A 576716-nucleotide genomic window follows, 5' to 3' on the forward strand; every position below is an offset into this window, starting at 1 on the left:
AGCAAACATTAACAGAAATGAAGAGAAATAAGCAGCAAAACAATAATAGTAGGATATGTTGACATTCTACTCTCAATATAGATCATCCAGACCGAAAATCAAAGGCAACAATGGGCTAGAATAATACTAGACTAAAAGGACCTAATAGACATACACACAATATTCCATCTAACAACAGCAGAATATATTTTATTCTCATGTGCATGTAGGCATGACAGATCATATATTATGTCATAAAACAAATCTTAACAAATAAATCAGTACATCTTAACAAATTTAAGAAGACTAAATATTGGATATCTTTTCTGACCACAATGATATGAAACTAGAAAGCAACCACATGAGGAAGATTCATAAATATATGGAAGTTAAAAAACACCTTTGAAACAAAAGAGTCAAAGAAATCAAAAGGAAGACTGAGAAATATCTTGAAACAAATTAAATGAAAACACAACATAGTAAAACTTTCAGGATGCAGCAAAAGCAATTCTTTTTTTAAAAATTTATATGACAGCGGAATACATTACAATTCTTATTACACACATAGAGCACCATTTTTCATATTTCTGGTTGCATATGAAATATATTCATACCAATTCATGTCTTCAAACACATACTTTGGATAATAATGACCATCATATTCCACCATCATTTCTAACCTCATGCCTGCTCCCTTCCCCTCCAACCCCTCTACCCTATCTAGAGTTTCTCTATTCCTCCCACAGCAAAAGCAATTCTAAGAGGAAAATTTATAGCAACAAATGCCTACATTAAGAAAAAAAAAAGTTCTCAAAAACTTACTGTATACCTCAGGGAACTAAAAAGGAAAGAACAAAATAAGCCTAAAGTTAGTAGATAAAAGGAAAAATGAGGAGTCTTGCAGAAATAAATGAAAAGAATATAAAAATAATAAAAAAAAAGAATCACCAAAACCGAGTTGTTTTTTTTTTTTTTTTAAAGATGAGCAAAATTGATACACCTTTAGCTAAACTAACCAGGAAAAAATAAGGGCCCAAATAAATGAAATTACAAATAAAAGATATTATAGCTGATATCACAGAAATACAAAGGCTCATAAAAGAATACTACAACTATATGTCAATAAACTGGCTAACCTATAAGAAATGAATAAATTTCTGATGTATACAATTCACCAAAATAGACTCAAGAAAAAAAAATTTAAACAGACCAATACCATGTCCCCTCCCTTCTAACCTTCAAGACTAAAGAAGTAATAAAAAATTTCACAACAAAAAAATCACAGATCAAAGGGTTTCACTGGCAAATCCTACCAAATGTTTAAAAGATAATTAATACCAGTTCTACTCAAACTCAGTCAAAAACCTGAAAAGAAGACACACTGTCAAACTTACTTTACAAGGCTAACATCAGCCGCACACTGAAGTTAGCTAAAGGACACTATGCTGCAAGAAAACAAAATTGAAGGCCATATCCCTGATCATTTATGCAAATATCCAAATGAAATACTAGTACACAGAATCCAACTGCACATTAAAAGGATCATCAATACTATGATCAAATGGGATTTATACCTGGGATGCTAGATGATGCAATACAACATGAATCAATAAATGTGATATACCACATTAATAAAGCACAAAATTCTATGATTATCCCAAAAGATGCAGAAAAAGCAATTTACAAAACTGAATATCAATGTATGATAAAAACTCAACAAATTAGGTTAGGAGAAATGTATTCCAACACAATAAAGGTTTTACATGACAGGTAACATCATTCTCAGTAGCCAAGAGCTGAAAATCTTTTTCTCTAAGATGAATAATGACAACATGGGTGCATTTTCTCACCACTTCTAATAAACAAAGTATACTTAGCTAGAGCAATTAGGCAAGAAAAAGAAATTAAATAAAAGTTATCTAAATCAGAAAGGAACAGGCAAAATACTGTTTGCAGATAACATGATCCTGTATATTGAAAATCAGAAAGTGCGAGACCCTGGGTTCAATTCCCAAAAGAGGTGGGGAAAAGTTGCATTTCTGTACACTAACAATGAACTACTGAAAAAATTAAAAATTCCATTTACATTAGCATCAAAAAACAATAAAATGCTTAAGAATAATTTTAACTAAAGAGGTGAAAGATCTACATACTCAAAATTTATAAAATACTGATAAAAAAATTGAAGGCATTATATCAAATGGAAAGACTTTATGGACTGCAATCATCAATACTGTCAAAATGCCCACACTATCCAAAGTAGTGTATTTAAATCCAATGCATAGGGCAGAGGGGTTGGAGGGGAAGGGAGGGGACATGGGGTTATTAATGATGGTGGAATGTGATGATCATTATTATCCAAAGTATTATTTTTCTTTTTTTTTTGCTCTTTGAACTTGGTTTGGGGTTTTATTTTATTATTTTTTAAATTTTTTTTATTGTTGGTTGTTCAAAACATTACATAGTTCTTGATATATCACATTTCACACTTTGATTCAAGTGGGTTAGGTTGCGTGTTCATATCACGTCGGGGTCAGTTGCTTTTCTCCCAAAGTATTATTTACGAAGACATGAATTGGTGTGAATATACTGTGTATACAACCAGAGATATGAAAAATTGTGCTCTTTATGTGTAGTAAGAATTGTAATGTGTTTCACTGTCATATATAAATAAAAGAAAAAACAATTGGAATGGGGCTGGGGTTGTGGCTCAGCAGTAGAGCACTCGCCTAGCATGTGCAGGGCCCTCAGTTCAATCCTCAGCACCACATAAAAAAAATATATATAAATATAAATAGATAAAATATAAATAGATAAAAATAAATCCAATACAATCCCTATCAAAATTCCAATGGAATTTTTCACAGAAAAAGGAAAAAGTCCTAAAGCTTATATGGAACTGAAAAAGACTCTAAGTAGCCAAGGCAATCCTAAGAAAAAAGAACAAAGCTGGCTATATCACACGTCTTGATTTCAAACTACATTACAAAATTACAGAACTATAAAAATTAAAATAGCATTGCATTACCATAAAAACACATATTAAATAATGACAGAGAACTCAGAAATAAACCCACAGACATACGGTAAACTATTTTTGACAAGACTACCAAGATGACATAATGGGGAAAGGATATAAAAGGTGTTGGGAAAATGGACCTTTATTTTTTTGGGGGGTGAAAAGAAAGAGTAAGTAAGGAAGCTGTAAAGTTAGGTTAGGCCCAAGTTATAGGGGGTACCAAAAGTCAGGCTAAGGATTGTGAGTACTTTATTCAACAAGAATATGAAACTGGAAAGTAGAGTTGTACAGTCACTTATCAAAGACTAAAGGATGCATTTGGTTCTAAGTTCAAAATAGGAGTCCCCCACACCCTAGAATGGAAAATGTTTACATTATGTTCATTAAAAAAACAAAACAAAACAAAAAACCATGCACATATACTTTATAGTTTTTAATTACCAAAGTTGAAAGAAAATACTTTGAAGTGATGTTCGGAACACCAAAAGTTTTTTTAAGGCTAATTTTTATTTACGTAGTCTTCAGTTTTGAAGAAAACTTCCTTTCTAATTTTTTTTTTTTTTTGGATCAGGAATTGAACCCAAGGATGCTTAACCACTGAGCCGAATCCCTGGCCCTTTTTATTTATTTATGTTTTAATTTTGAGATAAGGTCTCCGTAAGTTGCTTAGGGCCTTGAACTTGCTGAGGTTGGCTTTGAACTTGCAATCCTTCTGCCTCAGGCTTCCAAACTTCTGGGATAAAACATGTGTACCACCATCACCGCGTCTACCTACAATTCTAATTTCAAAACCAAGTTTCTCCAATATTTTTCTTTTTTTCTGGTACTGGGGATTGAACTAAGGGATGCTTAACCACTGAGCCATATTCCCAGCCCTTTTTTATTTTTATTTAGAGACAGGGTCTCACTGAATTGCTAAGTGCCTCACTAAGTTGCTGTGGCTGTTTTTGAACTCACAATCCTCCTGCCTCAGCCTCCAGAGCTGCTGGGATTACAGGTGTGTGCCAACACACCTAGCAAGTTTCTCCAATTTTGATGAAACTGGAAAAATTTTCCAAATTGGTGATGGAAATGGATTGGTGCTACATGCATCTAGTTAAACTAGCAGCAACATGTCAAACACAAATAGATAAGAAGAAAAAAAGCCCATAATGGTTAATTTTTTTTAAGAGAGAGAGAGAGAATAGTTTTTAATATTTATTTTTTAGTTTTCTGTGGATACAACATCTTTATTTTATTTTTATGTGGTGCTGAGGATTGAAACAAGCACTCTGCGCATGCCAGGCAAGCGTGCTACCTCTTGAGCCACATCCCCAGTCCACTGGTTAATTTTTAATTTTACTTCTTATAAAAAGTTTCTTGCTACTCACAATAGGGTATCATAAAGAACTATAAATTTTATTTTCAGTAACCATCTTTCTTTACCTGCTCCTTTTTTTCTAATATTTCCCTTTTTCTCTGGGGAAGTTTCCTCTCCTGATCAGCTCAGAATGTGATCCAATAGAGGCAAAATCAAAGTAGTTCTCCAAAATTTTATATAGCTTACTGTTATGACTTAGTTACTATCAAGAAGTAAATCTGAAACTGTCACTATCACCTTCACCACACTATCCCTTACTCCAAACAGAACATCCCCAATGAGAAAGTATTCATGGAAGAGAAAACCAATCTAGAGAAAAAAACCAAAACAACAACAAAACCAGAGTCCAGTGTGAAGGATAGTAAGATGTCTTCTTTTTTTTTTCTTAGTACCAAGGATTGAACCCAGGGGTGCTCTACCACTGAGCTACATCCTCAGCCCTTTTGATTTTTTAGTTTGAGACCGGATCTCGTTTTGCTAAGTTGTGTAGGGCCTCAATAAGTTGCTGAGGCTGGCTTTGAACCTGTGATCCTCCTGCCTCAGCTTCCTGGTTGCTGGGGATTAGAGGCATGTGCCACTGTGCCTCGCAAGTACAATGATTTCTTTGGGTGCCTGGATACAGTAATGCCTGTACTTCCCTAAAAATAAGCCAACAAGTTATTCTTTATGCTGATAATATTTTGAGTTTCTATAACTTAACATCTGAAGGAGGATTGGTTAATAATCAAAGATGCCTTAATGGGCTGCCAGTATAGCTCAGTGTTACCGTGCTTGCCTAGCATATGCAAGGCTCTTGTTTGACCCTCAGCATAACCCCCTACTTCCAAAGTGCATTAACATCTACATGAAAATAAACTTAACACAATGTAGTGCAGAAATGTACAATTAAATAAAAAAAATCTTTATGTAAAATTTAGGAATATTAAATCAGGTAAAACATGAGATAATTCAGTACAATATACCGTGTATTTCAACCTAATTAAACATAATATATAAAGGAAATTTCTGGTGCAACAGTTATATGCTTATCATTTTATCATATTTTTTAAAACATGGATCCCACTATTTGTATAGGGAAACAAATTAGCTCTATTGGCTCAATGATACTTTAGAATCTTAAATATCTATTATAGTAACTCTGTATTTATATTTATAATAGGAACAGATGGAAGATTTGTATAATTTATGGCTACTAATCCTATATGTAATAATTAATGATTATGGAGAGTCTATTTTCCCTTAGAAAATCATTGTTTAAAAATAAAGATGAGGTGAAGTTTTTCTCATCTTAAAATGTGATTAACAAATAAAATGCAGGCGATGAACTTAATGTGTGTCAAGGAGTTTGTTTACTCACTAGAATTTGTCAAGAATTCAAAAGGAGGGACTGGGATTGTGGCTTAGCAGTAGAGCGCTTGCCTAGCATGGGCAGGACCCGGGTTGGATCCTTAGCACCACATAAAAATAAAGGCACTGTGTTGTATCCATAAAAAAAAAAAAAAAAAAAAAAAGAATTCAAAAGGAGAAGGCCTCTTTAAAAAGACATTGAGTCTTAACACTACAAACTTGTAGGACTCTCAGTGAATTATTTAAATTCTACCCCCTCCAAACCTTTGACACCATCATTCACTAAAACCATGTTTATTATAAAACCTGCAGGAATAAATGTGTATATTAATCAGATGAGTTGAGAGTTATATTTAGGTGAACTCTGATAGCTAAATTCTTTCCTGAGAAATAGCCTATTTCTGGAAAGGTCTAATTCTAGAAAACCGAGATGGCAAAGATGGGAGCAGGGGGATTTTCTTTCTTTTTCTTCTTGGGCTAAAGGAAATTAGATGATAAATTCTTTGGGTTTTGTCTAGTTTTCAATTTAAAATCTAGCAGAGATAGAGCTCAACATTTTTCTTAGAAATGGGACTGTACCTTAATAGATTCACCGTCTGGAAATTCCTTTCCACCCCAATATTCGGATCACGTTTTTTTGGGGGTACTTTGTTCCACTTTTCCCAAAAACTGTATAACACATTTGATTCAATTCATCCTACCTCTTCCCTGCTTTAATAAGACATATTACACTTCTGGATAAAATTGAATCCCTTAAAATTCAATTTATCTGTCTATCTAGTAATATCATAAACAACACAATTCTATATAAATCTTTTATCACATCAGATTCCTGAAGTTGCTTTAGAATGTAAATATTTTTCTCAAAATGCATTTTTATGAAGCACATTTCCACTGGTACTTTTATACCAATGGTCTTTCTGGCACTATTGTTTTTGGATTTTCTTCTTTAATTTCTATCCCAGGTTATATGGACATTTGTGTTCTTCTAATTTTTCCTATACTCATTACCTTTTCATATTTCTAATCCTTCAAAGTCTCTTTAATGCCTCTGATTTCTTTCTGGTCTAAAACTTATTTCAACTGTAAAATAAAAATGAATTCCATTAATGTCCAATTTTATCATTGTTTTTTAACCACTAAATACACAGATGCAATACAGATGTAATAATCCTTTCCTCTTTTATAGCCACATTGCAATTTCATAACTATAAATTCCAACAAAATTAGAAAACCATAATTTCAATATGTGAACTGTCATAAGGTATAAATTAAGTCATGTATATATATAAATACACACATATATGTTTCAATAGCACATCAAAGAATTCCAAGTGATTCTCCCCTTCTTCATTGCTAGATGTAGCAAAACATAGCACAAATATGGGCATCATAACACCCACTTATGTAGTAATGAGAGTGGACCAGGACTGAGATGAGGCATGGAATTCATGAAACATAGCTCATTGAGTGAATAGGCGGCAAGTTCATTTGCACTGAGCACTGACTGTTCAAACAATGTGGAGATGCTGATTTTATGAACTGAATATAGGAAACAGTAGTTAACAGTACTTATTTAAGCCTTTCCATAAGACAACATATTGGGAGTTTCCCCAAGTATAAAAGTTGTCTTAAAGAGGTGAAAAATTGCATGTATACTCCAAAGACAAGAATGGCAACTGATAGAAGATCAGTTTTCCTTGACTAGATGGTATGTAGCACAACGGTTCTCTTTAGTGAGGTTCCACTACAGAGAATGCCAACTTTCAATGCACTTGATGACTCCGGTGATCTTAGGTGCGGTCATGCATCAAACTAACAAAAAGTTTCCAGGCTATAGGAGTAAACATATTAAAATTTGAAGCCTAATAAAGTCTATGTTGATCAGGCTCAACAGGGGTTCATACTATGAAAAAAAGGGCCCTCACATAAAGTCAACAAAAGGTTTAGATTGTGTACTTGTCAGACAAATCAAAAAATTTCAACTGCCCATTAATAATACCCCAATTATCCAAAAGCCCATCAATGCATAATTCTCTGCAACTGTTGGAATTTTCACCTTCTTCTTCCAGAAGAAGTGCTCAATTTTCACTGCCAAGGTTCTTGGTAGATTCATTTTTCACTGGAAAAAAAAAAAAAAAGTAAATAGTCAAATGTTTATACTGTTTCTGTTTAGCTTGTTCTGTTTTTCCCTCATCTCTCCTTCTTTCTGATGCATAGCAACAGCACTGCTCACAGGGATAGACAAACCACGTTATGTCCCAGGCAGCTGGGATATACAATTCTGGCTATAATAAACAGAGAAATGATGTCCGAAAGTAGCAATTATATATTGTGAGGTAACATCCTTCCTGACTCTGTGGAAGACTTGGGAATGGGTACTCACAGTGTGGTTATAGTCCCATAAGCACGCCACTGAATAGATCACTATTATCACACAGGCAGGCCACATGTGGTTAGAATAAAATTTTCCATGATTTTTTTTTAAACTTAAAATTAAGGGCCAGTATATGAAGAATGAATGTGGGCTTACAGAAAACTAGACAGCCAATTGACATATCCTTCCTTTTACAGGAAAATAAACTCAGAGTAGAAATAAAGCTCCTTTGAGGTTCTTGTCTTGCTTAAGGTAAGCAAGATGAAGCTCCATTATCTCATAATGGCTTCTTGAGAACAGAAACTGGACCTTTCCTCCCTGCATCTATCTCCAGAATTCAGAGCAAACATGCTCAATCAATACAAGCACACCATCTTTTACCTGTTGTTGCTGTTGTTTTTTAATCTAAAAAACGGGAACCAGAGTAACTGCTATATTTATTTCTTTGTATACAATACAAACAAAAGGAAATAATACATAAAAACCCTTTAAAATTTTTGTGCAAGTCAAATACACAATATTTTGCTCAAGGCTTATAGCAGTTTATCTCCACTGGGTAAATAAGAAAAATAAAGGTCAGAGAGGCATAGTAGATACTCAAGGGCCAACAACTTATAAAAACTGATTCTAGAACCACATATCTGGGGCTTTGCCTTATATTCCAACTGACAAACTCCTAGGGTTTGCTTAGATTTCAGATTGTATCAACAATAAAAATGGTATTTACTGAGTCCTTTCTATGAGTAAGGCAAAGAAATAAATTCTATCCAATTTTGTAAACTCCAGCAGTCTTTCAAGTGCCTCCATGACATTAAAAGTTAACTGGTTTCTCCTATGGATTCCCTGAATTTTACATAAACTGTTATAGTACTCACTGTACTATAAAGTTTACACCACATGTTTTCAAGTGCCTGAGATCCCATCTCTACCCATGCTGTATACACTAAAAGGGAAGAGAAGGATAAAGAGGAATGAGGGAAGGAGAGAGAAGGAGGAAAAAAGCAAAGTGAAGGATTTATTGGCCTAATCAAGGAAGCTGCTACACTAGGTATTTTCATTAATTCAAATGACCAATTTTGCCCCGTGGGGTGGCGCATGCCTGTAATCCCAGAAGCTTAGGAGACTGAGGCAGGAGGATTGTAAGTTCAAAGCCAGCCTCAGCAACAGAGAGGCACTCAGTGAGACTCTGTCTCTAAATAAAATGCAAAATGGGGCTGGGGATGTAGCTCAGTGGTCAAGTGCCTCTGAATTCAATCCCCAGTAGTCCTCCGGCCCTCCACACACAAAAAAAAAATCAGTTTTGGGTGGATTCCTTCTCTAAAAGTAGAGGCATTTTCTAAACTTGACTTATAAGAAGATCAGAAATACATTTTGCTGGGATTTTTAAATTAATGGAGCTTTGTAGTAGTATACAAAGCATTTTTCTCTTTCTTTGCCTACTAAAATTATCTAGTTTTCTTTCAACAGGGCTCCATTTTCTTTTTACTTAGGACTGAAATGCAGCACATTTTTATTAAGTCATTTATATTTGTTAGTCTAACTTTGGTAAACAAGAGCCTAAAAAGCCAGTTACACCATTTTGAGCAGTTCCCACTGGATTAATATAAGGGTTAATCAAAATTGTGTGTGTATCTCCAATCTAGAGAGCTACCTTACTTGCTTTACCTTTCACATTCCTTAAAAAGAACAACAAAAATCTCACCCATTGCTGATTAATGTAGGCAGACTTCTGAAAAAATAAATTATGGCAACCTACAATCACGTCAAACATAACAACCATAAAGTGTGGAACCTACTGAATCCCAGCCCAGAAACACATTTCCCCCCAAACTAGAAAAGAGACACCTTGTGCTATGAAATCAGGATCCAAATCCAATTTCTTCCCAGCTTCTGGAGAAAGAATTTCAAGGCTCTCCAAAGAAAATGCTGTGATCTTATATAATCTCCCTCCTCATCAAGTGACCACCCTACAGAATATCAAATGCTTTGAGAATGTGAAAAGAAACAGGCACCTTGAAGTGCTTATGAAAAGAAATGCATGTACAGGAAGACCTGGTATTATTGTTAAGGTGTGTGTACTTATGATGTGACAACTCTGGTATGATCTTTAAATTCTGTCAGATTGTCTTCAATTCTTTGCTACAGCAGTTCTAAATAATCCTTTGTACTGAAAACACTAGTCACCTGTATTCCTGTAAAAAAATCAAACATATACTAAGCAGAAAAATAAAGCAAATTTTATTTAAGGTTACAAGTACACTATCCAAGTATCTATTCTTGTTGCTTCATCAAAGGAAGACTTTCTTGAACGTGTATTCCTAAACAAGGTGAAAGAGGTGCCGTGTGTGCTGTGTTTATTTACAAAGACAGTGTTTGCCCTGGCTAATAACTCACATTACCAAACAATTTTCCTTGAAGCTATTTAAAGAGAGCATTATATGAATTATATTAAAGAAAAAGTTTTTAAAGTTTAAAAAAGTGAAACCAATCATTTAAAACTAAAATTTTTAATTTATTTAGAGAAAAAAATTGTACATTCTCAAATTAAAGAATGAACATAGTATTTAGAGGCCTATAATTTATTATTAAAAACTTCATGTTTGCTAAATTTAAATCTAGTTTCAAATTGTGGTGTGGACAAAATTTTGGTCACCTTAAAAAAATATTTCTTCTAATAACTTGTGCCAAGAAAGAAAAAAGCTCATACACATGTACAAAGTACACCTTACAACCTATTACAGCTGGTGCAACAATACAACCTGAACCATACATGTCAATTAATACTATTAAAACAAAACAAAAAACAGAGATCAACCCAAGGAAAGAATTCCATGCTCCTCTGTAGCTTTATTTATTTATTTATTTTTAAAATAATTAAACTTGGCCTATACCATTATTTTTTTTTAGATGAAAAGGTTACCTAATAGTTTTTAGTTATGGTGAATAATCTCCCTTACCTTTTAAAAAAAGTAATTACTGAATTTTACTTTTTCTCTAGAATCTTGTACTCTCAAAGATAATTTATTTACTTTAGTGCAAGAAGCCATCTGAGAAACACATGAGAATTGTCTCTCGGCATGGAAGCCAGGGAGAGATAGGCCTGGCACTGGGAACTTTCCTTGGCTCTACCTTGGCAATACAATGCCCAATGCATGTGACCTTTCCCTCTGCTCTTCTAGGAAGATTCCTCATAGTACTATGGAAATAGGCCATAGTAACCAGCTAGGGACTGTACAGCCCACCTTTAACCTTTTTTGGAGAAGAACATTCTATGGAAGTCCTTTGACATTTCCCGATATAAAGAAAGCAGTCGTGGGCTCCATTTTGTCTAGAAGCTTGATCAGTCTGATCAGCTTGCCTGTCCTGCCCCTGCTTTTGAAACTACTTACTGTGTTCTGTGGGTTTTTTTGCATTTTATTTCTCTTAGTTTTTATTTCTCAGCCAGCCCATTCCACCCAGGGGAACCCCATTTCCATGGTCCATGTGGGACATGGGTGGAACTTTAGTTAATAGTTAATAATTATGTATAAGTTATTTTATATACTCAAAGGTATACCTTTTCTAGGTATAATACTTTTCCATATGGCCAAATATTCTGTGCATAATTAAAAGAAAATAAAACCAGTGGGCTTAAAAAGAGAGATAAAGGGTCAAGACATGGTACCACCTTAGTCTAAATGCAGCCAAAATTTTAAACATGTTCCTTTCAACATTGCTCCTTGCTGTAAGGTAGGATACTAAAAATACCTTGTAATCCTTCATTTTAGGAGTCTTAAGAAAAAGTTTTAACTAGAGTTATTTTATTTCTTCATGTAAAACTCCAATAAACCAAAAAAAAAAAAAAAAAAAAAAAAAAAACCCTATTATAGCCAGATATTCAATTTGATTCATTCATTTAAAGTTGACATTATAAAACTGATATGCTTTCAAATACAACAGAAGCAGCAGTTGTTTGCCTGGTTCTTTATATTATTAATTGTAGCTACTGAAAAAATTCTTAAAAGTCTGTAAATATACTGGAAAAACAATATGTACAGAAATAAGAGCAGTCACATGATTTAGTACTTAGAGTCACAATAAGTACTAAGTATAAATTTACTTACCTTGGTGAAGAACTTTCATGTCATCACTAGATCCTTTCAACACAACATATAACGTTGGGTATTCAATGATCACTTTGTTCTTCAAATTGTCTAGGAGACTTTTATAAGGATCCAGTTCATAATATCTTAGTAATTAGAAGAGCAAAACATAAACAAATATATCCTTAGCATTCAAAATGACTAATAAGTAAAACAAATATCAGAGAATCTCTTACATTAAATATTTTAAAGGTGATGATATTAACTGAGTAGCCATTATTTATAAGTGTAATGCCTTCTAAGAAAACCAGATAAAAGAGCTATTATATGGAGGTTCCAAAACCAAATCAAAGGTGTATCAAATATTCTAACATTAGGAAATCTTTAGATTAAGTCATTAATTTTCATATCAAGCAGGAATAAAGATTCTACATGATATTTATGTTTAATGTATTATAATTTTATCTTGGATAAAAGAATGACCAGGTAAAAATTAAAATTCCACAATTATATTTATTTTGAGACTTAAAAGTAAAACAAACTAACTACCTTATGATAAATAATTTCTAATGTATGGTGGAAAATAATTGGCTACAAAATATTTCTATAAAAAATCAATTATAATTATAAATGGTTTCTAAAAATTTATATTGCCATAAAATTAAATTTGGTCTTCCTTTATTCTGAAAGAATAGGTTTAGGGCTGGGGCTGTAGCTCAGCAGTAAAGCACTTGCCTAGCATGCATGAGGCACTGGGTTCAATCTTCAGCACCACATAAAAATAAACAAATAAAATAAAGGCATTCTGTCCATCTACAACTATAAAAAAAATAAAAAACAGGTTTAGGTTGATAATTTCTTTTTTTTTTTTTTTTTTTTTGTACCAGGGAATGAACTCAGAGCCACTCAACCACTGAGCTACATCCTCAGCCCTATTTTTTATATTTTATTTACAGACAGGGTCTCACTGAGTTGCTCAGCACCTCACTTGTTGCTGAGGCTGGCTTTGAACTCGAGATCCTCCTGCCTCAGCTTCCCAAGCCACTGGGATTACAGGCATGCACCACTGTGCCTGGAAGGTTTAGGTTTCTGAATGAGGCAAAAGCATAAAATTTAAGCAATACTGAGAGTATCAGTCATGGTATTATGATATAACTGTTAAATGTGTAACAGGTAATTAGATACAAATATTCATTAAGGTATGAAATCCTCAAATTGTTACTTCATAAATTTAAGATGAATAAAGGTGCATCTCTTTTGCTATAAGTAAGCTTTTACTTGCATTTTGGGGTGGGAGAAAAATGCAAGCTAGCTCACCAGCAGTGGCATATACAAATATGTTTGCATGTGAGTATCATTTCAAGTCAAAGATGAAAAAGTTGAGAACATGTTCACCAGTACAGCGCAGAATTCTTCAGCTTTCTTCTCCATCTCTACCAATGACAGGTGATATTTATATGTGAAAAACTTATCCTGACAGTTGTAACTCCATCCTTTCCCCTCCCCCTCAAGAAAGCACACTGGGATACAAATGTTCAAGAGTGAGGCTTTCATCAGGATACACTTTGAATCTGCTGTAATTTTAAGAGTAAATTGTTCACGAATGTTGGTATTTCTTAATTAATAAATTGTTTATACCCTAACTCAAAGCTGAGTATGTAGCACATACAGTGATTTTTCTATGTTCCAACTTTGTTCTAGGCAATAGTTTTCAAATAGGGAGAAACACAAGGCTTAACACAATGTAAAAACCAAGCCTACTATAAAACCTGATGTCTTTTTAAGAAGTAGGTGACAAGTGAAAGAACAACTGTAAACCCAAACTTCATATGTTCTTTTCTGATCACTCTACCCCTTGAATTTAAATGTTAATTTTAGAATCACAGAATATTATATTGAGAAGAAACTTAAAATAGAAAATAACCTAAGTTTTCTACACCAGCCATCCTCGTGTCCGTAGACCATAGAATGCATACATCATTTTTTTCCCTGTGTAATGTAATACAGATGTGCTTAAAATACTTTAAAAGTGGTTCCAGCATTCCAGGATTAATTGCTTCACATCTTTTAAACATTATTTCTCTTTGAAATATGCATTTTTTAAAAGTTAGCAGTAATTACACAAAAAAGAAAAATGAATTATATTAGATACCTGAGGAAAAAATTAACTTATGAAGTAAAATATAAAATGAGAGAAAACAAGACTTGAATTCTTAAACAGGAACTTTTCAAGCAGCAACCTATAAACATGTGCAATAACTAATCTGCACATTTTAACTGAATCATGAGGCTTCTATTAAGAGACATTTTCAAATAAGGTAATGTTTTCTACTTATTTCAGGGTTTTTGTAAATAATTTTCAGCATATACTTAAATGCTTTAGGTGTGTTATTTTTTTTTGTAGTATTAAATCTGTATGGGTTTCTCTAGATCACCAAAGCTGAAACAATAAGAAACAACAAAAAGAGTTCTTTAAAAGCCACATGGGAATCAGAAACTACTATTATTGTTGATACAATATAAATTATGTTCCCAGCAGAGGAATGTTCAAATACATAAAAAAATTACAAGCATGTAGCAACTTACATGTGTTTTCAATCCTAAAAATTAATGATTATGCTTCCTTACTTTAAAAAAAATTGGGTCCCTATTTTATGTGCCAAGATTGTAAGCACATTAGGATACAAAAATTTTTAAAAGACTTGTCAACCCAAAGAATTGTTTTTAAAATAGTTTATTCAATTGCAATGAAAACCTGGTTATGTTGAGAAGTTTTGATTAGAATCACTGGATTTTAATTGGTGTTTATCCTAAAACGTTGCAAACTTCTAATCATAGCGATATTGCTATTGAGTTTATGTTAACTTCTAGTCCACAGCTTTCCGATCTGTTAACTGAAGAAGTTGGAGTTCATTAAAGAGTGTTTTAGTTGAAATTCTGAACTTCTTACATTTTTGTACTATTAGTGGTTACTCTTAATCTACAGTTATTACCTACCAGATATTTAAAAGTACATTATAATATTATGTTAAATAATGTAAGCCAATCCCCCAAAACCAAAGGCCAAATGTTTTCTCTGATAAGTGGATGCTGATACATAATGGGTTTAGGGCAAGGGAAGAATAGAGGAACTTTGGATTGAGCAGAGAAGAAGGGGGGTGGGGCATGGGGAAGGAGTTGGTAGAATGAGATGAACATTTTACCCCTATGGATGGGTATGATTGCACAAATGGTGTGGACTCTATGTCATGTACAACCAGAGAAATAAAAAGTTGTGCTCCATTTGTGTAAAAAAATGAAATTAATTAAATTCAATGACCAGCACTTAACCAAAATGGTGGTAGTGGGCACTGGGATTGTAGGTCAGAGTTAGAGTATTCACCTAGCATGTGTGAGGCACTGGGTTTGATCCTCAGCACCACATAAAAATATTGTGTCCACCTACAACTAAAAAATAAATATCTTTTAAAAAATGGTGGTGGTGGGGGGAGTTAACATTATTTATGTACTTGGAATTTAGTTAAATTAACCAGTACCTTTTAGTGGTTGCTTAGGTTTGGAGTCTAATAATGAGCTAATGTCCTGGCTCCAACATTCACTGGTCTGTTATTCTGAACCAGTTACTCCTCTAATTCCCAGTTTTCATACCTTTCATACCTGAAACTTCTAGCTCATTTAAGCCATAAACACATCAGTTTTTCACTTGTATTCACCTGAAATAATACATTCTTATAAATTTTCAGGACAAAGTTACTCGACTTTTTTTTTTAAAGTAACAAAGAATGGCACTTATTATGTAAGCACTGAAGCACACATCTGCCTTTATATGCATTTTACATTTTAAATGCAGACTTACAACTTTCAGTACAACCCTCAAACCATTATATTATTATTATGTTTATATCTAAGCCTCTAAAAGTATTTTGAATGTTTCAGTGTCCATCATCTTCAAGTAGGTTTTAAGAGTTCAGCTTTGTACTATTCAAAACAAAGCTTTAGCTTGTTTGCAAGATATTAAGTCACTGAATCCTAGGGGACAGCTTTATCTTTTCAAAATTTTTACCAATTCTGGTGTTTCCATTAGTAGAATGACTCTGCTACCACAAAACAAACTACTTAGGTTTGGAAGAATTAAGATACCAACATTTGTATTTTTTCTTACCCTCAGGGACCCCTCAGACATTTCCTCTTGTTATTTCACTTGCTCACCCACACAGGCCTCACTAGCTGACCCTGTTCCAGGCAGCCTCACAGGGGCATTATGAGGGCAGCATGGCTCCCAGGCTCAACAGGTGTTACAGTGACTGACATTATATAAATAAAATCCTGATACCCAAGGGTGTGCTTTTAATCTTGGCTCTCTCTTACTAACTTTCAAAGAAACGGGCTAAGTTCTTGAACTTCTTTCTTTGCATTTTATTAGCAAATGAGAGTACCTTTTCACAACTCAAAAAGACTGTGGAGCAGGATTCACAAACCACTTTATTTCCCATTTGATCAATGATGATCTTTGGATCACCACACCTTCTACTTCCTAAAAACTATTAAAACCAAGTTTGAATTTTTCCAGATTTAACAATCTAATAGCCTTGAGTCCATGGCATTTTCCCACCACAAAATAAAATCACTGGATGAGGTGATCTCCAAGATTTCTCGAACTCTAAAATTCACATTTTTTGATTCTTATCTACCAAAAGTAGCATTTAACCCATATTCTAGTATAGTTGTATTTATTCATCAATTTAGGTTTCTGGGTTAAAAGTATAACTACCTGATTCTCAAAGTACAAAGTTGAGACACAGGTTAAAAAAAATCTTAATAGACCATAAACCAGTTCATTGTTATCTGATGGCTAAATATTTTTTAAAGAATGGCTCATTCTGGTACAATGGAATTCACTATAAAGTTTCTGAATCAATTATAAATTAAATATTGGAGATTCACACTTAACCCATATTCTAGTACAAAAGTACTATACTTTAATTGAGTAGAAAGAGAATGAATTAAGTGAATAAACTGATTTTCAAAATCCAAATGAAAAGGAAAAAAAACTAGATTTGTTGATGAAGACTCAGACTAAAGAAAGAAAAACGGAAAAAATTAAATTAAAACATAAAACAAAACTAAGTACAGGAGGTCACCACATTTAAAATGTGACAATCTTTGCAAGTTGTAACAGCCAAGACACATTAGAAACAGCTCTCAACAAAGTTTTTTTTTTTTTTAATTTACTCAATCTATTAGTTTTCATATTTAAAAAACATAGTAAATGAATTAAATAAATATACCTGTGTACTTTGTTTTGGGATTTTTACGTACCCATGTCAGTAAGGATTATACACACTAAACAAGGAACATAAGTCATGAGTTGTGTAGTACAAACACATACCTCAATTTATAAAGCTCAATAGTTCAGATCTGCACTAGTAGATTATGAAAACTATGGATATGGTGTACTAATATTTAAAAACATGCTTTAATGAGAGGCTTCTAAGATTGATTTGTATAGATATTATTTCTTGGGAGTCTTTACTTAATGCCACTGGTAAGTTAAAGGGGATTTAACTTTTCTTCTTCAGTAGGAAAAATTTTTTTAGAAAGATTAAATATAAGTGAAACTGTTTCTAAAATGTAACTTTCTAAACTAGTACCAGTAATACGATTTTATACTCCAAAAGTAATTTAGCATCTCTAAGCAGGGAAATAACATACTTATCAGAAATTATGTTTATGATCTATGATGAGACTAGTAGAAGAGGCATGAACTTTGCAGACAAACAGACCTAAATTCGAATCCTGGCCTTGTAACTTGTTTTTTTTTTTGTGTGTGTGTGTGTAAGTCAATTTCTTGGAGCCTAAGATTCCTATCTTATAAAGACATACTATACACTTTATTCCAATCAATGCATATTAAAACAAACACACTGGCAGGCATTTATTCTTCAACTGATTCCTCAAATATTTATTAGTGTCTACCTTATATAGGTGTTCTGCTAGATAACAGTTCACAGAAATAAATCTCACAGTGATATGGGATACCAGAAAAACAAAGCAAATACTTCACTGGGATAAATGTCAGAATAGGAATCTAAAGCTAAATACTTATCCCCTCTTATTCTGTATCTACCTCCAAATGTTCTTTCAGGCGGTGGTGCTTTCTGTATGTAGGTACTGGATAACTCTAGCTTTCCCCTCCTCTCCTTAGTTGGTTCTTTTTCTTCTTTTATTCCTAGCTTTATTGAAGTATAACTGTCAAATAGGAATTGTAATTGAGACAAGAGTCTCACTAAGTTGTCTAGGTTGGCCTTGAACTTTCGGCCCTCCTGCCTCATCCTCCAGAGAAGTCAGGATTACTGGCATGTAGCACTACACCTGAAGCAATTTCTTTTTCTTGATGGTGAAAATACTTAAGATGTATCCTCTTCGCAAATTCCAAGTATACAGTACAGTATTATTAATTAGTTATTCAAATCCTTTCTTCTTTTTGCATTTTGTTCTTATTAATATAGGCTATTTTAAATAGTCTTACTCTTGTTAACAAAACAAATTCTCCCTGGGCTGAACTGAATGCAAGAGTTTTATCAGTACAGGCTCCTACATCTTTATTAGGATGTGTCACTTTGCAAAATCTGATAAGATGCCTAAGAGAAACTTTCACTTAAGGATTGGCTAAATAGTTCATGAGTTAACTACATCTTAAAATGATACTACCTTAGAGTTGGCAGGGACTTTATCCAATCTTTTTAAATCTTCATAGTTAATATACTGAGTTCCCAAGAAGTATCCAGCTCAGGGTAATGCAAGGAAATAGAGATTTGGGACTAGAAAGCAGATCTGTGAATTCCTACATTCAACTGTTTGCACGTTTCACATTTCAAATACATGTGTAACATGTATTTACTGAGTCTACCAAGTTCCAATACTGTTCTTAGCACTGGGAATACCGCAGTGAACTATATTATTTACTAGAGCTGAAAGGACAAAGGCTTTCCAGGAAGAAAGTATTTTTTAAGGTTGAGACAAGAATACCTTAGGTCTATAGTTACTAAGCAGAGAGTTAATATGGTTAATAAACATCAAATTGAGACAATTCTGATGCTTATAATAAGTTACAATGAATGAGAGGTTTAATTAGAGAGTAGATTGAAGCTGTTTGGCTAAAATGAAATATCTGAATCACCTAGAAATTTCAACTACTGTCACCATTTCCTCTAAGAAAATACAAAGTTGGCCATAAAATATTCTATAATTTAATTACAACAGATAAATTTAGTAGATGAGCACTGAGTTATTTTCCAAGTTAAAAAACTCTCATTTTTGTGCAATATTTTACAATTCTCTTAAAAATGATCAAAATAGTATATACTTAAAATAAGATCATTGATATGGAAATTGTAGACTTGTAATCTGCTGAGAATTTGATCACTAGGTTACTTTGGATCTACTCTGAAGTACACTCTTTGTCTCTTTCTTTCTCCCTTTCTTCCTTTGTCTTTTTTTTTTTTTTTTGGTGCTGGGGATTGAACCCAGGGCCTTGTGCTTGCGAGGCAAGCATTCTACCAACTAAGCTATATTCCCCAGCCCTGAAGTACAGTTTTTCAAACTAAAGCTTTCAAGTTCAAAGTCACTGAGATTTTAAAAGCTGTGTTTGAATCTGTTTTGTAAACACTCAACCAGCTGTGCCAGCTAGCTGTACTTCAGCTTCCTTAGAGATAATTTTACAGTTCTTCTCATAAAACCACTTTAAGAAGAATGCCACGTGTAAAGCCAATTCTATCCCTGGAAGCGTGTCATCTCTGACATGATAAAAATGTTTAGTATATCATTCTACATATTTCCTTTATGTGTGTGGATATACTTTAGGTTTATCCTAACATTTTTCAATCCTTAAATGATACCTTGTTTCCTTTGTTCTACAATCTAGATCCAAAATGTGGTCAAAGTTTAATACTATTCTAAGAATATACTCATCCCAACCATTACTAATTTGAAGTAATCACCAATCCCAAATTACGTAACAAAGAACTGTGCTTAGGTTTCATATAATCTAAGAACATGCTTCATGGCCATTTATAGCACCGAGAGGCATGTGCTATCTTGCAAAGAACATGCTATAAAGCTTTGCAGACAGGCAGGTAGGCCTAGATTTAGATCTATGTCCCACCATTCAATGGTTGTGTGGCAGTAGGCAGGGCTCTCCATGAAATTATATGTTTTAATGCATACATAAACACAACTACAATGTATATAAAAAGTACATAATAGCACCTCAATAAATAGTTAGGCACCCAATGTAGGGTTGCCATACTCCATATTCCATAAGGACATCAAAAAGCTTCTAGATTTAACCCAGATTTTAACTCATTCTCACAGCAATTTTTTTTTTTTTTTGTGTGTGTGTGTGTGTGGAAACTCTAGACAGAACAATTAGAAGAAAGAAATTAAAGGGATACAAATAGAAAAAGAAGAACTCAAAGTATCCCTATTAGCTGATGACATGATTCTATATTTGAAGAACCCAAAAACTCCACCAGAAAACTTGTAGAACTCATAAATGAATTCAGCAAAGTAGCAGGGTATAAAATTAACATTCATAAGTCTATTCCTATACATCAGTGATGAATCACCTGAAAGGGAAATTAGGAAAACTATCCCATTCACAATAGCCTCAAAGAAAAGAAAATATTTGGGAATCAACCTAACAAGAGGTAAAAGACCTCTGCAATATAAACTACAGAACACTAAAGAAGAAACTGAAGATGACCTTAGAAGATGGAAAGATTTCCCTTGTTCTTAGGCAGAATTAATATTGTCAAAGGGCTATACTGCCAAAAGCACTATACAGATTTAATGTAATTCCTACTAAAATCTCAATGACATTCTTAATAGAAATAGAAAAAGCAGCCATGAAATTCATTTGGAAAAATAAGAGACCCAGAATAGCCAAAGCAATCCTTAGCAAGAAAAGTGAAACGGGAAGCATCAGGATACCAGCCCTTAAATTATACTACAGAGCTATGGTAACAAATATGGTATGGTATTGGCACCAAAACAGATATGAAGACTAAGGTACAGATTAGAAGACACAGAGACAAACCCACACAAATACAGTTACTTTATACCAGACAAAGGCATCATAAACATACATTGGAGAAAAGTACTTATTCAACAAATGGTGCTGGGAAAATTGGTAATCCATATGTAATAAAATGAAATTAGAGCTCTATTTCTTACCCTGCTCAAAATTCAACTCAAAGTTGATCAAGGATCTAGGCATTAAACCAGTGACACTGCACCTGCTAGAAGAAAAAATAGGCCCAAATCTCCATCATGTTCAGCTTAGGAACGACTTCGTCAACAAAAGTCCTAAAGCATAAGAACTAAAATAAAGAATCAATAGATGGGATGGTATTGAACTAAAATGTGTCTTTACAGCAAAGGAAACAATCAAGAATGTGAAGAGAGCCTACAGAATGGGAGAAAATCTTTGCCACCTGCACTTCAGATTAGCATTAATCTCCAGGATATATAAATAACTCAAAAAACTTAACACACACACACACACACAAAAGAAACCCCCACAACCAAATAACATACTTAATGAACGGGCAAAGGAACTGAATAGACACTTCAGAAGAAGAAATACGAATGGTCAACAAATATATGAGAAAATGTTCAGCATCACTAGTAATTACAGAAATGCAAATCAAAACTATACTGAGATTTCATCTCAATCCAGTCAGAATGTCAATTATCTAGAATACAAGTAGGGCTAGGGTTGTGGCTCAGTGGTAGAGTACTCGCCTAGCATGTGCAAGGCCCTGGGTTCGATACTCAGCACCACATATAAAAAAAGATATTGCGTCCAACCACAACTACAAAAAAAAAAAAAGAATACAAGTAACAATAAATGTTGGTGAGGATGTGGGGAAAAAGGTACACTAATACATTGCTGGTGGGATTGCAAATTGGAGCAGCCACTCTGGAAGGCAGTATGGAGATTCCTCAGAAAACTTGGAATGGAACCACCATTTGACCTAGTTATCCCACTCCTTGGCATACACCCAAAGGACTTAAAATCAGTATATTATAGTGACGTGGCCTCATCAGTGATCATAGCAGTTCAATTCACAATAGCTAAGCCATGGAACCAATCTAGGTGCCCTTCAATAGATGAATGGATAAAGAAAATGTGGCACATATACACAAGGGAATATAAGCCATAAAGAAGAATAAAATGATGGTATTTGTTGGTAAATGGATGGAACTAGAGATTATCATACTAAGTGAAATGAGCCAATTTCCAAAAATCAAAGGCCGAATGTTCTCCCTGATATGTGGATACTGACTCATAATGCGGGGAGGGAGGAATGGAGGAAAATGGAACTGGGAAAGATAGTAGAATGAATCAGACATAACTTTCCTGTGTTCATATGTTCAATGTAACTCCACATCATGTACAATCACAAGAATGGGAAGTTATAGTTGTATGTATGATACATCAAAATAAATTCTAACTATTATGTATAACTAAAAAGAATAAATAAAAATATAAGAAAAAAAGAATAATTTATGATGTATTGTAAGTTTTGATGACATAAAAGGAAACTTAAACAATTTTTAAGTAAATTCATTAGAATCTAAAACTTTGCAAATTGATATCAATAAGATCCATTTTAAAATACTACAGACAAGCTCTCTTCTCTAACAGAAATCTTGATTAGTTTCTTTTTCCCTTGAACTCATATATCCACTCCAATTCTTCCACAGGATTCTATTCTAAATAATGTTTATGTTTGAAAGTCTTTACTGGTTACATAATTATATTTCTCTATAACAAAAATGTATATCTAAAATTTTAATTTTATTATTTATAACTCTAAGGCTTCAATGTTAAGATTTCTTCTGGACTGAATAATTTGAGGTTATTATCAGTATAAAATTGACCAAAACAACACAAACATTAAAAACATTTAAAGTAAAACTTTATGGGAAGTCATCTTTTTTCTTGGTACCACGGTTGAACCAAGGGCGCTCAACCACTAAACCATATCCCCTGCCCTTTTATTTTGAGTCAGGGTCTTGCTAAGTTGCTTAGGGCCTTGCTAAATTGCTGAGGCTGGCCTGGAACTTGAAATCCTCCTACTTCAGACTCTTGAGTTGTTGGAATTATAGGTGTGTACCACTATGCCCAGCAGGAAGTCTTAAGACAATGAACAGGTACTAATGATAGCATTTTCTACTAGTTTCTATTGATTTTTTAGATTAAGTATTTCCTCTCATTTATAAACCCATTAACAGAATCAAATTACAATAGGAAAACAAGAGAAAGCTGAATTCCATCTAGAAAGCAAGCCCTTGTTCTTTACTAACCCTTCCTTCACCGTAGTTATTTTTAAGAGACATACCTAAAAGACAGAAATGACTACATATGTATGAAAAGATATTTGAAAGTATTAATACTGCTCTCAGAAATTCTGGAATTTCTTCAGTATTCTCTAGTATATTTAATTTTGCCCCCTCACTATCAAAATAATTTTAACTTTAAAAATACTCTATCAATTTTCTAATGGCAGTTTTTTAAATCTTAACTTTTAACATACATATTATAAATTTTCCATTTAGAATATCTTCAACATACATTTTTCAATTATTCTCTATAAGCTGGGAGCAAGAGCATCTAATTTTCCATTCTAGTTCAATTAGAGAAAGGGTAGAGACTAATATCTTTAAAAAATATATTTTTTTCAATTTTACTTGTAAATGGATACAATACCTTTATTATTTATTTATTTATTTGTTTTTGTGGTGCTGAGGATCAAAACCAGTGCTTCACACATTTGAGGCAAGCGCTCTACCACTGAGTGACACCCCCAGCCCATGAGACTAATATCTTTAAGGATGTAAAAATGTGGTTGAAAAAATCCATTCTAATATTAAGTGACATATTTCTTTATATAACTTCAACAACTCAACTGAATAAACATCTATATACTTACATAGAAAACATTAAATATTCTATGGGATCCAAAAGCTTGAGAAGTTTACCACCTGGCCATTGTTTTTCAAAGTGTACTCCAAAGGATAACTTACTTGTGTCCCCACAGATGGTAAAAAAATGTAGGTTTTAGGGTTCTATAAAAGATTTATTAAACCAGAACCTCTGTGGATGGGCTGGAAGCATACTTTTTCAAGAAACATCCTAGATAATTATGATGGACAATGATATATGAGAAGAACTGTTGAGAGAAGAGAATATATGTTAGACCAGAGAAATGTCTATTGCACAGGAAAAAAACTGGCTGATAAGAGCATGGGTTAAGTGAAAACCAAGGAGGGATCTGGCAGGACTATGTGGTGAGGTAGGCAAGAAATCTGGCTCTTAAAATCAAATAGGGTTGAGAGCTGGTGTGCTAGCAGGCAGAATCCAGAATCCACTTTGATTCTGAGCAAGTAAGATGAGTTAAGAGCTTAGCTGCACCCTATGACAGTGAGTGGGTATTAGTGAAAGCCAAAGAGAATTCAGTTTGAGCCTCACCTGAGACTTTTAAGTAGGCCAAATCAATTTCTCTTTAAGGGAATAGGAAAAAGTATCTTAACTCTTAACTTCACAGAATATGATTTAAATCATATTAAAGACCCATAATGTTCCAAAGAAATTAAAGTAACCTAAGTTTTTTTTTATTTAAAAAACACCCTCTAAGCATGGAAATAAAATCATCCAAAAGAAACAGCTTGTACCTTTTCTGGTTGCTTTTCAAACAAAAAAATGTTCCAAAATTATTAACAAAACTAGCATAATAGGAAACAACTAATAAAATATGTACAACTACAACAGGGTAATAACCTTTTAAAAAGTGATGGTTTCTGTAATATTCATGAAATCAAAGCCTAGATAATTCTTTAACTGTGGCTGGGTTTTAAAGCATACACCCTTGACTTAGGGTGTAACTGGTTTGTGCTTCCATCAAAAAATAATTCTGGGTGTCCATTGCAGAGATACTCATAACCTCCACTGGGCACTGTGCTAGTCAGTTTTTCCTTACTGTGACCAAAAAATAACTGACACAAAACAGGAAAAGTTTATTTTGGCTCACGGTTTCAGAAGTTTAGGTCCATGGTCAGCTGGCTCTATTGCTCTGGGCCTGTGATGAGGCAAAACATCATGGGGGAAGGGCATGGAGGAGGAAAGCTGTCAGCTCGTGGCAATAGGAAAGCAGAGAGAGAGAGCATTAGAGGAAGGGGCCAGGGATAAGATATAGTCCCCAAAACATGGCCCCAGTGACCTTCTTCTTCCAACTATGCCCCATTAGCCTATAGTTTGAACTACCTTCCAGGAGTCCACTTAGCTATCAATGGATATCCACAGAAGAAGTCACAGCCCTCCAGATCCAATCATTTACCAAAAGCCCCACTTCTGGACATTGCTACATCAGGGACTAAGCTTTTAACACATGAGCTTCTTCTGGGGGACATTCCAGATCCAAACCGTAACAGGAAACGTTTATGTGTTATATTTTAAATACATATCTATTGCAAGCTTTACCACATACTCATTTCCCCTCCTAGACTGTGAGAGCTCCATGAAGGCTAGTCTTTTAGATATCTATTACCTCTAAACTTGGAATAGTGCTGGCACACAGAAGGGGCTCGATGAATATTAACTGAATAAATGAATAATACAGGTTTGGTTAATCTTGTTTTCTTTTTTCTTTTTTTGTACTAGGGATTGAACCCAATGATGCTTAACTATTGAGCCACATCCCTATCCTTTTTTATTTTTATTTTGGGACAGGGTCTTGCTCAACTACTGAGGCTGGCTTTGAACTTGCAATCCTCCTGCCTTAGCCTCCTGAGGCACTGTGATTACACGTGTGTGCCACTGTGCCCAGCGAAGAGTTGATTAACCTTAGTCCACTGATACTTTAGGTCAAGTTCATATATCAAAAAGCTTGCAAAAAAAAAAAAAAGCTTGCCCTTTGAGAAAGTATTATTTATTTTTTTTTCAAAGTTCAAAGTAACTTGTTAATTATACTGGGTCCTTGTTAAAATCTCTCTCTCATTTTGTGTTCTGAGAAATGAAGCCTTCAACTGGTTAAATGATTTAAAAAAACCACAAATGATCAATTATAAAATCCTTTAGAGGAAATATGGACACACTATGGTTAGCAGGTTAAACCCAGACCCACTGTTTTCATCTGTACTGTTTTACTGGAACAGTTATGCCCATTCATTTACATAATCCATAGTTGCTTATGCACTATGATGGCAGAGTTGACTGTGACCATATGGTCAACAAAGCCAAAAACATTCACTATGTGGCTATTTACATAAAGTTGTCTACATCTTGCTTTAGAATATTAAAATGGCATCAAAACCTAGTATACAGCATGGAATACACATTTAAATGAATTAGTATACTACTTATTAAAGAATTAAGATTTAAAGGTACTATGGGAAGGTCACTGACAGCAGAGTAGGAAACAAAGATGAAGGTGTCTAAGGCAGTCACTTGTCTTCAAAAGGGAGTTTACCATCACATGTGTTAAGTTTTATTATGGTAAATATGTGACAGGATTGTAGGAACCTATGGGAAGTATAAAACATCTTTTGAGGTGCAAAGCATAAGGAAATTATGTCCAGCTTGGAGGAAGGGAATGGGCTCATTGCAGATACTAGTAAACAACAGTCTACTAGAAACAATGAGGAGAGGACACATAAAAGACTAGTAGGGAGGTCAGTTAAGTATAGAATAGTAGTAGGAGAGAAGCCAAGAAGTCAAAGATGCTTCTGGCTTACTAGAAGAAAAATCATGACAATAATAAATACCATTATTTGTTGATTGTTTAGTAAATGCCAGGAACATAGTCAAACCATTTAATACAATATACATACTAGGCAGAAATAGTATGTTACAATGAGATATACTGAACTTAAGACTTAATGAAATATGTAAGTGAAGATAGCTGGATACCAGTATTTGGTACTTAGGGGAAAGGCTGAAAATACATCTATTTTGGAAGTCAATTGTTCAGTAATAACAGTTGATGACATCTTGAACTACTGAAATTTCATATTCTTGCAATATACAATCTATGCTAAAAAAAAAAAGGTACAACTTACATGACCAAGTACCTGCTCCCTTATGGTCAGTGGTGACTGGCCTGTTGGGAATATAGCTAATATTTAACTTAGAATGCATTCCAGAAGTATAAGAAATTTTTTGGTTGAAAGAAGTTGCTATTAAAAAATGATGCATGATGTATTTACCTGTCAGTCATGTGGAACTTTTTATTTTAAAAATATATATTTTTTTTCAATAAGTAATCTCCGGGATTTAAAAAACACATCAAAAACAACAACCTCTTGTATTCGTTGAGTCATTTCAATAAATGGTTCTCTAACTGCAACTCAAAATACTTTAATAATACATATTTACTTTGTTGTGTGTCAGGCACTATGCTAAGTAGCTGACTGTATAACTCAAGTTAATGTTCAAAACAATGCAGTATCATTCCCGTTTCAATCCCAATTTTCAGATGGGAAAATATAAGTTTAGTAACTTTCTAAGGTCTTTACCAAATTTAAAGCACTATCTTGACTTTATAGAAAAATCTTTGATGTAGGTTTCTGGATAAAAATAAAAAAGTTATTTTTGAATGTTTCATAAATTGGATTATGCTTAAGAAACAATGACTTAATAATTGCTTTTATTATTTACATTTATTATTTAATAAATTTAATATTTATAATGATGAGACTTTTGTTCTACAAAATCTAATATTGAATCTCTGAAAGTAAAAGAAGGTGGTTTACTTCTCCATAAATTATACACTCTGGAAGGATAATATATTATTTCTTGTTGGAACATAATTTTACTCTAAAGAGATCGTAATAAGGATTAGTAAGGAAGGTAATTTTGTTTTGGGAAATAACATTCCAGAAAATGCTTCTGCATGTACTTGAAATTCAACACATCTTAAGTCTCTGCTGGTGTTACTTTCATCTCATTGTAAACAGCATCCATGCCAGAAACTTTAGTCAGCTTTGCTTGTTATTCACTTCTTCCTACAGCAAATTGGTTACCAAGATCTAATCAATTTTTCTGCTTAACTTTTACAGTTGCCTACTACCAATGAAATAAGATCCAAATGTAGCATTTAGTGTTTGGTCCTGAACTAACTCATCATCCTAACTTAAAAAAAAAAAGTTTTAAGTTCCTGCTCTGCACACCTCTATAGACTCAGACCTCCTCAAATCACTTACTTGACTTTTTTTTTACAACATGCTGTTTCACAGCTTGGGGCCTTTTATACCCTCCTCTTGCCATGGACCATTTACCTTTAGTAAGGATCAAACAATATATCCACTATAATGCCTTCTCTGAAAATACAAGGATAGTTGCTATCCTCCCTTGTAAGCCTCTTAACACTTAACACAAGCCTATAATAGCATATGTATGTGTATCTGTTCTCCCTACTCAACAAAACTGTATCTTACTTATTCTTATGTAAACTTAAATTTTCATTTATATGACTTGAAGACTGAGTGTGCTTAATCAAAACCAGACTCAGGGGCTGGGGTTGTGACTCAGCATTAGAATGCTTGCCTAGCACGGATGAGGCCCTGGGTTTGATCCTCAGCACCACATAAAAATAAATAAATAAAATAAAGGTATTTAACCACTACAACTAAAAAATAAATATTAAAACAAAACAAAAACAAAACCAGACTCAGGTGTTATGTGAATGCACTTTCCTTTAATGATTTAACAATAATTATGTATGCAATCAGATTCTGAATGCTCATCTTAGCCTATCAATATATCATATTGAGAACACTGGTTTAAAATCTTTCTATTTTTAAAATACAGCAGGGCTCAGTGGCACATGCCTGTAATCCTAGTGACTCCGGAGGATGAAGCAGGAGGATCACAGTTTGAAGTCAGCTTCATGTGACTTAGTAAGATCCTGCTCTCAAACAAAAATTAAAAAGGGCTGTGTGTGTGTGTGGTTCAGTAGTAGAGCTCTCCTAGGTTCAATCATCAGTACTGCCAGGCGAAGTGGCGCACGCCTGTAATCCCAGTGGCATGGGAGACTGAGGCAAGAGGATGGCAAGTTCAAAGCCAATCTCAGCAACTTAGCAAAGCCCTAAGCAACTTAGTGAGGGCCTATCTCAAAAAAAAAGTAAAAAAGGGGCCGGGGGTGTGACTCAGTGGTTAAGTGTCCCTGAGTTCAATCCCCAATATCAAGGAAGGAAAAAAAAATTACCAGTACTAGAAAAAAATTATGATAAAAAAAATCTATGTCTAAATACATGTCTGCAATATCTAATTTTATTATTCATGATTAGCAAATACTCATAAAAATTGGGAGGTTCTTTAGAAATTAGGATAATTGTCTCTTGGAATGACTTAATAATCAGAAATATACAAATGTACCCCACCTTCAGGATAAAAGCAACTGCAACTAGAACTTTTCACTTTGTTGTTGTCTTCAAGCAATGCCATCACTACTCAAAGTTAAATAGCAGGGCAATTTAAAGTTTCAAAATTCCTGGGCCCAGGTCATAACTTTTTTTCCCTTCCTCTCCTCTGGTGGTATTTCCATATATCATTTAGTCCAAGTAAATATTCAAATGGGGAAATCTGGAGGACAAGCTTTCTACACAGGTAACACGAAGTTCTTCTCATGTTACTCAGGCTGGCTTAAGTTTAGTATCAAAATAGTCTATTTTAGGAATGCCTCATACTGAATACTGCCATCTTTTATTTTATTGATCTAGCATTCCCTCCCCTTTAGGGATTAAAAAGATATTTGAAGGTCCAATGTGATTCTCTTTTGGACCCTAAAGAAGGAAGGTTATAAAATTAGAGAGTAAAGAACCTTAAAGGAAAATAAAGCATAAAGAAACTGAATGCCCACAATGAAGTCATCTGGCTTTTATTTTGGTGAACTTCTTTGACATTTTTGGGGTTTAGAATTGCCCCATTTTGGCTCTTTGTTAAAATAAGTCTTATCAGTTTGACTGGTATCTTTCTGAGTTCTGGTTTCTAGGCAGCCTGATTTCAGAATTCCTATGTAATGCTGCACTTTTTATCATGTCATCTGATAGACATTTCTGCCACTCTTCTAGAAAACCTTGGTCTGCCAGGACAAGCTAAAATTTCCATCCTCTGTTGCTTCAGAGATGCATAGTACACATTTTTTTTTTTTTTTTTTGGTAGTGGAGATTGAACCCAAGGGTGCTTAATCACTGAGCCACATCCCCAGTCCTTTTTTATATTTTTTATTTAGAGACAAGAGTCTTGCTAAGTTGCTGAAACTGGCTTGAACTCATGATCCTTCAGCCTCAGTTTCCCAAGCCACTGGGTATAGTACACATTTTTAAACTAAAAATAAATACTCTCTGGACTCCAAGTAGTCGGTCCTGTACTCTAACCTAAGTATGCATACAAATTTTGATTTCCTTGAGTTTTGGAAGAAGAGTATAATCTACCAGGGTCAAGTCTGACTGGCTTTGTGAGCTGACATATTTCTTCATTAGCCACAGTTCAATCTGTCTTGACTGACATGGACATATAACAAACCTCCATTTTCAGTTAAAGGAAGAATTAAAATGAAAACAATCAGCAAAAGAAAATAACCAATTAACCAACCAGACCAACAAAACCAAAAGAAAAAAAACAAAATTTTTCTTCTTTGAAATTATATAAAAATAATATAAATTATTGCTTTCCTCAGCTTTGAGACAGAAGTTGAAATACCTAAGAGAACAGGTAAATATGGTGACTGTGGTCAAATGGGCACCCAAACTGACCAAAATAGATATTATTTGTTTCTTTAAGAGTAAGCTGGCTGGGGTTGTGACTTATTGATAGAGCGCTTGCCTAGCATGTGTGAGTGCACTCGCACTGGGTTCGATCCTCAGCATCACATAAAAATAAATGAAGGTTCATCAACAACTAAACCATAAATAAATAAATAAATAATTTTAAAAAGTGAGTAAGGTGTTTCAAATACATGTCTATTAATTAAAAAAAGAAACAATTATCCATATAGTCATTAAATTAATACCTGATGACTGCTATTTGCAATTATTTAAGAACAGATAAACACATTAAAAGGAAACAATGAGGCATTAGGTTTTATTCTCCTTACTGCTCTTATGAGTAAAAAGTTCCTTAAATTGTCCTATTTTCTTAAAACAAAACGGAGGAATATCTTTATAACGAAAATTACACGCATGAAACATAAAAGAATAAAATTTCATCATCCAATTTGGACAACATTTATACTGTCTTCCTTCTACATTCCTTCTGAGCCATTTATGTTATTCTTATAGACTTGCAGTCTATATGACAAGGAGTTGGCAAATGTTCAGAGTGGTATAGCAGTATTCAAAACGACTAGACAGAGACTGTCACCAGGTTGTCAGGAAAAGACTAGAAGAGTATATATTAGTTTTATAGCTTAGAGAAAATGAAACAACTAACTAAAAAGCTATTTTATTTTTTATAAAGACCATCAGAAATATTTTCTTAGTAGACTTATGAGACTGAAGCTGTACTATACTCATCAAACGCGCACCATGGTATAAAACACGAGTAACACTTAAATGAACTAAGTAGATAAAATATGTTCCATGTTAAGAAAGAAACTGAACTTGAAGAAGAAACACGGAAAATAAAACAAGAGAGAATAGAATTATTTAATGATTTACCAAAAGTCAATTTAAAGAGAAGCAGGCAAATCTTTCAATTTAAAAATGAATTATATGGAAATATCCCCAAAGCTCCTGGATAGGCAGAATTAATAATGTCAAAATGGCCATACTACCAAAAGCATTATACAGATTTAACGCACTTCCTATTGAAACCCCAATGACATTCTTCATAGAAATAGAAAAAGCAATAATGAAATTTATTTGGAAAAATAATAAGAGACCCAGAATAGCCCAAACAATCCTTAGCATGAAGATGAAGCAGGAGGCATCACAATCCCAAACCTAAAATATGCTACAAAGCTATAGTAGCAAAAACTGCATGATATTGGTACCAATATAGACATGTAGACCAATGGTACAGAATAGAAGACACAGAGACAAACCCATACAAATATAGTTATCTCGTACTAGACAAAGATGCCAAAAACATTCAATGGAGAAAAGATAGCCTATTCAACAAACGGTACTGGCAAAACTGGAAATCCATATGTAGCAAAATGAAATTAAACCTCTATCTCTCACCCTGCACAAAAATCAACTCAAAGTGGATCAAAGACTGAGGCACTAGAACAAAGACCCTGTGCCTAACAGAAGAAAAAATAGGCCCAAATCTTCACCATGTCGGCCTAGGATCTGACTTCCTTAACAAGAGCCCTAAAGCTTAAGAAGTAAAATCAAGACTCAATAAATGAACTGGGTTCAAATTTAAAAGCTTCTTCTCAGCAAAGGAAACAATCAATAATGTGAGGAGAGAGTCTACAGACTGGGAGAAAATCTTTACCACATGCACCTCCAATAAAGCATTAATCTCTAGAATATATAAAGAACTCAAAAAACTTAACACCCAATAAACAAATAACCCAATCAATAAACGGGCTAAGGAACTGAACAGATGCTTCGCAGAAGAAATACAATCAACCAATATATGAAAAAGTGTTCAACACCTCTAGCAATTAGAGAAATTCAAATCAAAACTAAGTCACTAAGATTTCATCTCATCCCAGTCAGAATGGCAATCATCAAGAATATAGGAAACGATAAATGTTGATGAGGATGTGGTGAAAAAGGCACACTCATACATTGCTGGAGGGATTGCAAATTGGTATAACAACTATGGAAAGCAGTATGGAAATTCCTCAGAAAACCTGAAATGGAAAGACCATATGACCCAGCTATCCTACTCCTTAATTTATACCCAAATGACTTAAAATCAGCATACTACAGTGATGCAGCCACATCAATGTTTACAGCAGCTCAATTCACAATAGTTAAAATATGGCACCAACCTAGGTATCCTTCAGTAGATGAATGTATGAAGAAAATGTGGTATATATATTCAATGGAATATTACTCAGCTTTAAAGAAGAATGAAATTATGGCATTTGCTGGTAAATGGACTGAGTTGGAGAATATCATTCTAAGCAAAATAAGCCAATCCCCAAACACCAAAAACCCAATGTTTTCTCTAATATGCAGATGCTAATTCACAATGTGGCGGGGAGGCACAAGAGAAGACTAGAGTTACCTTAGATTAGGTAGAGGGAAGGGAAGGGAAGGGAGGGGAGTGGAGGAGATAGGAAGGATGGTAGAAAGAGACAGACATTACTACTTTATGTATATAGATAACTGCATGACCAATGTGATTCTACAACATATATTCTCAGAAAAGTGAGAAATTATATCCCATCCATGTATGATATATCAGAGCGCATAAATGCATTCTACTGTCATGTATAACTAATTAAAACAATAAAAAATTAAAAATAAAAAATGAGTTATATGGAATTCCTTTTGTGATTTTACTAAAAACTGAAACAATGTTATCCTTTATACCAGTATTTATTGTTAATTACCTAAGTGCTTGAGTCCCAATTTAAGAACTACTGACTTTGGTTAACATGGACGTTTTAACTCTGGGTAACTATCTTTGCAGAAACTTATTTTCTCTTGTTTGGGATTCGGCATGAAGAAGGAAAGGACCACAAACTACATGTAAATATATTGAATTGAGAGGCATACAGAAAGAACCATATGATAGATAATTTGAATTTTTTATTAGAGAACCATGATGAATGATATAAAGTTGGAGGATCTGAGATACGTTGGTAAGAAAAGTGGTCAGATGTGGTTTTTAAGATCCTTTGTTAGCTATAAGTCTTTTTTAAAAAATATTTCATTTTATTAATGGTTAAAATTTTCTTAATAGAGCTTCCGTCCTTAAAACATACTTTCCTGAGTCCTTTTGTTATAATTTGAAGTATTTTATTATAATTTAGGACAATTGCTTTTTTTTTTTTTTTTTTGAGACAGGGTCTCACTAAGTTGCCCAAGCTGGCCTTAGCCTTATAGAATCTTCTAATCTTAACATGCAGATCTTTTATAAGAATACATCTATCAGTAACAACAGTAGAAATAACAGTATTGGTAATAACACTAGTAATAATAAAAACATGCATTTATCATGTGTTTCTTTCATGATAAACTTTGTTATTTCAATTTTAGAGAAAAGGAAACTAAGGCAAGTGTAATTAACTCAAGTTAACATAATTAGAAAAAGGTGAAGCTGGGATCCAAATCCAGTGATGCTTTCATAGCTTGAACTCTTCAACATCTAAACTAAACTAGCAAATCATATCATAGAAGAAACTGACCAGATCTATCAAATTAATCTAGTGCTTTTGTTAATTAAACAATGGGAAACACATGTCTGTAAAGATCAGTGTTCTGCAATTCAATATGCTGACATATAACTGGCATTTAGGTACACTTTGTGAAGAGTCTCAGTCTAATTTATCATCCCATTAATAATGAACAAAACCTGAAGGTATTATTAACTTTCTCAAGTCATAGTTTGCTGGAATGCTGCTTTCTTCACATTTCTGTGCAGTATTCTTCAAACTACAATATATTCAGTGGTTAGTCCAGCATGTTTTCTTATTTCTAAAGTCTTGAAAATTGGAACTCATCAAATGTCATATTATAGAACATTTCTTGAAGTAAGTTAAGATGAAATTTAGAAATCTTTTAGTTGTAACTAATATTTTGAAATATTCTAACTAGGTTTATTTTTCAATCAAATTTACAATTGTAAGTCTAATATTTAAGAATCTTAATTTGAAAGTTATTATTAGGTACTAGAAATTAAACCCAGAGCACTTTATCACTGAGCTACATTCCCAGTTCTATTTATTTATTTATTTAAAAATTTGAGATAGGGTCTCGATAAACTGCTGAAGCTGACTTCTAATTTACAATACTCTGGCCTCAGTCTATCCCAGTGGCTAGGATTACAGGTATGTGCACCAGGTCTACTTGAAAATTATTTTTATAAGTCTAGGTTGACAGGCAGATAATTTTACAACTAGCTATGTAAGGTAATCAAGGTAATTAATTATATCACAGAATTAAAAAATATTTAAAGAAATGGGGAGGGAGCAACTTTACCTTACTAGGTTTTGCTGCATATATTCAACCTTCATTAAAATTTGGACCTCAGTCTGAGAGTGAATGTAGGCTTTCAACCTGAAATAAAAACATCATATTGAAGAAAGCAAAATTAATTTTTAGTACTTTTCAAGACAGTTTTTATAAAGACTAAGCATTTATGAACAGCTAATAATACTTAAAAATTCATCAATCCAAGCACAGAAAAGAAGTAAAGATGTTTCTTAACCAAGGATCTGAAAAATAATTACTTTTCTTCTCTTTGTTCAATTAAACATCTTAAATTAAAAAATACCTGCTTCAACAAACATGTGTAAAAATAATAACAGCTATTTTACACATACTTTTGCTCAAATGTATCCAATTTAGTGACAGGTATTTTGACTTACTGCCAAGTGTATGACTAACGATGACAAGTAGATTATCAATTATAAAGAAAGAAACTCAACTATCAATACTGCTTGAAATGTTACTTGAGTCTGGATCAGTTTGAACAATATTTTTTATCAAAAGTTGAAATATGAGGCTTAAAGCAATCATGAAATTCATATGGAAAAATAAAAGACCCAGAATAGCAAAAGCAATTCTAAGCAGGAAGTGTGAATCTGGAGGTATAGCAATACCAGAATTCAAACTGTACTACAGAGCAATAGTAACAAAAACAGCATGGTACTGGTACCAAAACAGGCAGGTGGACCAATGGTACAGAATAGAGGACACAGAGATCAATCCACAAAATTACAACTTTCTTATATTTGATAAAGGGGCTAAAAGCATGCAATGGAGGAAGGATAGCATCTTCAACAAATGGTGCTGGGAAAACTGGAAATCCATATGCAACAAAATGAAACTCAATCCCTTTCTCTCACCATGCACAAAAGTTAACTCAAAATGGATCAAGGAGCTTGATATCAAATCAGAGACACGCCGTCTGATAGAAGAAAAAGTTGGCTACGATCTACATACTGTGGGGTCGGGCTCCAAATTCCTTAATAGGACGCCCATAGCCCAAGAGTTAATAACTAGAATCAACAAATGGGACTTACTCAAACTAAAAAGTTTTTTCTCAGCAAAAGAAACAATAAGAGAGGTAAATAGGGAGCCTACATCCTGGGAACAAATATTTACTCCTCACACTTCAGATAGAGCCCTAATATCCAGAATATACAAAGAACTCAAAAAATTAAAAAATAAGAAAACAAATAACCCAATCAACAAATGGGCCAAGGACCTGAACAGACACTTCTCAGAGGAGGACATACAATCAATCAACAAGTACATGAAAAAATGCTCACCATCTCTAGCAGTCAGAGAAATGCAAATCAAAACCACCCTAAGATACCATCTCACTCCAGTAAGATTGGCAGCCATTAGGAAGTCAAACAACAATAAGTGTTGGCGAGGATGTGGGGAAAAGGGTACACTTGTACATTGCTGGTGGGACTGCAAATTGGTGAGGCCAATTTGGAAAGCAGTATGGAGATTCCTGGGAAAGCTGGGAATGGATCCACCATTTGACCCAGCTATCGCCCTTCTCGGACTATTCCCTGAGGATCTTAAAAGAGCATACTATAGGGATACTGCCACATCAATGATCGTAGCGGCATTATTCACAATAGCTAGACTGTGGAACCAACCTAGAAGCCCTTCAATAGATGAATGGATAAAAAAATGTGGCATTTATACACAATGGAGTATTACGCAGCACTAAAAAATGACAAAATCATGGAATTTGCAGGGAAATGGATGGCATTAGAGCAGATTATGCTAAGCGAAGCTAGCCAATCCTTAAAAAACAAATGCCAAATGTCTTCTTTGATATAAAGAGAGCAACTAAGAACAGAACAGGGAGGAAGAGCATGAGGAAAAGATTAACATTAAACAGAGACGAGTGGGGGGAGAGAAAGGGAGAGAGAAGGGAAATCATATGGAAATGGTAGGAGACCCTCAATGTTACACAAAATTACATATAAGAGGTTTTGAGGGGAAATGGGGGGGGAAACAAGGGAGAGAACTGAACAACAGCAGATGAGGTAGAGAGGGAAGATGGGAGGGGAGGGGGGGGGAAGTAGGGGATAGGAAAGGTAGCAGAATACAACAGTCACTAATGTGCCATTATGTAAAAATGTTGAGTGTGTAACCGATGTGATTCTGCAATTTGTATTTGGGGTAAAAATGGGAGTTCATAACCCACTTGAGTCAAATGTATGAAAGATGATATATCATGAGCTTTGTAATGTTTTGAACAACCAATTAAAAAAAAAAAAGAAGAAAGTGGAAGCAGGAAGAGTAACTAAGAGAAAAACCTCAGAAATTTGGAAATGAGAGAGAGGTTTTGAGTCCATGAATATTCCAATGGAAATTAATGTTCTATTTTTTCTTTACAGTTCTTAAATCTAGGCTTTATGCAATATGCTTTGAAAGTATGATAATTATATTGATTTGTAGAATCACTGATTCCTTTTCTAACTCAATGGTATTTGTAAGGCACATTCTGGAAATTCATTAACTATATGTCTTGGTAAAGTTTGCAAAATATTTAAGCTCTTAAAATGGCCTTGGCAAATGTATATAATCTGTGAGTATACTGTGCTTGAAATTATTGTTCAAGTGGGTTTTCAGGAATTTTCATCTACATGCAACCAACTAAGAATCCTAAATGAAGTTATTCCTAGAAAAAAAAAAAGAAATATGAGGCTTAATTAGAAATGGACCAGATCAGACATTTTAGAATCTACAGTTCAAATTTTGAATACCAAATTACTCTGGCACAATCCAAGCATTCATATTCAAAGCAAGTACCATCTGGTGAAAATAAAGTCAACTGGGTTCCTGCCCAGGAGCACTAATAACTCATACACCAATAATAGTTTCCTTTCTTAAGCACTGCCTACTATATGCTAGGTCCTGTACTAGGAACTCTGAATGTGCTATTTTTTTAAGGTTCATAACAACCCTATCTAGTGTGTATTACCATTCTTATTTCATTGATGGAAAAATTAAAAGCATGGAAGTTAGGTAATTTAGTCTGATCACACAGTTAATAAGGGACAGAGCCAGCTATTTTAATTTGGATATCCATGACTGAATCTTTCCACTATGCTATGTTAACTACTTTTGTCCATACTGTATTTCTGGATAGGAGGCAGAGTGTACCTTACTAAGTTCTATGAAGACTTGGCTGAAGCAGGATTTCCTGTGTTTAATAGTTACTTGGAAAGTCTTAATTTTCAGAGTCTTTGGTTCAACTTGAAAGGCAGCTTAGTTTAAAGGTTAAGAGTACAGATTCAGAATCTGGACTGATGGTTTGAAATCCCCAGCTTTCATGCTTATTAGTTGTCCAAGTTTACTTAACCACTTTAAATTTGCTCAGTATGTTAAAAGGGGCATAATACCTCTAGTCTACCATACAAGGATATTGTGAGAATTCAATGAGTTAGCATGTTTATTATTATCTGCTTTGAAGAGTGTCCAGGACACAGTAAATAATGAGTGTTAGCTACTGATGTTACTTATATGGACTGAATCTCAGCAAACACCAAGGAAATAGTAAATTGCAAGGAAAAGTAAATTGCACCAACATATCATGCCCCGATATAGCCATAGCTTTCCATAATAAATATGCAACTAAAATATACTTCAACACTTTTAATTACTTCAAACAGTTAATAGGAGTTTTTAAACATACCTTTGACGAATAACAGGATCAGACTTTTCAGGATCAATGTAAGGTTTTAGAATTTCATTAATAGTTTTATCCTCTGGTACTCTTTTCAATAAAGAAAAGGAAAACAGCTAGATTATTATTTATAATTTGCTGTAAAAGGTGTTAACTTAGAATTACTAAATGTTGTGGGTATTTTGTTATTGTTTAAATAATTGAACAAAAACTTTTACTTTATTCTGGGCAAAATATAATATCCTGTCAAGCAAAAATTACATAGGAAAAAAGCTACAAAAGACTTCTTGGGTATATTTAACAAGGTCTTTAAAAAAACATTTTGAAAAGCTCCTTGTAAATTAATTATAAAAATATGAAGCCTCTTTTAACACACCTGTGCTCAAACAGGGGAAAAAAAAGAGAAGTCAATATGTAATATATTTGAAACTTTTAGAAATAAAAAATAAATTCAAGAATGGTTTCAGAATATGCTAATTTTAGTGCATGTTCAAGTTATCATTCTAAATCATAAGGCCAGGTTAAAAAGTTTATAATAATTTTTCTGGAATTAAAGTATTTTAAGTTTTCCAACTTTCCTATTGCACACTATTTTAAACTTACATGTAAAGCTTTATAAACAAAATTAAGATATTTTTGACACAATAACCCTTCCTCAACCACTTCCACATATCCATTTATACTACTGGCTACATATTCCTATCTATAAAATAAGTCCTTTCTCTTTGGCATGCAGCTTCAAATAGCAAAGTTCTTCACTAAAACCCAATTACAAAGAAAGGACATTGTGTATAATGTGGACATATGCTAAATATACTACTTAAACAGCAACTTTAAAACTCTCCTAAACCAAGGAATCGAATAGCACAATCATTAAAATTTTGAATAACAGTTTAAATACATTCCTAATCTGAAAAAGCAGGACAACAAACTTCATGCAAATTAATCCCAATTATGACTACAGACACATGTCTAAAATAATGTATTTTTTGAAGAATATACTATAATGTGAATAGTAATAAACTCTGCATACTACAATTTTGGGTCACTTTTCATTTCCTATACAACCACTTAGTCTAAGAAACAACATTTTCAGCCTTGCATTCTTCTGATTTTTATGTTAAATCATTTCTCTTAGAGTTCTTCCACCTATGTTGGTATTCCTGAAAAATACGCTATTCAGTTTGGGGGAGGTTTTTTGTTTTCTTCTCATAGTCTATGCATTCTTCCTGAACTTGACTTGCACTTCTCACTCAACATATTTTCTGAGATTCACTCATGTTGATGTGCACAGCCAGAGCTCATTTATTTGCAGTGCTGTTTAGTATTTCATTGTATGACATACCACAAGTTATTCATTCTGCCAGACATATGCTTAGTTAACAGTTTATTGTAATTACAGAGCCTTAAAATAAAAACAAATTGGTTCTTAATAGAAAGTGGTTATACTATACCGTTTTTCTATGTATTCAGCTTGACTTTGAGGAAACTGGAGCTTTACATGCCAACAAAACTTTTGTTTTCTAGGAGAGAAAATGACCATGTGAGGATCAAGGTAGATAATTAAAGTTTAAACACAAATGAAGAATTTTGAATACTGAGGCCAATTCTAAAGTTATTCTTAGAATTTAAACTCTCTTTCCTATTAGGAGATACTTGCACTTTTCTAGGATTTTAGAAGCTATGTATTTTAAAATAATATACTTGGAAGCATTATTAAGAGGAAAAAAAGTGAAGCATTTCTGAATTCCAAGGACTTCACATTCCTGAACTAGAAGGCCTTTCTCATATTCAGAGGCTTTTGAGATCCATGTGCTACTACTTGAAGTTTACAAATAAATTTCCTCATGACTAAATACAATGAGCTGATGTCTTTGCCTGACTAGTCTGGAAATTAGGTGAATGAAGTATTGTCCAGTTGAGTCCAGCTGGCTGCAGATATATTTCTCAGGCATGAGTACGTGCATTCAATAGCAAAACAGTAGACAACAAGCTGGTTGCTAAGCAAAATGCACTCAGAGCTAGAGTTTCTATGCTTTTAGGTGAAAACTTTAGTTTGATACAAGGTCAACAGTAAAAATACTTGATTTTAGAAAAATGACTATATGTCCTATTTAACAAATTTAAATTTAGTGATACTATACCAGTCCCTTTTAAAAGAAATCTAATGCTCAAACACTGAATCCACTATAGAAATTTATATCTTCATATAGTGTAACGATATCTTTTACACAGTGTTTTCCTGCCTTAGAAGAACAACTTATTGGCAAGTGAATAGCTGGCAACATCTCCTCCAAGCCACAATCAGTGACTTTTTGATATCTACCTCTTAGAAGCAAAGCCCCCAAACCTAAAATAATTTTCTTTTAATGCAAGCTAGGTGTCACCTTCCACCAAGTATCTGTATGACCTAATCAATTTTTGTCAGATAATAATACCATAAACCCAAGCAATATTCCCTCCATTACAGCAAGTTATCACAGATCTGAATATAGTTTTGTTTAATAATGAGTCTGTTTCTGGCATAAGTCAGAGAAAAATATCTTTGATTATATTTATACTAAAAGTGCACTTATACAAGAAACAATCATGTTACGGATTTTTTTTTTTTAATAGAACAATGTCAAAAACCACACTTTCACTACTCCAAAGGTCAGATGTCTAAAATCTCACAAGGAAAACAACTTAAAAAAAATTCTGAATGCAGAGGCAAAATTCTGAATGCAGACGCAACCATTACTAGATTGAAATAATTCTTCCAAAACAAAACACTTGACAATGTTCCGTATCTGTAAAACAGGCATACAGCCTAATATTAGTACTAAGAGGTATATGTAATATTATTTTCTTTCTTTATAAAAACATAAGCTGATTTTGTTACTCTTAATAAATAATATGGTTTCTTTCTAAATACACTTATTTTTCCATGTTAACTCATACGGGGGAAAAAAGGAGCACCGACTTGTCATCTTGTAGAATTGCAAATCATACTCTATCACCCCAATAATTGCTTGAATAACAGCAAGAACCATTCACCTTTCTGATACTTTCAGAAAGAGAAAAGACCTTTGGAAATAATTTTATTTGCTGTAGTTTACTAGTTGTGGTAATAATGAAGTCATTCACTGCTATTTTATTATATACATATTGTTAATTTATGACAACTACAAAAATCTTTATATATTGGCCTCAGTTCATAGATGTACAAAATTTCAAAAGAAAAGTACGTTTACATTTAAAATGTGATATTGTAATATTTCAAGAACAAAGAAAAACAGAATATAAAGAACACTCACCATACCCATTTTTTTTTCTCCAAAGACATAAAATGCATTTTTTTCTTCTAAGACTGCTATCTTTTTTTAGTATACCTCAATCCAAAGTGGGCAAAAGTAAGTTGAAGGGTGTTATATAAAGAATTGCCAAAATGGATAAGTTAATTTTCAATTCTTTAGTGTTCCTGAAATTCATTTAAGTCCTGACACAGTCAACCAAATCTCTTCCTAAGATTTAAAGAGTTAAGTTTGTTACCCATTTTTCATAATTATATATATGTCCCATTTAAAAAATACATATACCAAAATCCCAGTAATGTTACTTGGATTATTTTTTAAAGATGGCTCCCAGACATTGTAAACATCCTCATGGAATTAAAAACCACTGGGACAGAGGTTTAAAAACCACTGGGATAGAGGTTTGAACATTTATTATTACTTCTAATGCATTACTATTACTCCTAACAATACTGTTCCCTAAATTCAATAAAATGTCTCCAATCACAATAATTTCACTGTGCCCTCTGCATATTAATTTTCCTAAGAATGGAAATACTGTGTCTGAATATTCTAGAAAACTTAGGTAGTCCAAGGCATATGTTTAGAGTTTAACAACGGGCTGGTTAAAGTAACAGTGGCAATTATTAAACCTAATGTTCCCTTTGGACAACTGATAAGTTACAGAATACTGACATTTTCTTTGAGCCCCACGAAACCAAAGTAACTATTCATGCAGAGCAAAGCTTTTTCTGCTTTTCCCCCAAATATCAATACAAGTGCATACATATATGGCATGCTAATAAGAGCAGCATTACCCTATGGGGTAATATATTTATATGTTATCCAAATGTCACAGTGGGGACAGTTAGGGGGAAATATCTAAAAAGCCTCCTTAGAAAGCAATCATGCAGAAAAAATTGAGAAAGAGATGACAAGTATAATAAATGAAGAAAATAAATATTATTTTACACTTATTTTCAGTGAGTTATACAGGGTACCTATTTATATTAATTCTTACTTGTTAGAAACTGTTAAGGATGATTCTTTTGCTTATTAGAAACTCTTAAGGTTCATTCTTTCCCACAGGTTCAAGAAATCAGTATGTATATGAAAAGATATTTGTTGTGTAGGGGTTTTAGGCCCATATACTCAATTATCCTTCTGACTTCATGACTCAAAATTGTCATTCTGAATATCTGAAACACTATAGAATCCCACAGAACAAGATGCAAATCAAGTCATCAGATCCTTTTAAAGGTACTGCAATCATGTTTTAACTCATTAAAAGATATTATTATTTTACCTATCAGATTTGCACTAAGAAAGTGTAGCAAAATGAACACTTTCCATTGCTGAAAGAAGTATAAGCTAATACACACTTCTGGTAATTTGATTTCATAAAAGACAGAGGAAAATTCAGAAATTACAAAATATATATTTTTGCCTCAACAGTTTTTCTTTCCTCCAGAAATTTACTGCAAGGAAATTATTGGGCAAGTAATACGATATGTACAAAATGTACACTGTGCTACATTTTATAACAGGAAAAAATTAGAAACAACCTAAATGTACACCATCAGAAAGTTAGTTAAATAAATTCATCATGTAGGTCTACATAATGAATGTTAAGCAGCCATAAAAGTGGAAGAACTATATGCACTGACATTAAAATATGTGCATGTTTATTGACGATATTTATATTTAAAATACAGATTTATATATCATGGATTTAAAAAGTATGAAAGTATACCCCAAACTTTTAACTACACTAATTCTAGACATTATAAAAGGACTTAATTCAATTCTTCAAATGTGTGTATAAAAAACAATCTTTCACATGATTTGCTATTTTTTAATAATCAGCAAAGTCAAAGATGTTTTCATGAGAAAGTGTCAGATAATAGTGATAGAAAGAACAGGAATAATTTAAATCTTTTTCTCTAAACTTAAATATATTTCCTTATTAGAATTATTCATTTAAGATGTCTCCTTTTTAATCTTAGAAATTACTACCCAATAATAAGTGAGGTTTTAAATCTAATTATTTTAACAGCCTAAAAAACATATTTCTAGGAAACACGCCACAATTAAGAGTTACATATGGAAGCTAAATTTTAAGAACTAAGATTTCTAATACCAAGTTTAAAGAAGCTTGAATATTCCTGACACACACATATACATACATATATATAAATAAAAACACATCTAATTCCCATTGCACTCCACCAATCAACCAACATTTATTCAAAGAACATTTCTGAGCTCACCAGGGATCAAGAACACAGAGACAAAGAAGGGGACAGGTCCAAGGCAGACATTTTTTTAGGGCAACAAGTCAACCAACAATCTTGGGTACTGCATTTTCCCTTCCATTGCACAATTTATATGAAAGCATCCTGTTCTTTCTTGACACTGTACACTGCAAGAATGTTTACAATACTATAATGCCTGCAAGTAGCACAGAGGAGAGGTTAAGTGGACCTAGTGTTTGAATCCCATTCTAACAATTTATTACTTAATATGATCTTGAGCAAGAGACTTAATCTCTGACTCAGTCTTCTCACAACATGGGCAAAACAAGACTGTATCACAAGAATGAATAAGTAAATATGTCTAGAGTTTACAATACAGCACTCAAAATGTTGTTTTTATTATCATTGTAATTTTACATTCAATTCCATGTCCTGAATTATGAAGCTTAGAACAGAAATATTAGTTTCTGTAACTTATTTTGCCACGAGTCCATAAGCAAATTGTACTTACCATGAATTCCAGTTTAGTTGCTGGAGAAGAAACTAGACATGTGCATTAATTCCATATTATAAAGAGCTCTCAATGCTCTGTAAGTAATATGGATTTTATCTTATAGTTAATGCAACATAAAGGTTTTAAAGAAGAGTGAAATGAAGGATTTAGAGGGAAATCCATCATCCTATTACTTAATTCTAAGAAAAGTGTTTCGTGGTATATTTGGGACATCAACTTTTCAGTCCTTGTTTGTACTTATGACTTTTGAGAATCACATTGATATATCATGTCAGTTCAAATATGCCTGTTCAAGATTTTTACTTCTAATTTTTAAATACAAGTAACTCGTTGAAAATTTGGTCCCCAATGTAGCAGTGTTGATAAGTTGGTTGTTTGGGAGGGTAGTGAGTAGTAAGGGCTCTGCCCTCATGAATGCATTAACCCATGAATGGATTAATGGATTGTTGTGGAAGTGACTTTGTTGTAAAAGGGAGCTATCTCTTGACTAGCTTGCTTTGTGTCACCATGTGCTATCCTCCACTATGTTATATTGTAGCTGGGAGCTCTCACCAGATGCCAGCACAAGGCTCTTCCCAGCCTTCAGAATCATGAAAATGGACCTTTATTCTTTGTGAATTACATGTTCTCAGGTATTTTGTTACAGCAAGAAAATAGACTAAGACACTCCATGAGCTAAGCAAAAGCCAGACTTTCCACGTCTGATTTTCATAATACTATATCGCTAACTAAATTATAAAAACTACAGGTTATAAAAACTACCACACTAACAAGTAGTAATAGTAATAACAATAGTTTATTAAGTACCTTTTGTATGTCAGGCATGGTTCTAAATTTATATCTTTAATCCATTTAATCCTTGTAACACTAGAAGGTAAATGTTATTATTTCATTATATAAAAGAAAACACAAGATAGAAAGAGGACAGCCATTACTTTAAGATCATTATTCAGTTGGAAAGTGATGCAGTTGGTATTTGAACCCAGAGTATTGTAACTTTAGAGTACACTATTTTGAACTTTCTAGAAATGAAAACTCAATAATAAACCATGTATCTTCTGTACTACTCATTTAAATACATCATGATTATTTCCTATTTCAAATATTTGCCTCCATATTTTAAACTCATTTAGAAATAGATAGTGGACATTTTGTTTGCAATGCAACTATCCTTAACTCCACTATCATCCTTTCTAATCTATAACTATACTTTGAGGAATGGACCCATTTCTATCCTCTGTGTATTCCTATTGGCTTAACAACATCAGTATATTTTCCTGGGCACAATGGCTCAGGATTGGGCATGTGACCTACACAGTTTAATCGTGCTGAGTTTCTGGTTTCCTATATAATACTGCTTTGAGAAAAGCATTCATTATGGATATTTACTGTAAACCAAATTGTTACTAGTAGCACTCTACAGCCATGAGGATTAAGGAGACACCACAGAAGATTTAATGAAGAATCATAAATAAAATGGTCCATGATGATATCATCAAGTCATTGTATCTATTAACCCTAAAGTCTACCTTCCCTCTGGACATTCAGTTATAAGAACCAAACTGCCCTTTTTAAAAAATACGTAATCGCTCAAACCAGTCTGAACTGGGCATTCTATTTCATGCAGCATAAAGCATCTTAACTGATAGAAGGGACCCAAGTTTTCTTCTTTTTAGGTTTTGTTTTTCACTTACAATCAATAGCAAAAGAAGAAAAAAAAATTATCAACTATTACATTTGGAAGCAACAAAATAATACTTGATGGAATTTTTTTTAAAAAAACATTTTGTTCCAGTGTCAACTATAAAAATCTTATTTTAATTTAAAGCTTAGAGAAAATCTACCAAATTTGGGAGTATTCCAAGGAAAAACAATGTATGAAACATCTACATAATCCTTCACTTGTAGGCATTTAGCCTTTCAAAACATATTCTGAGATAAAGATTTGAAATCTCAAAAATAACTGCAACTATTCCTCATAAAATAATTTATGTTAATAGAATTAATACCATGATAAATGTTTTTGGATGAATACAAAGGATCTGTTTAGTTACTTAGTAATGGATTAAAATATCTAAAATTTGGGAGAATGAAAACCACAGTTTTATGTCTCACATCATTATGAAAATACTTTGAAAAGTTCCAGTAACATATTTTTGCCCTTTTAAAAATTAGTACCACTACTACATGATAAAAGGAAACAGGTTAACTAGGTGGTATTGGCTTTAGTAGACAGTACACTAAGAAAATGAATGTAGCAGGTGAAGACTGAAATGAAAAAGAATACTTCACACAATTGATGCGAACTTAAGCACTTAAAGTGGTTCTTTACTTGCAGTGGGTGAAGTAGGGACATTTGGAAATGGGGAGGCAGTTTTAAGTGTTCCAAGAGTGGGGAACACAGAATTTTACTGGGCAAGGGCCAGGAATGCTAGCTTTCCTGTAATGCATAAAAAAGCACAACAACGACAACAAAATGTCCACTTCAAAATGCCTATGGAATCCCTAAAAAAAAGTAAGAGCATGTAGGAGGCAGAGCAGATAAACGCATACCAAAAATAAATACCTGTCCTAAATACTGGCATGTGTTTCATATTAACTGTGAATAAAATAGGTACTATAGGAACTTAGGTAAAGGAAACATAATGGGGAAGACAAGCTATCAGGTGTACTTTCACAGATGTCTAGGATATGTGCAAGAGGAAAACATCCCAGGATTTACAAGAAGGAACAGTATGTGTACATTCAATTGACTATCTAGCGGAAATCAGGTAGGAACAGATTATAAAGATCCATACTTGGATATGGGTCACTGGCAGGAACAGGAAGATTTCTGCTCCAAGAAAGATACAAACTAACCTTCCTGGCATGGTTCAATGGGCTTTTCTCCAGCTTCATTCCCAATCACTCATCAATTCCCGCCCTATATTCTAGACACATCAAACTGCTTATGATTGTCCTAAATTCTTTGCTTTTGCATCTGATTTTATCACCACCAGATCACTTTCATCTCTGGATAAAAATCTAGACATAGAAACTGTTCCGTGTCCTTCCAAAATATGTTCAAGTCCTCTTTTCTGGGAAGTCTTTTTTGTCACCTGCTTGAAATGAATGATCTTCCTTTGTCAAGGATGGAGCAGACAGTCTTCTCTGTGCTACTATTGTATCATTAAATACACAACACTGTAAGAGTCTGACAACTTGTCTTTCCATTGACTGAACTGAATAAGGCCAGTAGTCAATGATTTTTCAGGTAAAGGTAAACAGCAAGATCATCTGGTGCTTTTTAAAACATACAATACCCTAAGGCCAATGAATTAGTAATTCTGTTGGTTTCTGCATTGTGAAACCGCATCACAATCAATTCTGATATGAACTCTAAATTGAAAACGACTGCACACACAAAACTAGCACTACAGTCTCTTCTTACAACTAAGGCAACAGACACAGAAAGGAAAATAACTTGCTGAGAAAATTCTAAAATTAAATTTTGTTATGCTTACCACAAAATAAACATTCTAGAAGTATGACCTATATTATAATTTCTCTTTTAACAAGCAAATACCCAAGAAAACTCACATTATTTTGCTTAATGAGAAATACTTGTAATGGATATTTCCAACTGCCTGAAAGGTAGCAATTTCAAATGTGGGGGGGATAAGAAGAGGGTATTCACTTCTGACCATGGAAGGGGTTCAGAGAGTTTCAGGGGCTGTAAAGGCAGGGATGAGATGACAAATTTGACCTACTGACACCTCTGCCTATGACCAATGGTAGTATCTATTAGCTAATGATTACTGTGGGCACAGAAGCACTAACATTCTATTCGGTGACCATTATAGCAAAAGCATGTTTTAGAAAGATGTATCTAAGAGCACTATATGACTGAAGTGAGGAAACATCAAAGGTAGGAAGAGCACTTAGAGGTCCTAATAGTCAAGACTGAGACCAAAGGGGCCTGCAAAGAAGAATGAAGCTGATATATGCTGTAGGTCAAGGAAACATAAAAACATAAAGGAACACATTCCAGAGGTATATAATGAAGGATCAGATTTGGTGACTGGGAAAAACACTTCTCTAATTCAATCAGTTTGGGGACTCCATGATAATCAAAGTGTTTGGTTTTCCATTTCCACAAATATTAGGTAACTGCTGCTGTGGGAAAGTACATGTTCTGTGACACTATGTCACGGGAACTTCCATACCACTGTTTGCATGACTGTAGTAAGTAAAGGCCTGACCTAATAACTTTAGGTTTCTATTCTTTCACACTGTTTTTCTAAGTCTCTTGTTTGTGCTTTGAAGTTCTTCCACCAAACTCTACCAAAGCTGCTACAGCAAAGAAACCACAGAGCTTAACATTTCAGGCAGTCAGTAAGTTTGTAATGAGCACCTATTGTATAATCCTCCAAATCTCAATGCAAGATACACTTGTCCCTCCATGATCACAACTGCTAACTCCTTCATTGTATTTTCCTTTGCTCTTTTCTAAAGTTGGTTTGCAGCAAGGTATAAACCTATACTACTTATATTTATAAAGATACCATGTGGGGAGAAAAAAAAAAAAATCCTGTGCTTTAAGAAGTACATCTCCACACAACTGATTAAAGAAAAAAGTGCTACTGATATTAATAACGGGATGAGTGAGTATATCTTTGCAATATAATTAGAATGCTATAATTTTATCCAAAGAATAAAAAGTAATTTTTTGAATTTATAAGAAGATTTTTTTATTTCTTTACAAGAGGGACACCTAGTGGCTAGCTTCTAAAACAGGACTGGAACTCTTAAATATTAATTCAGACTGTTGTTTAATAATGGGCATACCTCTACTAATTCTCTAAGTACAAGAGAGATGCACAGAGAGTGTGCTAAAGAATCCTGGGTCAAAAAAAGTTGAGAACTGAAGAGTTTTAAGCTAACAGAAGGACTAGGTTGCTTAGAACTAGGAGTTAAGATCACGTAGAGATAAACTGGGGGTAGGGGAAAAACAGGTCAAACGTTGGGGTCCTATTTGGGGAAGAGGTGGTTAGTATACACAAAAGAGTCCAAGTCTGAAGCTAAGCTGCAGATACAGGTTGGGCATTACTAATGTAAAATCTAAAATGCTCCTGAATAAATAAATAAATATATATATGTTTTTGGGGTATCAGAGATTGAACCGAGAGGCACTCAACCACTGGGCCACAACCCCAGCCCCCGCTTTTAATTTTAAGACAGGGTCTAGCTAAGTTGCTCAGGGCCTTGCTAAGTTGCTGAGACTGGTTTTGAACTTTGGATCCTCCTGCCTCAGCTTCCTGAGCCACTGGGATTACAGGAGTGTGCCACCATGCCCAGCCTCAAATTTTTGAGTGTCATTTTAGTGCATTTCAGATGTCAGATTTTGGAATTAGGGAAGCCATTATAGGAAAAGTCTACACAAACATGCCCAAATCCAAAAAACCCAAACCTGAAACATTTTGATTCTCAAGATTTTCAAGTAAGAATATTCAACCTGTACTAGTGGGGTGGGATCCCTCAGTCCAATTCATTCCTCCAATTGACAAGTTAAAGCCTATTCCCTCTGCACTTGATCTCTGACCAAAACAGGCAGGAAAATAAAATGAGGAACTTATACAAAAACATGCTACATGTTATCCATATACAATTACCATCCTGACCCCTTCACCCAATTTTTCTCATATGAATGTGTCCTCCAAAAGTTCATGTGTTGGTGTTTGGAGGTCAGGCCTTTGGAAAGTAATTAGGAATAGAGGAGGTCAGGAGGGTGGGGTTCCCCATAGTAATAGTGGCTTTATAAGAAGAGGAAAAGAGATCTGCTCTACCATGCTTCCTCTGTCTTTCCATGTCATGTCTTTTGCCATGTCATGGTTCTAAGGCCCTCAAGAGCAAATGAACAGATGCTGCTGCCATGATCTTGAACTTCCCAGTCCCCAGACCACCATAAGAAAAAAATAAACTTCATTCTTTTAAATAAAAGTACCCAATCTGTGGTATTTTGCTAAACCAACAAAAAATGGACTAAGACACCTTCCATAAAGGTGCCTTCTTCCTCCCTGTCCCCCGCTCCATTTTATTTTGACACAGGGTCTCACTAAATTTGCCAGGATGGTCTCCAATTTGTGATAGTCCTGCTTCAGACTTTCATGTAACTGGATTACAGATGTATGCCACAGCAACTATTAGAGACTAAAGAAACACTATGTGTACAACAGCGTTCTCAACAGTGGTTAAAAAGAAAAAAAAAGGGGAATGGAATAAATAAATGAACTTACTAATATAAGTGTCAAGATACTTTATGGACAGCTAAACTATCATTGAAAAGTAAGGCTGAACTACATAACTCCATACATATATATATATATATATAACTTTAAAACAAGCAAAACAAATCTTCAAGGCAGAAAATTAGAACAGGTTATCTCTAGAGAGAAGAAGAGTTAACCAGGAAAAACCTAAGGTGATGGCAGTGTTTTAAATATTCATAGAGACTGAGTTATAAAGGTGTATGTACTTGTCAAAACTCAGCAAATGTACAACTTAAGGTTTATGTCTTTCACTGTTTAAATTTTACTACATCAAACGGAAAGAAAATGTAAACAGATATTGAACTCTAGTTAATGATACTGAAATATCCAGGAACCAATGGAATGACATTTGCTTTTTACTTTGAAATGTACCCAAAAAAGATGGGTTAACAGATGGACAAGAATGTGATAAAGCAATTGTAGTACAATGCTAATGACAGAAACTAGGTGGTAAGCATATGGGTATTTACTACAAAATTTTTGTACTTTGCTTTATGTTTGAAACTTTTCACAATAAAATACTGGAAAAAAGTTAAAAAGACAAAACCAATCTATCAGGTTGGAAGTTAGGGAAATAGTTAGCTTTAGATGGAGGTATAGATTGCCATGACAGGCTGTAAAGACTTCTAAGGTGCTGGTAATGTTCTTTTTATTGACCATGGTACACTAATGTTTTGTGTACTTTGTGTATACTACATTTCCATTAAAAAAATAAAAAAGAATAAATAAAGGCATTTTCAGATAAAAATTGGATAACATATTCTTTATAAGACCTAAAAGAAATCTGAAAGGAGGGAAAAAATGACTCTGAAACTTTAAAAAAGTGAACAAAAAATATTGGTAATGTGGTTAGGTTAAAATTATGTCCATTTTAAAGTCAAGGAAAAGGAGGTACAGATAATGAAGAGTCAAGGTCAAAATCTAGTAAACAGCAGAACTGAGATCTGAAACTACAGTATTTTTTTTATTCCAAAGAAAAATAACAGCTGATCAGAAGAAACACACCAGAGACACTTCTCCCAGAGTTACATATGATTACATTTACTTAGCACACTGTGTGCAGAGTTAATATGTAATGCCCAAAGGATTCAAGGAGATATTTCTACATGGTCCTCAGTATAGGTAAACAGCTTTAATCCAAACTCCATTACTGTAGAGGACGAAGCAATGCACTAAGTGTATGCAGCTTTCCTTTCTTTCCTCCCTTCCTTCCCTCCATGGGATACTGAGAATGGAAACCAGGAATCCTCTAACACTGTTACATCTACAACTCTTTTTTATTTATTTATTTTTTAATTTTAAAGACAGAGTCGCACAAAATTGCCCAGGCTGGTCTTAAACTTGAGATCCTCCTTCCTCAGCTATTTACGTCACAGGGATTACACCATCTAGCCATAGCTTTTCTTACATGGGCTCACCTAAAATTATATAACAAATACTTTATGGACATCTTTCTGGTAACAGAACTCTTAAGTTTAAGCTGATTCTCAAAGAGGTTCAGGCTCAAAGAACTACTGATATAAAGGGAGCTTCATATCTTTCAAACAAGCTAGATAAACTCACACATTTTTTTTTCAATAAACATCATGATTATCATTTCTTGCAATACTGTTATACCTAATTCTGATTTTGTTTAATGTCTGCAAGGAATTCCACTGCATGAAGATATTATCACTTCTTTAACTCACCCCACACTGAAAGATACTTTAGATTATTGCCAGTTTTTACACTATTAAAAAAAATGCCTCAGTAGATACACATGTACATCTATTTCTGTGAAATTTTACTAATACTTTTGGAGGCTAAATTCTTTCAGTATTTATATTATTTTAAGACTTATAACATTTTGAGAAATATTACCAAACTTCTAAAATGACTGTACCAATTTATACCTTGAGAACAGTAGAAGAGGAAAAGGGTCTGGTTTACCCACATCTTCATTATAGTAGCTATCATAAACTTATCACTCACATACAGTCAGTTTTCCCTAAGAAATCCATATCTACAAGCTCAACCAGGCTCTGATTAAAAATATCCAACAACAAAACCCCCACCAAGAATCTATACTAATATGTACACATTTTGTTATTATTTAAATAAACAATACAATGTAACAACTATTTATGTAATATTTATATTCTATTAGGTATTATAAGTAATCTAAAGTAGATGGAAGAAGTTTATTTGCAAATACTATGCCATTTTATGTATGAGTCTTGAGTATCCACTGATTTGGGTCTTAAGGTCCTGGAACCAATATCTCATGTATATTAAGGGAAAATTGTATTGTATATTGTGTGTGTGTGTGTGAGAGAGAGAGAGAGAAAGAGAAAGAGAGAGAGAGAAAGAGAAAGAAAGAGAAAAGAGAGAAATGTGCATATAAATTCTTTCTGGGATTACTTATTCTTATCCTTTGTCTCTTTTTCTAATTAGCTGTAAGTCTTTCTTCTTATTAATGCATAAGTACTCTTTGTCATATATGTTAAGGATTTTTGGAGGGCCAAGTTTGTCTTTTAACTTTATTATGGCCTTTTTTGCCATTGAATTTTAAAACTATATAAACTTAGTTTTTTCTTCATCTTTTTTAACTCTTTATGGACTATAGGTGAGATGTTTTCTCTTTAAGATTATAAAAAAATTCTAGGATTTTTTATTTCACTTGAGTTCAAGATATTGATATGCCTGGAAGTTATCAAAAGATCCAGCTTTTCCTTGAAATGGCAAGCCACTGTCTCAACCTTATTTTCTGAATAAGTAATTATTATTGTTTTCTTTTTTCCTTTTTGTTTCATGGGCATTCCCAGCTAAGGGTCAGTAGATTTGAGTAAGCATGCTGCATGGAGAGTCTATATGTATTTCCAAATCATTAGTTTTCCCCTCCCCTATTGTTCTTGGCTAGGAGATCAAGCCTAGCACTTTATTTATTTAGTTAGTGGTGTAGGGATCAAACTCAGGGCTTCGCACATGCTAAGCAAATGTTCTACTTCTGAGCTACAGCTATAGCTAATTATTTGTATTAATCTGAAATGCTACCTTAATCATATACTACAGATTCCTATACTAACACTAAAAATGTTACTAGAACTTCATAAATTTTAATGAGTCCACCTCATTACTCTTCTTTCTTTATCTATTTTTTTCTGGCACCTCTCCCATGTCACTCTTCAAAACTGAACTTCATTTTGCCATGAAATCCTTCCTTCTCAATTCATCAATCAATTCAATAAAAAACCAAGGAATTATATCTCATGGATATTTTGATTAAAATCATGACTTAAAGATCATTTAAGAAGTAAATATTGAGTCTTCTAAGCACAAAGTACTTTTCCCCATTTATTCAATTTTTAACGTCATTCGGTAACGTTTACATAGATATTTTTCCAACAATTTGTTTTTTTGTTTTGTTTTTTTTTTTTTGGGGGGGGGGGCGGTATCAGGGATTGCACTCAGGGGCACCTAACCACTGAATCACATCCCAGACCTATTTTGTATTTTATTTAGAGACAGGGTCTCACTGAATTGCTTAGCACCTCACTTTTGCTGAGCTGTCTTTGAACTTGAGATCCCCCTGTCTCAGCCTCCTGAGCTGCTGGGATTATAGGCGTGCACCACCAAGGCTGGCTCAACAGTTCTCTCTCTCTCTCCTTTTTTTTTTTTTTTTTTTTGTGGTGCTTGGGGGCCTTGCGCATGTGAGGTAAATACTCTACTAACTGAGCTATATCCCAGCCCTCAACAGTTTTTGATTAACACTAAGTCAAAGCGTACATAAAGTTATAAGAGAAAGGATTTACTCTGAACAAAGTACTTTTCTAAAGTGGTAGTTTGAGATAAGCTCCAAAATTAAGTAGGGAAGCCTTCTATTGGATTCATTTTCTTATCAAACTCCTATATTTTTAACAGAATCCTGCTTTGGCTCAACTATTTTTTTTTCTTCAGTACTGGAGACTGAGCCCAGAGGCAATATAACACTTAGCTACATCTCCAGTCCTTTTTTTGGAGACAGGGTTTCACTAAGTTGCAGAGGCTGTCCTCAAACTTTTGATCCTCCTGCCTCAAGTCTCCCAAGTAGCTGGGATTACACGCATCTACCCCCATGTTTGGCTTCAACTTATTTTTCATCTTGACATGTCTTTGTTCATTAAAGGTATCTATTATAATGTCAACAATCCTCTAAAATTTATCTTTATTAAATATATATTTTTACGTCATGTCCTGACTTTTATATTCTACTCTGACTTTTCAAGGAAAGTTACAGTTCTTAGAAAAATTCATAGATGACATAATTTCCATTGATTTTTAGGAGACTCAGACTTATACTGGTCACAAACTACTACCATAAAGGATACCTGAGTTAGAATGAACCTATTTTCCTAAGGTTTCTATTTAGTCTGTTGTTACCTACAGTAACTTGCTGATAGTTCTACAGGCATAATATTAGGCACATTAATTACACTCATTTATGCAAACATTAAAAAAGTAGTTTTTAAAAACTACTCTTAAAAAATAATTTCAGGGGGCTTTGATTAGAGTTCAGTGGTAGAGTTTGGCAATAACAAGTGCAAAGACCAGAGTTTGATCTCCAGCACTGAAAATAGTTTTGCCATTTATAAAAAAGTTACAAAAACAGTTAAAAGAATTTTTCACTCAAATTCCTCAAAAGTTACCATTATTAGAACATTTGAATTTTTAAGCAACTTAGCTAAACATGATGGCACATGGGTGTAAAAAGTTTAGTATACAAAAGTTTGGTATACAATAGTTCTCAAAGAAATAACAAACTAAACATGTAATTCAAAATTTAAAAAAATAAGCTCATAAATCAAACTGAATTTGAGTTTCTAACTATATTGCAGCTCCAGCTGCCTATACATACAAAGGATCAATTATTACAGAATATAAATAATAATCTTAGTACAGCCTGAGTGATCCTTATCCAAACACTTGGAACAGTATTTCTGATTTTGATTTTTTGAGATTTTAGAGTACTGGCATATGCACAGTGAAATATCTTGGGAATGTAGCCCAAGTTTAAACACAAAATTCATTTATGTTTATACACAATCCAAAGGTAATGCTATACAATATTTTTAGTGTACCGTCATTTTGACTATGACTTGTCATATGAAGTCAAGTATTGAATTTTCCACTTCTGGCATCATGTCACTCTCAAAAAGTTTGAATTCTTAGATTAGGAATGATCAACATATTTCATATCAGCAATTCCAAATCTCCACAGCTACAAGATTTTTTTCTAGCTCTTTTGGCAGCAAAATCTGACTGAGTCAGTTTACAGACAATATGTTTTATAATGTGACCATTTGTAGGTTATTATCTGATGCTGTCCTAGACCTATGAGGGGTGAATGTAACAAAAGGATCAAGAACTTCAGATAGGAGAATGTAGATCTTTAACAGTCATTATATATTATTTACTATGTGTCAGGTACTACTTTAATCCTTCCAATAAGCAAGTAAATTAGATCTTACATAGGTCACCTAACATGTATCATATGGTAGAAGCAATATGAATCCCATCAAAGCCTTAACCATTTTTCAAAGTTGAAAAAAAGAATTAAAAACTACTGCTTAGAACAGAATACTGAGGGTATGGGAGCTGAAAAGAATTCTTTGAAAAGATTTAACATTCTGTTCTTCCTCCTTTCCAGCAAATATCACTGCAATCATTTAAAACTGTAGTCATTTTCAGATGAATAAATGATAGACACAGATATCCTAAACAAGGCCCTTCTCAATGTCTTTTTAAAATCTTCCCTAAAGGGGAAAAGTTACCTTATACATTTATTATACATTTCCTTTTAGCAATCAACATTTTCTGCAATCCTAATTCTGTCATACACTGATAGTATTAATTATCTAGCCCAAGAAAAGACTATCATTTCAATCAATAAGTCTTCTGTATTCACCTAAATCAGTGGTTTTCAAAGAGTGATTTTTGTTCCCTCCAGGGAACATGAGGCAATGTCTAGCAACATTCTGTTGTCGACAACAGAGGTGTGGGTGTGTTTGTGCTATCAACATCTAAGGAGTAGAGGTTAGAATACTGATAAATACCTTGAGTAACACAAAGCAATTTGTTTAAGTATGTTTATTACAGGATTATGTGTAATAGTCAGAAACTAGAAATCAGCTAAATGTTCGTGAATATGGGAATAATTAAATAAATTAGGATGATCATAGGTGGAATATAACTCTATAACACTGTTAAGTGGGAAAAAAACTAGCTACAGGAAAAAAGTGTATGCATTTATTCACAAAAAATTAATATTTAATCAGGGTAAAGTTATGTCATTCTTTAATACTTTTATTTATTTAAGTATTCTGCACTATATTTTACTTGATTAATTGAAGAAAGTAGAAAATATGATGAGAAGGAAATATCAGTGGTTATATCTGGAGAGTGTGATTATAGGTGCTATTTTTCCTTTAAATTATCTTATAATGCAGATGTATTATTTTTATAGTAGCTACTATATACTGATTCCTTCCTACATTCAAGTTACTCTCCAAATCCATTAATATACTAAAAGGCCACAACCACATAAGATTCCCTTTTCTAGATGGAAATAAGCTAAGAACCTGACCTTAAAGTATATTATGCATCAGATGCTAATGTCCTCACAGGAAAATACTGAAAATATATAACGGCAACCCCAAATCTTTGAAAATTTATGAGCAAACAGCTAATGCAAGAACAGTTTGGTTTATCATTTTAGAGACCTAGGGTGTTCCAAAATATAAATCTGGTTACTAAACTCAGGAAATATACTGACTGAGAGTAATATTCTTGAAAAAAACTTTTTACACACACTCACATGTATGTATAGACATGACAATGTTATACTTGGAGTCATATGCTTTTTAATACTGAGAACTAATCTTGGATGACAATCATTCTGAATTGTTTCCTTCATAAAACAGAACACATTTATATTTAGTTACCTAAATTTCCAACAGAATGTCAATTTCTAAATACATGTTTCAAAATGCACAAAAGAATCATCTCATACTTGATAAGTACAAAGAATTACTTTACTTTTGGAAAACAACCAGGTAAAAAGAAAATCACTCATGCAAATATTTATGTCTTGCAACATATACAATAAACAGATAACATCATCTTGTAATTATATATTATCTTTTGAAAAAAGTCTTACTAGAATAATAATTCTGATAGCCCTATTTTTTTTTTTTTCAATTTGTGGAATAGTTAACTGGAAAACAACCTTAGAGTTCAATTTCCTACATTGTAAAGATGAAGCTCAGAGGGTGCAGTGGCATACATCTACAGACCCAGCCATTGGAGAAGCTGAGATGGGAGGATCACTTGAGCCTAGGAGTTCTAGACCAGTATGGACAACAACATAGTGAGCCACTATCTCAAAACAAAACTTAAACACACACAAATAAAAATAAAAACGAGACTCAGAGAAAGAGATTTGCTCAAAACCCCACAATTACTATGAAGCTCAAAGTCAAAGGTTTTTTTTTTTTTTATTATATCCAGAATGTTGACTTCTGAAAGGTATTATCCAATAATTTAGTTGGCTAGTTACAGTTCAATCTTCTCTTGGTTTACACAAGGAACTGGTTCCAAGATTCCTCTCAGATACCAAAATCTGTGCATGCTTATACAAAACAGTGTAGTATTTCCATATAGCAAATGCTATGTGAGTAATTGTTATACTTACTGTTAGGGAATAATGATAAGGAAAAAAAAAAAAGTCTGTATATGTTCAGTGTAGATGCAGCCCCCGCTGCCAGCAGCCACCCCGCCACCTCAATATTTCCAATCTGCAGTAAGTTGCATCTGAAGACATGGAATATACTGACTCTACTTTAGAATCCTATTCTCTGTACTCTTGGGGCCTTTTTGACCCAACACTCAAAGAGCAGCAATCTAATCCTTGTGGTATTATCTGTACAGAAAGATTCACTGTTAAATGTTTCCAAAGTCTTCTTCCCCATAGCTGGCTTTTTTTTTGGTTCTGGAGATGGTAACCCAGGGATGCTAAACCCCTGAGCCACATCCCCAGCCCTTTCTCTTAATATTTTATTAGAGGTAGGGTCTCGCTGAGTTGTTAAGTGCTTCGCTAAGTTGCTGAGACTGGCTTTGAACTCAAGATCCTCCTGTCTCAGCTTCCTGAGATGCTGGAATTACAGGTGTGCGCCACTGTACCTGGCCCCATATCTGGCTTTTAAGTGAAATCTTACTTGGAATTCCAGTGTAGAAACAATGACAAAAGCTAGGTTGCTTTGATTAGAACAGTACAGCACTTTTGATGATTTACCACTTTGTACTTGAAGCCCCTGAAATACTCTGATGATACCTTAGGTCTTAAAGAACAGAGTTTATTTCTAATGTATGAGATGTTCGAGGGCACTGCTCAAATGATCAGGATCCCTGGTGAGATTGTTAGAAATACACAATATTGAAGTCCAAGTCAGGCCTACTAAAATTAAATTTTAAGCATATTTAACAAGATACTTGGTAGAAAACTTTTGTTAGACACATTAATATCTGAGAAACTTTTCAGAGGATAAAGAAAACATACATATCACATGCCCAAATTTTGTTAGTCACCTGACATGCAATGATCATCGTTATTTTGAAATCCAAAAACAGTTTACAGATCACACTCACGTAGCAAGGCTCAACAGCAAACCAAATCTTAAGAATGCTCCTGATGAAATCAAATACTGATATACTAAGAGTAAAAACTTACTTCTTATCAAAAATTGTTGAATTCTCTTTCCTCTTGGTGAATCCAGTGGGTAGAAGTTTTAAGTCAATACCTTGCTTTCGAGCACGATTTTTCAAAAAGCACATCTAACAATCAAAACCAAATAGATAAAATTAATTTTACAACGCTTTACATTTTATAAATAATATGTTCAATGGTTCAGTTTTACTGAATAATTATCATGTTTCATGGAAAGATGTTAAACTAAATCTCAACAACCACTATGAGTTGGGTACTATTATGACCCTCATTTTAGCAGTTAAAAATTAATGAGATTCCAACCTCATGCAACTATCTCAAAGTAGCAGAACCTGTTTTCAAACGTATATGTTCTATAAGCCAAAGGAAGAATTTCAGAGATTTTTATTGTTTTGCAGTGCTGGAGATTAAACCCAGGGTCTCATGTGTGCTAGGCAGGTGCTCTACCATTGAACTATATCCCCAGCCCTATAGCTTTTTCTTTTACCGATGGTTTTGCACCATAGTTAGTTGAATACACCTGATTTTGTTTACTAGACAGGTGGCCCACTCAAGGGAGAAATCAAGGCACTGCCTAGCATAGGCCTAGTTAAAGTAGCCACTGTTGTGGGCAGTACCAAATGGCAATATGAAAACATCTGGCTCTAACATGTGTTACTCCATGGATTACCTGGGTTGGTTAAGCAGAGCTAGGCAATTTTGGAGAGTTGCAAAAATAGTAATATTATCATGTCTCTATTAAGTCAAAAAAGACAAAAGATCATTCAAAAAAAAGACAAAATATAAATTTTTGGCTAAGTGAATGGGGATCTAGAATTTGCAATGTAAAGTTACATAATCAAGTCATAAGCCAAGGGAAACATGGAAAGGAACAATCAGCTATTACTGGCAAAGCAATAAAATGACTTAAGAAATTATGTGTAAGTTTATAACTTAGGCAACCATGGCTTTACTAATGTGGTATTATAAGGACAAACTTTCCCATTGAAAACATCTAAGAATACCAGATAATAAGAGAAATACATATATGTAAATAAGTATATTTAAAAAAATCACCTTAAAAGCATTTAAGAGCTAACAAAAACCAGGAAATAGACCAATATATAATGAAAAGTGAAAACTCAGTGAGTTAAGAAAAGCAATGAAGACATTTCAGTAAATCTGATATTGTTTCCTTCATTAATTCTAGCAAATATAGGTTTCTCTTTTCAATATCCTTCTCAGCAAGGTCGGAATTAAAAGCCAATCATCTACTAAGAATCTCTACTCAAATTAAGCAAAATGTCAAAATAATATAGATACAGGTGAACAGAAAACAAGTTTACCCCCAGACCATCCTAAGAGACTTGTATTATTTGACTGGAACAGGTCAAATAACAAAAGAGGTGAAAGATTTATATAATGAAAACTACAAAACCCTAAAAAGAGAAGTAGAAGAAGATCTTAGAAGATGGAAAAATATACCCTGTTCATGGATAGGCAGAACTAACATCATCAAAATGGCGATATTACCCAAAGTTCTCTATAGGTTTAATGCAATGCCAATCAAAATCCCAACGGCATTTCTTGTAGAAATGGATAAAGCAATCATGAAATTCATATGGAAAAATAAAAGACCCAGAATAGCAAAAGCAATTCTAAGCAGGAAGTGCGATTCAGGCGGTATAGCGATACCAGACTTAAAACTATATTACAGAGCAATAGTAACAAAAACAGCATGGTACTGGTACCAAAACAGGAGGGTGGACCAATGGTACAGAATAGAGGACACAGAGACTAATCCACAAAATTACAACTTTCTTATATTTGATAAAGGGGCTAAAAGCATGCAATGGAGGGAGGATAGCATCTTCAACAAATGGTGCTGGGAAAACTGGAAATCCATATGCAACAAAATGAAACTGAATCCCCTCCTCTCGCCATGCACAAAAGTTAACTCAAAGTGGATCAAGGAGCTAGATATCAAATCAGAGACTCTGCGTCTGATAGAAGAAAAAGTTGGCTCCGATCTACATATTGTGGGGTCGGGCTCCAAATTCCTTAATAGGACACCCATAGCACAAAAGTTGATAACAAAAATCAACAAATGGGACTTACTTAAACTGAAAAGTTTTCTCTCAGCAAGAGAAACAATAAAAGAGGTAAATAGGGAGCCTACATCATGGGAACAAATTTTTACTCCTCACACTTCAGATAGAGCCCTAATATCCAGAGTATACAAAGAACTCAAAAAATTAAACAATAAGAAAACAAATAACCCAATCAACAAATGGGCCAAAGACCTGAACAGACACTTCTCAGAAGAGGACATACAATCAATCAACAAGTACATGAAAAAATGCTCACCATCTCTAGCAGTCAGAGAAATGCAAATCAAAACTACCCTAAGATACCATCTCACTCCAGTAAGATTGGCAGCCATTATGAAGTCAAACAACAACAAGTGCTGGAGAGGATGTGGGGAAAAGGGTACACTTGTACATTGCTGGTGGGACTGCAAACTGGTGCGGCCAATCTGGAGAGCAGTATGGAGATTCCTGGGAAAGCTGGGAATGGAACCACCATTTGACCCAGCTATTGCCCTTCTTGGACTTTTCCCTGAAGACCTTAAAAGAGCGTACTACAGGGATACTGCTACATCGATGTTCATAGCAGCACAATTTACAATTGCTAGACTGTGGAACCAACCCAGATGCCCTTCAATAGATGAATGGATAAAAAAAATGTGGCATTTATGCACCATGGAGTATTACGCAGCACTAAAAAATGACAAAATCATAGAATTTGCAGGGAAATGGATGGCACTAGAGCAGATTATGTATAGTGAAGCTAGCCAATCCCTAAAAAACAAATACCAAATGTCTTCTTTGATATAATGAGAGCAACTAAGAACAGAGCAGGGAGGAAGAGCAGGAAGAAAAGATTAACATTAAACAGATACATGAGGTGGGATGGAAAGGGAGAGAAAAGGGAAATTGCATGGTAATGGAGGGAGACCCTCATTGTTATACAAAATTACATATAAGAGGTTGTGAGGGGAATGGGAAAATAAACAAGGAGAGATATGAATTACAGTGGATGGGGTAGAGAGAGAAGATGGGAGGGGAGGGAGGGGGGATGGTAGAGGATAGGAAAGGTAGCAGAATACAACAGTTACTAATAGGGCATTATGTAAAAATGTGGATGTGTAACCGATGTGATTCTGCAATCTGTATTTGGGGTAAAATTGGGAGTTCATAACCAACTTGAATCTAATGTATGAAATATGATATGTCAAGAGCTTTATAATTTTTTGAACAACCAATAAAAGAAAAAAAAAGAATAAAGACAAAAGAAAATGGAAAACATGAAGATAACACAAAATAAACACTGACTGATAAAATAGTAATTACTACATAGGGATTTTTTAAAAAAAGACAATTTAGATACCTGAAAACAATAAAACAAGCCAGTACAGGGCTAAATGGTGCCCTGACCCCAATCCAGCCTGCTGCCAATTTTCACATATAAAGTTTTATTGGAATATAGGCTGGCCCATTTGTTTATGCTGTGTATGCCCTCTATTTTGCTGCAGGAACAAGTGCTGCAGGACCAAAAGTGAAGTAGTTCTTTAGTCACTGGAATGGTAAGGGGAAGGGCTCTTTGCTAGTATCTCCATTTCTGTAAGAATCTATGGCTATAGATTATAAGCACAGATTTATGCATGCATTTTTGGTAAAGAACTTATGCTTATTGTGCACAAAGTTAATACTTTATTTCATAACATCTAAGTTTTCTAGATGTCCTGAGGTTGACAGAGTATTATTAAAAAGAAGAGCTAGTGAATTAGACAACTTGTAAATATCTTTTTGGCATAACTGATAGGATAGATGCATCTTAGATATGAAATTGTTTTAACTCTGGGCAGTGAGTATCAGAACTTGTTTATCAGGCTGGCAACAGAGGGGCAGAAGGAAGCACACAGGTAAAAATGGGAGCAAGTGTTCAAAGATTTACATTTTGATGTGAGCTACTACTGATGTGTGTGCATTTTCATACTGAATTGTAGAAATACTTTTAATTCACTTGGAAGATGATTTCTTGCTACTATTTTAGTAGTAGAAACCTGGTAATGAACTCTCTTAGAAACATTATATTTGGTATCTGTTGCTTTATGTCTCATTTTTAAATTTTAAGGGAATGCATTATTTTAGTTGTAACTCTGCCAATATGTCTATCTAGAAGCCTGTTTTCATTTCTGGCTTTAGTGAAATTTTTGTCCCCAGGAAAGACAAGATTAAATTTTTTCCTAACAGACTGAGTTGCTATAGTGTGCTCTAGGTTATCAAAAATACTCATGTAGCTTTGGAATTTGAATTGGTGAATATTCATGATGTGCAGGAAAGCACGAACACACTATGATCTCAATTACACAAAATGAAATGTTGCATATATGTGTGTGTGTGTGTATATATATATATACATATATATATATATATATATATATATATATATATATGCAGGTCCTAGAAGGACATGTCCAACTAAGCTGCTTGTGACTAGATGACTTTTTTCTTTGCTTGTGTTGTCTATTTCCTGTAATGCACACACTAACTTAAAAAAATCAACAACTATTTTTTAAAAAAGAATGAAGTAGTTTTGACAGAAATCATATGGCTTAAAAAGACAAAAAAAACAAAACAAAAAAACAAAATTCAATCTGTCCAAAGGCAATATGAAACAAATGGGACAAACAGCACAAATAAAGTGACAAATTAAGGCCTAATATGTAACTAATTTTATTAAAATGAACACAATGATTCAGTTAAATGTTACACATTGGCAGATCAGCTAAAAACTGGAACATGACTATGGTACGAACTTAACATAAGACCTATTCAAAACATAAAAGTAGAAAAAGGTAGAAAGTAATAGCAAGGAAGAAAACTCCACCATGCAAATACTGGCAAAGAACTAATAAAGTTTTATTAATATTGAACAAAGTAGACAAAAATCTACAAAGAAGGATAACTCAAAATTAACTACACCAAGAAATAATTCCTGATGCATTTAATATTTTAGTCTTAAAGTATAAGAGCAAAACTAACTGAACAACAAAGGGAAACTAGAAATTGATTGTTTGGCTTTACTTACTGGGACATGATAACATAACTCTCACAGAAATCAAATAGAAGCAGATAAAAAAAGAAAAAAAAAATCAAGGTTATAAGGAATCGGAACAACATACTTAACAAACTTGACCTAAAAAGGACATACACTTGTCCTTCAGTATCTGTGGAAAACTGGTTCTAGAACTCTTATGAACACCAAAATATGAGGATGCTTAAATCCCTTATATAAATGGCATAGTATCTGTTTATAACCTCTGCAATTCCGCCTAACCACTTAAAATCATTGCTAGGCTACTTATAATTACCTAATACAAAGCAAATATTTGTTAAGAGATAATGTTTAGGGAATAATGACAAGGAAAAAAAATCTCTACTTCTTCAGTACAGATGTAATTAAAAAGCAACAACAACAAACACAGAACCTGAACAGTCCCATAAAATAGGAAAGAATATATCTCATTGTCCAAACTCCATGTTGGTTGACTAATAATTTTTATCAAATTCCCAGGGAAGAAATAATTCCAATATCAGTCAGTGCATCTAAGAACAAAGTAAGAACAATCCAAGCTAACTTTCACCACAATACATTTTAGGTGGAAGTACAACTATATGTTGATTCCTATGAAACTTTCTCACAAATCATCAAACCTGAGGTGGTCTAAGAGGACTTTCAACATAGATATTTCCTATCATCACTAGTATTTAAGTTGAATTGGAATTCTTAGATATTCCAATAAGGCAAGAAAGACAGATTAGGAAAAAAAAAAAAAAAAAACTGTGATGAATTGTTTATAGAGAAAATTTCAAAGAATATGTAAATAATGTACTGAATTTTAATATGGTTGCTCACTATAAAATAAACAACAAAAAATCTCATTTCTATGTATTGGTCAAGAGAAAATAAAAAATTAAAAGTCCTGTTTAAAAGAGCACCAAAAGGGCTGAGGATGTAGCTCAATAGTAGAGTGCTTGCCTTGCAAGCAGTGGCCCTAGATTCAATCCCTAGCACTGCAAATAGATAAACAATAAAATAACCAGCAATAAATTTAACAAAAAATGTATTAGTTCTCTAGTGAGAAAATTATCTATACATAGGTATATTAAAGAAGACTCTATGCAGACACAGCAACAAAAGCAAAAGTTTAAGGATTCAATGTTGTGAAGAAGTTAAATCTCCCAAACTGATCTCTGAAATAAATACAACTCAAATCAAAATTCTCAAGAAGGAAAGTGGGGAGGCCTGTGGAATTAACAGGCTGATATTTAATATTGGTATAGAAATGTAATAATTAACAATAATTTATTTAGATTTCAAAATAACTAGAAGAAAAATTTCTAGTGGCCCCAACATAAAGGAATGATAAATGTTTGAGACAATAGGTACATTAATTACCTTACCCCATAAATATGAATAATAATTGCGTATCAATTTAAAAATTACTTTAATTGATTAAAAACCCACTGCGATAATTTGAGAGTTTATAATATTTGTGCAGGATAGACAAGCATCAACAGGATGGATAGTCAGACCAGAAAATGACCCTAGCAATATATGGATGCCTGATGTGACAAATGTGGTCCTGTAAAGCAGTACAGACAGGATGAACTTTCCAGTAAATGGTGCTAGGCAAACTGGATTACACATATATAAAAGCTAAATAGGACTTCACTTTACATGATGCTAAAAATCAATTCCAGGTAGTTTAAAGACAAAACTGTGAAATGCAATATGATAAAGCTTTCAGAAAATCATGTGATAATATCTTCATAACTGAAAGGTTTTCTTTCTAGAACATGTAAAACTACTAACTATAAAGGAAACATGGTAAATTTGACTACATTAAGACACTATAGTGGGGCATGGTGGCAAAAGCCTGTAATCCCAGCTACTTGGAAGGTTGAGGCAGGAAAGTCCCAAGTTCAAAGCTGGACTGGACAACTTGGCCAGATTCTGTCTCAAAATAAAAAATAAAACTGGGCACATTAGCACATGTCTGGAATTCCAGCTACTCAGGGGGCTGTGAAGAGAAGGAGATGTAGCTCAGTGGTAGAGCTCCCTGGGTTCAATGGCCACTATGGCACACACAAGGGACACTATCAAATGAAAAGATAAGCCATAAAATTCATGGTATTTATAACAATCAATTATTGATTAGCATCTAAGAAATACAAAGAATTCTTATAAACCAGTAAGAAAAAGAAAGTAAAACAATGAAAAAAATCAACAAGACTTGAACAGTCACTACACAAAAGAGGAAATCCACATGTCCAAAAAGGTGTCTACATCTCAACAGAAATCAGCGAATTACAAATGTAAAAACACAATAGAGATCATACATAGCCAACAGATTGACAAAAATTTTAAAAGTCTGACCAAAACAAGTAAGTATTAGAGACAACAGGTATATTTACAAATAACTGATGGGAATGAAAACTGGTATAACTACTTTAAAAAAAGTTCCAATCATATCTAGTTAAACTGAAGATATGAATTACAGCAAACCAATTCTACTCTCAAGTATAAACTCTACAAAAACATGTGCATACACAAAGCACATCAGAAGTGTGAAGAGTAGCACTGTTTCTACCATACCACAATACATAAACACAACACATAAAAATATTAAAAGTAGCTTTTTTTTTTTTTTGGTTATTACAGACTACCCAAAGTCAAGAACAAGAGAATGGATAAACTATGGTACTGTAACAAGACAGAAACTATGCAGAAAAGACAACAGATTAGGGTAAGGCATAAGAGGGTGGCAGAGAATTTCTGTGAAGCTGGTAATGTTCTAATTCTAGATCTGGGTAGTAATTATACAGGTATTCACGATATAATTAACCATTATATTATATTTCCATTTTATTAACATTTTTACATGCATGCTGTATTTTACAATAAAAAGTAATTTCTCTTTAAGTAGAATTTTAATTATGCTTAATTAAGCTTGAGGAAAAATGAGTTGATGCATGTTAATTTTATTTCTGACATGTGTAATGTATTATGTGTACCTATAATACCAATAAAGTAAGGTTTTTAACCCCAGCACCACATAAAAATAAAAACAAATAAAAGGGTATTTAAATTTTGCAACTTCAATAGTAAAATGGCCTCTAAAAACTGAACATAAATCTGTGTCTTAATCAAAATATCAAAAATTTCTGAGATACCAGTTGCAAAATATTTCAAATATGAAAGCCTTAGTTTTGTATCGTGCTTAAGGAATGAAAAAGGGATGCAAGCATGAAAATTAAGTGTGTTCGAAAAAACAAGGGGGAGAAATGAATTACAGTAGATGGGGTAGAGAGAGAAGATGGGAGGGGAGGGGAGGGGGAATAGTAGAGGATAGGAAAGGTAGCAGAATACAACAGACACTAATACGGCAATATGTAAAGACGTGGTTGTGTAACCGATGTGATTCTGCAATCTGTATACGGGGTAAAAATGGGAGTTCATAACCCACTTGAATCAAATGTATGAAATATGATATGTCAAGAACTATGTAATGTTTTGAACAACCAATAATAAAAATTAAAAACAACAAAAAAAAGAAAATTAAGTGTGTTTGAACAGCAAATCCTCTCAGCTCTTCAATCAAAACTAGAGTCTAATCACCTCCTAATTAATTCTAACATCATGACCCAAGCCACCATCATCTCTCATGTGGATACCACATAACTTTATAAATGGTCTCCCTGCTTCCATTCTCCCACTCTTAACCCTTAAGTGCACATAGCAGCACGAGCGATCTTTCAAAAAGTAAACGTGTTCAAAACCCTTCTATGGTTTCTATTTTTTATTTTGAATTCACTTGGGAACCTTTATCCCTTTCTCTAACCTCATGTTCAACATTCTCTTCCTCACTATGATTTAGTCACTCTGCCAATTCCCAAACACACCAACTTTGTTCCTGATGCAGGTCTTTATTGATTGGAAGGAATTGTTAAGTTAACTCCTATAAGGAGTTAGAAGAATACTTACGTGTTTATTGCTTATTGGTCTTTTCAAGAAAACATCTCTAGAAATATGGTCTGCTGTTCTTGCCACATCTTCTAAGAATCGGTAATCTAAAAATTTCAGGATAGAAAAATAAACAAGTGACATACACCAATATCCAGGAACATATAACAATATCCAGGAACTATGTATAAGATGGCTTACCACTTAGGAGATTCATTTCAGTAAACTGTTGTATTGAAACAAAAGCAGTTTTATTTCGAACTCCATTACAGGTCAGTTCTGCTTTGTGTTTCTTTACACAGGGCAAACTGAAGAAACAAAGAAACAAAAATTTATATTTTGGAGAAGGTAATAAGGTAAGAAGTTACATACATACACACATATACCTGCAGGAGTATCGCATACAACGTGGACATCTGTACTTTGCTTCTTCTGTACCACAAGTTTCACACCTACAAAAGCCCACACATAACATTATCAAAAATTAATTCTACTTATCTATTTATAAATTTTGCTGATTCAATGACTTGTCACAATTTAGGTAGGTAGTCACAGTGAATAAAGTATGTGCAAACAAGTTTGATAAAATATTTAACAGCTGTCAAATACTGAAATTTCTCTATGAAATCATCTCCAAATGACTACATTTACAATGTAGTAAATGTTATTGCTAAGAAAACATTAATTTTTTTAAATCAGACATTTTTTCTGTACTTTTATCAGGAAATGAGATCATTCACTGTTATTTGTGACTTGTATTCTGGGTAATCTGGTAAAAACTGTGTGACTGTATCTAGAAGTCTGAGCTATGCTCTCTGATATTTTAAAAGTATACACACCAGAAAAAAAAAATAGCATAAAAGCCAGCCATATTTAAAGAGAGTATTAGTAATTTCTTTTTCTCACAGCTCTACATCTAACTGAGAATGAGCATCAAAATTATCTAGAAATACTATTAACCATCATCTGTCCTCAACCCTCTTCTAGGATCTTGGAATACTGACAATCAAATTACTGCTACTTCTGTATGATTCACCCATGTTCTAGATAGTAATAGTCCCAAGAATCTGACCACAATTTGATTTTCTATGTTGTCACATGATCACACACTAAAAAGAAAAGCAATATTCAAAGTACCCATACACAAGTTTTACATTTGGCTTCAAGAGCATTTTTGTTAAATTTTAATTCAATCCACCTTGTCAATGTTGGTTTTATAAGACTTTCTCTCATCTATATCCTGTTTCAAAAGACTACTGGGTCTAAAGTATATAAAAGTTAGTCAGATACTGATCCCAAGGTGTCTTCTGGTTTCCAGAACTTTCGCTTCCTAACTTGACCAGTACTTCCTGATCATTACCACTTCACATATTTTCACTGAATTTGTTATCTCAAAATACCCTTCCCTTCTCTAACCCTTTCTGCACAACATCACTCTGAGTCAAGGGACTCAAATTTGTGTCTATTTTTCACATTTCATCTACTGTTAGTGTGGGTCCCATCACTAAACAGAGGACTCCACAGCTTTAATCACCCAGGGGAATTTCTCCCTGCCCTACCTTGACATGGCCAGTTTCCTCTTGCAGCCCAATGGGGGATTGATCTCAGGCTCTTCTTTCACTTTTGTGTCTTCCATCATTTCTTTCTTCATGAAATCCTTCTCTTCTTTTACACAGGCTCCATCCATCATCTCCTCCTCTTTTATATCCTGACCAACAAATATCTCCTGTTTTATCTCCAAGTAATCCTCCTTCTCTTCCTTCACTTCTGGCCAGTCCATTACTTCTTCCTTCACCTTCACCTTCTCTTCCTTTACCCCTAGTTCATCCACCTTCTCTTCTTTTACCACCAAACTACTATTATCCACTTCCTGCTTCACCTCTAATATGCCAGTTTTCTCATCCTTCACCTCAGGTCCATCCTCCACCTCCTGCTTTACCCACTGGCCATTCAACAAGCCGCCTTCTATATCCGACCAGTCCACGACTTCTTGCTTTACAATTGTTAAGTCCATTCGCATCTCCTCTGCTTTTTGCCCACTTCCTTCTTTTGCATTCTCTGTCTTCTTCCTTCCTGTAAATCCTTTCCCCTTCTCTCCACCACTGGCCTCCTCCATCCCTGCTAAGACCCTGACTCCCTCCCTACCGGACTCGGGACTCAGGCGCACCCCCTCAGCTACCCTCTGGAGAACTCCTCCCGAAGTCTCTTCAGCTTCAACGGCAAACTCCATCAGCTACGCTGCCACTCTGTTCTTCGACGTAGCTGCACCACGCTAACAGTAAGAATTACTGGGCAGAACTACGAAAGCACCACACATGTGGAGAAAAGAAGTCGGAAGCTGCGAGCGCAGCCTGGCTCGCTGGCCGGGACTGCCGTGAAGCAAAGCTTCCGCGCCACGACACTTCACGACCTGTTGAGTTCTTTACGGCCTAGCAGCGGTCCAGACCCATCCCTTAAGAAAATCTTGTAAAGCCACGCCCACTGTTAATCCCACTTCACCCTTGCCTGAGGAGGCTTCTTCTGGCGGTGCGGTGTTTACAAAGAAAGCTGAAACTCTTTAATCTTACAATGGGAAGACCCACCCTAATCTGTATGAACAGTTAAATCTAATCCTTATCTTTTTTTTTTTTTTTTTTTTTTTTTTTTTGGTACCAAGGATTGAACCCAGGGATACTTAACCACTGAGCCACATCCTAGCCCTTTTTATTATTATTATAATTTTTGAGGCAGGGACTTGCTAAATTGCTTAGGGCCTGGTTAAGTTTCTGAACTAGTCTGAACGTGCACTTCTCCTGCCTCAGCCTCCCAAGCTGCTGGGATGAGGCGTGTGCCCCCACACCGGGTTAAAACTAATCTTGTTTGAGAATGGAGGACGCACCTGATGTCATGTCTCTCCAAGCTTCAATGTTTTCACCTATACACTAGGGATGGTGGCATTACAGACCTCTTAATGTTATTGCAAAGATTACATGAAATCACGAAGCTCGGGGCGACTCACACAAAGTCAGTATCTAGTAGCTATTACTACCGGGAATCTGTTAGGTTTCAGGTAGGAAAGGGGTATTGACTTTTATTCTTTCAACTCAATCAACAATAGCCTGTATCAGCTTGTTCTCCATTCTTAGCATTCTACAAGACTCTCAGAATACATATTCTTAATATATATCTCTATTTAAAGACTGGGGCAAAAGTTCAATGCACAGGAATAGAACTACACATACATGCACTTTCAAAAACAAATACTACCCTTGCATCAGTTTCAAGAATTTTTAAAAATTATTACTATGCTTTGAGCATTAGGCACTAAATTAATCAGACATTAATTTTCACTTAATGTCTCTCAAAATACACACACACACACACACACACACAGAAGTTATAAATAGCAGAAAAATCAGTAGAAGGAGGAGAGTAGGGGAAAGTAGGGGTTGTTGAAGTGCTGGGGACAGAATTAGAGCAAATTATATGCCATGCTTTTGTGATATGTCAAAAATGTATCCTAATGTTTTACATAACTAAAAAGAATCAATAAAATATAAAAAAGATAAATATTTTTCCTCCCTGTGTGAGGAAATTTCAAAGAAATGGCTTCTTATCTGTAGAATGCTTTGTGCTAACCCTTCAGGTCTTGTTAATTTGCAGGCTATTCACACATAGGTTAGGGAATGGAATTTTTGAGTCAATGAGAAGAATGGGGAAGAGAAGTAATTGTTGCTGCAGTGTTGGGGAATCAAACTCAAGACCTCACACTTGTTAAGTGTACAGCTCTACCATCAAGCTACATCCCTAACCCTGAGGTAATTTTGGAATCTTAGTTGGGCCACTACTGATTGAATAGTGCTGAAAGAAACATTAAAATAAGTATAGCGAATTGAGTAAAATCCCCTTTTTAAGTTGTGAAGAGGAAGTTTCCAGAGAAATCATATCAGTTAGTCTCTTGCTGGGATACTTACAGGTGCCAGTTGCCCTTGGAGTCAAAGAAAATTTGACTGGATTTTTTTTTCCTTTTTGTACTGAGGACATTTTACCACCGAGCTATATCCCCAACCTTTGGATTTTTTTTTTTTTTTAATTTTCAGACAGGTTATCTCTAAGTTGTTGAGGCTGCCTTCAAACTTTCAATTCTCTTGGCTCAGACTTCCAGTTCTCTGGAATTACAGACCTGTGCCCATGTATAGGTCTTTAAGCTGGATTACTCTTAACATTAGGAAAAGAGTTTAAAATAGAGAAAGCATTCCTGGTGTAGCATGTATTAGTGGTTTGTTCCTTTTATATTGATGAATAATATTCCATTATAGGAATGTACCACATTGTTCATTCATGTACTAGTTGATGGGCATTTGGAGGTTTCCAGATATTATGAATAATTAATACTGTTTCCATATTAATATACAACTTTTTATCTGGATATTTTTATTTTCCTTGAAAAGATACGTGGCAGTTGGTCATATGATAAGTTTAGGTTTAATTTTTAAGAAATGGCCATATTGTTTTTTAAAGTGGCTATACCATTTTACATTTCCACTGGTTGAGAGTTCCAGTTTCTCTGTATCTTTGTCAACATTTGGCACTATTTTTTTTTTTATTATGGGTATGTAGTAGTATCTCATTGTTAATTCAATTTTCATTCCTTAAGTGTTGTTGACATCTTTTTATATGCTAACTGGCCATTTGTGTATTTCCTTTAGTGAAATGTTTATTGAAGCATTTTGCCCATTTTAATTCACTTGTCTCTTTATTATCAAATTATAGTAGTCTCCATGTATTATGTATACAGATTTGTGGTAGACAGATAACAAGATGTTCTCCAAGATTTCAAGAGGCTAGTCGTATCAATGTGTAGAATGTTACTACTTTATTCCAGAATTAGTCTGTTACTGATAACATAGAATAGAATATTATATTACTTGTGTGTGTTAGTCAGCCTTTGGTCACTGTGACCAAAATACCTGACAAAAACAACTTAAGAGAATAAAAGGCTTATGGTTTGGGCTCATGGTTTCAGTGGCCTCAGCACATGGTCAGCTGACTCCATTGCTCTGGGCCCAAAGTGAGGCAGAACCTCAAGGAGGAAAGGTATTATTATGTAGGAGTTCAGGGACACCAAGATGGTAGAGGTGGGGTACTAGAAAGAAGCCGCTAGAGGACAAGGAGGCGAGTTCTGTCCCTGTTTTAATCAATCTCATTACCACAACTCCACTGAGGACTTATCACATGACAACTCTCACCAGAGTTCAAATTTTAAAATGACCAATGGAAGTAAAGTGGGCAGTATTCTAAAAATGTTTTCTAAAGTAACCAATGTGGGGAAATTGGGATCATAAGATAACCAATGGGAGAAAATGGGGTAAGATCTTCAATCAGGTATGTATAGGGACAAGAATGCCCCACAGTTTAGAATACAAGACCTGAATTTGAAGACATTGGGTCCTTGAGCGCCTCTCTCAGCCCACTCTGTTCTACCTAGTGGAGTGTTATCTTCACCTTCAATAAATCTGTACTACATCCGTTACTTCTGTGTGTCTCATTCAATTCTTTGTTCAGGACACCAAGGACCTAAACTTCAACTGGATATCTCAAAGGTAACAGTATTTCAGAGAAAGCTGCTCAGCTCATGGCTTCTACAAAGGGGTGAGAGGGAGGTAAGGAGGGAATGGAAGGGAGGGGAGTAGAGAGGCAGAGACAAGATAGAGTTCAAAGGCACACCCCCATTGAACTATTGCCTTCAGCCATGCCCGCTTACCTACAGTTACCACTCAGTAGTCCATTCAAATTATTAATCCGTTAAATGGATTAATTCACTGATGAGGTCACATTTGTCACAATCTAAACATTTCTCTGAGCATTTCTGCATTGCCTACCACATGAACTTTTCAGGTGTCATTAAAGGTCTAAACCATAATTGTAAGCTCTCTGTTGATGTAACAAATGCCTACGATAATCAAGTTAAAAAGAGGAAAGGTTTATTTTGGCTCACTTAAAAATAGAAACGATTTATTTTAAAGATGTCAGCCCATGGGCAGTTGACCCATGGCTTTTGAGCCTTGATGAGGCAGCATATCATAGTGAGAGCACATGGCAGAGGAAGCTGCTCAGCTAATGGAGGCTGGGAAGTGAAAGAAAGAGAGAGGAAGGGTCCAGTGTCCCACAGTCCCCTTCAAGAACACATCTCTAATGACCTAAAGCTCCCAGTAAACCTCACCTCTTAAAGGTTTCCATAACTTTTAAGCACCAAGTTGAGGAAAAAGGGTTTCATTATATGGGCCTTTGGGGATAGTTCAGATCCAAACTATGGCATTCTGAAATTAGGTTTGAAAAAGGCTATGATTTATGTCTTTCACACTTGCTTATTTGTTCTGTCTCTTAGATCACTCACTCTGGGGGAACCAAGCTGCCATGTTGTGAGTAGCCCTTCAGAGAGATCCATGTGAAGCTGGAGACTCTGGCTCAGCTGAATCCCCTAAAATTTCATATGTTGAAGCCCTAACCCCCAGTATGTCAGAATTTGGAGATAAGGTATATAAAAGGGATGGTTAAGTTAAAATGAGGCACTTAGAGTGTACTTTTATCCAGTCTGACTGATGTTCTTAAAAGAAGAAGAAATTTGGACATGAACAAGAGACACCAGTAATGAATGCACATAGAAAAATAGAATGTGAAGACATGGTGAGAAGGCAGTCATTTACTCACCAGCAAGAAAGGCCTCAGGAAAAAACAAAAACTTGCTGGTACCTTGCTTTTGGACTTCTACCTTCTGGAAATGTGAGAAAATGTGTGTGTGTGTGTGTGTGTGTGTGTATATATATATATATATATATATATATATATATATATTTATTTATTTATTTATTTTTTTTTTATTTTTATTTTTTTTGCATTAAGCCATTCAATCTGTGCCACTTTGCTACAGCAGCTCCAGTAAATAGTACAACTAGCTAACAACTTGCAAGGAACTGAAGCCTGTGAGTGACCTTGGAAGATTCTGTAGTCCTAGTCCTGCTTTGACATGACAGCAGCTGTGGCTAACAGCTGCAACCAGATTTCAGCTTTAAACTGCTAAGGTTCTGGGTCATTGCTACACAGTAATAGATGATTAATGCCAAGTCATTGTGTGGTTTGTAAATATTTTCTCCAAGTCGGTGGCATGTTTTTCATTTTTTTGGTTGTGTCTTTTAAAGAGCAAAAGTGTTATATTTCAATCAAATATAACATTGATCTTTTTTGTGAATTGTACTTTTTGGTTAACATTAATAAATTTTTGCATAGCATGAGGTTCCAAAGATATTACCCTGTATTTCCTACAAGTTTTATCACTTTAGCTTGGTTCGTTTTAGCTTATTTAGATATAGGATTCATTTTGAGTTGATTTTTGGATAGAGTGAAAAGTAATGGCTTAAGTTCTTTTCTATGTATGGATGTCTTATTGTCTAAGCACCATTGTTGAAAGGATTATTTTTCCCCTTGAATTGCCTTGACATTTAAAAAATGTCAACAAATACAAGCTGACAACAAATACAAGGATTTCTGGACTTTATATCCAATTTAATTCATCTGTATGTATATCTTTATGCTTTAGACCAGTATACACTCCCTTGATTATTGTAACATTTTTCCTTTTTTTTTTCTTCTTTTATCTTTGCTATGCTGGGAATTGGTCCCAGGGCCTTGCAGATGCCAGGCGAGCAATCTATTACTGGGGTACACCTTTAGCCTCTACAGTAACTGGGTCATGTAAGTCCTTATTTGCTTTGTTTATTTTTGTTTTGTTTTTGGCAGAGAAGCAATGGTTGTATTCAAAGCATTAAGTGGACCACTGTTACATTTTCCCACTGCCAATTTCTACATTCCATTTGTATGGAAAAATGAACGATGACATCTCCAAGCTGCTTCTTTCTGAGAGAGGGCAAAGTTGAGGGAAGTAAACTGAAGTCCTCATTCTGTGACAGATGGGCATAAATAGTTAAGGGTATTCAGCATCAGGGCAGTTCAGAGAGCCATGGCTGCAGTTGGTGGGTAACTGGACAAGGCATATGTAAGGCAGGGATCTTGCTAAACCAACAATAAACAAAGCAGCAAGGCATTACGTTTTTGTAAACAATTAGCACAAAGGCAATTAGTATTTCAGCCAGTCTCTGAAAACAATGAAGATAGTAACTTATAATCATATCAGTGAAAAACAGATCAAATTTATCTATGTAGGAGGTTAGGAAGATTTGTAGGCCTATGAGATCAGACTCAAATTTACTTAGGAAAAACTTGTGACTATAGAGTTCTTTGTGGTGATTATTATTAGGCACTCCCACAGAAGAACCCTCTCAGTATAGCCTCCAGCTTTACTTACTTTGGTAGGGCTGACACAAGTGTATATCTTAAGTTACATTTAAAAAAAAAAAAAAACATTGTCTTTCCTTTTAAATGTCTTTGTATGACTTTAGTCATACTCTCCTGCCAGGTGTTTAAGACTAAGTTGGTCAAAATTGACTTCTTATCTTCTTTTAGGGTCAGCTGAAACTCTTCAGGGATCACTTTTGGTAACATGTAAGAAGCTTCTTGGTTCCTTTCGCCTTCCTTTACCAGTTGTATCACCTGCCAGGATTGGTCAGAGTTTTGCTGACCATACATGGCTTTTTTTGAAAGCTTCAGAAACATTTACCTTTCCAATGACCCTCCTGTTTGCAGAATGTACACTGGCTGGCTTCCTGTCCTTTCAATCCCCTAATCTGGAGGTTGAGTGATTTATTGGAGTTGCAGGGCCCATAAAAGGTTGTTGTCAGTTCCTGAGTTCTAGTTGACCTTGGAGGACTTCTTTGCTCTTCTTGAAAACTGTGTTGGCTATTTGAGGCCCTTTGCATACATCTATGAATGTTAAGGTCAGCTTGTCCATTTCTACAAAAGAGCTGGCTGGAATTTTGATTGGGGTTGTATGTACATCAATTTGGGGAGAAATGGCAGTTTAATACTGTGTCTTAGAATCAATAAAAACAGAATGTCAACTAGTTATTTATATTATCTTTAATTTCAGTTGATAATACTTTGCAGTGTTGGGGCACAATCGTAATTTCAGCAACTCAGGAGGATTGTAAGTTTGAGACTAGCTTGGGCAACTTAGTGAGGTCCTGTCTCAAAATAGAAAATAAGAAGCTCTGGGGATGTAGCTCAGGGGTAAAGTGCACTCGGGTTCAATCCCTAGTACTGGAGAATATGAGAGAATTTTGTAGTTTTCAGTGTATAAGCTTTTCCATGTCTTTTGCTTAAGTTCAATTTTTATTTTATTCATTCATTCATTCATTCATTCATTCATTCGTTTTGTGGAATAGGGGATTGAACCCCAGCCCCACACATACTAGGCAAGTCAAGTGCTCTACCACTGAGCTACATCCCTAACCCAAGTTTTTTCTTTTTGATGTGATTTTGAAAAGCTTATTTAATTTCATTTCGAATATTTCATTGCTTATATATATAAATACAATTGATTTTTGTATATTGATTTTATGTCCTACTACCTATGAAACTCACTTATTTTATTATATGTACATAATTAGATTCAATGAATAAAAATCTTTTTAGAAGTTTCATCTGTATCTATATATTTATTAGAAATATTTGTTGATACAGACTGTTTCTGACATATGATGGTTCAACTTGGGATTTTTCCACTTGACCATGATGCAAAAGTGGTACATATTCAGGGGAAATTGTGCCTCAAATTTTGAATTTTGATCTATTCCTAGGCTTGCAATATGTGACATAAAACTCTTGCCATGCTGGATAGTGGCAGCAAACTGCAGCTCCTAGTCAACTGTGTGATCACAAGGGAAAACAACCAGTATTCTACAAAGTGCTATGTTGCTAAGATACGATGCTCTGCAGGGCAGGTGTATTAAATGCATTTCTACTTACAATATTTTCAACTTATGATGGGTTTATCATGATTTAATCTCATCATAAATTGCAGAACATCTAATTTCTTTTTTTAAAATTTTTTTATTAGTTACACATGACAGTACAATGATCTTGACAATTCATACATTTGAATCAAATGAGGTATAATTTCTTATTTTTCTGATTGTACAGGTTGCAGAATCTAATTTCTCTTTTCTTGAAAGGTTTTATTATCAAACTTCTCTCCATATCTTTAAAAATTTGTGTTTCCCCCCTCTTTATTGATTCCAGATACTTTCTGGAAGAGTTCCCCAAGTAAGTTCCAACCTCACTATTTTGTATTTCATGGTATGCAATCTATAACCCAGTCACTAATTTCATTTCAATCACTACATTTTTTCATAACTAGTATTTCCAGCTTATTATTGCTACATATTTCTAATATATTTTCAATTAGACCATGAAACACAAGAATTTGTTATTGACACTCAAATTTCAGTTAAATGGGGTTAGCATAAAGTGAATTCCCAAGAATTAGCTAAAACCATTAGTTCAATCATTAATTTGTTAATCTAGTCAATAAATATTTGTCTTCTTAATCCATTCTCAAAGCGATGGGATTAGCATATCTATAGATCAAAATCTGATAATGTCAGTCACCTCCTTTAAAACCTTCAATGCTGCTGGATGCAAAAGGAGGATCACTTGTGTCTAGGAGTTCAAGATCAGTTTAGACAACATAGCAAGTCCCCAGTCTCAAAAACATAAAACACCCGATAACAAAACAAAAACAAAAACTCATCAATGGTTGATTGCTCTGAAGGATAAAGGACTAAGTTCTTGTGATAACCCTGAAAAGATCCCTCATATTCTGGCCTCTATCTTTCCTCCAGTGTCATCTTACCTTACTTTTCCTTCAGAGGCAGGTCAAGCACTACTCCTCTAGGGGAGCATTCCTTCACCACCTCTCTTCCCCTCTACTCAGCCTAGGTCAGTTTTTTTTTTCTTTTTTCTTTTTTGGTATGTGTGTGTGTAGTGTGTGTGTGTGTGTAAGTTGAGGTGGTTCAAAGCACTTATTTCAAGATATAACTACATATTCATTAAGATTATCACTTTATTAATTTCAGTTTCTCCCTCAGACAGTAAGCACAGGAACCCTACCTTTTTTGCTTGATTTGGATTGCCAACTCAGAGCACAGTGTCTTATACAGAACAGACAGTAAATTTTGAAAACATGAAAGACATGAAGTGCATCATGCACTGTACCGTGCTAAATACTTATAAATTTTAAAATCTACAGTTTGCCTTCAGAGAGGGCACTCAAAATTAAATGAGGGGAGACAAATGCATAAACTGCAAAAACACCAAAGCAAGTGTTAGAATGTAACCTAAGGTGGAAGTCTCATGTATTCCTTTGAGGGGAAAGCTGGGAAAGTTTTCCTAAAGAAGTAACTTGAAGAATGCAAATATGTTGGCCAGACGGACAAAGCAAGAGAGATTTCTAGAGAGAGGAATAAAACTACAGAGAATGATCAGGGAGTATCAGATAAGTATAGCTGGAGTATATTAACTATGATGAGAAAAGAGATAACACAGGTAATCAAAAGCCACGTCACCATGGCCATGTAGGCCTTTTAGTAGAGCTTGAACTTCTTTATACCATAGCTAATAAAGAGCCAAATTCATTTCTTGAGCTTGAGTTCTACAGAAGTGGAACAGAAGTGAGTGGTCAGGAAGAAACCACAGGTTAGTTCTGGGTGTGATTATTCTTTTTAAAAAAATTTTTTTTAGCTGTTGATGATGGACCTTTATTTTATTCATTTATTTATATGTGGTGTTGAGAATTGAACCCAGTGCCTCACACATGTGAGGCAAGCACTCTTATTCTTAAGTAAAGGATCTCGGTTTATACTGTGATTTGAATGGGCATAATTATTAGAACACAATAATGGTTTTCAAAGGATTGGCTGGATCTATTGCTGGCAAAGAATTACTTGGATCAAACAAATACATCATGATTTAGGTCAATCATAATTGATGAGCCTTTAGAAAGAGCCAACAATTGGGGTTATTACTATTAGAGGACTCCAGGACCTGATAAAGAAGGCACCATATTTTCTATAGAGAAATATGTTGTGTAATAGATTTTTAAAACATTTTAGAAAAAAACTTTTCTATAAACTTCTAAAGTATTTATTTATTTATTTATTTTTAAAACTAACCCTTAAAACAGCACATTTTATTAGCCAGAATATTTGGCTATGAAGCCAAGCTAAAAAAATTTCATTTTTTTGAATTTCTCACTTCCAACTATTAAACCAGAAGCTTGCTAGTATCTACTACTTACATTTGGTAGAAAGTTGTTTTGTTTTTCATTGTAGGAAGTTTTGAAATAAAGGTATATTGTATTATTCCATGGCATATGAAATTATATAGGAAATATTTGGGAGGAATTAAAATTATTTTGACTGTGAATGTCTTATGTAGTAGCTTGGCATTTGTATTAGTAGTTAAATGGCTTAACTTCTTTTATAAACTGAAAATATATTCCAGTGAAAAAAAACTTGAATGTAATATCAATAACATTCAAGTAAAGTTTTTATTTCCTAATAGCTGAGGGAGATCTTTATTACAGCATGAAGTATGTCCTTTTCATGAAACTGGGTTTCCAGTGTTTGCTTCAAGAAGTGAGAAGTTTTATTTCATTGGCACTGTAATTTTTTTCCTGAGCTTGATACTATTAAGTATTTTTTAATGCATGGTTTGATTAATTTTTGAACTTGTGTGTAGTCCTAAAATTCCACTGCTAGGTACAGCCAAGATGATATCTCAGATTCCCCTTTAGTTGTTCTCCTATATAGAGGTGCCATTTTTCTAACTTGGCTTTGCACTGCATCAGGACTGTGAATCCAAAACACACAGATTGCATAATTGTGTACCCAGGCTGAGGTGAAAACGACTTCATCATACTTACCATAGCCAATTACTATATAGGTCATGAGGAAAAAGTTACACTTTACAGGTGGAGCACTATACATTGAAGGCTTAGTTTGTACTTATTTTTGAAACTATAAAACTTCCAGTCTTGTGTGGGAGGGCCACAGTCATACACTTTGGTCAGAACATGAGGTCTGCCAAAATGCCTCTGGTAAACATCATGTTCCTACTGTTCAAGTCCTTTCTGTGCTTCTAGCAGTGGTTATTCTCTTTATTACAACGTTATCAAAAAGCAAAGCTATTTTTCTTCCCAAAGAAGGAACTACATTTATGTTTCATTAGAGGTAAAAAGCAGGGGCAGATCTAGGTTTTGTGAAGGCTGAAGCTCATACAATTCAGGGTCTTCTATATGAAAAAGACCTAAATATTATCATAATTTTGCAAAATTTACAAACATAGAAACCCATGTGAACATATTTTGAAGGCCAATTCAGGATGCCAAAGTTTACATTTATTAACTCTGCCTCTATAGACAGAATATTTAATAGGACTTTTAAAAATCAATTTTAAAAATTAACTTTCTATACTTTTAGGCTTTAATGTGCTTAAACTTTTTTGTCAATGAGGAAATATATTTATGGCATACTTTATGAATTTACAGATTTTACTTTTGACTGATAGTTACCTATCTATGTGTATAAATGTTTTGGTTTGTGTATTTGTGCTGTTACTGTTATATTCATAAAACTCAAGAAATTATAGGTGAAAAATGTTGTGCTATGATGATATCGACAGAGCCTTTAAACTTGGGCTCAACAAATCCCAAGTAGGATAAAATAAACATGTCATAGATAAATTGTTGAAAGCTACAGAAAGATAAAAAAAAGCTTAAAAGAAGTAAGAGAAAAATGATGTCTTTCAAATGTGGAACAACAATATGAACAATGGCTCACTTCTCTACACCAACATTGGGGGCCAGAAGATATCACACTGACATATTAAAACTGCAGGAAAAAAAAAGCAACCAAGAATCCTATGTCTAGAGAAAATAATTGTTTTAGTCAGAATCACTGTGACAAAAAGACCTGACAAGAATAACATAGAGGAAGAAAAGTTCATTTGGGGAGCAGGGTGACTACTTAATTCTTGGCCGGAGGTGAGATAGCATATCATGGTGGAAGGGTATGGAGGAGGAAAGCAGCTCAGGTCATAGCTGTGCTCACCAGGGATAAAAAATATAGACCCCAAAGGTATGCCCCTAGTGACCTACCTCTTCCAGCCATAGTTACCACCCAGTTAATCCATTCAAGTAGATAAATGCACTGATTAGGTTAAAACTCTTACAACTCAATCCTTTCTCTCTAAACTTCCTTGCATTGTCCCATATATGAGCTTTTGTGGACATGTTATGGTTAAAAAATAATAAAAATTAAAATGAAATAAAGACACATTCAGAATATTCATCACAAGCTGACCAATACCATAGAAAATGGTAAGGGACATTCTTCACACAAAGAGTAATGAGATTATGTGGTAACCTGGACCTATAGGAAAAAAATATTGTTTTTAATTTTTGTATTATTTAAAACACAGTGTTTAAAACAATCATAATCAGAGCACTCAATCAGTGTACTATATTGCCTATGCTTAGATTGGTTTTCCTCAAATTTAATATTTCAAGAACACATTTAAGGGTTCCAACATGGTGGAGCTGACAGTGGAGGGGTGTAAATATAACAGGGATTTCTACAAGGAATTTATCAAAGGTATTCATGAAGATTCCATCACAGTTGTTTTTGAAAATAATTGACAACCAGAATGCCATGTTTCATTTAACAAAATTAAGTTACCACCTGATATAGAAAAAGAAATTAGTAAAGGAGACGAAGTAGAGGTATATTCAAGAGCAAATGACCAAGAACCATGTAGATGGTGGTTGGTTAAAGTTCAGATGATGAAAGGAGAATTTTATGTCATTGAATATGCTGCTTGTGGTGCCACTTACAATGAAATCGTAACATTTGAATGACTTCAGCCTATCAGCATAAAACTGTCAAAAAAATTCTTCAAGTGCACAGTTGATGTTCTTGAGGATCTGAGAGAGGCTTTTTGCTAATGAAAATGCACATAAAGATTTTTAAAAAGCAGTAGGAGCATGCAGAATTTTTTACCCTCTAGAAACCATGCAGCTAACGATACTGTCTGCCAGTGAAGCAACTGTGAAGAGAGTAAATATTCTAAGTGACATGCATTTGTGAAGTATTCATACAAAGTTGATGCTAATGTCCAGTTATGAAGAGGCCAGTAAGCATTTAGAATGCACGGAACAACTTGCAGCAGCATTTCATGACAAATTTGTTGTGAGAGAAGATTTAATGGGACTGGCAATAGGAACACATGGTAGTAATATCCAGCAAGCTAGGAAGGTTTCTTAAGTTACCTTAAGTTGAACTAGGTGAAGATACTGGAATATTTAGAACCTATGGAGAAAGTGCTGATTCTGTAAAAAAGGTTAGAGGTTTCTTGGAATTTGTGGAGGATTTTATTCAGGTTCCTAGGAATCTTATTGGAAAAGTAGTTGGAAAAAATGGCAAAGTTATTAAAAAAATAGTGGACAAATATAGTGTGGTTTGAGTGAGAATTGAAGTAACAGTGACAGTGAAAATTAACTACCTAGAGACAATGAGATGGTTTCATTTGTATTTATTGGCACTAAATAAAAATCATGGGAAAATTTCAAGCTCTTTTAGAGTATTATATTGTTTATCTGAAGGAAGAGGAACAGCTAATCTGTAGGAACACCTACAGATTGATGAATAGCTTCTGACAGACTAGTTGTAGGTCTTATAATGGAAGAGGCAGATATTATAGGGGCCCTGATTACATCTCCAGTTATGGTTCAAATTCTGAGCTAACTCCTATGAAACAGAATCTGAATGTAAAGAGCTAAGCCATGGTCATTGGGAGGAGGAGATGATCAGGGAAGCAGACATCAGCGTGACAGCAGGAGATACCCAGGAGGAAGAGGCAGAAGTATTTCAGGGGGGTCGAGGTTGTGGTAGATCACTTGGTGGCAAATCCTCCCACAGTTCTGTGCTCAAAGATCGAGACAGCAATCCATACAGCTTACTTGATAATACAGAATCAGATCAGACTGCAGACACTGATGCCAGTGAATCTCATCATAGTACTAACCGTTTTAGGCGGTCTCCTAGACGAAGGACTAATGAAGATGCTGTTCTAATGGATGGAATGATTGTATCTGATATAGCTTCAGTTAATGAAAATGGGCTAGGCAAAATATGTGATTGAAGAGCATGGTCCTTCAGAAAAGGCAATAAATGGCCCAAAAAGTGCTTCTTGGCAATGAAATTATAAGCTACAGCTTACACCAGAAGAAGAAAAGATTAATATCTTAAAAAAAGAGAACACTCAAGAAGCAGCAGTCCTGAATGGTGTTTCATAAACTGAAGAAGTTTACAGTTATTTTACATTACATTTACAATAGTGCTTGTATAAGCTTGCCAAAAGATAGAATATGGATCCCCAGTCTTTACATTGCACTTTTAGTTCCTCCATTTGGAATTCAGAAAGGAGAGGGATCCTGAAGAAATCATGTTAAACATACTGTGACACCTACTGTATTGAGACTAGTATATGGAACATTAAAAAAACAAGTTGCTGGCTATAGGAAATGTTATTTTTTTTTCAAAATATGGCAGAGAGAAGGAGGTGGGTGGGTTCGGAGTCCTAAGGTAATATTCTTTATGAAAGCATTAGCTACTTTTCTTACATTTTCAATAATGTGCTACATTTCTTCACCCAAGGAAATCTAGAATGAAATGCAGTCTAAAATATTTTGCACTGAACTATAATTTCTTCTTTAGTTTAATCTGGAAACCAGTCTATTTTAATAAATGCTTTATGTACAGGAAAATCTGTTGACCAGTGGAAGACTTTTGTTGATGCTCATCTGCAGAGATATTGAATGATATTGGCAGTGACCTTCCTACATGGAGGCTTTGTTTGGTTTATTTAGTAAAGTGTGCAGTATTTAAAAATCAAACATAGCTTTAGTTAAAACACTAAACAGGATTAGTCATATCCATTCAGATGTAACCAGAACTACTGAAAGATAATTTCCAGAAGATTTCTTCTGTATAAACTACATGTTACTCTTCAGTAGAATATCTTCTCCCTTTTCCTTTTTCTCATTTAAATTTTTTTTTGATTTTGGTTTTTTGATGTACAATATGTTTTTGTATGCAGGTAGTAAATACATTTTGACTTTCAAAAAAAAATCACTTAATACCTATAGCAAGATAGCTGTTCTATGTTTCTTCAATGGCTTCTAGAGAGATCATTTATGCCTCTGAACTATGTGATTGTTGTTGATATCATTATTATTACTTTTGGAATAGAAAGTATAATACATAGACTGAAACTATCACCAGAGGAAGGTCCAAGGAGTTCCCTCAATTCAGGAAGCAGGTAGGGTTCTTAAGAAACACTGCAGAAAGAAATTTAGGGAGGGTCAGGTGAGATTTACTTAGGAAAGTAAAATCTACATACTAAAGGGAAAGAGACAGCATGGGCTTTCTTTAGTGAGAAGCTTCCTTTGGTATGGCGTTTTAATATTTATACAGGGACTACTAGAGGTGGAGTCAGGGTGGAGTTATGCAATTTCAAGTTCTCCTTGTGCTTGCACATTGCCCTCCATTCTGGCTCCTTTTTGACGGCAAGGACATGTGATGGCTGGATTGCTCATGAATTGTTTGCAATATTCCAATGATTCATTTCAACTGTTCATGGGCATTTTTTGAGGAACTTTTTGAGGAACTACCAACCTCTTTTCCACAGTGGCTGCATTCCCACCAGTTACATACAAATCTTTCAATTTCTCCACATCTTTGTGAACACTTATTATTTTCTATTTATTTAACAGTATTGGGGATTGAACCCAGGAATGATTTACTGCTGAGACACATCTTCAGCCCTTTTAATTTTTTATTTTGAGGCAGGGTCTTGCTATGATACTGTTCTCAAACTTGCAATCCTCCTGCCTTAGCAGGACTTAGGACTTATCCTAAGTCACTGTGATTACAGACATGTGCCATCATGTCTGGATTCTAGACCTTATTATTATTATTTTTTAGTTAGGGTCACATTAAGTTGCATAGGTTATTGCTAAATTGCTGAGGCTTTTGTGATCCTCCTGCTTCAACTTCCTGAGTTTCTGGGATTACAGGTATTGACATCCTGTTGAAAATCATTTGATCATTTTTGTCAGAGTTTATTTCTGTGCCATGGCCTCATATTGTAAAAGTAGGAAACAGGCCCAATATTCTTTTTTTAGGTATGTAATGGTTTTTCTAATAATGTAAATATATATGATATAGAATGGCTATGATAGAGGGGCTATCATTCATAATAAAATCATAAGGTAATATAAAAAGAAAAACAAATAACCAAAGATGATTTAAAGCACATTTTTTTTATTATAGATAAGTAAGTGTGGATTTGCTGTGGCTAAAGACATCTTTATAACAGATAAACAGATTTTCTATATAGCAAGAGGTATAATATTTTTCTTTTAATAAGAACCAATATCTCTCTGATAACAAGGAAAGACTGAACTGGCTGAACCTACTTTAAGTAGAAAAGACTTTTTTTTTCCTGGATGTTGTTTTCAAGATTGGTAAACTAAATTCTTTCAAGTCCTAACACATTATATTTAAAGAACAGTAAAAGAAAATTAATGAACACTACAAAAACATGTAATTTCTACAAAGCAGAAATATAATATTTATAATTTAAAACAGCAGCAATTTCAAAATATTTGCTGAATTAAAACTTTTCAAAATATATATACACTAAGTATCATTCCAGATGATCGTGGATTTTTAAAACACTATATCACAACTCCCAATCTCTAACCCAAATCTACTACTGGATGTAGATGGCCTAAAATATTTTTTACAACAATTTATAAAATAACACAAAAACAAAAGAGACCTCCCAATTCTCTTGTGTGTGAGCTCAGGTTATGATGTGTTGGCTTTAATTCCTTATGCACAAAGAGAATTTTAAAATAAAACAAGGACTTCACATAAATAATTGATTTACTTGTTATTAGGTATGTGACCAAACAACTTAAAATACTAATAATTGAAACGTATCTTGATGTAACCAGTACATACACTCTCAAAGACAAAGATGAAAAATGAAATAAAACAGTCTGCATGAAAGCCACAAGCACCATGTTTTAGAAAGAGCACCAAGCAACACAAAAAGGCAACACGTAAGAGGTAGTGTACCACTGGCTAAGATGTATATGTCCATTGGGACCTGAATACAGCTTAGTATTTGGAAAAATAAGACATATTAGACTGTGGCTTGCAATTTTTAGACAGAAGCATTACACATTTGGGAGCATTAGCCAGTATTGCTCCTCAGTGCTCTGCATCTCCAGCTGTCTAATGGGTACTTTGCTCTCAGTCAAAAAATATAGGATACCCTGAAGAATTCCATGCTTATAAATTTTCAGTTTTAGGGAATTCTATAAGAAAGCTCAGATCAATACAAATTTTAAAAGAATTAAATACTTTATCAATCATAGTCCTCTAAAAATGCCTTTTCTCCTTCTTAGGAGGAAGTCTTTTCTTCCTGAGATTCTTTAAGATTTAGCCAATGCCTTTATTCCATGCATTTCATAATGACAGTATATTTCTGTTTATATTTTCCCTTCTGCAGCAATTATGACCAACAGCATGAATTCTGCATTAATTCACTTTAGAGAAAGCACACAAAACTGCTTTCAATGTAATACTTCCTTTCAGTTTTGAGATGAGGAAGTTTTTGAACGTCAATCACTGGAAGTTGATTAGGATCCTGGGTGTGAAAAAGGAATTTTGCCTTATGCCAACTGCCATCTTGAATCTGTAAATAAAAACACAAGGCTTTCATGTGTAACTGTTTCATCAGCAGCCATTCTGAGCAGACAGTGCTCCATCAGACATTGAAGATTTGTTTTAAGGATTAGAGATAATGAATAGAAAATATTTAGAACAATGTTTAATATATAGTAACAATTACTATTAATAATTGGAAATCTAGGCTTACTTCTTTCTTTATAATGACATTGTGCTCTAATTTTTCATTTCCATAGGTTAATGCTAGGCTTCTGCTTCTGTTGTCTGAGGATCACTAGACCAGATATGAATTAAAAGGCTGCATAATTCTTATTTATTTATTAGTTCTAATCATTTATACATGACAATAGAAAGCTATTCAATTCATTATACACAAATGGAGCAGAAATTTTCACTTCTGTGGTTGTGTATGAAGAAGAGTCACACCATTCGTGCAATCATAATCGTACCTAGGGTAATGATGTCCACCTCATTCCACTGTCTTTCCTATCCCTTTGCCTCCGCTCCCTTGCCTTGCCTCATCCAAAGTTCTTCCACTTATTCCATGCCCCCCCCCGCCATGGATTAGCATCCACTTATCAGAAAAAACTTTTAGCCCCTGGTTTTTTGAGATTGGCTTATTTCACTTAGCATGATATTCTCTAACACCATCCATTTACCTGTACATGCCATGATTTTATTCTCTTTTAATGTTGAGTAATATTCTATTGTGTATCTGTACCACAGTTTCTTTATCCATTCATCTATTGAAGGGCATCTAGATTGCTTCCACAGTTTAGCAATTGTGAATTGTACTGCTACAAACATTGATGTGGCTACATTACTGTAGTATGCTGTTTTTAAGTCTTTATGGTATAGAAGGAGGAGTGGGATAGCTGGGTAAAAAGGTGGTTCCATTCTAAGTTTTCTATCTGCTTTCCAGATTGGTTGCACTGATTTTCAGTCCTACCAGCAATGTATGAATGGAAAGGCTGCACAATTCTTAATATGATTAATACTCATCTGTTCTGTGTTCCTGTAATTGTGACCAAGTCTTTAGGGTTAGCATTTTTCTTAGGTAAAAGAAAATGAGCTAGCTTAACTCCTGTACTTTTGGCTGGAAAAAACCAGGCTTGCCTAAGTCAGAAGTAGTTAAATTATAATTATGTTGAATCATCTTTTAGTTTTCTTTCTTTTTTTCTATTCTGTGGCTCTCCATTTATACAATTTCCATCTTTCCTTTTTCTTCCAGGCCTGTTTCTCTTATTACTGTATGCTCTTTTGTTTCTGATAAATTCTGTGGCATAAAATGTTCTATGATGGACAAGATTCAACAAAACAAAATAGAAAACACAATTGACTAGTTTTGTGGAGCTTTTTATTAAGAAGGTTATTCACTTACTCATCACAGTATTATCACGATATACATTTTCAAGTTTGAAGAAATTTTGGAGGTTATTTAAGTTATAAGTTTCATTGTAAAGCAAAGGTCATTGAAGCTCATTGAAGATAAGTTGCTTGTCTATGTCATAAGCGTGGTGTAATAACTAGACCTAGAATTCTTTGAGTAAGACACCATTGGATTCATTCATTAACTCTTTCAAGAAATATTTTTTGAACTCTTAAGTATATTTGGCACAGTTAAATAAGATGTAATCTTCAATTTTCCTATGGTACTTGAAAAAATAAAGATGAATAAATTAATTCTTTAAAAAATTTTTATTTTATTTTACTTTATTTCAGGCAATGGAAGGGTTACTTTATTTTAAGTTAAATTAAGACAAATAAATTAATTTTGGCTTCTGAATTCTACAAGATTCTATAAATCTACTTGAAGAGGGTCTCCTTCCATTTCCATGCATTTTCCCTTCTCTCTCCCTTTCCCTCCCACCTCTCATTCCTGTTTAATGTTAATCTTCTTCTCATGCTCTTCGACCCTACTCTGTTCTTAGTTACTCTCCTTATATCAAAGAAGACATTTGGCATTTGTTTTTTAGGGATTGGCTAGCTTCACTTAGCATAATCTGCTCTAATGCCATCCATTTCCCTGTAAATTCTATGATTTTGTCATTTTTTAATGCAGAGTAATACTCCATTGTGTATAAATGCCACATTTTTTTTATCCATTCATCCATTGAAGGGCATCTAGGTTGGTTCCACAGTCTAGCTATTGTGAATTGTGCTGCTATGAACATCGATGTAGCAGTGTCCCTGTAGCATGCTCTTTTTAGGTCTTTAGGGAATAGACTGAGAAGGGGAATAGCTGGGTCAAATGGTGGCTCCATTCCCAGCTTTCCAAGAAATCTCCATACTGCTTTCCAAATTGGCTGCACCAATTTGCAGTCCCACCAGCAATGTACAAGTGTACCCTTTTCCCCACATCCTCGCCAGCACTTGTTGTTGTTTGACTTCATAATGGCTGCCACTCTAACTGGAGTGAGATGGTATCTTAGGGTGGTTTTGATTTGCATTTCTCTGACTGCTAGAGATGGTGAGCATTTTTTCATGTACTTGTTGATTGATTGTATGTCCTCCTCTGAGAAGTGTCTGTTCAGGTCCTTGGCCCATTTGTTGATTGGGTTGTTTGTTCTCTTATTGTCTAATTTTTTGAGTTCTTTGTATACTCTGGATATTAGGGCTCTATCTGAAGTGTGAGGAGTAAAGATTTGTTCCCAGGATGTAGGCTCTCTATTTACCTCTCTTATTGTATCTTTTGCTGAGAAAAAACTTTTTAGTTTGAGTAAGTCCCATTTGTTGATTCTAGTTATTAACTTTTGTGCTATGGGTGTCCTATTGAGGAATTTGGAGCCCGACCCCACAGTATGTAGATCGTAGCCAACTTTTTCTTCTATCAGACGGCGTGTCTCTGATTTGATATCAAGCTCCTTGATCCATTTTGAATTCACTTTTGTGCATGGCGAGAGAAAGGGATTCAGTTTCATTTTGTTGCATATGGATTTCCAGTTTTCCCAGCACCATTTGTTGAAGATGCTATCCTTCCTCCATTGCATGCTTTTAGCCCCTTTATCAAATATAAGGTAGTTGTAGTTTTGTGGATTGGTTTCTGTGTCCTCTATTCTGTACCATTGGTCCACCCGCCTGTTTTGGTACCAGTACCATGCTGTTTTTGTTACTATTGCTCTGTAGTATAGTTTGAAGTCTGGTATCGCTATACCGCCTGATTCACACTTCCTGCTTAGCATTGTTTTTGCTATTCTGGGTCTTTTGTTTTTCCATATGAATTTCATGATTGCTTTCTCTATTTCTACAAGAAATGCCGTTGGGATTTTGATTGGCATTGCATTAAACCTATAGAGAACTTTTGGTAATATCGCCATTTTGATGATGTTAGTTCTGCCTATCCATGAACAGGGTAGATTTTTCCATCTTCTAAGATCTTCTTCTATTTCTCTCTTTAGGGTTCTGTAGTTTTCATTGTGTAAGTCTTTCACCTCTTTTGTTAGGTTGATTCCCAAGTATTTTATTTTTTTTTGAAGATATTGTGAATGGAGTGGTTGTCCTCATTTCCATTTCAGAGGATTTGTCGCTGATATACAGGAAGTGAGGGGAAGGGGAAAAATAATATAAGGGGGACAAACGAATGTCAGTAGAGGGAGCAGAGAGAGAAGAGGGGAGGGGAGGGGAGGGGGGATAGTAGAGGATAGGAAGGGCAGCAGAATACAACAGACACTAGTATGGCAATATGTAAATCAATGGATGTGTAACTGATGTGATTCTGCAATCTGTATATGGGGTAAAAATGGGAGCTCATAACCCACTTGAATCAAATTGTGAAATATGATATATCAAGAACTATGTAATGTTTTGAACAGCCAACAATAAAAAATTAAAATAAATAAATAAATAAATAAATAAAACCTTTCAGAATGGAGCAGAGTAAGGGAGACCTAACAAGGAAATGTAATAGATGAGTATGAATTAGATCCCGGTCCAAAGGATGTTTGTAGGGCCCTTGGTGAAATTCCAATTAGGTCTTTAGATTAGTTAATGATGTTGCAGATTATCTGAATTTTCTGTTTTTGCCCAATGCCCTGTTGACATTTGAAAGATGTTTAACATTTGAGGAAACCTGGGTAAAATTTATACTGGAAGGCTGCACAAATTTTCAGTATTTTATAAATCTGAGGCTATTGTAAAACTAAAAAGTTTAAACCTTTTTAAAATGTAAAGAATCTATCTTATCTTTTGATTGGTAGCCTTTTAAATTTCCAATATTGTTGTGAGTGGCTTTTCTCTTAATATCTTATTATAATTTTTAAAAATTTAAGTCCCTTCCCAATAGCTTCAGCTTTTATTTTTTCCATTGTTTCTGACTTTGTCTGATTATTCTCCTCTCATTAATTATAGTTCATGTTTATTAGTTATTAGGAACATTGTTATATGTTTTGTTGATTGTTGATTTTTTATTATTTCATCATTATTTTAATTTAATACTTCCTTTGGGTTTTGTAGTTACTTTTCCACTTCATTTAGTGAATTCATTACTGTGTCTTTTTCCTAAGGCTTCCATCACAAACTGGGTGGTTAACAAACCAAAAAAAAAAAAAAATAAAAGTATATCAATATTGGAAAAATAAAAAAAAAAAATAAATCTACTTGAAGAGAAGATATATAAACAATCTCAATAATGTGAACAATGAGTGACAAATTCCTCATTTCTAACTGGAATAGACAGGAAATGCTTCATGAACAATTTACAATTTATATTTGGATTGGTCTTAAAGTATTCCTAAAATTTTCACTTGATTAGAGATGTAGAGAAGGGCATTTCAGAGAAAAGGAAAGGCATGAGTTAAACAACAATAACCAAAACCCCCAAATAAAAAGAGATAGAAAGTACACAGTGGTTGTGAAAATCAGCCTAGCATGGAGGTTAAAAACACAGGCTTTGGCCTGGACAGATTTTAATACAAATTCAGGCACTATCATTTTCCTCACATATAGAACATCCATTACTTAATTTTAATAGGAAAAGTGAGCTACAATTTAAATACTGACTAGTAGAGCAGTCTACAAATATACTCATGTTTAATTGTATAGGGACTAGCAAAATGAAATAAAACTGATTTGCTTCTGTAACTTGTATTTCATGCAGTTTTAAGATACAGAATCCTAGTAGTAAAATCTCAGTGTAGTTTTTAATTTTCATTTCTCGAATTTCTAGAGATGTTGAACATTTTTTTTTGTGATGCAGCCACATCAATGTTTATAGCAGCACAATTCACAATAGCTAAGCTATGGAGCCAACCTAGGTGCCCTTCAACAGATGAATGGATAAATAAAATGTGGTATATATACACAACAGAGTATTACTCAGACATAAAGAAGAATGATTTTATGATATTTTCTGGTAAATGGATGGAGCTGGAGACTATTGTGCAAAGTGAAATAAGCTAAAACCAAAGGTTGAATGTTTTCTCTGATATGTGGAAGCTAATCCACAATAAGGGGTATGTATGTGTGTTGGGGGTAGAATAAAAATTCAGTGGAGTAGACAAGGCGAATGGAAGGAAGGGTGGGATGAGAAAAGGAAAGACAATGGAATGAATCTGACAAATTTCCTATGTACATATATGAATATACCACAGTGAATCTCACCATCGTGTACATCCACAAGAAACTAACAACAACAACAACAAAATAACTATGGGTAAATGGCAGAAAGATCAATAGAGGGAAGGGGGCAGGAGTTGGGGGTGGGGAGGAAAGGAGAAGAAGAGGTATAGGGGACTGAATTAGAACAAGATATATTACATGCTTTTATAATTATGTCAAAATGGATTTTACTGTCATATACAACTAAAAAGCGCCAATCGCAAATCATAACACTGAAAACACATGAAAGAAATCTGCTTATGTGCTCTATCTTTCTATCTATTATCTATCTGTATATTTATCCATCCTTCCAGATATATATATTTCCTATAGGGAATAAAACTTAAGTATTAATACCTGTTTTGCATGTAAAAACCCATGAATAACCAATTTTATATAACACAAGATATAAGCAAATGAATGAGTTTGAAAAATGTGGGGTTATAAGACAGGCACTTTACAAGTTACTAGCCTTCTGTATCTGCAGTTTGTAATTAAAGTCATCTTTGTTTTACCAATTTTTAGTCATATTGAACAATTTTAAAAGTGTCATTCTCTTACCTTGCAGTCATCTGAAAGCACTTTAGGTTCCAGTAAAGTGTTTTCTTCAAAAATCTGACCATTCCACCCCTTAAAACGAATAGGCAGTCCTGGGTCACTTGTTTGTGCACTTGTCCACGTGTTTAGACAGTGAATGGTGATGATATGGGTGGCTTCTGAGCTCAGTAAATGAAGGAAGTTCATCTGGACTTTCCCAACTCCAAACTCCAGCTAATACCATAAAAACAATATGTAGTTTATGAGATAAGGCAATTTAGAAACTTCTAGTTTGGGGAAACTTGAGGAAAGTCCTTGAAAGGCAGCCTGAAAAAACTTCTTTTCTTGGAATTTAAGTGCCAGTTGGTGGTATGCTGATAAATGTTTAACCCTAGGCTCTTAGGTAATGGGGTAGGGGGTTGACTTAAAGCATTTTCTGATTTCCTTGTTGAAAATACTTCCAGCATGGTTGATTTCAGACTACCAAGGTTGTGTCACTGAACGTGGAATTGGGATGAGATGTTAATAATAGGCTTTCTTGAGCCTATGTGAACTGGATCTAGAATACCACTGAACAACTACCTATAATATAAAAATGAAGATAATTTTTATAATATTACCTACAATGCAATATAATTCATTTTAGGTTAATGTTTTTCATAAGAATCTGAAATGCTTTTCTTTTGGTACTGGGGATTGAACCCACAGGTGCTTTATCACTGAGCCACATCTCCTGCCTTTTTGTTTTTATTATGAGACAGGGTTTCATTAAGTTGCTTAGAGCCTCACTAAGTTGCTGAGAATGTCCTTGAATTTGGGATTCTCCTGCTTCAGCCTTTGGAGTTGCTGAAATTACAGGCATGTGACATGGTGCCTAGCTAAGAATCTAAATTTCTGTTGAAGCCTTCATTTAAGATTTTTTTGTGCATTTCCAAAGATAAGTTATAAACTCTACAAACTTGGTTGAGTAATTTTAACTAAAAAAACTTTTAAGGACAAGCACAAAATTTATTCTTTTTGTTGTCAGCCCCCAAAGTAGTTCTAGTCACATGTTGTTATTAATAAATGTTTATTGAATGAATGAGTACACGAAGAAGTATTAACAAATCAAATTAACAACAAAGGGCAAAAGTGGCTGGGTGTTGGCACACACCTATAATCCTAGTGGCTTGGAAGGCTGAGGAAGGAGGATCCCAAGTTCAAAGTCAGCCTCAGCAACTTTTCTAAGACCTTAAGCAAGACCCTAAGCAACTTAGTAAGACTCCGTTTTAAAATTAAAAAAAAAAAAGGTTTTTGGATGTGGCTCAATGGTTAAGTACCCCTGGGTCCAAACTCTGGTAGCAAGAAAAAGAAAAAAAAAAAAAAAAAAAGACAAACTTGGAGCTTGGAAGTCTGATGGCACATTTTTTAGACTTCGACAGGCAAGCAAAATTTTCTGTAGCTCTAGACATTATTATTATTACTACTATTATTATTCTTTTAGCATCATTCAAGCAAAGGGATGGCCATAATATAAGTGAATAGAAATATCTTTCATGAGGAATTTGTATTAATTTTCAAACATAAAATATCAATTATGAGGTAATAGGAAAGAAAAAGCAGCAGCAACAACAACAAACCCCTGAAAAAGAGAAGAGAGGCAAAAGAAGTGCATAAGAATCAAAACATGGAAGGATGATCAAAAGGAACCTTAGGGTTTAAAAAGATAAATCCATTCATTTTACAGATCAGAATCAGAAATGTGTAAAATATTTAACCTGTCTGAGCCTTAGTTTCCTTGCTGGTAAAGTGGGATATTACACCAACCTGATAAGGGTTGTTATGAGGATTAGAAATGACAAATGCAATTTACCTAGCCTAGTGTTAGCTCACAGTATGCCCTCTGCTGGCTTGCAGTTTCATTCCTAAGTAGCACTAGGTCCTCAATTCCCAGACTTCTTGAGGTTGAGTTTATGGACAGAAAAAAATGGGAGAACTGATTCAGCCATCTGAAGAACTGGAATGTGGCCTACTCACTGCTGCTATCTCTTTTGCACAAATAAAATTCCTGAGCCAACTTCCAAGGGAGTGAGGATGATCATGTGGATATTTTGGAGGTAGCAATATCATGTTGTTCTTTATTAGAAGTATATGATTTCCTTAGGAATAGAAGAATCCTTCCCTCTATTTCAGGAAGAATCTAGTGCCTACCACAAGGAAACGCCCCACTTGTGAAGAGGGTAGTTCAACAATAAGCAGCTGGTGACTATACATTTTAGCAGCTGCCTTTTTACGATGGATGAAACACACAAGTAGGCACATTTGTCAGTTCTTTGCCAATAAGAAATAAATCTTCGTAATTTAACACACTGGTTTAATCAGAAAAAGAAAGAAGTGTAGTTTTGATTTCAACATGTAAATAAAACTAAGTTTTAGGTTTTATAGATAGTTGTTATAACATCTATTGTTATACCAAATTCATTTGCATTTATTCTAAATAGTTTATAGAATTATACTTGAAAGAAGTTTTAAATCATATTCAGTGGATGTTTAAAGTAGGATATTTTGTGTCCACACCAAAAAGAGCAAGCTGTTGTGCCAAATTCTTCTTTTATTGATGGAGATGATATAATTTCCAGCAGAACTTTAGGTAATAAATTACTGATCGCAAACCCTGCAGTTCTTTCTAATGTATGTCATGTATAAAAACAACATATGTTGCACAAGTTTTTAAGGAATAAAAAAAACATGATCAATAGAAAAGTCAAACTGAGCCAATCATGAAAACACATAATCAAAATGCCAAATGTCACTGATTCAATGTTTTTAAAAACAAACACCTGTTTCTCATACATGATAAAGAATGAAGAATACCTTGACTTCATGCTTAAAATTCATAATTATGTGAAATGACAAAATTTTAAAAAATAATTGTTTACAGATACTGTGAATATGTTCTAAAATTTAATACATACCTTTGTCACAGAAATAGGAGATAAACATGTCTGGCCACCAGCACTAAAATTACAGAAAACCTCAATAGCATCTGAAGGGCATCCAAGATTTGGATCAATCCAATATTTTCCTATTAATTCATAGTAAAATGCAAAGTTACTTAGGTGTCATGATATGTATAATAAATATAAACTATGATATGTATAATAATGTACTCTTTATATATTACCCCAGTCTTACATGTTAAAATACTTCAAAGATTATAAAAATTTATATTTAGTGAATGAATGAAAACTGCAAGAATTGTAAAAAACTGACACTGAAAACTGTATTTTTCAGACACCTATTTAAGGGCATTTCATGATTATAATCACAATGATAGAATAACTAAATTTATTGCTTCATACCACAAACAAAAGCTTAACTAAAAGTGAATTGTCTAAAGTTAATTGAGAAATTAAAGTTAATGAGGTATCTGTTCTGTATTATAGAGTTAAACATAAATATTTTTTGTGTATATATATGTGTATATATATAAACAACTTTAATTTCTCTAATGAAAGCATATCTTTATGAGTAATGCTAATAATTAAAAATAGAATAAAACAGTTATTTTTGGGGTTTCAGAAAGAAAAATGTTCAATTAAATGGCCATCATTTTCTGTGCTTTCTTGAGATTTGTAAGTGGAAAAAACAGAAGTGTCTGTAGTTAGGGTAAGCCTGCCAATCTTTGTATCCACTGAGTGCCCAGGAATAAATAAAGGCCTCAAGTCAGATTAGAGGAAATACTTAGACTGAAAAGCACTGTGTTAGCATCTTAATTCCAGAATAATAGACTCTGAATATTGAAATAGGATTATATTTCAAATATGAAGGATAAGAGTTTTTTAAAAAGGCAGTCCCAGTGTCTTTCATTCAAAAGGTAAAACAACTAGTTTTTGTCAAATGTCACTTTCTATAATAGGTAAGATGCTTTTCCATTTCATCTTTACCACATAGATTTCTCTAGTTCATCATGGGCTTCCTCTAACTTTGAAAAACATCCTTTAGTTATTTTCCTCGTTCTTACTCTACTAATCCTCCAAAATGCATACTTGCTGAATAGGTGGCATAAAGGGTAGGGACTGTCCTCTAATGTAGTGATTTTCAAATTTTAGAAAATTTTGAACCATATGACAAAACACATATGGCTGGGCCTTATCACCCAAGTGACCAATTTATTAAGTCTGGGGTAAGGCTTGAGAATCTGCATTTTGAAAAAAAATCTAATTCTGGTCCACAGAACACATCTGGAGAACCACTAAACTGTTGAAATATAGAAGAATGGGGTAAAGGACAGCCACCCTTCTTAGTCCCCTTTCCTCAGGATTCTGAATATTTTAAAGTTTGTAGAAATTATTGCTGGATTATTCACCAGAATCTAATGTAGCCTTCCAGTCTTATCTAAGGGAGTCAATATAGATCTTTACTCACCATCTTTTCTCTTCCTAGACATGCTTTACTCCTACTATGTGAGCTAATATCAATTTTATGAAAGGTTTTCTATCAAGAAAACTCTCATTGTTATATGAGGGGGAATACTTTGATTTTAGGCATTGTGTTGTACAATGACGAAGTGATGGGGATTCATAACTTCTTTTAAGATATGTGGAGTATAGATAACATTTTATATCATAATATATTTTTTGTGAGCCTAAATGTTCTAACTTAAAACTGGCTCTCCCTTGAGGACACTGCTTCCCTTGTAACCCTTTCAACTTCTGCAACAACCTCTATAACACTGTGCCTGGAGGTTGGAAGGTGTCCTTTTTGCTAACTGCAGACCATTCCCCCCCCCCCCCCCCCCCGCGCTTTCTCCCTAAACACTCATCATGTTATATCACCCACTGTCCCTTCCTGGTGAAATCAATGAATGTTTTTTTTTTTGAAGATTTTAGCTTCTGGCTTGTGATGGCTTTCAGAAAATCTATTTATGACCTAATTTTTGAATTCTTGGTAATTATAAATCCATGTGAATGATACTTCCAATAACCTGGCTTCTCAGTTCCTCGCAGTGTACCATTCCCCCTTAATTTACCACCAATAATCTACCCCATAACTTAAACTATTAACTCTAAAGCCATACCTTAGCCTTTGTTATTACCTGCAACTGTATCTCCTTCATAATTTTGCCTCCCTTCTCTTTTCAGCTTACTCCCTGTAATGTCTTGACTCTAGTAATTCTTTGATCTTATCATTGATACTATCACCTTTTCATGTCCCTCATGAGCATTTGTTTACTTCTTTTTTTACCCAGCTTAAAACCCATAGTTCTTTACTATAAATATTCAAAATATTGGCTTGAAAGTTCCTCACTATTTTGTTAGCTATTTTATGCTTTTAAATTTAAAAGAATTTTTGTTTTGTACAGGTAATTTGAATTACTTCATTTCTATCATTTTCTCTTAAAATCTGATGAGGTTTTAATCACTACCATTTTTCTAAATGGTTCTTAGTGAAGGTCATCAATGATCTCTGAAGTGCTAAATCCAATAGTTTTTCTTTTTTTAAGTCTTTACCTTGTTGACATTGATCCAGTTGATACCTTCCTCTAAACCTTTTCTTAGATTTCCAAGATACCACATTTGTCTGGTTTTCCTTCTATCTTAGTGATTGCTTCTTCTTAATTTTCTTTGCGAATTCTCTTTCACCTCCCTGATCTTTAAATATTAGATTGCTTTAGGACACAGTTTGTAGACCTCTTTTCTTTCTTTACCTATGATTTAGGTAATCTTAAGTAGTTAAGGTATAACATGAAATTTATATTATGAATGTCATTCATAATTTTTACTCCTGGCCTCTCTTGACCTCTTACTGGAATAGCCAATTACCCACTTGACAGTATTACTTGAAAATCTAATGTCAAACTAAATGTCTCAAACTAAATATATCTAAAATTGAACTATTATCTTCTGTCCACAGTTCCTTCTCTTGAAGTCTGATGTCTTCTCCATTTCTACTAACAACAACTCCACTCTTCTATATTCCAAAGCTTAGAGTCATTTTTTTACCATTCTATATCTCTCATAGCCCACACCTAATTTGTCAACAAAAACTGCTGGCTTTACCTTGAAAACAGAATCAAAATTCTGACCATTGCTGACTATAGAGTTGATTACATGGGATCAACTGATCCAGCTGATCATTATCTCTTCTGGGTTTGTTCATTTTTTTTTTCCCTTTCCTGGGTGATTTCAATAGCTCAGTGCTTCTACCCGTGTCCTCATTATATCAAGTAGAGCAATACTTTAAAAATCAAAGCATTATATCAAGTAGAGCAATACTTTAAAAATCAAAGTCAATTTATTTCATTTCTCTGTTAAAAAATTTCCAATGGTTTCTCAAAAGTTGGAGACTTTTGAGTAGTCTAGCAGGTCCTACACAATCTGGTTTCTTGATATCTTTCTGACTTAGTTTCTTATAAGTCTTTAGGTATACTCTTCCAGTCACACTGGCCTTCCTGCTAAACCTAGAACATGCCAACTATATTCCCTGGCTCAAGGCTTTTACATTTGTGCTTTAAGTCTGGAAAGCTCTTTCCTTAGATTCCTGGAGTTTCTCTCTTTTCTCCTTCTTACTGCTCTCAAATGTCACTTTCTCAGAGAGGCCATTTTATTTGAAACTACACTCTCCACTCCACTTTTTATCCTGTTCCTTTTCCTGTATAACTCTTGTCATCTCCAATGATGAAAGTATTTGGGGACCTAAAGACCTTTCTTTGTACACATTTCACATCACTTAGCTATTTCTCCTATAAGAAAAGACACAATTTAAATTTTGATTTGACACTGATTTTATTTAATTTATGCTCTCAAATATGGGAAGGAATCAAGCTTACAATCATTATGGGCGGTTATACTTATAAATATTATTTTAGTTTTTATATTGATATAGGGTAGAAAGTATCTATAAAAGTTAAATATTTTATTAATATAAATAGAGTGAACATTTCACTGCATTTCTAGAATTAAAGCATGTTTTTTGATATGAATATATAAATGAATGTGACATGTGTATTTGTATATAAAAATTAAAATTAAAATAAAGACTACTAACCTATGAAATAACATAATCTAGTTGTTTTTCAAATTATCATATAGTTAATGTATTATTGAGTAGAGTTTTTAGAAAAAATGAAATAATATTCATTATACAGTTGACTTCAGACCAAACAAAATAATAGCAGAGTTTCTCCAATGTAGGTGATGTCTGCTGTTCTTGGTTTAAAAATTTTCCTTGATGGTTTTACTCTAAATTTGTTTTTGCATTCCTTGTTAATGCACTTGAGATTATCCATATAAGGATGAAAAACTTCTAAGAATTACAAACCATTCCATCTTCATGGTCACTGATTCTAGGATGGGAATTTAAATTCTGTTTTGTACAAAAACTATACTGTTAGAAAGCACAGTGGAAGGGGCTTTATGATATCCTTCATGATACTGTCAACTTTGGTGGTCCTGTATTACCAAGTTCTACAGATGCTCCTGTTGGTCAACCCAAAGGCCAGCTTTATATATTTTAATTTTTAATATGAATGTGATACATTCCAAATACAAAATGTAAGCAAATGATATAGCTAGGAGTGGGGTGACATCAGAAATATTTCTTCCTCTGGGTATTTGTTTTTGTTTTTATGACATTAAAATGGCTTCTGCCAGTGTTTTATCAAAATAACTAAAGTTTGGAATGAATGTTTTGTAAATTTCAAATGCACTGAAATGATGGAATTAAGTTAGACATCAATCAGATTCTGAGGAAATTAAGAACTTACCATCTGATACTTTGTGTTCACAGTTTAGCAAATCTTTGCAGATTCGTGCTGGGTTATCTCTTGTGCCAAGGGGATTCTTGATGCTGTGTAGTAAATTGCTAAGGTAGTTCAAGGTTTTGAATATCTCTGCACTGTGGTCGATTAAAGTCACTTCAGTATTCTGGTAGCTCTGCCAAGTCATCATAAGAATCATATAAGCAGTAAAACCCTAATGACTATCATGGAAGAAAACTGTGTTCCTAGTTGTATATAGTGACTTGGGGGTAGGATGCAGAGAGTGGTTTATATTTAAGCATAACATATAGTATATGTTTTATTGACCTTGATCCTACAAAGAGATTAAATTTATACTTGAAAGTTTAGTTTTCAAGCTGATATAGACTTAAAAAGAGTTATTATGCCTACTGTATAATGCTTTTTAAGTTACACTTTGAATAAAACAAGTTTAAATAAAGGTGATGATAGGTTATCTCATTTTAAGAAATATAGTTAATTTCATTTAACTGTTTTCTTCAATGGCACCAAATTCCTTACATGTAAGTCCTTAACAACATAACATTTTTGTTTTAACTATTTTCCTTATAAAATATCCTATGCATATCATGTTTAATTATACTTTGTCCTTGAAAATGGGTTCATGTTTTCAATCTGTTTTAAATATAGTCTTTGAGATAATGCTACATTTTGGCCTCCAAAAATTCCTGTTTAATTTTTATATTGATATTGCCAATATAAATAAAGTCAGATATATTACCTCCATCTGTAGAGCAGTATTTGATTCAATCAAGGCTTGAATAGCAGCATTGATATCCATTTGTTTCTGTGTAAAACAAAACCATTTGAAATCAGCAATAAGATCAACACTGAATGTTCTCAAGTAAAGGCTGTAAATTCTGAAAGCACTGCTCTTAAAGTATACTAACTTATCTGAAAGGAATTTGTAACTCTATGGTTAGACAGATTTTGCAAATATTGCCTGGCTATCAAAAGGACAATATGCTTCCTTTATCCAGATCTCAAAGGTCTCCTAATTAAAATAGGACCAAAATCTAGAGCCCTAATATGAAAAACTATTTGTGCCTGCTTCAAAAAAACACACATACACTATTACTCAGCTGGAAGAAGAATGAAATATAATCCCCTCACTTAATAAATTGTAAAGTGAACAATAAATAACTGTAATAATTTTTAACAGTTACATTCTTGGAAGGGAAACAGAATAAAATACTACTGTCCTGAGGTAGTCACCACATTAGTTTAATCTGATACTTCTGTGGTCTTAAAAACAATTTCTGAAGTTGGAAAATGTACCATTAGTCCCAAAAGAAATAATAAAACATGAATCCAATCTACTCCTGTATTTAATAAAATATATTTTTAGAGAAAAATTCAGCATAACCATTAGTAAAAGTATTCCTGTAATTAAAAAAAGTAAGCTAGGAAGCTAAGAAACATGAGTTGGGAGAAGATTTTGGGAAATGACATCTGTGTAGGGGACTCCAGCAATCTAATTTCTTTCAGGATGACTGTACTGCTGAGATACCTTTTTTTAAAAAAAAAAAAAAACAACTAGGAAATCCATACAATAGAAACCGTTTTGAACAGTCGATAATCTGAAAGACTAGTTAAAATGATGTAACAATCAATAAAATGCACTCTTCCTTGCCTCAACATGTGGTTTTCATATTGGAAAATAATTGATTCATTCTGTATGTGTGTGTATATATAAATATATATATATATATTTATATATACACACACTACCAAACACTGTGATATTGATGGTAAAATGGTAAGCAAAAAAGAAATTTGTCCTGTGGTGCTTAAGTTTAGAGGGGAGACAGGCATTAATCAAACCATCTAAAGATATATCATTATATACCGTGATATACACTATAAAGAAAGGTGCATGAACCTACAAGAGAAATTGAGTTGATCAAATCTAGAGGATATAGAAGGTTAGGAGGCATAAGTCAGGGAAGGGTTTCCTAAGATAGTGATAGTTAAGTCAAAATTTCTGAACAACAAATAAGGATTGTTAGGGAAAGTGTAGGAGAGCTTTTCAAGCAAAAGAAACAACCATGCTCAAAGGCTGTGAGACATGACCTACTCAAGAAGCAGCAAAAAGTGTTACCCTAAAATGTTCTCTATGGATCAAGTAACTCTCACCATCTTGCTTATGGGAATGAGCAGCTTTTTTTATATGGGCCACACAAAAATATTGGCAATAAAATGAATAGAAAACTGAGTTGAGTGCTAAAAGGTAGCCACCTTTATATATCATTTGGTCTTCTCTTGGTGATTAAAAGATCATTCATTAGAACAACTAGCATAATGGTTCTCAAACTTTTCAGAACCAGAACCCTTTTGCACTTTTAAAATATTATTAAGCACCTCAAATAACTTTTGCTTATATGAGTTATAACTTGATATTTACCATAATTGAAACACAAATGTAAAATTTTAAATTATATACATGCTAATTGCTTAAAATAAGGCTATATATTTGTGGGGTATCAGAGACTGAACTCAGGGGCACTCAACCACTGAGCTACATCCCCAACCCTATTTTGTATTTTATTTGGAGACAGGGTCTTACTGAGTTGCTTACTGCCTCACTGTTGTTGAGGCTGGCTTTGAATTTGAGATCCTCCTGCCTCAGCCTCCTGAGCCACTGGGATTACAGGTATGTTCCACCATGCCCAGCCCATTATATATTAATATACATAAAATATTTTTATGAAAATAACTATTTTTCAAAACAAGAAAAATAGTGGAAAGGGTTTTGTTGTTTTATGCTTTTATATAGCTCTTGAATGCCTAGATCAGTAGATGACAGCTAAATTCTTATATTTTCTCCTGAACTAAATCAGTTGTGACATATTATTTATTTATTTATTTGCAGTGCTGGGGATTGAACACAGGGCCTTATGCATGCTAGGCAAGCACTCTAATATTTATTTTAGTTGAAATACATGAAGAAAGTTTGACCTCAGAAATATGTAGTTGAAAAAAGAAGAGTCTTGTAGTAGCTTTTCAGATAATTATCAGTATTCTTCTTTGCTACTATACCAAATCTCAACAAGTAGTATATGTTGTGTTCTTCTCCCATTCTACCAGTCTACCACTCTGACACTGAGCTACATCCCCAGCCTCCCATTTTTTTTTTGAGGTGCAAGCAGAGATTTATTTAGGAATGCAAGGAGATTTATTTTAAAAAGCAAACAATAGAACAGGATACACACACACAAAGGAAGAGGGAGTATGAATGCTTGAGTAAGATGCACTTTGGTGGTCCCTGGCTCTTTTTTTCCCTCTCCACATTGTCTTATGGGTGTATATTATGTTGTACATAATGATGGGATTTATTCATCCACACACAATATAACAATATAATTTGGTCAAAATCACTCCCCATCACTTCCCCCACTCCTCATCTCCCACTCCTTGGTCCCTTTCCTTTATTGATCTTTTGATTTTCAAGAGATTCACTTCACTTTTCTTTTCCTTTTTCCTCTCTACCTTCTGCACATGAAAGAGAACATACAACCCTTGACCTTATGAGTTTAGCTTATTTTACTTAACATAATGGTATTTATTTTATTTTATTTTTTTGAGAGAGAGAGAGAGAGAGAGAAAAGAGAGAGAGAATTTTTTAATATTTATTTTTTAGAGTTCGGTGGACACAACATCTTTATTTTATTTTTATGTGGTGCTGAGGATCGAACCCAGTGCCCTGCGCATGCCAGGCAAGCGTGTTACTGCTTGAGCCACATCCCTAGCCCACATAACGGTCTTTAGTTCCATCCATTTTCCTGCATATGACATAATCTCATTTTTCTTTACGTCCAGTCCTTTTTAAATTTTTTTTAAATTTATATATGACAGAAGAATGCTTTACAATTCTTATTACATATAGAGAGCACAATTTTTCATATCTCTGGTTGTATACATAGTATATTCACACCAATTCGTGTGTATGTCCAGTCCTTTTTATTTTTTATTTTGAGATAGGGTCTCACTAAGTTGCTGAAGCTAGCCTTGAACTTGCAATCTTTCTGCCTGAGCTTCCTCAGTGGCTGGGGATTACCATGCCCTGCAGGTGGTAGTTTCTTGAAGGTGCCAATCTGAAAACTGGAACCCTATCTGTGAACACCCTGAACCCTTTTATATTAAAATCCAATGGTCTATCTTGAACTTTGACAACAGTTTTTACCTATGCATGGTTTTGTTAACACTATAGACTGATCACTCAGAAAACCTTCATGGAATTACGCAGATCTTTCAAACATTAACACATTTCATAACATTTGTTAACATCATCACCAATCTCATCAGAAAAACATGCACTCCAAAGTTATCAAATTCTTCATAATAAATACAAGCTTCTCCCAATTTTCCCCCTTTGGCAGTACTAGGGATTAGATCCAGGGTGCTCTACCATTAAATTTTATCCCCAGCCCTTTTTATTTATTTATTTTATTTTGAAACAGGGTCTCTCTAAATTGCTGAAGCTGACCTCAAACTTGTGATCCTCCTGCTCTGGACTCCCAAATCACTGGGATTACAAGTGTGCATCACTATGCTCAGTTTTTAATTCCTACTTTTGCTTGAAAACTTTAAATTTATCACTGATATCAAATTCTTTGTGCTTTTTCTTGACATGACAGGCTCCTTTAATTCTTTGTCTTTCTCTCTCTCTCTCTCTTTTAGTGGAGGTACTAGAGATTTAACCCAGGCATGTTTTACCATTGAGCCATATCCCAAGTCCTTTTTAATTTTTGAGACAGGGTCTCACTAAGTTGCTGAGGCTGGCTTTCCTAGACCTTGTGATCCTCTTTCCTGTCTTAGCCTTCTGAGTTGCTGGGATTACAGGTGTGCACCAACTGTGCCTGGCTCTTGTTTCATTCTTTTTAAAGAAAATATCTGCCAAATATTCATGTCTTAATAAAACTGGTAGTGTGTTATGTAAAAATGATCTTTCATGATAAAAGTGGTTAGTTTAGTTTGCTCCTCTGACAGTTGCACATTGGTTTTTTTTAAGGCAACAACACAACCTCCAGTGTACTGTACAAGTACTTTATAACGCCTTCCATTTCATTATACACAATATTAAAAAGGCACATACTCATGTTTACATGTACATGTAAAAAGACATGATTAGAGACTCAGGAACAATCAGAAAAAATGGTAGAGTAATGACCTCTCAGATTCTCTCCTCTATAAAAGCAAAAAGGAAACTGGCAAAAATTGCCACCAAGTTTTTCAGAATTATGAACATTAACAGAATGCTTGAAACAATTTGAGGAGCATTTATTTAATAAAAAGTTGAATTTTGGTAAGAGTAGTAAAGTTTGTAGAGTTTTAACTTGTTGTATTCTCAACCCATCTTTTGAGCTTGGCAGTAGCCCTGAAAATTGTTAAAAGTTTATGGGAGGCCAGTGTTTTGGACTAGCCTTTTGGACTAAGCCCCAAAGGACTGGAACAAACCAGAATGGAATCTATGATAAGTGCCATGTATAATCAAATTAAATTTTGAAATGGGCCAGTTTTGCACAAAATAGGAGATTCCAGTCAACTTGAGTTAGTGTAGTAAGGAATTCCTCTATTAACCCTACAAAGAAAGTAACTTTAAAATGATGAATCCCTATTTTTTCTGTTTCTGCTTTTTTCAGCCCTTTCTGCCTGGTAAGCCAACCTCTTCTGCTTGGTTCATCAGAATAATCAATCTACTTTATAGAACAAGGTGTTGTGCAATTCTAGAATCACATATGAGACCCAGACCTTTAAACTAAATTTGTTGTAATTATGAATTTTGACAAAATTAAAAAGTGAAAACCAAACAGAGAATGGGACTGGAGTTTTTTTAAAGCTTCATTTCCAGCAAATTGTTATTATTTGAGTTTTCTGGTGGTTCCCTTGAAGACACTACTTGCAAGGCTGTCTTTATTTTACTTGACTTAGAAATCATACAATGCACAACTATTTCCCCAGGAGCATTTTTTCAACATTTAGACAATTGTCTAACTCTGTAGTTGTCTAAAGCTGTAGAAAACAGGTAGAACAAACAATAGGTTAACCAAAAGTTTACAAAGAAAAGCCGGGGAATGAAATATCCGCAGAGACTTTGGAAAGTTCTGACAAATGTCTGAGAATCTAAAAATTCATGTAAATGCAAAGGAAAGACCTAGGAAGGCCTTAAACTCTCTCTTCTGGCTGACACTGAGGCTCTATGACAGCAGGAAGTGAAAGTTAAGACATAATGGTCAGTTGGGCATGGTGACATACACCTGTAATCTAGCAGCTTGGGAGGCTGAGCTAGGAGGATAGTGAGTTCAAAGCCAGACTCAGCAAAAGCGAGATGCTAAGCAACTCAGTGAGATCCTGTCTCTAAATAAAATACAAAATAGGGCTGGGGATGTGACTTAGTGGTCACATCCCCCTGAGTTCAATCCCTGGCACCCCGTCCCAGACCCCCACAAAAGACCTTATGGTCATATTGCCTGGCTGAGTAAAAACTGGGAGACTTGTTAGTTCTGGTCTTTAAGAATCTCTAAAGGAAATTAGCTGACCATTAAGCTAACTAAGCAAAACTTCAATGTCTGCATATGCCAAAGTGTATGATTTTGTATAGTTCAGAAAAGTCACTAAATAGACAACAACAACAAATTCAGTTTTGGGGAAAGAGTTTGATTTCCAGAGATGCCACACTTCATTATTTAAAATGTCCAGTTTTCAACAAAAATACAATTGGTTCTCTATATCTGTGACTTCTGCATCCTCAGGTTTGAAAATATTGGAAAAACTTTTGTGTCTGAGCATGTACAGATTTTTTTCTTGTCATTATTCCCTAAATAAGGGAAAGGATTTATGATACTAAATTTGGCAATCATTTCTTGGAATGACAATAAAACCATAGTTAACAGGAGAAAAAAATAGATAAATTAGAAAAAATAGATAAATTTTTCTAAATAGATAAATTAGAAAAAAATAGATAAATTAAAAAATAGATATTTTTTTTCTAAATAGATAAATTAGAAAAAAATAGATAAATTAGACTACTCAAAATATTTTAGATAGCATTTTAGATAGCATTTATATTATGCTAAGTAATCCAGAGATAATTTAAAAGTATAAGGGAGAATGTGCTTAGGTTATCTACATCATTTTATAAAACGGACTTGGGCATCCATGGATTTTGGTATTGAGGGGAGGATCCTGGAACCAATTCCCTAAGGATACCAAAAGATGACTATATTATAAGACATACAAAGATACCTGAAAGTGTGGCCTATATAAAGGGGGGAATGTAAAGCAATCAATACAAACTATCCCTAAGGAAGCCCAGATTTTGAACTTAACAGAGAAAGACTTTAAGATTTTAAGACTTTTAAAAATATATTCAAAGAATTAAAAGAAACAATTTATACAGAAGTAAAGGAAAGTTTGATAAATATGTCTTACCAAATAGAGGATGCCAATATAGAGACAGAAATTATAGAAAAGAATAAAATAGAAACTGCAGTTAAAAAGTACAATAACTGAAACGAAAATTTAGTAGACAGGCTAAGCAGTAGACTTCAACAGGCAAAAGAAAGAATTCACAAACATAAAGGCAGGTTTATTTAAATTATCTAGTCTGAATAGAAAGAAAAAAGAACAAAGAAAAATGAACAGACTTGGAGACCTGTAGGACACTATCAAAGACACTGACATATGCATAATAGGAGTTTCAGAAGGGAAGGGAAGGGAAGGGAAGAGAAGGGGAGGGAGGAAAGGAGACAGGGAGGGAGGGAGAGAGGGAGAGGGAGAAGGAAAGGGAGAGGGAGAGAGAGGGAGGGAGAGAGGGAGAGGGAGGGAGAAAGAGAAAGAGAGGGAGAGAGAGAGAGAAAGAAAGAGAGAGAGAGAGAGAGAGAAAGAAAGAGAGAAAGAGAGAGAATATTGAAGAAACAAAGGTTGAAAACATCCCAAATTAATCTATAAGAACTTCCCCAGACATCACTAAGTGTTAAATGCTAAAGATAAAGATAAAAAATTTTAAAAGCAGAAAGAGAGGAGTCTCATCATATCCAAGAGACCCTCAGTCAGATTAATACCTAATTTCTCAGAAAACCACAGAGTGAGCAAGCAGTGGGGTACAATATCGAGTGCTGAAATAAAAGGATGCCAACAAGAATTCTATATCCAGTAAAACCATCCTTCCAAAGTAAAAAAAAAATTAAGACATTCTCAGAGAAATAAAAACAGAATTCATCCATAGCATACCTCCTCCAGAAAAATACTAAAGGGAGTTCTTTAGGCTGAAATTAAAGAACAGTAGGCATACACTTGAATTCACATGAAGAAATGAAGATCCCTGGTAAAAGTAACTATATAGGTAAATATAAAAGGTAGTATAGACTCCAAATAACCAATATACTCTTTTAAAAGAACAAAGTTGGAGGCATTATGCTTCCTGATTCCAAAACTTTCAACAAAGGGCCTGTAATAAAAAATTTTGAACTGGCATAAAGACAGACACATAAATCAAAGGAATAGAAGAGAGTCTGGAACTAAATCCTGACATATATGTTCAAATGATTTTCAACAAGGGTGACAATGAAGAAAGAACAATTTTTCCAACAAATAGTGATGTAAAAACTGGATATCCACATGCAAAAGAATGAAGTTGGATCTTCTATCAGATATAAAATTAACAAAAATTAACTCTAAATGCCAACTGAAGGCCTAAACATAAACTGTAAAACCCTTAGAAGAAAACAAGGGAAAGGATTTATGATACTGAATTTGGCAATCATTTCTTGGAATGACAACAAAACCATAGTTAACTGGAGAAAAAATAGATAAATTAGACTACTCAAAATATTTTAAGAAGCTTCTTTGTATCAAAGGACAATATCAAATGTGAAATAGGCAACCAGTGGAATGGGAGAAAATATCTGCAAATCATGTATCTGTTAAGAGATTAATATTTGGCGATATAGAGAATTCCTACAACTCAACAACAAAACACCAAGCACTTAATTAAAAAACAAAAACAAAAAACAAACAAACAAACAAAAACAGGCAGCCTGGTAATGTAGGTTAGTGGTAGAGCCCTTTCCTGGCATGCACAAGGCTCTGGTTTGAACTCTAGCACTACAAAAACTAAAAACCTGGATAAAGGACTTCAATTTGTAGATAGGCTTATTCAAACAGCTACCAGAGTTTTTGGGAATACAGAACAAGCAATGCCATTACTAAAACACCTGGCTTATGAGCAAGCGAATCGTTGGTGCAGAGATATCATTAGACCATGGAAACATGAAGATTTAAACACATATATTAAATTATGTAGAGACATTAATGAACAAGAGCAAGTCGTGGCAGCTGCAGTAAAACAGGCTTTAGATGCCAGAGACATTAATGAACAAGGGCAAATTGTGGCAGCTGCAGTAAAACAGGCTTTAGATGCCAGGCCAAGAACATGCTACAATTGTGAACAAACAGGACATTTTAAAAGGAATTGCCCCATTGGAGGAGGGTTTAACAAAACTAGGTATCAAAGGAGTAGATTACCAGGTATTTGCCCACGATGCCGTAGAGGGAGACATTGGGCTAATGAATGCCGTTCTCAAACCACCATAGAGGGTACTCCATTATCAAAAAACGAACAAGGACCAGGTGTTTATCCACGATATCGTGGAGAAAGGCATCGGGCTCCATTGCCAAAAAATGGACAGGGGGGCCCAATGCTCCGGGGCCCAAAACCACAAATATACGGAGCACTGGAGGAACCCAGCAACCCCATCAGGGTAGTGCCCAGGACACATTGTCCATCACATCCCTCATCAGACAAACCAGAGGGAGCGCAGGGTTGGACATCTGCGCCTCCGCCAGAGCAGTCCCACAGGGGTGAAAGGACCTCTTCCCAAAGGAACAGTAGGCTTATTATTGGGACGCAGCTCTTCTACTCTAAAAGGACTTATGATAAGTCCTGGGGTAATTGATCCCGATTATGAAGGTGAAATAAAAATTATAGCCAGTTCTCCAAAGGGTATATCAGTAATTTCACCAGGAGATAGAATAGCACAGTTACTAATAATACCCAGCCTACATGATAAATTTTCCAGTCGTACTGTAGAAAGAGGTTCCAAGGGATTAGGCTCCACAGGTGTAGATTGGGCTATGCTTTCTTTAAATTTAGATTCTCGCCCCATGCTAAAACTAAATATTCAAGGACATGAATTTAATGGGCTACTGGATACAGGTGCAGACCTTAGCATCATCTCTCGTCAAGAATGGCCAAAACATTGGCCATTACAACAAGCCACTCAAACGCTTCGAGGCCTAGGAGTGGCGACTAATCCCCATAGAAGTGCAATGGTATTAGATTGGAAGGATCCTGAAGGATGTGAAGGAACTATACAGCCATATGTATTGGATCATCTTCCCGTAAATTTATGGGGACGAGATGTCCTAGATCAATTAGGTTTGACATTAACAAATAACATCAACCAAAATGCACCCACTATTATGACTAGACAAGGTTTTAGGAAAGGAAAAAGATTAGAAAAACAAGAACAAGGTATAGCAGCACCAATACAAATAGATCAAGGAACAGAAAGACATGGGTTGGATTTTCAGAAAGGGCCACTGAGACAATAAAAATTACTTGGAAATCAGAAAGACCAGTATGGGTTCCTCAGTGGCCCCTGACTAAAGAAAAGATACAAGCAGCCCATGACCTGGTCAAACAACAATTAGCGGAAGGACATATACAACCTTCTGTATCTCCCCATAATACTCCCATTTTTGTCATCAAAAAGAAATCTGGTAAATGGAGATTATTGCAAGATTTAAGAGCCATTAATAATGAGATGGTTATTATGGGACCTGCTCAATCAGGGATTCCTCAGTTGTCTGCTTTGCCAAAAACCTGGTATGTTTTAGTTATAGATATTAAAGATTGTTTTTTTTCAATTCCAATCCATCCTGAGGATAGTCCACGTTTTGCATTTACTATCCCTGCACTGAATCATGAGGGTCCTGATCAGAGATATGAATGGAAAGTACTCCCTCAAGGGATGGCTAACAGCCCAACTATGTGTCAAATTTATGTTAACAAAGTAATCCAGCCACTTAGAAATCAAAATCCTGAACTACAAATATTTCACTATATGGATGATGTATTATTAGCACACAAAGATAAAAACACATTGCTAGAATGTTATGCCACACTTACAAACTTATTAAAAAATTATAATCTAGAGATAGCAATAGATAAAGTACAATTAAATTTTCCAATTAATTATTTAGGAGTTCTATTATCCTCAACCATGGTCCATCCACCAAAAATTCAAATACGAGTAGATCAACTCAAATCACTTAATGGCTTTCAAAAGTTATTAGGAGACATAAATTGGATAAGGCCTTATTTAGGTATACCAACAGGAGAGTTGGGACCTTTATTTGATATCCTAAAAGGTCCATCAGATCCAAATTCACCCCGAATGTTAACGCCTGAAGCAAGAAAGGCATTAAAAATCATTGAAACATATATGGAAAATATGCATTTGGATAGAATTGATATAAGTTTGCCTTTATTATTTATTGTACTACCAACAAAAAATATTCCTACAGGAGTATTTTGGCAAGAAGGTCCATTATTATGGATACATTTATCTTATTCTCCTAACACTATTCTTACTAGGTATCCTGAGGCTGTAGGACAATTAATACTCAAAGGAATAAAAGCAGCAAAGGGAGTGTTTGGAATTTCTCCCAATAAAATTATTACTCCATATACTATGAATCAAATTGATGAGTTAGCTAATGAGTTAAATACTTGGGCAATAATCATGTGCAAATCTAATGTTTCATTTGATAACCACTTACCATCTAATCCTTTATTGTCTTTTTGGTCATTGCATCCTGTAATTTTTCCAAAAATGACAAGAAAAACACCTATCACGAATGCTCCAAATATATTCACTGATGGGTCAAATAATGGTACAGCAGCAGTAGTTACCCCTGATCAAACTTTTACATTTTTAGTACCCAAACAATCAGCTCAAAAGGTAGAGCTTCATGCAGTTTTACAAGCTTTTGTGATGTTTAAAGATTCTGTATTTAATTTATTTTCTGATAGTCAGTATGTAGTTAATGCTATAGTATCTCTTGAAGATGCTGGTAGGATTTCCCCTTCTTCTACTGTTTTCTCTTTGCTTTCCACTATACAAAGTCTAATCTGGGACAGAAAAGATCCATTCTTTATAGGACATATCAGGGCACATACAGGATTGCCTGGAGCCCTTAGTTTGGGCAATGATTTAGCAGATAAAACTACACATGACATACATATTTTCTCTACACTAGAAGAAGCTATAAATTTTCATAAAAAGTTCCATGTCAATGCTAATACTTTACAAAAGCGCTTTAAAATAACTAAGGAACAAGCTAGACAAATAATAAAACAATGTCAAAATTGTGTGACCTTTTTACCACAAGTTAATCTTGGAGTCAATCCTAGAGGATTGATACCTAACCATATTTGGCAGATGGACGTCACACACTTGCCAGAATTTGGAAAATTAAAATATTTGCATGTTACAGTTGATACTTCTTCTGGATTTTTGATGGACTCCCTTCATGCCGGAGAAAAAACTAAAGATGTTATAGCTCATTGCTTACAAAATTTTGCCACTGTGGGTGTTCCAAAACAGTTAAAAACAGATAATGCCCCTGGTTATACTTCTACCTCTTTTAAACAATTTTGCTCAACATTTGGCATTACTCATATAACAGGAATCCCATACAATCCACAGGGACAAGGCATAGTTGAAAGAGCTCATCAAACTATTAAAATGTACTTATTAAAGCAAAAAGAAGGAATTGGGAAGGGGTATATATTCCCCAAAGATAAACTTAAAATAACCCTTTTTACTCTAAACTTTTTAAATTTGGATTCATCAGGACTTAGTGCTGCGGAAAGGCATATGTGTCCAAAAAATGTGCATAAGCCCAAGGTACTTTGGAAGGATATTCTAACAGGACAATGGAAAGGTCCTGACCCAGTAATTGTCTGGAGTCGGGGGTCTGTTTGTGTGTTTCCACAGGGAGAACAGCAGCCGATTTGGATTCCAGAGAGATTAACCAAGGTCCTGACCCAGTGATTGTCTGGAGTCGGGGGTCTGTTTATGTGTTTCCACAGGGAGAACAGCAGCCGATTTGGATTCCAGAAAGATTAACTAAAGCGATTTCTACAGACCAAAAAGAAGATGATTTGGCTCAAATCCATAACAACTGATATCCAAAACTCCAGTTTGGCTATTCTTACATCTGCAACAGAACCAGGATGCTTTTTTCAATATCTATTTTATTATTGCCCTTTGCCATATCATGAAGTTCTATTTTGTTTTTTGAGCTCATACAGACCTAGGTTAATGTTTTGCTGATCAGTTCTATTTTTTGACTATAGAGTTTTTAAACATTGCAATGGAGATTTCACCTGTAAAAAGTTATAAGGCCTTTACTATAATGTTATGTGTTGTATGTATTATATTATGTGTGCACACTTGTGTTTTGTGTTATATGTTTGAATGTACGTATGTCCATATATCATATATGATGAGCGCTCATGATAAAATGGATCCAAATATTTTTTTTCACGTGATTTATATGGTTTAATTTAAATTGGGTAAACAACTGTTGAGGATTGTTTTAATATGTAAACAAAAAAGAAGGTTAACAGATCTGTTTGTTTACTTTCACCTTTCCTTTTCATTATATTTAATAATTCTCTTAAAGATAATGTAAATTGTTAAGAAAATTGTTTTCTTTTAGTGCCTTCGGTAATGTTACATAATTTCTTCTTTAGCCATTATTGCCAGAATTCCTATCTTCATCCCAGTGCCAGTGAAGACAATGTAAATTGTTAAGAAAATTGTTTTCTTTTAGTGCCTTCTGTAATGTTACATAATTTTTTCTTTAGCCCTTATTGCCAGAATTCCTATCTTCATCCCAGTGCCAGTGAAGACAATGTAAATTGTTAAGAAAATTGTTTTCTTTTAGTGCCTTCTGTAATGTTACATAATTTTTTCTTTAGCCATTATTGCCAGAATTCCTATCTTCATCCCAGTGCTGGTGAAGTCAAAGATAAAACCAATCTACAGCTTCTACAATAGCCATCACTGAACTGCTTGCAGAACTTGCCTGGACACATTGTGAGCTCACCTGTATGCATTGTGAACTATCTGTTGGTGCAGCGACTTGTGGTAGTGTTGGGGTATTTTTGCTGATGATGTCATTGGTGGTACAATTTTTCCAAAAGGAGCCGTCAATTGGCTTGGTGTATCTTCCTCCCTTCTGCTTGTCATGATCGTCCAGCTAAAATTTGGGGGCCAACAGAGGTGAGGCAAAGAACCTCACCCCCCCGCTGGTACAAAGACCTCTCCACAGGTGTGGCTGTATACTGGACCGGTAGTCAGTGACGGGTAAGATCCAATTGCAATGGTACCAACCTAAGGACCATATGTACTATTGGACAACCTAAGGCAGGCACGGTCCCTAAGTCACATGCTTGTTGTTTAAACAGAGAGGGGGCGATGTTGAGAGCCACAGCCGAAGGGGCCCCAGCAAACTTCCAGCTGCCAGCAAACTTCCAGCTGCCGGCTGATGATTGGCTCACAGCGGCCCCAGCAACATCTAGCTGATTGGCTCCTCGGCCCCAGCAACATCTAGCTGATTGGCTCCTCTGCGGTGATGCTCATTGGGCTGTTTCCTTGCCCTTTCAGACCACGGAGCTGCTCATTGGGGGACTTTTTTGGCTCCGCCCACGTGACCCAGCCAATCGGCCTCAAGAGCAGGAGGATTGTGGGAGGTGGAGAGAAGCTTGTGTGGGAGAGAGAGGCTTGTGGAAAGCCGGTGGTGGCAGTTGAGGCTCTGAGGGTTTTTCCTGAGAGGCTGTTTTGTTTGGCGTGTGTGGTTCTAAAAATAAAGTTAGTTTCTTTTGACAAGTGGCTCCTGATTGTGCCCAGCCAGACTGCGGCAGGACTTCAATAGACATTTCTTCAAATAATATATATAAATGGCCAACAAACACATGAAAATAGGCTCAACATCACAAATTGTTAGGAATATGCAAATCAAAACCACAATGAGATACCACTTCACAACCACTATGATGATGGATGTCAAAAGAACAGAAAATAACAAACGTTGGTGATATGTGGAAATATCAGAACCCATGTGCACTGCTAGTGTGACTGCAAAGTAGTAAGGGGCTAAAGAACAAGTATGTCAGTTTTCAAATATTTAAACATAGAATTATTATATGATCCAACAATTTCACTTCGAGGTATACCCCCAAATGATATGAAAATGGGGACTCAGATATTTATATATTTATATTCATAGTATTAATAGTCACATTAGCCAAAAAGTGGAAGCAACATTAATTGTCCATCTGGATAAACAAAATATATAAATTCAATGGAATATTACTTAGCCTTAAAAAGAAGTGAAATTCTAACATGTGTAAAATATGGATGAATCACAAAGTCACTATTAAAAATGAAATAAGTCAGTCACAAAAGAATAAATATTGTATGACTTGACTTAAATGCAGTTACCTGGAGTAGTTAAGATCATAGAGACAGGAAGCAGAATGGTGGTTGCCAGGGGCTTAGGAAAGGGAGAGATTGGGAGTAATTCTTTAATGGATACAGAGTTTCAGTTTTGGAAGATGAAAAAAGTTATAGAGATGGATGGTGGTGATAGTTGCACAATGATGTAGTTAATGCCATTGAGTTACACTTACAAAAGGTTAAAAAGGTAAATTTTATGTTATGTATATTTTACTGTAATTAAAAATAATAAATAAATATGGTCCTTATCTCTTAGTGCCAACCATCTCACTTTTGGGAGATGGTGCTATAGATATTCTACATACAGAAAATTATATATACCTATGTAAAGTGATATGTATAACGACAGGGCATTTGTTATTTACAAAAGATTAGACACAATTTAAGTGCTTACCAACAGAAATGGATTGAACAGATTACAGGTATTCTTAAGTGACATGACTGACTTATTTTCTTTGAGTGTGTGGCAGTGAAGAATGGAATGACTATTACTAGATTAGTAGTGTATGGTTTGGTACTTAATTCATGCTAATGTAGCAGCAATTTTAACCACTATTAGTGCAAATTGAAACTTATTAAAAGTATTTTTTGGGGGTAGGCATTAGAAAGAAAAGGAATTTCACAGCACTAGGTCACTTGTGAATTTTCTCAGTGAATTTGTATTTCTGTAATTCCCACTCTATTCCCAAAGCCCAGTTTATGCTTAACATACAGCAGTAATTCTATGTGTTGAATTTATTAATTTTTTTCTCCAAGGATATCCTTTAGGGAGGGAAGGCCTGGACAGATTGTATTAAGAGGATTTGTCTAGGAAGTCATTCAGTACAGTGAAGGAGGGGGTCCATGAAAATTGCTTCCTCTATGTACTCTAGTTAAAGAGAACATATTACTACATGAAAGTTTCTCAATGTTTTAAAAACAAGCATGTAAAATGAAAAACACAAACGAAGAGTGACCAGATTGTTATAACTTAGTGAGTCACCTCACAGTCTGGAATAATGAGGAGAATTAGGGGGATCCATTATATTTTAGGGAATGTAATCTTCACAATTTTCTCCTAATTTATTTGAGTAGAACACAGATCTAGTCTTGGCACCTTAGTATTTTGAGTATTTTCAAACTTCTGAAATCTCAAGATGACTGGATGGTGAAATGAAAAACTGATTAATTAGGAATTAATTTCACCTTTTCCATGTGGAGGTGTTGTTGGCTCTAGGGAACTGTACCAGCAGCTGCCCCCTCTTAAGTCCCAATTGAAGTTCTATATTTGACTTTTAATTGGGATAAAGTTTAGAATTCCTTATCTCATTTACTAATTTTAAATGATTATTGTTTCCACCTCATACATCAAACCAAGACACACATACCCAACCTGTTTTTTCCTTTACCCTGCCAATCACTTTTGTTTAACTCTTAACATTCTAGAATAGATTTCTTTATTAGTTTCTAAGAACTTAACAACATACACTAAAGTCTGATTATTACCCTTTCTTACATTCAGAATCGCCATATGTTTCCTTTCCTGAAATAGGTTCTTTTAGGTCTTCTTTAGGAACCTGAGCAAGCTAATTTAGTTCCAGAAGGGGTTGGACTGGACTAGAGGTTTCCGAACTTATCTTGACACACATCTATTTTGTAAGAAACAGACTTTTATATTACAAGGTTCACACATATATTAAACTGAAACTTTTTTTATACAACATCCTTACTATTGAAGATAGACTGATTTTTTTTAATGTTTGCTTTCTTGAGGTAAAATTTACAACATAAAATTCACCACATAGACCATTTTTTTTATTGGTTGTTCAAAACATTACAAAGCTCATGACATATCATCTTCCATACATTTGATTCAAGTGGGTTATGAACTCCCATTTTTTACCCCAAATACAAGTTGCAGAATCACATCGGTTACACATCCACATTTTTACATAATACCATATTAATGACTGTTGTATTCTGCTACCTTTCCTATCCCCTACTATCCCCCCTCCCCTTCCCTCTCATCTTCCCTCTCTACCCCATCTGCTGTTGTTTAATTCTCTCCCTTGTTTTTTTTTCCCCTTTCCCCTCACAAAATCTTATATGTAATTTTGTGTAACAATGAGGGTCTCCTTCCATTTCCATAGTTTCCCTTCTCTCTCCCTTTCTCTCCCCCCACACGTCTCTGTTTAATGTTAATCTTTTCCTCATGCTCTTCTTCCCTGTTCTGATCTTAGTTGCTCTCTTTATATCAAAGAAGACATTTGGCATTTGTTTTTTAAGGATTGGCTAGCTTCACTTAGCATAATCTGCTCTAATGCCATCCATTTCCCTGCAAAATCCATGATTTTGTCATTTTTTAGTGCTGCGTAATACTCCATTGTGTATAAATGCCACAGTTTTTTAATCCATTCATCTATTGAAGGGCATCTAGGTTGATTCCAAAGTCTAGCTATTGTGAATTGTGCTGCCATGATCATTGATGTGGCAGTATCCCTATAGTATGCTCTTTTAAGGTCCTCAGGGAATAGACCGAGAAGGGCGATAGCTCGGTCAAATGGTGGTTCCATTCCCAGCTTTCCTAGGAATCTCCATACTGCTTTCCATATTGGCCGCACCAGTTTGCAGTTACACCAGCAATGTACAAATGTACCCTTTTCCCCACATCCTCGCCAGCACTTGTTGTTGCTTGACTTCATAATGGCTGCCAATCTTACTGGAGTGAGATGGTATCTTAGGGTGGTTTTGATTTGCATTTCTCTGACTGCTAGAGATGGTGAGCATTTTTTCATGTACTTATTGATATATTGTATGTCCTCCTCTGAGAAGTGTCTGTTCAGGTCCTTGGCCCATTTGTTGATAGGGTTGTTTGTTATCTTGTTGTTTAATTTTTTGAGTTCTTTGTATATTCTGGATATTAGGGCTCTATCTGAAGTGTGAGGAGTAAAAATTTGTTCCCAGGATGTAGGTTCCCTATTTACCTCTCTTATTGTTTCTCTTGCTGAGAAAAAACTTTTTAGTTTGAGTAAGTCCCATTTGTTGATTCTAGTTATTAACTTTTGTGCTATGGGCGTCCTATTAAGGAATTTGGAGCCCGACCCCACAATGTGTAGATCGTAGCCAACTTTTTCTTCTATTAGGTGCAGAGTCTCTGATTTGATATCTAGCTCCTTGATCCATTTTGAATTAACTTTTGTGCATGGTGAGAGAAAGGGGTTCAGCTTCATTTTGTTGCATATGGATTTCCAGTTTTCCCAGCACCATTTGTTGAAGATGCTATCCTTTCTCCATTGCATGCTTTTAGCGCCTTTATCAAATATAAGAAAGTTGTAATTTTGTGGATTGGTCTCTGTGTCCTCTATTCTGTACCATTGGTCCACCTGCCTGTTTTGGTACCAGTACCATGCTGTTTTTGTTACTATTGCTCTGTAGTACAGTTTGAAATCTGGTATCACTATACCTCCCGATTCACACTTCCTACCATTTAAAAAGTAGAATTCAATTGTTTTTTATATATTCTAATAATGTTGTGCAACCATTACCAATCTCTACTTTCAGAACATTTTGATAATCCCAAAAAGAAAACCCATACTCATTAAGCAGCTACTATCCATTTTTTTTCTATTCTGTTTCATTTCAAAAGAATGCCGAATGAGATTCACTAAGTTGTTCTCATAGCCTACTGACCAGTGAATCACAACTCACAGTCTGATATAATTGCCAAATAATTACTGAGAAGGCTTCTAGTTCTAATTACATGAACTCATTCCATTCTAGACACTGGTTATCTCTAAGCGAAACTTTTTCGTTTGGATGATTCACTCTGAAATTTCCAGGAGATGTGATGTGGTGTGGTGTGGTGTGGTGTGTGTGTGTGTGTGTGTGTGTGTGTGTGTGTGTGTTCTGAATGTATGCATTCATTCATTTTATAAACACTTATTAAGGCCTTGAATGGAAAAGAAAGTTAAAAAATAGTCTCTACCTCCAGAAAGCTCACAATCTAGTAGGGAGACTAACATGAAAATAAACATGTATGAATTAAAAAGTATCAGTTCTACCTTTCAGTGTGATGAGATGATGGAATTAAAAAGAGTTTCACAGAAGATATGATCACAAGCCATCTTTGGAAACAATATTTTTGGTGTCTTCACATTGTCATGTAGATTTCTGCTCTACAAGTTTTATCCTCAGCAGGGGTACACTGCTACTTTCTCACACTGGATTGTGCAAGTTCCAGAAAGATTATATATAGGAATTTGTTTAAATATTGGTCAAGAAAATGAGAGAAAGGAAGAAAAGAAGGAAACAAACTAACATTTATTGAGTACCTGTACTTTGTCAAGCATATGTATTTTCTAATTTAATTCTACTTGTAATTCCTCAAAGTTTATATTACTATTCATATTTCTCATATACCCTATTTCATTTTAGGAATATACACATTTTCCAAATAAGACAGGGATATGAGCCCAAGTTTTCAATAAACACCTCTAATTTGACAATTAAATATAATTCTTTAAAACTTGGACATGAAGAAGACTAAAATGAAAAAGAGTGGTTATCACATGAGGCAAGTTAATGCTGACTCTCTCCTGGATGGACTCCTGCGAGAGTGGATGAGTATCACATAGGTACCTGGATGTTAACACTACATTGCAGTACTACTCAGAGATTAAGCAGGCTTGACAGATGAAAAATATGACTTCCCACCTTGCTGCAGCATCATTCTCTGTAGTTCCTCCCTGAACCTGCTCAAGGCAGTTCTGCCAGGGCCAGCAGAATGAGCTCAACATACTAGCGTGGACAGCTTGGTCAGGTGTAGAGAATATTGACCTGGAAGTTCAAGCCCTAAGCCTTCTGAACCTTCTCAGCATTCAGTCACAGGAAGTCACTTACCTTCTTTGAATTCATTTTTCATCAGTATAGTGAGGAGAATTCCAGGATCTCCTTACTATAGGAGTTTTGATACTTCATATAAAAATACTGTATAAACTGGAAAAATCTAGATGCATGTTCATGAGGAAAGCTCTTGTAATAAATATCTAATTTAACCTAAAGAAAAAACTTGCCACTTCTTGGGAAGATAGCTATGATATATCAAAGTCATTATAAGATGAAAAGGTCACTGATGAGCACACTCATAACCCAAGGACAAGGGTAAGGAAAAAAAAGATAAATAAAGAGTGAATTGAAGATTTGAAGAAAGACATCCTATTAAGGTTCTAGCAGGGAATACCTATCAGTCAGATGGTCAGAAGAGCAAAGTGATTTCTAAAAATCATAGAGAAATAGGTCTTCTTTTTCCAAGTAGATAATCTTCCTCATGACTCCTTGCTTGAAAGTTTATTTCTTGTCCCAATGAAAAACTAAGGGAAATGAAGAGTTCCTGATGCAATGAGAGTGGACCACAGTGAACAACCATCTAAAACTATCAGAGATCTAAATGGCCCTACATATGAAATAATTATTGCTTGGAAGGCATAGGAATGACCATTGTTTGTGATAGTATAGTCAACAGTTGATATCTTTTGGACAATAAATGTGACCATGCACCAATGTATTTGACCAGCAGGCTAAGAAAATGGGATATGAATAAAGTTGGGGTTCAAGAGAGGCCTCTGGAAGGGAGCAGGACAAGAAAGAAATTGCTAACCATGAGAGTGGAGACAAAGCCTAAGAGAAACCAAACTTGGAACATCAGAGGCCAAGGGTATAAAGCCAAAGCAACAGAAGTGCTGCCTTAAAGACAAGGGCAGGTTAGGTAACAAGAAAATACATGAGAAGTCTGAGATTTTCTACATTCACCAGCAATCAAGAATTCATATAAAACCTAAGAAATGAGTAATTCTGGCTGGCAAGGTAAACAAACAGAACAAAACTGAAAAAAAAAAAAAAAACAACAACCAAATAACCCTTCCCAACAATAACAATAACAACAACAAATCTAAAAAGAAGAGCTATGTCCCAGAAGTAGGAAGAAATGGAAGGTGGTAGCATTTTTTTGAACACAATATTAATAAGTTTCATATACTGTGTTAAATGCTTTACTTCTTATTTAATATTCAAAAACCACCCCAAAAGTAGGAGATACTATTTTCATTTTATAGATAAGAAGTCTGAGGCTTGAATTTCAAGTTAGCATATAGGTGGGCTAGCTTTGTATCAGCTAAGCAAGAAGAACAGAGAGATTCAAGGACAGTTTTAATAGGGAACTAAGAGAAGGAGCTTAAAAAAGTATATGACATTCTAACAGAAAAAAAAAACTAAACCAAGAAAACTTACTTTTGGACCTGGTGCTCCAGGTGGCCCCTACAACATAACAAATTTTTAAAAATTATTTATTTAGTAGACATCCCAAATAAAGCAAGTTTATCTTCATCAATGGTTAATGGATATAAATGTAAATATACTCACTGGAGGCCCTGGTTGGCCTCTTGGGCCTTGGGGACCCTGAAAAAAAAAAGAAACAAAGCATGATATGTATAAGCATGGCTTTTGGTTTGGTGTAAGCAAGAGAACTAAGATTGAGCCTCTACCATTGCCTTTACTCATGAAGCAAGCCATATTATTCAAAATTGCTTTAGTATTTCAAAATTCTTGCACTTAACTATCATTCATATTCATGAATGATATGTTCCATATGTATGTTCCTGTTTTATTGATATTATTAGAAACTAAATTTACTCATTTTAATAAACTATTATAAATGTCAACATTTAAAAATGTTAATATTGTCTAAGCATGTTTCTCCTGTTATTTCTACCTATCACCCACTTAGTCATCAAAGGTAGAAACTTCAGTGTTCTTAGACATCTCCTTTTTCTTCATATACTATAAGATGGATACCATCATTCTTTTAAAATACTTCTCCATCTTCACAGCAACTGTATTGGTTCAGACTGTATACAGAATGTTTTTGTCCCCTTCAATTTAAAAGCTGAAGTCCTAAGCCCTGATGTGCTTGAGGTAATTAGGTCGTAAGGGTGCAGCTATCATACATGAAATTAGTAGCCACATAAAAAGAGATGTGAAGGAAGTGATCTGTCTCTTCTCTGTGAGGATACAAGAAGAAGGTGGCTTCTGCAAACTAGGAAAAAGGCCCTCACCAGGTATGGACTCGGCTGATACCTTGAGTTTAGACTTCTCAGCCTCAAGAACTGTGAGAAGTAAATGCTTGTTATTTAAGCCCCAGTTATGGTAATTTGGTATAACTTCTGAATTTACATAAACATAATATTTTGCCTGTACTTCTAATTAGACTTTTTGACTTTATTTTTCTGCTATGATAACTGCATTCTACTTCTAAAATGGAAATCTAATAATGCCATTATTTAGTTAAATCATTCAGTGGCTCAGGATTTTTTAGAGAATAAAGTATGATTTTTTTTTAATAGTTTGAATACCTACCACTTACTGAGATCTTACTATGTACCAAGTTATATTTCCATTTTACAAAAGAACATGGAATAGTTAAGTTACAAGCAAATAAGGAGAAGAGGTAGGATTAAAATCCAAGTTAATTAAATACAAAAGTATAGACCAGGTGCAGTGGTCCATGCCTGTAATCCCAGCTACTTGGGAGGCTGAGGAAGGTGGCAGGCCAGTCTGGGTAACTTAGATCCTGTCTCAAAATAAAAATAGGAGTTGGGGTATAATGCCGTGATAAAGCACCCCTGGGTTCAACCCTCAGTGCCAAAATGATAAACAAACAAACAAAAAACAAATAAATATTCTTGGTCACCATGCACTACTGCCTCTTTTTAAGGTTTGGTCCTTATTTTCATTTACCATCCCCCTATACAATATCCATAACCAAATCTTTCAAGTTATGTCATTCACTTTTATGGTATTTCCTTGACATGGAATACTCTCTATCTATCATCTTCATATGTTTAAGGCCCATTGTTCAATAGTACTTAAACATGCCATGTCCACTTTGCTTATTCACCATGCCACCTCCCTTGTTTTCATCTACTTTTGCATTGTATGGAACAGACATCCTGGAAAGTCCCTAAGAACACTTAAAATATCTTAGTTAACTTTTCATTTTCTAGAAAAAGAATAGTGCCTAATAGAAGGTATTTGATAACTGTTATCAAATAACTGAGGGAAATATTGATAAAATTAATTAGTATTGATTTAGAAATTAGAAAAGTTTAACTGTATATGGTAAAATGTCAAATGTTATGCTGACGTTTTTCAAAATGAAACAGCAACCATTGTTAAGGCCTTGTATGTTTGCTCAAAGTCAACTTGTTAATGCTAAATATTGAGACAAACTCAGATTATTAGTAATAAGATGCAAATAAAATTTAATCTCCACCTGAGTTTTATGTAATTTTGACATTATGGTTGACTTAGTATTTTATTGTCAGCGCTGTTGATTCTTAACACACTGTGACAGCTAGAACAAATAACCCATAGTACTTAAAAAGGGTAGAGTATTCCAACATGATTGCCTGCTGGACATTTCTTAGTTTGCATGGTTTGAGATTACAATCTTAAGCAGAGAATATATAAACTTATGCCTCACTACTGAAATGCTGTAATAGAGATAGTCTTTTAAATATAAAGAGGTTTAGAGTGAACTTTGCTGTGTAAGTTTCTCCATTTTGGATCAACATTGTAAAAATGATAAACAGCTATAATATTTTACTCCATGTAGGATGTTTCTGACATTCATAATATCTCACTGAGGTTTCAATACAAAAATATCCCATATTTGACTATGAAAGAGGAATTTATCACAGGAGAATGAAGAAAATATTTCTACTACTGATTTTATTCAGTTCATTTTGTACTGAATTCAGTTCATTTTAGTACTCAGAACAGGTCAGTATCAAACAAAATACTTCAAACCCAACAAGACAGGGCAGGGCAACCCCAATGTAAAACTGCACAAAATAGGACAAGTAGTAAAATGAAACAAAATATGATTCTAATAAGAAAGTTTTCATTAGTATTTTTCATTCCTCTAGTTAACAAACTACTGAGAAGTGATTCAATTTTATATGTACTATATAAAGAGTTTATAATAAAATTAAGATGATTTCCTAAAGGAGAATCAAATTAACACGAATGGTTATGTTGGTTTTATTTGGCTGTAATGAAAACACTGCCTTTGAATGACAATAGATTCTCTCTTTTTAATTCAAGAATTTATATAAGATTTTCAAGTGACAGTTTATCATCAGACTTTAAAAATACCAATAAATTTATGTTCTTAAACCTGAATAGATTAGTCTTTTCCTTTATGTAAACCCTTTATGTCATTTCATTATATAACTTCCTTTATGAAATGTCACCTTGATTTAACTTCATGATCTCTACTTTGCTAGGCTCAGTTGCAGAGTTTCACTTTTCTCATTTATAAATTGAGGAGCTTCCCTTGCAGGATAGTTAAGCATCCTCAGTCTCTTCTCTGCCTACTGCAAGTGACTAGCAACTCTTTTATTCCCAGTTGTAACAATCAAAAATGTTTAGAGACATTGTCAAATGTCTCTTGTGGATAGGAGGGGCAAATGGCTCCTTTGGTTTGGACTTGAGAGTTTAGTAATATTAAATAAGAGTCAGTAGGTAGTAATGTAACTAGGATAGAACCAGTGAGTTACAAAGCCTAGGACATGGCTAAATCAGGAATCTATTCTTCAAGCTGTCACATGAAGGGCTAGGCTACTCTTTTTTTTTTTTTTTCTTTGTACCAGGGATTAAACTCAGGGGCACTTGTTGGGAAAAGTATAAACGGCAGCCGCACCCCAGAGAAAAACCCCAACATGGCGCCTAAGGACCTCTTCTTCCTACCTTCCTCTTTTCTGTAGTGGCTCGAAAAGTTCCCGACCCTGTGAACTCTCCCACCGGCGCCAATTTCAAATCTCGCTGGCGGGGAACCTTAGCCCCAATAAGAACTAATTCCTGGGCTCCGGAGCTAATATCTGGAAGAATTTGCCAATAAATGGGTGGCCTGCCATTTATCTAAGCCCTACCATCTATATAAACACACAGCCTTTTGCAATAAAATTGGAATTCTCCCGGCGAAGTGTCTTTGCGTGGGGTATTCTTTCAGCACTGAACCACTGAATCACATCACCAGCCCTATTTTGTAAATTTAGAGACAGGGTCTCACTGAGTTGCTTAGCGCCTTGCTGTCGCTGAGGCTGGTTTTGAACTTGCAATTCTCCTGCCTCTGCTTCCCAAGCTGCTAGATTATAGGAGTGCACCACTATACCCAGCTGCTAGGCTACTCTTGATACAGATTTTTCACCTAAATTGTTCTTAATCATTATTTTTCTGAGAGGAACAATGATTTCTAGAGAAACAATTGTATGTGAACTGGGAGACTTGGACTCTAGTCACACCTTTATGGAGCTTACTCCCAGGGGTCTAAGCACAGAAACTAAAAATATTGTTTAATAAATAAGTTGTTTCAATTTTATCCTCAACAGTCACTCATTTTTTTTAAATCTATGCTCCCTTTCATAAAGCAACATTTTAAATATTTGAAGACAACCATTATGTTTCAATACTCTAAAACTTCTCTATTTACCAATAATTCATGAAATATTTATTGGATGCCAACTATTTTACAATGCTAGTAGGTGATGGATATACAGCATCAAACAAGTAACAACACTGAAAACATCTGTTGGAGACTACATTTTAGTTAGGGGAGACAATAAAAAATACATATGTAATATGCAAGGTAGCAAGGAAATGGGCTAAGGAAAGATAAGGAGTCTCAGGAAGATGGGAGCATTGTTATTAAACATAGGCTAGCTACAAAAGTCTCTCTGATAATAGGACTTTTAAGTAAAGAATTGAGGCACAGGTGCCACGCACTGCACTAGTTCCAGGGGTGAGAGTAGGGCAGGGAAAGATATCAGAAATTCCACCCTGAGTAATATAAATGATCTTTAAGTCAAAACTTCAAGGTCAGTAGAAATAAAGAATACAAAAAATATAGTAGAGAGGACACCTACTAGGTGCACAAGCCAGGAAGTGAGAGAGCAGAACAAAGAAGAAGAATATGATTAGGCTGCAGAGTCTGGAAGAGGCTAAATACCCCAGATATTTCAAATGGTCTTCCCAGATCCTTTGCCAATCTACGAGAGGTGTTCTCTGAAAGGGCATTAACTGTCTGTTTCTCTTTAAGGGGATGGCCTGACTGGTGCTATTACTTGCTTTATTCTGGACGCCATATTTCTTTTTTTTTTTTTTTTGGTACCAGGATTGAACTCAGGGGCACTTGACCACTGAGCACATCCCCAGTCCTATTTTGTATTTAATTTAGAGACAGGGTCTCACTGAGTTGCTAAGCACCTTGCTGTTGCTGAGGCTGGCTTTGAACTCATGATTCTCTTGCCTCAGCTTCCCTAGCCGCTGGGATTACAGGCATGTGCCACTGCGCCCAGTCTGGATGCCATATTTCTAAAAGGAAGATTGCAGTTACAATACATTGAGTTTGTAATCCATCATATCCACTCACTTTTTTTTTTCAAATGAAATACTACAAGTACTTGAGGTATACTAAACCTATGGAAGTTTATGTTCTAGCCACAGTACTTGGAGAGGGTAAGTCAGGAAGGCAAGCAGAGCCAGAGAGGTATAAAAACTAAGCTAATTTTAAAACTTCTGATTTTCTTTCTTAGTCCCACTGCTCCTGGGGATATAGCTTCTGTGTGTGTGTGTGTGTGTGTGTGTGTGTGTGTGTGTGTTCTTGCTTCCTGTTAATATTAAGTCTGCTGTGAAAATGTTGGGGCACATTTCTAGAAATTTAACACATCTACTTTAATGTTCCACTTGGAATTTTTAGGCTATCTAAAACTCATAATTTCCCTTTTCAACTAATTAACATAACTGTAACATACTTATTCTGAGTTCCAAGCATACTCTATGATGAGAAAGAAAAATCTCTGGAGTCATTATGTAACCTCATCAGCTTTTAATCATGGCTTTCCTGATATCTTAGTTTATTCTTATGGGCCTCAAGCACTCTGAATGTCCCTATAAGGTCAGCATGGATCCCAGGCCACAAGAATAGATTTTAGGTGCTCTACCACCAGCACACCAGGATGGCCTTAGGCCTGAGCCTAAGCAATTCTATTTAAAAAACCCCAGTTTAAAACCAGCAGTCTTACCAGACACGCCCTCAGGCACAAAAGAGTCACTTTTCCCCACCCTGATAAACTCAGAGTGAAGCCTCTGGCAGGCTGTCCTCTGGATAAGAGGGAAACATGAAAAGATCAGGGTGGGGACCACCAGACCAGATGTTTTAACCCCAGGGTAAATGATGTCACTGAGAAATCTGGTGGTAGCTGATAAGGATTGAAAGGGGGGTCAAAAGCCCCCAAATTTTGTATAAATAATAGAGCAAATGAACAGTCATTCAGCCAGCCGATACTGATGCCCTTACGATACTGATGCCCTTACGCTGAGACCTGATGAGGACCTGGACTGACATCCCAACACTTTTCATTGTTTGCTGATCCTCTGCATTTTCCTAACTGCTCTCAAACTCTACAGCCACATCTTGACCTTAGTGAGAGCTACAACTTCTCCCTATGACCCTCTCCTCAACCAGCTGTCAGTTCCACCCCAGGAGAAGCCTGCTTTGTTCTGAACCTGATCACAAGGGTCTGAGTGAAAGTGCATCTGATGGACTTAAAGCCTAAGGGTTGAGACTTTTGATCTGACACTTGAACTTAGCATGCAGAGGGAATGTCTGACTTTAGCCTGTCATGATTAAGTGTTTTTGCAGTGCTTAGAATTAATTAATCTAAAATGGTTTGCTGTGAATTAATTAGTCTAGAATTGTTTGCTGTGAATTGATTATGTCAATTCAGTGCTTAGCATTAAGGATTGTCGTTTTCTTGATTAAGAACCCATAGAGTGAAATTGTATTGAGTGATTTGAATGAATAAAGCATTAAAAAGGGCAGAAGTGCATGGATATTCTTTATTTCTCCCCCTCGACTGCATAAGTCATATCTTTTGCCCATTATGACATACCCCAATAACAACAACAAAGAACAATTATGTGAGATAATAGATACGTTAATTTGCTTCACTATGATAACCTTCAAACTATCTATATCTATTGCATGACATCAGGTTATACATTCTAAATATACACAATAAATTTTTTATTTAAAAAGCTTAACATGATCTTTTTGGGGAAGTGGTCCCTTTACAAAGTATCTTCTTAAATTGGAAAATAGGGATATAGTGCATTTCAGGACTATTTAGGTCCTGAAAGTACTTTTTTCCCAACCTCATACCATGGTTTCTAGTTGGCTGAAATATACAACTAATGATCTGCTTCTGCTATGCAGCCCTGGTCAGTGCTGTCTGGATATAGTGGGTATGTACTGAAAGCAACTTTGCAGCACTACTGTGCTAGCATGGCTAAGATCTGAAGATGACCTATCTCTTTTGATGCCTGACAAAGCAGATAATCACTGCATTTCACAAAATTAACCTGGGGAGAATGTAATTGACAGGTTCTTCAACATATTTAGAGTTTACCAGATTTCACTGCAATATCCACATAGGTTAATTCCACTTCTTGACAACTACAATTTTATTTTTATTCCACAACTATCAGAGATATAGTAATGAACAACCCTAATAAGGTCCTTGCTTTCATGGAACTGACAGCTTCATGACAAGGGATACTATAAATAATCACAAATTAAGTTAAACTTACAGTTTCACCTCTAAAGCCCTTTTCACCTCTGGGTCCCTAAGAGAAGAAAAAAAAGATACCAGTTCAGTGTTATTGATATTTAAATATTAAATATAGTTCAGGTTGTCCACAAAAACATTCTGTAAGCTTGTTTTGTTAGTTTGTATACATTCTAGTTTTCTTTATCTGAGTAAAGCAATGCAAAGCAAAACCAAACCAAAACAAACCAATATAAAACAAATAAACAAAAATCTTCCAAACCTATTGATTCATTATTCTATCTGTAAATTATCCCAATTAGTTCCACCTTAAAATGACATTGGAATAAAAAGATAGTCAATCACTCAAGTCAGGATAGTGGATATGACAACCATACAAAACAATTTAGAAGGCAGAAACTTTTTTTTTTTAAGGATAAAATTTCATTCTCAGTTCATTTAACCCTTTAGAGAAGTGCAATACTTTTCTAACTGCATTATCATTTATTTGCAAAGTCACATATTTTTATTAGGTATTAGTGATTTATATTTTTTTACTCTTAATATTTTCTTTTGTTAAATTTTAATTTGTTATTATGACAGCAAAATGCATTACAATTCATATTACACATATAGAGCACAATTTTTCACATCTCTGGTTATACACAAAGTAGAGTCACACCATTTTGTCTTCATACATGTACTTAGGATAATGAGGTCCATCTCATTTCACTGTCTTTCCTTCCCTCATGCCCCCTCCCTTCCCCTCCCTCCCTTTGCCCTCTCTAGAGTTCATCCTCTCCATTCCCCCTACCCACTAACCACATTATGAATCAGCATCCTTAAATCAGAGAAAATATTCGGCATTTGTTTTTTTGGGATTGGCTAACTTCACTTAGCATTATATTCTCCAACTCCATCCATTTACCTGCAAATGCCATGATTTTATTCCCTTTCAATGTTGAATAGTACTCCATTATGTATATATACCACATTTTCATTATTCTTTCATCAACTAAAGGGCATCTAGATTGGTTCCACAGTTTAGCTATTGTGAATTATGCTGCTATAAACATTGATGTGGCTGTGTCCCTGTAGTATGCTGTTTTTATGTCTTATAAGGGAGAATCTTTATAAGTTGAGGTTATATTCTGTTATTTGTTTCTCTCAGCCTTTGAAAACCCTCTAGAGTGAATTCCTTCTTCTCTTTCAGTTCCCTTTTTTGAATTCCATTCCATATATTTTGTTGTTGTATACATTTTCATTCAGTTCAAAATATTTTCTACCTTTGAGACTTCCTCTTTGATCCATGAATTATTCATAAATGTGTGGTTTAATTTTCAAGTGTTTAGAGCTTTTCTTATTATCTTTCTTTTTTTTGATTTTTACTTTAATTCCATTATGGCCAGAGAACTGTATGACAACTTGTATGACTCCAGTTCTTTTTAGTAAACTTGTTTTTATAACCTAAAAGAGCATATATTTTGATGAATGTTCAACATGCACTTTGAAACTAATGGGTAATCTGGTGATGTTGAGTAGACTTTCTGCTTTTTCTGTGTTCATTCATGTGGAATTACATATTTTATGGCAAAAAAATGAGATAAAACTATTTAATCTTTTCTGCAACCTGAATTTACACCTTCATAATATAATGTGGACACTTTTCCATGTCAGTCCACATTCTTCTAGATAATCATAATACGTAATATTTACCAATTACAGTATATTATTTAATTTTAATTTATGAGATTTTTCTAATTATTTTCATTATTAACAGCACTGGTATAAACATTTTTGTCCTCTGAAATTTTTGTTAAAATTCTCTTCCTGAAAGTCTGTGTGAAATTGCATGCGTACCTGCAAAACATGGGCCAGTGAATCATGTTTCTTCCCATTCATGCCATATACTTTGTTTGCAAGGTAAAAATACTTCTATTATTTATTGGCCATTTATATCACTTCTTTTGTGTTTCCTGACTTGTCCTAAATCTGTTTTAAACTAGAGTATTAACTTTTAAAATATCTCTATGGTATTTCCTCCTATCTTCTTCCTCTTTCAATCCAGTGTTAACAATATGGTACATATCTCTTTGTACTTTTTTCTATTAAAATATTGACAAATACATTCACATATGCATGGGAGATATTGGTCATATTTTATAACACTGGGGTAATATTATATACTTTTTGATACATCACGATTTTCCACTTAATACATCACACAATAACTGAAAATCAGCCAAAGTAGATGAAGCTAATTCTTTTTAATAATTCCGTAATATTCCATGAAATGACTAGATCACAATTTCCTCAACCATTCCTTAATAAATGATCATTCACATGATTTCTTTCTTTTTTTTTCTTTTGGTTAATACAGTGTTTTAAAAATAAAAAAATCCCACTGAATGTAAAGCATGCCTATAATCCTAGAGGCAAAGGAGGCTGAGGTAGGAGAAGTTCAAGGACAAACTCAACAATTTAGCAAGGCTAAACAACTTAGTGAGACTCTGTCTCAAAAAAAATCCCTCCCCTATCTCAAAAACAAACAACAACAACAACAACAAAAACCACCTCGGAATGTAGCTCAGTGGTTAAGCACCATGGTTTCAATCCCTGGTGCCAAGACAAAACAAAACAAACAAAAACTGTATAAAGATTCTTTAATGTATTAGGTGCGTCTGTAACTTTGGGTCAAATTCCTCAAAAGGAATTGCTTGATTAAAGGACAAATGTATCTATATTTGAACAAATACCTTTCCATAAAGCCTGTAATTCACTTTAAACCAGTGGAAAATTAGAGTACTGATCTCCCTATATCTTCTTTTGAGAGGCTAGATATAATTTGTGTTAGATGGAATTAATTTGCATTTCTAACTTAAAATTAGGTGGTTCTCTTTTAAAATAACTACTGACTTTTTTCTACTTATTTTTCATTTTTCTATTGAGTTTTTGAACTTTTTTATACCAAATTTAAAGAGCTCTTTGTGTAGTAAACTGTTTTATGTTGTATGCTTTACAAATATTTTCCCCCACTCTATATTAACTTTTGATTTTATTTGGGGAATATTTTCCCACACAAAATTCATGTAGATTTTTATTGACTATTTCAATATTCAAGTAGGTTTTCTGCTTTTTTATTTTAAAATTTTCCGATTTCTTATCTTATAAATAAGGTCTCCCCAACACTTAATCTGTACTTAAGTTTTCTACATAAATGTAATAAGATTTTTACTATTTAATTTTTTATATTAAAGTCTTTACAAGTTCATGAAGGATTAATTTTTTTGTTGCTGTTTTTTGGGGTTCTAATTTCTTACAGCAATAATGGTACTCAAAGTAATTCCATCTTCTCTCCTAATATAGGTGCAGGCATGCGGCTGAAGGCTGGTCAATTAGATATGAGAAATTTGCAATGTCTAAATATGATTTCTAAGAAATTGTAATTTTCTTGCTATAAGCTTACAAATGAAAGTAACATTCAGGTTAGGAGAGTAGAGATATGGAAAGGCAAAGGTCTTGGACAACATAATTGAGTCACAAACCAAATCTGAAGTCCTTCTTACCACTGGGCTTCCTATTATGTGACATAAATTTCTATTAAAGCCAGTTTGATTTAGGGTTCTTATTACTTCTAGCCAAACCATCCTAATGGATATACTATTTTTGTTACAATAAATTTATATATAGTCTTAGATCTAATTCCTATATTTTCTAGTCTGTTATACCGATCTGATTATTTATTTTATACTACCATATAATTTCATTTACAATGACAAGTCCCTTACCCACACCACTATTTTTTCCACAATGTTTTGCCATTCTCAAATACTTAGTTTTTCATAATAAACTTTTCTTTTTAGAAAGGAAAAAAATAGAAGATGGAAAAAATTTGATGTGCATGCTGGATTTTATAAGGGCTTTTAAGAACTGTTTATAAACAAAGCATAGTGAAATATTTTAATTAAGACATTTATTGATCACATTTTCCTTGACCAATTAATATATGACAGAAGAGAACAATCATTCCATAATCAAAACAGTATGTGCTCCTTAGCTAGCTAAAGAACCACGCACTGAAATATGAGAATTTTCCCACTTAAAATCTTATATGGCTCTGAGTGGCAAATATTGGAAGTGTAGAGAATGTTGAGTTACACATTTTCTTTCTTTTGATTAAAAATCCAATAACTTTGGTGGCAAGTTCTCCAAATTTATTAGAGAATAGTTGTACTTAATACGTGAAGCATTCTACCTTTATTTTTTCTATCTCTGTGTCTATATATAATAATTTTAAATGATTCAAAATACTGACTTCCCTAAGGGAATGAATCTTTCCTCCCTAAGTTTCAACCTGGCCCTTTCTGTACTCCTTCTCTTATTTGCACTGTTATGGTTATTGCAAAACTTTCCCATGACCATCTCCCCAGTCACTATCTTATTTCTTTGTTTTACTTTATAGCCATATTTCTGGAAGCCCTGCAATATATGATCTGTTTCCTCTTCAGATATAGCTTGAAAAGGGTAAAAAGCACTGGTTTTGAAGTAAGAAACATCAGATATGTAATTCAGTAGCTCTATTACTTTGAATAACTATATCTCTTAACTATTTCCTCATCTATTTAAGAGAAATAATAATATCTACTCCAAAGTTTGCTATGAGAATTTGAGAAAAGTTGTGTTTGTAGGGTGGAGTGGAAGACAAAACAAAACCAAAACACCCTATAGGAGTTAAAAATTTTTGAGAAATGTCATTAAATATTTTATCTATCCTTTCTTCACTGTAGTCTTCACTACATTGTCTACTGCAACTTGCTCCCTCAAAGATCACTGTTGAGGGGCTAGAATTGTGGCTCAGTAGTAGAGTGCTCGCCTAGCATGTGCGAGGCCCTGGGTTCGATCCTCAGTAACACATAAAAATAAATTAATGAAATAAAGTTATTGTGTCCAACTACAACTAAAAAATAAATATTAAAAAAAAGATCACTCTTGACTACTCCTTTCTCAAAACTTCCATTTACCTAAGCTGGGACTATCCTGATTTTCCTCCTGGTTCTACCATTCTCTTTTTCTTTCCTTTAAACTGGGTTCTTCCTGAGACTCAAATCTTGGTGGTCTGTACTTCTTTGCTATCTTTATTTTTTTTTTCAGAAAACAAACCCATTTTTATAGCCTCAGTGATCATTTCTATGCTTGTGACACTCCACTCCTAGACTCTGTTCTATTTTCTTTACTCAGCTCCAGTTTTAGGTGTCAGCTTCATTGCTCACCCTTTCTTCATTACATATAGGATCCCTAAGTTCTCAGTAATGACCTTCCAGAAAAATGTATATGTATTTTTGTCTTTTACTTCTCAAATATCCAGGATGTTACTCTGTGACTTATTCTAGAAATAGGAATAAATACCACCATCACCACCACCACCAACAACAACAACAAAAAAGAGTATAAAAAACAAAGAAAAGAATTGTATTGTGACAAACTTACAGTTCTACCAGTTGGGCCTATTATACCTTCTCTGCCAAGAGGGCCAGTATTTCCCTGTTGGGATTAAAGAAAAGCAGTCAGTCTCATTCTCAGTATAATTCAGAAAAATTTCAAAGAAATATTTTGTGCAATGGTAAAATAGCCATGTGTAAATAATTATGGTTTTATGATAAAATCTTGTAGTATTACTATAAATTGTAGTGATCTTGGTTAACAGTATGTGACACAATTGTACATACTATTATAGTTTCCTTTCTGGACAGCTGTATATGTATAATTTCCAACAATTACAAATTAGAATCAGAATGTTTATGTGGTGATAAGTCAAATGATACATACATATTATACATGTGTCATTACATAACAAATGAAACTATTTTAAAAAGAATAGAATGATGAACAAAATTTTGAACAAATTTTTGTACACACGCTGAAGGAACAAATGTTTGAGTAAACTGAGGTGTATAATAGACAATATAGGGAAGAATTGGGGGATATCATATATAACCAACCAAACTTTAGTTTCTTTATCCGTAAAATAGGGCCACTGTGAAATTAAATGTGAAAAGAGCCTTTTAAACTGTAAGATGATATTTGCTTATGAAGATAACCTTGAATGAGTTCAAGCCCCTGCAGATTCCTTCCATACTAGGTATGATGCCTATTGTTTCTCAATGAATACAAAATCCTTGATTTAGTGTTTCCCAACAATTTTCACTTCAATTTATACTGCCTGTAAAATTGTCTCTCTGGCTAACATTTAACCTAATACATAAATGTAGTTATCTAACAGGCTTTATCTTTTTCTGACTCTTACAAAGGTATAGAGAATAGAGTATTGTCATTTGAAATAATTATAACATCATGTGGCCTATTGGTCGATAGTTTTAATATTAATTGGCTTAAAGTGAAGTTATTTGTTGGTCTAAATCTAAGAGAAAACTTTGTAAATACAGAAATTGACTTCAAGTGATAATTTGTAAATATGGTAGTCAAAATTGAAAGCATTCCCTCTAAAAACTGGAACAAGACAGGGATGCCCTCTTTCACCATTTCTATTTAACAGTTCTTGAAACACTGGGCAGAGCAATTAGACAGACTAAAGAAATTAAAGGGAAGGTAAAGAAGAACTCAAATTAACACTATTTGCTGACAATATGATTCTATACTTAGAAGACCAAAAAAGTTCCACCAGAAAACTTCTAGTACTAGTAAATGAATTCAGCAAAGTAGCAGGACACAAGATCAACACCCATAAATCAAAGGCATTTCTGAGTACCAGTGACAAATCCTCTGAAAGGGAAATGAGGAAAACTACCCCATTTATAGTAGCATAAAAAAATATACTTGGGAATCAACTTAATGAAAGAGGTGAAAAACCTCTACAATGAAAACTACAGAATGCTAAAGAAATATTCTAAAAAAATTCTGAAAAAAATTTTTAAAATTTTGATTTATATTTTCTTTAGGACAGTGGTTTTCAGTTGTAAAGTTTTTCAGGACTCCTTTCTACTGCATCTGAGCTGTTTCCTGTCTTCCTCTCTGTTTTCTCCACATTTGCCTTGGCAGTTGTAGTTAGCCATACAGATGACATTAAAGTTTCAGTTCTATAAAATATCTCATCAATTAGCAAACTATGATTAATAAAAACAAAATAAAAGTAATAACCATTAACTGCTGATAGTTTATTTATATTCTCTAGAGTTTGAAACTACAGGCACTACAATGTTATCTGGAGTTCTTCAGACCCTGATTTTAAAACTCCTTAAGCTAAGTATGAACACCAGATTACATATAACTTACTAAATGCAAATAGATGAATACTACGAATAGTTCTATAGTCCGCCTAAGCCCTTAACTACCCCCAAGTACTCCTGTCTATTCTCTTGTTAATATCCGCCTGCATTTGAGCAAGCCCCCAAAGAAGCTAACATATACTAACCTCCATACCATCAAATCGCCCGACCTTAACATAAAATCCTAAGTCCAAACCTCAATTCTCTATATGCTATCAAAATCTGAAGGCCTTTAATGAAACTAATGAATTTATCTTAAATCACAATTAAATCCAACATCCCTAAACATTGTCTCCTAACACAAAGGAGAGATAGTGGAACTATAAAAACCAAAACAAATTTAAAGGAGAAAACAGAAACACAGCAGTCAAACAGAGTTGGAGAGTAACTTGAGCACCATGAAAAAACAAGGGAAAAAAGGATTACAAACAATGCAGGACAACTTAAATACACAGGAGAACCTAGAGGCATCAGAAAAATGAACAGAGAAAGAACTCAAGGCATACCTAACTCAGATGGAACAGAATCTTAGAGAAGACATTAGACAGCAAGTTCAAACAATGAAAGTATATTTTGAAAACGGATTAAATAAGCAAATTCAAATGGCAAAGAACGAGCTCTACCAGGAGATAGAGATTTTAAAAAAAACCAAACAGTAATCCTAGAAATGCAGGAAACCATAAACCAAATTAAAAACTCAAACGAGAATATTACAAATAGACTAGATCAAGTAGAAGCCAGAACATCAGATAATGAAGACAAAGTTTATCAACTTGAAAAGAATATAGTCAACACAGAAAGGATGCTTAAAATTCACGAGCAATCTATCCAAGAGACATGGGATGTCATAAAAAATCAAACTTGAGAGTCATTGGGATAGATGAAGGCATAGAGGTTCAAACCAAAGGAATGAACAATCTATTGAATGAAATAATCCTAGAAAACTTCCCAGATATGAAAGATGGAATGGATTGCCAAATCCTGGAAGCCTACAGGAGCCCAAACATTCAAAACCGTAATAGACCAACTCCAAGACACATAATTATGAAGATAGCCAACATACAGAACAAGGAGAGAATATTAAAAGCTACGAGAGAAAGGAGGCAGATTACATTCAGGGGTAAACCAATTAGGTTAACGGCTGATTTTTCATCACAGATGTTGAAAGTGAGAAGATCCTGGAACAACGTATTTCAAATGCTAAAAAATAATGGATTCCAACCAAGAATACTGTATCCAGCAAAATTAAGCTTCAGATTTGACAATGAAATTAAAATATTTCATGATAAACAAAAGTTAAAAGAATTCACAGCCAGAAAACCAGCACTGCAAGGCATCTTGAGCAAAACACTACAAGAAGAGGAATTAAAAAACAGCACCCAAAACTAACAGTGGGAGGTAACTCAGTAAAGGGAAGGAAAAAACAATAACCAAAAAGGAAAAACTAGCCATATTAAAATAAATAAATAAACAAGCATGACGGGAAGTACTAACCATATATCAATAGTAACCTTAAACGTTAATGGCTTAAATTCACCAATCAAGAGACATAGGCTAGTAACCTGGATTAAAAAAACAAATCCAACAATATGCTGCCTTCAGGAGACTCATATGATAGGAAAAGACATACACAGGCTGAAGGTGAAAGGATGGGAAAAATCATACCACACACATGGTCCTCAGAAGCAAGCAGGAGTGGCCATACTCACATAGAATAAAATCAACTTCAAACCTAAGTTAATCAAAAGGGATAAAGAAAGACACTATATACTGTTAAAAGGAACCATCCACCAACAAGACATAACAATTATCAATTTATATGCACCAAACAATGGTGCTGCAACGTTCATAAAACAAACTCTCCTCAAGTTCAAGAGTCAAATAGACCACAACACAATAATTATGGGTGACTTCAACACACCGCTCTCTCCATTGGACAGATCCTCCAGACAAAAGCTGAATAAAGAAACTATAGAACTCAATAACACAATCAATAACCTAGACTTAACCGACATATATAGAATATATCAATCATCATCAAGTGGATACACGTTCTTCTAAGCAGCACATGGATCCTTCTCAAAGATAGACCATATATTATGCCATAGGGCAACTCTTAGTTAATATAAAGGTGTGGAGATAATACCATGCATCTTATCTGATCATAATGGAATGAAACTGGAAATCAATGATAAAAGAAGGAAGGAAAAATCCTGCATCACCTGGAAAATGAACCATATATTACTGAATGATCAATGGGTTACAGAAGACATAAAGGAGGAAATCAAAAAATTCTTGGAGATAAATGAAAATATAGACACAACATATCGGAATCTATGGGACACAATGAAAGCAGTTTTAAGAGGGAAATTCATTTCCTGGTGTTCATTCCTCAAAAAAAGAAAAAACCAACAAATAAATGAACTCACACTTCATCTCAAAACCCTAGAAAAGGAAGAGAAAAACAACAGCAAATGTAGTAGAAGGCAAGACATAATTAAAATCAGAGCGGAAATCAACAAAATTGAAACAAAAAAAAACCATTTAAAAAATTGATAAAACTAAAAGTTGGTTCTTTGAAAAAATAAATAAGATCGAGAGACCCTTAGCCATGCTAACGAAGAGAAGAAGAGAGAGAGCTCAAATTACTAACGTACGGGATGAAAAAGGCAATATCACAACGGACACTACAGAAATACAGAAGATAATTAGAAATTATTTTGAAACCCTATATTCCAATAAAATAGAAGATAGCGAAGATATCGATAAATTTCTTAAGTCATATGATTTGCCGAGATTGAGTCAGGAAGATACACACAATTTAAACAGACCAATAACAAAGGAGGTAATAGAAGAAGCCATCAAAAGACTACCAACCAAGAAAAGCACTGGACTGGATGGATATACAGCAGAGTTTTACAAAACCTTCAAAGAAGAATTAATACCAATACTTTTCAAGTTATTTCAAGAAATAGAAAAAGAAGGAGCTCTTCCAAATTCATTCTATGAGGCCAACATCAACCTGATCCCGAAACCAGACAAAGACACTTCAAAGAAAGAAAACTACAGACCAATATCTCTAATGAACTTAGTTGCAAAAATCCTCAATAAAATCGTGGCGAATTGAATACAACAGCACATCAAAAAAATTGTGCACCATGATCAAGTAGGATTCATCCCCGGGAAGTAAGGCTGGTTCAATATACAGAAATTAAAAAATGTTATTCACCACATCAATAGACTTAACCATAAGAACCACATGATCATCTCGATAGAAGCAGAAAAAGCATTTGACAAAGTTCAGCATCCCTTTATGTTCAAAACACTAGAAAAACTAGGGATAACAGGAACTTTCCTCAACATTGTAAAAGCTATATATGCTAAGCCTCAGGCTAGCATCATTCTGAATGGAGAAAAACTGAAGGCATTCCCTCTAAAATCTGGAACATGACAGGGATGCCCTCTCTCACCACTTCTATTCAATTTAGTCCTCGAAATACTAGCCAGAGCAATTAGACAGACAAAAGAAATTAAAGGCATAAAAATAGGAAAAGAAGAACTTAAATTATCACTATATGCAGATGATATGATAAAATATATCTAACAGACCCAAAAGGGTCTACAAAGAAACTACTAGAGCTAATAAGTGAATTTAGCAAAGTGGCAGGATATAAAATCAACACGCATAAATCAAAGGCATTCCTGTATATCAGCGACAAATCCTCTGAAATGGAAATGAGGACAACCACCCCATTCACAATATCCTCAAAAAAAAAATACTTGGGAATCAACCTAACAAAAGAGGTGAAAGATTTATACAATGAAAACTACAGAACCCTAAAGAGAGAAATAGAAGAAGATCTTAGAAGATGGAAAAATATACCCTGTTCATGGATAGGAAGAACTAACATCATCAAAATGGCAATATTACCCAAAGTTCTCTATAGGTTTAATGCAATGCCAATCAAAATCCCAATGGCATTTCATGTAGAAATAGATAAAGCAATCATGAAATTCATATGGAAGAACAAAAGACCCAGAATAGCAAAAGCAATTCTAAGCAGGAAGTGTGAATCAGGAGGTATAGTGATACCAGATTTCAAACTGTACTACAGAGCAATAGTAACAAAAACAGCATGGTACTGGTACCAAAACAGGCGGGTGGACCAATGGTACAGAATAGAGGACACAGAGACCAATCCACAAAATTACAACTTTCTTATATTTGATAAAGGGGCTAAAAGCATGCAATGGAGGAAAGATAGCATCTTCAACAAATGGTGCTGGGAAAACTGGAAATCCATATGCAACAAAATGAAACTGAATCCCTTTCTCTCGCCATGCACAAAAGTTAACTCAAAATGGATCAAGGAGCTTCATATCAAATCAGAGACTCTGCGCCTGATAGAAGAAAAAGTTGGCTACGATCTACATATTGTGGGGTCGGGCTCCAAATTCCTTAATAGGACACCCATAGCACAAGAGTTAATAACTAGAATCAACAAATGGGACTTACTCAAACTAAAAAGTTTTTTCTCAGCAAAAGAAACAATAAGAGAGGTAAATAGGGAGCCTACATCCTGGGAACAAATTTTTACTCCTCACACTTCAGATAGAGCCCTAATATCCAGAGTATACAAAGAACTCAAAAAATTAAAAAATAAGAAAACAAATAACCCAATCAACAAATGGGCCAAAGACCTGAACAGACACTTCTCAGAGGAGGACATACAAGCAATCAACAAGTACATGAAAAAATGCTCACCATCTCTAGCAGTCAGAGAAATGCAAATCAAAACCACCCTAAGATACCATTTCATTCCAGTAAGATTAGCAGCCATTATGAAGTCAAACAACAAGTGCTGGCGAGGATGTGGGGAAAAGTGTACACTTGTACATTACTGGTGGGACTGCAAATTGGTGCAGCCAATTTGGAAAGCAGTATGGAGATTCCTGGGAATGCTGGGAATGGAACCACCATTTGACCCAGCTATTGCCCTTCTCGGACTATTCCCTGAAGACCTTAAAAGAGCGTACTACAGGGATAATGCCACATCGATGTTCATAGCAGCACTATTCACAATAGCTAGACTGTGGAACCAATCCAGATGCCCTTCAATAGATGAATGGATAAAAAAATGTGGCATTTATACACAATGGAGTATTATGCAGCACTAAAAAATGACAAAATCATGGAATTTGCAGGGAAATGGATTGCTTTAGAGCAGATTATGCTAAGTGAAGCTAGCCAATCCCTAAAAAACAAATGCCAAATGTCTTCTTTGATATAATGAGAGCAACTAAGAACAGAGCAGGGAGGAAGAGCAGGAGGAAAAGATCAACTTTAAACAGAGACATGAGGTGGAAGGGAAAGGGAGAGAAAAGGGAAATTGCATGGAACTGGAAGGAGACCCTCATTGTTATACAAAATTACATATAAGAGGTTGTGAGGGGAAAGGGAAAAAAAAACAAGGGAAAGAATTAAATTACAACAGATGGGGTAGAGCGAGAAGATGGGAGGGGAGGGGAGGGGGAATAGTAGGGGATAGGAAAGGTAACAGAATACAACAGTTACTAATATGGAATTATGTAAAAATGTGGATGTGTAATCGATGTGATTCTGCAATCTGTATTTGGGGTAAAAATGGGAGTTCATAACCCACTTGAATCGAATGTATGAAACATGATATGTCTAGAGTTTTGTAATGTTTTGAACAATCAATAAAAAAAAAAAAAAACTCCTTAAGCAACTCTTATCACTCTCTTGGGACACTTGCCCCTGAGTTGGGAAAACACAGTTATCGGGAACTATTTTTCACAGTGTGGTCTGAAGAGCTCTGGTCACAGGCAAGCCTCCACCAGGTGGTGCGTGGGGGTGGTCTCTGGCTTCTGGTTGCATTAGGCTTATGACATGAAACTACTTTTTGTTTTTGCTACCAGTGTGAGTTAATAAATACACTCTCCAGTCTTCACGGTAATTCTGATGATTCTTTTTTTAAAGTAAGAACTGGGAAATATGGGTGGTCTATGGAGGTATTTTGCTAAAGTTAATTTATGAACTGCAAAATGTTGAACTCCATAAGTACTTTTATGATTTTCTATCTGAAAAAATCATTTTACTAGGCTATTAATTCGGAGTATACTAATTTTTGAGTTCATAAGTACTACAACAAACAAAGAAGCACAATTTCTAGGTAGCCAATATGACTCTACACTTACTCTCTGCCCAATAGGACCTTTAGGACCTGATATTCCCACAATGCCAGCATCTCCCTCAGGACCCTAGACATATAATAAGAAGAAAAAGACAAAATTTTTAGCTCTATGTTATTATTTTACAAAGAAAATAATCTTATACCCATCTATCAAGAATTGCTTCTTCAAAAATACTCTTAAATATGTGAACAAAAGGAAATCGTACAATAAAATTTCTAGGAAAATATATAACTACACGTTTAACAATTAAAATGATCAAAATTTAAATATATGACTGTACCAATTGAAATTATGCAGGTTAAAAAGAAAAGCTCAAGTCAGAGACTAAATATTTCAATAACTCTTTTTCTAGATAGCTTGAAGATGAGCAGAAAATATATAAACATACTTTGGGGCCTGGGAATCCTTGGAAACCTGTCAAACCTTGATCACCATGTTCACCCTGAAATTGTATAGACATGATAATTATTACTGTGCACTGGTGGCTTAGTCTGTAGAATGGGTACTTGGTGAATTTCTGGATTGGCACATACAGGTTGCCCTTTCAGACCAGGCTCTCCATGTGGTCCTTGATCACCCTGTGTTCCTCTGTGACCTCTTTTACCTCGAACTCCAGGTTGACCAGGGAGCCCTTGTTCACCCTGTGGATAAAACAAAGAAAGGTGATCTTGACCTCAGAACTTATAAACATATTGACTTTTCAATGGAACTCAAAGACTTAAGCATAGTGAAAGCACCGGGAAATCAAATTCTAAATAATTGTTTCCACCAATATTTTTCAGCAAGTAATATTTGATTTTAATAAATAAGAGGTATAGCAGTAAGGAAATAAAATTTCAGAGATTGTGGTGGTAAGTGTGTAAAGAGGAGAGTAGGAGGTAATTATAAAACTAGAAGGGGATATGAGGGCTACAGAGGGGATGGGCGAAGGTGGAGTATGTGTGTGTGTGGGGGGTTACATGAGATGGAACTTGTATATTATTTGAATTGACATCATTTTGATGTATTTTTCCTAACCATACAGAGATGACTCAGCCATCTGATAGCAGAAACAGAGCAGTCTCCTAAGTACAGACCAGAACCCATGTTTTTTCCATAATTATCATCTCAGTTCCACCATTAAGAAATTTCCATTATCTGTTTTCTTAGGTCCCTTTATTCCCTAAAAGCCCACTTAATGATACACATAATTTCCATTATCATGTTTTTGAGTCAAGTTTTTTTCATTTATTTTGATTTTATTTTCTTTCTTTTTTTTTTTTGAAGTGAGAGTTGGAATACTTTTTATACCATTTCTAAAAGTAAACTTAGGAATCAGGTGAATTTTATAGATAGATAGGATAATAAAAAAATGATGCTTGGTAGACTTTTGCCAAAAATGCTGTAAAATTAACAAATATCTTTCACTTTATTGACACAAACCTGTAAGTTTGAGACTTGACAAGTGTAGGTCCTCTTTATGCAGACTCATACATGAGAGGTAGGAATCTTTCTTATTTCTTTCCCTAGTTTTATCATTTGTTTAGCTGCTTGGGTTTTAGTAGAAAGGGACAATTATGGTATAAACATTAACAGAAGGCTAAAACTATAAACAGTGAGCAACTGGATCATCAGTTTCAATTTACTTATATGGGTCAGAAATCTAAAATTTCTCTAGATGTAAACCAAAAATCGTAAACGAAAATCAAGTTAAGATGTAATAAAATTTTGGAAAAGATAGATAACGGAGAAGGAAGAAGAACCCAAATGAGTCCAAATTAACTTTTTTTTTTGGGTAGTGTTGGGATTGAACCCAGGGCCTGCTAGTCAAATACTCTCTTCCACTGAGCTACACTCAAAGCCAGCATTTCTTAAAGCTTAACTAGATCTGGGTAATGAGCTGTTTTGCTTAATCACATGCACTATGGCCATTACAGGAAATGGACACATACAGACCATTCATTTTCCTTTTTCCCTAATGTGTTTTTACTATTAACCAAATTTTATTAAAAGATATTAATCTTGCCATCTTGTGATCTAGCCAATGAACCCAGGACAAGTATAAGGATGGCCAATACTGCTTAACCATCAGAAAAAAACATTAACGTACCTTTGGGCCTGGAACTCCAGGGCTTCCTGGAAGGCCTGATGAGCCCTTTATTCCTCGAGGACCTGGAGACCCAGCGAGTCCTGTTCTTCCTGGACTGCCTTTGATGCCCTAGAAAGCATAGATAAGAAATGAAACTGTGAAGTTCCTATTAAATTGATGTAGAGACTCAATAAGTTTAGGAAGGGTTGTGCTCCAGAAGACCGCTGTTGATGTACTGCCTAGGTTCTGCAGATATCCAGGGATTCTTTCCCAAATAAGTGAAACAATTAAAGAATATTTTGGAAGCATCTAGCATATACCTGAAATCTCTAATAGTTAATATGATAATCTTGGGTTTTCTAAATGAAAACACCAAGGCAGTACAAAGTTTGCCAGTACCTTCTAAATTATGTAGCCTAAGTGTAAAGTATGTTATGTGACATTCTTTTTTGAAAAATTATACAACTCTAATAACTGATTAATGTTTCCTTATGAAAAATTTTCTCAACCACACATGATCTGAGAAAATTTACTAAAAATAGTTGGGAATAAAGCTAAGCAAGCCAATAGTATATCCTTAAAACCAAATCCTAATTAAGGTTTGCAAACTATGGTTTGCAAGCCAAACTCTGGTAATTCATCTGTTTTTGTATAGCTTATGACCTAAGAATAGTAGTTTTTACATTTTTAAATGATGGGAAAAATCAATAGAAGAATAATACTTAAAGATGTGAAAATGATATGAAATTAAAATTTAAATAACTGTGAATAAAGTTTTATTGGAACACAGCCATACTCATTCATTTATGTATTATCTGGCTGCTTTTATACTGCAATAGCAAAACTGAGTTGATACAGTGGAGAACTTCTCATGCATTTTCATTCCTATGCACTGCTGCTCGGTGCATAGGAATTGTAATGAGGTAGTTAAAACTTAGTATTTCAAGTGGAACATACATTGTCTTAGTGTGTCATTTTATCTTATTTGTTTTATTATCTGTAATACTAACAAGAAATTTGAGCATAGTAGCAGAGTGTTCTGTACAAAGTTCCAAACAATGTTTCACACAAGTAAAGAACAAATACTTCTTATGAATACACAGATGGATGATTAATTTTGCTTGCAAGAGAAACAGACACTAATCCCTAGACATTCTTTCCAGTGACTTATTTTGACTTGTTTAAAACTATTCAGCAAAAGGTAAAGTCATTCTGGGCAAATTTTAAAAAGTAAGTAAAGCCATAATAGTTATTACTTGTGGTTAGAGATGCTGCAATCAATGAATAGTTCATCTGAGTCCTATAAAATTTAATATAATGATTAAGAGTACATGATGTTTCACAGCTGAAGGGTTCTATTATTCTCAGACAGAAGCCATTCTTTTTTTAGAAATCAGTTTTGAATCCTTTAAGAAAGTGTTGTCAATTTTGATAGAAGTGAAACTGATGGCATAAGTTTTGACGTCCTAAGGAAACAAGAACTGTACTTGGATGAGTTAAAGGCAGCAAAAAAGATCAAACGCCAAGAGTTACTTTTAATTGAGTGCCTCCTATGTGTCAGAAACTGTAGCAGCATTATGGTTACAGTGTTGTATTTCATTTAATTTCAGTTAAGGAAAGAATATGGCATTGCCTTTCCATTTGATTTTCCTCTGGGGAACTGAATGGAAAGATCTGGGAAGGAAAATGGGGTTACCTATACACATTTAGAAGAAAGAGACAGACTCTGCAATGATGATGCTTGGTGTGTATATAATATTGAAACATCAAAGAGAATGTCTCTCAGTTATTCTCTTGGTTTAGCTGTTGTAGTCTTATTTAGATTGAAAGAAACATATTAAGAAATAAGTAATATATAAAATTTGTTAAATCTGGGCAACAATAGAAATCCACATTTTAAGGAGGATTAGCTGGGAAATCTATCTTTAAAATTATGCTGAGTAAAATTTTAAGTATTTATGATGTTAATTTCATTGATTTCTCAACACTAGAATGATAAAATTTAAAGTGACATCAAATTTCAAATTAGTTGAGGTTTTTCTTTAAAGAACTATCTTGAAAATTATTTTAGGAAAACATTTTTTTTTCTTCCTTTGCTTTACCAACCACCAGGCTCTTTCCACCTCTTTCCACATGGCATTATATTTATACAGTTATTAAATGTGTTAGGAAGGTAGTAATTTAAATTAATTTACTTTCTATGGTACCAAAAATAAGTATGCTGTCCTGAAATTTCTTTGCACTATTAGGCAATGGAAGTACTCTGGGTTTTTTTTTTTCTTTCTTCTTCTTCTTCTTCTTTTTTTTTTTTTTTGATTAAACCAGCAAACCCATGAGTTATAAAAGTTATACTTTGCTTCCTTTACTCTAGCAACTAAAAACACTTTTGTTTAAATAGAAATTTCTCATTTTATTTGGTTTACTAAATATATCCCTTCTAGGAAAGAATTGGCTGTTTAAAAATACGTGGGATAGTAATTATTAGGTGATTATATGTAAGACTACATTATACATAAATAATGTAGCATTCATAACATTTTCCTGCCGTGCCAGTCATAAGTAATGTAGCCAACTTCTAGAAAAAAAAGATTTATGAATGAGCTGTATGCTAAAGTTAGGAGGTAATTTTAGTTTTGAATCTCTAACTATATGAAACTTAGGGAAATGAGAGCACGATGGAGGCAAGTCTGAAGGTGGTAAAGATAGATTCGCTTGACTTACGTCCATTCCCAAGAGCAAAGAAAACTAAGTAACCACTTCTTCAAATGTAATAAAAACAGGCATTTTGATACTGCTTTACCTCACATATAATTAATTATTACTAATAATTACTAATTATTTTCATTATAACAATTGATGGCTTATCAATACTGAAAAATGGACAAGGCAAAAGCCTCTATAATACTAGACAAAAGAAGTGTATCCTATGAATCTCATTCATACAAGTGTCAACACACTGTCACAGGATTACCAGGGCATAAAAGGGGACTTTTCAGCTATACTGTGGCTCTTAGACATGTTTAGGCTCATGCTGCTATGAAGAAATAAATGTATATCCTTTTGTTTAAAAAATCACAGACTATACCCTTGCTACCTTATTTTATCCTCCAGTAATTCTGTGAACATGCAAAACTTTTTCCTGACTGTGTTTTCATTTTGGCTCCTTTCTCATAGAAGTTCTTATATCTAGTTTAGTCTTACCTTCAGTCCTCAGCTCAAGTACGACTTTCTCAGTGACTCCCTCGGCTATTCCATACAGAACCTGCTCCTCTCATTATCTCATAGCTCTATATTTTTCACAACACAACACCATTAACCAGTCATATTTATTAGTATGGAAAGATATTAACTCAATAAGTGCATGCAGTGTGTATCAAGCACTTTATATACAATATTTCATTTGATGCTTATAAAAGTAATATGAATTAGGTATTGTATTCATTTAATAGACTATACTTAAGATTTTAAGTAGCTAATACATCTAAACTGAGGTCTCTAAGGTTGTAGTTATTATGCAAAGAACATTTATGGCTCAACGGTTTATAAGAGCTTCTCTTATGAGCCTCACACTGTACAAGGTGTCAGGGACACAAAGATGAGTAAAACATAATTGTTCCACAAGAGTTTACAACTTCTTGGAAGAGAAAGACATGAAGACAAGTAATTAGCACCTATATTATTCATTCTCTGATAGAGGAAGTGCCTTGAGTATACAAAAGTTCAAAGCAGACATGCTTAATTCTGATATAGAAGAGAGCATAAAGGAAGTATTCTTTGAATTAAATACTGAAAGGTTAACAGATTATTCACCACAAATTTGAGGGAAAGATGGAAAAGTTTTCTAAACAGAGGGAATAAATTACATGTACGAAGACAAGCCAGTAAATACAAAGAATTTGGAGGAAATTTCTAAGTAACTAAGTATACTTAAAAGAGTATGTTAAGAACTGGAATGAAATCAGGTTGCCTGGTTTTAAATTCTTGCTCCATTATTCATTGTCTGTGTACCCTTGGGCAAGTTAGTCTCTCTGAGTCTCAGTTTCCTTTTCTGTAAACTGGAGAAAACAGCTATATCTACTTCATGGAGAGTCTGTGAAGGTAAATAATTTAATATATTTTCAGCACCTGGAATAGTGCTTGGCACACAGAAAGCATTTAATAATCGTTAGCTGTTATTATGACTGAAATGTACAACACATGTGAGGAACAAGGTAGCATGTGAGACTGAAAATGTAAACAGTGGCCAATCATGAAGGAACATCATTCCAAAAAGAGCATGAACTTTATCTAATTGGGAGCCACTGAAGATTGAACTAGGAAAGTTACATCCCCTCGCAAATCTTTCACTTTGTGAATAAGCAGTCAGAGTTTTGTCTATTCTGGAAGAGGTCCTAATGAGTGGAAAATGGGCCCAAACAAGCAACAAGGTTTGGAAAAAAGGGAGAAAGTAGTAATCAGGATGAACCATAACTAGATTAATCAATGTGTTAGTAATGAAGAGTCAACAGAATTGGCCAAATGGAGTGTAGTGTAACTACTTGTAGACCAGAGAACACAGAGAAAGCAGATGAGCAGCTGGGCTGATTGTGTTCCTGCTTCCATGGTGGTCCTGTTGCTCCATGCTTGGATTAGGAATGGGTTGATGAAGTGTGTTTTTCCTTCTTACACAGTACTGGAAACAATCCACAAATGGAAAACTCAAGGTTTTCAATGTTCTTTTAACACAAGAATCTCATTTTAGACAACATTTAAGCCTGGGTTCACCTGAAAAACTCTAAATTCAATATTGAAAGGCCTTGATTTGTCATAAGTTGTTAGTTTTGTTTCATTCTTTCCTTTCCAACAAACTTGCAGCAATAAAAAATAAATAAATAAAAAGACCAGTAAGCTTTGGTTTTGGTGACAAATGGATTTATGATTTTTGTAAGGAAAAGTTGTTTTCCTTTTTCCTAAATGATTGAGGTAGTGTGTTCATACAGAAGTTCAACTCAATGAAAGCAGCATGGTAGACTCATTTACTACAGATGTGCTAAGTCTACTTGGCTCAGAGCACTCATTTGTACAGAGGGAAATTCACAAAGGCAACTCAAACCTCCTCAGTACTGTCCTTCAGTTACAGTCACATGACCTTGAATAAACACTGAAACTGCAGAGTAAATGTGCCAGAAATTCTTTAATTTGTTGGCCACATTGAAAAAAGAAAAGAAAGAACATTGTTTAGGAAAATCAGGTAGTTGCATAATGCTAAAAATCCCCAAATCCCAGAATAAATATTTTTCTCAGTGGATAACCAGCAGTCTTTAAAGGTAAGCCAAGAAACACCATGGTGCAATGACAAAAAAAAAAAAAAAAAAAAAAAAAAGGAAAGATGTCCTTATTCTTGCTTGAAAATATTCCAGGAAACTTGCTAGTATTTAGAAATGATATTTTCTCTTGAGTATTTTTTTTCTTACCATAATAGTTTTTAGAAGTAATTCTATTAGAAATTACTTTTCCTAATGATTAGTTAGCCACTGACCAACATTTCATTTCATAAGACAAATTCTTTATAAATCATTATATCCTAATTTCATATTAAACATTTGACAGAACAAAGACATTTATAGAAAACATTTCCATATTCATAAAAACTAACAGCGTGTTCAATCCTTTGGGTTATAAAGGAGATTCCTCAAGGGAATGTTATTTTATTTTTTTAATATATATATATATATATTTTAATGTTTATTGTTGGTTGTTCAAAACATTACATAGTTCTTGATATATCATATTTCACACTTTGATTCAAGTGGGTTATGAACTCCCATTTTTACCCCGTATGCAGATTGCAGAATCACATCAGTTACACATCCATTGATTTACATATTGCCATACTAGTGTCTGTTGTATTCTGCTGCCTTTCCTATCCTCTACTATCCCCCCTCCCCTCTCCTCCCGTCCCCTCTTCTCTCTCTACCCCCTCTACTGTAATTCATTTCTCCCCCTTGTATTTTTTTCCCTTTCCCCTCACTTCCTCTTGTATGTAATTTTGTATAACCCTGAGGGTCTCCTTCCATTTCCATGCAATTTCCCTTCTCTCTCCCTTTCCCTCCCACCTCTCATCCCTGTTTAATGTTAATCTTCTTCTCATGCTCTTCGTCCCTACTCTGTTCTTAGTTACTCTCCTTATATCAAAGAAGACATTTGGCATTTGTTTTTTAGGGATTGGCTAGCTTCACTTAGCATAATCTGCTCTAATGCCATCCATTTCCCTGCAAATTCTATGATTTTGTCATTTTTTAATGTAGAGTAATACTCCATTGTGTATAAATGCCACATTTTTTTTATCCATTCATCTATTGAAGGGCATCTAGGTTGGTTCACAGTCTTGCTATTGTGAATTGTGCTGCTATGAACATCGATGTAGCAGTGTCCCTGTAGCATGCTCTTTTTAGGTCTTTAGGGAATAGACCGAGAAGGGGAATAGCTGGGTCAAATGGTGGCTCCATTCCCAGCTTTCCAAGAAATCTCCATACTGCTTTCCAAATTGGCTGCACCAATTTGCAGTCCCACCAGCAATGTACAAGTGTACCCTTTTCCCCACATCCTTGCCAGCACTTGTTGTTTGACTTCATAATGGCTGCCAATCTTACTGGAGTGAGATGGTATCTTAGGGTGGTTTTAATTTGCATTTCTCTGACTGCTAGAGATGGTGAGCATTTTTTCATGTACTTGTTGATTGATTGTATGTCCTTCTCTGAGAAGTGTCTGTTCAGGTCCTTGGCCCATTTGTTGATTGGGTTGTTTGTTATCTTATTGTCTAATTTTTTGAGTTCTTTGTATACTCTGGATATTAGGGCTCTATCTGAAGTGTGAGGAGTAAAGATTTGTTCCCAGGATGTAGGCACCCTATTTACCTCTCTTATTGTTTCTTTTGCTGAGAAAAAACTTTTTAGTTTGAGTAAGTCCCATTTGTTGATTCTAGTTATTAACTCTTGTGCTATGGGTGTCCTATTGAGGAATTTGGAGCCCGACCCCACAGTATGTAGATCGTAGCCAACTTTTTCTTCTATCAGGCGCAGAGTCTCTGATTTGATATCAAGCTCCTTGATCCATTTTGAGTTAACTTTTGTGCATGGCGAGAGAAAGGGATTCAGTTTCATTTTGTTGCATATGGATTTCCAGTTTTCCCAGCACCATTTGTTGAAGATGCTATCCTTCATCCATTGCATGCTTTTAGCCCCTTTATCAAATATAAGATAGTTGTAGTTTTGTGGATTGGTTTCTGTGTCCTCTATTCTGTACCACTGGTCCACCCGCCTGTTTTGGTACCAGTACCATGCTGTTTTTGTTACTATTGCTCTGTAGTATAGTTTGAAGTCTGGTATCGCTATACCGCCTGATTCACACTTCCTGCTTAGCATTGTTTTTGCTATTCTGGGTCTTTTATTTTTCCATATGAATTTCATGATTGCTTTCTCTATTTCTACAAGAAATGCCGTTGGGATTTTGATTGGCATTGCATTAAATCTATAGAGAACTTTTGGTAATATCACCATTTTGATGATGTTAGTTCTGCCTATCCATGAACAGGGTATATTTTTCCATCTTCTAAGATCTTCTTCTATTTCTCTCTTTAGGGTTCTGTAGTTTTCATTGTATAAGTCTTTCACCTCTTTTGTTAGGTTGATTCCCAAGTATTTTATTTTTTTTGAGGATATTGTGAATGGAGTGGTTGTCCTCATTTCCATTTCAGAGGATTTGTCGCTGATATACAAGAATGCCTTTGATTTATGCGTGTTGATTTTATATCCTGCCACTTTGCTGAATTCATTTATTAGCTCTAATAGTTTCTTTGTAGACCCTTTTAGGTCTGCTAGGTATAGAATCATGTCTCCTGAAAATAGTGATAATTTAAGTTCTTCTTTTCCTATTTTGATGCCTTTAATTTCTTTTGTCTGTCTAATTGCTCTGGCCAGTGTTTCGAGAACTATGTTGAACAGAAGTGGAGAGAGAGGGCATCCCTGTCTTGTTCCAGATTTTAGAGGGAATGCCTTCAATTTTTCTCCATTCAGAATGATGCTAGCCTGAGGCTTAGCATAGATTGCTTTTACAATATTGAGGTATGTTCCTGTTATCCCTAGTTTTTCTAGAGTTTTGAACATAAAGGGATGCTGTACTTTGTCGAATGCTTTTTCCGCATCTATCGAGATGATCATATGGTTCTTATTTTTAAGTCTATTGATGTGGTGAATAACATTTATTGATTTCCGTATATTGAATCAGCCTTGCATCCCAGGGATGAATCCTACTTCATCATGGTGCACAATTTTTTTGATATGTTTTTGTATCCGATTCGCCAAAATTTTATTGAGGATTTTTGCATCTAGTTTCATTAGAGATATTGGTCTGTAGTTTTCTTTCTTTGAAGTGTCTTTGTCTGGTTTAGGTATCAGGGTGATGTTGGCCTCGTAGAATGAATTTGGAAGTTCTCCCTCTTTTTCTATTTCCTGAAATAGCTTGAAAAGTATTAGTATTAGTTCCTCTTTAAAGGTTTTGTAAAACTCTGCTGTATACCCATCCGGTCCTGGGCTTTTCTTAGTTGGTAGTCTTTTGATGGTTTCTTCTATTTCCTCAATTGATATTGGTCTGTTTAGGTTGTCTATATCCTCCTGACTCAATCTGGGCAGATCATATGACTTAAGAAATTTATCGATGCCTTCACTATCTTCTATTTTATTGGAGTATAAGGATTAAAAATAATTTCTGATTATCTTCTGTATTTCTGAAGTGTCTGTTGTGATATTGCCTTTTTCATCCCGTACGCTAGTAATTTGAGTTCTCTCTCTTCTTCTCTTCGTTAGCATGGCTAAGGGTCTGTCGATTTTATTTATTTTTTCAAAGAACCAACTTTTAGTTTTGTCAATTTTTTCAATTGTTTCTTTTGTTTCGATTTCATTAATTTCAGCTCTGATTTTAATTATTTCTTGCCTTCTACTTCTTTTGTTGTTGTTTTGCTCTTCTTTTTCTAGGATTTTGAGATGAAGTATGAGATCATTTATTTGTTGGTTTTTTCTTTTTTTAAGGAATGAACTCCAAGCAATGAATTTTTCTCTTCAACTGCTTTCAATGTGTCCCATAGATTCCGATATGTTGTGTCTGTGTTTTCATTTATCTCTAAGAATTTTTTAATTTCCTCCTTGATGTCTTCTATAACCCATTGATCATTCAGTAACCTATTGTTCATTCTCCAAGTGATGCATGATTTTTCCTTCCTTCTTTTATCATTGATTTTCAGTTTCATTCCATTATGATCAGATAAGATGCATGGTATTATCTCTACTCCTTTATATTGTCTAAGAGTTGCCCTGTGACATAATATATGATCTATTTTTGAGAAGGATCCATGTGCTGCTGAGAAAAAAGTGTAACTGCTTGATGTTGGGTGGTATATTCTATATATGTCAATTAAGTCTAGGTTATTAATTGTGTTATTGAGTTCTATAGTTTCCTTATTCAACTTTTGTTTGGAAGATCTGTCCAGTGGTGAGAGAGGTGTGTTGAAGTCTCCCATGATTATTGTATGGTGGTCTATTAGACTCTTGAACTTGAGAAGAGTTTGTTTGATGAACATAGCTGCACCATTGTTTGCGGCATATATATTTATGATTGTTATGTCTTGTTGGTGTATGGTTCCCTTGAGCAGTATGTAGTGTCCCTCTTTATCCCTTTTGATTAACTTTGGCTTGAAATCTATTTTATTTGATATGAGTATGGACACTCCTGCTTGTTTCCGAAGTCCATATGAGTGATATGATTTTTCCCAACCTTTCACCTTCAGCCTATGTATGTCTTTTCCTATCAAATGCGTCTCCTGTAGGCAGCATATTGTTGGGTCTTGTTTTGTGATCCATTCTACTAGCCTGTGTCTCTTAATTGGTGAGTTTAAGCCATTAACATTTAGGGTTATTATTGAGATATGGGTTGTTCTTCCAGCCATATTTGTTTATTTCTGTTACTAAACATGGTTTGTTTTCCTCTTTGATTATTTTCCCCCCTTTACTGTCCTACCTCCCACTGTTGGTTTTCATTGTTATTTTCCATTTCCTCTTCCTGTAATGTTTTGCTGAGGATGTTTTGAAGAGATGGTTTTCTAGCTGCAAATTCTTTTAACTTTTGTTTATCGTGGAAGGTTTTAATTTCATCTTCCATCCTGAAGCTTAATTTCGCTGGATACACAATTCTTGGTTGGAACCCATTTTCTTTCATTGTTTGAAATGTGTTATTCCAGGATCTTCTAGCTTTCAGAGTCTGTGTTGAAAGATCAGCTGTTATCCTGATTGGTTTACTCCTAAATGTAATCTGCTTCCTTTCTCTTGTAGCTTTTAAAATTCTCTCCTTATTCTGTATGTTGGGCATCTTCATTATAATGTGTCTAGGTGTGGATCTCTCATGATTTTGCATATTCGGCGTCCTGTAGCTTCTAGGATTTGGGATTCTGTCTCATTCTTCAAGTCTGGGAAGTTTTCTCGTATTATTTCATTGAATAGATTGCTCATTCCTTTGTTTTGGACCTATATACCTTCCTGTATCCCAATGACTCTTAAGTTTGGTCTCTTTTTGTTATCCCATATTTCTTGGATGTTCTGCTCATGGTTTCTTAACAGTCTTGCTGAGCTGTTTATGTTCTTTTCAAGTTGAAATACTTTGTCTTCATTGTCTGATGTTCTATCTTCTAAGTGTTCTACTCTGCTGATAGTATTCTCAATTGAGTTTTTAAGTTGGTTTATTGCTTCCTGCATTTCTAGGATCTCTGTTTGTTTGTTTTTTATAACCTCTATCTCCCTGTATAGTTGATCTTTTGCTTCCTGGATTTATGTAATTCATTGTCGAAGTGATCTTTCATTGTCTGATTTTGCTGTACAATGTCTTCCTTGAGACTCCATATCATCTGAAGCATGTATATCCTGAATTCTTTATCTGATATTCCATCTGCTGCAGCTATTACCTCTTCTAAAGTTGAGTTGACCTGCATTGCTTGTGGTCCTTTCTTTCCTTGTCTTTTCATACTGCTCGCATTTCTTTCTGCTTGGTGAAACTGTTGTGTTATTGAAATTTTCCCCCTATATATTTATATTGCTCGTGTATAGTTGAAAAGTCTCCCTTGCAGGGGCGGGCGGCAGCTGTGCTCCTCCTCCAATTGGGGTGATCTGTCTATCACGCTGACGGGCCCTGGGCCTGTTCTGCCAGTCGGTCGCAGGTCTGCCTACCTTTCAGGCTCGGGTGGCGGCTCTGCTCTGCCCTTACTCCAATTGGGGTGACGTGTCTACCACGCCGGCGGGTCGCTGGGCCTGTTCCGGGCGTGGGAGGCGGTTCTGCTCTGCCCCTAGTCCAATTGGGGTGATGTGACTACCATGCTGGCAGGCCGCTGGGCCTGTTCCGCCGGTCGGTCGCAGGTCTGCCTACCTTGCGGGCACGGGCGGCGGCTCTGCTCTGCCCCTACTCTAATTGGGGTGAAGGTTTCTGCCACGTTGGCAGGCCGCTGGGCCTGTTCTGCCGGTTGGTCGCAGGTCTGCCTACCTTGCGGGCGCAGGCGGTGGCTCTCCTCTGCCCTTATTCCAATTGGGGTGACGAGACTACCACGCCGGCGGGCTGCTGGGCCTGTTCCAGGCGCGGGAGGCGGCTCTGCTCTGCCCCTACTCCAATTGGGGTGATGTGTCTATCATGCCGGCAGGCCGCTGGGCCTGTCCTGCCGGTCGGTCGCAGGTCTGCCTACCTTGCAGGCGCGTGCGGCGGCTCTGCTCTGCCCGTCCTTCAATTGGGGTGATGTGTCTACCACGCCGGCAGGCCGCTGGGCCTGTTCCGCCGGTCAGTCGCAGGTCTGCCTACCTTGCAGGCGCGGGCGGTGGCTCTGCTCTGCCCTTACTCCAATTGGGGTGACGTGTCTACCACGCCGGCGGGTCACTGGGCCTCTTCCGGGCGCGGGAGGCGGCTCTGCTCTGCCCCTACTCCAATTGGGGTGACATGACTACCATGGCGGCGGGCCGCTGGGCCTGTTCCGGGCACGGGTGGCGGCTCTGCTCTGCCCCTACTCCAATTGGGGTGACGTGACTACCACGCTGGCAGGCCGCTGGGCCTGTTCCTGTTATTTTATTTTGATGGATAAAAAAACACTGTAACACTTTCAACATCCTGATATATTAAGTATGCTTGTAAATTTTTTCTACTTATTCTATGAAAATATTAAAAAGTAGCAAATGATGACTTATGATCTGATAGGTAATTGCTTCCTGATGGCAATACCAGATGCCATTCAACTTCATAGCTGGGAGGTATACTGCAGCAATATTTATATTAATGTAAGTCATGTCAGGTTTTTTTTTTAAATCATGAGATTTCTGTAACTAGTTGTATATAAATGGATATGTGGCTGAGAATTTAAAAAAAGTAGTCCCCAATTAAGAGTAACTTAGCAAGTAGAGCTAAAATATGCTTCTTTTGTTGTTTAATTAATTCACACTTAGACTCTTCCTTCCCTTGAAGAGATGCCTTCAACCTCTCTATATTCAAGGTCCTTCTGATGAATATTTAAATATAGTCAGGTTTCTCTCATTTAAAAATAATTGCCCACCTTAAGTTTATTCTTTAATTATTGTCTATTTTCTTCTCCAGAACTAAACTTCTCTATTGAGTGGCATGAATAGCTTGATTTTTCTTATCATCCTTTCTCTCTTTAAGTGGTTCAATCCTATTAATGTCCTTCATTAATCAGATTTAGATGGCTCTTTTTTAAAGTCACTGGTGACCTACATGTACAAAAATACAGAAGTCATAACTTACTTTTTCTTTGTTTCAGTATTGGGGATTGAACCCAGGAGTATTCTACCACTGAGATACATTCCCAGCCCTTTTTATTTTGAGACAGTCTTGATGAATTGCAGAGGTTGGCCTTGAATTTGTAATTATCTTGCCTTAGCCTCCTGAGTAGCTGGAATTAGAGTTGTGTATCATTGTACCAACCCTTAACTTCATTTAATCAGATTTTTGTATTAGATTATTTACTTGCAAACACCAGAAATCAACCCTGGATAACTGAAGCAGAGAAGACATAGAAGATGGGTGCAGTGGCACGGGCCTGTAATCCCACCAACTTGGGAGGCTGAGGCAGGAGGATCACAAGTTCAAAGTCAGCCTCAGCAATTTAGTGAAGGCCTAAGCAACTTAGTGAGACCCTGTCTCAAATTAAAATAAAAAATAAAAATAAAAAGGGCTAGGAATGTAGCTCAGTAGTAAAGTGCCCCAGGTTTAATCCTCAGTACAAAACAACAGAAAGAAATGGAAAAGACAATTAAAATTCTTCTAATCACAAATCAGAGATAAACCTAGAGAACCAGGTTTGAAATGTGTAGCACTAAAGGAAAGTTAAGAAGTTAGAATTTTCAAACTGCAACATGTACTTACTGTTCTGTTGCTAGACACTGGACACTGTTACTATACCACTGTCATCCACAGAATTGTGCACTGATATTACTATCATTGCCATAAGAATGGAATCTCCAGTGTCCCTGTTTCTATGTATAACTAACTCCCATTTAAAGTTTTAACAAGTAAAAAATTTTAGAAAACTAAAAATTGTACAAGTGGAAAAAATTTATAGAATGAAAATATAAAGTAAAGAAAATATTTTTTGTGCATCTGTACAATGTGTTTTAAGCATTATCACAAAAGGGTTAAAACGTTAAAAAAATAAAGTTTGTTAAAAAAGTTATCCTAACCTAAGGTTAACTTATTGAGGAAAGAGTATTTTAAAAACATTTTTAGTTTCAAATAGACGACAATATAATAATACTGGGTAACTTTAATATACCTCTTTCACCACTTCATGTATCATCCAAACACAAATTAAGTAAAGATTTTACAGAACTAAAAAATCCAATTAATAAAATGGCCCCAGCAGATATCTATAACATTTCATCCATCAACAATTGAATTTACTTTCTTCTCAGTAGCACATGTAACATTTTCTAAAACAGACCATATTTTAAGCCACAAAGAAAATCTTAGAAAATAGAAAAAAATAGAGATAATACCTTGCATTCTACCAGATCATAATGGAATAAAATTAGAAATGATAAGATAAAAAGCAGAAACCAATCTAACACTTAGAGATTAAATAACACACTTTCAAAAGCTTAATGGATAGCAGAAGAAATCAGGGGAGAAATAAAAAAAATTCTTATAAGTAAATGAGAATAGTGATATGACAAAATCTCTGGGACAGTATGAAGGTAATTCTAAGAGGAAAGTTCATAGAATTGAGTTCATACATAAAAAGAATAGAAAGGCACCAAATATACAATCTAACATTACATCCTCAGGCCCTAGAAAAAGAAGAACAAACCAATACCAAAATCAGTAGAAGAGAAGAAATACCTAAAATCAGAGATGAAATCAACTAAATAAATAATAAAAAAATACAAAAAAATCAATGAGACAAAGAATTGATTTTTTGAAAGGATAAACAATGTTGAGAAACCCTTAGCCAAATGAACCAAAATAAAGAGGGAAAAAAATTAGCAATATTCAAGATGTAAAAGGAAATACTGCCACAGACACTACTGAAATCCAGAGGATCATCACAAATTATTTTGAAAATTTATACTCCAATAAGCTAAAAAGATATTGAAAAATTCCTAGAGACAAATTGAATCTAATTGAACCATGAGGATATAGAAAACTTGAACAGATCAATATCAAATAATGAAACTGAAGCAGCTATCAAAAAACTTCTAAAAAATAAAGGTCCAGGACCAGGTGGATTCTCAGCCAAGTTATACTAGAACTTTAAAGAAGAACTAATACTAATACTCCTCAAATTATTTCATGAAATAGAAAAGGAGGGAACCTGCCAAACTTATCCTATGAGGCCAGTATCACACTGATACCAAAACCAGACAAAGTACATCAACATAAGAAAACTTCACGCTAATATCCTTGATGAACACAGATGCAAAAATTCTTAATAAAATACTGGCAATCTGCATGCAAAAACACCCTAAAAAGACAGTGCACCATGATCAAGTTGTTTTAATCCCAGGAATGCAAGGTTGGTGTATCACATGGAAATCAATAAAGATTTAAGGACAAGAATCACATGATTATCTCAACAGATGCAGACAAAGCATTTGACAAAGTATAGCACCCATTCATATTTAAAACAATAGAAAAAATAGGGACAGACAGAAATCACCTCAATATTGTAAGGGCTATACATCACAAACCCAAAGCCTACATTATACTGAATGGAGAAAAACTGAAAGCATTTTCTTCAAAAACAGGAACAAGACAAAGATGCCCACTTTCCCACTCCTATTCAATATAGTCCTTGAACTCTAGACAGAGCAATCAGACAAGAGAAGGAAATTAAAGGATACAAATAGGAAAAGAAGAACTCAAATTCTTTGCTGACAACATGATCCTATACTAAGCAGATTAAAAAAATGACCAGAAGACTTCTATAGTTCATAAATGAATTCAGCAAAATGGCAGGATACATGATCGACACTCATAAATCAATTGCATTCCTACACCCCAGTGATGAATATACTGAAAAAGAAATGAGGAAAACTATCCCATTCACAATAGCCTCAAAAACAAACAAACAAACAAACAAAGCACTTGGGAATTAATCTAACAAAAGGGATGAAGGACCTCTACAATAAAAACTACAGAACACTAAAGAAAGAAGTCCTTATAAGATGGAAAGTACTCCCCTGTGATTGGATAGGCAGAATTAATTTTGTCAGATTGGTTATATTACCAAAAGTGCTATACAGATTCAGTGTAATTCCCATCAAAATTCCAATGATAATCTTCACAAAATTTGAAAAAGCAGTTATGAAATTTGTTTGGAAAAATAAGAGAGCCAAAACAGCCCAAACAATAAGTAAGAAAAGTGAAGCAGGAGGCATCACAATATTGGACCTCAAATTATACTACAGAGCTATAGTAACAAAAACAGAATTTTACTGGCACCAAAATAAGCATGAAGATCAATGGAATATAATAAAAGACACAGAGTCAAATCCACATGAATAGAGTTATCTGATACTATAAAAAGGTGCCAAAAATACATTGAAGAAAAGATAGCCTTTTTAAAATTTTTTTTAATTAGTTGCTCAAAACAAAATGGTGCTGGGAAAATTAGAAATCTATACGTAGTAGAATGAAATTTAACCCCTATAACTCATCCTCCACAAAATTCAAAATGGATCAAAGACCTAGGAATTAGACCAGAAACCCTGCAGCTGCTAGAAGAAAAAGTAGGCCCAAATTTTCATCATGTCGGCTTAGGAATCAAATTCCTCAACAAGACACCCAAAGCACAAGAAGTAAAATAAAAAATCAATAAGTGGGATGGCATCAAATTGAAGTTTTTTCATAGTAAAGGAAACTAATTAAGAGTAAGAATAGAGATTCTACTGCATGGGAAAAAATCTTTACTATCTGCTCCTCAGATAGGGTATTAATATCCAGAACATATAAAGAACTAAAAAAACTTCATATCAGAAAACTAAATAACCCAATTTGTAAATGGGAAAATAAACAGACACTTCTCAAGAAGAAATTGAAATGGTCAACAAATATATGAAAAAGTGTTCAATATCTCAAGCAATTAGGGAAATGCAAATTACAACCACATAGAAATTTCATCTCATTTTGGTAAGAATGGCAATTATTAAGAACACAAGTAACTGTAAATGTTGGTGCAGTTATGGGGAAAAAGGTATACTCATACATTGCTGTGAGACTGTAAATTAGTGCAACCACTCTGGAAAGCAGTATGGAGATTACTCAAAAAATTAGGAATGGAACCACCATGTGATCCAGCTATCTCACTCTTTGGTACATATCCAAAAGACTTAAAACATACTATGCCGCAGTCTGGCTGGGCACACAATCACGAGCCATCACACAGCTTGTAGATTCAAACAGCAACTCTTTATTCCCGAACTCACACCAGCTGTCTACAATCACGTTCTGGGGAAATCCACGTTCTCTGCCCAAATTCACATCCACTGGGCTTCTATCTCCCCAAAAATACTGTCTGAATCCTGTGAGAACTCAAGGGGAACTCAGGCAGCAGGATACGCCCTATTCCCAGCAGGAATAATCTTAAACCTTAAACCTGGAACCTAAACCGGGAACGCCCTAAACCTGATTATCCTAAACCGGGAACACCCTAAACCCGGATCCGCCCTGGTCCTTGAGCAAGATCACCTACATGCAATGTCACTGCAAAATGTCCTATTTCCACGAGTCCTTCCACTAAGCAACATGGGGTACGCTGGCAAGGAAATTGTCATACCTACTTGGCTAATGGCTATCAGCAATACTAGAGTGACACAGCCACATCAATGTTTATAGCAGTACAATTCACAATGACCAAGCTATAGAACAAACCTAAGTGATCTTCACCAGATTAATGGATAAAGAAAACTGCATACATAAACATAATGGAGTGTTACTCAGCATAAAGAAGAATAACATTATGGCATTTTCCAATAAGTGGATGGAACTGGAGACAATCATGCTAAGTGAAATAAACCATTCCTCAAAGTCAAAGGTCGAATATTTTCTTTGATATGAGGAAACTAATCTAAAATAAGGGGGATGTGATTAAAAAAGAAGAAATATCAATTAGTAGATAAAGGAGGATTGAAGGAAAATTAGAAGTGATGGGATAGGGAAAGCAGTGGAATAAATATGACATAACTTTCCTATGTGTATATATATATCATATATCACAGTAAATCCCATCATGTATATGCACAATACAGTCATTAAAAAAAACCTATAAGTTAAAAGCAGAAAAATCAGTGAGTGGAGGTAGGTGAGCAGGGGGAGAGAAGAAGGGAAGGAAAAGAGAAGTACTGGGGACTGAATTAGAGCAAATTGTATTCCATGCTTTTATAATTATGTCAAAATGAATCCTAATGTTATGCTAACTTAAAAGAATCAATAAAATGAAAAGTCAAAACAAAAAACCACATTATTAGTGTAGTCAAAGTATATAATACTTATAAACTCTAAAGTAGTATAAAATAGTGTTCTAGTTCTTCACATCCCCTCACTACTTACTCATTGACCCAGAGCAACTTGCAGTACTGTAAGCTCTGTTCATGATAAGTGCCCTATACTTGTGTACTTTTTTATGTTTTTTTAAAAAATTATTTTTTATTCTAATTTGTTATACATGACAGCAGAATGCACTTCAATTCATAGTACACATACAGAGCACAATTTTTCATTTTTCTGGTTGTACACTAAGTAGAGTTACACCATTTGTGTCTTCATACATGTATTTAGAGTAATGATGTCCATCTCATTCCACCATCTTTCTTACCCCCATGCTCCCTCCCTTCCCTTCCTTCTCCTTTGCCCTATCCAAAGTTCTTCCATTTCTCCTATGTTCCCCCCAACCCTCATTATGGATCAGCATCCACATGTCAGAGAAAACATTTTGCCTTTGTTTTTTGGGGATTGGTTTACTTCATTTAGCATGATATCCTCCAACTCCATCCATTTACCTGCAAATGCCATGGTTTTATTCTCTTTTTGTGCTGAGGAATATTCTATCATGTATGTGTATGTATGTGTATGTATATGTGTGTGTGTGTGTGTGTGTGTATGTATGTGTGTGTATGTATGTATATGTATATATGTGTATGTATGTATGTATGTGTGTGTGTGTATATATATATATATATATATATATATATATATAAAACAGTTTCTTTATTCATTCATCTATCAAAAGGCATCTATATTGGTTCCACAATTTAGCTATTGTGAATTGTGCTGCTATAAACATTGATGTGGCTGCGTCACCATAGTATGGTGTTTTTAAGTCCTTTGGGTATAAACCAAGGAGTGGGATAGCTGGGTCAAATGGGGTGGTTCCATTCCCAGTTTTCCAAGGAATCTCCATACTGCTTTCTATATTGGTTGCACCAATTTGCAGTCCCACCAGCAATGTATGAGTGTGTCTTTTCCCCCACGTCCTCACCAACACTTATTGTTGTTTGTATTCTTAATAGCCACCATTCTGACTGGAGTGACATGAAATCTTAGAGTAGTTTTGATTTGTATTTCTCTAATTACTAGAGATGTTGAACATTTTCTCATGTATTTGTTGATTGACTCTATATCATATTCTGAGAAGTGTCTGTTCAGTTCCTTAGTTCACTCATTGATAGGGTTATTTGTTTTTTTGGTGTTAAGTTTTTTGAGTTCTTTATATATCCTAGAGATTAGTGATATAACTGATTATGTGTGGCAAAAATTTTCTCTCTTTCTGTAGACTCTTTCTTCACCTCACTGATTGTTTCTTTTGTTGAGAAGAAGCTTTTCAGTTTGAACATAGTTCGTGAAACTCTAGCCAGAACAGTTAGACAAATGAAAGATACGGATAAGAAAAGAAGAACTCAAACTAACACTATTTGCCAATGACATGACTGTATACCTAGAGGATCCAAAAAATTCCACCAGAAAACTTCTAGAACTAATAAATAAATTCAGCAAAGTCACAGGATATAAAATCAACAATCATAAATCAAAGGCATTTCTGTACATCAGTGACAGATACTCTGAAAGAGTATTTACAATAGCCTCAAAAAATACTTAGGAATCAACCTAAAAAAAGAGGTAAAAGGCTTCCACAATGAAAACTACAGAATATTAAAGAAAGAAATTAAAGAAGACCTTAGAAGATGGAAAGATCTATTTTTGTTCTTGGATAGGCAGAATTAATAGTCAAAATGACCATACCACCAAAATCACTATACAGATTTAATGCAATCCCAATCAAAATCCCAATGACATTCCTCATAGAAAAGAACAAGCAGTTATGAAATTCATCTGGAAAAATAGGAGATCCAGAATAGCTAAAGCAATCCTTAGAAAGAAGAGTGAAGAAGGTGTCATCACTCTACCAGACCTTAAACTATACTACAGAGCAAAAGTAACAAAAACAGTATGGTATTGGCACCAAAATAGACTTGTAGCCCTATGGTACAGAACAGAGGTCACAGAGACAAACACACATAAATAGTTTTCTCATACTAGATAAAGGTGCTGAAAATATATAGTGGAGAAAAGATAGCCTCTTCAACAGATGGTGCTGGGAAAACTGGAAATTCATTTGCAGCAAATGAAACTAAGCCCCAATCTCTCACCATGCACAAAACTCAACTCAAAGTGGATCAAGGACCTGGGAATTAGACCAGAAACCCTGTGCCTAATAGAAGAAACAGTAGGCCTAAATCTTCATCATTTCAGATTAGGCCCCGAATTCCTGAATGAGACTCCTATAGCACAAGAAATAAAATCAAGAATCAATAAATGGGATGAATTCAAACTGAAAAGCTTCTGTACTTTTTTTAAAACAAAATCTTTTAAACTACAATTTACCATACATTTTCTACATTTAGATTTGTTTAGCTACATAGATATGCTTAGCTACCACTGTGTTACAACTGCCTACAGTACTCAGTACAATAACATGCTTAGAAGTAAGTTTTTAACCTAGAAGCAAAGGCTATACCATATAACCTAGAAATGTAGCAGGCTATACCATCTAGGTTTGTAATAAGTACTTTTTATGATGTTTGCATGATGATGAAACTGCCTAACAATGCTTTTCTCAGAATATATGCCTGACATTAAACAACATATGACTACATAATTCTTTTTTTTGTATATTGATCCTGCTTCTTGTAACCTTGTTAAAATTGCTATAGTACAAATGTAGTCATATATAAGTAATTGTGGCTGTGTTCCAATAAAATTAATAGACGGGTACTAAAATTCAAATTTCACACAGTTTTCATGTCACAAAACATTCTTCTTTTATTTTTTCTACCATTAAAATTGTAAAGATATTCTTAGTTCAAAGGACATAAAAATAGGCTGATTTTGTTTACCAATGTAGTTGCTAACCATGGAGTGGACTGCTGCTAAAGGCCCACGCATAAATGTGAGTGTATAAATTAGTTGGTTGACTGCTATAAGGTTGCTTTTTGAGATGCAATCTCCCCGGTTCTCTACCCTGCTGTATGGTCAAGCAGGTTCCCTTACTGTCTAGTTGCTGGTTGGTGGCTTACCACAGAGGTGTGATGGGAATGAATTTCTTATATTCACAAGGCAGATATAGATGAAGACCCAATACACTATAAGGTTTGTAGAGTTTGCATGTTAATGTATCTTTAACTAACTACATGTTTCATGCTAGATAGAAGACTGGTAGAAAAACAGTAGAACTCCAAGGCAAGGAATTGGGACATTTGAGCAGACATAGATAAAACTAAGAATGCTGAACCTTCAGTCTCCCTTAATCTTCCTTGCTTGTGAAGGCAGCCCTTATTGAAGCACCTGGGAGCACCATTAATAATCTGATTAACTGGAAGTTTGAAGCCTAGACTCAATTGTGGCCTATAGTCAATAAAACTGAAATGCTACATCTTTCCAAGTATAGTGTATGGAAAGGGATCCTAAGGCTCAGAAGAATAGAAATGTGGAAATGACTATATTATATGTAATCTGATCTCTCTATATTTAGTAGGAAACTTCTGGTTCTTATGGGTACAAATTTAACTTAAATTCCCATGCTGTCAACAGATTAATGCTGTCAATTCTCAGACTCATGCCTGTTCCTAGACCAAACTTCCTTGAGGGGAAGACAAGCTTTGAGAAAGAAACATGCAATATGATCAAAGGTATATAGTATGACTTCTTGTGCAAGCTTTCTTCATTCAGAGGACCTGTGTTCATTTACTAGGTCACTGAGAACTGGGGAAAGAGAAATTTCCAGCCTTTCTGGGGCTGTTAGATAGTAGTTATATGATCATCTCTGGTTATAGTGGAAGCTTATACTGTTTTCTTATTTTTGAATTAAAAAAAATGTGATAAAATACATATAAAAATTTATCATTTTAAGCATTTTTATATGCATAGTTCAGTGGCAAAATGTATATTCATATTCACATTGATGTACAATCATCACTACCATTCCATTTCTAGAATTACTTATTTTCCCAAACCAAAACTCTTTACCCTTTAAATAATAACCCTTTCTGAAAGCCCACAATCCTATTATGTGACTATAAATTTAATTTCTCTAGGTACCTCAAATGGAATCATACAATAAGCTAGACCTTTTGTGTCTAGCTTATTTCACTTTGCGTGGTGTCTTAAGGTTAATTCTTATGGTAGCATATGTTAAAAATACCCTTTTAGGGGTAGGGGTAGGAATGTAATTAAGTGGTAGAGTACTTGCCTGGCATGTGTGAGGCCCTGGGTTTGATCCCTATTACTTTAAAAAATTAAAATTAAACAAAACCCCCCAAAACAAAATTTCCTTTTTAAAGTTGAATAATATTCCATTGTATAACTTATTCATTCCACTGTTGATGAACTTCTAATTTTTTTAACATTTTGACTATTTGAATAATACTGCTAAAATATTGATATAAAATTATCTTTTTATGATAGATATGTTAATTTCCTTCACTATCATAATCTATTACTTATATGTATCACATGTCATCATTTGTATACTTTAAATATTCACAATCAAATTTATTTTAAAAAATATTTTAAGTCACTGATTTCAATTCTTTTAAATATATACCCAACAGTGGAATTGCTAGATAATATAGTAACTCTATGTTTAAGTTTTGAGAGATTGCCTTATTGTCTTTTACTGTGTTACACATTTTTACATTACCAGTAACAATGCTTTAGGGTTCAAATTTCTCCACATCCTCACCAACACTTGTTATTTTCTTTTCTTGGATCTTCAACTTGATTCTGTAAACAACCCGGTTTCCAGCCTATAATTTGTTGTCAACTTAAATTAGAGTCGATTTTTATTTGCAACCAAAGAGGCCTGGCTGATATCCAGAGTTGGAATTGTTGTTTTCTTTAAATATTTTTTTCAGTTGTCAATAGATCTTATTTTATTTATTTATATGTGGTGCTGAGAATCGAACCCAGTGACTCACAAGTGCCAGGCACGCCCACTGAGCAAACACCTCAGCCCAGGAATTGGGTTTTAAAATGAAAAAAAATCTCATATCTGACATTAAATTCCCTTATCCTTATCTGTTCTAGCTAGCCAGTATTTTTATTTTATACATGAGCCTTCACCCACACAAACAATAAAACTAGTGAGGGAAATTCAAGGAAAAAGGCAGAGAATAGCATTGAAGACAATCAGCATCTGATTTGCATTAATTTAGTATTTTCTATAATGATTTTCTCTTATCCACTAATTTACTATACTTTAAGTATTTCCCCACTATTGAAGAAGGATGTACAGTCCCATAGAAAATGTCTACTTTCTTGCTAGAAACTAACAGCAGATAATAGTTGCTACTCTGTATTTTTTTGTAAGAGAAAACGACTCATAATTTTACAATGCAAACTGATGTTTTTGTTCTAAAGAACTGCCCTTCCTTCAGGTACCACATAATGACAGAAACAAATTGTCACACACACACACACAAAAAAAAAAAAATACTATTAAATAATCTGACAAAAAAATAAATCATTACTTTGATGTGTCATTAGTGTTTTGACTAATATTTCATATAATGAATATATGAAATTCTGACTAAATATATGTATGTAAGATAATGATTTCTACTATCCACTTCTGGGGTGAATATCTGAATTAGTAATACTTTAGCTAGAGTATAAATTATTTCCTATTACTATTAACAAATAAGCTAACTGATGACCAACTTAATAAATTAACGAAGTAATTAAATAAATTTATTTGAATTTATCACTTATCTCTACGATTAAGCAAGAAACATGACATATTTTCAAATGTGGTTTTTCTTGTTTGGATTCTCAAAATCTTATTCAAAGCAATATGAAAAGATTCATAGTAAAATTTCCCAGGAAAATATAATCTAGTAAAAATATAAACTCTCAGACCAACCCAAAGGGTTTTGTTGTTGTATTTTTAAAATTATAATTTCATTGTAAGACTATCATAAGGTGAGCCTGAAGAGTGGCATGAAGACCAGGATCTCAAATGAAAGTCCTCTTTAACTAGATAGATGCTACTGGCAGAAGCTTATAGAATATCTAATTTAATTAACTTCATCCTGGTCACCAAAATTATCTAGGCTATAACCTGATGCTCTGACATATTTCCTCTAAGACAAACAGAACCGTGTTAAGATTTCTTTAAAATATTAGACTTTTCAGATAGAATCTGAGTAGACATTTATTGGTGAAATAACTAAATTGATTAGATCACAGTTTCATTGTTTTTTGTTCTTGTTTTTAAATAGGTGAGATAACCATACTAAAAGAAGAATATTACTTTGGCTTGAGTTTAGTACACCACCATGCAAGATTTGAATAAACTAGGATTTGTTGTTTAAGAACAGAAACCAATATATAACTATATCCAAACATTGGGAATGTAAAAGGATAAATTTTACTGAGTTCTTGAATGTATATAGTTAATTCTTCTAATGTTTCAAGTGAAAACAAAACCTGGGATAAAAAACAAAATCTGGGTGGGAGGGAATGGAAGGGAAAAGGGGAATTGCACGGAAGATGGAAGGAGACCCTCATTGTTATACAATCATATATGATGATGTGAGGGGGAAGAAAAAAAAAAGAGAAATGTGTCACAATAGATTGGGTCGAGAGAGGTGAGGGGAGGGGAGGGGAGGGAGTGAGGGATGGGAAGGGCAGCAGAATACAATAGACACTAGTATTGCTGTGTGTATATACGTGGCTGTATAACCAATGTGATCCTGCAATCTGTACATGTGGAAAAATGAGAATTCATACCCCATTTGAATCAAATGTATGATATGTCAAGATCATTGTATTGTCATAAGCAACTAATAAAAAATCTGGATTATGTTATCAATCGGGAAGAGGAAAAATGGCTAAGTGAAGACGGTTTTAAAATTTCTGATTCAAATAAATAAGGCAGAAATTTACATAAAACAAGTGTGAATCCATATAATTATTTCACCCCTAGATGAACACTGAGAAAATATTTGCAACAGTTCTTGAAAATATCAGGGCTGTAAAAGTAAAGGGAAAATGATTTTTGGCAGAACTCACCTGGAGTTAGTGCCAAGACGTAAATGTTCCAAAGGTGGCTTAGCGCATTTGATGAACTCAAAGCATAGCCACGTTGTGTAGCCCTAAAATTTATTTTCTTTATAGTTCTTTATAAAAGAAGTTTTATACACACAAAAATGTATAAATTATTATTATGAGTAATTAGATCTAAAATAACCAAGATAATATATCCATTGGCATTCCTGGGAATCATAAATATAATTCCAAAATAACTATTAAAGAAATGATTGGCTTAATCTGAGCCAATGCCAATGCCAAGAAAGGGCCCAAATATCTATGGTCTAGCAAGGAGACACTTATGCATAAACAGTCAAGAACAAAGAGATATTCACACTACTTACAGGAAGTCCTTGTTTTCCTGGTAGCCCAACTTTTCCAGGGTTTCCTGAAATGCCATCTGCTCCATGGTATCCTCGCATTCCTTTTGGCCCAGGAAGGCCTGGAAATCCCTTGATAATTAAAACATTACTTGTATTATAAAGAGATTCAGGACAGATGTTTCAATGACAAATACTTTTGTACTTATTAGGTTTGGGGTATAAGTTTACACTTGTATACCTTGTGCCAGAACAATTTTTTTTCTGTTTTCTGGATTTCTTAATGATTTACAATTTGGATTCAATAGATAGCTGTCTTTAAAAGTTCCCTAAACAAAACAAAACAAAACAAAAAAAACCCAAGGTAATCAGCAATTTTTGTATGACCTTCTGAGCCTTAGTGTAATTCTCTGATATTTCTCATCCTGCCAGTCCATGCTTTATCTAGCTGTCAAGAAAAGGTCAGCTATGTGTACTTGTCAGCTTAGGATGTAGGCTGTCAGTCACCATCTGCAAAACCTTCCACTGTTATTTTCTCAAGGAACAAATTATGGCTGTCTTTTTTGCTCTTTAAATCAGATAATTACATGACTGAAGAAAGGTCTGAACATTTTGTTTCTACTCTTGGACAACTGTGTTTTCTGTAGGCATCTCTAATTTGAATGTGTTTATAATTTATCCTCATCTTCTCTACTTTTTTTGAACCAAGTAGGTAACACAAAGCAGGCAGCTTGGAGACAACAGCAGGAGGTCTTTGCTAATAAACTAGTCATCTCACATTTGCCTGGCCAGAGGAGGAAACTGATGCTAAGGTTAAAATTGATTTTTGTTCTGTGATTAAAAAAAAATCAGAAAAAAAAATCCAAAGATTTTTTTTTTTGTTATATTTACCAGGAGAATGAGATGCCAACTTCTCCAGTTAAAACCTAGCTCAGATCTTTTTAATTATGCTTGAAGATCTTTGATCTTTGTTATAATTCATTTATTCATGATTTTAAGTTCCCTGTTTTTCTAGTAGTTCACCATGATGCAGGAGAAGGCTACATAACACAGGAAAAGAACATTCCTCATTTGCAGAGATTTATATTTAAACAGCAAGTATGGTTTTGAGTTAGTGGTCATATTTTGTTCCCTGTGTGTTCCAGCATGGGTTTAAATTTTTTTCCAAGACAATTTGATTTATCCAACATGACATAAATGGCCCCAAACTTTTCTGCTTGCTAAAGTTGTCAATTTTATTTTAAAAAACAGGAAAGATAAAAGAGGCCTGTTACTTACAGGAATGCCACGTTTCCCAGAAGGACCGGGAGCTCCTTTTCTCCCCTTAGGACCCTAAAAATGGGAAGCACAATTGTCAATTGATGGTAATAAACTTACTTAAAGTGAAGCCACAGAAAAGAACGCTGAGACCTGGATGCTACATCAAGTACTGCTACTAAATTGTACATTACTCAAATTTCTGCTTACCTTCCCTGGGAGCTAGTTTCTTCATCTGAAAATGAGTGAATTTGATCATACCACCTATGAATTTTCTTTTAGCCACAAATTCTATGAACTTAAAAACTAAAATCACAGTTAATAACGGAGGAACTTAAATCATAATTTTACAAGTAAAAGTCCCCACTTCCAGGCAGAGCCTTTATTCCCTTTTGAAAAAAGCTAAATTCAGTAATCATTTCTGAAGTATCATGTTTCATGGACTCTATTATGTGCTAGGCATGCAAAGGCAAACTTCCTGATAATAAGGCACTTATGCTGTAGTGAGGGGCATGAACCAATAGCCTAAAATGTACTTCTCTGGAAGCCCAAAGAACATACTTGCAAATCAAGGAACAGATATCTGTTTCCCATGGAACTGTTTGTTTTTCCATGTGTGAGCTGTTTTAAATCATAATTGATTCAGCAGTAACTGGTCTGCCAGGATAGTTAGGAACTTTGCCCTTGCAAATCATTCCATTGTTCTGATGATATCCCAGAATTATTTTAAGAAGAAAAATATGGAAAAGAGTGATCCAGTATACAAAAAGAAAAAGAATTATTGTCATTACTAGATACACTTCTCAGAAATCATCAAAAGTTCTCACAAACAGGATAATTCTATCTGGGATGTTAAGTTTATAAAAGTAAAAGAAAAATTGTGCCAAAGAGTCAGCTTAACAATTATAGGCACACATAAAGAAAACCAATTTAGATGTTATATTTTCTGAAAACGAGTTTAGACATTTTAGAAGAAACAGTATATATCATCACAAAGGAAAACAGCTTTTTCCATATGAAATTAAAAACCCAGCTTTTAAAAAATTTGATAATGAGGAGATATATCCATCAAGTATTCTACTTTCAGCCTTGAAAATTTTTATTTGCCTTAAAAATCAGTAATGCAATCTTTCTAAGGGTAGGGAAACCAGAAAATGGGTTACTGGTGACCTAGGTTTAGTTGAAGTATATAGGATTTCTGGAAAATATGGTACTTAGAGTTAAATATGTCTTTCAGAAAACAATAAAGAAATAAAATAAGCAAATACTTTTAAAATATTGAAAAAGTTCTTATTTCAGTCACATTTAATGGTACTAATGATGGTAATCTTTAAATATGTTAACCAGCGTGTTTTTCCTTCACAGCATTTCTCTTTATGCAAACAGATAAATATGTCCTAGACTTGATTTTCAAAATAGAATTGTGCTTGGATGATGAATTTTCAAAATGGTCCAGTGAAATCCACAGTTTGGGTAGTAGTTTGATAAAAATATAATTTCAGTTTCAAACTGAGCTTTTAAAATACAAAAGCCTAATTCTTAAATAGTAATAGTCTACCTTTTAGTGTCAAAAAAAGGGTTATAAAGAACTCAAGTCATAAAACTCATGCCATAAGTAATAGACTAAGAATAATTATAAAAATATAAGAATTTTTCCCTTGTAAGAGAATATAAAAATATTCAAATTTGAAAAAGGGAAAAAGAGAAACAGAAGAGAACTAAGACTGTTAGACACTGACAGGGACCCTGAGCAGAACCCTTTGTTCCATCTTGCCCTCAAGCCTTGGGGTAGATAGAGACAATAATACTTGTAGATTATTTTGGGGGTCTGGGCACAAAGATGATACCCAGGGCTACTAAAGTCCTTATTGAGAATTCCACATATAGTGCACTAATAGTGACACATACAGTGTCAGCAACACATTTCTTCATGAGATGAGTAAAACAGAGGAATATCTCTCTGAGATCCCCAAATACCTAACATTATGGAAGGAGCAACAGAATGTTATTTCCTTGTGGCCAAGAATAGAAGGGTGGCTCTGAGAGCCCTATCTGAGGAGGCCTTGCTTTATACTAAGATGAAAAATAGCTGTGCATGCAGACATGGGTCAGAGAACTTCTGCCAGGAGGGTCAGGGTAGCTGCCAACACAATGGGATAAGGGCAATTAGGGGTCAAAAGGGATGATGTACATTTCAGTGGATGCTACTGTGAATGGATGATAACAGAAGATTAAAGTTACCTCTCACACCTTTTCCCTACCATTTCAACTCTGAATGTTACTACAAACTTGAGAAGAAAGTAAATGGGGATATTCCAAATCAAATGCTACATATTTGAGTAGGTAGAGTTAATAGCAGTTGATTGATTTGATTTCTACTAGTCAGGTTTCTACTATCAGGTAGGAGGAACACTCAGAACAGATGTTAAGTTCCATTATAAAGAATACAAAGGAAATTATCCTTTTAGTATATCACAGATATATGCATCTTATTACAAACATTCAAATAATAAAATGAAGATAAAAAATTCACATATTATTACAAATCAATTACATTTTTGCAGGATCCTTATGTTGGAGATAATTTCAGAAGAGTTAAATATTGTGCTCTGAAATCTACATCTGTGGGCCAATCATCATTAAAAAAACAATGCTATTCAGACTTGGAGCAGCTTATAATAGAATAATGCTAAAGGAACACTGTAAATATGAGAAATATTTTAAAAGTGTATTTTGCTAATGATAGCAAGGCAATTATGGCAAAATCTATCCGTAAACACTAGGAGTATTTAACCCATAACAAGACCATGGTCTCAACTGTTACCATAACAAACAGAAAGTAGGATGGCAAGAAACACCAGTCTTACAATGGAGGGTTAAGTACATATAGATCAATAAAATATAAAACACTGTTACTGTGATGGGCTTAATGTCTGGTGCCCTGCAAATTCACGTGTTGAAATCCTAACCCTAATGGCACAGTCTAATGGTATTAGAATGTTAGACCTTTGGGAGGTGATGAGGTCTTGAGATTAGAACCCTAGTAAAAGGGATTTGCATCCTTATAAAAGGGACTTCAGAGAGCTCTTTAGACTTCTTTCTACCATGCAATGATATGATCAAGAGTTGGCCTCCCAACTATGAGGAATGCCATTGGGATTTTGATCGGAATTGCATTAAATCTGTATAGTGCTTTTGGTAGTATGGTAATTTTTACAATATTAATTCTGCCTATCCAAGAACAACATAGAACTTTCAATATTCTAAGGTTTTCTTTAATTTCTTTCTTTAGCATCCTGTAGTTTTAATTGTAGAGGTCTTTCACCTCTTCCATTAAGTTGATTCCTAGGTATTATTATTATTTTTTTAGGTATTGTAAATGGGGTAGTTTTCCTCATTTCCCTTTCAGAGTACTTGTCACTGATGTGTCATTGAAATGCCTTTGATTTATGGGTGTTGTTTTTATATCTTGCTACTTTGCTGAATTCATTTACTAGTTATTAAAATTTTCTGGTGGAATTTTTTGGGTCTTCTAGTTATAGAATCATATCATCTGTAAATAGTGCTAATTTGAGTTCTTCTTTTCCTGTCCATATCCCTTTAATTTCTTTCATCAGTCTAATTGCTCTGGCCAGTGTTTCAAGAACTATGTTATATAGAAGTGATGAAAGAAGGTATCCTGTCTTGTTTCAGTTTTTAGGAGAAATGCTTTCAATTTTTCTCCATTTAAAATGTATTGGCCTGGGGTCTAGCATAGATAGCTTTCACAGTGTTCAGGTATGTTCCTGTTATACCTAGTTTTTCTAGTGTTTTGAACATAAAGGGGTGCTGTATTTTGTCAAATGCTTTTTCTACATCTATTGAGGTGATCTTATGATTCTTATCTTTAAGTCTATTGATGTGATGAATTACATTTACTGATTTCCATATGTTGAACCAACCTTGCATCCCTGGGATGTACCCCAGTTGATCATGGTGAACTATCTTTCTGATATGTTTTTGTATTCAATTTTCCAGAATTTTATTGAGAGTTTTTGCATCTATGTTCATTAGAGATATTGGTCTAAAGTTTTCTTTCTTTGATGTGTCTTTGCCTGTTTTTGGAATCAGGGTGATACTGGCCTCATAGAATGGGTTTGGAAGTGCTCCCTCTTTTTCTATTTCACAAAATAATTTGAGAAGTATTGGTATTAGTTATTCGTTAAAGGTCTTGTAGAATTCAGCTGTGTATACATCCAGTCCTGGGCTTATCTTTATTGGTAGGCTTCTGATGGCATCTTCGATTTCATCTTTTTAAATTGATCTGTTTAAATTCTGTATATCATCCTGATTCAATTTAGGCAAATCATATGACTCTAGAAAATTTTTGATGCCTTCGATATTTTGTATTTTACTGGAGTACAAGTTTTCAAAATAATTTCTAATTAATCTTCTGTATTTCTGTAATCTGTTGTGATATTTCCTATTTTATCACATATGTGATTTGAGTTTTCTCTTTCTCTTCATTAGCATGGCTAAGAGTTTGTCAATTTTATTTATTTTTTCAAAGAACCAACATTTGGGGGGTAAATTTTTTCAATTGCTTTTTTTGTTTCAATTTGATTTCAGTTCTGATTTTAATTATTTCCTGTCTTCCACTAATTTTGGTGTTGGTTTATTCTTCTTTTTCTAGGGCTTTGAGATATAATGTTAGGTCGTTTATTTGTTGACTTTTTCTTCTTTTAAGGAATGAACTCCATATAATTAACTTTCCTCTTAGAACTACATGCATAGTGACCCAGAGATTTCGGTATGTTGCATCAGTGTTTTCATTTACTTCTAAAATTTTTTAAGTCTCCTCTTTCATGTTTTTTGCACTCCATTGTTCATTCAGTAGCATATTATTTAATCTCCAGGTGTTGAAGTAGCTTTTATTTTTATTTTATCATTGTTTTCTAGTTTCATTCCATTATGATTTGATAGAATGCAGAGTAATATCTCTACTTTTTGTATTTGCTAAGGGTTGCTTTGTGGCATAATGTATAGTCTATTTTAGAGAAGGATCCTTGTGCTGCTGAGAATGTGTATTTGCTCCTTGAAGGATGATATATTCTACATGTCAGTTAAGTCTAGGTTATTGATTGTATTATTGAGTTCTATATTTCCTTTGTTCAGTTTTGTTTAGAAGATCTATCAAGTGGTGAAAGAGGTATATTAAATCACCCAGAACTAATGTATTGTGGTCTACTTGACTCTTGAACTTGAGAAGAGTTTGTCTGATGAACACAGATGCTCCATAGTTTGGGGCATATATATTTATAATTGTTTTGTTTTGTTGATGTACGGTTCTTTTGAGTAGTATAAAATGTCCTTCTTTATCCTTTTTTTGATTAAGTTTAGCTTCAAACTAAACTTATTTGATATGAGGATGGAAACCTCTGCTTGCTTCTGCAGTCCATGTGAATGGTATGATTTTTCCCAACCTTTCACCCTCAGTCTGTGGATGACTTTTCCTATGAGATGAGTCTCTTGGAGGCAGCATATTGTTGAGTCTTCTTCTTCTTCTTCTTTTTTTTTTTAATCCAACCTGCTATATGTCTTTTGATTGGTGAGTTTAGGCCATTAACAGTCAGGGATATTATTGAGACGTGATTTGTATTCCTAGTCATTTTTGTTTATTTTTGGTATTTAACTTCACTTGGCTTCTTCTTTGATTGGTTTTCCCCTTAGTGTAAAACCTCTCTTTGCTGATTTTCATCAGTTTTTCATTTCCTCTTTGTGGAATATTTTACCAAAGATGTTCTGTAATGCAGGCTTTCTAGTTGTAAATTCTTTTAACTTTTGTTTATCATGGAAGGTATTTATTTCATCATCAAATATAAAGCTTACTTTTTCTGGATATAAGATTCTTGATTGGCATCCATTTTCTTTCAGAGCTTGTTGTTGTTGTTCCAGGATCTCATGGCTTTGACTGTCTGGGTTGAATAATCTGCTGAAATACAAATTGGTCTTTCCCTATATGTGATCTGATTTCTCTCTCTTGCAGCCTTTAAGATTCTATCCTTCTTCTTTATGTTTGGCATTTTCATTATAATGTACCTTGGTGTATATCTGTTGTAATTTTGTATATTTGGTGTCCTGTAAGCCTCTTGTATTTGATTTTCCAATTCATTCTTCATGCTTGGGAAATTTTCCTATATTATCTCATTGAAGAGATTGTGCATTCCTTTGTTTTGAAACATTGTGCCTTCCTCTACCCTAATTAACTCTTGATGCTATCCCATAATTCTTGGATGTTCTGTTCTTAGTTTCTTTCTATTTTCACTGTGTAGTCAACTTTATTTTCTAGATTGTATACTTTGTCTTCATTATCTGATATTCTTTCCTCCAAGTTATCTAGTCTGTTGGTGATGCTTTCTATTGAGTTTTTTATTTGGTTTATTGTTTCCTTCATTTCAAGGATTTCTGTCTTTTTTTTAGGAGTCTCTAACCTCTTTCTTGAAGTAATCTTTTGCTACCTGTATTTGCTCTCTTATCTCTTTGTTGAAGCGATCAATTTTTGCCTATATTTGTTCATTGAGGTCATTCTTTAATTCACAGATCTTTTCAATTATGAACATTCTGAACTCCTTCTCTGACATTTCATTAACTTTGCTGTTCATGGGTTCTGTTATTGTAGTATCCTAGTTTGTTTGGGGTACTTTCCTCCCTTGTTTTTGTCTAAGTGTCTTCCTCTCTTGCAGTGTGGATCTGAGACAGTATAGTTTCTACTCTATAATCCTGTAGTATCTGTGCAGATTATCTGTACCTCACCTTGATGTTGGGCTTCCAGACTCTGCAGGTATCCCTAGATATATGCTACTGCAACTAAAGGGTGACAGGAACAGTGGAGATATATTGAGATAGCATGGAGGTGTCTCAAGATGGATGCAACATCTTTCAGAGATGGGGCTGAAAGGGTGGACCTTACACTGTCTTTGGAATGCCTGCTTTGAGATGCAGTTGATTTTAGACCCTGTCTGTTGTTGAAAGATAGAGGCTACTGTGTGGGGAAGGCTATGGTGATGTCTGCAGTGTCCCAAGATGGAAGTGGGTTAGGCCTGGACTCCCAGATGTGTATGGGGGGGTGAACTCATGGCCCTGGGTCCTGTGCTGTGGCCTGAGGTCCAGTGGATGTCTGCCAGTGGCGGGATGAACTCAGGCCTACCTGGGCCTCGGTCCTATGCAGGTTGGTTTAAGAGCATTTTTAATGTGCCCTTGGGCTGTATGGCAGCATTGCCCAGCTCCAGCACCCAGGAAGAGTTGATCATGCAGACTAGAGAAGCAGTTGTTTAGGAAGAGAATTTGATTTTCATTGGCACAATTTTAAAAGATACTAATACGAATCAGAGAATTTCTTCTTTATAACATGTCAAAAAGGAAAAGGAAAACATTACATATATCAAAGTATTAATTATAAGTAGACATTTTAGGATCAAACTATAGAGAGTACCTGCATTCTTATGCACCTATTGCAAATATAAGGGAGTGACATAACAGAAGTAGCAGTGTTCTAGTTTTAGTTTTTTTCTATGACTTTTTCCATTTTGGAATTTTAAAACTCTAAATAAATATTGCCACAGTCTTCTTTTTCTGATTTTTTTCTTATTCAGGCTTGCCTTTAGTGGGATACTTTTATTAAATATTTATTAATTCTCACTTATTAAGGAGCTGGACAGGAAGTTACTGGTTAGATGCCAAGGCTATTCTGAAAGGTTTCTAGGTCTGTGAACACCTATTTAATATATCTGATTGAATCCCATTTTATTACTTTCTCCTATAAGTGGGAAACACAAGTCTAAGTGAAGACTGCTTAACAAATCCGAAGAAACATGATGAAGAAAATAAAGAAAATTTATTATTTTAAATTTATTCTCACCTAATTTATTATTAAATTAGAGTGCATTTTCTTAAGAATTTAATTTTAAAGCAATTGCATATGAAGTCAGAACGCCATGAAAATCAAGGAGCAATGAATTGATGGTGCCAATGAAAAAGCCAGTTGTTACAAAATGTTTAGGCAATGTCTGTGGGGCACAGGGAAAGGGAGGCTAAATTCAGTTTAAGTAATGGATTTTTAATTTGTTTTATTACAAATAAAATTGTCTTATGGGAAAAATCTTTTGAATCAATTTTGTATTTGTGTTATATAATCAAACTATTATTTAACTCTTACCTTTTGATAAAGATTGATTGGCCAGATTTTAGTCAGCCTCCTGAACCTTCTCCCAGGCCCCCCCTATTCACTTCCTTATAAAATTCTGTTTTCGCGGGGCTGGGGTTGTGGCTCAGTGGTAGAGCACATGCCTTGCATGTGTGAGGCACTGGGTTTGATCCTCAGCACCACATAAAAATAAATAAAGAAAATAAAGGTATTGTGTGCATCTACAAATATATATATATACACACATATACACACACACAAATACACACACATACATACATACACATACATACACACATATAAAATTCAATTTTTGCAAAGAAACCTGCTGGTTAATTTAGCAAGGTCCCCTTCCCACCCTCAATATCTGATCACCCTTGATACATAATCCGGTGTCATTTTCCACCGTCTTGCAGATGTTGTCTGATCATGCTAGTCTGTCTTCAGCAAGAATGCTATTAGGTTGGTTTAGCCAGAATCCCCCTTCTCATGATGTTTCCTCTTAGTAATTTTCCATTCACTGACCTCTCACCTTGTTGTTTGGCTATAAATTCCTACTTGTTAGTGGTGTATTCAGAATTGAGCCCAGCCTGTGTACCCCATTGCAAGATCCCATTACAGTGGCCCCAATACCAAAAGTGAAAGTTCTGAATAAAGTCTTCATTATAATGATTTCACAAGTATTACTGAATAATTTTTTTCTTTAAAATCTCTAAAACAACTAAATAGGTTTGACTGATATTTTTTCACTCTACAATGCAGGTATTTCTGTTTGAAACCTCCAAAAGACTATGAATTTGGGACAACTTTAGGCAATTTTCATAGAGCTAGAGTAGGTTGCTAGTAAAAATAAATTGAGTAACAGTCAAAACATATAAATCAATAATCATGTTTAGTACAATTATCAATACATACCCTATTAAAGGCATATAGTGATCCCAGATCAGGAGAGATGAATGATTATTTTAATTATAATTAATAGGAAATCCTTGTGCTCCTGCTTTCTAAAGCTAACAATAAATAATAAGTGTTGCAAACCATCTTAAGCAATTTCAACTTACTTCAGATCCTCTCTCTCCTTTTGGTCCTTGTTCACCTTGTTCACCTGGCTCACCCTTTAATGGGAACCAAAACAGAAATTATATATAAAGCAGAGGTAATAAGTTATTTTGATGTTAATTTTTTAAAATGTCAGAATTACAAAGAATGCCTTCAAAACATACTGGGGACCCTTGTTGTCCTGTGGCACCTCTTAGTCCTGGTAAACCCACATGACCCTGGGAATAGAGAAGAATATATTATCAGAGTAAATTGAGACATGTAACTTAGAGAAGAGGGTACTATTAATTTAAAATGGCAGTGAAATGTTGCAAACTCAATTAAATATCATAGAGATTATAATTCTTGAAAATGAGGTAGAACATAATAGGTGCTAGATATTATGATGAATATGATATATTATAATGAACAAGTATAGAGTTCTTTCTGTTTTTTTTTTTTTTTTTTTGAGTTAATGTTATCAGTTGAATGATGGCCTCCCCAAAAGATGCCTATGTCCCATATGTGGGATTATACATGTGGGCCTTACATCCACTAATGAGTAGGCTTGTAATAGATACAGAAGAAGGTAGATGACAAGGGAAAAGGCCTGGAGAAGACAAAGAAAGACATTGGAATGATGCAGCCATGGGAGTGCTGACAGCTACCCACAGCTACAATAGGCAGGGAGGATTCTCTCCTAGGTCCTCTAGAGGGAGTGTGCCCTACCCACTTCAATTTTGGATTCCTGCTCTCTAGAATTGAAAGAAAAGATTCTGCTGTTTGAAACCATCCATTTTGTGGTAATTTGTTACAGCAGCCCCAGGAAACTAATATGACCATTCCTGGATATCCTAGGGGGATTGGTTCCAGGATACAAAATCTGAGAATGCTCAAATTCCTGATGTAAGGTTTAGTTTTTGTATATAACTTGTGAACATCCTCCCACCTACTTTAAATCATATCTAGAGTATTTGTACCTTATAAGACAATGTAAATACCTCATAAATAGTTATCATACTGTATTTTTAAGGGAATAATCACAGGGAAAAAAGTCTGTATTTGTTCAGTACAGATGCAATTTTTTAAAAAATGATATTTTCAATCTGTGGTTGGTTGACATTGTAAAAGTAGAGGGCTAAATGTATAGACAATACCTATTCTCCCTGTGGAAGTTCATATTGGTCTCCATTTTTACATACTAGATTCATAGCCATTTGAACAGTAGAGTTAATGGGATGAAGACTGGAAGCAGATACTGCATGCAATAGAAATATCAAATGACTCTGAAATTCAGCAATCTGTCATCACTCTAGGTTTCCTAAGAAGAAATGCTGACCTACCACATTTCCCTTTATAAACTAGCAACAACCAAGGGACATGTCAAATTAAAGTTATGAATGAAGAATTTGCAGGAAATATCTTTTGTCCCCTTCTCTATTGTCTTCTTCACTAAGATTCCTTTCTTCCTATTTTCTGTATGTTACAGAAAGAGTGCCTTAGACAGTTATGAGTTTCATATTCTCTGGGCTACAAGAAAAGGTTGCATACACGGGATAACAATATTCTCACATAAAGGTCAATGCAAATTTTTTTGTTTGCATAAAGTAAGGCAATTAAATTTTAAATTTCAACTTCCTGATAAAGAAAATGAATCTTGTTTAAGAAAGTGAACAGTGGCAAGAGATAAATGCTAGTTTGGAAAGCTTTCTATATATTATATGGCCACACTAAAGAGAAACCATTACTGCACATGACTCTCAGCAGTAACACATGAGTAAAGTCAGTAACAGCATCAGGACAATCAAGAGGGCACATGATACAAGTGAATATGACTTCTTGTGGGTGACTTATCAAATAGGCATTGGGTGAGAAGTGGCATAAAACACTGTAGTTTCAACATGAAGTGAGAATGTGCACATGAGTAAGCCACAGAAATCCAAACTATCATAGCTAATTATGACTTTTCTACTATATTTGTCTGTAGTAGAAATGAGACCTTTTCAGAATAATCTCAGAATAGCCAGTTGGCTCTCTTGGCTTTGTGAAGTCTAAACAAATGTCACCAAAAACAATTTAACTATCTAAGAGCTTTGCTGTAACTATTCTCATCCATCCTAATAAAAATTGACAATAACCATTTTTATGTTATGGTCAAAATTAACTGTATAAAATCATGCAAAAGAGTTTATGGGAAATGGTGACTTTTGTCTAATCATGTTAGTGGTAGGATGAGTTATACTGTCAAGGGAAACTTAGAATTTTATAATGAAACTGATGATAAGTTCCATCTTGAAGGATGAGTGTTTTGGGCAGTGATGTGAGGACATTCTGAGAGAGAGCATGGAAAATAGATTCATGTTACAAAACAAATTAAGTAGAGAATGGATTTGAGAAGGCTAAGACTGGGGACAGAGAATATAGTAAGAAAGCTACTGAAATAATTCAGTCAAAAAATGAATTGAGAAAACGAGTTTAATAATGACAATTACAGTTTGTCAATTTAGTCTGGCTAATCTAATTTTGCATTTCAGAAATGACCACAGAAATTTTATCTTGAGAAAGGGATGTGATATATCAATTAACCTATCAATTTATTATTAAGACTATTATACACAGGGTTCAAAACTAGATGCTGTATAGGAAAGGCATCCTATCCAAACTAGGGAGCACATTAAAAAGCAATTAGCAACAATAACAACAAGAGCAACAGTCGATGGTAAAATATTTGTGTTGAATAACATATAAATAATATTACAGAACTATGCAAGAGTGCAAGATTATAGTTAGAGTGGGTCAGGGCAAAGGAGAGTGTCAGGGGAAAGGGGAGTTTAAGCTAAACTACAAAAGACAAATAAGATTTTTGGAAGTAAACATCCTCAATACCAATGTGATTCTAGAAAAAATTTCTACACACAGCTAATTTTAGTTCATGAAGTTGGTTTTACAAAATACTTCTAAGAAGTGAAAGAGGCTAAGAATTAATTTAAGTCTTGAGAGTACAAAGATATTTATCTACCCTTTTGACAACACTTAACTGAATTCCTAATATATGCCAGGAACTTTGTGTTCTAGAAATTGGGAGTATAATAATGAGAAAGAGAGACAAGATTCTTAGTATCCTAAATCTTATATTTTGGTGGATGAAAATAGATTAAACAGAGAAACAAATGTATAAAAAAGTGGTAAAATAACACTACTACATATCATGAAAGTTATCAGATAATATAATCAAAAGTGAGTTATAAATCTGTTTTAGGTAGGGCATACAAAATAATCATTATATATCTATTTAAAATAGGGCAAGTAATTAAGTCCTCTCAGGCAGGAACATTTCAGCTGATATCTAAATGATGAGAAAAAGCAGCAGTAGAGGGGTAGAGGGAGGGAAGGGGAGGGGAGGGGAGGGGGGATAGGAAGGGGATAGGAAGGGCAGCAGAATACAACAGACACTTGTTTGGCAGTGTGTATAAACGTGGCTGTATAATCAACGTGATTCTGCAATCTGTACACGGGGGAATAATAAGAATTCATACCCCATTTGAAACAAATGTATGATATATGATATGTCAAGATCAATGTAATGTTTTGAGCAACCAATAAATTTCTGATGCTTAAAAAAAAGAAAGAACTAGATGATTTTAAGAAAATGTAACAAAATAGAGCTAGACTTCTAAGATTACAAATTTAAGACATTACCAATCATCTCAATGGTGCTTATTTTTATGAAACTAAGTAAAACTACAGAGAAGCCTATTTAAATTTAGAAACACAGTGTATAACTGACAGTAATTACCTTATATCCCTCTGCTCCAGGCTCTCCTCTCTCTCCTTGTTCCCCCATTGGACCCTATAGTAACCCCACACAAAAATGATCAATTTCATAGCTGCATTCACAAATGCAGATAATACAAGCAGTGTTTTGACAAAAATATAAACTCCAATGTATAATAATTTGTTTTGTTTCACTAAATAATCAAAAGATTAAATTTCAATGATACCAACATTAAAATATGCTAAGTGCTGAGAGATAAAAAGAATCTCATAATGATTTTGTAAGAAAAAATACTGAAAACCCAATTACAATTAAAAATTTAAAAAGATCATTTAAAGATCATTTAAATATAATCTTAACAATTAATCCACTTTACTTTCTTCATTGGAAATTCCAGGGTTTATTCTTTAATCTGTGAAATTTTTAATTCTCAAGGCATCATTTAATTTAAGAAAAATTATACTCATAAACTTTAATCCTTGAGACAGAAGCTAATGTAATAAACTTGGACTCCATGACTTTTTTATTTTTAATGTGAAAATTTTATATAATAAACTGTCAAACTATGTACTCTAAAATGATTCAGAAACATTAGTTATCACATACTAGAAATTATCAGCTGAACAGAACTTTAAATTGAAATTAGTTAACAAAGCTACATAATTTATTATGGAACATTGTGAGCTTTTATTCCTATGTAGATAAAGTTGATAGGCACAATGTAAAGACAATACTGTCTAACTCTGCTTTAATTATTTAGTATATTCATAGTTTATGTCTGTTTCGTTTTTATTAGATAAAACCAGCATAGTTGTATTAGTCTTCTAATACATAAGTATTTATTATATGGAAGCTGACATTCTTTGATCCCGGCATACCTAAATCTGTGAAAAAGAAAGCACTATAATACTCCATTTGCCATTTTTTTTATTAGCTTTTAAATTTTTGCATTATTTATCTCTTAATGGTTTAGACAGATTAAAATATATTTGATAAAGAAAGTTACATATTTGTAGAGAGAAGTTCATCTCTAATGTAAGATGGCTTGATTTAATCAGAAAAATTCTAGAATATTTCCTTTTTCTAAAACAAAGTGCAACTTTCATGGTCAAAGAGCCAAACTGAAATGCCAGGAGTAACCACATATTCTGATCTTTTGCCTTTGGATTCTTTTATTTTCAGTGATACTATGTGGAAAATGGAAAATAAAACCAGTTATATTTACTTCAGGGTCCTAAGCATTATTGTACCCATTTCATTTTCATATGTCTACTACACATTGTTTTAATCAACATGAATACAGAGATAGTTATTCAGGTAATCAAAGCTACTAATAATAGCTACTTTTCAAAAACTGTGGTTACAGTTAGTCCTTACAATATAGACCCATGATCTTTAAAGATTATTGGTTCTAATAACCTGTTATAAGAGTTTGAAACTCACTTACCTATTATCAAAAGTATATAGGTTAGATTTTTTTAATACTTTAGAAATCAATATGAATTTGATAATTAGAGAAATATTTGCTATAAAAGTACAGAGTATATAAATTTTGGACAGTTTCTGCATAAAGTTACAATGTATTTAATGCTGAAAGTTAGATTTTGGAAGTTACTGTCTCAAATCTACATATTAGGAAAAGGTTCTTGATCTGCATCTTTTTGATATCTAAGACTTTCACATTATTTAGATTTCATGATGGCAAATACTGCTCTTCTATCTAACCTTGCATAGTTAGCAAAATAAAACTCTTTGAAAAGATAAGATTGGGCTGGGGATATAGCTCAGTTGGTACAGTGCTTGCCTTTGCATGCACAAGGCCCTGGGCTCAACCCAGCAACATACACACACAAAAAGATGAGATTGGTGTTGTGAATCTACTACTGTGTTTCATCTTGAGGTGTCAAGATATTTTAGAAAAAGACCTACTGGTTCACCTCGAGGCCCAGGTGGTCCTTGAACTTTGCTATCTTCTCCTGGGTAACCCTAAAATGAAAATAATGATTTATCAACCAAAACAAATTAATGAAATAACCTTTATAAATACATAGTCTAGTATTTTAATAAGTTAGAAAATATGCAATTTGATTTTATCTTTTTTAAGTGGAAAATGTGCCTAAAAAATGAAGCATATAATGTTTTATACACAGTTTTAACTTGTGCATGATTCTTGAAAGTATTCATTTGTTTTAATTATATAAAAAGCATGCTGGGAATTTTCTCAATATGTCAAGTTTTAATGATATCATAAATCAAAAGCACTGTTAGAATTATTCCTAACTCATTAAAATATTTTAATATAAATGTACTATAATAACTCATGTAATCTAGAGTCTCCTAATCTCTTTCAGTAAATAATTAATTTTATTTTTATAGGACTACAGCTCACAAAGCATTTCACATGTATTATTTCACCCTAATTTTGAAATAATACACAGAAGATATTTTAATAATTTATTTAACTTTTAGCTCCTTGATATTTATGTTTTGGAATTTGCAGAATTTCTAATTTGAAAAGTTGTTCTCTTATTCCTTGAAAATATTTCTATGCATTATTTCAGAAAATTTAATAAAGTCAACATCTTACTTAAGAGTTCAAATATCAAAATATCAGTATAGACACACACCTTTTCTCCTTTAGGGCCTGGGAGCCCAGAGAGTCCTGGTGGACCTTGCTGGCCCTATAAAAAGACAAGTAAGCAGATATTCTCTTTGTCATTTGTATATGCTCTATCTAATGCCATGAAGCCCATGCTGTTAGATATTGTGCTATTCTAAAAAGAAAAATAGGATTCACTCTATAGGAGGATTAGAACTAAATGTTAGAAAGTTTTATCAGGAAGATTTAATCTTACTTTCCATATTTGGAATGTCATCTTTAATATAAATGTATATGTGTGAATATTTTTAATGAGAAATGCTTACCCTATATCCTGGAATTCCTGATTCTCCATCAAGTCCCATCATCCCTAAAGGGCCCTAAAAATCAAAATAAATATTAGTAAGAGAGGAAACAGATGTTTGTTTAAATCATTTTTACCATTAGAATTTCATGGTCTGAAATTCTACTTTGTCTGAAATGGGAAAACACCCCCCACCCCCACACACAACTTTTGTCTTTTTTTGGTAGGGGGTACTGGAGGTTGAACTCAGGGGCAGTAGACCACTTAGCCACATCCCCATCCCTATTTCGTATTTTATTTAGACACAGAGTTGCTTAGTGCCTCGCTTTTTCTGAGGCTGACTTTAAACCCGCCATTCTCCTGCCTCAACTTTTGTCCTTTATTTTCATTTGAACCACAGAAGTTCTATAAAAAAATGTTTACTTCTGCTATGAATGTGCTTACTCATATTAAAAGAAATATTTCCAGTTGTCATAATACTGATGGTCCCCAGAAAATTCTTGGAAATGTTTGTATCTCTCCAAGTTTATGGTGATTGTGTATCACTAAATATTGGAAAATGAAGTCAGAGAGTTTTACATAATGTTTCTGTGAGGTGCAGGAGAACACTACATACTTGTAGATGTTTTCATATCCTTTGATGAATATGGTTTTAGTTTTGGTAAAAGTTGTTAAAGTAGAGATAGTGATGACACAGATGTGATAGTAATCTTATAATTACTTATTATCAATATCTTGCAGATGAGGAAACCATATAAATTAAAGACTAATCAGTAAATGCCCCTAATCTAGTGAAAAGATAGACAATTGTAAAAAGCAAAAGTAATGATTCTAAAAATGAGAGAGAGAGAGAGAGAGAGAGAAAGAGAAAGCGCGCTATTTTTTAAAAATTTATTTGTAATATACCAGAAGACTATTAACTAAACATCATCAGTAGACCAAAATTTTTGATTTGAGATATGAAAACAGGGCTGAAAATGTGCAAAGAAGAAAATTGTTGCATATGTGCAAATGGTCTCAAGGAAGGAAGTTTCCAACTCTGAAATCAAGAAATTAAAGGAGCAGGATAGGATCAGGTTTAATAATTGGGGAAAGAGTCAGAAGGTCTTCCTACTTCCTTGCCTGTACTAGGTATCAGACAGCCAAAATTTCCTAGAGATTAAATGAATAAGTGTGGGAAATGTAGCCAAAAAGGCTACAGCTAAAGGCTGTAAGTTTGGGTGGATAGGAGCCACTACAATGAAAAATAAAATATGTGACTCAATAAAAAAATATGAGCCATGAACCTTAGGGTATTTAAAAATACATCTTTAAAATATGCAACCCCTAAAAAACTAAGTGGGTAGGGAGACCTCAATAACCTCTTTCAGAGATCAAGGAATCAAATAGTGAGGAAAAAAAGTAAGAAAGCTATAAGGATTTGAGTGACACAGTTAACAAGCTTGATCTAATAGAAATACACAGAACTCTGTACTTACAGAAAAAAATTTTAGTATATAACAGTTATAGTTTATAACAGACCTCAAAGAAATTAAACAGACGAACTAAACTAATTCCACAAGATAGACAAAAGAACTATAAACTCAAAAAAAAAAAAGAGGAGAAAGAAAATAAAATCACAATAGCAAGACTGTGGAACCAACCTAGATGCCCTTCAATAGACGAATGGATAAAAACAATGTGGCATTTATACACAATGGAGTATTACTCTGCATTAAAAAATGACAAAATCATAGAATTTGCAGGGAAATGGATGGCATTAGAGCAGATTATGCTAAGTGAAGCTAGCCAATCCCTAAAAAACAAATGCCAAATGTCTTCTTTGATATAAGGAGAGTAACTAAAAACAGAGTATGGACGAAGAGCATGAGAAGAAGATTAACATTAAACAGGGATGAGAGGTGGGAGGGAAAGGGAGAGAGAAGGGAAATTGCATGGAAATGGAAGGAGACCCTCAGGGTTATACAAAATTACATACAAGAGGAAGTGAGGGGAAAGGGAAAAATAATACAAGGGGGAGAAATGAATGACAGTAGAGGGGGTAGAGAGAGAAGAGGGGAGGGGAGGGGAGGGGAGGGAGGGGAGGGGGATAGTAGAGGATAGGAAAGGCAGCAGAATACAACAGACAATAGTATGGCAATATGTAAATCAATGGATGTGTAACTGATGTGATTCTGCAATCTGTATATGGGGTAAAAATGGGAGTTCATAACCCACTTGAATCAAAGTGTGAAATATGATATATCAAGAACTATGTAATGTTTTGAACAACCAACAATAAAAATTAAAAAAAAGAAAGTAAAATTAAAGCACAAATTATTATTAAAATAGAAAGCGAAATCCTACAACTAGGGAGGCTGAGGCAGGAAGATCACAAGTTTAAGGCCAGGCTAAGCAACTTAGAAAGACCCTGTCTCAAGATAAAAATTTTAAAAAAGGCTGGGGAGAGAGCTTAGTGGTAGAGTGCCGCCCTGGTGTCAATTCCCAATATTGCAAAAAACAAAAACAGAAAAAGAGTGGAGTAAAAAAAGATAAAGTAGATTCTTTGAGCTGACTAATAAAATGGCTAAATTTTTGCAAGTATGATCAAGAAATAAGAGTAGACACAATAAAATAGCATCAGGAAAGAGAATTCGGAAATAACCTCAGGAATTTTTTTTTGTACTGTGATTTTTTGCAGTGTTGGGAATCAGTCCTAGGGCTCTGCACATGCCAGGTAAGAACTCTATCAATAAGCTATACCCCTAGCTCTAAAATTTTAGATAGAAGAAAATAGCAAATACAAGTTTGATCTAAATTTGAAAATCTAGATAGAATAGAAGATATTTTTAGAAAGAACCTAAAGAAATTTATTCAAGAAGAAAATTTGATAGGCAAAGACCTACTATTAATAAAATAATATACAGCCCAGATCTTTTTAAGTTGGAAGAACAGATGATGGGAAGATGGAAGATAATGGGAAGTTGGAAGAGCAGATGGTTCTAAACCATTACAGAACCATTAGAGAACACAGAAAAATGTAGAAAATCATTTTATAAGACATTAAATTTTTTCAAACCCAATTAAAGATACTATATATTAAAAAAACACCAAAGGCCTAAATTGTTTACAAATACAGATGCAAAATTTCTTTCTTTCTTTCTTTTTCTTTTTTTTAAAGACAGTGATTTGCTATGTTGTCTATGCTGGTCTGAAACTCCTGGGCTCAAGTGATCCTCCTACCTCTGAATCCCTATTAACTGGGACTGTAGGCACATGCCATTTTGCCTGGTTCCTACAAAATTCTTAAGACAACTAAATGCAATAAGTGAAACTAAAACTCTTAAATAAAATAGTAGCAAATTGAATCCAGTAATAGTAGAAGAATAATACAAACATACCTAAGTTAGATTTATCCTAGGAATTCATAGTTGATTCAACTTTTGGAAATCCATTAATGAATTTCCTTATATTAACAAGGGAAAGAAAGCCTGGGATTATCTAAACAAATGTTATAAAAGTATTTAAGAAAATTTAACATTTCCTTGTAGTTAAAACTCTGATTAAGAATAGAAATAAATTTCTTTAAAATAATAAAAGTATGTTCCAAAAAAAATTCAAAGAATACTTGAAAATGAGGCATTAGTCGTATTTTTACTAATAGGCACAGGACAAGGTTTTCCTTATGATGACTTTTATTCACTACTATTTCAGGAATTTTTTGCAATGTAATAAGTCAAAAAAATAAATAAAGGAAGGTGATATTATTATTTACCTAAAGATTCCATAAAAATTACCTAAATTCATTAAAGTGGGTATGAGATCAAAATATGAAAATAGTTTTTTTACCAATCCAATGACATAAAGGAAAAAGATTATATTAACAATGAGAACAAAATTTATTAAAAAGCCAAGAAAAAATCTAAAAGAGAGTTGTAAGAACAGAGTAAAGGAAATACAACTTTCTCAAAGTATGTATAAGAAGGTATGAGTAAATGGAAAGACATAGCTTCTTTACACAAAAATTCAATTTTGGAGGAAACTGATGCTGGTTTTAAAGTTCACATGAAAGAGGAACTCAGTTATGGAGTACTTGCTCTAACAGATCTCAAAAGATATTGTAACAATATAGTAAATAAAACAGTATAGTATAGACCCAGAAGCAGACTATCAGTTTGAGAGATGTAAACAAACCAGTGACTATTTGAGAATTTAGTTTATAGCAGTATTTCATAAAGGTGAGAAATAAGTCAACTTTTCAATAGATAAAATTGTGACAACTATGTATCAATTTGAAAAGAAGAAAATTCATCATCTACAACTCATACCAAAAATAAACTCCATGCCTCAAAGAGTTTAAAACGAAAAGCTATAAAAGCATTAGGATAAGAATATTTTTATATACTTTAGGTAGGAAAGGCATTTCTAATGAAGAAATAAAACCCCAAAACTGTAGAGAAAAAAATTAATAAATTTGACAATGTAAAAATTAAAGTGTTTTGTATGGCTAAAGATATCATAAGCAAAATTAAAAGATAAATGACAGAAGTGAAAACACTGTAATACATTTTGCAACATATTCAACAAAACTATATTAATATTTAAGATACATATCATATATAGAATCAAATCAGTAAGAAAAAGACAACCACGTAACAAAAAACATGTAGACATGTAGACAACTTTTGTAGGTAAAAAGTACAAGTTACTTAGTTGTAATCAGGGAAATGAAAATAGAAAGATGAGATAAAATTTTCTCATTTATCCGATTGGCAAACATCAAATGGACTAATGTGAAACATGGTTGGTGGGAATGAAAAATTTGGTAAAACCTCTTTGAAAGGAGTTTCAGAATAACGTGTTGAAATTGTAAAAGTGAATACTTTTACAGCCAAAAATCCAAAGTAGGTGCCTACTTTGAAGACATTATTCTTTGGATGTATCAGTTTTTATGTTTGTTAAAAATTAATCACATTATATAATGGTTTTAACATATAGGTCAAAGACAGAGAAATATTAATAAATGAAATAAAAGGGAGTAGGAAAGGCCTGGGGTAATAACATATTAGTAAGTAATGGAACACTTAAGATGAACTTGAGGCTTCCTCAACAACAAATGGATTACATAATAGTCTCTGAAAGGCCTGTTCAGTGTCTAGCATTGATTACATTTAAATGGAGACAAGGAAATACACCTGATTTTTTTTTAAGTTTATGAAACATTAGAAGACTGAAGTTGATAATTTAAAAAGATATTTTACATCTCTTTCATGCTGTGACTTTCTGAATAGATCCAAAATATATCAGCAATATAATTTTTATAATTTTGCTATTATAAGTACAGAAGTATTATGCTACATTTGTTCCCAACATCATGCAAAATTCATGCAAAAGATTAAGATAGAGATGTTATAAAGATTTATCACAGCTGGTTAGAAAAAAATGATCTCCAGATAAAGCATGAAGAATCCAAGCACAGAAAGAAAAACCCACTCATTTCAAGTAAACCTAATTTTCAAAGCAATTTGTCAACCATGACAGCATAATTTTATACAGATATTAAATCCTGATTTTAAGTGCTAGTCATATAAACTTTCCTACTTGGGTTAGGAATTACAATCTAATTTTTAAAAAACCTCATTTCTTATTTTATTTCCATTTTCAGTTTTTTCCCTTTTCCTTTCTCATGTCCAGAAACCACTAAGCCATTTAAGTACTGTGGAATGCTTACAATTCTCCACATCCCATGGAGATAGATTATTTTCAATGGAACTATTGCCTTCTCTGTAAAGTTAATCAAGGGATGAAGCTTTAAGAGCATGGATACATTTCTTTTCCACCCATAGTGACTCAGTTCTGGAAACAAATCAAATACTGACCACAGCACCTCTAGTTCCTCTGGCACCCTTGGGACCACTTTCCCCAATTTGTCCAGGAGCACCTCTGCTTCCAACTTCTCCTGTGGGTCCTATTTGTCCTTTATCACCCTGTGGATGACATTAGTATGAAAGAATGTAAAAAAAAGTTATACTTAGATTAATTAACTGTATCATATACTTGAGACTTCAGAAGACATTCAAAAAAATTCTGTAAATGGCAACTTTCTTTTAACTTAACAGTCTACAGACCACCACTAGAAATAACAACATACCATCACCATACAAGTTATTGAAAAATGTAAGTAAGTTTGGAAAAAGAAGTATTTTAAAAGGATTAAATTCAACCAACCAATCAGGTGAAATCTGGTGCTCATGTTGAATTCCAAACAACCAACTTTTTAATTTTAAATTTTGTCACATATATCTGTCCGCATGTATATATTATTATTATGAGGAAACACAGATGATGAGAAGTCTGTTTCCACAGAGAATTTCAGTATTTCAAAGGTCAGTTTCATGCAAAAAAAGGCTTCAGTGTGCAGTTCTACCCATGTAGGATCATTACTCACTAGGTTAACATATGCCTTCAAAATATCATTTTATATCCTTCTGAAAACTGGTTTCCTTCTGTTTCCAATTATACTGAGTGTCCCCCGCTTTAAGCACCAAAATACAACAGTTATTAAACAACACTAAGTGTATTTATTCATTTTCTGAACATGGGAATCAACCTTTCCTGTTATTGATATTCAAGAAGACACAAAAGAAAGGGTAAAGGTGTGTGTATGTGTATGTGTGTATGTGTGTGTGTGTGTGTGTGTGTGTGTGTGTGGTGTGCTGGGGCTCAAACTCAGGGCTTTGTGCATGCTAGGCAAATGCCCCACTACACTGCCAGCCTCAATGCTGATATGGATATAATATTATATCTAATGAGAGAGACTTCAATATTGGTATTATTTTCATGGGCACGAATGGCAACTAAAATTTACTTCATTCATTTGTTTATTTATTTCTTAATTATCCCTTCCACTGTTCCAAAATTTTGAGAATAATGGAGTAGGTGTACATCTGTAAAAAAGCAAGAGCTGGACTTTGGGAACTAGAATATGGTGTGATTTGGTTAATTATGAGAAATATATTCTGAATTGTCACAGTCCAATGTGAAAACTGTTGTCATACCTTATCAACATTTGAACAAATTATCGGTCCCATACAAAGATGAATTTTTCATTATAATGTATTAGAATTTTACAAATATGTAAACTGTTAAAAAGTAAAATATGAAGTAAGCAACTGAAAAATATTCTGAATTTGTGGTTCTTATTGGATGAGAAAGATAAAATCAATCATTAATTTTCTCAATTTAGAAAAACACATTAATAAAAATCCAGAAACAATTATAATCTTTTCCCTCTAATATTTTACTAAAGTTGTTATCAAATAGCACAAATGATAGAGTATTTTCATTTTATCTTTTTTATTTTTCACCTATGATCTATTAAAAGATTTTTTGGAAAACAAGAGACCAAGGAAAAAGAATTTTTTTTAAAAAACAAATTCCAAACTGGAAAATTGCTTTCAAATAAGAAAAGTGACATATACTTCTAAGTGGAATTAAATATTAATTTATACAAATGTGCCTTTAAACACCAAATTTATAAATTTCATATTTAGTGCAAATCAAAATACTATAGCATGCTATGGATTTCTGGGCCTCAAGAAGAAAAAAAATACTAAAAAATATTTAAACATTACCTTTTTTCCTGGACGACCTCTTTGTCCTGGAGTTCCTGTCATTCCTTCGGGTCCCTTAATATTCAATATAGAAAAATAAATAAATGGTTAAAGAAAAGAGTGGAATTTTGAATACTTACATCAGATAACCACTGAATTATACACTAAATAAAAACAAGGGCTACTTTTCACAGTGATTTAAAAGCACAACTGTGACCAACTATAAAGTTCACACACACAAACTTGCCAAGATAGGAAAAACTAAACTGTGCAGTAAAAAAATTACTTTATTTCAATACACTATTTTAATTAATGGGAAGAGAATTAAACACAAATGAATCCATATTAACACTTCTATGAGCTACTGTGAACTCAGAATCTTGAAAGAATAAGATTATAAAATATAATGCATGGTTAAGAAAAATCTCAAAATCTCACTGGAGTATGGATGTTTGAAGAAATATTCTTTGATCTGTAGGGGAAAAAAAGGAAGAGGAGAAAATACAGCGAGACTAGTGTTTAAATAATATTTTCATTTCAATTGGTACTTTGTCAAAAGTAGATGAAAAAATTTTAATATATACTTTTTTTTTAATTAAAAAAGTGTTATGCCACATGAATTTTCAGATCAACAATGGGTAGGCTTAAGTGTGATCCATATTGAGCCAGGTTGGATGTTCTAAAATGGCAAATAATTAATCACAACATTCCTTTCATTAGTTGGAAATGAGAATGGAAATTTCAAATTTGTGTCCCCAAAGCTTGGCAATCTGCAGAAATGATGTAGAAAGAAATAAATTGTGGTTTACCACTGTGCTATGTAGGCTCTTGATAAATATTTGTTGAACGAATAAACAGATACTTAAGGAAATGACTCATGCCCTGTGCTCCCAAGCAAATGCTCTTCTAGCCTCACTGAGTTTAGAGGCCAAAGCAGTTTTGTTCTATTGCTGTAGTTATAGCTGCATCCAGAGGTAGAAATGATAGTTGCACTATTCTGAGTTCTTTGTAGCTAATAAGGATTTTTAAAAAAGTTGATGAATCTTCTATAGAGAATTAAACCCAAATGAATACATTTTAACACTTCTATGAGCTACTGTGAACTCAGAACCTTGAAAAGAATAAGTGAACTTTTAAAAAGTCAGACTACACAAAGCAGCTTCATATTATGACTTGGGCACTAAATAGCTATAATAGCTATATGGACACTGGGCAAATTATTTAATTTTTAAAGGTCTCTGCTTCCTTCCCAGATAAAAGGGGAACAATAAAACCTCTTTGAAGAGTTACTAGGATTAAATCAGATAATGCATGTAAAATTTAGAAAGGATTAGACTTTTAATAAACAGCTCAATAAATATTAATTTTCACAAGTTTTTAAAGTAAATCATGCAATAGTATACTTAACTATTCTATATAACTATTCTATAAAGAAATAAGAAGATACAATGAAAATTCATGCACTTACCTCCCACTTTAATAAATAGGACCAATATATGTATACATAATTAAACCCCAATATATACATATACCTTTCCAAACACATCATCTTCCTCCCCACTCAGTACAATCATCATTCTGACTTTGTTTATTAATACTATGAATTTCTTAACTCCATTTATAGTATCCCCAAGCAATATGTCACTATTTTATACTTTTAAAATAAGCAGTATCATATTTTATGCATTATTCCAAAATTTTTTAATACAACATTTTGTTTTTTCAGTTTTTCAGGGTGTCTTTAACATACCTCTCATTTTTTTTACTGTTATAGGATTCTATATTATCAAATCATAATTCAACCACTTTTCTAATGGTTAACTTTTTGGTATATAGGTAATGTGTTATATATTATAAACACCCTGTGCATACCTCCCTGTATCTATGTTAAGAGTTTTTTTTAGGTTATAAACCCTAGAGTTGACTTTCTGGGTTGCAGAATATGTATATCTTCTATACAATACTACAATATACTATACTAGACATTGCCAAATCATTCTCCAAAGTAGTTTTGCCAATTTACATTCCATGGCAAATGGATAGGGGTTCCAGTTACTCTGTATCTTCTGTAATGTTTTGGTACTATTGAACTTAAAAATGTCTATCCCATGAGAACAAAATGATGTTATCTTTGATTATGTCAGTACTCCACAACTATACTGAATCCAAATACACATGTGTTAGCTGACATAAATAAATCCAACTGAATTTTGTCCTAAAGGAATAAAACAAGATAATTTCATTTTAATATGTTCTACTTTGGAGTTCCCAGCTCCACATGTGTTTGGATCTTAGGTACCACAGAAGTAGAATTTTTAGGAATGGATGACAGACTGTGAGTCCAGTAGGTATTTCTTTTCAGATGCTCTTTTATCATACAGAATTATGCATTTGGGAAACTGGACAGTTTAGCACAGAATTCAAGTATAAGATAAATAATTTTTTTCCTATTCAAAGAATTCTATAGTATGAATTTGGAATTTGCTAATGAACACTTCCTTATTTTTCAATCATTCTCAATCTTCTAGGAAGTAAAAAGAATGTAAGAAAGGTTCTCCTTCCTTGAAAAAAAATTTAAGAAGTTTTCTTTCTTTTTCTCACTCTCTTTTTTGTTGATTTTGTAAGAACCCGAGGTAGTATCTTTGTGACACTGCTTAAGGAAGAATTTTAAAAGTGAAAAATAAATCCAACATCAGGCTGTCTGATTAAGCAATAGTTCCTTGGATCAAAAAATTCTTCTGAAAAAATATGCCATGGTATTTTTATTGAGTTTATAAGCTGAAAGGCATTTAAAATTCCAAGGAGAACAACAAAAAGAATAAAAAAGAAACACACGTGTTGTTACTAAAAAAGGCACCAAAGATGTGTACTAGGCAGAATTGTTCCTGGGAAAAATTACGAAGCAGATGAAATCTGTGTTTATCATTTTTCCATGCCTTGTTTTGAGCCCCTTCATTTCTGGTCTTCCCATCATCAATTGTCATGCTGCATCATCCTGAGGGTCCCTGCTTTGTATGTCTTTCCTTTTTCCCAGTGTGTTTGCCTTGCTAGGAACTAAGTTAGTTGGCTTAAAAAACATCCATGCTAGAGTATGAATAATTATCAGCAGCTTTTAAAATATAAAAACATAAATGTAACAAGAATTATCAGGAAGATAATCACAATTTCTTGAACTTGTTACCTGGCTTCTCTGTGGGTCTAGCCTGATACTAATGGAAAAAAAATAAATTCTCTAAAAAAGATTTTACAAAATTACCAAGAACCCTAGGAAGGCAAAAGATAGGACCAAAACTGCTATTTAGGCAAGGCTCTCTCTTCTGTTTTCTCAAAACAGAAGTCAGAAAATAAAGAATTAGTGCCAGCTCAGCTATCTGCTGTATTTTCTTGTATGAACTACTAGACTGTGAGTCTGAGTTTTTTCCAGTTACAAAATGGGAAATAGTATCTATAGTTATTAGGATGGTATGAGAATATATAAATGAGTGTGTTTTGCTCAGTGTCTGGGGCAAAGATATTTAAGATAGTTTAGGGAGGATTCTCTGGGACTTTGTGTATGCTATGGTGGAATACTCATCACAGTTATTTAGGACTGAGTGAAAATATAGGCACTGCACCACTATGGTAAAAATGGAAGGAAAAATGACTCAATTTGCTAGTGCTCACAACCACTTCTGGTTTATCCTCGTTCTTCAAATGTCACTTTGAAATACACTGGTATGATTATCCATTATTTGGGGAAAGATGTGTTATAGCACCGTTTTAATTGCTACTAAAGGAATTATAGCCACGAGTAAATGTGAATGATGAGATGGCCAGTTTGTGCATCACTTATGGCGTTAGTTGAAGAGCTTTCTTCTTTGTTCTGCAAACTAATTGAGCTGAATGGGGCAGGGACTATCATATATAGGACACTAATGATCTGAAGGTTGGAAGCCAAAGGAAGAAAAGTAGAGGAAAAACACAAAAAGATAACCAACGTTATAAATCACTACTTTGTCTCCCACCCCATCTGCATGATCAGTTTCTCAATCTTTATCGAGCCCCCCATGTAGAAATACTGAGGTTTATGGGAAGAGTATTTGCTTCAGAATAGGTATGATCTCCCTGAAAAAGCAGACCAAATGCTTAAAAGTTAACTTTTAATCTTTCAAAGGCTGATGATGATTGTTGGAGTTCAGAGGAAAGAGAATTTTCTGGTAGGGTCATAAGGGATAACTTCCAAAAAAGAAGAGTATTCCCAAAGACAAGAAACAGGAAAGTAAAGTTATCAGTCAGCTGTATGGAAGAATATTACAAATCCTATAAGTTAAGTGTTGAAGCTAGACAGAAGCTGTTTGCATTATTTATTCACATCTTCCATTTGTCTCAAGGTGAGGGAATTGATTCCATGACATTTAGAATTTTTTTTTTTAATTTTTTATTGTTGGCTGTTCAAAACATTACATAGTTCTTGATATATCATATTTCACACTTTGATTCAAGTGGGTTATGAGCTCCCATTTTTACCCCATATACAGATTGCAGAATTACATCAGTTACACATCCATTGATTTACATAATGCCATACTAGGGTCTGTTGTGTTCTGCTGCCTTTCCTATCCTCTACTATCCCCCCTCCCCTCCCCTCCCCTCCCCTCTTCTCTCTCTGCCCCCTCTACTGACATTCATTTGTCTCCCTTGTATTATTTTTCCCTTTCCCCTCACTTCCTCTTGTATGTACTTTTGTATAACCCTGAGGGTCTCCTTCCATTTCCATGCAATTTCCCTTCTCTCTCCCTTTCCCTCCCACCTCTCATCCCTGTTTAATGTTAATCTTCTTAGAATTTTCTTTAAAGTAATACAATTCAGGATCAAACATTGATAGCTAATAGTGTGCTTATAAAGAGTTTCCATGCTGGATCTAAGCTATTAAATTTACAATAAGAATGTCTATTCTATGAATAAAGTTAAAAATATTCAATCAAACTAAGACAACAAAAAATATTCCCTTACAAATGGTTTACATAAGAAATTCCAGGCCTTTTTGTATCTGGAGGGTGGATAAATAGTCTCTACATTGCCCCTTTCTCAAGGCACAATTTAACACTTCAGTTACTAAAGTGTGTTTGTATGTGTTGGGGGGTGGGTATATGCATACATATAGGAACTGAGTTCACTGAGTATTTGAAAATGAACACAGCAGTACTCACCGGAAGGCCCATTCTACCTTGACTACCAAAGGGCCCAATAGTTCCTGGTAAGCCCATCTCTCCTTTTTCTCCATCTTCTCCAGGAAGTCCCCTTTCTCCTGGAGTCCCCTGGAAATCAATGAAAAAAATTTCAAAAGAAATGCAGTGAAATAATTATGCCACACAATATACTGGTTTGTATATGGCATACAAACCATACATCGTTTAATGTTTTATTAAAGATTTCACAAAACATCTATTTTATATGTAAGATTAAAAATACAGTTTACCTTCAATCCATCTTTTCCCTGGAGACCTTCTTCTCCAGGAGCCCCTGGTTCACCCTATTATGTAGCAGAAACAGTAAGATTAATTTTTTTACCATGATCATTTATCTTATTTATCTTTACTCTTTGTCCCAGCACGTATAGAAAGTAGTAAGTTTGTATTCAATTTATTTCTACTTCTACTTTATCTATAAAGAGGATATGACAGAATAAGAATGATTTAATTTGCCTTAAATAGCTTAGCAGAAAATTTAAATAGAGTGTTGTAAATTTAAATATAAGATGGTTCCAGAATATTAATAAATGTTAGGTAATTAACATATTCATGTGGTAGCTCTAAACGTGTGCTTTTGAGTTCAAGGAATGTAAATACTACATTTCATTAAATAGTATATTTTGCTATACTCAATTTACTTGACTATGATTATTCTACCAGATTTTTAGGGTTTCTCCTTGAAAGACAGCAGAGAGGTCATGATACCTTGAGAAGCTGCCCTCTACATAGGGAACTTAAAGAAATATTAGAGTCATAGTTTAAGAAGCTATTAGAGTAGCACTGGGTCTCTTGATACCTAAATTATTTTAAAATAAATTTATTCGTTTTTATTAATAGTTATTTATATCTCCCATCACTGATGTTTCCATCACCCTCACATCTGACTCACTCCACTACCCTAAAAAAGGGAAAGTGAAAAGAAACAAAGCAGATACAAAACTATATTTCCCCAGTTTGTCTTTTAATGAACAAATGCTTCTTAAAATTTTCTCGGATACTGTGTTCTTGGGGAAAATTCCTTACTACAGCTCAAAATAAAGCTATCCATCATAGTAAAACTTCTCTAAGATAATAAATTACAACTATTTATAATATTTCTTTGCATAGTATTAACTTTACATGATTCTAGGGTGATTTTTAAAATATAAATTAGATTTCAATCTTTCATCTACCTCTTTTAGGTCAGGAGATATCCTGAGAGTTGGTCACTGGTATTCATGAATTCCTTCCAAAGGCTACTATAAGTGACAATCACAGTGACGCCACATTTTTGGCAACTGATTTTGAGGAAATAGTATATGGGGTTAGGACTCGAAATGCCTCTAAGTGAGAATGTAAACAGGGTTTAGTTTCAGCTTTTGAGATTATGAAATAAAGACAAACATTTTCTAAAGGGATCAGAAAGGTTTATTATGCTGTATTTGAGATGTTTAAAATGGTAAGTTTTAATATTTTTTTTTTTTATTTGTTGATGGACCTCCATTTCATTTATTTGTATGTGGTGCTGAGAATCGAACTCAGTGCCTCACGCATGCTAGGCGAGCGCACTACCACTGAGCCACAACCCCAGCCCAAATGGTAAGTTTTAAGTCCCTGAAATTAATGGGTCAGTGCATTAAAAAGGTTTTGTGAAAGTACTTACTCGTAATCCTGGTTCCCCAGGTCCTCCAACACTGCCCACAGGTCCAACATCTCCCTGAATAAACAAAGGGAAAGACTAAACTCTTTTCACTAAAACTGCATATCTAGGGCAGGCATATCATAAAGGGTTAGGAATTCCAAAATACTTCACAGTTTTTATCTGTGGGCCTTCATCAAATTTCAAGATCTGTGTTTGCAACAATGGGGCAAATGCAAAGAATTCAATGGTGACAGTTTAGAGAACCTCTCTTTAACTGTTATAGGAAGTTTACCTTAGTACCCAGTTCGCCTTGTAGACCAGATTCTCCCTCAATGCCTGGAGGTCCCTAAAAGAGAATGATCTGACACATTATAAAGGCAGTAACACCTCATAAGAAAATAATAGTAATTTTTAGCTTAAGGGTAACCAATATCTAAGTTTAGGAGAGGGTTTTTTGTTGTCTTCCTATAAACCTCATGGGATTAGACCAGATACTTACTGGTACACTTTAACAGTACAAATGAAAAACAACTTTACCTGAAATCAGGACCAGTTTCTTACAACCTTTCTTCTCATCCTTTAAGCCTTAGTCAAAGAATGAAAAACAAAATACCTCCTTCTTCAAATTTTCTACTTTCAGGGACAAAAGTGTTTTCTGGTCTTTTTGCTTTTCTCATCCTTTTCTGTTGTGTCCTCTGGAACCAACTTCTTTAATAAAAATTCAATTTTGCTAAATGATTTTATAAAAATATCACACAAATAATAGATAAATTTATTCACTCTTACAGTTTGGATATGAGGTGTCCACCAAAAACTCATGTGTGAGACAATGTGAGAAGGTTCAGAAGAGAAATGATTGGGTTGTGAGAATCTTAACCCAGTCAGTAAATTAATCTCCTGATGGTGATTAACTGAGTGAAAACTGAGGCAGGTAGGGTGTGGCTGGAAACTGAGGTGGGTCATTGGAGGTGTGCCTTTGGGGTATATATTTTGTGTCTGGTGAGTGGAGTCTCTTCCTACTTCCTCATCATCATGTTTGCTGCTTCTCTCTGTCACATTCTTCTACCATGATGTTCTGCCTCACCTCGAGTCCCAAGGAATCAAGCCAACTATCTATGGACTGAGACCTCTGAAACTATGAGCCCTTAAATAACTTTCCTCCTCTAAAATTATTCTTGTTGGGTATTTTGGTCACAGCAGCAAAAAAGCTGACTAAAACATTCACATTATAAAAGAGACCTACTTCTCTCTTTCCCCTCCATCCCTCTCCTTCCTCTCTTTCTTATATTTTTCAGAGATTCTTCAATATTTTTGATCCATAGATGGAACTCTTCATTATAATTATTAGGGATTGAAATACCTTTTATATAATTTTGTAATAGCTTAGATGAAAGCAAGTTCAGTTTTTTATTTTGACTCAGCTGCAATCCAAATTCATTCTTTTCCCCAAAATAAAAGTTACACATGCACAATACAATAAGTGGGCTTGTAATGAAAAGCTTTTGTCCCATTCCTCATAGGTGATTACTTGCTGGGAGCCATCTATGAACTATGGCTAAACTGGGCTATGTTGGACCAATTAGGCAGAAAAGCCTAGTATCAGGAACTCCCAGTAAGAATCCACTGATTCAAGAATGCCTGATTTGTGTGGTGCCCTGCTCAGGTCATTACTCAAGTTCTATCTCTGCTCCTGAGATGGAAGTGACCCACTGGACCCAGATAATCTCTTGAAGATGTGTGTATCTCAAGATGGCTTGTCAAATGCCAATCAACCTGTGTACTGCAAGACCCCTGCCACAGCAGAAACAAGCACCAAAACAAGACTCCTCCCACTGAAACCTTACCTCTGCCTTTGAGGTACTTCCCCTTAAATAAAGAATCAGGGCCTTTTTTCAGTTGTTCAGTTCCAGCTCCTATCAGGACTGGAAGATCCATCAGATGCTCCACTTTAAATCTAATTTCTGAATATGTCTTTATTTTTTACTGATTATTTCAGACTTTTTATTTTCCAAGGCAGTTCATAGCTCCTTGGCAGGAACCTGCTCTGTCGTGGTACACGCCACCTCAATGATTACTTTTCAAAATAATTTTTATTTTTATTTTTTAGTAATTACTTCTATAAACTAATACTTCTCAATGGGTGACTCTTCTAAAAGTAAAGTTTCCTTATACTATATATCTTTTTGCCATCATTTCCCTAATTTTTAATAGTTTTTATTTTAATTCTTTGAGTTATTTTTGTAACTTATTCACTGTTATGAAAGGTAGTATAGTGCAGTACTTAGGAGAAAGGATCCTACAAAGCAAAATAGCCTGTGTTTCTGCTTTGTATCAGAAATTATAGAACTTGATTTATCTCTCTAAGGCTAAAACTCTGTCTTGAGAGAAAATGACAACTCTTTCTGGACTCCTTCCATGTCAAAACTACCATTAACCTGAAGACTAAAAAAATATACTTTTGAATAATGAATGAATAGTAGAAGGAATTGATACCAGGGGAGAAGTAAAAAATTGTTATAAAAATGAGAATAGTAATATAATATATCAAAGTCTCTGGGACAGTATGAAGGCAGTTCTAAGAGGAAAGTTCATAGAATTGAGTTCATACATTAAAAGAATAGAAGGGTACCAAATAAGTAATCCCAAATCCCTAGAAAAAGAAAACACACCAACACCCAAATTGGTAGAAGACAAGAAATACTTAAAAACAGAGCTGAAATCAAAGACATTGAGAATAAAAAAATACAAAAGATTAACAAAATGAAGAGTTGATTTGTTTTGAAAGAATAAACAAGATGGATAAATCTTTAGCCAAATGAACCTAAGAAAGAGGGACAAAACTCAAATTAACAAAATTCAAGATGAAAAAGGAAATATCATCAGACACTAATGAAATCCAGAAGATCATCAGAAACTATTTTGAAAATTTATATTCCAATTAGCTAAAAAGATTTTGAAGATACTGAAAAATTCCTAGAGAAATTTGACCTACCCAAATTGAACCATGGGAATATAGAAAACTAAGATCAATATCAAGTATCAATGAAATTGAAGCAACTATCAAAAGACTTCCAAAAAAATAAAAGTCCAGGACCAGGTGAATTCTCAGCCAAGTTTTACTGGAACTTTAAAGAAGAACTAATACCAATCCTCTTCAAATTATTCCAGGAAATACAAAAGGAGGGAACACTGTCAAACTCATTCTATGAGGCCAGTATCACTCTCATACCAAAACCAGACAAAGTACATCAACATAAGAAAACTTCACACCAATATTCTTGATGAACACAGATGCAAAAATTCTTAATAAAATACTGGCAATCTGCATGCAAAAACACATTAAAAAGACAGTGCATCATGATCAAGGGGTTTTATCCCAGGAATGCAAGGTTGGTGTATCACATGGAAATCAATAAATATAATTCACACATACACAGACTTAAGGACAAGAGTCACAGATTATCTCAACAGATGCAGACGAAGCATTTTACAAAGTACAGCACCCATTCATGTGTAAAACACTAGAAAAAAATAGGGATAGAAAGAACTTACCTTAACACTGTAAAGGCTATATATCACAAACCTAAGGCTAACATTATACTGAATGGAGGAAAAACAGAAAACATTTTCTCCAAAACAGAAATAAGACAAAGATGCCCACTTTCATCACTCCTATTCAATATAGTCTTTGAACTCTAGCCAGAGCAATCAGACAAGAGAAGGAAATTAAAGGATACAAGTAGGAAAATAAGAGATCAAATTATCTGTTTCTATCAACATGATTCTATATTCAGAAGACCCAAAAAAATCTACCAGAAGACTTTAAGAGTTCATAAATGAATTCAACAATGATGTAGGATACAAGATCAAAAGTCATAAATCATGTTTCTATTCTCTAATGATGACTCTGCTGAAAAAGAAATGAGGAAAACTATTACATTCACAATAGCTCCCCAAACAAAACAAAATAAAACAACAACAACAACAACAAAAAACAAACAACAACTTAGGAATCAATCTAACAAAAGAGGTGAAGGATCTCTACAATGAAAACTATAGAACAATAAAGAAAAAAGTTGAAGAAGACCTTATAAGATGGAAAGTTCTCCCCTGTTGTTGGATAGGCAGAATTAATATTGTCTGAATGGCTATATTACCAAAAATGCTGTACAGATTCAGTGCAATTCCCATCAAAATTCCAATGATGTTCTTCACAAAATTAGAAAAAGCAGTTATGAAATTTGTTTGGAAAAAATAAGAGACCCATAATAACCAAAACAATTCTCAGCAAGAAAAATGAAGCAGGAAGCATCATTAATACTGGACCTCAAATTATACTATAGAGGTGTAGTAACAAAAATAGAATGGTACTGGCACCAAAGCAGGCACAAAGACCAATGGAACAGAATAGAAAACACAGAGTCAATTCCACATGAATAGAGTTATCTGATACAATAAAAGGGTGCTGAAAAATACATTGGTGAAAAGATGACATTTTTAAACACATGAGCCTGGGAAAACTGGAAATCCATGTATAGTAGAATGAAATGTAATCCCCATCTCTTACACTGCACAGAACTCAACCAAAAGTGAATCAAGACCTAGAAATTATACCAGAAACTCTGCAGCTGCTAGAAGAAAATGAAGGCCCAACACTCCAACATTTAAGCACAGGAACTGACTTTCTTTTTTTATTGGTTGTTCAAAACATTACAATGCTCTTGACATATCATATTTCATACATTTGATTCAAGTGGGTTATTGAACTCTCATTTTTACCACGTCTACAGATTGCAGAATCACACTGGTTACACATCCACATTTATACATACTGCCATAGTAGTGTCTGTTGTATTTCGCTGCCTTTCCTATCCCCTTCCTATCCCCTCTCCCCTCCCCTCCCCTCCCATCTTCTCTCTCTACCCCATCTACTGTAATTCATTTCTCTATCTCTTTTTTCCCTTTTCCCTCACATCCTCTTATATGTAATTTTGTATAACAATGAGGGTCTACAGGAACTGACTTTCTTAACAAGAGTCTTAAAGTGCAAGAAATAAAATAAAAAATTGATAAATGAGATGGTATCAAATTGAAAAGATTTTTTTCATAGCAAAGCAAACAAGAGCACGAAGAGAGAGCCTACTTAATGGAAGAAAATCTTTGCCATCTGCTCTTCAGATAGGGCATTAATATCCAGAATATACAAATCCCCCCCCCAAAAAAAAAAAAAAACTTAACACCAAAAAACAAGATAACCCAATCAATAAAAGGGGAAAATAACTAAACAGACACTTCTCAAAAGAAGAAATAGAAAGGGTCAACAAATATTTGAAAAAATGTTTAACATTTCTAGTCATTAGGGAAATGCAAATCCAACTACATTGAGATTTCATCTCATGCCAGTCAGAATGACAACTATCAGGAATACAAGTAAGAAGGATTTTCAAGATGGCAGAATAGAAGTGGTTGCATTCTTGGATGCTCTGTGGTATGAAATCAAGAAAGCAGACAGATAGCTTCTCTGCAAGGTGGATGAACAAAAAAAGAAAAGGGTGGGGGAACTTTACTGGAATTTAAAACTGGATATTCAAAGCAGAATGGGGACACAGGAGATTAGATACAATAAAATAAGGGAAAAAATCCCCAGTGGCACAGGCCAGAACCATTAGCCAGAGCAGTCCCTCCATGAGTGTAGTAGAAGGATAAGGGAATTAAATGAAACTGCATTTTTGGTAGGCCCAAGGTGTATCTGGATATGGAGCATTTAGGGATCAAGGACTTTGCCATCAAACCTGAAAGACACGCTGCACCATACCTATGTGCTGGGAAAGAAGCCTCCATCTCTACCAGCAGTGTGTGGAGGACAAAGGAAGGAACCATTTTCAGGTGTGGTGTAAGATACTGACAGCTGAGGGAGCTGATTTCTGGCAAACCTGTGTTTGGCCTGAAATATAGGCCCAGGAAACACACTGCACAGCACAGAGTGTGCTTAAGGGATCTGGAGAAAATTAAATGTGGAGAGAGGTTTTCACAGGAGACAACTAACTGGTTGCAGAAACCCATTTGCTCTTCCCATCCTCCTCTAATCCAACTGCTTGCAGGACCTGCTGGGAGAGATGCATCTGGCCAGAAACTCAGAAGGACAGGGGTGGGTTCTGCACATGATGTATGGGACTAAGAACTGGCTCTCCCACCACACAAGTGGAACCCAGAGGAGATCCCTGGTGTACCGTCTCCCACTATGGATCAGCAAGTACTGGATGTTAAAGATGTGCTGATTTAAAATCTCCAGACAAAATGGCATTCAGGAAAGAGCCTGTGGTGGGAGGGAAAGGGAGAGAGAAGGGAAACTGTATGGAAATGGAAGGAGACCCTCATTGTTACACATAATTACATATAAGAGATGGTGAGGGGAAAGGGGAAAAAAAACAAGGGAGAGAATTGAACAACAGCTGATGGGGTAGAGAGGGAAGAGGGGATGGAAGGGGACGGGGGATAGTAGGGGATAGGAAAGGTAGCAGAATACAACAGTCACTAATATGGCATTATGGAAAAAATGTGGATGTGTAACCGATGTGATTCTGCAACTTGTATTTGGGGTAAAAATGGGAGTTCATAACCCACTTGAATCAAATGTATGAAAGATGATATGTCATGAGTTATGTAATGTTTTGAACAACCAATAAAAAAAAGAAAAAAAAAAGAAAGAAAGAGCCTGGAACCTGCCTAAGCCTCAACTGTGTCTCCAGGAATTATACCTATGGAATTACACCTCACTCCAGCAAGCACCAGATGCCCTCTCACAGCATCAAGCACCAGATGACCCCACCTAAAATTGCTGAGAAGCTGGGGATATTTTGGATCCAATGGAAAGAATTTTTTAATTTTTCACCAATATATTTTTTAAAAATTATTTTTCTCTGTTTAATTGTGACCTTGATGGCACATGGACACTTATACATTTTGATATTTGTTTTTTTCTCATTTCTAGCATTTTTGAAGCCAATTATTTTTCATGGATTAGTTTGTGTGTGTGTGTGTGTGTGTGTGTGTGTGTGTGTTAACTAGGATGTTTGATTAGTAAATTTTAGTTTTGTTTGTATTCTTTTATTTTTTTAAATTCTTTAAAATTTTTTACTTTATATATATATTTTTTCTCCTGTTTCCTTTGATTCTCTTTTCTTCTGCTAACAGCCAATTTCTATTGTTCTCACTTCACCTTCCTTTAAATTTTTACTTCTATCTTGTCTTCTTCTCCCTCATAATGATCACGTCCTGTCCTATATTACTTCTGTTCTCTCCCTGTCTACCATTTGAAATTCTAAACCTTTTTGCAAACTTGTTGTTTTTATTATAGGCAATAACTGATCATATAATTTGTTAATTGTGATAATTAATGTTGTAGATATCACAGTAGGAACTTTTTAATTTAATGTCGCATATTGTTTGCATTGGTTGATATTATTCGTTTCCTCCTAAACAGAGAGGTACTAGAAAACTTCAGGGACACTATAGTCCACTGGTAGAACCTCTATTGCCTCAGATCCATAGTGATAAATGGGTAGACACACAAACAATATGAAAGTGCAAAGGAATAAATCACCCCAAACAAACCAAGGTACTCCAATAACAGAATCCATCAACACCACAGTGGAAGAAATGTCAGAGAGGGAGTTTAGAATGTACAAAGTTAAACTGATCTGCAAAGTAAAGAACATTGTAAGGAATGACATCAGGGAGAAAATACAGAAAGTGAAAGATGACTTCAATAAAGAGGCAGAAATTCTGAAAACAAACCAACAAACAACAAGAACAAAAAACAAGCAGAAATCTCAAAAATGAAGCAAAAATAAACCAAATTAAAAGATCAATAGAACAATCACCAAAAGACTAGACCACTTGGAAGATAGAACCTCAGGCAATGAAGACAAACAATATAATCCTGAAAACAGAGTTGACCATGGAGAGAAGATGCTAAGAAACCATGAACAGACCTTCCAAGAATTATGGAACAACATGAAAAGACCAAATTTAGAATTTATCAGGATAGACGAAGGTGCAGAAATACAAACCAAAGGAATAAACAATCTTTTCAATGAAATAATGTCAGAAAATTTCCCAAATCTAAACAATAAAATGGAAAATAAGAGGCTTATAGGACCACAAATGTACAAAATTACAACAGACGCGCACACCTATGCACTTACATGGATCTTGTAAATAAGCAGGGGTTTCTATACTCACATCAGATAAAGTGGACTTCAAGCAAAAGTTAATCAGAAGGGACAAAGAACATATTGAATTATACATTAACAAGACATAACCAATGGAGCCTCCATGTACATCACATAAACACTTCTCAATTTCAAGAATCAAATAGACCACAAGACAATAATACTGAGTGACTTTAACATATCCCTCTCACTACTGGATATATCATCCAAACAAAAACTAAACAAATAAACTATAGAACTAAATAATACAATCAATAACTTATACCTAATAGGCATATATAGAATATTTCCTCAATCAATGAGCAAATACACTTTCTTCTCAGCATCACATGGATCATTTTCTGAAATAGATAATATGTTAGGACACAAAGGAACTCTTAACAAATACAAAAAAATAGAGATAATGCCTTGCATTCTATCAGATCATAATGGAATGAATTTAGAAATCAATGATAAAATAAAAAATAGAAGCTACTCTAACACCTGGAGACTAAATAATACACTATTTAATGACAAATGGATAACAGAAGAAATCAGGAAAGAAATAAAAAAAATTCTTAGAGGTAAATGAAAACAGTGGTATAATATATCAGAATCTCTGGGACACTATGAATGCAGTTATAAGAGGAAAGTTCATTGCATGGAGCTCATTCATTAAAAGAATAGAGAAAGTTACTGAATAAATGAGCTTATATTATATCTCAAAGGCCTAGAAAAAGAAGAACAAATGAACACCAATTGTAGTAGAAGACAGGAAATAATTGAAATCAATGAAATTGAAACAAAAGAAATAATTTAAAAAATTGACAAAATGAAAAGTCAGTTCTGTGAAAAAATAAATAAAATTGATAAACCCTTAGCCAGGCTAACAAAGAGAAAAAGAGAGAAAGCTCAAATTAATAAAATTCATGAGGAAAAAAGAAATATCTTGATAGACACTACTAAAGTACAGAAGATAATCAGAAACTATTTTGAAAATTTATACTTCAATAAAACAGAAAATCTTGAAGACATAAAGAAATTTCCTAGAAACATATGACTTACCCAAACTGAATCAGGAGGGCATGCACAATTTAAATGGATCAATTTCAAGCAATAAAATATAAGATGCCATAAAAACCCTACCAACCAAGAAAAGCCCAGGACAAGACGGATGCTCAGCTGAGTTCTGAAAGACCTTCAAAGAAGTGTCAACACCAATACTCTTCAAATTATTCCATGAAATAGAAAAGAAGGGAACCCTTCCAAACTCATTCTGTGAGGCTTAGTATCATTCTGATACCAAAACCAAACAAAGACACATCAAGGAAAGAAAACTTCAGACCAATATCCCTGATGAACACAGATGCAAAAATTCTCAATAAAATAAAATTCTGGCAAATTGCATACAAAAACATATTAAAAAGATAGTGCACCACAACCAAGTGGGGTTCATTCCAGGGATGCAAGGTTATTTCAACATGTGGAAATCAATAACTGTAATTCATCACATTGATATACTCAAAGACTTAAATCATATGATCATCTCAATAGATGCAGAAAAAGCATTTGACAAAATACAACATCCCTTCATGTTCAAAACACTAGTAAAAACTAGGGATAGTAGGAACATATTTCAACATTCTAAAAACATATATGCTAAACCCAAGGCCAACATCATTCTAAATAGAGAAAAATTGAAAGCATTGCCTCTAAAAACTGAAACAAGAGAAGGATGCACTCTTTCACCACTTTTATTCAACACTGTCCTTGAAACTCTAGCCAGAGCATTTAGGCAAAAGAGAAATTAAAGGAATATGAATGGGAAAAGAAGAACTCAAACTCTCACTATTTGCTGATGACATGATTCAATATTTAGAAGATCCAAAAAAATTCCACCAAAAAACTTGTAGAACTAAAGTGAATTCAGCAGAGTAGCAGGATATAACATTAACAACTATAAATCAAATGTGTTCCTATAAATCAGTGATGAATCCACTGAAACAGAAATTAGGAAAACTACCCCATTCACAATAGCCTCAAAAATATTTGGGAATCACTCTCAGAAAAGAGATGAAATACCTTTACAATAAAAACTACAGAACACTAAAAAAAGAAACTGAAGAATATTTTAGAAAATGGAAAGATCTCCGGTGCTCTTTCTCTAGGCAGAAATAACATTATCCAAACAGTCATACTACCAAAAGCGTTATACAGATTTAATATAATTCCTACTAGAATTCCAATGATGTTCTTCATAGAAATAGAAAAAGCAGTCATGAAATTCATTTGGAAAAATAAGAGACCCAGAATAGCCAAAGCAATCCTTAGAAAGAAAGTGAAGAAAGAGGCATTACGATACCAGATCTTACATTTCCTACAGAGCCATAGTAATAAAAACGGCATAATATTGGCACCAAGACAGACATGTAGACCAATGGTACAGAAGAGAAAACACAGACAACCCCATATATACAGTTATCTCATACAAGACAAAGGTGCCAAAAACATACATTGAAGAAAAGATAGCCTCTTCAACAAATGGTGCTGAAAAAACTGAAAATCCACATGTAGCAAAATGAAATTAAACCCCTATCTCTCACTCTGCACAAAACTTAACTGAAAGTGGATCAAGTATCTAGGCATTAGACCAGAGACTCTGTGCCTACTAGAAGAAAATGTAGGCCCAATATTCCATCTTGTCGGCTTAGGAACCAAAAACAAGATTTCTAAAGTACAAGAAGTAAAATCAAGAATCAATAAATGGGATAGTATCAAACTAAAAAGTGTCTTCACAGCAAAGGAAACAATCAAGAATGTAGAGAGCCTACATAATGGGAGAAAATCTTTACCACATGCACATTAATCTCCAGGATATATAAAGAACTCAAAAAACTCAACACGAAAAAAACATATAGCTCAATCAATAAATGGGCTAAGGGACTGAAAAGACACTTTACAAAAGAAAACAAATTCGATAAACAAATATATGAGAAAATGTTCAACAACTCTAGCAATTAGAGAAATGCAAATCAAGTTACACTGAGATTCTCAGTCAGAATGGCAATTATCAATAATACAAACAACAATAAATGTTGACAAGGCTATGGGGAAAATGGTACACTCATACACTGCTGGTGGACTACCAATTGGTGCAACCACTGTGGAAATCAGTATGGAGATTCCTTAGAAAACTTGGAATGGAACCACCATTTGACCCAGTTATTCCACTCCTTAGTTTATACCCAAAGGACTTAAAATCAGCATGTAACAGTGATGTAGCCACATCAATGTTTACAGCATCTCAATTCACAATTGCTAAATTATGCAATCCACCTAAGTGCCTTTAAACAGATGAATGGATAAAGAAACTGTGGCATATATACACAATGGAATATTACTTATCCTTAAAGAAGAATGAAATTATGGCATCTGCTGGTAAATGAATGGAGATGGAGAATATCATGCTAAGTGAAATAAACCAATCCCAAAGTATCAAAGGTTGAATGTTTTCTCTGATATGTGGATGTTAATTCACAATAAGCAGGAAGTAGGGAAGAACAGAGGTACTTTGGATTTGGCAGAAGGGAGGGAAAAGAGGAGAGGGGTTATGGGAGTGGCATGATAGTAGAATGAATCAGACATCATTACCCTATGTGTGTAAATGATTATACAACTTTTTTTTTGTAACTCTACATCATGTACAACCAGAAGAATGAGAAGTTATACTCCATTTATGTACGATGTGTCAAAATGCATTCTACTGTCACGTATAACTAATTAGAACAAATAAAAAATCAGTACATAAGTATTTTTAAAAGGAATACAAGTAACAGTAAATGTTGGTGAGGATGTGGGGAAAAAGGTACACTCATACTTGTTTGTGCAAGTGTAAATTAGTGCAACCACTCTGGAAAGCAGCATGGAGATTCTTCAAAAAACTAGGAATGGAAATATCATATGACGCAGCTATCTCACTCCTGGATATATATCCAAATGATTTAAGACATACTACAGTGACTTAGCCACACAAATGTTTATAGCAGCAGAATTTATAATAGCCAGATTACAGAACAAACCTAGGTACCATTCACCAGATAAATGGATAAAGTAAATGTAATGTGATATGATGTGATTTGTGTGTTTGTCTGTATATACTCCACACACACAATGGAGTACTCAGCCATTAAGAAGAATGACATAATGGCCTTTGCCAGTAAATGGATGGAACTGGAGACTATCTTGCTCGTCCCCAAAAGTCAAAGATCAATTTTTTCCTCTGATATGTGGAAATTAATTCAAAATAAGGAGACTAGGGGGAATAAAAAATAAAATAAAGAGCAGTGGAGTAGATGATATATACATATCCTTCTACAAATATGAAGGATGGAGGAGGATGGGATAAGGATGCTGTTAATTTCATAGACCTCTGTAGGCACTATCTTTTCCCCATCTTTCAGCCCTCTTGATTTCTTTTATTCCTTTCGTGGGCTAGATCAATATTTAATCTTCTGACCTCTGTGGTACCTCTTTTACTTTACCAATTCTGGATCAGGTTTTTAAAGCACATTTACCTTTCTTATTCCTAGATAAACATGGCTGGGGAAAATTATACTGTTACACAAAGTCTTATCATTCCATGTTGAGAGGTACAGGGGCAGGAACACAGATTGTGGAAGAAGATGGCCTAAATTTAATCTAACAACTATGTTACTTTAGTTATTACTCTTAGATAATTATTTAACCATTATATGCCTTAGTTTCTTCATCTATAAAATGGGGATAATAACTGTACCTATCTCATGGAATTGTTGTGAGAATCCAATTATACATTAAAGAGTATAAACATTGTTAAGACACAGAATTGCTCTGCAATTGTTAGGTATTATTATTATCATCATTAGTAAATATAATGCAAATCCACTATTTCTTACCTCATTTTGACAGTTAGGTATAGCTCATCTTTTATTTGTCTTTGAACATTTCCCTCTTCCATTATCTTTAACTACTATTCTAAACTACCATATTTTCATCAAGTCACCTGCTTAAACTCTAATCCTTATCACATCAGAATTGTCATCTTACTCTATTAATTTGAGCTGTCAGGTATGACTGCTCTCACCTTCTTCAGGCTCAGAGGATGGGAGCTAGTATAGGTAATAAGCAATAACTCTCACTCAGATCATCTGGCTCTCCTACTTGTGAGCCACTTACCTTGGGAAGATTCACAGATAGGGTCTTAACTAGTCTTGAGCAGGCTTCTTTTCTGAACTTGGGAAAAGGTATTGCTATCCATCCTGTCACATGATCTAGAAAATTTTTGACTTTTCTTTCTGCTTTATTTCACAAATTCTACAAATATGAATGTTCTGTCCATTTTATATAACAAATATTTCTATGCCTCCTGCTTTAGTTCATCCCTCCATCATTTTTGTGGCTTGGTCTAGTGCAACAGCCTTTTAATAGGTTATATTTCTTTAATCTTGTCTCCTCAAATATACTTTTAATCCAGATACTAGAATTATCTTCCTAAAATACAATTCTGATGTTGTTGCTGCCTTGTCTTTCTAATGACGTACCACAGCCTATAAAATAAAAAGTTCAAGATTCTTAACAGAGTACACAAGATTTTCATAATTTTCCTATTACTCTATTACTACTGTGCTTTGACTTTGAGTATCAAATAATCCATATTGCTTCATGTTTAAAAGTTCATGCTCATACTATCCTCATCTGGAATTCCCTTATCATTATTCCCTCTTTTCATACAGCCAACTCCTTCTCTTCCTTAAAACTCACATTGTTACCCACTGCCACAAACACATAGGTAAGTCTTATTTTTTTCCCTTCCCTAGATAGGGGGAAGGGCTCACTGCTGTGTTTCTTATGTTTTCCTGTCAATATCTACATTATTGGGCCTAACATTGCAGTATAATGATTGTTTATATAACTGTCCTCTGAAATAGATTATAAACTCCCAAAGGAATAAGCAACCTTATCATTCTTGTATCTCAAGCAGATACACAGTATAGAGTCAGAAGGCCCAGCATAATCATGGAATAAGAAATAGGTCAACAAACAAGGAGTCCATGGGAGAGAAGAAAAATTTTACCAGGAATGTGGTTGAACACATTTGCAGAAATTATACCATGCAGAACATCATTTATTGTGTTAAGAAATTGACATTTTATGATAAAAGTTATAAGAACTCTTAAAAATTTTCAAGAAGATAAATATTATAAGAGAGATAAACTGAATGAAGGAATGATGTAATTGGAGGAGACATGGCTTAAGAGTGGATGAGAATACTGCCAATAGAGACTAAAAGGAAAGACAGCCTTAAGAGACAATGGGGCGACGTGCTTACTCAAAAAAGAATAGTTGGCTAACTGAAGAGGACAGGTTAGGAGTGATCTAGGATGGGTCTCAATTTGAGATTATTGGGCACTGAGATGGAAGTAAAAAGAAAAGTAGGAAAGTGATGGATTTAAATATTTTAAATTGAAATGTTTGTTAGATATTCAGATGGATATTTAAGGATACAAAAGGAAATAAATAACTAGTGCTAAGGAGAGAGGTGTGAATTAGAGCTACCAAAATAATATTGGTAATTAAAGGCATTATGATAATATTATTGCTAAGCCAAGGAAATGGGAGGGCAACTTCCTGTCAAAACTGAGAAAAGCTAAAAGAGAAGGTAAAGGGGGAAACCCACACAGAGTGGCTTCATAGAAGCCAGGGAAGGAAGGAATGGAAATAGTTCAATTTATTCAGTACTAAAATTAGTAACAGAAATAAAGTAATTGGATTTTATAATTATAATAAATGTGGTTTTTTAAAAAATATACTAAATAGAGTCACCTCTAATTACTTGTTTCTGTAAAAGAGATAAAACACTTAGTTTGAAGGGCTACCAAGTCAATACTGAATCAGAAAAGGGAAAGTTTTATTTATTTTTGTTGTCATTTCAATGAGCTTTTTGTTAGAGGACAACTTTATATGTATGAAATTAGGTTTATATCATGATTTTAATGGGATTTTAGGTTTTATTTTCTGAATATTAAAGAAAATAGTAAAGAAGTATTTTTCATAATATATAGTGAATTTATTAACTTTACCTTAAAATCTTACAAAAAGTATTTGGTATAAATGAACTAGAAAGAACCACAAAAAATTACCTCAACACCCATTTCTCCAGGAGGTCCAGCATCACCTTGCAGTCCTCGAGGTCCCTATATTAAAACAAAATTTAAGATATTAAAATAAAAGTTCTCCCTTCAAAAATCAGATATGGAATTAATAACATATGATTGTATATAATTAAGTTATCAACAATTTGTTACCTTTCTTTATACACAAAATTATATCTTTAGTTGATGCATCTGTGTCATTTTTAGAATGATATTAAGCTATGCTTGGATTTAATAGAAAAAAAAGAAAGGAGTACCATTCATTCATGTAATCCTAATTCATTGATTCATTCAATAAACATTGATCAAGTACTCAGTATCAAAAAGTGTAAAAGGCTTTTATAAGTTAACTTACTTAAAGGATATCTACTTAATATTCCTGGAAAATATGTGACAAATAAAATGGCATTTTTAAAGAAACAAATATATGATCTTTTTTTTACAGTGTAGTTTTGCTTTTCCTAGAATGTCATAAAATTAGAATTAGATGATATGTAACCTTTCAGATTGTTTTGCTGACTAATATTCCATTTTATGGGTGTTTGTTATCCACCATTGCTTTTTTTTTTTTTTTTTGGTACTAGGGATTGAACCCAGGGGTGCTTAACTACTGAACCAAATCTCCAGACCCCTTTTTTAATCTTTTACTTTGAGACAGGTTCTTGCTAAGTTGCTGAGGGCCTTGCTCAGTTGCTATGGCTAGCTTTGAACTTATGATCCTTCTGCCTTAGCCTCCCATGTTGCTGGGATTAGAGGTGTGCACCACCATGCTTGGCTCCATTTGCTTTTTGAAGGATCTTGTCTTAGTTCTTTTGAGCTGCTATTACAAAGTACATAAACTGATAGCTTATAAATAATGGACATTTATTTCTCACAGTTCTGGAGGCTGGAAAGTCCATTATCAATGTACTAGCAGCAGATTCAGTGTCTGGTGAGATTCCACTTTTTGGTTCATAGATGCTACATTCTAGCTGTGTCTTCATGACACAGTTACAAATAGATTTTTATCTCTCTGAAGTCTCTATTTTTAAGAGCAGTATTCCTGGCCATGAAGGCCTTAATGCCCTCATCATCTAATCACCTCTAAAGGCCCTACTTCCTAATCCTATTGCCTTATGGTCCAGAAAATGGCAACTAATAACCAACAAGTCTATTGGTTGCTTCCACAAACTCCATGTGTGGGTGTTTGAGTGGACCACTCATTTGAGTAACAGCAAGGAGTATGATTACTGGATAATATGATAGGAGTATGTTTAGGTCTGCCAAACTGAAAAGAGGTGGCACCGTTTTATATTTCCAGCAGCAATTTATGAGATCCTGTTGCTGTACATCCCTGTCAGCATTTGGTATTGTCAGGGATTTGAATTTTAACCATTCTAACAGGTGTGCAGTGCTATGTAATTTTTTATTGCAATTTCCTATGAGAGATTATTTGAGCATGATTCATTTACTTCTATGCCACTTTTGTAAATTTTCAGGTGTAGTATATGTTCAAATCTTTTGTTTACTTTTTAATTTTTTAAAAAAATTTGACTTGAGATCTCTCTATATTTTGGATACAAGTCTTTTTATCAGATATGTGCTTTGCAAATATTTTCTCCTAGTCTATGACTTGTCTTTTCATTCTTTTAGCAATGTGTTTTTTGAGGAAAAGTTTTTAATGTTAACAAAGCCCAACTTATCCATTTTTTTCATGGATTAAAATTGTATCTAAAAACTTTTGGTATTGTATCTAAAAACTCATTGCCAAACCTAAGGTCACATAGATTTTCTCCTATGTTTATTTTCTAGAAGGAGTTTTAGAATTTTGCATTTCTCATTTAGATCTCTGATGCATTTTGAGATTTTCTCTGTGTGTGTGTGAGAGAGAGAGAGAGAGAGAGAGAGAGAGAGAGAGAGAGAGAACGAGTGCTATATAATCTATACCTACATTCTTTTTCCCCCTGGGCATATGGCCATACATTTTTTCCCTGCATCATTTGTTGGAAAGACTGTCCACTGAATTTCCTTTGCTCCTCTTTCAAAGACCATTTGTCAACTCCAGGCATTTACTGGAAAATGCCAGAATTTCATTTTTCTTTAAAGCTGAGTAATATTCCACTGAGTATATATACCACATTTTCTTTATTCATTCATCTATTGAGGGACACCTGGATTGATCCCATAGTTTAGCTATTGTGAATTGAGCTGCTATAAACATTGATGTGGCTGTGTCACTATAGTATGCTGATTTTAAATCCTTTGGGTATAAGCCAAGGAGTAGGATAGTATATAGTGGGATAATATATAGTATAGTGGGATAGTATTTGTATAATTTGTACTTTGATATGCTACAACCTTATTATAATCACCTATTAGTTCAAGGAAGGTTTGTTTTTAAAGTAAATCAATTCTTTAGGAATTTTTTAATATATAAAAGCATATTATTTTGAAAAAGTTTTATTTTCTCCTTTACAATATGTAATTTTAAAAATTTCCTTTTCTTATATTATTGCAGTAGCTAGAACTTCTAATATAATGTTGAGTAGTAGCTAAAAAAAAAGAGTCATCTTTTCCTCATTTCCTTGTTCTACGGGGGAAAACATCTAGCCTCTCACCATAGAGTATGATGTTGGATATAAGGCTATTTTTTCCTTTGAATATACGTTCTTCATAAAGCTGAGGAATTGTCCTTCCATTTTGTTTCCTGAGAGTTTTATTAGGACTGGATATTAAATTTTATTAAATGATTTTTTGGATCTTTTTATAACATCATTTTTTTCTTCTTTAGTCTGTTAAGTTAATTTCACTGATTTTCTTTGTATACCTGGAATAAATCCCACCCGGTCATAATGTATACTCACTCTATGATGTTGTATTTGATTTGCTAATATTTTGCTGAGGATTTTTACATCTATTTTAATGGGTGATATTGGTCTCTAGTTTTCTTTTCTTGTAATGTATTTGGATAGTTTTGGTATACAAGGGTAATTCTGTCCTCAGAATGAGTTAGGAAGTGTTCTGCTGTTTCTATTTCCTGGGAGAGATTCTAAAGAACTGGTATTATTTGTTCAATAAGTTTTTGGCAGAATTCACTAATAGTAGTTGACTTAAGAGTTTGTAATATGCAGCAGAATACAACAGACACTAGTATGGCAATATGTAAAAAAGTGGATATGTAACCCATGTGATTCTGCAATATGCATATGGGGTAAAAATGGGAGTTCATAGTCTGCTTGAATAAAATGTATGAAATATGATATGTCAAGAAAAAAATAAATAAATAAAAAATAATAAAGAAATAAATAAAAAAGAGTTTGTAATATGTATTTACAATTAATTTAAGTCAATTTGCAAGTAACACTATACCATTCCATGGACACTGCTAGTACCTTTTTTTGTGATATCTTTAAAATTCTGAGATGCTGATGTAGGGTCCTCTTTATCTTTTGTTTCCAAGACTGTTGCCATTTTGTATTTTCATAAGTAATTTAATGGGGGATTGAGTGAGGTTTTATCAGATATTTCCAGTTAACCTGAGAATCATATTAATTATCTTTTGAGGTAAGAAGAAGTGACTTATGGAACTTAATAAGAGAGTACCTAGGGAAAAACAATATATATATATGTGTGTATATATACATATATATATATATATATATATACATATATATATGTATATATTTAATTATAGGGGATGTTATAAAGCAAGGTTAGGAAGAAATAATTTTAAAAAGCATAGCATTCTACTTTTTCTTTTAAATACAATTTTCAGTGCTAAAGATATTAACAAAATTATTTAGGTCAGGAGATGCTTTTTCATTCGTTTTTCTGAGGAGACAGGAAAAGACAGAAAGAGAGAAAGAGGGAAAGAGAAAAGAAGGAAGAAAGAAACTCACCATTTTCCTCTTATAGAAGGCCACTGTGTATAGTTGTGCGGGTTATATATTGTACTATCGTAGGAACATTATTTATATCAAGTTTGCAATGATTGGGGCATTTCTTTTATATATGTATATATACATATAAATGTATATAATATTAAAATCTAGATCAGGGGTCAGCAAACTTTTCTTGAAGGGTTAGATGGTAAATATTATAGGCTTGTGGGTCATGTGGTCTCTGTCTGAACTACTTTAGTTTAGACACATGTAGTCATATATACATAAATGAATAGTAAGGCTGTATTTCAGTAAAATTTGGTTTACAAAAGCAGGCTGCAGGTTGTCCCTCTTTATGCCTACATACTTCTAAAGGAATCTGAGATTGTCAAGAAAATTTAAAGACTGGTTATGATTAGGGATGAAACTCCTAATTTATATATCTGATTTCCTTCTTATCTCTCAGTCTCTGCATTTCAACCTCTTCTATCATATTTTAAAAATGTCAAAATTCTTTAGATCTCAGCCTTACATCTATTAAATAAAAAGTATGAGGGGCCATTGTTTTGAATTAAGATCTTGTATAGGCCCCAAAAGACCAGACTAAAAATAAAAATGGAGTCACTCATACTAAAGGTCCACAACACAAAACCAAAACTAAGGTGGAATTTGACCTTCTGAGAAATCAAGAAAAGGAATATGAAAATGAAGTTTCTTCTGCTTCAGTTCTTTCAAAAAAGTAACCTGAAGTTAAGCAGTTATTTTTCTATTGCTCTGTCTCCCTAGCCCTACTTTATAAGGAAAGTAATTCTGAAGTGACCACTCTACTTTTTGTCCTTTGTTTGCCTTTTTCCAGACTTTTTCCATCTGTAAACCCCACCTCTTCTACAAAACTCATAGGAAGACTTACTCTATTTTATGGAATGAAGTGGTACTGCTTTTGCTAAAAGTATTGACTCTTCACTTGGGCCTGCAGCTGTACTGTCTTAACTTTGGGTCAGATTCCTGTTCAACTCTGCACATAGACTGTTAATCACTTAAGGAGTGTCTATCTAAAAATTGGTAATACAAGGTTGAATGGCCCTCTCTCATTCCCCCTTCCAGGCTTAAGTTATCACGAGTAACTAATATATTTTTAAGATTCCAGGAATAGCCAGTCTTACAGGTATATTATTCCATAAAAGGAATGGAGGTTGTTCCCCCAAGTGGGAGCCATCATCTCATGACAAGAACGGAATTGACCCTCAAACAGTAACTATTTTTCCTTCAGCCTGCAGAATTTTGTAGAACCTCACTTGGGGTAATGATCAACCAGATCACAGTTTGACCAAGACTGTTTGACTATGCATAGTTCTTGTCCCCTTTGTCCTTGTTCTATATAAATTCCAAGTTCTTATCTGAACCCCAAAGACAGGGCTTAGGACACTTGTCTCCTTGTTTCATTCAGTGTGGCCACATGAATAATAAATTCCTTTCTTGCCTTCCCACCACTTGTATCTGATTTGACTCTCAAGTGGCTGGTGACCAAATCTGGTCTGTTGGAATCCCTTAGTCAGGACTCAGGTCAAGGATTCCAGTAATAGATTTCTTTCTTTCAAAATTGTTTATCCATTCACTTCAAGTCAAATAAAAATGGTTGGTATATCTGAGGAATTATGGTCTTGAACTGGTGACAAGTGGCCCTGACAATGTCATCACAATGTCATGATGCTCACATATACTCTAGAGTTATTAATGTCAGGCTCTTGAATTCCACTGGATATAAGATTCTGGGGAAGTGATATTGCTATTGTCTGGATGATTATAAAAGTTTGTCTCTTTTTATCTTGTGATTTGAGTGATATGAGACAATAACCTGATCACTGCTCTATCTCTCCAGTGACATCCATAAGATAATAACACAAGTTCTCAGGAATAGGGGTCATAAAGCTGTGTGCATTTTGTCACCTGACTCCTTTCCATGCTCACCTTGTACTTATTTTCTACCTGACTCCATGCCACAGACAGACTGGCCATCTTTCAGTTCTTTGATAAGCATGCAGTGCTTCCTCCCAGCTCATGATTTCTCTCTGGAATAACCTTTCCTCATGTAACTACTATTCATCTTTCAGATGACATCTCAAATGTTTCTTCTTGTGGAACATTAGCTCTAGATCATGACAGTTTTTCTGTCATAGATCCCTTTAGATCTAAATTATTACATAATTTGTCCTTTGTGTCTTCTGCAACCATAGATTCAACCAGCTGCAGATAAAATAAAAAATAAATAAATAAAAACTAGGAATGAAAAGTCTGAACATGTACAGACTTTTTCCTCTTGATTTTATTCCCTAAACAATACAGTATAATAACTATCTGCATAGCATTTACATTGTATTAAGTATTGTAAGTAATCTAGAGAAGATATAAAGTATATAAGAGAAGGTGGGTAGGTTACATGAAAACACTATACCATTTTATATAAGGGTATTGAGTATTTACAGATTGGAGTATCTAAGGGAGGTTCTGGAACTAATCTTCTTTGGATATTGAGGGATAATTGTACTTTATGGTATTTATCTCAGTTTATAATTATCCATTTATGCCTATGTTTATTTATTTTGTATCACCAGACTGAAAATTACAAGCTTACCACTACATTATCAAATGTAGATTCTTAATAAATATTTGTATATTGAATGAATGAGTGAATGAATGGTCACCAATTCAAATAAAAAATACTTACAAAAATCAGTTTTGAATCTTGGCTCTAGAAAAACTATAGTTCTCTTTTTCAACATTTCTTTTGTGTTTATCAATTTTCATCTTTGTTATGACTAGACAAAGCAGTTCAAATATCTGACACAAAGCTCACTGTATTCATTATACACTGAATTTACCCATTTCTATTTCTCATTCCTGTGACCTGCATGTTAGTGTTTAGGTGCCATTAGGCATTTAGTTAACAAGTCTTTTCCTGTGCAAATCCTAAGATGTTGTCTCTCCTGTTGCCATAATTCTACTGACATACTTATTTCTACTTAAATGTCTTCTTTATTAAGACTCGTTAGTTTTCATTCCATTTTATCTCATCTATGTAATGTTATCTACTTATTGAATAATTACACCTCTGAGTACATGATCTTTTGTTAATTCAGTTTAACAAATGCACATTGAGCAGATTTAACATGCCAGATATTATACCAGAAAAGGAGATTGCAAAGGTAAAAGAAATGGTCTCTTAATTCAGGGAGCTTATGGACTTTTAGGGAAAACAGGTACTTAAGTACACCATGCTAAAGACAGTTGCATTATTTTAAGTAAAATAAATATTAGAATTGGGAAGGCAAGTTGAGACATAAAAAATAGGGAGAAAACCAAGAATGATTTAGTTGTATAAAATCAATGTCATATATTATTTTATTTGGAAATAATTATAGATATTATTAATTCATTTTTTGGAGTTCATATCATACATTAAACACATGAAAGAGGAAATGAACAGTTTGTTATGAATACTCTGTTAAAATTTTCTACTGCTTCTATCTAAAGGAATTATGCAATGACCATCTGTAAACCTTTGTGTCAACTGATGATAAAATCAACTCAGTGGTTTGAAAGGTTATATTGTTATTGTAAATCTCAGAAATATATTAGAGCATCTTACATCTGACATGATTAACCAGAAGAATGACTTCATTGGCAATAAAGAATAAATTCTGAGAAAGTAGGTTGTGACTAGTTCTTTCCTTTTCACAAATTCATTTTCCATGGAAACTCCATAACTGAATCATATTCATGAAATTGTGATGTAAGTTTTTGTACTGCTGATACAACAGCATTTCTGTCATCTTTCTACATTTTGGCCCATCAGATGTAGAGTTTGGCTTCTCTATGTGGTCTTCTATTATAGAGTTGGCTTCATAAATGTGTATGTGTGTGAGTGGGCAATGTAGTAATTGTAAGAACAGCAAGCCATTCAGAAGAATTTCTGAGATTCAATAAAACAGAGTTTTCTTTGTTAAAAATAAATATTCTCAGTTTTAACAGTTCCAGAGATACTGAAACAAATTAGAGTATATGAAACTTGAAAGGCATTAAAACTATATGAAAACATATTCATTCTACATAGTCTATGGTGTTTATACAGCAAAATATCCATTCTACATGACCAGTCTATAGTATCTATGATAAATGCTGCTTTCTAAATATAGCCACAACATAAAAGGGCAATAATGAAAGGATAAATTTGCATTTGGAGAAAAAACTATTAGAAAAGTATAAATATAGACTTACTGGTTCTCCTGCAAGTCCCCTGTCTCCTGTACTGCCAGAGGGTCCAGGTAAACCCTGGAAAATAAATGTAGAACTTGTAGAAAAAGTAGTGTTTGAAAATGTTTTAATTTTCTTATCTTAGCTTTCATTATGGATCCTTGTCTATGTCTTCCTTTATTCTTTTGTGGTAAAATATATACCATAAAATTTACCATTTTAACCATTTTTATGTATATGGTTTTATGGTATTTAAGTACATTCACCCTTATTAAGCAACCATCAACACTGTTCATCTGCAGAATTTTTCCATCTTGCCCAACTGAAACTGCTTATAAATAAAACACTAAATACCCCACAGCCATTTCCCCCAACTCCCTGGTAATCACCATTCTATTTTTTGAAGTAGAATGAATTTGATTACTCTAGGCATTTCATATAAATGAGACCATATGATATCTGTTTTTTTGTGTCTGGTTTGTTTCACTCATTATAATGTCTTCTAGGTTCATCCTTATAGCATGTGTCTAAATTTTCTTCCTTTTAAAGGCTGATCAGAATTTCACTGTATGTACACACCACACTGTGTTTATTCATTGGTCAGTGGGCACTTAGGTTGCTTCCACCATTTGGTTATTGTGTATAATACTGCTGTGAACATGTGTGCACAAGTATTTGGGTCTCTGTTTCAATTCTTTTAGGTATTACACTAAAAACGTAATTGATAAATCACATAGTAATTCTATGTTTAACTTCTCAAGTAAAACTGTTTTCTATAGCAGCCTCACCATCTTATATTCAAACCTTACTGAACTGCACAGGGTTCAAACTTCTCCATATCTTTGCCAACACATATTTTCTGAGTTTTTTTTTCCTTTTCATTCCCCTTTCCTTCCCTTCCTTTCCTTTCCAGCAAAAACAACCTTATGTGTGTGGAACAGTATCTCACTGTGGTTTTGATTTACGTTTACCTAATGACTAGTGGTGTTCAACCTCATTGCATGTGCTTAGTGGCCATTTGTATATCTTCTTTGGCAAAATGTTTACTCAAGTTATTTACTCATGTTTTCACTGGATTGGTGTTATGTGGTTCTGAAAGGGATATGGGGATCCGTGGCCTCTTCTTCCTTCTCTTTTGGCTTTCCTTTTTCATTTTAGTTTCTGGCCACCCTGAAATTAGCATTTTTCTCACCATGATATTCTGCCTTATCAGGGATCAAAAACAATGAAGCCAACTGACCATGGACTAAAAACCTCTGCAACCATGAGCCAAAATTAGTTTTTATTTCTTCTAAGTTGATTATCTATGGTATTTTATCACAGAGATGAAAAGATGACTAACAGGTTTGTTATTGTTTTGTATTCTTGGTTATTGAATTGTAGAAGCTTTTTTTTAACAGTGAAAAAATTTATTAATTCTTACATAATAGTATTTGAAAATTAATATGGGATTAAAAATAATATATTCTTTATTTTAGCTATTTCTGTGTACTTCTAGAAATGATTTTATTTTAAGATGCTATTTTTAGGTTACATTTTGAGCTCACAATATAGTCCTAGTGGGCAGAATTTTTCTAAACTCCCAGTGACTAATTAATACATCTTAAAGATTTCTCGTAAGACATTTTCACTCCAAGCCTATCTGAACTCTTCAACAAGCAATTGCTTATGTTATTGCCATGTCTTCTCTCCCCCTCAATCAATATTGCATTCTTAGGGGCACTCATATTTATTTCTTTCATTTGAAATATCCCTGTGGACAGGACAGCCCCCTCAACCATTTATTTTTTTATTGATTTAAAAAAATAAATGACAGTGGAATGCATTACAATTCTTATTACACATCTACAGCACAATTTTTCATATCTATGGTTGTATATAAAGTATTGACACCAATTCGTGTCTTCATATATGTACTTTGGATAATGATATCTATTATATTCCACCATCCTTACTAATACCCACCCTGCCCCCTCCCATTTCCTCCCACCCCTCTGCCCTTTTTTGATCTACTTCTAGTCTTATAATTAATTCTCATTCTATTATGACAAATTATTATCCAGAATTATTTTAAATTTGAATTTCCTTACACCTTTAATATTGATATAAAAAGTTTTTTCCAAATATAATATCTTTGTGATGTATTAATAGTTATGATTTGTGCCCTTAAAATATGGCAAGGCACAGTGATATCAGGATCTCCAGATGGCTATAAATAACAATACTGGACCTCTAAGTTCTTATTTAATTTCATTTTTACATCATACAATCTATAGTACCAGAAAGTGAGTCTCATTTTATAATGAAATATATTATAATGAAATACATTTATATATTAGGTATTAATGAAATACATTTATAATGAAATACATTATAAAATGGTAGATAGAACTCTAAGCCAAATTCTGTATGCTCCCTGTCCTTTCATTCAAAGATTTACTCAGTACATACTGAATGCCAGACATTGATAACTACTAACAATATATAAAACAATGCTTCAATTTGTAAGTTGCATCTTCTATACTGTTGACCTTAGAAATGTTAATAACTATACAGCAATTCATAGCTACCATTTTATCTTAAAAGCTAGAAGTTAAGAAAAATATGATACTAAACTGGAAGTAAGGATATTTATAACTGCAAATGCTGATGAGGATGTGAAGAAAGTTGAACTGTCATATACTGTTAGTGGGAATGTAAATTAATAGAGCCATTATGGAAAATAGTATGGAGGTTCCTCAAAAAACCAGAAACAGAACTACCATATGATCTAGCAATTCCATCAGTGAATATATATCCAAAGGAAAGAAAACCAGTATGTTGAAGAGATATGTACTCCCATATTTTTTACTGCACTACTCCTTAAAAGCCAAGATATGGGGTCAATCTAGTTGCCTGTCAACGGATGAATGAATAAAGAAAATGTGCTATAAATACCCAAGGGAATATTATTCAGTCATGAAAAGAATGAAATCCTGTCATTTGAAGCAAGATGGACAGAACTGGAGAACTACATGTTAAGTGAAATAAGTTAAGCACAGAAAACAAATACCACATGTGCTCACTTATATGTAGAAGCTAAAAAAGTTAAATCTCATGGAAGTGCAGAGGAGAATAGTAGTTAATAGAGACTGGGAAGGATACCAGGAAGTGAGGGGATGAAGAGAAGATGGTTAACAGATACAGGGATACAGTAGGATAGAAGGAATAACTTTTAATATTCTATAGTATAGTAGGGTAACTATGGCTGACAATATTTAATTATATATTTAAAAGTAATTGGTAGAGATGATTCTGAATCTTCCCAACAAAAAGAAATGATAATTGTTTGAGGTGATGGACACATGAATTACTCTTATCTGATTATTTCACATTGTACTGAAAAATTATACTGTACCCCCCAAATGTGTATAACTATATGTCAACTAAAAGTTTAAAAAATTCAAAGAGGTATTAAAAATTATTAGAATCACATAATCTTCTATGTTATAATCATTAATGTTCTGTTCAGTTTCTATGGGTAGTGATAGGGAAATATGTCAAATTATGGACTCTTAGCTGGTTAAAATCTGGTTTCAGTCATGAAAATCATACACTCTTCATTCATTTCAGATTCTTAAATTAAGAAACAGAATCAATATAAGGGATCCCTCTGTGCCCGATATACAAACTGAAACAGATAGTAAAAGTTCAGAACTTGAAATAATGACTGTCCCATTTTCCTTGGAAAATGTGTTTGGATATAATATCAAGCTTATTATATATCTTTAATGCTATTGATGATTCAAAAGGCTGTTTTACAGAGCTAAGAAGCAATTTAAATGTTCTCTATTTTTATTAGGGACAAATGGAAAAAGCATAGCTGGCAACAAATAAAAATTCTCTTTAAGAATTTTCATGCTAAGTGAAATAAGCCAATCCCACAAAACCAAAGGCTGAATGTTTTCTCGAATATGTGCATGCTAATTCACAATAAGGCGGGAGGCCCTAGGGAAGAATAGCATTAACTTAGATTAGGTAGAGGGAAGTGATGGGAGAGGAGGAGAAGAGATAGTAGAAATAAGAAATGGAAAGATAGTAGAATAAAACAGATATTATTACTGTATGTATATATGTGACTACATGACCAATATGATTCTGCAACATGTTCATTCAGAAAAATGAGAAATTATATCCCATCTATGTGTGATATATCAAAGTGCATAAATGTATTCTACTGTCATATACAAATAAAAAAATTAAAAAAATTTTCAGATGCTAATACTATATTATTCATAGTAGAGCTCCTTGTTCATGACTTTAACTCACTAACTATAAGATTGATGACCATAAATATAATACTGACAGCCTTTGCCAAGCACATTAGAATAAAAATCATTTTTTGGAAATAGGAAAGATATTCCATTTTTAAAGATGAGGAATTGGAGGCTCAAAGAGATTTAAAAATTTATAAAAAGAAAAATATCTAGTAAGAGGCAGAATCAGTATTTGACCTCCAACATATCTGACTCCAATACTACATAATGATATATAAACATGCAGGAGAATAATAATAAACATAAACATGGACATCTCATCTAAAATACTGGAGGCAAAAAGAAAGTGGCCTCTTTCTAGTGCTGAATAAAAACAAAACAAAAACAAAACCATACATCTCATATCCAGTGAAAATGTCCTTCAAGAACAAATGTGATATAAAGACATTTCATAAATAAAAACTAAGAAAATAAACCACTGGCATTCTTCACTAAAAGAAATCTAAAGGAAGTTCCATAGTCTACAGGAAAATGAAATGTTGATCTTCAGAAAGGAACAAAGAGTACCAGAGATGATAAATAGGTAGGTAAATATAAAATGCTATTTTCCTCCTAAATATTTCTACAGTGTATATTTCATTTATATTAGTGTAATGCAATGTGGGATTTATAATACATATAAATGTAAAACATAAAATAATTATAGTCTAAAAGATAGAAGGCTGGTAAATTAGCCTATATGACTACAAGTTTCTTACACTTATGTTAAATATGTAACGTAAAATGTTTATTTTGTTGGATAGAGTTGGAGAATATCATGCTAAGCGAAGTAAGCCAATCCTAAAAAAACCCAAAGGCCGAATATTCTCTCTGATAAGTGGATACTGATCCATAATGGGGGTGGATGGAAAAAATGGAGGAACTGTGATTGGCAAAGGGGAAAGAGGGGAGGAGGGGGCACAGGGGCAAGAAAGATAGTGGAATGAGATGGACATCATTATCCAAGTTACATGTATGACTGCACATATGGTGCTACATTGTGCAAAACCAGAGAAATGGAAAATTGTGCTGCAATTGTATACAATGAATCAAAATGCATTTTGTTGTCATATATATCTAATTAGAACAAATAAATAAATATAGAATGCTTTAAAATTTTTTTTGTGGCACTTTGCAGACAAATTCTGCTGACCTGATCTAGCTACTGAAAATAATGAGAAGTTTAGCTAAAAATTCAATAGGTAACGAAAAATAGGATTTTTAAAATTATCCAATGCCAAAAGAAGGCACTGAACAGCAACTAAGAGGGCACAAAGAAAAACAAAACTTAAAATGAAAAACCTGTATCAACCACATTAATAGTTACATTAAATGGAAATGAACCAAACACTATCATTAAAAGTCTGAGATTCCTAGGTTCAGTCCCCGGTGTGCCCCACCATCAACAAACACAGGGATTTTCAGAATAAAACATAGGATTCAACCGAAATACATTCAATTTGAATATCAAGGCACACATAATTTGAAAGTAAATTAATGGAAAAATAGCCATGTAAACAGCAACCATAAAAAAATTAGAGAGACGATATAGCTAATACTAAATAAAGTAGATGTCAAAACAACAGTATTCCCAGGAGGAAATAATATTACCAGAGAAAAATAGGATATCTTTAATGAAAAAAGGGTCAGTTGATCAGGAAAACACAATAGTTCTAAAGGTGAATGCACTTACAATAGAATTTCCAAATATATGAAGCAAAATCTGACAGAATTAAAGAAATAGAGAAATAAACAATTAAAAATTTTATACCCTTATCACATCAATTGATAGACTATTTAGATAACAAGTCAGTAGTGTTTCAACTCTTACAGTTTTTAAATGATTTGAAAAACCAAAATCAGTTGTTCATGCTTTATCACCCTAATTACACAATGGATTGTGAGTTTTCTTCCTGATTTCCCTTAGAGTCAGATCTATATGTAGATGGAAGGTAAGTATAGGAAATGGTGTTAGTCCACAGATAAATATATTTTTACAGGTTATCTACCAAGAGTAATGTATGTATTGTTGGTTTTCACTGGGTGTAACTCAGTGATACAGCATATGTCTAGCATGTACAAGGTCTTGGTTCAATACTCAGCATCAATCAAAAAAAGAATTATGACAATTTAGAGAAGAAAGAGGTTTTTAAAACTCCTATGTTTCTTTATTTTCCAGGTAAAGAAAATAGAATACAGAGAGCTAAACAATTTAAGCAAGGTTATGTAATTTTTAGGGGCACAAAGAACAAAGGTCAATCTGATCTTCAAAATATGCTCCTATTGTTGCTTGCTGCTGACAGTCCATGAAGGACTGAATACACTAAGATTACTCTGAAAGATAGAACAAATATTTTAGGTTTATCTGGCTTTTTTTTTTTTTCGATTGACTGTTCCTCACTTCTTCTAGATCTCAGTTCAGTCAAGGAGTGGGAGATGTACATACTGAATCCAGCAAACCTTAACAACTATACTAAACTCATGATTTAATGTCTAACCATGTTATTCATGGTTAAATTAAAAGGTATGTGTATTCTTCCAGTAGTCTGGGAGACTTTTTGCTGCAAGCTAAAATTACAAAATAATTCTAGTATCTTTTATTAGATTGAAAGTGTCAAACATCAAACATTGCATTTACTAAAGCTAAAAATGAAGGTTAAAGAGTAAGAAAGGTCAACAATGTACAAAATGAGTACGTAATTTTATATCTCTAGTTCTCATCTCTTTAAAATGAGAGGAATTAACATGAGCTCCAAATTCCTCCTCTAATTGCAATATGCAAGCCTTGTGTATAATATAGTAAAGTGGTCACAATCTACATGAACACGATTTACCCTGACTGAATAAAAAAACAGGTGGTGAGTATTAATAATCAAGGAATGTTCTTTGGAAATGAATTTAATTAATAGTACATTCCAAACACAAGCTCTTTTCTTAGAAAGTCATTTTCTTCTCTTTAGGTCTCTAATATTTTAGCTTTGACCAGTCAAATATAATGCTATTGTGGGAAACAACAGGCAGGGGGCAGCAGATTTCAAAAAGGAACAAGAAAATGTGACAATATAGCAGATAAAACATTTTTATCCTATCCTTTTATGACCTCTCAGCTGCAATCTATTTATGTTATTATCTAATTTCATACTGTTAAAGTATACATGTACATGTATATGACAAGTAAAATATCATTAAAAACTCATTCTGAGTGAAAGTAATTAAAAATACCTATACGTTTCAGTTCATATGGTCATATATATCTAATATCATCTGCGTATGTTTACGTATACACATGTGAATCTTTTTTAGATATTTAATCTTATCTAGGGATGTTCATAGAACTTGTTCCTTGGGAAAGCATATGTAATCTGGTAAGATGTCTGATGGTAGAAAATTATTGATATAATACATTAATTATTGAGTTTATAAATTATTAAAAACTTTTAGAACAGAGCCATGGGAAAGCATGATGACATACATAGCTCTTCACTCTGAAGGTCAAAAAGGCACTCAAGATGAGTTATAAGGAAACTAGGCAAGAGGCCTCAGAGAAGTTTCTTGTTTTAGCTTTATTATATTTCTCATATATATATATATATATATATATATATATATATATATATATTCTCACACCACTTTATTTTGATATGGCTTTTACAGAAAAACTAATTTACCATATCTATAGTAAAATCGAAATGTTATCACTACCAATTTAAAAATAGGTACAACCAATACCTAAAAGGGGTAAGCAACTTGCTCAAGTAAAATTATCTACGATGAAAAGGGAAGAAAAGAACTTGTGTTCTCTTAGTCTAAAAAACTGAATACTAATCAATAATTCTGTCAGATGATAAAGTAGATAATTTCATAATGTATTCATATATTAAGACATTACATTGTACACTATTAATAATTTTGTTCAAATCTCCCCAAACATTATTTCAACACAACCCCTAAAAGTGGATAAAAGTTGTTCATAGCTTATTTTTTATGACTTACTGGTTTCCCTTGAGCTCCTCTCTCTCCAGGGTTTCCAGTCTTACCCTGATCAAGGAAAAAAAAAAGCTTAGGTCAAGAAGGCAATTCCCAAAATAACGGGAAAGAACCAAGATAAATAGGGAAGGTTTAAAATGTTCATACTTAATATGAAATGTTTCATTACTTACAATAAGACCATGCGGCCCTCTTTTTCCTTGATTTCCTTTTTCACCCTAACAAAGTATGAATACCAGATAAATTAGTTAGAATTTGAATTATGGCCTTACACATACTAGCATACATTCACACAAAAAAAATAATAATACATTAAGTATGTGGTTCAATATTGAAAAGAAAACATTTGTGTGTGTATGTGTGTGTGTATGTGTGTATGTGTGTGTGTGTAGTAAAAATTATACATGTTTAATACTTAAACTAAGAAAATTTAGAACTATGCATTTGTAAGGAAACACATCATTTTATGGATAAGTAAGATATGGGGCTCAATAAAATTTATCTGCATATAAAATGAGGAAATAAATTATTACCTTGACACCTTGTATACCTTGTTCTCCTAGGAGACCATCTGGTCCTCTTGGTCCCTAGAGATGGGAAAAATTTGAAATGTTACTAATTTGAACTGTTCCTTTTTTTACTCCTATGTGTCCTGGAAGATAAAGACATAGTGCTTTTTAATTGATAAACTCCTGCTTATATTTATGCTCTGAGTACAGAAGAGAATACAGCTGGACATATGGCTGAACTTCTTTATACAAGTGAGTCAGCCCATGTTTTTAAGATTCTATGCCAAATAGAAAATTATATGACCACAAAAATAGCTGATACAGTTGTTGGGGGGCTGTAAGTTTGTTTTTAGGGCATTTTTTTCACTTTCTTGTTCACTCAGCAGTCAGAGTGAACAAGACTTATTCTTAAAAACCTTAACCTAAAAGTAGCTGTCTTGTTTGTGTAAACAATCTCTTTAAGTTTCATGTTTTTGCAATGGTGCTTTTCTCTTCAGCTTAGCAGATGAGTACTGATAGCATTGTATACACTCTGCACCTGCTGCACAATGATTACTAAAAGATGGCAGGGGCACAGAAAGAATACAGAAATGTTGTTGGAGATATTCCTGTAATTTTATAACTTCCTAATATTCATTCAATACATAGTTGCAAAGAAGCACTGATAGCAAAAGTCCCGTCCTGTTTAAGTTATAACTTTCCTTTGAAGATATTTGAGCCCTTTTTAAAAAGATATTTTTTAGTTGTCGATGGACCTTTATTTTATTTATTTGTATGTGGTGCTGAGAATCGAACCCAGTGCTTCACACATGCTAGGCAAGCGCATTACCACTGAGCCACAACCCCAGTCCCAAGATATTAGCGTCCCCGTTTTAAAGGTACTTAATTCAGTTCTATAAGCCTCTAACCCAAGATCTGCTGTAGAAAAGGAATTATATGAAGTGTTATGAAGATACATAATTGTGAGATTTCTTTATTTTGAAGAAATCTTTGTAACAAAATGAAGAAATCTCACAATTACATAGAATTTTAAAAGGTAAATTACACAAGTGATCATAATACAAGGAGATGCGCATGTCAGGAACCTAAAGGAGGATTCAGAGACAGAGAACATTGACATGTTGATTATGGGAATGTAGATATCCTCTGGCAGCTGGAAGTCAAGTTCTCATGGAATTACTTAAAACAGAAGGAATTCTAGTTAGAAGGACAGTATGAGAAAAGGGTGCAGAGGCATGAAAGAAGATATTCAAAGAATGAAAATGACTTTGTTTGGCCATGTTATAGATAACATGTAGAGAACTATTTAAAAAATAAATGTGGTAAGGAAGACAGATTTAAAAGGAAAAGGATTGGAGTTTATATTTAAATAACTTGGGAATCGGGAACCATATATTTGTATACAACAGTGATACAAATATCCCAGTACAACCTGCTCATCTGAAGTATCCTCCTAGGCTTCAGCACCTTCTCTTCTATTCCATCTGAGATAAGTCTTAGTTTAGCTTTTTATTTTTAAAAGCTGTTTACTATAATAGGACTCTTTTCCTCCCTACTATAAGGATACCTGCATTTCTTGATCTGCTTGGGCATGTTCATGGATTTGGAGAGAACATTATACTCCATGAGGATCTACAGCTCTGCTGGTCCTATTAAAGTGAAAGCCAAATCTCCAGTCCTAAAACTTCTCAGTCTGTATTTAAGGTGCTCCATAGTCTGTCCCCAACTTCCTTTTCCGCCTTATTTTCCAATAGGACTGGAAAACTAAATTACTGTCTTATTGTGTAAGACCTTGAAGGTCAAGTTGAGAAGTAAAGAGTCAATTAAATAGATCAATAATTTTCAAAATGAGTTTTAATTCAACTAACATTTGCTGAATGCCTACTACACACTGGGCATTGTTTTAGGCTCAGGGTACACAATAGAGAGAAAAGACAAATTCCTGAATTTATAAACAAGAAAATAAGCATTTAAAATTGAAGTATAAAATGAAAATAGGTAGTCAAGTATAATGAAGAAAATTAAAGGATATTACAGTACTAGAAAGTACCCAATGTGGGGAGTACCATTTTAGCTAGAGCATCTGAGAAGTCTCTATAGGAGATCAGACTTCAAGGCATTCAAGTAACTTGGGAAAGGTCACTGTGGCAAGAGAAACAGCAAGTGTGGAAGTGCTCAGGGGGGTGCACTTGGAATATTCAACAGTTAAGTAACTGAAAATTAGAAAACATTAATGATTAAAGAATGAAGTTTAAAGTGTGAAGGGCCCTCAAGATTTTGCTCTAATAATTCCCGTCATTTTAAAATTTCAGCAATCTACATTGATTTTTTTTCTCTGGTATTTTCAGTGCCTTGTTTTCTTTTTTCTGCCTGTAAGAAACACTGCTAAATTTTTTTTTGGAATAACAAAAGAAGACGGCTGAGAAATTTTGAAAAGGAATGATTGGTAAAATTCTAAAAACTGGTTTAGACAGAAAACAAAGTCTAAACCAAAAACGTGTCTACTGGTAAGCAAGCACTTAAAAATCCCTCTGCCACCCCAAATTTCTATGTGTTTCTTAGATATTTTCTTACTGATTAACTGCCAGCATTAATAAAAAAAAAAAGATAACCAGATTGATACTAAGTGAGTTGCCTGACTCTAAATGACCAAGGACTTTGAATAATTGTGCTTGAGAAAGTTTATATTTTTGCACGTGTTAAAAAGAAAAGGCTAAATTTTGTTAGTAAGTGAATTCAGGTTGGAATAGAGGACTTGAAACTTAGCAAAAGCTTATATAAAAATATGAAACATTCACAAGTAAAATGACTGTAATTGAAATGAACTGCCTCCAAAATTCACCACTCATTGTCACTGTTTTACATTAAAAATGCTTTTATTTTAAAAATATTCCCGCATTTATAATTTCATTTACTAACCCAGGATTACACAGGGAACAAAGAAAGAGAAATTTCTATGCCTACAGTGATAAAGATAACCAGATTGAATTAAAAAAAAAGACCTAAGTAATACAGTTACATTAATTAAAGGTCATAAGGCTAAAGTTGCTAGTTATGGGTTTAAATCTGGCAGAATTCATGGAAAAGCTGATATTCTCTATGCTTTAGGCAAGAGTGAACTAATTAACTAAAGGCTTAGCTTTATCAGCATTGTCAAGTTCCCTCTGGACTGGTTAGTGTATATGCTTACTCTGACTCTTAGGCAAAATAAGCTTTAGGACAAGCTCTAAGAAAATTAGGCAAATAGCATTACAACAGGTACCTAATTTGGCATGAAATAAAAAAAGTAACTGCATTAAAATATTTCCTGGATGCTCTCTTAGCTAGATAAAAAAATCTAGTCTTTTGTTTATTCTCTTGGGAAAGTCAAATTTGGCTACACTGAGCTATTAATGGGTTCTCAAAACAAGAGTAAATGTTTGATAGCTCAAGTATGTAAACAAAGCATGTTTTGTAAAGTAACAATTACTTGAAAGGTAGGCGATAAACCTAAAGTTATCCAAATAAGTGAATGAACAATTTAGTCCCAAACGCATTAGATGATAGGAGACAGGACCATTACATTGCTTAAATTAAAAGAAAAAAACATGATTAATTAAAACATTAACACATACTGCATACTCATTTAGGAAGACTTTTGTGAGAATTCCAAGCCCATTTCTATGACCCCTATAATAAATTATAATAGGCTAAGTATCTATGAATGAAGGAAACAGCCCTTACAGAAAATATGTCTTTGTAACTTGGACTCATATATTTATATTTCCTTTTAACCATATCTATCTTTGCATGATCTCACTATTAATTTTAAGTCACTCAACATGCCTCACTAATGAGCCAGCAGACTTTTCTGGCTCTTGATTTACACAGCTGGAACCAAATGTTCCATTTAGAAAAACTAACATTATCAGCAATATTGGGAGAAGAGATTCTTACCATAAACTTACTTCAGGAGAGGAAACCATAGAGGAAGTTTTATCTGTCACTTGGAGTGCTCCAGGTATAACCTAGCATTCAATCTAAATGTAAATACTAACTAAGTTTGCTTTATTCTACAAGGTATACATTTCCTCAAAGGGGCCAACATTCAGAATTTTTGTAGTCAGTCCATATTAGATGAAGATAGTTCAAAATGAAAACAGGGAAAAGCTGGCAATATCTAAGCATAAGTATCCAAGGTATGGAGCTATTTTTATTGAACACATCATTATGAGGTGATTTTTCTAAGGTTAGTGTACTTCTTTAACTGTATTACTTACTCTTTGGCCTTTAGGACCTTGACTCCCAGGTGGTCCTCTTGCTCCCACATGACCCTACATGTTATGAATTAAAAAATCAGTCATAGAATTCATAGGAATGCTATCAGAAAAGTAGTCATAATCTTTCTTATCACATAATATAATTCACCTTAGAAATTTTAAAAATAAAATTAATCGGTTTCCTTAAAATATGTATTAATTATAAAATACCACATTTTGTTGCACTAATATTTAGCTTTTGAAATAGTCTAGTATCTGGAGAAATGTCATTTTTAGATGTTTATACCCTAAACAAAGATGGAGGGCTTATTTAATATTGATTGACCAAAGAGTTTATAGCAGGAACACCCCTGGAGTGAAGGAAGGAGGAGATACTCAGCCTTCTAGACTAGTCTGATATGCATGGCCAACCAAGAAACAATGACTATTATAAATTATAACAATTATTTATTATTGTTCTATATATTTATGATAACTTCATTACATAAAAATAGATTTTTTTCTGAAGCTATGAAGAAGTTTATAAATGTTTTAAATTAGCATGTCAAAAGAAACAGCCTGTAATGGACATTAAGTTTACTAAGTCAATTTATTAAGTCAATTTTAATGAATTAGTTTTATACTTTATAGTCTTTAATAAAGACTTATTTGGAAAATAAAATTTACCAATAAACATTCAGTATGATAAAAATGGACTAAACTTTAGGATTTGATATCTATCTTTTATCTATCTATCTATCTATCTATCTGAATAAAGAGACTGATAACTGTGCCCCAGACAATTCTTCCTGATTTTTTTATACTTATTTTTTAGTTGTAGTTGGACATAATACCTTTACTTCACTTATTTATTTTTATGTGGTTCTGAGGATCAAATCTAGGGTCTCGCACGTGCGAGGCGAGCATTCTACCTATGAGTCACAGCCCCAGCCCCAGTCCCAAGTCTTCCTGATTTTAGAAGACAACAACATGTCTATCAATATACTAGAAAATTAGGACTATTTTTAAAACAGAAGCATCACAAAACAGTATACACCATTTGTGATAGAAAAAGTTCTGCCCAGGGGATTACAAGACTGATCTTTTTCTTGTTCATGTCCACAATAACTATCAATTTCTGATAAGCAAAGTTTCTCTCTTCAGGGGAAAGAATTTCATTATCTTTCTGTAAAGAACATATGGAATATTTTCAAACCTCAACTTTTGTTTAATAAAGGTATATTTATTAAATTTTAATAAAGGTATATATCCTCTTAATTTTAACTGGTTAAGAATATTTGCTACTTTCTAAGAAAAAATATGTTGAAATTTATGATTTTTTTTGTCCATTTGATCTTACTCTAGTCTTGATTAGTGACCTGTTTTCTTATATATGTAATTATTATAAAGAAAGTTTAGCTGTTTTTTACTTTAGGTTATAGAACTGAAGTTGGTTTACATGCCAAGTAGGGGAGAGGAAATTCAAGATGCTGTCCAGGCTGTTTTGTATAATTAGGGAGAGCAGCAGTCACCACTAGTTTATATGACTTTTTTACATGAATTTTACATGAAGTAAAAAAAAAAGCAGCATAACAAAAGTGATGGGTTTAAATTAAAGCAGACATTCTAGAAAGGATATATACATACAGTATATTCAGTACTTACAGGTAATCCCAAAGGACCCATGGATCCTGGAACCCCAGGAGGACCTGGATATCCCTATGATTTAAGTATAATATGAAAAACACAAAACATCTATTGCATTTAAGTGTTTTCACTGAGGATAAACCAGCAATTATAAATAGACCAAAAAAAGAGATAACTTGATAAGCTCTTCCTCTCCTATCCAAGATAAAAGAGGCCACAGGAAAGATTTCTACAGAAAGACCACAGAACTCAAAACATGTTTGTGTAGATATCTATTCATTTATTAGAGGGTCTTTGCCTGGAAAAGAAAATTGCTAAGTAGGTCACATATTACAGTCTACTGAAAGAGAAAAATCATTTTATCTTCTGTAGATTATAGTATCTTAAGTAGTATAGTATGCGTGGGTGTTTGTTATGTTATATACATTAAGAAATCATATTTTTTGAGAAAGGGCAGGGAATTCTATAATTAAGAAACATGATTGTGTATAAATATTTTTACCTTTTAAATTTTAGAAGAAACATACTTTGTTATTAACACTGATTCTGAGAATGGTTTCAAGAAGTAATGATTCCTGAAGTTTAGTCTTATGTTAAATTTTCTAGCTAAAAGCAAATGGAAGATAGCTAAAAAAAAATCTTACAGAGCTTTTCTTTTTTTTAACCATACGATTTATTTTTATTTTTTTTAGTCATACATGACAGCAGAATGTATTTTGACATATAATATATACATGGAATGTACATACATCAATCATATTGTCTATTCTATTCTGCTGCCCTTCCTATCCTCCCTACTCCTTCCCTCCTCTCCCATCCTTTCTCTCTATCCAATCTAATGTGACACACTTTTTTTTCTTTTTCTCATCAAAACATCATATATGTATTCTGTATAACAATGAGGTTCTCCTTCCATCTTGAGTGCAACTCCCCTTCTCCCTCTTTTCCCCTCCCACCTCTCTTCCCTATTTAGAGGTAGGCTTCTTCTCATGCTCTTCCTCCCTATCCCATTTTGAGTCACCCTCCTTATATCAGAGAAGACATTCGACATTTGTTTTTTAGGGACTGGCTAACTTCACTTAGCATAATATGCTCTAATGCCATCCATTTGCCTGCAAATGCCATGATATTGTTATTTTTTTAGTGCTTACAGAGCTTTTCTTAAAAAAAAAATAAAAAATGCAACACATGTAATTTTTTTCAGCTGTTACTATCTTAAAGAAACAAGAGAGTAAGATAAATTTGGATACTGAGCTTTCAGGTGCCAAAAAATGACCTCATGACCACAAACTCATGGAAAAGTGGCAGTGATTATATGTGCCACGTGAATTATAAACTGTAGGAGAATAAGTAGAATTCTAATTGAATTTTTCTTAATCCATTTTTGCCAATTTATGATGATATAATTCTTCTAAATTATGCATGCTTTTAGTGACTTCTTGCCACATGGCATTCTGTAAAATAAAACAGTTTAAAAGAAAATTCTAATAGAAATTTATTATAACTGTAGCATTTTTCACTTAATTTTCAATCAAGGGAATTCTACTTCTGAAATGTTTACCTTCATTATTTTCTTCAAAAACATTTTTAAAATCATTTATCTCTTACCATAACACCTTTTTCCCCCTGGGGACCTAGTGGGCCTGGACTTCCACGCTCTCCCTTTTAAAACAAGAAAGAAAAAACAATAACACTGAATCATGTTAATTAATCATAATTGAGCTAAGGCTAGAAAGTCATCAGAATCATACCTTAAAATGCACATCTCATCCTAATTTTAAGTAATTTTTAAATTCACAAATTTTTTATTTTTATTCTAAATTGCAAGACTTACAGTACAATAAAAACGATCTTAAGATATTTTTAAGGAAAAAATACTAAAAGTCTTATTAAAATGAAGAAAACAGAAATCATGGTTGAACAGAACTTAATATTAAGCATGTATATACTAAAGTTTTGTAAGTAGAAGTGCTTACAATTTTATGAGACAAAGTATGAGAATAGTGAAAGTATGAAAGCATACTGAAAAATTAATCTATATAACCATTGAACAAAATTTTATTTCTTGAGTCTGTCTACCATAATTAAGTGCCACAGAAGTAATTCTGGAAAATCATTACAATGAAATCTACTTTAACAGATTAAAAGGATAAAACTGATCCACAATAAAATTCTTAGAATTGTCAAAACCTTAATGTAGAAGATGTAACCCAACATAGAAGTAACTAAGTCAGAGTGAAAACATTATAAAATTATCTAATTATCTCACTTTTTGTTAACTAAAAAAATCAGTAAGTATTAAGCATTTTGTACTAAATGAGAGTTAGGAGAGATATTTAAATAAACATAAATTCCACAGAAGTGATGTTAACAAAGATGAAACAATTACAGGACAACTGAATTTCCTTTTTACAACTAAATTTTAAACAGTGTAGTACTTATTTTAACTTCAGGAAAGAAGAAAGAAAGGGAGTCTGGAGAGGCTTTGTAGAGAAGATGGCAGTTTAACTGAGTCCAACAGTTTGATTTTTAATAAACAGAGAGAAATCCATCAGTTTGGTTTTGAATAAATAAGAGAAGATAACACTAGACAAAGAAAACAGTAAGAATGGAATAGGAACAAGAATATATGAGACAGGGGAAAGAGAAAGGTAAATTGGTAACTGCTCTTTCAAAATTGCTTCCTATAGGGGGCTTGCAATCATAAAGTAGATTTAAAGAATATTTAACCATATATGAAGACTGTTTCATACTTCCTTCAGGACCATATATTTATAACTAAAAATATACTCTTTTAAAAATTAGAAGTAAATATGCTATTAGCTGTATTTTAATATATTTAAGAGTTTCAGTAGAGGTAATATGTTAAAGCTATGAGTGATTTCTAATTATTATAAAATAGCATATGAAAGTCTCCTTTAAATTTAGCTTAGAATTCTTACTATAAAAAACAAAAAAAAGGAAAGAAATTACCTTTTCACCAATGCTTCCAGTTATCCCAACTTCTCCAGGTAAGCCAACAGGTCCCTTTTAGGAGAAAAAATATAACATATTACATTCTGTTGTAGCATCCTTATCTTAAATCACCCATAATTAATGTTTCTTTCTAGTCATTGTGAATTTTATTTTGCAGTAAAATTCCTCCTCATATAGGTATGTAGCCTATGACTTCATATCAAAATTAATTTACTCCATCAAATGTGTGTGTGTGTGGGGGGGCATTGTTTGACAGGCACTATATTGGGAGGCATTGAGTTTCAAATTCAATTATAATATCTGCCCTTGTGAATTGATGATTCACTGAATGTTATAAAACTCCTGCAGTTTTTACATCTACTTGATGTGGACATATATTAGTTTAAGAAATAATTTCTATGACTTTTTTTTCAAAGCACCTCAATACATGACAGAACAGTATGTGCTCATTAATTCATTCATTTACTCAAGAAATGAGTAAATGCCTGTGCCAGGCACTGTGCTGGTTGCTGATATTTCATTAGTCACCAAGTCAGAACTTAATCCCTGCCCTCATGGGTCAAAAGTCTTGAAATACAGAGATGAAAGCAACTAAATTGAAACTGAATAATTATAAATTGTGATATAAGCTCATAGAGAAAACAATGAGGCTGATGGGGAGAATAAAAGAGAAGGCTATTTTAGCAAAGATGGTCAGAGAAGAACTTAAGCTGGGTATAATCCCAGTGATTTAGGAGGTTGAGGCAGGAGGATCACAGGTTCAAAGCCAGCCTCAGTGATTTAGCAAGGTCCTAAGCAATTTAGTGAGACCCTGTCTCAAAGAAACAAATAAAAAAAGGCCTGGGAGTATGGCTCAGGGGCTAAGTGACCCTGGTTTCAATTTCCAGTACCCCAAACAAACAAATATGAGGAAGAAAAAAAGGCCAGCCAGCCAAGCAAAGAAGGGAAGAAGAGTATATTAGGTAGTACAAATAGCTTAATGAATGAATTTGATGTGTCAGAAAAAGTGAAAGGAAGCAATCGGTAACACAATTTCAAAGTTTATCTATCTTTGTCTTTGTGTATGCTCTATTATTTCTCCTTTAAGCACCATAGGAAAAAAAAGGAATAACAGAAAAAACTTTAGAACATCTCTTTCTTGTCTAAAGTTATAAGAAAATTACTTTCTACTTTTATTTAAAGACATAGGAAACATTTTTTTCCATAGCAATCAAGTAAAGACTACTTAGATTTTCATATAATAATATTTATTTGTATATAAAAGCACAGAATCATAAAAATTAGCTTTCTGGGTAAATCTAACCAAAATTAATACATGGGGCATGATTTTATCTATACAGATTCATGTTCTAATCCATATCAATATCTAGCTAACTGGGTATCAATTGATGGCTATATAACATAAATTAAGCATTTTCTATATGTTTGATTCAATTCTCACAACCACTTATTTGTTAGAATTATCAGAGTATCCCCTTTGACAGATGAAGAAGATGAATTAAGCAGCTTGCTGAGGCAGAGGAGTTTAAATAGTATGGATGAGTTTAAGTCGCTATTGAGCACTTGAGTTGTGGCAAGCAAAATTGATATGTACTGTAAATGAGACCAGATTTTGAAGACTTATCCAGAAAAAATGTAAAATACCTAATTAATGATTCTTTACACTGATTTTACACACACACGCACACATTTAGTTGTAGTTGGACACAATACCTTTGTTTTATTTATTTATTTTTATATGGTGCTGAGGATTGAACCCAGCGCCTTGCACATGCTAGGTGAGTGCTTGACAGTTGAGCCACAACCCCAGCCCCTATACTGATTAAAGTAATGCTTTAGATGTATTACTTTAAATGAAATATTATTCAAATCAGTTTCACTTCTTCTTATATTTTTAAGTGGCCACTAGAAAACTTAGAATTATGTATATGGTTTTCATTTGGGACTTGCATTATATTTCTCTTGGACAGGGCTAATCTTTACTCTTTCACACTATGTTAATATTACTGTTTATATCCTATTGAGCTTGATCTCATAATTTACCTTTGTGGTTTTTAAATTTATGTGAGCAGATACTTTCATTCAGAGGCAATTATTGGTCCATGCCTGGGTGGTTTTAATAATAAACATCAGTTTTTACATTTCTGGAGGCCTAGAAATCTAAGATCAAGGCACTGGTAGATTCAGCATCTATTGAGTGTTTGTACAGTGGTTCATAGATTGTGGAGTCCTCATGACCTCATTACCTCCAAAAGGCCCTACCTCCTAAAATCAAAACAATGATGATTAGAATTTCAACATATGAATTTGGGGGGAGATAAAAACATTCAGTCCACAATAACTCACCAGGTAAAGAATTCAACCAGATGAGGTGCTCACTGAAGTGAAAGAAGGTAGCTTTAAATACCTATCACAATCATCTGACTGGTTTTAGAAATAGAGAATAATTGTTGTCAGAATTTCCTTCTTTTGTTATGAATATGTGTATGTACAGTAAATATGTTTTTTCCTCTCATTCCTTTATCACATTACACAGAATGTATTGACTTTATATCCTAGTATTTAGATATTGTTAATTTTACATCATAAAAATAAAAATCACTCAAGGACTTTACCTTCTCTTTTAGATAAGGGGTTAGTGAGCTCTTGATTGTAGGCAGCATAGTTGCATCAGGGTAGACAGAATTATAGCTTTGTTATTGCCTTTATTTGAAGATTACATATGGTTTAAGGAGATTAAAACATTAAGAAGATTAACTTTTTTTATTGTCTTTAAGATTAAGTATGGTGTTTGGGTGTCAAGTTGATAGGAGTAGACTTATGATGGTTAAAATTATGTGTCAAGGTAACTAGGCACAAGTGCTCAGCTATTTGGTTAAAAATTATTTCTAAGTGTAAGGTATTTCTGGATAAGATTAGGTTGACTGAATAAAGCAAATTACCTTTCCCAGTGTGATTGGGTTTCATCCAATCTTTTTGAGAGTCTGAATAGAACAAAATGTCAGAGGAAAGGAGAATTTGCTCCTTGCTTAAATACTTGAGCAGGAACATTAGTGTCCTACCATCAGACTAAGATTTATACCACTGGTTCTCCTGCTTCTCAGGTCTTTGAACTTGGAAAGGAACCATAGGCTCTCCAGGTTCTCAGCCTCTTGGACTTGGACTGGAATTACACCATTGGCTTTCCAAGGTCTCCAGCTTGCAAGTGGCCAATTGTGGGACTTCTGAGCCTCCATAATTATGCAAACCCATTCTTTGTAAGAAACCAATCTACCTATATCCATATCTTATTGGTTTTGTTTCTATAGATAACCTTGACTAATACAGTTAAACACATCTGAGCAAGAACAATGATATAGAGATATCTGTTGTGACATAGTAAACAAAATAATATAACCTGGATACAGTTTTGATCTAGGGGAAAAAATAACTTGCTAACTCATGATGTGACTGAACTGAGCAGAAAAATACTATGGTTTGGATGTGATCTAACCCCAAGGATTAATGTGTCAGAGCTTGGTCCCTAAGATGGCAATTTGGGGAGGCAAGTAAGAAACTTTAAGAATTAGGGCTGGGGCTGGGAATGTGGCTCAAGCAGTAACGTGCTTGCTGGCATGCGCGGGCACTGGGTTTGATCCTCAGCACCACATAAAATAAAAAATAAAGATGTTGTGTCCACTGAAAACTAAAAGAAAAAAAAAAGAATTAGGCCAATAATCTTTGGTTGTGGGGGTGGGGGGGTACTTCCCTTGGCAGGGATTAAGGGAGTTCTCATGGGGCCTTGAATTAGTTTTCATGAGACTGAATTGTTTAAAGTTCAAGTCAGACCCTTGAATTACTCTTTGGCTCCCTTTCATATGTATTCTTGCCACTGCAATACCATCTGCCACAAGGTCTTCACCAGACCTGGACTAATGCTGATATCATGTCTTTGAACCTCCATAACTAGAGCTAAGTAAAGTTAAAAAGTTACTTAGACTGAGGTTTTCTATATTTTCCTGATGATTTATATGGATTCTTATATATTTAAGGGTATAAACTCCTTGCTGATTTTAGATGTTCTAAATTCCTTCTTGTGATTGTTCATCTGTGAGATTATTTTTGACAACCTTCATTCGTAATTAGCAATCTTTAATTCTGAGGTCATCATATCCAACAGTTTGTGGACTTATTATCTGTATTTTCTGCATATTGTTTATGAAGGATTTCTCTATTTTTTTTTTGTCATTAAGTAATGGGCATTATTTTCTCCTGGTGTGAGCTTTTCTATTTATGTCTTTAATCTATCTGGAGTCCAATTTTCACATATTGTGAGATAGGGATCCAATTTTTTTCCATATAGTAATTCAATTTTTCAAATACTATATATTTCAGTTTTTTTAACTTTTAATTTCTTTTTTTAATTTGTTCTTTTTAGTTATATATGACAGTAGAATGTATTTTGACATATATACATACATGGAGTATAACTTCTCATTTTTGTGGTTGTACATGTGGAGTTACAATGGTCGTGTATTCATATGAACATAGAAAAGTGGTGTTCAGTTCATTCTACTGTATTTTCCATTGCCATTCCCCTCAATTCCCCCAATTTTGCCCTGTCCAATCCAGTGAACCTCTGCTCCTCCCTCTAGCCCTCCACTCCTACCTATTGGGAGTCAGCATCTGAGTATCAGAGAGAACATTTGGTCTTGGTTTTTTGGAATTAGCTCATTTCGCTTAGCATGAGAGTCTCCAGTTCCATCCATTCACCAGAAAATGTCATAATTTTATTCCTATTTATGGCCAAGTAATATTCTATTGTCTATATGAACCATATTTTCTTTATCCATCCATCTGTTGAAGAGCAACTAAGCTGGTTCCACAGTTTAGCAATTATAAATTGAGCTGTTATAAACATTGATGTGGCTGTGTTACTATAGTATGTTGATTTTAAGTCCTTTGGGAATATACGAGGAGTTGGGATAACTGGATCAAATGGTGGTTCCATTCCAAGTTTTCCAAGGAATCTCCATACTGGTTTCTATATTGGTTGCACCCATTTGCAGTCCCACCAGCAATGTTTGAGTGTACCTTTTTTTCCCACATCCTTGCAACATTTATTGTTACTTGTATTCTTGATAGTTGCCATTCTGACTGGAGTAAGATGAAATCTCAATGTAGTTTCAATTTGCATTTCTCTAGTTGCTAGAAATGTTGAACATTTTTCATATATTTGTTGACCTGATTATATTTCTTCTTCTGTAAAGTGTCTGTTCAGTTCCTTTTCCCATTTATTAATTGGGTTATTTATTTTTTTGGTATTAAATTTTTTGAGTTCTTTATATATCCTGGAAATTAATGCTCTGAGGTATAGGTGGCAAAGTTTGCTCCTATTCTGTAGACTCTCCCTTCACATTCTTGATTGTTTCCTTTGCTGTGAAGATACTTTTTAGTTTGATACCATCCCATTTATTGATTCTTGATTTTACTTTTTGTGCTTTAGGAGTTTAATTGAGGAATCCAGTTCGTAAGGCAACATAATGGATATTTGGGCTTACTTTTTCTTTTAGTAGGTGCAGGGTCTCTGGTCTAATGCCTAGGTCCTTGATTCACTTTGAGTTTTGTGCAGGGTGAGAGATAGGGGTTTAATTTCATTTTGTTACATACAGATTTCCAGGTTTGGTGCCTTTGTCTAGTATAACTATTCAAATACTATATATTTCTTCTCCCCATTGATTTATGGTGCCCTACTTATAGTGGCTTATTTCTCTATCATATTCCATTGATTATCTTTGAAAATTTCTGTTTTTTTTCTAATGTTTTTATAGTTCATTTTACTATAGACAAAAATAGTAAGTGGAAAGAAATATGGACTATACAGGCTTTAAATTTATTTACTTTTAAAATACATATTATTACTTAATTTGGACCTATCTGCACATTTGTAAATAATAGGTGAATTAGATGAATACATTAGAGATGAAGTATATAAACTTCATTACATTTAACATGTAATTAATTGTAAGATGTATTGATATTTTTTGTACCTCTAAAAGGAAAAAATCTGCCAAGTAATTATAATTCACCACTGATTGTAAGAAATATTCTAATTTAAAAAATGTTATTATGTCAAGAAAAATAAGTATGGTAGACGTGTTACTGTTCAAAACATTCACTGCTCCCTTCTGTAGAAGGATTACATATGCCTGTGCTATTGATATCAGACTAGGCCACGTAACTTGCAGGGCCTCTCACCATAGGAAAAATACAATCTTCTATCCTACTTACATCAGGTTTCTCTATATAACTTATTTTGACCAAACAGAAATGTGTAGGGAAATGACATATCTCCCTATTTTTAAAATATCCAGTTTGTTTTTTCCTTCTGCCATGAAACTAACCATGTACCAAACAACACTGCTCCTTAAGCCTATGAGAATACACATTACATGTAACAGAGCCACAGGTAACCCATAGTGGATGGAGTACAAGTAAGAAATAAACCTTTGTTATTGTAAGGCACTAATATTTTGAGGTTGTTTCATACTACAGCATAACTTAGTCTAGGATGACTGAAGCAATATTCATTTTAAGATTGATGAAATATGGCTTTTATTTACATGATAAACAGGTGCTTTTCTTCATTGCTTTTTACCCTATGTGCTAATGGCTCTAAGGATAGTGGAGCCACATGAAAAAGGAGCCTGATTTTCTTAATCATCTTGTAGGGGAAAGCTACCTAGGGACATTGACATTGGACTACTAACACGAACAAAAATAACTTTTTACTGTGTTAAGCCAACAAAAAAATCAAGTTTACTTGTTCCAACAGTCAATGTTATCCTAAAATACAGTGAATTAAAATGTGTGTTGAGAGATCCAACATGGCAGCGGGCGCGGAGAGATCAAGTCTCTGACCTCTTCAGCTGTGCGGGCATAGGGAGTTGTAAACCTTCTAAATGCTGTTTGCTCAGGATCACTAGGCAATGCTGAGCTGATGTGGATCTGGGGCGAACAGTCTGGGCCTCTCAGAACACACACGGAGCCCGGATCGGCTGAATTCAAGCTCCCATTTGCCTGCGTCTCGCAGACAAACCACTGTGACTCAGCACTAAAGGATCCCACTGAAACAACTGGTCGGCCCTTCTGAACCTGCGGAGGTTAATACCAATCGAGCCTTCATAGGCAGTGGCAACAGGATTGAGACGGGGCTTGGGAGAGCCAGTCAGGACCCACCCATTGCATTGGTCACCCAGCAAAGGGAACGAACTGTCGCCATTTGCATGGGATACCACCATGGCACAGAACTGACATCACCACAATGCGGCAGAGGAGATAACTTCATTGAAACCAGCGGCGGCAGGTGTGTAACCCCCTAGCCCTTCCTCTCCACACAGCGGGGAAACCTTAAGGGCCCCTCCCAGCTCTCCCGTAAGGGACCCTCCCAGCTCTCCCGTGAGCGCGATAGTCAGACCGAGGGAATCAGGAAGAAATGAAAAACAATAACCAAAACCAACAGTGGGAAGTGCCTCAGTAAAGACAGAGGGCGGGGGAAAAGCTAATCATGGAGAAACAAACTAAATTAAAAAAAAAAGATAAATAATCAAACATGGCTGGAAGTACAAATCATATATCAATAGTAACTCTAAACGTTAATGGCTTAAACTCTCCAGTAAAGCGACATAGGCTGGTAACATGGATTAAAAAAACAAATCCAACAATATGCTGCCTCCAGGAGACACATCTAATTGGAAAAGACATACACAGGCTGAAGGTGAAAGGTTGGAAAAAAATACACCATGCATACGGTCCTCGTAAGCAAGCAGGGGTGGCCATCCTCATATCAAATAAAATCGACTTCATGACTAAGTTAATCAAAAGGGATAAGGAAGGACATTATATACTGTTAAAAGGAACCATTCACCAACAAGACATAACAATTATCAATATTTATGTACCAAATAATGGTGCTGCGACGTTCATAAAACAAACTCTCCTCAAGTTCAAGAATCAAATAGATCACAATACAATAATTATGGGTGACTTCAACACATCTCTCTCACCATTGGACAGATCCTCCAAACAAAAGTTGAATAAAGTAACTATAGAACTCAATATCACAATCAATAACCTAGACTTAACTGACATATATAGAATATATAAACCATCATCAAGTGGATATACTTTTTTCTCAGCAGCACATGGATCCTTCTCAAAAATAGACCATATATTATGCCATAGGGCAACCCTCAGTAAATATAAAGGGGTGGAGATAATACCATGCATTTTATCTGATCATAATGGAATGAAACTGGAAAACAATGATAAAAGATGGAAGGAAAAATCTTACATCACATGGAAAATGAACAATATGTTACTTAATGATCAATGGGTTACAGAAGACATAAAGGAGGAAATCAAAAAATTCTTAGAGGTAAATGAAAATACAGACACACATATCGGAATCTATTGGACACAATGAAAGCAGCTTTAAGAGGGAAATTCATCGCCTGGAGGTCATTCCTCAAAAAAAGAAAAAACCAACAAATAAATGAGCTCACACTTCATCTCAAAGCCCTAGAAAAGGAAGAGCAAAACAACAGCAAATGTAGCAGAAGGCAAGAAATAATTAAAATCAGAGTGGAAATCAACGAAATTGAAACAAAAGAAACTATTGAAAAAATTGACAAAACTAAAAGTTGGTTCTTCGAAAAAATAAATAAGATCGACAAACCCTTAGCCATGCTAACGAAGAGAAGAAGAGAGAGAACTCAAATTACTAACATACGGGATGAAAAAGGCAACATCATAACAGATACTACAGAAATACAGAAGATAATTAGGAATTATTTTGAAAACCTATATTCCAATAAAATAGAAGATAGTGAAGACATCAATAAATTTCTTAAGTCATATGATTTTCCCAGACTGAGTCAGGAGGATACACACGATTTGAACAGACCAATATCAATGGATGAAATAGAAGAAGCAATCAAAAGACTACCAACCAAGAAAAGCCCACGACTGGATGGGTATACAGCAGAGTTTTACAAAACCTTTAAAGAAGAATTAATACCAATACTTTTCAAGTTATTTCAGGAAATAGAAAAAGAGGGAGCTCTTCCAAATTCATTCTATGAGGCCAACATCACCCTGATTCTGAAACCAGACAAAGACACCTCAAAGAAAGGAAACTACAGACTAATATCTCTAATGAACCTAGATGCAAAAATCCTCAATAAAATTCTGGCGAATCGGATACAAAAACACATCAAAAAAATTGTGCACCATGATCAAGTAGGATTCATCCCTGGGATGCAAGGATGGTTCAATATACGGAAATCAATAAATGTTATTCACCACATCAATAGACTCAAAGATAAGAACCATATGATCATCTCGATAGATGCAGAAAAAGCATTCAACAAAGTACAGCATCCCTTTATGTTCAAAACATTAGAAACACTAGGGATAACAGGAACTTACCTCAACATTGTAAAAGCTATCTATGCTAAGCCTCAGGCTAGCATCATTCTGAATGGAGAAAAATTGAAGGCATTCCCTCTAAAATCTGGAACAAGACAGGGATGCCCTCTATCAACACTTCTATCCAATATAGTTCTCAAAACACTGGCCAGAGCAATTAAACAGACGAAAGAAATTAAAGGCATAAAAATAGGACAAGAAGAACTTAAATTATCACTATATGCGGATGATATGATAAAATATATCTAACAGACCCAAAAGGGTCTACAAAAAAACTACTAGAACTAATAAATGAATTCAGCAAAGTGGCAGGATATAAAATCAACACGCATAAATCAAAGGCATTTCTGTATATCAGCGACAAAACGTCTGAAACGGAAATGAGGAAAAACACCCCATTCACAATATCCTCAAAAAAAATAAAATACTTGGGAATCAACCTAACAAAAGAGGTGAAAGGTATACAATGAAAACTACAGAACCCTAAAGAGAGAAATAGAAGAAGATCTTAGAAGATGGAAAAATATACCCTATTCATGGATAGGCAGAACTAACATCATCAAAATGGCGATATTACCAAAAGTTCTCTATAGGTTTAATGCAATGCCAATCAAAATCCCAATGGCATTTCTTGTAGAAATAGATAAAGCAATCATGAAATTCATATGGAAAAATAAAAGACCCAGAATAGCAAAAACAACTCTAAGCAGGAAGTGTGAATCAGGCAGTATAGCGATACCAGATTTCAAACTATACTACAGAGCAACAGTAACAAAAACAGCATGGTACTGGTACCAAAACAGGCGGGTGGACCAATGGTACAGAACAGAGGACACAGAGACTAATCCACAAAGTTACAACTATCTTATATTTGATAAAGGGGCTAAAAGCATGCAATGGAGGAAGGATAGCATCTTCAACAAATGGTGCTGGGAAAACTGGAAATCCATATGCAACAAAATGAAACTGAATCCCTTTCTCTCGCCATGCACAAAAGTTAACTCAAAATGGATCAAGGAGCTTGATATCAAATCAGAGACTCTGCGTCTGATAGAAGAAAAAGTTGGCTCCGATCTTCATATTGTGGGGTCGGGCTCCAAATAGGACACCCATAGCACACGAGTTAATAACAAGAATCAACAAATGGGACTTACTCAAACTAAAAAGTTTTTTCTCAGCAAGAGAAACAATAAGAGAGGTAAATAGGGAGCCTACATCCTGGGAACAATTTTTTACTCCTCAAACTTCAGATAGAGCCCTAATATCCAGAGTATACAAAGAACTCAAAAAATTAAACAATAAGATAACAAATAACCCAATCAACAAATGGGCCAAGGACCTGAACAGATACTTCTCAGAGGAGGACATACAAGCAATCAACAAGTACATGAAAAAATGCTCACCATCTCTAGCAGTCAGAGAAATGCAAATCAAAACCACCCTAAGATACCATCTCACTCCAGTAAGATTGGCAGCCATTATGAAATCAAACAACAACAAGTGCTGGCGAGGATGTGGGGAAAAGGGTACTCTTGTACATTGCTGGTGGGACTGCAAATTGGTGCAGCCAATTTGGAAAGCAGTATGGAGATTCCTGGGAAAGCTGGGAATGGAACCACCATTTGACCCAGCTATTGCCCTTCTCGGACTATTCCCTGAAGACCTTAAAAGAGCGTACTACAGGGATACTGCCACATCGATGTTCATAGCAGCACAATTCACAATAGCTAGACTGTGGAACCAACCCAGATGCCCTTCAATAGATGAATGGATAAAGAAATGTGGCATTTATACACAATGGAGTATTACGCAGCAACAAAAAATGACAAAATCATGGAATTTGCAGGGAAATGGATGGCATTAGAGCAGATTATGCTAAGTGTAGCTAGCCAATCCCTAAAAAACAAATGCCAAATGTCTTCTTTGATATAATGAGAGCAACTAAGACCAGAGCACGGAGGAAGAGCAGGAGGAAAAGATTAACATTAAACAGAGACATGAGGTGGGAGGGAAAGGGAGAGAGAAGGGAAATTGCATGGAAATGGAAGGAGACCCTCATTGTTATACAAAATTACATATAAGAGGTTGTGAAGGGAATGGGAAAAAAAAACAAGGAGAGAAATGAATTACAGTAGATGGGGTAGAGAGAGCAGATGGGAGGGGAGGGGGGATAGTAGAGGATAGGAAAGGTAGCAGAATACAACAGTTACTAATATGGCATTATGTAAAAATGTGGATGTGTAACCGATGTGATTCTGCAATCTGTATTTGGGGTAAAAATGGGAGTTCATAACCCACTTGAATCTAATGTATGAAATATGATATGTCAAGAGCTTTGTAATGTTTTGAACAACCAATAAAAAAAATAAAATGTGTGTTGACATAAAATTTAAAAACTTTGTAATCTACCTCAACTGGCATTCAAACTCTATTCTTAGTTTCACAGAAATCATGAAATAAATAAAAATGTCAGAAAGTAACTGCTCCAAATTCTGGTTTGGACTGAAAACCAACTTTTTCAATAAATGCAAAAACGATCCAAGGAAAACAAAATTAAACTTACTTATCTGTTCATACAATAGTCCTGTGCTATAAGGGTTATAGAGGATAAGTTGCAGATTGGAATGATTAAAGTAAACTATGAAGTTTGTAATTCAGTAAGTTGGAATAAGGCAAATGAATATTTTCTATAAGCTAAGAAAAAGTAGAACTTTCTATAATGCAAAAGCAGGACAGGTTGTATCTAGCAGATAGTATAAGGAAGGGCCTTACAGAGAAGGCAGAATGAGTTATAGCTAAATGTTGACAAACTGCAATGATGAAAAGTGTTTTCCAAGTAGAGAGAATGATTTGAGCAGAAGATGGAAAGTAACAAATGATAAAACATTTGGCAATGTAAAGTTAATCCAAACTATCTGTGATATAGTACTTATTGTAGGGAATAGATTCTGATAAATATCTTGGTTGTATACTATTAAGGGCTCTGAATGTGAGCAATTTGTGTTCATGGTGCTTGCAGAAGAATTTGTATTGACAGCAGAATCACTGATGGTTTTGAGTAAAGGAGAAATAAAATATCATTTATACTTAAATGATAATAATTTAACATCACTGTATTCAATGTATGCAAATGGGAAAAATAGAAAACGAGACAGAAGGTATTGTAATATTCTGGATAAAGTTAATGACTCTTATGAGGGCAATGATAACATCAAAAGGAACAGTAAGATCAGTAGAAAAAGTCAACATCTGAAGAAAGATGGATAGTTGTGGCTATTTGAGTAGAGTTTTTCCTAAAATATTAATGTATGAGTCTCCATGGAAAAGTCAATTGTTAAAATCCTAAGAATGATGTACTATACCCAGTTATAAAATACAAACAAGGAGAGAATCTTCATGAAGATTCTCTGAAGGCATGAGGTAGAAGAGAAAGCAAAAAGAAGAGTCAGGTAGAAGAATAACCAGGAATGTTCAAGGAAAGTTAAGGACAAAGGTTTCAAGGAGAGAGATATCACTGTTATGTGGTAAGGGCTAAGCGTAAGAACTGAGACAGTCAGAGGGTTTGACAATTAGAAGGTTGATGGTGACCTCTAAGAACAATTTCAGTACTTTTGTGTGTTTGGATATGTTTGCCAAAGGATTAAGAATGCATGGGCACAGAGAGAGTGGAAAAAACTTGTACAGACTATTTTCTTAAATAGTTTGGCAGCAAAAAGCAGACATGATAACTGAGAACATGGTTTGCAAAATTATAATATTTAGAACCTAATTTTTGATCTGTTAGCCAAATAAAAAGATTCATCTACAATAGAAAAGCACCCTTCTGAACAAAAGGGAATTACATTCAAAAACTTTTTTTTTTTTTGCTGTTTCATTGAACAAAAATTTTAACATATGGATATTGAGGTCTAATCCATCATGATTGGTTGAAAAACAATACATTTGTAATAGAAAATTCTGGGGGTTTAATCTCCCCCACCACCACTAAGGGCTATCTCCTAGTCAGCTTCTCATCTCTAGATAGTCTCCCTTCACTGGGAATGCTCTGTAAGTCATTGAACTCACAGCTGGGAAGTAAATCCTATAACCTCCTCTTCCTTTTGATTAGAAGCAGTCTTTAAAAGGAAAAAACATGTTGCCATGACTTGTTCTCATATTTTACCCATGAAACAGGTACCAGGTATGCAAGTGAGAACCAAGGACAAAATACAAGCCAAGAACAAAAATTATATTCTCAATTTTAAAGTGCTCAAAGGCTAATTATGTATATGTGGAAATGGTCATAATTTATTTACATTTATTACCTATGTACCCTTAGAAATGAAGTATAGATATCTTTTATTTTTGTTCCTATTCACTTTTCTTCATTTCAAAACAAATATTGAAATATTTTATATAATTATTTTAGTTTTCTATTGTTTCAAAACAAACTATCCCCACAAAGTTAGTGCTTTAAAATAATACACACTTATTATCTCACAGATTCTGTGGTTTCAGAAATTCAAGAGCTGGTGGTTCTGATTCAGGATCTTTAATGCAGTTGTAGTCAAGATTTGGCACTTTCTGCAGTGATCTGAAGCCTTGACTAAAGCTAGAGAATCTATTTCCAAAAAGGCTGTTGGCAGGAGGTCTACTTTCTCACCATGCAGGCTTCTCCATGGGGTCTGATGACAAGGCAGTTGGCGTCTCTCAGAGCCAGTGATTCAAGACAGAGTGTAAGCAGGAGAAGCTACAGTGACCTAAGTGAGAACCAAGAACAAAATGTGGCAACAGTGACCAGCCACACACTCCATTAATTAGAAATGAGTCCATCCCACACTCAAAAAGAGTGAAATTAGAATGCATTTTTCTGAGGGAGAATAGCAAAGAATTTGTAGATAGAGTCTAAAACAATCACAATAACTAAATTTTATTCTTGGCTGGATTTGAGATTTTTTTTTTTATCTTTGAGTCCTTCCAATATTTTTCTTTAGTTTCTTCTGTTTTTAAGTTACATACTTCTAAAGGAAGACTCTAAATTAATGTTAGAATAATATACATTTTTCTAAAGATGAAGTGCATAAAATTTCCTTTTTATTTATTAGTTATGTAGCATCTGTTATGTATAAGGCACAATTTAGAAATAGGTAACTAAAACTAAATTATCAAATAGATAGTTTGCCAGAAGATAAAGTGCCACAGGGTATTAGAAAAAGCAGGAGCCAGCAAACTTTGTCTCTGAATTCTGTTTGCCTGTTTTTGACATAGTTCATTGGAACACAGCCACACTTATTTGTTTATCTGCTGTTTATGCCTGCTTTTACATGATGCAGGTAAAATTTAGTAGTTTAGACAGAGACCATATAGCTTACAAAATTCAAATAATTTCTGTTGGATATTTAAAGAAAATACATATCAATTAATCAAAGCCAGAACTTTCACCTTTAAGAAATGCCAGCGCTATACACTTTTATGATCAAGAATTTTCATTAAAAATGTTTTAAAATACCAATTTCACATCTAACACACAATAAAGGTCATGACAAAGCTTTCAGCCAGAACATGTCATGTTTTAGAACTAGAAACTATATAATAATTGAAAACTTTCACTTTTTATAAAATAGGATATGTAATCATCTATTTAAAGATTTTATTAACTAAAGCCAAAATTCAGAAGGCCAAAAAGCCTGATGTAAAATAAATTACTTCTTAGAATTGAAATATTATCTTTTCCAAAAGTCAGTAAGATATTAAACTTCTATTTTTTAAAAAGTAACCACATTCTATTTAATCACTAAGGAGTGAAATAAAATTAGACTGTTTCCTATTAGAAAATAAAATATTTTAAAACATTTTCATATGAAGTTTTTGTCTTGAAAATTGTCTTTAAAAATGTGCCTTAACTGTTTGTCTAGAATGCCTCTTATATTGTTTTGAATCTTCTTATCGATGTGAAAATGATGGCATTTATAGGATAAAGAATCTTAGACATCAAAACTCTTCAGATTCATTTGAAAATGAAATATTAAAGGCCATTTCCCTAGAATTTAGTTCTGTTTTATCTTAGAAACATATTAACTTCAATACTTATATTAATATTTTCATTCATTCTCTTTTTAAAAATACACAAAAGAATTTTAGAATTATAATTACTACAGAAATGGTAATAATGGGGTCAATTATGAATTGCTGACATTTGACCATTTTTTTTACCTTAAAATGATAATTTTATATAGTTCAATTTAATACAAACTTGTGATGAGAGGGGAAATAAAAGATCAGCCAGACATAAGAAATGCCAATTTCAAGTACTAAACAGAACTGTGTGTTCCCATATTTAATATTTATTTCTCCACCTCAAGTTCTCATACTTTCACACTTTTGTCCAAGAAGATGATGGTATAAAGCCATGTTAGTCTAGACAAGGCAAAGAAGTAGAAAAATGAAAAATGATATGTAATCTGCCTGGATAAGAAAGAAGAATTCCTTTTCAGATACAATGATTATAAGATACCTATGGGACACTGTGGTAGAATATTCAGTATACAACCGAATATGTGGATATGTAGATCTAGAGATGAGACATCTGTGGATCATCAGCAAATAAATGGTAGTCACGATGTAGAGAGTAGAAAAGCCACCAAAAAAAAGTATGTAGACAGAAAAGGAATAGAATGAGAATAATAACATTTTAAGCATAGAGTTGGAATAAAAATTTAAGGAGTTGACTTTGTAGAAAGAAAGTGATCTATCAAAAGCAGGATACTGTTTATTTTTCTTTGTCCATAATGTTTCTTCAGAGTTTTTCATTTGTTGGTAATTTTAAGACTTGACAAGAATGTATGAAGCCTTTCTATTTGTAAATACATTACAGTTTTCAAATAGTTAACTTTTGGATCACTCCACTCCTATTTTCATATGAAATCTGTAAACTAAGAATTTATTTCTTTAACAGTGTAACTTGGGGCAAGCTACTTTAGCTCACCTTGCACCACCCTTCATTGTTTAGGAAGATCTAAGTGCGTTGGTCTGTATGAACTGTAAAGCAGAGATGAGACTTTATCCCTCATGCATAGAATACTGTTTAGAATAAGAAGAAAATAAGAAAATAAGTACAAGAGGAATGAATGGGTTAGCATATTAAATAGAGAAAAAGTGTTGGAAACAGAGATAAATTGTCCACATCTCCTTATAAAAAATATTTATTGCTCCCACAATCAGCTTCTTCAAGGTTTAGGTCTTAGAAAGAGACCCATATCCAAACATGATTCAGGCAGAGCCATAAAAGTCTGGCCATTTTGGCCCAGTGTATGACTACTCTGGTGGGTCATATGTATGCATAGTTCTCCCAAACAATCAGAGTGACTAAATCCCAGAGAAGGGAAAACTCCTAAGATAAGCCTGATATAGCCCAGTTAGGAAAAAAAAGGCATCTGATGTTTGTGAAGGGAACATCTATACAGAGGCTTCTAAAGATTCTGAATTGCTAGATCCTGAACTCTACACGTTTACAGAAGTAGCCTATCCTTCCTCAATATAAACTAGCTTCATTTTCTAGTATGCCCTCTCTCTTAAAAGAAAACATGTACTTCAGTTAGGATTTAATTTAATTCATTTTCATTAATTAGGGTTAAGTTGAAGCAGATGACATCTGGGAATTGGTATTCTCATTTTAAGTAGAAAAGACTATACTATAAAGGAATAAGAGATCTAGCTAGTATGCTGGTAGGAGTGAGGGGAGAACACATGGGACCTAATTCTATAGGTATCTGATCAAAGGAACAAAAATAAAAAATGACATAAAATTAGATATGAAGAGTTGGTTAATTGAGGAGCACTTACCCAAGATATAGGAATTAACATCCTGGGAAGCACCCCAGGAGATTGTACAAACTCCCTTAGAGGTTCCAAGCTATGAGGTGAGCAGTCCTATCACTTGGGCCAGAAGACTGGAAGACCCTATGGTATTAGAGACATCCATGGTAGAAAAGGAAGCTGTGTGGTATTTATGATAAGCCTCGATGAAAAGATCACAATGCAGGCTCCTAGGAATCTGGAAAAAGTCCATGCTATGTATAATAAGGAGTTAAATATGTTTTGAAAAGCAAATTCTGGTCTGTCACTAGGTTCTAGCAGAGAAGGAGCATCTCACCACAGGACACAAAACGACTGCACATGTGAATCTGTCCATGAAAAGCTGAGTTTTATCAGATTCATCAAGTCAAAAGGTCAAGTGGTTCCAGGCAGTTTGGGATGGAACAGGAACAGGACAGAGGCACAGTGTGCATGAACAAGTAGTGCAGATTCCCAGCCAGTATGTCCTCTTCAGCTGACATCTTTGCTATTTGAGTGTGTGCGTGGGGGGTCTTTTAGGATCAGCTGATGGAAAAGGAAAAAGTTTATACATAGTTTTTGAATGGCTAGATTTAGTGTGTAGGTGCAAACTGAAAATGGATGGAAACTACACTATAGCTTCACTCAGGGATGTCTTAAGAGGCAGTGGCAAGGGAACACCATCCTAAAGGGCAGAGTTTCAGGCAAAGTAGTAGAGTTTCAGGCAAGGTGGCAGATTATCTACTCCTTGAGAAAGACAGGGGTTTAGGATTAGACTACGTACAGAGTAATGGACATTTAAGAGTGAACTGGCTGGTTAGTTATATACCTGAAAGGAATAAAATTATAAGACTGGAGCTATAAAGATTTGAGAAAGAGCCATATGGGTGGGCATACCGGAGTGGACACAATGTGTAAAGAACTTTCTATCACATGTCAATGCCTACCAGGAAGTCATATATGGAAGGGTACCTAGAAACAGAATGAATCCAAAAGATAATATCAGCAAGCTTTGATCATTAGTCACTTCAGTGCTGAATAATGAACATATGAATGGAGTGGCATAATAGGAAAGATGGAAGATATGCACGACTTCCCATTTAGTGAGGCTAATTTAACTGCTGCTGCCACTGAATATCCAAACTTCCAACAACATAAGAAAACATTGAACTTGCAATAAGCTGCCATTCTTCAGGGAGCCCACCAGTCACTTCTAAGCAAATTCATTCTGAAAAACTCAAAGATTTAATCTTATAAAAAGGATGTACACCTTGAGAATCGGTTACATTCCTCCATTCAAGCTTATTAGAAGCAGTATCTGGCAGCAAAATACAACAGACACTAGTATGGCAGTATGTATAAACGTGGATGTACAACCGATGTGATTCTGCAATCTGTATACGTGGTAAAAATGGGAGTTCATAACCCACTTGAATCAAATGTATGAAATATGATATGTCAAGAGCTTTGTAATGTTTTGAACAACTAATAAAAAAAGCAGTATCTAAGAACTTATAAAATGCCCAATCTACTCTGTAGGATTCCTCAAACATTGTGTCAAAATACCAGATACATTTTGCAGCAATAAGGTACAGAAGTGGGCCTATGACTATGAGATCTAATTGTCATATCCTATCACATTAAGACACTTCCATATGGAGATTTATTGGAAAATTGAAAATGGAACCACCATTTGACCCCGCTATCCCTCTCCTCAGTCTATACACAAGTGACTTAAAAACAGCATACTACAGGTACCACATCAATGTTTATTTATAGCAGCACAATTCACAATAGCTGAACTGTGGAACCAACCTAGATGCCCTTCAGTATATGAATGAATTAAAAAAATGTGGCATATATACACAATGGAATATTACTCAGCAATAAAAGAGAATAATATCATGGCATTTGCAGGTAAATGGATGGAGTTAGAGAAGATAATACTAAGTGAAGTTAGCCAATCCCCAAAAACCAATTGTACTAGCAAGTGATAATTTATAGATGGGGCACTATCTATAGGATGAAGTATATATATTGATTCAGACTTTTATATCATACTGTACTGATGATTTTGGAATGTATGGGTAGAAGCAGAATTACTTCCACTTGCTAGCACTACCAATGTCACAGTGGAGGATTCTGAGCTTTCTATATGCACAGAAATGTGAGCTCTTCTGGTCTATAAAAGGTATACGCATGTTCTCACAGGCAACACAATAGAGTTCCATTGAAATGTAAGTTATGGCTGACTTTTGAGTGCTTCAAGTTCCCTGTTTCTAGGTAGCAGCAGGCAAGGAAAAGAGTCACCAATCTGGCACAGTTAATTTATCCTGGTCTTCAGAAAGAAGGAGAATACTGATACCATTTGCAATCCTAAAACCAGCTACAATGGTAGGCTCTGTAATTTGTATCACTTATTCCTCTTCTAAGTTTTCTGCAGGAAGAGAATTACTAGAATCCTTAAAAAGCATCTCCCTGAAATGATAAGAAGTGGTGTAGTCAAGCAGTACAAAGAGAAGACTGTGATGAACCAAGATGGGCTACCTAGAGCCTCCTGCGATAAAGAGTTTCCTTAGATTCTGATAGCCTTTTTGACCAATGGCATTCCCTTCCCAGGGCAGCCCCATATACAATGACTGCATGAAGAATAATATAAAAGTCCAGTGACTTAAGCCTGGGCTTACTCAGGTCATTAAGGAGTCATAGCTTCTTACAGGGCTATGAATTGAGACTTAATAGGATCTGTATCACAATTTGTCTTCTTACTCTATCCTTTCTTGCTTCTTTTTCTATAACTGTTGCTTCCTTATAAATATCTGGTAGCAAAATGCCATCTCAACCATTTCCTTCTGGAAAATCTAACAGGTTCTCACAAGTTTTCTCCTAACTATTGTACTCAATTTATAGAGGGCCATGGAATTACTGTAAAGTGTCAGTAATCCTATACATACATACATACTGAAAGTAGAGTAAATACATTAAAACACAACTACTACTTGTTCATCAATAAAAATGATCCTTGTTCTTGAAAAGATTAGAAAGCACTATGATAAGTATGATAAGATAAAATCAGAATGAGAAAAATCTACTGTTAATGAACAAAAGTAGATTATCTTTTACACAAACTTTGAGGTCCTTGAAAAACGAGAAATTCCTACCTTTATTCATTGTTCTTCTATGGTTGATGAACAAAACATCTGTCATATCTGGCAATGTGGCTCATAAGGTATGAAGTCTAAACCTAGTTTGAATACTTAGGTAAAGTCTATTACCATGCTTAGGAAAAATAGAATACCCTGTCTTTTTTAAAGAAAGGAAACTGTTCATTGCATACATATATGGCTTCTGGGGACTGGCTTTCAAGTCCAAATGTAAAAAACAAATAGCATTTGGCCTGTATCCCAAATCCAATTCAAGGGAGATTCTCTGAAATAGCATCTAGAATAAGATACTCATCCTTTCTTCTTTACTCTAAATGATAAATATTTTCCTGACTGGCTGGGAAAGATTTCTAGAACTCACCAAGGAAAGATTTCTAGACACTTTGGCAATACAAATTGTAGCTTATGATTTGCTTCCTGGACTATTTGGCTTGCTTTAAGTCTACATTCTTTTTCATTATGTAAAATGTGCTTATATTTACTTTTATTAAGCCAATATCTAGTGTCTAAAGAATTAAAAAAAAAAGCCATATGAGGACACCCTGGAGCACAGAAATTAGGTGAAAGCATATCTTTGTGATATAAAGCCTTCAATTTTTTTAGTTATGAAGTAATCATGTTAGTAAATAAAAATGACTACCCACTCACCTGTGCTATCAGTGAGTTAATATTTGAAATATTTTGTGTCTAATTTGTCAAACTAATTTAAGAATTCCCCAAATTTAATATCAACTACCTACAAGCACTGGGTAACAACTGAAGATAAAACAATTTTACAGTAATCCTGCATTCATTAACACTTTAAAAAGTGTTAATAAAACAAATTAATTCATTTATTTAGTCAACAGACACATTTGAGAGCACAATACACGTCTTGCTTAATAAATAACATGCTTTATATTGCCAGTTGAATTTAGAATACAGACAAGAACTTCATTATTTTAGAGGTTACAAATTTAACAGCAGTCTATCATGGGGTCATGGTTCTTCCACTCAAGCTCTTGACATTTAGATACATAAGATTTCCTCCAAGAAATAACTGAATGGTCTGCTTCGTAACCAAGTAGAAATTTCAACCTCTGACATTTCTCTAACAACTATTTGACTGAAATAAAAGTTCGGAATGAAGCTATGCCCTAGGAAGGTCTGGCAATGATCATGAGACTATGCCTGGAATGTGTACTTAACAGATGCTTTCACTCACATTTAAGTTATGGGAAACTCGAGAATGGAAAGTTAACTTCTGCTGCAATCCCTGCACTAAACTTGCCTGGCAGTCTTGCTTGCATATTCTGCCTTTTTGAATGTGCCTCTTCGCAATAAATCAAAGGTGATAATGTGAATATCAACATAGAGCTACCACCTATTTTGATTGAACTCAGGCTATTAAAAAATGTAAGCTGGATGAGAAATGAGATAAATTCTCCTGGAATGACACTTTTGTTGCAAACATTTGAATTGCAAGGTATTCATAAGCCTCTAATATTTTATATATGTTCTCATAAGCACAGCACATTTTTCACCTAAAAGGCATAAAGTTAGTTCTGTATTTCTTTAATGTTGACTCAGAGTAATTGTGCCTTTTTATATATATCATCTCAAGATAAAATCAGAATGAGAAAAATCTACTGTTAATACCCACTAAATCTCTCTACCTAATAATGAGGAAAATAATAGCATGACATTTTGGATTTCTAGTCCAAAGACTTATATTTCAACAGAGAACTTTAATTCTGAAAGACGTAATCAAACCAGTTTTGGTCTCATCTTCGTATTTCTAAAAATAAAGGATGAACTTGATCCCTTTTATTCCTTCCAGCTCTAAAATTCTATGATTTCAACCATAATAGAGAGGAAAAAAATCACTCTCAGCTGTTTAAAATATATTAAAAATATTTTCAACAGGTAAGAAAGAGACATGCAAAATTTTAAAATGGAATATTTTCATTTTATAGTGAGAAGGATATACCCAGCATTTTGGATATTCAGTATCACTATGAAACTGTTTAGTAACAATATCTACAGGAGGTAAACTTTGTGACATCTTTGAGTTTATTTATCATTTTCTTTAAACTCCAAAATTTATCTTCTAAATTTATGTAAGCTCTTAGAGAGTTGGGGTGGTATACTACCCATTTTGATACGCATCTCATTGCCTAGCACCACACTTAGCACATCACTGGTGCTCAGTAAATATCTGTAGAAGGAATGCATAGCTCAAATGGGTATTGATTTTTTAATGAAAATGCTGAAATTGTGGAAGTTCCCACAGTTTACTCATACACAGAAACTGTGTGACCTTTACTTTTGGCTTACATTTCAGAAAAATGAAGAAGGAAAAGTGGAAATTGTAAAGGGAGAAAAATGTCCTTAAGTGATTCATTTCTCTTTCTACAAAGACAAATCCTTCTAAAGTTCTCTACCAGCTGGTTATACTATGGTTCTTTACCATACCACTTGATTGACACATACGATATTTTTGGAGCTCATGTGTACAATAGCATCTCCAAGATATGCTGCAGAAAAACTTAGAAAGCTCCTCTGAAACGTGAAGACATCATTGACAGAATGAAATCATGCTGGGCCACATTCTTCATTCTTGTACTGTGATCTCTTTTTGTATCAGTGAGTCTTGCTGGTGTTGAGCATCCATCCAGTATAGTTTAGGATTAAGTGACAAGTTTTATTCTAGGCTTCAATCTATGCCTTCCAAATTGTGTATGATGTTATTCACTAATTTTCTAGGGTACTGGCTTTAAAGGTCTTGGATTTGGGTTTTGTTATACTGTAGAATGGCCTGAGTAAATAAATAATATCATTAGTACCTTAGATGTAGAAAACTTCTATGTAGAGGCTGGGTCCTTGAACATAATAATATATAGTAATAATACAGTGATAAATTATGAAACTTAATGATACCTTATTTAAGAAGTTAGAACAATGTCACAAAATCTATATATGTCATGCTGGTCATATCATCTACCCCACTAATTAGAGCATATAGAAATGTTTCAGACCTTTACAAATATGCATAAATACTTTTTATAGAGCAATAAGCTTTCATGCCAAAACTCCAAAAGGGCTTTGGAGTCCCTATCTATGTGAAAATTCCAATCAAGCTATATGCCAACATTGCCAGGGGTACTACTCAACTTTTAAATATTAAGGGCACTCACTACCAAATTTATAAATATATAAGTTTTCTTATTTCTCATCTAGGAACTGAACTGTGAAGAGGTAGTTCTTTCCAAGTATGCTGAACTCTAGAAGGCATTTATTTATGCAATGAGAGGCTAGGTCTGAAACACTCAGGTATTTGTGGTATCAAATGTAGCCAAATAGGTTAATTCCTTATTCAAGAGCAACTTGAATTCTCCTGAAAAAACCTGAGTGTGTATTTGTATGACCATTCTCCTGTAGGGTAGTCCTGCAATATATAAAGGGGAAAATGCAAGCAATGTTCTCATTCTTGAGCAGTAGGGCCTCAAGACTATCACCAACTGATTTGCTAACTGCTGTCACAGATGCCACACAGGTGCATTTAACTATGGAGCAAACAGATATATACTATGCTAGATCTTGGAGAGGTGCAGGGCAGAGGGCAATTCCAATTTTGGATAGTTCTAGATTTTAAGAATGAGATTAATGGATCCACTTTTATACATCTGATAGGATGAGTGACCTTTCAGTCTCTGAAATGTTCTCAAGAAAAATACTAATACAGTTCTTGATATCTTGTTTTGTATATCACTGGTTACCTATTATCTATCACTGGTTATACCAATCATATGTTTATCAAATATTATCTCTCACCAACATTTCATCTGCATGTTTGGGCAAAAACTAGTTTAAAAAGCAGCCCTGAGATTTCTATCTTTACAATGGCCTGCTTACAAAATTAGCTGTAGACTGGAATCTGGGAATTCTGATTTTGGGAATGTTTCACCATTTTCAGAACTGATAAGAGTAGCTAACTCTGCCTAAACTGTGTAAATAATACGGTTTATGGAAAACGTCTCCTTTCCTCTTGGGAGTCTGGAATTTCACTAAATGTTAGCAAGAGGGTGTCTATGTACCCAGCCCCCAATGAAAACTATGGATACTAAGTATTTGATGAGCCTTCTCAGTAAACAAAGTTTCTTTCACACATGGTGTTGGTGGGGTATTAAGTTCATTCTCCATGACTTCATTGGTAAAGGGCTCTGGTTTTCTGTGGACTTCGTGTGTTTTTTCATTGTGGCTGACTTTAACTCTGTATTCTTTCACTATAATAAATCTCAGTTATACTATACACTGAGTATTGTGAGTCCTGCTAGTGAATCATCAAGAAGACCTGAGTGGTCTTGGGGACTTTCTCATACATTGTCCTAGTTGATCTGTGTTAATACTATTTCCATGAGAAACTTGAAAGTACAAATATAACTGTGTTGCTATATTGTTTCAATCTTTTTCTTTGTGCTGCTGCCGCTGCAGCAGCAGCAGCAGCAGCAGCAGCAACCACCACCATCAATACAACTCTATCACTTATTAAGCAACCCTTATGTGTCAGCGTCATCCTTTGCAGTCATTATTTTCTACCCCTGATAACAAACAAACATGTAAAAGAACATTTTACCATCAGTTTTACAAATGAGAAAGAGGAAATTCAAGATAAGAATTCAAACCTCTCTGATCATATATAAAACTCATGCACTTTCTAAAATATCACATCCATTCCTCTCTTTCTAATATAACAATGACTTTACAAAAAAATCATCACATTTTTATATGGCAGTTTATTTACTTTCAATACTCAAAACAACAAAACTACCATTCTGTTGCAATTCATTTTCTGTTTAATGTATACAACTAGCCAATATGGTAAATTAGTGATGACATAAAGAAAGTTAGTATGTACTTCATCCTTTCCCCACATGACAAAAGGGACAGTCCTGGGTTCCAAAACATTAGAATTAAATATTACATGTAATATAATTTGCACGTGGCATCAACAGATTTCAATTAAGTATTAGTCACCATATATTTCTGGGTAAGAAATGATCTTGGCAGTTGGATCAATTCTTTAACATCCTTGTCCTCATTCCTCTAGGATACTGTTTTTGATTTGTCTAACAAAATTAGATGAGCACAATGTTTGTACAACTGAACTGGCTCTGGTTGCCACCAGATTAGCAGGTATTTCTACTAAACACTTATTTACTAAATTTCTGCCAGATGCCAGGCATGTGTTAGAAACTAGAAAACAAAGATGAAATCCTCAGTTGATAGTCTAGTGTCCTTGATACAATGGAAGAAATGTGGTTTAGTATAGGTGGCATGGAGAAGGAAATTCAAATCAACAAAATTGTGTTATTTGGAACATGTGTATTCTCTAAGTTTCATATGAGCTATTTTAACTAGAAATGTTGTGAAAATAAAATAAATGACTATTGGATAGATTTTCTATTCAGGGTATCTCCTTTTAGTATTTCTATTAAAACTAATGAGAAAAAAATAACAGATAGTTTTAACAATAAAGAATCTCTGATAATTCAACTATGGGGAATAAAATATTTGTCTTAGCTTGAACTTTTTTTAAACCAGCATATCCAATTATACTTTAATTGGCATGTATCAAGAAAACTATGTTATTTACATTTATGCATGTCAAAAATGAGCCTTACTATTATGTGTGATACAGTAATAATTAAAAAAAACTAAATGAAGAAATTAAATAAATAAAGACATTGAGTTGTATTATTTCCTAAAATACAAAGCTTGAATTCAGGCTAATTATTTGTGATTTTTTTTCATACTTTAAAAAAGAGAATAATTTTAAGAGAATTTCATTTCTATAGACTATATATGGAACCCTTGACTCCATGGACAGTTTAGTCTATCACAGAAGTTTTGTGAAACTTTGTAGGACATGCACATTCAAGTAATCTTAGAAGTATGCTATAGGGATTTATTCCATTATGCTCCCCCATGGCCGTAGTATTTCCTTGTAAATTGATATTTTAAAAATAGTTTATCCATTTTTAATTCCTGCCTCCCATCACTTTTTGTAGTGTTAGGATGTCAATTATTCCATATAGTCTCTTGATGAAAATAATCATTCCTTTCTTACTCTTTTAAGTGCTGAATCAAGCCTTAATGTGTTCAAGAATCCTTCTTGCCTATTTAGAGCCATCCTTAGCTCTTACTATCCAAATCTTTAGTAAATGTTATTTACCTAATTTTTTTGATAATTAATCTTAGTAATTTACTCTTATTCTTTCTTCTATTATGAATTTGTCATCTTTTGAGAATCTGTGATGCTTAAGTAAGGTAATACAAATGTGTCTTTCTGTATTCCAACACTATGCAGCAATACTGAGTCAAAAAAAAAAACCCCAAACAAACAAACAACTCTTTTTGAATGAGACATAGAGCATCAATTAAGAAATACAAAGATTTCCCATTATTTAATCATCATGAAGTTTTCTGAAACTTCTTTTTGATATTCTTTCCTGATGTACTTTTGACAATCTTTCATCTGTTCAGTATCTTCATTTACATTTGGATTACTATTAAATATTAGTATCTTCTACTACACTGAGAAATTGGTATGGTTCCAGATCTTTACTCTTACCTACCTACTTTGTTTTACCATTCTAGACTATTTTAATTCCAGAATCACAGTCAGATATTTTTCATTTAACAAATATTGACTGAATACTAGAAGTGTGACTGTTGTGCTAGACAGTAGGAGGGCTATAGATATGAACATAAAAATGGATTCTTCCCCAAGACATTTATAATCAAGTAAGAGAGATTAGGGATATATATTACTATCAAACACACAATGAAGAAATGGTAAATACTATAAAAGAATACATCTTATGAAATTTAACAGGAGATAGTTTATTTTCAGTTTAGAGATTTAGGGAAAATTTCCTACAGTTGGTTGTTTGAGTGAGGTCTTTCAGGTATATATAAAACTTGAATATTCAGAGATGGGAGGGCAGGACATTTCAAATGGGAACTAAGATAAAATCTATCTAAATCCTTAATCTTTGGATAAATTTATTCAATAAATATTATGTGCCTGGTACTATTATAAGATATAAGACTTGTCTTACAAGTCTTATGTAAATATTATTAATGTAAATCTTATTATAAGTATTATAATAATATTCTTATATAAATATTATTATATCTTATATAAATAAATATTATATGTCTGGCACTGTAGTGTTATATACAGTACCAGGCATATAATATTTATTGAATAAATTTATCCAAAGATTAATGATTCAGAAAGATTTTATTTCCTTTCCCATTTTATACAGGCATATAATAATATTTATTGTTTATGGAGTATATCTGAAAAATAATTGGTGACCAATATCTATGGAATATTGAGGGTCTCAAAAGTCAGTGGATTAAGGTTGTTAAGTATGGATATGAGGCAAAAGATATTCTCTGAAAGTCATTAATTCATTAAAAGTAAGTGCAAATGAAGAGAGTAATACAAAGAAAATACTGAGATTTCAACACTTGATAACTGGGGGGTATGGGCCAATTATAGAATATGCTGAGAAGAAGAGGTGGAATTTAAAGGAAACCTAAGGAATACAGATTGAATACCAGTGAATGTGAGGCATAATTTTTAACTTAATGGAAAACTGGAGATCAGACTGAAGAAGATTTTGGATTTATCTTCATCTGTTATTGGTTTTTTAAAATAGAAGTTGTGCTTCATCATCTAGTTTTTGCTTTACAAACCTTAGTCCTTTAAAAACTTCAAGTCTAGTAGAGGAAAGACATACATAAGTGAGAGCACTAAATAGAGATAGAAGCAGGTATAAGATATACAAGACACATGAACTATAGAATAGATACTTGAGAAAAACATGAATCTGTGATCCAGTAAAGATGATGATGACATAATAGGCAAGTAGCAGAGCCAGAAGAGCTGTGGCTCACTGTATCTACTCATCTCTCTCCAGCTGAACTGAATTGCATACAAAACATTCTACAAACAATCTAGATGTTTCATACTTTCATGCTTTGTTCTCATGCTGTTGTTTCCCATTGAAATGTCCTTCTAGATTTTGATTGTGTTACAAGAATCTCTCATATTTTCAGCTTTAACCTAAACATACTAAAATCCTTTAGGGTTATACCCAAAAGCAAATATATTACAAAAATCAACTTTCAGCTCTTAAATTTTCACAGGGACTTTAACACATACTTGTTGTCAATGTACAGCATATAAAGCATGTATATACTCATTGTCATGTGTGGGAGGCCAACCTTACACGTGACTGAGTTACACTGCCCGGCTGGGTGCTGAGGCTCTCAGTCGCAGAAATGTGGCACCCTTCTTGGGTGCGAGGGTCGGTGTCCCGTGCATGGGTGTGTCTTGCTACAGCCCCATGGGTGAAGCTACGCTCACCTGTTTCTTTGTAATATAACTCCTTGCCCTGTTTAGGATAGAATCTTCCATGGAAGTGCTTTTGTGTGTCCCCTTCTCTTACTGTGCCCTTGGGTGTGGCTTACCCAGGTGTCAGTCAACCTGCTGACAGTGGACAACAAGAAGATACTCAGCCCTCTGAAACCTGACTCCTTGCCTCATTTGAATAGCTTCCCTCAATAAAAGGGGTCAGTGCGTGCTCTTACTCTCTCTCTTTCTGCGGACCCTTAAGGTCAGAGGAGCCGTCACAGCGACCCCAAAGAAAAAGGTATTTCTGTCTCTTGTGTGGTTATTTCATGCAGCCCAGTTAGCCCAGTTTAACTGGAGTGACCCCTGAGCCTTTTAGTCGCGAGAACAGAAACCCGGCAGTCATGGACGACTTTTCTGTAGGGATAGTTCAAATAAAAAGTAACTGTGATATAAAGTAAAATATGCTAAGGACCACAAAACTGGTGTTAAAGCATCGAAGGGCCTCACAGAGAAAACCTGAATTAAATGGGGCAGGGAGATTGAAAAGACTTCATAGTTGAGCAGGTCAGTTGAGATAGGTCTCAAACGTTGATGCTTATCAGACAATGAGGTAGGAAAGTAAAGGTCTTTAGAGGTGACAGAAATGGCCTGAAACAAAAGCACAAATTAATAAGTGGGTTATGCTTAATAAGTACTGAGTGGCCTGGTTGGCAAGATCATAAGGGAGAAGCTGTGAGGTGTGGAAAGTAACAACTATAAAGATAAGTGAAGGATATACTGTAGGAGATCTTTGTCAGGGTAAAAAATTCTTACCATCTATATTTTTCAAGCTTCAAGGAATCATTTCCCTCCAGATAATCTACTGTGTTCCATTCCCCTTGCATTTCTGAAGGAGCCAATTATCTAGGTTTTTTTTCTGATTTTAATGGTGGCAAACGGATTTTTGTTTCTCATTATATTACTGAAACACCAGAGAAACAGATTTTTGTCACAGAGTTTTTCCAAATTTCATTATTCAGAAAAAAATCAAGCATATAAACTTTGTATGTTGGCTATTACTATCTTTAGATCCATCTATAATTGAAAATGAAAAGGCTATATATGTATAAAAAGTTTTCCATAAAACACAGAGTTGGCTGTATTTATGGTAAAAATAAAGTCCATATTTCACTTCATTATTTTTTAATAGTAAAAAAGTATTTTCTGAACAAAAATTCTATGGTACTCCCCATAAGACTGTTGAGTAAAGTAGATGAAAAATAATTGTTTAACAAGCAAAGGACAGAGTTCAAATGTAAAATGTCTCAACCCAGTAGGAAATAAAAGTCTAATACTATACTCCCTGAAAACTTTTCAAAATTAATGAAAGAAAAACTCAATAAAACTTAATATGTGGAAATGCTATGACTCTTAAAGTGAAACTTCAAAAATATGTGTAATGTTTAGAAAAAGTTTCAAATGAACACACACACATAAAGAACAGATTTCATTGTTTTTGACAATATTTCCTGATAAGGTTCTTAAAGTATTTTTTAGAGGAAAAAAATGATTCATTTTAATAGAGTACTTTGGATATACATGCGATCTACATATAAATGCAAATAAATTCATTATGTTCACAATCAGCACATAAAGCTAATGAGTGGTAATAACAGAATATGTCTGCTAATTTGAATCTGTTTCCTGATTTGAAAGTAAAATTTGAAGAAATCACATTTTTGTTTAGTGTTTTTGTTGTTGTTGTTGTTAATGATAAAATAATGAAACAATGCACATATGGCAGATTCAATAAACCTGGTGCATCACAAATAAAGGAAAAAACAGACTACAGCATGTAGGCCCAATTCTGCCAGACGTCTGTTTTTGTAAATAAAGTTTCCCTGGAAACTGAGCCAGGCTCATGCATTTATGTATTGTCTGTGGTAGCTTTCATACTACAGCAGCAGTTGAGTAGTTGTGACAAAGACCATATGTCTTGAAAGCCTATAATATATACTATCTGGTCCTTTAGAGAAAAGTTTGCCAACTCCTGTCACATTGTAATTCCTAAGTTTTAAAATTTAGTACATTCGTTTCATAGATCTTAGATCTCTTTTTAAAAAAATCAGAACCACAAAGATATTTTACTAGCCTTACTCTCAATTTGTAATTCAGCCACCACCTTCTATAAGAGTGGAATGTTAACAGGCAGTCCAAAGCAACACCATTACCCTGTCCTGTACCATTATTTCCATTAGTCTATGCCATTTTTGAAATAGGAAGAAGCAATGTATTCCCCATCTTATGTATCCTGAGCACAAAAAATGTTGTTAGAATTCTATCTTTGCCATTTTTATTGATATATGAATATATAAATAAAATAAGATAGTATACTAGCAATAAATGCAAAAGAGTAGTTTCTAAAGAATTCTTTTAGCACCCCCTTTTACTTGCAAAATGACAGCTCTAGACACCTTTTATATAAAAAATAGAGCTTCCATTTTCTCAAATGCTATGGTTAAATTTTATAATATCCCTACTTAACAGAATAGAAACATATTTTTAGCCAAAGAGAAAAGTTTCTCTATCAACACATATGTCCTTGTGATAGCCATCAAAACAATTTTAGTTATTTTCTTAAAGTATCCAAAACAGGATGAATGTTTTGGCAAAGCTATGTATATAATTATTTTCTACATCATAAACCAGTTAAGGATCAAATCTTACTTAACTGTTTATCTAGCATTCAGTAAGTGTTCATTAAGTATCTTTTGAATGACAGAATAAATGATAATATTCTTCTGAAACACAAAAATATAAGTACATGATGAAGAAAAGTATGAGAAACACATATTTATATACAATGAACCTATTTTAAATCATACAACAATGATCTTTAAACCTATTTGGATTCTAAACTTTAATGACCAAGACCCAAATACAGAATTATATCAAATGTAATTTAAAAATAACCTTTAGGAATAAACCCTTAAAAACCAGAAAAATTCTAAAATAGACAGAGTATTCAATATTATATTCTCTTAGAAGGTTAATAGGCAAATTGTTTCTAGATAGTAAGCACACTAAATGTTCACATCTAAAAAACACTGATGCTATTGGAAGGAAAAAGTTCTATTTTAATATTTCTTTTGATTCTTTTGAAAGGGTATCTTTTATTGATATTTCAATTTGTGCAATCTGAGACACTTACTATTTTTTAAATTAATAGATCAAATTATATTTATTTACTATATATAGCATGTTTAATTAACATATACATTACCTCACATAGCCATTGTTTTTTTGTGGTGAGAACACTTATCATCTACTCTTAATATTCTTCAAGAATATGTAGTACTTGTCTTTCTTAGATTATTTTCACTCAACTTAAAGTTCTATCCATATGATACAAATAACAGGGTATCCTCCCCCATTCTTTTTTAGGGTGGAATAGCGCATATATATATATATTTTTTTTCCTTAGTCCATTTATCCATTGATGAAATCTAGGTTAATTTTGTGTCTTGATTTTTGTGAAAGTGTTGCAAGAAACATGGGAGTGCTTTGACATACTGATTTTACTTTCTTTGGATATATAGCCAGTAGGGCACTGTTAGATGTGAGTTACATGTTGTGTGCTATCTGATACCAGGGCAGATGGCTAGGCTTGGCCTACAGGAACTAGCTGAGTCAGGGGCGACAGAGGTCTGCCCAATGCAGGGTTTTAGTGTGGTGGGTGTGGTGTTGGGATTCATCGAAATCTTATGCTTACTTCCCTCTTTTCCCTATGTGAATTGTATCTCTCTCCACATTGCCACTTGGAGTTCTGGGAGAGATGATGTGGGTAATGTAAAATTGTTCTTCCTACTGGTCTTTTCTCATTATGTTATAACCAGGTACTATGTTCTCTCACCTGGTTTCTTTAACTCTTGTGAAGTTATTTGCAAGTGTGGATAGTTTTTCAAATTGATGTTTCTGCATGAGAATTATTACAGAAAAATCACATTCCCCCATCTGGCCTCTCCTAAGAAAGTATTTGACTTTAATATGACATGATTACAAATACCTTGTTTTCTCTATCATTACAGAAATGATGCAGAATCTATATGATCACAGAATGATAGATCTTATTCCTTTTCTTGAAATATTTTATTTTAATAGTAACTAAGTATATATTTACCAAGGAGAAAATAAAACAGTATGCTGAATATAAAATGAGGCACACAGGTATTCATATATATTCAAGGTATGCTTGTTTTCTATAACTTTTGTTTCTAGTTATAGAAACAGAAATGAACAGCATCATTTATATCTTTCCTTTTCCTATGGATAGAAATTTTGCCTTTTTGTTTTTATATTATAATCATGTGAACTTTTTTCATTTTTATTACTTCCTGCTTAGTAACAACTTACATATGATTTAATATTGATTTATCTCTTACTACTAGTTTAAAAATGTTTCTTTTTGTGTGAAGAATTTTCTGTCCTCACTTATCCATGCCCTTTAGCTTTCACCTCTGTAGAAAAAGTACTGTAGGACTGTAGCTAATACAGTATTTATGATTTTTTCTAGTAATTTTCTTTGCTTTTACAAAGAGATGCCACAATTGTCAGTTCAACAAAATGGTATATTTGATAGTCCAAAAGACCCAGAAATCCTTACACAACTGTCAGTACCTCAAATGTACCTGGAAATTTGGTGACTTTCTTAGGTAAATCTCTTATCTAAGAAAACCACTGGCAACTCACTGTGAAATAGTAGTTCACCTTGGAGTTTCCTGTAACTAGTTTTCAGAGAATGGTGGGTTGGGTAAGATTGTCCTTTTAAAATTCATGTTCCTTCAGTGTACCTGAATTTGAATGTCATATATCTTCTCCATTCATACCCACTGATATGTCCACATACTTTCTGTATTTTCACTTTGGCTGCCACTCAGTCACAGTCCCTTCTAATTTTCTATGCCTTCACGGGCATGAAATTTCTAGAGAAAATAATTCATTATGGTTTCTTAATCAGATAAGTGATGCTATTCATACATTTTAAAGATGATAAATGTCAAATACATGATCCTAAGACCAAAATATTTTAACATGCTGTGATTTTTGAAGAATCGTTTTTCAAAAAATAATGTGGCACTTGTGGTCCCATGACTTCTAACTTCATGTAGTAATAATAAGACATCAGTGTGGGAAGCCACCTGTGAAGCTACTTGAGGGGGTCTTTACTCAGTACCAAGCCATGGGGAACATAGGTCATTCCTTGGGAACAATCCTGGCTTTCCCATGTATATCAGACTTCCCAAGACATGGGATCTTTGCCCCCACTCTACTAATGGTACAGCTCTTGTAGATACGGAGTTGGGAGTAATGCATGGGAACTGGAAAGCCCACCTCCTACCTTATTTGCCAAAGAACATTCCATGAAAAAACCTTTGATGTCCCTCCATATAAATAAAGCAAGTGTGGGCTCTCTTTCTTTCCAGTGTGGAAGCTCGATCCCTAAGATTGAAGAGCCATGCTGCCCTTGCTTTTCAAAATTACTTCTCATGTACTGTGGATTTTCACCATTTTCTTCTTTTAGCTTTTATTCTGCAGCCAGCCTACTCCATGAAGAGGATCCCCCAATTCTGCCGCCCACATGGGACATGGGTGGGATGTCAGGTATTGGTTTAAAATAAAATCAGAAATATTCAGCTAATTATTAAGATGAAGCAGGATGATGGCAAAGTTAGAGATATTTTCTTTGTAGTCCCATCTCAGGTACTTTACTACCTGGCTCTTCTCTGAAATATAAGTTCCATTTTTATAAAATAGAAATAATAATAATGATTTCCCAGAGCCTTTATTAAAGGATTAAATGATATAAATTATTCAAAACAGTTGGCATATAACAGGGTTTCAATAAATGGTAATTATTTTCACTGTATTTAGGTAAAGATCCTTCTGATTATGAAATGTGTCATGGATATACGTTTTATGCAGCATCCCATTCCTTGAGAAAAATTAATACTCTCAGCCATATAGAAGGAATGCAATAGGTTTGCAGTTGTGCTATAGATACGTGTAGCTTAAAGTTAGGAAAGAACAGATGATATTTTTTAAGAGAATGGCACTGACACTAGAGGTCCTACTTTAGGGCAACCGGTAGAGTTTTGGTTATTATTGTTTGGTTAAATGTTGCCACCATCTTCTGGGGCATTCATGACTTCTTATGATTTAAGTAGATCCCTTTAAAGCTGGAATTGTCCTCTTAAAGAATAAATGATACTCATAAAATAAAATAAACATGTATCAAACTAATCTCATGGCAGTTCTATCAGAGAGCAGCAAAACTATGACATTAAATGGTGTTTTATGCTGAGCACTTTTAAATTATTTTTTCATCTTCTTCACAATCTGTCCTGTTTCCATTATAAATACATTGTTTCCATACTCCTCAGAAACCAATAACATTTGAAAATATTTTAAAAACAAAATTGCTAGCTTGGCTTAGGGTAATCAAATTTTACTTGGTCTGTTTTCAAATCTTCCTAGTTATTAATTCAAATATTCCTACCCACTAATTCAAGGTTATATTTAAATATGTAGGTATTTAAAAACTTTAAGTATTTCAAGGTTATATTTAAAAACAGGACAAATTGATGATTACTTGATGCAGAGAATAGAGCCTTAAAACTATAGATAGAAATCTTGTATTTCAAATCCATATCTGTTTTTCACCAGCTATATAACTTCAATAAATTTCAGTTTCTGCATTTATAGAATGGCAATAAGAAGATTTATTTTACAAGGATCATACCAAGATAATGTGAGATAATACTAGGTCTTCAATAAGTAGATATCTTTCTTTTTATTTCCCTGCTGATTTCACCGCTTTTTGATTTTGAATGAACTCCAGTGTGGAATCAGGCAACAGAGGATCTATGATTCTTAAGGTTTTGTGTTGAAAAGTGGAGTGCCTGATTTTGAGGATAACTCATGGTCTTTCTTCCTCATTCTTCTTGTTCAACAGTCACTTACTGTGTTAACATGCCAGAGGGAAGGCAGGAAAAGAGAGGATACAGGAGATTGCTTATGAAATCTTGCTAAATTGATAAATTAAGGAATGAATAAGTTAAAATTAATCAAAACAGATGGGTTATGTTTTAAGAGATAAATCAATATGGCTAAATTAGAGACTAGTCATGAATCTCTTCAAGTGGGCAGAAATGTGGTAACTGAAAATTAATGAAATCAAGGACACTTTATGGAATAACATTCATATTTTATATTTAGATTAACAGACTATTATAAATTTCTAAGGGACACTGTTGATTATTTTCTAAATGCATCTCCAGTTTCCTGTTAGAGGAAAATGCCTGCATGGTTTTGAGTAGCCTCAACAATAGAGTAACATAATAGTAGTCATTGTTCTACTCATAGACAAAGTTGTGATTTCATTTTTCTCTAAAATACCTACTCTAGTTCTGTTTGCTCCAGCTTCAGAAAGACATAATGAAACTAGAAAAAGGCGAGAAAAAAGAAGTCAAATTGGCAGATGACAGGAAGACTAAAAGCAATAAAATTCTTATGAAAGAGTCATAGAATGTTAGAATTGGAATTATACTTAGACATTATATGAACCAAAATATTCCTGACAAATAATAAATAGTTTAGCTATCAAAAAATACTGTATGCTAAGGACTTTCTTGTATTTGAGATCCAGATCCATTTCTCACTAGCTATATAACTTCAATAAATTTCAGTTTCTGCATTTATAGAATGGCAATAAGAAGATTTATTTTACAAGGGTCATACCAAGATAATGAGAAATAATACTAGGTCTTCAATAAGCAGATTTCTTTTTTTTTTTTTAAATTTCCCTGCTGATTTCACCTCTTTTTGATTTTGAATGAACTCCAGTGTGGAATCAGGCAACACCACCCCCCTTTTTTGTAGCCTACATTTGTCTGATCTATAACCTCAAACAAGTGTATCTCAAATTCATCCACTTCTTTTTATAAACACTGCCATCATCCTGATTCAGACTACTGCAGCAGCATCCTAACTGGCTTGTTCCTTCCTACTTATCCTCTCAACCATGTTCTAACCTCCCAATAGAACCAGACTAATCCTAAGACCAAACTTAATCACAGTATTGGCTTACTTAGGATATTCGTTGATTCCTCATTGATTCTAGTATCAAGTAATAACAATTTCCTAAATGACTGGTTCTTGCCTCCTCGCTAGTAACATCTCAGATGGCTTTTCTCTTTGTTCACCAAAGTCTATCGAAACTAACTTTATTTCAGGTCCACAAATAGCTAACTGCTTTCCCCCCTAAAGCTGTCACATGTAACTGTAAACATTACCACAAGAACAGCAGATAATCTATCAAATTTTCCCGTGTGACTCCTACTGTGACTCCCACTGTGCCAAGCGCTTTATGCATGTTATGTTTAATAAGAAACCCTATGAGGTAGTTATTTTTACCCTTTTTATTCTGAGAAAGTAAATATTTAGAGATCTTAATTAATTTCCCTGAAGGGAGATAAGTGGCAAAAGTAGGAAATATGTTTTATTGTATATACAGTAATGTTCTTTAAAAAATTATTTATTTATTTTTGCATTATAATTCTTAATACACCATTATACCATAATTTATCAAATCTCTTATTATATATAAGGCATGTTGACACCAAATTCACATCTTCATACATGTATTTTGTATAATGATGAGGAAGCAATGTTCTTTCTCTTCTCCCCCCGCTAACTCCCACCATTTATACTATTCTTTATGGTTACAACTCAGTTGTTTTCTCAAAATGGCCTTCTCTCATCTTCTGATCTAAATTTGGCATCCTTGCCATAGTCCCCTTAAACTTCACCTTTATAGAATGTATCACAGTTTATAATTATGTATTTCTTTAGGTGATTATTTAATGTCTGTAAAATTTCCAATTAACTCTAAGTTTCACAAAGACAGAGATCACAGGTTCAAAATATGCCTAATTCAATTAGTAAATATTTGCTGAATTAATGATTGAGAAGAGTCATTAAACCTTTCAATAATGAATTTTTGAATCACTGTATGGAATAGCTTATTTGAGCCTTAGAATTTCTATTAAAATATTCTTATCTATATTAAACAAAAAACAGATCCCTTATACAGGCAATCTATTCATCCTAATTCTGATCTCTTGACCAATACTGAAAAAGTACATTCTTCCTTTTCCTTAAAGTTCTTCAAGTACTTTTATCCTAGACAACTTAGACAGAAAGAAGTGTTAGTGATGGTGAGAAAACTAGATTACTTGTAAAAAATGGGACGCTAGAATGAGGGCAATGGAAGGCGTTTTTTGAAATTACAGACATATTTAGGGGACATTACAATTCTTTACAGAAAATGACTGTGATATGCATACAGACATAAAATATAGATGACATTGCTGTGTTTGGAATGCTCTATCACAAGTTTGGTTCTAATTAGTGTATATCTAGAAAGAAACAAATAAAACTGGAGGGTGTCCAGTTAAGGCAATTTACATGACTGTAAAAAAAGATTTAAAAAAGTAAATATTAGTTTAAGTTGGGATATCCCAAAATTAAAAGACTGATGTCATGAAGTACAACTATCTTCTCATCTCTCTCAAGTATTCTTGGCAAAAAAAACTCTGGACTAGATGAAATGTGTTTATAAGATATGAAAATTAATAAGACTAAATAAAGCTTGGAATTACTGAGACCCAAATATTCTTCAGACATTATATATTTTTGAATTAACTCAATGTAGGCAGTAATTGAAAAAAATTATCTCACAATCCTGACGAGAAAGAATCTCAGAGCTGGGAATGTCCTTTGCTCAATAATTTTTGATATACTAGTTTGCATACATTTGCATACATGTAAAGTATATCTCCACATCTATGCCAAATTGTTGTCAACTAATATTAAAATATCACAGCATAATATAATGTGGAAATTTGGATTTTGAGTTTGGTTTAGTTTAAATCTCAGTTCATCAATATTTATTAGTTATGTAATTTTAAACTGGTTTCTCCCTGTGCTATAGTTTCCTCATTTTAAAAATTGGAATAACAAAATATATGTTTTAAAACTGAGAATTAAACAAAATACCTAACATGAAACATCACTTAGCATTAGCTGATGATTGACACATAGCAAATCATCAATAATGTTATTTGCCTTCCAGTGACAAAACCCTATTATCTGCCAAGACAGCCCACCTCCTCTTTGGACAGCATTGGCAATGATTTCCTATACTGTGTGGAACCAGTCCAGCAGGTAAAAGTAAATAATACTTAAAGATCTAATATATAAAATGCTATTTTAAGAAAAGATTCTCTTCATTAGAATTTTAAATTTGATACACTAGTTTGCATACATTTCCTTATCAATTTGGCACTCAGAAATGCCAGAATTTAAGTTCTTTGATTGACCTCAGAGAAATATAAGGTATAATCTTATTTGATGAGAAATTCTGAATAATATAACTGGTATGAACCCTCCACTGGAATGTCTTTGGTTTTTTTGGCAGTACTAGGGATTGAACCCAGAGCCTTTTACAGGCTAAGCAACACTCTACCACTGAGCCTTTAACATATCTTAGCAAAAAGAACAAAAAATTACCCTTCTAATCACTCAGGTAATAGAGTAGCAGTGATCTTCTAAGACAATGCTATGCTTATTTTCATTAATAATGGCTAGAAAATTTTGTTTTATACTATAAGACCAGAGTTTATGATTGTTTAATTACTTGAACTTACAAAACAATTTTACAGAACATTTTACTTCTGATATAAGTTGTAAGGTAAGCTGCAGGGAATTTGATTACTAAGTTATCAAATCATACCACTTTCTTTGTGACAATTAACTTAGTACACTGTAAATAAATTCACTTATGTTAATTTATCATTTAATATATATTATGTGGGTTCATATGTTAAGAAAATATTTTAGCTAGCTTACCTCATTATAGAAAAAAATTAGTTCTAACAAACCTGAATCAAATATAATTTGAAGGCTTATATTGCATAGCAATGGGAAGTTAATAATACAAACTATTTGAGAAAAGTAATTGTACTTTCCAGTTCACTGCCTCTTGGTTTACCCCACACATTCAAATTAAAAAAAAAATCTTCAAACTAATACTTATTATTTAATAAACATTTTAATAATAAAAAAGAACAAAGTAGTTGGGGCCTAATCCCACATGATGGAGATCAGGGCCTATTTTTTCTTCTATTAGACACAGGGTCTCTGGTTGTATTCCTAAGTCCCTGATCCATTTTGAATTTAGTTTTGTGAATGGTGAGAGATAGGGGTTTAATTTCATTTTGTTGCATATGGATTTCCAGTTTTCCCAGAACCATTTGTTGAAGAGGCTATCTTTTCTCTAATGCATGTTTTTGGCACCTTTGTCTAATATAAGATAATTGTAATTTTGTGAGTTAGTGTCTGTGTCCTGTATTCTGTATCCTGGTCTACCAGTCGGTTTTGGTGCCAATACCATGCTGTTTTTGTTATTATTGCTCTGTAGTATAGTTTAAGGTCTGGTATTGTGATGCCACCTGCTTCACTCTTCCTACTAAGGATTGCTTTAGCTATTCTGGGTCTCTTATTTTTCCTTAATAGGACTCCTATAGTGCAAGAATTAAAACCAAGAATCAATAAATGGCATGGACTCAAACTAAAAAGTTTCTTCTCAGCAAAAGAAATAATCTGTGAGGCAAATAGAGAGCCTACATCTTGGGAGCAAAGTTTTACCCCCCCTACATCAGATACAGCACTAATCTCTAGGGTATACAAAGAACTCAAAAAGCTAAACACCAAAAAAACTAATAACCGAATCAATAAATGGGCCAAGGCATGAACAGACACTTCTCAGAAGAGGATATTCAATCAATCAACAAATATATGAAAAAATGTTCATCACCTCTAGCAATTAGAGCAACGCAAATCAAAACTACTCGAAGATACCATCTCACCCCAGTCAGAATGGCAGCTATTATGAAGACAAACAAGTGTTGGTGAGGATGTGGGGGAAAAGGCACACTCATACATTGCTGGTGGGACTGCAAATTGGTGCACCCAATATGGAAAGCAGTATGGAGATTCCTTGGAAATCTGGGAATGGAATCACCATTTGACTCAGCTATCCCTCTCCTCAGACTATACCCAAAGGACTTAAAATCTGCATACTACAGCAACACAGCCACATCAATGTTTATATCAGCACAATTCACAATAGCTAAACTGTGGAGCCAACCTAGATGCCCTTCAGTGGATGAATGGATAAAAAAATGTAATGGAATTTTACTCAGCAATAAAAGAGAATAAAATCATAGCATTTAGCAGGTAAATGGATGGCGCTGGAGAAGATAATGCTAAGTGAAATTAGCCAATCTCAGAAAAACAAATACCAAATGTTTTTCTCTGATATAAGGAGGCTGACTCATAGTGGGGTAGGGAGGGAGAGCATGGGAGGAATAGATGAATTCTAGATAGGGAAGAGGGGTAGGAGGGTCAGGGAAGGGGCAGGGGATTAGTAAGGATGGTGGAATGTGATAGACATCATTATCCAAAGTACATGTATGAAGACATGAATTGATGTAAACACACTTTATATACAAATAGAGGTAAGAAAAATTGTTATGTGTAATAAGAATTGTGAAGCATTCCACTGTCATGTATTAAAAAATAAGTCCAATAAAAAATTTTTAAAGTAATAAAGGTAAAAAATGAAATCACTGCAAACAACAAAAAAAATAACAAAGTAAAATTTAGAATGAAGTTATCAGAACTAAAATTGAATATCAAATATAAGAAACAGAGTTAAGATCATAAACCTAATTTTAGATAAAAATATTGTTGTTTTAATTCATTTCTCTTTTGTATAATAGGCTTTATTTGTCAATAGAAACAGTAAAAATGAATTGAAAATTTTAGTAGATGTTACTCTGATTCTTGCTAACATAATTGTGGTTAACTGATTATGCTTAGCATGATTCCTAAAAATGATTACAAATGATAAAAATAATGAAAGTAAGCACATAAAACAGCTTACCATTTCACCAATTTTTCCAATATCTCCTTGATCTCCTGTTTCTCCCTGATAATAAGAATATAAATTTATAAAATGTATTATTTTTCAACAAAATTAGTCATGACTGCTCTTCTGTTTTCATTTTTATGTAATTATCAAAACATACCCTTAAAAAAGGCAAAGGAAATCTGAGTTATTCAAAACTCTGTTACAATATTTCCATGGAATGTAGCTTTACTTCCATTTCCAAACAGTAATAAACTATTAATAAATATTCATTCAAACAGTAATAAAATATTATCTTAAACTACTTTCTTCTATTCATTACTTTTATTCACTTTAAAAACACTTTACAAACAAAATTTTTTTAAGTAAAATATTTATTTTATTTGTACTCTGTCAAAGGTAGTATGGCAGGCACTGTGAACAATGATATAAGAATAAAATTAAATTCTTGCCCATAGGGTTGCTCTATTTGCTCAAGTAGAAGAGGAAAATTACCACAGATAATTATAGAAGGATTATGTAGAGGCAAGTATCCTGTGAGTTTAAGTTGCAAAAGCTGGCAGCACTGGACAAGTATTATATATTCCACAATTTTGCCATCTATAGATCTCTTAAAACCCAAAGTTTTCCAAAACTCATTTGGTGCCAATCTTGACCTATTTGGATAATCTCGAGATCATTTATAGTCTTGATTTATTCCAATGAATCTGAATTCCCTTACACTTCATTGCAGAAATATTAATCTGATTATGTTACAGTGTCTTACTGCTTGCAGGCAATGTTTGTTAAAACAATATGTGCACCATATTACTTTTCCAAAATCCAACAATTAGTGACTTCAAATAATGAATTATGATACTGTATCAGGGCCCTATCAAATAGGGAATACTTAAGTGCTGATAAGAAACGGTCATTTTTAGTGGTGAAAAATGGCATGAGCAAAGGTATAAGTAAATGAAAGGTAGAGGATTAAGTTTAGGGTACCACAAATAGTGAATCTGAAAGAAATGTAGTTTATCACAGAAATGGGATACTAAACATCAATTTCTGTCTAAAAATTATAAGTTATATTATAGTGTAGAGCGGTAAGATGCTAAGATACTGAACACTATAACCCCAGAAGATGTGTGGGTTGTGAATATTTATTTGAAATGGGTTGGTCTGATTGAAATGTATCATAAGTGTAAAATACACATTAGATTGTAAAACCTTTATACCAACAAAGAATACAAAATTATCTCATTGCTAATATTAACAGTGATTACATATTAAAAGGATAATATTTTGTATCTTGGGTTAAATAAAATATATTATTAAAATTAATTTCACCTGCTTGTTTTACTTGATAATGTGGGTCACATCTGTGGTTCACATAATATTTCTATTGAAGAATATTGATTTAATTGACTGAAATATTTATCATGAATAAATTACTTTGAGATAAACTTTCAAAGTCTATACAAACTTTCCCTCCAATTTTTGTGTGCAGTTAGGTAAATAGAAAAGAATGAAGCATTTGAGTAAGTTTGAGTAAGTTCTAGTATCTAGCGCTTGACAGAAAGATCATTAGACACCCTGTGTCTACTTTATGGCAGAATAACATATAGATTATTAATTTTTTTTAGTATTTTTTTCTTCCTCATCCAGAAGTTGCCCCCCTCAAAATGAACCCTTTGTGTTAGTGATTCTCAGAGGAGGTTTATGTTAATAGGCAGAAAGAAGTTATGTGCAGAACAGATAATGTTCATTATTGCTTTAGTTTTCAGAAAGTAAAGAGAGGGAGAGGGAGGGAGAAAAGGATGAGAGAGAAAGAGAGAGAGAGAGAGAGAGAGAGAGAGAGATGTTGATTGATTGATTGATTTGATTTCCCTAGGACCAGGAAGAAAACAGAGATCTTAGGTTTCTGTGAAAGTTGGTGACCCTTAAACAACTCTCAAGTGGTTCCTCAGGGAGTTCCCAGTAAATAGTTACATGATGCACTGAATCACAACTTCTAGTGACAGATGGGGAATAACAAACATTACAGATTTTTTTTCCCATTTCCTGCATAATACAAAAGTAGCCTAGATTCTGATGTCATTCTAGGGAGGAATGTGACATCATTAATGAATAAGATTCACTTTCTTGCCAGTTTGACTGATGGCAGCTCCCAGTTGGATTCCCTGTGAGCTGTCATTTAACCACAAATCTTATCCTAACATTCTTAATTAATTACATATCTATACAAATATGAATATAAATATATATATTCTCAATTGCCCTTTGAACTATTCTTAACATCTTACTGGTTCCCTGTAAGTTGACCTGTACTCATTTCATATTTGTATGAAAGTCAGACTTTTACCTTTTTGAAAATTTTAAAACTGATAATAAAATCAGATCCTTTACCTTTAAGCCTTCTGGTCCTGGTTCACCCACATATCCCTTTCGACCTGGTTTTCCCTATAAGAGAACCGAATGAAAGAAAAAAAAAAGAGCTATGTTTAGTTATTCTCATTTCTGAAAGTTTTCTAAGGGCTACAAAATATAAACTACTATAAAATGAAATACTTCAAAGCTTATATTTTAGTAAAGATGACATAATTTTTTAAAAAGTTAGTTTTTAAAAATTATGTCATATACACTTATAAAATTATATGTAATTTTAAATAACATAACAAATATATGCATATATATATCAAGTTAGGATGATAGGTGGTGGTAAATAAAATGAAGGACAATAAATCAAGCAAGGAAGGAAATATAGACTGTTGTGGGAGTTTTATTGAAATTTTTGATATTTCCAGGGAAGAACACTAATTTACAACACTAATTTTCAGTCTCACTGAAAATGTGGCACCTAAGTGAAGTCTTAAAGAAAGGGACAAGTTATGTGGATATCTGAAGGAAGAACACACAGGTAGAAAAAAAGCATATACAAAAGTATGTTGGCAGGAGCCGGGGTTGTGGCTCAGTGGTAGAGCACTTGCCAAGCATGCATGAGGCACTGGGTTAGATCCTGACACCACATTAAAAATAAACAAAATAAAGGTATTGTGTCCATATACAACCAAAAAAATATTTTTAAAAAAGTATGTTGGCAACAACAAGCATATCTAACTAAAATGTCCAAAATTCACCTCTTAATTTAACCCTCAAACCTATTCTTGCATGCCTTCCTCATTTTTTTGTTCAGTTATTCAGTACTAAATACAACACTAATTTACAGTATTGACTAGGTATGATTTTATTATTGCTGTTCATTAAAAAAAACCTCACATTTTTTTCCTTCTAAAATGAAGTTAAATGAAATAACCCTCTGGCTCTCATTCTGTTTTGACTACAAAATTTAGCAATTTAAAGTTACATTCAGAACTTCCAGGTAAGAAGTTGTTTTAATTTTTACTTTTGCTTTGCTTAAAATTACTAATGGTTTCCAATCAAGCACAAAGAACTGAAAATCATTTTATTATTGTTAAATGTCAATTTTTAATTAATTTGAAGATATACAGGATAAGAAATCTAATTGAGTCCAAATTATTAAATGTCTTCCATAATCTTTACAATAACATTTTAGTAATTCATTTGATTTACATTGGTTGGAAAGAATTTAAGTGAAAATATTCCTTTCACGTTTAATAATGTAATCTCACTCATCATGAAGCATATTAAGAAATAGTTATACAGTGAATCCACATTATTGAAAGAATCTCCTAGAATCTGATATCAGTGCATTTATAATCTCTTTGACATCAGCCATGCAGGGCATCTGTGATGGAATCGTAACTTCTGGTTCTATTTAAATTCTGTCACACTAAATTTATTTTGAGAGCGTTATACTTGAGTGTGCAACACTGAAACCTTATTTTCACATTTAAAAAAGAGATCCATATCTTGCAGAGTTGTTTCAAGATTAGGGTTGATTCATGTGACATACTTAGAGAAATAATGGTCCCCAAACAGACCTTCAACCAAGAGTAACAAGAATAATAAGTATTAAGACTAAGTAGACAAGAGATAAATATGGTTCTCTTGTTTTCTAGGGAAATAAATTTAAAATAAGATCACTTTTACTGGGCTCAAATAACAGTTTTTATGTTATTTTTCTTGCAAAAAATAAAAATAAGTCTTCTTTTCAACTGAATGGTAGTGATATATATTCTAGTAAGATAAGGGTACAAATAAAATGATTACTCTTTCCTCAAAGGTAAACATTCATAAAAACCCTAAAATTTATTATGTTTTCAAAAAAAGAGAATGCGATGTATTTCATGTGAATCTAATACCTCTTAAAATAAATACATTATCTTAACTACTTAATTTTAATGTAAAATTTGATCAGGCAGGCACTTCAAAAATGTTCAAATTCATCTTCAGAACTTGAAAACAATAGTTCATATAGCAAAATATGGTATTATCCAATGAAAAAGGAGTCAAGAGAGACTTATCATTTGCTTTATATAATTTTACTGATACACTTAGAAAACAGACACTTCCAGAATATTAATAAAATTGATGAAGTATTTTTCTTCCTATTATTTTTTGAGAAACTTGTAAATAATTTGCACAAGTTACTAAAACCACTGAAAAATCAAACAAATATGTAATTAGGCATAGTATAATTCCAAATACTCCTGGAGAATTTCAGTTACTGGTTTACTTTATGGAGGAGATTTTATGACTACAATTTGTTATAAATTTCTGTCCTTTGCTACTAATAAAAATGTTATGTTATTAAAAATATTTTCAAGCCAGGTATAGTGGCACACACCTGTAATCCCAGAGGCTTGGGAGGCTGAGGGAAGAGGACAGCAAGTTCAAAGCCAGCCTCAGCAATTTACAGATGCTCTGAGCAATTTAGAGAGACTCTGTCTCAAAACAAAATACGTAAAAAGGCTAGGAATATGGCTTAGTGGTTAAGCACTTCTGGGTTTAATCCTTAGTACTCCCACCCCCCCCCCAATTTACAGAAAGCTGTTTTCAAGAGAAGTACTTATAGATAATTATTTACATGATACCTACTCTAGGCCCCAATTCTCCAAAGGGTCCAACTGGTCCTTCTTCTCCCTTAAAAAAGATCAGAACATATCATGGCCTAAAATAAGCACTTAAAAATGTAATCACTTATTCTCCATATTTATTCTGGGATCTGAAGCTAATTCTGAGATATGATAAAAATAATGCTGTGATTTTCTTTTATCTTAGAATTATCCCATAACATTTGATTTTCTTCTGTAATAACATCTACTTTAAGAGGGACATGTGCTATTGGATTATTTTTAAGTTGATAGATGTGATAAGTCATACACGAAAAATTGGGAGTAGAGAAAAGTGAAAACGATTACAATATCACAAAACCAGCATTAGAAACACTGAGACCATTCATTAAGAATAATCTTTACTTTGCTGGGCGCAGAGAGGAACTCAACTAAATTCTTAACAGACAGAAATCAATACACATTGCTATATTTTAAAATTACTTATACAGAATAGTTTGCTTTAGGTACATTTTGATACTTAATCCACTCAACAAATATGCTTTTGAATCTTAAGGTATAGTGATTCACAGGCATATCAGACCTTACCCCAATGGGGCTTATTGTTTACAGAATTTATTCTTGACTAATTTGTGGTCCAATATTCTTAGGGTAAAATAATGTCATAAAATATAAAATCTGGTGCATTATTATAAGGATCAAAAATTATAGGTAGACACTAATGATGAACGTAAAAAATAAAGAAATTCTAGCTATTGTTTTCTAAAATAATAAAAGTTATGTATTCATACACCATTTACACACATATTTACTCAATATATTCATTTATTCACCTTTTAATAAATAGCTGGTGTTCATAGTTGATATTATATTTTAGCAACATATATAGACCTCCCTGGAATCATTAATCTTATTCATTTGATAAGCATTTCTTATTAATTCACAATTCAATTAAAATATAATTTAATAGGTTACAAATATAAAATAGTAACAAATAATATAAATTCTAATAAATATGAGTGAGATTCTGGGTTCAGATTCTTCAACATTCCACTATAGACCACTGACATGAATCACTTACAGAACACTGTAAAATGATTCCAAATTCCATTCCATAATTTCCAGTACAAAATGGTAACTTGACATCCTTCATGTCAAAAGTTGTCCACACTAAGACAATGATTTCTTTAAGCAAAAACCAAAGTTTCATGAAAAATAAAAAAGGAAAATGAGAACCTAAAAGCTGTTGACTGGATATTCATTCCTCCATACCTGAGTTCCTTTGAGACCAGGAGGCCCAGGAGGCCCTCTATTTCCAAGGAGTCCCTATCAAAGAATATAGCAATGTAAGCAAACAAAATAAACAATAAACCAATTAATATTTTGATCAATCAGCTCTAATCTGGAGATGGGTAGTATTTTTGGGTACCATTCATTTTTCATTAAGAAGTTATTAAAACAAAATTGGAGAGTAGATGAACAGAAAACTACAAGGCATTTGAAAATTGGGCAACACAGAATAAACTTATTTTTAAATAGTATGTTAAGGTCCAAACAATTTGTTGAGTATTTTATTTTAAAACTTCTGCCTTTTTAGACAGAGTTTTTCTAAATTTAAAATAATGAATCCAACTGTTAATCTGACATAATAGAGTATCTACCAAGTCTAAAAAATAGATGGAGAGGATATATATCTGTTAAGAGACCAGCAGGGTCTGGAACTCATTATTCATATTAAATGTTCTTCAACTAATTTCCCTTTGTTATACAACCTGGTAAAAGGAGAAAGGCAATTTGCAGAAGAAAGTTACTCTCTAAATTTTATTAGTAATTTTAAGGCTATGAAATTCTTTCATTAATGAATATACATTAAATTGCTCTCTGAATAAAACTTTGTTCAAAGTGACTATAAAAAAGAACTTCCCAATTTAGAAAACACATCTATTCAACATGGTAACATTTTTCTTATTTAGTTATACTCTCTTAACTATGTTTCCTTAAGGAAACACTTCTTTCCTCATGATTAGAAGAGTGTGACTACCCCCTTACTGAAAATACTGGATATGTGACAGGAATCTAAGTCAATCAGCATATTCTACACTCATAGAAACAGTAATTGGTTCCTGAGCAATCAAGTCACCCCCAAACCAGTCTAGTAAAAGCAAATTTCAAACTTTAGTGAAACTGTTGGGAAGACGGAATAGCATTAAGGATGAGGTAAGGGGGAACAATGGGAAAACCATCAAGAGGAGAGAGACTAAGGATGAAATAAATGAATTAAACAATGAAGAAAGGAGTGATTGGGCTCTCATGATATTGTTAGGGGTCTTAGGTACAGTGACTGAGTTCCTAAATTTTTCACACATTTATTAAGCCTGCTTGAGTTGCATTTCCATTAGTTACAATTGAAAGAATCCTTATTGGTATAAGGATTTCAAATTCTTCAATATACAAAATACTGTTTTTCTAGAATTCAAAGTGAAAGATTTAAAGATTGTCAAAGACTGATTGGAGGTACAGAATGTAAAGGCTTTTATACTTGAATCCTATCACACAATAGCTAACATTTAACCATTCAGTTCAGTTGTTTGTTCATTTTTTCCATCTGACATTTTATTAATTTTTACTATGCCTAAGACTTAATAAACTGAACATTAGGCCTTGAGTATAAATAAGACTCAGTCTCTGTTCTCTCTGTTCTTAATGAATTTAAAATTTACACAGAAGATGGTCCTTTAAAATAAAAGTTGTTAAACAGAAATTGTAATAGAAGCAGAGGAATATGCAAAGTATAGAGAATATAGAAGAAGCAGCAAGATCCTTTCTGGGAGGATCAAAAAATTTTTCATATGTGCAAACAATTTTGTATTGAGTTATGATATGTTAATAAAACCATATAAGTAAAAATAAGCATACACTAAAAACTTAGAAATATCATCTTGAGAAGCAAAAAACCCCAATGAATACAGGATTAGATTAGAGAATGTGTATAAGAAACTGGATCAGTTCCATATCCATGGTATAACCAGCTGAGTGGTTAAAGAGAAATCTGTCCCTTTGCTCTGTGAATATAGCTATTTACCCTGGGTGGCACCATTGTCCAAGAGCCCTAATCAAACCGTTAGGGAAGAAGGCAAACCTAGGCTGCTTGTCTGTCCTTTTCCAAAACCAAATAATCTTAAATGAATTTAAAAAACTGAATTAAGAAAAAGCATAGAGTTATATTCTATTTATAAGATACATACCTAAAATATAAAAATATAGGAAGATTGGAAGCTCACACACATATCCACAAAAGATATGCAAAGGATTTACTGACTCAAAATAGCTCATTATATTCATATTAGATCCAATAGATTTTAAGGTAAAACAGATTATTAAAGTTAAGTAAGTCATTAAAAATAATAAAAAGCTATATTCTTCACAAAAATAAACTCTCAATTATATTCATGTAATAACATAAAGTCTGAATATTAATAACAGATAAAGAAAATCTATTTTCGGGAAATTTTTAAAAAAATATGTACTGCTTTAGTTGTACACAATACTTTTATTTTATTTATTTATTTTCATGTGGTGCTGAGGATCGAACCCAGGGCCTCGCACATGCTAGGCAAGCACTGTACCACTGAGCCACAACTCCAGCCCCTCAGGAAAATTTTAACATACTTTTCTCAATAATTAATAGATTAAGCAGACAAAATCATAAGAATAAAGAATACTTAAATTAGAAAATACTTAAATTTGTTAAATTAGCAAATTTGATCTGGTAGCCAAGTATAGAGCACAGAAACTCTAAATGCAAGTTTGCACAGTCTTTTGACAAACAATCAACATTTGTGGAACTAACCAAAAAAAAAAAAAAAAAGGCCATAAAAGTCTATCAACAGTAGTGTCAATTAGATTGTAAATCTATGTAGTGAGTTTATCATGTTAAAAACCTGATTTTTCCAGGTGTGGGGGTGCATGCCTGTAATCTGAGCAGCTTGGGAGACTGAGGCAGGAGGATCACGAGTTCAAAGCCAGCCTCAGCAACTTATCGAGGTCCTAAGCAACTCAGCGAGACCCTGTCTCTAAATAAGATATAAAAAAGGGTTGGGGATGTGGCTCAGTGGTGAAGCATTCCTGGGTTCAATCCCTCATACCAAAACCAAAACTAAAACCAAACCAAACCAAACAAAACCTGATTTAAAAAAATATATAAAATGCCTACAACCATAAATTGAGTTTTACTAGGTATATAACTTTGGTTTTCTTTTCTATAGAATCATGTTACCACTAGCATAATAAAGTTTCTCTAGAAATAAATAAAACAATACATGGAATAAAACAAGGATTCAGTAAGTTTCCTTTCTACTTATACATCATACATTGATTAATGTTTACAACAGTTTCTGAACTGATAATTCACTTATCAGCACCACTCATTCATATTGATAATTTACCATTATTATTTTTCCTAAAACTTCTCCTTCATCATCTCACAGCTCTAAAAATCTTCTATGGAATAAAAGAGTAGAGTTTTTATATGAAATTAAAGTCAAATTACTATCAGTTTAAAATAGATTGCTATAACTGTATTTTATGTAAGTCTTATAGTAACTACAGAGAATATTCCTATAGAAGACTTGCAAAAGAAAATGAAAAAGGAATAAAAACCATGTGTGAAACAAAAAGACAGCAAAACGGATAAAACCCCCATAAATAGGAAAAAAACTAACAAAATGACAAAAGTAAATTCTTTCTATCACAATTATTTTAAATGTGAGTAAATTGAACTCTAATAAATTGACAGAGCAACTGAATAAATTAAAATGCAAGATCCAATTATATGCTGTCAAAAAAGACTTGCTTTAGATTGAGGATACACATAGTGTTCACAAAAGTGAGAGGAGATATAGTAACACAATAACAGTAGATTTCAATAATGAAAGAAATACCCAGACAGACCAGTAAGGAAATACACAGGAAACGAACTAGACTATAGGCAGCAGTTTCTGCATCTGAAGATTTAACCATAGATCACAAAATATTTCAAAAAAATTTAATGTGCACTGAACATGTTCAGACCTTTTCCCTGTTACTATTCCCTAAACAGTGTAGTATAACAACTATTTACATAACATTTACATTATGTTAGATATTACATGTAATATAGAGATTATATATATATATATATATATATATATATATATATATATATTTACATAGGTTATATACATCTTTTAAATAATATGTACATGTATATAATATATATATACACACATACATATTTTATATATATAATGTCATTTCATATGAAGGACTTGAGCACCACAGATTTGGGGATGCATAGGGGTTCTGGAACCTATTTCACACAGACAACAGGGGATGACTGTGTAGACCAAATGGACCTAACAGACATACATAGAACATCTGCATCTAAAAGCAGTAGAAAATTCATTATTTTACATAAGGAATATAAGTAACATTCTATAGTATAAATCATGTTAGATCAGAAAACTATTCTTAGCAAATTTAAGACAACTAAAATCATACCAATTATCTTTTTCCAACTACAATGGAATGAAACTCAAAATTAATAGCAGAAGGAAAACTAGCCTATTATCATCACTTCTATTCAACATAGTATTGAAAGTCCTAGATAGAGCAACTAGACAAGAAATAAAAGGCATGTGAATTAGAAAGGGTGAAGTAAAATTATCTCTAGTCATAGAAGACATGATCTTATATGTGGAAAACATCAACAATTCCACAACAAAACTGTTAGAAACAAATGAAATTACCAAAGTTGCCAAATACAAAATCAACATATTAACAACAAACAATTTGTAAAGGAAATCGAAAAACAATTCCATTTATAGTTGCTTCAAAAGTGATAAAAAAACATAGGAATAAATTTAACCAATGAAGTGAAAGACTTGTACACTGAAAGCTATAAAGCACTGCTGAATGACATTAAAGATTACACAAATAAAGGGAAAGACATGCTATTAATGGATTGTTAAAATGTCCACACTACTGAACTTGATCAATAGAGTCAGTGATATCACGATCAAACTCCAGGATTGTCTTTTGTAGAAGAAAAAGTAGTCCTAAAATTCACATAGCTCAGCTGGGCTCAGTGGTGCATGCCTGTAATCCCAGTGGCTTGGGAGGCTGAGGTAGGAGGATTGTGAGTTCAAAGCCAGCCTCAGCAAAAGCAAGGTGCTAAGCAACTCATTAAGATCCCCAGCTCTAAATAAAATACAAAATAGGACTGGGGATGTGGCTCAGTGGTTGAGTGTTCCTGAGTTCAATCCCTGGTATCCATTAAAAAAAAAAATCATATAGCTTTAGAACCATGAAGGACTTTTGTTATGGTTTGAATATGAGGTGTACCCCACCCACCCTGAAAATTCATGTTAGGCAATGCAAGAATGTTCAGAAGCAAAACGATTTGATTATGAGAACTGAAACATAACCAGTGGATTAATCCACTACTGTGTTGGGCGGTAACTATAGGAAGGTAGGATATGGCTACAGCATGTAGGTCACTGGGCATATGCTTTAGGGGGTTATGTTTTGTCTCTGTGAGTTTAATTTCTGTCTCTGCTTCCTGGCTGTCATGAGGTGAGAAGCTTTCCTCTCCCTCACCCTCCCACCATAATGCTCTGCCTCACTTTAGGCCCAGAGCAATGAAGTCAGCCAACCATGGACCAAACCTCTGAAACCAAGAGCCAAATTAAACTTTTCCTCCTCTAATTTATTCTTGTTAGGTATTTTGTTCATGCAATAAGGAGCTGACAAACACAGACCACCCCCCGCCCCCATTTCAAAAACAATCTTGTAAAAGAAGGAAAAAGCTGGTAGTTTCATGTTTACTGACTTCAAAACATATTACAAAGCTTCAAAATCAAAATAAAATGGTAATGGCATAAAAGTACACAGACATACAGGTCAATGAAACAGAACAGGGAAATCAAAAATAAATCCAAGAATAACACAAATGATCTTCCATAAGCGTGACAAGACTACACAAGGATAGTCTTTTCAACAGTGTTGAGAAAACTGTATATGCACATGGAAAAGAATAAAATTTGAATCCTTATTGTTACATCATACACAAAAATCAACTCAAAATGAATTAGACTTAAACGTGAGAATGAAAATTATAAAACAAAGAGGTAGGGGAAAATTTTCATAACATTGGTCTTAAAATGATTTATTGGATATGACACCAAAAGCACTAACAACAAAAGCAAAAATAGACAAATGAAACTACATCAAACTAAAAAGCTTCTACACAGAAAAGGAAATAAGCAACAAAATAAAAGCCAACATAAGAATGGGAGAAAAAATCTATAAGCCATATATCTGATATGGGGTTAAGATACAAAATATGGTTTTCTATAATTCAATAGTAAAGCCACAAACAACACAACTAAAAAATGAGCAAAGGACTTTGGGGTCTTTATTCATATTCAAAAGAATTGAAAACAAGGTCCCGAAGAGACTTGCACCTTGCACTCCTACATTCATGGAAGCTTTATCTATAATAGCTAAGAGGGTAAATCATCTAAATATCCATTTACAGATGAATGAAATAAAGTGTGATGCATACAAACAATGGAATATTATCCAGTCATAAAAAAGGAACTCCTATCATATGCTATAAGACACACAAGCCTTGAAGACATTATGTTAAGTGAAATAAGTCAGTCACAGAAAAACAAATACCACATGATTCTATTTCTAGGAAGTAACTGAAATAGTCCAAAATTATAGAAATAAGAAGTAGAATTGTGGTTGCCAGGGACTGGGGCAGGGGGCAATGAGAAGTTGTTCTTCAGAGAGTATAGAATCTCAGTCATGCAAGATGAAAAAAGAGATCTGCTGTACAATAATATATTTACATATGAAGTATTATCATATAATACTGCAATGTTGAAAAATGTAAGAACCTAAGTTACATGTTACAATTGTTTTTAAAACTACACACACAAAAACCTTCCATGGGCTTGTTAGTATTCAAGTTCCTCAAATTCATATTTAATGTCTGTCATAAACAGGCTTCTTTTAGTCAGACAGTTTTACTCCTGCCTTCTATGTTTGTGCTGATTTTATACCTGTTGTTTAGTATGTCTTACTTTTTGGCTCCACTTGGCCAAATTCAATTCCTCCAAATTAAATCTCAATTTCTTCATATTAAATAAATCTCAATTTCTCCAATTTTCTGAAATTGAAATCTCAATTTCAGAAAAATTGCTATAGAGACTACTCTCTTCTTTGAAGTCCTCACTACTCTCTTATCATGTTGCCTAGTTATTATACTTTTTAACTTTTCACATGTGGCAGACTTGTGTTTACAGATGACTATAAATCCCTAGTACAGAGAAGACCATGTCTTAATCTTGTTTTCAAGTCACTACTTAACACAGAACAAACAGTAACACAGTACAATGTTTGCCTGTTATACAAACTCAATAAATACTTCTCAGTTGAGTAAATGCTGCCTGGAGAATAAAATGGTTAATATAAGAAATCTGTGATTAAAATCTTGACTTAGGGGATGGAATGTAAATATCCAGGACTGAGTTGATGTGATCTTGTTATGCGTCTTTCTATTATCAAGTTAGCTTTCCTCCACACTGATAAACACATGGCATGCTGTAAGGATATAGTGTAAAAGCTATTTTCATATATTTTGCAAAATAAATAGTAAGCCTTCTTTGGAAATTACTTGGGGTTGTTATATGAGAGACAATAAGTCAGTTTTGACATGTCTAATACCATAACCAAAGTAAAAACACAAACCATCAAAGCAACAAATATATTATTCCTTTGTTGTCTAGACAGAGGATATTTATTAGGTCCTCTTATTTTCTGAAGTAAGCAGAAAAGGATGTGGCTTTGCTAATGCTTTGTGATTTCTGAAAGCAGACTACCAAACTGGGGGGCTCTCAAGAAGACTTAACAGAAGTACGTTTAGTATCTCTATACAAATATACATACACATACTACTCTACAGTCAGTAGAACCACATTTAACATAAGTTCCCAATGCTAGTTTGAATTTTTTAGTTAGCTGGCAGAAAAATTAAGAAAAAATAAAGGCTTCTTGAACTGTCAAATGGTTCTGGAAAGAATCCAATTTGCAAAGATGGTAATTTTGTTTTAATACAGAGCACATGATTTTCTTGATGTCAACATGGTATAGGCTCGACAGACCTTTAGTAATTTATATTATTCCCTTTCCAAATAAGACATATATATCAAAATAAAGGAAGTTTTGAGATGCGTATATGACATAGTATATGCAGCTAAAGAAACACATCATGTCAACAGGGTCAGTATGTTTGCCTCTATTTCCTGAAAAAAAAAATTCAAGGCAAATGGGAAGGACCAGGGAAATAGACCAAAATAGATTTTTCTCAACTTATAGAACACAAGATTATATTCTTCTTTCCTTAAAATTTTTGGTCTTTAGATAAAATCATACTTTCTAAAATATTGTTTTAAGATTCAGTGATGAGTATAAATTAATTTGTCTCACATTGTTGGTGCTATAAGTTCATGTCTGTTGAATAAATTAAGATAATGTAAGAGAAAATCAAAATCATCATGCACTGGAAATACAACTATTAGTGTTCAATATAACGTCTAGTTTTCAGATCATTTAACTCACTTTAAACATTTCACTTTTAAGAATAACAGAAGTAGTGAGAAGGAAGTTATAAAGATCACTATTGTAATCATATTAAATAAACAGTTCAGTTGGCTTTCTTTAGTTTACTGACATTTTTTTGGACAAAACTTCAAAACAAAATCTCTAAACTTTAAAGAATTTTGCAAGCTATCTGGTTTTTCAACTAGTATAATATGCATGCTTCGACATTAAGTTGAACAATTACTCCTCCTGAAGTATTTCCCAATTTCCTGAAACAAAAATCTGTTGCTCATATTGAGACTCTCACAGCATGTCATCAACTCTTTTTTATAGCACTTCTAACAAAATGAATTTTTTTGTCTCATCCAGGGACCAGTTTAGATAGAAATCTTTATAATCTCAAATTTAGTACTTGGCTTAACACACAGGAAAAACTAAATGCAGGTCAAATGAATTAATTATTGAACAAATGAATAAATAAATGGATTTATATATGTATTATGTATATATTATTATGTATTATGTATTATTTATATATGTATTATGTTTCAAGGTTCCAAGTTTGTTGATGTGAAGGGTTAAGGCAAACATGAAAAACCTCAACCCCACCATCTATATTATCTTCCTCAGCTTCTCTTTATGCTACTGTTTGCACTTTCATCTTGCTTTACTACTAGCTGTTAATTACTTCTGTGTAGATTTCATATAGATACCTCAGACTAAGACCCCCTAGAATAAAATTTCGTCTTCCTCATCCTCCAAACCAAAAAGTCCTTCTATAGTCCCTTTTTAGCTCCTTTTAAACTTGTTTGTTTTAGTTATACATGACAATAGAGTATAATCTGACATATTTATATAAATATGGAGTACATCTTATTCTAAATAGGATCCTAGTCTTGTGGTTGTACATGATGCTGAGATTCACTGTGGTGTATTCATATATGTGCATAGAAAAGTTATGTCAGAATCATTCTACTTCTTTCCTATTTTAGGTTCAATGACATCAGTAGCCTAAATCAGCCTCAGTTTTACATTTGACTACTTCTCTCACCTTCATTTAATAAGTTACTAAGCTGTCTTGTTTCTATTTCCAAAATAGCTTTTATCCACAGTCATTCAAGCAATCAACCTACAGTAATTGAGTTCCCATTCTGTGTTTTGCATATTTTTCTGGTTATTGTGATGTACATAAAATCCACTAGACTCTTCTTTAATATAGTATAATAGAGAGACAGTTAAGTATCACAACAGGTATAATATATGAAGATAAGTGCTTGATTTCTTTTTTCAGTAATACAAGGAAAGATCTTAATTAGATTTGGGAGGAACAAGGAAAGCTGTCTGTATAATATAGTATGTGATGTATAGATATTAGAAGAAGAAGGGCAAGGAAGGCAGAGAGGTATTCAGATGAAAAAAGCTGTGAGATTTAAACAAGTATGGCATGGTCTGGTCATCTAAATAGTTTGGCTGAAGTGATGCTTTTAAAGCACTGATGATAAATATGATTATGTGAATACAGAGTTACAGAGAAAAGGTTAGGTCATAAAGACCCTTGTATTAAAAGTAAAGAAATACAAGCCTTAACCTAGAAACTATAGAGATCACTGAAGGATTTAAGCACAAGAGCAATATAATCAGATCTATACAAAGATTATTCCATCAGTGCTTGGCCAAAGATTTAAAGAAATGCCAGTCTGCAGGAAAGGAGAATAACTGAGGTACGTTAATTCTGGGGGAAAAATAAAAAGGGCCTAAACTACAATATTGGTAGTGGGAATGGTTTTTCCAAGAGGGGAAATATTGAGTCAAAGGAGAATTTGGGATAGCAGTTTTAATTAATGGCATGAGGTTGTTCAGGAGTTGGGACAGAAGTTGATGCAAAACATGTTGAACATGAACAGGCAGAGGATACTTAAATGAAGACAGGAAGAAAAATTGTTGCCTATAGGGATAACCTTGTAAGTGGCACATAGTGTTTTCAGACAAAATACAAATGCCCAGTTAAATTTTAATTTCATATAAACAATGCATAACTTTTAGTTTAAATATTTTCCAAATATTATATCTTCATTGCTTCACTAGTTTCCTATTCCTGAATGCTATACATCTCATTTAGATGCTTTGGAAATTTTTAATTGTTCATCAATGTCAGCTCAAGTTATATCTTTTTCTCTCAAAGCATTATGTATTATATAGTATTCACTATTCATTTTTATATTATAAAGGCTTTTATGTGTATCTAGATTTCATTTCTTGAAAGTAGGGATGAAGATTTTTCATTTTGTAGCCTTAGGGTATAGCACAATTGCTCTCTTAAATATAAGAGATAGCAAATATTCAGCAAAATTTGCTGAATAGATAAATGAATGAATGTTGTTTCAGAGCTCTATCAGTTTTTGCCTAGCTTTTTACAGTTTATGTCCATGCCTTCAGTTTTTCCGATCTTTATTTATTTTTTTTTTGGACAGTTGGTTTTTTTTTTGTTGTTGTTGTTGGTTGTTCAAAACATTACATAGTTCTTGATATATCATATTTCACACTTTGATTCAAGTGGGTTATGAACTCCCATTTTTACCCCATATACAAATTGCAGAATCACATCAGTTACACATCCATTGATTTACATATTGCCATACTAGTGTCTGTTGTATTCTGCTGCCTTTCCTATCCTCTACTATCCCCCCTCCCCTCCCCTACCCCGATCTTTAAAACACTCTCCTTATTGACATATGAGGTATATTTTCAAAAAATAAACCATGTAGGATACTTTACTACTTAAATATATTTGATTACTTTGTGATGCCCATAGGATAAAGTAGAAACTATTCAACATGATAATGAATGTTCTCCACATTTTAATTCCCAAGCTAAGCTGTTTATAGCTTAGACTTGGCAATCAGATCCGTGTTAAAATTCTGGGTATGCCACTTGATATTTATTTAATTGTGAGTGAATAACTTATTAATTTGTAAATGGGGTAATATATAATAATGCTGCTATAAAAATTAAATGACTTCTATAAATTTACTGCTGTATGCATTATACAGTATAGTACAGTTACATTATCAAACACAGCTACTAATTTCTTTTCCAGTTTCTCCTATCCTTCCCCACTTCCCCTCAATTGACACCTTCCACTCCAACTATATTTCATAACTTGCCACTCTTCCAGGATTCATTTTTTCATATCTTTATTCACAATGTATATTTGCTTATAATGCCCAGATTTTATGGTAGCCTGTGTGCAAAGCTTAGTATTTAAATTTTCTATGGGTAATTCCTAGTATATGACACAATAACAGCAAAGGATATTATGGATTATTATGTTTCATTAGCTCTTTTGTGCTATGTAAAGGTTCCAGGATACCATAGGTTTTCTTTTATTTTAATCAGTTATATGTTATTGGCCCTAAAGACTTTTAATGATCAGAAAATTCTCATTCATTATTCATATGCTATGGCTTTTCAGAATTCTTATGTGCTTTTCCATATCTTCAACAAAATATTTTTTGAGTGAGTTATATGAGTCAAAACATTATCCTAATAATAAGTGATTCTATATCAAATCAGGAAAACCATTTTCAGTTACCTGAATCCTGACATCAAAAAGTGTCTTAAGTGTTCTGATATTCATAAGTTCCTTTTTCATTTTCCCATTCATTGAGAATTGAGATTAGATATCCATATCAGACTTTTTTTTTTTTACCTTTGGTCCTTCAGGGCCATTTTGTCCAGGAACCCCAATATCTCCTGGAAAACCCTAGAGGACATAAAAATAGAGTTTATTCCATATCAAATTACTTTAAATCTATTAAGAATATAAAACATCCTTTTCCTTTCATGCCCACTTAAAGCAACTTATACTCTTCAAAAGATCACTATTTTAAAGATCACATTAGATAGTTGTTTAACATTGGAATATAAAACAAAGTATACTAAAACAGAGCTTACTTTATCAATTAAACAAACAATCCTCAAACCTAAAGAAAATTCATTGATCCAATGTAAGAGAATGGAAATCTTACTAAAAAAATATTAACAACTTGAATGTGAGGCAAAAAAGGAATGTGTCATATCCTTTCAACACCCCATAGAAAACAGGGCCACTGAGGATTAGATGAATTTATTATGTTAGATTCACTGTATAATAACTATATGTGAACGTGTAGAGTTTTTGATAGTTTGGTTCGAAAAAACAACACTCAAAACAAACAATATGGCTTAATATACAGGGTATTAGTAAATTTTGTATCTAACTATCTTATTGTAACATCCCATATTTAATTGTCTATAAATACTCAGCTCCCAAAATGCAATTTGAACTCAGTGTCTTACTGGTTTCATCATCAATTGATAACAAAATCTTTGACTTATGCTCATATTGCACAAGAATAACATTTTTACTTTTTTGGAAATAATACTATCAATCTAAAATTATTTCCAGAAACAGAAGCGAATCATAATGCTAATAAAATCTAAGCAAAGTCCTAGGATGTTACTCTAAAATAGGTAGATTAAAATTCATACTGAAGTATTGAATCAAAATTTGATACACTATGATTAATTTCAATAATGATAAGCTAATAATTATGGTTTCATTTGTATTGATTTTATCACACAGTTGTTTCAGTGTTTCTCATTGACATGAACAAAAGGGGAAAAAGTAAGGAAAATGCAACAATCAAATACAACTCTTTTTTCTTTAGTTGTACATGGAGATACTATGTACTTTATTTATTTTTATGTGTTGCTGAGGATGGAATCCAGTGCCTCATGGATGCCAGCAACTTTAAAAGCAAAGAAGGCTGAAGATAAAATATTAATGTCAGCCAGAATAGGTAGCTTAGTTAAGGGATAAATGTGATGGGGGTAAAAACCCAACAAGTAAGATGGGACAGCAAAACTAGTTCAGGGGAGGGGAGGGAAGGGGGGATAGTAGAGGATAGGAAAGGCAGCAGAACACATCAGACACTAGTATGGCAATATGTAAAACAGTGGATGTGTAACCGATGTGATTCTGCAATCTGTATACGGGGTAAAAATGGGAGTTCATAACCCACTTGAATCAAATGTATGAAATATGATATGCCAAGAACTATGTAATGTTTTGAACAACCAATAATAAAATTTTTTTAAAAAAAGAAAAACAAATTTAAAAAGTGATGCTTATTCCTCAAGACTGGATTAAAACAGATATGCTTTGACAGATTAAAATCCTGATTTAAAACTTGGATTCTGTGGAGAAAAAGTAAAGTCAGGGATACTTTTGACAAAAGAAAAGGTAGTGGTACCTCAAATACTAAGCACCAGATTAGATTTCTAGAAATTTTGGAACAGTTATTATGGATATCCTTAATATAGACTTGTTGATTGCTTCACTAATCACTTTCTCTTGAACACACCCTTCGTTGCTTTATTTAAGGGGGAAAATCGCCATCAACTTGTATCAAGACACCTCTGCTCTAGTTTCTATTGTAAGTGAGTTGTCAAATTTGAACAGAGTATCTTCTCCAGTATGTTCCTCTCTCATTCTGCATTTCCTCTTTGCCCTTATCCACAAATTTCCAAGCCAAAAAGCTATACTTCATCTTTAAATACTTCTTTACTCCCTAAGAACTCACAAACAATTCTCAAGTCCAACATAAGCACTTAACCTGGGGTTTTGGCCTATTTTATTTTCCTTATCAGGTTGTAAACTGCTCGAGTACAATATACCATTCACAACTCTATTCCCACCAACTAGGACAAAATCTGGCAGAAATTTGCTGCTGTTGACTGACTGACCTCTTTGGAAATAGAAGACAACATGTCTGCTTGCCACTTTTGATCCCTGAGTACTAGTTTACAACCAGTTCAGACCCTGGTTCACAGCATCACCATGGAAAAATTCATAGCTTGTCCATTTTCCAGATGATCCTAGAACACCTTGTCACATCATAATACAAGGAAGTAAGGAAGCCTGTTGTCAAAATACAACAACAAAAACTTCCCGTGTATAAAGATGAAAGGGAGAAAACTCTATCTGGAAATGTAGTTTAAAAAAAGGTGAACCACCAAGCATTTATTTTTCCTTTCCTATATATACTTTACCTTTATTATCCAAATAATAGATAAAAATATATTTCAGCCAATAAATAAAAAATAATAGAGTTTTAAAAAACCATTCATTTTGCAATCCTGCAAATGATGTAATGGATTTGGCACTGAGTTTAAACTGTTACTAACATCACACACACAGAAAAGAGAGATACTAGACATTATGTGCTACTTGATGAAAGAACACACTATCACCCATTTTCTTGCCAAAACAAAGAAACAAACAAACATGAATATGGTCAGGACTCTGTAATATGACAACCAATTTTCAAGAAAAACACAGGACAAAGAATTATCAGAATTACACCATGAGTCCGTAACAAAATTAGACTAAGCAAAACTTTATAGGCCAAGTGATGGGGGAGCTTCAACAACTAAATTTTAAGGGGAAAATTTGGAATGGGGGAGAATTGGTAGATTGAAAGATGTGATGGTTTGGATGTGTGGTGTCCCCCAAAAACTCACATGTGAGACAACACAAGAAGATTCAGACAAGAAATGATTGGGTTACAAGAGCCTTAACCCAATTAATTAATTAATCACCTGATGGGATTAATTGAATGGTAACCGAAAGTAGGGTGTGGTTGTAGGAGGTGGAGCACTGGGGGTGTGACTTGGGGGTATATATTTGTATCTGGCAAGTGGAGTCTCTCTCTCAGCTTTCGGATCATCATGTGAGCCACTTCCCTCTGCCACACTCTTCTGCCATGATGTTCAGCCTCACCTTGGGGCCTGAGGAATGGAGCCTGCTGTCAATGGACTAAGACCTCTGAAGCTGTGAGCCCTCAAATAAACTTTTCCTCCTTTACAGTTGTTCTGGTTGTGTCTTTTAGTCATAGTTATGAAATAGCTGACTGAAACAAAACATTTAGAAAATAAAACACACATGCCTAAACAATTATTTTTAAGGATGCATACTTAAGTAATAGAATATGAAAGAAAAACAGTGAGGAACTGCTTAATTTGAGTAAGAGAGATGAACTTGTGGTTGGCTGGATTAACTGGCAGTTCTACCTTTGTGGTACTTACCAGGGTATTTGTCTTATAATTATATGCGATATACATGTTTCATAGAGTTCTCTGTGGGCTTTTAAAAATTTTATTTATATATTTTGGTACCAGGGATTGAATCCAGTGGTGCTTAACCACTGAGCAACATTCTCAGGCCTTTTTATTTTTATTTTAAGACAAGGTCTCACTAAGTTGCTTAGGGCCTCACTAAGTTGCTGAATCCTTTGAACTTGCCATCCTCTTGCCTCAGCTTTGCAATTTTCTGGGATTATAGGCATGTGTCACCACATCCAGCTCAATAAAACAGTAAGAAAAATTACTAAGGTGATTTAATAGATTTAATATATGTGTGAATCTTTCCTCCTTATTTTGATTTGCCACGTTGGAGATTGAACCAATGGCTTTGTGCACGATAGGCAAACACTTTACCACTGAGTCACATCCTTTAGTGAGTTAAAATATTAGTAAAGGAATATTAAAAACAAATAAAATTCCAAAGAAAAAAGAGAACAAGATAAAAGATGTCAATAAATCTGATCTCATATTACAGTCAAGTAAGTTAAATATTTTAAAATTAAAACTATATTGAAATGCTCAGAAACACATTACCTTTGTACACAGGATAGCTTAGAAACTTGGCCAAAGAACTTTTTCATTATTGTAAAAATTCATACCTGAGTTATTTCTGAGTAGAAAGCTTGACTTTAAGTAAGACATTTTAAAGTATAAAAACTAGAGTTAACTCGATCAACTTTAATGATAACATATCTACCAAGGAAACTTTTTTAATGCTTAAATCTAGTTCTCAAACTGTAAATCAAACTACAGGACATGGGCATCTTTGCAAAGCAACAAAATTTCAGAAAGTTTACAGATTAAAAAGTAGAAAATATAATATTAGAATCTACACTTTCTACTTTAAAAATTATGTTGGCATCAAATATATAAGAAAAATAAAAACAAAAATCAAAACAAAAATCTAATAAAGATGCTTTAATTCATTTTTTAAATTCAAAATAACATTGATGTTGACAAGTCAAAACATTTTCGCCCACACCATACTTCAGTATCTTAACTAAGTCATCATATCACAATTGAAAATATTATGGGTTAGTGAGAAAAAGGAAGAACAACCTGACTTCTGGTGTCTTTTTAGTAGAAATAGTGTGACCACCAATTTTTACCAAGAAGCAGAAAAATGAAGTAGCTTTAAAAATAATAAATACAAATGTGTCTTCTATTTTCAGGCCTTTCACATCTGTTTGTAGCACTAAGAGTGATTCAGCATTCTCTCCAGTAAAAACAAAAGTTTTTATTATTTTCTAATCACTAAAGGCTGGAGACTAATTCACATGCATTTTTTATAGCAAAACCTGGGAACCAAAGCACTAGCAAAGTTCATTAGTTTCCTAGGAAATCATAAAAGTAAAATATTGTCTTTCTTATTTGGAAGTAAATAAGAAAGCTCAAAAGTTAGCATCCTAACAGAATTAATATAAGACACTTTATTGCATACATTGAACACGTTAGTAGTTTTCCTATAGGAGCAATAAGGTTTCTGTTTTCTATTGAAATATATAGTCTTTGCAGTTAAAATAGTAAATGGATAAACAATCAACAAATAAGTAAATACAATGAGTAAACTAATGAAGGTATATGCATAAAATGAAACAACTTGCATGAATCTAAAAATGTTTATGTTAAGTGAAGAAGCCAGAAACCAACTGCCACCCCAAAAGTACATACTATATGAATACGTCTATATAAAGATTTCCTTAGAAAAGACAAATTAATCTATAGTGACATAAACATATCAGAGGTAGCCTGGAAAGGAAGGAGCAGGAGGCACAGAAGGAAGGGATTATAAAAGGTGAATAATGAAATTGTTGGGTTTGACAGAAAAGCTCATTATCTTGATTTGATAATGGTTCACAGGTTATACATATGTGAAAAATTATCCAATTATACAATTTAAATAGTGCAGGTGCAGCTTATTTTATGTTAATTATACCTACAAAAAAAAAACTGTAAAAAACACAAAAGCTAATTGATACTGGTGATCAAGATAACGACTTGCTTGTGGTAGGCAATAGTTTATAATAATATGAAGACTTTTAGAGAGAAAAAAGATTTTATTCATTGAATTAGCCCACAGATAAAATTAGTGAAGCTCAGATTTTGTATTGTTTTGGAGGAAACAGCATGTTAAATTACAATAACAGCTTAAAAATAAAGTACATATTTTGGATAATTCAAACTTTTCTGATATTTTGTAAGGTAGCTTTAAAATATTCTATTGTTATAGATAACCCTTAGGTCATTTAAAACTTATGGAAATTTCCAATTCTCATTGGCTTTTATGTCTTTTGTACTTGAAATACACAAAACACAGTATGATTTGGCTTAAACTTATTCCTTGAGTAGTTTGTAAGTCTGAACAAAGTAAAGATAAATATAGCTGTTGGAAAAAATAGCCATAGAAAGATAAAACCAATATGTAAATTATGAATTCCTAAAGGGAAAAGTAAAAAAAGCCTAGTCTGGTATTGAGTATATAGTAAATTAAATAAATATCCAATGACCTAAATTAATGGCCAAATTTATAAATGTATTCTATTTGAGTAATTATATTTTTACTTATGCATTTTCAAAAGTTATCCTTTGTCTGAAAAACCCACACAAAATTATTATAAGTTCTATAGAACTGAAATTTAACATACTCAAACAAGAAAGAATGTATCCAAAGAAAGAGAGGTTCTTTAAGGGGAGAATTTGGATTTGAGATAGGGATCCAGCATAGTCATAAGATTTTGGTCCCTAGCATTTGTGGAAATACACATCAAATCAGCAATATGGGAATTCCAAGCAGGAATGTAATTAAAAAAAAAGATTAAAATTAACTTTTCTATGTGAGAATAAGCCATCCAAAATGCTAACAAAAATACTTAAAAGGGCCAAAGTAATAAATTCACTTTCCAAGTTAACTATAGAAACTAAACTTTAGCATAGGAAGCATGCAAATGAAGGAGATGTTTTGTTTATTGGGAAAACCATAGGGAGAAAATATGAGCTTTTGGAAAAATGAATGCATTAAAAAAACAAAAGAATTCATCTAGGTATCTGGCTCTCTTTCATTCTCTTTTGCTGTTTCAGATCTAAAGAGTCATCAAAAACAGATTGTTTTTATTATGATAGTGTTGAAAAATTTTGCAGATATTCCTATTCATATATTTTCCCTTTAGTAATTCCATATACTTGAGCAGAAAATATAGCACAGCTGAATTCCATATGTGTAGCATCCTAAAAACTCATCAGAGAAAATCCTCAGAACAACAAAGGCACTAAAATTCCTATGATAACAACATATATTCTCTGTTCCAAATAAAGACTCTTAAATAGTTTTCACAGTATTTTTGAAATCATTCTTAAAGGAACCCACAAGTCAATTGGAAAGTCTACATTAATTCTTCTAAAAGCCACACAAAACTATAATAAGCATTTAATTTTAAAATTAATTTGTATGACAAAAAAAGCAGACCTCTCATGATAGCCTGAGGAGGAAGTGAGAAGAAAGGATAGAAATGAGGATTATAATGGTGAACAAGGAACTTTGGGGATTTGATGGATGCGTGAACTATCTTGATTCTGGTGATGGTTTCACAATTTATACATGTCAAAAATTATCAAATTATTATTAATTTGAATAATTTAAATATATGCAATTGTTAGATGTCAATTATAGTTCAATAAAATTTTTAGAAGAGGTAATTGGTATTTGGTATTTTAGACAATCATTCTCTTTTAGAGATAACAGTTTGTAATGATTTGAAGATCTTTAAGAGAAAACGTAGAATTTATTCATTGAACTTTTTTTTTTATTTAGAATTGTTTGGGAGGTAACAGGATGGTCATCATCTGATACATGTGTTTGGATCAATATAATTTTAGGTACTCAATATCTATCTATCCAACTTATTCAGAATTCTTCTGAATGTCTTAATTAAATAATATCCATCCAGGGAAGTGGCGCATGCCTGTAATCCCAGCAGCTCAGGAAGCTGAGGCAGGAAGATGGCGTTCAAAGCTCACTCAGTGTGACCCTGTCTCTAAATAAACTACAAAACAGGGGTGGGGATGTGGCCTCAGTGGTTGAATGTCCTTGAGTTCAATCCCCAGTACCAAAAATAAATAAATAAATAAAAAGAATATCCATCGGTTTACTCATTCAACAGAGTTATGTCAGGCACCATTCTTGGTACTGAATATACATTAGGTAACAACAGCAACAACAATAAAATTTCTAGCTTCATGGAATGTATATTCTGAAGACTCTTTATCTCAAAGATTTCATCATTTTCTGTGTATGTTTTTGGCATAGCGTGGGAAGTTAGTTGATTAATAAAGCAAAATTTTATTGCTATGAGGAGATGGTATGTAATCACTATCTACCTTTGAAAACAAATGTATAGGTTCTTCTTAGTTAATGACAGTGAATCCATCTTGATAAAATTATATAATCATGGGATATATCTTACTCAAATTAGGATCCCATTTTTGTGGGTTGGCACTATGGTGGGATTCACTTAGGTATTTTCATAGTGTACATAGGAAAATTAGGTTAGGTTTATTTTACTGTCTTTCCTATTCCTGTGCCCCCTCCCTTCCTTTCATTCCCCTTTTTCAAATCTACTGAACAACTTCTTACCCACCCACTGCCTTTATTATGGTTTAGCTTCCACATATCAGCAAAAATATTTGACCTTTGGCATTTGGGGTTCAGCTTATTTCACTTAGCGTGATATTTTCCAGATTCACTTATTTACTGGCAAAAGATATAAAGTCATTCTTCTTTATGGCTGAGTAATATTCCATTGTGTAAATATATCACAGTTTATTTATCCATTCATCTGTTAGAGGGCAACCATAGGTTGGTTCCATAGTTTGGCTATTGTGAATTGTGCTGCTATAAACATTGATGTGGCTATGTCAGTGTATTAGGCTGATCTTAAATCTGTTGAATATAGGCCGAGGAGTGGGATAACTGGGTCAGATGGTGGTTCCATTCCTAGTTTCTGGAAGGGTCTCAATACAGCTTTCCAGAGGGGTTGTACCAATTTGTAGTCCCACCAACAATGTATGAGTTCCTTTTTCCTAACATCCTTGCCAACATTTGTAATTACACACATTCTCAATAATTACCATTCTGACTGCAGTGAGATGGAATCTTAGTGTGGTTTTAATTTGCATTTCTCTAATTCCTAGAGATGTTGAACACTTTTTTGATATGTTGATTAATTGTATTTCTTCTTTTGAGAAGGGTCTGTTTGGTTCCTTTGCCCATTTATTGAGTTATTTGTTATTTGTTTTTGTTTTTTGGCATTAAGTTTTTTCTAAATATTTTTTATATATCCTAGAAATTAATGTCCTATCTGAGGTGCAGGTGCAAAGATTTTCTTCATTTATGTTGGTTCTCTTCATGATCTTGATTGTTTCTTTTGCTGTGAATAAGCTTTATAGATTAATGTCATCTTATTTATTGATTTTTTATTTTATTTCTGTGCTTTAGGAGTCTTGTTCAGGAAGTCAGTTCCTGTTGAAGTGTTGGGTTTATCTTTTCTTCTACTAGGGCTTCTGGTCTAATTCCTAGATCTTTGATCCAATTAAGAGTTGATTTTTGTGCACGATGAGAAACAGGGGTTTAATTCCATTTTGCTGTATGTGGATTTCCAGTTTCCCTAGCACCATTTGTTGAAGAGGCTACCTTTTCTCCAGTGTATTTCTGGTGTGTTTGTCTAGTACAAGGTAACTGTATTGTTGTAGATTTGTCTGTCTTTTATTCTGTTACACTGGTCTTCTTGCTTATTTTAGTGCCACTATCATACTATTTTTGTTACTATGCCTCTGTAGTATAATTTAAGGTCTGGTATTATGATGCTACCTGCTTTGCTTTTCTCAGTAAGGATTGCTTTAGATATTCTGGGCCACTTGTTTTACAGATAAATTTCATGACTGATTTTCCTATTTCTATGAAGAACATCATTGGGATTTTGATGGGAACTGCACTGAATCTGTGTAGCACTTTTGGTAATATGGCCATTTTGACAATATTAATTCTGCCTATCCAAGAACACGGGAGGTTTTTCCATCTTCTAAGGTCTTCTTCAATTTCTTTCTTTATTATTTTGTAGTTTTCATTGTAGAGATCCTGCACCTCTTATGTTAGACTGATCCCTAAGTATTTTTTTTTTTGAGGCTACTGTGAATGGGATGGTTTTCCTAATTTGTCCTTCAGCTGATTCATCATTGGAGTATAGGAATGCAATTGACTTAGTGGTATTCATTTTGCTTCCTACTCCTTTTTTAAAAATAATCTTTTAAAAAATTTTTATTTGATATATATGACAGCAGAATGCATTGTAATGCATATTACACATATAGAGCACAACTCTTCATATCTCTGGTTGTATACAAAGTAGAGTCACACCATTCATGTCTTCAAACATGTACTTAGGGAAATGATGTCCATCTCATTCCACCATCTTTCCTACCCCCATATCACCTCTCTTTCCCCTTCCGCCCCTTTGCCCTATCTAAAGTTCATATAATCCTCCCATACCCATCCTCCCAGTCCCATTATGATCAACCTCCTGAAATCAGAGAAAACATTTGGCATTTGGTTTTATGGGATTGGCTAACTTCACTTAGCATTATATTCTCCAACTCCTTCCATTTACCTGAAAATGCCATGATTTTATTCCCTTTTAATGCTGAATAATATTCCATTGTGTATATATACCACATTTTCTTCATCCGTTCATCTACTGAAGGGCATCTAGGTTGGTTCCACAGTTTAGCTATTGTGAATTGTGCTGCTATAAACATTGATGTGACTGTGTCCCCATAGTATGCTGTTTTTAAGTCCTTTGGGTATAGACCAAGGAGTGGGATAGCTGGGCCAACTGATGGTTCCATTCTCAGTTTTCCTAGGAATCTCCATACTGCCATATTGGCTGCACAAATTTGCAATCCCACCAGAAATGTATGAGTGTGCCTTTTCTCCCACATCCTTGCCAACACTTATTGTTGTTTGTGTTCTTAATAGCTGCCATTCTGACTGGAGTGAGATGAAATCTTAGCTTCTTGCTACTTTGCTGAATTCATTTATGAGTTCTAGAAATTTACTGGTGGAGTTTTTTTGGGGGGTCTTCTAAATATAGGATCATGTTATCAGCAAATAGAGATAGCCTGAGCTCTTCTTTTCCTATTCATAGCCCTTCAATTTCTTTCTTTTATCTAATTGCTCTGGCTAGGGTTTCAAGGACTATGTTGAACAGAAGTTGTCAAAGTGTGCATCCTTGATTTTTTTTCTTTTTTGAAAGTGAAAAGAACTGATTTATTTAATTTTTAAAAATTTAATTGATTTTATTTTTTAAATACATGATATTGGGATGCATTACAATTCTTATTACACATATACAGCACAACATTTCATATCTCTGTATATAAAGTATGTTCACACCAATTCATGTCTTCATACATGTACTTTGGATAATGATGTCTATCACATTCCACCATCATTGCTAACCCCCTGCCCCCTTCCTTTCCCTCTCACCCCTCTGCTCTATCTAGAGTTTGTCTATTCCTCCCATGCTGTCTCTCCCTACCCCATTATGAGTCAGCCTCCTTATATAAGAGAAATCACTCAGCATTTTGTTTTTTTGGGATTGGCTAACTTCACTTAGCATTATCTTTTCCAGTGCCATCCATTTACCTGCAAATGCCATGACTTTATTCTCTTTTATTGCTGAGTAATATTCCATTGTGTATATATGCCACATTTGAAAAATCCATTCATCCACTGAAGGGCACCTAGGTTGGTTCCACAGTTTAGCTACTGGGAATTGGGCTGCTATAAACATTGATGTGGCTGTGTCCCTGTAGTATTCTGTTTTTAAGCCCTTTGGGTATAGTCCGAGGAGAAGGATAGTTGGGTCAAATGGTGGTTCCATTCCCAATTTTCCAAGGAATCTCCATACTGCTTTCCATATTGGCTGCACCAATTTGCAGTCCCACCAGCAATGTTATGAGTTTTTCCCCACATCCTCACCAACACTTATTGTTGTTTGTCTTCATAATAGCTACCATTCTGACTGGAGTGAGATGATATCTTAGAGTAGTTTTGATTTGCATTTTTGAGGGAATGCTTTTATATTCTCTCCATTTAAAATGATGTTGGCCTTGGGTTTCTCGTATATAGCTTTTACAATGTTGAGGTATGTTCCTTGTTCCTTCTCTAATAGTTTTTCAGTGTCACAATCTGAATGGATGCTGTATTTTGTCAAATTCTTTCTCTGCATCTATTGAGATAATCATGTGATTCTTTAATGCTTTGCTCATGTGATTTACCCTGCTTGGAATTTCCTCTTCTTTACCATCCATTTCTTCACAAACAATATAACTCAAGGTCCATTTTTTCCCCTGGAAATTCTTTTTTAATCCTTTCATTTTACATTAATCTCTCTCCTATCACTGAACTATATAATAATTACTTACTTCTCACATGATATCTTCACATTCATATATGTATGCTGTTAGATATCTATTTTCTTTATACATATACTTTGTGTTTCCCAACTAGACTATTCATTTCCTTAAATTATGGATAATATTTTATTTTTAAATATATTCTACAATTTTACTGGGCACAGTTTGCACACAATAGGAACACAATAAATAATTTTTTACCAGTTGATTTAATCACACATACTTTTAGCACCATTTTTTGAGTGACAACTGAAAACACAAAATTACTCAATGAAATCCAACTCATATAAGATAACAAAGAAGTAATCTGCTTAGGTAAAAGGAATCCATTAACACTAAGTTCTAATAAGCTAACAGCTAGCCACAGGTTGGCATATTCCCATTAAGTCCTCTAAAGTGCTAACATGGACATTTAGAAGCATGCTTTTATTTGATATGAACCAACTCTCCAAACTAGCTTCAGTCTTTGTCTCTAATGAAGACCACCCTGATGGACAAAGAGGACCCATTGCTTGGCCACTTCTGGCATTTCTGTGATTAGTGCTGTTGAATCACTTTTTTGATAAACAATTGGCCTCGCTTACTAGGAACATCATCCAAAATTCAAATACTTGGCAATCTCAGTAGCCTAGGGGAGTTTACAGCTGAATCAACAAACACTCTAACTCTCTTGCTACCACATTAGAAGGCAGTCTGCTGCCAGAACTGGGAGTTCATATGGGATTTGTGCTTAAAACTGATAGTACTATGCTTAAAGAAATAGAAAAGATTCCTATTTAGTATTTTCCATATGCTTTTATTAAAAACAGAAAAACATAAGGAAAAACTAAACTTTATATTTAAAGCAAGTGATGTTTTTATATTTGGACACCTCTAATACTTAGAGTTCTATGAAGACCTAGATGCACAGATAGATTTACTTCATTATTTCAGTAACTTAATAATTTGTTTATAATAACTAAAACATTAAGAACAGGGAAAAAACCTTGAAGTGGGTTGAAGGAATATTTATTCAGATTATCTTTAATGATGAACAGTTCTCTTCAATGCCAATGGCAAATACTTCACATTTATGACAACACTTCAAAGTACTTTTCTTTAACCAAGTATTATAAATATCTGTGCTTCCTGACTAGAAGACACTAGCAGAAATGTTGGCTAGTCCTGTCCTGCCTTGTTGGTTGAGTAGATGACCATTAGGTATGGTATGATTAACTTGAAAAGCACTGAATATTCCACTCATCCACAAATTTCTCCCTGCTCAATAAATAGCACCACAAATAAGCACTACAGATATTTACTGTGGTAGTTTCAGGTTCCTTTTCAAGTGTTGAGGTATAAATGTCCTTGACAGAGAAATATGTTACAGTTAAATCTTAAGCATTTACTATTTAGAATGAAATATATTTTTAATGTCTTTCCCTAAAAAGTGATTTATATGGGAAGGGCAAATTATAGGAAGAAAAAGAGCACACTGGATATCTAAGATGGACAAGAACTCATGCCTAAGAGAAATAATATAGAAAGGAAAATCAGGAGCCTCAGGCAAGAAATTCTTTGACTATTTTACAATTTTTTTAAGGACTTGTATTGATTCCAAACTTCAAAGGAATGATTCAATTTTGACTTCTTATTTTATCACACCTAATCAAACCTGATGCCTGGGAAAAACACAGATAGAGATAGTGGAGCCTTTGATATAGTTTGATTGAATACTAATTGTATGACTATAAGCTCCTTGAAGACAGAATCAGATCTAATTCACTACAGTAATATTATTATTACTATTACTACTACTACTACTACTGCTACTACTACTACTAATAATAATAATTAGTGGTTGACATATAATAGGTGTACCTAAAAGATCTATTGAAAATAGTTAGTTATAATTGGTTTGTCTAAAGAGATGCCTACAAGACAGGGAGTTCTGATAATTAATTATTTCTTGCCTTCTACTGTTTTGCTGCTGATTTGTTCTTCTTTTTCTAGGGCTTTGAGATGTAGTGTGAGGTAAAGGCCGAATGTTTTCTCTGATATAAGGAGGCTGACTCATAGTGGTGTAGGGAGGGGGAGCATGGGAGGAATAGATGAATTACAGATAGGGAAGAGGGGTGGAAGGGGAAGGGATGAGGCAGGGAATTAGCAAGGATGGTGGAATGTAATGGACATCATTATCCAAAGTACATATATGAAGACACAAATTGGGTGTCAACCTACTTCACATGCAAACAGAGATATGAAAAATTGTGGTATATATGTGTAATAAGAATTGTAATGCCAAAAAACCCCCAAAACAAAGTACATGTATAAATACATGAATTGGTGTGAACACACTTTATATACAAAGATATGAAAAATTGTGCTCTATATATGTGTAATAAGAATTGTAATGCATTTTGCTGTCATGTATTTAAAAAAATAAAATCAATGATATAAAAAAGTTGAAAAGTAAAAAATAAGTTGTATGAATAAAAATAAAAGAATGAAAATATAAAATTAGATTAAAAACAAAGCAAGGATGTCTCTTTTCACTCTTCTTTTTCAACATCATATTGGAACTCCTAGCTACTGCAATGTGGCAAGAAAAAATATAAGGGTTAGAAGGAAAAACAAACCTTTTTGCTCAGAGATGACACAATTGGCTATGTAGGAAATCAAAAGAAAATGACAAAAATCCCCTGGAACTGATATATAATTATACCATGGTTGCAGAATACAAGATTAATTGCATTCCTATCTACCAGCCAAGAGCAAGAGGAATTTGAAATAAAAAGCACAATACCATTCACATTAGCACAAAAACAAAGTTTTACAAAAGTAAAAAAAGAAGGGGGGAAGTTAGAGTAGGTCTATGCCTAAGAAAATAAGCACAAGATCTATATGAAGAAAACTACAAAACTGCAATGATAGAAAACAAAGAAAAAATAGATATTCCACATTCATGAATGAGAAGACTTTACACTGTCAAGATGTTAGTTCTTCCCAATTTGACGAATAAATTCAATGCAATGCTAATCAAAAACACAGCAAATTATTTGTGGATACCAACACACTTATTCTAAACTTCATATAAAGAAAGACAAGATAAAAAATAGCTAACGCAATATTAAAGAATAAAGTTGGATGACTGACACTACCAGACTTCAAGAGTTACCATATAGGTACAATATTAAGACAATGTGGTATTGGCAAAAGAATAGACAAATAAATCAATGGAACAACAGAAAACACAGAGGTAAGTCCATATAAATACAGTCAATAGATCTTTGACAAAAGGAGCAAAGGCAATATAATGGAACAAAGGCAATCTTTTCAACAAATGGTACCTAAGGAAGGAAGGAAGGAAGGCAAAGATCTTATATCCTTCACAAAAATTAACTTAAAATGGATCATAGGTCTACATGTAAAGTCTGAAACTTTAAAATTCTTGGAAGATAACGGGAAAAAAACCTAGGTAATCCTGGGAATAGTAATGATTTTTAGATGCATTAAAGGCACAATCCATGTAAGAAATAATTGGTAAGCTGGTCTTTAAATCTTCTGCTCTGCAAAAGATAACATTAAGATTATGAGAAGGCAGTGAGTGAAAAATCCCTTCAATAAAGAGAGATTCTGAAAAGAAATCAAGAAGAAATCCTCAAAACAAAGGAATCAATAAACCAAACTAAAAATTCAATGGAAAGTATCGCCAAAAGACTAGACAACTTAGAAAACAAAGTTTCAGGCAATGAAAACAAAATATATAATATATAAATAAAGCTGACCAGGGAGAAAAGATGTTAAGACACCACTAACAGAATTGCTAAGAAATATGGGAAAACATTAGAAGATTAAATTTAAGATTTATCAGGATAGGTGAAGGCACAGAAACACCAACCAAAGGAATGAACAACCTTTCAATGTAATAATATCAGAAAAATTCCCAAACCTAAAGAATGAAATGGAAAATCAAATACAGGAGGCTTATAAGACCCCAAATTTATAAAGTTACAATAGACCCAAACAAGGTGCCTAACATACAGAACAATGATAGAATTTTAAAGGCTACCAGAGAAAAAGGTCAAATTATGTTTAGAGAGAAATGATATGGATCTCAGCTCAGATCTCAGCTGCTATCTCAACCCACATGCTCAAAGCTAGGAGGTCTTGAAATAATACATACCAAGCTCTGAAAGAAAATGGATACCTATCAAGAATACTATACCCAGAAAACTAAGCTTCAGATCTGATGATGAAATAAAAACTTTACATGATAAACAGAAGTTAAAAGAATTCACAACTAGCGATGAACATGGTGGCACACACATGTAATACCAATAGCTTGGGAGGCTAAGGCAGGAGGATCATGAGTTCAAAGCCAGTCTCAGCAATGGTGAGGCATTAAAGCAACTCAATAAGACTCTGTCTATAAATAAAATACAAAAAATAGGTCTGGGGATATAGATCAGTGGTTGAGTGCCTCTGAGTTCAATCCTTGGTACCCACCCTCCCCAAAAAAGAATTCACAACTAGAAAGCATGCACTACAGAACATTCTCAGCAAAGTATTTCATGAATAAGAAATGAAAAATAAAAATGAAAACCAGTAAAGGGAATAACTACACTAAAGGAATACTCAATCAAAGTATTCCTTTTAGTTTCCTTGAGAAACTAATTCAAATTAAAACCCAGTAATAGGGGCTGGGAATGTGGCTCAAGTGGTAGCGTGCTCACCTGGCATGCGCGGGGTGCTGGGTTCCATCCTCAGCACCACATAAAAAAATAAAATAAAAATGTTGTGTCCACCAAAAACTAAAGAGAAATAAATAAATATTTAAATTTTTTTTCTCTCTCTCTAAAAAAAACCCAGTAATAAACCAAAATGACTGGGAATACAAATCATATCTCCATAATAACTTTGAATGTAAAAGGCCTAAACTCATCAATCAAAAAACATAGACTAACAGATTGGATTAAAAAACAAGACCCAACAATATGCTGTCTCCAAAAGACTCACCTCATAAGCAAATTCATCCACACTGAAGGTGAAATGATGGGAAAAAACATATCACTCACATGGATCTTGTAAACAAGTAGAGGTTTCTATCTTCATGTCAAATAAAGTGGACTTCAAGCCAAAGTTTAATCAGAAGGGACAAAGAAGGATATTTCATACTACCTTAAAGGATTATATCGACAAGACGTAACAATCATAAATATTTATGCCTCAAACAACGGAGCATCTACATTCATCAAACAAACTCTTCTCAAGTTAGAAAGTCAAATAGACCACAACACAATAATACTGGGTGACTTTAACACACCCCTCTCACTACTGGATATATCCTCCAAACAAAAACTTAACAAAAAAACTTTAGGACTAAATAATACAATCAATAATTTAGACTTAATACACATATATAGAATATTTTCTCCATCAATGAGCAAATACACTTTTTTCTCAGCAGCACATAAATCCTTTTCTAAAATAGACCATAAGTTAGGCCACAAAGCAATCTTAGGAAGTATAAAAATAAATAGAGATACTACCCTGCATTCTATCAGATCATAATGGAATGAAATTAGAAATCAATGATAAAATAAAAACAGAAGCTACTCCAATACCTGGAAACTATATATTATGGAGTAAACAATGAAAATGAGATGAGTGAGAATAGCAACATAACATATCAAAATCTCTGAGACACTATGAAGGCAGGTCTAAGAGGAAAGTTCATAGCATTGAGCTCATTCATTAAAAGAATAGAAAATCACCAAGGCCCTAGAAAAAGAAGAACAAATCAACACCAAATACAGAAGACAAGAAATAATTAAATCAGAGCTGAAATCAATGAAATTGAAACAAAACAAATCATTCAAAAAATTGAAAAAACAAAAAATTATTTTTGAAAAAATAAACGAAATTGGTAAACCCTTAGCCATGCTAATGAAGAGAATGAGAAAACTCAAATTACTAAAATTCATGATGAAAAAGGAAATATGACAGACATTACTGAAATGCTAAAGATATTCAGAAAATATTTTGAAAATTTATTCTCTAATAAAATAGAAAATCTTGAAGACATTGACAAATTTCTAGAGATATATGACCTAGCTAAACTGAAAGAGGAAGACATAGACAATATAAACAGATCAATTTTAATCAATTAAATGGATATTTCCATCAAAAGCCTACCAACTAAGAAAAACCTAGGACCAGATAGATTTTCAGCCTCATTCTACCAGACCTTCAAAGAAGAATTAACACCAATACTTCTCAAATTATTCCATGAAACAGAAAAGGAGAGAATCCTTCTAAACTCATTCTATGAGGCTAGTATCACCCTGATACCAAAAACAAAGACACATCAAGGAGAGAAAACTTCAGACCAATATTGCTGATGAACATAGATGCAAAAATTCGTAATAAAATTCTGGCAAATCGCATAAAAACATATTTAAAAGATAGTGTACCAAGACCAAGTGGGATTCATCCTAGGAATGGAAGGTTGGTTCAACATAAGGAAATCAATAAACATAATTTATCATATCAATTGACTTAAAAGACAAGAATCACATGATCATCTTACTAGATGTAGAAAAATAACTTGATAAAATGCAGCACCCTACCCTTTCATGTTCAAAACACTAGAAAAACTAGGGATAGTAGGGACATACCTCAACATTGCAAAAGTTATATATGCTAAACTCAAGGCCAAGATCATTCTAAATTGAGAAAAATTGAAAGAATTCCCTCTAAAAATTGGAAAAGACAAGGGTGCCCTCTTTCACCACTTCTACTCAACATTGTCCTTGAAACCCTAGTCAGAGCAATTATACAGAAGAAAGAAATTAAAGGGATCCAAATTTTAAAGGGAAAAGAACTCAAATTGTCCCCATTTGCAGACGATATGATTCTATATCTAGAAGACCCAAAAAACTCCACCATGAAACTTCCAGAACTAACAAATGACTCAGCAAAATGTCAGGATATAAAATTGATACTCATAAATCAATTGTGTTCCTATACATCAGTGATAAAATCAAATGAAAGAGAAACTTGGGAAACTACCCCATTCACAATAGTCTCAAAAATATAAAATATTTGGGAGTCAATCTAACAAAATAGGTGAAAAACTTCTACAATGAAAAATACAGTACACTAAAGAAAGAAATTGAAGAAGACCTTAAAAAATAGAAGGCTCTCCCATGTTCTTGGATAGGCAGAATTAACATTGTCAAAACCACCATGCTTCCAAAAGTGTTATACACATTTAATGCAATTCCTATTAAAATACCAATGACATTCTTCATAGCACTAGAAAAAGCAATCATGCAATTCATTTGGAAAAATAAGAGGCCCAGAATAGCCAAAGCAACCATTAGCAAGAATATTGAAACAGATGGCACTACAATACCAGACCTTAAACTATATTACAGAGCAATAGTTACAAAAATGGCATGGTACTGGCACCAAAATAGACATGTAGACCTATGATACAGAATAGAAGACACAGAGACAAACTCATATAAATATAGTTATATCATACTACACAAAGGCAACAAAAACATACACTGGAGAAAAGATAGCCTGTTAAACAAATTGTACTTGGAATATTGAAAATCCATATGCAGCAAAATGAAATTAAACTTCTATCTCACCCTGTACAAAACTCAACTCAAAGTGGATCAAAGACTTAGGCACTAAAACAGAGACCCTGTGCCTAGTAGAAGAAAAAAGTAGGCTCAAGTCTTTATCATATCGGCTTAGAACCTGACTTCCTTAACAAGACTCCTAAAGTGCAAGAAGGCAAATTAAAAATCAATGAGTGGGATAGATTCAAAATAAAAGGCTTCTTCTCAGCAAAGAAAATAATCAATATGAAGAGAGAACCTACAGAATAGGTGAAAAATCTTTACCACATATACCTCTGAGCACTAATCTCCAGGATTCATAAAGAACTCAAAAAACTCAACACCAAAAAAGTAAATAAGCCAATCAATAAATGGGCCAAGGAACTGAACTGGCACTTCACAGAAGAAATAGGATAGGTCCACAAATATATGAAAAAAAATGTTCACCATCTCTAGCAGTTAGAGAAATGCAAATTAAAACTATACCTAGATTCCTTCTCACTCCAGTCAGAATGGCAATAATAAAGAATACAAATAACATTAGATTTGGAGAGGATATGAGGAAAAGGCACACTCATACATTGCTGATGGGACTACAAATTGGTGCAACCACTGTGGAAAGCAGTATGGGGATTTTTCAGAAACTTGGAATGGAACAACCATTTGATCCAGCTAAAATCGGCATATTATAGTGATGCAGCCACATCAATGGTTATAGCAGCTCAATTCACAATAGCTAAGCTATAGAATGAGCCTGGGTGCCCTTCAACAGACGAATGGATAAAGAAAGTGTGGAACATTTACACAATGGAATACTACTCAGTCATAAAGAGAAATGAAACTATGGCATTTGCTGGTAAGTGGACAGAATTAGAGACTCTCAAGCTAAATGAAATGAGCCGATCCCAAAGAACCAAAGGCTGAATGTTTCCTCTGATATGCGGATACTAAATCACAATAAGAAGGGTTAGGGAAAATCAGAAGTACTTTGGATTAGACAAGGGGAATGAAGGGAAAGTTGGGGTAATGGGAATAGGAAAGACAGTAAAATGAATTGGACTTTACTTTCCTATGTTCATATATGAATACACAACCAATGTAATTCTATATCATGTACAACCAGAAGAATGGGAAGTTGTACTTCTTATATGTACAATATTCAAAATACATTCTACTGTCATAGATAACAAACAAGAATGAATTAAAAAATAAATCTACACGAGGTAAAAAAGAGAATGAACCCTAATGTAATGTATGGACTTTGGGCTATTATAATTTATCAATATAGGTTTGTCAATGGTAAAAATGTGTCACTTTGGTAGGGGATGATGGAACCAAGGGTAAATGCAATTTATTCAATATTTTGAAGCTGGGTCAAAAGAAAACCTATTAATGTAACATGTCATATAAATAGATCTAAAAATAAAGAGAAACATAATTATAGATGTTGGAACTATATGATAGATCTAAAAAAAGAAATAATATATAATTATAGGTATTGGAACTACATAAGTATATGTGTTATTTTTTTAAAAAATAAGAATTGGTTGATATATTTTGTTAAATATTTATTTGTTAAAATTTATAAATATTTATTAATAGATGTTTATTTATTTAACAAAATGTATCAATCATTCCTGATTTCTAAAAAAATTAAGAAAATAGGAATTGATAGATTTATGTTTACCACGACAAAATATATGCATATTTTAATCTCAGTTCCAGCATTTACTTCACGAGGAATCTCTATATTTCCACTAAGATCAGGAGAAGGCTCAAAATGCTCACTACTTCCAACTCTCTTAACTCTCTACTAGAGAACAATGCAATTATTCAGGAGAATTAAGTTAGAAATATTAGAATTAGGAAAGAATATATAAAATTATCTCTATTTGAAAAATGATAGCAAGCCTAGGAAACTCTAAAAAATTAATAGTAAAATTAATTTAAAGGAAAAACACTAAGGTAGTAGTATGTAAAACTGGCATTGAGAAATCAACAGTATTCACACACATAAACAAAAACCTGTTGGAGAATTATAATGGCAGAGAAACTGTACTTAAAGTAGCCATGAAAAGATAAAAAAGGAACAAATTTAACAAGAAATATGCAAAACATCTATGAGGAAAAATTTTAAATATTCCTGAAAAACACAAATAACATTTGTTGTTCTTGGAGAGGATGACTCAGCATCATAAAAATATCAAATGTTTTCTTAGTTTATAAATATGAGTTTAAGTGAATGAAATAGTATTTACTAGTAGTATTTTATTTAATAATATTGAATAATATTTTAAATGAAGCTAAATAGATTGATGCCAAAATTTATATAGATATAAAGAGAACACAAGCATGGCTAGGAAAACACTGAAAAAGAAAACTAAGAGGATTTACAGGCTTTCTAGACATTAAACATACCATAAAGCTGTTAGTATTAAAACAATGTGGTACTTGTACATAAACAACCATGCATTCAAATGGAAGAAAAATATTCTAGGACTACAAATCTTATCAAAATATATAAATATTTCACTGGAGTAACTCAGATTAACTCCTTCCCCCTTCTGTTAGACTATTTTTCTTGGTTGTTTGCTCTTTTTACCTTCTTAACTCAGGCTTCTTCCTATGATATTGGTATTATAAGCCTGACATGAGGTCAAATTCACTCTGTACTCCAAGGGTTATGCAACTCTCTTTCTTCTATATTCCAGCTGCTGTTACAAATTAAATGTTAACTGTAAAAATTTCCTAACGAAGCTTATTAGTGATTTTCTTTTGTTATTTTATACTAAAAACATTTAGAGAATTCTATGTCTGTGCCATGCTGTACTTCTTTGGTAATATAATTTCCCAAGGTTACTAAGACACAAAATTAGAGAATTTTAGGCATAGTAGGAGAATGTTATGACTTCTTCTTCCAGACTTACAGTATGAGAGAATGTAAGAAGGTTCAGAGGAGAAATGATTGGTTTTTGAGAGCCTTAACCAGTCAGTGATTAATCACTTGATGGGATTAACTGAATGTTAACTGAAGGTAGATAGGCTGTGGTTGGAGGAGGTAGGTCACTGGGGCATGCCTTTGGGGTATAAATTTTGTGTCTGGTGAGTGAAGTCTTCCTCTGCTTCCTGATCATCATATGAGCTGCTTCCCTCTGTCACAGTATTCCACCATGATGTTTTGCCTGCCTCATCTCCAGCCCTAAGGAAAGGAGACTTCCCTCTATAGACTGAAACCTCTGAAACCCTGAGCCCCAAATAGAATTTTCCTCCTCTAAAATTGTTCTTGTCAGGTCTTTTAATCAGAGCAGCAAAAAAGCTACCTAAAACACATATTAATTGTTTGAAAACACTTTATATCTGTTGGAAAAGGTCCTTCTGCTACTAAGAATAGAAAGTTTGATTTCTTTCATTAGTGTCCTGTAGTTTTCATTGTATAGATCTTTCACCTCTTTCTTTAAGTTGATTCCTAACTATTTTTTTTGAGGCTATTGTAAATGGGGTAGTTTTCCTCATTTCATTCTCAGAGGATTTGTCAATGATATACAGAAATGCCTTTGATTTATGGGTGTTGATTTTACATCCTGCTACTTTGGTGAATTCATTTACTAGTTACACAGAGACTAACCCACATAACTACAGTTATCTTTTATTAGACAAAAATGCCAAAAACATGCATTGGAGAAAAGATAGCCTCTTTAACAAATGGTGCTGGGAAAACTGGAAATCCAGATGCAAAAAAAATGAAATTAAACCCCTATCTCTCATCATGCACAAAACTCAACTCAAAGTAGACCAGGGACCTAGGAATTAAACCAGAGACTCTGCATCCAATAGAAGAAAAAGTGGGCCCTAATCTTAATCATGTGGGATTAGGCCCCAACTTCCTTAATAACACTCTTATTGCACAAGAATTAAAACCAAGAATCAATAAATGGGATGGATTCAACTAAAAAGTTTCATTTCAGCAAAAGACACAATCTGTGAGGTAAATAGAGAGCCTACATGTTGGGAGCAAATTTTTACCCCTCACACATCAGATAGAACACTAATCTCTAAGGTATATAAAGAACTCAAAAAGCTAAGCACTAAAAAAAAGACAAAACAAACAAACAAACAAAAAAACAACCCAATCAATAAATGGGCCAACGACATGAACAGATATTCTCAGAAGAGGATATACAATCAATCAACAAATATATGAAAAAATGTTCATGATCTCTAGAAATTAGAGAAATGCAAATCAAAACTGCTCTAAGATATCATCTCACCCCAGTCAGAATGGTAGTTATTATGAAGACAAACAATAATAAGTGTTGGCTAGGATGTGGGGCCAAAGGTACACTCATACATTGCTGGTGGGACTGCAAATTGGTGCAGCCAATATGGAAAGCAGTATGGAGATTCTTTGGAAATATGGGAATGGAACCACCATTTGACCCAGCTATCCCTCTCCTCAGTCTATACCCAAAGGACTTAAAAAAACAGCATATTAAGGGATACAGCCACATCAATGTTTATACCAGCGCAATTCACAATAGCTAAACTGTGGAACCAACCTAGATGCTCTTTAATAGATGAATGAATTTTTAAAATGTGGCATATATACACAATGGAATATCACTCAGCAATAAAAGAGAATAAAGTCATGGCATTTGCAGGTAAATGGATGGCATTGGAGAAGATAATGCTAAGTGAAGTTAGCCAATCCCAAAAAAACAAATGCCGAATGTTTTCTCTGATATAAGGAGACTGATTCATAGTGGGTTAGGGAGGTGAAGCATGGGAGCAATAGATGAACTCTCGATAGGGCAGAGGGGTGGGCGGGAATGGGAGGGGGCAGGGGGTTAGCAAGGATAGTGGAATGTGATAGACATCATTATCCAAAGTACATGTATGAAGACATGAATTGCTGTCAACATACTTTATATACAACCAGAGGTATGAAAATTTGTGCTGTATATGTGTAATAAGAATTGAAATGCATTCTGCTGACATTTATTTTTTTAAAAATCAATAAAAAAGAATTCACTATATACTAATCACTCTTAAGCCCAATAAAAGAGTGCAAAAAAAGTAAAAAAAAGAATAGAAAGTTAAAATGTAGTTCTTTATTGTTACTGTTAACCACCATGGCGTACCTCCAAGTAATTCTGATTCAGCACTACTGGGATTGACTCTGGGCATCTGTATTTTTTTTTAAGTTCCTCAGGTAGGTGATAACAATGAATGGTAAAGATAGAAAAACATAATTCTAAAGCTACATAGCTTTATTGTCTAAAACTGAAATTACCATTTTTCTAAACAAGCTCATTCTCTATTTCTACAACATTATTGCAAGATATTATCATGTTGTACCCAGAAAACTAAAATAATATCCTTAAATCATCTATTTTCAAAGTGCTTTCAGCACTCTTTCTCCTCATTCTCTCATATCTACACAACAGTAAAAATAACCTTCTAAAAGTGAAATCAAGTAAGATCATACTACTGCATGTTAAAGTTTCAATGGTTTCCTACTGCACTTAAAACAAAATCCAGTTTCTCCTTATTTTCTGCAAAGTACTACATGATATACCCCATATACATTTCCAATTTCACTATACATAACTTTCGATTTCATTTACACCAGTTACTCTGGCATGATTTTCATCTTGAACCAACCAGGCTTTCTGAAACTTGTCATGGGTACAGACAGTTCCTTTGCCCTACATTGATGACAGTGATGGTGGTAGCTAATATTTATTAAGTGCTTCCTATTAACCAGATACTGAAGTGTTTTACATGTATTAATGTGTATAAAACATCAACTTTATGAGTTTGGTACTATTAATAGTTTCATTATAAAAAAGAAGAAAGGCATAGAGTTTATGACACTCAGGCTAATTCCTCAACTTACATTCAAAATATATTAAATCTAAAATACTGTATTATTTTTTAGATTTTAATTTAAACATTTTATTGCCAGCTAATTAACAAAAACTGTCATAGGAGTATATACCTAAACTTCATAATTTTGACTTCTAATAAAATTACTTTTATTGAATTATAGTTTGGTAGTATGATGTCAATCTATACTGACAAACGAAAATCACAGAGACTTAATGTCATGTATTGCTATCCTCCTTTTGAACAATGAACATGCTATTATCCAAGTGAGAGGAGAATCATATAGCTGATGTATTTCATTGCTATGGCCAGTAGGAATTTGGAGTTTAAATCAAAATCCATCTTTAATAAAATGTACAAGAATTTTTGGCCATATTTTGGAAAAAAGTCTCAACCTTAACACAATTCAGAAATATTTTATAAGCCCTCACTCATTCCTCTACTCAGTTTTCATGGAAGTCCTCAAGATTCTCCCTCCATCATATTATATTATATTCTGGGACTTAAGTGTCCTACTTGCAAAAACACAGAACCTATCCTATTTGTTGTCTTTCAACCTCATTCTCCCTTTGAAACAAATCCCCACACTTATGGTCAGTGTAACTCATTTTTGTTTTTAATCTTCCTTGCTTTTCATGAATTTGTCTATAAATTTCCCTCTAAGTGTTGATTTAGGTGCAACACTCAAATTTTTACAGTGATTTGTACTTATTCAGTTCTATGTGTTTTTAAATTTCCATTGTGATTTGGTTTTCCTCTCTCTCCAGTCCATGAATTACTTAGGAGTATGCTTTTCAGTTGCCAAAATTTATTTTATTGCCCTTTTATTACCAACTTAAAACTGAAGCCTTCTGGGTGTGAGTGTCCAGATATAGTATTTTCATACCTAGTATCAAGAACTTTCCTGAAACAATTTCATCTATTACAATTACTTCATGTAATCTCTATGTAGATGATTATCTAATATGTATCTCTAATCTACTCTAAGTTCTTAGAGTCAGGTCTTCGGTTTCTATATACTTTTTTTCCTGGTTTCCTGGTTTCTCCTCCCTCCTTTATTATCCTTCTGGCTATCATATATATGTCTCACGAAGCACAAGTCTCATACTTCTATTCACTTGCTTAGAAAACTTTGGTCAATGCCTACAAGATAAAATCTAAATTTAGCACAATACATAATTTACCTGAGAAAATTCATCCACTATTCAAGTAGAAACTTATAGCTTTGATTTTCTATTAAACATATTACATTAAATTTTTGCACCTGCAAATCTATTAAAAGCCTAAGGTTGAGAAAGTTGGGATAAATGTATTGCCTCATGTATGGTTGCCTGTGTTCTATTTTTATGAGCTAGAAGAAGTCATATTCCTTGGATTAGGTCTTGTTCCCCAAAAGAATCTTATACTAATTCATGAGAGAGAACAGATTATATCTTCAGGTCTATGAAAACACAGGTGAAGCTGAAGAATTGTATAGAGTATAGTCTGACACGGTGGGGCTCAAGATCTTTTATTAGTAGTGCAGAAACAAAATCATGGAGACAATGTTTTACATGTTGAGGGCAGATCCTAACATTTCAAAGGATACAGAGAAGAAAGAAACATGTTTGTAAGACCAAGCAGCAAGTGAAAACATAGTTCATACATCCTTAATCAAGCTTTATGTGAAAGAAGAAAATAGCCCAAAATCAAGAGAAAACCAGGAATTCACACAGTCCTTCCTAGGGCATATACCACTTGTAATTGTAGTTTAACTTAGCAATTCACAGTCATTATGATAACCTTTTAAAATAAAGTTAAATTAGATTCTGTATCTTTAATATGAGAAGACAGGCAAATGTTATTTATTTAAGAAGAGTTTTCATTAAAAGTGCTTAAAAATGAAAGAATGTAGGTTCTTGGAAAGAGATAAATTTTTATTATTCTGAAGACAATTTCCTCCATCTCAGAATGATGACATTAAAATGCTGCTGTGTTTTACTTCCTATTACCTTTTTATCAATAAAAGTAGGTATAATGTAGTTTTTTAGATTTTTGAACTATCATTATGGAAGGTGTTTTTAAATTAGAAATAAGGACATTAATTAGTTAAAGAAGTTAGTAAGTCTCCCCAAACAGCAATGGAATAAGTAGTGGATTTCATCTTTTACAAAGAGAGGGAGAAGGCATCAGTCTATAACTATCCTTGAAATTGCCTACTGTTTTGCCACTATTGGGACACTACTCTGATTTATTTATTCTGAAGCCAACTCATGTCCTCAGTTTTACTACTGCAACTAGTCTGAATTAGATGTGTATGTATGTGCATGCACGTGTGTATATTTTGGTATGTATACCCAAGACTAGGGTAAGGTTCAGAAGCTTTAACTCATGTAATAGATTTTAAAAAGTCCAAATGTTTTATCTCAGAAGCTCACGATCTATGCCGACTTACAGAAAGAAAGCTGTTCTATATCAAGCATAAAACCAAAGTCCAAATTTTAAAGAATATACAAGCAAATTTGATATATGTAGTGCAGACTTAATTATGTTTATTCTAAAATATGAGATACAAATGACATGCATATATAACAAGAATTAGAAGAATGCTGCACTAATATTTCAATTTATGTCCCAGAATTTGATTTCACGCTACAAGTATGTGTTATTAATAGATGGCTTTGTGGAACAAATACATCTGCTATGGAATGATCAGGATGAAAATGAGGCTAATATAGGTCAAACATTCCTAATATAAAAATCTAAAATATGAAATATTCCAAAATCTGAAACTTCTTGAGAGCCAACAATGGTACAACAATTGGAAAATTCATACCTGATCCCCTATCACAGTCAAAACACATGTGAACTAAAAGTATATAAAGTTATCTTTGGACTATGTGTATAAAGTATATAAGAAACAAAAACGAATTTTGTGTTCAGATTTGGTTTCTATTCCTAAGATATCTCATTATTAATATGTAAGTATTCCAAAATTTGAAAAAAAAAAGATGTAAAATACTTCTGATTCCACAAATTTAAGATAAGGGATAGTTAATAACTATTTTCTTAGGAGCACTCATCACTGTTGGGTATCTCCTGAATTAATAGAACACAATTTACTCTAGACTTTTTATAGAGTTAAACTTTAGAAAAAATTTTCTTCAGCTTACTATATAATATAGAACACATTCTATCAATTATTTAATTTCCACCATTATTGTTTCAATTTCATTATCTTTCCATCAATATTTTACCTCTGGTCCTGGGGGGCCAATTGGTCCTTTGGGTCCTGGGTCACCTGATTGACCCTAAAGAGGGAAGAGGAGAATCAAAATATATATGTTAGCTTAATAAATGGAACTAGAAGAGGAAACAAGTATATTACAAATAGCATTCAATATATTATGCCCAACAAAGTTTTAATGACTTTTCAGAGTCTTAATTTGTAACTATCATCACTGTGAAATTTATTTAAGTAAAATGTTTATGGATAATACATATTTACTCTTAACTGTTAGACATACAAATTTATGAGTTAAGTGCTCAAATCAAGAGAAAAAAAGTGTGTGTGTGTGTGTGTGTGTGTGTGTTGCCTAGAGCTAGAAAAATAAAGTTTGACTCAAAGAGGTAGGGAATTTTAGATGAAGAATTGCTTTTCTAAATAATCAAAGCCTTTAAACTGTTTCTGAAAATTCTTTTCTCCCATTTTAATGTCCTGATTTAATATTTAAGACTCACTGGGATTGAAATCCTTGTTGCTTAATCTCTCTAAACCTGTCTTCTCATCAGTAAAATAGGAATAACAACACTACTGACATTTTCATAGAGTCGTTTTGAGGATTAAATGAGACAATATATGTAAAGTGATAAGCACAGTACCTAGCACTTAGAAAGTATAAATATTCATTAAACGTTAACCAAGTTTAAAATCATTTATCTCTCTTTTCATATCCTTGCTCCTCTTCTGGCTGATATTTGAAACTCCGACATGGTTGTGATCCTCTAATTAAAGTTTGAAGATTTTGATTTCAGTATTTTAGAAGACATTCATATGTGAAATCAGGGATGGAAAGGAAAAAGAAGTGGTATAAAGCCTGAAACCAGAGAAGGCTGACAAAGCTCTCAAGAGATAAAGTTCAGAAAAGGGAAGGTCAGTAGTCTAAGGATACCCTTAGTTATGAAAGAAAAACTATTGAATTCATTATTTTTCTCATATTAAATTTGTATTTGAGCTTCAAATTTGATTTAAGTGGACTTCAGATCACATAAAACTACAAGTTGCAATATAAGATTACACATTTTTAAAGAACCAGAGCACAATTTCCTATATGTACTGATTCAATTCTCAGTGCTAAGGTACCTGGATGTAAAAGAGGACACGACTACTGCAATCACATCCAGAGTCTGGTAATGAAATATCATTCAAAGACCCATTTAAGTTCTCAGTTCCAAATAAACAAAAACTGTGATTCATCAGAATCGGTACATAGGGAGTCTTAAATTCTAAAAATGACAAGTATCCCTCTCAGAGATGGAGTTCTCACTGGGGACCTCTAGTGGCAAAATCCAGCCAGACCCTAACTTCACAAGCATTTAGGAAAATTGACTAGCCTAGCCATTGTTTTCAGAAAAGTTAAGTAACAACCAAATATTTAAAAACATAAATTGTGGAATAATTTTATTCATTATAATAATAATAATTTTATGTGGAATAATTTTATTCATTATAATAATAATAATTCTTTGTTTTATAAAACCTCAGTTGCAAGTTTATTGTAAATGTCACCTTTCCTTCACAAAAACTTGAGTTTTCAAGTAACTTAGAGATGGAATAACATTAGGTACATCTTTATAAATGACAAAGACTTCTTATTTAAAAATGGAAAATAAGTTATAATTGTCTTTTTTCTCTATCTCAGGGAAAGAGTATTTTCTAACACTTTCAGAGTGGTAGTTTTCTCTATTTTTTTTTTTTTTGAATACTTGAAGAACAAAAGCTTCCTTATTCCAGAATGTACAAACCTCCCAGATCAGGACATTCTTATATCTAGAAAATATTCTTTCATATTATAACTTAGATCCACTTGAAAATAATTCCAGTCACATCAAAATCTTTGATGAAAGAAAACCAAAAGCAGGACATATAAAATATGAAAGACATCATATAACTTTAGCATTTTTTCCATGATAGTTAGTAGGTACTAACTTGTATAATTTGGTATGGAAGTTTTTTCTTAATAACTGATTCTGTATAGGCAATACTTCATCAAGTAGGAGTCTCCTTCCTTAATGAGGGAAGGTATCTAGGTTAAACATCTTTTGTATTAATACAAAGGATACAGTGAGAGACCAAAGACAAGTTCATTTTACTAATATTAATCATGAGTCTCCACCCAATTTTGAGCTGAAAGTAAATATTTTTCAAAGGTTTGATAAAAGTAACAAAAATTGTCAATTATCTCCCTACCAAAGTAATCCTGGCTATTAATGTTTTTAGAATAGTACAGAAGGGTATAAAATGAGTATGAAGTCAGTAAAATCCTAATTATTACCATCTCTTGTTCTCTGCCCTAAAAGAACCTCATTAGCACTTACTGTGATTTCTTTTAGGAAAAAAATATTACGACAATGATGAAGGTTGTTATGGTTTGGATATGAGGTGTCCCCCAAAGCTCCTGTGTTATTGCAGGAATATTCAGAGGTGAGATAATTAGATAGTGAGACCTATAACCTAATCAGTCCATCCAGTTTGAATGCACTGACTGGGTGGTAACTGCAGGCACAAGGGGTATGGCTGGAGGAGGTGGGCCATGCCCTGGAAGGGTTCATCCAGGGACATGCCTTGGAAGGGTTCATCTTCCCTGTGGTCCTTTCCTTCTCCATTTCTATGCTTCCTGGTTACCATGAATGGAGTCATGCTCCTCCACCATGGCCTTCCAACATGATGTTCTGTCTCACCTTGAACCAAGAACAATGGACTTGGCCGACCAAATCTCTGGGACTTTAAGCCAAAATAAAATTTTCCTCCTCTAAGTTGTTATTTTGTATATTTTGGTCAAAGTGATGAAAAGCTGACCAACACAGAGGTAAAATAAGGTATTTTGACTTTTTCTTTAGATTATAGCAATAGTAGTAGGCACTATTACTAAGAGACAGAAATATCATAGAGTCACAGAGCTACAGGAATTCTGAAACATACATATTCTAACATGAGAAATCGGATCTATGGTAAATCAATGCCAAGATCATGGCAGGTCAAATGTCAGAGTTGAGAACTAGAAACCAAATCTCCATCTCTCATACATACTCTATTTTATATTCTATTATATTGTTTAGAATCATCCTTGAAAAACATAAGCTATTTGTTACTTAGCTTCATGACCGATTCTCATGCCCTATTTATACACTTTGAAATTACTAAGATTTGACTCTAGGGCACAATTCTGGGATACAAGATTAATTGGGTTGACTGCCATAAGCCCAGGATAAAAAAACCAGTAAAAGCAAAGGTTGCTGGGCTGGGGTTGTAGCTCAGTGGTGGAGCGCTTGACTCACACGTGTGACACCAGAGTCGATCCTCAGCACCACATAAAAATAAATAAACAAAATAAAGACATTTAAACAAAAAAAGCAAAGGTTGCCCACCAACATGCCATCAGAAAAAGAGATCCCAAAATTTGTTTTTGTATGGAAATACACACACACACACACACACACATTTACATATATATACACATACACACATGCTGTCACAATTAGATGTTACAAAGAAGGGAGTGCCTAAATTTCTAAATAGTGCTTCAGGAGATGAGAAATGAACAATCCTTAGATGACATTGTGGAGTTAGAGGCAACACAATAAATTGCTCAGGAAAGTGATATTTTTAAATGTATATTTTAATTCTAATTTTTCTAATTAATATAATCTACATCTTTATAGAGTTGTAATCAATATTAAAACAATCTTAAAATATTAAGCCCTAAAATAGTATGGTACAGTGGTTAAAGCATAGGCTGTAACATTCCTGATAACCTAGGTCTTCCCAGGTGGTCAGTGACTATCTATAAGACCCTGGGAAAGTTACTTAATGCCCTGTGTCTCAATATCTTTAATCTATAAAACAGGAGTAATAAGAGTACCAACTTCACAGGATTGTTGTATTAAATGAGATGTATAATTCTTAGAATACCACCTGAAACTTTATAAATAATAAATAATAAATATTAACTATAACAATTATCATTTTTAATATTGAGATATTTTTTGACTCATGCTTTAATTATTCTAGTTTAATTATTAAATAATTTTAGTTTTATAAATTTAACTATATGTTAAGTTTTATAAATATAACTATATGTTAACTGCAACATAAAGTGTCTTTTCCTTTCAACTAGTTAATGCATGAAGGTTAGAAAAACAACAGGGAATTAGAACACTTTACAACAATGTGACATGTTCTTTTTTTTTTTCCAGAAATATTCCCTTAATGATACTGATTCAGAAAACTTATTTAGAGTGCTTTAAAATTTCTGATTTAAAAGCCCATTGTTTTGTTAAGTAGTCTATAATAAATCATTGGAAGGAATAATTTAATCAAGATCTTTAGGGATCAAAGAAACTTGGCTTTGGCCTAGGGTAGGGAAGGTTGGAGCGTCTATGGAATATGAGATGAAAACCTGAGGAATTAGTTATGTTCTAAAACTGAACAAGGTTCAGTTTAGCTATGTTCTAAAACTGTTGAGCTATATCCTACTTCTTATATTCTACCAACATCAAAAGTATCAATTCTCATGCCATGACATGCACTCTGCTAATCAGAACAAAGGTGAAAGTTAAAACTTACTGAAGGTCCTGGCTTTCCTCTGATGCCTGGTGGTCCTGGCAGACCAATAGTACCCTAAAGAAAGAGAACAGTAGAGAGAAAAGAAAACTATTATATCACAAAACGCAAATATCTCTATTAGTAAACTACAAGAACATTCATGGGAGTATTTTAAGTAAAATTTAGAAAACCAATTCCAAACAAGGACTTAAAACCATACTAATACCATATCCTAACAAAATAGATAATTAAAATATCAAGTACTCCTTTATTTTGAATTTGTTTTTTTCACATTTATATAAAATTAATGGTTGAGACCAGAAACGTTGGTACACACCTATAATCCCAGTGAATTATGAGGCTGAGGCAGAAGGATGGCAAGTTTGAGGTCAGATTCAGCAACTTAATGATTCCGTGTCTCAAAATTAAAAATACAAAGGGCTAGCAATGGAGCTCAGTGATAAAGCACCTCTGAGTTCAGCACCTCTGAGTTCAACCCCTAGTACCAAAAAACAAAACAAATAAAAAAATTTAATGGTATATAAGTTACCTTGTCTCCAGGATATCCTGGTTCTCCTGGTTCCCCTGCAATGCCTTGTTCACCCTAGAGTACAATTCATACAAAATCATAAAAATTATAAATATGGCAATATTATAAAAAAGTACTAATTATAGAAGAATAATTTCTCTATTTTTCCTCCTTCTAAGAAAAATTAATATAATTGATAGTATAGATGCTATGGATAAAAATTTTGAGATATTTCATGAGGTGACATTCATCTTTCAATATTTCTCTAAATATGTAACCTCTTCTAGAAACATAAGTTCTGTTGATTTGGTAAAAAAGACATGTGTAGAAATATCACTATGGTAATGTGAATATTTAAATCACCTTATCACCTTTGATTCCAGGTAGCCCCTTATTTCCTGAAAGACCCTAAAAAAGAAAAAGAAAAAGGTGATATCTTTTAATATCATGGAGAGATTAAAGGGAAATATCCGTTATTCATAAAGAACCATACCATTGGGCCAGGAATTCCAGAAGGTCCAATCGGTCCCACAGGACCAACATTGCCCTGAAAAGCAGTTTAAAAAAAAGGAATCAGTAAGCATTCACTAGGATTAGAAAGAATATGGGAAAATTAATTAATAAACTAATGAACCCAGAGCAGTTCATCTCACTAAGCTCCCACAGTGTCCTGTTCTTCAACTATCTCTTAAACCCTGTACATTTTAAATATTACCAATCTTTTATACTTTCATGCAAACCATCCTATTTTTTTTAATTCTTCTCATACTTATCTGGCCTATAAGGATCTTTTTCTCCTTTGAACACCCACTTATTGTTCATGATGTTCATTTTGTAATATTTCTCCAAGTAGGAAACATCTAGGTAGAAATATTTTAGTGTCATGCTCCCAGGAAGTAGTCAATAAATACTTCACTTATTTATCTTAGAATTTTAATTTGCTCATTTCAGCAAATATTCACTGAGCTGTTACTATGTGCCAGGCATTACAATGATTTGATCTGTGATTTGAAAATTGCAGAATGAGAAAATTTATAATGCTTTTAAGGATAAATAAAGCAATGGACACAAAATTGTATTTTATGGACTTACAGCATTAATTCATCACTTAATACTTATTGATTATAATACATGCAAAACATTATAGTTTTAAAGAAACAATAAAAGGTAGAGTGTCTGTCATCAAGGTTCTCAACTTAATGTTTCAATTCCTTAAAAACAGAAGTACTACTATTGTCTCCGCAAGCTAAAAATATAGAACAACTCCCTCAACATATCCTCTTAGAAAACAAAGGACAAATAGCAACAAAGGAGTATCTGAAGGAAAAATTTGAAAAAAAAAATATGGGCAAAAAAATCCCTTGATGGTTTGGAGATCAGGTATAGTTTGTGTCACTGAGCCTCTTTTTCCCTCTTTCTCTCATCTGTCCTGGGTCCCATATCATTCTTTGCCCTGAAAGATAAAACAGTTATAAATCTTTCCTCTATGGTTTTCAAATGTTAAAAAAACTTTTGAAGTTTTATTTGTAGTCAGGCATGATGGTATGTGCCTGTAGTCTTAGCTACTCTGGAGGTTGAGACAAGAGGACTGCTTGTACCTGAGTTTAAGGCCCGCCTGGGAAACATACTGAATCCCTAACTTATAAAAAACAAAACATAACAAAACAAAACAAAAAACCAAATAGTTGTATTTGTGAAATGCTTATAGTGTTGCCCTTTTAGTTAGAATTCACGTTTCTCAGGCTAGCATCCCAAGGCCCTCTCTATCAGGCTTCTGCCAACTTTCTAGTCTCCCCACTTTGCATTTGTCCCTTTTCTCCCTGTACATCTCCCTCTCCCAGTTTCTACTTTCTTGCTATAATGGACTGTTTTCTATTCTTGGAACATGCTTCCCATATCATATGCATTGAGCCTTTGAAGATTTCAGAACTGGAAGGCCCTGGTGGCATCCTACTTAGAATACTGTACTGTATATTTCTCCCCCTTTCTCCCCTGAATTTGTGCATTCTGTGAGAAAGTTTCATCCATTTTTTTTTATTTCACAGACTCAACATAATAACTGGTACATAGGAGTTTTGAAAGAAAATGTAGAATGAATACTGAATAAGTTAGTTAATTTATAATTTCTAGAGTTCTATCTCCCGACATAACAGAACATTTATAATATTCTGCATTTATATAACACAAATTTCAGAATGGAAAACATGACATTTTTACTTTGGATGAGTCTTAAAGTCTGAGAAATGTAACTAAGACAAATTACTTCCAACATGTTTAAACCTGAAATGTATGGGACAGTTAGAGGCAAAGGATAATTCTTTCCAACTTAATAAATATGCAATATGAATATATCATTGCTTGTAATTCCAAATTCTTTAAATAGGAAACAGTTTTTCACAGTTCATAGTTTTAAAACTTATGATAGTTTCAAAACACCTAATAAATATCTCTGTTTAGCAATTATACAGAAATAATCCATGTAAGTTTGGAAAGCAATATCTTACAAAACAAGGAAAAAAGTCTTCACAGTGTATTATTGGATTTTAAAGACAATATAATATTTTAAATTTTATTTCAGTAAATATGTTACTGTGCTTAAGCTGGCATTTTCAAGTGAATGTACTTTGTACGTATAACATTCTATTTTACTTTTTAGTGACACTAAGAGAAAAATTATAAAATACTAAATAATGGGAGATATAAAAAATATGTCATAAAACATTAGTAAAATACAAAGTATATAAAAATTGAATGGTAAAGTTTAGAATTTCCAAGAAACACCAAGCATATTGTGGCATATTACAAGTTATGTGGAAAATACTTGTTCCAAAGATTTGTGGCCTTCAGATAGTAATCCATTAAAGCTGAAGAGAAGTTTTCAACTCATAAAGGTAACCCAAAGGTTCTTCAGCATTCCCTATCACACTCCTCTTCCATGGGAAGATGGAACAGATAGAAGAAATACTTTCAAGCATTGGAGCAGCCACTGGGCAATTAATAAAAGTTCATATGAGTGTACTGAGGAAAGAACTGGGAGTTCCACACTGGGCTTTTCAACTGTACCCACCATACGAACAGGCAATAATCATTGTTACTACTGTAAATTGATAAAGCAAATGACAGTAACTACCTAGTGCATGGAAAAAAATGTAGATAAAGTAGTAGCACCTATTAGGTCTGCTAAAAGGAATGCCTGAGAGGTAAGGTGGAGGCTGTTAACACTGGACAAATGTTCTATGCAATATAAAGGTTCTTCATAATTATTCCCAATTACTTTCAAAACCTCACCTTCCATTCTGCTCCTGACTACCCTGCTTTTCTAGGCTATAATCCCACTGCTCCTCTTTCCATTTCCCAAACATTCCTATTTCCCCCATCTTCTGTATGTTTGAACATAGCATTCTTCTGCCTAAAGAACACTTTTCCCTTTCCCATTTACTCACTTATACACAATATTTAAAATACAGTTAAAAAAGGCTTCTACAAAGACAAAATAGATTACTATCTTCTCAGTAGTTTTGCATTTAGTTAACTGTTGCAATAATCAGAATGTATGAAACTGATGGTTTTTCTTTCTGTGTTATTAGATTGTAATTTTGACCCCTTGCCAAAAAAAAAAAAAAAAAAAAAGTAAAGTAAAAAGAATCTTAACTTGTTCATACTTTCAGGCCTTGTTTAGAATTTGATAAATCAGCAGGTACTCATATAATTTTGATTTAAAAAAATTAATGAATATGAAATGAAAGTAATAGTATTTGCCTTATTTACATTAAAACTCTTTGAGGAGCAAATGACTATGTAAGTGAAATGACTTTGAAAAGTATAAAGTTCTGTCTTTACCAATGTAGATGAGATGAGAATTACAAATATGATTGCTAGTATCTTTGGCCATTCCATTTTCTGTAGAATCTCTTTCCATCTACTGAAGGGTGAGTAGAGAAGGAGAAAGGATAGAAAAGCCAGTTATTTTTTCTGGGCACATGTGCCAGGAACTGTACTACAACTTGGAGCTGAAAGATGAGTAAGAGTCTTTTTTTTTAAAAAAAGGAATTTATATGAGATGAATGGATATGTTAATCTGTTTCGCTAAGATTACTATTTTAGTCTATATATATAAAATGTTGTAAATCTCAAATATACACAATGAAATGTATTTTTATAAAACCAAATAAATAACAATAAGAAGGAGTTAAGCAGAAAACTAGAGGTACAATATTTCAAGTAGACATTCGATATGCAAAGGTTTTGTAATAGAGACACTACTGAAAAGTGAACAAACTTTTCTTGTGCACAAAGAATATGTCCTCAAGATGCAGATAAGAACCAACCAAAGCTAGGCCACATTAATTTTGGTCTTAACCCTAAGAGTAATTACAGAAGTTTTTAGCTAATCAACTTAATATTAATATATTAATTAAGAATTTTTAACTGCATATTTTAGTCTAACTCCTTTCACCTACCCATTGATAAGGTCTGACTGCTGCTTACAGGCTTTTTTCTATCCTGAGGACACAAACAAGCAAACTGATCCATTCCATCTTTACTTAGACTTTAAAAAATTTCATGAGTTAGACAATATACACTTTATGTCCTGACTAAGATCTTTAATCTAACAGATATAAATACATGAACACAATTGGAATGGAAAACAATTATTATTTTAGTATATCATAAAGGAAGAATAAATTTTAAGGAAGTGGTAAAGCACACAAAATTTTGGACTATGGACTTTGATTATCTGGCTTAAATCTGGGTTAAATACTTATAAACTAACTGGTCCTGGGTTGTTTGGAGAATTATATGACAACAATGTATGTGAGATGCTATTGCTAATTTTATAATTACTACTACTATTAATATTACTAACATGCAAGAGAAAGGTTAAGATGTCTTAGACTCACTTAGCCTTCTTGAGTCTAAATCCTATATGCATGTCATCCCAAGATGGCACATTAAAACTTGTTAGGCTGACTTTAATTTTACCCCAGTACCAATAACTGAAGTCTTGACTTATTTATTTGATCAAGCTGTTACCTTGTGCTTTGGGGCAATTCAAGGCTGGAGAAAAAATACTAAATAAGCCCAAAGACCTATGTCCAAATTTGGTCTAAAAATATTATGGGTGTAATTTATGGTATAAAATTCTGGAGATTTAATAACCTACTTCATAAGTTAAAGCAAGCTTTACATTTTTAAGGAAAATTTTACCTTTGCTACTGATCACATCCCAATTTTGTATAAATATACATACAGATATAGATAGTTTGCTTTAAGAAAATGTAGCATATATACATAATGAGTATTTCTCAGCCATAAAGAAGAATGATTTTTATGATATTTGCTAGTAAATGGATGTATCTGAAAGCTATCATGCTAAGTGAAATAAGCCAATCCCCCAAAGAACGCAAAGGTCAAATGTTTTTCTGATGTGTAGAAGCTAACTCACAATAATGGCAGGTGGCAATAGAAGTTCAGTGGATTAGACAAAGGGGAATGAAGGAAAGGGAGGAAGGATAGAAAAAGATAAGACAGTGGAATGAATCTGACATAACAATCCTATGTATATATATTAGTATACCACAGTGTATATCCACAAGAAATTAATTAAGAAAAAAAACATTGGGTAAATGGCAGACAGATCAGTAGAGGGAAGTGATCAGAGGGTTGGGGAAGGAAAGGGGAAGGAGAGGTACTGGGGACTGAATTAGAATAAGATATAGGCCATGCTTCTATAATTATATCAAAATGAATCCTACTGTCATATATAACTAAAAAGAACCAGTAAGATTTAGAAACACAAAACCCACTATTATGAATAATGTACTAATGAAAACTTTTTTTTTAAGCTTCTCTTCTCATTAGGCTACTTACATTTATTTTTTTATTTTTTTTTCCCAGCCTCTTTTTTATTTTTTTATTTAGAGACAGAGTCTCACTAAGTTGCTTAGCGCCTTGCTAAGTTGCTGAGGCTGGCTTTGCACTTGTGATTCTCCTGCCTCAGCCTCCCAAGTCACTGGGATTACAGGCTTGCGGCACCACACCCAGCTTTCTCAGATCCTTTCTGCAAAGGGTTTCTGAGCCCTAGTCCAGGAAATCACACCCACCATGAAAGGACAAGAATTGGCCCAGCACTGCAGATAATGACAAGTTATGCTCATCCCCCATCCACAAAAGAGAAAGTAAAGCAGCACTTGGGGCAGGTTTGACCCCTCACCTGATGATACCACCCTGTGTCCTTTTCTCCATTTCTAAAGGAAGCTTCACCGTCCAGCACAGGGTGTAGAAGCCAAGGAAAAGCAGGAAGTACAGCTGTGTGGAGGCATCGGCAGCATCACTGGGATAAGCCCGCCCTGCTCAGGTTTGGCTTTGGGGGAAGTTACAGTGACACATGTTCAACAGCAGTTGCTCTATGTCTCCGTCACAACTCGTGCGATTTCACTACGTGGTGCTGTGACGATGCTTATCCCAGAGAGAAAACATCCTCAGACTTCCTCGATAGAAGGTCTTCCCCTGGACATCAGGGACTTTGAGAATTTCTGCTCATTTCCTCAGTCAAGAAGAGGGTGGGAATGAAGGATCTTCCAAGGTCCCTTAAATGACAAGCTGCCTGTCACAATGGCAGAGCCAGACAGCTCCAGTCTCTGCCACCCACCAGTCAGTGCCCACCAGTAATCAGGGTAACTGATCCATTGCTCAAGGGTGGACATGCAGGCTGCACCCAGGAGCTGGTGGATGAAAGCCCAGCCCAGTGGTCCCTCTGAGCAGGCGCCATGATGACTTCTGCCCTTAAGAGGAGGGACCGGCAGGAGCCACTCTTCCCCCGCGGTGGGGAGTTTACCGGGCAAAGGAGCCAAAATGGCTCTTCCTTCAAAGGTCAGTGAGACACTGCCTAAGGAAACTGTGACTTCAGACCTAACCTCACTGGCTCCCTAAATGACTGCAGAGCACATGAGCTGAGAACTCTCCTTTTTTTTTTTTTTTATGAAAACTTCATTTTTACTCTTTTTTTTTTAAATTTTTTATTGTTGGCTGTTCAAAACATTACATAGTTCTTGATATATCATATTTCACAATTTGATTCAAGTGGGTTATGAGCTCCCATTTTTACCCCATATACAGATTGCAGAATCACATCAGTTACACATCCATTGATTTACATATTGCCATACTAGTGTCTGTTGTACTCTGCTGCCTTTCCCATCCTCTAATATCCCCCCTCCCCTCCCCTCCCCTCCCCTCCCCTGTTCTCTCTCTGCTCCCTCTACTGACATTCGTTTGTCCCCCTTATATTATTTTTCCCCTTCCCCTCACTTCCTCTTGTATGTACTTTTGTATAACTCTGAGGGTCTCCTTCCATTTCCATGCATTTTCCCTTCTCTCTCCCTTTCCCTCCCACCTCTCATCCCTGTTTAATGTTAATCTTCTTCTCATGCTCTTCGACCCTACTCTGTTCTTACTTACTCTCCTTATATCAAAGAAGACATTTGGCATTTGTTTTTTAGGGATTGGCTAGCTTCACTTAGCATAATCTGCTCTAATGCCATCCATTTCCCTGTAAATTCTATGATTTTGTCATTTTTTAATGCAGAGTAATACTCCATTGTGTATAAATGCCACATTTTTTTATCCATTCATCCACTGAAGGGCATCTAGGTTGGTTCCACAGTCTAGTTATTGTGAATTGTGCTGCTATGAACATCGATGTAGCAGTGTCCCTGTAGCATGCTCTTTTTAGGTCTTTAGGGAATAGACTGAGAAGGGGAATAGCTGGGTCAAATGGTGGCTCCATTCCCAGCTTTCCAAGAAATCTCCATACTGCTTTCCAAATTGGCTGCACCAATCTGCAGTCCCACCAGCAATGTACAAGTGTACCCTTTTCCCCACATCCTCGCCAGCACTTGTTGTTCTTTGACTTCATAATGGCTGCCAATCTTACTGGAGTGAGATGGTATCTTAGGGTGGTTTTGATTTGCATTTCTCTGACAGCTAGAGATGGTGAGCATTTTTTCATGTACTTGTTGATTGACTGTATGTCCTCCTCTGAGAAGTGTCTGTTCAGGTCCTTGGCCCATTTGTTGATTGGGTTGTTTGTTCTCTTATTGTCTAATTTTTTGAGTTCTTTGTATACTCTGGATATTAGGGCTCTATCTGAAGTGTGAGGAGTAAAGATTTGTTCCCAGGGTGTAGGCTCCCTATTTACCTCTCTTATTGTTTCTTTTGCTGAGAAAAAACTTTTTAGTTTGAGTAAGTCCCATTTGTTGATTCTAGTTATTAACTTTTGTGCTATGGGTGTCCTATTGAGGAATTTGGAGCCCGACCCCACAGTATGTAGATCGTAGCCAACTTTTTCTTCTATCAGACGGCGTGTCTCTGATTTGATATCAAGCTCCTTGATCCATTTTGAATTCACTTTTGTGCATGGCGAGAGAAAGGGATTCAGTTTCATTTTGTTGCATATGGATTTCCAGTTTTCCCAGCACCATTTGTTGAAGATGCTATCCTTCCTCCATTGCATGCTTTTAGCCCCTTTATCAAATATAAGGTAGTTGTAGTTTTGTGGATTGGTTTCTGTGTCCTCTATTCTGTACCATTGGTCCACCCGCCTGTTTTGGTACCAGTACCATGCTCTTTTTGTTACTATTGCTCTGTAGTATAGTTTGAAGTCTGGTATCGCTATACCGCCTGATTCACACTTCCTGCTTAGCATTGTTTTTGCTATTCTGGGTCTTTTGTTTTTCCATATGAATTTCATGATTGCTTTCTCTATTTCTACAAGAAATGCCGTTGGGATTTTGATTGGCATTGCATTAAACCTATAGAGAACTTTTGGTAATATCGCCATTTTGATGATGTTAGTTCTGCCTATCCATGAACAGGGTAGATTTTTCCATCTTCTAAGATCTTCTTCTATTTCTCTCTTTAGGGTTCTGTAGTTTTCATTGTATAAGTCTTTCACCTCTTTTGTTAGGTTGATTCCCAAGTATTTTATTTTTTTTGAAGATATTGTGAATGGAGTGGTTGTCCTCATTTCCATTTCAGAGGATTTGTCGCTGATATACAGGAATGCCTTTGATTTATGCATGTTGATTTTATATCCTGCCACTTTGCTGAATTCATTTATTAGCTCTAATAGTTTCTTTGTAGACCCTTTTGGGTCTGCTAGGTATAGAATCATGTCATCTGCAAATAGTGATAATTTAAGTTCTTCTTTTCCTATTTTGATGCCTTTAATTTCTTTCGTCTGTCTAATTGCTCTGGCCAGTGTTTCGAGAACTATGTTGAACAGAAGTGGTGAGAGAGGGTATCCCTGTCTTGTTCCAGATTTTAGAGGGAATGCCTTCAATTTTTCTCCATTCAGAATGATGCTAGCCTGAGGCTTAGCATAGATTGCTTTTACAATATTGAGGTATGTTCCTGTTATCCCTAGTTTTTCTAGAGTTTTGAACATAAAGGGATGCTGTACTTTGTCGAATGCTTTTTCCGCATCTATCGAGATGATCATATGATTCTTATTTTTAAGTCTATTGATGTGGTGAATAACATTTATTGATTTCCGTATATTGAACCAGCCTTGCATCCCAGGGATGAATCCTACTTGATCATGGTGCACAATTTTTTTGATAAGTTTTTGTATCCGAGTGGCCAGAATTTTATTGAGGATTTTTGCATCTAGGTTCATTAGAGATATTGGTCTGTAGTTTTCTTTCTTTGAAGTGTCTTTGTCTGGTTTAGGTATCAGGGTGATGTTGGCCTCGTAGAATGAATTTGGAAGTTCTCCCTCTTTTTCTATTTCCCGAAGTAGCTTGAAAAGTATTGGTATTAGTTCCTCTTTAAAGGTTTTGTAAAACTCTGCTGTATACCCATCCGGTCCTGGGCTTTTCTTAGTTGGTAGTCTTTTGATGGTTTCTTCTATTTCCTCAATTGATATTGGTCTGTTTAGGTTGTCTATATCCTCCTGACTCAATCTGGGCAGATCATATGACTTCAGAAATTTATCGATGCCTTCACTATCTTCTAATTTATTGGAGTATAAGGATTCAAAATAATTTTTGATTATCTTCTGTATTTCTGAAGTGTCTGTTGTGATATTGCCTCTTTCATCCCGTATGTTAGTAATTTGAGTTCTCTCTCTTCTTCTCTTCGCTAGCATGGCTAAGGGTCTGTCGATTTTGTTTAGTTTTTCAAAGAACCAACTTTTAATTTTGTCAATTTTTTCAATTGTTTCTTTTGTTTCGATTTCATTAATTTCAGCTCTGATTTTAATTATTTCTTGCCTTCTACTTCTTTTGCTGTTGTTTTGCTCTTCTTTTTCTAGGATTTTGAGATGAAGTATGAGATCATTTATTTGTTGGTTTTTTCTTTTTTTAAGGAATGAACTCCAAGCAATGAATTTTCCTCTTAGAACTGCTTTCAATGTGTCCCATAGATTCCGATATGTTGTGTCTGTGTTTTCATTAATCTCTAAGAATTTTTTAATTTCTTCCTTGATGTCTTCTATAACCCATTGATCATTCAGTAACCTATTGTTCATTCTCCAAGTGACGTATTCTTTTCCCTTCCTTCTTTTATCGTTGATTTTCAGTTCCATTCCATTATGATCAGATAGGATGCATGGTATTATCTCTACCCCTTTATATTGTCTAAGAGTTTCCCTGTGACATAATATATGATCTATTTTTGAGAAGGATCTATTAGACTATCAGACTAATGAAATACTTTATCTTCATTAGACTAATGAAATACTTTATCTTCTATTAGACTCTTGAACTTGAGAAGAGTTTGTTTGATGAACATAGCTGCACCATTGTTTGGGGCATATATATTTATGATTGTTATGTCTTGTTGGTGTATGGTTCCCTTGAGCAGTATGTAGTGTCCCTCTTTATCCCTTTTGATTAACTTTGGCTTGAAATCTATTTTATTTGATATGAGTATGGATACTCCTGCTTGTTTCCGAAGTCCATATGAGTGATATGATTTTTCCCAACCTTTCACCTTCAGCCTATGTATGTCTTTTCCTATCAAATGCGTCTCCTGTAGGCAGCATATTGTTGGGTCTTGTTTTGTGATCCATTCTACTAGCCTGTGTCTCTTGATTGGTGAGTTTAAGCCATTAACATTTAGGGTTATTATTGAGATATGGGTTGTTCTTCCAGCCATATTTGTTTATTTCTGTTACTAAACATGGTTTGTTTTCCTCTTTGATTATTTTTCCCCCCTTTACTGTCCTACCTCCCACTGTTGGTTTTCATTGTTATTTTCCATTTCCTCTTCCTGTAATGTTTTGCCAAGGATGTTTTGAAGAGATGGTTTTCTAGCTGCAAATTCTTTTAACTTTTGTTTATCGTGGAAGGTTTTAATTTCATCTTCCATCCTGAAGCTTAATTTCGCTGGAAACACAATTCTTGGTTGGAACCCATTTTCTTTCAGTGTTTGAAATATGTTATTCCAGGATCTTCTAGCTTTCAGAGTCTGTGTTGAAAGATCAGCTGTTATCCTGATTGGCTTACCCCTAAATGTGATCTGCTTCCTTTCTCTTGTAGCTTTTAAAATTCTCTCCTTATTCTGTATGTTGGGCATCTTCATTATAATGTGTCTAGGTGTGGGTCTCTTATGATTTTGCACATTCGGCGTCCTGTAGGCTTCTAGGATTTGGGGTTCTGTCTCATTCTTCAAGTCTGGGAAGTTTTCTCGTATTATTTCATTGAATAGATTGCTCATTCCTTTGGTTTGAAACTCTGTCCCTTCCTGTATCCCAATGACTCTTAAATTTGGTCTCTTGATGTTATCCCATATTTCTTGGATGTTCTGCTCATGGTTTCTTAACAGTCTTGCTGAGCTGTCTATGTTCTTTTCAAGTTGAAATACTTTATCTTCATTGTCTGATGTTCTGTCTTCTAAGTGTTCTACTCTGCTGGTAGTATTCTCAATTGAGTTTTTAAGTTGGCTTATTGCTTCCTGCATTTCTAGGATTTCTGTTTGTTTGTTTTTTATAACCTCTATTTCCCTGTATAGTTGATCTTTTGCTTCTTGGATTTGTTTATGTAATTCATTGTTGAAGTGATCTTTCATTGTCTGATTTTGCTGTCTGATGTCTTCCTTGAGACTCCAGATCATCTGAAGCATGTATATCCTGAATTCTTTATCTGACATTCCATCTGCTGCAGCTATTACCTCTTCTAACGTTGAGTTGACCTGCAATGCTTGTGGTCCTTTCTTTCCTTGTCTCTTCATACTGTTCGCGTTCCTTTCTACTTGGTGAAACTGTTGTGCTATTGAATTTTCCCCCTATATATTTATATTGGTCTTGTATAGTTGCAAAGTCTCGCTCGCAGGCGCGGGCGGCGGCTCTGTCCCTCTGCGGGCTGCTAGGCTTGTTCTGTCGGTGGTCACAGTTCTGTCTACTTTGCAGGCGCAGGCAGCGGCACTGCCCCTCTGCAGGCCTCTGGGGCTGTACTGCCAGTGGGTCGCAGGTCCGCCTACCTTGCAGGCGCGGGGGGGAGGCGGCTGTACCCTTCCTCAGGCCACTGGGCCTGTTCTGTCTCTCGGTTGCAGGTCTGGCCTGTTGTGATGGTGGTCACAGTTCTGTCTACCTTGCAGGCGCAGGGGGGAGGGGGCGGCTCTGCCTCTCAGCAGGCCGCTGCTCCTCTTCTGCTGGTGGGTCGCAGGCCCGCCTACCTTGCAGGAGTGATTGGAAGCTCTGCCACTCCGCGGGCCACTGGGCCTTTTCTGTCAGTGGTCATAGTTCCGCCTACCTGACAGGCGCGGGGGGTGGGGGGCGGCTCTGCCCCTCAGCAGGCCGCTGGGCCTGTTCTGTGCGTGGTCACAGTTCCCTCTACCTTGCCGGCGCAGGGGGAGGGGGAGGCTCTGCCTCTCAGCAGGCCGCTGCTCCTCTTCTGCCGGTGGGTCGCAGGCCCGCCTACCTTGCAGGAGTGATTGGAAGCTCTGTCCCGCCGCGGGCCACTGGGCCTTTTCTGTCGGTGGTCACAGTTCCACCTACCTGGCAGGCGCGGGGGGTGGGGGGCGGCTCTGGCCCCCAGCAGGCCGCTGGGCCTGCTCTGTGCGTAGTCACAGTTCCCTCTACCTTGCCGGTGCAGGGGGAGGGGGCGGCTCTGCCTCTCAGCAGGCCGCTGCTCCTCTTCTGCCGGTGGGTCGCAGGCCCGCCTACCTTGCAGGAGTGATTGGAAGCTCTGTCCCGCCGCGGGCCACTAGGCCTTTACTGTCGGTGGTCACAGTTCCCCTACCTGGCAGGCGCGGGGGGTGTGGGGCGGCTCTGCCCCTCAGCAGGCCGCTGGGCCTGCTCTGTGCGTGGTCACAGTTCCCTCTACTTTGCCGGCACAGGGGGAGGGGGCGGCTCAGCCTCTCAGCAGGCTGCTGCTCCTCTTCTGCCGGTGGGTCGCAGGCCCGCCTACCTTGCAGGAGTGATTGGAAGCTCTGTCCCGCCGCGGGCCACTGGGCCTTTTCTGTCGGTGGTCACAGTTCCACCTACCTGGCAGGCGCGGGGGGTGGGGGGCGGCTCTGGCCCCCAGCAGGCCGCTGGGCCTGCTCTGTGCGTAGTCACAGTTCCCTCTACCTTGCCGGTGCAGGGGGAGGGGGCGGCTCTGCCTCTCAGCAGGCCGCTGCTCCTCTTCTGCCGGTGGGTCGCAGGCCCGCCTACCTTGCAGGAGTGATTGGAAGCTCTGTCCCGCCGCGGGCCACTGGGCCTTTTCTGTCCGTGGTCACAGTTCCCCTACCTGGCAGGCGCGGGGGGTGTGGGGCGGCTCTGCCCCTCAGCAGGCCGCTGGGCCTGCTCTGTGCGTGGTCACAGTTCCCTCTACTTTGCCGGCACAGGGGGAGGGGGCGGCTCAGCCTCTCAGCAGGCTGCTGCTCCTCTTCTGCCGGTGGGTCGCAGGCCCGCCTACCTTGCAGGAGTGATTGGAAGCTCTGTCCCGCCGCGGGCCACTGGGCCTTTTCTGTCGGTGGTCACAGTTCCACCTACCTGGCAGGCGCGGGGGGTGGGGGGCGGCTCTGCCCCTCAGCAGGCCGCTGGGCCTGCTCTGTGCGTGGTCACAGTTCCCTCTACCTTGCCGGTGCAGGGGGAGGGGGCGGCTCTAGGCTACTTACATTTAATAAACACGTATCAATCCTGCCGTTACCTCAACTGAATGCTAAAACTTAGGCTATAAATTTATATAAAATATCTGAATTTTATACCCCTATCAGGAATAATAAGCTTGCTGAGAGAAATATATTTATTTATGAAGCTGTATTGTAAGTAGCAGTCTGCTCACTCCAATGAATAATCTAAAATTTATTTGAAAGCTACATATCTGGACTACATTGTTTTGGCCTCCACAGAATTATTCCTGCTAAACTGTGCCTTGAGAAAAACACTGTATAAAAACTGGCTAAGTGGACAAATAGTTTCTTGTATTTTTTAGCATATCAATTAGGTATTAAAATGTTTAATGGCATTGGTGAAGTCTAGCTTCTACCTTTGTTCAAGGTGACTTTCCTAACCATCTGTTCAATTTTATACCACAAAATAAAGTCTATAGTTATCATGTGTTTTTGTTCAAGTCAATCTCCAAATTGGATGGTGTGGAAGATTATCTCAAAGGAAAAAAGTGGCTATTGCATGTCTTATATTTTTTAAGAGACTGAGTCCTGACTAAGATCTTTAATCTAACAGGCATAAATACATGAACACAATTGGAATGGAAAAACAAGTATTATTTTAGCATATCATAAAATATGATGAATGTTTTCATTTATACTACTGCTATAATTTTCTTATCTGGTTGAAAAATACATTGAATAAGGCTGATATCAACAATGACAGTAAAACTTATTTTCCTACGTTTTTAAAACACATCTAATGAATATAAATTATTCAATAAAATGTTTCATGACAATGATAGTATTTAGTGATGATACTCACTCTAAGCCCAGGAAACCCAGGAGGACCGATCCCACCTACAAGCCCCTATTGTAAAAGAAATATATAAAATTAATTAAATTAGATTGGGTAGAGAGAAGTGATGGGAGGGGAGGGGAAGGGAAGGAGGGATAGAAAGGGCAGCAGAATAAAATAGACACTACTATTGTTGTATGTATATACGTGTCTGTATAACCAATGTGATTCTGCAACCTATACACTCAGAAAAATGAGAAATTATACCTCATTTGATTCAAATGTATGATATGTCAAGATCATTGTATTGTCATGTGCAACTAATAAAAAAATAAAATTAATTAAATATGATTACAAACAACTAAAGGTATTTTCTGATGATGAAGGGAACAATTTCTAAGAAAGAATATATAAAATTTATTTTCTACTATCATTAACTTCTGAAATTCCTTTATTCATGCTTCTTCCTGAGGAGTGCAAATTTGCGGAGCCAATTTATTGTTCTTCAGAAGTATCGTTGGCTGCATGATTTTGGATGCTAGCCCTACCACCAAGCATAGGATAGAGAATTATTATTCCTTTTATGTACTTAATAAAAGAAGTGAATGCTGCCAGCAAGCAGTACTATAGACATAACTAGCTTACATATTGTATGAGAAGGCATATGGTCAGCATACAAGATTACGAAGAGATGGTTTAAAACAGTCACCTCTTTTGAAAAATCTTTTTTTAACTTTCTAACTTCATTTTTATTATTTATAAAGCAGAAATGATATTTGTTTTCATTGTTTGAAAGAACACAATATGTCAGTGTCATATTATTTTTATGTGGCCCAAGGTATAAGAATAACCACACCCCTTGCATTTCAAATTATTTTGAAACAAAGACATAATACACAGAGAATTATGAAACAGTAAACTAAAAATATGCAATTTACTCTTACAAATAAAGATCCAAAAATGCTCCTCAAGAAGCATTATATGTTTAAAATAAAGAGCAGATATCAAAAAGAAAGTTTTAAATATTATGAATCCAGCCCTACTAGACTTAATGTATATATAGTTGACAAAAATTAAATAAGATTGTTTCATACTAGGTATGCAAACACACAAACGATATTTTTTAAAAACCTAAGTAATACTTACTTTATTATTCTTGAGATGGGAAGCTACCCAGAATCATGTGTTAAAAAAAAAAGATGGCAAATATTCCACTTAAAATATCATCCAAGTTTTTAACAACTTATTTGTAAATCAGTTCTATTCTTCTCTTATCTTTAATGATTTGTAACAAATGAAGCCTCATCTAAGTTCACTGAATTAGCTACATAGTTATAATTTGGAAAGAGATTTAAAAAGAAATTACTTTCAAACTGTTGATGAAAGCGTTTACTTATTTAACTCTAGGAACTATTCCTAATTCATGCTATCAGGATTTTGCAGGTGATTCTTTCAATCTAAAATCTCATGAAAAGAATTTGGCATAGATGGGAGAACAGCTATCAGATGCTCTTTGAAGGCAAAAAATGAAGCTATTTCACCCAGTGTAAAAAACAACAATCCATCATTATTCCTTAATACTATAATTAAACTAGTTTAGAATGGTAACTCTTTCCCAATCTGAGCATTGACATAAATTCTAAAGTAGATTTCTATAAAATACTAAGAAGTAAGGTGGATAAGTGGCAGGTCTGAGTGCACATGTTTTACATGACCTTGTTAGTACCTTCATATAAAAAAGTCAGTGTTGTGATCATATATTTTTAATATTTTACTTCAGCAGTGACACTCATCATGGATAAAATAATTAATTTTAATGACTGTCATAAAAAAGTGTATAAGAATATTTTTCATTTAATTCTCGTGTTGAAAACTCTCAATTTAGTGTATGCAGAGTGATATGAAAATTTATTGATACTGTTTATTCAGAAATATAATACTGAAGATGGCAAGTGCAGATGGAGTATAAATGATGTTGAAATGTAAGCCTGGACCATCACAATGTACTCACAGGACTGCCATCAAGACCAGCAGGGCCCCTGTCTCCAAAGTCACCTGGAAAACCCTGGCACAGGGGAAGAGAAAGAATGCTATTAAAGCCAAGAAATACAAACTCATTTTTACTGTGTTTTCTAAAAAGGCTTCAGTAATAGAGAGTATTTATTTCCTAATCACTACATTGTAATGCAACAGTCGTTGTTTGTTTTATTGATTTTTAATGCAATATGTCTGTATTTTATAAAAATTATTCTAAACAGCATTTGATATATACAGAAAGCTAAGTTGGAAAGATAGAGATTTGTTATCGTTATGTAAACAATCACTGAATGAGAGGGAAAATAACCAAAATTCATAGTTGGACAATTCATTAGTTACTTCTGCTATTTTACATTGTTTCTATACCTCTACCACAAGAGGATGAAAATAACTATTATGAAGCACTTGACCGTATGCTAAGAACTTTATATATAGTATTATATATACATATATCATTTCATCTTCCTGAAAGATCTCTTCAATGGGTGTTTATATCCTTACATTGCAGTTGAGAAAATTGAAGCACAAGAAGTTAAGTCACTTGCACAAGGTTAGACCACTAGAAATAGGTGGGTCTGAGAGCTGAATGGAAGTAGTCTGATTCCAGAGTCTATGCCCTATTATGTTTTAAAATATATTTTATTTTATCTTTTTAGTTGCCTATGTATCTTCATTTTATTTATTTTTTTACATGTGATGCTGAGAATTGAACCCAGTGCCTCACACATACTAGGCAAGTGCTCCGCCAATGAGCTACACCCCAGCCCATGTCTACTATGTTTACTGAATGCTTTCACTCATCATTCTGAGACACAATATGCAAAAATCTGAAGTTCTCTAAGTACAATTTTAATGGAAAAAGGCATAACACAGAGAAATACTGAAAACAAAATGTGTTGCATCTGAAAATTAAAGCTTCCCAAATGCCTACAGGAAATTCTACATTGTAAAACCATGAAGGATAGTAAAGTAACAAACTTTCTCATTATGAATTCTATTGCAAAATAACTCAGTACTTGGCTACTCTTACTTTAGATACTAGTGCTTTTTTCCCTAAAGATTTGCCATTGGATTTTTCAACTTTAAAGTTCACTTTTAGAACACTGCTTTATACAATAATTTTTAAGGCTTACTATGTAAGTATCTCAATAACATAAAAAATTCATAAGAATAACAAAAATTAACATACATCATTCAATTCTTATAATTTCTTTAGGCAAGCCAACATTAAATATTGTATTTTTAACCAATCACCCCATATCATTAGTTCCTTAATACAAACATGAATGGGTTAATTTGAAGATAGTGTAATAACAGAAACAAAATAGATGATGTTTCTAAATCACATATTAAAAGCGTAGTTTTCTTATTCTGTATTCTGAAGATAATGCAAAACCCATCTGTGTAATTAAACATATTGTAGTCATTCCCTTTTCAAAGTCAGCTGATGTTCAAGCAGGCATTTTGCTTTCATTGTCCTTTGAAGTCAAATTCTGTTGTCAGAAAGCTTACAAATCTGCAATACATCATTCTATACAGTATGAGCTAATATGGATATTTAAAAGTATTTATGATGTACAGGTAATGAAAAAGAAGAAGAAAATACTGTAATAAATTTGAAATATTAGAGGTGATTTTTAAAGATAGATCATAAATAGGTTTTCCAGAACCTTATTAAGAACAGGGTTATATCCCATCTATATATGATATAACAAAGTGTATAAATTCATTGTACTGTCATGTATAACTAATTAAAACAAATTTAAATTTTTTTTTAAAAATAATGAGGGATACATTACATGATTCCATTAATGTGAAACACCCAGAATACACAAATCAATAGTAATACTAAATAGATCAGTCAGTGGTTGCTTAGGGCTAGTGAAACAAGGGGCAAAATAGACAGTGACTGTTGACAAGTCTTAGGTTTCTTTTTATGGTGATGAAAATGTTCTAAAATTAGTGTGATGGCTACAAAATCCTTTGGATGTACTAAATACTATCAAATCATGTACTTTTAAAGGGTGCATTTTATAGTTTGTGAATTAAATCTCAATAAAGTTGTTCTTAAAAAAACAAAGAATCAGCCTAAAAAAAAGGTGCAGGATTACCAAAAACATTTTTGGAAACTCTCCTAAGATTGCCAACAAGATGTGATATTTGGGATGCCCTTCTCACCTCATCCACCTGGAGAAGTTGCTCTTTGGTTTAGCTTCCACAAAATTAGTGATTTCTCCCTACTTTAGAGAGAGAAGGAGGAGAAGTGTGCTCAGCTCTTCACATTTTTAATAAAACCTGTACTTGCTATAATCATCATGAAAACACTAAAACTTGTTAATTTCAACTTCCCCTTTTTCTTCTGTTATTTCAACAACATGTGTAATAAGTATTAGCCATTCATCTTGACTTTGTCATTGAAACAATTTAGCTGAACTGAATAAAATCTACTTTAAAGTTTTATGTATTATGTATCTTTTCAGTTTACTATACATTAAACATTTTGTTTCCTTCTTAATTCTCTAATCTAGATAGACATAATTTTATCATCTTTTAATTCTATTTACATGTTGATCATTATTTCAACTCAAAAATGATTTCTAATTCTAGATAATTTTTGATTTATTAAATGTTATACAGTTAATACCATAAAACACCATTACATTTGGCTATATATTAGAAAATTTTCTTTAAAAAACATCATTCCAATGTCTATAATGTTGAATATTTCATCGTTTGTTACATGTCTATTCAGTTGTTATTTCAATAGTAACTACACACACATTTTTCCAATGAGATGAAGTTCCATATTGTTTTAATCATAAATCTAAATGTTTGCAACCATATTTCTTCATTACCAAAAAAAAAATCTTTAGGATTTGTTGGAAATAGGAAATAGTAGTAACAAAATACTTTGCTTTTGATCTTGGTATATAAAAGATAGATTCTATATTTTCTCTACTTGAAAAAATTTGTAACAATGAAATATTATATTTTATGTCTTGTTCCCCTGTAGAATATCATAATCATTAATTTAAGTCAGAATTGTGCTTTCCTAGAAACATCTTAACATTGCCAAATGATATAATAGTCATTTTCTAGTATTAATATCAAATAGAGATAGGAAATCTCCAGAATTTTCACTTTTGCCCATTTGCCAGTTTCATCTTCCAATGGGCATGACAGAGTTGTATCATTGCTTCTGTGTTGTAATTAGTTCTCTTTTTTACATTTTGTTTTAATAAGTTATAAAGTTTTATGTTATAACGAACATGAAATTTCAGGAACTTCATCTGATCTCAACTTGTGAATAATTTTCTTCCTCATTTCCACTGATGAGTTTAGTACACAGAATTTAAAGTGATCTCTAATGACTTATCCTTTTGTCTGATATTCTCTCCCTTTGAGTATGGACAGCACCTATGACTTGTTTCATCTAACAAAAAGAATATAAGGTGACCAATGACTTGTTTCATCTAACAAAAAGAATATAAGGTGATAGGATGTCACTGCTGGGTTTATATTAAACTATATAACTATCTATCTTAGTTTCCTTGTCAAGCTTATGAAGTAAGCAGCTGTTTTGGGGAAGCCTGTTGGCAAGACCTCTAGGAACCAATAGTCTATGGCACCTAAGGATGGCCTATTAATCAAAAGGAAGAAAAAAGCCAAGGCTCCCAGTTCTCCAACCTCAAGGAAATATCTTCTTCCCATGGTGTGAATGTGCTTGGAAGTCACACCTTCAGATGATAATGCAGCTCAGATGAAACTTTGCTGTCTTATGATCTAGTACCTCAACTTGTAACCCATGAAAACTGTGAGCAGTTTTAAGCTGTTGAGTTTCTAGAATTTGTTAAATAGCATCAGAAATAGAAAACTGATAAAACTGTTAATTGTCTTCTTTAAGTAGAGAATTGTATAAAAGTCTTATTTGTAAATTTTATTGTAGGTAATGGTCAATATGTGTACTCACAGTTTCTAGCTTCCAAAAATTTTTTAAAAATATTTTTAATATTTATTTTTTAGTTGTAGTTGGACATAATACCTTTATTTTATTTATTTTTATGTGGTGCTGAGGATCAAACCCAGGGCCTCGCACGTGCTGAGCGGGGGCTCTACCACTGAGCCACAACCCCAGCCCAAGCTTCTAAAAATTTAATTAGGCTACCTCTTTGAAGATTTTCTACTCTATTTTCTATTGCAAGTCCTAATTAATGAATATCAAAATTAAATATATTTAAATGTTTATATTTACCTTTCACATTTTTTACTTATTAAATACTTACACTTTAAAACTATTATTCAAGCATTCTGTATCTATCTGGTTGCCAATGTAAAGAATTTTTATCATGTTTCATAAATTTTATGTTGATACTTATATAAATGCAAATTTTAAGAATATCAGTTGTTTAATGCAAAATATTTCTTAGTTCCCAAGTGTAACTAGTACAAATATCACATATTGCCTCTGGAATCAAATACAAATAAAGAGAGAAGCAGGAAAATAGAAACTTTGAATTACTAGGAAATAATAATTTATCATGCAAAATTCTCCTATATTCAAACTGAGAGAAACATTAGATAACTGCTTTATCTTTCCTTTCACCTGTTTATACTACCTGACCAAATCCTCATCACTATCTCAAGCATTTTTCTTTTCAGTGTCAGCAAAAGTTCCAACTACAAATCTTCATGGCATCCAGACTTGAAGATACAGGCAAGAGATATGCAAAATTTCTTTAATAAGCATTATTGAATTGTAGTAGCCAACCTCCACAACAAACCCTGGTGATCTCTGCTTCCTGGTTTTCATGCTTTTGGGTAGCCCCCTCCCATCGTGAATTATGGCTACCTAACAGTGTATGACTTCTGAGGCATAGCCATAAAAAACACTAGAGGTTCCACCTTGTGCTTACAAACCATCAACTCTCCATTAACTCTGGGGGAAGACAATGCCACATTTTGAGGATACTCAAGCAGTCTGTGGAATAAGTCAGGCCTTCCACCAATAACTAGCACCAAGTTTCCAGCCAGTAAGTAAAACACTTTAAAAGTAGATTTTCTATCCCCAATAAAGTCTTCAGATGACTGTAGCTTCAGCCAAAATTTTGACTGTAAAAATCAAAAGGTAGAGTCACCCAAATGATCTACTAATTCTTGGCTCACAGAATCTAAGAAATAACATGTATATTTATCGTTGTTTCGTATCACTGTACTTGGAGTAACTTGTCATATAGTAATAGATAATTAATACATAGTAACAAGAAAGATGTCTAGAGTTATACAGCATGCTATTCCAATGTGAAGTGCTAGATACTGTGTGATACTCAAGTGCTTTTTTATACATTTTATACAAATTTTATACATTTATTGCTTGCAATATGTGGAGCCCTCTGAAGTGCACAGCCCAGAGCAAGTTTTTCTCTTGCGTGGGATTAACTATGGTACTGTTATCAAACACTGAATCCAAGAGAAGTATATTCACCTGGTAAACCTGAATATATATGTGGTGTTAATATTTTAGGATATTCATAGATACTATATTTGGTAGAATATTTAAATATCTTTAAGCAAGAGAAAACTTCTTGTTCAGGGTTTGGAGAAAAAAAGTATTTTCTTAGCTCTGCTGCAAAGAAATTACAAAAAATAATTATAAAAATAATTATAAAAATGTGAGGAACAAACTTACCATCAAAAGGTTATAATGACTACATTTACAGAATTTTTAAAAATAAAAGCAGTGCAAATTCTTCTAGATAACATATTTTTTCTTTCTGAGGTAAGGTTTAAAAATAACAAATTTAATCTAACAGAGATAAAAGAAAAGCATCACTAAACAGTGATAATAAAAATATATTCAGAACAATATTTTATAAATAAAAATATACTAAACAGACATTACTAATATTAATAGAAACACATCTATTTCCAAGACTAAGCAATGAAAAGAGATCAGATAACTTGTCTACAGTTAGACATTATTTCTATACATTCTACACACAAACACATACTACCAAGAAATACTGGTATTTTGCCAAGACCGACAGTGGTGCTCACCTGTAATCTCATTGGCTAGGGAGGCTGAGGCATGAAGAGCACAAGTTTAAAGCCAGCCTCATAATTTAGCAAAACCCTGAGCAATATAGCGAGACTTTGTCTCAAAAAACAAAACAACAAAAAAACTGGTCTGGAGATGTGGCTTAGTAGTTAAGCACCTGTCGGTTCAATCTCTGGTACCAAAAAACAAAGAAAAAAAAAGCAACATTGGTATTTTAAAATCCTTCAAAAATGAGACAAGATCACTGCAGAAAAGGGTGGAATGTGAAAGGCTCTGTGATGATCCAAGTCTGCATTCTTTTCCATACAGCTTGGACAATTTGATCCACACTTCAAAAGTCAAGCCTGTCCTCATGGCTGAGACTAAAACTAAACATCAGTAGAAATTTGAGTGATTATAGCCCAGGTTCAGCTAATCTGAACTCCACTCTCAGACTGAAGTTCCTGGCCTATTCTTGAAGACAGTTCATCACCTGGTACTCAGATCTAAGAACTGGAATCTGCCTTTTTCTTTCTTTTTTTTTCCCCCTGTGATAGAATTTCCTTTTTAAAAATTTATATTTATTTATTTATTTATTTATATATGACAGTGGAATCCATTACAATGCTTATTACACATATAGAGCACAATTTTTCATATATCTGGTTGTATATAAAGTATATTCACTGGGCTGGGGATGTGGCTCAAGCGGTAGCGCGCTCGCTTGGCATGTGTGTGGCCCGGGTTCGATCCTCAGCACCACATACAAACAAAGATGTTGTGTCTGCCGAAAACTAAAAAATAAATATTAAAAAAAATTCTCTCTCTCTTTCTCTCTCTCTCTCTAAAAAAAAAGAAAAAGAAAAAAATATAAACATAAAAAGATATTGTGTCCACCTAAAACTAAAAATAAATATTTAAAAAAGAAAATAAAATAAAGTATATTCACACCAGTTCATGTCCTCATACATATACTTTAGATAATAATGATCATCACATTCCACCATCATTAGTAACTCCATGCCCCCTCCCTTCCCCTACAACCCCTCTGCTCTATCTAGAGTTCATCTATTCTTCCCATGCTCCCTCTCCCTATCCCACTATGAGTCAGCCTCCTTATATCAAAGGAAACATTTGGCATTTGGTTTTGGGGGACTGGCTAACTTCATTTAGCATTATCTTCTCTAAGTCCCTCCATTTACCTGCGAATGCCATGATTTTATTCTCTTTTATTGATGAGTAATATTCCATTGTGTATATATGCCACATCTCCAAAAATGAGATTGCCATTTTCCCTCAAAGAGAATACAGCCCTAAACCCAAGGTAGGCCTAAGTGCCATACTTCTGATTTTGATAATCTATCAGGTTCTCTGAGTTTTCTTATATGTTATGTATACTGAAAATAATTACCCGATTAAATTTCCAACTGATTGTGTCAACATTTCTATGGAATCAAGCTCTAATTGGACTTATTCCAAATTATCACCTATATAGTTCATGGGGTGTTCCACCTCTTAGTGTTTATCCTAACCTTGTAGAGGGTTACCTCAAGGTCCTGGATCTTCCATATATCTTGTCATACTACAGTTAGTCAGATATAGTTACTAGACTACTTCTAGTAATATAGAATCCAAAAAGTATAGTCTTACTGAAAGAGGCAGAATCACTTAAATATTAGTGACAATTTTCCATGATACTCTACTAGATAGTAGTACTCTCTTTATAATTTAATTAACTGCAAATTTTCCCTGAAACAAAGAAAGCACTGTCTCTAAATTCTCTATAAAATGTATGTATTTGAAACACTTCTGAGCAATAGGTATCTAAAATAGTCTGGGTCTAAGTATAGACACTAATAACAGATGTCAAACAGAAGGATCTTATATTCTGAAATTCTAACACTGGAGTAAGAAGCCAAAATACAGTTTACTTCAAATAGACTCTTCCAACAGAAAGATATATGAGAAAAGAGGAGAGGCTCCTTTCAATAGTTAGAAAAGTAGAAAGATATATGAGAAAAGAGGAGAGGCTCCTTTTTATAGTTAGAAAAGTAAACACTGCTGAAGTCTGGGTGCCTTAAGGGTATTATTTTGTCCACTATTCTAAGGCTGTGGTATTTTTGTCTTCATAGAAAGGAAACTCAGTATAGTTTTGCTCTCTGTCAAACTTAAAATGTAGTAAGATTTGATTACTTATAATTTATTCTGTTAGGTCTGAAAAATCTATATTTTTACAACAGTTTTCTAGGTGGTGTTGAGAGTAAATCCCATTTCCAATTTCATGTTTATCTTCAATCCTGTCAAACCAGTTTTGACATAAATTTTTCAGATCTTTGGAGACACAAAAATTTGCATGGCCAATGAAGTACAAGAAAGAGACTACTGATTAAATCAAGCAGAGTCCTGCAAATGATTTTTTAATGCAACTACAGAATTTCCTGTCTGTGGCACTACAGAATGAAGTTCAGAATCTTTGCACTAAAGAGGAAGCTACTTGCAACTAGAAAAAGAATATGAAATTTGAAGTTATCGAATACATGCAAATACTCTCTCCCAACTTCCACATTTTTCTTAAACACTATTCTTTTCTATTATGAATTAATGATAGCTTGATGCTTTTAAAGAAGCTGGATCATATCAGATATGTTCCAAGAAGTTTTTAAAATAATAACAGTAAAGATATAAAATAGAACAGTAGCATTATGACATTTAAAGAGCTGTGACCAGTAAAGATTGTTTGCTACCTCGTTTTATTCAAGATCTCTGGAGAATGAACTTTAGTTGAACTCAAATATCCAGATGGAAGAGGATGAGTTAATAGTAGCCTCTTGGGTTCTCCATTTTCAAAGGCTGGTTTATTGAAGGTCCCTATAGTCCTATAGTTGTCCTCTAATATTAATTTGTAATATGGGTTTTGATCCATATAAATGAGTGAAGAGGAGGGAAGTAAGAACTACACCACTTCAATATTCAAAAGCACGCATACACACATGAATGGTCTAAAATGTAACTGTGATCACAAGAGGTCTTCAAGAATAACTGTAGAGATTACTAAGTACATTAGTAAAGATCCTGAAATCAAGAATAAGGAAGAAAAAATATATTCCTCTATACAAGAAAGAAAAAAGAATCTCAGCCAATAACCTAAGGCCAAGGAAATAATTTCTTTAATATATATATTTTAACATGCTTTGATTCTAAAATATACCAAATTCCTAACAAAAAGTTATTTTAATCCAAACTAATGGTACTGGTTTAAAAAAAAAAAACACAAAGAAACGTGTTACAAATAGCAACTATATCTGTAAACAGTGAATAAATACAATACTTTATTTTGGGAAAAAAGAGTTTTCTTGGAAGTAAGATTTAAATAGAAATAAATTTTAAGACAAATGTTAAATTTGAAAAGCCAACATGATTCTAAATAATAAATAATTACCTCTTTTTCTAAAAAAATAATTATCTATTGAATGGCCAAAACAATATGTTATTTTGGAATGTGTCCATTTCAATATGTATTTATACTGTCTAGGAGAGGACACTTCTTATTTGTAAGAAAAAAATAGACATCACTAAGTTCACAGTGACTTAATTCCATGCTTAGTGTTTATTCAGGGAAGTAAGTGATCATTTGGCCAGAAGTGTAAGCGTGATTTACAGTAACATCTTCCCAAATCTAAGCTTAGAAATGTTCCTAAATCACTGGAAAATACTGGAAAGAATTTTACTTCTCTATGTTACTGGGCTATTTTCATATATGAGATGATGCTAATTAATATTTTTTATAAACTATTAATACCAAACATGGAACTTAGTACATAGTTGAAAACCGAATTCTGTAGTCCAAAGGACCTTGTCCTGATTAATATTTAGAAAGACCTGAACTCAGATTTTATAGTTCTCATTCCTATTACTGTCAGTATATTGACTGTAAAGAGTGCCATTATCATATTTAATACATAAAATGAATTATTTTTATCAATTCCTAGCCTTAGTTTCACTGACTTTAAAAATTTAACTGTAAAATTTTACATAAAGCTATGAGTCATTACTGTTTTTAAAATTTTATATTACAATAATTATTTACAACCAAATCATGTTCAACTCCATGTGCATAAGACTGAACACTACTACCATCTACCTAAAATATGAAGGAATAAGCTCTCTTTAAAATCTATAAATAAGTTCAGGGTATACCTTTAGGGGGACAGGACTTGACATGCAAGGACACGAGTTCAATATTTAACACCATAAAATAATAAGCGCAATAATAATAAAAGTTACAAACAAAAAACAATATGTTATTTTGGACTGGGAAATGTCCATCAATAGGTTTTAAGTTATAGTTAGAAGAAAGAGGATCTGGTGTGTTACTGTACAGTAATGCACAGGTGTCTGCCATCTTCATTATGGTGATTTTAGTTCCATTTCTATATTTAAATATCTACTTCACATATAACATCAAATAGCACATATAATTTAATTAATTACCAAGAGAAAATGCATATGCATATTTCACAAATCTAGTATTCTCCACTTCAAATATTATCAAATGATCTTTTCCTTTTATGCTTAAAATACTAGTGACTATGTTTCTCATGGTGTTTTGGAAATCTAAATTTAAATAGAACATATAATATTTAACTATCCAATGATAAATGGCTAATATGTTTGCCCTTAATGAAAAAATTGAAGACAATTTTGTTTATAATAAGAGAAAATTTAAGGGGGAGACAAGAGCAGTGGTGCATGCTCTTAATCCCTGCAACTTGAAATCCCAGCAACTGAGGCAGGCACTCTGCAAATTTGGGGCCAGCCTGGGCAAGTTATTGAAATCATGTCTCAAAAAATATAAAGGGAATTGTCCATGGAGAACTGAGGCAGGGCCCACATTGAGCTGAACACACTGCCACAGCTGGCAGATATAAGAACCGAGAACTTGATTTGGGGAAAACAGGGCTAGCTCAAATACACAGCACAAGCAGGCAGGCACCAGCCACGTGAAATAATTGGAGCCTAGCAAAATTTGAGGAAAATTAGGTATGAGAGTATTTTTCTCTGGGGAATACAAGTCAGGGAGGTTGGGTGTATCTGTGCTCAGAAGAGGCTGGAAAGGAGGCAGATTGAGAATACAAATGGACAGATGCATCCACGCTGGGAGAACCTGAGAGACAGGAAAGAACACAGAACCACCTGCAGTGAGCCGAAAAGCCAGGAACAGTGGTGCACACCTGTAATTCCTGTGACTTGGGAGGCTGAGGCAGGAGGATCATGAGTTCAAAGCCAGCCTCAGCAATTTAGCAAGGAACCACACAACTTAGTGAGATCCTTTCTTTAAATAAAATGGAAAAAAAAGGGCTGGGGATTTGCTCTAGGTTCAATCTTCAGTACCAAAAAAAAAAAAAAAAAAAAAAAAACCAAAACCTGAATTGGCGGGTTTGAGGTGTGATTGTACTTGGGAATGGACCCCAAGAGGCTGAGAAGATACCTGTGAGCAATGGAAGTGGCAAGCGGGAGGGAACTCACTTATCCTAGGAGTGGATTCTTGAGGAAGCTCCTGGGTTATGGTCTCCCAGCACAGTTTGGCATCTGATGGGCTTTAAGGGTGTGTTGATTTAAATTCTTCAGAGAATTAGCTTCTCAATAAAGCACTTGGGGCCTCAGTAGACCTAAGCTCCACCCTGAGAGTTCCTCCTACACTAACACTTCACAGAACCCAGCTGCAGCTTCACCCTGGAGAGGAGCTGAGAACATTTCCCATCTGAAACTTCATCTTACTACCCAGAAGGGAAGCAAAGGTTTTTGAAGTCCAACAGGCTTCTTGGTAAGCAACACAATAGAAAGAAAGGAGTTGACAATCCATGCTCCCTAATCTTGCACCAGTACATACCTCAAGAAGAAACAGAAATGGAAAGAAAACTAGTTGGGCAAAGACAGTGAACATATATTCTCATTGACTTTTGTGTTCACCACAACAAAAATGACTCCTTAGTTTTTCATCAAGATTCTTTTATTTTTCCTAGCATGCTGAATGAGTCATTGACATATATATATATATATATATATATATATATATATATATATATTTGTTTCTATTTTCTTATTTCTAGCATTTTCTGAAGGTAGTTATTTTTCTTTGCTCTGTCTGTTGAGAGTTAAAGTTTTTGATTATTTCAATTTTTTTTTGTATTGTCTTCTGTACTATTCTGTTCCCCTTGTTTCTCTTTATCCCTTTTATCTTGCTAAAAGACAAATTCTATTGTTCTTTCACTCTTATTTTAATTTTTTACTTCTATTTTTTCTCCTTGCTCCTCTATCACATCCTACTCACTTTTGCACCTCCCACATTCACCTATTGAAACTGTGAACCCTTTCCAGCTCTTTCTCTTCATCTTTCCTCTTAATTAACTCTACTCTTAAAATCTTTCAGCATTAATTGATTTATATAATGCCGGAGCACACCACTAATGCTATAATAATAATTAATACAGTGGAAATCAAATATAATTTAAATAAAATGTTTGATTTTATGCCAGACACAATACATGATCACTTACTGTTATCACTGACAGAAATTGCTGATTCCACCAATTCTATTTATTGTGTCAATTAACATTATATATGTCATAATAGGAATCAAGTACTTAGTTTATTGTTATATATTATTTACATAGGTCATCGCTATTATTTGGCTTCCTCTAATTTATGAGGTACTAGAGACCAACAGGTCACTACAGGTTTGTAGGGTAAAAGCTCTGCTCCTTCAGATCCATTCAGATATATGGGTAGACACACAAACAATATAGAAAAGCATCCCTAACCATCCCAGTATGCCTCAAGAACAGACTCCACTGACATCACAGTGAAGGAAATGTTAGAGAATGAGTTTAGAAAGTTCATAGGTAAGCCTATCCATGAGGTAAAATATGATGTAAGTATAAAATCAAAGATAAAATACAAGAAATGAAAGATTACTTCAATATAGAGACAGAGATCCTGAAGAGGAATCAATCAGAAATCCTCAAAATGAAGAAATCAATAATCCAAATTAAAAATTCAATAGAAAATATCACCAATAGACTATATTACTTGGAAGACAGAGTTTTTGGCATTGAAGACAAAGCATATAATCTTGAAAATAAAGTTGATCATGAAGAAAAGATGTAAAGAGACCATGAACAGAATTTTCAAGAAATATAGGATAACCTGAAAATGCCAAATTTAAGTTTCATAGGGATAGATGAAGGTTCTGAAGTAAAAACTAAAGGAATGTACAATCTTTTCAATGAAATAATACCAGAAAATTTCCCAAACCTTAAGAATGAAATTGAAAATCAAATACTGGAGGCATGCAGGGCTCCCATTATATAAAATTACAACAGACCCACAGCAACATATATTATTATGAAAATGCCTAATATAGAGAAGGAGGACAGAATTTTAAAAGCTCCTAGAGAAAAATGACAGGTCACATTCAGAGGTTAACCCCTGAATTTCAGCTGATTTCTCAAACCAGACCCTAAAAACTAAGAGGTCTTGGAATAATATAAACCAGCTCTGGAAAAAAATGGATGCCAAGCAAGAATGTTATATCCAAAAAAATTAAGCTTCAGAATTAAAGATAAAACAAAAATCTTCCATGATAATAAGAGTTAGAAGAATTCACAACTAAAAAGTTTGTACTACAAAATAAACTCAACTAGCTGCACAAAACTCAACTCAATGTGAATCAAAACTTAGGCCCAGAACAGAGATCCCTGTACCTAACAGAAGAAAAAGTAGGCTCAAATCTTTACCATGTCAACTTAGGAACTGAATTCCTTAACAAGACTCCTAAAGTGCAAGAAGTAAAATCAACAATCAATATATGGGATGGAGTCAAACTACAAAGCTTCCTCTCAGCAAAGGAAACAATCAAGAACATACAGAATGGGAGAAAATCTTTACCACATGCACCTCAAACACAGCACTAATCTCCAGGATATATAAAGGACTCAAAAACCTTAACATTGAAAAAACAAATAACCTAATCAATAAATGGGCCAAGGACCTGAACAGATTTCACATACAATCGATGAAAAAATATATAAAAAAAGTTCAACATCTCTAGCAATTAGAGAAACGCAAATCAAAACTACTCTAAGATTTCCTCTCACTCCAGTCAGAATGGCAATTATCAATACAAGTAAAATAAATGTTGGTGAGGATGTGGGAAAAAGGTCCACTCATACATTCCTGGTGGGACTGAAAATTGAGGCAACCACTATGGAAAGCAGTATAGAAATTCCTTAGAAAACTTGGAATAAAACCACCATTTGACCCAGCTATTCCATTCCTCAGTTTATACCTACAGGATGCTAATAATTGCATACTATAGTAACATGGCCACATGAATGTTTACAGCAGCTCAATTCATAATAACCAAACTATGGAACCAAACTAGATGCTATTCAATAGATGAATGAATGGATAAAGAAATTGTAGTATATATAAACAATGGAATATTACTCATCCTTAAAGAAGAATGAAATGATGGTATTTGCCAGCAAATAGTTGGAGATGGATAATATCTTTCTAGGCAAAATGAGCCAATCCCCAAAACCAAAGGCCTAATGTTTTCTCTGATATGCAGATGAAGAACAGAGGTACTTTGGATTAGGCAGAGGGGAGTGAAGGGAGGGGAGGGGGTATGTAGGTAGGAAGGATGGTAGAATTAATCAGACATTATTACCCTATGTACATACATGATTACATGATCAGTGTGATTCTACATCATGTACAACTAGAAGAATGAGAAGTTATTCTCCATTTATATATGATGTGTCAAAATTCATTCTACTGTCATGTATAACTAGTTAGAATTAAAAAATTAAAAAAAAATATTTCATGAAGAAATGGAAATTAAAAATGAAAATCACAAGAAGGAGAAAGTACACTGAAAAAAAATAGTCAACTAAAGGGAAATCTAATTAAACTTAAAAACAAGAAATAAATCAAAATGATAGGAAATAAATATCATCTTATAATAATAACAATGAATGTTAATGGACTCAATTCATCAATAAAAAAACAAAGGCTGGCAGACTGGATTAAAAAACAAGACCCAACCATACACTGTCTCCAGGTGACTTATCTCATAAGCAAAGAAATCCACAGACTGAAGGTGAAAGGATAGGAAAAAACATATCACTCATGGATCTTGTAACAAGCAGGAGTTTCTAATCTCATATCAGATAAAAGTTGACTTCAAGCGGAAATTAATCGGAAGAAACTTAGAAGACCACTTCATACTGCTTAAGGGAACCATACAACAACAGGAAATAATAATCCTGAATATTAATGAAGCATCCAAACAATAAAGCATCTACATACATCAAACAAATCTTTCTCAATATCAAGAATCAAACAGACCACAACACAATAATACTGAGTGACTTTATCACACCTCTCTCATCAATGGGCAGATCTTCCAAACAAAAACTTAATATGGAAGCTGCAGAACTAAAAAAAAATACAATTAATAATTTAGACTTAACAGACATATATAGAGTATTTCATCCATCAATGACTGAATACATTTTCTTCTCAGCAGCACATAGAATGTTTTCTAAAATAGACCAGATAGTAGGCCACAAGCAACTCTTAGCAAATACACACACACACACACACACACATACACACACACATATAATACCAAGCATTCTATCAGATCATAATGGAATGAAATTAGAAATCAATAATAAGATAAAAAATAGGTATTACACTAATACCTGGAGGCTAAATGATTCACTACAGAATGATGAATGGAGAGCAGAAGTTATCAGGAGTAAAATAAAAAAAAATATTTAGAAGCAAATGAGAAGAGATGTATACAAGATATCAAAATTTCTGGGACACTATGAAGGTGGTTCTAAGAGGAAAGTTAATAGCATTGAGCTCATTCATTAAAAGAATAGAAAGATACCAAATAAATAATCTAACATTACACTTCAAGGCCTAGAAAAAGAAGAACAACCAACATCCAATCAGTAGAAGACAGGAAATAATTAATATCAGAGCCAAAATCAATGAAATTGAAGTTGAAAAAAATTTTAAATCAACAAAACAAAAAGTTGGTTCTTTTAAAGAATTAACAAAATTGATAAACCCTTAGCCAAGCTAACTAAAATAAAGAAAGAAAAAACTCGAATTGTTAAAACCTGTGATGAAAAAAGAAATATCACCACAGAGACTACTGAAATACAGAGGATAATCAGAAACTGTTTTGAAAAATTATATTCCAATATGCTTGAAAGTACTACTAAATCCTAGAAAGTTACAACCCACCCAAATTGAAACAGAAGGGCATAGAAATTTTAAACAAGAATTTCACATAAGGAAAGTGAAGCAGCTATCAAAAACTTATCAACAAAGAAAAGCCCAGGACTAGAAGGATTCTCAGAATAATTCTATTAGACCTTTAAAGAACTAACACCAATCCTCCTCAAAGTATTCCATGAAATAAAAAGATGGGAACCCTTCCAAACATATTCTATGAAGCTTGTATCACCCTGACCAAAATCAGACAAAGACGCATCAAAGAAAGAAAAATTCAGATCAATATCCTTGATGAAGATGCAAAACGTCTTCATAAAATACTGGCAAATTGCATACAAAAACACGTTAAGAATAGTGCACCATGATCAACTGGGTTTCATCCTAGGAATGTGAAGTTGGTTCAATATAAGAAAACCAATAAACATAATTCATCACATAAACAGACAAGAATTGCATGATTATCTCAATAGATGCAGAAAAAGCATTTCACAAAATATAGCAACCATTCATGTTTTGAACACTAGAAAACACAGAGATTGAAGGAACATACCTCAACCTTGTAAAAAACTATATACAACAAACCCAAGGAAAACATCATTCTAAATGGAAAAAGACTGAAAGCGTTCCTTCTAAAAACAGAAACAAGATAGGGATGGCCTCTTTCACTGCTTCTATTCAATATTGTCTTTGAAATTCTAGTCAGAGTAATTAGGCAAAAGAATGAAATTAAAGGACTATGAATAGGAAAAGAAGAGTTCAAACTATTTCTGTTTGCTGAGAACAATGATTCTATATTTAGAAGATCGAAAAACTCCACTAGAAAATTTCTAGAACATGAAATGAATTCAGCAAAGTAGTAGGATACAAAATTAATACAAATAAATCAATTGTGCTCCTATACACCAATGAAGAATCAGCTGAAAGAGAAATTAGGAAAAACATCCCATTCACAAAAGCCTCAAAACAAAACAAACAAACAAAAACCTTGGGAATCAATTTAACAAAAGAGGTGAAGGACCTTACAATAAAAATTACAGAACACTAAATAAAGAAATTGAGGAAGACCTTAAAAGATAGAAAGACCCTTGCCCCATGTTCCTGGATAGGAAGAATTAATATTGTCAAAACGAAACAATTAAGAGCATGAAGAGACAGCCTACAGAATGGGAGAAAATCTTTGCCACCTGTACCTCAAATAAATACAGCATTAATCTCTAGGAGTTATAAAGAACTCAAACAACTTAATGCCAAAAACCACAAATAACTCAAGCAATAAACAGATAAAGGAACTGAACAGGCATTTCACAGAAGAAAGACAAATGATTAACAAGAAAATATATGAAAAAATGTTAAATGTCTCTAGCAATTAGATAAATTTGCAAACCAAAACTACAGTGAGATTTCATCTCACTCTGATAAGAATGGCAGTGATCAAGAATACAAGTAACAATAAATGTTGGCAAGGATGCAGGAAAAAGGTTCATTCACATATTTTGGGTAGGACTGGAAATTGGTGCAACTGCTATAGAAAACAGTATGGAGATTCCTCAAAAAATTGGAATAAAGCCACCTTTTGACCCAGCTATCCCACTCCTTAATATACATCCAAAGGAGTTAAAATCAGCATACTACAGTGACACAGCTATATTGATGTTTACAGCAGCACAATTCACAATAGCTAGCTATGGGATCAACCTAGATGCTCATCAACAGATGAATGGATAACAACAATGTTATATATATATATATATATATATATATATATATACACACACACACACACAATTGAGCATTATTCAGCCATAAAGAAGAATAACTTCATGACAGTTGCAAGTAAATGGATGGATCTGGAGATGACATACTAAGTGAAATAAGCCAGAGCCCAAAGCCAGATAGAATGTTTTTGCTGATATGTGGATGCTAACCTTATAATAAGCGGGGAGAAGGGAAGAATAAATATTGTGTAGACTAGACAAAGGGCAATGAAGAGAAGGGAGGAAAATAGGAAAAGGAAAGACAGTAGAATGAATTTGAAATGATTTTCCTACGTACTTTCATGAGTACACCATAGTGAATCCCACCATTGTGTACATCTATAAGAATGAAGACCTAATTAGAATAGAATATATTCCATACTTGTATAATTATATCAAAACGAATTCTACTGTTATGCATAACTAAAAAGAATCAATAAAATAAAATTAAAAGGTGTGGGAATGTAGCTCAGTGATAGAGCATCCCTGTATTCAATCTCAGTATCAAAAACATTTATAAGGGGGAATATTAATACATAGGATAGTATTCTGCAATAGTTTTTAAGATCATATTTGCCATAATTAACTTGTGGCTATGTGGCTGTAACTGTATCTTACTCTTAAGTTCTCAAAATTTCCTTATAAATATGGCCAAATCATTTGTGATAAAAATAAGATAAAAGTACATATAGCACACATGTACATGTACATATAGCATATAGTACCAGATTCTCTATATAAACATTAGTTAGGAAAAATGGGATACATGTGTTTTTCTATGAATCTTAATCAATTACAAATACATGTATCATAATTCAAAAAAAATTTTGCAAATTTTGCAACATAGGTTCTATTTTGCGGGTGTGATGCCAGGGATTGAACTCAGGGGCACTTGATCATTGAGCCACATCCCTAGCCCTATTTTGTATTTTCTTTAGAGACAGGGTCTCACTGAGCTGCTTAGTGCCTTGTTTTTGCTAAGGCTGGTTTTGAACTCACAATCCTCCTGTCTCAGCCTCCGGAGCTGCTGGTATTACAGGCATGTGCTATGGTGCCAGGTTACATAAGATACTATTGAAGAAAGAGACCAGCAATCATTTCATTCGCTATTTTCCCATCGATTTCTGGAGCTCTCTTTTTGAATTCAATAGAGCCCTACTGGATAATTTTATAATTCCCTATGAAGTAAGAAACCTGAAGTTATCTATACATTTTCTTGGAAGATTTTATAATTCATTATGTAATAGGAAACTAGAGTTGCCTATACATTGCTGATCAAGTTAATATATACATAAGACCAAGTCATTAGTAAATGAAATTGGTGACTACCTAAGTGATATATAACTGGGGCTTTGCAAAAATATTTGATTTACTCAAATGTCTACAATTCCCTATTGCAGATTGGTTCATCTTAAGATTGTATATACTTTAATTACAATAAGGAAGGTATGATTTAAGTACTAGAAGTAATTTAAAATTATTATAAATGATTTTCTTAGTTTTTTTTTTAAATTAATGGCATGATTTGATAGGAAGAGGATGGAAAAACTTAGAAGACATAGAATGGATAGAAAAAGAATAAAAAAGGTAAGATTGATCTAATGTCAATTTGAAAAGGCCCAGATCTTCTTATTTATATTAGGAATTTTATATGTAATATGAAGAGAGGTATTTCTGTCGAGGAAGATTTTATATGTAATATAAATTTATATATCATACATAGACTAAATTGTAAAGAACATACCAACATATTTGAGTGTAATTTTTAAAAGATAGCATATAAAATATTTAGAATAGTGCTTGTGAATAAAAACAGTGGTGATGATGCTAATGATGACAATACTTTCATAATTGTTACAAGACCAACTTTTAAGTTGATTGCATAAGCAGGAAAACAAAATGTTTGACTTGCTTTGTATTCTTGATAGTTTGGTTAAGTTTATCTCTAACATATTAAAATCCTCAAAGTGAAATTTTAAAATAGTTGTATCATATTTTGTCCAAATACCATAAAAAATAATTCATGACTCTTCTAAATAGTATGAGCAGAGGACAGAAAGCAAAAATATCTAAGCAGTTAGGGGAAGGATTCTGGATTAACATTCAGAGGAGCTATGCTCAATTCTTGATTGAACATTTTTAACTATGTGAATGTGAGAAAATCTTTTAATATCTCTGAACCTCATTTTCCCACATACTCTATCTTTAAGGAATATTACAAAGCTCCAAGGATAACATGTAAAATGATTTAAATATTATAGATTATTATAGATAGGTTATACATAGCTGCCATTTTTTATACCTGTTTCTTACTATGACAAAATACCTGAGAAAAACATCTAAGGGGAAGAAAGATTTTATTTTGGCTCATGGTTTCAATCATGATCATCTTTCTCCATTGCTATGGGCCTGTGGTGAGGAAGAGCATTCTGGTAGAGAGGATATGGTGAAGCTGCTCACATCATGGCAGCTAGAAAGTGGAAAGAGAATGACAGAGAGAAAGAAAGAGGTCAGAAATAAGATATACCCTTCAAGGGCATGCCCTGTAACCTACTTCCTCTAACTGAGCCCCACCTCCTACAATTTCCACTACCACCCAATAATCTATTTAATTATGAACCCACAAATGAATTAACCTATTGATGAGATCATAGCCATTATGATCCAATCATTTCCAAAAGCCCCACTTCTGAACATGGCTGCATTTGGGGGACCAAGTCATCAACATATGAAACTTTGGGAGACATTTCAAATCCAAATTATAACAAGGAATTATAAAATTATCTATTAGGATTCAAAAATAGAATCCAAGAAAACTGTGGAAAAATAGCAAATGAAATTATTACTAGGCCTTTTATTGGTACTTTTCTTTAAAGTTTTCAATGTGTCATTGCTTTAAAATATGCATTTGTAATAGATTTGGATCCTTAAAAGTTATATTTGAAAACACTTATATCCATTTTTATAACCATTAAAATTTTATTCAGGTGTATACCAAAGTTCTAAAAATATGGTTATAAAAACTTGATTTTTATCCTCATAAACTACAGAAAACAATGCAGCCTTTGACAGCTTACCCTAGAAAATGTATTCAAGTGGCAATAAAAACTGCACAGTGGAAAGCAGGTGGATAATTATCTATACTAACTTAGCCAGGACAACCTGAGCCAGGACAACTAACTTAGCTAGGACAACTTGTCTGGAACACTTTTCTCATCTTTTAAATAGCACAGTACTCAAGTATGTCAAAATTTTCTCCCATTTCTGAAAGTATTATATTACCTAGTAAATTCACTCTCCTTTAATTTTTTTTAATCTGGAAATATAAAAAGCTGTTGCAACCCGGTCTCTAAACTAACAGCTGAAACAGGCATTTTAGAAACCTCTAGAACATGAGGTTAAGTTTCTAAGACATCTCTTTGTGTAGGAATAGGTTGAATAGTGCTACCACTGGTGTTCCAAGCTGTTCACGCATTTTCTGTGACATTTTAGCTCCTTCAAAGGAGACAAAGGGGCTGGGTGCAATGGCACACACCTGTAATCCCCATGGCTTGGGAGGCTGAGGCAGGAGGATGGCAAATTCAAAGCCAGCCTCAGCAAAAGCCAGGTGCTAAGGAGCTCAGTGGGATCCTATCTCTAAATAAAATACAAAATGGGGCTAAGGATGTGGCTCAGTGGTCAAATGACCCTGAGTTCAATCCCTGGACACCCCCCATCACCGACAAAAAACAAAAAAAAAAGAGAGAGAGACAAGGGTTTCTCCACTGATATAGTAAATGGGTTTAGAAGTATTAAATTTAGAGTTATTTTTAAATCTAAATTTTCTTCTACATTCTTAAGTACCCCCATGATATACAAAGTAGCAAAAAAATTAAACTTTTTGAATGAGATGGATTATGCATGACAACAACAAAAGCAAAATGTATTCATATTTTAATGAGAACAAAAACACAAAATTAGATTATATTGCTCTATACTGAACTTCAAGAAAAAGGAATCAAGTTACCTGTCTTCCTTTAACACCCTTCTTTCCACGGATCCCAGGAATGCCCTATAATATAGAAAAGTCAAAATTTATATTTGCTGAATGAAATAAATACTACATATTTTTTGTCAAATATCAATTAATGAAGTATGCCAAAGATAGAAATAAATTGTCAAGTAAACTAGTGTGAAAAGCTTCAATATATTCATTTAACTGAAGCAGCCCCTTTCCTTCTTCAAAATAGAACTGATTGCATTTAGGAATTTACCCCATCCATACCTCCAAATGAGATCTTGACATACCCTGATGATAGTTATTTATTCAGAAGTAGGCACACTACCAATAATGGTACAACCAGACAAACAGGAAGATCTTATTTTCCTACCCAAAAAAGATGTACTCCTCTGTCTCCCTATTTTTATATGGATATAAACAAAGGTAAATTAACCCTTACACTGGCAATCTTGCAATTAAATGGGAAACTGGTCCTAGTGTAATGACAACAACAGGAAAGGCAAGGCAGAGAAGGCATCAATATGTTCGAGATCATCTTGCACCTATATCCCACTTAACCTATGGAATTCTTGTCATGTGAGAGGCAGTGGAGTATACTCCTTACGCAGTCAGGTTTTAGAGCCATAACATATAATACAAATCCTGGCTTTGCTCTTACTACCTTAAATATATTTTAAGACAATTTACTTTCTCTGTATGTCTCATTTTCTTCATCTATAATGAGAGTAATAACAATATTCATCTTAGGATTTGTGGGAATTAAAGGAATTACTTCATGTAAAGTATTTGCATTGTGTCTTATGTTATAGGCTGATCTGAAAATCAGCCCAGACTTACCCCATTTTGTTCAGATACCTCTGTATGAAGTTGGCCTCCTTTCCACATGAGCCCACTTGCACAGAAGCAAACACCTCCATCCCTACCTACTTACACCCTGACCACAATATCTTTGCTCTATGGGACTAATGCAAAATTGTTTTTCTGAGAATGTAATTTCTGAGAATATGACTCTATTTTTGTAATTTTCCATTTGTATGAAATGTACTTTGTGATTATGATTGCTTCTCCTGCCACCCTTTCTTTGTGATTTTAGGCCTTATAAGTATATTCCTACCTTCAGCTGGGGTTGAGGGTTGCAGAACTGCTTGGTTCTCTGCACTCTGAGCCCCAGTACGAAATAAAGCTTTTATCTTTACCTTCAAAGCTTTTATCTTTACCTGGAGAATTGTTTGCAAATTTGGGAATAGTGCCTTAACATTTACATCTACTGTTGTCACTTATTAGAATTTCCCTATTTTTAAGCCAGTTTTTGTTGGAGTTATCTATTACATGCTGTCTAAAGCATCCTACCTGATATAATCACTGAGTCATGTAGTCACCTATAAGCCTCATACTAAGAAATCTATTAAAGCCAGGCAACGCAGCACATGCCTATAGTTCCAGCTATTCCCAAGGCTGACACAAGAGGATTGCTCCAGCCTAGGAGTTCTAGACTACCTTGGGAAACAGAGCAAGACCCTTTCTCAAAGGAGAGGAAAGGATAAGAAAAGAAAATTTATACCATAACCATGTCCTTGGGTTTGATCGTACATACAGATATGTTGGAAGATATCATTGGCTTAAATAATTCATTCACTTTCAAGTCAAGTGTTTCCTGAATACTCATGTCTCATTGATTACCAAAAAAGAGTTTATAGGTGAACAAGAAGACTCATTTTGTTAGAACTTTATGTATCTTTACAAAACACATTGAGTTTTTTTTTTTTGAGGAAAAAAATGGATATTATCGTTTTCAAAGGTTGATTTTCCTAAATTATAGCAGGAAGGCTAACAACAATGCAGACAAAATCAAACAAGCATTTTCCACACATATGTTTATATGTATTTCACATACCATATGCATGGGGGTGTGCATGTGTGTGCACATGTGTGTTTATAATACCAATTTCCAAAAAGGGATATTTCTTTCTGTTTTCAGAGAAGACTATTTTTTTCTGCTTTTCCGTACTTAAGTGTTTTACTTAATAAAAACACCCAGTTTGCTCTATCATTTATGTCTTACTGAGTTCTGATGTAACCAAATAATATTAGGACATGGTATATGATAGACAGAATATGATGAAATGTCTTTATGTGTGTTGAGACATGTCTTCATACAAAACGAGGGAGTGTGATGACAGTATTGTGCCTGGTGATGGCCTGTGTCAACACTGGGCTTAAGATCCTTCAATACAAGATAACAACATTTTGCAAGAACATACAATTTTTGTTCATTAAATCATTTATTAGAAATACATTCTTGCAAAAAGATCAGAAAAGGACTATATCATAAGCAAAAGAATTATTAAAAATGTAAACTGAATATACTCCTTTGGGTGGAGAAGCAGTAGTTCAATTCTTTGCATAATGAACGGAAGATACCTTCTATTAGTGTGTCGTATCACATAAAGTTTAAGTGTCTTAGCTGCAATATTATGCTGAAGATATTTTTCGCCATTGAAAGAAATGACTTGTCATGTTCATCAAGGGAAAATTGTCATTTCATCTCACCAAAGACTGGACAAATTATCTTTACAGAATATTTAAACTCTTAAAATTATTATTTCTATGCAGGGCATGCACATGTAATTACCAGAAAATGTGAGGTAATTCACTCACTCAAAAACAATATATTTGAAAATATATTTAGCTAAGAATAACTTGTATTACTTTCAGTTGCAAAAAAAACTTTCTAGAAATAAAAATTCTGTTCTGAACTGCATTCTTACCATGATAGAGTTAAAAGCTAATTACTGAATATGATTCTGTAGTTTAAAATTTTGTAACAATATTCTAATATCATTTAATTTTATTTTTTCAATCCACAGAGTAAAAATGAAGGAATACAAATAATTGGACTGAATATAACCCTGAAAACTAGATATGAAGAAGTTTCAGTGTCAAAACTCACTATCTTGATTGGTTTTAGTATAACAGACCAGTTTACAAATATTCTATCTTTATTCATGAGCAACTCTAATTGCTCTTTCTTGGAGCAATCCTCCAATGATTAAATTAAACATAAATATGTCTCCTAAGACTTAATTCTTTACTACATATTATACTACAAAATATACTTGTTAACAACTTATATTCAAATTAAAGACTAACAAATTATAAAAATTTCATAATTAGATATTTTAATATGTATTTTTAAAAAATCATATTTAAAATATCTACATATGTTCATATAATGTTACTTCCTTATAAAAATCAATAAGGTTTAAGAAAATGTAATTATATTCTTGCAGGTGATGGTGGGTTTTCTTAAATCTGAATGCTCTCTCAGTAAGATTATCTTATATATATATATATAATCTGTTGTACACCATCATTACTAAATAGCATTAGAAATAAAATTTGAAAACTTACTCTTTCTCCTTCAGGTCCAATTTGTCCTGCTTCTCCAGGAGAGCCAATGAAACCCTTAAAAGATGAAAATAATATTTGTATTATTTCATCTCAATATTTACTCCATTAAGATTTCTAAACAGAAGTACTTTCAATTTTACTTATAGTAGTATAGAAGTATAAGATTTAAAGGTATTAAAGTATAAATAATTTTCTCTCAGTTGCTTTTCTTCCAAAAATTACAGGTCAATCTTTACATTAAAATAATGTAGAAAACTGAAGACACGGCAGTTAATAAAAATAAAAAGACCAAATTCTTTCCTCCACTGAATTTTATGGTGGGCAGGGAGAAAAAAAAAAATATATATATATATATATATACACACTAAAATGTAAAGTAGAAGGTAGGTATCAAAAGACTGTAAGAAGAGGCAGAAGAGATCCATTATAATATGAAAGGAGGTAAGGCAATCAAGGAAGGATTCAAAGGAGGCTGGCACTTGAGATTGGTCTACAATATAAGTAAAATCTTGATAAGTACAGGATGATGACAGCAGAAGATTGCTCCAAGAAAGAGCAATTAGAATAAGCAGAGACATATCAGAGGGTCTGTGTTAATGGTAATAAACACAGTGTTTATAAATGATAACTGATTGAATTTTTTGTGTGTAATGCTTCAAAAAAGACAAGGACCCATTCTGACCTCATGAAGTTTTTAATGTGGTTTGAGAAACAAAGGATACATATAAATAACAACACAAGATACTATGTTCTAACATACCTTAGTTATGCCTGTAGCAGATAGTCTATTTCACCAATTTTATAATGTATACTGTAGGTAGTTTGCAGCTAGATTAAAGAGTATTAAATGTCAAGATAAAAATTTATGACTTTATATTTTAGATAAATGGAAGCTAGGGACTTTGTGAGAGTTGTGCACTAATGTCAAAAAGTATTTCTAAAATATTAATCTGTTAATTAACACAGAATGTATCCAGAAAAATAAACACTTATTGTAGGAAAACCTGTTAGAATGCTCTTGCTCTCTCTATGGTCCATGTTTGAAGAATTAAGTGTTTAGATTACTGATTCAACTAGCATTATTTTAACATCTATTGTGTGCCAGGTGCTGGGATTTTAAATAAGAATGTGAGGCCTGGGGTTGTGGCTCAGTGGCAGAGTGCTTCCCTTGCACATGTGAGGTACTGGGTTCGATCCTCAGCACCACATAAAAATAAAAATTAAAAAATAAAGATATTTTTAAAAAGAATGTGAAAATCATTACCCTCAAAAAAGAGTATCATACAAATAAATAATTATAATATCATAATTGTGACATGATTATGTAACAGGTGATATGATAAATGCAAGACACAATGAAAACTATGGAAGCAGAATGGCCAGCTTTGCCTAAAGAGAAAATTAAGGTTGGTTTATTGAGGAGGCAACATTTGAGCTGAGTCTTGAAGAAATGGAAAGGTATGGCTAATATAATATGCTATCAGTCAATATACTGGAATGAAATGACACAGCATGTATAATGACTTGCAACTAGTTAGTTTATGTGGTTAGTGGACAAGAGGTTAGATTGGAAAAGGTAACAATTGTCCATCAGGAAAGGTCTTTTATACATGACAGAGAATTTGAAATTTATACTGTGAGTAATTAAAAAATAGATATGGTTTGTGTCTAAACAAAATGCAGTTTTTAAAACTCACTTGGATTTCAGTGGTCAACAGATCTTATCTCTTTTTAAGGACCAAGGCAAAGATGACTTTAAGGTTTATGGCTGGATTAATCCCCAAATGGTAAGCACTGAAGAAACACAAAAAGCAAACAAGGAAGGTGGTTTTGTAGAAAAGATGAGTTTTGTTAGTCACTTTGAGTTTGTGGTCATGCTGGAACATAAGTGTAATTATCTTAACAGAAAATTAGAGACATGGGACTCATAAAAAGAGTCCATAGAGATATAAAAGATTTGAAGGACAAATATGTCTGAAGCCTAGAAGGTAGATTAGAGCTCTGAGGAGAAAACAAAGAGAATAATCATCACTGACTTGAGAGAGGATGAAATGTAGATAGGAGAATAGTTTTAGGATACAGAGGAAAGACAAGTTACAAAAGAACTTGAAGCAGAAACAGGAGACCATTTTTCCTAGGTTATACATAAAGCCTACTTATTCTAAACTAGAGAATGGATGACTTTTCAGAGTAAATGTTCTGCAATGAGGATTAAATAAGTAAATGTCATTTGTACACTCATACATTATTCACAGCATTATTCACACAGTTAGCATTATTCACAATAGTCAAAAGGCAGAAGCTGCCCAAATGTTCATCAACAGATGAGCAGATAAACAAAATGTGATATATACATACAATGGAATAAATACTGTGTTTAAGCCTTAAAAAGGAAGCAATTCTGAGACATGCCATAACACAGATGAACCTTGATGACCATTATGCTAAGTGAAACAAGACAGTCAAAAGGACAGATATTATTTAGGCACCTGTTTCCATTAGGTATGTAAAGTAATAAAATGTTTAGGGAGAATAAGTAGAAGACCAGGGTTGGGGTTGAGGTGGGGGTAGTTATTAATGGGTTCAGAATTTCAATTTGGGAAGTATAACAGTTCTGAGATGGATAGCGGTGGTGGCTGCACAACAATGTGAATGAATTTTATGCCTTTGACTGTTCACTTAAAAATGGTTAAAATGGCAAATTTTATGTTGTGTTATTTTACCATAATTTTAAAAATTAAAACAGAAAATGTCTTAGGAATCATTTCTAAGTAGCTTGGAATAAAAATTTTACCACGGATTTAGTTCCTGAGGAACAGAACTAGCTGAGTGTTGTCAAAGGAGGAGGAATATTTTTTAAAAATAAGGCAAAAACACACATAAAATTATCTCATGTACTACAGATTGTATGAAGAAGCAAAAAATAAGAAAAAATTAGTTCTTTTCTATTTAACTTTAATAAAATAAAACATCTATAATTTGCTTACTTGACAGCCAAGCAGCTGGAGAATGGGAATGTTTCTTTTAAAATAAGAACACAAAAGCACTTGGTATTATCATGACAAAATCTGTAAGCTTTAATTATCAGTTACAGTTGACTGATTGTAAACAGATAAATTTTATTTTAATGTACTTTTGTTTTGGTTATAAATAAATTAAATAGACATCCTAATGGATGCATCTATCATAAACTTTTAAATAACTAACTGAGAACATAGATTTGAAAAGTCAGACTTCAGTTCAACATAGCCTATGCAGGCTATAAAAATGATATAAAAAACTGATATATAAAACTGATAATTAAATATTTTAAAGGGAATAATGCTATGAGTACCCGCCAAAGAAATCACACAAAGTTGTGGTAATTCTCAAAATACCACCACTAAACTAGAGGTGTGTAATGCAACAAATAATATCTATTTTAAAAACCTGGTATAGTTTTGATCTTAAATGTCCCTGAAAGTCCATGTGTTAAGGCTTGGTCCCTTGGGTGATATTATTAGGAGGTAGTGGAACTTTTCAGAGGTAGAGCCTAGTGAGAGGACCCCCAAGTCACTGAGGGCATGAGGATTGTTGGACCTTGGTCCCTTTCTCTCTATTTTGCTTCTTGGCTCATAATGTAGTTTTATTCCATTATATATTGCCATGATATATAGACTCACCATAGGCCCAAAGTGATGAGGCCAACTGATCATGGACTAAAATATCCACAAAATAAACTGTTTTCCTCTTCATATGTTGCTTATCTCAGGTATTTTATTATAATAACAGAAAGTTGACTAAAACAATAAGAATATGTATTTTTTGCTTTTAGATTAAAGGCAGTAGATTCAGAGAGTGAGAATTTTGTGTCACCAGCAGGACCAATAAGAGGGTCAGTTGAAGTCATACATACTTTTACTATTTGAGGCACTTTGCATATTATAACCCAAAAAAAATGCCAAAGGAGAGTTTAAAATTTTATGGTCTGTTTTAAATGTTTACATTTAATATAGTAATTCTCTTAAAAACAAAAATGCAGTCAAACAACTACCAGTAAAAAGATAGTATATTATGTGACTCACAAAAATGTTCATTCACAATGAATAACATGTAGTATTATTGTCCAGCAACAGGAAACAAATTAAAAGAAAAAAATATTATAATCCTATAAGTACATTACTGTGATTTTTGTCTTTTTAACCAGATTTGAAGTTTGTGTCAAAAGTCTACATTTGAGACCATTTGTAAATAAATGTGAAATGCCTTCCAGATTGCATCAGCATTCTCATAGAGCAAATTTTCAAGATAAAATAAAACATAAATTGTGGAAATGTCTTCATAATGTGTAAATTTCTATATAAATGATACTTGGTCATTATTTTATTACAATTTCCTAAAATGACTAATTACATACTTAAATCAATAATAAAAAAGAGTAGATATGACTTGAAAAATATTTCTATGAAGCTGATTGTCAAAACCTAAAAGTACAATTTAAAGTATTACAGCTTACACAAGAATTTTCAATACAAATGAGAAAAAAATCACTAAGAAAAAAATGTATAATGCAGTATAAAAAAGAATTTATAAAGTTATATGAATCACTAAAGCAAGATGAGAAAATGCAGTAACAATAAGCAGTACAGTATATACTCCAAATGTGTACAAGACACACATTAGCTCATGCACAAAAGAAACTCTCAAATTCAAATAATCAATATAGAGAAGAAGCTGAGTTTTGGAACATGGCAGTGGGCGTGGAGAGATCAAGTCTCTGACCTCTTCAGCTGCGCGGGCATAGGGAGTTGTAAACCATCTAAATGCTGTTTGCTCAGGATCATTAGGCAATGCTGAGCTGACGTGGATCTGGGGCGAACAGTCTGGAACTCTCAGAACACACACGGAGCCCGGATCAGCTGAATTCAAGCTCCCGTTTGCCTGTGTCCCGCAGACAAACCGCTGTGACTCAGCACTAAACGATCCCGCTGAAACAACTGGTCGGCCCTTCTGAACCTGCGGAGGTTAATACCAACCGAGTCTTCATAGGCAGTGGCCACAGGATTGAGACGGGGCTTGGGAGAGCCAGTCAGGACCCACCCGTTGCATTGGTCACCCGGTAAAGGGAACGAACTGTCGCCATTTGCATGGGATACCACCATGGCAGAGAACTGACGACATCAGAATGCAGCGGAGGAGATAACTTCATTGAAACCGGCGGCGACAGCATCAAATAAATTTATAGGAGTAAACAGTAACTCAGCAGTCAAACAGAACAAGAAGTAACATGAGCAGCATGAAAAAGCAAGGAAGAAAAGGAGTACAAACAATGCAGGACAGCCTAAATATTCAGGAGGACCTAGAGGCATCAGAAAAATGGCCAAATAAAGAACTCAAAGAATACCTTAGACAGATGGAATGGAATCTTAAAGAGGATATGAGACAGCAAATTCAAACAGTGAAAGAACACATTGAAAATGAATTACATAAACAGATAAAAGAAGCAAATAAGCATCTTTATCAGGAGACAGAGATTATAAAAAAAAATCAAACAATAATTCTAGAAATGCAGGAAACTATAAACCAAATTAAAAACTCAAATGAGAGTATCACTAACAGAGTGGAGCAAGTAGAAGCCAGAATGTCAGATAATGAAGACAAAATATATCATCTTGAAAAGAGTCTAGCCAACTCAGAAAGGCTGGTAAAAAATCACGAGTAAAACATCCAAGAGATATGGGATAACATAAAAAAACCAAACTTAAGAGTCATCGGGATAGAGGAAGGTATAGAGGTTCAAACCAAGGGAATGAGCAATCTGCTGAATAAAATAATTATAGAAAACTTTCCAGAACAAAAAAAGGATACGGATATACAAATTGTCAATGCATACAGGACACCGAGCATACAAAATCACAGTAGACCAACGCCAAGACACATTGTTATGAAGATATCCAATATACAGAACAAAGAGAAAATACTAAAAGCTACAAGAGAAAGTAGGCAGATTACATTCAGGGGTAAACCAATAAGGTTAACAACAGATTTTTCATCACAGACGCTGAAAGCGAGAAGATCCTGGAACAACGATTTTCAAACACTGAAGACAATGGATGCCAACCAAGAATTTTGTATCCAGCAAAATTAAGCTATAGGTACGACAACGAAATAAAAATCTTTCATGATAAACAAAAGTTAAAAGAATTTGCAGCCAGAAAACCAGCACTGCAAAGCATCTTGAGCAAAACACTACACGAGGAAGAAATGAAAAACAATAACCAAAACCAACGATGGGAAGTACCTCAGTAAAGACAGAGGGCGGGGGGAAAGCTAATCATGGAGAAACAAACTAAATTAAAAAAAAAAAAGATAAATAATCAAACATGGCTGGAAGTACAAACTATATATCAATAGTAACTCTAAATGTTAATGGCTTAAACTCTCCAATAAAGCAACATAGGCTGGTAACATGGATTAAAAAAACAAATCCAACAATATGCTGCCTCCAGGAGACACATCTGATTGGAAAAGACATACACAAGCTGAAGGTGAAAGGTTGGGAAAAAATATACCACGCACACAGTCCTCATAAGCAAGCAGGGGTGGCCATCCTCATATCAAATAAAATCGACTTCAAGACTAAGTTAATCAAAAGGGATAAGGAAGGACATTATATACTGTTAAAAGGAACCATTCACCAACAAGACATAACAATTATCAATATTTATGCACCAAATAAGGGTGCTGAGACGTTCATAAAACAAACTCTCCTAAAGTTCAAGAATCAAATAGACCACAACACAATAATTATGGGTGATTTCAACACACCTCTCTCACCATTGGACAGATCCTCCAAACAAAAGTTGAATAAAGAAACTATAGAACTCAATATCACAATCAATAACCTAGACTTAACTGACATATATAGTATATATCAACCATCATCAAGTGGATATACTTTTTTCTCAGTAGCACATGGATCCTTTTCAAAAATAGACCACATATTATGCCATAGGGCAACCCTCAGTAAATATAAAGGGGTAGAGATAATACCATGCATTTTATCTGATCATAATGGAATGAAACTGGCAATCAATGATAAAAGAAGGAAGGAAAAACCCTAAATCACATGGAAAATGAACAATATGTTACTGAATGATCAATGGGTTACAGAAGACATAAAGGAGGAAATCAAAAAATTCTTAGAGATAAATGAAAATACAGACACAACATATCGGAATCTATGGGACACAATGAAAACAGTTTTAAGAGGGAAATTCATCGCCTGGAGGTCATTCCTCAAAAAAAGAAAAAACCAACAAATAAATGAGCTCACACTTCATCTCAAAGCCCTAGAAAAGGAAGAGCAAAACAACAGCAAATGTAGCAGAAGGCAAGAAATAATTAAAATCAGAGCGGAAATCAACGAAATTGAAACAAAAGAAACTATAGAAAAAATTGACAAAACTAAAAGTTGGCTCTTCGAAAAAATAAATAAGATGAACAGACTCTTAGCCATGCTAATGAAGAGAAGAAGAGAGAGAACTCAAATTACTAACATACGGGATGAAAAAGGCAATACCACAACAGATGCTACAGAAATACAGAAGACAATTAGAAATTATTTTGAAAACCTATATTCCAATAAAATAGAAGATAGTGAAGACATCGATAAATTTCTTAAGTCATATGATTTGCCCAAACTGAGTCAGGAGGATACACACAATTTGAACAGACCTATATCAATGGATGAAATAGAAGAAGCAATCAAAGACTACCAACCAAGAAAAGCCCAGGACCGGATGGGTATACAGCGGAGTTTTACAAAACCTTTAAAGAAGAATTAATACCAATACTTTTCAAGTTATTTCAGGAAATAGAAAAAGAGGGAGCTCTTCCAAATTCATTCTATGAGGCCAACATCACCCTGATTCTGAAACCAGACAAAGACACCTCAAAGAAAGGAAACTACAGACTAATATCTCTAATGAACCTAGATGCAAAAATCCTCAATAAAATTTTGGTGAATCGGATACAAAAACACATCAAAAAAATTGTGCACCATGATCAAGTAGGATTCAACCCTGGGATGCAAGGATGGTTCAATATACAGAAATCAATAAATGTTATTCACCACATCAATAGACTCAAAGATAAGAACCATATGATCATCTCGATAGACGCAGAAAAAGCATTTGAAAAAGTACAGCATCCCTTTATGTTCAAAACATAAGAAAAACTAGGGATAACAGGAACTTACCTTAACATTGTAAAAGCTATCTATGCTAAGCCTCAGGCTAGCATCATTCTGAATGGAGAAAAATTGAAGGCATTCCCTCTAAAATCTGGAACAAGACAGGGATGCCCTCTATCAACACTTCTATTCAATATAGTTCTCGAAACACTGGCCAGAGCAATTAGACAGACAAAAGAAATTAAAGGCATAAAAATAGGAAAAGAAGAAATTAAATTATCACTATTTGCAAATCACATGATTCTATACCTAGAAGACCCAAAAGGGTCTACAAAGAAACTACTAGAACTAATAAATGAATTCAGCAAAGTGGCAGGATATAAAATCAACACACATAAATCAAAGGCATTCCTGTATATCAGCGGCAAATCCTCTGAAATGGAAATGAGGACAACCACTCCATTCACAATATCCTCAAAAAAAATAAAATATTTGGGAATCAACCTAACAAAAGAGGTGAAAGACTTATACAATGAAAACTACAGAACCCTAAAGAGAGAAATAGAAGAAGATCTTAGAAGATGGAAAAATATACCCTGTTCATGGATAGGCAGAACTAACATCATCAAAATGGCGATATTACCAAAAGTTCTCTATAGGTTTAATGCAATGCCAATCAAAATCCCAATGGCATTTCTTGTAGAAATAGATAAAGCAATCATGAAATTCATATGGCAAAATAAAAGACCCAGAATAGCAAAAGCAACTCTAAGCAGGAAGTGTGAATCAGGCAGTATAGCGATACCAGATTTCAAACTATACTACAGAGCAATAGTAACAAAAACAGCATGGTACTGGTACCAAAACAGGCGGGTGGACCAACGGTACAGAATAGAGGACACAGAGACTAATCCACAAAGTTACAACTATCTTATATTTGATAAAGGGGCTAAAAGCATGCAATGGAGGAAGGATAGCATCTTCAACAAATGGTGCTGGGAAAACTGGAAATCCATATGTAACAAAATGAAACTGAATCCTCTTCTCTCAACATGCACAAAAGTTAACTCAAAATGGATCAAGGAGCTTGATATCAAATCAGAGACTCTGCGCTTGATAGAAGAAAAAGTTGGCTCCAATCTACATATTGTGGGGTCGGGCTCCAAATTCCTTAATAGGACACCCATAGCACAAGAGTTAATAACAAGAATCAACAAATGGGACTTACTCAAACTAAAAAGTTTTTTCTCAGCAAGAGAAACAATAAGAGAGGTAAATAGGGAGCCTACATCATGGGAACAAATTTTTACTCCTCACACTTCAGATAGAGCCCTAATATCCAGAGTATACAAAGAACTCAAAAAATTAAACAATAAGATAACAAATAACCCAATCAACAAATGGGCCAAGGACCTGAACAGACACTTCTCAGAGGAGGACATACAATCAATCAACAAGTACATGAAAAAATGCTCACCATCTCTAGCAGTCAGAGAAATGCAAATCAAAACCACCCTAAGATACCATCTCACTCCAGTAAGATTGGCAGCCATTATGAAGTCAAACAACAACAAGTGCTGGTGAGGATGTGGGGAAAAGGGTACTCTTGTACATTGCTGGTGGGACTGCAAATTGGTGCGGCCAATTTGGAAAGCAGTATGGAGATTCCTGCGAAAGCTGGGAATGGATCCACCATTTGACCCAGCTATTCCACTTCTCGGACTATTCCCTGAGGACCTTAAAAGAGTGTACTACAGGGATACTGCCACATCGATGTTCATAGCAGCACAATTCACAATAGCTAGACTGTGGAACCAACCCAGATGCCCTTCAATAGATGAATGGATAAAAAAAATGTGGCAGTTATACACAATGGAGTATTACGCAGCACCAAAAAATGACAAACTCATGGAATTTGCAGGAAAATGGATGGCATTAGAGCAGATTATGCTAAATGAAGCTAGCCAATCCCTAAAAATCAAATGCCAAATGTCTTCTTTGATATAATGAGAGCAACTAAGAACAGAGCAGGGAGGAAGAGCAGGAGGAAAAGATTAACATTAAACAGAGACATGAGGTGGGAGGGAAAGGGAGAGAGAAGGGAAATTGCATGGAAATGGAAGGAGACCCTCATTGTTACACAAAATTACATATAAGAGGTTGTGAAGGGAATGGGAAAAAAACAAGGAGAGAAATGAATTACAGTAGATGGGGTAGAGAGAGAAGATGGGAGGGGAGGGGAGGGGGGATAGTAGAGGATAGGAAAGGTAGCAGAATACAACAGTTACTAATATGGCATTATGTAAAAATGTGGATGTGTAACCGATGTGATTCTGCAATCTGTATTTGGGGTAAAAATGGGAGTTCATAACCCACTTGAATCTAATGTATGAAATATGATATGTCAAGAGCTTTGTAATGTTTTGAACAACCAATAAAAAAAAATAAAAGAGGACCAAAAAAAACCAAAAAACAAATAATCAATATAGAATCTACATAGGAAGTGCATGCCCTGTGCTAGGCACTGGGCTTTATTTAAGAATGCTAATCTTATTTAATTCTTACAACTAAGTTTCATTATTATAAATTCCTAAGAAAAATGAAGCACAGAAGGGCTGAATGACATCTGAAAACACAAAGCTAGTAGAAAAAGGATTATCAAAAAAACACGTAGCCTAACTCTACAGCCCATGTTCTTAATCACAAATCCCCTCTTGCTTCCCAAATCCAACTAGCCATGTGATTTCAGTTCAATTTTTACTAAAAAATACATAAATTTCCCCATTATATTTTTATATATTGCAAGAATAAATAAATTGGTATAGTGGAAACAACAGAGATAAAGGTAGCTTGGCTCCAGGTCTAGTAAGCAATAACTGCCAAAGTTAAGCTCCTTAGCAAGCTATTTTTCCCTTGTAAAATATGGATGGTAGTTCTGTTCTCCTACTTTGCAGGGCTGATAGAAAAATAAAGATTAAAACACATATAAAAGTATTTGAAAAAGTTTAATATTTTTGTAGATGTAAAACATCATTATTTAAAGGCTTTATGCTTATTTCTAAAATGCAGTATTGATAATAAAAGAAAAATAAGTAGGCTTAGGAAAATACCTGGCTATTTAAAATAAAGAATTTTTAAAGACAAAAATTTAATTTATTTTTTAATTATCATAGAACCATCTTTGATTTTAAGTTGTAGCACCCAACATATATCATAATAACATGTACTCTCTTAATTATTAAAAGTGGCTAACATTTCATTTAATGGTTTGGAAGTAGATGGGATGTTCAAAATATAATAAGCTTATTTCCTTCTTTATAGATGTTTCCTTACCCCTTATAATTTTTACAAGGTAAACTTACTTTCACCTTGAACTACTAAGATTCTCTCCAACTTTTCAATTTTTTTCATGATGACTTTTAGTTTTGTGTATGTTCATGTATACACAATAGTACAAATGTTTATAAAGCACATTCTAACATGTCAGACATTAGGATAAGAACTGGAAATTAATAGAAAATAACACTGCAAAGCCTAGTACTATCAGACTCTTTTCTGTGGCATAAAATCGAAACAGTAAGCATATTCTTTTCAGACTAAGCTTGCATTAAATTCAGATCTCCTAAAATAAGGCAGAAAAATGGTAAATACTTGGTGTATTTCGTTCTACTTTTAGTTAAACACACTTAACAAAATGATGAAAATGCTTACTTACTCGTATACCTTTAGGACCTGGATTACCTTCTGGTCCAGCTAAACCCTAGTGTGAACAAAAGACATTGTCATCATACTATAATGCTTTTAAAAACTTATTAACAAAAAGATTAATAAAAATATAAACAGCTATCATTTAAATATTATCAAATTCAAACTTTCTATTTAGAAAACTCTAATGAAAATTACAAATGTGCAAGGAATGTCAGTACCAAAAGATTCTTTGAATATAATGTATACACAAATATATTTTAGTTATCTAAATATAATACATTAATATATATTATCAGATAAAAATTTTTTCACTGAAATATTTCTCATTTCTATATTGTTTTAAAACACTTCAAGTTAACTTACTCTAAAAGATATCCCCATACATTTTAAAAGATAAATACATTTTAAATTTTAAATCAATGTCCATATGCTGAAGTATTCATATTTTATATTTCTCAGACAACATATATCATCTCTTAATCATAGCAGTATAATGTATAATACCTCTACTTATTTTTGAAGGCATAACAATAGACTTTGTTAAAATAGATTGTTTTTTAGATTTATTATTCCCTTCATTCCTAAGAATACAAAAAAGATAACAAATGCAGACTTCAACATTTAATTAATTAATTTTAGAAATAATCAGTTCTTGAAAGCCTAGGAAGGAAAACTTGCTCTATTATTAGTCACATTAAGAAGTTAGGGAAAGTTATGAAATTAGAGGAAAATACATATGAAATGATTAAATAAATTTTCAAAGCAGTATAACAAAAGAACTGAATTCAATTTAGATAAAAGTATTTGATAGTGGCAACTATTTCCCAGGTTTTTGTAAGTGTGTTATTAAAAAATAATGCTTATAATGGACAGTCTTAAAACTAAAAACTCTTTCTTTTACTTCATTTTGGTCAATGGCATGAAGCTGTTTTAAGAACTTATTAGACTCTTGGGTATTTTAATTTTGAAGGTTCCACTGCATAATCACATTAAACATGTTTAAAAGCCCCACTCCCATTTCAAACAAAACTTTCAAAGTAAAATTTTTGAAAAAAATTTACAACTTTGATTTTTAAATTATTTCTCTTTCATTATTTAATAAAAGTAAACCTACTGTTATTTGAACATTAACTCTCAAAATCAGAACATACAATGTATTCACCAAGAGAAATATAAAAGGAGAAATGTAAATATAGTTACTGCACCTGCCTGCCAGGGTAACCAGGTGAACCAATATTACCAGTCCCTCCTGGAATTCCCTGAAATGAGAAATAAAATAAATAAAACAATATAACCAAGCCAATGGAGTCCAAAAGAAACAAATTTGGTGCATTTATAATTGCTAAGTATGGAAAGAACTTTTCCACATTAAATTATTGAATCTTGAATATTTCTTATCTGACTGAAATCAACTGTTTGAAAGAAAATGAACCAAAATTGCTAAATAAAAATAGGAGACAGTTTAGTTTAGGGTCCTGAATGAGATGCTGATAATTAATAATGATAAATTTGGAATGGAAAAATCTAGTGCTACATTTATTTGAGATAAGGAGCTGGTGTATTTTTAATAATCAGTATCATTTTGGATTAAATTCCTTCAGGTTTCCAACACACTGCAAGACTCCTTAACAGTCTGAACATGAGTCCCAGAAGACTAAGAGAGGCAGTGAACCTCAAAAACCAATCTCTTCTTTCCTAAGATAAAAATAATCTTACAGCATGTCTAAGTAAATAGGTGTTAAATAATAAACACCTTTATTATGATATAGGTCTACCTGAAATTCACAGAATGAACTTGAATGGTGCTATGGACTGAATGTTTGTGTGCCTCCAAATTTACATGTGAAAATCCTAATCCTAATGATCATGACTAATACATGTATACTAAGGATACACAGCATATTAAGAGGTGGGTCTTTGGGGTGGTAAGTAGGTCATGTGGGTAAAGCCCTCATTAAAAGTTTTAATGCCCTTATAAAAGACCAAATAATTATCCTTTCTACCTTGTAAGGATACAGAAAGTTAGTAATCTGTAACCTGGAAGAAAGCCCTCTCCTAAATCCGACCATGAAAGCATGCTGACCTCAGACATTCAGCCTCCAGAACTATATGGCATTCTATTTTAGCAGCCCAAACTTATTTAGATACAAAGCAAATTAATTTGGAATGTACAACATTGTATTCTTAATTTAAAACAAGATTTGCTCAAGGAAAGCTGATAGAGACTTCAAGGGATAAAAAAGGAAACCCGGTGTAGAACTAGGTAGAAAAAGTGAGACAAAGTTCCTCTTTTTTTTCCTTTGCATTTTCTTTTATTGATAGATCATTCATTCATTCATCAGCCTATTCAGAATTTAAGTCTATCAAATGATTCTTGAACTGAGGAAATGCTAGGAGAATGTATGTTGAGTTGCCTTTATGTTGAGTTGATGACAACAATGGTAAGTTTTCTATATTCCTTATTTATGATGTAAAATTCATTTATGAAAGAAGTGTTCTTCATACCAGCACTTTTACTAGCACTTTGTCCCCCTGTTCTTAGGTAGACAGAAGAGAGACCTTCAGTTTAAATACTGACACATTAAAACTTCTAAAAACTTAGAAAATCTAAAGAAAGAACAAACTAAGGAAAAGGCAATGGGAAATCATAATTTCAAGTATTATTTTTCTCAGAATACTTCTTTCAAATTTTTTTTCTCATTTTCTTCTTCATGTCCCCTTCCCTTCCCTTAACCAAACAATTACAATTTACTAATTCCTTTTTATTTGCCAAGCAACTTACACCTGCTTTACATCTATGAGATGAGATACTATTTTTCCCATTCCACATCTAATGAAACTGAGCACTTATGACAATGGCCAATTTCCTGGCCTATGAATAAACACTTTCTGGGGATTACAGAATAAAGTGATTTTTATTTTATAATGTTCAAAACTCTATAGGGTTGAAATTATAATTCCTACAATAAAGTAGAGAAAAAGTGAGACACAAAGTGTTAAAGTCACTAGTGGAAGGACACACAGCTAGTTAGTGGGAAATCAGAATCTAAATCAACAATTCTGATTCCAGAGACCACCATGCAAGGCTGCCTCCCTAGTTTGAGTGTGAAATGCAAATAATTTCTAATACTAGTCTAAAGAAAATCTTCTAATTATGAGAGATTTGTTCCACCATCTTTATAACTACCTTCCTTTATGCTCTATACAATTAGGAAATATACAGGCCTTTATCTAGACATTCACAAAACCTTATATTTGGGTACACCAATAGAAAAGAGTCAAACAAATTTAAAAGACTGCTTTTATTTTGTAGATCACTATTGATCCAGCTAAGGCCAATCATCAGCCCCCTTTCCCATTCCTTTCCTAGCCAAATTAGGTCAATTGACATTGATAAAAGGCTAATTGGTAATGGGACATAAATGAAATCTGATTTTGAATGAGTTTTCACATGTAAGCTCTAATACATTCCAGTCACATGGAGAAAAAATAAAAAAGAATTCTACATCATGTTTATATTCTCCTATGCTATAATAGCATTAAACAGAAAACAAGGAAATTTTCAGCAGTCTTTATAAGGTATAAACATATTCCAAGCTAATCACACCCTAAAATCACTGCAACAACCATAGAAACTCAAAAGATTACCATGACTCAGTTTACTCTGCACTCAAAAAGAGATTTTTTAAAAAGTTGCCTTACTCATATCTGTAGATTGGATGGAAGAACAGAAATACAGTAGTATTACTAGTCCCTTGAGAAATTAGGATTAGGAAATTAGGAAACCCACCCATTAATGCTAAGAGCCAAGTATATGATGCATGGCATTTTTGGTTGAAAGGTGATGTCAGCTAGCCATTGAGATGATATGATTATGTTAGTATTTGCATTCATATGGATATTGGACTCCTGCTGTTCACCTTGGCCTGCTACAGGACTCCTGGAGAGTTCCCATTGGTTGGGGAAGTACAGTAGGAGGGAGTTCCGGGGGAGGAACTTCCTCTGGCAGTACCGGGAGAACGCAGCCTGTGTGGATCCGCGATCTTCCCGGACCCGTACAGAACATTGGCGGCAGTTTCAAAAAATAAAGTTTGTTCCTGCTTGAGTGGCTCATGATTTTGTGCCCAGCCACACTGCGACATCACTCTAAGCATTAAAATACCTGTGTTGAGTTGGTCAGATTTCATTCAAAATTTCAGCACTGCTATGTCTATATCTCAATTTCCTCATTAATAAAATAGAATAACCAGAGAATACCACGGGAGCTCAGGCCTGGCCCAGATCTGCCCACACTGACCTGTGAGGGACCCAGGCTCACAGTAGTCACTGGTCCATCCTGCCATCAGAGACACCTGCCTGAGCTCCTCCGACACAGTACTACCTCTTCAGACCAGCAGACCACCGCAGGAGCTCAAGCCCAGCCTAGATCCACCCACACCAATATATGTGGGATCCAGGCCCAGGGTAGGTCTTAGTTCACCACAGCCTCCCTCACACACCTGGCAGCCCAAGCCTAACCCACTTCCATCTTGGGACACTGCAGGCATCACCATAGCTTTCCCCACGCAGTAGCCCCTATCTTTTTTAACAGTAGACAGGGACTATAGAGGCAGCTGCATCTTAGAGCAGGCATGCCAAAGACAGTGTAAAGCCCACCCTTTCAGCCCCATCTCTGTAAGACACTGCATCCTCCTTGGGGCACCTTCACTATTATATCAAGTTACCTCAGCTATCGCCACCACCACCTTTAGTTGCAGTAGCATATATTGAGGGGCACCAGCAGGATCTGGAAGCTCAACATCATGGTAAGGTACAGATAATCTGCAGGGAAACTACAAGAATGTAGGGTAGAAACTATAATATATCAGATCCACACTGCAAGAAAGGAAGACACAGAGACAACATAAAAAACAAGGGAGAAAAGTACCCCAAACAAACCAGGACACCACAATAACAGAACCCATGGATAGCAATGTTGATGAAATGTCAGAGAAGGACTTCAGAAGGTTCATAATTAAAATGATCTGTGAATTAAAGAATGACCTAAATGAGCAAATACAGGCAAAAATTGATCACTCCAACAAAGAGATAGGAGAGCATACATAGGTAGCAAAAGATCACTTCAAGAATGAGACAGAGACTCTGAAAAAAAAAACAGTCAGAAATCCTTGAAATTAAGAAAACAATAAACCAAATAAAAACTCAATAGAAAGCATAACCAACGGACTAAATCATTGGAAGAAAAAGTGTCAGATAATGAAGACAAAGTATACGGTCTGGAAAATAAAGTTGACCACACAGTGAAGATAGTAAGAAAGCATGAACAGAACATCCAAGAATTATGGGATAGCATCAAAAGACCAAATATAAGAGTTATTGGGATAGAGGGAGGCACAGTGTTTCAAGCCTAAGGAATGCATAATCTCTTCAATGAGATAATAAATTCCCAAGAATGAAGCATGAATTGGAAAACCGAATACAAGAGGCTTACAGGACACCAAATGTACAAAATTACAACAGATCTACATCAAGGCACATTATAATGAAAATGCCTAGCATACAGAATAAAGAAAGAATCTTAAAAGGTGCAAGAGAGAGGAATCACATATAGGGGGAGACCAATTTGTACCTCAGCAAATGTTTCAACCCAGACAGGAGAACATGGAACAACATATACCAAGCTCTGAAAGAAAATGGATGCCAACCAAGAATCTTATATCCAGCAAAATTAAGCTTTAGATTTGAGGATGAAATAAACCTTCCATGATAAACAAAAGTTAAAAGAATTTACAACTGGAAAGCCTGCACTACAGGACATCTTCGGTAAAATATTCCATGAATAGGAAATGAAAAACAATGATGAAAATCAGCAGAGGGAGGTATTACACTAAAGTAAAAACTAATCAGAGAAGATACAAAGTCAAGTTAAATACCAAAAATAAACAAAAATGACTAGGAATACAAATCATGTCTCAATAATAACCGTGAATGTTAGTGACTAAACTCAGCAATCAAAAGATATACACTAGCATATTGGATAAAAAAAAAAAAGACCCAACAGTATGCTGCCTCCAAGAGACTCATCTCATAGGAAAAGACAACTACTGACTGAAGGTGAAATGTTGGGTAAAATCATACCACTCACATGAACTGCGGAAGCAAGCAGGGGTTTCCATCCTCATATCAAATAAAATAGACTTCAACCTAAAGTTAATCAAAAGGGTTAAAGAAGGACACTACATACTACTCAAAAAAACCATATGCCAACAGACATGACAATTATAAATATATATGCCCCAAACTATGGAGCATCTACATTCATTAAACAAATTCTTCTCAAGTTCAAGAGTCAAATAGACCAAAATAAATAATTAATTTTGGGTGACTTTAACTAACCTCTTTCACCACTTGATAGATCGTTCAAATAACAGCTGAACAAAGAAAGAATATAACTCAATAATACAATAAATATCTTAAGACTTAACCGACACATATAGAATATTTCATTCTTCGACAAGCAAATACACTTTCTTCTCAGCAGGACATGGATCCTTCTCTAATATAGACCATATATTACATCACAAAGCAGCTCATAGCAAATATAAAAAAGTAGAGATACTACCATGTATTCTATCAGATCATAATGGAATGAAATTAGAAATCTATGATAAAATAAGAAATAAAAGCTACTCCAACACCTGGAGACTAAATAATATGCTACTGAATGAACAATAGGTTGCATACGACATCAAGGAGGAGATTAAAAAATTTTTAGAGGTGAATGAGAATACAGATAGAACATATCAAAAATCTCTGGGACTCTACGAAGGCAGTTCTAAGAGGAAAGTTCCTTGCATGGAGTTCATTCCTTAAAAGATGAAAAAGTCAACAAATAAATGACTTAACATTATATATAAAAGCCCTAGAAAAAGAAGAACAAATCAACACCAAAAGCAGTAGAAGACAGGAAATAATTAAAACGAGAGATGAAATTGAAACCAAGGAAATAATTGAAAAATTGACAAAACAAAAAGTTGGTTCTTTGAAAAAAGAAAAAATTGACTGATCCTTAGCCATGCTAATGAATAGGAAAAGAGAGAAAACTCGAATTACTAACATACATATTAAAAAAGGAAATATCACAATAGACACTACAGAAATACAGAAGATAATTAGAAATTATTTTGAATACATGTACTCCAATAAAATAGAAAATATCAAAGGCATCAGCAAATTTCTACAGTCATCTGATTTGCTCAATTGAATCATGATGATATACACAATTTAAACAGATCAATTTTAAGTTATGAAATAGAAGGCTCCATCAGAAGCTTACCAACCAAGAAAAGCCCAGGACTGGGTGGGTACACAGCCACGTTCTACAAGACCTTTAAAGAACGAATTCCAATCTCCAATTCACTTCACGAAATAGAAAAAGAGGGAGCACTTTCAAACTCATTGTATGAGGTCAATATCACCCTGATTCCAAAACCAGTCACAGACACATTACAAAAAGAAAACTTCAGACTGATATCTCTAATGAACATAGATGCAAAAATTCTCAATAAAATTCTGGCAAATGAAATATAAAAACATATCAAAAAGATCGTACACCACAATCAAGTGGGTTCATCCCAGGGATGCAAGGTTGGTTCAACATACGGGATCAATAAATATAATTCATCACATCAATAGACTTACAGATAAAAACCATATGATCATCTTTAATAGATGCAGAAAAAGCTTTTGACAAAATACAGCACCCCTTCATGTTCAAAACACTAAGAAAAACAACGGATAACAGAAACATATCTCAACATCATAAAAGCTATCTATGCTAAGCCCCCAAGGCAAACATCATACTATATGGAGAAAAACTGGAAGCATTCCCTCTAAAAACTGGTACAAGACAGAGATGCACTCCTTCACCACTTCTATTTAACATAGTTCTTGAAACAGTGGCCAGAGCAATTAGATGAAAGAAATTAAAGGGATATGGATAGGTAAAGAAGAATTCAAATTAGCACTATTTGCCAACAATATGATTCTCTAACTAGAAGGCCCAAAAAAAAATCCACCAGAAAACTTCTAGAACTAGCAAATGAATTCAGTAAAGTAGGATACAAAATCAACACCCATAAATCAAAGGTATTTCTGGACATCAGTGACAAATCCTCAGAAAGAAAAACTAGGAAAACCACCTATTTACAATAGAACAAAAAAAAGAAAGAAACTTGGGAATCAATGAAAGATGTGAAAGACCTCTACAGAATAAATAAAAACTACAAAATACTACAGAAAGAAATTAAATAAGATCTTAGAAGATGGAAAGATCTACCTTGTTCTTGGATAGGCAAAAATAGGCACAATTAATATTGTCAAAACGACCATACTACCAAAAAGCATTATACAGATTTAATGCAGTTCCAATTAAAATACCGACAACATTCCTCATAGAAATAGAAAAAGCAGTCATGAAATTCATCTGGAAAAATAAGAGACCCAGAATAGCTAAAGCAATCCTTAGCTAGAAGAGTAAAGCAGGTGTCATCACTATACCAGACCTTAAACTATACTATAGAGCAACAGTAAAAGAAACAGCATGGGACTGGCACCAAAATAGACTTGTAGACCAATGGTACAGAATAGAGGACACAGAGACTAACCCACATAACTACAGTTATATTAGACAAAGGCGCCAAAAACATACATTGGAAAAAAGATACCCTCTTCAACAAATGGTGCTGGGAAAATTAGAAATCCACGTGCAACAAAATGAAATTAAACCCCTATCTTTCACCATGCACAAAACTCAACTCAAAGTAGATCGAAGACCTAGGAATTAAACCAGAGATCTTGCACCTAATAGAAGAAAAAGTAGGCCCAAATCTCCATCATGTTGGATTAGTCCCCTACTTCCTTAATAAGACTCCTATAGCACAAGAATTAAAACCAAGAATCAATAAATGAGATGGATTCAAACTAAAAAGCTTCTTCTCAGCAAAAGAAACAATCAGTGACATGAGTAGAGAACCTACAGAATGGGAGCAAATCTTTATGACAAGCACATCCGTTAGGTACTAATCTCTAGAATATAAGCACTCAAAAGTCTTCAACACCAAAAATAATTTAAAAAAAATAATCCAGTCAATAAATGGGCAAGGACCTGAACAGACACTTCTCAGAAGAGGATATACAATCAATCAACAAATATATAAAAAAATGTTCAACATCTCTAGCAATTAGAGAAATGCAAATCCAAACTACTCTAAGATTTCATCTCACTACAGTCAGAATGGCAGCTATCAAGAATACAAACAACAATAAGTTTTGGCGAGGATTTCAGGAAAAAGGCACACTCATACATTGCTGGTGGGACTGCAAGTTGGTACAGTCAATCTGAAAAGTTAATATGTAGATTCCTTAGAAAACTTGGAATGGAACCACCATTTGACCCAACTATCCCACTCTTCAGTTTATACCCAAAGGACTTAAAAACAACATACCGCAGGGACACAGCCACATCAATATTTATAGCAGCACAATTCATAATAAAATAGCTAAACTGTGTAACCAACCCAGATGCCCTTCAGTAGATGAATGGATAAAGAAAATATGGTATATATACACAATGTAATATTATTCAGCATTAAAAGAGAATAAAATCATGGCATTTGCAGGTAAATGGATTCAGTTGGAGAATATAATGCTACATGAAATTAGACAATCCCAAAAAAGCAAATGCTGAATGATTTCTATGATTTAAGGATGCTGATACATAATATGCTGCAGGTGTGTGTGGTGGGGGGATTAAATGAACTCTAGATAGAGAAAAGGGGAAAAAGGGAGGGCGGGGAAGGGAGGGGACATAGGGGTAGGACAGACAGCGGAATGCGATGGTCATCATTACTCTAAGTATGTGTATGAAGATATGAAGGATGTGATTCTACTTTGTATACAACCACAGATATAAAAAATTGTGCTCTATATGCATAATATGAATTGTAATGCATCCTCTTGTCATATGTAACAAATTAAAATTAAAAATAAAAAAATGAAAAAATAGAATAATAACTAAGTCATGAAATTATTATATAGAAAAAAAATCGTATAGAAACATCTTTAAAAGTGGAAGTAACTGCAATAACAAGTGTTGTTGAGTATTAAATTAATTAATGTATGTAAAATATTTTTTGGTGGTACTGGGGATGTAAAATATTGAATAAATAATTATACTACTATAAGTTGTCATTGGTGGAAGTACCACCTGGCAAATAATAGGGGCTTAAAGAGCTCTTATTACTACAACTCATACAGATGATATAATTGCTTTACCAAATGTTTACTGACCAATTTATTTACAAATTTTTCAGAAATGAATGTCTTCTAGCAAATAAGTTATGCTTCTCTTATAGTCAATGATATGTTCACAGTTAAAAATGCAAAATCATTTCAGTTGTTCCTCAAAGTTAACTCAAATTTTGGCTCTTCTCTTTAGAAACAAATAGAAAAAAAAACTGATTCCAAAATATATTTTACAACATTTAAAACTGATTTCAGACTCTTCTAGAAAACATCTACCCTAAGAGTAATAACATGTACATGATAAGAACTAGGTATTAGAGCAATTGTGAGAGAACAGGTCGATACTGACACATGGCCAATTTTTCACTGACTTGTGAAATATCAGGTTTCCTTCATTGAAATCCATACTTTTCTGCCAAAACAGTATTCTAAGGATTTTCTTTTTTTCCCTAGGGACTAATTCCTACCAGTTCTCATATTTTTTTCCACATTAATGTTCAAATGCTTTTTGGCACTTGTTTGATCTTCAAGAAACTGAGATTGCACCTTTTACAGATACACATATTGGTTTGGTTGCCAAGTCTAGTAATTGCCATGTCTAGTAATCTTGTAAAATTGTGTTTCAAGGACTGGACCGTATACTGTCCCACTTAAATGAGTGAATGAAAAACTTGGCTTTGTTTTTTCATTTGGATCTTTTCCTCAGGGACCAATCATCACTTCTTCCTGGACTTCCCTTTAGGGCTTCCTGAAGCTCTTTGTTGAATCTTGATAATTCTATCCATTATCTTAATTAGCTTATAAACTCTATTTTTGTCCCCTTTTTATTCATATGGCTTAGTATATTCTATGTTGAAAATGAGAGATAGGACTCTGTTTTATTCTATGACATGGTGGTATATTATTTTCCTGTGATAGTGAGAAGCAAAAACATGATCAAAAACTAAACAGTTCCAAAATTATTTTGGCTTTTAAATAGGGTGCACGTATATTATGGACAATAATATAGGTACCATTCTAAACTGAATAATTATTAAAATTTACTTGATTCTCTTATGCAAGTGTCAGGGAATTAACAGTCATTAATTAGGTTTAGTGAACAGAAAAGCCCCTGAAAATGTATAAAAAATCAGGGATATGTGTATTTCCTGGAAAGGGTTTACAGCATTTATAAGGTTCTCAAAGGGGCCTGTGAATGACATAAGTTTAAGAACTAGTGTTCTGAAAAACACTCTCTCTCTCTCTCACTCACTCACACACACACACACACACACACACACATATATATATATATATATATATAGTAAAATTGAATAATAGTAAAATATTATGTTTTAAATGTTTTTGGAAAAAATCTACAACTAATCAATTAAAAGGATGTCTTGTATTAAATAGAGCCAAAATCACTGAGAATAAAAATGAAAAGGTAGAGAGAAATTATCTCTCAAAAGAGTACATTAAAATGTAACTTATACTGGAGAAGATATAAGTCTTATAAAGAAAATACTTACTTGTTCACCACGGTGCCCTGGGAGCCCTGGATATCCTTTAAGACCCTATAAGAAAAAAGATAAAAATATAATATGAAAAGTAAACTTATATAAGTCAAATGACTAAATGTAAGTTCTATGTTTCTCTTTACTGCAACTTTTCAATTCTCTTATCAATACAAATTTAATTCTTACTAATTTATTTCTTATTAAATTTAACTTTTTATTTAATAATAACTTATATTATTAAATAGTAAATTAATTCTTATTACAATTGTTGATTCATTTTGAGTGTTGTTTGAATGATTTTTTAATCAACTAAAATCGTAGCTTAATATTTAATACAAAATAAAACACAGTATCTTTTAGAAAACATTTATACCCAGCAATGAAATTGTTAAGTTTTCTGAGGTTTTTTGTTCAATAATGCTGAGACAAAATGCCCTAAGACATAATTTCTTATTATTGAAAAACTGGATCATATCCAGGCAGTTTCTCTAATCCATTAAATCAGTGTCATAACACTTTATCAATGAGCTAACTCAAATGAAAAAAGGCTGCTCAAAGGTTTATCAAAAACCTATACAGCCATCTAAAAAATTAGAAACAAAAAAGCAAAGTCAAATGGATAATATCTTTCTTCCTCCAGAAAGAGAAAGAAAAATGGAAAAGACAGGAAGAAGGAAATAAAAGATAACTTTAAAGCTTATCTATATGGTTTTAATCAATCATCAGAGAATTTCCATACTGTCTCCCAGATTTTGGCTCACATAAAAGAGAAAAAAAATTCTTTTCTTTTTTTAAAATTTTTTTAGTTGTATATGAACACAATACTTTAATTTATCTATCTATCTATCTATCTATCTATTTATTTATTTATTTTTGTGGTGCTAAGGCTTGAATCCAGTGCCTCACACATGCTGGACAAGCACTCTACCACCAAGCCACAACCCCAGGCCCAAGAAGTTCCTTTTCTTAAGCCCCTCATAGATGCACTGATGAAAAAAAAATTTTTTAAATACCATAGAATATTTAAAAGATGTAACTCAAAAGCCTGAAATAAATCATGGTTTACAAATGTCAAAAGTGTTCCATTAGCATGCAGCAGACAAGTTTTTAGAGTCACAGAATATATGGTTAAATGGAGTGAAAGAATTATTCAGGATTAATCAATGATATTTTTATTTATTTATTTATTTTAGTTGTAGATGTACACAATACCTTTATTTTATTTTAGTGGTACTGAGGATCGAACCCAGTGCCTTCTACATGTGAGGCAAGCTACAACCCCAGCCCTAATCAATGATGTTTTGTTAGAAAATATGAGCTTGAATTAATGGGTTAGAGAAGGAAAAGATGCTTTGATTAGACCATGGGTAAATGAGTAAATGAACTTATCTGAAAGTTAAGGGAATGATTTCAGAAGATTTGAGATGTTAAACTTCACACTACAGTAAAATATTTAAGTAGAGAAGTCTCTTGGGAACTGTTATGGTTTCAATGTGGTTTGTCCCTGTCAAAACTCATGCTGAAAATTGATTCCCACTGTAACAGTGCTGAGAGGTGACGGGGCCTTTAAGACATGATTAGATTCTTGAGAAGGATTAATGCCTTTCTCCCAGGAGTGATTTCTCCCCCTCAAGGGACTGCAAAAACATATTCTTTTCTAACAGTATGCTTTGCCTCTTTCGCCTGCCTTTTTGCATCTCTACTTTCTACCATGAGTTGAATCAGCATGTGGCAAGCAGACACTAGCATCATGTTCTTGAACTTTCCAGCCTCCAGAATCATGAGCCAAAATAAACCTCTCTTCCTTATAAATTACTCAGTCTCAGGCATTGTTATAGCAACAAAGTGGACTAAGACAGAAACCCAAGAAAAGTAAGAAAGAGTTTGAAGGGAAAAAAGCTTATTATCTATATAGTATGAAAGTAAAAAGGAAGTAAATGAAGGAAAAAATAGAGGGAATAGGAAAAAGTATGTTCTTTGGTAGTCAGTTCCTTTGTGATTAGGCTATTAGAAAGAGATCAACAAAGTAGTAGTCATGAGAAAGAACAGAAAAAAGGAAAGGAGCTAATGAATGAACTTCACTGAGCTACTATGTGCCAGGCATTGTGTCATTTCCAAACATCTCAGTTCATCATTACAGCAATACTATAAAATGAGTATTGTTCCCATTTTTACCGACAAGGAAACTGAGCTTGAAGAAATTAAATGAACTGAACAAACTCTGATAGAATAATAACATTTTTATATATTTATCAAGAATCAAGTAACCTACTTTTCGAGTTAGTTGCTTTATATGCTTCTAACAGTCTCATAATCAGATGGAACCTGTTCTTATTCTCATCAACAAGTTCAACCTCATCCACAAAAAGAAGTATACCCCATGAAATTGAAAGGAAAGGAACATTCCCCCAAAACATTCCATAAAGCCAGTATAAACCTGATGCCAAGACCAGACAAAGACTCATCTAGGAAAGAAAACTATAGATGAATATCACTGATGAACACAGATGCAAAAATTCCTAATAGAATGTTAGCAAACCACACTCAAAAACATATTAAGATAATACACTGTGATTAACTGGGCTTCATCTCAGGGATCCAAGGTTGGTTCAACATGGAAATCAATAAATGTAATTCACCAGTTCAATAGAATTAAGGACAAGAATCATATGATCAGCTGGGTGCAGTGGGGCATGCCTATAATCCCAGTGGCTTGGGAGGCTGAGGCAGGAGGATTCCAAGTTCAAAGCCAGCCTTAGCAAGAGCAAGGCACTAAGCAACTCAGTGAGACCCTGTTTCTAAATAAAATACAAAATAGGGCTGAAGATGTGGCTCAGTGGTTGAGTGCCCCTGAGTTCAATCACCAGTACCAAAAAAAAAAAAAAAAGGAATCATGATAATCTCAATAGATGCAGAAAAGGCCTTTGATAAAATATAATAACCACTGAGGCTATATACAGCAAACACATAACCAACATGATATTGAGTGAAGAAAAACTGAAGGATTTTCCTCTAAAATCAGGAATAAGATAAGAATGTACATTCTAATCACTTCTATTCAAAATTGTTTTCAAAACTCTAGCAAGAGCAGTCAAACAAAAAAGTAAATTAAAGTATAGAAATCAGAAAAGAAGTCAAACTATCACTGTTGATGACCTAATCCTACATCTAGAACACCCCAAAATTCTACCACAAGACTTCTAGAGCTGACAAATAATTTAGCAAAGTAGCAGAATACAATATCAATGCTTGCAAATCAATAGCTTTTGTATACTCCAAAATTGATACAGCTGAGAAAGAAATCAGAAAAAATAATCCCCTTCACTCTCAAAAAGAAAAAAACAATTGGGAATTAAAGCTAACCAAGGAGGTGAAAGATCTCTACTATGAAAACTATAGAACACTAAGGAAAGAAATTGAAGAGGGCCTCAGAAGGTGAAATGATCTCCTGTGTCCTTGAATAGGTAGAATTAATAAAGCCAAAATGGCCATAATACCAAAAGGACAAATACATTCAATACAATCCCCATCAAAATACCAATGCATTCTTCCCAAAACTAGAAAAAAACAAAACCAGTCCTAAAAATCATTTAGAGGAATATGAGACCCAGTACAGCAAAAGCAACTCTAAATAAGAAAAGTGATGCAGGAGGCAATTACAAAACAAAAACGAAGGATTTAGGGTTGTGGTAGAGTGCTTATCTAGCATGTGTGAGGCACTGGGTTCAATCCTCCACATTAAAAATCCACCACATTAAAAAAATAAATAAATGAAATAAAGGTATAACTAAAAATATTTTTTAAAAAACAGCATGGTATTGGCATCAAAATAGACATGAAGACCAATTGAATAGACTAGAAGACACAGAGACAATTCAAATTTTACAGCCTTCTCATATTAGACAAAGGTGTCAAAATATATATGTTGGAGAAAAGACAGCCTTTTTAATAAATATTGCAGGGAAAACTGCCTATCCATATGTAGAAGAATGAATTTAGATCCATATCTTTCACGCTTAACAATAGTCAAATCAAAACGAATTGAAATTGACAAAACTAAAAGTTGGTTCTTCGAAAAAATAAATAAGATCTACAGACTCTTAGCCATGCTAATGAAGAGAAGAAGAGAGAGAACTCAAATTACTAGCATACGGGATGAAAAAGGCAATATCAAAACAGACACTTCAGAAATACAGAAGATAATTAGAAATTATTTTGAATCCTTATACTCCAACAAAATAGAAGATAGTGAAGGCATCAATAAATTTCTTAAGTCATATGATCTGCCCAGATTGAGTCAGGAGGATAGACACAACCTAAACAGACCAATATCAATTGAGGAAATAGAAGAAGCCATCAAAAGACTACCAACTAAGAAAAGCCCAGGACCGGATGGGTATACAGCGGAGTTTTACAAAACCTTTAAAGAAGAACTAATACCAATAGTTTTCAAGCTATTTCAGGAAATAGAAAAAGAGGGAGAACTTCCAAACTCATTCTATGAGGCCAACATCACCCTGATTTCTAAACCAGACAAAGACACTTCAAAGAAAGAAAACTACAGACCAATATTTCTTATGAACATAGATACAAAAATCCTCAATAAAATTCTGGCAAATCGGATACAGAAACATATCAAAAAGATCATGCATCATGATCAAGTAGGATTCATCCCTGGGATGCAAGGATGGTTCAATATACAGAAATCAATAAATGTTATTCACCACATCAATAGACTTAAAGATAAGAACCACATGATCATCTCGATAGATGCAGAAAAAGCATTCGAGAAAATACAGCATTCCTTTATGTTCAAAACTCTAGAAAAACTAGGGATAACAGGAACATACCTCAATATTGTAAAAGCTATCTATGCTAAGCCTCAGGCTAGCATCATTCTGAATGGAGAAAAACTGAAGGCATTCCCTCTAAAATCCCCTCTAAAATCTGGAACAAGACAGGGATGCCCTCTATCACCACTTCTGTTCAACATAGTTCTTGAAACACTGGCCAGAGCAATTAGACAGACAAAAGAAATTAAAGGCATAAAAATAGGAAAAGAAGAACTTGAATTATCACTATTTGCAAAGACATGATTCTATACCTGGCAGACCCAAAAGGGTCTACAAAGAAACTACTAGAGCTAATAAATGAATTCAGCAAAGTGGCAGGATATAAAATCAACACACATAAATCAAAGGCATTCCTGTATATCAGCAAAAAATCTTCTGAAATGGAAATGAGGACAACCATTCCATTCACAATATCCTCAAAAAAAAAAATACTTGGGAATCAACCTAACAAAAGAGGTGAAAGACTTATACAATGAAAACTACAGAACCCTAAAGAGAGAAATGGAAGATGGAAAAATATACCCTGTTCATGGATAGGCAGAACTAACATCATCAAAATGGCGATATTACCAAAAATTCTCTATAGGTTTAATGCAATGCCAATCAAAATCCCAACGGCATTTCATGTAGAAATAGATAAAGCAATCATGAAATTCATATGGAAAAATAAAAGACCCAGAATAGCAAAAGCAACTCTAAGCAGGAAGTGTGAATCAGGCAGTATAGCGATACCAGACTTCAAACTATACTACAGAGCAATAGTAACAAAAACAGCATGGTACTGGTACCAAAACAGGCAGGTGGACCAAAGGTACAGAATAGAGGACACAGAGACCAATCCACAAAACTACAATTATCTTATATTTGATAAAGGGGCTAAAAGCATGCAATGGAGGAAGGATAGCATCTTCAACAAATGGTGCTGGGAAAACTGGAAATCCATATGCAACAAATGAAACTGAATCTCTTTCTCTCGCCATGCACAAAAGTTAACTCAAAATGGATCAAAGAGCTTGATATCAAATCAGAGACTGCGTCTGATAGAAGAAAAAGTTGGCTCCAATCTACATATTGTGGGGTCGGGCTCCAAATTCCTTAATAGGACACCCATAGCACAAGAGTTAATAACTAGAATCAACAAATGGGACTTACTCAAACTAAAAAGTTTTTTCTCAGCAAGAGAAACAATAAGAGAGGTAAATAGGGAGCCTACACCCTGGGAACAAATCTTTACTCCTCACACTTCAGATAGAGCCCTAATATCCAGAGTATACAAAGAACTCAAAAAATTAAACAATAAGAAAACAAATAACCCAATCAACAATTGGGCCAAGGACCTGAACAGACACTTCTCAGAGGAGGACATACAATCAATCAACAAGTACATGAAAAAATGCTCACCATCTCTAGCAGTCAGAGAAATGCAAATCAAAACCACCCTAAGATACCATCTCACTCCAGTAAGATTGGCAGCTATTATGAAATCAAACAACAACAAGTGCTGGCGAGGATGTGGGGAAAAGGGTACACTTGTACATTGCTGGTGGGACTGCAAATTGGTGCAGCCAATTTGGAAAGCAGTATGGAGATTTCTTGGAAAGCTGGGAATGGAGCCACCATTTGACCCAGCTATTCCCCTTCTCAGTCTATTCCCTAAAGACCTAAAAAGAGCATACTACAGGGATACTGCTACATCGATGTTCACAGCAGCACAATTCACAATAGCTAGACTGTGGAACCAACCCAGATGCCCTTCAATAGATGAATGGATTAAAAAATGTGGCATTTATACACAATGGAGTATTACTCTGCATTAAAAAATGACAAAATCATGGAATTGGATGGCATTAGAGCAGATTATGCTAAGTGAAGCAAGCCAATCCCTAAAAAACAAATGCCAAATGTCTTCTTTGATATAAGGAGAGCAACTAAGAACAGAGTAGGGTTGAAGAGCATGAGAAGAAGATTAACATTAAACAGGGACGAGAGGTGGGAGGGAAAGGGAGAGAGAAGGGAAACTGCATGGAAATGGAAGGAGACCCTCAGGGTTATACAAAATTACATACAAGAGGAAGTAAGGGGAAAGGGAAAAAAACAAGGGGGAGAAATGAATTACAGTAGATGGGGTAGACAGAGAAGATGGAAGGGGAGGGGGGATAGTAGAGGATAGGAAAGGCAGCATAATACAACAAACACTTGTATGACAATGTGTAAAACAGTGGATGTGTAACCGATGAGATTCTGCAATCTGTATACGGGGTAAAAATGGGAGTTCATAACCCACTTGAATCAAATGTGTGAAATATGATATGTCAAGAACTATCTAATGTTTTGAACAACCAATAACAAAAATTTTAAAAATAAATAAATAAATGATATTTATATCCTAAAAAAAATATGAATTGAAGATTAGACCAGAAACCTTGCAACTGCTAGAAGAAAACAAAGGGTGAACACTTTATCCTACAGGTAGAGGCACTGATTTCCTCAACAAGATCCCTAAATCTCAAGAAATAAATCTCAGATTCAATAAGGGAGTGTGCCATCAAATTTAAAAGCTCTGCACAGAAAAGGAAAGGAGAGTGGAGAGACATTCTACAGAGTGGGAGAAATTTTTGGCTAGCTACTACTCTGACAGGGGATTGATATCTAAAATATATTTAAAAACTCAATGCCAAAAAAGTAAATAGTACAACCAATAACTGGGAAAGAGAATAAACAAACTTCTTAAAAGAAAAAAACACAAATGACCAACAAATATATGAAAAAATGTTCAGGATCTCTAGCAATTAGGGAAATGGAAATGAAAGCTACACTAATTTTAAGTCACTCCAGTTAGAATGGCACTTATTAGAAACACAAGTAATAATAAATGCTGGTGAAGATATGGGAGAAAAGATATTCTCCTATATTGTTGGTGGGAATACAAATTAGTATAATAACTGTGGAAAGCAGTGTGGAGAGTCCTCAAAAAACTAGGAATGCAACTACCATATGACCCAGTTATTCTACTCCTTGGTATTAATTCAAAAGATCTTAAATCAGCATATTATAGCAATACAGCCACCTCAATGTTCATAGCAGCACAATTCACAATTGACAAATTATGGAATCAAAACAGATGCTTGTCAATAGATGAATGAATGAAGAAAAAAATGGTATATAAACAAAATGAAGTTTTACTTAGCCATAAATAAGAATAAAAAAATGGCATTTGCCAGTAAATGTGTGAAAATTGAGAAAATAATGCTAAGTGAAATAGGCCAAATTTAGAAATTCAAGGATCAATGTTTTCTCTCCTATGTGGAAGCAAGAGTAAAACAAAGGACAGTAGGCAGTTGGTATGGGAATCGGATAACATAAAGACACAGGAAAGATTAACGGAGTAGAAGGAGAATGAGACTGATGAAGGAAGGGAAAGGGGAAGATAAATGGATTGAATTTAACAAAATAATATTACATTTATATACAGAGGTACCAAAGGGAATTTAACCTTCATGTATATGTAGGAGAAAGGAAGAACAGTAGGGTAGAGGAGGAAGAATGGGGGATGGAGAAGGGGAAGAAAAGTGGAAGAAGTGGGGATTAAAATCAAATTCCTTGCATGTATGATTTTGTCTAAACAAACCTAATTACTATGTACAATTATGTTATATTAATAAAAATAAAAAGAATGAAGGGAAGATGGCAGAATAGAAGAGGTTGCTTTCTAAGCTGTTCTAAGGCAAGAGACCAAGAAAGCAGATAAATAGTTTCTCAGTTACATGGATAAAAGAGGGATTTTACTGGTTTTTAATACTGTACTCTTAGAATAGCTTGGGAACTGAGAAGGTTGGATACAATAAAATAAAAAAGAAAGACTATCACCAGTGTAGGCAGCTGCTGGAGCTGATCCACCATGGGCAAAGTGGGGAGAGGGACTTTGCATTTTTGGTGGCACCATGGCAATGTCTTGGTATGGAGACACCAGAGATAAAGGACATTGAAGGACTCATCCAAAGGGTGTGCTACATTATATCTTCATGCAGTAAAGTTTTCATGGAGAGCCCAGGCAGGAATGATCTTGCTGCCTGGGAATGGTGGCTGATAGCTGTGGGAGCATGTCTAGGAACCTACACATAGGAATCCAAGCTAGGTCCAAAAAATAGACATGGCAGATGCCTGCCACATGACCCAGAGTGTGCTTAGGAAACCAGAAGAAAATCATGCCAACAGTGTGTTACCTAAGGGACTATGGGTCATAAAGACCCAAGAGATCCTGGTTCTCTCCTCCACTTTGACTTTGGCAACTCATATGATCACCTGGGGCAAGCCAGAAATTTGATTGAGCTGGCAGGTGTGACTTTGTACTTGGGGACTGAGCTCAGGAAGACAGGAAGGGCAGGTTCTGTGGATGGTGTTGGTTCCTCTACTGCATGATTCACCCAGGGAAGAATCCTGGGGTGCAGTTTCCCAGTGTGGATGAGCAGCTGCCAAGCCCTGGAGGTTCACTGATTTAAAATCATCAGACCAATCACCATTCAATGAAGCACCTGGGGCCTACCTAAACCTAAATCCCACCTTCAGTGGAGAAGACAACACTCTTCAATCCACTCTACCTTATACTGCCAAGAAAGGAAGTCAAGAATTTTTTAACACCAACAGGTAACTTGACACAAAAATAAGAAGGATTTGATAGCCTGCTGTTACCACTCTTGGTTGCAGTACATACAAGAAGAAACACAAAAAAAGACAATTGAGAACAAACAGCAAACATATATTCTTATTGGCAATTTTTCAGCACAGCAATGGAAACATATCCTAAATTTTTATCAAGAAACTTTTTTTCTTTACCTTTTATTGTTTGCTTGTGTGCTGAATGGTTCACAGACAAGTATACATATACATATTTGTCTGTCTTTCTTATTTCTATCATTTTTGAAGGTAGTTATTTTTCCTTTCTCTGTGAAGGGTTAGTTTTTGATTAGTACATTTAGATTTTGTTTTTTGTATTATCTTCTTCTGTTCCCTTTGTTTCTATTTCTCCCTTTTCTCTTCCTAACAGCCAAATTGTATTGTAATTTCACTTGCTAATAGCACCAATTCTATTTACTGTGCCAATTACCATTGTAGATACCATATTAGGAACTAAGTATTTAGTTTAATGCTGTATATTGTTTGAATTGGTTGGAATTATCATTTCTATCCCTCCAAACTGTGATGTACTAGAAACCTTTAAGGACACTATTAGTTTATAGGTAAAAACTCTGCTAACTCAGATCCATTTGGAAAGACAGGTAGACACACAGCATGAAAAAGAAAGGGAAAAAACCATACCAAATAACCAAAATACCTCAATAAGAGAATCCACTGACACCATAATGGAGTAAATGTCAGAGAAGGAATTTATAAAGTTCATAGTTCAACTGATCCACAAGGTAAAAGATGATGTAAGGAGTAAAACCAGAGAAAAAAATAAAAGTGAATGATCATTTCAATGAGGAAATAGAAATTCTGAAAAAGAAGCAATCATAAATCCTCAAAATGAAGGAATCAATAATTCAAACTAAAAATTCAATGGAAAGAATCACCAAAAGACTAGACAACTCTAAAGATAGAGTTTAAGGCAATTAAGACAAAATATGTAATCTTGAATACAAAGTTGATCATGAAAAAAAGATGTTAACAGACCAAGAACAGAATTTTCAAGAAATATGAGAAAACATGAAAAGGCCAAATATAAGATTCATAGAGATAGGAAAAGGCTCTGAAATATAAAATAAAGGAATGCACAATTGTTCAGTGCAATATATCAGAAAATTTCTCAAGCTTTAAGAATGAAATGGAAAATCAAATCAAGAGACATACATGGCTCCAAACATAAAAATTTACAACAGACCTACAGCAACACATATTGGGACGAAAATGCCAAATACAGAGAATAAGGATAGAATTTTTAAAGCTGCAAAAGAAAAATGACAGGTCACATTTACAAGTACACCAATCTAGATTTCTGCCAATTTTTTAACCCACACCCTAACAGTTAGGTGGTCTTGGAAAAATACACAAAGCTCTGAAAGAAAATGGATGACAACCAAGTATATGCAGCAAAATTAGGCTTTAGAATTGAAGATAAAATAAAAATGTTCCACAATAAACAGCAGTTCATAGAATTCACAACTAGAAAGCCTACTCTAGAAAACATACTCAATAAAATATCTAATTAAGAAGATATAAAAATAAATATGAAAATGAGAAGAAATAGGAATTACACTACAATAATAGTCAAAGGAGAAATTAATACAAATTTAAAACTAGAAATAAATCAAAATGACAACAAATAAAAAAACTCTCAATAATAATATTGAATGCAAATGGTCTGAGCTCATTCATCAAAAGACAGATGAAAGAAATTAAAGGAATATGGATAGGAAAAGAAGAACTCAAATTAGCACTATTTGCCAATGATATGATTCTATAACTAGAAGACCCTAAAAGTTCTACCAGAAAACTTCTAGAACTAGCAAATGAATTCAGCAAAGTAGCAGGATACAAAATCAACACCCATAAATCAAAGGCATTTCTGGACATCAGTGACAAATCCTCAGAAAGAAAAACTAGGAAAACCACCCTATTTACAATAGCACAAAAAAAGAAAGAAAAGAAAAGAAAAGAAACTTGGGAATCAACGAAAGATGTAAAAAACCTCTACAGAATAAATAAAAACTACAAAATACTACAGAAAGAAATTAAATAAGATCTTAGAAGATGGAAAGATCTACCTTGTTCTTGGATAGGCAAAAATAGGCACAATTAATATTGTCAAAACGACCATACTACCAAAAAGCATTATACAGATTTAATGCAGTTCCAATTAAAATACCGACAACATTCCTCATAGAAATAGAAAAAGCAGTCATGAAATTCATCTGGAAAAATAAGAGACCCAGAATAGCTAAAGCAATCCTTAGCTAGAAGAGTAAAGCAGGTGTCATCACTATACCAGACCTTAAACTATACTATAGAGCAACAGTAAAAGAAACAGCATGGGACTGGCACCGAAATAGACTTGTAGACCAATGGTACAGAATAGAGGACACAGAGACTAACCCACATAACTACAGTTATATTAGACAAAGGCGCCAAAAACATACATTGGAAAAAAGATACCCTCTTCAACAAATGGTGCTGGGAAAATTAGAAATCCACGTGCAACAAAATGAAATTAAACCCCTATCTTTCATCATAAACAAAACTCAACTCAAAGTAGATCAAAGACCTAGGAATTAAACCAGAGACCTTGCACCTAATAGAAGAAAAAATAGTCCCAAATCTCCATCATGTTGGATTAGTCCCCTACTTCCTTAATAAGACTCCTATAGCACAAGAATTAAAACCAAGAATCAATAAATGAGATGGATTCAAACTAAAAAGCTTCTCAGCAAAAGAAACAATCAGTGACATGAGTAGAGAACCTACAGAATGGGAGCAAATCTTTATGACAAGCACATCAGATAGATCACTAATCTCTAGCACTCAAAAATCTTCAACACCAAAAATTTTTTTAAAAACAAACAAACAAATAACCCAGTTAATAAATGGGCAAGGACCTGAACAGACACTTCTCAGAAGAAGATATACAATCAATCAACAAATATATGAAAAAATGTTCAACATCTCTAGCAATTAGAGAAATGCAAATCCAAACTACTCTAAGATTTCATCTCACTACAGTCAAAATGGCAGCTATCAAGAATACAAACAACAATAAGTTTTGACGAGGATTTTGGGAAAAAGGCACACTCATACATTGCTGGTGGGACTGCAAGTTGGTACAGTCAATCTGAAAAGCAATATGTAGATTCCTTAGAAAACTTAGGATGGAACCACCATTTGACCCAGCTATCCCACTGTTCAGTTTATACCCAAAGGACTTAAAAACAGCATACTATAGGGACACAGTTACATCAATGTTTATAGCAGCACAATTATTCACAATAGCTAAATTATGGAACCAACCCAGATGCCCTTCAATATATGAATGAATAGGGAAATTTTGGTACACACACACACACACATACACACACTCACACACTCACACAATGGAATATTACTCAGCATTAAAAGAGAATAAAATCTTGGCATTTTTCAGGTAAATGGATGGAAATAAAGAATATAATGCTAAGTGAAGTAAGCCAATCCCAAAAAACAAAAGGCTGAGTGATTTCTTTCATATGAGGATGCTGACTCATAATGGTGATGGGGGATGGTGGGAGGAATGAAGGATAAATTGAAGGGAGGGAGAAGGAAGAGGCACCTGGGTAGGAAAGGCAGTGGAATGCAATGGTCATCATTACCCTAAGTACATGTATGAAGAAACAAAAAAAATTTGTGCTCTATATGTGTAATATGAAATGAATTACATTCTGCCATCATATATAACAAATTAGAACAAATAAATAATATAATTTAAAAAGACAGAGGGTGGAAGATTGGATTAGAAAACAAGACCCAACAATATGCTGTCCCAAAAAATTTTGCCTCATTAGAAAAGAAATACCTAGACTGAACATGGGAGCATGGAAAAAAAATCACTTATTTGGATCTAATAAAGAATATCCAAGGGGTGTCTATGACTTTCAGCCAAAATTAACCAGAAGAGACAAAGCAGGTCATTTCATACTGCTTAAGGAAATCACATTTCTAAAATAGACTATAGCTTAGGCCACAAGTAACTTCCGCAAATCACAAAAAGAAATGGAGATAATTCCTTACATCCTATCAGATCATAATAGAATGCAACTGGAAATCAATGATAAGATAAATAATAGAAGCTACTTTAACACTTAAAAACTAAATAATATGCTACTGAATGATGAATGGATAGCAGAAGAAATCAGGGGTGAAATAAAAAAAATGCTTAGAGGTAAATAAGAATAGTGACAGAACATATCAAAATCTCTGAAGCACTATGAATGCATTCCAAGAAAATAGTTCATTGCATTGACCTCATTCATTAAAAAAATAGAAAGACATCAAATAAATATTTTAACATTACATCTCAAGGCCCTAGAAAAAGAACAAATCAAAATAAAAATGAATAGAAAACGGACATAATTAAAATCAGAGCCAAAATCAATGAAATTATAATTTAATTTTTTTTTAAAAATCAACAAAACAGAAAGATGTTTACTTAAGAAAATTAACAAAACTGATAAAACCCTTAGCCAAGCTAACCAAAAAGAGGAGAAAAAACTGAAACTATTAAAATACAAGATGAAAAAGGAAATATCACCAGACACCACTATAAAGGTTAATCAGAAACTTTTGAAAATTTATATTCCAATAAGGTAGAAAATCCTGAAGACATTGACACATTTGTAGAGTCATATGACTTACCAAAGTTGAACCAGGAGGATACAGAAATTTTAAGGGGCCAATTTCAAGTAAGGAAATTGAAGATGCAAGTAAAAGCCAACAAACAAAGAATGCCCAGGACTGAATGGATTCTCAGTAGAGCTCTACCAGAAATTGAAAGAAGAGCTAGTGCCAATCCTCCTCAAATTATTCCATGATGCAGAAAATGGTGTTACCCTCCCAAATACAACCTATGAAGCTAGTATTACTCTGACATAAAAACGAAAACAAGACACATCAAGGAAAGAAAACTTCAGACCAATATCCTTGATGAACACTGATGTAATATTCTTAATATTGCAATACTGGAAAATTACATAGAAAAACACATTAAAAAGATAACACACCATGAGGGTGGGTTGCATCCCAGGGATGTAAGGTTGGATCAACATACGGAAATCAATAAATGTAATTCATTCCATAAACAGACTTAAAGGCAAGAATCACATGATTATCTCAATAGATACAGAAAAATCATTTCACAAAATACAGCAACAATTCATGTTTTTAATACTAGAAAAAATAGAGATTGAAGGAACATACTCAAAATTGTAAAAAGTTATATATATGACAAACCCAAGGGCAACATCATTCCAAATGGAGGAAAACTGAAAGCATTCCCTCTGACAACAGGAACAAGACAAGGATGCCATCTTTGACCACTTCTATTCAACATAGTCTTTGAAACTCTAGCCAGAGCAATTAGGCAAAAGAGATAAATTAAAGAAATACAAATGGAAACAGAAGAGCTGTACATCTGTTTGCTGATGACATGATCCTATATTTAAAAGACTCAGAAAATTTCTAGAACTCATAAATGAATTCACCAAGCAGTAGGTTACAAAATTAACCACGTAAATCAATTGCATTCCTATATACCAATGATGAATCAGCTGTAACAGAAATCAGGAAAACTATCCCATTCATCATAGCCCCCCTGCAAAATGAAATGCCTAGGAATCAATCTAACACAAGAGGTGAAAGATCTCTACAATTAAAACTATAAAACACTAAAGAAAGAACTTGAAGATGACCACAGAAAATGAAAAGATCTTCCATCTTCTTGTGTAGTCAAAATTAATATTGTCAAAATGGCTGTATTCCAAAAGCACTATGCAGATTTAATATCAATTTAATTCAATTTTGATGTCTCATCAAAATTCTAATGTTGTTATTCATGGAAATTAAAAAATCAGTCCTTATTTTCCTTTTAAAAAATAATAGGCCCAGAACAGCCAAAGTAATCCTCAGTGAGAAAAGTAGAAGGCATCACAATGCCAGACCTTAAATTATACTTCAGAGCAACAGTAATAAAAACAGCATGGTATTGGCACCAAAACAGGCAAGAAGACCAAAGGTAAAGAATAGAAGACACAGAGATTAATCCACACAAATACAATTATCTCATACTAGATAAAGGTACCAAAAACATAATTGGAAATAATATATCTTCAACAAATGGTACTGAGAAAACTGGAAGTCCATATGTAGTAAAATAAAATTTAGCCCCTTCTCTCACCCTGCACAAAAATAAAATCAAAGTGGATCAAAGTCCTAGAAATTAGATCAAAAACATTGGCCCAACACTCCAACATGTCAGCTTATGAACTGACTACCTTAATAAGACTCTCCAGTACAAGAAGTAAAATAAATAATCAATAAATAAGATGGCATCAAACTAAAAAGCTTTCTCACATCAAAGGAAACAATAAAAACAAAGTATGTGAAGTGAGAGCCTACAGAATGTAAGAAAAATCTTTGCCGCCTATACGTCAGATAAGACATTAATTTCAAGGATATACAAAGAACTCGAAAAACTTAACACTATTAATAACAATGATAATAACAATAATAATAATAATAACCCAATCAATAAATGGGCAAATGAAGTAAACAGATACTTCTCAGAAGATGAAATATGAATGGTTAACAAATATATGGAAAAATGTTCAACATCTCTAACAAATTAACACAGAAATCATCTCACTCCAGTCAGAATAGCAATTATGAAGAATACATATAACAAAAATACTGAAGAGGACGTTGTAGGTAAAAGAGCATGGTTGTACATTGATAGTGGGACTAAAAACAAGTGCATCCAACCTGGAAAGCAGTATGGAGTTTCCTCAAAAAACTAGAAATGGAATCACCATTTGACCCAATTACCCTACTCCTTCATACATATTTAAAGGATTTGAAATCAGCTTACTATAGTGATGCAGCCATATCAATGTTTATAGCAGTACAAGTCACAATAGCTAAGCTATGTAACCAATAGCTAAGCTATGTAACCTATCTAGAAGCCCATCAATAGATGAACGGATAAAGAAATTGTAGTATATATACACAATGGAATATACTGAGCCATAAAGAAAAATGACTTTATGACATTAACCACTAAGTGGATGGATCTGAAGACTATCATACTAAGTAAAATAAGCCAATCCCCCCCAAAAAACAAAAGTCAAATAAATAAATAAATATATAAATAAATGGAAGACCAGTAGAAAAGAGAAAGGTGTATAGGGGGAAGGAGAAGGGAAGGGAAACAGGAGGCACCAAGGACTGAAACGGAGCAAATTAAATTCCATGAATGTATTATTATGTCAAAATGAATTTTATTCAGACAAAAAGAACCCAATTATTATGTGTAACTATAATGAACTAACAAAAGCATAAAAATAAGAACTATAGTTGCAGTATTCCCTGGAGACAGCATATAATCATTAACCCGATTTAACTGGAAGTTCACATGGGTTAGAAGACATGATATAGGCATTGTATTCCATTGGTGGAAGCCTTATACCTGAAAACACTTATAATTCTTATATTATTTTTCTCCTCATAAAATGAAATTCCAAATATAAAACAATGAAAAGCAACATGTGAACAAATATTCGACACAATAAAATCAGTGAAGCTTTTATAGAAAAAAAATATAGTAGGTTCTCATTAACTAAGTGCAGGAACTATATGAATAAATGAATTGATGAAAAGACAGATGGAAAATTAATTGGGTGGAAACAGATTCTGATAGCAAATATTTAATAGGTATTTCAATTCTCTTAATGTTGAGATGAAAGATAAGAAAGAGAATAAAGACTTCCTTTTTTAAAAATGTGATATTCTTTTATCTGTAACATATGGAAATTATCACTACTATTTTATAAAGACCTTCATTTATTCCCTAAATTTTTGACTATACACCTACTTTATTTTCTATTTAAATATCAGTCCATGAAATTCTAAAGAGCATAAGTTCCTGGGAAAACTGCCTACATTCAAGCTTTGTCATTGTTCCAATCTAGGTAGATGGCATTTCATTTTCAAAAATTAGTTTGTATTATAATTTTTAAAAAATATTACTGAATCATTGTTTTCTATACCCACATAGCAAGAATACTAAAAATTTCATTAATAATATATAATTTTCTCTGAAGATTTTAATATACTTTAATTTTAATATTTTTGAACAAAAATTTGATCCCTAGCAAATACCATAAATAGGTGACCAAATGGGAGAGTATACACTACTGAATAAAAATCAGAATTATTAAGAGATAGAAAAGAAACAAATTTCCAATTTCCCCTAGTACCAAAGGTGTTTATCCATAAGGAAAACTGGACATTATTCATATACATGCCTTCCTTGCTTTACAGAATAGTATAAGATCATAAAACTGACTGTGCAAGCGGAAACCATACAAAGAAATCTTTTTTTAAAAGAGAGAGGAGAGAGAGAGAGAGAGAGAGAGAGAATTTTAATATTTATTTATTTTTTTCATTTTCGGTGGATACAACATCTTTGTTTGTATGTGGTGCTGAGGATGGAACCTGGGCCTCACGAATGCCAGGCGAGCGTGCTACTGCTTGAGCCACATCCCCAGCCCAAGAAATCTTTTTTTTTTGTAGCATACTTATTTTTTTATTATTATTGGTTGTTCAAAATATTACAAAGCTCTTGACATATCATATTTCATACATTTGATTCAAGTGGGTTATGAACTCCCATTTTTACCCCATAATAATCAATGGAAAGGGGTTAGGGTTGTGGCTCAGTGGTAGAGCACTTGCCTGGCATGTGTGAGGCACTAGGTTCTATCCTCAGCACCACATAAAAACAAATAAAGATATTGTGTCCATCTACAACTAAAACAAAAGAATTTTTTTAAAAAAGAATTAGTTGCTTAAAAAAATAATCAATGGAAAAAATAGAATTATCCATGATCTTTAAAAATTTTTGTAGGCCCAGCGGCCTGCTGGCATGGTAGACACATTGCCCCAATTGGAGGAGGTGCGGAGCAGAGCCGCCTCCCACGCCTGCAAGGTGGGACCTCCGAACGACCGGCGGAGCAGGCTCAGCGGCCCACACTTTGCCCCAATTGGAGGAGGGGCGAGGCAGAGCCGCCTCCCACACCTGCAAGGTGGGCAGACCTGTGACCGACCAGCGGAGCAGGCCCAGCGGCCTGCCAGCGTGGTAGACATATTTCCCCAATTGAAGGAAAGTCCCAGCTGCCACCCACAAGGTAGGCAGACTGCGCCTCCAGGAGAAGGAACCCGGCGGCATGCCGGCCTAGTTGAAAGATCACCCCAATTGGAGGAGGGGCACAGCCGCCGCCTGCACATGCAAGGTAGGCAGACCTGCAACCTGGAGAACAGGCCCAGCAGCCTGCCAGCGTCGTAGACAGATCATCCCTATGGGAGGAGGGGCCCAGCCATTGCCCACAAGGTAGGCAGACTGCGCGACCTGGAGAAGGGGCCCAGCGGCCCACCGGCGAGATAGACAGATCACCCCAATTGAAGGAGGAGAACAGCCACTGCCCGCCCCTGCAAGGGAGACTTTGCAACTATACAAGAGCAATATAAATATATAGGGGGAAAATTCAATAACACAACAGTTTCACCAAGCAGAAACAAACGCGAGCAGTATGAAAAGACAAGGAAAGAAAGGACCACAAGCAATGCAGGTCAACTCAACTTTAGAAGAGGTAATAGCTGCAGCAGATGGAATGTCAGATAAAGAATTCAGGATTTACATGCTTCAGATGATCTGGAGTCTCAAGGAAGACATTAGACAGCAAAATCAGACAATGAAAGATCACTTCGACAATGAGTTACATAAACAAATCCAAGAAGCAAAAGATCAACTATATAGGGAGATAGAGGTTATAAAAAACAAACAAACAGAAATCCTAGAAAAGCAGGAAGCAACAAACCAACTGAAAAACTCAAATGAGAATACTACAAGCAGAGTAGAACACGTAGAAGATAGAACATCAGACAATGAAGACAAAGTATTTCAACTTGAAAAGAACATAGACAGCTCAGCAAGACTGTTAAGAAACCATGAGCAGAACATCCAAGAAATTTGGGATAACATAAAGAGACCAAACTTAAGAGTCATTGGGATACAGGAAGGTATAGAGGTCCAAACCAAAGGAATGAGCAATCTGTTCAATGAAATAATACGAGAAAACTTCCCAGACTTGAAGAATGAGACAGAATCCCAAATCCTAGAAGCCTAAAGGACACCGAATGTGCAAAATCATAAGAGATCCACACCTAGACACATTATAATGAAGATGCCCAACATACAGAATAAGGAGAGAATTTTAAAAGCTACAAGAGAAAGGAAGCAGATTACATTTAGGGGTAAGCCAATCAGGATAACAGCTGATCTTTCAACACAGACTCTGAAAGCTAGAAGATCCTGGAATAACATATTTCAAACACTGAAAGAAAATGGGTTCCAACCAAGAATTGTGTATCCAGCGAAATTAAGCTTCAGGATGGAGGATGAAATTAAAACCTTCCACGATAAACAAAAGTTAAAAGAATTTGCAGCTAGAAAACCATCTCTCCAAAAAGTCCTCGGCAAAACATTACAGGAAGAGGAAATGGAAAATAACAATGAAAACCAACAGTGGGAGGTAGTACAGTAAAGGGGGGAAAATAATCAAAGAGGAAAACAAACCATGTTTGGTAACATAAATAAACAAATATGGCTAAAGAACAACCCATATCTCAATAATAACCCTAAATCTTAATGGCTTAAACTCACCAATTAAGAGACACAGGCTAGTAGAATGGATCACAAAACATGACCCAACAATATGCTGCCTACAGGAGACGCATTTGATAGGAAAAGACATACATAGGCTGAAGGTGAAAGGTTGGGAAAAATCATATCACTCATATGGACTTCGGAAACAAGCAGGCGTGTCCATACTCATATCAAATAAAATAGATTTCAAGCCAAAGTTAATCAAAAGAGATAAAGAGGGTCACTACATACTGCTTAAGGGAACCATACACCAACAAGACATAACAATCATAAATATATATGCCCCAAACAATGGTGCAGCTATGTTCATCAAACAAACTCTTCTCAAGTTCAAGAGTCTAATAGACCACCATACAATAATTATGGGAGAGTTTAACACACCTCTCTCACCACTGGACAGATCTTCCAAACAAAAGTTGAATAAAGAAACTATAGAACTGAATAATACAATTAATAACCTAGACTTAATTGACATATATAGAATATACCACCCAACATCAAGCAGTTACACTTTTTTCTCAGCAGCACATGGATCCTTCTCAAAAATAGATCATATATTATGTCACAGGGCAACTCTTAGACATTATAAATGAGTAGAGATAATACCATGCATCTTATCTGATCATAATGGAATGAAACTGGAAATCAATGATAAAAGAAGGAAGGAAAAATCATGCATCACTTGGAGAATGAACAATAGGTTACTGAATGGGTTATAGAAGACATCAAGGAGGAAATTTAAAAATTCTTAGAGATAAATGAAAACACAGACACAACATATCGGAATCTATGGGACACAATGAAAGCAGTTCTAAGAGGAAAATTCATTGCCTGGAGTTCATTCCTTAAAAAAAGAAAAAAACAACAAATAAATGTTCTCACACTTCATCTCAAAATCCTAGAAAAAGAAGAGGAAAACAACAGCAAAAGAAGTAGAAGGAAAGAAATAATTAAAATCAGGGGGAGAAATGAATTACAGTAGATGGGATAGAGAGAGAAGAGGGGAGGGGACGGGAGGGGAGGGGGGATAGTAGAGGATAGGAAAGGCAGCAGAATACAACAGACACTAGTATGGCAATATGTAAATCAGTGGATGTGTAACTGATGTGATTCTGCAATCTGTATACGGGGTAAAATGGGAGTTCATAACCCACTTGAATCAAAGTGTGAAATATGATATGTCAAGAACTATGTAATGTTTCGAACAACCAACAATAAAAATTTAAAAAAAATTTTTTTCAATAACTTTCTAACATTATATAGGGAAATGTAAACATATAAAACTAATATTTAGTATAGTATAAGTAAAAATATCAGAAACATTGAGAATTAGAACGTCATTTCTTTGAAAAGTTGTTTACTCACTGCTTCTCTTTTTGTTCTTGTCTAAATTATCATAGTGAGCAAGTAATTTTCTGTGCATTGGCAAATTGTCATACTCCTTTCTAATTCTGGATCATGTCCCACATTTTATCCTTTGTACTTTCAATGTCATAAATAACTCCAAGATTTTTTTTGCCAATGTCACATCCTTTGGAACATCTTTATCCTATTCATCAAGATTACTTTCCTCATTTATGTCAAAAAGTTCACCTTCACTAAGTTCTGGCTGCACATATTAGGTTTCTTGAATGTTAGCCATAGTCAGCTATTTCTTGTATAACTCCACTTGCATTTGATTTCTAATTTTAATTCCTGTAGTATAAATCTTCCTTTACTTTGCTATACTTTCACCTTTGTTAACTAACTGCTTCTTCTTATGATCCATTGGGTAAAATGTCACCTAGGTTTATCACGGAGAGAATAGGAAGCTGCACAACTGCATACTTTGCTTGTCTGTGCATGAATTGAACAACTGCTATCCAGTGAGCATTCACTAACATACTTGAACAAAATGATCTGACTTGTTACCGATCATTATGTACAACTATTACTTATGTAGTAATTTTTGTACTAAACAGCCAGTAGCAAAGTTTATACTTTATGTAATTAATCACATTTAAATATTATTGTTTATATGGGCTAAGGAACTGAATAGACACTTCACAGAAAAAGAAATACAATTGATCTACAAACATGAAAAAGTATTCATCACCTCTAGCAATTAGAGAAATGCAAATAGAAACTACTCTAAAATTTCATCTCACTCCAGTCAGAATGGCAATTACCAAGAATACAAGCAATAATAAGTGTTAGTGAGGATGTGGGGGAAATATGCACTCAAACATTTCTGGTGGGACTGTAAATTGGTTCCACTACTCTGGAAAGCAGTAATTCCTCAGAAAACTTGAAATGGAACCATCATTTGACCATTATGCCACTCCTTGATTTATTCCCAAAGGACTTAAAATCAGTATACTACAGTGACACAGCCACATCAATGTTTATAGCAGCTCAATTCACAATAACTAAACTATGGAACCAACTAGATGCCCTTCAACAGATGAATGGATAAAGAAAATGTGGAACATATACAAAATGGAATAGTACTCATCCTTAAAAAAAGAATGAAATTATGGAATTTGCTGGTAAAAGGATGGAGTTGGAAAATATCACGCTAAGTAAAATAAGCCAAAACCCCCCAAAACAAAGACCAAATATTTCCTCTGATAAGCAGATGTTGATCCATAATGGAGGGTTGATAGGGAAGAATTAAGAACTTTGGATTGTGCAGAGGAGAGTGAGGGTAGGCGTGGGAGTATAGGAATTGGAAGGACAGTGGAATGAGATGGACATTATTTATATATGTTTATATATATATATATAAAATAATCATGCTACTGGTGTGACTCTGCACCATGTACAGTTAGAAGAAGGAGAAGTTATGCTCCATTTGTGCACAATGTGTCAAAATGTATTCTACTGTCATGTATAACTAATTAGAACAAATTAAAAAGAGAGAGAGAAAGAAAAATAAAATATTATGGTAATGTTCTAGGGACCTGGTACTATTTAATTAAACTTTGGTAACTAAAATCTGAATATACTGAAATCATGCAAAGTGAGAATTATTTGTATATACAAATATATTGGGAATGTCCTTATCATATCCATGCTGTGAAATTTATACACTAATGGTTTACACTTTTTAACAATCTTATTTCTCCCCTACTAAATTGAAATTATTTATATTCATAAAGACATTTTCTACATATGTGAAAGCATTCTCAACAGCACAAGATAACCTCTGCGTTATCATCCTTCCTTTTTGTCATGGGCTTCCTTCTTCTAACTTTCAAGTTTCAAAGTTTTAGAAAGGTAAAAGCATCACAAAAGATGGGAGGAAAAACAGGAAGAGAAAGGTAATAGCATTCCTCCCTAGAATCCACAAAAATGTCCAAGAAATTCTGGGGAGTAAAGAATTTACCCCTAGCACTCCCTTCTTAAAACTCTTAGCATCTCTCAACTACATGATAAATGTTTTAATATAGCATACAAGTTCCTTTATAATTTGGTCCTTGAATATTCCTCAAGCCTTACCATGTGACCCTTTCTGCCTTACAATGTGTCATTTAGGAACAAGGAACTGCTTTTTGCCTCCAGCCCTTTACTTAGGAGCCATTTATGTGCAAATATCGTTATTATCTCCTACACAGAGTATCATCAGAATGACTTCCACACATCCTCAAGATTCATTTTAAATATCTCCTCCTTTCCAGCTCCCTCCACTTACCTACCCCCATCCCCAAGAAATTTCTATAACTCTCAGCTATATACTATAATATCCTTTTCATATCTTCATCATTGCATTTGCCATAGCATAATATACTTTTGTGATTTACTTTTGTATGTTTTATTTCTAAGACAGTAAGCTAATTAAAGGCAAGAAGTATGTCTTATTAATATAACACTGATTTACTATGTGAACTACAAGACAACAGGATACCATAAGACACCTGCAGCATTCTAGGGCTAGTGACAAAATTTAACAGAGGAAGACTGCTCTTTTTTTTTTTTAAGTAACTTCCCTGGAACTTTTGCTTCTGTCTATGAAGGGAAGGCAAAGGTAGGCTAATCATTATGCATAATCAGATGAAAGAGAATATCACTGAGAGATTAATAACAGGTTAATCAGTTATACTCAGCTGACTTGAAATAAAATCATGGGTGAGTGGAGTCAGAGGACTGTGGGAAAATGAAAGAGAGAGAGGAAATAATCCTTTGAGAAGCAGACTACAATGTGAAAATATGCAGTAGAACTGAGGGAAGGGGAACAGTCAAATCAAATTAAAGAACATCAAAGTCCATGCACTAATAATATGTTCTTGCCATGTACCAGACACTGGACTGAGATAGCACAGTGAATGCACTACAGTCCTTGAACTTAACAACTTAGAGTGTATCTCCTACATCAGATAGATTTCTCTTTAGCCACTGCTAATGCACTGTTGTCTGAAAGTCAACATTACAGGTTCTTTCTCTGTAATGGAATAACTTAGTTTACAGATTAGGTAATTACAAGTCTTTAGCAAAGTTTGTCAAATATTAGTGTACTCATGTCAGCAGGCCTCAAGGAATAAAACAAAGGTCTGTGAGTTTTGACCAAAATTATCAGACAAACCTAAAATTGAGAAATAGTAACAAGACAGGAAGATCACAGTTGATCAAAATATTCTTAAGCAAGAATCAGAATGAGATCAAAATCAATAACCATGAGAATGTAAGCATTTCTTGGGTTAAGTATATTTCCTAAAGTCCTAAGGATATGGATTTTAATTATTTTCAAAACATTAAATAAAAGAATGATCCTAGATAGGTGGAAAACCTGAAGAAACTTAAATTGCAGGATGAATACAAAACAAACATCTTTCTGCCAACATCTTTTTCTTAAAATATACTTCCTTCAAGCACACAACAGACTTTTTTCCAACCTTTGTCCCCAAATCCTAACAACATTGACCAATAACTTCTTTTAAGTGGTATTCAACTTTAACTAGCTATTGTATAGAAAAATAGTATGCTATTGGGCTGGGGCTTTAGCCCAGTGGTAAAGCACTTGCCTCGCATGTGTGAGGCACTGGGTTCAATCCTCAGCACCGCATAAAAAAAATAAAGATACTATGTGTTCATCTACAACTCAATAAATATTAAAAAAAAAAAGAAAAATAGTATGCTAGATAAATTCTCAAAATGATGCTCAATGACAGATCACAGTTTATTCTGGAGTTTTTAAAAGACTTCTGGAAACCAAAATACTTTCAGCCAAATGAATTTATTGCTAATGTTGGAATTTCAATCACATGAGCCAGACTGAGGGAAATATCTTTGGGCACAGGAACATTTTCAAAGTCCCACAAATACACCACTTTGGAAATCATTGGCTTGCCTGGTGGCGAAGTCAGTACTGTGTTGTCTTGTTCTCAGCTTCCCCTGCCATTAGTGGGAATGGCAGATTGCAGAGGAGATGGGAATAGTAGAAACAAAGCCCCTAAGCAGCTTTTGTATTACTCCTTCAGTACAACAGTTGGACTGGGAACCAAGCCAAAATAAAACATAGCTCTGCAGATTTTTACAAGAAAAATGGGCCAGTGAGACATGATCTATAGAGTTAGCAATGGAACAGCAAAAATTTCCATACTTTTCTCTTCATGCACTGATTTTATGCCAACTCTGATTTTTTTCTGTTATTGTTCTCATTGACATGCAGTATTGTTACAGCTTGTTAGTACTGCTCTTGCTTTAAATAATGTATAAAAAGCTGCATATTTTTTGCATAACTGATAAATCACAATGTATTCTACTTCATGCATTCAGGGGTTTTCTTTTCCAACTTTATACAGATATTTTCTGTGTACTTTCTATAATGGAAATACTTTTTAAAAAAATAACTGAATTCATTCTATCAAAATAAAATAAGAATTCACAATGATTTTTAATTATCATTAAATAATAGGGCTTTTGATATTCAGAAAAAAATTATACATTTATAGAAATCTGCTTTCATCATATTTCACAATTGCTCTGAGTTAGACCTTAATGCTAAGATGTGCTTAACTGCTTATACTTGGCTCATCTTCTTGAATATAAAAAACTGTTTCAGTTGATTACATCGCTAATGTTCTTAAAGTTTGAAATAGTAGGCTTCCAATTTTAGCAATTGATTGGATAAAAATGAATTTAAAAAATCATCTTGAATCCAAGTTCAAAATTATAATTCTTGTCTTCTATCCAACCCAGCATGTATTCTGGATCCAATTTGTCTGCCTTTTGGCAAAAACTTAAGACACTTAGTGGGAAGTGAAAATATACTTTAGTTCCTAGGAAAATAAGTGTTATATGAATATGGCTAATTTGAGGCAATGAAACCAGAGGCAAACATTTAGATTGTTAAAGATGTTAATACTGGTTTTAAAAAATGGGATTGGGAGGGTGGGTTAAAAGAAGGAAAAGAAAAAAGCAAGTCAAAAGAATCTACTGAAGAGTGAAGAAAATACTGCTGCTGAAACCTCAACAGTACTTGTATTTTTCAAAACTATTTTTACATTACAATCTGTTTATCTCAACATGTTTTATGACTTGTTGGTGTGATATACACAACATTCTTACATTTTAGCTTTAAAGATTACTTGAGTTTTGTCTATATTAGAAGAATTTTAATATTTCCAGTTATTTCCAGAGGGAAAAATAGTGAAGTCATAACTATCTATCATCCAAAACTATATTTATTCCCTTGGCTTTCGAGCAAAACAGTATTTTGCTTCCTCTTGCATATATGCTAGAAATAGAAATACTGAAAAACCAATATATAATAAAAATTGACTTTAATGAATTAATAGAAAACAATATTCAAAACTATTAAAAGCACAGTCATTATGAGTCTATCAGGCCTGGATTTGCATTCTAGAACTGCCAATGAATAGTTGTGTCGCCTTTTAACCCATGTACATGTCAAGTAACTGCTTTATGACATATTGAACACAGTATCTGTTTCAGTGGGTTGTTTTAAACATTAAAACAGTACTCAGCAAACCAGAACATCAGATATAATTTAAACAGCCACTTTTAGTATTAGTAGTAATACTTAACCATAATTCCATAAAATAATTTAACACATAAAAATATATAATTACCTCATATTTATCAAAACCCAAATACCTATTTATTTCTCATATTATACCCCAAATACATAGCTAAAAACACAGATCAGTATCAATGTTTTCTCTCATGATCCTGCTGTAAACTCTCTAAATGACCCTGAGCAATTCTCTTAACCTTTCTGGACTTATCTCAGTTTTTTAAATTACAAAATAAAGAACTTAAGTTCTTGATCTCAAGAACATCTAGCACTTTGGGGGAAGAACTGCAAGGATTAAGTAATAGGAGTATCTAGGGTAAAGGTAGAATGAGCCATTATTCTAGCATGGATCCCATTTACAGGAAATAACTCTACGTATAAATTAAGTGTTATAAAAATGCAACAAATTAGTTTACTAAATTTAAAAAAAGCTTATAACTTTCATAAACATTCTACCCAACAATGTCTTTCTCCTTTCACACAAACCACAAGAACAATATAAAAGATCCTTTTGAATGCATTTCTACTGTACACTCAAAGTAACATGTACAAGCCTGCTAGGTAAAGATGTAGTCTTTTCCTAGCAATATTTGTTTTCCAAAAAAAATTATGTAGGTATACTTTCCATTATCAGATGTAAAGAAGGAAAACATTCTCAGAAACATTATAAAATCATTTCAAATATTTCAATAGCACTCTGAACAACTTTTAAACCATAGTACACTATGGATATTTCATTTATCAATAAGTAATTTAGTTTATAATACTTTGTACAAAGCCTTCTCTAAAGAAAATTCTATAACAGATGCTAACTGATAATTTATCAAGATCTCTGGCTTCTACAGGGCCTTTTTCTATTTATTAACAACAAAAAAAGTCAGATTTGAAAGGTTTAAAAAGTAATAAAAGAGAAAAATAAATTTGTTAAATATATTAAATTCATGGCCTTTTGTTTAAAATAATGCTGTTAATTGACTTGAAACAGTACAAAATAATATATTCTTTTTTAACATTTTAAAACACCAATGGGTCATGTTAATATGCACATAGGTCTTCGAAAGGAAACCTTCAAATTCAAATTATGGTTAAGTATTACTACAGCTTTAAGTAAGTATATCATCAAAGTTAAAATGATTACCTTTTTTTTTCTTGTGCCTATCAATAATATTTCTTCCCAGAGGTAGCATGTTGTTTACTCCTCTACACTAAAACTGTTCAACATTTACTTAGTTTTTTTCCTTTCTGAATTGCTAATTTCATGAGCCACAGATATCATTAAATTGCAGAATTTAAAGATTAGTATATTCTTATATATAATATCACTATGCAGGATGCAATAACTATATATTTAATATTAAGTAAAACAATTGAGATCATTGTATATTACAAGATCTTTGTTTGATTCAATATGGCAGTACAGTTCCTAATAGATACATTAGTAGTCAGAGGTACACTGAGGAGCATTAAATGAACAGATTAATGATGAAATATTAAGACAAATTATGTTATAAATGATCACTCTGTAGTTTCATGTCTCCATGGGGGCAACTAACAACACTATCTGAAATGAAGACTATGATAAAGGCCATAAAAATAACAGTTCAGTCACTGAAGAGAAAATATTCCTGTGAGATCAAAACCTTTTCATCATTTTACAATTTAGTCCTTTCACAGATGTTATAAAGAAAAGCAAGAGGTCAAGATTCTTTACAAAACTAGATAAATTTACATTTACTAAGGACTGATTCTTTGACCCTTTGTCATCTAAGTTATTATCTCATTCCTTCTTCCCCAAAACTCACAATAAAGTGGGTAATATTACATCAACGTTTTACAGATGAGAAAAACAAGGTGTAGGGAGGATAAACAAACCTTCCCATGGCTAAGGGACCTCGAAAATGGCAGATGGGATTTGAATAGAGCAATCATAACCTGAATACTGCCTGCAATCTAAATCTCCCAAGTAGAAAATTTAATACATTAATATAACAACCCTACTATTATACTATTTAGATATCCACAGCAAGGCAAATACTGCTCTACAACATTTTGGGGCCCTTAATACCTTAGGAAGAAATTTTTGTCTTCTTCATTCCCTACTGAAAACTAATAATTCTGTCTCTGGGAAAATAATGCAGCACAGATGAAGGAAAATTTACACTTGTATTACTCCAGTAAACTCCATAACACCTTTGATAAAATAATTATAGCAGTTGTGTTAATATTCCTTTCTGTCTCAGAGAAAGCCAAGTCATATGCATATGACTACTCTTTTTTCCCTAGCTATTTCTAGTACTCACTTCCATTCTACCCTTCAAGCTTCACATTTGCATATATATCATGGCAAAGATTATTATTTCTCACTGAAATGAGAACTCTTAAACATCCATATGTAATACAGATAAGCAACTAAACCTCAACCACAGTTTGGTTATGTAAAAATTATAAGGTGACTTCAAAGTTTCAAAAGTAGTCATTGCCCTAATATACTGGGGGGGGGTTAATATTCTAATATTCAGAAATTTTTTACTTTCCCTTGCATGTGAAGTTTATATCCATAATTAGCTGAAGGGTCTTTTATAGCCTAAGATCTTGGTTTTTTGTTTTTTTTTTTGTGTGTGTGGGCATCATTTTCCTAAATAAGTACAGCAATTTTAAGGCATTTCCTTAAAACATCTGTAATCCCCACAGCTTGAGAGGCTGAGGCAGGAGGATTGTGAGTTCAAAGACAGCCTCACTAATTTAGCAAAGCATTAAGCAGCTTAGTGAAAACCTGTGTCTATAAAATACAGATAAGGGGTGGGAATGTGGCTCCATTGTTGAGTGCTTCTGAGTTCAATCCCCAGTACCAAGGGGAAAAAAAAAAGAGTTTGGGAGAAAGCAGAGATAAAAACATGGATAATCTTGAGCTAGTTTATTTAAGTAAATAAATTTTATAAATTTTTTTATACAATTTATAAAAACAAACAAACAAAAAAAACACCCACTTTCTCTTTCACACTGCTAACATTGGTTTTAAGCTTAACTTCAAAATAAGATTGTTGGGAGTTTCCCTGAGGATTCCTTGGGTTTTTCTAATAATGGGTCCATGAATGTAACATGGCAGCGGACAAATTGCCAATGGGCGGATAACAGGTTGCTTTAAAATTTTTTCAGTTGATTCACCCATCTGGGCTTGTGAACAGCTCGTGACCCCCGTGAATCCCATGCACCTCAGATGAGGACCTGACTGTTACTATGATTGGTCCCAGGGGGTTCCTGTTTTAGGATAACTGACTTTCATTTCCCTATATAAGCTGGCAGCAGCTTGCAATAAAGTGCTTCATCTTTGTCACTGCTATCTGTGTGTGTGCATTTTAATCTCTGACTACGAGCCTTGACTTTTCAAAGACAGTAGTAGTTGAAAAGCTCCAGGATCCATCTGACATCCAATTATGTCAAAGTAAAACTACCTCTTACCTTTTCACCTTGCAAACCAGGGGGTCCTATTAATCCAGAAAGGCCTTTATCACCCTATAAACAAAACATGGGGGTTTAATGACATGAAAGAAAACAGGAAATTAAAACTCTCTTTAATCTTGTACATCAAGGCCTTATGACATTCACTTCTGATCTTCACCATCATGCTCAAGTTTCACCTCATTTCTCAATCCTTTTCCGAGGTTCCCTTACCTCTTGAGCTCAGAACAACGGATTGTATTTTCCCACCTCTATGCCTTTGCTCCTTTTTCTCTGTTGTTCCTTTCTCTAGAAATGCCCTCACTCCTAAAATTTCCATCATTAAAAAAAAAAAAAAAAAAAAAAAAAATCTGTAGGCATTTCCTTAAAACTTCCAGGAGACTCTGTAAACCAATTTCTTTTTTTTTTTTAGATGAAGACCTCAGGCTTCGTCACCTCTCAAACACACCTAGAGGTGTGTGGAAAGCCGGCTGGGTTCACAGCAGGCACCTAAGAAGGCTTACTTCCGCTTCCGGGTCTACTGTAGTGTGGGCTCTTCAGATCTGCCCCTGGGAAATCACTACCGAGAATGTTTATTGGGAGGCCGCTCTGTTTGGCTGTGACAGACACAACTTGACCAGAATAAACTTCACCAATAAGACCCACCTTCCTAGCACTTGGAGAAGGACCTGCCAGCTTGTCTTGAGGGAGAAAGGAGACGAGAATGCTTGTGGTGAGGGTACTTACTGTCTTTCACAGGAAGCTGTGCGCCAAAAGAGTTTGGGAGAGGCCCAGGTGGTGGCCCACGTCTGTAATCTCAGCAGCTTGGGAGGCTGAGGCAGGAGGATGGCGAGTTCAAAGACAACCTCAGCAATTTATTGAAACACTAAGGAACTTAGTGAGGTTCTGTGTCTATAAAATACAGAAAAGGGCTGGGGATGTGGCTCGGTGGTTGAGGACTTCTGAGTCCAATCCCCGGTACCACCAAAAAAAAAAGAAAAAAAAAGTTTGGGATAATGCAGAGATAAAAAGCGTGGATAATCTTGAGCTAGTTTGTTTAAGGTACACTTTATAAAAACAAACAAACAAACAAAAACCCACCCACTTTCTCTTTTCACACTGCAACGGATTTATTGCGGGTAGAAAGAAAATGTATTTGAAGTGGGAAAAATAAGGCTGGGAGTGCTGAGGGTGAGCCCCAGGTGCTTAACATGTGTGAGGCCCTGAGTTCAAACCCAACCACCAAATAAATAAATGAGTATTTAGAGAATAATCTTAAGGAAACCCCAAAACAACTATATGTTCTGTTCAGTCTGTTTATTATGTCATAAAATTAAACAATCAAAAAAGAAAAGAATGTTTCTTATTAACAACAGGGTGCTTTCCCATTTTAATGCTGCTTCTCACTTGTCTTATGGAAAAGGAACAACCACACCACCTAAAAACTATATATACATGCCCTTGAGGTCTCAAAGAGCTTAAAAACTTGTGTATAATTTATTATAGATGTTACTTAGAGGAGTTAAACGGTAAAGGATGAGCCTGATCCTTACTTCTATTGTTCGATTGTTCACAATACCTTTATTGCAAAAATGGACAAATAATTAAAATATAATTATCCAATACCCCTTTATTTCCACCAATATAAGTTTGATTTTATTTATATTCAGGTTGATGGGTATTACTAATCTTTTTCCTCAATATATATGAACCCAATTTCATATAAATACAATTCCTAAGAGACTGCATTAAAATTTTACCATTTTAGTAATACATTTCTCAGTTATAAAGGTTGGATTTTACTTAGAGCTTAATGACAAACTGCTATTAAATTTTATATCTAATTACATTTATTTTATGTAGAATTAACTCCAACTTGTGTATAACTCAAAAGGTTAAAAAAATTCTCAATTTCCATACTGAACCACCTTATATTTTGTACAGAGAAACCACAAAGAAAGATAAAATCAAATATTTGATAGAAATGTTTACATTTAATCTGGAGGCTTTATTTAAAGCAGTCACCAAAATACAGTGGGCCTTTAATTTCTAAATTTTAAAAAAGAAAGTAAATGCACTATATTTAGATATTTTAAAAAGTAGACATTTATATTTCTTTCTCAGATTGCAAGATGTTTTTCCTTGTAGTAATGAAGAGATCAATGAAAATACCATTGCTAGTAATAAACTTTCAGTCCCTTTCTGTTACTTAGACTTAATAAACTCAGTTCCATCATAGTAATAAAATTCCTAAAATTTTAGATTTAAAAGTTTTTGAGGATTTACTTGTAGAGGATTAGATTATTTATCTTTAGAGTCCACTATTAAGATGTGATTTATTTTTAAAGTTGCCAACAGTTTCTGAAGGCCAATTGAAGATCAAATTTCAGCCCAGAATTACTTAGGGATTTTTAAAGTTTGTGAATATATGCCACATAAACAAAAACATCCTACAATTATATCACATGTACCAAGTACTAGTCTAAATAAAACTTCCCAAATGTTCTCCTAAAGACTCCACTTGTATTTACTCTAACTGCAAAACAGCATCCTTTTCCCAATAAAGACTGTGTTGCTGTTTACTTTAGAACATTACTGTTTGTATTTCATGAGTATTATGGTAATATGAAAAGCAGCCTGGATAAGAAATCAGAAAATTTGGACATATCATTAACTGTTGCTTGCTATCCATGTGATGAGCCACTTAAAATCTATTAATTCTGTTTTCTCAAATAGAAAATAAGATAATGATGACTGTTTATTACACAGGGAGTTACTGTGGTACTTACAGAATAAAGTATGTGAAAATATTCTTAAAAATATAAAATGACATTGGAATTATGTATCATCATGTTCATGTGTAATAATTGCAAAATCTTTTGAGGTTAAGACCACATCCTACTCTAATTCTTTTATCCCATGCACCCCTAATTGTTAGGTAGCACAATGGTAGCCCCAGAGGGCATTAAATAAAATTAATGGTAAGATTTAAATTGGTAAGTTAAACTGATGGGACATAATTTACTTAATTCTTCAAATATTTCTTCCTTCATTGAAATCCAATGGTTTTATGCTGTCTTCTCTGATACAATAAAATCTACATCTTAAGAAGATAAATATGATTTTTAAATAACCAAAACATTTTACTATGATTCTATTTCATGGACAAATAATTACCTTTTCTCCAGAAACAGCTTGACCTGGGGAAAATCCAGGATCTCCTTTGGGACCCTAGATAAAACAGTTACAAAACACTTGGAGAAATCTGAATAATATATAGTATAATACATATCTTCACTTACCTATCATCAGATTCTATATACATCATATGGTGTTAAATGAAATTATTTCAAATTGAGATAGTCACGGATTATTTACTTTTTTTTTGGCAGTACTAGGGGTTGGAACCCAGGATCTTGCACATCTAGGCAAGTGCTCTACCATTGAACTACACTACCAGTCCTTTTCTAAATTTGTTTTTATTTTGAGATAGGTTCTCACTAAGTTGAGGCTGGCCTCAAGCTTGAAATCCTCCTGCCTCAGCCTGTTGAGTAATGTGATTACAGGTGTATACTAATGTGTCTGGCTACCTTTTTAATGTATAGTTTTATTAATCTTATTTTTAAATGCTGAGAGCTGAGAAGATTGCTAAAAATCCTCTAGAGAGAGTTGATTTTAAAAATATAAAAAATATAAATTAATATTACTATTGAAACATTTTTATTCAGAAAAATCTAGGTAAAGGTTGTATTATCTCTTTCATTTTTGTGACCCATTGAGTTATCATTCCTATTTTAGCATTGGGAGACTGGTTACTTTAGAAAAGGAAAATTTCTTATAATAATCCTAAAATTTGTTTGAGTATTTGCCAAAATTTTGCAATGAAAATGCATCCATCACCTTCATAATAAAGAAAATATAAATGAGAAATTATTTCATTCTGTTCCAAAAAATAGATACTTTACATAGTCTGGAAATCTTAATCTTTTACATTTCAAAGAAACATGACATTAAGTTTCAGCCAAAGTCTTTTGACACAATATTAAAAACAATCTTTCTTATGATGCTGCCATGGTTTGAATATGGTTTGTCTCCACCAAAATTCATGGTGAGGCTTAATCATAAATGCAACAGATTTGGGAAGTGGGGCCTACTGGGAGGTATTTGGGGAATGGGGGTGAAGACCTCATGAATAGAACAGTGCCATCTCTCTGGAGTGAGCTCTCTTGCTCTCAGCATAACTATATTAATTATTATAATCAAGATGTTATAAAGTAGTTTTCCTTTGTCTCCTAATCCCTTTCACATGTACTTACCCTTCTGCCAAAATTCCCTCACCAGAAGTCAAGCAGATGCTAATGCTGAGAGCTTGGACTTCCCAGCCTCTAGAATCATTTACTATAATAAACTTGTTTTCTTCATAAATTATCCAGTCTAAGATATTCTGATATTGCAACCCAAAACAAAGACAGATGCATAGTAGCAAAGAAAGTTTAACTATTTATCACACCTCACAAAATAAAGGGATAGTAGAGATTCTTCACAATTCAAATTCTGATATCCTTATCAACTGAGAATAAATAATTCTACATTTCTAGATAGTTCTAAAAATTATTTACTTTAAAGGAAATAGAAAAGGTATCTTCTTTCACATATTCAAAGATGCTTTTAAATGTCATTTAAGCTGGTGAATGATAGAAGAAAGATCAAAAGAAAAGTTTTGAATATTTCACATTTTTTTCATTGTACAGATTATAAATTTATAAACAAAGCAGAAATTTGTCAAAGAGCCCTGTGTTATATAATCAAAGAAAAAATTTTAAAACAAAGGTTGTCTTTGAGGTTGATCTCTTTCCTTCCATAGCTATTACCACTTCTACCACTAAAGGCTACTATTTTAGATCATTGATTCCAAGATTATTGACCTCAGAAATTATTTTGGTTATATTTTAATGTTACAAATTCAATTCTTCATCAAAAATATTTTTTAAAAGGTAGTAACATAGGCATTGCAGTGAGAGCACCTGTAGTTCTAGCAGTCAGGAGGCTAAAGCAGAAGTTCAAGACCAGCCTAGGCAACATGATGAGAATCCATTTCAAAAAAAGTAGCAAGTTTAAAATTTATAAGATATCAGAACTTATTTAATAAATTCCCTTTTGCAGATAAAGAGAATGAAGTCTAAAAAGGTTAAATCTTGTTTATTGGTTGTAATATATTATAATCTTTATTACAGAATTAAGTGAGTTAATTTGAGGCAATAATTTCCAAATACTTTTTAAAGGATTTAAGAAATTATAGTCCTTGAGAAGTTTAACTATAATAAAATCCTTTGTGACCAAAGTTTTTACTTATAAATACCATGTTAATTTTTTTTATGATTGATTCTTTTTACATAGTTTTAATTTGCTGATTTATATCTGCTCACTCATTATGACCATCTTTTCCTTGAAAATATTTATAATAGTCAATACAAAATATTCAACTGCTAATTTTAACATTTGGGTTCTCTTGAGATATGTTTGTACTGGCCATTTTTTAAACCTCAAATCAGATTTCTCTTTTCTTTTTATGGCTAGAAATTTTTGATTGTATACTATGTATCAGATGTGATATGTTGAAGAAACTTTAGATTTTCTTATCTCCTTTGGATTTTTTCTGTTTTTTAGGCAGTTAAATCCTGAAATATCACCTTTGAAAAATAGGTTTTGTAATTTTTTTAGGAGGGGCTTCTTTCAGTTTTGCTCTTAGTGTGAGTCCATTAGTCCAAGGATAAGGAATTTAGATAACATGTGGCCCTTCCTGAATGTCAGTGAGAAGGTTTACCAAGGCATTTGTCATGTCTCTAAAATGTTTTCCTTGTTGTGATTAGTGGCTAAAGTTAGTTTAATTCTTTCAAACTTTCAATCACTTGTTGCTTTCTGTGAAGCTTCTTGGGGTATCCCTCATGCCGGTACATGTCAGATCATCCAAGAATTAAAGGGAGTCTAATCTAGGTTTTAGGGGAGCTCTTCTATTTTTCTCCTTAGATTTTATAATTTTATTCCTCAATTTACAATTATTCTGGCAGTCTGATTCTCTGACTTATCACACCATTTACCAAATGTGTGTGTGTATTTTCTGCCTGAAAAAATCATATGAACATCATTTATCATCATTAATAATCACTCACCTTTGGACCTGGTAATCCAGGTAACCCAGGATTTCCATGTGGTCCTGGCATGCCCTGCAAATGTGAAAAGGTCTGTTTATTCTTAGAAATAAATACAGATATAAATCTCAGTGCTTATTCAAATAAACATTAAATAATACAATCTAATCAAATTAATAATCTTTTTTTCAAAAATTTTTAACATTATATGAGTAAATTTTTAAAATATGTTTTATCTCCTTTATTTTCCACCCCTAAATCCAGCCACAGCATATTGCTTAGCACTTTTAAAGGCTATGGAAAGTAAGAAGTCTAACAAAGTGCAGTTGTTTAGTTACTCCTCTCAATATGTGCTATCCCTTTCTGAATTTGAGAAATTCAGAATTCGTACCCCAACCTAAATCATTCTTCATGTCTCAATTGATATCCTACCTCATTTAAAAATTCTAGCCACACTAGAATAAAATTATTTATCCTACTAACTTCTATAAAAATTATTGAATGTATAATTCATTTATCAATTAACTATATATTGCCCTGGTACGTCTCTTTTACTTCTCTAATCTGTTCTTTAAATATTTTATTGTATTTTGACTGTTTAATGACATGGTATTTAGTTATAGGATTATAAATATTTTAAAAAGAGACTCATTTTTATTACTAGTATATTGTTTATGTTAGGTACTAGATGAATATTTGTCAATTTGATTATACTTTAATGATAAAATATATGATCTGAACTTAAAAATTGATTTTATTTACTGAGTACCTATATGTGCCAGGAGCTATGTTCATGATTTATATTTCTCATTACTAATCCCTGTAACAATCCTGCAAGGTAGTCATTTTTATTCCCATTTACAAATGAGGACACTTACATAACCAATAAGTAGAGAAACTGAGAATTATCTCCTGAAAGCCTCCAAATCTCCAGGTTCCCATACTTACTTGGGTTTTGTACTTCACCTCTGTTCTCTTTAGCCAAACTTATAGTTAATAGTATGTTTAGTAGCCTCTTCAATTCTATATTAATAAAACTATTTCAGAAAGAGGTATCAGCAGTGTAAATATTGACAATATGTCTAACAAAATGAAAACTGAAGAAATAGATTTGATTTCATGATGTTTCATTGATAACCTTTGAAAATTAAATTTTAATGAAGTACATGGGGGAAAAGTATGGGGAGTAATGAATGAATTGTTGATGTAGAAGTACGTGTAACAGGTATAAACTATTATTTCACAAAGCTCAGTAATGCAACTGTTAGCAAGGCCAATATTTTAGGAAAAAATAATTTCAATGAAAGTTTAGGATTTTCAAAAGAGGGATAATGTATTAGTTATTGCCAAATAGGAAAAAACTTAGAGAAAAAAAAAGTGAAGTTTCAACCTTCAAGTTAGGTAATTGATTGAAGGGGATGAAATTAAGAACACAATTGAAATAACTAGGCTTTTGAAAAAGCATACATTTTTTTAAGTAAATGACTGGACAAAAGGGATAAAAAAGGAATTTGGGGAAGCAAAGTAGTGTATCGTTAAAATAGATGGAGATCCAGAACCTGAAGTTCATCCTCTTGGGAGCATAACAGTCTTAGTAGTGGAGAGGGAATAAAATTAGTACAAAGAAGGTCCCAAGTCCTCAGAAAAGTAAGATCCAAAGTCTCCTCACAGAGTGGTAGGACGGTGGGAATTGTTCCAGTGCTAAAGGAGAATACGTAAGGTTTAGAGGGACATTGGATGAATGTGATAGGTCATTAACTATGGAGAAATTGAGAAAATGCTGTACAGCAGCTAGAGTCCAGTGAGAATTTATCTTAGGCACAGAGTTTGGTATGAACATGCAAAACTTAAAGTAATATTTTAAGGTTATTTTTCTTTATAATTATTTATGTAATAAATAATCAGGATAAAAATGAAAGTAGATTATATAAAAGACATTTGCATTTGTCTTTACAACACAATTATTTTTCTAGATCATTGAAAAAATATTATTTAGTAAAAAATCCACATTTATTTTGTTAGCTTGAAGAAACTAATTCTAACATAGCAATAAATCTTTTGTTGAACCTGTGTAATGTGAGAAACTACTGCTGACCTGCAAGGCAGCTTTTTTACTGAAGGCGATTTTTTTTCTAGTCAATAGCCCCAGTATTTTCCACTGTGTAATCCAGGAATGCACTATTTTAAGGCAGCACAAATCTCTTCATTTGCTAAATGAACCTCATCTTAGACTACTGAGATCACTATATAACTAAGAATAAATGTTACAAATAGCAACAGAATGGTCACCAGTCTACAAATTTTAAGATCTTTCTTGGATATCTTCACAGAAAATTCTTTGCCTGGCTATTTACACTCAAATAAACAATGCTGCATGTGTTCTTAAACTTCTTTTGAATTGGCAAAGGTAGAGCTAAGTTGGAAAATCCAGGCGAGTTTCCAGAGCAAGTACATATTGTACAATACTAGAAAAAACATATGGGTAAATTACTAATCCTAACAGCAGTGGGAAATGAAGCTCATCTACTCACCCGTGGACCTCTCTTTCCTGAGGGACCTGGAATACCTGCTGGACCAGGTGGACCCTTGGAAAACAAATATCAAGGCATTAGACATAACTAGTAGACACATCTGTTTCCACTTCAGAATAACTCTTTTTTTTTTTCTCTGTCCCTAGTTCCCTGATTCTGATGATTTTAAAGTAACATTAATGCCCTTACCCAAATCAGCAGGGGTGAATTGAAATTCAAGTGTCCTCTTTAATCTGGCCAGAAATGACAGCAGGAAGTCCATGACTTCTGGTTATAGCCACTATATCTGGTTTTTACTGAGACCATAAGTAGTAGTTTTGTGGGTAATTTTTACCTAAATTTACTTTTATTATGGAAGGAGAAATTCAATTTAGTATTTGAAGACCAATAACTACAGGTTTTTTCAAGCACATTTCAAAAGAGGATTTGCATTGAAAAATGAAAGCACTGGCCATTTTATGTTCTTTTAAAAGAACTGCATTAAGGACCTATATAATGTGTTAACCTGTTATAATGAGATCCTTCCTGCATATGCAGTTATAAATCTGCCTTATACTAAATGTAGCACACCAAGGAGTCTCTAATAAAGTTAAATGACTTATAAAACAAAGCATGGAAGCAAAACCTGATAAGCTGTTAAAAGTGTTTTGAGTTCTTTAAATGTTACTTTTGAAATAAGAAATAAGAAATAGGAAACTATTCCTTAACTTTCTCAAATGGCACTCTGTGTTGTCTTTTATATTTAGCAATCAACTATAGAAGAATACATGATCATTTGTGATACAATTGAACATGAATTCATTTATCTATTCATTCATTTAATTGTTATCAAGCACTGGTTGATGTGACATTGTTTTTGGTGTTTTTAGAGCATACACATATTTCATTTATTGCAGTAAAAATAGTAAAGGTTTTAAATTAGATGCATCAAAGATGAAAAACTAACCTCATCACTAATAAGCAGTGTAACCTAATGCACCTCATTTCAAACATCTATGTTTCTATTCTAATTCTCATAAAATTAAGAGATGACTCCAGCTTAAGTCATATGTAATTGCCAACATATGACATTTTTAACCTATAAAATTTAATTTCATATAGTTTGTGTCTGTATCAAGGACAGGTACACTCAAGATTACATTGAGTTTGAAAAGAGAACAGAGAAGACAGATTGATGGGAGTCATTTTGACTAAAAAATCAAGGGAGGAATGAGTGAGTTATGCTGAAAAAAAATAGCTATATAGCATTTTTTTTCATTTCTTTTTCTTCTTGATATTAACTATTCCTCAAAACTTCATTTTGTCTTCTGATATTCATTATATATTTCAAATTGCCCATTTTTTCTTTTATTTTTTCTTCTCCTACCACCTAACAATAAAATGTTTCATGTATTTCCTGATATTGAGAGAGAAGTACTATTTCTATTCAAACCTAATCTGAGGGCATTCTTCCTGAGCTATTCAAATATTTTCATAGCCATTATTGTATCACTAGCTTCCATTAAAAAATGTTTTCATATACTATCAAGAAAAAAATTTTTTTTCAAATTAGTTCTGGTTTTGGTGTTATAATAAAAAATTAGCAGCTGTTGATCTGAATTTTAATTCTTTCCAAATATTTGACTAAGATGGAGATATTGGAACTAAAAATGAAGATAATATATTTTTAAAAATTTCTAGTTTGATTTAGCACCCTGTCATACTGCTTTGTGACAAAAGAAAATACTATTCCGTTCACGTTGAGAAGATAGTTAATATTACAATACACTATGACTTGAGTGTTTGGGTCTACTCAAAATTCATATATTGAAATCCTAACCAAAAACTTATGGTATCTGAAGGAGCTTAGGAAGATGACTAAGTAATATGGGTTGGGCCTTCATGAATGAACTAAATACTACATTTAGTGTAAGGCAGATTTATAACTGCATATACAGGAAGTATCTCATTATAAAGGCCCAGTGGGGTTCATTTGTTCCTTCCACCATTTGAGGACACAGTGAAAAGATGCTATCTGTGAACCAAAAAGCAGACCCTCACCAGATATCAAATCTGCCAACACCTGCATCTTGGACTTCATAGTCACTAGAACTATAAGGGATAAATTTTTGTTGTTTACAAGTCCCCAAGTTTATAGTATTTTGTTGCAGAGGCCAAATGAACTAAGATGTATTTAATTTAAGTACTGAGGGGAAAATAAGGTATATTTTATGTCATAATTAAAATATTTGAATTGTTTAATAAACACTAAATAAAAACCAATTTTCACAACTTTATAATTTTGTATTTACAAGTCTTTGATAATAGATTATTAATAGGCATTTGGTAGAAATTAACAATATAATTTTATAGATTTTTTAAAAATTTTTCTATAAAATCTTTCACAGTGTTTGTTAAGAGAAAGCTGTGACTGAAAAGGAAAAGGAATGGCTTTTCATCATCCAATCTAAATTTAAATCATGTTTCAAAAATTTACTAGCTGAATGACCTTGAATAGGTCAACTACCCTTTATAACCCTAAGTTTCTCATTTTTAACATATTGATTATAAAAATCTACTTTTTAGGATTATTGTGAGTTTTAAAGGTGTTGATTATAAAATAACTGTCACTGTGTCTGGGTATATAGGAGGTAACCAGTAAACTGTAATGCAGTTAACTTTTTTAAAGGTGGGCATGGAGCAAGCACTCAATAAATGTTACTTGTATATTAAAACATGTGGTAGGGTAAATGTAGTCAATAGAACAGCACTTTTAAGAGTGAGTAATCCCTGGTCAGGTAATTTTCAAAGTTCTGCATCTATTATTTCTTTTGAAATTCATTCTTTCATTCAGTAAATATTATAAAGGTCCAAGCCCTCCTGAAGTTACAGTCTAGATTAAAAGACACACATTATCAGATAAACATATTACTACAGATTTTACTCCATTATATGAAGGAAAAGAACAGGCAACCAAGATGGAGATGAACATAGTGGACCTAATTTATACTGTAATGTCAGAGAAGGCTTCTCTGAGGAAATGTTTAGATAAACCTAAAAGATGAATAGGAATTAGAAACAGGGAGAAAATAAAATTCCAGAAAATAAGAATAAATGAAAGAGAGCATAAATAAAATAAAAATATCATTCTTTTACTGAAGAACTAGAAGAAAACTAATAGGGAAAGGGGGAAAGTAGAACACAATGATGTTGCAGAGATAAGGAGGAACCATATCATATTTGCCTGTGTGGGTCAAGTACTGAGTTTTTAGTTCATTGTAAATACTTCAGTTCTCTGCATCTGAAAACTGAAGTAGATAAATTAGGTGATGTTAACTGTGTTTTTAAAAGATCACTAGAGAATTTGGGTAAATGATGGAAGAGTATGAACATTTTTCAAACTATACTCCTTTCCTCAAAATCAACTGAAAATAAAAAGCACCAAAGAAAGAAAACAGCATCTCAAATGAAACAGAAAGGACCACAACCATGATCCACAAAATACAAGGATTATTTGTCAAATACTAAGAAACTTTGTATTATGAACGACGTGGAAAGATTATTTAAAAAAAAAAAAAAACCCTCCTCAGACTCTATACCTTGTACAGACTACAGATAGTCCTAAAAGTTTATCAGAATTAAAAATCCATTGCAACAATCCTTTGATTATAATGATGACATTTAAGGGAATGGGCAAGCCATGGGAGAAATAATTCATTATCCAGTAAAGATTTAGTTCCAAAGAATCAAGACCAGGGAAGATATAACTGAAGAAGAAGAACCTATCAATTTTATGATCTACAACCAAATCCAACCTAAGGGATTTCTGGTCTTGAAAGGTGGTAAAAGACAAGAAAAGCATAAATCATAATATCTCTTCTCAGAGAGTCTGTGGTACATAGGGTACAAAACAAATGATACATGGAAAATGAGAAGATACTTGCCCTGAGAAGAAGACATAAAAAATACAGTACAGTGGTGTTTAAGGCAGTAAAATCTGTTTGATTCTGTGTATTATTCTACTTGCCTTGGTCTCTCTCTGTACTATTCTGAAACAACCCAGATTATAGTTACCTTTATTTGAAAAAATGTAATAACCATAAATTGATCACTGTGGGACATACACATAGATATTATGAGAAGGGGAGAAATAGAAGGATATGAACATAAATTTAAAATAGAAGAAAACTATTCACCAGCAGAGAAATTATTTCATGTAACAGAAAGAATTCAATCATATAGTTCATTATATTTTAAAAGAATTTCAATGTGATATTCCTCTACAAAAAGATAGTTCAAAGATGAGTTACAAAATATTTTAAAAGTTCACCTTCAAAAAAGGATAAAAAGAACAAATAATTATGAAAGTGAACCAGACATACTTAAGAAAGCTATGAAAGAGCAAAAGACAAACCATTGTAGATGAAAATTATATCAAAAACTGGTTAAATAAAATTGAAAATCAGTAAAGGAATATGGATATAGTCTAAATGAATTCACATAGAATGAAATGAAAAAGAGCAATAATGATGGTATGATTATACAGATGATAATAAATATAATCACAAATATGCAAATTGCATGACAAATATAGAAAAAGTGTTTGAGGATATAATATAAAAATAATTTTCAGATGAAAAAAGTCCAAGGAAAAAAATAGATACATAACTTAATAGGTTTAATCAACCTCAAAGATAATGAAACAATAGGAAAAATTATAACTGATGCCACAGAAATACAAAGGATTATTAGGGACTATTATGATAGTCCCACATAAACAAATTGGAAAACCTAGAAGGTATTGATGTATGTGTGGACACACATAATCTAACAAAATTGGACCACGAAGACAAAAAACAAACACCTCAATAATGAGTAACAAGATTTAATGTGTAATTTCAAGGGAAAAAAGAACTCTTCTAAACTGAGATCAGCATTATTCTAATATCAAAATGAAAGAACAAAAAGCAAAACCACAGACCAACATCCTGAAGAACATAAATGCAAAAATTGTCAACAAAGCACTAACAAAATGAATCCAATCACATATCAAAATACACCATGATTAATGAGACTTATCCCAAGGATACAAGGATGATTCAACATATAATGTAATATGTCACATCAACAGAATGAAGGATGAAAACCATACAGGCATCTCAAAAGATTCAGAAAAAGCTTGCAATAAAACGCAGCATCCCTTCATGATAAAAACTAATAACATATTAGGTACAGAAAGAACACACTTCCACATAATAAAGCCTATAAAAGGCAAACTGATGGCCAAAATTATATTGAATGAGATAAAGATGAAAGTATTTCTTCTAAGGTCAGTAAGAACAATTCATTTTCATCACTCTTATTCAACATAGTATGAATACATGGTGTGTAACCAGAGCAATTTGGCAAAAGAGAAAAATAAAAGGCATCCAAATAGGAGAGAAGGGAGCCAAACTGTCCATATTTTCATATGACATGATTCTTCAAAGAGAAAAACCTAAAGACTTTATCAAAAGGCTATTAGAATGAATTCAGTGAAGTTACAGTATACAAAATCAACATACAAAAATTAGGAGCATTTTTATAGCCCAGTAATGAACTTGCTGAAAATGAGAGAAAGCAGTCCCATTAGTAAAAGCTATAAAAATAGCTTGCAATAAATTTAACATGGAAAGCAAATTAACTCTATAATGAAAATACAAAAATATTGATGAAAGAAATTGAAGAAGACACTAAAAATTGGAAAGACCAAACAAGAAGAGCAATGATGGAGGTTTCACAATACATTATCTGAAATTATACTACAAAATTATAGTAAGAAAAATAACACGGTACTGGAAATCAAAATAAATATGAAGACCAATGGAACAGAATAGTAGACACAGAGACAACCGACATAGATATAGTCACTGATGCTTGACAAAGATGCTAAAAACATACACTGGAGAAAAGACAGTCTTTAAAAAAATGGTGCTGAACCTCAGAGCATTAATCTCCAAGATATATAAAGAACTCAAAAAACTTAACACCAAAAAATCACAAATAACCCAATCAATCAATGGGCAAAGGAACTGAATAGATGATTCTCAGAAGAAATACAATCAGTCAACAAATACATGAAAAAATGTTCAACATCTCTAGCAATCAGAGAAATGCAAATCAAAACTACACTGAGATTTCATCTCACTGCAGTCAGAATGGCAATTATCAAGAATACAAGCAACAATAAATGTTGGTGAGGATGTGGGGGAAAAGTATACTTATACATTGCTGGTAGGACTGCAAATTGATGCAACCACTATGGAAAGCAGTATGGAGATTCCTCAGAAAACTTGGAATGGAACCACCATTTATTTGACCCAGTTATTTTACTCTTGGTTGTATACCCAAAAGACTTAAAATCAGCACACTACAGTGAAAGAGCCACATCAATGTTTATAGCAGCTCGATTCACAAGAGCTAAACTATGGAACCGGCCTAGGTACCCTTCAACAGATGAATGGGGATAAAAAAAAATATGGTATATATACACAATGAATACTATTCAGCCATAAAGAAAAATGAACTTATGTAACTCCAGTATATAGATGGAACTGGAGACTATCAACATAAGTGAAATAAGCCAATCCCAAAAAACCAAGGCAAATATTCTCTCTGATATGTGGATGCATAAATTACAATAGTGGGGTGGGTAGGGAAGAACAGAAGTACTTTGGATTAGACAAAGGGGAATGAAAGGAAGGGAGGGGGAATGGGAATAGGAATGATAGTAGAATGAATTGGAAATTACTTTCCTATATGCATATATGAATACATGACCAATGTGTAATTCCACATCAGGTACAACTAGAGAATGGGAAGTTATACTCCATATATGTATAATATGTCAAAATGCATTCTATTATCATAGAATATCAATAACAAATTTTAAAATGGTTCTGGGAAAACTGAATATCCATATGTAGAAGAATGAAATTTGATCCCTTTTCTCACCCTGCACAAAAGTCAACTCTTAAGTGGACTAAAAACCTAGGAATTAAACTAGAAAGTTTGCAACTGATAGAAGAAAACATAGGCTCAACACCCCTAACATATTGGTGCAGGCACTTACTTCCTTAACAAAATTCTTAAAGTTCAAGAAATAAAACCAAGGTAAATAAGTGGGACAGCATCAAATTATAAAGTTTCTGCACAGCAAAGGTAACAAGAACATGAAGAGAAAGACTAAAGAATTGGAGAAAATCGTTGCCAGCTATTCTTCCTGCAGGGGATTAATCTAGAACATAAAAAGAACTAAAAAAAACTTAACGCTTAAAAAAAAAGACCCAATCAATAAATGGGCAAATTAACTAAAGAGATACTTCTCAAAAGAAGAAATACAGATGGCTAACAAATATATGGAAAAATGTTAAACACCCCTAGGTACAAATTTGATTTCATTTGAATGCAAATCAAAACTACACTGAGATTTCTGGTTAAAATGGCAAGCATCAAAAAATAGCTGGGCACAGTGGTTCATGCCTGTAATTCCAGTGACTCTTAGAAGGCTCACGCAGGAGAATAGCAAGTTCAAAGCCAGCTTCAGCAAATTAGCAAAGCCCTAAGCAATTTAGGGAGACCCTGTCTCAAAACAAAAATATAAAAAGGGCCAGGGATGTTGCTCAGGGGTTGAACACCCATGAGTTCAATTCCTGGTACCAAAACAAAATAATAAAAATAACAATAATAATTTCTTTAAAAAGGAGGAGGAGAAAATGCCATCAGGGAAATGGGGAAAAAGTACACTCAGACACTGTTGGTAGGACTGAACTTGTATAACTACCTTGGAAAACAGTATGAACACTCCTCAAAAGACTAGGAATGGAACCACCATATGACCCAGGTATCCCACTCCTTGATATTTATTCAAAAGAATTAAATTCAACATACTATAGTGATACAGACACATCAACATTAATAGCAACACAATTCAAAAAGCCAAGCTAGGGAACCAACTTAGGTGCCCTTCAACAGATTAATGGATAAAGAAAATACGATATATGTATGCACAGTGTAGTTTTACTCAACTGTAAAGGAGAATGAAATTCTGACATTTTTTGGTAAATTGATGGAACTGTAAAACATTATGCCAAGTGAAATAAACCAGACCCAAAAAATTAAAGATCAATTTTTCTCTCAGATATGGACACTAGAGTGAAATAAGGTAGGGGAAAGAATGGTGGTGTACCCCTGAAAACAGAAGAGAGATCAGTGGAGTAGAAGAAAGGGATTGAGGGAGAAAAAGGAAGGACAGGAAAAGGGAAGAATGGCAGAATGAAATTGACCAAATTATGCTATGTACATATAAGAATGTATCACAGTGAACTCTACCTAAAAAACATCAGTTTAAAAAACAATAAATAGAAGGCAGACAAGTAGAATAGAGGAAGTGGAACAGTGGGAGGGAGAAGAGGAAAGAAAGTGGAAATACTGGAGATTAAAATGGAGCAAATTATTTTCCATGCATGAATGCATATGTCAAAGTGACATAATGTAAAACTAAAATGTACTAATAAAAATTGTTTTATTTTAATGTGGAAAAACCTCCCACACTTAAGGATGGAAGAATTAATATTTCTATACTACCTAAAGCAAATTGCATATTTAATATAATCCCCATTGAAATACCAATGGTATTTTTCACATAAATAGAAAAAGAAACAATACCCCAATTCATATGAAACTATAGCTAAAGCAGTCTGGAGGAAAAAACAAAGCTAGAAGCATCATGATACCTCATCTCAATACATACTACAGGAATGCAATAACCAAGACAGCATGGTACTGATAGAAAAATCAATGCATATACCAATAGAACAGAATAGTGAATCCAGAAATAATCTTCAGTCAATGATTTTTTACAGAGGCACCACAAATATACATGGGAGAAAGAATAGCCTCTCCATTAAATGGCACTAGGAAAGGTGGATTTACACATGCAGAAGAACAAAATAACCCCCTACCTCTTACCATATACAAATATCAACTAAAAATGAATCAAACACCTAAATGTAGGACTGGAGCTGGGAAATTCCTAGAAAAAAAATATAGGAAAACACTTTAAGACATCAATATAGACAATGATTTTTTTAAAAAATAAGATCTCAAAAGCACAGGCAACAAAAGCAAAAATAGATAGATGGGATTATATTAAACTAAAACCCTTGTACATAACACAGCAAAGGAACCAATCAACAGAGTAAAGAGAGAATATATGGAAAGGCAGTAATATTTATATGCTATTCATCTGACAAAGGATTAATACTCAGAATATATAAAGGGCTCAAAAGTACAACATAAAAATATGTAATCTGACTTTAAGATGGGCAAATTATCTAAATACATATTTCTTTTTAAAAGATATCCACTGGGGCTCGGTGGTGCACACCTGAAATCCCAGCAGTTTGGGAGACTGAGACAGCAGAATCATAAGTTCAAGTCCAGCCTCAGCAAATTAGTGAGACCCTGTGTCAAAATAAAAAAGGTGTGGAGATGAAGCTCAGTGGTAGAGCACCTCTGGGTTAAATCCCCAGTAACAAACAAAAAAAGATATATAAACATCCAACAAGTATATAAAGAATGCTCAATCTCAGTAATCATCAGGGAAATGGGAATCATAACTACAATGAGATATAATCTCATCCTAGTTGTATCAAAAAAAGCAAAAAATTACAAATGCTGGTGAGGATGTAGAAAAAGGGAAACTCATAAACTCCTATTATAATGTAAATTACTACAGCAATTATGGAGAACAGTACGGAGAGTCTTCACAAAACTAAAAATAGATCTATAATATGATCCAGTTATCATGCTACTACATTTACAAAGGTAATGAAATCAGTACACCAAAAAGATGCCTGCACTCTCATGCTTGTTGTAGCACTATTCACATTAACCAAAATATGGAATCAACCAAGGTGTCCATTAGCAGATGAATGGATAAAGAATATATGGAAGATGTGTATCATGCAGCCATAAAAAGAATGAAATCCTGTCATTTGCAGTAACAAGGATGTAACTATAGGACATATGTTAAATGAAATAAGCCAGACACAGTAAAATACTATATATTCTTAATCATATACAGAAGTCAAAAACATTGGTCTCAAAGAAGAGAATAAAAGCTGGGTATAGTGGCTCATGCTTGTAATTCTAGCAACTTAAGAGGCTCCCAGACAGGAGGATTGTATGTGTGAGGCAATTCTCAGAAACTTAGTGACACTCTATCTCAAGTAATAAAAAAGACTAATGATATAGCTCAATGGTAAAGCAACCCTGGGTTCAGTCCCAAGTACCAAAACAAAACAAATCAAAGAAGAGAGTAGAACAATGATTACTAGATGCTGAGAGGGATGGTGGGGAGGGTAGATGAGGGAGAAGGATAATAAGTAACAAAATACACTTAAAAATAATAAGTTCTTGTGTTCTACAGTACACAGTAGGGTGACTAGTTTATAACAACCTATTAAATATTTTATGAAGAACTGGAAAAGAGGAGCTCGAAGTTTCTAAACACAAAGAAATGATAAGGGTATGTATATATGTGAAGTATCCCACTGTACCCCATAAATATATATAATCAGTATGTTTGAACTAAAAAGAAAGATTAAAATTATAAAGATATAATGAAAAAAACTGCATGGGAAAATGGGTAGAAAAAAATTGACACCTAGAGGTGAGAGAAATCAGCCTGGCCTCCAGCTTTTCAAGGTAAGATCCACTTCAAGAAATAGTAGGAAAACAAATTCATAATTTTATCACAATTCAATCTCTCATTAGTTCTTTAAAATTTATCTATTCCTTTACACTAGGCTGAAGCTGGATTCTCAAAGTTCAGCATGAGTCTTCCATCAGAAGAGCCAAGGGATTTCCTAATATTGTTTTTATTACAGAGAAGTCAATGTCCTGCCCTTTGACTTTTCTGTAGCTTTTGGCAACACTGATCAATTTCTTCTCAAAGCTCTTCTTTAGCTTCTGTGTTAAGTACACTACTCTTCTCTCCCATGTTTCTGACTATTCTATCAAATTTATGCTCTTTTCTTCTATAACCAAAAAGAAATCTTTCCCCATAATTTGGGTCTTGACTCTGTGTCAACCTCCTTTCTTTGAAAATATCCAACCTATAGTTTCAACTGTGATCTTATTGATGGGAAGACTCCCAAATTTATATTCCCAGCTTTGACCTCTCTTCACTTCAACTCTTTGAACTTTTCCAACTGATGGCACTAGTGAAGTTTCTTTTGTGTTTTCACTTATTCTGCCAAAATTGATTTTCTCTCTTAATTACTGTTTTTAGGAATGGCTTCATCATTCTCTCAATCGATAGCTTAAAATAAGATACTCATCTTTGATTCTTTTCATTTTTACTTGCTCCCTTGTGCCAAGTAATCTCCTAGTTCTACCAAATTACCCTTCAAAATATCTCTGGAATCCCACCTTTCCCTTGCATTTTCACTTCTGCCAATCTAAATAATGTCCTAGTCATATTACACTAAGTAATAAAAATATCTTGTCTGATCTGAGCACTGCTAACACACTGACTTAAAAGAGCAATACTCATGCTTACGAGCCTACAAAATGCCATACTGAGGATAAAACGTAGAACAATCAGTTTGACAAGATTCTCTTCAATCTGACACTACATTGCTTAGGTCTTTGTTTGTCTAGCATTATTCAACCTAAGATAAAAGAGTTTGGGTGATAGAGGTAGAAAATCTGGTTCAAATCCTACATCTATCATTTACCAACAGTGTTGTTGTGGGCAAGAAAATTAACTTCTCTGGACTTCACCTGATATAGGATAATAATAATAACCTTACAAAACTCTTGAAACAAGGTATATAAGTCGCATGGTAGAGCATTTTACACAAGAAAATCAACAAATGATAGCTACTATGCTGTTTTTCGCATGTAAAAAACATGCCTAGTCCTATCATCTGTCAAAATCTTATTTGTTCTTTGAGCCTAGGTCATAATTATCTTTGTACATAAGAACCTATCCTGAACAGCTTAGCTTTGAGTGATTATTCATAGAAAGCCCTTCAAAAAATATTATTTTTCTTACCTTTGAACATCTCTACCTCATACACTTAGTTTATATCTATCATTAACATTTATCGTACTTGAGGACACAAGACAGTTATAAATGCCCTTCCTTTATCCCCTTTATTGAAATATAATAGCTTCTAAGCAATGACTGTTTTATATACTCTTTGTGTTCCTGTCTTGCAAAGAGCAGAAAGTAAGTAAACATCTGCAGAATATATTATTGCTACCAAAGCTGAATGCCTATTACGGAATTTACATAAGAGATTAATATCCATTTCATCATACTGACTTTTCTCAGGAAAGTAAATGGCTTCTGTAACTGTTTAATATGTCCTGCCCAATGATTTGATTTTATTGTTAATATGTTGAAAATTAACTATAATAGTTGAAAGAGTTTATTATCATGTTTTATTTTAACCTCTAACCATTCACTCAGAGTTGCTCAATATCTATACAATTGCTTCAAGTAATAACCATAAAGGAAACACAAGCTAAAAAAGTGGTGTCTTGTTATCCCATTCTGTGGTTTCTGGAACTAAACTAATGACTCAATTCTATTTTTATTAAATAAAGAAATGCTTTAAGATATATTTTAGTATACTCACAATTTGAAGAAAAGTAATTTCTAAAGATTATAGGTAAATTACTTAAGGTATACTAATACAAAACACAACAATAGTTTGCAATATTGATTTTAAATTGTTTCAGATGACTCTAGACATTTTCAAATGTTGATCTCTAATTATACCTGCACAATAAAAGGAATTCCTAGCTGAAAATTCAGTCTATTATCTCAAGTATTGCATATAAATTATTATAAAAGCAGCTTATCTGAATTTTTTCTTCATTTAATAGGCTGATTCTTTTTCTCAAAAGTAGGCTGTCTTTGTGTGAGGTTGTTGAAAGTTTTTAATCCCTTACTGTATATTGACTGTATCATTAAAGACAATGAAATATGTTACTGTTCATGGAAATGAAAATATTTGATTTAGAATGATAATGTCAGAATTTGTTTTCCCAATGACTGACTATGAAATAATCTCTATCTAAAATAATTTTTTATTGGTGCATTATAATTATACATAATAGTGGGGTTCATTGTGTCATATTGGTAAACGTGCAACACATAATTTCATCAATCTTGTTCCCTAATACCTTCTCTTTCCCTTCATTCCTTGTTCCCACTGATCTGCTTATTCTACTTTACTGATCTTCCATCTATTATTATTTCAATTAGTGCTTCCTAATTATACATATGAACAGGATTCATGTGTTATGTTTGTTCATGGATGGGGAATGAAATGTACAAAATTAAAATAAATTTTATACTCTGTTAATCCATTTGATGATATTTTGCTTGAAAGAATATTTACTTTGTGCATTTAGTATATTTTTCTTTATCACAGCTTTTATATATATATCCCTCTTTTAACATGACACAGTGTGTTTAACCTATGCTTTTTATATACACACATATATATATAAAGAATGCCAGTCTATATTTAGCAGTTAAATTCCTGGTTGGATTTCAGCTGAACAAGAAAAACATAGGTTGCTCATCACTTTACCCAGAATGAGGTAACCTTTTCAATCTGCCAATTTTTTTAAAAAATGGTACAATATTTGAACCAGGGTTGTATTTCCATAAATGGTTATAACAACCATTATGCCAGGACACATTTCTGTGACAAATCTAATCTGTTCTGTATTGTACGGTCCAGAGAACTCTCTTGAAATGTATGATAAGTTAGTGCATTAAGACATATTAAAAAACAACAACTTACGGGAGGTCCAGTGTCCCCTTTTGGCCCTCTTAGATACTTCATTTCAAGCATTGTATTAAGATCCTCATAATAATAATAATCATAAAGCTCAGTTTCATAGCTATTTTCGATGGGATAAGTAGCATCAGGATAAAATTCACCTTCCTTCCTTAGATCAAGGTGATTATCCACAGATGGCTTTTCTGTCACTCTGTATAAAGTTGTGTTTAAAATCTGTTCCATTTCCATGAGTTCATTAGTGTGTAGATTTGCTGTGATCGCCTTCTTGAGATTAGCATTTATATCTTGTCTTTTATGTGGAAGAATAGATGACATCTTCTTAAACAGTGACATACCAGTTATGGTATCATCCTCATGTTGTGTTATATTTTCAGATACTTTTGGCAGATAACTAAATTTCTCCTTGGTATTCATTCTTGTCTCACTGAGGCCATGATGGGTCATTGACAGGCTTAAATTTGTTTGAATATGTTCCTCCGGGATGGTTTCTTTGGCTTGAATCCCATAGTTTGTGAGATCCATAGCAGAGACATTTGCTGAATGAAGAGAAGTTAACTGAGCTTTTGATACCTGGTGTTCTGGTCTTTTATGCACTGTTGCAGAATCATTATTTATGGCATTTGTAATGCTTCTGCCTTCATAAAATGTTTTCTCTAACAGCATTTTTTCATCAGATCCTTCGGGCAAGGGAGTGTGTTCCAGTCTCTTAGTAGGTGTGATAGTTGTATGAGGAAGGCTTGTTTTAGTTTGGTATTTGTCCACATGGCGACACTGCTGTTTCACATATCTACAGTAGTCTGCAGATACTTCTACAGAAGGAATAATATCCAACTGACATATTATTCCTTCAAAATGTACAGAGTTATTATTCATACTTCCTAAGGTAAACACACTATTAGAATCAAAAGTCTGAACTTCTGAAATAGTCTCTGTGCTAAAATATTTCTTTCCACATTCAACAAACATTGAGACAACTCGGTTTCTGATAGTAATGGCAAATGAGTGCCATAGCTCATCATGAACACTGTAGTTGAAAAATACAGACTGCTTTCCTCCAATATACACTATTAATTTTTTTGGTAGTAATTGTACTCCTAATTGCAGTCTATTTTTATTTCTAATGCTGAAGAGAAATGCATTATTCACTTTATGTGACTGTAACCCAATTAATATTGTAAATGGCTGTCCTAAGTTTTCTGGTAAAATTTTCATGAGAGGTGACTCAATATAAGCATCATTTTTAAAAATGACACCTGATTCTATTAAATGGACCCCCTGAGGTAATGGTGTAGATGATGATGGTACAGCAGTCATTGATGATGAGTGTCTTACATCTTTGCCTCCAAGGCCTAGTTGATGAAGAATATCTATGCCTGGAAATTAAAGAAAGAGAGAGAGAGAGAAAGAGAGAAAGAATCTTACTCTTATGCATTCATGTGTTCATATAAATATTTGAGTATAAGGAAATCTTCCTTGTATCAACAGTAATTTCTAAAATAAGCATGCTCTATCAATAACTAGTTTCTGGGTAATGAGACAGGGAGAGGGAGAATAAGGTGTTATATTTAATTATTTTGAATAAAGTTTGTGTGTATGCACACATACATCCACACATCAATATTTGTTTTTTCTTTTAGTTGTAGATGGACACAATATCTTTATTTTATTTATTTATTTTTATGTGGTACTGGGGATCAAACCCAGAGCCTCACAAGTGCTAAACAAACACTCTACTACTGAGCTACAACCCCATCCCCCACACATCAATATTTCTTAACCCCAAATTTAAAAATTAGGTTAGTCTCTCATTTTTTCCATTTGGCTAGAATTCTTATATATTACTCCAATGGATACCCATGTTCAAAGATTCCCAGATGTTATTCACTTCAGTTCATAGCTTAAAATTTAATGACATCTATATTAAGGAGAAACTGGGATCACACTTAAAAAAAATTTGTGATTTGGAAGATATTTTCTAAATTAAGTTCACATAATCCATTACACTCTATTTTCCCTACTAAACTTCTAGGAATTTACAAATCACATAGAAACTCTCTATGCTTAGGCTCTTAAGTGTGTACTGCATTTAAAGTACTTTGGTCATCACAATCCTTGGGTAATGCCTGTACAAGAAAATTTAAGTGTTTTTTATTGTTGGTAAACACCATACTTTTTCTGAAAAATTTAAATTTCTCTATTTCCCTTTTTTTGTCAATCCTTTTCTGCATTTTTATACAATTGATAGACTCCTTTTCAACATTTATTTTATAATATGCATTTATATAATATGTATCTGATATAATTATGATTATTTAAAATTTATTTTTCATTGTAGTATTACCAATAGTATACTACTTGTATCCCTTACTCATTATAAGATTCTGGAAGATGGGTTCTAATTGGTTCATTATTGCATCTCTATAGTACCTACCTTGAAAATAGTTTTAAAATTTCTGAATGAATGAGTTCGCCCCACCACAACTTGAACAGATTTCATATTCACCTTCAGAGTCACAAAATTAAATGCTATTCACAAAGGATGATGAATCCTCTCTTAAAAATACAGAATAGCTTAGTCAATTGTATGATATTTATTATTATTTGGGTTATAAGTCACCATCTGTATCTTTGTATGTGTGTATGTGTGTGTGTGTTCTCCAATGAACATATATGTGCATGTACATATATGTGTGTATATATGTATATGTATATATGTGTGTGTATATATACACATATAGTATATAGTACATATGTAATATGTATATAAAATCTCTAGCCAGAAATGTTAAACAAGTGTGCTTAGTGAAAAAAAGAAGTTTTTGAAGATTATCCAGGAATATCTGATATCACCTTAATTTTCCTTTTGCAGGAAATTAGCAGACATCTGACAATTTATGTTCATTTATGTTCATTACAAAGAACAAACATAATGGAGAATCTCAGTCTCAAGTCTGATAATTGTGTACAATAATTAAATAATTATTGGATATCATTTATGCACAATCTAGCAATACAATTAAAATTTCTCAGAGATATTCATAAAACTCAAATGTTCTGTTTTAGATTTAGAACAACCATCATTTTATTCATAAAATAGTTGTAATTTTACAACAATATTAAAGAATATTTGATCTAAAATATTGCATGATAATGTGTCTCAAACTTTTCATCAAAACATTCCCAATAGCAGTTTAGAACTATATGCACCTCCAGAGTTATGGTGGCATAAAGGGACTCCATTTAATCATGAAAATACCCCTTGATTTCTTGAATTATAAGAATTCACACAAAATTTTAATTGTTTTCCATTTTATGGTTACTTAATATAACATCTAAATTACTTACCAGCTAAATCAGTTAGCCTAAAGATTTGTTCTTTATCTTTGAAAACCAGTTATTTTATTAGAATATGGCATCTTATTGGTCATTCTGGATACCTGTTTCTAGGTGCATAAAAATCCTATTCATTGTATAGCTTCAAAACATTTTTTAACTTCAGCAAGTTTTTCATGAATTTGAAAATTTCATAGTCTTGGTTATCTTCTTCATAAATCCTATTATGAGTATGTTGAGTCATACTGTCTTCTATATGAATAATTTCTTTATAATTATTTTTAATATATTTTTATCTTCAGATCCATTTATTTTTCTTATTTCTATCTTTATTGCTTCTCCTGTAATATCTAATTTTACCTCAATATATAAGACTCTTTTCGTGTGACTTCTGAATTCTCTAAGTTCACAGTTTATATCTTTGCAAATGTCTTGTCATCTCTTACTTTTCCCTGAGTTCTCATGTTTCTGCTTTATCATCCTCTTTCATATAGGTGATCAGGAGTTTCTTTGTTTTAAAAGTATTTGTTCAGAATTTTTATCTAATAGCAATATATTTTGTGTATATTCTTGGTTTTGCTGCTTTTTCCTACATTTTTGCTTGTTATATCTTTCTATTTATGCTATGTCAGCTTCTTATTATTACCATTATTTCCGAGCCCAGCAATTTATAGAAGGATGCTGTGAGAAGTAGTCCAGGCCTTCCAAATCTCAAAACTGCTACACTATTATCAGAGTTTCCTTTTAAAATTAAAACGAAAGCCCCACTTTTTCTCTGAACTCTAGGCAGTTCAGGAGGACTTCAATAGCCAGTTCTGCCTACAACCTCTCATTCTCTTCCCTCTGTATCCAGTCCCCTTGGGTGCATGCTTCAGAACAAATCCTTTACCTCTGAGGTTTGTTCCCACTTAGCCACTTAATTGTTATCTGTGCTTTCTTGTACTTACTGTCCCTTGGGCAGCTTCTGTCCCCCTCAGATCCTATAGCACTTCTTGTTTTTAAGGATTAAACATTAATTATGTTAATCTTTGCTTCTCATCCTCAAGAAGTTTGATTTTTTTCCTATTGATTGTATGTGGCATCTGGTTTTCTTGGCATAGTTTTGGGAGTTTGCAGATTATATTAATACCACAGTTTTGCTCAATATAAAATTTTAAGTTTGTTTATTAGTTCATTTACCTTTGTTTCTATGTATAATATATGGGAAAGAAAGTGGGAAGACAAATTCTCATGGTTTATACTTAAATTCTATGCCTCTTTCATAGATGGAGAATCTGAATCACAGAAAATTTAAATAACTTGATCAACATCACACAGCTGATAAATTGTAGAGCTATATTTGTGCCCCATCATTCTTATTTCTAAGGTTGTACTCTGACTATTCTACCGCCTGACAATCATTGTATTTCCCCATACAATTCCACATCTCCTTTGGACAAACCTCACTAATTAATCATGGTAGTATTACATTGTCCCCACAGAAATATCACATTGGAGATTACTCTTTATGTACTAGAGTTTGAATGCAGCTAGAGTTTGTACTTGAGGTGAAAGTGAGTTGTCATAAGTATTTACACCTGGGTGTGAATACACTTAACAAATGTTTTGAACAGATGTTGAGAGAAAATAGAGAACTCTTAGAAGGTATATATGAGGAGGGTTGAGGAGAAAAGGAAGATGGAAGGAAAGAAGGAAGAAGAGGAAAGAAAAGGAAGGAGAAAAATAAAAGAAGGAAACATCTACCCAGAGGACAAACATTTTAACATTTAATTTAGTCCTGGCCTAAATTACAATTTGGAGTTAAATTTAGATATTGGGTATCAACATATACATTAGTAAATAAATAGTCTACAATAAATTATTTCTTTCATGTTGACCCTACCCAAAAATCAATCCAGTTCATGTCACTTAAGAAATCAGTAGCCATTTAAATATTAATTCGCAACCAGACGCTGTATTATGTGCTTTACATTTTTTAAAGAATAAGAATAATGGCAGTGTTTATTAGGTTCTTTCATGTACCAACAACTATTTTAAGAACTTTACTGTAGAAAATCACATAATTCTTACAACAACCCTATGAGGCAGATGCCATTGTCTGACTGTTATGAAAAGTCAGAAAACTAAATTATTTGCCCAAAGTCACCCAAATAGGAAGCACTGAGACAGAATTTGAATGCAGGTAGTCTCTAAGAGTGAATCTCAATCTGGTGACTTTTAGCAGTGCATGTGTCACCCAACAGCAGAACTGACTGTATCTCTTTTCTCTATTTGCTTCTTAAATGTAGAATAAGTTCTGGTGTCACCAAGACAACGCCTTGCTCTTTTTACTGTAAACACAAGACCTTATGACTTCATCCAAACCATAGCTTCAACAACCACATATGCTGACTCACAAACCTCTCTCCTGGAGTTGCATATCCAATTACCTATTGAATTTACCCATAGGGATCATATGTCTCCAAAGCACTTCTAACTCAATATATTTTCCCCAACCTCATTTTTCTTACTTCAGACTTCTGTCAGTGAAAAGCCTCACAACCACATAAGCATCCAGAATAATCTTTTTGTAATAAAAATTAGATATTGCCACTCCCTGATCAAAATCCTCCAGTGGCTTTACATGGTATATTAAACCTACATCATCTATCCCTTTCTTATCTCTCTGGTTTGATCTACTATCATTTCATCTCACCTTACTTTACTCCAAACTAGTCTTTTCTTATTCTTTTTAAAACCAGCTAAACTCATTTATAACTCATACTGTGTGCACTATGTTTGGGATCCTCTAAACACTGAAGTTCATTTCCTGGACAAATTTTAATCCATACCCTTTTGTTACAATAACCCATAACTGTGAATATAATGGATTTAAGTGAGTTTTCTGAGTCTTAATAAAGTTTTTGAAACTGAGGGTTTTCCTAGAAACCCCAGAATTTGAAGTTGGTGTCAGAACTAAGGGTGATTTTGGGAACTGCCTCTACCTTTACACTACCACTTACTTATTTTTCTCTTCAGAGATATGAATTCTGTTTGGTTTTTATTCTTCCTGGAATTTTTTGCCATATCAAAGTGAATCAAAATTTTTACCCCATTTCTTCAAGAGTCCTGCTAAAAGTATCCCTCCATGCAAAGCATTACTTACCCTACAATACTGACCAAGTACTGTTTCTTTTTTTTTTAATTTTTATTTATTTATTTATTTATTTATTTATTTATTTATTTATTTATTTATTTATTGTAGAGACAGGGTCTTGCTGTGTTGCTCATGCTGGCTTCTTAACTCCTAGGCTCCAGCAAACCTCTTGCCTCAGATTTCCAAGTTGCTGAGACCACAGGTGCATGCCACCACACCCTGCTAAGTGGTACTTTTTGAAGCCTTCAGTATAATTTTTGTTTGTTGTTGTTTTGTTATACACTAATGAGAAATGAATCCTTTCTTGGTATGCTAATAAAATCAGTCTTCTAAAGCTGACACATTTAGAAGAGTGACATAGACAACCAAACTTAGTTGTCTTTCATTCAAAACTTATATACTAAGCAGCACTGATATGCTTATCAAAAGTGAGAACCAAAGAAAAAGGAAGAAAGGGAAATGGGAGGGGGAGAGGATAAAGTGGAGGAAGGGAACAAAGGATGAAACCATGAGACAAAAATCAATCTTTTCTCCTTTAAATTGTTATTCTCAGGTATTTGTCACAGCAACAAAAAGCTAACACAATACTTAATTTCGGTGAATTCTTACTCTTTTAAATTTTCATGTCTTCATTAGTCAAGGTCCCAAAGTTATATTCTTTCTAGTTTGTAGGGAACAAAATCACCAAAGTGTATAAAAATAAATGTTAGATAGACCTCAACTTAGTTTCCTTTTCCCTGCTATTTTACCCAAACTGACCAGATTAACTAGATAATTTCCTCCTGTTCATTTTGTATAATCTCAGCCAAATGGTCTGTGTCAAAATCAAGACTCGAATGAAGGCTTTCTGGCTGCAGTTCACTGAGTTAAGGAACTAAAGGAAATTGTTGAAAATCAACTGTTTTGCTTTATTTTACTTTTGTCAACATTATGAGGATATGGAAAAAGAAAAGGCTCTGGAATATTCTCTTTTCTTTTACTAAAATGTATTATACTCTCTTTATGTAATAGGCACTGTGTTAAACACTTTACATGGTTATCTCATTTTGTCCACCCAACAGACATTTGTAGTAAGCATTGGTATTATCTTCACTTTCAAATTGTTGAAAGTGAGGCTCAGGGTATCTCAGGAATTTGCTAAAGGTCACATAGGTACTAAGTAGTGGAACCTGGACCTTAACCCAGGTTTCTGGCTCCTGAATACGCATGCTTAAGTGCAACTTGCACACTGGGTATGTTAAAAGTGACAATTGTTTCTTTAAAGTTTTCTTAATGTAAATAGCACATTTATTCTGTATAAAGAGATACATGCAAATTTATTTGTGAGAAATGAAGCTTTAAGCTATGTGTAAAATTTTTGGTTAAGTGCCCAGTAGAGATCTTTGGCAGAAAATACTTGGAGTTACTGCAGCTAGAATGAGCTGCTTCTCTGTTAACAGTAAACACATTTTGGATTAATTTGTATACGAAATTCTCTTCTTGGAGATAAGTATTCTACACATAGATCCCTACACATGTGGTTTTCACACTTTGGGATCATGAATCTGAGAATACTGTGAATGGTAAGAATTAGTCATGCATTTTGCATAGTGTCATTCATCATGGAGTGATGTTGCAGCTATGCCAATATCTCACTGGCAGCCAGCCCACCAATATAGTCAGAGTAATAATGAAGGTATGCTGTATCAGATGAGAAAAGGTATATGTATCTGTCAAATCCTCAGAAAACTCAGCCTTATATAATTATTTTTTTCTTGAAATATGAGCATTTATTCACTAGGCTATGCCTAAAACTTTGTTATATGACAAATATAAAATTTGTATCTATTAATAAGATACTTCTGAATTAAAATTTAAAGGAATAACTAAAATCATAGCAAATCACATAGCTGTTTGTTTCTTTTCAGTCAGAGAGAGACAAGGGATTTCATATTGGGGAGTAGGTGGAAGTAGGGGCTGAAGTTTGTATAAAAAACTTTGAGGGCTGGGGGTGTGGCTCAAGCGGTAGCGCTCTCGCCTGGCATGCGTGCATCCCGGGTTCGATCCTCAGCACCATATACCAACAAAGATGTTGTGTCCGCCGAAAATTAAACAATAAAAATAAATAAAAATTTAAAAAAAAAAAAAATCTTTGAGCCAGGTGGCGGGTGCATGCCTGTGATCCCAATGACTCCAGAGCTGAGTCAGGAAAATCTCAAGTTCAAAGATAGCCTTAGCAACTTACAAGTTAGTGAGACCCTAAGAAACTTAGAAAGATCCTGCCTCAAAATAAAAATGGGTTGGGGATGTAGCTCAGTGGTCAAGTGCCCCTGGGTTGGATCACTGGTACCAAAAAGAAAAAAAAAAGAAACTTTGAGACCATAATAGGAGGTTGAAAGTTGATTATGTAGAAACATTGAAATATTTAACCAATTATAGCAGAATTTGGAAGAGAAGTATCATAACGAGAATTAAGGATTCAGCTAAAATGTACATACTAAATTGAGAGACAGTCCCCCAAACAAGAACTTTTTTATATCACTCCAATAAAAGTGGCAATTAGGATTTTATTCTATAAGTAAGACATTGGAGGATCCTTCTCTAAAGCAATTCTATAGCCTCAGACATTTGTGGTTCAACTAGATGGTCAGCCAGGTTCCTACTCAGTCATCCTCTATATGAAATATCTCTGGTGACAAGTCTACCCATGCAAATAGTTTCCAAGCCTATTTTTAGTATCTTGCTTTTAAATGATATCAGAGGTACTTCAGACTTATAAAGAATTTCTGCAACATAAAAAAATCAAAACAAACAAAAAGTTTGGAAGGAACAGAGTTCAGGTAACAGAAGAAAAATTCAAAAGTATGATTCTTATCCTTAGAGAGGTAAGAATTGATATTGCATCAAAGAAACAAAAAGAGGATACAATTTTTAAAAAGAAGAAGAGGAGTAATCTAGCTATTAAAACATTTTAAATAGCAAAAATTAAAAAATGAAAATCATTAGAATAGTAAATCATAAAAATCTCATGTAAAATAGAACCATAAAGATGAGAAATGCGATTGTAAGGTGAAAAAAAATAAGGAGTTCGATTCCAAAATGCAAAATATAACAAATTATAGAAAGAAAAAATAAATATGTCAGAAAGAAAAAAAATAACAGAAAAATTCCCAGAAAATGAAGGCTAACTTTCCACATTAAAAAGGCTTATTGAGTACCAATACAATAAGTTGAAAGAAATTGTATGTAACAAAGCACATTATTGTGAAATTTCAAAACATCAGAGATAAATAGATGATCTTAAAGGACTTTTAAAAAGTCATGCACAAAGAATCAAGAATTAGCATAAGTTTTCTTAACAACAGATCTGCAAGCTAAAAGATGAAAGCCTTTCAAGTTCTGAGAATAAAGTATTTACAGCCTAAAATTTTGTATTCACCTTAACTACCCTTAAGTACAATGATGAAATAAACACATTCTCAGAAATGCATCATTGCAAATCTGAACCACCTAAATATATATTCACAGGCTACAACTAGAGGATATAATACAACCAAATAAGGAAATAGATTGTGAAAAAGGAAGATATGAGTTCCAAGAAAGTGGTTCTTACATGAGCAAGAAATATCAACTCTACAGAAAGTGTACAGAACTAATAGTCCACAGTAGAACAGGAGAATTTTAGCTCCAGAAGGAAAATCTCCAAGGAAAAATTCAAATTGTTGGAGTTGTACATTTTGGGGGGAAAATATTTTTCAAAGAATTTTTAGAAATTTTTTTGTAGAATCTGAGAAAATTATTAATAATAACAGAACACAATATGAGCAAAACAAGGAGCCATCTTGCAATACTGTACAGGAAAGAAAATACAAACATACAGGGCTCAGTGACAAAAAATATGTACATGGTCATAATAAGGTAAATTATAAATAGTAATTTAATCAAAAACATTAATAGAATTATATTGAGATGATAGGAGGAGAGGAAAAAGGAGCATAGGTTAGTATAAAAATGTCAAATGTTCATCATCAATAATAGGAATTCAATAAAAATGTAGATACTATTAAGAAGATTAAAACCAAAAGATTTTGGGCAGAGGGTCGCAGAAACAGTTAAAGGCAAGGGATTCTAGTTTTTGTTCATATGTTTTATTGTTTGATTTGAACTTTAAATTATATAATTGAATTACTTTGATACTTTTTAAGATTTGAAAAACCTTGTAACCACATAAATGTTTCTGAGAAGTCCAACTGAAAATAAGCACTAGCTAAAATACATATATAGCAATATTAAGGTCACAAATGATACTTGTTATCAGCATAAAAACACAATTTCTCTGATAATGTTTCTTCTCATATCCTGATTAGATGCTACACTGTATCATGCTAATTTAATAAAAAATATTTTAGGAAAAAAGTACTTCTAGGTTTCTGATAACATACTATTTCCATTTGTTTTTTGTACTCAAAAAGTATTCTATTTTCTACAGTCAAGAGTTTTTTTCAAAAAGATTTTCTTTTTGTTAAGAACTGGAAAAAAATTTGTCATTATAATAAGACTGAAAATTATTATGTCTCTCCTAAAATAAAAGAATACATTTTTATTATGTAAATAAAATATACTATTCAGAAACATTCCGTTTTCTTATGTCTTTCTTCATCTGAGTTTCTAATATTTTGATAAGGATACGTTTTGTAAATTATTAAACTCATAATGCCAGTGAGTGGGAATTTTGAAGCAAGGGATATTTAGGACAGGAGTTTTCTCCTGAGAGATGGTGAGACCTAGATTCAAGTCTACTATTTGAGCTGGGTAAGCCACTTTTTGGATCCTCAATTGTTCATCTATAATACCCACTTTGTAGGTTCATTATGAAGATAAGAATAATATATATAAAGTACTGGAAAAGGACATGACACAAAATGTATATAGAATTAGTAATGGCTATTCTCTTCTCTGTGGCTCCAAGGAATGTAGTATTAAAGAATTTAAGATTTTGTAGTCAAACTGCCTGAGTTCAAATCTTGGCTCTTCCATTTATGAAGTTATGACCCTTGCTGTAGTGACCTAAGTCTCCTTTATCTTGGTTTCAGCAATTCTATCATAGGCATAATTATTAAAATTCTGTGATAAAGCAAGTGGTGAAGAAAATGTATATTCTACTAGTAAAGTGGTACATAATAATAAATATTAATACTAATAATGATAATAAAGGATGTAGTTTTTTTTTCTTCATTTCCAAGTAAAGCAAAATAAGGTAACAGAAATACATTGGTCAAGAATGGCATTTCATGAGGTTACATATGACATGTGGCCTAATTTAACCATTTCCCCATAAAAGTGAATTAGAAAATGCTTTTCAAGAAATACTTTCATACATCTACATGATATTTGAGAGGATACAGTTGCTCCTCAGTATCTTTGGGGTTGATTTTCCAGACCCCTGTGGATACCAAAATCTGTAGGGATTTAAATTCCTATGTAGAATGTAGTATTTGTATGTAACTTATACACATCCTTCTGTCCATGATAAATAACCTCTAGATTACTTACAATTCATAATACAATACAATGTAAATGCTATGTAAGTAATTATACTATATCATTTAGGTAATAATATCAAAGAAAAATATCTGTACATGTTCAATACAGATGAAATTTTTTTCAGAATATTTTTAATCTTTAGTGGAATCTATAGTTATAGTGGGCTGACCATACTTTTCTTATCTGTCCACTTATCAATTGGGTAAATCAGGTAAAATTCCATTCTTCCCTTTGCACCCCTTTTTACTCTCTTCACATAGTTCATTTATAATTTAGCTTTTCAGGTTATTACTTGACCAAACTGACACATGGTTCATTGAATTATCATTGAATTCTCTCAGAATGAATAATTTGGCAGTCACATATAACCCTACTACATATAGGACAAACAAAAAAATTAGGACCACAATGATAATGTTTAAGTCCAGCATAGTTCAGGAATTTTTCTTTGACTTTGCTATTTTTTTAACCTTTACCAAAGCCACTTTTTTCACTTTGAGACTAGAGATGTTATTATATTTATATTTCAATCATTAGCAATTAAGTTTTTAATCAGAAAACAGATATTTCAAAAGTTGTTTAATAAGTGAATGAATTAGGACATACATAAATTCCTGAAACCCTGTCATCATTTTACCAGAGCAACAAGCTAGCAGGCAAAAACAAAACAAAACACAAAACTATTTTGTAAATCTCCATTTGAGTTAAATAAAACTCTAAGCCCACTAATATGTAAATTTCATTGTTTCTCAATGATGCTAATCTAGAGGGAACATTTATTATATGCTTGTGTTGTTTCAAGAAGTGCAAAGGTAATTCAGTCACAGTTTGCCACCCCCAAGAACTCCCACTTAAAATGAAGTCACAAGCAAAGCCTTTTTACTGTACAAAACTTCTCTTTTATGGAGTTTGCTTAAAAATGTAAGCAATTTCACAGATGGAAGGTCTGAGTAATTTCTTAAAGGTCATATTTCTCCCCAAAATTGATTTCTTCACCCTTACATTCTCATTATACTGGGCAAAGACATTTTTATTGTTTAATATTGACCTTAAGGTTATGATAACTTAAAAGTCATGTGCTTTTGCTGTCTGGAAGCAAAATTTTTGCAAACAAATAATTAATAGGGCAATTTTCTTACCTTGCTCGTGAGCATGAACAGTAATCCAAGCTACACATAGCCCAATAAAATGAAGAAGTAGTTTCCTATGAAAATGGAAAAAACAATTGTTGGACATCTACAACTTATAAACCATATAAAATCCAAAATGAACTCTAATGAAAGATTAATAATTAAACTTTATTTTAATTAGCATGGTTAAGAGTAAATTCTCTGAATTAAAATTGCAGTTTTACCATTTATTATGTAACTTGGGAAAATTTTTTTTATCATTCTATGCCTTAGATTTTTCATGTGTTAAACCTAATTCATGAGGTTTATTAAAAGAACTAGTTGAGGGCTGGGGCTTTAGCTCAGCGGCAGAGCGTTTGCCTAGCATTGCATGAGGCACTGGGTTCGATTCTCAGCATTACATAAAAATAAACAAATAAAATAAAGTCATTCTGTCCATCTACAAAAAAAATTAGGAAAAAAATGACTAATTGAAAAAGTTCATGTAAAGCACATAAAACAGTACCTGGCACCAGTACAAAGTACTGAATAAATGTGAATTAGTAAGGTGACATGATTGTTATTATTAACATGTCAAATTACTACACATGTAATTTCATACAAAGAAACAGAAATTTATACACTTAACCATCATGATTGTAAGTTGATGGAAAGAGCTATTTATCTGTATAAAAGATTGTTCAGATGTGAAAGCCATTTGGATATCATTTAATTCTTGGTTCTTTGGTTTTGAAAATAGCAATGGCCTATAGATGTCAATGTTGAGCATTTTGATGAGTAATCGTGAGTGGAATATCCACCAATTACTACAAATAAAAATGTTTATTCATACTGATTAGCTATTTAAGCAAAAAATGCTTTGTGATTTTTTAGTATAATAAAACTTTAGATAGATTTTGTTGAATATTCTTCACAACTTCCCAAATCTACCTCCCAAATAAAAACCACAGAGATAATTTTGGAAAATGATGATAAGCATGCTGAAGACAATACTTCATTAACTAAGTCTTGCTAATACGGACTTTGATTATTTCTTGTATTCTAATTCAATGACTCTTCAAATGACATTTGTGTAATGTTAGTCTTCAAGAATCAATTGCAGAGTCCCAGGGAAATTGTATGTCTTTTGTATTAAGGTCTGGGGTATTTTTCTGTTTATTGTCAATAAAGTTTTTTTTTTTTATCTTTGTCAATTAGTATAAGTGTATGCCTTTATCTTACTGTAGGAAAGATAATCTTTTTACAAAGTTTAGCTAACAATATAAAATTATATTCTTTATATTATAGAACCCAATTTCATTTGTATTAAAATGGTACTTTCCATTTTTGTATTTTAAAGTGAACATATAAGTCGAGATTTTGAAAGAGCATTCAACAGCTATCACTAACTCTATAAATTAATCAATTGAATCATTACAGAAATTTCAACTGATATGGGCAAATAGTTAGACTCTATATCTTAAAAAATCCCACATATGGTAGCATTCCATCTAAATCAATAGTTCCCAAATGTTAGTCCACCTGAGGTGCTTGGGAGAAATGCAGATTCTGCCCTGATGAAAATAGTTGACTCAAAAGTTGGGGGTGAGTCTTCAGGATGCATATATTCTAACTACATGATTCTACAGATTCTAACAATCTTTTGTTACAGATTATGTAACAAAAATTTAGAACATTAACTGTTTATTTTCCAATTAGTATACATTTAAATATACATTAGTTTGCTTAGATCACATATATCTGATTTTATGACATGACACAAATATTATTTGATCCTTTCAAATCCTTTTCTACTGTATTAGAATAGCAGTTTCATACTTGTACATCAGAATCACCTCAAGAACTTTCAAAAATTGCTGGACCTCGCCCCCAGAGTTTCTGGCTCAGTAGGTTTTGGTGAGGCTCAAGAGTCTGCATTTATAACAAGTTCCCAGGTGATGCTGCTGCTGCTGTTTGGAGAGCCACATTCTGAAGATGATAAATTTAAGAGATGATAAAAGGCTCCCCTGTTTTGGACCTTTTTTTGACATTGGCTGCACACTGGAATTCTGTAAAATTTTAAGAACTACTTATACTTGAGTCCTTCTCTCCCCTTCACAGAGATATTAGTTTTAATATGTCTATGGTACACTCATTTTAAATACCAGATGATTCCAATGTACAGACAAGGTTGAAGACCATTGCACAAAATTGAAATGACTTCTGTACATAACAGATATAAATATACTTGGACATTGAACAAGATGGGACAAGTCTAAAAGAAGTCAGCAACATGGTAATGAGTCTTTAAGTTTCAAAAAATATAAGCGATGATATGATGATATTGATATCTGAGGATACCTAACAAATATGAAACACTTTGCATCATCTGACTGCTAGCCACATTTTCAGTTTGATATCAGCCACTTTCCAAACATAACCAGAAAAATAATGGTGAAGGCCTAAAGGAGATCAGGCAGGGATATATATATATATATATATATATATATATATATATATATATATCCCTGCCTGATAAAATAGATAGATAGATAGATATCACACTTAAAACATTAAAGTGACAAAATATCATTCCCAAGCATCTTCCCTAGATGACTCTCAAAGAGCTATTCAATTTGCTTTTTATCCAAAGGGTCCCAGTTACTTTAGAGGAATGCCAAGCATCTTCTAGTTTAGGGTACCCATGAGATTCTTAAGAATTATGAGTAGAGTACAGATACTCGTTCCTATATAGATTCAATTTATAATAAGAAGAAAGACTTGTAAAATCTTGTGTATAGGGAACTTTTAAAGTATTTTTTAGTTGTCCTTGGACCTTTATTTTATTTATCTATTTATTTATTTATGTGCTGTGCTGAAAATCAAACCCAATGCCTCACACATGCTATGCAAGCACTCTACCACTGAGTCACAACCCCAGTCCTACAGAACTTTTTAAATGAATTGATGGTTTTAAATAAATTGAAAAGGGGGAACTAATCTGAGAAACATACATATGTGACATGCAATGATAATTTCAACAATTTCTATCACACTAGGTTTTACATGCCAAAAACTTTTCAAATCTGTGACAACTTTACAGACTCTGGTTTTTACTAACAACTAAGACCCAGGTCCCAATATAACCAGGAAGAAAGTTCTCATCATAGCAATAGGGATAAACTTGAATGATTCAGGATTTTAAGCATTGTCACTAACATCATACACAATGAATTTCTCAGACTATCAATTCAACTCAATAGGTAGTACTTACATAACTAATCCTGTGTGAAGCATAATAGAGCTTTTGGTTAAATTCCAAGTGTTTAAGCAATTCATGAAGTATAAAGAAGATAAATGATTAAGGACTTCAAGTAATCATAGAGCCTAGAGTCCACTCAATAGGAGGGAAGAAAAATACAACTAGTCTGTTGTAGTAACACCACAGAGATTATTAAACTGATCCTTGCCTATTCTAGCAAAGTTTCTGGCAGATGCTAGTGTTATATTAAAAAATTAATTAGATGAATGAGAGAAACAATCAACCTTCAGTCAATAAGACTATCAAGTGGTCTTGAGTCTTGACAAATATATAACTTCTCTAACATCTATATATTGATCCTAGGATCAAGAAAAGCCAGTTCTTCTACCATTTATTTGTTTAGCTAAGAAAGTTCATAATTTAAAGACCTTTTGCTCTCTGGTCTCTTTTTGTAGTCCAGGTCAAGCCACTTCTTCCTTAGATGTATGCTTTAAACAAGTTTATTTCTTTCAGGCCCTCAAGTGCACTGTCCTCTCACCAATGAGCCTTTTAATGTTCCAGAATCTGTTTGGAAAATTCCATGTCCTTTCTAATTAGGTTTCAGTCTAGACTTTGTTTCCTTTGGTTCACTTTTCTTCCATCATTATCCTTCTAGCCCTTCATACATGCCAGGACTGTTAGATAACAACCCAGTATATACCCTTATCTCATTTGTTATACTTGGTTGTTTCATTTACTATGACCTGTATTAGACTGGGCACATTGGAAGGACAGCAATTATGTCACTATCTTGCTCGATCATTATATCCCTGTTGCTTAGAATCATACTGGGAACATCATTGGAGCTCAGTAAACATTTGTTGAATGAATAAATGAGAATTATGTTAGGCTTTTAAAAGAATGAAAATGAAATGGTCCTTATTTCAGCTCTCAGAGTTACGATTTCTGAAATAAGTCATAGTTGCAAGCCATGCAAGGAAACTAGCACAGCTATTCTAATTCCTCTAATAAAATTTATTTTTCTCTTGCAACTTCACAGATTACCAAGCAGAATGTCTAAATAACACTCAAACTTACTTTCCATAAATTATATTTTCTCTCCTTGATATTGGCTACACACTGGAATCCTGTAAAATTTTAAGAACTACTTATACTTGAGTCCTTCTAAGCAACTTAAAAAAATAGAATTTAATGCCAAATTGCAAGACCTTTACAACCAAACATTTTTTGCTATTTTTGTTTTGTTTTGTTTTTTGTTTTCCTTTTTGGTTATAGAAACCCTTAATTACCCTAATAGTCTGCCTGGAAGATTTAATATGTTAAATCAGTATATCAAACACTTTGAGGTTTTAGCTTTCTTTTATTAATTCCACAAAGTCACATCTAAAAGCAGCCCTGTGAAAGAAAATGTCTGAAAGGATCCAGTTTTAAAACTATAAATGTTTTTGGGTGACTAATCAGAACTATGATTTAAAAAAGCTGCTCCTGCTTCTCCAAAATGTCACCACAAAAAGATGGTGGAAAATGAAAACCTCAGGGGTTTCATTAGGGACTCCAAGGTTTAATCCAGTGGCCTAACATTATCATCAGCTAATCAGCTGCTTCTACCAAGTCCCTCCTCCTTTCCCAAGGATTGGTGGCCTTTTTTCAAATTCAAGAACTCCAAATTCTGTATGAAAATGGGATTTTTTTTTCCTTTAGAAACAATTTCTTGGTGCAACCATTAACTACCCTCTCCATGCTTTGCATGTGTGTGGTTGCAGCTGTGAGGTTCTGCAATCTGATGTCGTTTTTGAATTGCCCTTAATTCTCTGCAGCCCATCCCCACTGGCTCCTATAATGGAACAAGTTGGATGTCAGCAGATATCCAAGAGTTGCAAGACCCTGGCCAGAAGATCTTCCAAGAAATCAGTGAAATCAGCACCTTTGCCCAGGAGCTGCTACCCATGCTGACACTACTCCACAAGTTCTTTTCCCATCCACGTGGTGTAATTTTTCCTCAGAGGCTCCTCCAGTATTATCCATTCTTTGGTTTCTCTACTTCCCGCTACCTCCCCCCCCCCCCAACCCACTCCTCAATCATCTGGACCCAATTTAAAACCCCAAACTGCCCAAGAATTTATGCAGGGCCTTTTCTGGGAGCGTCTGGAAGGGAAGTGTAAACCAGACAAGACAGAGGCCAGGAGCAGAAGATCTGCTGTAATCCATGAAGTCTGTCACAACTACCAAAGGGAGTTTTAGTCAGCAACGTGGGCCTGAAGCAGAGGAACTGGGAAAGCCCTCACCGCTGGAGAGGTCAGTGGGAGAAGCACGTGGAAGCTGCTGCTGGACAGGAGGTGAAGGGCCATACCAGCTTTTCCTGGTGGCTGAGCTTTCTAGCCTCTTTGTACCCGCTAGGGATCTGCGGAAAGATGTGCCCAGAATCTCAGGATGAGATGAGCATCCTTCTCATCCCTATTCCTGTCTCCCTCTCCCAGACTGTCCACACTGAGGTTTATCTAGAAAAGTAGTTCTTCTGCCTAGGAATTCCAAGCAGCCTGTGTGAGCCCCTCTGGAAAGAGGGCCCGCTGAGCTTCTGGCCCCCGGGTCTTCCAGGCCCCCAGCACCGCTCCGCACACCTAGTGTTTCAAAAGTTGCGAGCTTTCCTCTGTTTCCTCCAGATAGGGGTGCGCAGGAAGGTGCCTCTTAGTCAGCATCAGGGAAACTTCCAAGGATCTTAGCAGAAAAGCTCGCAAGCCCTAGCCATGCTGGGCTGCACGCGGCTGGGAAGCACATGTGCATACAAACACTGCCACAAGGCGGTCTTTCTCCACACCCCGCCTCCGCCTGCCCTCAGCTGACTCGGGCAGTTCTGCCCCCTGTTCTCCCACCTACTCTCCCGAGGGGCAATCTCTCCACAGAAAATCATCACAGCTGTGTTCGTGCCTTTTGCTTCTGGAGGCCAGAAGCAAATGTGTGTAACCCACTGCCCTCCAGGGAGCAGGGCAGTCAAAAGACCGAATAACCCCATCCTCCCTCTTTTCCCAGTGAGGGGGTGTGAACAGGTACTGCGCCCAAAGAGGACGTGGGTGTGGGTCAAGACCCGCCCAAACCCTCCGCGGTAAGATCAGCTCCTCCCCCGCGTCCTGCCCACCCCCCTGGTCCCAGTGGGGAGAAGCACTTCCCCACTGACAGGCCAATGATCAGGGCACAGCCTCAGCTCCAAATGGGCAGCACTTTTGTTGGCCTTCTAACAAGAGGCGATTGCCTTTGAACCCGTGGGAAGAACAGCGTCCGGATGCCCAAGGTTCTGCAGGCACACCCCCACACCTCCACCTGGTAACCCTACCACGCAACTGCAGGCGCTCGGCCCAGTGGTCCAGGCTGCGTGCATCGAGCTCAGGGGACTGCTGGTGTCCTAGCAATGCCATCCTGGACACCCTGAGAAGCACCGCGGACTTCAGCCTGGGCCCTGCAGGAGGGGAAGGGAAGGAGGGAGAGGGCGGTGGAAGCAAGAGCCCAGGCGGGCGTGGGAGCCCAGCTCTGAGCGGCGGGAGAAGCGGCTGAAGACATCGGGACGCGAGCCAGTTAGTTTTTCCTCCCGAGCCACAGGATAACTTTAAGCATAAACTGCCTGAGACCCGCTGGCACGAGGCTTCCTTTCAAACACGGTATTTTACAAATTGAGAAGACAAGGGGAGGATGCCACGGCTGCTCGCCCGCTCCCAGTGCCAGAAAGTGCCAAGGATTGGGGCCACAGATCTCCAGCCCTCGCGGTAGATCCAGGGGGGTGGAGTGAAGGGTTGGTCTAACCCCTACCCGGGCGGGTGGGCTACTTACGTTTTTGCGGTGGGGGAGACTTTTCCACGCCTTGTCCTGTGGGCTCCTAAATGCATTTGTATGCATTTGTCCGTGCAGCAAAATGCTAACGGAAAACAGAAGCCAACTCCGAACTGCTAAGGGTGCAGGTACTGTCCATGAAAAAGGGGGGGAAATCACGTGAAAACCATGCTCCTAACCCGCAACGAGGGGGTAAAAAGAAAGAGAGGAGATGAGGTGGTGTGGGGGTAGGAAATAGCACCCGAAGGGGGAGGACAGATAGGCTTCCTGCTGCCTAGCTCAGTGTGGGACGAGCCAGGGTTGTGTTCCCCTGGGAGGGCGGGCGAGGAGGGAGACTTCAACAGGGAGGCAGCGGGGCGCCGGCAGCAGCAGGAGTTCAGCTGCGAGTGCAGCCCTCGAGTTCACTTGCGGTTCAAAGGCGACTCTGTGACTCCAGTGGAGTCCTCTGCTTTGGGCCTGGGAGGAGAAAGAGGAGGGGGAGGAAAGGAGATGAGGGGTGGGGGTGGGGGGAAGTCCTTGGAAACAGCCCGCGCCCGAACATTTGTCAAACAAGCACACACACCCACTTCGGAAATCAAGTCGGTGCGAGAGGGCCGGTGGCAACTGCAGGCGCTCGGCGTTGACTGCCGCCGGCTGCTTCGCCTGGAAGAAGAGGAACCAGGCAAATCCGGCTGGTGTTAAATTTCACCGCTCTCTGACTTGCAATGACATCACCAAACACAGCGCACACCTCCCCCTCTGTCCCGCAACCTTCCCCCACCCAGCGCCGGGCTCCAGCGCCCCTGTCAGCCAGTCCTGCGGGGTCTGGCTGGGCCTGCCGCACCCTGGGCGCGCACGCCGCCCCCTGGGCACCGCCCGCACGTTCTCCCTTCCCACTTACAAGTGACTAGGATCCTTCCTTCCTTGCAGTATCCATGTACCATTCCCATTTACTGCAATCCCGATTTCATGTTTTGCTCTTGAACCTCTACCATCTCTAGTCTTCTTACTATCTTCACTCATCTTCTGAAATCCTTCTTAGTTGAGGGGAGTCCTCACTGACCTTGCTTTCTTTGCAGGCGTCTTTTTACCTAATTGTAATGGTTCTCATAGCTACCTTCCTTCCCCTTCACTCTTTCCTTTAAGTCTGTTCCACTACTTCTAATGACTTTTCTCTCTTGCAAGCCACCTTTCCGCCTTCTCCCTACCTTTTACAGGCTTCTGTAGGTGTAGCTTAAAGCTCCGCAGTTATGCAAGAGCATGCTAACACACAGTCTTACCCATTTGAATAACTTCTCCAATTTTTGTCACAATTTCTTTAACACAAGTCTCTATCATACTGGAAAGTTCACTTTCTTATTTTTCCAAAAACAAACAAACACAAAACCCTGAAAGTTCTAATTTTATCTTCCTTATGAACAAGACTGGAAACTGCAAGAAGTCTGGTATCTATTCCTATACTCTTTGTTATATTTTTAGCACGTAAAATATGATGTGGTGCCTCCGTTGAACGTGTGATTGCTGTATATTAGTATCGTTCCTCTGTTTTTCTTGTTATCCTGTGTATGTACACAATAGCCCTCCCATATACAAAAAGAGTTCCCAGATTACAAACATACTGTGAAAATAAGTGACCAAATTGATGAATGAAAATGATTGATGTGATTCTAAAGTTTGTTAATATTTTCACTCCAAAACTATAGAATTTATCTTCCCCTCCCTCAATTTTTCAACTTTTTGTCTTGAAGTAAGTTTACATTTAAAAAGTTGTAAAAATAGTATAGAGTTCCTGTATACCCTTTACCCAGCCTATGCTAATTAACATCCTATATAACCAAACAACCATGATCATATTCAAGGCAGTTCACACCAGTACAATACTAGTAACTATTTATAGATCTTATTCAAATGTTGTCAGTTTGTACAGGAATGTCCTTTGGCCCAGGATCCTACATTCTAGTTAATTAATTAGCACAATGATTAATTAAATTGTTATTTCTCCTCAGTCTCCTCCCAACTGGGATAGTCCTGTTTTCTTTTGTCTTTTCATGACTTTGACTTTTGAAGGGCACAAGACAGTTATTTTGTAGATGGTTCCTCAATTTGTATTTATATAACGTAATCGCGTGTTGCATTCAGTTTATGTATTTGGGGTATTCATATCACTGAAGTGATGTTGTACCCTTCTTAGGATATTATCTTGGGTGTATATGATGTTGATGTCTTGCTACTAGTGCTGTTAACTTGGATCACTTAATTACAGCAGTACCTCCTAGGTCTTGCCACTATAAAAATTTCTCCTCAATTTGTTTTTCTTCTTGTATACTAGTCCAACTAACTTAGCTGGATGGAAAGAACAACAGATGAGAATTTAGGAGATTTAAAGTAACTCATCCAAACTGTGTCTTCACCCCTTATCAGTTACTTAAGGTTCAAAAATATTTTTCTCTAATCACAGTATTGATTCTGAGAAATGGAATACTACATAAAAGAGGTGATTATTAAAATGTATCTCAGTTTCTTCAAGTATAAGAGAATGCCTGCTAGTTAGAGTTAATGAAACCCTTATGATACAGAGATGCCAAAGGGCACACATACCACCAGACAGAGGACATTTATTTGGGGAGAAGAGATATTTGCCCAGAAAAAGACAAGCAATGTAAGGAGCAGGTTGTATTCCATGCTTTTGTGATAATGTCAGGGTGTATCCTGGTGCTGTATATAACTAAAAAATAAATTTTAAAAATTATGTGCATGTATGAAGATAGCATAATTATCTTGCTACTATGTATAATTATAATGCACCCATAAAGTGCATTTAATAATAAAAGACATAGATGATAATGGCGATTAGCATAGATCAAATTGATCAAAACAGATGAACAAGAGACTTTAGAACTCAGTATGGTATGAAAAGTAAAGAGGATTTACAAAGTTGGGCATGAGAAAAAGAGCATCCTCAGAAAAACAGGAGATATGGTCCAAGAAGAAGACATGTGAGTTATATTTGAGGGCAAAAGAGCAGATTCATCGAGCTAGTTTAGAGGTTTGTGAACTGGAAGAGAGGTTGAGAGCAATCTGTGGAAGTCCATGAATGCCAAGATAAAGCTTCATTCATTCATCCAATAAATATTTATCTTGTTTCCTACTATGTGCCAAGAACTCTTTGGGGCACTGAGTTAAATCAGTAGACAAAATTCATTGAAAATTCTTCCTTCTGTATATATGCTGCTGTTTAAGATTTACTCCTATAGGCAATAGGAAATAAAGACTTTAAAACTGACAAATGATTATGTTCCAAAATTCCATTTTAAGAAGACTTATTAGTATCAAATACCAAGACTTACGTTTTTAAATATAAGTTAGGTGTATTTTGAGCTGTGGAAGAAACAGGTAAAAAGCAGAATAAGAGAGTTATTAAAATGAATCAAGAAAATTTGGTAACTAGTTAGATTGGAAAGGGAGGAAACAGATGAAATAGCAAGCTTGAATGACAGCAAAATTATGGCATTAGCCAATGTCCAAGGGAAAGACAACTAATTCATATTGAGACAAATTATGTTTGAGATCATGACAGAAAATTCTTTTGGAACTGTCCAAAGAGCTGTTGAAGTAGGAAGCTAGAGTTCAGGACAGAGGATAAAGCTAGCATTTTGTATTTCTTCATCATACTCAACTGGTAAAGCCTTGATAGTGGACAGTATTTTCAAGGAAGAAATTATCAAAACAGAAAATAGAGTCAGGACATAAATTTAAGCTACAGAAAGTGAGCAGAAACAGTGCTGAACTAAAGGGGATAAAACAAGAAACATGTAGTATTATTAAGTAATTATACAGCTACTCAAAATAATATAGGAAAAACTTCATAATGCTTTCTGTGCATCAGCATTTTTCTGCATAATAATTTTATCTCTTAATAAATCCTATGTGTAACCAATGTGATTCTGCAATCTGTACACGCGGTAAAAATGGGAGTTCATAACCTACTTGAATCAAATGTATGAAATATGATATGTCAAAGAGCATTGTAATGTTTTGAACAACCAATAAAAAAAGAATGTGTTATTTGTTATCTTCATTATACACAAAAGGAAATTAAGGCATAAAAAGTTAATTTCCCAAGATTACAAAAACTAGTAATTAAGATTTAAATCACTTCAGACTGGCTCTGGATGAAGTTTACATTCTCAATAATTAATTCCCTCCTTTCTTCCTTCCTTCCTTCCTTCCTGTTCCCACTCTTCTTCTCTGAAGAAAAAAGTTCCAACACAAAAGTTACTGAAATAGAATACAATAGTATGTTATAGAACATTATGAGGATGTCAAGTTTCAGTATCTAATAAAGGTAGCATTTCAAAATTCTGGAAAATAGAGACCTGCTTTAGAGATAGTGCTGAAACCATTTATCCTAAGGGGAAAATAAAGTAGTCATTAACGTCATTCTGAATGCTAAATCACCAGTACATTAATGAGCTAAAAAATATTAAATTCTCTGAAGGTTTAGAGATAGATAATGTAAAAATGTATCTTTAAAGAAGCCCCTTTTAAGAACCAAAACAAAGGGCTGGGGATGTGGCTCAAGCGGTAGCGCACTCGCCTGGCATGCATGTGGCCCGGGTTCGATCCTCAGCACCACATACAAGCAAAGATGTTGTGTCCGCCGAGAACTAAAAAATAAATATTAAAAAATTCTTTCTCTCTCTCTCTCTCTCTCTCTCTCTCTCTCTCTCTCTCTCTCTCTCTAAAAAAAAGAACCAAAACAAAGGACAAAAAAAAAGATTGTATTTACTAATTTATCAAGTTATTTATGGGATACTGTGCTAGGAACAAAAAAATAAAATAATTTAACTATGCCTGCTGTTGAGGACATTCATCTCTCAGAGAGATAAACTTTAAAGAAGTATGATTTAAATTTTTCAAGCAATAAAAGAAACAAACAAAAAATCTTACACAATATAAACAAATGAAGACACAAAGGATAAAACGGGAAATATTTGTAGTACATAACAATTAATATCCTTTAATAAAATATTTATATCGAGTGCTGATAGTGTTGCTCAATGCCAAAGGAACTTGGGGCCATGTATGAGGCCCAAGATTCAATCCCTACCATCAAACAAATACCACTCCTCAACAAACACACACACACACACACACCCCAAAAATGGTCTTAAATAATTTCAAACCTACAAAAAGTTGCAAAACATGGTAAAAATAATTTTTACCTGCCTTTTCTCCATATTTACCAAATCTTGACATTTTATCATGTTGACTTTATGGTATTTTCCCTCCCCCAATATTTGAGAGTAAATTGCAGATATTATGTCAATTTACCCCATTATTACACCCCTTCTCTTGTATATTCTAAAAACAAGATATTCTCTCACACAGCCACAGTTCAATTATTTTAAAAAAAATCACAAATTAATATTGGTATGATACTACATATTCTTTATAGAGCTATTCAAGTTTCACTAGTTATCTCTGTACATTATTGGAAACACCCTTTGTATCCTGCTTCATTTAAGATACAAACTGGAACCATTCCTCAGGGTAATGAACCTATCACTTGTTGCCTAACTTTCCTGTTTAGCATGAAAAATCTCATATCCAAGGAACTCTACTCAGTCCCAGGCAAACTGAGACAGTTGGTCACTTCATGACCCTGACTATTTTCAAAGAATTGAGGTCATTTTTTTAAATATATAGACTGTCATGATCTTTTATATGTGAAGATTTCTTATAAATCAATAAAAAATTGACGAATAGAAATGTAGAAAAATAGGCAAAAGGAAAATTCAACTTACATAGAAAGAAAAAAAAGATTGACCCCAAACATTAAAAATATTAAACTACTTCAATTCAGGAAATACAGATTAACAGAATAAAATACCACATTTTAAAAATAAGCAAATAACAACAGTTTTTTAAAATTTTAATACCCAGTGTTGGTGAGAGCAAAGCAGGTACTACTACTATAAAGCAGGTACTACTATAAATAGGTACAACTAGAAGGAAATTTGCCAATATGAATTGAGTCTTAAAAAAGTTTTACTTTTTGTTCAGTGAGTTTGGCTCTAGAAATATATCTTAAGGAAATAATCAGATTTTCACATGAAAACATATGTATAAGGATGATCATCACAGTATTATATTTCTAAGTAAACAAATTATAGTACATTTATATTATGCAACTATAAAAGACAATATTTTGAAGGATATTTTCTACTATGGGAAAATTCTTAAAATATTTTGAGTATAAAATATGACCTGAGAATTTATATACAATCATATATATATATATGTATGTATATATATACATATATATATACACACACACAACATATATACCTACATATTGCATATATATATATATATACATATATATACATACATATATGTATATTCTATACCCTATAATAAAGATTGAAGGAAAATATACCAAAATATTAACAACAGCATAGAAATAATTTCTGAGTAGTGAAATTAATGATGATAATTTAAATTTTATCCATTATCTTATTTTACTTTGCCATTAATTTTCCTCAATAAATAGGTATTATTTATATAAGTCTGAAAAGGAAATAATATGAGTTTCACAATTAAGAGATAAGTGTTGGATTGGGCTCCTCAAGAGTATATGGATTGTTTGGGATAACTAACATGGAGAATATTGCAGGAAAGAAGAAAAAATGTATTAATAAACTGATTAAAATGTGTCTGTATAGCTAAAGAAAGGCAGATCCATAAATAGATTGGGATTTAAGACAACCAAACAGGTAGATAGATACATACAGACTTGCATATCATGCCAAGGGAAAAACCTTTACATTTTACATATTATGTTGAAAATTGACCTTCAACAATCTTCCTTGATTTTTCCCTCCATATTGTGTTAAAGCAAGTTGGAGCCCTCTACTGGAATAGTCTTCTAAGAAGGGTAGAATTTATATTTTAAAATTATAAAATTACAGCATTACTTGCCTCCACTTAGAGATTGAGGTTTTTATACTCAGTGCTTCAAAGCCTGATGTGCTATATGAATTACTAATTTTCACAATGTTATATGATATAAAAGGAGAGAATCTTTTATTAACGAATTACCTGAATGAAAATGGAGTGCAGAGAACTCACCATAACACAAAATAGTTGCACAGCAGCTGGCAGATGTTTGCTTGCACATCTATGGAATCTTATTTAGAAGGTAAGAGGGTGATTAGGCTGAAGTAAGAATATAGAAGGGGAAAAATATCAAGATTTTGAATTTCAAATGTAAGATAGGACAAAATATAATCTTTTTCTTTAGAGAGCATTTTATTATGTATTGCCATTTGGAAAGAGCTAAAAAAATTATCTTGCTACTCTTCTGTTTACTTATAGCTTTAGTTCTTTCATAATAAGTTTATGCTTCCTATCTATGATTGGCTCTACAATTTTTCAACAGTTTATAGCAAGTATTTTAGTATATTTTATATGAATACTGATAGAATGCTACCAACTTTAATGCAGAACCTAATTTAAATTGGTGATATAATTATATCATCAAACATCAGATAAGAAATGATTGTGGACAATCTATCAACACCTTTAGTTAAAATTCCTCTCACCTTACTAAGTACATTAGAAAATTTCTATTTGATCTTTTCTAACAATTTTGAAGTGAACAACAAAGACATACTTCTTCAAAAAAAAAAGAAAACAGACTAATAGTGTTTTTTAAGGTGTAGAAGTAGAAGAAACTTCCCACATTTTGGAATAAGATTCTTGCAACAATAGTGGCAATATTATGAAAGATCATAAAAATATCTGGTTTTCTATGGAAGAAGAGAAAAAGTTAACTTGCACCAAGCCAGACTCTGAAATTAATAAGGAGGCAATAAATGCCCACAGATCTTGTTACATGATATCAAGTCTTGGTGTAAATGAGAAAGAGGATATCTATTTCTGCCAAAGTAAAATATCAATATAACATATATCAAAACCTGATTAGTCCCCATAAGGAGATTTTTTAAAATATGAGTATTTTAACATATGTAGATTTCAAATAACCATATGCAAAACTATTATTACTATGCCAAAATTGCTTGAATTCTGTACAAAAAGGTCAAAGGGACAAATGAGGTGCTTATTTTTTTGGGGGGGTGGCGTACTGGGGGTTGAACTAAGGGGAACTCAACCACTAAGCCACATTCCCAGCCCTATTTTGTAGTTTTATTTAGAGACAAGGTCTCGCTGAGTTGCTTAGCCCTTTGCTTTTGCTGAGGCTGGCTCTGAACTCAAGATCATCCTGCCTTAGCCTCTCCAGCTTCTGGGATTACAGGCATGCACCACTATGCCCAGTGAGGTGCTTGTTTTTGAAGATAATTTGAAGAACAAACTATAGCAAGAGTAGGAAAATAAAATAAGGAGAGATATTATCAAACATTTCTGTATAATAGGAACAGTTCTAGGTACTTTACCTCATTATATGGAAACTTCTCAAACATCCAGTGAAGAGAGATAATTTCATATATGTTACAGGACAACGGAGACTCTTAGAGATTAATCTACTACCAAAATTAATAAATGGTAGAGTTGGAACTCTCAGATCCATCCAATTCTGAAATCCATACTCTTTAGACTCCAAGGATTCTTAATTTCATGTGCATATAAGTCATAAGCTGCATTTTACAATTAAAGATTTCTGAGTCATATGCCTAGAAATTTTAATTGGGTATGTCTGAGGTGAGGCTCAGAAATCTGTATTTTAAACAAATACTAAAAGTATTTGTTGTGTTGCCAATAGACTAGTGATCATATATAAACATGTTAAGCCTTTTCTGACTTAGTTACCAACATAATACTTCTTGATTGCCTGTGAAATCTCTTAATGAATAAGTAATCTTGTTTATATATATCTGGGAAAAATAATTGTGGCTTAATTGAAATTTCATGCTGAAATATTTATAGAATAAGGGAATGAAAGAATAATTAGATAAAGTTACATGTCTACTATGCACCAAGCCAATGTTCAAAACCAGAGATTATGAAGAGATAGGTATACTTTTTACTCTTACTAAAGAGTAAACCTGTTAGGAACAAACTCTAAGAAGAAAGACCAACAAGAATGGATAATAGAAAAAAGAATAATACCTATCTGGGGTATAGGGTACTTGGAGCATAAAGGAACATACCCAATTCTATTGTGATTAAGTGGGAACATTTAAGCTCAGGGCTTTAAGACTGGGTCACATTTTCCAAGTAAAGAAGAATGATCAAAGGCTCAAAGCCAGCCTCGGCAACTTAACAAGGCCCTAAGCAACTTAACAAGACCTGTCTGAAAATAAGAAAATAAATTAGTAAAAAGGACTGGAGATGTGGCTCAGTAGTTGAGGGTCCCTCAGTTCAAACCCCAGTACCAAAACAAGACAAAACAAAACAAAAGAAAGAAAGAAGAGTGGTCAAGCTGGTCGGGCAGAGGTGGCAGTGTGGGCTATAGCATGGAGGTAAAATGGAGGTGTGAAATGCCCTAGTAGCACTATTGGAATGGCTAAAATAGAGAAGAGGCTGAAAAGATCAAAAGAGGGTCTTTTGGGAGTCTGGACTTACCCTAATTTTCCTTTCTATCAAACTAGAACAACTTGAAGGATTCTTTTATATTACTGTAAATGACCTTGATACCTCAGAAAGTGATGGAATATTTAAGAGAAGTATGCTTACTCAGTCTAAAATATAGGTTCTGGAAGTTAAGATTTCTTTCTGGTTTAGAACACGCACACCTTAGTTAGAGACACAGACTTTGTTGAAATAAAAGGGGATTCTTACTTTGACTGTAAAAGACTGGTGGGGACCTAGGCTAATGGCTGAAAGGATGCTTTAGCTGGGGACTTTGAGAAGATGATGAAAATATTCATAAAAAATGACTTGATATTCACTTTGAAAAGAGAACTATATATATTTTGTTATATAAAGAAACAATGCAACTATACACGTTTTGTTGCATACTAACCCACATTTATATACAGAATTTGCAAATGATTAATTCTCTCCTCACCAGGGAAACTGATGAAAACCCTTCGCTTGGGTGATGAGGAATTTTTCAGTTCTAATTCAGCCTAGATGTCCTGTCTTTTATAATTCAAATTGTGTAGATGTTCTTTGCTTCTACTGATATTTCTTCCTTTTATGGGCCTTTATTTCACTCTTCTATGAATGTACTTAAATGTGTATCTAAACCAGCTGGCAGAATGACCTTCCTTTCTTAGTTTGCCTGGTCAGGGACTTAGCAAGCTTCACATAATGTGTGTTTCTATTTTTCCCTTGTGTATGCCCAAGGTCTTGGTGGTGCTTTGGACCATGTGGTGCTGGAAGGGTGTTTGATTCTGAGTTTTGGTGGGAAGCAAAGTATATTGACTAGAACTAGACCTGAAAACTATTCCCTTTAGACAGAAACAGTCCTGACATGTTTTGCATAATACTAAGAATTTACCATATCAATCCCACCCAACCACATTCCCTTTGAGTAGAACCCCAAGTTATCCAGTTCAATCATTTCACACCTACGGGAGCCAAACTTGTCTGGTAAAATAAAAGATAAACTAAGCAGGATGAGATGAGCCCACAATCTATCAATGTCTCACCTCTTGCCTTCCCAGTTTCCTGATCCTCATTCTTTCTCTACAGTTCTAACCATCTAGCACAGATTTCATATAGTGCATTTGTGAAATGAACTAAATGGAGGCTACTAATCAGTTTGAAAGCAACTCATTCTTCTCTGAGAACCTTAATCAGTTTTAAAGTCAGATCCAAGACCTAGAATAATCTAAATACAAACTCCAAACAAGATAAAAGGGAAGCATGTGTAAAGTAGATTGTCCCACTAGCTACTCTGATATTTTGTTTTGGTCTGCCCTTCAAATAAGTGTGTGTGTGTGTGTGTGTGTGTGTGTGTGTGTGTAAGGTTTAAAAAAACATTAAAATATGGCCATGAGGATGTTTGTTACACTGGGCCTCATGCCTGTGTAGTGAAGTGTTACAGAGGCACCATTCATGCCATTGAAGTTCATAGTCTGTCAGCATTTCCATTTTAAACCCCTTCGGAATGAATCCCAAAAGCTACAGCACTACCAAGAGCCCATGAATTTTCGTGTGTGTGTGTCTGTGTGTGTGGTGTGAAATTAAAACTGGTACTTTGGAGTTTCCCTTTGAAATTTTGGGGATTTCTCCCTTGACTCCCTTTTTCCATTAAAAAACAACCACTACAATATGCTCCTGACAGCAGAGGTTATAGCCTGCCAGAAATAGGAGAGAGACTGAGTGGGTCGAACTCTCTAGAGAGATATATTTTTTAAGAAACCTTTTAGTGTATTTCCACACCAATTCCTTTATAGAATTATTATAAAGGACTACTATAAAGCCATTTTTATGTGAATAATAGATATTTCAGGAATGCAAAATTTACTTTTCTTCAGTCTCATTTGGAAATTTCCCTTATTTTTCATAGGACAAAGTTCTATTCCAAAAGTTTCTGAAAAAAAGTTTAATGTTACATCTTACAATTAGAGTGCAATCATGTTCTATACGAGCCTAAATCGAGTAATTTTTAAATAGTAGTTGGAAGGTATGCCAAAAGATAATTGAGGTATTCAGAATCACTGTAGTACACAAAATGTTATCTCCTAATGTTAAAATGTTTGCATTAATCTACAGGATATATAAAGAACTCAAAAAATTCAACACTCAAATAAATAACCCAATCAATAAATGGGCAAAGGAACTGAACAGACACTTCACAGAAAAAGAAATACAATCAATCAACAAATACATGAAAATATGTTCAACAACTCTAGCAATCAGAGAAATGCAAATCAAAACTACATTGAGATTTCATCTCACTCCAGTCAGAATGGCAATTTTCAAGAATACAAGCAACAATAAATGTTGGTGGATGTGGGGGAAAAGGTACACTTATACATTGCTGGTGGGACAGCAAATTGGTGCCACTATTATGAAAAGCAGTATGGAGATTCCTAGGAAAATTTGCAATGGAACCCACCATTTGACCCACCTATCCCATGCCTCAGTTTATACCTCCAGGACTTAAAATCATCACACTATAGTGGTACAGCCACATAAATGTTGATAGCAGCTCAATTCACAATAGCCAAACTATGGAACCAACCTAGGTGCCCTTCAACAGATGCATGGATAAAGAATATGTGGTATATATACACAATGGTATATTACTCAGCCTTAAAAAAGAATGAAATTATGGGATTTTCAAGTAAATGGATGGAGCTTGAGAATATCATGCTAAGCAAAATAAGCCAAATCCAATAAATCAAAGGCCAAATGTTTTCTCTGATATTCGGATGCTAATTCACAATAAGGGGAGGGGCCTTGGGAAGAATAGAGGTACTTTGGATTAGACAGAGGGGAGGGAAGGAGAGAGGAAGGGATATGGGGATAGAAAGGATAGTAGAATGAATTGGACATGACCAATGTGGGTCTACATCATGTACAACCAGAAGAATCAGAAATTATATTCCATTTATGTATGATATATAAAAATGCATTCTCCTCTCATGTATAGCTAATAGAACAAATTTAAAAATCTTAAGATAATTTTTCATCAAGAAATGTATCATTGAAAGAAGTATATAATGTGTGTATGTAAAATTTAAAGGATTTTTAAAGTATCATATAAGAAACCTGATATTATTAGTATCTTTGAAACTTCTGTGTGCCTCACTATCCCCCAATCCTCATGCTAAGTACAGCTTCCAACATCCAAAAAGAATGTTAAAACAAGGTTTAAAGGAAAATAAGTTTGCTTTTCAGTATATGAAGAATTTATATTTATCTTAAAGGTTCTTGTGAAAGAGTATAGTAAGGATTATAATGTTTCATTATTCACTAAAATAAATTATTTGGTTTTAGCTTCAAAGATTTTACATTTTTCTGGTCAAACTGTCCATGATTCCTTCTCTAAGACTCACCTAGGTCTTTGCTTGGGAGGAGCACTCCTATTTCTGATCTCTCTGTGCCAGCATGATCTGTCTGCCACAGTTGTTTCCTGGAAGACCTGAAAATAACAAGGGTGTGTAATTAATAGCAGAACTCAGCAAAATTGCTTGATTCCATTGGCTTTCATCCAATAAGGAAAAGGAATCCAAATGACTATATTTGACCCTGTTATGTTCTAAAATAAAATTTCCTATACAGTCAAAATTCTTATTCAAATATCTCAAAGGTTTCAGATTGGCAAAAATCCCATGACGAAGTTTTCTAAATTTGCTCTTTGAATTTCACCTTCTAAAATTATTTTTCCTGATATACAATTCTTAAGTCTTCAATATTTGCTATGAAATGATACACCTTCTTTTCTTTGTTCAAGCAAAATATGATGCTGTACTTACACATATAAGCTGATCACATTGAGGTATTTGCCTGCCTTTTGTTTTGTGTTCATACACAGCTTATTAAATCAAGATTCGTTCCCTGTGGCCCCTATGTGTATGTATGGGTGTGTGAAGAGAGAGACACATCATGTTCCAAAACCAATTTCTTTCTCTTTCCTTGCTGCTCTTTGTTTTTTCAATTCTATCTATTCAGCTCACGTTTCCATATTTTAATTTAGGAAGTAAATTGACTGATAAGCATTGGTTGGACAACATATTACTTCTCTCCTCAGAATATTTAGTCCTGTTTAAAGGCTCCATAGTACTTTCTTAAGTTAATGAAATTCAATTATCATATTAATGGAATAATTTGTGTCAATATTTACTAAAACTAAAAGAAATGAAAACATCTTGTTGTTTAAACTGACCCCAAATTAGGGACTTATGGTGGTTGGCTGCCCACAGTAATCATTGATCAGTTTCTTTTGAGGGTGTTTTGTTTTTTTTAAATTTTCCCATCCTTATAACCACAGAGTTTATGTTGTAGTCCTGTAGCCTAGGACTACAACAACATACTATGAAATACATATTCAAGGGGAAAGTATTTAGAATTTTATTAGTGCCAGCCCAGAAGTATGGAGCATTAGTTTGCTTAAAGAAACACTAAATGTGGATACAAAATATTTAGGAAATACAATAAATGGAAAGAATTACAGTGTTCTTTCAAGAATAACCAAATTAATTCTAGGAGAGATGGATGTTCTTCCTAAAAATCTTCGGTTTGAATGAAATGCAAGAGAAACATTGTTGGACAATAGCAGCTAAGATGAATTTTCCCCCAGTCAGCATTTTATAAAAGAAGGCATGTGGAAACAAGAATTTTTAAGCTCACAAACCATACTGAATAAAGAATTGTTTCCATTTTATGAAAGTTAGGTAGGACTTGAACATCATGAATAAATATCTGCTTTGTGGAATGCTTCTTCTAAATGCAATGTGATGTTAACACTTAATAATTCAATATTATGTAAAATCACCTTTGTTATGTGATACTACCGAAAAATTCTACTACCACCCCTCCCCTTAACTTCTGTGAAATCATGTAAGCTTTTTAGGAAATCCATAGAAATAAATAACACCCCTTGGCACACATTCTGGATGCTCTTTTCATGTACCTACATTTTTTTTGCTTCAATTTTTTTGTACTTTTATTGGTGTATAGTGAATTGAAATGCATTCTGCTGTCATGTATAACTAATTAGAACAAAATATAAAAATATAAATAAATGTACCTATAGCTATGGAAAAAGTCTATGCATATTTATATTCAATGTAGTCAAGTGGACTTAGCTCAACATGGAATCAAATCCTATCTCTGCCACTTAGAAGCCATGGGATCTCAGGCATATTAATTAATCTCTCAGCTTCAGTTTTCTTATTTGAGAAATAAAGATAATTCTACCATGTTCATAGGGTGCTGTGAAAATTAAATGAAATTCTCCATATAAGATGCCATACAGTCCTTAGCATATAGCACCTATTTAATAAATGTTACTGTCCCCAATCATCTTTTGTGGTCTTCAGTCTAGGTGATGAAATAGTAAAGACAAAATTATCATCACAAAGCTAATGAATACAGAGTCACATTAGGAATACAGGTCTTTCTGATGATAATGATAATATCAACGTTATAAGTACTTTTACTATTGTTAGGTACTGAATTTCATGCTGGTTGGTCATGATACTTTACTCTTTAATACTTAAACATCATACTTCAGGAATAATATCAAGATTAGGAAGATTGGATAATTTCATTGGGCCACAATAAAGAAATTGTTATAATATTTTGCATTAAATAATAAAATCCTTTTCTTCCTTCTCTTTTAAATTTACTTCTTATTTGCAATTCTTATGGAGCTTACATTGCAGTCCAGAGAACAAACTATACTCAGAAGGGGAAAAGGCACTCTTCGACCTAGCTGCATTGTCCAAACCTAGGACAACCAAAAAGAGTTCTGTTTTCATTTGGAAAAAATACAAAACAAGTGCTGCAATTACTTAAGCTATCAGTTTAAAACCAGATGCATCTGCCTCCAAACTCCTCCAAATGGTAACAATTATTGGTTTTAATGTTGTACATGTAAATGCCTTGCCACTAATCAAGACCTGTATTTATATCCTTATAAATGAATGTGTATTCACATAGCTAGTTTACATAAACATGTCCATGAATCCTAAAGTTTGTGTTTGCCTCAGGCTCAGCCATTTCACCAGGTATTGGCAAGGAGAGGCGTTGTATGATGGGAGAGACTATTTCAGTAACATTGATTGTACTAAATACTGGTGACTGAATCTAATATGGTCAGAAGAAGAAAATCCTTTATTCCCTTTATTGACTTCAATATTTTAGGAAACCTATGAAATTTCTGGTAGTGTCAGTATCGGGTAGAATATAATATATCTTTATGAATGAATCAATGTTTGTCCATTGTAAAGTTCTGGAGTGTTAATTAAATTGGTTGCTTACACATTCTCTCCCCCACCCCCAGCTCTGAAGCCAGTTATTTTTAAAAAATATTTTTATTTGTTTTAAAAAATATTTTATTAATTAGTTATACATGATAGTAGAATGTATTTATGCACTTTGATATGCCATACATAAATGGGGTATAATTTCTCATTTTTCTGATTGTACATATGTTTACAAAAGACAAGCTGTGAGAAAGTAACTTCCTTTTTGGACAGGTTGAAAAAACTGGTTAATCAAAGGACTGCATTTCAATACAGTGTATCTGGATTTCAGCAAGACATTTGACTAGCTTTTGCTATTATTGTTTTTGTTTTGTTTTGTGGTGTTGGGGATTGAACCCAGGGCCTTATGCATGTGAGGCAAGCACTCTACCAATTGAGCTATGTCCTCAGCCCCTGACTAGATTTTTATGATACTGTTATGGAGAAAAAAATGTTTTAAATGATAACACAAGTCAAAGAATATATAATTCCTCTAGGGATGTTAACAAATGAGTAGATATGAACCTGTGTGAATATCTTTCAGTATATCATAGAGCTCTGATGTTTGCTCTTTCCAAGAAGTTTTAAAATTCTTAGATGAGAACATTGAGGACTTCTGAGAATATTGATCAAATTTGGAAATGATATGTTAAGATTGGAGTGATTAACTTGTTCCAATTTGCCAGAGATACTCCCAGTTTGAACACTGAAAGTCCTGAGCTCTGGGAAAACCATCAGTTCCAGACAAATTAGGACAGAAGTCCCCACAGGTTTGAGCAGCAACGAAAAGAGTAAGAAATTACCAGGCAACACACAGGAAAGCACTGATTTATGAGAAAGCCTAGTATAGTTGAGGAGCCAATCAGTTTTGATGGGCCATATGTTAATAGGCAAAAGCATATGGTTAAGAATCAGATTCCATAGAATCTTTTAAAAAATTAGGATGAAATATTGACCAGTACATGTAAAATTCAGTGGCTTTAAGTATATTCGCATGTCACACAGTTGTCACCACCATCTAATCCAGAAGCTTTTTCATTTTCCCAAACTAAAACACTGTACTCATTAAACATCAGCTTCCCCCCAACTCGTTGCATCCACTATTTCACTTTCTCCCTATGAACTCCATGGATCTGCCTCCTGCAGGTAAGTCATATGAGTAGAATCATATAGTATTTGTTATTTTGAAACTAGATAATATCACTTAGTGCAACGTTTTCAAGGTTGATCCATGTTACAGCATATGTCAGATTTTCCTTCCTTTTTTAAGGCTGAATAATTTTATGTATGTACCACATTTTCTTTATCCATTCTTTCCATTCATCTCATTTTGTTGATTATAGACACTTGAGTCGCTTCTACTTTTTGGCAATTATAAATAATGCTGCTATCAACCTGGGTGTACAAATATGTTTGGGCCCCTTAGTTTCAATTCTTTGGGATGAGTACCCAAAAATGAAATTGCTGAATCATATGGTTATTCTACTTATAATTTTTTGAGAACTACCATATTACCATAGCAACTGTACCATTTTACACTTCTACCATCAGTGCACAATGGTTCCAATTTACCACATTCTCAATGATATTTATTTTCTTTTTTTTGGGGGGGATTTATTTATATATTTTTGGATAATATCCATCCTAATGGGTGTGAAGTGGTATCTTACTGTGGCTTGGTTTTGTTTTTCCTAATGATTGGTGATGTTGAACACCTTTTCAAGTGCTTAGTAGCCATTTGTATGTTTTCTTTGAGGAAATGTTTATTCAAGAACTTTGCCCATTTTTATATAGAGTTGCTTGGGGGGTTTTGTAGTTGATGTAACTCAACCACAGTTTTTAAATATACTATTGCCATTAGAATAAATGTGTCTCTAGACTCCTAAGTGCCATCAGATGCACTAATGTAATCCTTTTAAAAGATGAAACCATTTGAGAATTTTGAACATTGATGTTAAAGATTGTATCAAGAGATTTAAATTTTAGGTGATTTGTGGTAGAGAAGCTAAGGATAAAGATTAAAGGGCAATCAGGTCAAAAGCAAGCAGTACTGTCTGCCCTTCTTGACCTTTTATAATTGTTAGTCAAAAAACAATGAAGATCCAGGTGCGGTGGCACATGCCTATAATCCCAGTAATTTGGGAGGCTAAGGCAGGAGGATCTGAGTTCAAATCAAGCCTCAGCAACTTAGTGAGGTCCTGAGCAACTCAGCAAGACCCATCTCTAATAAACTATAAAAAAAAAAAGGGCTGGGGATGTGGCTCAGTGGTTAAGCCCCCTTGGTACAATCCCTGGTACCAAAAAAAAAAAAAAAAAAATGAAGACCCTTGATAGTGGAATTAGAAAGGAAGAGATATATGTGATTTTTTTTAAAAAGCTCAGTATAAAAAAGAAAAAAGGCAGGATGACTGATGGAAGAAATCCAAGATGATTTCCTGTTTTCTGATTTAAAAGACTGAGTGGATGTCACATCATTGACCAAATTCAGGAGTCTAAGAAAGGTAAAACCAGTTTCAGATAAGATGAATATGAAATGCCTTTGAGGCAACCAGGTGTCAAATATTGACCTGGAGCTCAGCATTATAGCCTGGACTTGAGATATACTTTTCAGTGTAGAAGGGAACCCTGAACCACAGGTTGTTCAGGAACAATGTGTGTAAGAAACACCTAAATCTTTGGACCTTGCAGAGGAAAAGGAATACACAAAGAAGAGTAAGAAGAAAATATGAACAGAGATCAAATTTGCAGTGATATAATTTCAGCTCACTATAAGAAGAACTTTATAAAAATTAGAGTTGTGCAAATGCAAGAGGGAAATTCTTTTCTTGAGCATCCCCCAGGCCCTGGAGCTAGTGTTGGAAATGGGATAATGAATGGTCTGGATGTCTCAGGAGGGGTACCAATCCCTGGTGAGGATTTGTTTTCCAGGCAGAGAGTACACTTTTTAATGACTATGAAAACTTACTGTCTCAACAGAAAACAAGGTGAATTCCCAAGACTCTGGGAGTTTTCACTTAATACTTGAGGTTTCCATGACTGATTGAATTCATTAAGGAGAAATATATGAGCCTTTTTTTTTTTAGTTTAGTTTTCCAAGTCAAGGGCCAGGCATATCTCACTGAGAAATTACTGCAAATATTTTGGAAATATAAACCAAAATAATAACTGTGATTCTCTTATAAATAATGTTTGCTGAAAGACTCAGACTTAATGACCAAAACACTTTGGTTCTAGTAAGATGAGTAAGAGAACCTGCCAGCACTTTGGAAAGCAACTCCCCCTGTGTCCAAGGAAGGCTCTGTGTGTGTTACAGTTTTATTTAGAATTAATAAATATGAATATGTGAACATAGTGAATAAAGGAAAGATGAGTAAGAACACAAACCAGAATTGTTCTTGTTCTCAGTCCCAAATCACAAGGTTTACAGAATTCCAGGGAAATGAAAAGCATCACAGTAAAATCTCTCCAAAGAGCCAGTTGATAAATATTCTGTTCTCTGGCTGGAAGGAGAGAGCAACCTTTGCCTTTGAGTGCTTTATTTGAATCTGTAACTTATAACAAAGCCACCTGCCTCAATATGCTGACTGACAGCACAGCTGCATTCCCTCAGACGAGGTCCGCTCCCGAGACCCACCAGACCTGGATGAAGTTCAGATCACCAGTTAACGTAATCTTATTGCTGGTCTCCAAGGAATGGTTACAGCCTTTCCAAACAAAAGTGAACGGTCTGGGAACCATCTCTACAGTCTACACATAGGCAAGTTGTTTGGGAATGAAGGCAGTAAGTCCTTGTTGTCTGAAAGTAGGAATTATTTGTTTTTATACTCCCACCAACCCCATGGGGAAGGAGAAAGTGAAGTTTGTGTAAAAACTGTACCATTCTAATATTCTTCTTTTGGTGAGACAATGAGGATTTGAATCCTACTTCTATCATTTATTAGCTGTATAAACCTGGATATCTTTGCTTCAGTTTTCAAAAAATATGTTCAATTGTTGTGAGGATTAAATGAATTTATAATTCAAAAAGAGCTTAGAACAGTATAGGTACATAGTGCTGGAAGGCATCAATCCAACTCTTGTTTGACACATGTATGAGGAATCTGAGACACAGAGAGGCTAAGTCATTTGTTCTATATTTCTGTACAGATTAATCATAGAGGACTAAAATTCCCTCTTGATCCAGTTCTCTTATCCATACTTTCATCCAACAAATATTTCTTAGACTCTTATGATGTGGAAGACATTGAAAGTTAAGTGGTGAATACAGTATAGTCTGATCTCTCAACAACCATACAGTCTAGAGGAGAATGCTACTGAAAAACTGATTTATCATACAGTGTGATAAATACTTAATATTACAAATTGGGTGGGAAAATGTGAGAGGGGTTTGGTGTATTATACTGATAAAGTGTTCTCATTGCTGAGGAAAACTTATTATATCTCAGCACTGCTCCACACTCTTAGAAATATGTATATGGAAAGGTTATTACCCATACCCTCCAAATGTTGTAAAACTCATCACAAATAAACTATCACATTCCTTGTTGTATGAGCGTAGCAGACTGTATTGTGTGGAGTTTAGAAAATAAAGTGTTCACCAAGAGATGGGACTATTGGAGGAGAGGAAAATAGCATTGGACTTTGAAGGAAACAATAATCAAAACAGGGCATTTTGTGCTTAGAATTTATGCCATGAAGGCAGAAATGTCATGACTCCTTAGGCCTTTTCTAAACACGATTTCTTCCTCCAGTGCAATGGCAGTTCATATTACAGTCTTTTTCAGAATTTATAAGGAAGAACTTTAGTGGAATAGACTTAGAACTACTATTTGTCTTCTTTTCACTATACTTCCTAGTTTATTCTTTCTCAAGGATTCTTTTTATATTTAAATGAATTTTCAAGATCATTCATCTATTTCATTCTCAGCCCTCATTCTAGTTGTCCCGTGACAAATTCTTTTCCTAACTCAGCCTTTTAAGAAATAGTTCAGAATAGGTCTTATTTTTCCTATTTAATTATTTTCCAAAATATCTCAATCTGTAGCTTTAAAGTAAAAAGATTTTCAAGCAACCAAATTGTCACAGTGTTATTTTAAAAATATTTCCCAGCATGTATGACTGTGTGTATGTGAATTTTAAAATAAGTCTACTTGAGTAAGTGAATAAGAAAACAGATTAATACTAGATGCCTAGACATTATTATCTAAACTTGGATGAATTTTTCCAAATTAAATATGCAATCATAGACACAAAATGATTAGGATAAAAATGATGTAATAAAATCAACTTTAAAATAGATATAGCATGTCAGATTTCCTAGAAGTCTTCAAATGCTTGTTTAAGAATGGCCAAAACAATTGAAATAAAAGATTAAAAAGTTCCCAAACAATTTTTTGAAATCATATTTCTAAATATTTATAAATTCCCCCATTCTTTACTTTAGGGAAAAAAATTATTTTCTCAGGAAGGAAACTTCACTATAACAAACCACTCGGTATTTCCCTTGCTAGGAAATAAGCCAGATGATTCCAACACAGAGAATTTTATTTGGTAAAAAATTCAGAAATATAGGAAAACTTTATTAACTCTTCTGGTACTATCTACTATTGTTAGTTCTCAGAAGTTTCTTTCTTGTTTAAAGAAGACAATAATCAATGTCTGTTGTACCTCAGATAGAGCATTAATCTCCAGGATATATAAAAAATTTTAAAAAATCAACACCAAAAAAATAAATAACCTAATCAATAAATAGGTAAGGAACTGAAAAGACACTTCACATAAGAAATACAATTGATCAACAAATATATGAAAAAAATGTTCAACAATTCTAGCAATCAGAGAAATGCAAATCAAAACTACATTGAGATTTCATCTCACTCCAGTCAGAATGGCAATTTTCAAGAATACAAGGCAACAATAAATGTTGGCAAGGATATGGGAGAAAAGGTACACTCATACATTGCTGGTAAGACCACAAATTTGTGCAACTATTCTGGAAAGCATTATGGAGATATCTCAGAAAACTTGGAATGGAACCACCATTTGACCCAGCTATCCCATGCCTCAGTTTATACCTCCAGGACTTAAAATCAGCATACTACAGTGACACAGCCACATCAATGTTAACAGCAGCTCAATTAATAATAGTCAAACTATGAAACCAATCTAGTTGCCCTTCAACAGATACATGGATAAAGAAAATGTGGTATATACACAATGGTATATTACTCAGCCTTAAAGAAGAGTGAAATTATGAAATTTTCCAGTAAATGGATGGAGCTGGAGACTATCATGCTAAGCAAAATAAGCCAAACCCAAAGAACCAAATGCCGAATCTATTCTCTGATATGTAAATGCTAATTCACAATCGTGGGGGCTAGGGAAGAATAGAGGTACTTTGGGTTATACAGAGGAGAGTGAATGGAGGGGGTATAGGGGTAAGAAGCTTAGTATAATGAATCAGACATTATTACCCTATGTCCATATATGATTACATGACCAGTATAACTCTATATCATGTAAACCATAAGAATAAATAGTTATTCTCCATTCATGTAGGATGTGTCAAAATGCATTCTACTGTCATGTAGAAATAATTAGAAATAATGAAAAAATAATCAATGTCTATTACAAAATAAAATAAACCAAAAAATCTAGTAACCAGCAGCAAGTAGTTGTGTGAGATCAGTATGACATTCTAGAGCCTGGACTGGGATCAAGAGGCATGGATTTACTCCTAATGAAGAAGAAGAGAATGAATTCCATAGATATGTTTTTTAAGTGTTTCACTTTTTAAAATATTTTCACTAAAAGTATAGCATTTGACAATTTTGACAAATGTATATACCATGAAATCATCACCAGAAACAAAACACTGGAACATTTCCATTCACCCCAGAAAATTTTCTCATGCCTATTTGCAGTCAATCCCCAGTGGCCTCACAAACCCATATCATTACTATTCCACAAGGCTATTGATTTTATTTCTTGTGCTAGAAGATTATCTTCTCTAGAACTTCATACAAATGGAACCATATATTAGGTACTCTCTTTTGTCTGGCTTCTTTTGGCTCAGCTGTTTTTGAGATTCATCTATGTTGTTGTGTGCATTGATGTTTTCTTTTGCTACAAAGATTATCCCATTGTTTAAATACAACACAATTCATTTCTTCATCCACTTGTTGGACATTTGGGTTGTTTCTGGTTTGAGACTGTTATAAATAGAGTTGCCGTGGATGATCTATCATCTTGTTCTTTGTTTTCCACCTGTTCCTTCTAATTATTTATGCTTCTTTTTCTCCTTCCCTGCTTTTATTTTGGGTTAGTAAACCATGCTTTCATGTTCTTTTTATTCCCTTTACTGATTTTCTTTGGTTTTGCAGTGGTAGGAATCAAACCCAGGGTGTGGAGCATGCTTGCCAAGTGCTAACCAGTGAGTTACACCTGACCCCAGTCTGGGTTCTTAACTACATTTCTTCATTATTATTTATAAGTGGTGGAGTTAGCTCTAACAATATGTATGTTTAATTTATCAAAGATTTTCTAGAATTCATTATTTTACCATCTCAGTTTATACCTGCCACTTCATATTTCCATTTGCCACTTTTAATGTGATGAATATAATAATCTTACAATAAGTGTTGGCAAGGATGTGGGCCTGCAAATTGGTGCAGCCAATATGGAAAGCAGTATGGAGATTCCTTGGAAAGCTAGGAATGGAACCACCATTTGACCCAGCTATCTCTCTCCTAGGCCTATACACAAAGGACTTAAAAACAGCATATTACAGGGACAGAGCCACATCAATGTTTACAGCAGCACAATTCACAATAGCTAAACTGTGGAGCTAACCTAGATGCCCTTCAGTAGATGAATGGATAAAAATGATGTGGCATATATACACGATTGAATTTTACTACATTAAAAGAGAATAAAATCATTTGCAGGTAAATGGATGGTGTTGGAGAAGAAAATGCTAAGTGAAATTAGCCAATCCCCCCAAACCAAATGCTGGATGCTTTCTCTGATATAAGAAGGCTGACTCATAGTGGGGTAGGGAGGGGGAGTATGGGAGGAATAGATGAATTCTAGATAGGGCAGAGGAGTGGGAGGGAAAGGGAGGAGGCTCTGGATTAGCAAGGATGGTGGAATGTGATGAATATCATTATCCAAAGTACATGTATGAAGACTCGAATTGGGTGTCAACATACTTTATATACAAACAGAGATATGAAAAATTGTGGTATATATGTGTAATAAGAATTGTAATGCAAAAAAACAACAAAGTACATGTATAAAGGCATGGATTGGAGTGAACATACTTATATACAAAGATATGAAAAATTGTGCTCTATATGTGTAATAAGAATTGTAATGTTGGGCTGGGAATGGGGCTCAAGCAGTAACGCGCTCACCTGGCATGTGTGGGGCGCTGGGTTTGATCTTCAGCACCAAATAAAAATAAAATAAAGATGTTGTGTCCACTGAAAACTAAAAAAATAAATAAATAAAAATTAAAAATTCTCTTTAAAAAAAAGAATTGTAATGCATTCCACTGTCGTATATTTAAAAAATTAAAATAAATAATCTTACAAAAGTATAACTCTACCTGCCTTACCTTTGTTATTATCCTACTTATTACTTATATACTTATATATCTCACTTTACAATGTTGTTATTTGCCGCAGTCCGGCGGGGTGACGAGGAACTTGCGTAGATTGATACAGCAGGAGTGGGAGCCGTTTATTGTAGGACAGGAGCGGTATTTATACATTCCACACAGCTTATCTTAATTAGCATAAACTAGATACATCAGTCAACCAATAAGAAATCTCCACACTTAATGGCTCACTGGCATTACTTCACAAACCACTCCCTCTGGCAAAATGCCAGGCGCCATCCTGACTTGTTTACAGACGCTAACAGTTATTTTTCTTTTAAATGGCGACTTTTATACTTACTCATTCATTACTATAGATTAAAATTCCTCATGGTATCCTTTCTCTTTAGTCTCAAGAATATCTTCAAGCATATCTTATCATGCAGGTCTTTACTTTAAACAATTTTAAAAGATCGTTCCCACAGCCTTAGAAAATTGGCTTGACAACTTTCTTTCAGCACTTTAAAAATTTCATTTGTCTCCTGGACTCCATTGATACTGATAAGTTCACCATTATTTGTATCATTGGTCTTCTGTATTTAACGTGTCTTTCTGCCTCTACTTTCTAAGTTTTCTTTTTGGCTTTCAATGTTTCATTATGATGTGCTTTTACTAGTTTTTCTCTTTATGTTAATTGTGCTTGAATCTTAGATATAAGTGGGTGTTTTTAATCCAATTTAGGATAATTTTAGCCATGATGTCTTCAAATACATGTGTTATATATATGTGTTTATATATATGTGTGTGCATATACACACAAACACATATGTCATATATATATTGAGTATATATAATTTTTTGCTCTGTTTACTTTTCAGTCCTCTGTTACATGTACATCAGACGGTTGATTTTGTCCCACAGGCACCCAGGCTCTGGTCATCTTCATTTTTTTTCTCTCTTCTTCAAATTGGAAAGTTTCTCTTCAATTCTTTACCTCTGTTCTTTAGATTGGAAGATGTCTTTCTTTGGGATCACTGATATTCTTCAAGATCACTGACTCTCCTTTGCCATCTAAAATTTGATGTTAATCCCATATAGTTAAATTTTTTAGTTTAATTTTAATTTTTCATTCTAGAATTTCCCTTTTTTGTTGTTTTTTAGTTCTCTGCAAAGATATCCTACCTGTTCCCTCTGTAAGATCTTATTCTCTGTCACTTATGTGAACACATATTCCTTTGATTCTTTCAGCTTATTGATAATGGTATTGCCAAGTCTTTATTTGCTAAAACTAATGTGGGTACTATTGGGGTTAATTCATATTAATTGCTTTTATTGAGTATGAAATTTCTTTGCAAGTCTAATTATTTTGTTTATATAGAAAACTTTGTTAACAATTCATTGTAGAGACACTAGATTCTATTTTCTTCTTTAGAAGATAGTTGATTTTTGTTCTAGAAGTAGTTCAGTTGCTGGACTATCATTGTATAACAATGATATAACAACTATCATTGTATAACTCTGAGCCATCACTTTTCCACTAGAATTTTCAATTTTACCAGTTGTAGAATTAAGGGCAATTGAGGATTAGATTGTAAAACTCTTTCAGCAGTAGTTTAGGAGTAGTCACTGGCAAATAAAAATAAGTCTATTTTTGCATAACTGCAGAGTAGTTTCTTGCTTGTACCCAGTACATGATTTCTTACAGGTAGCTGACAGCTCATGGGACTGCAACCTTAAGCCAACAGTACACAGTGATTTGCATCCTCTGTCTTCCTGGCTATAGGCTGTTAGAGTCTGTAAACAAGTCAGGATGGCGCCTGGCATTTTGCCAGAGAAATGTTGGAGTCTGTAAACAAGTCTGGATGGTGCCTGGCAAAATGCCAGAGGGAATGGTTTGTGAAGTAACACCAGCGAGCCATTAAGTGTGGAGATTCCTTATTGGTTGACTGATGTATCTAGTTTATGCTAATTAGATAAGCTGTGTGGAATGTATAAATACTGCTCCTGTCCTGCAATAAACGGCTCCTACTCCTGCAGTATCAACGTACAGAAGTCGTTCGTCACCCCCCCCCACCCCCCCCCCACCCCCGGTTATTTTGCTGCAGCTGGACTGCGGCAGATGGTGGCCCGTTACGGGAAGCCCCGGGGTAAGTGACGAAAAAAAAGCTGCCCATCCATAGATAGGACGGGAGCAAATCTGCTCGTCCCTAGGCAGATAGGGCAAGAGGAAAAATGACCATTTCGAGAAAATGGAAAAGATTGATACAGTATGTTTGTGTCTTGTTTTGTCTTGAAATGTTGTATTGTCTTTGTGACGAAAATATGGAAGGGGCGTTAAGTAAATTACTAAGGGAAGGAGGCACCCCAGTGGAACCAAGAGCAGTTAGGGCATGTGTTGATAGAAGCCCAGGAACTCTAGTCAGAAAGAAAAAGAAAGTTCAGAGGAGGAAGGATTATCAGGAAAAAAGTTGCAGCAAAAGGCTATTACTAAATATTTTTCGTTACTGGAGGGTACAGGAATTGGTGCTGCAGCTGCCATGTGCGCGAGCCGGTCATGGCTCAGCAAGGGCTTTCCAAGGGGCGGCAACCGGCTCTTCCCCGCAGCAGGACTGCGGCAATAGGCTACATAGATGAATATTAATTTGTACTAATCTTGGTTACATGAAGACAAACAGTGAAGTCCTATGCCTTGCTTTAAAGGTTAGAAAGGTGAAATAATTTATAATTTTTAATGCCTTTTAGTTAGCTTCAGAATGGTTATTAGATGACAGGATGCTCTAAATCCTATATTTTACTTATTTAGTTATTTCAATTCCTGGTGCTTAATTCAATGCCTGATCCATGAAAATTGAGTTTGAAAAGTCTTTGCTACTGAATGAACACCAGGAAAACCCACCTACTCTGGTTAATTTGGCACAGGGGACTCCAGGTAAAGGTAACATACTCTTATTCTAACACCTTGAGTTCAAACTGACCATAAAGTGGTTTCATACCTCAGTGGAATGAAATAGGCATTCTTTACCACAAAAATGGATATTGGTAAATGCTAAGAGCCAAGTATATGATGCATGACATTTTTGGTCGAAAGGTGACGCCAGCTAGCCATTGAGATGATATGATTATGTTAAGATTTGCATTCATATGGATATTGGACTCCTGCTGTTCACCTAGGCCGGCTACAGGACTCCTGGAGAGTTCCCATTGGTTGGGGAAGTACAGTAGGAGGGAGTTCTGGGGGAGGAGCTCTCTGCGGGTCTGGGAGGAGGCCGCGTGGGTGGAAAAAAATCTTCCCAGACGGTACCGGACATTGGCGGCAGTTTCAAAAAATAAACTTTGTTCCTGCTTGAGTGGCTCGTGATTTTGTGCCCAGCCAGACTGCGGCAGGTAAACCTTCAATCTAAACCTTGGCCTCATAATTTATTTCTTAGCTGTGTGATAAATAACCTATGAAATATCTCTCAATTTTCTCGTTTGTAAAATGGGGGTAATAACTATATTGACTTCATAGAATTATTTTAAGTATTAAAAGATAAACAGCATTAATACGTGCCGGACATAGTAAAATCTTATCATATAGTTATTTCTGCTCTATAGTTGATATTGAGTAATTTTAAGAGGATACACTAATATGAACAATACATATTTACAAATGCCAACCAGAAGTAAATAGACATACTTTGATTACTAACCAACAAAATGACTATACACCAGGTTGTTTTCCAAAACATAATAAATTAGTTCTTATATAAGCAAAGATTTTTAAATACTTTTGACCTATTCTCATGACTAAATAATATATAGATATATATTTATTTCATAACTATAAAACTATAGTTTCTTGAATGGTATCCCCCAAAGAGCTCTGTTGAAGTCCTAACACCCCAGTATCTGTGCATATGACCTTATTTGAAAACAGGGAGTTTGCAAATGTAATAAAATTAGGATGAAGTCAGATTAGATTTGGGTAGGCCCTAAATCCAGTGGTTTCTTTATGTAGGAATGGAGCGGGAGATTCAGAGGCACAAACACTCAGAGAAGCAATGTGTGCATTTGCAGCCAAGGAATGAATACTAAAAACCAGTAGAAGCTCAGCAGAGACAAGGAGGGATTCCTCTCTGGATGCTTCACACAGAGGATGGCCCTGCCAACACCATAGTCCGGAATCTAAGTTTCCAAAACTACGAAGGATAAAAATTCTGTTGTTTGAAGCCACAGTGCCTATAGTACTTTGTTATGGCATTCTGAGGAAACTAATACAATAACTTAAAAAGAAGTCGGCATTTTTCTCCATATTTCTAAGTTATTGTGAAACAAAGCTTTAAAAATATCTTTAGTTGGATTTGTTTAAAATTCATGGTTTGTAGGCAGGAACTTCACACTTCATTTTCCGTTTAAACTTTTTTGGAGGAGAATGATATTTATAAACTATGGAACGACAACTACAGGAAGAGGTGTTTTAAACATGGGGCTATGTTTAAGTAATGTTACTGATCTTGAAGGGGTGTGAGTTGCATTCTAGTACAGTGGAAGTTCTTTATAATGTTTTCCAGGAGGCTAAGTCTCTGAATTCTATGTGCAGGAAACCATTACATGGGGGAAAATATTGCTTTATGGGTTCTGGCTGGGACTTACAAGTGTCATGTATGAGAAAACATTGAAATTGGGGGAAGGGAGGAACATTATTAGAAAGCAATTATGCAATATGTTCCAAAATTACGAGAATGGTTAATTTGAATTTATTCTTATTCAATTGATTTTGTTCACATTTCTGAAGTTGATTTTACTCACATTAAAAATATATTTTTTCATTGGAAATAAAATCAAAATTTAAATAGAAAGTCTTTTAACCAAACACACACATTGCTTCTTGAAGTATTCTTCCTAGAAGACACAGGGCATAGGATCAGCCTTCTAAATCGTGGACACACACGAAGGGCATTAAGAGGTAAGGGGCATCTAGAATTTAGGCAGCAGGCAGTATGGGAAAGAAGAAAGAGCTTTGAATTTAGAGTTCAGGTAGTTTTAAGACACATAAAAATTCATTTACATGTATTTTACCATTTAGTGTTTTTTTCACCTATATAATAGGACAATACTTATCTCATAGGATCTTTTTAAATTTTATTTATTTTTTATTATTCACTTATTTTTTGAGACATGGTCTCCCTATGTTGCCCAGTCTGGTATTGAAATCACGGGGCTGTCTCAAAATCATAGGGCTCAAGTGGTTGTCTTGCCTCAGCTTCGGGAATGGCTGTGACTATGTGTGCTATCACACCCAGTTCCTCATTGGTTCTTGAAAGGATTGTTTGAGTTAACATACACAGAGTTGAGAAAATAATTTCTGGCATTAATAGATACTCACTAAATGTCTTTTCTTATTTTCTGTTGAATCTTTAACACACGTTTGTGATCACTTCTCTCCCTTTAGATCCTGGAACTGAGAGAAGACTGAATGAACTGCAAGCACTTGTGTTCATAGACCCAAGTTATGGTTCAATGGCTAGGATATTCCAGTATTGCCTGAGCAGTGTGAAAACTGTTTGGTTTCCCTTGGATGAGTAGAGGCTTCCCATCATGCCAGACAGTGCCTTGAATTGCCTGTTTAAGTATGACCACTTTTTCTCCCTGCATCAAGGGAGGTTTCTGTTCACTTTGCAATTCCAGTATGGTGTAAAGGAAAGATTATTGAACTGCAAGTAGTGAGAATTAGACTGAGGAAAATCTCTCTGGTCCCTAATTACTTTAACTGGGAAATCAGGAAAGGGAGAATATTGACCTCCAACATTATGTTTGAGCTAAGTTAGCTAACATAGTTTGGAATCAAGCAGCCTTTATTTAAATGTCAGCTCCACTGCTTAGAGTTATTCAATCTTTGATAAATCACTTAGTCTAAGTTTTAGCAACACTAGTTATAAAATAGGGAAAGTATCTAATTGAAAGAATTATAAAGATTCAATGAGAACAAATGCTGGAACCACATGATTCAAAGCAAATACTCCCATTCATTAGATCAGTGGTATTTTGGCATCAACCAGAATTACCCAGATGGCTTGCTAAAACTCAGAAGAGAGGTAAAGGGATCATAAGTTCTAACCTAGTCATGACAAAACCCCAAACCTTACATCTCTAACAAATGCTCTGGTGATGCTGTTGGGCCAAAGATCACTAATCTGAAAAACACTGCTTCGGACCAGGAGTTAGCAAAGTGCCACACTTAAGCCAGACTTGGCCCATTCCCTATTTTTGTAAAAAAAAAATAAATAAATAAAAAATTATTGGAACATAGCCATATCCATTGTCTACAGCTGGCAAGACTGAGTAGTTATGACAGAGACTCTATGGCTTTCACAGCCTAAAATATTGACTATTTTGTCCTTTACAGAAAAGTAAACAGTTCTGCTCTAGGCTCTCATCTTCCCAAGGAGTTTGGGGACTTGATCATTTATTTAAAATTTCTTTCCTGTCAAGAGACCTAGATATTTTCTCAAATATTAGAAACATGAACTTTTCTAAGCCTGAGGACAAACTGAATCTGGAGAGACCTAAAGGTACTCTCACAGACCATAGTTGTTAAGAGGTCTTTTGCATTTGAACCCCAGCTGTACCACTTACTTCCCTGTAGCCTTGAATGAATTATTTCCTGTACATGTTAAATTGGGATTAAAGGAGTTAATATATTTGAGACAGTTAAAAAGGTCCCCAGCACATAGGAAGTACTCAAAAAGTGTTGGTTGGCACCATTATTATTATTACTAGAAATAGGAATGTTAAGGGTACTCTGTTCTCAGAACCATATTTTCCCTTTCTGAGCTTTTCAAACTTTTTAATTAGTACATGACATTAAATGTATTCATTGTGTGTTTATGATAGCAATGCAGCCACTTATTCTAATTTAAAATATTTGATCACAAATCTGACTATCTCTAATGATCATCAAAAGCAAAGACAATTTCATTTTTATGGGGGTGATTCATTAGAATTAACAACAAAATTAATAAGACCTAACCCAAAGCCTTTCTTTTTCAGCAGTCCTCTGTGGAGCCATAAAGGCTTTTCAGAAGTGGGAAGGAGATCAAAGGTTCTTTAAATCAGAAAATCCAGCATATCATACTGAGGAATCTCTGTGGTCAAGCTTAAAAATTTCTACACTGAGTTGTTTGTTTGGAGTCTGAGGCTCTCCAGAAGAGTCTTGGCGAATGATAGGTTCTTTTTGGGTTCTGTCTTAGAGCTGTTTTGCTTGTAGAAATTTGTCTTCTAATAATATTTAAACTTGAGGCAACAAGTATGAAAGGGCTCCCTGGGTGACATTCAGCTTCATTCTTTCTCATCTTGTCCAGATTGCAATCATCTTGCGCGCGCGAGCGCTCGCTCTCTCTCTCTCTCTCTCTCTCTCTCTCTCTCTCTCTCTCAACATTCTGTCACTACTCTTTTCTTTCACTTCCTGGAAGCCTGATGATCATAGTATCGGGCAGATCTAGATTCAAGTCTTAGTTTTTCCCTCATAGAATGTCTGAGCCTGGACTTCCATTTCCTCTTTTCTGAAATGGGCTAATAGAACAACAGGTATACAGGTATGGTGAATGTTTTTTTTAATTGCTTTTATTTTTTGAATACATGAAAGCAGAATGCATCATAATTCTTATTACACATATAGAACACAATTTTTCCTCTCTCTGTATATGAAGTATGTTCATACCAATTCATATCTTCACACATGTACTTTGGATAATGATGTCCATCACATTCCATCCCTGCCCCCTGCCTTCCCCTCCCACCCCTCTGCCATCTCTAGAGTTAGTCTATTCCTCCCATGCTCCCTCTCCCTACCCCACTAGGAGTCAGCCACCATATATCAGAGAAAACATTCAACATTTGTGTTTTGGGGGGACTGGCTAATTTCACTTAGCATTATCTTTTCCAGCTGCATCAGTATACCTGCAACTTAGATGCCCTTCAACAGATGAATGGATTAAAAAAATGTGGCATTTATACACAATGGAGTATTACTCAGCACTAAAAAATGACAAAATCATGGAATTTGCAGGGAAATGGATGGCATTAGAGCAGATTATGCTAAGTGAAGCCAGCCAATCCCTAAAAAACAAATGCCAAATGTCTTCTTTGATATAAAGAACAGGGTATGGTGAATGTTTAACAAGTATTTAAGCATATGAAAAGTGTCTTGCAGAGTACCTTGTGCATGTAAAACTCCATAAAAGTTAGAGCTTTGTTTTCTAACCTGTTACACGCACCATTTTTGAATGTAATAAGACTTTATAATCTGTCTTTAGCCCTTTAAAAATGGATTTCTACATAATAAGAATCTGAGTTCTCTAAGTTGAATTGTAACCCTCACTCAGAGGGCTCCTTGAAAGTATTAAAAGCAGCTGGGGATAGTCACAGTCTTTCCTTTAAGAAGGCAGTTTGGCTAGCCAGAGGAATCACTTTGGTCAGGATAAAAGAATTGCCCTGGGAGAAGCCTTGTGGTGTTAATGAGGCAATTAACGCTTGGTTTAAAAATAGTAGCTAGATTCCAGTTGAAACAGATGGAGTTGGATGGCAATGGCCTGGAGTGGTTACAGGTGGAAACAAGGCAGGAAATAACAAGTATTTAAAGAAACTGAACTGCTAAATTAGTGCAGGTACATACAAGATTTGAAAAAAGAAATGTTCTCTAACTCTGGTATTGCATAGGTAAGTGAATATTATGTACAAGTATTATTAAAAAATTGGTTTCTATTTAAAAACAGGAGTGGATGGAGAGTTTATTTCTACACCTGTACAATTCCACTCTAGATGTAAGGCAAACTATCTTATCGATATTTTCCCAATTCTGTATTTTCCATCGACAGCCTCAAAATTGCTGATGAAACTTCCTTGGACTTATCCATTATCGCAATGGACACAAAGTTGCAGAATAAAACCATGATTTGCACCTTTCTCTGAATCAAAACCAAACCTTGAAACTTAAAAATTGAAGGTAAACTTCTACAATTCAACCTTCATGTCCCTCTTCCTCTCTACTCTCAATCATATAAAACTGTCTTCCCATCCCCAGTGGTAACTCTGTTTCTTGGTTCCTGATTACAGAAACTGGATTCATCACTGGGCATGATGACACATGTCTGTAATTTCAGTGACTCAGGAGGCTGAGGCAGGGGGATAGCAAGTTCCAGACCAGTCTCAGCAATTTAGAAAGGCCCTAAGCAACTTAGCAAAATCCTGTGTCAAAATAAAAAAAATAAAAGGGCTGGGATATGTCTTAGTGATAAAGCATCCTGGATTCAAAACCCAGTAACCCCTCCCAAAAGAAAAAAACTGGATTCATCTGTCCATCACAAACACTGTGCCCCATTCCAAGTACTCTTTTTGAGCAGCAGGGATAAACTTGCCTTTCAGCATTTCTATTCCTCATGGTAGATGATTGAGAGGTAACCTGCAGAAGACCTAGTACAAAGTTGTGTCATGTTCTGCATACCAATCTAGTCCCAATCACACCTCAATAATGCCTGCTAGAAACTTTATAAATACTTATTGATTTAAAAAATAACTAAATGATTAAGACCAGAAATAACTAACTTTTCTCCCAAAAACGATGTTTTAAAATCTGAAGGCAGGGATACTTGAATCCAATCCTAAATTTATAGCATATTTTTTTCATGTGCTTTTATAGACAATACCTTTCAAAGTATACAACCTTCAAGTACACAACCAGGACTTTTTAAAGGCACTAGAAAGCTGGATTAGGGATAAAGGTTTCAAATATGCTTTGTCTGCTAAATAATGTGGTATTTATACAAATTCTTCTGGTTTGGAGTTTAAATTTCCACCCTAGCTTTAATTAATCACGAATTTAAACTTCAGAGAGCAAGGAAAATTTGACTAGGTTGGTCTGACCAAGGTTGGTCTGACCAAGATTTTTTTTTAAACTCAATTATTCCTAATTTATTCCAGAATCTTTCTTCCTGAAAGAGCTGATGTTCAATTGGCCATGAACAATAATCAATGAAGTTCACTATAAGTAAGTTGAATAATTTCGTGTTTAGATAGTTGCAGAAACATTTTAGAAACATTTGTGGAGCCTCAACAATGACAATAACAAACAATTCCAAATATAACATTCTCAGGAATTGAGCTATGGTGTCAGGGTATAGCTGATATGATACAGGGATACCTCTGCTTGAAGGAAGAACTGGGGGGGAAAAGACACCACAGAGAAGGGGAAGTTATATATATCCAGGTAGAAATACTTGATGAACATAATAAACAAGTTTTTCAAAAAGAAAAAGAAATCACTGAGCAGGACTGATGGAGAAGTACTCCTTCCACCACCAGTGACTTGCATGGCCATTAATTTGTAATAGAGATTAATTCGTGTTTGTTTAATTTCTCAAAAGAACTGGCTCATTGGTGGAGAAGAATGTATCAAGAGAGTCAGACAATTACACAATGATCTCAGGACAATGTGTAGAAGGCATCCGGACGATTACAATGATGTCTTTGTTCTGTGCCAAAACATCTTAATTTTATTTGGCCTCCTTGATGCTGGCATTGAAAATCACAAACAGCTGTTTTACATCAATGCTAATTTGGTACATTTCACACAGTCCATCAGTTGTAAAGTGCCATCAATCAATTCTCCAATTTTTTTTAACAAGCATAAGGCCAGATAAGATAGGCTTTAAGACAAACCAGCTTCAACTCTGGAAAGCAGTATTTTAACTGGTCATGTACCTTCCTCTTCCCACTCGTATACATTTTTTTTCATAGTCCTTAGCACCCGTGACTAATAATACTATGTGCTTAATTTCATGCTGTGCCCTGTCCTCATCTCAACTTTATTAGTTCACCCAAATCCTGCTTCCTTGAGTGAACATCACAGATGGCATGTTTTATAATTAGCACGTTGGTCATACAGATTTAGTACTGTTTAGTGCATGGGAGGGCAAGCTCTTTTATAGTGTCTCAAATCTAATCCCTCCTCCCCCATCCTCTTTGGTACCTTCTCTTACCAAAACTTCGTGTTTCTATTGTTGAAGAAGCTGAAAAATATTTTCTGTCATCCGTAGGGGAAAACTGACTACATAAATCCATATCAATATTTTCACAGTGCATTATAGGTTAAAAAAACTGTAAGAGACTATCACTAACTTTTTAGAAAAAAAAACTATTATAGTTGATGTTAGGAAGTAAAATGTCTAAGATATATTTGTTATCAAATACTATTTAAGTTGCAGTGAATAAGATCTCCTTTAATGCAAACTAAGTTCAATGAAAAAATAAGAATTGTAAAATATTTTGGATGTTCTTCCAAATACTGGTTAAATTGACATGAAATAAGTAATTTATTCCTGTAATAGGAATTAATGGTATTCTAAATAAATTTATGATCTACGAGCTTGGCAATAGGGAGGGAACAAAGCTAAGATTGAGAAAAATAGCATAAATTAAGGCACATGGTGAGACGAAGGGATCTTCCAACATTGCAGAAATTATGTGCAAGCTTTATATCAAATAAATTAAGTGTGCCTCTTAGTGTCAGATTTGTAAGGCGGAGAATGCTGACTTTGCTACTGGAGAACTCCACAGCTCAGGACCTCTGTCTGATGGGAGTAAAAAACTATTTAGTATTAAGCTATTAATAGTGATATTGTAAACATGACATCTTTGTTCTATCACTTATTACCAGCAAAATGAGACTATTCTAAACCAGTTCTTCAATAATAATGTAGTGCCTGGTGTTTCCCTTAATCCAGTCACCACAAAATTGACTTTTACCCTGTGTTCTTGGAGCAATACTACCTCTTATCCGGGTGATTTTAGAAGTTTTCCTTTGATTGAAATCTCCCCTTCCCACTAATTGGGCTATAATCTGGGTCCTAAGACCCAAAGTTCTAGTCAAGTTTATAGCTGTCTGGTACCTTTTCCCCAGAGACCAGATTTCTGTCTTGATGCTGGTCATCTGCTCATGGGGCCTAAAAGAGTTCTATCCTCTTGCCTGCATGCCCATTCTTATAAGAAAGAGATTTCACTCATTTATTTTAGCTGTGGTCTATGTTGTTCAGGCTGGACTTAAACTTCTGAGTTCCAGTGATTATACCACCTCAGCCTCCCATTTTGCTGGTACTACAGGTGTGCATTACTGTGCCCAGAGCAAGAATTTATTATCTTAATTGCTAAATCTAAAGATGATTTTAATTGCTTCTCTGATTGCTAGTGAGTAAAGAAAAGATAATGAACTTAGTTATATAGTCTGAACTTCAGCCAATTCTGAGATAGATTTGTATAATCAAATCAACTGCTTTAATTTCAATGAATTAAATGCATGGAAAGAGAGATTAACATATAATGAAAGGAATAGAGGAGTTTAGAAGAGAAAAAGTACATTCCCCCAGCCTTTTCCCTAACATGTCTTTTTAAGGATATTTTTGAAGTTGGATTCAAGACTACTTCCCTGGTTTCAAAGACTATCATTGAGACAAAGAGCACAGTATTTCCCATTCTAAGAGATTATATTAGCAAATGCCAAGCTTTGATCTTGTGTATGCAGTGTATGTACTAAGCAGTTTGAAATTAGCTATGGATTCTCCAATGCTGTCAGTGACTAAACTTCTCTTCCCTGAACTCCAGCATCAACTTTTGAAAACTAATTTTTTTTTTCTGAAATCTTTGATTGATTCCTAGACTTTTCCACATGATTGTCCTACCTGTTTGGATGAAAAGTCTGATTTGGGCCTGTGTTGGGACCTTATCTTTTCCCACTTCAACCCATCAGCTGCCATCCTAACTCCTCAAACCACAAGAACCTACCTACTTCTTCCTGGAATGACTGACTGACCCTCCTCTGAACAAGTTGACTTTCTGTGTCTCCCAATCCAGATTCCCTCCTAGCTTTGGACTGCCCATCGCTGCCTGACCCATTACCACGAGTTATGAAAATATGCCAAGATCTGCAACAGCTTCACCTGTAAACAATCCTGCTTCAGGACCGAATGAGCCATGCTGATTATCTTACCAAGTGATAGATGTTTCCATGGCTTCTGTCTCTAAAGGAAAAACAAATACCACCTTCTTTTAGAACTAATAGCATCAGCGAAATGAAAAGGTTGGAACAGATAACTTCTAAATTATCTTTCCAATCTAATGCTGAGGCTCATATTTTTATAGACAAGAAAATTGAGACTAATTCTCCAACATAAAGAGAAAAGATGAAGTTGCTTATTGATAAATGTGTGCATACATGTTCATACCCACACAGGTTGTGCTAATAAATGTTTAACAACTAGATCTCTGGGGGAACAAGTCTCAATTTGCAGCATTTCTGTAGTGCTAATTCCTTTGGTATAAATACTCCCATGATAGCTAATTTCGAACTACAGGCCAGGGGCAAAATTCCTTAAAATTTAACAATCTCCTTTTTAAAGTTTAATTTCCAGCATATTCCCAACATAGTTCTGGTTTTATAGTGATAATGCCAGGATCACTTACTTAGTCCCACTGTCCAGAATTTCTCTAACTTTCACCATTTCAAATTTTGATACTAATCTTATCCCAAGATCTGGGAAACCTAAGGTCCCAATGCCAGTGATTTATTGAATCAGTTTTGAGTTCTTCAGGCTTCCACATACCCTTGTTCCCTGTCTTGTTTCTTAGTTCTCTGTAAGAATATCCAGTCTCCTTAGGGACTGGCTTACTGCCAAAGAACTCTATGTACCTTCAAAGGTAGGCTTTCTTTTTGGGGGGTGTGGGGAGGTACTGGGGATTGAACTCAGGGGCACTCAACCACTGAGTCACATCCCAAGCACTATTTTGTATTTTATGTAGAGACAGGGTCTCACAGAGTTGCCTAGTGCCTTGCCTTTGCTGAGGCTGGCTTTGAACTCACGATCCTCCTGCCTCAGCCTCCTAAGTTGCTGGGATTACAGGTGTGAGCCACCATGCCTGGCCAAATGTGGGCTTTCATAGATGGTAACTAAAATCTATCCCAAGACACATTTATGAGTTTTTTACTCTACTTTAAGGTTTTATCCAGATGCATAGGTGAGAAATGAAACACTGAGAGAGCAGCTGCAGCTGATTGGTAAAAGTTCTTTGTTCTGAACATTGAGATAGAACTCTCACTCAGTGGGACCCTGTTGCTCTCTTGCAAGCCTGTGGCAGACCTCATAATATCTGTGAGAAATGCCCATGATGAATAAGTCTTCTAGATCTGTAGCGACTGTGGAAATGTATTATTTCTAAAGACATTGAGCTTCTTTATCTTCTTTCACTTCTGACTTATAAAAGACCAAAAATGCATAAAAGCATTTTCTTTGATGCTGAGTCAAAGAAATTTCAGATAGAGTCGTGTGCCTCCCTCTTGAACAAAAGACATTCCACTATGAGGTCACCAATGATATATTGAATTCCAAATGTAGCCTAGGAAACTTTTCATGAACAGCCATGATTTTGATACTAGAGTTTAAAAAATACTGACTCTGGCACAAGTATGAATGAATAGTCACACATAGTCATAGCTACAAATCATAGTTCACTAAACAACTTTTTAACAATTGAGAAAATCAGCCCAACAATAGAGAAATAAATTATAATGCATCCAATAAATATACTATTATGCAAATTTTAAATTTATAGTTATGAAGACCATAAAGCCACATAAAGAATGTTTCTAATTTGTTAGGTGAAAGGATATAAAGTTGTATATCACTATGAGTAGAGAAGTATTTCAAATGTACATAGAAAAAAAAATGCCAAACCCTAACAGGAGAACCATCCAAATTGTCACATTAGAGTAGATAGAACTATTAATTTTTTTCCTCTTTTTTCATTTTCCAAAATTTTACCAACATGGTTACATTGTTTTTATGGTGAAATAATATCCCAGTTATAAACAAACAATAAAATAAAAATAATTGCAAGCATATGACCCTCTAGTCAGGCCCCTGACCACTATTCTGAATACTGAGAAAGCCTTTTCCTGAACAGAACCTTCATTGCCCTCTTGCAAGCCTATTGCAGATCTCATACCGTCTGTGAGGCCAGAAATACTAAATACCAAAGGGACTTGTGACAAAGTTAGAACATTTGAAGTGAGTGGCTGCCTTTTGTTATTTTTTTCTCAGCCTACTAACAAAAGGCCAGTTGCCCTCTTTCTATGTTCTCACTGCCCTGCAATGCCTCACTTCAGGTGCCATCTTTCCTGACTACTACTCCTTTTATTCTGGTCTCTAGATGCTTTATTCCATTGCTAACTAACTTCCTTACTAACTTCCTTACACCTCCAACATTTTCAAACCCTTGAGTTAAGAGAAGGCGTTAGGCTTCTGGCTTCCTTTGGTTGTTTCTAAATCACTGATCATCCCCACTCTAGTAAAAGCTTAAGTTATTCCACTGTTCCACTTCTAGCCCTTCTTGGTAATGTCATTTAGTGTCATCTGGAGACTTCCTCTTTTTCACTGAAGCTTTGGGCATACAACTATTTGCTCCAAAATAAGTAAAACCCAACTAGGGTTCAAATTAGTGGTCCAGGATGTTTAAAACTTTTGTATTTTATTATTTGTGTTTATTTATTTATTTGTTTTTAAAATACACAACAGTGGAATGCATTATAATCCTTATTAACATATAGAGCACAATTTTTCATATCTCTGTATATAAAGTATGTTCACGCCAATTTATGCCATTATACATGTACTATTTTTTTGCATTACAATTCTTAATACACATATATACCACAATTTTTCATATCTCTGTTTGTATATAAGTTATGTTGGCATCAAATTCAAATCTTCATACATGTATTTTGTATAATGATGACCATCACATTCCACCATCCTTGCTAATCCCCTTCCCCCTCCCTTTCCCTTCCACCCCTCTTCCCGATCTAGAATTAATCTAATCCTCCCATGCTCTCCCTCCTTACCCCACTGTGAGTCACTCCTTATATCAGAGAAGACATTCAGCATTTGTTTTTTTTGGGATTGGCTAACTTCACTTAGCATTATCTTCTCCAATGCCATCCATTTACCTGCAAATGCCAACTGGGATATTATTTTACTATAAGGACAATATAACCATGCTGTAAATATTTTTGAAAGTGAGAAAAGAGGGAAAACATAATACTTCTACATAGCATTAGGGTTAATACTATGTCTGCATTCTCCATTCTTATACTTAAGTGGATAAAAATTGCTGAAAAATGAAACCACTCTGCAAAGTGGAGCTTCTACATATTTATGAGCTCTCAACTCAATTGCTTTGTTAATCCTACCTCATTAATCTTCACCAGTGATGTAAAATCTCTAGTAAACAAAATAGTAAGTTGCATGGAATCTGTGCCTGTTTCAATTGATTGTCTCCCAGCTCCAAATTCACCTTTTAATATATGCTATGTGATGATGAATGGAATTCCTTTAAGCCTTTCTCTGTTAAAATGAACAGGATGCTATGCTTTCTCCGCAGTGAGCATAGGAAGGAAGTAAAAGAGCTCTCCTGAGGTTTCTGACTATAGCATGGTGTGTCAGCAGTGGGTGTGAGGACATCTGGTGGTGCTTGGCCTCAGCCATTCATCCAAATCAAACCCCTCAGGTGCTTTGAAGCCCCACATGCCTAGTGATCATCTTCCTGCTGCCTCTTCATACAGACATACAGTCTCCAGGTCCCTGCTGAGCACTTACTTCCTCATCAGGTGTGTCTCTGAGTCCCCCTGTTACTAAGGTCTTTTCCCATAGGACACTAGATCTCCTGGAATACTGGAATCCCACTCCTATTATACACCCATGCACTGGCCACCCACTATGACTTGCCAGCCCTGCCTGAACTCCAAAGTATTCTTTCCCACTGATCCTGTGACTGCAAACCAGCTCAGGCTAGCAAATCTGCAAACTTCTCTACTACTCATTGGCGTTCAGTTACACACTCTTCAGTGAGATTTTAATTGCAGCCTTGGAGAACAGTTGTCCTTCCTTCCAGGTTTACTCCTCTTCCTCTGCCCTAAGTACCACAAAGAGCTTAGTTATTCTACTATGATAGTTAAATAATTCTAATTATTTATATTAAACTTCCCAATTTAAATAACTGTGTGCTCTCAATCTCCATATTATATCCAGACTGACAGAGTCCAAGAACTAATCTGTTCATTTACACAGTGATGGATGAAAAATTTGTCTATAGTTGCTGCTTCTACTTCTTCATTCTACTGTATTCTAGCTTCCACCTGGACCATTTCACTGAAATATTCTCCCCAAAGTCACTGATAACCTGGTTGTCAACTCTAATGAACAACATTTTGGACTTCATCTTATTCGACTACTCCCTCTGATACTGTTTGCCTTCATTTTGTGATTGTATGTTCTTGATTTTACCTTTCACTTCTTGACAATTCTTTCTCAATCTCCTTCAAAGGTCTGAAAAACATCCGTCTTCAATGCGGATGTTTTTCCAGGATTTAGACCATGGACTCCTCACTTTGTATAATTTCCTGGGTATCTTCTTCTATTCCCATGGTTTCAATTCTGATTTACATGTGAACATGTCTCAGATCTGTAATGTTCAGAGGTCTATGGTTTGTTTTTTATCTTGAGACCCATCTTTTCTCTATACATCTTCACCTTGATGACTCCTAGGCTACTCAATGCATTCAAATGATATCCTTCTCTGCCAAAACCATTTTCTCTTCCTTTTCTGCATCACATATCACCTAATGCAAGGAAGAAATATAGGAATTAGCTCATCTTTTCTTCTCCTATTCCATTTGCTTTTTGTCATTGTGACAAATACTTAAGAAAAAACAACATAAGGAAAAAAGATGTATTTGGGCTCATCATTTCAGAGATTTAGTCCTCTGGGCCTGAGGTAAATTAGAGCATCATGGCAGAAGAAAGTTGTTTAGCTTATGATAGCTGAGAAGCAAAAAGAGAGCACAGAAAGGACCAGGACAAGAAATACCCTTTCAGGGCACACTCCCAGTGACCTACTGCCTCCAACTAGGCCCCACCCCCTAGAATTTCCACAATTTCCTCATAATGTCATCAAATTATTAATCCATTGGTGAATTAATCTACAGATGAGGTCAGAGCTCTCATGATCTACTGACTTCCTACAAGCCCCACCTCTGAACCCTGCTGCCTTAGGGACCAAGCCTTCAACACACGAACCTTTAAGGGACATTCCAGATCCAAATTATAACACCCATTTTCCAAATACATCGTCACCACATCCTATTGAGTCTTCTCCTGAATAGGTCTTGAATTTACCAATTTCTTTCTATCTCCAAAGTTCATACTATAGTAATGGGGTAAAACCTGAAAAAGTAGGAAACTTGTTCAGGGAATAAGGGACAACATAAAGGAGGGCATTGCATATGGTGATCACACCTTATACAAAGGCACAGAGGCATAAAACAATAACCTGCTATGATGGCTAATTTTATGTGTCAACTTGACTAGAATATCCAGTTTTTAATAAAACACTAATGGAAGTATTGCTAAGAACATATTTTATAGATATGGTTAATAACTATAATCAGTTGACTTGAAGTAAGAGTCTACCCTCAATAATGTGACCAATAATGTATCAAGACCACAAATATGAACTTCTGAGTTTCCAGTATGCTTTCAAATTTCCAGCTTTCCAGTCTTTCTGTCTTTGTCTCTCTGTCTCAGCATATGAACCTTTGTGTAGATGTGTGTGTATGTGAGAAAGAGAGAGAGAGTCAGCCCTTCATATTTATGAGTCAGCCTTTCATATTTATGGATTCCACATTCACAGACTCAACCATGATCAAAAATTATCGTTTTAAATCACATCTGTCCTGAGCATGTATAGAATTTTTCTTCTCATCATTTGCTAAACAATATAGTATAACTATTTACATGGCATTTATATTGTATTAAGTATTATAAATAATCTACATATGATTTAATGTATATAAGAATGTGCATAGGTTATATGCAAATGCCATGCCATTTTATGTAAGAGAACTGGATCTTGAGTTTTAGAATCTATAGGGCATAGTGGAATGAATTCTCTATGGATACCAAGGGATTACCCCTCCCACACACACACACACACACACACACATACACACACTTCCCTGAAGAACCCTGACTGATACACTTGCAAAATTTCTGCAGACTGATAGTGAATCCCATAAGTGGGTTTAACAGAATCCGATGTTACTCTGCACTTAAGTTTTTCTATAATACTCAGCCGATATGAAAAGAAAATATCCATTTTCATATTCCATGTGTAAAAAATCATGTTATTAGCAGTAAGAACCGTACTTCTTAACAGATGGTACTAGACTTTGTTGAAAGGTTTATAAGAGAAGAGAAAACAAAATATCAAGAGAAAATCAGTGTGGTTATCAGGTAATTGATTGACCTGAAAGTTTTACCAAACATTAGCAATTAATTACTCCCCTAAAAAGAGAAGAAATAATTAAATTAGTTCAGCACATGATGGGAAGAAATCAAGAACTTAATTCCATTGTTTGGTTGCTGTTTCAATACTTGTCTAAACAAAGAAAAGCTGTGAGATTGAGGAGACAGTGAGAAGCATAGCCTTTCTTATACATTTATTTCCCTTATTTTCTGCTGTTAAGAACTAGTAGAAAGAGGGCTGGGGACATACCTCAGTTGGTAGAGTGCTTGCCTCACATGCACAAGGCCCTGGGTTCAATCCCCAGCAACACACACACACACACACACACACACACACACACAAAAGAACTAGTAGAAAGAAAAAAAAATCTTGTCAAGTTAACATCTGTAATACTCAGGAGAACACATTTATACTGTCTGAATATCTAATGATTTGAAGGGCTTTAAACATTCTTGAATCAAATTTGCTTTGAGATCATCTTGATTAGTTCCTAAATATTCCCGAGACATCCTATCTATTAAGGGAGCACCACCAAGCATATGATTTTACTCAAGAAAAGCCCAACAGAACCAGTGGCCCAAGATATGGTGCTGTGACTCATGCTAACCCCACAGTTCCTGCATAAAATAAGAGGATTCATTCCTTTGTTCATTAGTCACACAAATATTTTAAAGACTTGGGGGTTTTTTTACCCCCTACTTTCAGGAAAGAAATGAGAGGGGAAAAGGCACAGGAATTCTTTTAAAAATTTTTAATTTTTAGTAGAGAGAAGCTAGTTTTGAAATAAATGACTAAAAACTTCAAGTTAAAAGTCTAATATCATATGGCAGATTTTTAGTTTATCAGTTCCTTGCACCTTAGAGAGTACATTTAAATAATTACAGAATGCATTGCCTGAAATGTAATCTGATTATCAATTCAATTGCATTGAGAAATTATCAAGTAAGCTCGAGAAAACCTTAATAATAGTATGATAATGGAAGAAGTGAAAATTGAGATGAGATTTAAAAGCATTAGTAACTGTGTCAAAAAGTATCTTCCAAATTTAGTTTTCTTGTCTGATGTTCTCAAGAAAAATCTGATTTGACCTTTTTCTTGAAGATCAAAATTTGCTAAGCAACCAAGTTTGTAGGTCCCCTGCCGGTCTTTATGACAAATTTTAGTGGTATATGATTATAAGAGTCAGAAACTAAACAAAAGCCAGGAATTTTTCTGGTTTCTATTGTGGAAAGTTCCATTTCTCAGTCTCATCTTAACCTTCTCAGCATCATACCACCATTTGAATGCTACAATCATTATGGAAGGCACAAAGAGTCAGCAAAACAAGGTGTCAAGCACTTTCATAGAATGCAAATGTTTTGTTAAGCTGAAAGAGTATCCCAAGAAATTTGGGTGATGAGAAAAATGCAAAACTTTTTTGTAAGAGCACTAGATCATTACCCTAACCCCAAATGCAGTTACCATGAAGGCTATCGTGCCACATAGAAATAACAGGCTGACCCCCAGGCTCCACTGACAGAATCTTACTCCACTCCAGACAAAGGCATGCGTGCTTTCTGCCTCAGTTTTGACCTTTGTGAAAATTCAGTAATACTGTGAGAAACAACAACAACAAAGCAATGACATAGACTTAGTTGCCGTGTAAATATCACAAATATTCTTACTTAATGGAATAAGACATATTAAGTCCCTAAAAATAGAATCTGGCACACAATAGACACTCGAATGTTTGCTAAAAAATATTAAACAAGTAAGTGATTGTTTTTATGTAATAGGGACACTTTCTGAGATTCTTTCATTATTTAGAAGCTGTTGGTCATATTAGGCAAAAAAAAAAAAAATTCTGCTATTTTAATTCAATTCCAATTGAAGTAACTATTTTGTATTGGAGGTAAAGCCATGCACTGGTTTTGCATTAGTTACACATTAATTGTTTGGCAATGGATGTCAATTCTGGAACCCAAAGGAATTCATACAGAATCACTCATCCACTGCTGAATTAAAAGTGTTATAGGTGGATTTGCAACAGACCTCTCACTTTGTTCTTAGGACTCCCTCACTTCCAGAAACTAGGGAAACTCAGGCACAAGATTTAATTCTTGGTAGCAGCTGAGACCTTGCCAAGAGTTGGTCTCAGGAGTGGCTGCTGTGAGGACTAGTCATCGCCACTATTTGGGAAGGGGAGGAGTGGTGGCTAAGCATCTCTCAGCTTGGCTTGTGTCCCAGGAGGAGGGAATATACTGGAAGTGCAAAGAAAAGATGGGTGAGAATGAGGCAGACTAGCAAGTAACTAACTGTGCCTGTCAGCTCCCAAAAGGTGGGGCTTAGCTCAAATGTCACCAAAGGAGAACCAAAGGCAAGGTCTGTGAACAACCACAGAGATAATGGGAGGCTGGGAAACAAGCTCAGCCAAAAGCTTTAAGGAACTGGAATTGATGCATTCTAAAGAAGGAAAGGCCTAACTACAGATATTAGGGGCTACTTACGAGTCAGTAGCAAGAGATAATTCTGCAGCCTTCTGGGTTCTCACACAACGAACCTGGCACTTTCACACACTTAGTCATCATTTTATCCTAATAGTAATCCTATGAAGGATCACTTCACAGATGAGGAAACTGAGGCTCTCAAAATTTAGCAACTTACTCAAATCACATGGGGAACAGAGATGGAGCAGGGATTCTCTTCCAGGTCAACAGTGGCTGGTCTTATTCTATTCAAATGGATTTGCTCACAATGCCACAGCTGGGGACCTAGAAGGGTGGGAGGATGGTATGTCTAAACATTTCAGGTCTCTAGTTGCCTCATATCTGCTAACAGAAACAAGAATTTCCATTTTCTTCATCTCCCTACCCAACAGAGGCCAAAGAAGGACTCTCAATGCAAATCTCTAAGTGACTCCAAGCATAAGGGCAATTTCTACACCCACTCCCTCAAAGCTTTTGGAATGAGCTCATATATTGTAATAAAACAGCCTACCTTTTAAAGTGTAGGAATCTGATTTGGTCAATGTTTTCTGGAGAGTCAGACAAGAATATAAAATAAAATAGTCACTACTATAAAGATGCTTCAAGCAGAGACAAATACTGGTAACTCAGTAATAATGCCCCTTATTCTGGGGCCATGGGTGATATATTTGCAGAATGATGGTAGCTTATTTCTGACATTTCTGAAACCAGAGAAAGGCAGAGATAGACCTGGGATCACCTAATCCAGTTTCTTCATCATTCCCGAAGAATCTGCCCCCAAATAATCTTGGTTTAGACAATATCTGAACTAGAATCTCTATTTCCCAATTATTCCAAGAGTCTTGCACATGGCTCTGATGCAATATAAGTGCATCCTAGGTCTCCCAAATGTTAAAACCCACTCCCATTTACTATTCAACTTCTTCAGGCCAAGTACACAGGTTCCACTTTTAATCACCCTCCCTTTCTACTTCATCTCCTAGTTCTGGTTCCATGTGTCCTGTGCTTCAACCCTGTCCTACTTTGTGCTGTTTCCTGAACACTCCATGCATTCTTGAACCTTTTGAATTTTTCTCATGCACTTCCCTGGGTATGGAATTTCTCTACTGCTTAAACTGGCAAACTCCTATTCATCCTTTGAAGCCCAACTTTAAGTAGTCCTACATGTGAAAACTTCCAAACTTTATGCTGAATGGAAATTAATGTGTTGCTATAATGTGGTGTTTTTCCTGATACACTACATTTTTCTACTTCCAAATATATATATATATATATATATATATATATATATATATATATATATTTCATACACTAACGCAAACATCTATGCCATTTTCTATCTTTTTGCTCCACTTCTTCCTCTGTTGTTTGGCCTCTGGGGAATTTTTTCCCTTAGGAAGTAAGTACCTGTGATTTTGGAGATGTAAGAGGGGTCAGGTGAAGTCTAGGGAATGGGAAACATGAGGCTGATCTCTTGGGATTTGTTCTGAATTTAAGACCTTGCGGTCATATTCCTCACCACCAGACTTGGAAAAGAGATAGCAGTGGAGTACAGAAACCCTTTCCAGAAATGAATCCTATATTTGTTTGAACTGTTCTTAGAGTCCAACTGGAGCTTGCCTCAGAGTGAAACTTCAACATTTGCCACATATTCACACATAATAAATATTTGCTCCATTGGCTTGAACAGAAGAAAAATTCTAGCAGATGTAAGTTAAGTTCTTCATGTAGACCTGGTCTTAAATATAGCTTATGCAAACCCCTAAACCTCCTCTAATCTTGTTCCATTCAATTATTGGCGCTAAGTGCCTGGAGGGTCTCTGTCACATGAAAAGGGATCGGCTATTACCAACCCTATGGCCCTGATGAGTTTCTCTAATTGATCAATTAGGTAGCCAGTAGCTGGGGAATGGTGACAGTTAAGTTCAGATGCTTAGTGAATATATTTGAAAATGCTTAAAAGTTCCATCACTATCTGGAAAAAGAAAACACCATGTGAAAATGTGCTAATTAGAAACTTCTGCAGTGGACATTACAGAATTAGGCATCTGGAGATGACCAGGAAGGAAGTGAGACAAGAAAAGATAAATGAAAACTAAGGAAGCACCTAGATTGACTTCCCTTGGTTTCTCACATTTTCTCTGGGTGCAGCTCTGCTTGTCATGGTCTATGCCTCTAAACTGCTGATCACCAGTCAGAGAATATAGGGTGCTTATATAAAAGCCTGTAAACACCTACTCTTTTGTGAGAGTCCATTATATTCTTCTTCCCAAAGTTGATCAGGGATCTCAGAACCTGGGAATCAGAGCTACTTGGGCTAGGGCTGTCAGATGGTCTACTTCTTTGGGGGAAAGATAGAAGAGTCAAGTCTCAAAGAACACAAAGAATTTATTCAAGTTCACACTGAAGTTCTAATTCTTGTTCTGAGCTTTTTATACATTTTGTTATCTCTTAATATTAAAAAAACTAAGAGGTTTAATAACATTTTTCTCTATATTGCCATCTTTTCAAAGATAGTACTTTCTCTTAACTCATGAACATCTCTGTATAGGTCATAATCACTCTCCTGCTTCTAACAAAACACCACATCCTAAAAGGCCCCTAAGGAACATATTTTGTTGATTAAATCTATGGGTTTTATAATGGGCTTGGGAATATGTTTTAGTATATTCACATGTAGCATCATATGGTGGCCTGAGTTCAACTCTTGGTTAAGGTCTGTGGTAGCCACAACCTCTCACTGTTCTCTTCTGTAAAGTGAGAGATATTAAATTTACTTCATGGAACTTAAATGTGAAGATTCATTGGGAAATGTAGAAAAAATATTTAGTACAGGCATTAATCCTCATTAAAGCAAATATAATTTTTGCCCTTTCTTTTGTTTAAACTCCTTAAAATTTTCATGTTTTATTTCTATTATATTAAGTACTTAATCTCTAGTTACTTTCTAGCAATATCTAGTCTGGATCACTCTAGAGATGTCATTCATTTAGTCAACAATAAGTCATGAAGGCCAATTATGTGATTGGCATAATGATAAGGATGCACTGAAAAAAATTCTATGCTCTGGAATCATCTTCCAGGTGACTGTTTTCGCTGAAGGGGGCTCTCTGATCACTCTGCTACAACAATCCTGCTTTCAATACATCTCTTGTTGACATGAAGTAGACATCATATTTACATCTCACTACCCAAAAGTACTTGGAACATTGTATGATATGGAGTACTGAAGAGGGTTTCTTTAACAAAACCAAAAATGACAGTAGTTTCAGCATAGTTTATTTCTCTTATGTAGAAATCTAAGCTGTTAGGAGTTTGGAGGTGTGTGTATTGGGCAGTGGGTTATGACTCTGCTACATGGGTGGTCAGTTTTATTGCTTCTCATCCCTTAGTATATGGCATTCATCTACTGGTTAAAATGGGCTCTTGTAACCACATCTACCCCAGAAGCATTGGAGGCAAAAGTTTCTTTTTAAGAGCATGCCTGCCTTGGAAGTTGCATACACACCTTTCACTTGCATTACATGGATAGAAATGTGGTCATATTGCCATATTTTGCTGCAAGTGAAGCTGGGAAATGCAGTCTAATGGGCAGCTACACACCCAGATACAATTCAAAGGAAAAAGTATATACTGCAGTGCAACTCTTGGTAACTACTACAAACAGAAAGGTGGTTGTGTCATGAAGAAAACTAGTTAACTAGCTAGGACCCCATGAGTACATCAGCTGCAATAGGTCGTGCATGAGGATGGTACCATGATTACATGTAACACACTTCCAGATTATTTATATGAATGTTCTTTTCATAAAGCCTGTAATAGGGCATGTATAGGGTATTTTCAGCTTTTATTAAGGAAAAGTTGTTTGTGTTTTGAGGATATTGAACAGATCATTGCCAAATATTTGTTCAGAACAAATAACAGATAGGATAGCTGCATTATATCTAAAATGCACAACATTACTTCATTGCAAGGATAAATTAGTGCAATCTGTTTAATAAATCAAAATCCTTGATCTATTGATTCCTAGATTCATTGGACCACAAGTGATTTCCAAATCCTTGTCACAGAGTTATTAGTTTACTCCATCTCTTAGAACAAAACCATAGTAAATAGGTTATATAGCATTTTATGTGACACACACACACACACACACACACACACACCATATTCATTGACAAAATGAATTAACCAATTGTCAAGATATGACCCTTACAAATACACTCCCTGGTGAAGAGATGAGAACAGAACACTTGACTTTATTTATATAAAAACACAAATTCATATGACTTTGAACAAATACATTAGTACTCACTTATCTGCAAGAAATATATTCCAAGACTGACAGTCAAAGCCTAAAATGGCAGATAGTAAGCATCCCTGTAAATACTATGCTTTTTCCTTAACATAGGTACCTATGATAATGATTAATTTATAAATTAGGCAAAGTAACAGATTAACAACAATATTATTATAAACTTGTCAACATCACTACTCTTGTGCTTTGGGAGCATTATTAAGTAAAATAAAAGATACTTGAACACAAGCACCGCAATACCAAGACAGTTAATATGATAATCAAGACAGCTACTAAGTAATTAATGGGTAGGTAGTATATACAAGATGGATATGCTGGGTAAAGGGATGATTCACTTCCTGGGTGGATGGAGTGGGACAGTGAGAGAATTCATCATGCTATTAAGATTGGCACACAATTTAAAACTTATGAATTGTTGGCCAGGAATGGTGGCACACGTCTGTAATCCCAGCAGCTTGGGAGCTGGAGGCAAGAGGGTCATGAGTTCAAAGCCAGCCTCAGCAATTCAGCAAGGTGCTAAGCAACTCAGTGAGACCCTATCTCTAATAAAATACAAAATAGGGCTAGGGATGTGGCTCAGTGATCAAGTGCCCCTGAGTTCAATCCCAGGTGGCCCCCTCCCCCCACAAAAAAACTTCATGAATTGTTTATTTTTGAAATTTTCCATTTAATATTTTTGGATCATGACTAGCTTCAGGTAACTGAAACTGCAGAAAATGAAACCATGGGTAAGGGTGATACTCTTTAATGTGGTTACAAGTATAGTATTCTCTTAGGGCTATGCTAGCCCCAGAACTGCCTATTTGGACAGTACTATTTAGATGGACTTGAACTTGAAACTGTATAGATGCCACAGGGACATTAAATTTCTTATCATGACATACTAAGACTGGATGACATAATCAATGGTGAACATTTTTTTTTTAATTCAGCTATGGTCTGAATGTCCCTCCAAGTTCCTGTGTTGAAACTTCAATCACCAATGTGATAGCATTAAGCTGCAGGGCCTTTAGGTGATTTCGTAATGAGGGTAGAACCCTCATGAATGGACTGGTGCCTTCATAAGAGGGCCTGAGGTAATGAGCTAGCTCCTTTTGCCTTCTTGTCTCTTTTACCAGGTGAAGACACAGTGTTCATCCTCTCTAGCTGTCATAGCCCCAAGGCACCATTTTAGAAGCAGATAGTAACCCTCATTGGATACTGAATCTACTGTCACCTAGATCTTGGACCTCCCAATTTCCAGAAGTGTGAGAAGTAAACTTCTGTTTTTTATAAACTACTCCATTTCAGGTATTTTATTATAACAGCATGTGTCTTAACAAACTCTTATTCTTCCTTCAAAGAAAGAATTTTTATGGATCATTTCAGGGAATCATTGTAATAACACCATAAGTTATAGACTGTTTTCCAATTTTATGGGTAAGGAACTTGAACCACAGAGCAGTTAGATAACTATTCCTGAGTCAACTGACAGGTGTCATAGTTTGGATTCACAGACCACATTCAACTACTGTGTGACATTGCCTCTTAAACAACAGATAGCATCTTCTTGTCCCCTTTATCTCACTGCTTGTCACTTTTAGCTCTGCAACTTTCTGTTTTCGGCTATTTAAATTCCCAACATATATCCTGGTTTTCTTTGTTTCTTCTTGAAATGCCCTTCTTCTAGGCTCATCACCTGAATAGTTCCTATTACCTTTCAGCTCTTATCTCAGATGGTGTCTCCAACTAGCAACAAGTCTTCTGTGCTATTGCCCAAGACAACACAAAACCTGGAATAGGTCTGCCTTTTATAACTCCCACTACCCTTGTGCTTATTTCTATCTTAAGCCCTTTACTGCTTTCAGTGCTCCTTGGGACTGGGAAACACTTAACTGAAAGAATCTGTCATAATGTGCTTGAGTTCCATGTGTCTCATGTCATGACTGGCAAAACGAAATAGAACAGGAATGAAGCAGGAGACCTGGTACTTAAAGGTGCTATTTCCCATCACAGTTTCCATTTTTCTAATACAGATTGTCACTGAAGGAATATAAGTTGTCTGAGTGTAGGAACACTTGTCAGTTCCATCTGCTTATGTACCCCTGAGAACCTAGTATTGTGCCTGCCATACATAAAGCACTCAATAGTATTTGTTGAATGATATAGCAAAACAAAATTCATCTATATTTTTAAAAAACATTTATTTTTTAGTTGTAGTTGGACACAATACCTTTATTTTATTTATTTATTTTTATGTGATGCTGAGGATCGAACCCAGGGCCTTGCATGTGCTAGTCAAGTATTCTTACGCTGAGCCACAACTCCAGCCCTCATCTATATTTTTAACAATGTTATTAATTAGAAAAATGTTACAACAAAAAGCATTTTTTACATTATTGTTTTTCTAAAAGTTTTCCAAATCCCATCTTCCTATTAGAACTATATTTTAATGTTAACTAATGATTTTATTTTTTATGGCTATTTACAAAGGTGCATGTATGCAGACAGACTTTGCAAAATATACATTGATTTACATGTATGAAGAATTTCCTAGAGTATATTATGTTTATTTCAAAATAATACATGCATATAGAAAAATATGGGGCAAATAAAAGCTATCCACAATCACCTGGTCAGAGTGCTAATTACTTTGAACATTTTGAATTCTCACATTATTTTAATTTCTCTCTCAATGTGTATTACATATATGTGTGTGTGTGTGTGTGTGTGTGTGTGTGTATCTCATACAGGTACACAGTATATATGTAGTATATGTTCCAAATCTACATGTATATATTGAAAGAGAAAATGTGTACATATGTGTGTATATGTATGCATAAATATAAATATAAATCTATACATGTATGGTTTTATAAGTCTATTATATACATACTGTTTTATAAATTCTTTCATTCACTTAACAATTTATTATGAACATATTTATATATCAGTAAATACATCCCACATGGTCATTTAACCTATTTTATGGATTGATCACTTATCAGACACTAAGCAACTTGCTATATATGGATTAATGGACTATGGCAAGTGGGTCTAACTTGGTAGCCATTAACAAATACCTGCTGAATGGATGAGTGTGGTGTCTAAATCTCTAAGCAAATCTTTGGAGATTCCACTGGATATATTTTTGGGGTATTTTTGTTTTGAGCTAATGTCTCAGGAAGGCTGCATTCCCCTCTGAGTGGTAGCTAGCTACCTGAGCCACCTTAGCCATACAAGGAGAATAATGACAAGCAAACAGGAGACCAGAGACAGAGGTAGACCACATGAAGCACTGGAGTCAGAAAGCCCAATCTCTGGAACTTACTTGTATTCTATGCTTGCTGTTCAATTTGTGCCTGTTTTGTTCTGACTTCCCACAGCAGAACAATTTGCTCTGCTATGTGTTGACAAGCAGAGCTATTAAAAAACATAACTCTCAACCCCTATGTTTTTGTTCTAACAATGAACAGAGTGTAACCAGCATCTCTGATTTCCATTTCCATCCCAGTAGATCTACCCAGCTGGGGTCAGAAGTCCACACTGGGTTCAGTCTGCTCATCGTAGGGAGGTAGAACAGGTAGTTACAGCTCTGTCAGTGGGAAGGGCAAGTATCAGAGAAGGGGGATCATGAGCCAGTTATGCTAGAGGTAATTCAGCATAATTAGTCCCAGGTGTATGTATTGGAGAAAAGTAGAAATGAATAAGAGTGTCAATACTACCAGAAGTCAGACATACAATTTTCCACAAGCATTTCCAACAATAACTTATCCAATAGTTCTGCATCTTCAAGAGCCACTCTCTACAGAACCATAAAATAGGTCAAGTTTGTCATCTGTCTATGCCAGCATTAGCATCAAATCCCTCTCCATGTGGCTGGCCTTCTAGCTCCCTGCTTATGCACAAGCCCAAACTGTTGTCTGCATCCCTGGAGAAGGGAAGCCTCTCATGAAACAATGTTCCATTCCCTCAGCACACTGTTTCTCTCTCTGTGAATCTACTGAATAAGGCCTTTACAAAGTTAGGAACTGTGGTGACTTATTTTTATATACTCTTCTCATTCCAGAAAGGATTAAGGGCAGCTTATGAGAATACCTAAAATAAAACAAGATAGCTTCAGTAGGAAAGAAAAGCAAAGGCAGAACATAAAAAGAAAGCAGGGATAAGATTAATTTTAAAAATGTTTCTTTCTATCCAGAAAGACCTATGAATTTTCTATGGGTAGAAAACGTCCTCATTGAGTTTATTAAGGTCTCAGTAGATAATATCTCAACTAGAAGTGAAGTAGGTGCTAGTTTAGAAGTCAAGGAAAAAATTAAAATAGACTAGCATGATTTGAGCATTTAAAAAATTCAAAGTGATATAATAAAAGTAATGGACTACAGAAAACCTGGAAGTCCAGAAATTGAGCTTCACAGCCTCACTAGTAAAATTATGCTGATAGGAAAGAATGAACTATTTCTGGATTAGGAGTAACTTCCCCAAATTTAGCCAACTTGTTCTAGTTTTTACATAAAAGAATAAAAATAATTGTATTTTAAAAAAACTATTTGGTATCAAAATACTGCAATCTTCACCCCTGAAAGGGTTTTAGGGCCCCTAAAATCTTAAAAGTACTGTGACTTTCTGAGAATTGCTACCTGCAATAACATGCCCTGTGTTTTCACACACCAAATGCCGAGAAGAAAAACAAAAACACATGTGGCCGGGATTTCTTTTTTTACAAAAAGAAAACCATATTTAAGGTTTCCTGTCCAGATGTATCAGTGAGACGTGTCTTGCTTGTCTGCCTGTATCTCATCCGCTCATGGTGCACATTTTATGTCAACTGACAGATTCCTACAACAGGAAGAGGCAGAAACCTCCTGAATTATGAGTTAACTCATGCCACAAAGTCTATAAAGGTAGATTTAGAATGGTGATTTTTTTCCCCCACTTATGTCTTATAATTTAATTTAATTTAAAATCTATCAGTGTGTTTGGATAATAGGAAGAAATAAATGGAAGCATTTGGGACCCAAACCTGAGTGCTATTTTTGGCCCCATCTCAGTGTCTAAAAAGACTAAAAACCAAGACTGTCCCTAAAGGGTGCTTAATTTCTAGGCTGTGAAAATTAATGGTGGGAAACAGCACAGCTCAGAGTTTTAACACGGGGCTGTGGAGTCAGATAGACCTGAGTTGACCTCTGCTTACTGCTGTGTGACCTTGGGGCAGCTACTGAATCTCATTAAACTTTGGATTCTCATCCTTGAAATGAGTAAATAATGGTACCAATCTCCTAAGGTAGTTGTTAAAATTAAACGAGATTAAGCATAGAAAGTGCATAAGTGGCACTAAGAACACATAACTACGTGTTAGTTTTAAAATAAGAAACTAAAATAAATAAATAAAATAGAGAAACTACCCATAAGAGATTTTCATCCAGTAATACAAGACTTGGTAACTTAGGTCAACATGCCTAATAATAATTATGAGAACTGAACAAAATACACTTTAAACATTTGCTTGAATTCATCAGGAAGCTAATGAGGTGGTGAAGAACTATGGGGCTAATACCTGGGAGAAGAAGTAAATTCAGAGAGCTGAGCCTGGCTTTGGGGGCCTTGTTTCTCTCAGCAGTTTCTTCCAATTCTAAAAGTAGCTGTAAAGCTGAGGAAAAAAAATTTGTCAGACTTATGGGGTTAGGGGAACAAAGATTGGTGTCCAAGTTCTTCCAGAGACTTTGAATTACAAACTAGGAGTAAGGGTTCACTTGAAACACAGTCGTGCATTGCTTAAGAACAGGGGTACATTATAAGAAATGCAACATCAGGTGATTGTGTCATTTGTTCAAATATCATGAAGTATACTTACACAAATCTTTAAGACTGTAACTATGATGAAAGGGGACATTCCTGACTAGAGAGCAATAACTGTCACTGATTTTCCATCTTTACAGTCCTTACTCACAGGTCAATTACTCAACATGGTCTTTTACTGGCAACATTAACAGTGGATTTTGTTTGTACGACTTTGGGGCCGTTATGAACAAAATAACATGAGACTAAATCAAACACAAGAGAAAATGATGCATCAAGAGATGGGGAAAACAGGAGGTTCGCGGGGCTGCTGCCTGGGTGGTGCATCTACCATTACAGTAAAGTTTTCTTTTTATAAGTAGTAGCACACTTCAAAATAACAATAAAAATATAATATGGTAAATACACAGATAAGTAGTATAGTTACTTATTATCATTATCAATGATATGTGCACATACAAGTATTTTGTCTTGTGCCTAATTGTGTGTACTATACCTTCTGTCATTTGTAAAAAAAATTTGGTGCTGGGGTTGGAACCTAGGGCCTTGCCTAGGCTGAGGATTTGCTTTATCACTGAGCTACACTTCCATTCCCTTGTTCTATACTTTTATTAGACTGAAACAATACTTGGTTTATTTACACCAGCATCACCACAGACACATGGGTAATACTTTGTGCTATAATGTTACAATGGCTGCCACATAGATGGGTGATAGAAATTTGGGGGGTCCATTATAATATTGTGAAATAACTGCATATATAAGGTTCATCATTGACCAAAAAGTCATTATGCAGTGCATGACTGTTGGCCCTTGTAGTGATGGAAGCCCAGTTTCAAATCATCAACAATTAAGGTGAACTGGCATTGTTAGGCACCCTAGATGCCTTCAACAATGTAGATGTTCTCTGGGGGGATAGGACAGGATTCTGGACTTCTCATTATTGCTCCATTTCTTTTTATATACAATGTGTCCAATCAGATCCTTTTTCTTTCTTTCTTTCTTTTTTCTTTTTGGTCCTATACCAGGGGCACTTAAACCACTGAGCAACATTCCCAACCCTTTTTATGTTTTATTTTCAGACAGGGTCTCACTAAGTTGCTTAGGGCCTCACCTGTTGCTGAGGCTGGTTTTAAACTTGTGATCCTCCTGCCTCAGCCCCCTGAGCTGCTGGGGTTACAGCTGTGCACCACCATGCCAAGCTCCTCCTTCCTTCTTGATAATTCAGTTCATCATCCATTAGACAGGGCCTAGCAAGATAGATGCTTTGGAGGCTGGGGGTACTGGTGAAACACACAAGTAGCATAAGGAGAGCATTTATGAGGCAGTAAAAGATGACAAAGATGATGAGAGATTGGCATATACAGAAAGAATTTATCCAATGAGGAAATATATTGAGGATGTTAGGAACTAGTTTTCTATCAGAGTAAGGAGCTACAAAAACTAGAATAAATCCCATGATATTGGGTTAGAATGGGGGTTTTCAGTGTGAATCTATTTTTCAGCATTATGTGTGTGTGTGTGTTCAATCTAGATATAATATATAGATAATTGATACAAAATAAATACAGATGTAAGTGTGAGTGCACATACATTCCCTAGTTCTATCTAATGAGAAGTCCTTAGAACAAGACAGCCTAATAGTTATTGACACATCCAGTACCCAGTTCTTATTTTCTAAATTTAATTCTCCACTGAAAGGCATCAAAGTTCCTTGGAAAAATTATTAATTCTACATTTATTTAGAAAAAGTGCTCATATATTAGTGGGACATGTTTAAAAATACAGCAAGTGCATTAATTTTCTATTGCTACTTAACAAATTACTAAAAACACAGATCTTAAAATAATATATGCTTATTACCTCATCATTTCTGATATAGTAGTCCAGGGACAATTTATTTGGGTCCTTTGCTTAGGGCTTACAATGCTGCAATCAACATCTCATCTTGATGCTTGACTGGGGAAAGATCCACCTCCAAGCTCCTGCAGATTATGGGAAAACTAATATTTCTGTAGCTGCTAGAATGAGGCTTCAGCTTTCTACAGGTGGCTACCCTTGGTTCCTGAAGCCACCTATGGTTCCTTTCTGTGTGACCACTTCTTGGTAGCCTACTTTTTGAAGGCCAGAAAGAACATTAAAATTATTTGCTTTGAGGCCATAAAAACTTGTCACTAAACTTGGTAGTGACATTGCACAAAAGAAAAATCATATCCCAGTTTTACTCTTGTCTCAGAGACCAAAATACTAAACAACATATTGGCAAAAAGAATTCAAAAGTTTATGAAAATAATAATACATTGCATCAACTTAGATTTATAGAATTATGAGATTTATATGAAGCTCAAAAATCTATGTATCAAAAATCCATCATCACGTAAATAGAATAAAAGGCAGAAGCCCCCTATGATTATCTTCACACTATGTATAAACACTTTTGATAATATTTGACATCTACTCATGATAAATACTCCTAGAAACTAGAAATAGAAAGGAACTTCCTTTTTCAGGCTAATTTATAAGAAATCCTGTTTCAAACATCACACCTCATGGTGAGATGCTGAGCATTTCCTCTAAGATGAGGAGACAGGTATACTCTTTACTACCACTACTAACCATTATCTATGAATTATCATATAGATTAACTGTTATGGTAATGAAACATCATGAATAAGATTTTCACTGTTCAGATAGAAAACTCTAAAACAATTCCCTTTCTCTTCCAATCATCTTTCTCATTTCTTCCAAATGATCTGCTTGGGATAACACCTATATCAAATTCTAAAAATATTCTGTCACTTGTGTACATTACTCAGTGCTTGCTAGTGTCCTTGTGCTATAATAGTCTCTGTTTTCATTAGAAACTTAACTCTTTCCACACGTGCTCACTCTGTTATACTCAGATCTTTCAGCAGACACCAAGAGTTAAGTTCAACACACACATATTGACCATCTACTGAATTCTAGGGAATCCACTTCATCCACTCTCAGAAGGCTGTGTCTTATTCACAGGCACAGATATTAGACTTTGTTCCATAGGAATTTCCTTGTAACTACACTGCCAGTTTATTTTGGGATTTTGCCTCATAAGTGACTGTTTTCACTTAAGAATTCATACAAATTGGAACGATGTTATATTCTACATGTTTGTATTTTGACTTCCATCTCTCAAATGCTGGGGAATAAAGTCAATGGTAAATGTGAAAAACAAAAGGGAAACATCATGACTTTAGTACATTCAGTGAGAAAGTATAATAGAAACCCAAATAATGAATACATCAGGTTATATGAAAGAGGCATCTGTCATTGCACAATGACGGGTAAATGCATAAAAAGGCATAAAAGAAGTGACTGTATAATTTAACAGGATATGAGTTAATTGGACATGGATGTCTCTTCAGATAAATAACCTCCTTGAGTGACATAAACATACTTCTGGAAATTTCTATAACTAATGGATGTAAAAAGGAGACAGGCAAATAGACATTTTTTATTCATTCAAGAAAACATTTTAGCATAATTAAAATTGTATAACATTGTCAGCACCGAATAATGTAAGCCAGTGACCAAATATTTTTATTATCATAATTTGAACATTATCATAATTTGATATAGGTTATGAATTTCTACAAATGACTCACAAATATCCTGCTATGACATGACAAATATCAGTGATCAGATTAGAGTTTTTGAACATAGAGCCCCTTGAGGCAATCAGACCCAACAATACATGCTGAATAGTAAAATGCCACTACAGACTGCTACAAGTCTAATGGCAAAAAATGACTTTTCCATTTCATTTCCTGATCTAACAATCTTGAGTTATATAACATGTTTAAAATGAATGAATTTGTCTACTTGATGAGTTTCCCAGTCTTCAGTTTTAAAGAGGAAATGGAAAAGACTGTGGTTCCTGCATTAAAAAAAAAAAAAGAGTGTGTATGTAAGGTTCTCACATGCCTCATCTTAATTCCATCCAAAATAAACTCTGACCTTCTGATACTGTAGGTGGCTCGTTATGGGAGGACTGCTGGACCACACCAGTATATAATCGTGGCATGTAAATGAAGGCTCTTGGTCTTGGTCAGGCATTTTCAAAAACCCACAGCATCTCATCCTTTCTGCAAAGTACAGGTCAAAAATCCCTTTCAGAAGATTCAAAATTCTTCCAATTTGTTTGGATCTCTTAATTAGGAAACACGAGGCAAAATATCTTATCCAGTCCTTATTCACAAGTAATTGCTTTTTAAAGGCTTGTAGCATTTTGATACTTGAGTTACACAGTCCAAAAATAATTTCAGAGGGAAATTAATTTGGGTCTTTTTCCATCTAGCTTTGTCTCACTCCTTCTTCCTTTGGGATGCATGCATGAGGCTCATCAGACTATAGATTCCGTGGAAGTCTACGAATTGTGTTCAATTTCCGTCACTGGAACTGGAGCTTAAACTTCAATACTTAAGGCAGTGAGGGAGTGGCAGTGGATGTCCTGGGAGATCAGGAACTATAGTGAGGTTAAACTTCTGGCCCAGCTCCTGACAGTCCTATCAGATCACACCTCCCAACTCTGTAGCCTCTACCTCAGCACCACATTTATAGGAAGGTACCCATTTTCTTGTCCAGAGAGAGCGCCCAAACATGTCTTTGTGCTGAGACATCATAATAGATAATAGCATCCTCAAAAGCAAATTAACATGGTGTTAATTTCCTTTTTCTTTGCTTACTTCCACCCTCCTCTTCTTTCCCAAATTCCTCAAAAACAACACCTTCTGGAAAAATGCCTTTCCAAAGCAAAAGGACCCTGGACAGACCCTGGGTGAGAAATCCAGAGAGGATTTCTCAGGGAGGCTATCAAAGTGGCTAGAGTTGCTGAAGATGTATTTTGTCGGTTCTAGTATAATTTTGATTATAATGATAGCAATAGTTACAGCTAATATTTGTTGGGTTTTTACTATGTATGAAATAGGTACCAATATTATTCCCATTTGATGGGTTAAGAAATAGAAATTTGGTCAATTTAGCACCTTGCCTAAAAGAGCATTCTTGGCCACCAAGTTATATTATCTCACATTTTTTTCCTTCTTTCCTTTTAATTTTATCTCTTTCCTCAGAGTAGAGATGACATTTTCAGTGTATCTATCAGTAGCAAGTTGATTAGAGTAGTGTCTTCCTCTAAGTATCTATAATCAGCACCACATGTGAGAATATTATAAAAGGTTTGATGACACTACCAGAATATTGGGTTTGAATAAATTGCAAAGAGAAAACCAGAGGAAGAATTGTCAGAACCTTAGTTCTAACTCACTCTGTCACTTCTTTCCTTACTGCCTGACTTTGGTTACCTGAGCCATACAATCTACCTGAGAAGGTGTTTTAGGCCCTTGAAGACTAAGAAAGCCTAAATCATCCTCCTGTTGATATTTGTATATTTTCTAAATAAATTTATTGAAATGATTTGAAACTAAAGGAAATCTATGGTTATAAATATGAATATACCTTACATTCCTAGAGGTAGCATGCATTAATGTTGTGTTAATTGACAGCTAACAGTAGACTAAAAATGCTATAGAATAAATGTGTTTGAGAGAGATAGGTGTTTGTTTTTTCTGTTTATCCACTCTGTTTGAATTTTTCTGTTTCCCAGAGATACTGAATGTGGGGCATGCACTTGGCAGAGAGAGCTTCATGACATTTGGACTCTATTAAACTCCCTATCCTGGATATGATTTTCTGAATTCTAACCAAATATCAAACATGAGATAAGTGCTTTATCAGACACTGAGGGTCCTTTCACCTCTCCCTCTCTCTCACCCCACCTTATCCCACCACACCAACTAACCCAAGCGAAAAAGGGAAACTTGAGATGAATAGAGATGAATCTGGTCTTGGGAGGTCCAGAGGACTGTTCTAAGATCACCTTTCTGAAATACTTCCTAGTCCATTCAGAAAGCACTGAAGGTATTAGGTGAAAATTTCAAACCCCTTTGTGGGGTAGAGATGAACCCCCTCAAGAGACTGAACTGAGCCAATCCCACCCTGAATTATTCTATATTAAACTATACCACAAAGCCCTGTTGCCAAAGGACTTTGCCTCCACTGGGGCCTTCTAAGACTGTTCAACCTACCTCTTTCTGCCCTGTCTGGCCTGTGATTTCAGTCCTTGTGCTCAAAGCACAAGTGCCTTTTGTATAGAAAGTTGTAAAAAGGCAGCTCTGGTGTCACCTGACATTATTTTCATAAGGAGAGTTCTGGCTCTCATAGAAGCTGTGGGTTTGACACTTTCCCAGGATTTCTCACAAGCACTTTTTCTTCCACATCTTAACACTCTGCTCTCTTTTCTGCCTCTCTGTTACTTTCATTAGGAACCACGTTGCCACAGTTGCTTTTTCTATTTTTGATATTTTCTTAAGCTAAAACATCATACTGGTTCTGGCATGGAACTGGCCCAAATTAGACAGAAAGGCAACAGAGTGGTCAATCATAGAAGCCCAGATCTTCCAGACTCTGTAACTCTGCCAAGTTTAACATTTCTGTAGGAGTGAATGAGCAAACTCGCCATTAGTGAGTTTGGGACAAAAGTTAATTTCCTTCTCTAGATACAATATTTCATTATTCTAGTGTTTTTGACTTAGCTGACCACTAGCTAGTGCCGACTATATGCCAAGTACCATGCCAGACTGCTGTTGGCACCAGATGAACAAGGCATCATCCCTGTCCCCAGAGGCCAACTCATATATCCATTGATAGCATGCCAAATTCAATCAGGAAAAATCACAATCCACACCCTGTGTTCATGCTATTTGATAGGCTGCCCTGAGCATATGAAATATGGAATATGCCTCCAACCTTCAGAGTGATTCACTGGCCCTTCCAAAGCAGAAGCAAGGTTGTCTGCAATTTCCCAGTGTCTAGGACCCTCTGCGTGGTGATCATTCCATAGGATCCCTGTGTTGCACTATAGAGTTTGAAAAATATTTATAAAATCACTAACTCCTGCAATATAGTCAGGAGGGGTACTTTTTACTAAGAACAAATTGAAGCTCAGGTAGATTGTATGGCTCAGGTAACTAAAGTCAGGCAGTAAGGAAAGAAGTGACAGAGTGAGTTAGAACTAAGGTTCTGACAATTCTTCCTCTGGTTTTCTCTTTGCAATTTATTCAAACCCAATATTCTGGTAGTGTCATCAAACCTTTTATAATATTCTCACATGTGGTGCTGATTATAGATACTTAGAGGAAGACACTACTTTAATCAACTTGCTACTGATAGATACACTGAAAATGTCATCTCTACTCTGAGGAAAGAGATAAAATTAAAAGGAAAGAAGGAAAAAAATGTGAGATAATATAACTTGGTGGCCAAGAATGCTCTTTTAGGCAAGGTGCTAAATTGACCAAATTTCTATTTCTTAACCCATCAAATGGGAATAATATTGGTACCTATTTCATACATAGTAAAAACCCAACAAATATTAGCTGTAACTATTGCTATCATTATAATCAAAATTATACTAGAACCGACAAAATACATCTTCAGCAACTCTAGCCACTTTGATAGCCTCCCTGAGAAATCCTCTCTGGATTTCTCACCCAGGGTCTGTCCAGGGTCCTTTTGCTTTGGAAAGGCATTTTTCCAGAAGGTGTTGTTTTTGAGGAATTTGGGAAAGAAGAGGAGGGTGGAAGTAAGCAAAGAAAAAGGAAATTAACACCATGTTAATTTGCTTTTGAGGATGCTATTATCTATTATGATGTCTCAGCACAAAGACATGTTTGGGCGCTCTCTCTGGACAAGAAAATGGGTACCTTCCTATAAATGTGGTGCTGAGGTAGAGGCTACAGAGTTGGGAGGTGTGATCTGATAGGACTGTCAGGAGCTGGGCCAGAAGTTTAACCTCACTATAGTTCCTGATCTCCCAGGACATCCACTGCCACTCCCTCACTGCCTTAAGTATTGAAGTTTAAGCTCCAGTTCCAGTGACGGAAATTGAACACAATTCGTAGACTTCCACGGAATCTATAGTCTGATGAGCCTCATGCATGCATCCCAAAGGAAGAAGGAGTGAGACAAAGCTAGATGGAAAAAGACCCAAATTAATTTCCCTCTGAAATTATTTTTGGACTGTGTAACTCAAGTATCAAAATGCTACAAGCCTTTAAAAAGCAATTACTTGTGAATAAGGACTGGATAAGATATTTTGCCTCGTGTTTCCTAATTAAGAGATCCAAACAAATTGGAAGAATTTTGAATCTTCTGAAAGGGATTTTTGACCTGTACTGTGCAGAAGGGGTGGGATGCTGTGGTTTTGAAAAGGCCTGACCAAGACCAAGAGCTTTCATTACATACCACGATTATATACTGGTTTGGACCACATGCACCTCATATCGTGCACTAATCTCTGGGATATATAAAGAACTCAAAACACACATACACAAACCCATCAATAAATGGACTAAGAATTAAACAGACACTTCACAGAAAAAGAAATAAAAATATTCATCATCTCTAGCAATTAGAGAAATTCAAACAAACACTACTCTAAGATTTCATCTCACTTCAGCCTAATGGCAATTTTCAAGAATTCAAGTAATAATAAGTATTAGCAAGGATGTGGGGGAAAAGGCACACTCGCACATTGCTGGTGGGCCTTTGGTGCAACCACTATGGAAGCAGTATGGAGATTCCTCAGAAAACTTTGAATGGAACCACCATTTGACCCAGTTATCCCACTCCTTGATCTATACCCAAAGGACTTAAAATCAGCATAGTACAGTGACACAGCCACATCAATGTTTATGGTAGCTCAATTCACAGTATCTAAACCATGGAACCAACCTAGATACCCTCTAGAAAATGAGTAGATAAAGAAAATGTGGTACATATACACAATGGAATATTACTCAGCCTTGCAGGTAAATGGATGGAAATAGAGAATATCATGCTGGTAAAATAACCCAGTCCCCAAAATCCAAAGCTGAATGTTTTCTCTGATAAGTCATGCTTATCCATAGTTGGGTGGAGGGGTAGGGGAGAATGAAAGAATGTTGGTTTGTCTAGAGGAGAGTGAGGGGAGGCATGGGTCTGTTTAGATGGGAAGGACGGTAGAATGAGACAGACATTATTACCATCTAAACATATATGATTACACTATTGGTGTGACTCTGTACCACATATAGCCAGAGGAATAAGAAGCTGTGCTCCATTTGTGTATAATAGGTCAAAATGCATTCTACTATAAAATAAATTAAAAAATAAAATATATACTGGCTTGGTCTTCAATCCTAAGATAGATCCTATTATCTCTCATTTTAGAGATGAAGGAACAAATTTAGTGATTAAGGGCTTTGAATTCAGAACCGTGAGCTTCAAGGGCACATTGTTCCAATAACTGAGTCTGTGGCACAGTTGTTAATGCCAACAACCTTGCCATCACATTTTACATATGTGGAAACTGAGACTTAGGGCGTTGTCCAAAGTTGAAAAGCAAGAGTTCAAGGGTTTCGAATCTAATCCTTTTTACTCTCAAACCTGTGCTTTTTCCACTGCATGCTGCTGAACTGCCAAACTTCACAGTGGAAATGATAGTTTTAACTTCTAAAACTGTCTTGGAACAGCTGACATAATTTAGGTGGATCTATGCAAAGTAAGCACTACAGTTATGTAAATGTTCTCCTTTGGTGCTCCTAGCAATTTTATTCACAGCTATTGCCCAGGAGGAAATCCTGGTTAAGAGCAGTACTATAAATGGGGTGTTTGTTCCTCATCTTAAACTTCAAGCATTTGCCATGCTGAGGAAGCTCTGGGAATGGACACTTTTTTTTCTAAAACCTACTGGTCTTTTTTTCCAGACAACCAGGAAAAAAAAATAAATGTCTGGCAGTTTCTTTCTCTCCCATCGTTCTTTCTAATAACCTCAGAACCCTAGTTAACTGGCTGGTATGGGAAGTGTAAATGGCTTGTATCACTGGGAGACATGACCTTGGCAAGTGAATTGGAAAGGCAGATTTAAAAAAAGACAAACACTTTCTCATTTCCACTGTTGGGTTCATTCAGAAAAATAGTAGATTTTCATCCAGAAACCCGAGTGCCTGGAAGTGGTAGCAAACATGAAACCCAGGTGAATGGTCAGTAAATCCTCATAAATATTAATAAAAAAAACTTTCAGTCCAGAAAATCTGCACTGTCACCATTGGGTGGTATAAGTTTCTTTTGCACATGATTAAATGGAAAGTCTCAATTGTGGGGAAAAAGGAAGCAGAGAGGGAATAAGATCTATTCCATGCAACCACCCGTATCTACTCCAGTAGGTCATCTGTAATGTGGCACCAGGTTCTGTCACTAAGGAATAGTTTTCTTCTTCTCATCTCTGGAGTGGGTATGTAGTTGCCCACTCCAAGTTACCAAGACTCATATAAGCAGATGCCACACTAAGTTATGGGCATTATTATGGGTTGAAGTGTGTCCCCCGCAAAGAAGATATGTTGAAGTCCTTCCCCAGTGCTTCAGAATGTGACGTCATTGGGAAATGGAGTGGTTCTGGATGTCAGTAGTTAAAATGAGGTCATACTGGAGTCAGGTGGCCCTCTAATCAAATATGACACATGTTCTTATTAGAAGATGACCATGTGAAGAGAGAGACACACAGGCAGAATGCCATGTGATGATAAAGGCAGGCCAAGGAACACTAAGGATACTCACAAATTGCCAGAAACTGAAAGTGGCAAGGAAGGAGTCCTCTACCTTTTTCACAGGGAGCATGACCCTGCCAACAATATGATTTCAAAATTCTTGCCTCCAGAATTGTAAAACTTTAAATTTCTATTGTTTTAAGTCAACTAATGTATGGTATTTTGTGCAGTAACCCTAAGAAATGAATACAAGTTTCTTTAGGTTTGGTTTAGGCCCATCCTTATTGTGGTTTTCTGAAAATAAATCTTTTCTTCTAAAGACAAATGTCCAATATATAGCTATGATAGAAGCCCCAAAGTGTTAGCATCACAAAATGAGGGGGGTCATCCAGGACTGGGTGCTCCCTGGGCTTCAACCAGGAACCTCCCCCGCAATAGCTCCTTTCCTTACTCCTCCCCACTCTCCAAGGACCCCAGGAAAACACAGCTCCATATGATTAGTCTCACTATTAGTACTACTAAATTCCTATGGAACACAGCTGAAATTCAAAATCTGTCAATTCTAGGCTACTCACAGATATTTGTCCTCCTGTTTATAATATTTAACCTTTGAGTAACAAGTTCTACAAAGAGCTAGAAAGTTTTACCCTGGATTTTAAGATCATTTTGCATGTATATGTTAGTAATCATACTAGACTTTACTAAAAACATCAATGAAGCAGACAGAGGACAGACATCCTCAGTGGGAGTCATGCATTCCATCAAGGCATCTCACTGTCCTTACCTATATTAGTAATTCTGACCTTCTGAAACAACCTGGAAAATCCCGGAATTGACAAGTAACATGCCCTAAAAAAGGATATAAAATATATGAGGCTAATACAAGGCTCAGATCTCTGGAGAAAAATATACTATCTTTTTTAATTTTCCTTAGGTCAATTTTAATTCAAGTCACAAGACCTATATTAAGAAAGCAGAATGCTTTTCTGTCTCCCCTTAATCTCTTTAAACTCCAAGATCCTGACAGCAAGTTGTTTTGTTTTGCTTTGTTTTGTTTTGAACGTTTCATCTGGCTTTGATTTGAGTTCACACTTTAGCAAATTCAAATGCTAGGCCAGATGGTTCCTCTAATTTGCAATTTTTCTAACTCTAAAACTGCCAATCATGGTTGTTGGCATTTTCTGGCTCTTCTTAGCTAAAGTCATTTTATTGCAAGGTCTCCCTGAGATCACTGATCCTAGGAGTGAAGTGTTTAACACAGACACATGTATTTTATGGCATTACCAAAATCTATCCTTCATAGTCCATTGACTTCACTTTCCATTTAAAGCCAATTCAATTAGATAAATACTTCAAAGCTTAGACAGATGCCATATAAACAGATGCCACACTAAGTTATTTGTTTTTAAATCTGGAAAGCTTGTTATTAATAAGCTACTGTCATCTTTTCATTTCTCCACACTGTCGCTGTTTGCATTCTTTATGCCCATTTGTCCTTAAAAAGGAGTATTTCTTTGTAATAGTCTTATGTTAATGTTTATACTATGGATTATTGAATTTAACTGACTGTATTCCTGATGTTGTTGCAGATTACATGGTGAAAGCAGGAAAAAGGTAGAGAAGTCCCTGGGGTTTGCAGCCCACACAAATTTTTGTAAGTTGTTAAATCTAAATGCAAATGGCAAACCACTAGCTGTAGTTCTCAATCTTGGCTAACTTTAGAATCACCTAGGGAGCTTTAAAAGAATCCTAGTGCCAGGGCCTCTGGTACCAGGAATGATGAGTATTTTGAATTTGAGTAATCTTTCCATTGGAAATAACTTTCAAAGCTAAACAAAGTATACAAAACAACTCTTTGAAGGTATTGGAGAGCAACCAACTCTGATAGGACTTGAGGAATACGACTCCTGAGAGAAGTGAAAGACAACATCATGTTCATCTTGAATTTTTTTCTTGAGCAAAATCCCGGAGAAGTGGGAATTGCAGGAAAATGAACCCACAAGTTTTGTGTAATTCCCCTCAAATTATTGCATGACTTCTAAGTTGTATATGTACAGGGCAAGGCTCCAAGAAATTCTGAAGGGAATAGCAGCCAAAGTCTAAATTGCTAAGCAGACTTCAGCAACCACATTGTACTGGGGAGATGGAGATTGGAGTTCAAGCTCCACTAAGGTCCTGCCCAAGTAGAGAACATCTGCACAAGAGAGTTTAGAGAAAAGATATACTTTAGATTTATGTTTTATTTAATCTCTGACTACTATAAGGTAAGGGAATTGAAGAAAATAGGAGGGTGATTTAGCAGCCTATTGATATGATCCAGACAAGAGATGGTGTTGGCTCACTTGTGGTAGAGGATATATCTCAAGGCATATCTCATGGCACAAAATAAAATTTAAGGTAAGCAAAGGCCAGATAATATAGGGCTTGCTATGATGGATCACTGGGAGGTGAAACTAAAAGAAGAGGATTTCTTATTTAACTAAGGGATTCTAGTGCAGGAGCAACTTGGCCTCCCAGGAGACACATAGTGATATCTGGAGACATGTTGGCAAACATTCTACAATGTGTTATCAACCAAGAATTATCTGTTTCAAAATAAGACTATTGCTATTGAAAAGCTCTGGCTTAACCTCCACAAACTTAGCTCTTCTTTTATGCATATCTGTTTTCAATTAAAAATGTAAAACTTTAGAGAGTAGAGATCATATTTTTCATTTATCTTCACCTGTACTGTACTGCCTTGTATATTTTTAAAAAACATTAATGGATTTATTTTAGGGCGGTTTTAGGTTTATAGAAAAACTGAGTGGAAAGTACAAAGTGTTCCCTTTACTCCCCCATCCCCCCACCCCAGAGTCTCTCATTAGCATCTTATATCAGTTGTACATTTATTACAACTGGCAAACCAATATTAGTACATTATTATTAACCAAAGACCATATGTTACTTATTTTATTGCCTAAATAATAGTTGTCAATAAACACCTTGATTACTAATGTAATCATTTGCTGAGGAATATAATAAGAAAAGAGAGGAAGAGAAATGCCCACAATTGAACATCTGTTATGTACAAGGCACTTAACCAGTCAATCCATGTGTGAATATATTTATATGTCTATGTTATTATATGTAATCATGTCAATCATATCAATAAATGTGAGATCAGTATTATAATATCAATATTATAATCTCAATCTTATAAGGAAATTTAGGCTCAGAATTTTTAAGTGATTTGCTCAATCACACAGCTAGCAACAGAAAAGTTTGAACAAGGCTTATGTTCACACAGTTACATCTAATACTCCTCTCTTTCTTTTTTTCCTCACATTAGGGATGGTATTGACTAATGTTTTCCTTTTTTAAAATGTTTTCACCTGCTTCTGGAGCACAGTCCCAATGAGTGAGCAGTCCTGTGTCTTTTCCAGTCTCGTCTCTCAGCTCCACCATTGGAGGTCCATGTGGTTCCCGTCTGTGCCAAGAGGCTGCTCCACCCCTGATACTTTTAAGCCAGGCTAACACACCCACACAAACCCATAAAATCAAGCTGCAAATGCTAGCAGATGTTCAAGTCTCTCAGCGCCCACTCTCACCTCCCTTTTGATCCTCATCTGACTGCTTTCTCTTACCAAGTTAGTTCTGAACTCGACCTTTTCGGTACCTGCTCTGCACCCCAGATTTGTATCCCTACATTTCCATAGAGTCTTTCTCTTTTGAGTTCCCCTGTATGTTTTCTGCCTTAGTTTAAATCTTCAACTTGCATATTTGCCCTTGTCTCAGCTGTATCAAAGACAGACATCTTTATTTCCCTTCAGCCTTAGGTCAGCCCTGGAATCTCAACCCAGGGTGAGCTTTGACTCTCAAAATGTTATGTATGTTGAGATTACATATGGTGGACTTATTAGGTAAAATGTGGGAGGAGGCTGGGAGGCCTGCTCTAGATCACAAATAGTTCGTGAACATCCTCTCTGCCCTCAGCAGGAGTCAGGAGGGTAGACTATCAGCAATCATATGCTAGAATTTAGAAACAGCTCATACCAGAATGCCATTGCTCAAACTTGAACATACTGCCTAGGTAGTTGCGTAGTCCCACCTACCTCCTCTAAGTCTTTGCTTATATATGTATTTATCTTCTTCCTTTAAATTATAAATTCCTTAGGAATCATTTTTATTCCTAACTATGGTTTTTTTCCCTTAATATTTAAAAATCTGTCCAAATATTTTGAACTTACACAAAGCACATAGTTCTCTTCTTTAAGCCAGTCTAACCATTCCTTTATTTAAATGACTCTTTAATTCTTTGCCTCTCTCTACATTTCCCTACAAATGGACTCACCACCACCATCAAGAGTGCTTGCTATGCATGACCCTACAGAAACGTGAATGTGGGGTCCCAGGAATGGATCTTGTTTGTTTTCCTTTTCCTACGTTTTTTGCTTGTCCTTTTAGCAAAGGTGGGAGATAAATAATTGTTCTAGCAGAAAACTTCTTCTCATTGATTATAAATATTATTTTGATGTCATCTTAACTCAGTCAGCAGTCCTTTAAGTTTTCCCTTTTTCCTTCTCTCCTCCTTTCCATCTCCACCCCTGTTCTTTTCTTAACTTTATATTTCTTCCCCACCTTTCCTAGTGCTAGCTGGTGTCCCCTCAAGGAGCAGGGGAGACTAGTTGTAGGGAAATGGTGAGTGAAGGAGTAACAATTTTCTTAAGACATTACTCTTCTTTAATCTTCAGTTTCCATTTATTCTAGACATTTTGCTACTTCTCCCAAACCAGTGTGGTCATTTTCTACCATTTCTGGAAGCTCATATTCCTGGGGAAGAAAATGCAGTGGGATGAAGGGAAGATAGGATTTTATATTTAATAAAATGGGGGAAGGAAATAAAATTTGGTTAGGCTGTGAAAAACAACCAACCAACAAACAAAATCCAGACCTAGCATAGAACAAGTTCTCTTTTAAAAAAATTGCCAACTATACTAGACATAAACTGTATAATATGTAGTTTAAAAACAATGTGTAACCACAAAGTTATTCTTCTCAAATGATGCTCAGGCCCCAAGCCTTACAGTCATCCTTTGTTTCTTTTCCTCTCACACCTACTTCCAATCAATTTATCAATAAGCCCAGTCACTTCTACTTTCAAAAGCAGAGTGGTTATTTTTCATTTAAATTCCTCTGTGATCACATCCCTACCAACCTTCCTCCTGCATAAATACTATTTGGGTATTTTGTTAATAATTCCTCTGCTTTTCTTGATGGTTGGACCAAAGTTATATCCCTACAAAATAAATGTTTAGTACAGACAGCTTCTTAACTCAATATAAATTGAATAATGCTTGTATATATCCTTCTGGGGTGTCCATTCTTTCCTCAATATTATTTGTAACATTCATCTATATTGATGCATCTAGTTATAATATACTAATTTTCAGTGCTGGATGATAGGATTACAGTGTCTGAATATACCATTATTCATCTATCTCTTCTATTGTACCTATATATTTAGGTGTTTTACTTTGCCATAAGCTACAAGGTCAGGAGTATTTTTATATACATCTTCTACATAGGGATAAGGTTTGCTCTAGGGTTCATACCTATAAGTGTTTTGGGGTTATAAGGACAAGCATATTCATCTTTACTGGGTAATGCCAAACTGTTTTCCATTGGGTTACACAAATATATACTTATACTGGTGTCTGTCTGTCCAAACTCAGAAACTGCAAAAGTTAAAAAAAAAAAAAAAAAAAGAGTTTGCTTGGGGCAATTGTAATTTAAGAGACACAGTTTTGGATAGCTCTGAATCAGTGTTCCAAGGAAGGAGAAAAAGGGGTGGGGGTTGTCTATTGACCTGCGAATACATGGCTGACAGAAGATAAAGAAAAGAATGTATAAACAGAATGTAAATGTCCATAAAACAAGAGTCCAAGTGACCTCTTGATATGAATCTTGAGCCTCTGGGCACAATGTAATTGTCGGGTCAGCCAGTCTTTCTAGTGGTTCCAGATGCCTGTGGTCAGAGGGTAGATAGAGGTGACCAAATTTCACCTTTCCAGCAGCAGCTAGAATAGTGCAAAGCCCTGTCTGCAGTGGGCCCCTGACTTTATTTTGAAATGCTCTTCCAGTGTTGCTTTCATTGTCATTTTCCTTTTATTTTCATACTAGCAGAGTAAAAGAGTAGTTCCATATCTCCCTAATACTTGGCTTGGTTAGGACTCCTTACAGTGATGGTATATCATGGTAATTTGTTTTGATTTTAATTTGTGTTTCTCTGCTCGCTAAGAGATTGAGAATCTTTTCCTATGTATAAGTCATTTAGTATTCCTTTTCTGTAAATGTGTGTTCATTTTCCCCCCATTGAATTGTTTTGCTTTTCCTTACTGATAGGAGCTTCTCAAAAAGCATAATTTTCTAAGAGCATCGATGAGAGTCAATTGCACTGTACAACTTCATGAGCCCCAAAGGCACAAGTGTCTTTAAGTTTAACATAAGCATTAATGTAGAGGATCCTGACTCAACAAGAAAAATTTACAAAATATTTACTAAGACAATGAAGGAATAAATACATTTTCAGCAGAATCTTTTCAAAAGTATGATCCTGGTTTAAATTTGTCAAACCGATATCTTAGAGGAAAATTTTAATTAAAAATAGACAAAATAGAAAGAAGATGGTCTTCACAAATTTTCTTGTGGAACTGATACTTTACTGAAAAATGTCTGGTGAGATTGAGACTTCATAGAACAATTGACTTTATGAGCATAACTAGAATATATGCTAGGTCTACTAATCTTAAACTTTAGCCTTTTCCATTTCATTAGAAAAACTTTTTTTAACGACTCCAGTTAGAAACAATGATGAAAAACTGACCTTAATAAATTATTTGTAAATATCAACATTTCCCCAAGGGTTATATAACTGCACACTCCAGCCTAATTGAATTTGATTTAATTCCAAATACAAACCTGATCATTCTTCTATTTTAGAGTGAATGGTGCCTACTCATTACTGCTATGATATAATGCACCAAGAAACTGAGAAATAAATCTGTAACTGGACATAAATTGTCCTCACTTGGGAAACGTAAGATACTCATGAATGTCCTCCATTTTGTTCAACTGAAAAAGGATTTCTGAATACATATATTAGAAAATTGGATGAGCCTTGCTTGTCACACAACCTAAAACAGAACAGCCCTTCCTTGCTTTTTCACAGGTTAAGGAAACTTAACCTGGAAGTGACTTTTTGACTTGGGACTTTAGAATGTATTAGAAATATTATTTAGAGAAAATTATTTTAATAATAGAAATATGTGTTTCCAGCTTCAAAGGGTTCACTGAGAAATTGGCACAGTAAATGAAAAGGAGATTTACATTAATCAAAACATGTGTAACTGTGAACTTTCAAAACACTGAAGTTTTAAGGATACATTCATTAAAACTAAACTAAACACAGTTCACCTAAGACGTATTAAAAGTCAGAACAACACTTGACTTTTTAATAGCAACAGTGGAAGCTGGAAAACAATGAGGTAATGCTTTAAAATATGGGGGAAATATTTCTGGGCTGTAATTTTACATCAAGTTAAACTATTAATCAAATATAAAGGTAGACTAAAGACATTTTTTTTGATATACAAATTCTCAAAAACCAAAACCATTATTCTTTTTTTTAAGAAAACACTACTGGAGAATGTGCTTTTCCAAAATGAGGGGGAAAAACAAGTAAAATGAAAACATGGAATCCAGGAAACAAAGGATTCATTACAAGGGCGAAGAACATGACTGGAGAATAGAGAAAAGAGATGTACTCTCAGGAATTCAGTTACATGGTAGAGTTAGAGAGCAGCAAGTCCACTTCAGAATAACAGGGTAGAGGACTCCAAGAGAATCATATTATTATATTTTATTATATTTCATATATATTATATTTTACATATATTATATATTTTATTAATTATAGGGAAAGGATATTATTCAGGTATGTGGAGGTAAGTAACTATTTCCAAAAGAAATAGTTGGAAGTGTTGAAAATGGTTGGCTAAAATTGTGAATTGAGGAGGGAAAAGGGGGAGCCCGACATGTCTACTGGAAGGCTCGTAGCATTAATGGTCTTTCAAACTTTTGTGTTCAACTTAGATAAAAATAAAAATTATCCTAAATGAGAATAAACTAAGATAAAAGAAATATTGCATTATGACAAGTATGTGGTATTTTAACAGGAGAGTTGCTGAACCTAGAAAGATATCAAAGTCCAGGGTAGAAGATAAATAATAGACTGCAAGAGGCTTTGCCCAAGGCTAAGTTGCCCACCAGAGACAGAGATGCAATTGGGACCCAGCATTTCAATCTGGGCTTAGTAAGCTCTTCTTATTCTACATAAAGGAATTTTTATGATATGATCAAATATGTATCCATATAATTTGATTACTTCTGGACAATATTATATAAACATTAATAAGTCATGTGAATATAACCCTGGAACTAGCATTTCTTACATGCCTACTACATGACATCCACTTAACATATCATAAAACAGTTTTCATTACAATATGATAACATAGTAGTCATTCCCATTTTTCAGATAAGGAAACTGACAATTTGAAAAATTACTTTGCTGAAGGTCACATAGGTAGCAAGTATGGATTTGGGATTAGAACCTTGACTTAGTTTACTCCAAAGCGTATGTCCTTTCATCTTCTTTTCCTTCCATGATTTTAGAAGGGCATGAAGGTGGCAATGATCAAAGATCAGGCACCCCATTGTTTTTAGTAGTGAGGACTGAGCCCAGGAGTGCTCTGCCACTGAGCTACATTCTCAGTCTTTTTTATTTTTTACTTTAGACAGCGTCTCACTAAATTGCCAGGACTGGCTTCTAACTTGATAGAACAGGTCTTTTATAAAGAGGTCCGGTGCATGTGTGGCAGCATCTGGCCTAGGTGGTGCTGGATAGTAAGGATCCCTTGTCCTCACATAGTCTCTATCATAGGGTTTATCTCATTTTGTCACAGTTTTTGCCTATCTTGTCTCTGCAGCTCGAATTGCTTCACCAGCACTGGCAGGGCATCACATTCTCACGTGCAGGTCTGACCCCTAGCACAGTAATTGCCACAGAGTAAGTGCTCAAGAAATAGTAGGTGAATGAACCTGCGTTGCTTACAGGTTAAAGCATTAAGGGAATTCCATAATATTTCTGGGCAACTTGGTGATACCTCCTCTCCCTCCTAAATTAAACCAGTCAGCTGATGGTTTAATTAGAAGGCATTGGAAGGGCCTTATTAATCAAACATCAATGCTCATAAGTCCTCTAAGTAGACATTTTTATAATTTTAGTGCACAAAAATCAGCTTCTTTTATTGTTACCTGAAGTCGGAGTTTCCCCAATCTGCTCTAACTCCTCAGTTTTAAATAACTTTACTTCACACTTGATAACACCCTTCCCTTTCTCTCCTCAATCCACTTGGATGTGAAATCTCATTAACCCTTTCTCCTGAAGACCTCCATTACCATGGTCTTAGCTCAGATGAACATATTTCATCCAGAGTGATGTTTTAGTGCCTCCATCCCCTCATATCCTTTTCTCCAGGTTTTCCCTATTTCAAACATTTTACCAAAGCAGGCAGTGGGTAATGGAAGAATGATATAGAGCAATTAGCACAGATCAGGGGTGTTTTCAATGAAAAATCTCAGAGTAATATCTGGCATACAGTAAGTATGCTTGAAACAATTTTTTTTTTTTTTTTACTTTTTAAACGTGGGGGTCAGGGAGTTAAATCAGATCAGATGATGGTTAAGTGGGCCTTGAAAGAGATTTATTTTTTATTTTATAATAAAATAGGTGCTATTTGCCAAAGGTGGAACTTTGCTTTTCTGCAAAATGAAATAAGTTAACTCCTCACAAAATTGAACTGCCATGGCCAATGCATTATGTCACTTATAAAAAATGTGTTTTTATGCACAACAAAGCCTTCTCATGCATAATATTCATAAATCGTGGAGCAAGGATATGTTTCAAAAGCAAAGTGACAGCTTACAATTCAAAGGAAATGACATCCAGTTGAATGGAGTGAGTACAGCAAAAGGGAAAGTTTCTATGTGGGAAGTTGTTGTTGTTGGCACTTCTTTCCTGCTAAACATCAATGCTTTGTTTGGCCATTCACAACCTCTTCCTGAGTATACATGTTCTATCGGTCCTTTAGATAGTCCTCATAGTACCAGAGTAATGCTTGTGGCAAGAGATGACACTGAAACCAACATTTCTTTCTGGTTGTTACAAGGGAACTGAAAGTAAGTTCTTTCTCTCTCATTCCTATTGATCTCCCCCCCACAAAAATGATCATATAAACGTTTCTGTACTGGGAAGCATGTTACTGTATTTTATGTCAAGCCATAAAAGAGTATGGAAACACTTGAAGAGTAAAGTTGAAGTTATTAGCCAGAACTAGATAAAATACAAGAAAATATGTGCTGTTGTAGAAGTGTGGCATTATGGTTTAGATATAAGGTGTCCCCCAAAACTCATGTGTCAGACAATGCAAGAAAGATTGGAGTGAAATAATTGGGTTACGAGAGCCTTAACCTAATTAGTATATCGATCCTGATAGGGTTTATTGGATGGTAACTATACGCAGGTAGAGTGTGGTTGGAGGAGGTGGGTCACTGGGGGCATGCCTTGGGGTATATATTTTGTCCCTTGTCTGCAGTATGTCATTCTGCTTCCTGGTGCTATATCCCCAGCTACTTTCCTCAACAACACACTTCTGCCATCATGTTCTGCCTCACCTTGGACCCAGAGCAATAGAGCCAGCCATCTAAGGACTGAGACCTCTGAAACTATGAGCCCCCCAAAGAAACTTTTCCTCCTCTAATTATTCTTGTCAGGTCTTTTTGTCCCAGCAGTGAAAAAGATGACTAAAATATGTGGGTATTTCTAGGTCTTGGGGTACCATTGGGTTGAAATACTGTTAGCCAACCTTGAACCCTGCCTGGATTATCTGTCCCCTTCCTTCTGAATGTCTCAATTTAGGGACATGTATGCTCAGCATTCTTAGAACATGCAGTTATTATCATTATTAATAACTAGTAGTAACAGCTGTAGTAATGCTATTGAGTATCCAATATGTGCCAGGTATTGTGATTATATCTTTTTATGGCATCTTTAATTCTTACAGCAATCTTATGAAGTAAGTACAACTATTATGTATCCATTGACACTGAGAAAACAGGCTACAAATGATAAATTGGTTGCTCAGGTTGATAAAAATCATTATAGAGCCAGAAGTTGAATCCCTAGGATATTCGTTCCCCAATCCACATGTTACTTAAGCAAAGTGAATGAAGTTGCTGAATATCAGACTTGGAAGGGAATTGTTGCCACTGTTCTTGAGGACCAGACTCTGACATTTGGGAAAAGATAAATTTAGATTTCAAAAAACCATGGCTGCTGAAACACTATATAGTCTTATATAAAATCAGGCATGACTGAATGGAATGACACTCAAGCTGGTGGGGTGGGACTAAGAAGAAACAGGTTCTAGAAATGAGGTTAAGCTGGAATTCAGAAGTGCTTTAGTTAAATACTGGCCTGGGGAGGTGCCCCAGTCCGGCTGCAGCAAAATAACCAGGGGGTGACGAACAACTTGTGTACATTGATACAGCAGGAGTGGGAGCCGTTTATTGTAGGACAGGAGGGGTATATATACATTCCACACAGCTTATCTTAATTAACATAAACTAGATACAGCAGTCAACCAATAAGGAATCTCCACACTTAATGGCTCGCTGGCGTTACTTCACAAACCACTCCCTCTGGCAATATGCCAGGCGCCATCTTGACTTGTTTACAGACTCTTAACAGGGAGGTGTGGCATTGGGGCAGGTTCTGGGATGATTTTAAGGATGAAATTGGCTGATAGGATTAGGAGAGTAGAAAGCATATACAAAAGTCAGGGCACCAAGGCTGAGTGAAAAAAACAGAAGCATTAATTATCTATAAATATCTCTATTGTCTATAAATAATAAGGATACTTTAATTTTAAAGCAGCAATACTCCATTTTGTTCTTACTTTGTGATCACATTTACAGCTCACCCATCTAGGGAGTTACAAAACAAAACAAAACAAAACAAAACAAAAAAACCAGAGGTCTGGGTCCAGTGCTAATTCCAGGTTTCACACACTCACGGGTGATGAAATGATGGAGTACTTATACCACGGATATTGACCAGTGCTACAAGTTGGGATTTTATTTTATTTTTTTCTGGAAGAGTTGGATGCAAAATATTTATTAGCATACCATTACCTGAATCCTATTCTCAAAGATTATTATTTAACTGGTCTGGGGTATGGCCTTGGATTTTTAAAATTCCCCCAAGTTATTAAAATGTACAAATAAATACAGCTGATCAAGCATAAAGCCTAGGACCAAGTTGCAGAGTCCTGGCATCATCCAGGATCTTGAATTAAGATTGATGAAGTTATGTGAAATACATATAAAAATATAGCGTAATTAATCCCACTATTATGTATCATCATAATGCACCAATAAAGAAAAAAAATAGAAAATTATAAATGCTTCACAGTTTAAGTTGTCCTCTCCTCAAAATCTACTTTTCAAACATAAATTTTCTGAACTTTACAAGCAAGCAAGCAGTATCTCCTTTCCCTCCCCTCTCATCCCTGGGCTACTGTATCAGAATCTGAACTTCAACAATGTATACAACACATCTACATTAAAGTTTGAGAAGCACTGGATTAAAGCATTTGTAGCAGACCAGTACTTACCATTCTCTACCTAAAGATACAAAGATGAAAAGAAAGAAAAGAGTAGCATGAAAGAGGGAAAGGCACCTGGTGAAGATGAACAGGCAAAGCCAATCCACAGAACAGATCTATTTGGAATTATCTGCAAGCTTGGACTGTGATTTCCACATTTTATTTCTGTGCTCTCATCTCTACAAATACCTTGTTCATGTGACTTTTACCATATTCTGTGTCGATCATTATTTTTGTTTCCTCTTTAAAGAACTTTGAGAAGGTGCAGAAGAAAAATCCATGGCTTAATTAATCCTTTATATCTTATAGTAATTACATCTTAAAGCATTTCCTGCTGCTTATGAAATGGGACAACACTGAAATCCCAGTGAATAAAACTTTAGGGATAAGGCCACACATGGTGGCGATGCACAAAGACTTCATGGGACACAATGTAAATTATCTTTACATAAGTTATAGAGTTCAGGTTTTTAGCAGGAATCATATCCTATTCAAACAAGACTTATTTGGGGTTCTGACAGTTGGGCTCTACTAAAGCTGAGCTGATAAAAGCCAAACATGAGAGAAGCCACTCTGTAACTTTCTGGGTTTTTCTCAAAAGTGGCTTAGTATTGAAATCAAGAAGTCTTTTCCAGTGAAAATGCTTAAGTTTATTCTAACTTAGACCCAAAGAAATGTTGAAGATTCAGTGTTAAGATTCAATGTTGAAAAGAATTATGAAATCTTAAAAGTCCAACTTACTCGTCATTGAATCTCAATAAAGTCTGTTTCTTCCAAGGATGTTTTTTCTTTTTCTTTTCTTTCTTTCTCACTCTTCCCACCCCCCCCATTATCTTCCTTTTACATAAAACAAACCTTTATTGAGAACTTTTATGCCAATTACTGAACTGGGAACCCCAAATTTAAAAAATAATGAGCTATTTCTCAGTTTATTAATTTATGGGGATCCAAAGTTCACACTATTACCACTATCTACTTCCTAAAGTAAAATGTTCACAGAAGCTTCCACAACAGAAAAAATCAGGCATCTGAAACTCTCACTGGGAAAAGAATGTGTGAATAGACCAGAATATCTATGGGCTACTTATTTAAAGATGTATCCTTTTAGTAGAAGAGAAAAATTATTTTCAAAAATAGTGGAATTAAGGAATGAAGAGAGAGTAACTCTAGGTTATTTCAACAGAAATAGTTGGTTGGCCCACTGTGTGGCAGTTCTGACCTCTTCATTTGCATATTGGCACTTCCTGGTTGGAAAATGTCATTAAGCTTGCCTGACATTTTGGTCTTGAAACAAATTCTACTTAATTTAAGACAGTTTGTAGGACCAGAGGTAAATGAGTGGCAGGAATTCATTTTATGGGTGGGCTCTTCTGTCAGACAGGATTAGAAACTAAAGAGAAAACCAAACAACAAACAAGAGGTTTTCATTTCCAAAATGGAAAAACAAATAACATTCTAGTTTGTCATTCCAGCCCTTCCAGAGGACTGGAATTCAGAATTTCAGCAACTTTCTACAGGAACATATTGAAAACACTACATAGATTTGTGCCATCAGCTGTGCTATTTGATTTGAGAACACGCCTTTAAAATTTAGAAAGTAATCAGTCCTCTAAGACTGCTTTATTTGTTTACTTTTTATAAAGTTCATAATTATTTTCTTGCTCTAGTGACTCCAACCCCGTGTCTTGGGCCATTTAGAAGCAAAAGCCTGAGATCCCTTTGTTGAAAATTGGAAAGTCAGCATTCCTGCATAGAGGGAAAGGAGTGGGCCAATTAACTCCCTCCTCTTATTTGCACAGTTCATTCCACAACAACAATAAAAGAACAACATACACACATTTTTCCATATGTAACCTCAGACATGACTGCAGATTTCCAAACTGTTTACAATAAAAATGTGAAATCATCTGTGAGCCAACCCAAATGCACAGCGCCTGGATCATGTCAAATCATATTCTTTCCCCCTTGGAGCAGAGGCCTTAACGTGGCCTGAAGTTTGATTTGGCAAGCACAGTTGACTTTTTGCTCCAACTATGTCTGATAAGCAGATGACAAGATAAAAAAAAAAATCACTTCATGTGAGTTCTTCAATCACTAGCAAAAAAATTAAAGTTTCATTGAACTGGGCCTTGTATCTGAAATCTTGATTTAGGCAATAAAAAGAATTATTCTTCACTTGTTTTAATCAGCTTTTTCTTTGCTGTAACCAAAAGACCTGATGAGCAGTTTTTTAGAGGAGGAAAAGTTTTTCTGGCACTCACAGTTTCAGAAGTCTTGACTCCATTGCTCTGCCCAAGATGAGGCAGAATATCATGGCAAAAGAGTGTGGAGGAGGAAAGCACCTCATAATATGACAATCAGGAAGCATAGAGAGATCTCTGTTCACCAGGGAAAAAAATGTATACCCCAAAGACTCACCCAACTGGATCTAACTCTTCCAGAGACACCCTACCTGCCTATAATTAACATCCAGTTAATCCATTCAAGTAGATTCATGCAATGATTACTCTCATAACTTGATCATTTTATTTCTAAACTTTCTTGCATTGTCTCACACGTGAGCTTTTGGGGGACACTTCATCTTAGCAAATCTTTGAATAAACTTTCAACTCTTCTTGTTTATAACCCATGATGAGGTATAAGCATATTAAATAACAATGTGTATCAAAGTCCTTTCTTTCAGAAATTGTGAACAATGATTTTTCTCTTGCTTTAGTGGTCTATATATAGAAATAGTCAGAAATGTGATTAACTTTCTGATAAATTACTATTTACCAAGTTTTGCAGATTTTCCCTAAATTTTACATTTGATGAGGCATTTTTTTTGCATCAATTATATATTAGTCAAGATTCTTCAAAGAAACAGGACCAAGAGGATATGTATAGATATATAAAAAGATATTTTTATAAGGAATTGGTTCACACAATTCTGGAGGCCAAGAAGACCATGATCCTCTGCTTGCTGGCTAGAGGCCAAGCAAGCTGGTGATGTAATTCCAGTCCAAGCCCTAATGCTTGACAGCAGGAGAATACTTATTTTCCAACTTGAATCAGGGAGAAGTTTTACCTTTCCTATATCTCTTTGTTCCATTTGGGCCCTCAAAGGAATTGAGTTATGCTCACCCACATCAGTGAGAGATATGTTCTTTTTGTCATCTACTGATTCAAAGGCTAATCTCTTCTGAAACACCCTGGTAGAAACATTCAGAAATAATTTCACCAGCTGTTATGATTTGGATCTGAAATGTCTCCCAAAAGCTCACATATTGGTGCTGCAGTGTTCAGGGGCCTTTGGGAAGTGAATCATGAGGGTTCTGACCTCTTCAGTGGATTAAACCATTTATGCATTCTAGGTTAAAGGACTACTGGGAAGTGATAGAAACTTAAAAAGGTGGGACCTCATTGGAAAAGTAGGTCACAGGGGTCATGACCTTGAAGTGTGTATTTAGTCATGGCGTGGCTCCTTCCTCTCACAATCTCTTTCTGCTTCCTGGGTACCATGAGCTGAGGGAGCAGCTTTCCTTTTCCTCGTGTTCCTGCCGTATGTACTGCCTTGCTGCAGGCCTAAAAGCATCCAGGCCAAGTGACCATGGACTTAAACCTCTGAGACCATCAGCCCAAATAAATTCTTCCTCCTTTAAATCTTTCCTTTCAGATAATTTGTCACAGTATCCTTAAGTATACTCAAACTGTACCCATGGAGCTTTTCTATATGCCAATGGAACTACAGTAGATACAAAAAGAGATGAAAACAAATGTTTAAAACTTCCTCTTCAAAGCAAGATGAAGTCACAGGAAACAGTCTTACTCTCCTTCCTTAAATAAACAAAATAATAAAAATTAGTTTTCAAGATATTAGACAAGAGGCAACAAAGGACAGTGGTCTCTGAAAGATGGAAAACAAAGTGAGCCCTACCAGTATCCCAGCTTTCTGCAAGTTTCCAGCATGTAGTACAGGGAGAGAAAATACAAGAAGCATCAAAGGGTTGAAAGGAGAGGGAGAGATAGCAGCAAGAGTTCATAGGAAAGAATGCCAGAGACAAGAGAGCTTCTCAAAGAACCCTTGAATTCTGCAGAGGGCTCACTGATTACTGATCACTGTGTGTACTTAAGATAGCTGGAAAATCCCCAAATCTTCATAACAACAACAAAAAAACCACATTTATAAATAACCTGTTGGCTAAAGAAGAACTAAAAAGTGAATTAAAAGTGTTTTGAGCTGAATGACAATGGAAACAAAACATATAGAAATTTGTAGGATTCTGTTAAAGCAATAGTAAAGTATAACATCATAACATTAAACATCTACATTAGAAAAGAAGGAAAGTCTCAAATCAATGACCTCAGCTTCTAACTATATAAACAAGAAAAAGAAAGGCAAATTAAATCCAAAATGAGTAGATGAAAGAAATTAATAAATACTAGTGTATAAATCAATAAAATAGAAAACAAAAAAATAAAGCTAATTTTTAGTTTAAACCTTTCCCCAAATAATAAACTTCACGCTTAGATGGCATCACTGGTGAGTTCTACAAAACATTTAAGGATAAAATAATACCATTTCTACACAAACAGTTTCAGAAAGTACAAATGGAGAGAATAATATACCAATACATTCAATGAGGTCAGCATTATTCTGATACAAAAATGAGAAAGATGTTAAAAGGAAAGAAGATTATATAAGTCAACAGCTCTCATAAATAATAAAATTTTTAGCAAATTGGATTCAACAATATATACAAAGGATAATATATATACCCCAGGAATACAAGGTTGGTTTAATATTTTTTTAAAAATCATTATAATTTATTATATTAAAAAACTTTGAAATACATATAATAATCTCAATACTTGGGGAATGCATTCCAGAAAATTCAGCATCAATTATTGGTCAAACTTTTCAAAGATCTAGAAATAGAACATCTTGACTAGATAAAGGACATCTGCAAAAATCAAAGCTTTAAGTAAATATCTATACATAAATCAGATAAAGCCAAAACTGCTCGACTAGAGAAAACTCAATCTCTCTTCCAAACCCCAATCTTCATGTGGAGATTAAGATGCTGCCACTAAAGGCCTCTGAGTTTCCAGGGGTCACAATCTGAAAATCACGCTTTGTGGTGTGGGGAATCAGAAACCAGGTCATCAATTCAGTGAACAGTTACTGAATCCTCATTGAATAATACCATGAATATGGCAAATAATCAGCCTCAGGATCATGGTGGCATATAGCACCCTGATCTAAGATCAGAGTCTAACCATATACTTGCATACGGTATTTGTTCTGCCAATGTTGGCTGGATGATCATGAATGGCTATAGAAAGACTCATGGAATTTAACCTGAGCAATATTACTCTGCACCAGGGGCACATAAAGTCATTGAGTAAACAAACAGGTACAGCTTACTTGAATTTTAATTTGAAAATTGGAACAAACGTCCTTTTGCTATACAACTTGTGAATATGTAACAAAATACATTGGAAATTTACCTGCATTTTTAAGAAAAATGGAATTTAAAATAAAATTCAGGATTGTAACAGGAAGATTCAAGCTCAGAGAGTAGATATTCAATTTCTTCTTTCATTAAGAGTTCCTGCCTGAAGAGGTTTGAGAAGACATATGCCCACTTGGTGTATGAGGAAACAGGCCCAGATAGTTGATAAGATTTGTTTTAAGATGAGAGCCAGCTAGTGTAACTCTTCCTGAAGTATCTTAGAGCCTATCCTTTCAAAAGTGTCTGGAAAAACTTATGATCTCTACAAATGAATAAAAATTTAGAAAACTTTCCATATACAAATTGGGCAAATTGGGGAGGAGGGACCAATGCCACCAGAGTTGATATATTTCCAAATAAATTAGGAGGATCATGTATGTGCCATAATAAGAGAAATGTCAGATTAGTATTTAATACACCAAGTATAAGAAATATATAGCAGAAAGAAAAAGAGCACTTTCAGCAGCAATGAGAACTTACAGTTTGATAGCTTCTCAATGAAAAGAAGAGCAGAAATTTACATTTTTCTTAGAACATGCATAGTTGATTTGAAACACCTCAAATCCCAAGAAGCCTATTTTCACTATTTATTTAAGCCGAAGGTGTTCTGCCATGGGGTTGTCATGGTGATTACATGATCTACCAGATCCCTTTCAGTTCCTGATAGGAACTTTCACCATAATAGAAAACTTCATCCGTTTGCTAGGTGGCAAATTTATGAAGTTCATTTGGCCTAGTGCTTACCTTGTGAACATTTGCTATTTGCTCAGTTTCAAATGAGACTTTTAGCAAGCAGTTTAAAGAGAGAAAGGCTGAGAAGCAATATACCTACCTGTCTCGCGTACCTGCATGAGAATGTAAAAGACAAAAGGCACAATAGCTCACAGAGGAAGGAACACACAGACATGCGACAGACACAACACAGAACCACCTGGAATAACACAACAGGGATGGAAGGAAATGCCTTTTGGAATTCCCACACCAAGGCAGTTCTTAAGTTATCTTTAATGAAAGAGAGCTATTGGCATATAGCTGAGTCTCTCACTACAAACAAAATGAACTCCTTGTTGATCCAGATTTGTTTTTTAGAGGGACAAAAACACTTTCAATTAACAGTATTCCCCTGAAGGCTTCCACTGAGCATCTTGTTCAGTCTTCTGTCATGCAGATGTTCACTTGGTTAGCACTCAAGAAAGAAGCAGACAGATTCATTAAGAGACATTCAGACACACAAATTCCTCTTTGGAAAATTTACCACAAGATTTTTCTTAAGGGCTTGCCTTTTATGATAGCTGTCATGGACATTTCCCTTCAGATTTCAGCCATGCCTCTTTCATTTTGAAGGCTACTGAAGGACTCCATCACATGCCAGGCTTCCACAAATAAAGCACTGGCCAGGGAAGGGCTGAAGAGCAGCAGGGAGGGTAGGCAGTCTGGTGCCTGATGCTCTGTCCCTACACTGTATTCCATTCTTCCTGGCATTACCCCTTTACTCATGAGTTGTCATTAATTCCTTCCAGCTTCTACTCCAAGCAAATCCTACCTCCCTGATTACATTCTGGGATTAGTTTGCTGGGCCAGTGCCTAGCTTGGTTACACATGTGTAGCTACTATTGAAACCTAATCTTGCACAGTAGAAGGCTGTATTCTAAACTAACTTTCTCATCTGTGGGCTGATTAGGTGTAGTAGAAGATTACTACCTCTCAAGTAAAAGTGAATGTTCTCTATTATAGCTTGAAGGACTTCCCTGACTTGCTTTTAAAGCCCACAGGAGAAAACAGTCCATTCACTTTCCTAAACATCAGCATATTCACCCCACAGAGTTGGCAGACCTCTACTTTACAGCTCCTTAAAACTGTCTCTGGTTATAGTCAGAATTTGTGTGGCTTTAGTGAACAGTCCCATACTAAATTGTGGGATAATAGGGAAATGGAAGTAAAAATTGATATGGGAGAGTGTGTGTGTTGTCATCTACATCACAAAGTGGTCCACCATCTGATTTCATTGGCAGAGATGAGACTCATCTTCAGGTTCATGACAGGTCTTGGCTCTAAGCAGTGTGTCCCAATTGGAGTAAAGAACTTGAGTCAATTCCCACGGGACAGGATCTAAGAGGAATAAAGCAGTTAGGATGTGCGGGGGGGAAATCAAAAAGTTGATCAGAAACCCAAGAATACCTAGATTGTGGAGACAAATCAGTATTTCCTCAGGTACCTATAGACTCAAGGCAGGATTCTGGTTCTAGAATCCTCTTTCAGGTTCAGAATTTGGTCTTAATACCCTGCTAGATTTGGCTCATAGCATGCAGATCTTTTATCATCATTATGAAACAGGATTGGGGTAGGCAGGTTATGAGAGTCATTTTTTAAAAAATTGGTCAAATTGCAAAATACATCAAGATCATTAAGAAATTCTTCCTGGGGCAAACAAAGAGAGGAGAAATTAGCCAGAGTGGTCATAAAACATTTAACTGTCTGGACTAAATTTTTTTTTTTATTTATAAGGAGCCATTTTTTCCAGATAGAAGTTTAAGTCTGTGATTTTGAAATTTTACTAAGTAGTCTTGGTTGGGTTCCTTTCTTTGATGTTTTTATTAGGAAAACATTGGCCATTTGGAGGGCTTTCTAAAAATAATCTGTGCTCACAACCTGCATCTCAAACATGTTATCACTCTGTCTTGCCATATTTCTGGTGCCAGTTGTCAAGTTATTATGTTTTTTAAAGTACCAGTTCCTTAAATAAATGAATTAAAATTTAAAAAAAGAAAGTACTCATTTCTGTATATCTTCTTCAGTCTGAAGCAGAAGCACTTGATAGAAATTGACCTCATAAGTAGCTCTCAGACGCTCAGAATGACAGACAAGCATATAAGAAAATATGGGTTCCCCTTAGGAGTTTGTATACTTAGTAAGTGTTCTTTACTTATTATTTTTCAGTTTTGATGGATTTATGGGGAAGGGAGAAAAGGGATCTGAACATAAAGATGTTTAATTTTGTAGATTACATATACTGCTTACTTTTGCTGGATGTTCTCACCCCTCAAAAAAATTGCAAAAAAAAAGAACTTCTCCAAAATAGAAGTATAAGAGGACACATGTATGGGATGCTTATGTAAAATAGATTTGGGGGAGGCTGTCTGAATAATCAGATTGGGTGTAAAGATTCTTTGAAAGATTCGTACTTGTAAGGAGAATAATATGGAAGGTTGTGAGTTTTAAAAGCCCTTTGGAGAATGTTTAAAGTCACTTTTATATCCCCAAAGACACTACTATATTTCAGGACTCTCTTTCATTTAATTTCACTAATTATTTGGAAGTTTAAAAGTCAGCTGAGCTAGTCAGATTAACAGATGGTAAGAGAAAGGGAAAGGTGAGACTTCCGTAATAGTGGGTTAGATTCTGAGTGATTTGAGAAGAAATTAATGTAATGAAAAAGAAAAACAATAGAGACAATCAGTAAAATCAGAAATTGGTTCCTTGAAAAGGTCAACAAAATTTATACATCTTTAGCTGTTTGACCTAGATGGTGGTAGGGGGGAGGATTGAAATTAACAAAATCAAGGATGAAAGAGTCTGAGACAACACTATTGACCTTATAGAAATGAAAAGGAGTGATTTTATGCCAACAAATTAGACAATCTAGATGAAGTGTAAAAGCTTGTTAGAAAGACACAAACTACCAAACTGACTCAAGAAAAATAGAGAATGTGAATAGATTGAGAGTTGGAGGTACAGTTTAATTGAAGAAAGCTTCCCTGAGGCCCTGAGTTCAATACCCACACACACAAAAGTAAAAAAAAAAAAAAAAATTAAAGGAAAATATGAATAGATTGATAGTAAGTAAGTAGTTGAACTAGTAATTAAAAATCCTTCATAAAGAAAAGCCCTTGTATTTATGTCTTTATTGGTGAATTCTACCAAGTAGTTAGGAAGACAGAATACTTATCCTTCACAAACTCAAATAATAGAGAAAAGACTACTTCACAATTCCATGAGATCAGTATTTCTTCGGTTTCAAAGCTAGAAAAGTTCCTATCTATAAGAAAACTACAGACCAATATCTTACATGAATGTGAGTATAAAACTTGTTGAACTGAATCCAGCAATATATGAAAAGGATTATAGACTGTGACCAAATGGGATTCATGCCATAAACACAAGATTGGCTTAACAAATGAAAATCAATCAGTGCAATATCCCACACTGACACAATTAAAGACAAAAACACATGACAATTTTAGAAAATGCAGGAAAAGTATTTGAAAAAAATCTGACACCATCTGATGATTAAAAACAACAAAAAAACTCTCTACAAATTCAGAATACAAGAATATATCCTCAGCTTCATAAAAGGTAACTACAAAAAAATCTATATCTACATCACTCTTATATGGAAAAATAAAATATTTTCATACTAAGAATGGAAACAAGGCAAAGATGTCTACTATTACCACTTCCAAGGTACTATATTACCAGTAAATTGCATTGTATTGAAGGTTGTAGGGATTTAAATAAACTGGCCATAGTGGGGCATACCTGTAATCCGAGTGATTTGGGAAGCTGAGGCAGGAGGATCACAAATATGAGACCAACATCAGCAATTTAATGAGGCCCTCAGGACTTAGGGAGCCCCTATCTCAAAATAAAACATTAAATAAGGGCTACAGATGTGGCTCAGTGGTTAAACATCCCAAGGTTTAATTCCCAGTATTAAAAAAAAAAGCATTCATATTAGAAAGGAGGAAATAGAACTGTAATTGTTTGGAGGAAACATGATCCTATGTGTAGAAAATACCAAGGAACACATTAAAAAGCCCATTTAAATTAATTAATAAGTTTGTAATTTCATAGAATGCAAGATTAATACACAAAAATTGTATTTCTATAGGAACAACACACAGTCTAAAAATAAAATTGGGAGAATAATTTCATCTACAATAGCATTAAAAAACATAAAATATTGTTGTCCTTTGGTATCCAGAAGAGATTGGCTCCAGTACCTGTGGATACCAAAATTTGTGAATGTATAGAACCTATATACATCCTCTGTATACTTTAATTATCTCTAGATTACTCATAATACCTAATACAATGTAATATGATGTGTAAATAATTACTATACAGCATTTGGGGAATAATGATTAGCAGCTGGATAAATCTGAGGATGTGTAACCCACAGATATGGAGGGCTGACTGTACTTTGAACAAGATTTCAACAAATGCAACATTTGTGCCCTGAAAATTACAAAATGCTGCTGGGAAAATTTTAAAAGATCTAAATAAACAGAGATATCACATGTCCAGCAATTATAAGACTCCATATTGTCAACAGAACTATTCTCTCCAAATTAATCAATGGATTCAAAGTAATGCCTATCAAAATCTAACTTGATATTCCAATATAAATTAACTATCAGTCTCAAAATATTTATAGAACTGGAAAGGAATAACATTGACTAAAACAATTTTGAAAAAAAAAACAAAGAAAAAAATTGGAAGATTTATACTTCCTCACCACTTAACGTAAAAACTTACTTTAATAATTTGTGTCCTATAATTTCAGTTACCTGAGAGACTAAGGCAGGGGGATTGCTTGAGCCCAGGAGTCAGAAACTAACCTGGGAAACATAGAGAGGTCCTGTCTCAGAAAAAGAAAAGGAAAAGAAAAGAAAATATAAGTTATTTTTATTCTCTGATGACAGGAGAGAAACCTATGAAACTGTTTCAGACTATACTTTGTGTTAAAAATAAGAGTGGAATAAAGTGGAAGGTATCCAAAAAAGCTTACTTTAAATTCACAACATAAAAGACGCTGTGATATTGATCAAAGAGGAGAATCTGCACATTAATCAAGACCCTTTCAAGGATAGGCATATGAATCAATGGGTCAGAACTAAAAGTCTAGAAATAAACCTAACATTTCACATCATTTAATTTTCATCAAAGTTACCATGATATATCAGAGGGTAGAAGGATTATTTTTCAATAAAATAAAGCAGGGACAATTGGAAATCTACATGCAAAATATGTTCTTAGGTTCCTACCTCAAACCATCTACAAAAATTCACTCAAAATATACCATAACTCTACATTTAAGAACTAGAACTATATAAGCAGAAAAAATAATAGGATAAAATTTTAAGGCCTTGAAATAGTCAAAAGTTCTTTCATATGACAGAAAAAGTACAACCTATTAGGTTCATTACATATTGATACAAGTTAAAATTTTCATTTCAGAATGCAAAACTATCCATTTTCTTATGGTGTCTTTTAACTGCAAAAAATAATTGACCTACTGGGAGAAAACATCAGCAAATCACATCTTTGGCAAATGATATATATCTGTAATATACACAGAACTCTTACCTCAGAGGTAGAGTGCTTGCCTAGTATATGTGAGATCCTGAGTTCAGTCCCAGCACTGCAGAAATAAACCAGCCAGCCAGAACTCTTACAACTTGATAATACAAACAGCCCAATTAGGCAAAAGATAGATATTTCAACAACAAAGATATACAGGCTGCTAATAAGCACATGAAAATATAGTCTACATGATTCTCATTAGGGGAATATAAATTAAATTAAAAACAGGATGTGAAACCACTACATATCCAAGAATATAATCAGCAAGTCAGACAATACAAAGTAGTGATAATGATACAGAGAAACTGGAATGTTCATGTAGCTGGTAGAAATATAAAATGGTGCTGAAACATGAAAAATAATTTGGCATCTTGTTAAAATGTTAAGTATAAACTTATCATACAACCCAGTAATTCAATTTCTAAGAGCTAAAAGAACATACATGCCCATAAATGGCATGTATATGAATGTATGTATGATCATTTTCCATAATAGCTACAAATGGGAAACAATCCAAATGCCTATTGATTTTCAAAATATGGCATGTTCATATGCTGAATTCTATTCAGCAAAATAAGGAAATTAGAAACTGATACATAGTACAACATGGATAAATCTCAAAAACATGCTCAGTAAAAAAAAAAAATCCTGATGGATAGAGCCCTAATATCCAGAGTATACAAAGAACTCAAAAAATTAGACAATAAGATAACAAATAACCCAATCAACAAATGGGCCAAGGACCTGAACATACACTTCTCAGAGGAGGACATACAATCAATCAACAAGTACATGAAAAAATGCTCACCATCTCTAGCAGTCAGAGAAATGCAAATCAAAACCACCCTAAGATACCATCTCACTCCAGTAAGATTGGCAGCCATTCTGAAGTCAAACAACAACAAGTGCTGGCGAGGATGTGGGGAAAAGGGTACTCTTGTACATTGCTGGTGGGACTGCAAATTGGTGCAGCCAATTTGGAAAGCAGTATGGAGATTCCTGGGAAATCTGGGAATGGAACCACCATTTGACCCAGCTATTCCCCTTCTCGGACTATTCCCTGAAGACCTTAAAAGAGCGTACTACAGGGATACTGCCACATCGATGTTCATAGCAGCACAATTCAGAATAGCTAGACTGTGTAACCAACCCAGATGCCCTTCAATAGATGAATGGATAAAAAAAAATGTGGCATTTATACACCATGGAGTATTACGCAGCACTAAAAAATGACAAAATCATGGAATTTGCAGGGAAATGGATGGCACTAGAGCAGATTATGCTAAGTGAAGCTAGCCAATCCCTAAAAACAAATGCCAAATGTCTTCTTTGATATAAGGAGAGCAACTAAGAACAGAGCAGGGAGGAAGAGCAGGAGGAAATGATTAACATTAAACAGAGACATGAGGTGGGAGGGAAAGGAAGAGAGAAGGGAAATTGCATGGAAATGGAAGGAGACCCTCAGTGTTATACAAAATGACATATAAGAGGTTGTGAGGGGAATGGGAAAATAAACAAGGAGAGAAATGAATTACAGTAGATGGGGTAGAGAGAGAAGATGGGAGGGGAGGGGAGGGGGGATAGTAGAGGATAGGAAAGGTAGCAGAATACAACAGTTACTAATATGGCATTATGTAAAAATGTGGATGTGTAACCGATGTGATTCTGCAATCTGTATTTGGGGTAAAAATGGGAGTTCATAACCCACTTGAATCTAATGTATGAAATATGATATGTCAGGAGCTTTGTAATGTTCTGAACAACCAATAAAAAAAAGATATAATGCCTGTTTGCATTTATATAAAATGTTTAGCAAAATTAAAATATAACACAGACCTTGGGGAGGTCACACTGAAGCTTGCTGCTATTGGAATGTGGGAAATCATAGCAAACTTTGCCACACACAGAAGGCCCCTGATTAGCAGCTACCATGTGGCCTAGGGCCCACCTGGCATAACAAAATTGAAACAGGTACAGATCAGATTTTAACCAAGGAGTTTCAGGTATGGAAGAGAGATATGAAAGGCCGTGCAACTCAGTTTCCCATTAAGTCTGATAACTCAAGCAACTAGCTGAATAGAGTTGGGAAACCTAATAGGTGAGCATAATTACATGCGGGTACTGAATCTTGAAAGGTCATATTCATGGGCTGTGGACTGTGTGAGACTTGCCATTCTCCCTCCACCCAGGGTAGTTCATTACGCATCTCATGAGTTGAATTCTCAGAGGCCCCTGAGGTGCAGACACCAAGCAAGATTGGCATAGGCCTGGCCCTTGGGGTGTGTTGATAAAATCTCTCCAGAGCAGATGCCACCTGAAAGGTTCCAAAGTTCTAATTAGAGCTAGATCTGAGTCACCAGACATTCCCCTTTAGAACTCTGCATCAGGACCCACCCTGGGAGGGGATCTGTCTAGTCTCTCTTGACAATAGATGGTACTTTACAATCCATTCTACCTTATACTGGTGTTGTGATTTACATATGCAATATCCCCCCAAATCTCCTGTGTTGATGAAGGAATGTTCAGAGGTTAAATGATTGGACTATAAGAGCTGAAACCTAATTAGAAAATCCTAATTTAAATGAACTGGGTGGTAACTGTAGTCAGGGACAATTGATATCTACATGCAAAAATATAGAGACACAGCTGGAGGAGGTAGGTCACTGGGAGCATGTCCTGGAAGGGTGCATCTTCTTTGTGGTCCCTTTCCCTCCTCTGATTCATGACACCCACCATGAGCTGAGCAGCTTTCTTCTGCTGGACCCTTCCCCCATTATGTTCTGCCCAGAGCAATGGAGTTGGCCCTCTAAGAGCTGAGACCTCTGAAATCATGAGCACCCCAAACAACCTTTTTCTCCTCTAAATTGTGCCTCCCAGGTATTATGGTCATAGTGACAAAAAACTAACTAAAACAGGTGCACAGGGAAGTTGAGAGCCATTTTAATCAGCTTCCATCCCAAACTACTCCAGTTGGCAGTTTGGCAAACAACACAAAAAGAGGAAGAGTTTAATAACCTCTAATCCTTGCTCTTTCTAAAGTATACGTAGCTCAAGAAGAAATGTAAAGAGTAGTGTGGCATAAGGACTTGTCCACAGTTTCAATTACCTGAGTAGAGACAATTCTTTCACTTTTTATTAAGATTTTTTTTTGTTTTCTTGTTGTATTTGCTGATTTGTTTGTGTATATACATATATACATCTTTTCTTTTTTAAAATCATTTTTCTTTATTATCCCTTTTTTATTTTTTGTTCTATTTTGAGCAACATTTTAATATAAAGAACAGGGGAGAAAAAAATTGATGCTCAGGACCCAAGTAGAAATGACTAAGGAGGGGCCGCAAGCCCCACTCAGTGACAGCTACTCTGACTGCAACAGCAGAGAAAAATAACATGAAGACCATGGACACCACACATACAAGGAACCTCAACCCATATCACTCTCCTATCCTTTTAGAAGACGATAGTTGTTAAGTATAGAAGAGCAATCACAAAGAGTATACCCCATACACCCTCCTGTATACAACACAACTGTCTGACCTAAAAGAACAACCCCATGCTTATGAGACCTACAGAGAAAGTGGCATCTTCAAGCTCCAACACAATACACATTGTATCGAAGCACACTAATCATCACCAAAAAATTACCATGGAAACTATACTATGAAACACATTTAGAAATATATCAACTATTCACAACAACCTGATATCCTAGAACACTTTGCCAAGATAAGGCTGTGGCCTGAAAAGGCTCTTATATAAAAGAGAAATACATCCCAACAGATACATAATCTATATATAGGATTATAATATATATGAGACAACAAGGTCATATTGCATCTTTAAGGTTTAGAATTTACCAGCAACTGACTCCAAAGATATTGAAATGGATGAAATACCAGATAAAAATTCACAATGATGTTTATTAAAAAAAAGATCAATGAATTCTAAGCAAACACAGAATAATAATTCAACAAACTGAGAAAGTCAGTACAGGATATGAAAGAGATAATGAAAAAGAAGCAAACAGAAATCTTAAAAATGAGAGATACAATAAAGCCAATAAAAAATACAGATGAAATTCTCTCTAATAGAGTAGACCAAGTAGAAGATAGACTCTCAGAGCTGGAAGACAAGGTAGCCTACCTTAACAATTTGGAAAGTATTAAAGATAAGAGAATAAAGAACCATGATCAAATATATAAAAACTCTGGGACAACATTGAGACCAAATTTAAGTCTCATTGAAATTGAAAAGGGATCTGAGATACAGGTTAAAGGCCTGGATAACTTTTTCAGAGAAATAATAACAGAAAATTGTCCACAACTTGGGAATAGAGGAATATCCAGATTCAAGAGGCATGTAGAATACCAAATAGACAAGATTAAAAAGAACCTCCCAGTGATATAATGCTATTAAAGTGCTTAACATGAAGATTAAGGATAGAATTTTAAAGTTTCAAGAGAAAAAACAGTACTTACATTAGAGGTGAGCTAGTCAGAATTACTTCTGATTGCCCAGCACAAACTATAATATCCAGGGAAATAACCAAGATTGCTATATGTAGTAAAGCTATCTTTCAATATTGAGGAAGAAATAAAAACCTTTCAAGATAAGCAGAAAGTAAAAGAATTTCTCACTACTAAGCCAGCATTACAGAAAATACTTAAAGAAATACTACACATGAAAGCAATTAAAAAGAAAAACAAAAATCTAGACCTTGTGAATAAACAAATCTTATTATAAGATAGCTAAGCAAATTAGATACAAGACTCAATTAAACATTAGAAGTAAATTAAAATTGCAGAAATCTATCTATAATAATACAAAGGAAACTGACACTGGGAGATGGAATAACCTCCCATGTTCATGGATAAGCATAATTAGTGTTGTTAAAATGGCCATATTACCAAATGTAATCTATGGACTCAGTGCAATCCCTATCAAAATACTAATAAGACTTTTTACAAACTAGAAAAGAAAAAGCTCTTGAAATTCATATAAAAGAATAAAAGACCCACAACTGTCGAAGCAACTCTAAACAAAAGGAGCAATGCTAGAGACATCATATAATATAATTTCAAATTATATTATAGAGCTATAGTAAAAAAAAACCAGTATGTATGGATGAAAAAATAGACATGAAGACCAATGGAATAGAATAGAAGACACAAAGACAAACTTACGCAGATAGTCATCTAATGCTTGACAAAGGTGCCCAAAACATGTTGAAGAAAAGACAGTCTTTTGAACAAATGGTGTTGGTATTGATCCAAAAGAATTAAAGTCAGTATATTATAGTGATATATATATATATATATATATATATATATATATATATATACCCATGTTTATAGCAGTAGAATTCACAAAGGCCAAGTTATAAAACTAGCCTAAGAGCCCATGAACAGATGAATGGATAAAGAAAATGTGTTGCACATGATGGAATTTTAATCAGTCATAGACATTAAGTTATGTCATGCAGTAAAATGGGTGTATCATTTTCCTGAGAGCATCAGGCCAAGTGAAATAAGCCAGACTCAGAAAATCAAGGGTCATATGTTTTCTCTCA

The 576716-nt window shown here is 34.3% G+C and overlaps 2 protein-coding genes and 1 pseudogene across 4 annotated transcripts; 1 reads left to right on the forward strand and 2 right to left on the reverse strand.

Annotated features, from left to right (window-relative positions):
* Positions 1 to 3230: 3230 nt before the first annotated feature.
* Positions 3231 to 71557, reverse strand: Znhit6 (zinc finger HIT-type containing 6). Of its 3 annotated transcripts, XM_046443276.2 has the most exons (11): positions 71353 to 71556; positions 70733 to 70881; positions 69560 to 69625; positions 69375 to 69481; positions 69195 to 69280; positions 60105 to 60208; positions 40467 to 40535; positions 39022 to 39102; positions 35334 to 35411; positions 12186 to 12310; positions 3231 to 7827 (listed from the first exon to the last, which is right to left on the reverse strand). In XM_046443276.2, the coding sequence occupies exons 1-11, from the start codon at positions 71401 to 71403 to the stop codon at positions 7787 to 7789; spliced, it is 957 nt and encodes a 318-aa protein (XP_046299232.1). In that variant the 5' UTR covers positions 71404 to 71556; the 3' UTR covers positions 3231 to 7786. The 3 variants fall into 3 exon arrangements, with proteins under 3 accessions (XP_046299232.1, XP_046299230.1, XP_046299231.1); XM_046443274.2 differs by having other exon boundaries at positions 70733 to 71556; XM_046443275.2 differs by lacking the exon at positions 69560 to 69625 and having other exon boundaries at positions 70733 to 71557.
* A 12137-nt stretch (positions 71558 to 83694) lies between these two features.
* On the forward strand, positions 83695 to 85336 carry LOC124091930 (RNA-binding protein FXR1-like; annotated as a pseudogene).
* A 2151-nt stretch (positions 85337 to 87487) lies between these two features.
* On the reverse strand, positions 87488 to 480649 carry Col24a1 (collagen type XXIV alpha 1 chain). The gene is made up of 61 exons (XM_046443140.2): positions 480363 to 480649; positions 479483 to 479938; positions 472432 to 472496; positions 459301 to 460673; positions 445451 to 445504; positions 442941 to 442994; positions 439948 to 440001; positions 436792 to 436845; positions 406017 to 406061; positions 395406 to 395459; positions 394208 to 394252; positions 382320 to 382373; positions 378915 to 378959; positions 356778 to 356831; positions 354794 to 354838; positions 340367 to 340420; positions 340237 to 340281; positions 339895 to 339948; positions 339366 to 339419; positions 334777 to 334830; positions 306094 to 306147; positions 294009 to 294062; positions 292762 to 292806; positions 290149 to 290202; positions 287776 to 287820; positions 245874 to 245927; positions 244509 to 244562; positions 242919 to 242972; positions 241275 to 241328; positions 237040 to 237093; positions 236680 to 236724; positions 236513 to 236557; positions 228249 to 228302; positions 220102 to 220155; positions 205003 to 205056; positions 204732 to 204785; positions 203317 to 203370; positions 203048 to 203155; positions 197880 to 197933; positions 196125 to 196232; positions 190289 to 190342; positions 189991 to 190044; positions 189293 to 189349; positions 187385 to 187438; positions 183774 to 183827; positions 183612 to 183665; positions 174390 to 174443; positions 173136 to 173243; positions 147658 to 147765; positions 146102 to 146209; positions 145957 to 146010; positions 145572 to 145634; positions 137557 to 137610; positions 132113 to 132148; positions 124826 to 124861; positions 124694 to 124720; positions 103558 to 103623; positions 102804 to 102972; positions 98011 to 98120; positions 95081 to 95290; positions 87488 to 88931 (listed from the first exon to the last, which is right to left on the reverse strand). Exons 2-61 carry the CDS (start codon positions 479536 to 479538, stop codon positions 88785 to 88787), a joined length of 5142 nt encoding a protein of 1713 aa, XP_046299096.1. The 5' UTR covers positions 479539 to 479938; positions 480363 to 480649; the 3' UTR covers positions 87488 to 88784.
* Between the last annotated feature and the right edge of the window lie 96067 nt (positions 480650 to 576716).

This window comes from Marmota monax, unplaced genomic scaffold (assembly GCF_021218885.2).
Source record: "Marmota monax isolate L192 unplaced genomic scaffold, Marmota_monax_Labrador192_F-V1.1 WCK01_AAM20220418_F8-fsc00046, whole genome shotgun sequence".
NCBI lineage: Eukaryota > Metazoa > Chordata > Mammalia > Rodentia > Sciuridae > Marmota > Marmota monax.

What these genes read in the sequence shown, in the direction of transcription:
- Col24a1 (XM_046443140.2), bottom strand. Translation starts at nt 479,538, where the DNA reads ATGCATTTAGGAGCCCACAGGACAAGGCGTGGAAAAGTCTCCCCCACC. An exon ending in CAGGGCACCGTGGTGAACAA is followed by an intron (nt 395,460 to 406,016) that starts GTAAGTATTTTC and finishes TTCTCATTTCAG; the next exon opens with GGAATTCCAGGAGGGACTGG. An exon ending in CTGGTTACCCTGGCAGGCAG is followed by an intron (nt 394,253 to 395,405) that starts GTGCAGTAACTA and finishes TGTTCACACTAG; the next exon opens with GGTTTAGCTGGACCAGAAGG.
- Znhit6 (XM_046443274.2), bottom strand. Translation starts at nt 71,403, where the DNA reads ATGGAGTTTGCCGTTGAAGCTGAAGAGACTTCGGGAGGAGTTCTCCAG. An exon ending in TCAACAATTTTTGATAAGAA is followed by an intron (nt 40,536 to 60,104) that starts GTAAGTTTTTAC and finishes TTTCTCTCCTAG; the next exon opens with AAAACAAAAGTTTTGTTGGC. An exon ending in GATCCTGTTATTCGTCAAAG is followed by an intron (nt 35,412 to 39,021) that starts GTATGTTTAAAA and finishes TTTTTATTTCAG; the next exon opens with GTTGAAAGCCTACATTCACT.